This window comes from Anomalospiza imberbis, chromosome 6, assembly GCF_031753505.1.
Source record: "Anomalospiza imberbis isolate Cuckoo-Finch-1a 21T00152 chromosome 6, ASM3175350v1, whole genome shotgun sequence".
Lineage (NCBI taxonomy): Eukaryota > Metazoa > Chordata > Aves > Passeriformes > Viduidae > Anomalospiza > Anomalospiza imberbis.
The window spans coordinates 24,208,180-24,784,895 of NC_089686.1; the positions used below are offsets into that span (position 1 = coordinate 24,208,180).

General features: G+C 38.6%; 5 protein-coding genes and 1 long non-coding RNA gene across 23 annotated transcripts; 4 read left to right on the plus strand and 2 right to left on the minus strand.

Annotated features, from left to right (window-relative positions):
* Positions 1-12,767: 12,767 nt before the first annotated feature.
* Positions 12,768-204,951, minus strand: MIPOL1 (mirror-image polydactyly 1). Of its 6 annotated transcripts, XM_068192883.1 has the most exons (14): positions 202,163-202,205; positions 174,952-175,099; positions 165,196-165,327; positions 163,850-163,929; positions 146,571-146,757; positions 144,127-144,262; positions 143,086-143,191; positions 131,429-131,558; positions 127,583-127,616; positions 127,153-127,323; positions 105,483-105,590; positions 59,347-59,441; positions 31,852-32,082; positions 12,768-13,001 (listed from the first exon to the last, which is right to left on the minus strand). In XM_068192883.1, the coding sequence occupies exons 3-14, from the start codon at positions 165,198-165,200 to the stop codon at positions 12,935-12,937; spliced, it is 1,350 nt and encodes a 449-aa protein (XP_068048984.1). In that variant the 5' UTR covers positions 165,201-165,327; positions 174,952-175,099; positions 202,163-202,205; the 3' UTR covers positions 12,768-12,934. The 6 variants fall into 6 exon arrangements, with proteins under 6 accessions (XP_068048984.1, XP_068048986.1, XP_068048985.1 ...); XM_068192885.1 differs by lacking the exons at positions 174,952-175,099; positions 202,163-202,205 and adding an exon at positions 204,453-204,951; XM_068192884.1 differs by lacking the exon at positions 174,952-175,099 and having other exon boundaries at positions 202,163-202,222.
* SLC25A21 (solute carrier family 25 member 21) lies at positions 203,910-446,972 on the plus strand. 9 transcript variants are annotated; one of them, XM_068192891.1, is made up of 10 exons: positions 203,913-204,477; positions 342,441-342,489; positions 388,026-388,109; positions 423,588-423,654; positions 429,904-429,963; positions 432,444-432,551; positions 436,573-436,737; positions 441,798-441,931; positions 442,799-442,851; positions 445,283-446,972. In XM_068192891.1, the coding sequence occupies exons 1-10, from the start codon at positions 204,411-204,413 to the stop codon at positions 445,351-445,353; spliced, it is 858 nt and encodes a 285-aa protein (XP_068048992.1). In that variant the 5' UTR covers positions 203,913-204,410; the 3' UTR covers positions 445,354-446,972. The 9 variants fall into 9 exon arrangements, with proteins under 9 accessions (XP_068048998.1, XP_068048992.1, XP_068048996.1 ...); XM_068192894.1 differs by having other exon boundaries at positions 203,915-204,404; positions 441,798-441,979; XM_068192890.1 differs by having other exon boundaries at positions 203,916-204,477; positions 441,798-441,979.
* A 2,336-nt stretch (positions 446,973-449,308) lies between these two features.
* On the minus strand, positions 449,309-469,045 carry PAX9 (paired box 9). Of its 5 annotated transcripts, XM_068192903.1 has the most exons (5): positions 468,592-469,045; positions 467,037-467,663; positions 464,600-464,742; positions 459,579-459,731; positions 449,313-450,802 (listed from the first exon to the last, which is right to left on the minus strand). In XM_068192903.1, exons 1-5 carry the CDS (start codon positions 468,593-468,595, stop codon positions 450,548-450,550), a joined length of 1,182 nt encoding a protein of 393 aa, XP_068049004.1. In that variant the 5' UTR covers positions 468,596-469,045; the 3' UTR covers positions 449,313-450,547. The 5 variants fall into 5 exon arrangements, with proteins under 5 accessions (XP_068049001.1, XP_068049003.1, XP_068049000.1 ...); XM_068192900.1 differs by lacking the exon at positions 468,592-469,045 and having other exon boundaries at positions 449,309-450,802; positions 464,600-464,739; positions 467,037-468,517; XM_068192899.1 differs by lacking the exon at positions 468,592-469,045 and having other exon boundaries at positions 449,311-450,802; positions 467,037-468,514.
* A 14,569-nt stretch (positions 469,046-483,614) lies between these two features.
* LOC137476634 (uncharacterized) lies at positions 483,615-488,545 on the plus strand. The gene is made up of 3 exons (XR_011000481.1): positions 483,615-483,889; positions 486,095-486,186; positions 486,967-488,545. It is a non-coding gene; the product is annotated as an uncharacterized lncRNA (long non-coding RNA).
* A 31,581-nt stretch (positions 488,546-520,126) lies between these two features.
* On the plus strand, positions 520,127-522,220 carry NKX2-8 (NK2 homeobox 8). Its single transcript, XM_068194974.1, has 2 exons — positions 520,127-520,543; positions 521,633-522,220. Exons 1-2 carry the CDS (start codon positions 520,378-520,380, stop codon positions 522,175-522,177), a joined length of 711 nt encoding a protein of 236 aa, XP_068051075.1. The 5' UTR covers positions 520,127-520,377; the 3' UTR covers positions 522,178-522,220.
* A 42,799-nt stretch (positions 522,221-565,019) lies between these two features.
* Positions 565,020-572,333, plus strand: NKX2-1 (NK2 homeobox 1). Its single transcript, XM_068192904.1, has 3 exons — positions 565,020-565,230; positions 569,661-570,037; positions 570,806-572,333. The coding sequence occupies exons 1-3, from the start codon at positions 565,178-565,180 to the stop codon at positions 571,474-571,476; spliced, it is 1,101 nt and encodes a 366-aa protein (XP_068049005.1). The 5' UTR covers positions 565,020-565,177; the 3' UTR covers positions 571,477-572,333.
* Positions 572,334-576,716: the final 4,383 nt, after the last annotated feature.

Here is a 576,716-nt window from a genome sequence, read left to right on the forward strand (position 1 = left end):
TTCTGTTTTAGAGCTGGTATTTCAGGGCACTATAAGAAAGTGTAACACATTGTGTGTCCTCCCAGAATTGGAAAGCAGAAATGTGGTCTCTCCTGCAATAAGAGCTCCCCAAAGTGCAGGGGCAAAGGTGGCACACGTTTAATGCTGGCTTTTCTTTGGTATGACAAGAACTCTTGAAAATCAATGGGGAAATCTGTGGTCTTGATCCTGTGAGAAAGTACAAGTTTGCTACAGGGGAGTTCCTGACTCTCAAAGGAGTACACAGAACCTCCTCCCACAGCATGCTCTCTAACTAGAGAGAAGCAGTCAGTTCTGCCATGCTCAGGGGAATTTGTCATCCCCGTGGCTGCTTTTTGTCTTTAAAGGTACGTGAGACATCAAAATATGCTATATGCCACCACAAACTACCATTTCCCCCTCAGCCGTAAGACCCATGTGCCCCATACACAGTACACAACACAAAACCACAAAAGACAGCCTTTGTTTTATGAACTTTGTCTCTTTTTCCCCACCAAAATAAAATATTTTGGCCTACCAGTACAATGAGTGCTTAATATTGACCCTCAGTAGCTCCTCATTACCATTGGAAGGCTGCAGCAGGGACTTGAGAATGATTGCTTCACGTGTCCTATGGCTGTGCAGTCCAAGGTAGCCGTGCTGGGTGTATTTTAAGCTGTGTGCTAACATTCTTAGGAATACTTTAGTCAAAAACCAATGCTATTACACGTCAGTCCACCTAATCAACATTTACGTGTTGCAGAGCACAAAACATTGCTTAATTGAACAGTAGTAGCTTACAGTCCATCGGTACCATAGCTGATCATCAAATGCAGCTAATGAACAAATTACTGATGGACTCGAAAGCTAAGTTACCAGCTGGATACTTCTTTAGCCATGAGGGCAGAGACTGTTGTCAGGTAGAACAAAAGTCAAGGGAATTCAGGGTTAAGTCTCACAGATGAGAAGTGCCTGCTAGGGAAGGTGGATACTCAGTGTTGGTATTCAGCTCTTCAGTTTTGTTCCTGTGATATGCTTCCTCACATCTTTGAGTCCTATTTTTGACCTTCTCCTTAAGTGCAGTGTTTCTCACCGCCTTTTCACGAACAGTGCAGTATAACTTTTCCTACTCAGCAACTGTCATCCCTTCTTGCCAGCCCTAACTGCCTCTTGGCATTGCTCCCTCCCTGTCATACTCATGCCAAGAACAGCCTCACCCCACTCTGGGAGCACAGCAATATTCCAGCCCATCACATCTGCCCCCCAAATCACTTCTTTCCATTGACATTCCACTACATTCCACTAACCTCTACCCAGCCACTATTCTTACCATCCTTTGACATAGCTCAAATTACAGTATAATTAAAATCACCATGGAACACAACTAAACCAACAAGATTAACTACACAATCACTTTAGTGGTTTTTTTTTTTTTTTTTCTTTTTTTTTTCCCAGCAGCCTTACAAGACATCTACCTGGCTTCAGCAATTCTGACTTTCAGATAGTTGTGACAGGGATATATTTCTTTCCCTATTGGACAAGATTTATGTTCTACCAATAAAAATCCAGGATGTAGGCATCAGTATTAATGAAGCAGATTTCACTGAAATGAGCTTCCTAAATCTATTTTACTACTTTTTTTTTTTCATTACTCTTTTATTACTGTTTTTTTTTTTTTTGCCTCAGATAGTTTTCTCTCTAGTCTCTTCCACATCCAGAAATTCTTAGAGAGGAATAGAAATAAACATACTCTGAAGGGCTGTCTAGGACATTGAACATAAAGTCCTGGGGTGATGCTGTGCCTTAGAGAATGAGCATGCTCATTGAAATCAGGAATGTGCATAAAATCAGCTCTATATAGACCATATCTGAATGCAGGAAAAGGGTGTTGTGTACATGTGAAGCATCTGCATGTCCAAGAATTAGAAATGCCTTACTGTCTGAGCAATACCTGATAAGTGATATCAGAAACTCATCCTGTTCAGTTTATCCAGAAGAAGATAATGGTAAGATTACTATTCATGGTCCCCCGATACCAAAAAGGGGAAGGATTTGGGGTAGTAAATTGCTCTTTGAGTTCTCAGGAAAAGGAAGCATAATGAGTCCCATAGGTCTGAAGCTGAAAGACAACCAACTAGAAAACAAGTTCAACAGATCATCTGTGGAGTCCTTCATCACGGATCTGTAATTCCCCACACGTTTGTGGTTAGGCCTGAGACTTTAGGTGTAAAAAACCAAGGAGTGCTGGAATTGATGTAGTCGTGGTTGATACCCAGCTTCCCTAAGGCAAGTACAGCAGGAAAGCAAGAGCAAGTCAAAAATGAGGAGCCTGCCATCTGCTTTTTTGCATGTTGATTCCATAGGGCTTCTCACATTTATGAGGTGTAATAGCTTTTCAAACTTTTTCTTTGGGTTGAAATATGCTACATGCACATATTATAATCACCATAAATTGACATGGCAGCCAGCTAGATACCTGTGCTGTATATCAATCATTTAGGTAAAAGAGTAACTGAATAGGAACTAAAGACATAACTTACAGGTTTTGCAAGCGGGGGGTGGGGCGGAAGGAGGGAACAGGACATGCCTGTGACAGGTGGTGGTATATCTCCTACACATCCTGGGTCAAGAGGGTAATATGTGGTTCAGCCTGCCAGACCTCAGCTTGCTTTACTACTAGTGGAAAGCAATAGTCATAGCACCTAGTCAGACACCTGCAGCAGGTGGTTTTGGGAGAACTCTAAGAGGATAAAATGTCAATAGCACTGAAAAACCCAGACTTTTAATGAGATAGTAGGTAGCAGGTCACTCAAGAGCAATAGTTGGCTCTGCAGGAAATGAGGCTGTGTGAGGGTAAAGTTCTGGAGAAAGCACCTCGTAACATGCAAAGCTGGTCACTTGCAGACCAGATTTCAATGAATGGAAAACTACAAGGATAATGCCATTACTGGAAAACAGGGTGGATTGTTACAACAGGCAGTTGTGGATTTGCTATGTAGGACTATTGAGAATAGTCCTGTGGGGTTTCAAAAAAACACCCACTGATGAAGTGCATTTTCTTTAGGCACAAGTAGTTCAGATTTTTAAGTCTTACTCTAATGGATGTTAGAGCTTTGGGGAAATAAAATTATCCTCAGCAGACAGGTAAAACGTGGAGCAAGCCTGGCATTTAACTGCTTGAAAAGCAATTGAGCTGAGTTTCTCCATTATGTGATCAAAGAAGAGCAAAACTGCAAACCTTCCTGACCTTCATTCCATCACGTGCCATGGTGGTTGTTGCTGTACTCAAAGGTTTCGTGCTGCAGCCGTGCAGGTATGAGCAGTGCCTCTCACTGTTCACACATATCCTGGCACACTGGCAGCACAGCCCTTAGTCAAGCCTTTGCTCAACGCATTGCAGGGTGAGTTTGTGCATCTTTGTCCTTGCTTCTCCTGCACTTCAGGCTCTCAGGAGGGAAGTAAACCGCAGTCCCAAAATACTACAAATGGGTGCAGTTAGTCCCATATGCAGTGCCTTTGGGACAGAATGCAGGAGCAAGCCCTGTTCTTTGCAAAAGTCCAGGCAGACAGATATCTCTGAAGAGCAAATTCTTGAGGCAAATTTCACTCAGGATGCATCTATAGTCATGTTTCCTTTATGTTGAGGGTGTATTTTAAAAGCCACTCTCCCATCTGTCTTCACTTTCTGAAGTGCTTTGGTTCATGTCCCAGAGCAGTCTCAATGCACTCAGGATCTCACAGAAATGACACAAAACCGAGAGATTCTACTGCCTGTCACCAGGCAGCTCATCCCAGGGATTTCTGTGGAGCCAGCTCCAAAGGTACAGCAGTTGGCTGTGGGGGCTACATGCCATCTTTTAGCTCTAGGGTTCTGCTTCTCCTGCACTGCCTGACCTGGTAATCCAGACTTGGTCTCAGCTTTTCCAGCAGAGGTGCAGCTACCAGCTGAGCACAGCCTTGGCTCATGCATCTGTGATAGGTTCCTCACTCTAGCAAGGATGTACAGAAACACTGAAAGTAGTCCAACCAGCAGATTCTGTGAATGACTTAGGCCGAGATTTGATCGCATGTGTAAATCAGAGATGACATCGGGCACAGTCAGGCCTTGGTTGTTGGCAAGCCTGGGTATGGTATTAAAGACGCTTCCAGTTCTCTGTGGAAATGCCGGCCTGTGGTTCCCTGTCTGCTGGGACCACACAGCCAGACAGAATCTCAAGACCCTACCAGGATTTGCAAAGCATGGTCACCTCTACAATCCCTCCTTTCCTTTCTGTCCTGACCTCTCTTTCCCTTTTCCCACTTGACTGGCATATACAGTCCCACCCCTCTTGGCCATGGCTGGGCTGATCAATACTTATCTGGCTGCCTTTCATGGAGACCTGGTGAATTACAGGAAAACATTAGTATAGATGTCTGGGCCCAAGCAGTGGGGTGGTCTAAAGGCCCAAGTGAGTATCTCTGTCTTGGCAGTGCATGCATGTGCACCAGGCAAGGAATCCTGCACCCATGGGGGAGGGGGAACATGGGTCATCTAGTCAGCAGAAGAGACATCACCACCTTCATCATGCTGCTGCTGCAACTCAGTTACTGCACACAACACAGCTGTCCCCACGGGATGATATATATCCCTTTGTGGGAGCAGTCTGGCCCTAAGACCACACTAACCCTTCTGCGCTCCACTCCCCATGAAATCCGTTCATTTTCACATGTATCTTCAGATGCTCTGAAACTCCAGGATCCTCTTTGTCTCCAAGGGAGCTACTCCCTTCTGCGCAGCTAAACATTGCTGCAATTCACAAGAGCAGAAACCTAAAGTAAATTAGGATGGTACAATTCAGTTTTGTTGACTCTCCAGTATAGTCCATGGAAGAGGTACACAACTCCAGAGATTTTTCCAGATTTTTGGCACAGCAGCCAAATATTAGTTCCCAAAGTAGTCCAACAGGGATACTATTTGTGTTAAGAACTACAAGATTCCTTTTGTATACATAAAATCTGTTGTCGATATGACTATATAACTTGTCTTAATGCACTACTGAGCAAATAAATGACACCAAATGACAACTTTGCTATAGACAGGGCCCTTGCTTTTATTCATACAGTGGCAACAGATTATCTTGGATAGCTGAGAATGAATCCCTGAGAGCTGTAAATTAGCAAGGACTAGATCTTCCAGACATTCCTAGTGGTCATCAGTCTGGTCCACTGAAAAGGCTGCAGTCCCTCAAGCTGTTTGCCACTGCCTTCCTACACAGAGTTGCCCCACATCTGGCCAGTCGTATAGTCAAATGCTCATTTAGGCACTTCTGCCAACTTAGGGACAAAGTACTATTAAATTTTCTTTTAAACGTGTTCTGAGATCCAGTGATGAAAATTGTAGAAGGGTTCAGATCCTACTAAATATAACTCAATATTTAGTATTTTAATACAACTTTTTTTTGTCCTGTCTATATCAAGAAAACCTTAGCAATAGGACAACAGAAGTAGAGGAGACTGGCAATTTTCATATTGATTATCTACTGACAAAAACAGGTAAGTGTTAATTAGAAATGTTTTATTTGAAATTTAGAACTAAACTAGCTTGTTCTATCAAACACAAATTTAGTAAAAAAAAATGAAAACAACCAAATATAAAATAATTTCCTAGCCTTATGCTGACATACCAACTTTAACCTTATTGAGACATCTACTTTCAAATATTACAACAGCTGTGTCTTGCTTTGACTTCTGTGAAGTTTTTAAAACTCCATATGTAAGCATAGCAAAGTATTCTGTCACTCATTTTAACAACTTTTTCTCCTCTTCTATGTCTGAAGCAGGCAAAGCTTGCACACATGCATATTTGGATTTCACCGAATTCTTTTTGGTGTTCTGCTCAAAATTTAATTATTGTCTTGTACTCCAAACACTGGTAGATTGTTAAGGTTGAGGGAAAATGTTCCCTGTCTAAAGTGAAAGACACAAAGCCCTTTTAATTTTTTATACCCTACTAAAGTACCAGATGGGATGATTTTAGTGCTATGAGCATGTATTGATGACGACCATACTACTTGTCATTTTATTTCTAGTGAAGAAATGAATTAACTTTTTGATAATTTTTTTTTGATTTTACTTAGACATATGTGAAATCTTGATTCTAAAGAGTACATATAAATTGGTAGCTACATCCACTTAGATATACATCCACTCCAGTAGCCTAATTTCTCATAGACTGATTTTTGAGATGTTTATCTCCTTGATCATAAAACCTGTGAAATAGGGGCACCACATCAGTGAGCCAGATAATCATGAACAAAGTCCTTTGGCTTCAGACAATAAATTAGAGTACTACCAAAATAGCTTTTCATTTTTGCATCTTAATGTTTTGATTTTTCTTATAAGTTTGTCACTGAAATCAGTTCTGTTAATACTTATTCATGAACAAATAAAATCATTTCCATCCTTTGAATTCTTTGGGAAACCACTATATTTTTAAACAGTGTGTGAAATGTAGCGTGCATATTCATGTGAGATCATCAATCATCACAAATTTATGTCATTTATTCTGTAAGGGCAATCCTAACCTTTTCATGGCCACTGGGAAGCAGTTGTGACCAATTCTATTGTTTATATTGCTGTTTTACCATATGAAAATGGATCTGCATCTATCATGTTCAGAAGCTGTTCATACCATGATGAACTTCTGTCAACGTGGCACTGCATGGACCTTTGGCCTGAGGTCACCATGAGGGAACATGCCCAACTCCCCCTGATGACAGCTTCTCAGAATGGAGTGTGACCCTCTGCAGCTGGCAACTGCCTGGGCAACACGCCAGAGCATGAACACAACTGTAACAGTGTGCTCAGGACTTGTGAACAGGGGACTGGCAGGTTTTGAACAAAAGATGGTGATTTCAATTAATAAATTCTCAACTTTTAATGTTTCAGTACAAGTTTCAGGTTAAAAATTCAAAGAAAGTAAAAGTGGTGCTCTTGTGGATGCTGTTTTTTGGCATTTTGTGGGGGGTTTTTTGTTTGCTTTGATTTATTTTTTTCAACTGGACTAAACATTGCCCTTGCTCCTCCTTTCTGACAAAGGAAGGAAAAGAAAACCAATTCCAAGTGAAAGACTGCTCTTCCTTTTCCTCAGGCTGTTCTATTTCATAGCTTTTCAGTCTATTTTCTTCATTGCCTGGCTTTGCATTCACCAGCAAAGTTAGTACTTACTCATCACAGTACATAATAGGACTAAGAGAAAAGCACTGCAGGATTTGTCCTGCTATCGCTGTGTTCCATTAATTCTACAACCAAGTCTTGGCTACCAACATAAAATCCTAAATTCTGAAAACACTTCTGGCTTTGTATTGCTGACATTTAGTTGAACAAAGTTACCAGGTACAAGTTACCTTAAAATTGATTTTTAATGACAATATTTTACAATTAACAATAAAAAAATCACACTCCGAACCCAACTTCTTTTGCAGACTATTTTAATAAAGGGATTATAAAATACAAAAGAGACAGAGACAGGTAACCTGAGATGCAATTTTGGAATGCAAACTTTTAGTTCAAATGTGCAAGCTCAAACTTAACAAATGTTTAAAATATTTGAGTTTGTCAAATGGTGCCAAAATAAACCATGTCTTTTCTAAAGACTACATATTTAGCTAGGCACTGGCAATGTAAATCTTTCAACCATTTCAAGTATTTGTTTAAAAGCCTCCCAGAACACGTGGGCTCCCAACAAAACTGAAGAATGAAATGTTTAGAACACTGAAGCTCAACAGCTGACTTATAATCAACCTAATATGAGAACACTACTTTGTCTTTTTGAACTTGTGAATACATTTTATTTACCAATGCATGAGAAGAGCAAACAGAGAAAGTCCAGTTCTGCAGACCCGATGTGAAATGTTACAGCGATAAGAGTCAGTCCATGTAACGCTGCAATCACAGCAGGAGAAACTGCCCAGCAGTGATTTCATGTGCCTCACAGCTGATTCTTGCATGGGAGGAAAATCTTCAGCAGTGGAAGTTAAGAAGAAGAAAACCCAACAAAACCAACAGCCTTATTCTAACTGACAGAAATAAAGGCACAGAGAAATCCTGACATTTAGACAGTAAGTTCATTTGTGTACATGGATTAAAGATGTTACAACTCTTGATCACCTGGTAAGAATATATATAAAGTCAATTTTGTAAAATGTTCCTGATTTGGAATAAACAAATAATTAAATGTGTATATGACAATATACTGACATCACCAAACCATTTCAATATGATAGCTTATTTATAAAAACAGTTTTAATATTCCTTAACATTAATGATTAACTAATGAATTTTACTTTGCCATGAAGGTATTTAAAGAGGAACCAAACAGAATTCAGCTACAGGACTCCACTAACAAGACTGAGCTGGCTTTAAACTTTTCAATATCAGCAGTTTTCCCAACACTAGTACAGAAAGCCATGCCACCAGTTTTCAGCTGTGCGCTGCATGAAAAATAGTACTAAAAGACTAAAGGTCCACAGTTCTTTTCTGTTAAAGTTGATTTGTCACAATATTGTTAATTAGTGAGGGCTTAGGGAAGGCTTACTAGGAATATAATTACAGTGCTGAAAAGCATTAATAATGCTCTTATCCCGAGCCAACATGATGCTATTTACATATTTTACCCTGGCATATACCAGAAATGGCTCCCAATGCATAACGTGATGCAGGATCATCAGGAGAAAGACACAAAATCTCATAGGGGAAGAACATTTCTGAGTATCTATGTTCTATTCCAGATAACAGGAACCCCAATTTGACCAGTAATTACAGTTGTCACCATAAGATTCACCAGTGGTGAGCCACCTTTCATCATGAACTGTTTTTCCATCAGGAGGGAAATGAATTGCTACTCTGGTACATAATCAGATGCAATCTCATCTTTGTCACATATATTAGGACGGAAGTGACAATTGAATTTGTGTGCTGTATGGGAGCAGGTTTCTTTTCACTTTCAGAGCTCTGCACAGGCATCAATCAGTTCTCAATGAATAAATCATATGATAAGCCCATTAACCCATGTTGTCCTTATCGCATCTTTCTACTGACCAGAGCAGATTTCCTGCCCTCATTACACTGAAAGGCTGAAATTGGGCTGGGCTCAACAGGACCAGAAGTTTTGCTGAGGGCACTACAGGGTGGGCCTCCACTACCAGACCTATGTGATTTATGCTGCTTGCTTCAGCAGGTGAAGAAGTGAAAGTGTTTTGACATTAACCACATAGATACCTTTGCAAACACCCTGGAGGAGCCCAGGAACCTCTTCAGGGACTGCATACCTTTATCGACAGTCACTAAGGAATTTGCCAAAGACCACACACCAGGTTGTTAGCAAGGAAGAGGGAGAACCCAACTGTTTTTGAATCTTTCTACTCTCAACATAATGGTTCTTTCCAAAGAATAAAAACATTTCCAGCTGAATTTTAAAAATCAACACATTTGATTTAATTACAAATAAAATACATTAATCCACATTTGTAATTTATGACGAAACACCCTAACCTAAATTATCACTGACTTCCAGGCTGCTTGGTGAAAGGCAAAAGACAGAGTCAGGAACTATTTTTTCACCTTGGGTATAATGTGTCAAAAGGAAAATTATGGAGCAAAACTATAACTTAATTTTACTGAATCAAGTATTACCTGCAATCAAATGTATCTGGCATCAAGCCTGCTAGATGGCCCATCTACTTTTCCAAAAAAGCCAATGGACACAAGAGGGTGGAGGTCAAACAGTCTGGCTGTAGGAAGCCTGCATTCACAAGATTATTCACTTGGACACAGAAATACTTGGGTAAAGGTGAAGAGCTCTAGACACTCCAAGGGGAAGGAGGAACTTAAAACACTCATGCATGGAGCACAAGCTCTGATTTAGTAAACTCACATTTTCAAAGTAGCAAACAACTTCCTCATAAAAGCTGCCAAGCAATAACTAATAATTTTACACTGAAAAATAAGTACTTCAAAGTTAGATTAAAAAAAATGCATAAGAATAAATGTTTCATTCTCACAGTGAAGGAAAAGCTACCTTATTGTCCTGGAGGGATTTTTGTCCCAGAGGCCATGTTTAACTTAACTAAGAAATCACCTTGAAGAGGGGATTAATTTGGAGATGGCAATATTTCGTATCACCATATTCAGCATGGAGATGCTGATGATACTTGACTACTGTGAGTATTAAAGAGGAGCTGTGAGAAGAGATGGAATAAGAGCTCATGGTCACCAGGGAATGCTAAAACAACAGGTGACATTCAGTACCCATAAATACTGTGTTATTCAGAAAACAGTTCTGTCTTCATACAGGCTACAATGAACTCTGAGCTGAACATTACAACTGAGGAAGGAGATCTAGACTTGTCATTTTATTATAGAAATATTAATACCAATAAATAATCTGTCAGAAAGCAAGTTCAATGCTAAAAATGGTTACAAATAGCACAGAGAATCGGACAACATAATTATGACAACCATTAAAGTCAAATTTTGTCTATATCTTGAACACTAGGCACAAACTGTGTTGCATCTAGGTAAAAACACTGCAGAGCTGGAAAAAATAAGATTAGTATGACAAAGCCAATTAAAAACATGGGACAAATCCTTTAAATGAGACTAGGGGCTCTCTCTGGAAAAGAAAAGCAGGGGAAATGATGCCAAATATGTAAAATCACACGGGACATAGAAATTTGAACAGGGAATGGTTCCTCACCATTTCTCTCATACAAAAACTAGGTGATAGCAAATGAATAGAGCTGGTTCATAAGAGAAAAGGAAGGTTTTTTTTTTTCTTCAATGCATCATTAACTGTATAAGACCATGTAAAAGGAACAAGTAGATACAAACAATTTTAATGGATTAAAAAAACAGGTCATGAAAAAATGCTGCTAAATACAAAGACACTACCTCTGGCTTAGAAAGCCTCTAACTAACAAATTGCTGGGACACCAGTTGGGAGAGTGGTCACTAGATCTGGCCTGACTTTCTACCTTTCCTAGGCATCTTCTATTTGTTATTGACAAAGGCAGTCTTTGGGCTTTGGTCTAGCACAGCATGGTAGTCCTTACATTTTTGTCTTTATTCCTTCCTCACTACCTCCTTACAGCAGAAATGATTCAATAGCACTGACAGCTCAGGAGATCTTGTCATCCACTTTGTGCACAAAGCTCAGTGAGGACAGTAGGACAAAGAGCTGTTCAGTCACCCAAAGAGCTGAACAGCAGCACACGGGAGATGGTGAAGGGACTGGAATCTGGGGGGTGGCAGTCCTCTGGTTTGGAAGCATTAAAATTTCTTCCCACTGAATAGGTGTGGGGGAGAGGCTCCAGACTCACTGTCTATCTTAGGATTGACCAAAGGTCAAAAAGGAGCACTTCAGAAGTTTCTAGAAGTGACTTGGGTAAATGTGGCTTGGAGGGATGCTACTTATCTCTCTGCAAGAGGTTAGGTTTGGTCAACTGAAACTAGGAGGGGCTTGGGTCTGCAGATGAAGAAGGTTTAACATTTAAGTGTTTGAAAGAAAAAACAGACATTAAAATATCTCTCGCTACACCTAAAACTAAAATTTCATTTTCTCCAGATAGACTGCACTATCACAACATCTGAACAAGCAAGCATTAAGAGGTAAGACCATGTAACAACATTAAACACAAAGCAAAGCAGAAAAGTGGAAGCCTCAGGAGTTACATCCACCTTGCCTGAGTAGGCTTGTCCGGAGGAGACACTAAAGCCCAGCTGGCTGCTGAGATTCTTGATTGAATTTGGGATGCTCAGAGATTACAGCTGCTTTCTTGAGCAGGATTTTGTGAGTACTGGCCTGACTGCTCATACCAGGGAATTGTTGGGTCACAAACATAACACTAAGTTCAACTCTAATGTACTGTAGAGTCTATAATGTCTGTGTACCCCAAATTTTCCTCCTCAGTCCTCAGTTTCTCCCCTCCTTGTCAGATTCTATGCTTCAGACTTAAGTCCTAGGGCACTTCATGAGTACAAAAAGCTGAGGATTGACAGTTTGGCCTCAAACCCAACCTGGATGGTACTCCTGCACTGCAGAGCAATCAGAGTCTTGTAGGAAAGGGATGAGAAGAGCCAAACACTGAAAAGGAGAATTTTTAATTTATAAGTTGCTTTCTGAAATCTGAGAGCTTGTCCCTCATTTAAAAGGACAGAGGAGTGATTAAAAACAATACAGGAAATTTTCTCCACTGTCTGAGACACTGTACAATGTCACAAGGCTTTCATGTTGCAATTCTTTAAGCTGAACTTCCAGTGAAACCTAAATATAAATTTCTTTTTAATGTATACTGAAAATGCCATGTACTAGCAGAAGCTATTCAACAGTTGTATAAAGCTATACATTTAACCTGCCCTTTGATGTAGCCACAGTAACTACCTGCAATTCAATGGGCTATGAGTAAGGAGGAAAAAATATCCAATATACCAGCCAGAGATATTTCTTGAATGCCAACCTACTTTATCAATTAATATATTTAACATACAAATACTGGACTATTTGCAGCCTCACAAATAAAATAAGGGATTTAAATTTTGAACCTGAAGCCTGCAGTATTTAAGAAATGACCATGCTGTGCCTTGCAGCAGACTATAGTCTTAACACTGAGAGGACAGACTGTTAAAATAAGCATCTACATAATTTTTCACAATACACCATGCCACAATGCATTTGGTTAAAAACAAACATATGTTTGCAGTGAAACATTTTAACAAATCACAGAACTCAGCAGCAAAGTAGTTAAACATTTATGATTTGATTTTATCTCAGCTTGGAATGTCGCTGGAGTGTCCCACTTCTAACAACTGTTTGCTAAGTTAAGGCTTCAGTGTTTACACAGTGCTGAATGAAGCAGCCTGGTCACCAGATGTGAAAGCTTCCTTAGACTACAGCTTTCAATCAGATCACGGTCCTAATGGTCCCTGCTCCAACCTTCTTCCTCAGGACGTCCACCAGCCTTTCCAACCTGAGAGGGGGCAGGGGAGAGGGAGAGGAGAGAAAAAAAAAGGAAGCTAATGTTAGGAATGTTCTGGCTGAAAGAGACAGTGTTTGCACTGAACCAAGCTGTCCTGGTGGTGGTCACGCTCAGAAACAAAGCACTACTGTAAAAGACAGACATTAAGGGAAAATGCAGACAACTTGCGAAAAACTTTTTAACCTACAACCCAACCCATATGCAGTCAGTGATATATATCAACTCACTTCTCCTTTGCATGGAGTATCTGAGGTCCTTGTATGGCATTAACAAAAAACTATGCAGCAATCCTGTGGTACAATATACACTTTGTCCTGGTGTAAGCAGGACAATTAATTTTTACACTGTTAAAAATATGAGCTGTCCATGACTCTTGTTAATTGTAGCACTTAACTATTGTTTCCCCTTAAATAATATCTTGCCCATTGCCCAACAAATACTTTTACTGTCCAGCTTATAAATTTATGTCTAAAAGCTGATGTATTTTATGCAAAAACTTTTTCAAAATACTCAACAAGCCAAGTTTCTGAGGACATGGATGATGATATTTTGAAGGTGGCCTGCGTGATTCTTGTGTCAATACAACTACAGATAAATTAACAGTGTAAGTAAGTAGGACAGAGAGCTGCCCAATCCTCTTAGCTTTAAGGCACAGGCACTTTAAACATGTTCAATCTCACTGGCTTAATTTGATCTTTCTTTTGTTAAAGTATGTAGAAAAATGCAAAGGACTAAATTTGTTCATCATTTTGTATCTATACACATTTATCTTCAGCATTCCAGAAATCATGTATTCAAGCTATTTCTTCAATTTGTCTTTGTTTTATGGTATCCTTCAATGAAATCTCTCACAAATAAACCATCTGTATAAAAGCAGACACTGTGTGTAGCAGAACACTTTCAGAGCCATGTCCAGAATATTATAGACACAGCTTCCACAATGGATAAACAGAGCTGCAGGTTCAAATAGCTGTATTCATTGTTACAAAGTTGACCATTTTTTCCTTATCTTGAAAGACAATTAAAAAAAAATTATACAACATGAGAAATGCAGATAGGAAATAAAAATAACACAGCTTTATCAAAATTGCAAAATGCGTTTTATCTCATGAATGCATTAGTAACTTCAGTGCACGTAAACTAGTCAACATGGATTTATTGCCACAAGTCATGACTAATGTGCTTGGTACGTATTGAAACACTCTTGTTTTCCAGGAACCACCAAGCACGATGAAGCTACACCTTTCATTGTACTCACCAGGTGACTTAATTCCTGAAATGAGATTAAGCATTCACCACCCAAATGTAATCATCAGACACCAGGAAAAGTATGTGGAAAGTTCAGCTCATTCTTGGTGTTCCACAGGGACTCTGGGCGAATGAATGCACAGGTAAGAAACTGCTAAAACACTGCTCCTCTCCCTTCAGTTTTCCAATAGTCACTTTTCCTTCTTAACCAACTAGTGCATTTCCCCCTGGTTTTGTAAAATAACATCTAATGCACTTTGTCTTTATAGGCAGCATCCAAACAGCCATAACTGTCAGTCCATGCAGGTATAAAGTCAGGGATTTCACAAGTTATTTGCTCCTGTAAGTTTTCTCACATGGATCCATCAATGTTTTCTCAGTTCTAAGGATTTTAACTCAGTTACTGATCAGTCAGTTTTGTCAGCCTCTATTATTGGGAGGTTTCCCTGTTACATCTCTGTCAGTCCATGAGCAATTTCAGAAAGCAATGGGAATTAGTCCTCTTTCACTAGCATGTGTATTCAGAAGCACAGCAGCTTTCTCAGCCATTTTAACTCTTGTTGGAGGTCTCTTTCACACTAGCACCCTCTCTAATATACTTCAGAGACATAAAAGCATTGGAGAAACATTTCAAACTGTTTGGACAAACAGAAGGTTTGGGCTGAAAATTGTTTTTCTGGGAGACAGCATAAAACCTGTAAAATCTGAGATCATGGCTTATTTAAATCACTGTTCAGTTAAAAAGAAATATTGTGTGGCTTATACAAGGCAGGGGGTGGAGGGGGGGGAATGACTTCAGTAATTGAGGCTCCTTTTGGGGAAACACAAGTTGGATGTCACAGCTTACACACTGTCCTACAACTGGATTCAGATGTGCACCACTCTGTGACCAAGCAATGGCACTGCACAGCAGAGCAGAACAAGTCAGTGAAGAGCTGCCCATGTTTGAAGAGAAATACCATTGGGATGAAAGTAGCTGTCTTCTATTTAACCTTGAAACTGTCAGGCTTCATTGAAAATAATGAGGCTTAACAATCATAGTTTCTGCTTTTCAAATGAATGATGACTGAAATCATCAAAATGAGGTATTCCTCACCAAATACACACCATGCAGAGCTTATTTGCCTTTTGTTTCAGTCATATGCGGACTTGCAAATTTATTTTTTCTTTATCAGAAGGAAAAAAAAGGTAGCAGTGGATTAAGATATTGTACCTTTGAAAGAGATTTAAGCAACAATGTAAAAGAGAAATGGTAGCAGCTATTTATAAGATAAAATAACAGAGGGCAAAATTTACCCCTACACAGACACAAGACCCAATATACCACTGAAATCCCACTTAAGCCTACAAAATAATGCTATGTGCTGAATCAGTGGTTAATAACTCTTGATGCAGGCCTCAGGGGGCTTTTTGGAATGATAATCCTGGACTCTTTGTTCACCAAGGGCCCAACTCTGTCATCCCACCTCACACTAAGCAACATTTTCTTTGTGAGTAATAAAAGGCAGCTAAAAAGGCTGTTCGTGCCAGTGAGGTGCTACCTGTGAGGGGTGAGGGTGGCAGAGCCAGCCCTTGTTGATAAGGCTTTGTGCCCAGCCCAGTGGGGTACTGCAGGCAGCTCCCTCTGGAGACTGAGCATTTTAATGTGCAAAACTGCAGTAACAGTTTTATACCTCAAGATCAAAGGTAACTTAAACAGAAGAATGAAAGGTACTGGGAACTAGTCTCAATGTTTGCAGGATTTTATTCAAAATACGGAAGACGTGAAGAAAGCAACTTCTGATACTTTGTGTAATTTCACCAAATTTTACTTAACTGAAAGCATCACCGACTACATTTGATTGTATTCTAAGACAAATTCTAACATTCTAACAAATTACATTTGTCTTTTTGCTTGTGAACAGTCCTCATAGTATAAGTTAAATGTGCAACATAACACTTTCTCCTGAGATGTAAGCAAGGACACTCACTGAATTTGCATCTCATGAAGCAACTAAATAAGTAATTTAAGAAGAAAGTATTTGAGTTCATATTTTAGATCAGAAGAATGATATGGTGGGTGGGCCATTCTGTGGTAGTGCTGAAGGTCCAAATGTGCAAGGACAGACACACACCTTTTGGAATGTTTTACAAAGCCTCTTAAGGGCTCACTCCCCACTCACAGATTTCAATTTCTTCCTTAGAAATTTTTGAAAACCGCAGTAGATGACCATTATTCCTTCGTTCTTCAAATACTTCTAGAAAATCTGTTCCTTAACAAATAAATTCTCTCAACAAATGCCACATCAGCATTCTTTATACAATTATTGTATGCATGCATGCAAAGTGAGTACAAAAGGACATACAAAATATAGGAAAAAACTATGGATTCAGATGGATAGGTACAACTTTGGTTTTATTTCTATTGATTTACATATATCCAAAAGTAAAAAGTAAAAATGTCCAGTGCTTTTCAAAATAGATTGAATTTGCATTGATGAAAAGCACAAAGATGATGGCTAGAAATATTCTTTATCTACACTACATACTTCTGTAATGCTCCCATGAAATGGAAAAATAAATAAAACACATAACTTAGGAAAGAGACACCCAGTCCATCATTATTTTTAAGTTAGCAAAAGACACAATGTTAAGAGTCTTGAATTGCAGTGGCTTAATGCTTTCTCCATACAAATTGGGAATTAAGCAGTTGAATCTGTATTCTATATAGAAATAAAAAGAATTCCATAAGGGGCTTGCTATTATGATGTTACAGGTTTAATTATGTCCTTTTAAACATGTTGCTAAGCTTTAAGAATATCCTCATTTTTAGAGGAAAGCTACCTGAACAGGATAATTACCAGGTGAGTCTTCCCCAAGACAAATTCTCAACCATTCTCAAATTTTCTTCCAGTTATTTCAAACTGTGTTCCCTTGTCACCTGTGCACACAGCTGTCAATGCCTGGATGGAGAGTATATTGTTATGTGGAGTGTTCTTACACAGATCCTGAATTGCTTGACAATCTGCTCTGACTTTTAGCAAAGCTTTACTCCTGTGAGTAAAAACAATTTTGGTTTTAGACTTGGCCTCCATAAGGCAGACTTAAAATCCTAACTGACAGAGAAGTTTGCTCTGGGAGCTCAGAAGCTGAACAGACTGGTGCAAGTATGGTACCTACTACTCTCTACTGCTCACTCCTATGCACGTTTTTAGCTTGCTTTCCTCTTTCACATATTCTGCTGAAGAAGTCTAGCTCTCACCTGTAGCTTGGGATCAGTAAAAACTCTGCAACTGCATAAATCCACACAGCTTGGTACATCCTTCCACACTGCTCCACCTCTGGCCAAAGGAACTCACCCCAAAGACAACAGTGGCCTTTACTCCCAGGTCTGAATATGACAGTTATACAGTCACAGAGTGACCTCCCTGGGAGTCATGCACCAGAAATACAAAAAATGGACACCCAACTGAGAGAAAAGGGCACCCTTCAAGTAGCCCATGTCCTAATCTGCAAAGCAATATACAGACTGGCCAAAAACAATGGCTTCTACCTGCAAATGGAGGAGTTAAGTGATAAAAACAAAATCATCCCGGATTTTGAAATGCTATATAAAGGCTTATAAACCTAAGCTATAGCCCTTGGTTATCTTTCCAGTAGATAAGATTAGGCTCAGGCTATGAAGATGGCCTTACTTGCATGATTTCTGTCTTCTTGTGGAATGTGTTTTGCTCACACTAATTCCCTTTAGAAACCAAGCTTTTGAAAATATATTAGATAAATAAAATGCATTGGACAAAAGTACTGCAAGCAGTTTAGCAGTAGAGTTCAGTGAATGGTTGTTTGGTGAGTAGTCATAAGAACAAATTCACTTAATTTTATTTAGAATAAAATACCTCCTTTTCCTTCAGTTTTCCTCTTGGATAAACTTAATAAAAATCTAAATGGCATACTTGTTTTCAGGCATTTTCTGTCAATTCAAGGAAACAAATGACATAGAGAAGAGAGGCTGCTGTGATACTGGTCTTGCCCAGAAACTAGTCACTTGGATAGGATCATTTACTCAGGAGGCTGGAGCAAACTGGTTCAGCTCTATTATCTGCACAAGGGAACTGGACCCCAGCTGCTTCCCTCTCAGGGGAATAACACTGTGCTAACACTGGGTGTTGGGCTTGTTCTCAGTTTCAAAATTTGAGGCTGCTTTGATTGAGTAAAATGCTTAAATACTCACTGTTTTGAAGCCTGATATCAAGGATATGACCTTTCAGTGCATGACCTATCTACCATGCTACACAACCATCACCCTCTTACTCCTGGCTGATTCAGCTAATTATTAATTACCCTTATTCCTCAATTCAGGTATTATTTTTGCCACCTCAAAAGCCTGCCTTTTTAACAATAATTTTTTATCTTCTCAGTAAAAATCACTGCCCATTGAATTTAATGGTCTGTAACAATTCTTTCAAAAAACCATCAGAGTGATAAAGACCACATGTGGTTCCAGTGCACAGGCTGCCTCTTTCTTCTTAACCAAGTTCCCTCTGCATTTTTTGGATCAGAGTCTGGGTGTCTTTCTAAATGGCATGCTGGAGTTCAGGCATGGTTTTGAACCTGATGCTGAGTGCAATTCAGTGCCCTCTGTCAGACAAGTGGCTGGACTGACTGGTATTAATGGTCCTTCCTGGTCTTAAAACACACATCTCAAGCCTGATTTAGTAGCTTGATCAGTGAGCTCTAAACCATGGTAGACCACAGCGTTGAATCTAATCACTACAGGCACCGCTGCCAATTCCTGCCTGCCCAACACTGTTTGTAATGTCACTCCAAAAAGTATGTTCCATTAAATGTACAAGCTTTAAATTTGGCAGGGCAAAGCATTCTGCCCCTGAAAAGCACTGTTACCAAACAAGCATTCCTATTAAATCCCTTTCAGCATCTTCTCAACCCAAAAGAGTAATTCTGTATATGATTAAACTTAGAAGCAAATACAGCCAGTTGGGCTCTTGACAGCAGACATTATTTCAAAATAAACCTGGCTTACACAGGCCTTGGCTAAAATATTAAGCCTTTATCTGTGGTCCACAATAACTAATCTTGTCAAACTGTTTGCCCTCTACCTTCTGTTTGGAAGATTATGAGCTAGCTCACCATTACTATTCACCTTGTGCCATCACTAGCAGCAGGAAAAGTGAGCAGTAAACACAGTTGGTCTATTTTAACAGCATTTCACCCTTTCATTGATGTAGATTGCTATACATTACAGGATAATACAAAATCAGGACTTTGCTTCTATGCTGCATTTAATGTCACCTTGTGAAAGGTATCAATCCTTTACTTTCAAATGCTTGCTGAGGACAGCATACACTGATTGCCAAAAATAATTGAGCTTCTGAGAAAGAAAAATAAACCCTGAAACAACTATGCTGTATTTCAGTACATCAAAATCTATGACATATCATAAAGACCAGTCTCTTATTATTGGATGGACCATTCGCATCTGAGCATGCGGCCGATATTAGAGATAAAAAATGGACAATAGCTGAAATAGAGGATATATTGGCATATTTAAAGTCAAGTGATACACATCAGACTATTTAAACAAATCTCCAAATTTCCCTTATCACTCCAGCTTGCATCCAACAGTTTATATGGCAATTTTATGCAAAGTTTACTACTTATATTTGTGCCAGAAAAACCTTTTCTGTAATTTCTTCCGTAAGCTTGAATTACTTTTAGCACTGACAAGAACTTTTTCCACACATTTGGTATCACACCTGTTCTCTTTTCTTAGGAGAAATCTTGACATGGGAAGCTACTTCTTACAGTGTAGTCCTTGCATTTCCATGAAGTTTGTGCTGATATGAATAGGCAAGGGTCTCCTGGGTTTTCTTGCCAAATACCTCCTGGCAATCTGTGTCGCCTGCTTATGGAAAACTAGCAGTTTCACCTTATGGTAATATGTCTTCCCCACAGAAAGTATTCTGCCATAGTATTTATTCATTCAAAGAATGAATAATGAATAATTAATGAAATATTAATTCCTGAAAACTCCTGATGAACACTAGTCCTGCCCCTTGGTAATGATTGGTATCATTAGAGTGCCATGAATCACAGGCAATCTTATTGTGTCTCTGAACTGTTCCTCACATTCTTGAGGGCAATACAGTCTCAGATCTGGGTTCTTCATGTCTACAAACATAATAATAATAAAAAAAGTATCCCACTGAATTAAAGACTAAAATTGCTGAATACAGAGCCTTTTTCTCTCAGCTTCTCAGTTTGGGCTCTGAAGTGTGTCTGGCAACAGCTCGCCAGCTTCCTTATACTATATTCAACAGAAATGTATTTCAGGAGATGAAAAAAAAGACCTCCTTTATAGAGGATTTTGGTTTGTTCTACATCCATCTTCAGGGAAATTTAAAAGCAATGTCAAAAATTGATTATCTAAAACAAACCATTTCAAATTTGCTCAAAATGAACAGTTAGGGTTCATTTACAGATCTGCAGAGAATGGCCTTTTAAAGAGACACTATAAGTTGAAATTATCAGTCTGAAACTACCACATTACATCTTTCTGCATGTCAGACTTCTTGTAAAGTCAAGTCTGAACCTCTCAGTTGCCTATTCCAAGCAAGTCTCACTTCCTTCAGACACCTTCTGGTCAAGTCCTGTTTACAATGAGTTTGTACGATTGCAAATACTGATGTACTATGGTGCTGGTTTTGGCCAGGGTAGAGATAATTTTCTCTGGCTGGTATGGGGCTGTGTTCTGGATTTGTGCTGAACACAGGCTGATAACAGAGAGATGGTTTTGTTACTGCTGAGCAGGGCTTACACAGAGCGAAGGTCTTTTCTGCTTTTTGTACTGCCACACTGGCAAAGAAGCTCAAGGTATATGGAAGGCTGGGAGGAGACGCAGCTCGGGTGGGTGATCCAAACTGACCAAAGGGATATTCTAGACCATATGACATTGTGCTCAGTATAAAATGGAGTAGGAAGGAGGCAGAAGGGGGGATATTCAGAGTGATGGAATTGGTCTTCCCAGGTAGCTGTTTTGTGTGATGCGGCCCTGCTCTCCTGGAGATAGCTGAACACTTGCCTGCCATGGGAAGAAGTGAATTAATTCCTTGGGTTTTTTTGTGCAGCTTGCATGTGCAGCTTTTGCTTTTCTTATGAACCTGCCTTTTTTTCTTGATTCCACAAATATTTAAAAAAACCCATTGCAGATTTGATGGTTCTAAGCAGCTCTCAATACTGTTCCACCTCCCTGAGGTGGTTCCACCTTCTGACCAAAATTAATCTGGAGCTCATGGAGAGAAAATCCCTTCCGAGAAACCATCATCAAATCCTTCCACATTAAAAATAGGTTTTACATAGGTTTATTGTATTTTATCACCGATGTGATATTGCCCAAGCTGGAATGATGTTTAGAGCACCTAGAGATCAAGTAGTAATGGAAACAGGTATAGATGTAAAAGCAAAGCATTTTACTAAGCTCTTACTAGTGATAAGTCCTTCATAATGGGCTCAGACTGGCAGGTGAACTCTCTACCCCTCTGGTGATTTCAGGACAACTCACACTTGGTCATACTTCTGTAAAGTATTTCTAGAAAAAAGGGCAGTCTTCCCTCAAAAACTAACAAAAAATTCCATGGACAAAATATCCTCTCTTCCTCCTAATGTTTCCCTTGGTGGCAATTCTACCTCGTGATGACATGAGTGGGACTGATTGTAGGAGAAAAGCCTTTTAATTTCTGTTGATGAAAGCATAAAATTTGGATTTACATAAAGAGTCACAAAGTTCTTCAAAAGCATAGAGTAAAATCTACAAAATGTCTTTCGTGTTGAGTGCATCACTTAGATATCCCTTTTATCTGGTGTGCATATGTTATATCCCTTAAATAATTTATGATCATTTTATCAAGGATTGAAATAGAAATGATGGAAATACATATATTATGAGGCACAAAATAAATTGCTAAATAAAATAATTTTATGGTACACATTTCAATACCTGCACAATACACACTACCTGTAGTGTCTTTCATTCAAAGGCTGAATCCTGATACTTTCTATGGGCAAGAATTCCATGATCTGAAGCTAAAATCATAAAATGTGGTCCTAAAGATTTATGCCTTCCAACAGGTCAGTATTTGGATCTGTATCCTAATACCCACATCACAGCATAAATCTAGAATATGAAACTCAAGCAACTTGCCAATAAAACAACCCTGGTGATTATGGGGTTAAGCCTGTTAGCTGTCATATATACAGTTGATACTGCCCTTCTACAAAACCATGTTAAAAAAAAGCCTTATGAAAAAATCTGACTATCAATTAATGGCTCAGTAGTTATTCAGAAACATAAACTGTAAATTTTTTCTCAGATAAGTAGCCCCTGGTATAGTAAAGGTATACTTAATTTTTAGCAGTGGAAAAATTCAAATGATTTAAAGTTTGCTTAAAATAAAATACTTTGTTGGCTTAGTCAGGTATCTCGTTATGTTGTTGTAAAGAACTGTCCCAGCAATTCTCTAAAAGGTTATACGTAATTCAGAAGCTTCAGAAAGTCTGGGTTTTCTTTTTGAGCTTCTGCATATACATTTACAGTATTCAATCTTTTGCATATGTTAAGAAACAGTATGAGTATTAACAGAAAGAACCGCAAATTTATTTTTATTCCTTCAGCCAAGCCACAAATAAATGACTCTTGCAAACAAACCAAATACTATTTAGTAACGGCAATGTAAATGCCATGGACTTATTTTATTTGGATATAAAATATTAAAGTAAATGAGTATTTGCTGTGACACTCTTTTTATCATCTTGGAAAAAAAAGCAAGTCTGAGAAAAAGTTTTCTTGCTATTATTCAAGGAGCACTCAATCTGCTGTTCAAAGTTATTTAATAATTTCTCATAGAATAGTTAACTATAAGCTTACAAATACTGTGTCAGCATGCTTCTTCCTATTGGGCAAACAACTTCAAAATCTAATTTGTTTGTGTTATTGGTCTTACTAAATATTAGTCTTTGCAAGTCTGGTTTACACCACTGAAGTTAACTATGCCAACATTCTGATTTTGTTCTGAAGTATTCCACAACAAGCTGATATTATACAATACAAGCCCAAGAGCTAGCTGATCCAGTTTACTGAGTGTATACTTAGTGTATTTTGCTACTGATAAATCAATAAAACCATGTTGTAATCTACAAACTTCCATCTCTCTGAAGCAGCTATAAGTAAACTGTAAATGAACACACAGGTCAAAAACTGGGATGCTGTGATTATGTTGACTCTGAAAACATTTGACTTTCATAGAATACATTTTACTGTTTGAGAGAATGAAGTTTCAGCACTGCTTTTATTTTCGTGAAAGGCTGAGATGATAAATATTCAAATGACAATAAATATTTGTGTTTATATTGTAACTACCCATACTTTAACAAAACAATATCTGCACTGCAATCCACAATGTACAGGGGTTAAGTAAAAGTAAACCATAGCTACAAAAAAGAAAATAAATACTTGACTTTGACTGTTTGTGTAGTTTTGCATTCTTCATCTATGTGAAACTCTGCAGCCAATGAATATCTTGGCTGTGCAAGGAATGCACAAAAGGCATGCCTGTCATTCTCTTTGATTGGGATTTTTTTGTCTTCATTCTATTAAGTGCACCACTGAGCATAATGCTGGCACTGATCATAAACTGTTAGATGCTACAGGCCTCACTACAATTTATGACACCCAAAATATCTGGGAGAAGGATATCCCATAATCTGCTCTGGCAATATCACACATTATAATTGTATGAGACTTTCAGTAGTGATACCACAACCTGCTCTATTAAGGGCAGTCCCTTACTTTTAGTGTCTTGCTCCAGGCTGTCCAGAAGTCCTCAAGCTACCTTCTCTAAAACTAAGGCCACAAGTTTCTTTTAAGGTGATAAAGACAACAGCAGTGCTACCAGTTCTCCTTTTCAGGACAAGCATAAAAAAATAATACTTCCAGTTAGAGCATTCAGCCAAGCTAAGGAAAACCTGGTTTTAACCCATATCTGCCACTTCTCAGGGGAGCAGTACACACCAGGGTTGAAGACACTTCTAAGCTTTTCTTTCTGAAGCTGTGAATTTCTACAGAAGAAACACGTGAAATGCTATTAGACCTGAAGGTGTGATTCTGTGGGGGGTGATCAAGGGTGCCCATCTGGAAAATGGGAGATGGAAGTTCTGATACTGGTTTTGTATATATGTTCAAGAGGCATTGGATAAAACTGAGAAAAAGCCCTAAAGGTAAGTGTCAGAAACAGGTCTTGTATCTCAGAGGTGAGTAGACTATTTGCTCCTCTCTGACCCAAGCAGACTGCTCTATTTTCTGCTACATGGTACTGCTTCAAAGCAAGGAACAGGGAACATCCAGACCAGACCTGTGAGGCTAACATGCCTCTCAGAGGTGCAGGATATCTGAATCTCCACAGATGGAGGAGAAAACTGAGATCCATTGTGTCACACCCTGGAGGAGAATCCCTGCTCCCAAACAACTACTTAGAAAACTAAGGGTGGGATGGGGGCAGATGCCAAGGAAACTTTTGAAAGAAATGTCTGAGGTCACACAGCTCTACATGGATCTCTGAAACCAGTGTGCCATACTTTGTCTCAGCATGTGCTTCTCCATTTGGGTCTCCAGGGAAACCAGGCAGAAAAGATAAAAAGTCAATTGTTTTAATAACTTTTTTCAGTTAGAAGTTTTCTGCTTATGCTTGTCCAAGTGCTTTTATCCCAACTGCTTATCCAAAGCGCTTCTTTGGGCAGAGAAGCTAACAGCCTTACTGGTACTGAGTTATTAGGCACTCCCTCCATCACAGCCTGCAAATTTTTAGCTGGACTCCAACATGAAGTGCCCAATTAAAAAACTGGTGTAATTCAATAAATATAATATAATCCAATAAGGAAAATACATTTCATTTCAGCTTTCCAAATGTTACATGTTTCCTTTTGTACAGTATGAATAATATGTTAGCCTTACCAAGGGAAAAATGATCTGCCTAGTGATACAGAAATGTGTAACGACAGCAGTCCAGAGAATATGCCAACGATGACTGAATTTGTTCAGCTCACCTTAGATTTGAATATTAGTTCAATATTTTATTTGCTTCAGACCTAGACAATTTATTTCTGTCTATATGTTGAATTTCTCTGAGGCTGCACATAACCTCATTGGCTCAATCGATTTTTTTATTACAACAAACAGGTATCTCTACAAGACTGTTTAATTCATCATTTCACCATGCATATTAGTGCAGTCTGAGTGGAATTTTTCTGAGAGGAACCACTGGTGTTAGTGCAGAATTCCAAGTATTTAAAAAAATTCTGACCCTGCTATGTACTGCTTTCAGCTAGATCAAGCATGACTTTTTCACACATTTCAAATAGTCTTATTTCCTCACTGACTAAAGGAGACTACTCCAGCCTATTGCCCCTAAATCTGGTACATTCACACAGCCTCTAATTGCTGCTCTATGGTAATAATTTCAAATGTGATATGAGTGATGGTTACTAGGTTTTGTGTTTTGAACTTTCTCATGTTCCTATTCATGTCTGGTATGCCAAAAAAATTTGCATCAGCTCTGGAGCATTCTTCAGAGTATGTGGTAGTTTTGCGTGTCTGGGAATCTTCCATCTGGCTAGTGTGGGTTTCCTAAACACCATAAAACCCTGCCTGTGGAGTTTGTGTATCTCTTATGGGCCCCATGGAGCTTATAAGCTGCTTTTAATCATTGTATGAGGCAGCCAACATATCAGTCCTCATCAAGGAGTTTTTTTGAATCCCATTTAATAAGTTTTGATCCAATTCTGAAAACCAAAACCTTTGCTAATTTGCATTGGTATCTTAAACTGCTACAAAAGTCATCTTTCTTTGCTTCCCATTTCTTTCCATACAAACTCTGATATCCATTGACTTCTGTGGATTGCTACAGCAAATACAAGATTCTTAGCACCTTGCTCTCACTCAATTGTCTTTTCAATGTACCAGCATCTGTTTCTCAGCAATCTACAGGTCATACCCTTAATTGGGACAAATGAATGCAACTTAGTGTGACAGAGCAAAATCAATTTGCTGTAACTAAGAAACAAGCTCTGTATCTACATTCTTCAACAAGACACCAGGACTTTACATTTCAAAATGCCAGCACCAGTTAAATTATTCCCCAGGCTTTATTAAAAAATTACCAACTATTCCAACTCAGCAGAATTTCACAGCAGCAGGCAGCTCAGTAATTATCATTAAAAGTAAAATAATTTTTGAAATGTGCTAATTTATTTACTGACACAAATCAAAGAAACTACCAGTACATATGACATTGTACTCCTAGCCTCCGGTATTTAATGCTTTGACCTGACATGCAATAGAGCACAACTTTGTAAGTAAAATAACCAACACAAACAGAGGTTTAGTTCGAATAGAAAAGTCTCAACATCTAAATATAACATCTTAATAAAGTAAGAAATCAAATAATATTTATTGTTTTGAAAGAAGAAAACAAAAGAAATAGCTCTCTCAAATTTAAAATAAAGCCAGCTGAGTTCTCTAAGACTTGGTGGTTCCTCCAAAACAAACAGCTTTAAGTCCCAGTGAATGTACAACTTGTTTCTTTTGTGAAGTGCTTCTGCCTGCAATTTCTAATTAACTAGCTCCATTCTTTCCTACAACAAGCAGCTCAACGCATACAAGCTACAATGTATACTTCAGCTAAATATATGTAGGTATGATTTTAAAAGGAGATAACTAGTTAACAACATTTGCATGTTGCAAAGAGGCTCAATTAGTATAATAATTCTGAAATCTTTCTTTTAGCCTGTTCCCTGCATAGCTACCCCTACTGAACACAATCTGCACACTAAAGATATGTTTGCAGTTAAAAATCTCCAGAGACTTTAGACCCATACATAAAGATACTTATTTCATTCTTTTCTGAGACACTGACCTGTATCCTCATTTAAAAATGAACACCACATCTTTATGTTATTAAATCTTTGTTTTGATCTATTAGTATTCACCAAAGTGCCATTTTATACAACACCACACTGAATAGGCAAGGCTGGAGGTAACCATCTGCAGCTTTAGAGTCAGCATTTGAATTGATGAAAAGAGCTTTGTGTTTTCATTGCCAAGTTTGATTCTTCCAGTCATTAGACATTCCCCTCAGATCGCATCAATGAAGTGATCTCCCTTACACCCATGTGTTAAATTCTCTTCTCCTCATGGTTTCCTTTGCCAGCTACACTCCAGAAAGACTACTGGGTCTTAGCCACATTCTTCTCACAGCTGTGTTAAAAAAGAGCATCAGAGCTTCTTCCCAAAATCCATATGTGTATCTGGTCAGTCCCCTGTCGGAGGGTCACCTCACATTGTGGTGTGATTATTCAAATATTCATCCTTGTTCTTCAACTACACCGCTCTGATCATTCTGGGAAAGATTAGACCTTACAGCCAGCACTGAAGAACGTATTGGACATTGATGTGAAATACACACAGCTCCCGCACTCAGAAGGCAGATTAGTTTTACTTGCAGAAGACAGGGACACTAACTACTTAATAAATGCTTACTTCTTATTTCTTTACATTTTTTGTATTCTTTTCATCCATGTCGACTGTTGGTAATAACTGTTTGTTTTTGTTGTTTCATAGATCGACTTATATCAGCATCAGCTAAGAAAATTAATGAACAAGTACAAAAGCAGAGAAAGCATTTTCAAAAAGGCTGGAGGGAAATTCAGGACTAAACAAATAAAGGGTGTGTTCCAATTACAATGAAATGTAGGTGGTCAAAAAAAAAATCAGACCTTAAGGGATAAATGTTATTAAGGACTGAATTTAATTCAGAAGACCGCTTAGTTTTCTTATGTATTCAATCAACTGAAATTTTTATCCAAAGCTGTAATTCTCCTGACTTCCTCTTTAAAAGAAAGAGAAAGAAAATTGAAAAGGTCTCTAATAAACAGTTAAGGACAAATGAGGCAATGACTTCTGGTTTACATCACTTTTATATTAGCTTCATTCATAGTCAGAACTACCTTGACAAAGTACACAAGCAGGATCCTTCTCACCATTTATGCTTATTTCCATACCTGTATATTTTAGTACTGCACTATTACTTTGTGGATTTGTGTTTATTTTTAGAGGATTACATAGAAATTCTCTGCCACTTCACACAGCTACATGACAATGCAAGTGTAGCAGTGCTCACATGCAGAGTTGTGCTTTACTGACCTAGAATCATTAAATTATGAGAAAAAAATAGAAGCCCTCAATAGACAAATTGCATTAAAATTCACTCCAGCTGCAAAGCTGTTGCAGAAAAATAGAACATTTCCTGGAAAAACATCAAAAGTGGCCTCAGCCTTCACTGATAATTGGCTAATATTGATTTGGTATTACATTATAACCTGCTCTGATCTCACTGACATCAGCAACCACTCCACAATCCCAGAGGTTCCAGCCGGAAGGGCATTTTTAAAATGCCTCGCTTCCTCTGTTGGCAGAGGTACTAATTAATTCACCGGCTCTCCCAGCCACCTTCTCCAGGTCAGCCCCATTTCCCTGCTGGGACTGCACCAGCTGGCTCCTGGCTTCTCAGGCAGGACAAACTTGCAGGGGGCCTGTGGTGCTATACCAGCACTCCTGTTGAATTCTGTGCTCCTGTCCTAATTCTTTGTAACCACAAAATAGAACACTTTAATTAAATCTAGAAAATTATAGTCATAGCCATTCCAGAGCATTGATTAAAAATATTACTGTGCAGATCATAATAGTCTATTGAATAAATATGCATTGTTATGCATGTACATACATGTACTTGTTTACACAGACCACAGTTAAAATGTGTACTCGCTTTATAAAGAATAGCACTCTCTTAAAAGAATAAGGGTATCTTGATAGTGTTTCAAAATCAAAAGAGATTCAAGCAAATGCAGCTAAATCTGTGTGGCCACCCTCTGAGCATCAATGTTTCTTGTTTTACACCAGCACCCCTGTTAGGATGGTGAATCATCTTCACAGGCAAGAGCAGACAGTGTCAATTTATCTCTCACACTGCAGCTAGCCAACGTGAGATTTTCACCCTACTTCAGTATAAACAGATGTTTGCTACGTCCAAATTCACTATAAGTAGATACCAAAACATCCTGTCCTGGTTCACAGCTGCTGTTTTGTGTGAGATAGGATCAAGAAATTTTTTAGATGCTTTTTGTCCTGATGGAAAACACAGGACCACTATTCTGCCTTGGGTCTCACATCTAGAAAGCAACAACTACCGGTGGGTACACAAATGGCTGACATGATGGAAATGTTGTGGAGAATTACAACTCTCTTTAAAGCTCTGCATATCATGCTGAATGCAAACACTGAAGTTTTTAAGAATATTAAAAAATTCTTTAGTGTTGCCAGAGAGCAGATTAGCAAAGGCAGTGTAAAACTAGTAAGCTACATTTTATGAAGATACAAAATACATCTTTTCTCAACATTCTTAATTACAATGATGATGTTCTTTCTTAATGGATGTCATAATTATTTCACTCTTCTGATTTATAACTGTTGCTATTTTACCAAATAATATTGAGAATCTACTTTATATGGCTGACAAAACTACTTCCCTTCATATGTCAGAATTAAATTTTAGTTAAGCATTTTAAAAAGTCAAGAAAATAGATTGTTTTATAACAGTCTTTAGTCTATGAATTTTAGTGACACATTTTAAACTACATTAAGCATCCTCTTAACACAGTGCTAATAATTAATACTACTGTAATTAATACCAAAAGTCCTTTCTGTTGAGAGGTTTGCAAATCGTCAGTTCTTTTTTGAAATGTAGAACATCCTACATCTTCTAAATAAAATGCTAAGCTAACAAATGAGTTCCTGCCTAATTGCCAAACACTGATTTGTATGAAGCAGTTGAGGTTACAAAGAAATTGGGAATTCTCAGCCCGGTTTCCCTGCTGATGAGTACGAACTGTCTGTGTAGCTCTCCCAGAGGTGTCAGAGGAATCTCTATAGTGTCACACAAGGGTTCTTAGCTCAAAGTAAACACACTTTCCACAAACTCAGCTGCTTAATCTGTTTGCAGGTTGAATTATAAGATGGGGGTGGATGACTCCGGGTGCTGGGAAGACGCGCAGAGCATTTCCACGGTTTCGTGGTAAAAAGGGCATGCTATTGTCATCAAAAGACTTCAACCAATTGTTTAGTTTTGCTATAGGCTCAGTCGTCTGATCTTTACAATAATGAAAACTAACCTGACCAAAATTTTCCCAAGTAGTTGAGTATGTTAAATTACGTAAATTCTTTTCACTATAGTGGTGCATCACCACTACTTTAATTCAGTAATTCAGTTTGTGGCTGCAGTTCTACTTTAGCCACCCTGGGTACATGGGATTAAACAAGATTGTTTCACTTAGGGGAAAAAACAACAACCCAGCGAAATCTCAACCCTTGCTTAAGCAGCTATATTATTAAACATTTATAAATAAAACTAGATGTAACAACTTAAAACAGTGTACAGAAAGGTTTTATCAATATTCTCTTTACCATAACTTTTTTTTATAGGTTTATTTGTATCAACCTCTTGAAGTTTCAAATATGTCTAAGCGCTCAGAATAAAGACTTGAATGATTATCAAACAACCACTGGAGGGTTTAAAGAGATGACTAAAAAGAAGCACTTTCATATATAGATACATTAATTATATTTTATGTAGTCACAAATAAATTAAAAATATAGGAATATAACTATTTTTAAGTAGAAGAACTCATTATGTGTTTTTTTTAAACAAGAAAAGCTTTTTTAGGTCCTTGCAATATATTATAAGCCAATTTCTGGCTACTCTGTGAATGCTGTAGACATTAAAGTTGAAGGCATATATGGACAGACAGGACAATTCTCATCAGTTCAGCACTGACCACCTTGGAAGGGTGAGAGAGGAGAATTTTGCAGTTGATGAATGTAATGCAGAGATGAGAAGTGCCAGACTGTCAAGAAGCACTACTAATAACAAACATGACAATAAGTACTTCACTAGAGATGAACTTCAGGTTTTGGAGTTCAGTAACCTTTTAACAGGGAAACTCATGATGGGAAAGATAATACAATCCCTGTTCACTGACTCAGAGACTTCCTGTGGCTCTCAGTGAGATTTTGAAGCCACCCCTAAACAACCCCATAAGCATGAAACCTGCCAGATGTGTAACAGACCAAAAATGAGAACCATAATATTCTACCATGCAATTATAAAGACAAATACTCTATTACCATAGGATTGCCACAGAGTAAAAGAACAGTGAAAACCATTCATAGGAGATGGAAAGACTTTCTCTGTGCCTTGCACAAGTAGGAAGCAATTTCTTTAACCGTCATGAGAGGTACCGTGACTTGCCTAATAGCACAAAACTGTTAAAATCATCAGCTTCACTCTGAGTAGGAAAGGAGCTGACAAAGGAAGAATCATTTTAAAGGACCTTTTCTGAGTACTGCCACACTTTCAGTTATAGACAAAATACTAGAAAAAAATGCTTCCTGTGGATTACAACTTCAATTTTTGTTGGAAGGCAAGTGACTTACTTTTGAACTTTTTCATTGGCCTCCTGTGAAGCTTCCAGGGCTTTCTGGAGCTTCAGCTCAGTGTCCTTTTGCTCCAATCGAGTTTGCTGCAGCTGAGCTGCCAGCTCTTCAATCTGGCCATAGGTTAGGGTCACAATATCCTCCCTTCCCTGCAGTCCACCTTCAGAAGTACTGAAAGCACAGTTAGGCTGGTTCTTCTGACTCATTCCTTCAGACAAAGACTTGTATAACCTGGGAAAACCAAATCATACATGTTATTAAATTTCAGTCTAAGGCTGAGCTACAAGAATTAACTAATACTTTAAACATTGTCATATATATGGACTCACATGCACTAGTAGCAAACCAAGTCATACTTCAGAAGTGACTTCAGAAGAGAGGAAGTGTTCAGAAGTGTTCAGAAGAGAACAAAAAGAACAAACCTTTTCTGCAATGTTCTTCTAGAAGTATGTAACAACCATCAAAATTTGAAAAAAATTTCAGCAAAAACTAAAGAGGAAGTATTTTTCAGCTGTAGCATCTTGTTCATCACCTCTGAGCTGCAGCAAAAAGTTTTTATTGTGATTTACATGAAGTTGAATTATTCACTATAAGTTACTGATGTGTTAATAAGTTGTGGTACACAGGATTACCTTTTAGCAAGCAGAACCACAAGCTACAGGGGATTTATTTGCAAAAGAAGACTTTTCAGCAAAATGAAAGGAATAAAAACACTACAATTCAAAAATTAAAATCAGTAAATCAGCAGGACTACTTAGAAATATGATTTGCACATGCTAATCAATTCCAACGGTATCTATTCAGTTTTATCCAGGATTTTGAGGTAAGTTAATAGAGATTTCAAATCAAAGAGCACACACCCAATATTCTTTCAATGCACAAACCAGAATATAGTACTAAATGCTTTGTATTTGTGTGCCAGAAAGTTCTGGACAAATCAAACATTATTTCAGTGTGGATTTCTAGTAGCTGTACACACTGATTAAAGTATTCAAGACAGTCTACATGACACCTGCTAGTATGCAATAGCATATTTTCTTTCTCTGCAAAGAAAGGTGTTTGCATAGAAAACACTGTCTGTTCCAACAGCCCATGAAGGAAAACCATAAATAAACTAAAATATAATACACATGGAAAAACAAAATGTGGATGAACTAAGAAATAGAAAAGCTAAAAGGTCAGTGTTGACATATCATCATGCATACTACCTGTGATTATCTGAAAACAATGTGAAAAATCTTCTCAATTAAATTAAGACATATTGAAAATATAAATATTTATAAATAGACATTAAAATTCCTAGAATGGACTAATTAAAAAAAAAATTACTCAGTTGCACATAAAATTTACTGACTGAAGTTCCACTACAGTTGAGCATTGATCACCATGGAAAAACACAAAGGTATGCAAATAATGTCGAAAGCAGGTTACTGAAATACCACTGCTGCCCACTTCTTAAACACCTGGCACAAGATTAAAAGAAAAAAAAAGACAGATGAGAAGCTAAACTGTTCAGTGAGTGAATATATGGGTCCCTGATTTAAAAAAAAAGCAACAAAAACTAGAGGATAGACTAAATATTCCACCTTGGTCACACCAGCTCAGAGTTTTTTCCCAGAATATATGAAAAATAAAGGTATTTATTTAGATCCTAAAATACTGTCTCTCTGTGGCTACAACTGGGCTCCTTTTCAAAGACTGGGTATGAAAAACACAACTATACTATTACAATTGCAATATACTACATGTCTTAACTCATAATGATTGCATCTGAGTGACCAATAGATTCCAATGTATACACTTTGTAACCAGTGTGATTCCTCCAGATAAAGGCATTGTGATTGAAAGATCTTTTAACTTTTTTTTTTTTTTTTCAAAAGCATGCAATTTCCAGACTTCCATCAATATGTGTTTTGGTAAAATTCTGAAAATTTACTAATTTGAAATTCTTTCATTCACCTGAAGATTATTTCTTCATGCTATAATAATAAAAATAAAAATAATAAAAAAAAGGAGATCTAGGCCTGAAGAATGGGTCACAGAAGTATTCAAATAGTTCCTGGATTTAAGTAATTCACATATTCTTGTTAGTAAGCCTTTTGCTTTACTATGGCAACATGGCCTCTTTCCTGCTCCAGCTTGGGTCTGAGAGCTTCAAGGGTCCACCTTAACTGTGTCTAGGCAGAAGAAAAAGTGACATGAGTTGATATCACTTGTGCAGCTCCTGTAGAGGGCAAGAGGTTTCCTCAGTCCCCAAAGTCAGAGTAGCTTCAACCCTGCAAAGAAATATCACCAATTGTAACTGTTCCCAGAGGGACTTTACTTTGGCTAAAAATCAACTCTATGAAGTGCTGCTCCTAAAACACTTCTCACCTTGCCAGGCATACTTTTGCTGCTAGGTGGAAAATGATTTTTCACCTGAAGCAATTTCTGAACAACATACCAAAACCTTCCACCTAAAGGAACAAAAAAAAAAAACCCCAGCAAAAAAACCAAACATTCCCTACCTGTTCCCTCCCTCTGCCTCCACCCCAGTGATAAACATATCCAATGTTCCCAAAGGCATGTAGCTCTGACCTTGGTTTTCACCACAAATGGTTCTCACAGGTCCTGGAGACCTCTCAGACCTCAGCCTGCACTCAGGATGGCTTTGAAGAGTGTCCCCTCATGCCACAGAGTGCACTCAAGGGCCAGGCAGCATCGATACCTTGAAAATACTACCTCAAAGGTGCTCTTAGGAAATACTGCAATAAGATGGCATCAAAAAAAAAAAAAAAAAGAGCCCATAAACCCTAAAAGGACTTTGAAATTTTACTGTGAAGTGGAGGATATTAAATAGTCAAGTTTGCTTTACATGTGAGTCAGGAGCCTGACAGCTGGTAGACTGGTAACTAGATGACATTGCCCTACCATAGACAAATATTTTACCAGTCTTCCTTTGCCTGCATTTACACAAGGTAAGAGGACCGTGTTTTCTTCTCAGTACAACAAATCATCTTTCACTAATTAATCTGAAGGCAGCAGCTGAAGGCAGACTCTGGCACGCAGGCCATGGACCATGTTACAAAAGGAATGCTCGTTGCACATAGCGCAGAGTACGCTTTTTGCACTGTCACAGTCCATCACAGAGTGTCACTCTCTTGTGTGATCTACCCACACCTTCCTAGTCTAGAGTTCAGGCAACCTCAACCACTTGTTGAACAGAAGCCACTGTTGATTTTCTTCTCTGTGGTGGTTGGGCATACAACTTCAGGATTTCACAGGAAATCCTATGTTTCTGTGTTGACAGATTGGTGCTGATCATGCATGTCCCTACTGTCCAGACTCAATTACATGTGAGTATGGAACAATAGTAAGCAGCACCTTGAGATTCAGCCTCCTCTCCTGAAATGATCTAGAGAAATCTGCAACCTGTACCAGGGTCCTAAGAGCCTGGACATTAGATGATTCAAACATAGGTTCATAGGTTCACTAGCTACAGTGAAAGCTTGAATTGACTACTATCCATCTTAGAATTTCTATGTTTCAACAAATATCAGTTAAAGACAACTAGCAAACACATTTTTCCTCCTTGGGCCTCAGTCTTCTTATCTTTAAATAAGAGCAATCACAATGCTATGTGTGCAAAGTGCTCTGAGCTTCACTAATGTCAAGAGACTCATCACTGTTGAAAGAGCTACATTAGATGCAGCACAATCAGAATTTAGGACAAAACTAAATCCAGATGGTCTTCTGGTGATGCCAAACAGCAAACATTTTCTTTTCAGCTTCATTTTTACTGAAATGTGGTCCACGACCACTACAGTGGTCCAGGACCGCTGAAGTACCCCGACAATTTCCCTGTGATTAGCCTGGGAGAGGGAGTAATGACATGGAGTTAATCATCTGAGCCTTTCTTGAGGCTGAAGATATGCTCTCAAACAAGACATAATTGGAAACCATGCCTCCATTACAAACTTTTAATTTAGGGAGTTGCACAGTAATCAAATGTCTTCTGTTCACTTTATGCAGGTCTTGGGCAAACTGCTCAGATAGCACAGCCTCATGTGAGTGATATGCACACGACATTCAGCACCACCTATCATTCCTCACATTCACCATGCCATCAAACAGACTAGGACCTCCACAAAAATAGCTTCTGGATTAACAGTGCTTGGTTGAAACAGGGCAAAACATACATGGGACTGATCAGTAGAGGGAAGTGTTTTTGAGGTGTTTGCAGTTATAGTGCTATTCCCTTCAGCTAGAGCATAGACCTGTGGTAATTGGGAGTGGGGCTGCAGCTGAGCCTCATCCCCAATGGGCACAGCTGTGCTGGGCAGGTGAGCAGCAATGAAAGCAATGAGCCACGGAGTGCCCAGGTGCACTGACCAACCACAAAGGGAACAGAGGGCACACAGGTGCAGTGCATGAACAGGAGGGGTATAAAAGGTTGGGCTGAAGAACGAGAGGGGCAGATGTTTGAAGTCTTCTGATGTGATAAGGTGTTTCTCTGAATGAGCAAATGTTTAAAGCCTTCTGAAATTGTGTGGTGATGCTCAGTGTACTGCAGCTGTCTCAACTGTGGCATATGCTGTGTCACAGACACACAGCTAAGGAGGTAGCCTGTAGCTAAGAAATCCACCTGAATCCCCTGGGTACCTGATGCACTTGGGGCTGGGGTCTCTGCTATTTCTAGTTGATTAGAGACTGGAAGCTTGCAACTTAGCTATTTTCTCACACAGAGATATAGTGCACATGAGTTCACAGAAGAGACTATTGTAGATTTTATGCTTTAATCCTGAATATTACTTGCTACATGCTAACACTAATTGCATATCTTCAGGGCTCCACAGTGTATCAGTGCTAATTGCAAAACACAGATTCACAGGCTCTCAAATTTTTTCCATGAATTAGAGGACTGCAATACAGCAAACTATTGCAAATACTCTTTGTAGTTTTCCCAAATTATGTTTTTCCTAGAACCAAGCTCTCCATAAAATGTTCCTGTCATGTTTTGACTGGGAATTGGCTGTATTAACATATTCTAGCCTAAGCATTCACCAGGTGTACCATGAAGGCTTGCTTCTAATTAAGTAAAATTAACCCAAATTAAAAAAAAAAAAAAAAAAAAAAGTAAGGTGTTTACTTTATCCCACTAGAAGCTACAAGTAAGAATTTTGCTATCTTGTATCTGTTCTTTATTGTCAATTCATATGCTTTGGCCATTCTTAAATATTTGCCAATGGCTTTAGTTAACAAAATAACTTTAACTTAGTATTTGTAATACTGTAGTTATTCCCTACAGTAATAGATTATTTAGGTAACTCTGCAAATAGAGAGGGAACCTTATCTATTAATCAAAGACAGAGCTGGCACCAAGAGTGACCTCAGGATGTGAATATAATGGAGACCTAAGATGATGCCAGCGACTCCAGGTTTTCCTGTGTATCACAACCTCCTGTCTGTTCTCCCTGGGAAGTGCAAGCGTTTAGCTGAGGCAGAGCACAGCAGCCCCTGGCTCAGCTGTGGGCAGCAGGCAAAGAGGAGGGGCACAGCCAGCTCACAGACAAGAGGCATGGCCACCTTCCCTGTGCCCAGGCTGAACTGGCAGCACCTGTGCCTCTCTGCTGGTTGCTGGAGGCTGCTGGGTTGACATGGATCACTGAAGGGGTGTGTATGTGGGTGGTGTGGAGCCAGCAGCTCTGGCCTGGGGCCAGCAGGGAAACTGCCGATGTCAGGGATTTGCAGAAACACAAGCTTGGTGGAAGAGACACAGAGGATCTTGTCCTAAAGGTCATAGCGATTTATTTTTTATACTGAGACTATGTTTTCAACAACATTTCTGACAACAATTTAAAGAACAGTGCACCATTTCCCTCAAATCTAAACTGAATTAAGAAAGCAGTAGTTCTTGGAGGTGCACTAAAATAACCACCACTGGCATACCAACAAAAACTGGTAGAAAACAATGTACTACTTTGTAATTTAAAACACTATGTATTACTTTTTGTCTTTTTCTGATGATCCTTGCCAAGAGCTTCATCCTGAATGCTGTCACTCACAAGAAAACCAGGGCATAAAGGAACATCAAGCCTTCTGACCAGGCATTTCAGGATCAGCTCCTACAGTCCCCACATACCCACCAACTCAGTCTAGACCTTCAGCAAACCCTTCAGTTCCCACAGGCTTGACAATACTGCTAGCGTGAACATTTACTCTCCAAAATGCCAACTACGGAAATCTTCCCTGATGACAAAGAATGGGGGCACTCAACAGCCAGACATTTCTGCCAGAAGCCTTAAATGATGATGCCTGTCACCCTAGTTTGAATTTAGATTTGCCTGCAGAGCTAATAAAATCTAATAGAGATTTCTTTGATAGAAATTATGCACGAAGTTAAGGCTAATATGGCTTGGGCCTTTAGTTTACTTTGAAGCTTCTCACTGGTAAAGATTGTGACATCTGACTTCCATTTTACATGAGTGACCTACACACAGACAATTTTTTTTTCAAATGAATAAAATCCTTTGGCAAAAAGTAGGAGTATTAGTGAATCAACTCATATTAGATAAATTGCAACAATCCAGATGAAATAAATAAGAATCCTGACCCTGAAAATTGAAACAGTCAATGAAGTGTCCACTCAGTGCAAAGGGGCATGCCATTTATAAATCTATATAAAAGAAATCTGATGGGACTGATACATATCATAATGCAGGCATCAGAATCACCTGAAAACAAGCTCATTGTAATGACTGTGTGCTGTTGACTTTTATTTTTGTCTCCAGGGAATAATGTTTACTTTGCTTTAAAATTTATATGAGTCATTTTGTTATGTGCCTTTTTTTAATTAGTTGGAAAGAAATAGCCATTTGAGAAAGAGAGCGGAAATCAATTCTGATTCGATGCCGATAGCTACTGTGCGATGTAAACTGTGTGTTCTTTCTAATTAAATGTAAACACGTGCAGTTCTAAAGTCCAGCAGTGATGACAACTACTAGAAAGGATTGCCTAAGACCTGGTCAACTGATCCTTGTGAACCTTTTGTTCATACCGTAGGCGAACTTGTGCAATCTGTCTCAGGTGAACGCCAGTTGTAACTGACTTTATTTTAGGTCATCTTCAGAGAAAAGGCTTGACAAGAATGTGGAGAGCTCTGTAATACCCCCAGTTACCCATTAACTATGTCCTTCTGATAGCTAATCAATAGCATTGCATGGAGCCAAACACACTGCACTGAACTGCCCCTCTTCCAAAAGCCAAGTCTTGGTAAATATTTAATGGCAGTAAAGGTGTTTTGACTCTTATCAATCTGATATGTTAAAGAACTCTTGAAAGAAACTTTATCTTGCTTCTATCTGTATAAATAATTTGTTCAGTTAAAATTTTAGTCTTATGCAAAAACACCAAATTTAATGATCTAATGTTTTTAAATTAAGGCTTTGGACACAGAAAATGTAGTTTCAATCCACATGTCACAATATAAAGAAAACCCAAAGTTTATTTCCTTGATAAAATGCCAACTAGAAATATACATCAAGGAACCTAGCCCTTTATACTGTAGTAGTAAATACTGTGCCAAACTCACTCAAAACCTGTTATACAAGTGCACGTTTGAGATTTTCTTACAAGGCTTCAGTTTCTGAAAAATTCTTAGCTCTTATTCACATAAAGACGACGTAGGATTTTTAGCTTCTTTTCACCAGGGGGAAAAAAAAATCACCCTACTCTAAAAGAGTTATACTAGGATCCAGAGACATTTGTACCCATACATTGAATATTCCCATATTCAAGTGGGTATATTCACGTGGTGAGTTTTATTAAGCATGTTTCCATTTTCTATTTTTTCTGTACAAAGCTGCCTGTCTAGATCCCTAACAAAGAAACTTTTGTCCTCATACTTTCACATCATGCAGGTATCCCTCAGCTACAGCCAGGGGTAGGATTCAAACACCATAGCCCATACTTAGATGGGCTTATTCAATGCCTCTGTGCTAATGTCAGGGAATGGAGGAATCCTCTGACTCTCTCCCATAGCACTGTCTTCCAGCCTCTTCTGTATGATCCAACTTCAATATGAGCCTAAGTATTATGAAGAAACTGATTCAGCAATGGATCCAAGCTTTTTCTTGGAAAATAATCTGGGAATAAAACATTGATAGTATTTCAGTTTCCAAAATGTGAATCACCATAAATGTTTTCCCAGAAGTATAAGCATTACTTTTTCCCCAGTGTTTACATGGCCTCCTTTGTGCTCTTGATGCCATTCAAGAGTTTTCAAAAATAAAGATCACAGGAATAATTCCCAAACACTGGCATAGATAAAGTGAATAGCCTGAAGTTTTCTAATCACTAGTAATTGCCTCTGGTGAAAACACTATTAATTAAAATCATACAGGCATATAAATTAATCAAGCAGTGAAACACATGGCACCATTTAGGAATGATCAGCTGAAGAAAGCCTGTTACTAAAAACCTTAGAAAATATCTTGTACTTAATACAATGTTATCTTTATAAATCAGACATCATGGTGAATTTTATGGCTGTCCTGATTTGCTATTGTGATTGCTTGGCTTAACTCCTCCACTGAATCAGAAAAGCAAGAGACAAAACTGTCTCAGACCCTAAGCTGGAAGCCAGCCCTGCCTTCCAGCATGGCCAGGAACATCCAGCTGAGGAAGAGTGTCTCCAGGAGAAGGCAATGAGAAGAACATGTTTCAAAGATGGAATAATTGAATACATATGGTATTTCAGAGAGGGATGATCTCATGGATGAGCTGAGTAGCCCTAAAGCTAGAAAAAGTAGCCCTAAAGCTAGTCCTCAGTGTGAATAACCTGAGAAGGGGAATCACATGGGGCTCTGATCCTTGTCTCTACTTTCTTGCTGAATGATTCAATGGGCTAAAAAAAATATTTGAATGAATTAAAAAACACAGAAGAAGAAGAAGTAACCTTTAAAATTTGAGGATACTTCCTTTCCTGTCCCAAGAATATAAAACAGAGTATTTGAACAGTTTTGTCTGATCTTACTCAAAGGTGTTACTGAAAAATATTATGCAACTCTGATGAAAAGCAAACATGGTGTACTATGCTCCAGCCCATGCCCAGCTTTGGTCACCAGAGTGCCAGTAAGTGAGGTACTGATGAACTCTAGGTGAGTGTGCCCGGCACATTTTCCCCACTTTCTTGGTACTGTACACAGCAACATGAACTACTCTGCAATGGCTGGTGACTCACCAGGAGGACTGCATGTGCTGCAGTCTGAAATCTGTCCTCTACATGGGTAAAGACGCCCAAAATGTTGACTTTAATGCCAACATGGCTTCTCCCATATAGAAATGCAGTTGGCTTGGGGATTAATGTATGGACACACATTTAGCAACTCACCTCCTGAACTCCGTGTAAATGACACAATGGCAACGTATCACTACTCAGTAAGTCATGTCTTACCTAGCTGCTGCTGCCAAACCCTTGTTCATATAAATCATACAGTTCCATGGACAGTTAAGCACTATGAAACAAGGCAGTTAAAACGATGGCTTAAATGATAAAGGGAGCGCCTGGGAAATTTAATATAAGGGAAGTCTGCTTCCCTATTGTACCAAAGCTTACTGAAGCAAATGGGCAGACTTGTCTGGGCCATTCTCCTTAACATGAGACAAGGGCACATGCTAGGAAATGATTTAGTGGACTGGGGATAAGAGCCTTGTCTTGAATTCCCTCTTCTATTTCATGTCTTCTGTGTGGTACTGAGCAGGTCACAACATGCAGAACTCAGCCTGCCATGCTGAAACTGGGAATAAAGTGTCTTTTCCTAGCTCATTTTCTTTAAAATCTAAGCTTTCAGGGTCCTGGATTTCTTCTTACTATCTACATGTGCCTCATCTTGGAAACCTGAGGCCCAGATTTGGTCCAGATCTCAGCGCCAATTACTGTTCAGGGAAAGACACTAAAGAGCTAATTAACAGTATGCACACATTAAAAATGCACATCAACCTGGTTAACCTCAGCAGACAGATCCAGGTTTGGGAACTTAATGGAATACAGTTTTTCATAAGTTTTTCCTCGCCATTGCAGGTTCAGCCACCACTGTCACCACAGGGCATAGGCAGTGACAGCAGCCTCCTGTGCTTTGTTGATCTGCCCTGAGCACAAACATCCTTGTTTTCTGAGATGTTCTTCTTTCCTCTCAGTGAAAGGGCCATCAGCTGGATACAGCACATGACTGGAAGCCAAAACACACAACTTTCATACCTCTTGAAAAGCGAGAGATTAGACTGGTGGCTGCTGGAGAAAAATCAGTGAAGAGAAGCTCTCAAGAGTAGGGGTTCGAAAGAGGCTATAAACAGTGCTGAATGGATTTCTGTATCCTAAACATTTTAAATCAGCTTCCCTCACCTCTCTCTTCCTTTACCCTCATGAGTTTTGACTCATTATTCAAATTAAATGTGTTATTGAAATAAAATGTGTAAAAATTAATATAGTTGTACACTTTAATTTAGCTTGATTGAAGAGGAAAACAACATTTTTCACTTTATGACACAAGATTTCACAAGAAAAACTGCAGTTTTTTCTTTCATTTCTCCATGAACAGCAAGTAAAGTGAAAAACTGTAGCAGGAAATATATTGGTTGCACTGAACCAAAGAATTAATTATTTTCTCAGGACCTGACAAGGAAACTGAATGAGTATGAAAGCTCTTGTGAAATCTAGCCAACACGGAATTCAACACTCTTCAATTCCTTATTTATTTTTTGAACAGGACAAGATAATTATTGGTATGAATACTGCCTACTATGCTTATAGACATCCAACAGATATTATATCCTCCTCTGATATGAGCAGTAACATTGCTCAAGAGGGAAAACTAAATTCCTACATCATGACATTCCTCATTCTACTGTCACAACTGTAAAAGTATAGTAAAAGGACTCCTTTGGTACAGACAGTAGAGAAGAAGAGCTAAATGGAAGAATACCTATTTCTCTATCTCTACCAAAACACAGAGGATGGAAGTCCCTTTTGCAGAATATGATTGAAAAAAACAGAACATTATCTTATATGTGCCTGGATAACATTAAGATCCTGCCTACCTCAGAAGCAAAAGGAAGACAAATCAGATAATATAAACCTTGTTATCCATCCTTCTTCACAGTCTTTTTGGTGCGGGACAAATTCACAGAACTTCTTCCTCTTTGGTGAAAGTTCCTCCCAGTTCAATCTTCTTTAATGATAGTGCAAGCCATTAGTGCATTACCCATTGAGAACCAGAAGAAAACCTAGTGAAGACTGCTTTTAATTTATTTGTATCAAGAAACTAAAGGCTGTGGCCATAAGCAGGTGCTCTTCTGACTGCCTAGTACAACTAAATACTTCCTGGAAACCTTGCTGCTTCCTCCTGATCTCTGGGAATGGAAGACCAAGAAAAAATGCAAGAAAAGAATACAGCCAAAAATAGGGGCAAGAAGAAAAAGTTCCTTCAAGAATAAAAAGAAACAATAAATAATCTAGATGTTTGAAATTTTGGCCTCAACCTTGCTTGTTTCAATGACCATAGATTGGGTATGACACAAGTCCTTCACAGAATATTTCCAATACAATGTACACAGTTGTTACCTTAATGAGATATGTAAGATCAGAATCAATACCATGATATGCCCCAAAGTTATTTTTTCATGGACAGCAGGTGAGCGGATGTCATTCCTCTGTTTAATCAGGAGTTAAAGCGTGTACAGTAATTCCTTATTTTCACAATATTCCTTCTGACAAAGATAACAGCCATAAGAATGGCTCCCAGCTGGCTAAACCTGACATACAGGTTTTGTTAATAAAAAAATGCATGACTTAATTAATGAAATGGATCTATTAAGACTGTCCCCCAATCAGCCAGAGTGGCCCCACCTACAGCTGAACTTCACATGACCTATCTTATGCAAAAAGAATTGTAATAACTTGCACTGGAAGCTGCTATAGAGGAAAGGTTGCTATGAAGAAAAAATATGACTTAGAAATGCATATAATGCCCCTAGAGGAGAAAGCTTAGTATTTTCACTTTTACTCAGCGTTTTCCTTTACAGTGGATAATTGAAACCATTTTGCTAAACTGTGCAAAATTATTTCACAAAGAATAATTACATTTGATCTATTAGCACCTGATACTATCTATTGTCTAAATTGCTTGCATTCAATCCATGAGTAATGTCAACAGTATTAACGTCCATTATAGAAGAATTAGCTGAGTAAAAATAATTTTTAAATGTTTGACATTCTTGTACCCTTTCTCTAGCATAATGTTCAAAAGAAGTATCATTATACCAACATATTCTTGGATTTTTTTAAAGGCATGTCTTTATTTAAGTCTGCAAACTCAGGGTCTTTAAAATCACAAACAATTTGCCTGTTTTGTTCTGGCAAGCAGAAATCTATAGCAATCTAGTCATTTTACATTCTTGTCTGTGCCCATCTAACTGACCCACACTAATTGGCTGTCCAAATTCACCTCCATCAACTTTGGCAGGCTCAACACCTCCTTCAGAAAACCAGGTTTTTTCCCCCCCACCAATCATAAAGAGCTGCGCTGTTACAAACATAAAAAAGGAACTCTGCAACATTTCTACAACAAAGTTATATATATATATATATTTATATATACATATATATATATATATATATAAATTTGATCACATACACACATACATGCCCCAAACTGAACTAATGCAACAGCAGATACCTATTTTTTTTCTCTCTTGCAGCCTAATTCCTATTTCAAAGATTTCCAAATTAGTGCTTGCCTTTTAGCAGAAGAAATCCCAGGAACTGTTTAAGATTACATTCTCACTGAAAGCAATGAATGCCACAGTCTTCTCCAGAATAAAAAGCTACTTTCTCTCCTTGGAATAGTAACTTTACAGTAATTTGGAGGAAGCAGGAGAAACAGTTGGTCATTAAACATTAAATGTATTAATGGGGCACTCACAGTGTATGACTCATCTGGAAAAGGCAGTTCTGTACTTGCATTTCAGAAGGACTGCTGCAATACAATAGCTACTGTGATAAATTTAGGTTTATCTCACTTAATATTTAGCAAAATCTAATAAAGAAAACTTAAATCAATGCACTTTCCAAAAAATGCATGAGTAGGACTATTTACATCTTACAGCCAGGGGAATTGAGAGGCAAAGAAAAAACATTCCAAAGGAGGCCCTTAATTTCCACTCCCCAAATGGAGACCTTTAGGACTTGGTGTGTGCAAATTACAGGTACTTGCAACTCCAGATGAAAACAATGACAAATCAGAACATTCAAAGCAGGAATCCCTCAAGCACTTCAGCAGCACGTATAAAATCATCCGCTTCTTCAGACCCATGTTGCTCTTGAAGTCCTGCTCAGTTCTCTAGAAATCTCAGACCTGGGAATATGGGTGAAGCACTTGGTAGCAGTTGCTTGTTACGTGGCATTGTTGGAAATGGAGCTTCTCCAGAGCTCAGAAAAATGATCCAAAAAAACCCAAAAAAACTCAGACTATAGAGGATGCTGGCTTGATTAGTAAAAACTTTCATATGATCCCCTGGAGTGGAGGGAAAAGTGATTAATGTAAAGTTTGATACATTAGGAGATACAAAGAAAGAGATAATTCCTAAGGACAGAAATTCTGTTTGCTCTCAAGACAGTGTGAATCAGTCTTTTATAGTTTTTTTTTTTTTAACCAGTCCTAGTTGTATGATCTATTGAGCCCTAAAATCATAACACTTTGATGAAAGCTTTGTGCATTTCCTTACTCTGAAGTTCTGACTCATTTAGGTGATTAGGAGGCAGAACAGTAACAGAGATAAAATAACAGGACCACTTCAGAGAACACTTAAGTTACTGTGAGAACTCTCAAGTCCAAGATAAATATATCTGTTCATAAGAAACTCCAGAAATGGACACTAAGAGAAACAGGCATGTGCACAACATCCTGGGCTTTTTTTACTGTAGACTTTTTTCTTGTTTTGCCTACTTTGTAGCAAATGAGCTCTTAGAGGAAAAAAATTAGTTCTGAAGAACAGAAACAAAATACTTATGTCTAGAGCTACAGAAAATCTGACATAGTTCAGTAGCCATTTGTAAAAGCAGAGTACATGACCATTTTTTAGATGGTGGACAAAAAGCTTTGGGACACAAAACCCAGATATTTTACAACAAATGAAAACCAAAATCAGCTCACCAAAAGAATCAGAACCCAGAGTCTGATGTACCTTTATCAAAAAACAGTAACATCTTGCTTATGTTTATGATGAATAAAATTCACTGGCAGTTCAGGTGCAGGCAAGGCTTCAGAGGGAGACTCTGAGAAAAAGAAAAGGAGTATGGCATTCCCGGAGTAAATAACTGTGTGTGGGGAAGAACTTCAGTTGTTGGCCCCATCAAGTCCTGACAAAAGGAATGCGAGAGCTGTTCCCAAGGTGAAACAAGACAGGCTGAACAATGTGGCTAATGGGATCACATTGAGCTAATGGGATCACCATGACTTGTTTTACTTCTGTTGGTGCATGTCAAAACTCTGATGTGTTTTAAAATACATTCTACAGCAGTAGGCTAAATCTTGAGGCATTTTGGAGAGAATTTACATATCTTCAGGTCTTGAGACTTGTGTAGAAAGTGTCAAGAACTTTTCAAGTTCAGAAATTTGCAAAATGTACAAGTGGATTGTCTTCTACCAGACAAAGAAAAAAAAAAGAAACCAAAGGCTCAAACATCTATCTTATTAAACAGGCATTTAATGCTGCTGTCCTTACATAAATCTGCAGAGGTTACAGACACCTCACACTTGCATAAACCCCCAGTTGATCTCTTTCACAAGCCAGGTGTAGACGAGAGAAAAAATTCAGCCACACTGTAGCACCCAGCTATACTACCACACATTTAGATTTGGCAAGTACTGACAACACTTGGCAATACTGTAAGTAATATTATTGATTTCTAAAAACTCTGAAACTTGCTTGATGCTTTGATTATGGTATCCTGAGAGTATTGTAGAATTATCCTTAGTTGACACATTAGGATTTAAAAATAAAATTGTACAGGTCAAAATGATCCAGCTTTGGCACCTACAGTTAAACTACTGCTCCAGGAAATTGCTGGTTTTTCAAAGGGGCACTTGCGGGTCCCTTCCCAGCTCCCTACATGCAAACTCAGGTGTCTAAATTTACATATATGAGGCTGAAAATTTTGGCCACATTGTTTAACAGGCAGATCTGCTGGGAGGTCTCTTGTAACCAAATTTTTTAAAGCCTCATATTTATTGGACAGATACTGGCCCAATTCCAATCCACAACTGCAAATCCAAAGAAACAGCTCAGAGCAAACCAGCAGCCTTATTAGCCTTTAAAGATTTCATTTTCAAGAACTCAAGACCCTTTATTGACTAATGAAAGGTTGGGTCCCCAAGCCCACAGACTGATGTTGCTTGGAACATATTTTAATCATTTTGGAGTGCTAGCAGCCATCTGTCTAAAGAGCTTTGATCACATAAATGCACTCTGAACTGCAGCTCCTTCCGATCCAAACCCTGTCCAAAAGCCAAAGGGAACCCGCAGGCATGGCAACTTTGAGACAATTCAAAGCCTTGCAATGTGATAAGGCTGCTTTTATTATTTAGCACATCATTAGATTTAATGACACCACAGATAAGAGATACACTAAAAAGATACCATTGTCATCGCCTATCTTATAACAGCAACATCCAACTGTGACTTTGCTTTGTTTCTACCCAACACTTGTTACTTACTATGCTATTTTAAAAGAATAGTTAAATGAAACAAAAGGATTTCTTTTCCTGCTCAAACATTAGAAATAGTAAAAAAACAACCCTAAAAATAAAATTAGGATTTTTTTTAATACATTCCTGCTTAGTTAAAAAAAAAAAAGATACAAAAGACAAGTAGAGAAATCCCAAAAAATCCCAAATAATCTACTGTATTTTCAGTATTGACTGTTGGGCAGATACTGCTTGCACATACAAGCCTACTTTGACCAGCACTGAATACAAATTTACACTGAAAAGCGAGAGATCCATTACAGTTACAGCTCTTGACATTATAACATCTATTAACAAATTTTACACAATTCCCATTATTATTTCCTACTTTTGAAATTATTTGGCCATCTCAAAGCTTATTTTGTGGTGATCAGTATTTTATGTTGTGGTGACTCATGAATGGTACAGACACATGTTATTAATGATGAAAGCTTGGAAGCAATGACAGTGTCAGGCATGAAGAAAATCTATTTTCATTACCAGAGTCAAGAAATTGCTCTCAAAAATCAAAGCAGAAGCCCTAAGAGAGTGGTAAAAACTGCATAAAAACATCTCTCTTGATGACTGGAGAGACACATGGTGGAACCTGTGTGACAGAGCATGACTTTATTTGCTTCAAATGTCAGCAGCCTCAGTGAGTTCAACCCTGAGATTACAGGGCTTGCAGGTTTCTCTTCATTCTGAGATCTTGTTCTTGGATCTCCTCCTCAGGACATTAGCCACCAGTAACCAGGAGAAACTCTTAGTATTGCACAGTATAATAATACACTTTTCAATTCACTGTCATGCCAAGTGTGACTAGCTAGCAGTGTGAAATAAATAAATAAGAAATAAAGTCTGCACTTCTTTGTCACTCACAAAAACATTTTTGGGTGGCCATTCTGTAATGCTGATACAGCACAGATTAAGAGAAAAAAAGATGAAGCCATAACATGAAATGGCTCAGGTAGAGGAATAGCTTCTTTAAACTCTTTGCTGCCAAAGAAATTACAACACTGATGATTCACTCAGCGTAACTCCCTCCCTCTCCTTCTGTGGCTTTTCCTTCCAAACTCAGAGCCATAAAAGCTCCTCTGCTAGTGAGACAGCAGCTCCATACCACATGCCTGTCTTGTAGCATCAGGAAAAATGACAAGTGGCTCTGTGCTAGTTCTCCTTCCTGTCATGACCATGTAAATGGCTGCTTATAAAAGCAAAGTATTACTAGTATGTTACACTTTAGTCAAATAACTGAGAGACTCAGAATTGAGCAAATCCCAGCAGGCCCACTTATTCACTGGAAAACTGTGACTGAAGCTTCTAAGTTGGTCCCTACTCTCCTAAAAATGACAGCTTTCACACCTATGCTGGAAGAACTACCCATACCAGACGAGCAACACATCATTATGGAATGCTGGACACAGGTTTAAAACCTTCCAAAACACAAGACTTCTATCACATTAGTTAGAAAAGCAGTTAGTGAGTGGGAAGTTAAAATGGAAATTTTTCCTGTAAAAGGCATCAGCATGACATGCACGTACCAATTTAACAAAAACTCTAAGTTTAGATGGGACTTGAATAAAGAACATACTTTACTCTCAACTTCTCTCTTTGTAAACAAGACAGGTGGGCAGCCTTCTGTTTTGTGTTCTGTGACAGCCAGAGGACTTCTTCTGCTACCTGTGTTCTTAGATACTCCTGAACACTTTTCCACTGTGAGCAGTGTTAAACCAGAGTAAGAAAAGCAATGTTATGTTTAGTACTGACTGAAAATTGCTTATGTAGAAAGTCTTCTCACCAAAGATTTTTTTTTAAATTCGGAAACGTAAATTCCAACACAAAAATACGTTGTCTTCCTGTGGCACATTTATAAGTGAAAAGTTTTTTTTCACCTTCAAACTGTAATGCCATTTCATTTCAGTTCTTCAGCTGAAGAGAACTGAACTGAAACACATCAAATCATGATTTTTTGAAATTATTGGATTGACATTTTAACATAAAAACATGTCCTGTGAAAAACCAACATAAAAAGAAATGGCATTTTAACATTTTAAGTCCTCCTGACAATGTTATTACTATATTTCTAAATATCATATTAATAACAAAAGAATTCCCTTTCATACAATATTTACAGGGCAAGCCAAATTTTTCTTTAACACTTTAAGATTTTCTTCCTAACTTCTCATGGGAAAATCTGTCTTCCAAATAGCTCTTATTACACACACAGTTTTCCTGTGTTTCTTTAACTTGCTCTAGAGAGGGCTGCCTCTTATTCTGTATCTGTTTTCCTTCTCTCATTTTAAAGCAAGAGTGCCTGCATTTTCATGGTCTCTAAAGGTGTTATGCAAAAGGGTAAAACTTCTTATTCAGTTTATACAAATAAAGAAGCTGAAGCAGAGTTTAGTGATGTGATTCTTCTTTATTCATCCATCATTTCAACATTTCAATGGTAGAATTAGAATATGTAGCCTTTAGCCACACACCCTTTCTACTAGATAACAGATTTCATAATCTTGCATATACTCTTTATAGATTCTCCAATTTTGACTTTATGTATTCTTACATTGTATAGAGTAGATACTAACTTTAGTGATCTCATCATCCTAATTTTTACAAGTATTTCTACAGGAGTTTCATACTTGGTATTGCTGTCTACTCCAAACTACCAGCAGCAGTCAGTAGGTTGATCGCAGGTAGTTCTTCCAGAGACTTTAAACCTTCCAAGAGCTCAATTTTATTACGCTTTAACGACTTTGAAAAATGGTTCCTAGATGTCTCTAAGTATGTCATTATTTCAAAAAGCACAGAAAAGTTACACCTCCCAGACTTTTCAGCTCACTGAGAAACCAAGGAAGTCATAACAGAAAATCACATAGGGCAGAGGTAAAAAAGAAGGTGAAGGAATCAGACAGGCTAAGGACAGCTGTGAACATAATGCCAGCAGGGCTCTGTATACAGAGTCGTGAGACCATATCAGCATCCAATGGCAAGGAATTCCTCTCTGTCAAGCAAATCGTTGTTCTTAGAGAAGAATAGAAACTCATGTGAAAAGGCCCACCCCAGCAAAAACGACAAAGTAAATGTTGTTTTAGTTCACATTACCCCACGACAGCAAATGAGTAGAGAAATCAGCTCAAGTCTGGTGCAATCCAGTATAAGGACCTGTGGAGTACCTCTAGCCTTAAAGTATTTGGCACAAAAAGTCACTGGTTGGTCCTCAACTAATTGGAAAAATTTTAGAAACTTTGCCACTGTAACACCCAGTAGCAGAAGCAGTAGTGGAATTAGCATAGTGCAAGGTGCAAATTAAAACTGCATCACAGAGCGTGTTAGGCGCTCCAGCCAATATTCATGCTGCTTCCTCAGTCCTGCTGCTTAATGTTTCTATTGGCAAGGCACCTCTGAAGGCCAAGAGCCAGCCCCTGGAAACATTAGGCACAAAGATTTAATAAAGTTCTGGTCAGACCAATCCAACATCAGCACAAGGCAACTTGAGTGTACTACCTTCTGGTTGCAGGGGTGGCGTGAGGTACCTTGTTATTCCATCAGGTGCCTTGGATCTTTGACAGTTCAGTGCTTCCTCTCTCCTAAAGTTTTCATAAATCACTAAAGCTGAGTTAGAAATTGTTTTTCCATGCTAATTTTTTTATTCCCTGTGAGATAGGAAAACTTTCAAAGTCATGTCAGGGCAAGAAGCAAAACATTTAAAATTTTTTTTGTGTGTTTCTGAATGAATGAGAGACACAGAAGGGTTAAAGAGCATGCTAATGGCTAAAATATTTCATTGAAGGGCAATGAAGAGGACACCCATCAGCCCCCAACAGGTTCAGATACTGCTTTGCCTTTTCATTGCCTGCCAAACTGCCACTGTAAACACCAAGCTTATGGTACACACCTGAGTTTCTCTCCACTGTCCCTTTTCTTTACAAATGGTCAAATACTAACTGGAGAATGAATGTGAGTCTGGTCTGCCATGTTCCCAAGAAATTTTTCTAGCCACAGGTTTATTTCTAAAGTCAGTCTCTGACTGTATTATTGTTAGAAAGTTGAACAAATGCAGAAAGTGAGACAATAATCAATTCCAAGCTGGAGAACAAGAAGTCTGGGAATGGGGCAGGGACAGGAGGATAATAAATTCAATAAAGTGTGAAATACACAAGGATAACAAGTGAGGCCTCTGCCTTTACTGCTCACCTGCACCAAGCCACTGAGAAATACAGCCATCTCAGTAGCACCAGTAAAACCTCATGCAGCTGCTTTCCAATGCAGAGCAGCTCACTGATTAGTCTTCCCCCCTTCGGCTGTCTGATCCAGTTCATGAAACAGCCCCCAAACCTTGGACTTTTATCTTCTGTAACACTAGCAAGAGCTGTGATTGCACAAGCAATAAAGTGACAAAGGAAAGAAGTCACAGGGGACACAGGGGCTTACTAGTGGGAAAATGCTTATGAGACTACTGAGTGAGAAAGACTCACCTAAAACCCCAATTCTTTTGGGGCTGCAGCATCTCACTGCAAAGTGGCACAAAACAGAGGAGGATAAGACTGAACACACAGATTCCAAATCCCAGGTCCAAATAATCAGGTGTTGGCTCCCTTCACCCCCACAATTTGAGTAAAAATTCACTGAAACCTCCATGGATTGCTGAGAGAAGATGTGGTTTTAACCAATCTGATTTAAAGACAACAGTGTTTCTCCACCCCAATTTTCTACTAATTTTAACACTCAGTTCAATAAATAGAAAGACAGCCCTTGCCTTTTTTTTTTGTTATTACAGAAGACAAACAAAAACCTTAGTGTTCCCTTACAGATTTATTGCTTTCTGTATGTTTGGCTGGATCAAACTGGAGCAGGTTAGGTTCCTCCAAAACATGTATTACACGGTCTCCCACTGCATATCCAAGCCACTCATCTCTTTGGTATAAAAAAAGAACCTCTTCTGTGCTTGTAAGTGGGAAATTTAATTAGCTGAAGGTTTATGTTTAATGTCAGGTTTCTGAAACTCTTCAATAAAATAGAAGTCACTGCTGCAAGAACAGAGAATACTTAAAACACAACTGCTGTCTTCTCCATGATCTCCCCAGAAATGCTCTTCAAAAAGAACTGCGTGGTTTAAAGCGATACTTGGTCGTTCTTAATGACTGTAATTACACCATGGTATGTCTAAAGCAACTAGTACTGAAACAATGACAGCAACTGCCAGAACAGAAGCAAGCAGACAGGATGAAAAGAGCAGGAAAATGAGTCAACGGCCATAACTGAAAAAGTGAGATAAAAAAAAAAAATGTATGAAAAGACCAGTTCTCTGAGGTAAACTGCTGGGACAGGTGCTCAAGGTAGCCTGCTATTGCTATAGAGGAAGGACTGAGATCACCACTCTGCATTAGTGGTTGCAGCTTCACTAATCCCACTGTAAATGGGTTTCAGTTCATTTGGGCTGGGAAACTGGATGTTAGAGCAGTCCAATCTTCTGCTACATATTGTAAGGGAAATCTAGACTGAGAGAATTCTGAAGAAGACTGAGAGATGGCAGAACAAACAGGCTGAAATGTTTGAGCATGGGTCAGTCAGAGTACAAGAATCTGACTATTTAGGCTATTTATTGTATTCTGACTTGCTACTGCAGTGGCTGTGAAGATGAATATTGACTTTTTAGGTAGAAATAATTTATAGTTTTTAATTGCCCTTAAAACTGGAATGAAAGCAACATTCTAAGAGCAAGAATTACACTATTCTATATCCATACACAGAGTCCATGGAGCATGGTTGAAATGGCACCATCTGAGTATTATATTCCATAACATGAGTCATGAAACTATAGAATGGAAGTAAATTAAATACAAACAACTGTATCCAAAGCTTGAATAGGAAATTCTTTTTATCCAGGACTAGAAGTAATGGCTTACAAAATATATTTCTTCATCTATTTCTCCTGTTACAGCGTGATTCAGTTCTGTAATTAAAATGAAAATTGAGTTTGCCCCTGAGTCTATAAGTTCTTTATTTGGGGAAATAATAAAAAACCTTCTCGATTTCCTACTTTCACATTTATTGATCTCAGTCTTTATAAAAATGTACTTCCATGTCATTTTACAAGAGACTTTGTGGGAAAAATATATGGACCCCCATAAAACCAACTGCTATTTAGACCATTTGCTTGTGCCACTTAAACATGAATTCCAAGTATTCAAATTGAAGTACTGTAAGCATTGAAACTTGTAGATTTAAATTCTGTTAAATCTCTTCAATAGTTTTTAACTTATAAAGTGCTACAACTGGTTAGGGAGCAAGAAAACTGCTGGCACTGTAGGCAGAGAAACGACCCATATTAACTGGAAGTTTGAATCTAAAAATACTTATTTCAGGTAATTGTACTTATTAGTACAAGGAGCCTTACTGAAGTTAATCTTCTGTTTCATTGTTGAGAACCATCAAATAACTGTAAAATAAGGCATCTTTTTCTCCCGTGCTCACCATAACTTACATATTTCAATTACTTTGCAACATTATACTGCTTTTGACTGGGATACAGTTAATTTTCTTCATAGTAGCTGGTATGGAGTACATTTTGGATTTGTGTTGAAAAAAAGTGTTGCTAACACTTGGATGGATATTTCAGTTATTCCTGAGTAGTGCTCACACAAAGTCAAGCCTTGTCTGCTTTTCACACCGCTCCAGCAGTGCGCAGGTGGCAGGTGCCCAAGAAGTTGGACAGAGACACAGCTGGAACAGCTGACTCCAACTGACCAAAGACATGTCCCACACCAAATAGTGTCACACTTAGCATATAAATCTAGGGGAAGAAGGAACCTGATTATAAAATTGGACAGATCACATAACTGAAAAATATGCAAATAAAAAACTTGTGATGATGTTCAAACAACAGAGGTATGTGAGAAAGAGGTAGTGGGATTAACACTCCCATGTACTTCAAAACTGGTTATTTGGATATAGCCTTCTTTGGTCACTGAGGATCTTATGATTTGCATTGATCTCCAGCTTAAAGAGCACTGTGTGGGAACAATTATATTAGTAAGATAGAAACTCTATGCTAACTCTAACTCTATGCTAACTGTTATGCAAATTTTAATTTCTAGTATGTATTTTTGAGTTAGCATCCAGAAAGCACAATTTTCTTTTTGAAACTTGACACAGACACAACACAAGAAGAACAAACAAAAGCACAGAACTTGCCAAACTTTATTTGTAGCCAGCTTCTTGTTCCTTATGTATCTGAATTAGCTTCTTTCTCCTTTTTAATTCCATTTCACTTCTCTGTCCCTTCTAAAGACTAAAATTGTTCGGGGATATGCTTTTTTTTCAGAAAGTCAAAATGAAGAGGGAAATAAATGTTTCCTCATTATATCTGCAAAAGCTCATTTTAATTTTGCGTTAGGCCATTACGGCTTTCCATGAAGCTACAGTTTCAGTTAGGATTCGCTTTTCACTTCACCTGAAAAGAAGTGTGGTTTACAAAACAGACTTCTTTCACAGTTGGAGGAAAAAAAATTAACATCTTCAAACAGCAGCAGCAGCTACCAGATCAGAGAATTGTAGCATAATGAGGTTGGAAGTGACCACTGGCATTCTCCAGTCCAACTTAACTTCTTCTCGAAGTGTTATCAATATGAGATCACACCATGTTGCTCATGACTTTATCATGTTAGACACTGGAAATCTCCGAAGATGGAGATGGTAAAACCTCTCTGGCAACCTGCTCCAGTGATGGACAGCCCCCGTGGAAAAAGTTTTCCCTTGGAACCTGTCTGAAATGCTCTTGTTTCAATTCAAGTCAGTTGTTTCTCACCCTGTTGTCATGGAGCACTGTGAAGAGGTTGCCTTTCTTGACAACCTCTGCACAGACTCTGTTAGGCTGCCATTAGGTCTCCCTGGAGCCAACAAAGAAAGGAATACTTTTTCTTTCCCAGGCTGTACAAGAGCAGTACCCTTGGTCTCTTTACATTACAAATGCTATGGCTGCCTGACTGTACCAACTGCCCTCTGTCAAACTTTCTCCAATTTATAGATATCTTACTTTTACTGGGGACCTAAAACTGGATGCAGTATTCTAGATACCAAGAATCTTTCCTCTGGAGAAAATAAAAGGGGATTCCCCCCCCAAAGAAGGTCTCCACTTGTTTCCCTCCTTTAGGCATGTCTGTGTGTACTACTACACACATACAGATATTCTGGACCTAAGTATCTCTCCCCTGATTTTGTATGATAAAATGATACTTTGCTTTTCCTGGATTATACTAATGTTAGTGAAAGTCAGATTGGTATAAAAATGCACATTTTAATGTCACTGTTTACACATGTATGCATCCAAAATAGTTAATATACACACACAGTCATTAGTTTTGTGACCAAATCCTTGAAATGTTATTGTGTGTTAAGTCACAAGTACAAGTGATGTATCACTTGTATGCTTTAATGTGAGCCTCTAGGTTTTTCTGTTTTCGTTGTTGTTGTTGGGTTTTTTTTATTTGTTTTGTTTGCTTATTTGTTTTTCTTTTCTTAAATTTGCTTCTTCTAAGTCAAATGACAATGTAGTGTCCTGGTTCTGGCCAGGGTAAGTTTCAGGGTAAGTTTCTGCAGTAGCCAGGAGTGAGCATGGCTACGACCCAGAGGATATTCTATACCACCTCATGACATTTTCCAGTGCGGGGGAGAAAGGAGTCTTTTCAGGGGAGAAGGGTCTCCTTCCCATTGGGATAGCGTGGCTGTGGTTGGGTTGGGCTGAGAATTGTGCATGTGAATCACTCTCTCTCTTTTGCACGCTTTTTTATTAATATTATAGTTGTTACTGTTGATTTTCTTGTCTCATTGCTGTTTCCAGTAAATTATTCTTATCTCAACTCCTGATCTTCACCTTTTGTGTCACCAATTATCTTTTCCGTCCTGTTGCAGAAGAAGCAGGAGGGAGAAGGGGGCAATGAGTAAGTGGTTTGGAGAGTCTTACTAGGACCACTAAATTGGGGAGTACCATTCCTAAAGTATGACTCAGAAATCTCAGTTAAAAAAAGGAGAAAAAACATAAAGTAGCAAAAATGCTTTTTGTAAGACCAGGGAAGACCTAAGAGCAAAAGGAGAAGTCACCAAATGAGCCAAAATTTTTAAGCCCCTGCCATGCTGGGGCTTAAGACAGAAAGTGGCGAATCTATCTGGCAAAGATACGAGAGAACAGTAGGTGAAGGGAATGTGCACCCAGCATTGTCACACTGCAGTTCTACAGTTCTCATGAAGACTGGAGCATGTGTGGAAGCCTATATTTTGCTCACTGGGGAATTATGCAATCCAAAAAGAGAAGTAACTTCAGGGAATGCAGCCTTGAACAGCAAATCACACAACTAACTCACTTGCTTCAAAGCTGCAAACTTCCACCTCAGTTCAAAACAGACTGTCTAAAACCACTCCCAGTGCTTATTCTAGACTACCATAGCATGGCAAGCACTATAAGGAAATAAAAAGACCCAGCAGACATCTATACATGCGTCCCTTCCACATATAAAACAGAGTGAAAATTTTCATTCATTTTGGATGGCTTGGGAAATGCACTGTCTACCTTGTCATTCATAATTACTGTGGCCATCCCACCCTTGGCCTGGTACAGTTCCCAAACCTTTATGAACATGTGACATATATTCTTTCCTGTCTTATTTGGCATGTGTTTAAAGTACTGTCACACTGTTGGATGGCAGGGGTTGCAGACATTCATGTAACTTAAAGGAAACTGTAATCAAAATGTCAAGAAGTTCATAAGAATCCTCATAATTATGCAATTAATTTCTAATCAAGTCAAAAGACAGGCCTGAGAAATTAAATGTTTCTGCTTATGCACTTATAGGAGTCCTTGTTGCCTTTTACAACCCTTGCAAGTTCAGCTCCAGGTGGCCTCTGGCTTTTCAAGTCAGGTCTTTGTATGCTTAAGACAGTGTTTCCATACAGAGAGGCTGTAGAATCTCCATACTTAAAGACATTCAAAACCCCTCTGGACGTGGACCTGGGCAACCAGGTCTCAGTGGCCCTGCCTGAGCACAGTTGGACAAGATGACCTCCAGAGGTCCCTGCCAGCCTCAGTCAGTCACTCTGTGGGTCCACTTTGGAACACATTAGCATCTAGAACAGTGAGGTAGGTAGGAGATAAAATCTTCTACTTTAGATGTTATAACTTGTATAAATCAGTACTGATACAATAGTTCTTGCCCCAGGGGATAATAAGGTGAGCATTCTCACACCTTCTTGATAGATTTTGCAAATGCTGTGAGCCAACTTACAGTGAAATTTTGACTGTTCAAATTAAGAGCTGTAAGTTAATAACATGGTACATTCTAATGCTGATTCCTGCAAGTCATTATTGTTAATATTCCTGGGATCTAAAGCATTTACAGAAGTAAATATCTGTTGCTGCCTACTGTATTTCTTAAACATCATATATTAGTACAAACTTGATAGGCTATGCCAAAAATATGACTCAAAAATCAGTGAAAAGTCTCCTACAATGTCCATAGACCAACAGAAGCAAATTCTTAATTTCTAAAATATCAATTAAAAAATTGCATTTCAGTTTTTAAATTATTCAAAAAAACCCCATTTAAATGAGTAATAAGGGCACCATAATAAATTATTTCTAGCTTGGTAAATCATACCATAATTTGTGCACACACTAAATGCTGACCAAATTAATTAAATGCAATAATCACAAATTGCTTGGGGTTTCTATTCACTATTAACAGGCTTTAAATAAATGCCTATGAGATTTAGGAACAAAAGTTGTTTTTGAAACTTCCCTCCAAGGTTTTAATAAACTTAATGAGAAGGGGAAGCTTGAAAAACCTCTAGAAACCTGAGTATTTTTCACTTTTGAATGCTGAAACACTGAAAACATACACAGTTCTGTTATTGCAAATGCTTTTTAGACATAAATAACTAGTCCTCTTTATTTCCAATGAGTCTAGTATTCACACTATATTTATTATTTACCTCTGTAGCCCACATCCCTCATCACAGACATTCAGCCTTCAGATTCACAATTTTCAGCTGTGTTGATGCCAATTCTCCTGCCTTTAACCTGCTGGCAGCTCTGTATCCCCTCTCACACAGGAGGTCAGGATGAAATGAGAGCTGTAACCCAACATCACTCCATAAAACAACCTAACTCCTTCACTAGACCACACAGCGCTTTTCCTTAGGGACTAAAACCCACTGATCCATGCAAATGTTCAGTGCAGCCCACCTAAATTAATGAGAATGGGTATTTCTCTCATTCTCCATACTGCTACAGAACATAAGGAATTAAAAGGCACATTGGGGTTGAAGAAGAAACCAGTATTTTAGAATTACAGATTTATTACTTTAAAATCTATATTGACTAAGTTAGGTATGTGCAAACAACCAGGGAAGAAACAAGCACTGATGTAATCTGGTTCTTTTGTCCATGTGTTTTTAAGTGTTCACATTGCCATAGCACAGCTTTTTAGTGCAAAAATCAACTATCAACTTTTCACTTCCCTTAGAAGAAACTAATACAAAATTCAGGCTATAAGAAAGGCACTCCTATTTCAAGGAGATGGTTGGTGAGCAGTAAAGCAGAAATGCAGGCTTTGATTCATTGATGTATTCACATTTTTCCAACAAATACCTATTTGATAAGGCCATTTCCTCACTCAGTCAGACATCGTACAGAAAATTTCCCCTATGAGTCACTCATTCGTATTAGAATCAATCATTTTACCTGTAATAAACACGCAATGTTTGGATTTCTTCTTCTAGTTTTTTGCACTGTTGAAGAGCAGCTTCCTTTTCTTGTTGCAAAGGTATCAATTCTGCCTGTGAAATGATAAACAACCAATAACCAATTTATTCAGAATATCCATACTTTTTTGAAAACACCTCAATCTGTGCAATAATTTCAACCATTATATGATTGCACACATAGAGTTATACTGTTGTATGTAACATAGTTGTGTGGTTTAATCCCAGTCAGGAACTAAGTACCATGCAGCTTCTTGGTCACTTCCCCATCCTCCCACTGATGGCATGGTGAGGAGAATCAGGAAAGAAAAGAAAATCAAACTTGTTGATTGAGATAAGAACAGTTAAATAATTGAAACAAAGTAAAAGATAATAATAATAATGATACTAATACATGTAATTGTAATAAAAAGGAGAGGGACAGAGGGAGATAAATCCCAAGACAGGCAAGTGATGCACAATACAACTGTTCACCACCTGCTGACTAAGTCCAAGCCTGTCCCTGAGCCATGATCACACCCTTTCTTTGTAACTCCCCCATTTTATATAGTGGGCATGATGTTTTATCACACAGAATGTCCCTTTGGCCACTTTGGTCAGTTGTCTGACCAGGCTCCCTCCCAGCTTCTTGTGTACCTCCTCACTGCCAGTGCAGGACACATTGAAAGTTCTTGACTTGGGACAAGCACCACTTAGCAACATCTAAAACATCAGTTATCAACATTATTTGCATACTGAATCTAAAGCACAGCACTGTACCAGCTACCAGGAAGCAAATGAGCATTACCCCAGCCTATTTAATTCTTATGAATTCTTTCTTTTTTCTAGCACTGAAATTTTTCTTTTTCTTTTTTTTTTTTTTCTAGCAGAATCATGTTTTGAATGGCTTCTCCCATGTAAGTTTTTTGAATACCTAAGTTTAGAACTCTTCAGTTCAGCCAAGTGGTTATCAGCAAACATATTTTGTACGATATATATGCGTTGCTATACTGCAAAACTGCTGACCAACATATAGAAAGTGAAGCAAGGCCCTTGGCCATGAACTACTGACGCATGACTCTGTTCTGCACCTGGCTCCCTGGCTGTTAAGGGCAGTTCCCATGGTAGCAGCCCCTGGCTGATGTTAGCAGCAGAAGAGCCACTGGATAACCAGGACCCTGAGCAGTGGCAGGCAATGAGCCAGCAGGGACTGCAGAGACTGGCACCAACAGCACACGCTGGGATCTGGGTGCATTCTTACCCAGGATCTGGTTTATAGAGGGGTGAGGAATCCTTAAGCAATCACGGTCATCTCCCATCTGTGAACCCCACGGGACACTCCCCCTCCCATCCTTGATTCACACTGAAGGGAGTGTGACTCATGACCATAATGGAAATTGCAGCATGTGGCTTGTAAGTCAGGAAGGTAGCCAGCCCCAACAGGCCTTACAGTTAAAGAGGAGGCAGGGAGAAATAAGTAGTCATGCACATTAATATGGGTCTATAGCTTAATCACCATTAATTTTAAAAGTCCCGTTTCAATAGCACTGCAGGACTGCCTGGAGGGCCCAGGTACCATATAAATAAATCAGTGGGTGATTTATTGTTGTAACAACAAATAAGATTAGGCTTCCACAGCAATTCCTTGACATATAAGCCTGAGCATTGGGCTGTTTTCCAATGTTTTTAATTCATGGTGTAAGTTATTAATTGTACAAATCGTAGGGCCCTTAACCAAGAGGCTCATGTGTGAGAAATGCCAACTGTGATTCTGCCAACTCTTCAGGACAGTCTTGCGGAAAAGTTTCTTGGTAAATTAAAGACCTGTTATATGAGCTACAAACCCATGAAGGGAAATGCACATAGTTCAGCCTCTAAGTCTGCCAAACTCCCTGTATAATCATGAACAACTCTGCCTGTATGCCTCAAAATCTCTCTCCTAAAACAGGGCTCCCACTTGCTTCTGTTTCCTGTTTGTCTCTTAAGACTGTAAGTTTTCAAGGCAGGTGTTTTACTGTTTACTGTCAACTCCCAGTCATCTATGGGCAATTCATTTTGCTGGTTGATTAATCATGTCCTGGATACTTGGCTGATTCCTGGTAAATTTTATTGAATACTGCATTGCACAAATGCAGCTACACAAGCAGTCTCTGAACCGTGCTGCTTGGTGGGTCATGTTGCACCCAGGGTTTTCACTGCTCAGGTACAGGACCCACTGCTGTAATTGCTCCTGTGAGAGACATCCATAAAGTTTTAACAGGAAGTTCCCTGGTGAATAAAAACTTTCTTACTATATGGGGGGCGTTCCTTCAGCTTTAAAAGCAGAAAGCGTTAATGTTTAACATCTGAGTGACAGTGGTTTTGAGCTTCTGATACTGAAAACAATGTACTGCATGCTGGCAAGCCCTAACTTCTGTCAGAAAGAGGTTAAAATCCTCTGCAGGTGAGCCTCTTGCCTGGTGTAGCTTGCTGCCTTGCAAGCAGAACTCACAGAACACAAGATGTTAGCCAAACCAAGCTATTTTCTGTAATTATACTGTTCTGTAGGTGAAACAACATTCTTAAAAATTGGAAAACACACTTGAATCAAAGTAGGTGGTTTGTTCTAGAGGCCAGTAATTAACATCCTTGCCAATTTTCAGTGTACTGTGAAGTGTGATTGAAATGGTAGACTGGAAGGAAATGTTTGCAGCTGACACACCTACTCAGAGAGATTAACGGCTAGTCTCTTTGGAGAACTATCATAAAAAGTACACCTAATGTTCCACTTGCCATTCAGGACAAGAGTCAGAGGCACTAGAGTCTTAAGACTATCATTTATGTCAGTTTTTCAGCAGACAAAACTGCACTGATTTGACTGGGTTTGCATCTGGGTTTGTACCAATAAAAATATCAGCAGAATCAGGTTCTTTGGATTAAAAAAAAAAAAAACAACTCAAGAGCTACAAAAAGTGAAGGGAAGAAAAATAGTCATTTGTTAGCCTCCTCAGTAACTTCCAGTGGAGTTGATACTAGGAAGCTTCATGAGACCAACAAAATTCCAAGCACAAGAGTCTCTGTGCACAGCATGCAGCCATGCGACAAAATGACCCATTGTTCACAGGCCTGAAGGGTGGTAAACACAAATAAAGGAGTCAAATATCCTCCCAAGGCAGAGATGTCTTCTTTCACTAGAAGGAAAGCAAAACAGTGCTCATCACAAAGTTAAATTGCTAACTAAAATAATGGCATCTGCTCTACTATAAAGAATTTGGAAGACTCCTAAATGTATATTGAAATCCATCCATAATGCATATGGCAGAAATCCTGCATGAGCTCACCTCTAGAAATAACAATAGCTGCTTGAGAACTTTTTAACAAAATATTGTTCCTCTGGAAAATGTCAAGCTGTGGAAATCAGAACTTTTCACAGAAATTGATTTGTTTTGATTAAATTGTTTTGGAAGCTAGGGTAAAGAAGAAGCAAGAAGAAGAATTACACGCAGGTTCCTCTAGTGGTGGTTTCCCATAAAAAGGTCACTTTAGAGGTGAGCTTGGTGACCTTTTGGTATAGATGTCATTCTCAGCAAAGCTTATTTTTAGCACTGAAAGGGTATTCTGATCACTTGTGAAAAATGTTTCTGAAGATTTTGTTTTTTCCAGAAGTTCCTACACTTTCATATTTGGTTTAATGTGGATAGATCCTTTCCCATTTTCTTCCCCCCTATCCACCTTCCTGCAAAGGAGAATTGTTGTTTCTTTGTTTCCCCGTTTTGCATTTTAGCAGTTATTTGGTAAAAATTTAAATTTTCCAATTAAATATAAAATCTAATTGCTACCTATCAAACTAAAAATATCTGATCTCAACTAAGGAAAATCACGCTACTGATCTTTCTGCTGTTGCTTTTGCTTCAAAACATTTAAAGGAACAATGTCACGTGTTTTCTTACCACAAAGTCTGGAAAAATACAAGACATAAGCAAAGGAAAACAGAGGGTAAAACTAGTTTTTCCCTTTTCCTAATTCCTCTAGGGCAAACATGAGCACCCTCAACTCTCCTCTAAATCAAAAGGGGTAACAACACACAGCCTCCTATGCTGTCAGGTTCTCTCTGGAACCTCACCTTTGTGTGAGAGATGGCTTTTGTAAGACTTTTCAATATCCAGTAGAAAGAAAAAAAAACCCCAATTAACTTGACTAATAAAGTTTCATAGCTTTATTTTAATTGATTTATTTTCTCTTGCATTTATAGACAACATATATATTAATATATATATATATATATATTTATAATAAACATTTATTTTTCCTTTCTGAGATAGGCTAAACAAACAACCTTTTCTGTTACCTCTCACTAAGCAGGCTCTTCACTACCCTGACCAGTTTAAATGCATCTCTCCTCAGTACTCTGTACTCCTGCCAGTGGAAACTTCTTACCTGACACATTCTTGTACTCTCTTTGCTCCCAGTCACCCTCCAGCCTGTTCTCCTGAACATTGGTATTCCCCAGTTGACAGTGGAAACTCGTATTCATCCTGAGAAGATAATACCTTACACTTGGCACCAAAATTCCACCCCACTGCTTTTGTTTTTCCATTACTTGAGGCCATCCCAATCTTTCTGCAAGACAGCTTGAACCTGCTTTGTATTAATAATATGTCCATGCCTTATTAAAAACAACTCCCAGCTCTGTATCATCAAGCAATTTAGTTGGCACACTGCTGCTCTTCATGCCAAAGGTTCTCAATGACAGCATTAAAGAAAACTGGTTCAGCACCAGCTGGTAAGAAATTGGAGAGAAATTCCACTAGTGAAATCCTTGGACCTTAACATTTCTTCCTTCAAAGCTGTTTGCTGCTGCCTTCCTGCTAACTTGTTCCTTATTGCCTTTGACTAATCCCTCATCTCCTTCATGGGTACATGACATTTTGCAGACAGACATGAGCTAAATATGCCCATTCTTCCAAAGAAGAGATGCTGGGTGAACCCAGATAACAGCAAGCAGCGTTTCCCACATTAAGCTTGTGCCTGCTTGTAAAATAACAATAAATGCATTCCCCACTGTAATTAATAATTTTTCATATGGCACAGCCTATAAGCTTATGTGTCAGGTTATAATTAAAAAAGTTTCCTTGTCTAAATAGCCAGTTATCAAATCAAAGAAGAATTCTTGCATGATCATTCTTGTGTAAAAACTGTACTTCAATTCACTCTTGATGGATCCATGCTTTAAAAATATTTTCCTTCCAAACTTACTCTGAAGCCTCACCATAAAGACTAACTGGTCTACAGTTGTCTAAATTACATTTTTTTAACCTTCTAAATAGAGATGCTCTCTCTGCTAATTCCCTGTCATATTACACTGCACACAGCCTCATAAGATTTATTAAAGAACTTCACTATCATTCCTGGAATTTCAGGTACCAGCTCTTTCAGAACTCAGGATGGAATCCATTCATTAACCCAATGTAAGCACAATGATATATTGAACAGCTGCCATGTACTCCCTTTGCATACATTCACTTTTCTTAACCCTTGTCCTCACAGCTGGCATCTTCATTGCCCAGTGCTGAGAGAAACAAAAATTAAAATCACACTCTTTCAGACCTAATCCAGAATTACCCCTGATCTCCATGCCATTCTCAGACCAGTGGCATATTTCCTCTTTCCTTGTTCTCATTTCAGTTGTTACGCTATTGTTTGTTTCAATTTCCTTTCCAAGGGCAAATTTAGCTTAACCTCAGGCAATTTCTATTTGTCTCTATATCTCCAGTTAGTCTAAGACCTAACTTCCTTGCTTAATAAAATACCCTTCTTGTGGACAACTTATTTGTACTTTATTTGCATGGAAATTTTAACTGATGCAATTAGAATGGGCACCCTTTCTACCCAGTACAATTTCCCTTGGCTTGACTGAGATACATGTTAAAGCACAAGCATTCCTTCACTCAGTAGTAGTCACTACCAACATCTTGCTTTCTACTGACACAGGATATTCCTGTGGATTAGAAGTGAGAAATCTGAGGAGTCTCCGAGTTAATTTGTACCATTTATGGTCTCAGTCATTTACATTTGGTAGAGCTGTAGAGGTGAAAAGGGGAAAAATGGCAGAAAGGGGGAAAATGGCAGTCTTTCTACTCTAGGTACTACGTTATCTGGAGTCTGAAATGGAATCTAGCTTCAAACAGACAACAGAGAATTGCTCCCATTTCTTGTGAGGAAGAAGTATGTTTCTGCTGATATTAGCAGGCTAGCTGGATAGGAAGAGCTCAGGTGTCTTCTCAGGGCAGCAGGAGATTGGGAAAGGCAAATAAAGGTTTCTTTCATTCTGAATTAGAATGAACATGCAAAAAAACCTCCTAATTCTGTAAAAAAAAAATTGAACTGAAGAAATATTTTAATCTTACACTATTTTTAATGCTTTTACATTTAACACATCATGTCAAGAGAAATACATACTGCCTGATAGAGCAGGTCATGTTGTGACACATATGAGATCCAACTTCTAACCGTTCTGTTATTTTTACATTAGCAGCTGCTACTTAGTGCAGATTACAACAGCTCATCCTATTTTCTATATCAAAGTGTCAACATATCAAACTGTTTCACCAACAATACAAGTAGGTAATGCTTTGATCTAGAAAAGAATATAAGCACTTGTCTCATTAATTAGGGATCAGAGGTTTTCAGGGTCAAGAAAAAGACGAGAGGACTGAAAATGGTTAGCACTCTAATAACACACTAAGCAATCTCTTTTTTTTTTGAATCACTGTGCTGAAGTGTCAAATTGTTTCATTATAATACAGAAAGGGGACACATTGACCTAGAAAATTAGATAAAATGTTTCAACTTGCATTTAAGTATCAGCTGGCTTCTACAATTTTAAAAATTAAAAGGTAAAATTAGAACTTACTATAGTAGTTGTTAGAAAATATTGACATATCATGAAACACATAATTAACAATAATAAGTCCAAATTTAAAATACAAAAATTAAATGTTTTGCTTCTGAAGTTTGAAATGTAGGTTTCAATGTTCGCCAAACAAAACATCTGGGAGAAAAACTGAGCTGGAAAAGTTTGAAACAGTAACTGAAATTATTAGAAATTCATGCAAAGTTTTTTCTCAACACACAATTTTCTAACAGAAATAGTTTTTCTAAACCTATCTTAACTTGGAGTAAATGGAGCAACTGTATTACTGATCCCTGATGGATCTGAACTGCTGTGGAGGATCAGTACAGCTAGAGAAAATACAATATAGAACCAGCTGAGGGTTATCTGTGTGTGTGAATGTCAAGGTAAGGGTGGCAATTGTGGGAACTCTTAACAGCCTTTAAGTTGCAGCCCTCACTAACCCTCTGCCACAACCACACCCGGCTTGACATACCCTTTAGGCGCAAAGGAAAGGTATCTCAACAGCAAACATGACCTTTATGAGTTTGCAGCAGGATGAAACAATTAATCATAATATTTTATTCTACAATCTAATACTACTGTTAGTCCAAATAAATAATGAAATTTTTTTTTTTTAAATAAAAAGCATTATCTCACTGCGTTGTGAAGATACACTGGTTTAGATAGAAGTATTTCTGAGGAATGTCAGACAGGATTTCTGACAGAAGAGAGAAGTCCTCCCCAGCCTTGTGATTAGGTTATTTGTTTTGAATGCAGAAACCTAATGTTGACTCCCAGCTTCTTGCATTAACCCACTCTGGGCAGCCTGGTGGACTCCTCCCAGTGAGACTGCTTCCCTGCTCCAAAGTCATGTGAATTGTCCATGTTTCTGGTGACTATCATTGTCTCTCTTCTCTGTCCACGACGGACAAAAATATTTTTTTATTAAATGGCTAAGTGTGTGAAAAGTAGATCCAAACAGGGATACATCATGGAAAAGAAGATGAACTCCAGAATTCAGCCATCAAAATGTTTGAGGGGGACAAACTTGGATCAGGGAGCTGAAATAAGGGTTTTCACATAGATGATATGAGAGCATCAACAGTGGCTTTTTAACCTGTATGATTTTCATTTACCTTACAAAGAATATATTAATGTTTTCTCTTATTGGAATAAAAAATTTTAACCCTGAAATCACCTTTTTAAGAGAAAAAATGGAATTGTCATTTTCAAGAAGTGTTGTGCTTCATGTCTATCTTATGTCACCTTCCTCAACTCAGCCTTTATGCTATCCCTAATTTAATATTTTTAAGGAGTTTCTCGGAAGACTTGTAAGAGGTATCACTATCTGACATTCAGACTCTTGTCTCTATCACAACAAATTCCCCAGTGAGAATACATTATCATACCAGATGAACATTGCTTGCATGGTTGTTCATTTCTGAGAGATCCTGTTGTGACTGGGACATTAGCAACAGGTCACAACAAATTCTACACAGATTGTGCAACTAGAAGAAAAAAAAATCACCAAATAGCTTCTTACTGCTCTGAGAAAGAAAACGAAAGAATACAATAGCAATTTTGCAGAGACTAGATATGTATCTGGTTAATTTTATTACAATAAAAGCAAACAATATCATTATGCCTGACATGTGATGCCTTATTCTTGTACTACGTGGTCACCCCACATTGGGAAGAAGCTCATTGTACCAGCAGTATTTAACAAGCAGTTTGCTCTTTTACAAGCATATATTACAGGCTGATTTGTCCACAGAATTGGGCCCATCCCTGGAGGTGTTCAAGGCAAGCTGGATGGAGCTCTGAGCAACCTGGCCTAGTGAAAGGTGTCTCTGCTCATAGCAGATGGATTGGACTTAGATGACCTTCAAAGTTCCTTCCAACCTATGATTCCATAATTCATCAATTACCACATTATGTAAGAAAGTATCTATATGAAATGCTCATGATAAGTTTCAGTGAGAATTAAGGATTTGCTCATCTAACCTTAGATATGATGAGACAAATTTTCTTCATCATCTGCAGTATTATTCTGTAATATGCTATACTTTTTCCAAGCAGTATACTGATATACTGAAAATTAGAGGAAAAATTACCTATTCAAAGGACAATCCAAGGCATGTGATAAGACTGTGAGACTAATACATGGAAGCATTTTATTTTAAAGAATTATTTAGGAAGTGAGGACGATTCATTTGGAATTCTGCCCTTGTGAGGCTGACACAAAACTGCAATTGACTTTCCAGGGTCAAGATTTCATTTATGGTTTCCATTCTTTTGCATACATAGGTTAAAACCCCCAGAGATACCATCATACATGCCATACATGGATAACTACCTAATGATACTATAAGTCTTATTTTAGGAAAGATATAACCATAATGGATGACAAAAAAGCCCCCGAAATCTTTCAAGGATGACAGCTCCAAAATACACACTCATAGCTGGACTGGGCTTTGCACATAAATAACACCATGTGCAGAAACACTGACCTTTTGGTAGGAGGGATTTTATTAAGAACACATGCTGGGAGTGCTTTAAAGAGCAAATAGATAGGACTCTACATACAGGTAGGTAGATACTTGACTCACTACTAAATCACAATGTACACTGTGAAAAGAACATAAAAAGAAAACAATCAAGAACACTTTAATAGAGAAAGAAAAACCCATTCACAACTGCGATTTCTGCACAGTAGCTATGGCTTTGCAATCTATATGAAAATAACACATGTAAATTAATTTCTTTACTTCTCAGATTAAACAACATTTACAGCTGTGGACCTGTGGAAAGGAAACATTACTTCATGTTCTGTAATTCAGGTTTGGCCTTGGTGACACCACAGACTTTTTTCTCATCAAAAAATCCATTTGGAAAATGCAAATTCAAATAAACAATGGAAAAACATCAGCAATACAGAGAAACTTGTCTTATTTGAAGGTAAAATAAAGGATATTGTTTTGGGCATGGTGTAACTATGTACCTCTTTATGGCTCCATAGGTAACTGGACTAGAAAACAGATACATCCCTTTAAGACATATCAGGTTACCAAATATAAGCTTAATACAAAGGATAAAAACTGTCTCTGATTTACTTTAATAATAGGCATGTTTCCCTCAACTCTGAGAGGCTTGACTTCATACATGAAGATGATTGCACTATATATGAAACTTTACTAACAATCTCCTTAGGGAAAATCAAGAAGGAAACAACCGTGTAAGCTGAAGTGAGCTGAAGAAACCTTCCAGGTGGTGTCTGAATCCTACTGGCAGGTTACTCTGGGAAAGCTTCAAATGTCAGCACCCATGATAAACCCATTGTCCACAAACTTACTTTGGCCACCTACGATTTAAAGTCAGTATCTGCCACAAACAGCAAATTGTCAGCACATGATCCAAAAGGTAATGTCATGTTGTCTCAGAAGCTTTGTGGTAACAAAGACCCTATTCAATAAAAACTTTACCCTCAGCCCCAAAAGTGTCTTATCCAGTTTGGGGAGGAACTGAACTGGCAGAATAACAGAAAAAAGTTCATATTACAGTCAGACATGTTTTATCTGTGCAGCAGCCAGAAACTGTGTGTTCTCAGGGCTCTCCATCTGGCACATTTTTGAGGCTCCACTAACAGACCCTGAACTAACCACAGCACCCAACTCTCTATTGATAAAAAGAACAGACCAGAAATTATGTTCTGACCTTGAGATCTGCTGGCTGACTTTACTCATCTTAAAAAATGGTCAAAAGTTCTCTTCCATTCACCTTCCTAAAAGGAAGGGTTGCTAACACCAGACTGTCAAAAGGCCATAGGCCTTAGCACACAGTATGTTTCAAAAGCATCATCTGGGAGAGCGGGTTAAAATCACGCCAGGGAGTTCTCCAAAAAAATGCATTAATGGTTGCATGTCATTGTGCAAGTCCATGCCCTGATCCTATTTTTGTTACTAGTCTAGGTTCAGATAACTGGTTTTGTCAACTAATAAGAGCTTAATAAACTTGATTAAGGTTGATAAATCTGACTTTCATTCCCAGTAAGCTGGTGAGGCACTCAGCTGTTAAACAGGTGTCACCCACATCTCCTATTTAAGGATGCAGGAGTAATTCTTTCTCAAATCAAAGGCAATTCTTTCTAACCTTTCTTCATCACTCAACCTCTACTGCAGACTCTTCCTTATAGTAAAGTCCTTGGCTTTGACCAGCCATTGAAGATGTCATTTCACTGCTGCTTGAACTTAGTTGCCCTTGTCACCTCTGATTTCAGTGTGACACCAGTCCAACAGAAACAGTCCAACTGAGACACTCTGCAACATTTCACAAAGCTCTTTCCATAAGAAAATATGTCATTGAAATAACTCATTCTTTGTAAGAGGGGAAAAGCCAGCATGCAAGGCAGTAACTTTATGGAAAAAGGAGTTAACAATTTATGCTTCAAAGCTTAAAACAGATGCTAAATGCCAATACTCTCCAAAATAAAACCTTTCACACGAAGAGACAGAATGACTGTTACCTCCTGACAGACAGTACTACTGCAGAAGGCAGCAGTGTCTAATCACATTACCAGAATTTAACTAAAATTATTTCATAAAAGCCACGAGTCTGTAGAGGACTATAAATATTAATTGGCACAGTTACATCATATTACTCATCCAGGATTCGGAAGGAAAGGTAGGCAAGAGATTGAGAGTTAATGTTTATTACTTCACCTTGTGGTCTTCACCTTATGACTAGCAGGTATACATACTCAAATTAATCTCTTATTTTTGTATACAAAGAAACACAGAATCAAAGTGCCGAGTTCAAAAGCAATTGTTACATCTAAGTAAAAAAAAAAAACTATTATTGAATAAAAATATCTGTTATGAGGAAATTTAGGAATAAGAAAGAATCCATGAGTATGCTCCACACTGACATATCCAGAGCATAAATACTAAGACATTCTCAAATGCAAGTCTGTTAGTACTTCTCATTTGATATCTGAAGTTCTTACCAAACAATGTAGCAAGACAATTTGAGTTCTTTCTCCAGCTGGATTATGTCATGCCTAGCAGCGTTGGGAAAAAGACAGGAGCTCCACGCCTGCACTTGAGGCCGGCTGTAGGCTTCATGACCTTGAGCTACTTGTGCAACTGGAGTGACCATGAATTTCTGAGACACTGTGAACAAGCCACCATCATGTCTCCTGTGATACAAGCATCCTCAATAGATAGTTTAGAACAGTTTCAGTCTCTATTGTTGCAATGCTAGCTGTGTAAAAGGGATCAGTCATATTGAGTCTGAGCAGTTGATTCCGAACAGAACAACTCCCTGATTCTTGCTTTCTCCACAATCTTACAGCAATGCTTTCTACCTAAGTAGAGCTCAGAGTAAGGATTTAAAGTAAGAAAAGCAAATAGAGGCGTTTGTGAGAACATACATGTAAGTCTTCATAGGAACCTTTTGTCTGAAAATAGTAAGGGAGAAAATTCAATAGAGGGCACTTTCCTATCAAATCAGCAGGCAATGGATCCATCCATGGCTTGTTATGGATGCTATACTGTTGGAAAGATGTGTTGATACAGGTGAGTTACCTTCACTCAGGACTCAAAAGTATGTTCTGATACTACAGATTTCTGATCCTTTCTGTTAAAAATCTATTTATGAATTTTTTGTATCATATTACTTTCTACTGAATATCTATTCAGTTAGATCCTGGTAGACCTTTGCATTGGGCAAAACCATTTTTTTTCAGTTCCTATATATGTTTAGGCTTAGTTGCCTAAATTTCTGTTGCAACTCAGACTCAACTACATCTCACCCGAGAAAAAAGGTAATATTGTAATCTTTGGAGTAAGGGAAGTGAATGGGAAAAGGGATACATTACCAATGATCATTTTCTTAAAAATTGTTAACTTGTGAAATAAAATAATATAATCCACTGAAAAGATAAACATTTTTCTCGACTATCAAATCTTCCAGCAATTTTCCACAGTATAATTTAACACAGAATGCTTATTTCTTTCTTCTTATTTGTGCAACACTGAAAAAATAATTTTGATCCACAAAGATTGTTGTGTACAAAAATTCTTCATGATAAACCCAGACAGTAAACACTTATCTGTGTTACTATCTTAAAATTTTAGCCAATCCTTTTTTTTTTTATTTATTCAAAGTATATATTCTACTTTTTCACTGCATCTATTAGACATTTCTCAACTTGTACACCTGTTGAACTAAACTCGTCTTGCCAGAATATTTTTTATTATGCAACCTGTATTCTGTCAATGGCAAGCACTTGAGCAGAATTTCTTTTATACCTTTCAACATACCCAGCAGACAATTAAGAACTCAGTGTACAGAAATATTTGCCAACTGAAATGTTAGTAAGGCAAGTTTAATCAAGTGATCTTGACTAACTTTTACCAACGAATCACAATTTTCATCATCAGTTTATCACTTCAAAATACCACTTTAAATGCTATTTCTTAGAAATTTTTATTTACTCAAGTCTTTCACACAATCTGTAATACATGCCTGACTTGCATAATACTTCAGCCATAGATCCATTAATGCTTGAATACTTTCTTTTCATGGGTAGCACAATGAATGCCAAATTTGTCTCCAGCTTTTAAGAAAATTTGGTTTTGCAGGGAAAATCCTGGCCCATTGAAGCCAACAGAAGTTCACTGTTGACTTCAATGGGATTAACATTTCCCTGTATTTGTATACATGCATTCTCTCTATTTAGTGACAAGTATTCCAATTACATGTGTGCTGTACCCAAGGATAAGTCTAATTAAGAGAAACATCTTTGAATTAGTGTTTGATGACTGGTACTATAAATGTAGATATTTAGACAACCATTGTGCAGAACCCTCTCCAATTCTGTAGCAATAAAATGGTGAGATATCTCTGCAGTGCCACCTGCCATTTATTTTTAAACTAAAAAACATATGTGGGTGTCATCAGAGAAAAGAAACGACTGTGCAATAAATTTAGCAAAGCAACTGAAGAGCAGTAAAATAATTCTTAAATAATCATCACTTTCAGAATGATGACTTTTTTTGGGGAAGGGGTGCAGAGCTATTAACCTCATCCACAAACAGGGAAACCCATTACTTTCTTTTGGAAGCTGCTGGATTGGCAGCCCTATTGCATAAGCATACTGTAGTAGATTATCTCCGTTGTATGAGACTCCACAAAATGCTTTTGATCCATTTCATCTTGCAACTTAGCAAAGAAATGTCGTAATAAGAAACAGCACCAGAGATCTGAAAAACTTAAGCTGTGGATTACCATATTGTGTTGTCCTGCCATTCAGTGTGTCAGACAAAGGCAGTGGTGTTCAAAGTACAAAAAGGAAAAAGAAACTGGTCACAGAAAGTTCCGAGAACAGAGTAAATAATATTCCTCCCCATCCCTACTCTTTCATAGATCTGTTGTTAAAAGAGTTGCAGCAATTAGGCTTTTGTTAATTACCAGCTGTTGAAACAGATGTGTTGACTGTCCTTATTAGCCAACAGCTGGGATAGGAGAACAATTGATGCTCTCTAAAATCAACAGCCAGCTGCTTTGCAGTAATTATCTCCTATGGATAATACAGGTGATAAAAGCAGCAAAAAGGTTATGAGTTTCAATAACCAAGGTACTGTTATTGAATATTACTGGAATATATGGTTAATTTTACAAAATGAGGAGAACAGTAAGTTGCTATGTCTGCTTCTGCATTGTGTCAAGGTCATGTAATATGCAAACAGTAGGGGAAATATAACCAGAAATAAACCTGACAACACTACAATTTTTCTAATTTTTTAAGCCTCCTACTTATTTTTAATGTCTTACCAATTAAGAAATGCTTTCTCTTTCAGGTGACTATGACTAGATGTCAGTCATCATCCACTCAGTTTCCCATATGCCTCTCTTTGCATTCAATTTTACCATAAATGACTTTGGAATGTGCAGATGGCTATTCCTACCTGTTGGGAAATTTTATTATACAATATGTAATAAAGAAATGATTAAAGAGGGGGGGCATCCCTCTAGAGAGTTAGATTCTAGTCTCAGGCATGTAATCAAATCCTAAGGATATTCACTTCACTGCTAGGAATTAAGTTTCCCTAGCACTAAAATGGGGGAAGTATGTTTATCTTGATCAATCACTTTATGATTGATGAGTTTAACATACTATTTAAGTGCAAAGTAATGCTTGCATAATACATTACTGTAAAAAAACCCACACGCTCTTCTCGTAGCACTATACGTCAAAGGTTATAAAATGAATAGTTCTTTAAGAAGGCCAGGACTCGGAGCCGCAAGTCTAAGTCCCAGTATCTAAATGGATATAATATCTAATTGGAATATACTAACATAGGTAGTTAGATAGTTTATATTTACTTTTGCTCCTGCTTTGATTTATATTTTCTCATCTCGATACCCTATTAAATGCATTCAAAGTAAAGCAAAGCAGAGATTTTAAACCATTTCTATTAGCTGCTCAGTTCATCTCAAGCCAACAAAAGATATGTCTACAAGAACCTACAACCACGTCTATTCACTAATTAGTCTGTACTTAAAGACACTGCCTTACTGAAAGCAGGGATTAAGGCTGATTGAATACTCTGCCTTTCATAGACCTCCCTTATGTCTCTGTCGGGTCATCATAAGCAGCTTGCTCTCTGAGCTTTAAGTAAGGAAGCTTGAAAATCAGTTCTGGGCTCATCAGTAGGCACTGGGGAAATTAACAGGAACTATCAATACTTTAAGGGACACATGAAAAAATTAACTAGCCAGATTTTTCAGTAACAGGGATGAGTAAAAACATATCATACTCTCATGGTAGCTGTATTTTAAGAAACATACACTGCAGTGTACACTCTTATTTTGAGATAAAGCAAAGCAATGTACTTCTCTGTTCCCACTTCAGATTAAAAAGAAAAAAACCCATGTCATTGTAGCAAGAAAATCAACATGACTCCTTCAACACACATACTCCCATCTATTATCAGGAATCCACAGCACACTATGAAATCTGAGTCGAGTTGTCAGTTTTCTACTTTTGGAAGAATGATGAAAATAATGAGAAAAGAAAAGGAGAAGGAATGGTTTTAAGCAACGGTTTTTCATTCGCTTTTCATTCTCTCAGTTCTCCAGCTGCTTCTCTCTACTTTTGCAGTAGTTTGAAGCCGTTGCACTGGGTTTTCCATCCAGAAGGCAAAATTTGGCTCTTTGCCTTTTGTTTGTCATCCATGAATGAGTTGGCGGGGGGGATTGGGGACAGAGGAAAGTTTTGGTCTCACTCTGCTTTGGTCTACCAATGCAGTTTTAGACTGTGCCAATGAGGATTTGAGCAATGACAGACCTCCTCTGCCTTAGGGAGAGATCTGAAGAAAGGTTTCTACCCAATGTGGACAGATAATTCAGGATAGAATTGGGAAAATCTTCAGAGCTGGTGTTCTGTATGGATTTCCATGACAGAAACTACCACAAAGCAAGCAGGAAGTCGAAGCCTTACAGATGAAAATGGTGGTGAACATTATTTCATTCACCTCAGCCAAGACATACTGTAGGGAATTTTCAAACTGCATGTACTCAGCAAGGGTCTCTGCTACCTAAATCCACCAGTTGAGATGGCCAGTTCAGGCCTCTGAACTGGTCACAGTTAGAAGTGTATCTCTGCAGAATTAACCACCAGCTCCTATTCTGAGAGTAGAAAAGCACCTGAGGGCGTGTACTGTGTGGCCACTGGCATGCTGACAGGGAGCTGAAAGCACCTGGACTTTGGTCCCGTGTCTTGCAACAGTCGCAGCCTGGTAACACACAGTTTTGACTCACCACCTAATTACAGCAACACTTCCCAGCTGAAAAACAGACCTAAGATCTGAATTAACACATGAATCCAACACATTCTGTCTGCTGAGCTGTTGAGAACCTCCCCTGCACCAGGGCCACAGCAAATCTGTCGCAGTGAACTTAATCCAATATATTTCAATTTCTTGGTATCTACCTTGCTAACAAAACCTACCATACATAACCACGAGCCAACACACAATGTGTTTCCCTTTGTATTTTGTTTTCAAATAAAACATCTAGAGACAGCACAGGCCAGTTCCTGGAGAATGTAAAGTTGAAGACTGCTGGCCAAATAAAATCTTTTCTGATCTCTCATAAAATCTTTGTAAATGTGACAATCAAGCCCTCAAGAAAATTCACCTGGCAACAGCTGCATTGAAACAAAGTTACTGCAGCAACAAGTAACGTCACAGTGTTAATAATTGACATGGAAAGAATGAAAAGGTGAGGAAGGGATAAAGAGGACAAAGGAGAGATTTCAGTATAAACTTCTGCTGGTAAGTAATCAATCAAAATTAAGATTGAAAGAGTGGTATGAATGTTATATTGAAAACTGAAGCTAGCTTGATATCTTGGACTGCTGAATGGGGCTTGTAAAACTCCATTTTCTGCAGCTTGATTTGCAAAATTTGACAAACAAATCCCCTGCTGATTTGAATCTACTTTCATTCAATTCTCCCCAGAAACTAAAGCAAACGCAGGAACAGTGGCTTCTTGTGTTTGCTGTATGCAGGAAAAGAGTCATGCAATGCCTGGTTCTGCAGGTTAAGGCACGAATTAGCAACACAGTGGTAATGAATGAGTTTCCCCATTTACATAATCTAACAAAAGACCACTCCCCTTGTAGGGCGGAACTACATCCTAGAGACACTGTTTAGAAGAAACTGATTCTGATGACTAAATTATCAATAGCCTCGGGTGAAACGGACTGCTGTCTTAATATCCACCACTACTACTGCCAGTGGTCAAAACAGCAAGAAAAAGTGTTGAGACTACAAGTTAAAGAAATCAAAATTTGTTTTCTCAAATCACACTTTTTTTTTCTGTATTTCATAATGAAGTCCATAATGACCAAATTTAGATTTTTATATTAAAACCTATAAATGATCACTGTTTCATTTATACCAATATTACTTTGCCCTTTGGCCCAGAATCCTGGCAGCTGTAAAATTTAACTGTTTTCTACAAAAGATATATCCTAAATTTTATTGAAGTATCAGAGCTAATAAAATGAAAAAGTCATTCAGTAAAATGAAATAGCTGAAATGAATGGACTCACAAAGTTAAGGAGTTTGCAAGTTCAGGCCCAGAAGCTACTGTTTTCCAGTGAAGTCTCAGTTCATGATCTGTGAAGATACACTGAAGTCCTACCATTGCTCAAAGATGGAAATTCACCTGTGCTGTGCTCCACCCCTTGAGGGGAAAGAAAGCACTAATGCATACCAACTCCTACCAGCAGCAGCTCAATGAAGATGCCATCAGTATGACTTTTTTATTTTTGGGGGTTGTTTTTATTTAATTAAAAAATTCAAATAAAATCTTCCAGCAAAGTGTTTGTGATATATTATGAAACTGAAACAATTAAAGATGAACTGCAACTGTCAAAATTATGTCACAGGAGTCTTTGCAGTTCACCGGACTTAATTACTTGGAGTCCAAAGCTGCTTCCATTGACGTCAATACAAGTTGTCAGAGTAGGGGCAAGGGGTTTCCTTCTGGTCTAGTCACTAATAAGTTGTTACCGATGGCAAGAATTAATAACCTTCGTCTTTCCTATGAAGATTAATTAATTTTTCGGGCTTCAAGAAAATGATACTTCTACAGTCAAAAAAGCATTATTTAATACTTGGGCTGTCTGCTGAGGCCTCACAATGTGACACAAATTTAAAATACATCATATTATAAAACTTAGCTTTCTTTTTATTTACTGCACTGTGGTATTCTGAAAAATTCTGAGAACTTTATCCAGCATCTAGGTGGTATATAACCTTTCACAAGAAGTCTTACTTTAGCATCAACCAAATGGCAATTTGATTGCCAGTTTCTCTGGAAACAAGCTGTTTTATATAAAGCAAAATTTGTATCATAGATAAACTGCTATGTCAGAGTCTGTAACCAACAATGGCTTTTTGATCCTAGGCAACTACTACATTGACAGGGTTATTAGCTAAACTCTTTGCTTGTCCTACTCTCTTAGAAAAATTTTATTTTATAGCTATATTATTTTTAAGAATCTTTTGTAACCCTCCTTATATTATATTTTGGAGAATTATGATCAGGGATATTTTCTTCCTAGTAGCTATAAATATAATTGTTATTGTAATTATAGCATTTAGGTTGAAATATTTGTGCTACAAACATTGAAACTAACTGCTGGTATCCACAATAAACTTCACAACTCAGTAAAAAGCCCACAGTAAGTAAATATTGATTGACAAATTCAAAGTATATTTGATGACACAAGTATCTTGCTGTATCACTATTACTGCATGGAACTAAATCATTATTGTAACAGAATGGAACATTCCAAAGTTTGTAAGAAAATACAATAATTTAAGCTAAACATTCTTAATCTTTCCTTCAGTGTATTTGTAACCTACACATGTTGCAGTTGTTAGACCACAGGAAGAAACACTTCTAAGGAACAGAGATTAAATCAAGAATACCGATTAGAAAATTTTCCTACGCTGACATGAATTTTAGGAATTCAGTTTTATGAAGAACACTTTTTAAAGGAGGCAAGTAATGGCGTAAAGTTTTTACAAACCAGGAATGGAAGGACAACATCAAGGAATCTGTCTCAAGGCTAGCCTCATTTCCTAAGCATGAATCTAAAAAAGTAGGTAACATTAGCAACTGATGGAACAAAAAGAAGGACAAGAAACATATCCCTCCATTTGCTGGGAACACATCTTTATTTTGTTTCGTTATAAAGAATAAAGGATGAAGCCATGAAATCTCTCACTGCCAATGCCTTACCAAGCTTATAACAGGAGCCCATTCAATACCCACACCTTAAGCAGTTCTCAGCTCATTTGAAGTGGAAGGTGCTATTGTTCACCAACCAGAGTCACCTCCGTATCACTGCTGTATCTAGAACACACAACCTCTCTTCGGTGACAGACGGAATTAAGACATGATCCAAATTCAGTAGCTCAATTCAAATGCAATGTTAACACATTTTTAAGATTTATTTAAAACTATTATAAGTAGAAGAGACACAAAGTATTATGTACAGCTAGATCTTAATACTGGGGCATATACGGCCACATGCATCTAAACACAACTGTGACCGTACCTTTCAACAGAGACCTATGTATATAATTTATACACAAATACTACACACATAGAAATTATGCCATTTATCTCCCCTTCCTTCAGCCACCTGATCAAAGATCATTTCACGTATCATCTGCCTTTATCTTATAAAGGACAGACAGCCTGGTGCTGATATATCCCCCTCTTTATATTGGCTACAAATGGATCCCTGACAAGTGAGAGCTAAAGCTGGGTGAGCTAACTCCTCATTTGGCACAAAATTAATATGCTCATGAAGTCAAGTATGCCAGGACATACACATCATGATGCTACTTTTAACTACATGGTCATTTTTTTGCAGACATCTGTCTAATTGTTGCACGGAGTGGACTTATACCTTGGCATGAATCACCACTGTCCAGTGAAAGAGCCTGTAACCTCTTTATTCCTGTTTCTTTTGTTGCAGCCAATGGGATAGGACTGCAGGAAGAGAACAAACACGCTTCATATTTAATGTAGTTGAATGTTGCTCAGCAGCTGTGGAATGCATCTGTCCTTTGGTGACAGCACCTTAGCATGAAAATTTTCAGAGGGATTGATAGTATGTTACCCATTTTCTGACTGTGCAAGATAAATCCCTTGTGTCTAATCTGCCAAAATACCCTGCACTCACAGCTGCAACTGGAGTGAATGGGAGACAGAACATAAATGTTTAATAAGGCCTTCATAGCAGAACTCAGATGAAATTTCTGAAAGCTTCAACTACACTGAAAACAATTTAGAGGAAAATTAAAATGTAATTGGTATCCACAGTTATCACAAGTGAGAAAGTTTATTTCCAGCATTTTCTGTCTGTCATCCATAACTGAAAAACCAGGCAGATTTCAATCCGTGAAACAGAACATCAGTGAAAGAAGGGACTGTATGAACAGGACAGACTACACCACACAAGTAGGAGGCTAATCTTCTCAGTTGGAAACTAGCTGGAGCAGCCAGGATATTAAATCAGCAACACAAGGGGAGATTATTTGGAAGGCAAATGAGGTACATGCTCAAATTCAGCACCTAACGAGCAAGTTGAACCAATGTGGCAAAGAATATAATGAAAAGAATCTCTTCAGTTGTTTAGGCTTTGATCCCAGGAATCTGGGTAAGCAGCAATAGGAAACTCTAATCGATGGGAATAAATTTTATATAGCCAATATTACTAAAATCTGGTGGGCAACTGGCATGTTGGAGTCCCTGATTAACAGGAAGAATAAGAGAGGCAGAATGGAAGCAGGATGCCTTAACACAGCCCTCCCCCACCATGCCATTATTCCTTTTAGAATGATCAGTAACACAGGACCACAGCTCTTGAACACGTAGAGGTCAATATGCTAACTAAAATAACTTAAGAAAAGAATTACTGGTCAGCTAACTAGGTCACAGAACAAGCTTTTCTTCAGCACATTTTTATAATCTTTGGAAAGGAAAAGAATTATGCTATAGGGCCAGTTTAGGACACATATTCTGTGAGTCCTTAGTGGTCAATTATAAACTAATATTATGCACTTCAAAAACCATATATTATTTGTGAGCATGTGGTCAACAATCTCATTATAAAACTAGAAATATCAATCACTGAAATGGATACTGATATCTACATGGAGATAAGTGAAAATAAACTGATTGAATTTCACATGGGAAAAAGCAACCAGAATCTTTACATGAACAGAAATACTTAAACAAGTATTCAAAGTACTTGAGAGAAAAAAGGATAGCAGAATACCATAAAAAACTGGGGGGTCCTTTAAGGGTGGCTATAAAAAAAGTGATCTCACAACCAAGTAAAAGTACAGCTCTTTTTTCATGTAGAAAGTAAATAAAGTTATGATTAAAAAAACCCAAAAAACCAGAAGTGTTCAGCATATATGTTGCCTGTCTTTGGAAAAATCAGGATGGTATAGTTACAGTTGACGTTGAATGATTAAGAATTTACAGTTTATTAGAATCTAAGGATGGATAAGTTTTACATTTACAGATTCAGACAATTTTCACTTTAGGTGTTGCAGTGTTAAACTACTAGGACATTCCCAGACTGGAAGAGCACTAATAATGTGTCAATGGGAAAAAAAAAAAAGATTAGTGGGATTAAAGCTGGGCCATATGAGTGAAAACAGTGGATTCAATTAATACAGATTTTAATGAAAGACTATAATTACTCCCAGTCAACATATTTTTGGTAGAATAGGTATTGCCACATAAATCTGATCTCCTTCTTGGATGAGATTAGAAGAGGATATTGTATAGTGATGTTTTAGGCTTTCACTTGTCAGATGTAATAAACTGATTAAAAAAAAAAAACAAACTATGCACCATCAAGAAAAATTTCTTAAGTGGGTTCTGAATGGACTGAAAGTTAAAAACCCCACAAACCCCCCATATTCCAAGAGGCAACTGTCATTGAATACTACTAGAATACTAGCAAGGCTGCACAGGTATCAGTACTAGCATTCTCTTATTCAACATATCCTCCAATAATCTGGAAACAGTAGACACAGCTAGAAATGTTCATGAACATACAATAAGTAAATAATGATGATGAAGCAATGTTTTGGGTCAGTTGGTGGGGTATTCAAATCAAGGGCATTTTAATAAAATCAAATGCAAAACTCTCAGTCAGAGAACAGTGAACACAAGCTACACTTAAAAGTAAGAGCAGCTATACTCTAAAAAAGTTGACTCTGACAAAGATATGAGACTTCAATACAGGATCACAGTATAATGCTGTGGAAAAACTGGAAAAAGGATCTTTTTTTGGTGTATATACAATAAAATTTTATCACAATGAAGCAATTAAGGTGACTTGACTTTACGTGTAACACTGAGAAACAAAGATGCATTTGTGTCCAAATTTGAAAACAAAAGGATGATAAAAACCTAGAGAAGATGTGAAAAAAGCGCCACACCAGTAATGCAAGCATTAGAGAAAAAGGCATGCAGTGAAGGAACTTATTCTGTTCAGATTATAAAAACCCCCGAGGACATGTGCTAATTTTGAACAAGTATCAGGAATGGAATAGTTTTATGTTGCTACTGATTCTCATTGTCCCTTGATAAATGGACAGAAAATACAGTATGTAAAGGAATTTTTAATCAGGTTGAGTAAGGGCAACATGAATCACTGGAACAAATGATCAGTGGGAAATGGTGGTCTCTCAACCTCTTTAAAGTTTTACACCAGACCTAGATATCGCTCTGGAAAGCAGGTTTTAAACCCCCATGAGTTCCTAGGCTCAATACAGTGACAACTGGTGAAATCAATGACCTATGATATTCAGAAGGTCAACTAAATGACATAAAAATATATTTTGGTCTTGGCCTTAAGTGTTAGGAATTTAAAATGATAAATATTCTAAAATGTAAATCTTATACATCTTAAACAGTCATGCAAAATTTGTAGGTACTTTTGACCCTGGATTTTTCATGCCTTGATTTCCTCACACAGCACGAAGAAAACACTTCTGTAATAATACATTAAATCAATGTTTATTAAGCCTTTGGTTTCTATTACATTGAATACTAGAGAAAATCCCCATGATGGTAGCTCAGAATTCTGTTTTCAGGGAAAGGTTTGAACAGTATACAGTAAACAAGGGATTGGCACACATAATGAACAAAGAAGATAAAAAAATATATTGATTGGCTGTTCTCTGGATACTGTGTGGAGCAGGAACACTGTGAAATAAAGCACACATGATCCTGTAATGAAAAATGTTAACATACTGTTTCAGGGGAAAGGGGAGTAAATGAAGATGCTTGCTTCAGAAATGCCAGAACTGAGGTTAACTCTCGATTAACTGGCTACCTCAGTGTTGCATTTTGCACGTATACCAAATAACACTGTACAATTGCGCAAATACACAATACTCATAATTATTGTCTAAATAACTTACCTTCCTGAAAGGAAGGAAAATGTTGTGATGACTAACTTTGCTGAAAGCAAGGCCATTTGCTTGCCCTATCATGCACTCCTTAAATCCCCTGCAATTTGTCAACTTTGAATGCAATATTTCTCCAGAGGCTACCAATGAGCTTTTCACATTTTGCTCATGTCATCCATTTTCCATTTGATTAGTGGAGACCTGAAGTAATCTTTCTGCTTCACAGAACAACTAAAGCCAACATACAGGAAAATAGCAGTATCTAGGTACAGTTCTTTGGGACAAAGGTCTTTGGGAATGATCAGGGTCTTGGTATCTTAGTGAAATGGCTGAGACAGATGAGGAAGAAACAAACACCCAGACCAAAAAAAGGAAGGATAAGTTAGGAAAACAATGAAGAAAGACAAAAGAAAAAAAATTTTGAGCATCGGGAATAGAAGAAACCTACACAAGGTTGGTATAAAGATATGGTATAAAAGGTGAGAAGACAGAAGTAATAATTTGTATGGAAACATGGAAGAGAAGAATGCAGTTCAATGTACTTCTCAGAGGTAGGTCAAAAGATGGAAAGCCCAGGACATAATGCAAAAATAAAAATAAAGATAAATATTTATTCATATCCCATTTTCTTTTGTGTGACAGAATTTCTTTGATTAATTTTTATATTTCACTTTTATGAACCTTTCTGTTTAAAACTATTTAGTTAAACAATGTGTATCTTAAACAACATGTATCCCATACTAAATGAGATATTCTTCTAAAGACAAATAAGTGATATTATTCTAAGATTTGAATACTCACTTCTCTGACTTTGTTAACGTCTTCTAAATTATTTTGAAAATGTTTTTTCAAAGTCAGAAATGCCACTGAATGAATGTTTGACCACAAAAGTGAATGAGCCTAAAACTTTTAAAGGTGGCTTTGGTGCCAGTATCTTTTCAACATCAACTTAATTCAAGTGCCACCTCTTTAAATCTTCACTACTCCCCCCAAAACTTCCAGGGATCAGTTGGTGTTCATGTCATTAGAAACTAATGAAAGGTACAGATTTGAATTTGATAAGTTAAAACTCCTTCAAGGCCTAATGTCATCACTTTAAATGCAGCATAAAAAGAGTTATGGAAAGAAATGATTGAAACTTTTCATGGCTGTACTAGACTTGATAGATTTGGAATTTGCAGTTCCACTACTGGAGGCAGTATTTTCCTATATAGAACAAGAAAACTAAAACAAACCAACAACCAATCAAAAAGCTAATAATGACATTAAAATGTTTCTAATTCCATAGCCAAAATGATCTCTCTAAAAACAGTGTAAAAATCAAGTAAGTTATTCTGTACCAGCCTCTCTCTCTCTTTCAACCTCATACTCCTTCCAATGTTCACATAAAATTAATGGATTCTACCTATACACTTTACAGCTTTCTACTGCAATACCTCCAGCTCACTCTATGTAAATTTTTTTGTCCATCATTTGGACAGTAGTGATAACCTGTTGCACTGCTGCCTTCTACCAAACAGTAATGCCTTACTGACAAAGTTTGCCTGAACTTCCCCTAGGAGCTCCACAAAAATTGGCAACTGAGTATAAAAGAGAAACCCCCTTCTGGGTCCAGTCATTATTCTTCTGTCAGATTTTGTTGAAAGTAGCTAAAAATCAGAAGGTGAAAATAAAAGGACTGCATAATCATATATCCCTAATTTTCTTAGGGAAATGTGGCTAAACCCACTGTTGCCTCATTTTTTTTATTCTCTTTATTTTTTCCATATTAAAAGTACATTAAAATTAAAGCACGTCTTATGCACTGTTCTCTTGAGAAATCATTTCTCTCCAGAAGACTGAGATCTAAAGACCACAGAAGGCTTCCAGTCACATTGGTACACAGAAAAAGAAAAGAACAGTGAAAGGTCATCAAGAAGATGAAGATAAGCCTCATATTTACAAACCAGGACATTTTTAAACAGTTGTTTCTCATGGATTAGATATACAATTACTGCAAACACAGGCCTAATGAGCATACATGAACATCTCCATCTCTTCTCATTCATGTTAATTATTCTCATTCATTCATGTTCATTCTCTGATTGAAAAGTGAAAAAGGCAGATGAATTTTTGAGTTTTTGCAGTGAATGGAAGACTCACAGTTTCTATAAATTAAGTATACATATCAGTAAAGACTTTGCAGGTGGCAACTTCCTGGACTGTATCAGAGGTAGCAGCTGATGTGTCAGGTGGTTAAGAAAGCAACTTCCCAAAATCAAGCACTGAACAGAGAAACCAAATCTACTAGATGATGTTAATAAATAAGAACTGAGTTGCAAATCTCACATATTGACATATTTTAAAAACAAGCCAAATAAACTGTCTGGCTTCCCTCCGACTGCACATTGATTAAGACTAGGTGAGACAACACCATGTGGTCAATGTAGGAACAGACATTACTCCTCTGAGGATGTGATGTACCCGGAAAACACGGTAAGATGTGGTGCTGAAGCTGATGAAAGTACATCCTACCTTTAAGATGTTTCCTTATCCCTGGATCAGAAAGGTGTAAAGTGACTAAAAGCAAGATGGTACAAGCAATCTTGCCAGGACACAGGCCTTGACAAAATGGAAGTGGGCGATCAATGATATTTCAGTGGTAGCAAGATATACAAGATCTGTGGTATCAAATACACTCTTGAGTAGGATGAAAGAACCCAAGGATGAAGAGACTGTAACTTCTGCATTTGCCCCTTTTTGGCTGTATTGTCTTAAGGTAGAAGATTTCTCTCAATATTGATGCTGTTACAGTAGAGGAACAGAACATGTGCAAAGTCTGGCAAATTTAGGAGGGATCCCAAAACTCTGTTTGCAGACTCGCTACAAATGACCACACAAGCCCTTTTCAACCATCTGTATGAAAGTATTCCCAGGAGACATGCTAGGTATCATGTGTTTATAACCCTAACCCTGCTAAACAGAGTCAGGTCATGTGGCTGGTCTGAGCAGCCACATGAACAAGTGTACCCATTGGTGTACAAATTCCTTGCAGGACAATTGGTTTACAGCTCACATAATTATGACTTGGATAGTTGCCTGATTTTGTCTTACATTTTTAATGAATGTGGCATTTCACTGGTACTGTAATACTAAAACTAGATGGTCACAAGGATATACTGAATAAATATATTTTGTAAGGGCAATTCCATTTTTAAAGAACATTCAAATTTTAGCTGCCATAAAATGGCTGTCTTTAATTTTGCTTTTATTTAACCATCAGCCTTTAGAAGGAGTAGGGAGTAATTTTAAGACATGTAAAAAAATCAAAGAGACCATTAGATTTATAGAGGTCTTGAAGCAGATCAAGATAGGTACTTAATGGGATTTCAACAGCCATAAGTAGGTTAGATACCTAAAAATCATTGAAAGTCTTGAGAGGTAGGTATCTGAACCACGTAGACATATTTTGAACACTATCTCCATATTTGTCTCCTTCTTATCAATATTGCAGTATTGCCTTCAGAAAAAGTTATATGCAGAAAGCTTTTTCTTCCCCTTTCACAAATTGACATTATCTAGCTTGATTTTAAAACACATCCACACACAGCTACACTTGGTAATTTAGTAGATGTGACAACTTTCTTATCTTTTAGAAATATAATTTAAATACCTTTGGGGCAGTCTGGATTAAATTCTGTGAACTCTTTATATCTCCTATGCCCCCCATTTCTTAGCCAAGGTACTGGCTTACATCCTTTACTGATATGAAAGAATGCTACTCCTGTGAGGATGTTGGGGATACAACTGTGCAGATACTCAGGTGAGGATTTACCTCACAAGCTCTTTGTGTTCAGAGCAGATTCAGGTGAATATCCTCCAGATTTGCTTGTAGGATCACTGAAAAAAGGGAATGTTAATGCCCTTACTTTTTGAACACCTTCCCTTGCAGTCAGTTGAGAGAGTGCTGTGTGTTTTGCAGCAGCCAGCTTCATCAGAGCAGGCACCCATACTGCTGTTCCTGCCCCTTGGGAAAGCCATGGCAAGGTGGGTGCCCTGCTCTGTATTGCCAAGAGAGTTCAGTCTGGTATAATTTCTCAGACTATTAGAAGTTCCTGATCTGAAGAGGATTTGGCACATTCCCCGTTTGTTTTGTTGAGTCATTGTGTTAGACCAACCAGTATTAAATGAACTGTGCTCTAGTTAGGCTACACATCTTGGTCAAGGGGCTTCATATGCTGACCCCCACACACTGACTTTGAATCTATTAAACTCACAATTCGAAAAAGAAATCAGTCTAAGGAGAAATCACCTGTGCTCCTGTATCAGTGCTATATTTTCTTTGATTTTCTTTTGCTTTTTTCCCCACTTTCAGGAAACAAAACCTGACCTATATGGAGTGATCCACAAAGAAAAACGAATGTAATTATGAAACAGATGTATTTTTATAAACAAGAATGGAATACATATCATCTGAAGTAGAAGGCAGAAGAAATATCGCATCAATTTAAAAAATGCTAGAAAAAGCGAATGAGGGTTTCTTAAAAAAACAAGAAAGTTTGCAAAAAATGAACAATTTTAAAAGGCAATAATCAATACATTTGGAGCAGTAATATAAAATATGCTTCTCATCAGATGAATGTCTTAAATACTGACCCACAAATGATTTTCAAATTCCAAGTAACACTGAAATAATGTGACATCTTAGTTTGTCTTTATGTCATAAATTAACATTGCAGAAGTTTAATGCACATCAAACACTAGGATTTTATGAAGCAAAACTCTATATAGGAAAAAATTGTAAGACAACCTTCTTTTTTTTCAGGGAGGGTAGTAAAGGGAGGGCTGTGCATAGTTTTTTAATCTTTTTTCATTGTTTGCTTTTAAAGTAGAGTACTGGTAAACATATTTCCAAATATTGGAATGAAATATCACTTTGCAACAAAAATACTGATTTTTATTATTATTTACCAGTATTATTGTTTAGCACAAACCAACATTAAGTTTATTTTATTCTTGCTAGAAAATAAGATCGCAAAGATAAAAATGTAGCTTAATAGATTAGGAAAAAATAGAGGCACTATCTGATAGACCACAAAAATCTAGAAAAGTTCAAAATGTTTTCAGCTAGGCACAAAAATGCTGTTAATGATTAGCTGCATAACAAGAGATTTGTCTCTGTCTTTTTTTCCTTTCTTTTGTGTGTGTGTGTGTTGCAAAGGCAACACAGACACATTGCAGGTCTGTCTGTGCCATTCCTAGGCCACTTTCAGGCCGATTGAGAAAAGCTGGAAAGTAAACACAGGTGTTTTAAAACTGGAGCGCTGTCATGGACAACCACAAACACCCTTAACTCTGATGTGGCAACGCCTCTTTCCCGCCCTCTCTTTTTTAAAGCATTACCCAAAAAGAACATGTCAAATGTTTCACCTTTCACCACCTCAAAATAACTTGGAGCTTATAGCATTGTTTGGCAAGTCTCAAGCAAAGAGATCATTTTTTCATTCCTTTTCAGATATAGCCAACTCCAAATCTAACATAAAATGAAGAGTCATTCTATTTCTAATTAGTTTATTTTCAGTGTCCACTGATTTACCTGCAAGCACTATGTTTTAAGTTGAACATTTCCTTCCTCAAATGTAATTCAGGTTCCCTGTCTTCATGATTGATGTTCAACTAAAAAGACAGTGAGGGGATTTTGCAATAACGAAACAAGATTTAATCCAGTAGATAAAAGAATAAATAAAAAAACTTAACAATAACAAAAGAGTGCCATAAATCCCCTAAACCAAAAGAATAAACCTTGGGTTTTTTGATTATTGTGCAAGAATACATACAAAACTGAAAAAGTACTTGCTTGTAAATTAGCTATTCCAGAAAAGAGCACATCCTGTTAACTGCCTGTTAACGAAATACTGACTAGCTAGAGAAAAATATGGAAAGCAAAAGCAGAACAAGTCCCCAGAATTTATGCAGCCCCTACTCACTTATGCAGCTAGGAAGTGTGGGGGGAAAAAAGTAATATATTAACAAAAATGAAGCAAATACTGACAGTTGCAATTTAATTCTGAAAAACTGTTAAACAACAAAGAGATGGTTACACTTGGGCTGAAACTAACAACCCTAGCTATACTCCTTGCCCCAAAATGCAGAACTGGCTTATAATCTAAATATCAAAGTTCAGCTCCAGCAAAAATCCTGAAATCTTATACTCAAAGCAGCACAACCCTCAGAGCTATACCAACGGTGAATGTATTGCAAACATATAGCATTGCTGAAAAGTTAACATACGCCAAAATCAGGTCTTACTTATTGTAAAGGATGATTTTTCTTTCCAGCCTCAGCCTTCAGATTCCAGAATGATTTTCTTTTTGACGTAGACGCTTACACACACCCCGGTTTCAAAAACCAGACACCAGACTTACTGTGTGTTCTGCGCTCCAACTTAAACAAACACAAACGACTTCATAAGACAGACAGCGCTCACGCATACATTTATTTACGTTAGGACACTAGTGAGATTTTTCTTTTTTTCCAGATTTTGTCCACTGTGGTAAAGAGATGGTGTTATTTATTAAAGGCTCTGTCTGAACAGCTTGCCTCATCCCCTCTTAACTTCACCAGGCATTCAAAAGAGTTCACAATCTTATTAAACAGGCCTCAAAAGGTGACATGCAAAATTGAACTTTGTACTAAAAATCAGTTATCATTATTTCCTTTAAGCCATTTTATTTAATTTTTTAGCAACATTATGAACTACTTTGTGTACTTTTTAAATAAATCTAAGCAATAATACATTTAAAGCTTGGCCAAGAAAACTCAACCATAGCAAATATAAAGCATCAAACTTCTGCCAGCTGCCAGCACCACTCACAGCACTGTGCATTATCTAACAAATACTTAGAAGAAATCACACACACAAACACAATTATTAAACTACACTATTTCGCTTCATTTGTTGCTATTTCTGGCATCTGCATTAAGCACACATGACATGAAAATCATATACTATTGAGACTATTATACATAATAGACAAATTAAACCAAACAATGTTGTGTATAAATTATCTTGTTCATTGGCTTGCTTTAGAAATACGTTCCTCCTAAAACAGGAGGGATTTATGCTTGGCAAAGCAACATAGTTTAATGTGATCCATTAAAAAAAAGTGCACTAGTACAATAATGGAGAAAACCATTGAACATTCTCATAGCAACAATACAGAGACAGCTAAAAAGGGAGAAAAAAGCTTGTTGAAATAACCCTTTTTAAGTGCAAAAATTTCACCCCGTATAAAGATGCAGCAATAATGGTATTGTTTACCTGCAGATCTGTGAAGTCTCAGAAATATGTTTTAAACAAACGAACTGAGTTGGGGAAACTTTATCAAACCACTAACTAACTACCATTAAACAACAATGACAGATTTATCCCTCAACACTACGGTGACCCCCTGGCCAAAAGCTAATTTCTCATTCCTCCGGTCTTTTGTATTCAGAGTTATTACTCAGTCACAAAACAAGCTGGTTTTTAAAACAAGAAACTTGTATCCCCATTTTGAGACAGGACAGTATCTTCATCTATGTATACTTCACAAGAAGTTGTGTACACTTAGCTTTGGGCAGTTATTTGATGCAGCTCTGGAGAGCAACTTCTTTTTGTGTGTGTGTCTTAAAGAACCAGGAGGAAATATACTATAAAACTACAAAAAATACTAGTAAGCTGTAACTGTGACAAGTGAGTTCTACTTAATTAAACAAACTGGGGAGCTGATTTTGTCCTTTAAGAAATGGGGGAAAGAAACCTCATGAGAAACTGATAAAAAACTGATTCCTGATGATCTGATTTTACTCAGAGGAATAATAGGTACCTTCCTGCGTGAGACTTACTGGATTAGGCCCCAATTTGTAAAAATGTTGTTTCTGGACTCAGACCTGCTATTCTATGCTTCAGGACAGAATGAAGCTTTCAGAGCTTTAAGTTCTAAAGATAGGGGTCAGAAATGAAACAGTATAACAGTGTGAAATAAATTTGTTGCTGCTACATCAACTCTGCCTGGTAATTTTTCTCTAATTACCAAAGAAAAGAAGAATGATGTCTGATGTCACTTTCTTCAAACATAAACATATCTCAGCAAGACTGTGAGTCTTTTTCTCCTAAAAAATAACTGAAAAAACAAAAATATGAGAAGCAGACATTCCTTTGTGAAGACAAAGTTAATAAAACATTTTATTTGGGAAGTAGACATGATAAAACTGGAGTTTGAAGGTGAACTCAGCTTTAATATTTAAAATTTGACAACACTTGTCAAAAGATGGTAAAATTGTTTTGTGGTCCAACAAGTCACTAAGCAAGAATAATTTTTAAGCAGCTTTTCTTTTTGTTTCAGTTAAAATTAAAATCCATGCTGTGTAATCCTTGGAGTCAATCTGTAATTAAGGGGATTTGAAGAGAGACCACGCACTGCATTAATGATAAAATTTAATATCTGTTTTAATACTCTAACATAAGAAAAAAACCCTAAGCAACATACAAAAAAGCAATCATCTCCCTATTTTGTGTGAATGCAACATACATACACCATTACTATGTGTAGCAGTGATGCTGTATTTGATGTCAGCTTTTTGTTTATAGACCAAATGTTTCAGGATTTAGCATCTACAGAGCTTAAAACGTCATCTGCTTGAAAGCTGGCACCCAGATTTAACAGGCTAGATAAACAGATTTTATTTTATCTAGTTTGGAAAACAAGTGTTTTTGTTGTTACTGTTACATAGCAATTCCAAAGGGAAGGAGTTATCAACAGCATTTCCCAGGTTTCGGTCACTTGCTTCCCAGTCATTCAGCCACTGTCCTCCAACACTTGCTGCTCAATTGTAAAAAACAGGAACAGATAACCCACTAAAACAAGTTAATTTTATGTTATACTCTTAAATGGTTAAAATCTTAAAAAAAAAGAATTAAAAACAGATGCTTGGTATATTAAGTCTCTCCTCCAGACTTTGTGCAAGGAAAAGGTTTGAAATCTTCAGGTCTTTGAAATGCATCTAGCTGACAACAAGTCATGTATTCAAATAATTTACTGAGAGTAAGCACCACTGAAAAGTGGAGCAAACAGAGTTCCATTTTAAAACTAGAAACCTGTGCTAAATAGTTTCATCTTTTCAGAAGATGGGGTGAAGGATTATAGATCCAAAGAATTCATTAAGAAACATAGTTAAGGTAGAAATGATCTTAATGAGCTTTTGTAGGGAAAGGTTTTGAAGGGATATGTTTATCTTTTATCCTGACAAAGGATAATAGATTCTTTTAATGTTTACATCAAGGATTTTTTCCTGTTAAAATGTCTCCTGGCCTCAGCTCTTGGGAAAGAACTAGCAAAGCATCAAGGTACTCTCACCAGATCTTGTTGTATCATGTAAGACAGCTAGTTTACGGAAACAAATTTTAACAGAATTTCCTCTGATCTCTATTTCTTACTAGTCCATATGAGTGTATAACAGCCTAAGGCTTCAGAGATTTGGGACATAGTCCCATTAAGTACACATGGAATTCACAAGCTTCAAGCTTGGGAAAGAAGCAAGAAAGCCCTCATTTTTTTTCTCAAAAATTTATATGCTATAACAATAAGTATTACTGTCAGCAGAACTGCACTCCAGCAGTCACTGTGACATGTGTGTGTGCACGGAATCTGGCCTATATTCAGATATATACAAGATCAGCTTCAGTGTTTGGAAACCAGGTCCAAATGCTACTTCTAATATGAAAAAAATAGTTGAAATGTTATTTATTTTTTAAAAACAATACCTCCCAATTTTCAGAATGTGTGGTCAAGGTATTTGTAAACAATGAACTCTACGTGCTAGTCATACCATGACGACCAGCTTAATAACCCCTCCAGTACAGCAGATATTTATTTAATAAACAAATTAGCATTGAAATAATCATCTTGACTGCGATCCACAAGGAAATGGGGAATTTGTGAAACTGTATGGAATCTAACTACATCTAGTAAAACTGTGAAAGATGGCATCTGTTCTTCAGTCGAGAATCAATTCTGGAGATGAAAATCCAGTATCAATCAACATGGTTCAGAAAATTAAGCCTCTGAAGATTTCTTTACATATTGAATCTAACTAAAAATGACATTTTGGTCTTTGTGTTTAATTTTAAATTGCAAATTTGGCTGTTCAGCAGCTTAATACAATCGCTAATACACATTAATACCACGTTCAAGCAATGTGATACACACTTCCTATTACACAATTGCATTGGTCACTTCAGCTTCCTATCCAAAGTTTAAAGACAGGTCTTTTCTCATTTTACCCCTCTTTGTAAGATATATTTACCTTACCATTAAGAGAGGCTGAATTTTGGAAGTAACAACACAGATGACTAAATTTTGGAGGCATAAAAAATCAAAGTTTTAATTGCAAACACTTTAATTTTGAAGGAGAAATCAGATCTTCTTTGAGCTTTTTCAGTGAACAATTCCTTTTTTCTGCAATGGTAATGAACAACTTTGATTCAGCTACATGACAGAGCTAGTCATGCAGTGTTTCTAAATATTAAGATAAACCTAATATATGCTGAGTTGAAATCCTAATACATTGGTATACTTCTGCTGATATGAACTTTACACATTGCAAGACTTCAAGTAATAAAAAAACATGTCAAATCCTATGTCCAGTTCTATCTGTGCTTGTGTTAATCCTGAACAGGTAGTACACCAGGGTGTCTGCACAGGACTTTTTAAGGTTAAGGTCTGGAAACTCAGAATTAGCAAATTATCAAATTTACTACTTGACCCCTAACATACAGCTCACTCTGCTAAAGCTGACTCCTAGAGAAAAGCCCAAGTCCAGATACCACTCCAAAATCTCATGAGGAAAGCTGTGGAGATCTACTGGAAGACAGATGAGAAAGATTTTACTTCATTAAGCCCACTTTCATAGAAGGAAAACAAAGTTCAAAATAAATCCTCATCCATCCTTTACTTCTGGTCCTCAAGCATTTTCCTGATGAGCTGCATTTTTCTCGGTAGAACTTGCACGCCTGCTGCACTGGAGGAGTACATCTCTTCCTCTTGGCAACCTGAATGTGTGAACAGCAAAGTTCACTTTTCCATTACACCTGTGTGGCCACATGCATGGAAGTCAAATCAGAACTTTCCTCTTATTCATGGGCAAAAGGGATTTTCAAAAGCCTCTCAGTGATCTAGGAGCACAAGTACACTAACATCAAAAATGTGCCTTCGCACCAGACCAAATTAGTAGATGGGAGTTAAACATGATAGGCAAAATGATTCCTAACTCCTCTGAGTAAGTGATGGCTAAGCAACAGGCTGCACTTTTCAGACATAAACACTTTTGAATTCATCTCACTTTAAAATCTGAAGTTCCTCGCCTGGGAACATGGGAGACATCCACATTGCAGTAAAATTATAAATAACAGCAAACATGTTAGACCTTGAGGCTTCTGAATCAAGGCCAGTCTGCAGCTTTAAAGCCATACCAAGACCTAATGTTTCAGTGTCTTCCTTCAGCATCTGTCCTCCTTCTACTCTGAAACACACTTCATATGATTTCTTATATACAAAATGCTACGAAAAGGTCCTCCAATTCTGAACAGATATTTGGATACACTTAAACGTACAAAGGCCAAATATTCCTTTTTAGTAAATACCAAAAATTCTAAAACATTTATATTGATCCTTTATCCTATTCTTGGTTTCCTGTACCCAAGATCTAAAGTAGATTCTATCAGTTCTGAGAGGTGTTTCAGATAAGGAGGTCATGGATGGGTCAGAGCAAGACCTTTGGTATTTAATGACCCTGTAGCTTGTCTTTTGCACAAGAGCTTAGGTTACTACCTTTTATATGTTTTATTGAAGGACAAATAACTCGCATGTCATCATGCATCCAGGCTCAAGATTTTGTTTACAGTTGCTGTTCAAACAAAACAGGATCATTTTCCTGTGCAGCATAAAAAATGAAGAGTGTATGGTATGACACTGAAAAATAGATTGAAAATTAAGATTTACCACACTTCTTTCTGCATGCATGGATGACAGAACTCATATGGAGAAAGAAAAACATTGATGAAATAAAATATAATACATAACCATGATACTTCTTCTCTTCATTAATGAAATTTGATATCTCCAGCATAATTTAAGACATTTAATATCATTTAATACCTTCAATAATGGCTAAATATTTTGGCACTTTTAAAATTTTATTGTGGTACAATGCTGATAGATATTTTGAAAACTGTGCCAGTGCAGATTAGGCATAATGTTAACAGAAAGTGATACTAAGGCCACCTTTAAACATAGCAGAAAGCAGTTACCTTTTTATGTAAAAAGTAAGTTCAGATTCAGGATCTCTGAATTTAGTTAGGAAATGTGTTTTATAGTATCTGAAAGTGGTAAATGAAGGAAGGAATCCTACTTTTCTTATAGTAAGTCTGATACATTAGGCTTCATGATTGCTTTAGAATTAGATGAACATATGGCCTTAATTCCTGAGCCATGTAATCCTGAAATGAAGGCCCATACTAGTAGGGAAGTAAAAGAATTTTTTATAACTGTTTGAAGTGCAGCAATATGACACCTCCTCAGAACTTAGAAAGGTTCATAGTGGCACTACTGTTGACATTCTATTGGGCAGAACGAAGGGAAAAATGAACCCAGGATTGGGGTGACAAATGATACCATTGGAGATGGTGACAAAGATTTTAACTATAGTTAGAGTTTCTGATTTTATCAGAACTCACCTTTCCCTGTAATCAGAGAACCATCATAGAATTGTAAAGTTTGGAAGAGGTATCTATGGCCAAGTGCAACAATTAACTCAGCACTGCTAAGTCCATCACTAAACCATGACTCTAAGGACCACATCTACACATTTTTGAACACGTGTAAGCAGCTTTCCTAACATGACTGTGGTTTCTACAGTATGTTTTACTTATGTATCAGACTCTGTGATTCTAATTTACAAGATACTGATGAATTTCAGTGTATTTTAGAACACACCATTCTTTTATCACAGGTTTAAGGCATGGCTAACACCTCTATGGAGATAAGGAGTAAAAGAGCAAATAGGAGGCAGCTTCATAATTGGCTACGGGATGCCGGTATAGTCTGTTTCATCTTCAATAACTTCAGAACATCTCTTTATATATCTACTCTTTATATATATATATATTTAGAATATATATTTCTAGAATATGTATATCTGAGATCTGACCCAGGCCCATAAACTGTTCCAGTTTTGAAGTCCTTCAACAGAGTTTAGACAAAACTCTAAAAATGCTGCAGAACATTGAAATGTAGCACCCTTCAAACTGTAAGACCATGTGGCAGTGTAACTCAGTAAGGAAAAAGCTACAAGAAAGTCAAATGTATCAATCATACAACGTGGGACCTGTTCTGCTATAAGGAAAAATGGATGTGTGAAAGTGCTAAGTATTTCTAAGTAGTGCTAAGTAGTGCTAAGTTAACATGCACAATTACAGAATGGTTAAATAAAAAACATGGATGAGAGGTTTTTGTAGACATGGTCATAGAAACCTGTTACCATGAAAGAGATGATTCTTTGCATACCAGAAATGACGAAGTGAAAGCAGCCTAAATGACTGTGAGAATGATTGAGATTTGGTGACCTGACACCACAATATTGCATTCCAAGAACCTGCTGCATTAATTACTTCTGGTAATCAGAAGCAGTGCCACTGACTGACCTTATGGGAAAACAACTTCCACCTGTGATATGGAAGCCAAAAAATAGAAGACTCGATCAAAAGGTTTGAATGACCACATCATCAACAATGAGAAAGAGGGCTGTATATGTTATGTACAAACAGTTGATGTTTGAGATTGTCAGGAGTAATCTGGTGCCAAGAGAGATTTGAAGGCTGTCAAATAAAAAGCAAGAGACCTGTTTTTGTTAGTGGAACACAAGAAAGCTGGCATCAAACACCAAGTGTGAATGAGTGATGAATTCCTTAATGCTTAGAACCGAATCAAAGTTCAGTAAACATACCTGCTGCGGTTAAGAGATGTTCAGCATCTATTAACAGGAGAGAAGAAAGACTTACACTCTTTGGGCAAGGTGAACAACCCCTTTGAGCCAAGACATTGCTTGTTCATTCCACCAAGATGCATTCAGTGCCATTCTTGGGCAGCTGTTTACAGCAATATGAAGCATGCTAAAGAGGTACAGTGCCCTAGACAAGCATTATTAATTATACAAATTCAACTCTTAGGATGGACAACTATTGTTCATATATTGTTCTATATATTACTTTGCTTTGAAACAATTCTGAAAGACTTGAGATCACAGTACATAAGAAACACCAGTGATCAGTCTTCTTTTATTTGAACAGAGTCCAAGAAATCCTGAGTAGCTGCTGTGCAGAGAACACTGTACACACCGGGCTGACATGTCAGATGGTGCGGTCAGTAAAAGGAGAGCTTTAAAGCTACAGGAAGGTGGCACAGCCAGTGTAACCAAGGAAGTGAAGACATGAACTTGGGTATGTCTATTTGTTTCCTTCTATTTGAAAACAACCCAAGGTTTGAATGCTTTCAAAATTTTGGCCTGAAGCAATGATTTAGTGAACCAAGACCTGTACAAATGTCCCTGCCATCTATCCACACAACCACTTAATGTCATCAGAAAATGATGCTGAAAATCTGAAAATCTGCTCTTCTGAAAAGCTGAAAATCATGCAAGTACTAATGTTACCAAACATAACTTCTTTTCAACTCCCAGGTAGATATTTCATATAAACCAGATTTATCGAACTCTGGAAGCCTGTGTTTCTGGGAAACTTCACTCCTAGTGAAGGGCAAACATCTCATAATTTTATTCTCATGTTTTCCATCAGGGGAAAATATTGTATTATTTGCTTACGTCACATTTAAGCTATTATTCTAACTTTAAGCTTCCTACACAAGATATTTTTGATCAATGAATACAAATGTCTATCAGTGCTAAAAAATTAGCTACCAGATGTGAGGAGACTAAGAATGTTACTGCATTTGTGAACAACTTTCTGTCAAAACCTACATAACTAAATAAAGCCTACCAGCTAGGCTTGATGGCTAAAAAAACCAATTAATAAAACTGGTCACTGATTGTGATACTGGTAGATCAGATTTCTGATCATGGTCAAATGCATACACTAAATTGATCACTTCCTGCCTATAAGGGATACACATAAGCAAACTTGCACTCCTAAAATATATGACAGCGGATGAGGGAGAAACCCTTTGAGGCATCCCTTGAGGATCTCCAGCCCTGAATGATGAAATTTGGCTCAAAAGAACAATTGGGTCCAAGGAAACTTCAAATGACTGCTTTAAAGACCAGTCAACAAGTGTTCACATTTTTTCCACTGGGCTTGAGGGGGAACGTTGGTCGCTGTAGGATTATATGAGTTGTTTTATCCCTCTCCAGAAATACAGTTAACTTGGTGGGCTGTCAGAGTCTGTAGCTATAGCTTTTGGAGACACTAACTTAAAGAGAAATGAACACAGAAAATTATTATGGAAGCGGAACATGGACAGGATGACTTCTGCAGGAGTTTCTGTGGCCTCATTTTAGCATTCATTTATGGCACAATGCAACAGCTCACACTGATATCCTCTGAGGTGTACAGTGTTATTTAATAACACCAAGTCATAAAGTGACTAATCATTCTAGCATGGAGAAGAGTAGAACAGACTTGTGTCTAACCTCAGGGACATACTTTAAGACCTTGTGATTAAGTGCATCTGGGTGCAGCAAAAGCAAAGGCTCTCTTCAGTGCAATTAAGATTTCAACTGTGTCTACCCTGTCTGATAAAGTGTCTAGAAGGCAGCAACAGAAGAAAAATGTTTGTGCATTTTTATTCATGTCCAGGTTGTCAGCAGCATGCTCCAAGTTCCACTAGTCTTTTATTTTCACCTCCGCTATGCAATTGAAAGCAATTTAAGCATTAAAACGTCATTAAGCATCCACTCATAGTGATCTCATGTGCTTTATAACAAGTTTTATTGCCAGGGTAGCAAAATTTTCTCTCACATTGCCCAGGCATTTAAATGAGGGCACATCCTGTGTTAGGGTAGGTACAGATGAGAGAAAGGAATTCATTATGACTTTCTACAACCTGAACAACTATACTGAAAGCTGAGTAAGAGGAATCATTATTAGGAGAAGAAACCAAACTACCGAAACAGCTCTTGCAGAAAGTTAGAAATTGCTGCTTACTTTGACAAATCCGGTAGTATTTTATCCCCATGTAAGTTATGGGAAGAATAGTGTGAAGAACCTTTCAGGATTAGCTGTAACAACATATTATTTGCTGGAGATAACCTCCTAGAAGCCTGTTAACTATTCCCACTGGTCCTGAAATGTTCCTTTAGTTTCAGAAAAACAGATACGGACCATAAGTAAATCCAAGGGCACAGTATATCTCCTCTTATTGAGAGACAGATCTGCTATCTACTTCACCCCTTCCATTTCCAACATGAAGCTGGCATTCTATCTTCAAACACACCTATAAAATAATTTGCAAATGTGACATCAGTCCTTTTTTCTAGATAGCAGCACATGACATCCAGGATAAAAGCATGATTGCTTTTGGGTTAACTCCACAGAGTGAGCTCTTGAGCTGAGCTTTCACAGGCTGCTATTTTGTTAGATACAGAAGGAACAATGAACATTGGCCAGAGGAATTTATAACAAAATGTGTGAGAAAAGGGGGATTGCCCAACATATGAATATTTCTGAGGTGCCTAATTGAAAAAAGAAACCAAACTGAAAAACAACCACTCTAAATAAAAAGCAATCTGTAGCAAACAATAACACCATACCGACAACTGAATCAATATCAAGTTTTAAACTCTTTGCAGTGTCTAGTTACTTTGTAGCTAGGAGTTGAAGAAAGGTGTAACACCCATCTCACCAGTGGACAACACAGCCATTCATCTGTTAGCTACAACATACAGGCAAAGCAGCAGCTGTTTTCCATCAGTCACTGCACGGCACTGCAGTAACTACAGCGCAAAAGTCGCAATAGCTGAAAGTGGCAGAGAGGTGCTCTGGATGTGGCCGAGCCTTGACACATTCCAAACTCACATTCCATCTGTCCAATGAATTAATGTCATCTCTGCTGCCCCATGTAAAATTATTATGAAAGGATGAAATTAATAACTATTAAAATGTAAAAATTATATGCTACACTGGAATTTGAATACAAGAGATTGAAATCTCTCGGTTTCACACCCCTGATTCAGACAAGTTTCCCTGGATTATGTTTCAAAAGCATGTGTCTCTGCTGAAATCAGGGGCTTTATATCCATAAACCAGCTCTAAACTTGTTAATCTTATGAAACTTCAGCTCTGAAGCACCAAACCTAAAACCAGTTAGAATTACTTAGTTTTTGCAAATAAAGGCCACATCATCTGAAAGAAGGACTTTTTTTCCATAGTTAATATTGTTTGCCTCAATAACATGAATAGCATGTGCTTTTCAATAGCTGCAAACATTTTACACTTCATGTTAAAACTTTTGAAAATTTTTTAAGCTCTTATAACATCAGAATCTCTTCTGATGATGCCCTTCATGGATGACAGGTTGACCAGTCAGCTGAACTTGTTTCTGTGGTTGATGATGCCAAGTAGGTATGGAAAAAATGGTTTCTACTTTAAGAATCCAGGAAATTCTGGGAATCAAAAAGAACTTAATAAAATTTATAAAAGGCATCAAGGAATACTTAAATTAAGTATTCTAAAGTGGTTTCTTCACAGGCATCATCACTGGAACAACTACCAAACTGTTACGCATTGAGATTTCCTGCCCTTAGCCTGATTCTTACATGGCAGCAGAAAGCAGATGACATCAGGCACAGCTGCTTTATGACACTACTGTAGACAAACTTCTGATGGCTCCTCCAGGTCACTTTCTTGCCTCTAACTCTATTATATTCTTAATAAAACTATGAAAGTATGTAGGATAAATTCTACAAAAAGCACAACTAAAAAGAAAGGCAGACATTATCAAAAAAAGCCAATCATAATAAAAGATATAACAAACATCTCAACAGCTCTGAAGAGATTAATAACCCTTACAAGTTCTAATGACACCATAATTGGATGGAGTAACCTCAATTAGTCAGTAAAGGTCACCTGATTTGTAGATCACTATGAAATAGCCTGCTTATTTTCAAAAGATTGCCTTGAAAATAAAACTAGTATGTCTTTCTGATCTTTAAAGTAGATTAATAGCTGCTTTGAACAGAATATTCTACCTAATTAGAAATTACAAAATAGAGAAAGCCTGTGGAAAAAAACAACTTCCTCTCTCTATTTCAGTCAAATCCAGTTAAATATTTTTCACTTCATAAATTTCACATTAAATTATTGGTTTCACAAGAATTACTTCCTATTCTTCTTCAACTCAGTAAAGAGGACATGTGCACTGGCAAAATTGTTATTTTTCTTTAGAAAAAATGTATTAGTGAAAACTCTGAATTTGAAAATTACACACTACAAAGCTAACAACAGTAAAATTATTGAATATTTGAAAAATAATGAAAAAGCAGCAATTCTTCCACTTTTCTATGTTTAATTGAATCAGTTGTTTCTGTGTATTATGGGAATACATTTATCAGAATCAGTAGAGACCAAATGTTAATTATGAAGGCCAAGGAAAAAATGAATAATCTCACATATAGACCTTGACACATTAGAACTGCAAAGCACTCTCAGATCTTATTTTATGAAAATGTACTAAGAGCGCAAATGTATAGACCCTTAGGAAGCAATTATCCCTAAAAGATTTAGCTATAATTCAATGTGAAATATAATAAGAGATTTTAAAAAATGGTTTCACAAAGAAGAGGATTATTTTACTTTAACTATGGAAATAGGGGCCCACATGCTTCTCTGCATGACCTCTGTGCAGCTGTGGGCATTGCCTGGAGGGAAGATTTGAAATCGGCCTTTTCCGTCAATTAATACAATCCCATATGACCAATAAGAATATTACTAAAAATTAGGGGTGCCAGTTTGGCATTGTGGGGCTAAATGGCCCACAATACTATAAGGAATTTTCTATGCAATACATACATTAAATATGGAAATTTTAAATCACGTAGTACTATTATGTATACAGAGGTTAGTTAAGAAGAGCTATCTTACCAAGATGTGCAGATGTTATATGGCACAGTAAGATGAAATAGCATGTTACAATGTGCATTGCATGCCTTCTGTGTCATATGTTTTATTTGTCACATTATCTTCAGGTGTGACATGGAATCTAAATGTGTAAAACAAAAATCTGCAAAAGAGTGCTTATATCATCCTTGTGATTTCCAGATCCTGAACCTAGCCAAATTACTGCCACCACATATCTCCCACAGTCATAATGTGTCTCCCTGCCTCTGTGGCTCACTCCTGACTATGGATGGCTACTGTCTCAAAGAAGGGAGGCATAGCTGTGAGCTGATATATTGAAAAATAAATCTGAAAGCTTGCAGATTATTTTACCTAATAGATCCTAACCTCAGTGGACTGAAATTGGTTTCTTGTGGACTAGTCTTACACTTTTTTCCTTCCAAGCAACTCTCTACTGTGAGATGTTCCATAGAGGTAACAATCACATCTTCTATCACAAACTTTCACACCATCCCTAATCTAGCTGATCCTGATTACTTTATTTTTATCCAGTTAAGATTGCAAATATCCCTGCACCAAAACTGACGTTTACACTTTTGTTACTCCTTAAGAAAATCTAAAGCAGATCGAACTCCTCATTCAGAGGATACATCTTTTGCCAAACTGAATCAACAGATTGACTCAATGTTAATTAAGTGTAAGTAAATAGGGAAAATTACAGGTTTTTTTAAAAAAACTTCCTTGATACAAACTGTCCTGGACAGACTCAGAAGAAATACCTGGATTCTTTCTGCTGGACAGGTTAATAATACATAGCACAGTTCCCCAGTTTGCACGTGGAGGTGGTTAAAATAAAAGTAATTCTTTGGATTATGGTGACAATAAAAGCTGAGTTGGTATTTACCCTGTACCACAGAGACAAATGACAAGTCCTATATTTCTGAAAATGGACAAATGTCCAGAAGGCACTCTGCAGTGGAGAGGGGACACGACGTGATGCTTGGGTCTGTACCTGCGCTCTGTGTGCAGCCTTGCAAGAGCTACTGAGTGCATTCAAGAGGCAGGAGGTGACAGCCAAGAACACGAGGGTTTCACAGGGGTGGAGTGTGACCCATCACAGGGCTCTGGCTGGTTGTTTCCTTCTGTGGGAGCTGTGCTGCTGGCAGCTGCAGGAGTGCCCCAGCCACCTGCAGCCAGCCCCAGAGCCCTGACTAAACCCACTCCTAAGCGAGTCACTGACATGACTTCCATCCTTACCGGACATCAGTTTTCCGGGCTGTGGTTACACTAAAGTGGGTGATACGCTTTGCATTTACGAGGTCAGGATCCATGCTCATTTGCTGTATATCAAAGCTAACTACCATTGGCAATATTTCATTGGGGCATTTAAAAGTTTTCGAGGTCAAGAATACAACCTGGCCTTTTAAAAAATATTCCAGAGGACCTGTCCTCACTGTAGGTAACAGTAATATGAACTGAGACAAACTCTACGGAGCTACAATATTAAAAAAGTTCAATTTCAAAAAAATTGAAAAGCGATCTTTTTTCTTCCCCAGACTCTCATCTCTAAGAGACTATGATCAATTAACCTTTAACTTTGAAAAATAAAAAAATTCGTGTGACAGTCAGAAATGAAATTCTTTAAAGATTAGGTGCTGGGAGAGCAATATCAGGCTTAGAATGAAATCCTAGTAACGCTCTGAACTATCAAATCACTTCTTGCTCTGAAAATATAATTATTCTGTAAGTGTTATGTCAGACAATATTAAATGCAAAAAGCATAGCTTAAATAAAACTTTTTTCTAGCATAAAGGCTCTCTGCACAATATTTTCAATGACACAGAAAAAACAAGTCAGCGTGCAATTAATGGAAAACAATACTATGTTCAATAAGAAGCATGCTTGGCAAGCACTAACTTTTAGTGACACGAGATTTAAAATAATGCTGTTATTGCAGTCAGAAACAGCAGTCATAAACAGAATGTTTATGATCTCCATTTCTAGTCATCTGCTTTCAGTATTACATATCTGATTTTGTCATATTCACCACAGATTTTGAAGGCAATTATAAATCCATGGAATATACAGCATTTGTGCAGCACATAGCCTCTCTCAATTTATTATTATTATATTTATTGTTTTTCTTATTGAGAAATGTCAAACTACACAAGGATTTACTTTTATTCTTATACCTAGTTTTGGTCAAGTTGTTGTATGTATAATGATGTTTCCCAAATTAAAGAAAAAAAAAATAGAAAAAAGGAGGCAGACGAAAATCTATCTGTAAGTGAGATACCTTTGGATCTTACTGTCTAGATCAAACAGTTTCAAAATGACAACACAGTATAAACAGAATAACTTCTGTATTTGTATTGTATCTCCACTACCGATAAAAGAGATTTTTCAGAATAAAGTGGCTGAAGAGGTGTGCACAATGCTTGCACATCTTACCTGGCATAGTCTCTTATCCTGGCTAGCGGTGAGATTGCAGGGTATGTAGCTATCAATTCCACTGACATTACAATTTCCCTTTCGCAAAGCAGCAATAACCTGTCACTTTACACTGTCCTTTCTCTGACCCTCTCCCGCCTCTCTGCTCATTTTTATTCTTATTGACAAGACTTATTATTCCTCCTCCCAATTCCAAGTAGCTACTCTTTTGCAAATAGTAGTATCAACTATGTGGTCACTAGTAGTATCGGTCAACAATGTTATTAATATAGCACACACTGCTGGGAGCAGATCAAACAGCCATGCTTTAAAATATTAGTTTTGCAAAGGTACCACGAGGCAAATAATTCCAGTTTTCTTCACCTTATACAATGTAATATTGCAAGGACAGATCTCAAGAATTTAGTGTTAATTACCAGCCCAGTAATTTGGAGGATATGTTTTTTTTTCTCTTGTTGCTTTCAAACGCAAAATAAAATAAAACCATAGCAGAAGGGTGCTGTATCTGTGTTTAAAGAAGCAGTTGTTGGCAAACACCATAGCTCACTTCTGCCGAAATGTACACAACTGATATATGCAGCCCAGAAAGCTGGCACCAGGGGCTTACAACCTTAATTTGCCTGCAAGAAGAAATGGAGATTTACCTTCTGAGCACGTTCTTGATTGTTTTCAGCAGTCATATGTCTCGTGTTGTTTGCTGAAGTCTGGTTCTGCTCTTTCAGATGATGAAGCTCCTGCTCCAGCCGTTTGCACTGCAACGAGGAAAGAATCCCATTAAGTAGAGGAGTGTGGGCATATTCTTTTTCAACAAGCCAAAAGACTTACGGTAAATAACCCCATCACCATTTCTGCAGTAGTGAAAGCATCAGACAAAAGCAAGTTACAGTTCCAGACAGTACTAAAGCTACGTTTTTAAAATGTGTATCATTATTCAGTTTCTTCCTGGTCCAAAAGTAGGCCAAAAATGCTATGTATCACATAAGATATTTATCAGAAGGTTGGGTTGAATTTCTGCTCATAGTAATGCCAATATATGACTATGAGATTTGAGATTTTGGCTCAATATATGAGATATATGAGATTTTGGCTTTTATGTATTAAGTAAGTAGATATAAAGGAAAGAATTCTTACTTTTCGAAATGCAAGGAAATGAAAGACCTTCCTCCCAAATCAAGGATCCAGCCTTTTATTAGAAAATATAGATGAAATTTTTAGACTTGTATTTTTCATACTAAGAGGTTACTCTAATTCTCCAAGATTGTTTTCTTTAAATATTTAACTTAATGACAAAAAAAGAAAAAATTAGCACTTGCTACTGTGTACCTATACATATAGACTTACTGCTGAGCATTTTTTTAATGATTAAAAATCTGCAAGTTAAAATCAAATTATATTTTGCTCTTTCTTATGTTAACTATAAAAGGTCCTGTCCAGTTCCGTGGTTTGAAAGAGCAATTAGTTGTCTGCAGACAGTTCTTTGCCTTACAAAAAAACCCCTGTTCTACAAAAAAAAAAAAAAAAAAAAAAAAAAAAAAAAAAAAAAAAAAAAAAGAAAACAAAGCAGACAAAGTACCAAGAAGACATAAGACATATGGGAACAACTGTTAGAACTAGGGAAAAGCAGAGCACCAGGAGAAGCATTTTACAACAACATATTACAAGGCAGTAGTTTGGATATGATCACCAAAGCCCTCACCTAATAGACTGTAGGAACAAAAGACAATTAATTGATAAAAAATATTTTAATATGCACTTTCTGAGAACATTAGCAAATAAAAAGAATAAGAATTGTGATATAGTGCCCGTGTAAGCATTGCTGTCTCAAAAGACCTGGAGACGTCAGTCTCTTGTGGTCTGTGGACAACACAGAACCAAGCTTCCTATCATATATATGCACCCTATTCCTGAGCACTTCAGTATATGGGGCAATGAAGCCTGCTTCATGTAAACTCTAAAAAAAGAAAAACTGTGAAACAGAAAGCTTCAAAACTGAAAAAAAAACTACAAATGAGGTCTAAGTAAAATAACAAATGCTACAGGATCTTGAGACAGAAATTTAAAGACATGCCAAGACATACAATTCTTAAACAGAAAATAACACCTAAAAATATACTGCTCATCAGGTATCCAGTATAGTATATAAACCAGGATGATCCAATCCTCTATTTGAATAAATTTTAAACATTTGTAGAAGCCCAAAAGTACTACTAAAAATTCCATCCACATATCTGTTATATTTCAATACTTCTGTTAGAAATCTGAGCTTATTTCTAATAGGATTACCTATTTTAAAGGCAGTGAATTTTTCTGGCCTAGTACATTCTCTCAATGTGTGTTGTAAACTTTCTTAATGTACAGTTTCATTTTTATTGCAAGAAAAAAAAACATTTTCCCACAGATAGGGAAATACAAAAAAAAATTAAGATACATTTGATTGTAAATATTTTCACATACTTGAGATATTTAATATCTGTGTTTATCACACACCCCCTCCACCCCCACACACACAAAATCACAAATCACAGAATCCCAGATGTAACTCTTTTTTCATGTCCAGCATGAAAACTATTTGTTTGCAGACATGAAGATGCTACTAAAACTTGTAAAGAACTAAACATAGATTATGTTTTTTTTTTCTCTAGCAACACATTTTTCCTTGGCTTATATGATCTAAACACCATTTAAAAAGAAAAACCAATCTACCACTGCAGGCACTATACATTACATCATGTATGATCACCAAGACACTCACTTTTCTTCTTTGCCAACATTCTTCTTCAAAACAGTATTTTGGAATCCACAATTTGACAACAACACAAGTTTACATAAATATTATTTAAAAGACTAAAATCTCAATTTACCTTTAAGACCTGAATTTATTATCATGTTATTCTCTTGATTCCAAAAGGCATGTGAAAATATGCTAAGAGCAAATCCTAGCTACATGAATACATGAGAAAAGATCTTGGTGTAAAGAACAGATTGTACCACTGAGAGCATGGGTGCAATCTTAATTCTGCTCTCCACTTCACTCCTGTGAAGACAGGACACTGAAATAAAGAGCAGCAGTGGGACTCAAGGATCTTGCAAAACACAGAACAAATAAAGCACAGTAAAGATGCAACACAGGTAACATAAAATGGATAAACCTCCCTATCAAGTCAACCTTGATATGATTACATTTACATCAAACTTGGGAACATTTTGTAATTTATCTTTCATTTAATTTCTACTGAGAGTGTTGATATCTGAAAAAAACCAAAAAACCAAAAAACCCAGGGCATTTTCAACTAGTATATTGCTTGAATTCGATTTGGGACATCATTGAAAGAAATGGTGATCTAATTTGACCTTTGCACCTGAGTGTTTTATTATGTTGGAAACAATGCATTTACAGAAGATATTCAGATTTATTCTTGGCTGCCTAGAAAGTAAAATTTTCCATTACCCTCTTTGTGAAAGCATTATAATAATATTCTTAAACAGCAACACTGTGTATGTCTTAATAAAATTTTATACTTTACATCTTTGATACCTGAGCTACTCTGAAAATATTAAACGAGCATTCTAAAGGCAAGCACTCCTTTTCACAAGAGCAGAAGCATGTGAAATTTTAGTGTAACCTTGCTGTAAAGAAAAGTTTTATGAATAGAATTTAAAACAATGCAGCCCTTCTATTCATTTAAGCCAACATTTTTGAATTCTGTGTCACTAGTTGTTAGCAAGGTCCAGTAAAAATAGATGTTCTTTAAAAGTATGTGTGTTTTTATTGGTTCACTCCAGGCCTCTAAAATGCCAACAGCTGCAAGTAAGAAACTGAATTTCCTTCTAAAAACATATATAAAAATACCTTTTGGAGCACATTGAAGAGAAGACATCATCCAACTTGGTACTGACAAAAAAGAAATGTTGGATGTATCCTTTTAAGAAAGCTGAAAGTTAAAGGAAGTGTTTAATTTGAGATACTATGTCTAAATTCTGTTATCTCAAACTTGTGAAAATTCACACTTGGGAAAACTTCAAACAGACAATATATTTTGTGCAACACAGGTTACCTAAACATCGGATCTGAGGTTTAATTGTGCCCCTAAATGCAAATTCCCATGAGTTCAACATGTCATGAAACAGGGGCTGTTAATTGAGAAAACTGCTTCTCTACCTCAGATACTTTGAGTACATCAAGGAATATGAGAGCAGTGTGGACACATGTCAATGAGAAAATGTCTTGATCAGAACACTCATGACCTTGCTAAATAAAATATATTAAAGCCTCAGAATTGGTAATATAATTTTATAAAGGTATCACACAAACAACTTACTACGAATTAACTTACTGTGTGGTCTACTGTGTGCATTCACAGTTCTGTAGCCAGAGAGGCAATATAGACAACTGAAGGCACAAAACAACCCACCCCCAAAATCAATCCTGACAAAGGTTTCCTCTCTCCTTTCAAACCCACACATCTGTTCTCCTCTCTGAAGGTATTTCCCCCAAAAAAATCTCCTACCTCAGCTAGCCTGAATCAGGTGATAATGTACTTGACAGACAATGAACCTCATTAAACCTACTCTGAGTGCTCCTTGAGCAACCATAACCCACCTGTACAGCTGTCAGTACAACATCATCCATTCCCAGCAACAGGGACTCAGTCTTCTCTTTAACTGTATTTCCACCAAGCAACTCTTCTAAATACACGCAGTCTTTTGAAACAAATACCTCTGTACTCAGCATAGGATATATCACAAGCAGCTAAGACACAAAATGAAAAGCAAAGCACGTAACATACCAAAAGGATAACAAAAAGACTCAGCCAGGAAAGCAAGGATAGACAGCAAGTAAACACATCCTTCCCTCCCATCTTAAAATATAAATTATTAGGCTACTGTTGAGTCTTTTTTAATGAGACCAGGTAACATGATTCAGCAAAATGAGGATGTTTGTGAGAGGTACCGGTTCAAGCTGCAGTGGGCACTGACCCCTTTCAATGACTCCCCAGGTGGGAGTGTTGGAACACCAAAGGGAAAATCCAGACAAATTGAAAAAGGAGCACCTGCTAAAAGGGACACTGATAGAGAGGTCAAGAGATGGACCAGGAGAATGTCACTGAGTAAAGCCCATGAGGCCCACCCAGAAAGTGACTGTAAAAAGACAGCCCCAGCTCCAGTTATACAAAAGGAGTAAAGATGGTTTACCTTGAATCAAGTATTTCAGAAGATAGAAAAATCAATGCAAATAACCACTTAATAGTGTTTGGCCTTTACTAGAAAATGAGGTTGCATTAACATATCAAACATAACTTTAGCACTTGTATAAACAAATCATCTTTAACATGCTCTCAGCTTTTCAGCATTTTCTTCTTCAACTTGTACCTGTAACACATTAACATAGTGTTACAGTGCCTGCTACATCTACACAGATTGATGAGTTATTTTTTGATCATTATTTAACATGATCCTTCAGTGAGATGTTCTCAAAGTAAAAGGTTCAGACATTGCACAAAAGTAAAGAAAAACTTGCAAGCCATTGGAGAAATAATGTCACTAGGGACAAAGATGGAATACAGCAAAGCATTAACATGGAGCAGAGTGACCTCCTGTTGCTCAGAGAACCTATTTGGTCCCTGCGTGGTTTGTATGAAGACACCCATCCCCAGAGGTTTCATGCAAAAGCCTGTTTAACTCTGCACATCTTAGGTCAATCAGTCTGTTCATGTACTTTCAAAAATTTCAAATTTTGCTACACCAGGGTCCCTCACTCTTGTCTCATTGAACCAGGATGGTAATGTCAGATGAATTTCTCATTTTGTATTTCAGCATAGATTTGACCCAGGAAAGGGTACTGTGACACTACCTGGCTCAGGAAGCAACAGCTAAAATGGAATATAACAGAAAACCATAACACTTCCTTACTGCAAATGCAGTCCTGGTGGCTATTTAATCCCATTACATCTATATTTGCTTTTAATATTACTGTATGGCATATAATATTTTTCATTGCCTTTCATTAAAAGGAATCCAAACTAACCTCTCCTGAACTTATGGCAATATGCTAGGGAAAAAAAGTCAACACATTATGCCATTTATATGCTAGGGAGAAAGGAAAGGAATTGATTTGTCTCTGTTATTAAAGGTATGGGGGTCAAAGTCTAATGAAACAAATGTACTAATATGAGGCAAAATTCTGCACTAAGTTCTTTCCTCAATTCTGAATATTATTTGATTGTCTTATTCAATTAGGATGTAGAAAATATAGTATTTCATTAGAATATATTTGTTCATCTAAAGTCCTTATCAAAACTTGCAGTGTTTACAAACTTGAAAATCAGCACTGGCATAAACACACAAGAGCACACTTGAGGAGCTTGACTGAAAAGAGCCACAGTGCCTAGATGGAGATATTGTAACGTGCTTGTTCCTGTGCTGACCTGAGTGAGGTCAGGCTGGTGATGCAGGTGGATCTTTGGTCCAATCTGATCACCCTAGTCAGTCGCATGAGGCCTCCCTAGTTTAAAAAAATATAACCACAATCTCCCAAAAATAGCTTAATTCTGTCATTAAACTTAAGGTAACATAATTTTATTCAAGTCACACAAAAATCAAAAGTGAGTGCCAAGTCACTCATCTGGGTCAGCCAGTGCATAAGGACTTGATTACATATCAGTGCCTTCATTTCAAACACAGAGTACTCTGCCACATTCTGTGGACTTTTATGCATGACGACCTTGCTGAACTGGAATTCTCAATTACTGAAGTAGTGTGAAATAAAAATAACCTAGTTCCTACTGAATAACTTGGGAAAATGGCTTATGTTCTCCAAATTCTGGGAAAGTCAGAGTCCACCTGAATGGCAGAACTATTTTCCCACATGCATTTTTTTTCCTTTACGCATTTTAAGTAAAATGTTCATGAGCAAAGTAAGTGACACACGATACATTTATGGAAAATGTACCAATACCACTGAAAGATAAGTTTATGGGGTACTGAGATCCTACTACTACACAGCACAATACTTCCTGAAGTGATAAAGTGCATCTATGTTTTGAAATTAGTTAACACATATTCATTGCAGTGATCAACTGAAGTACAAATAATTATTCCAGGCACCAAAGATGAAAAAGATGAAGAAACAAAGCTACTTTTATGCCTGTTATACTTTTAAGTCTTCACCTGTGGAAACCTAAATACAATAAATAAGCATGTGAAACAAACAAAAACAATTCAACTGATTCTTCTCTTTGTTGGTTGTTTTATTCACCTTTCCTTACTTTGTTTATAATGATCTGTACTTCAGACTGGCTCCGAGCTCAAATATGCCAAATGGAATGCAAATGTTCTCACTCTGACTGCCCTTCTTCCCCCTCCCCGCAATATTTTTTTTTTAACAGTCTGCCCCTTGTCCCAAATTCATCACAATTTCTGGAGAGGCAAACATCTTGCACCACTTGGATGCTATACACTCTTTCCTTTGCAGACAAAAATAATACCAAAGTCATCCAGTCAAAACACAAACCAACCTTTGGTGTCACTGTGAATTATGTACTTTGAACTGCAGATGTTTGGAAGCACTTATATAAATAGAATTTATCCTTTTTTTCTAAAGTAATAATTTAAAAAGAAAGAAAGAAAGAAATTAGTTTCTACATAATAATCACAAGAAAATTTTTCCATTAAATTATAATTTTGTATTAAGGTTTTCTAACCTCTGAGAAAAATTACTTCACTTCAAAGTTTTGGCAAATCATCAACAAATGTTTGAATGATTATTTATACAATGCCTAGCAGTTTAGAACTACTGGAATTTCAAAAAAAAAAAAGTGTTTTTGTAGAGTTTGGGCCTCAGAAACACACGTGTCTTTAAAAAGTTATATTCTATTAGTAAGAGAAACACTTAGATGTAAATGCTGCCTTTTTTTCGTAGCAGTGCAATTGTGTCTTGCTTCAAAAAGCTACAAAAAGAAATGCATCAAAATACAAATAAAACATTTTTGTTTTCTTTGTCACTATGAGCCAGTTGCAATCTGCAGCATTAAGGCAGATAATATGCTGCAAGCATGACTAGGTTTCCACCTACCATTCTTCTCCCTGTTTCTGAACACTTCAAATGCAGAAAAACAAGTTTTTGTTTATTTTCATTTTAATAGTTAAAGGAACTGTAAGTGTACAGTAAGAAATTCAGAAAATTTAGACCATGAAGTTTGACTGTTTACACCCTTCATGTGAACCATCCTTACACGTGCAGCGATTCCACAGCACTGAGTAGCACTGATACCCACCCAACCGCCCAACTGCATTCTCTACACATTCTTACTTCCTTGCAATGATGATATTTCAAAGATCAAAACAACCCTGATCTACTTTTCAGTGAGTTCAGCACACAAAGACTTTCCTAATCAATGAAACTCATTATAAAAATGTGCCAGAAATAGAGAAAAGGTGGATGTGACTCACAGATCATTCAAGCACGGTTCCTACGCTGGCTGTGCGCTGGATGACCACGCCTGTGTTAACAGGGGCTGCTGACAGACACCTGATCTGCAGGAGGAAACAGCAGCAGGAGCTGCTGAAGCCACAAAACTGGGTCACCTTCCTGTGACATTTTCCTGTGTCCACTGCATATAAGTTAACAAACTTACTCCACCTCTGTTTCTAATCAAAACACAAACCTAGTAACCTGGAGTCAAACATTTATTCATGAGGCTGTGCTGGGTCTGAAAGCAAGCAAAAATGCATTCAACTAAACTAAGAGTGTTTTTTTCCTAATTGCCTGTCATATATAAATATGCAACTTCTGCTTTACATCAAAGTCACATTATTAATTCAATTTTTTAATTTCTTGCCTATAAGTCTAATTAATAATGTATAAACTAAGCATGTAAGCAGATTACTAGTACACAAGTAGTACACCTGCTCACGCCCCACTGCAGAGTTTTAGAAAGACCAGACACTGTCACAGTACAGTGACATTATAATTCATATGTCGCTGTATTTAAAAGCAAAGGAAACTACCAATACTCCCAAATAATTCAGCAAATGGAAAACACGAATTAAAATTTTATCACAAGAGCAAAAGAACACTCAAGAGTCAAGATTATCTTTTAAAAGTTGTCAAAAAGTAAAAAAGTAAGTCTTGATTAACTAAATTCTATATCACTGAATAAAGGTCTGCAAGTACAGTTAGACTAGGATCAGTTTTACTTTCAAGGGACATTAGCAAGCCCAGCATACTGATGCAAGAGAAGATTTCAGAGCAGAAACTTCTGCAGAGAAAATAATTCAGAGCAATTAACTCAAAATCTTTAAAAACATTTAAAGAATAAAATTACAAAACACCCAAGAGGTTTTGGAATAAATCTGCCATTTAAGCAGAACACGCATTAATATACCACCTACACAAAAACCAGGACCTAAATACCCTGCTGACTACCTGAAATAATTTCTACCATGGTTAAGTACTAAGTAGTAGTGCAAGAAAGGTCACCAAGAAGCTAGTCAAAGCATCTGAATATTAAAATATTATTCTTATCTTATTTTATTTATGATCTTAGCATGCATTTTCCAAGTCAATGCAACTCCCACATACTCATTTGCAAGGAGCTTTGGTTAAAGATTATGTGTTACTAATGGATGGAACGCAAATTTCAGAAAGCCATAAACTATATTTTTAAATAGCTTTAAAAAAACAATTTACTTCTCCTCCTTCGTTGCTTAAAGGAGGAAGCATAAGTTTTCCCTCTCCAAGTTCTTCAGCTTCTCTCTCCTTCAAATGCAGCATCTTTCTTCCCTTCTTTTGCATGGCAGAATGTACACATAATGTGCACTCCAATTCTCAGTTCTTATCTTGGCCTGAATAAGATTCATTTCACTACACCACTTCATTTTTTTTTACATTTTTACTTCACCTTTTTACCATACATATACTCTTTATTATATGATTCTTCTTTAATTATACTCATAAATAATTGTTATAACTTTTTGTAAACACTGACTAATCATTTTTTCCAACACTCAAATCAAATCAGTAAATAATAGTTTCTTGTTTTGTGGGATGACAAATTGGCATAGAAAGTTTAAGAATCTTAATCAACCAACAAGATTATTTTAGAACTGGGATTACTACACCCCGAACCTTTGCTTTATTGATGTGACCAAATGACACTGAACTATTGCTTCGTGCGGACACATGTTTTGCTGGTTCCTCAGAAGAGTAGTCAGCTCCATTACAACCAAATGGCCTGTGGCCAAGAGACAGCTTGTCAAACATCTGACAACACACCATGACAGAAAGCTGACAATTGCTTTTGTTTAAAGCCTTTCCCTCACCCCCACTTAATAATCTGCAGTGTTGGTACTCAAACAATGTATACAGTAGAACAGAGGTCCTGAAAATGTGGAAGCTGTATGAAAAGGAGAAATTTTAGAAACATTCACAGCCTAATCTTCCAACTAGATCTAGAAATTAGGAATCTGATTTGCAGATATAGGCAAGGCACTCAGCTGCAGAATGAGATTATGTTTTTAGAAAGTACAACCTTGCTTATTTGAATGTAACCAATATTAGTTGACAAGAAAACAAAATTTGGTAAGCAATCTGTCATTCTAATGAGCTGGTTTTCAAATAATCTTCAATGGATTTTTGTAAAATCCATATGCAAACAAGGCTATTGCTGAAACATTAAGTTGGCATTTACTGCACAAAAGGACAGGAATACTTCTGGTCCATCTTTAAATATCATCACATTTTTCAAGAAAACAGTATCATGGATCACTGTAGAGATGGCAGAGTTTTAAAATCTTTTTAGTCTGATATTGTAAGCATGGTATTGCAGGTGTATCTTGTAGTACATACTGTCTATTTGTCCTGATAAATTTCACACTCTCAATTAAGCCATCAGTTGCTTAAGTAGCAGTTCTTGAATATTTTCTGGTGTATAATATGTCCACGCAACACTTGTTTAACATCTAATAAAAGCTACTTTAAACTAGCGATTATTACAAACTAAACAACAACTAGGTAAGTGAAAACACAAACTTCTGCAGGTAAGTCAGGGACAATAGGCACTTTTCAAACAAATCATCCTATTCTGTAGTACTTGCTCTTTTTCCATAGATTTTTAGAAACTTGAATACTGAAGGACATAGATATGTGAAAGCAATATTAATGGCAGTGTTTTAACTAAGTATAAGGGTGAAAATGAAGCAACTAGATACAAATCTTCAAATGTTATTGTGAAAACACTTTCTTTCTAATCAATATGGAGAAAGTAACAGAAAGTACATAAATTGTATTCTAAATAGCTTTTACAGTTTGTTTATATGCACTAAAAAGTGGAATGAAAATAATTTTTAAAAAATCAAAAAATTAATCAGCTTTGCACTAACTTTAAATAAATCATACATAGAATACAAAGGCATCCCACAAAGAAGGATTCAAGAAAGTAAACCAAAGCTCTGCAAAACTAAAACAAAACCACACATTTAGAAATTATGTATTTCTCAGCTTTGGTAACACAGATGTATGATTTTGGTACATGAATAAGACTTTGCAAATATTAAATAGCAGTTAAATCTGAAGAGTCTATCTTTGTAACAAAATTTAGCTTTAGCTTCATAAAGGTGTTTTACAGAGATCGGTGTAACTAGATATCCAAATAGATGCACCTTCTCAAGCGGGCTGATCCTGCAGCTTTGAATAACAGTCACCAAAAAGCTTTCAGATATATTATTGAAAAGAAGAAATGCTTAAACCTATAATCAGCTGCCTTTGACCTGTGCAATTACACTGCTCTCATCTCAGCAATTCCATTCTTCATGTATAGGGGATAGGACACCCTGAGGGGAGAAAAAATTAGGAAAACACAAAGACAGAAGAATGTTACAAGAATATCTGAAAGCAAAGCGATAGACCTGCCTGCCAAAACAAACAAAACAGGTGAAATGCATGACTACTGCTGAGAAGAGTCTAGATACCATAGGAGACACCATACATGACATAAGGAGAACATGTAAGGAGAGACACAGCTGTTGGCTGGCCCTGCAGTAGAAGGCCAGCTGATGGAATGATTTAGCATAAGGTATTAACAATAATTTTGGTATTTCTTCTAGAAGGCTGGCACTGGATGCTCTCCTTTTCACAGTGAGTCTTTCAAGACTTGTTTTTCAGACTAAGATTCAGTTGAAGTCCTAACAATTTGATTGTGAACAGAAGCCCAAGCAGTGAGGCCGAAAGAATGCTTGTAGACTAAGAAAGAAAAGATTAAGATATTTGTCTTAAAGATGAAGGAATTAAACTCACAGAGAGGCCTAGTGTTCACTCCCATACTGAATACAAGACAGCAGATCACTTTCAGGAAAAAATTAGTGAAAACCATTGTTTCCTAACATTGCTGGGATCTGTAACACCACCTCTGAAATACGAAATTCCTCATCATGATTATAACAAGACTTGAAAGAAATCTTAACTATTGGTGAAAAGTCATCTCAAGAGACAATGAGGAGCAAAGTGTTCATTGCCATTCTTTTGACAGAGTGCTTTACACTGTTTTTTGGGGTTTCTCTAATCTTTGATAATACTTCTGCAGATAGCAGAGAAAGATGTTACAGCTAATTAATTAATAAATAAACAAAAGCCTAACTGAAAGATGACCAATAACTGATGTACAAGTTTGGTTACATATACATATACATATGTACATATATACATATACATATGTATATTTACATATTTATAGCTAGTAATTAATAAATAATAGGTACTGCTAAAATTGCTCTCTCTCAAAAGATAGTTATCAATTCTGTTATTAACAATATAACATGCAGACTCATACACATTACTGCATCAGTATTTTAGACCAATTAAATACTGTGTAGTTAGACACTTGCATTCTGTATTTCTAATAACAACTCCAGAACTGCAAAAAGTTGTCACACTTGTATGATTTAATACTTCATCTGCAATAATTTTTCTTTTCTTCTAGCTACAAGTATACGTTTTACATAGTCACAGCTTCTTAAGGGCCTTTAAGTATTTTTATGTATTTGAACTGTGTCATTTAAAGAAGCATTTTAAATACAAAAGTAAACTATAAACCAAAATGATATTTTGTGTTTAATATTTAACTATAAAGCAAAAACATGAATGTAAAGAATGATAACAAAGCATTAACATCAGAAAGCACTAAAAAGTTCCCTTACAAGAGCGTCTTACAATCACATGCAGACTACATGCAATAGGAAAGCCTGTCCTTCATTTGCAATAGAGGGTAATAGAAGCTAAATTTTTCTTGTTCTCAAGCAACTCAGCTTGAAAAATAATTAACAGTGAATAAACAGAACATGGAAAAGAGGCTAAATCCTAGATACTCACAATCTGAAGCACGAAATAGTAAAGCCATACAACAAACAAATGTAGGCATACTTGGTGAACCAGACAAAGATAAGTTAATGCTACTGTGAAATCTCTCTTTCATAAAGAGAATATTGATAGATTTTCTTGTTCCTTTTTTTTTTGTCAGAATCACTACACACTTTAAACCAGAATATGTAAAATAATTTCATCAAGCCAAAGGTCTGGGAAAATTGATTAACAGCTTCACAAACAAACAAACAAAAAAGTCATGATATTCAGACCAAACCAAGAGAGAAAACTGGCATTTTGATAATTGTTAAAAATAGTTAAAAATTTAAAAATAGTTAAAAATTGTTAAAAATTTAGAAAAAAATTGAACTAGCAAAAACATTTTTAAGTACTAAATTTCTTTTTATTCTGATATTGTATCATGGTATTGCAGGTGTACCTTGTAGTACATTCTGTCTGTTTGTCCTGATAAAGAACAAAAGAAAAGAAAGAAATAGAACTAACAAATACATTTTTAAGTCCCAATTTCAGTCACAATAATTTACAATTCTGTTGAAAATGAATAATCAGCTTGTCATCATCACAGTAATTTTTCCTTATATCCTCTGTTACTGCTAGACCTTAGCTGCCTTATCTCCTCCCTTTACAGCTTAGCACATATGCTGAATCATAAGGATGACTGTGGAGGGTATTGCAATGCTGGAAGAGAGGTCAATATTTCACCTCAGGAACTCTGGAAATAAAAATAAATTAAGTCAACAAAAAGTAGCTCTATTCATTCATCTTAACTCCATGTCCTACAACACTCGTAGTCAATTACTGATGTTGTAGAAGTGGCACAATCAGCAATACAGTCTGCCTGCTATTCTTTGAATATATCTCCACTGCACAATTAAATCCAAACTTTTCATTCTGTGTATCACTTTATTTTCAATTAATGCTACTAGTTTGAAACCTATTTCTCCTTGATGGAACCAAGTTCATTTACATCTTGATGACAGGACAAAAATTGGCACCAGAAAAGTCTGCATATAAAGTAGTCTAATAATTTTCAAAGGAAAAAGTCTGAATACAAACATACTAGAATACTTTCTCCAAGAACATTGATAGCTTTTACTTCCCTATTTATTTTAATAAATCTCATTTTCTTTCTTAAAATTATCTCATTTTATTCTTAATTTCACATAATACACAATTTACACTCAGCATTTTCTCTACTTATACTTTCTTCTGCACCATGGAGTGCTATTGGAGAAAACAAACTGAATTCTTTTCTTGATTTAAGCAAACTCAAAGGTGCCTCAAACCAGGAATTCACCTAGTGCATTCTGACATAAATGGTATTCAGTCCACAGGACTTAATTACAGCTAATCTGACAAAAAAAACCCAGACAAACAAAACACCCCAAACCAAAACCAAACCAAACCAAACCAAACCAAATGAAATGTTCCACTCCCCATTCTGGAAAGGGGTTAAGATGTGGATGTAAGATGCTGAGAACTACTTAATACTCCAGATCCACCACTTGCTAATTCACGCTACTTGCTAATACAGGAATAACAAAACACAAATCTGCAACTTATGAACACTAAAGAAGGGTCAAGGTAGGAGAAGCAAGTGAATGTGTAGGCCAGGCATATTAGCCTTTTTAGACTCCAGATTAATAATAAAAATGAAACACAAAAAAATTTTTATCAGAAGAATTCTTACGTAAACTCATTTGCGTATCCAAAATAACAAAGTAATTTTGCATAAAGTTTCCTTAGAAAGTTGGCTGAGGAAACCAGCTTTTCATACAAAGCACACAGTTTTGGGTGGTTTTTTTTTTCAATTTTTGAGAAAATCCAACCTCTTCTCTAACAAGTAACCAAAGCAAAATCAGATTCAACACTCAGTACCTAACTTGAAACTGTGAAGTGCTAAGTATAATGGAAAACTTACTTACGGTACCTCTACGAGAGTTTTGGTACCTACTGACCTTATTGCATGCACAGTGATACTCTTCAGAGGGAAAACTGTTTGAATTCTGCTTTTATCACATTGGAAGTTTCCTCTACAGGTTGCTGCTGCTGAAACAGGTGATCAATAAGCATACAATACATTTTTCCTCTCTTTCATCCTAGGGTTTTGACATTAAATATTTAAATTAATTCCAGAAATTGGCTTAAAAGTCTAAGCTGTATGAATATAAAGCTTAGCCCATGATAGATGAGTCAAATAGCAATTAATGGAACAAGCTGGCATGCAAATTTACTGTCATTTTCAAAGAGGTGAGGAGTTTCTAGATACTGAAGAGGGGATGAATGTTCAACTAGAAATTCATTAAAGTTTACAATTAAAGATATCAAGCTTGATCATGCCCTCAAATACTATGCAGACATGTATTTTCTGAATTCTGCACAACACACTGTTTGCAGAGGAACAACAGGTGATTTAACAATGCAAACAATGATGTGTCTCCTGCCATCATTCAGTCAAAACCTTATGGCAGCAAAAAGAAGAAATGCAGTATCAATTAAAATTTTGCTTCTAAAGCTCAAAAAAGAAAAAACGTAATCCCTCTCTTCAAGGAAACACTTCATTAACATTTACATATTTACTCACACTTAGCATTCATGGACTAAATACAAAAGTTCAGTATAACAGCTCCTTAGGGTAATTTCCTTCAGATTCTCCTCTCCCTCCACTAATGACCTACCATCTGACCTGCACTTCAAGCTGCAAGTATTAACTCAAAAAAGCAAGACCTCATGCAACCAAAGATTCACTGACGTCTAAACTAAGGAATAAATTGCAAAAGACTTGCTTTCACTAATGAAATTCCAACTCCAGTGAAACCAAAGAGTTTCATGCTCTATTAACAGATATCTGCCTACAGAGAAATCACAACCTCTGCTACGTCAGCATGAGAGACAAACTGACACTACAAACACAGATTTGTACTGTCCCTAAACCATCTCCTACTATCCTGTTTGAACATCTCACCACTCCTCAGATTTCTTAATGCTTTGAAAACTGTGAATTACATACCCTGATCAAATTAAACAGAGCACTATGGCAAAAGATTAAACAGGTGTTATTTTTGGGGGTGGCATTCTACACAAATCAGAAAACCCACGTAAGAAACCAAGTTTGGCCAGTTTCTTCTCTAGTTAAGTCTCCAGTGGACTAATGTTCTTACTTCAGAGGCAAAAAATACTTAATGATCTTAATGTAGCCAAATATTTAACGACATTTTCTCCTGGAAAATATTCATGCTAAAGCCAGCACAAATATATCCAAAGTAGAGAGTCAGAGCACACCTAATCATCTTTGAATGTAAAGAATTATTATATATTTTCAAACTGGGTTTGTTTTTAGAAAAACTAAGTAGCCAAGCAGCGAAGAAACTGCCCTTTTCTGAGATGCAAAAGATTCCTGATGCTCTTCAGCATCATTCACAATACTTTTACTCCACATGTCCCAGATACAGCAATCACTGGCTTGGTTTGGCGCTTGTGGAGATTCATTTGGTTTATTCTGAGAAGAAGCAAAGAAAACATGGATTTAACAGTGTTCAGTATAACATGGACTTCCTAAAACATGAATTTAGTCAAACTTTCAATGGATTATCTTTATTTAGGTACAGAGGAAATGAAATGTGACATTTTAAAGCACTGTTGCAGTGAAATGCAATCAGATTAATATTGCTAATCACAACCACTGCTCATATAATTTGGCTTTTTGTGATCTCCCTTCAGGATCCCTTTTACTCAGCATTACCTCCAAAGAAGAGACATCTGTGAGCTTTACCTGAGGCCACTGATGTGAATCCCAATCAAACTGACAACTATTTAATCAACCCCTCTTTCTTTACTCCCTGCAGTCACTGCGCAATTGTTAATGTTAAATCTCAAATTATTTTTCTTTTTTAATCTACTCTATATCTTACTCCATATCCCCTTTGCTTTGTCTCAGGACTTGGACTAAATTCACAGGGCAAAAAAAAGGTATCTTGCAGACAGGTGTCCTCTCTCTGTTCAACCATCCTGCTGGCAAGGAATTTCCCCATGCCCATTCATCGGCTACCTCTCAGAGAAAAGGATGCAAATTCCTTTGCTCTTGCCTTCCCAAAGGAAACCAGTCTTTAGTGAACAAGCATGGTTTCTGGATCCTCAAAGTACAATAAACATTACCTTTACTTTCACTTCCTCCTGAAATAAGTTCATGACCAAAATCATCAGAACCCAATAGTAGCTGCCCAGTTCATAAACAACTGTGAATTCAGCATCCTGACTTCTTCTTTTCCCATTCCCAAATATCACTGGCAAAGGGAAAAGTAGGGTAAATACCTTGAGAGACTAGGTAGGAGGATACTGTCAGATATGCTCCTGCCAGCCAAGAACTTGATTAGCATTCTTAATCAAGAAGTGCAAAGGGTACCAAAACACAGAGTATAAAAATAGACTTCTAATTAAAAGTACAAAATATAACATCCCACACTGTGGTTTGGTTTGCAAAGGGATCACCTCTGTCCCAAGAGACATGAGGCATTGTAACTTGTCACCTGAGCATTCCCCAATTAAGGGTCCAAGATCTATAAATTTTCTTTTTCAATTATATTTCTTGTTTTTACATTTCATATAGCTTTTGGGTTTAGCACATCAGTAAGACCTGTTCATTCCTGTGCTAAGAATGCCTTAATGCTCTGTAAATCACAGGCAACACTACTTTCCTTTACACTACTTGGTGTAAAAGGAAAAAAATTGCTTTAGCAGAACAAAAACAAAAAAATAAAAGTTTTTTTTTTAAAAAAGAAGCTGACTCACGGTAAGTACAGACATTTATCAGTTATTAGTCATTAGTCGAAACTAATAATGATGGGAAGTCAAGCATAGTGCATCTTGTCATTGTTTTCAATGATGATAAAGTGCTGTCCGCTGCCAAACAGCGCCTCAAAATGGAGAAGGATTCTTTAACTTGCTTCAGATGAGCAACTGGGTGCCTGCCAGTTTTTTACATGAACAGTCATAAGCATGTTCCTGCACAGCAGGATGTGGTCAAACTATTCAAAGCTGTAAAACCAGGTTTGCTTGCCAGTTATGCTATTGCTTCAAGATCAGTGTACTAGAGATGATACTTTGCCAGCCATGAAACCACTCCTATTCCTTAACAGCAAATTATATATATCTTTAATATTTAAAACTCTATATAGAACTGACTGTTACCAATTAAAAAACTCCCACATTTACAGAATTAATTAGGACTGGAAACATATCAAACACACAATCTCCTAATCTCTCAATGAGCTTTAAAAAATCACTTCCTTCAAGCTGTACCAGTCAAAAGGTCTCCTTTCTTGTCTAAACCAGAAGAAAAGTAATTGTAATGACTTACTCAAGTCTTCAGCTGCCAACCCTGTAATGATATTAACATTCCTGTCCACAAGGTGTGATGTGGCTAATAGGTGGCTGAGACATTGTACTGCATTGCCTCCTGCTGGAAATCACTTCTTTAGAGTATTTTATGAGGATCACACAATGTGACTATGCCATATGGAATCTCTACTAAGTGTCTGTCACTAACTGGATTACTCAAGCAAGAGAGATTTCTCAAGAAAGGTAAAAACTGTATTATGATCAACTGGACAAATAATTTTTTTCCTTGAATGGGTTAAGACAAAACTGAACGTTACAGACATGAAAATGATGTTTTATTTCTTTCAGAGGATCAGTCATAAAACACACTGAAGATCCTCAGTATCACACAATATCTGTTCACTAACAAACATATCTTAGCAAATACAACCAAACTGTTGAGTTTGTTTTTTTAAGGGGGTTGATACAGGAGAAGATGGATGTCAATGTTTAGCCATGCTTTAGTTGTTTGTTTATTATTCACTTGGAAATACATACTAAAAGTGGTATCAAATATTTGAGTTTATACCATGTCATTTGTTTTCACACATACAAAAAGTAGTTTGCATATTTGCTCAGCAATCTAGTGAAAGATCTGAGATTACATACACTTGCACAGCTCAATACAGTGATAGAAGTGCCTCAATCTGCTTCCTAATAAGAAGCAATGCTCACCCTGGAAATCTCAAAAAATACACAGAGGTTCTTGGATGTTACAGCTAGAAAAAACATTTTTACGGCCTTTCCAAGACATGGACAGTGCTCTTCATTTTTTGAAGAAGAAAAGAATTATTCAAATAAAATCCAAACAGAAGAATCACAACTAGCTAACCATTGAGTATGCTGCAACTGCAGTCCAATTAAATGCAGCTCAGTAGTATAGCTACCAAAAAAAGCATGATGAAACTGAATTTAAAAGACTAGCTGGAAGTAATTCGTATTCCTCATTTGAAATCAAAGCAATGTGTTTGAGCTGTGAAGGTTTTTACATTATTGTTTCTTACTCAGAAAAATCAGAAATCCTGTGAGTTAATCCCCAAAAGCTAGACATTACTTACATTCACTGTGCTCAATTGCCAAATGCCAGGCTATTGTGAAGAAAATCACAGTGAAAAGTAATAGATGCAGCTTCACTAAACACAGTCAGTCCAAACTCTTGTTATTTTGTAGGTAGTTCTCTATCATTTGGAACCAGATATAGTGGTCACTCAAATGAAGTTGAGTGCTGCCTCCAGCACCACTCAACAGCAACCAGGAACAAAGCAACACCATGTGTCATGAAACATTCAACCTACATTGCCCAGTGACCCCTGAACTTTACAAATGCATTTTCCAGAGGACAGCCACAGCATGCAAATGGTTTACTCTGTTTTTGCTTCTTCTCAACCTGCTCTCAGTTTCCCCCTTCATATTTGATGTCACTTCTACAAAAAGAAAAATATTTTAACTTGTATTCTTATGAATGCCTGAGGCAACCCCAGACCTAACTTCCAATAATTTGCATTTGCTATGCTAAGCATATACATCCCCTGAATTATATCTAGTCCCTTTGTGGTCTAATGTAGAATCCCTCTGCTATTGTTCTTGCTGTTAGCACTGTAATAACTACTGCTATTGCAATGTTAACAAAAGACTACTAATAATTCAAGTATGGTACCAATTCCCAAGGAATCATCAAGTGAGAAACCCAGGTTGAAAAGGTAGTTTCAATTCCAAGGACCTATTTTCTAGATTCAACAGTAACAGCTGTAAAAGCATCACACATTTGAACACACATGATGAATAGTTTTATTAATAACAATTAATTTAAAGCAATGGTGGTATAAATGGCTAGTGATATCATAGTACTACAGCTTAATATCAAATATTTACATCTTAATTTTGTGATGATTTATTGCTCTATTAATTTATTTTTTCAGCTGCAGTATCTGGCTAACATTACCTGTGCGTTTTGCTGATATGCCTAAAGATTGCCAGTGGCGACAGTTGAGCCATTATCTTTATTACTTTTCAAGCTGATTAATTGGAAAATATTAGTCCTTAAACAAGCAGCTTAAAATTAATTGAATTAAAATGTGAATTAAAATGCCCAACAATTAAATTATTCTGACATTCACAGAAGTTTTATGGTCCAAGTATGCCTGAAAGTCCACTTCAACAAAGAATCAAAAACTGAAATAATGAAAACAAAAATATCAAGAGACCCTTCTCTTTTGCTGAAAGCTTTCCTGTTACAAGATGCTCATTTTTCGAATGCCCTGTGCAAGAAGAAAGAACATAAACTTTTGGAAGGGCTGTTGGATGCTTCCCAGTAGCTGTGCTGGGAAACATCCCAGCAATATTTTTATAAAAGGAAAAAACAGACTGAGAAAGTAAAATGCCACCAATAATACATTAAGATTCTTTGCAATACATACTTGACAGACACACAAAATATTTTAAGCACTTGGCAGATGGGGCTTTCAAGGTTAAAGTAGGAGAGAATACAAAAAATGACTGAAAAAAGAGTGAGAATTGCAGTGTTTGTAGAGGGGGCACTTTTATTAGAGGACTTCTCAATAGAACATAAATTCAATTAACATTATTGATATCATTAAAGATCACGAACCTGACTTTAAATCTAGTAGAAATTAGTTACAATTAGTGGGCCAACTTTAGTTGCTTACATTAAAAATCGAAATTTTCAGTATTGGAAGAGTCAGATGAAATTTGCTGCCTGGCATAAGGAGCTTCATGCAGTCTAAGATCTTTTCTCAGGAGATATATTCCCTACTTGGACTGTTCCTCCCTACAACTTATTCCTATTGAGTTAAAATTATGTTTAAAAATGGTGGGTAAAAAATGTCAACTCAAACCAAAGAGATGACAGAAAAACTCTTCCATGAGATGAGAAGAGCAAGCAAACTCTCTTTAGGTGAAGATAATGAAGACAATTACTGTTCTCTCAAAATAGGAAATTGCAGGCAATGAGTAATCTGAGCAGAAAAAAGAACCCAGATTCTTTCAAGTCACATAGTAGATGGGTAAGACTTTGAGAGTCAGGGACCACATGCTGATTTTTATCTCCTGAATGTAAAGCAACAAAGAGAGGAACTGCTTGCATTGTTGCATGTGGTACTGTTACCTTCCTTTAATGTATATTTTTGCTACTCATAACCCTTTATAAATCCTTCTGTCTCAGTTACCTCTCATCCAATGCATTTCACCAATAAAGCATACTGCAAAACTAAGCCCTTAATAGCTTTTTAGATTGGTCAACTTACTGAAAACAATTTTGTTTTAAAAAGAAGACAGATAGTAATGAAGTACAAAAAATACAAACATAACTTTTCTCAGAAAACACAGTGATGCCATTTTAATGGCCACTACTCCCATGAAGAAAAAGTTGATTAGTAATCAGACGTTTACTACAAGGGCTCTCCTTTGAGATTTTCAAGAGAGAAAAGTCAACAAAATAATTTTCTTCCCCAAAAGTAAACCAGTCCCTGCCCCCCTCCAAGAAAAAAAGAAAGAAGAAAAAAAGAAATTTTCTACTGAGTGATTATATACTTGTAGAAACTTACTTGAGATAAAGCAGCATCCCGTTGTTCTATTACTGCATTCATTTCCTCAGCTATTATTTTCTTTTTACGTTCTTTGGTCCTGTGTATTCGGTTCAGAATTATAGCTCCATTCTTCAGTATATCTATCCCTGTGTCTGCATTGTTTATTCTGTTCAGTAATTCCTGTAATGTCTACCAACAGCATTATATGTTAGTCAGACATGAAGTTTTAATATATTTTATTTAATATAGGGTTTTAATTAATAGGCACATGTGAATTGTAAATTGACTGAGTGAAGTTATTGAATTTTCATATTGCAGCAAAGATGTACATTATTAGTGTGTCAATTCTTCTTTTTCCCACATCTTAGTTCTTGAAACCCACTCAATTGAACTTAAGCCTCTAAGATATAAGACTGACATCAAGAAATCTCCTCAGAGAATGGCTTACCATGTCATTTTCTTCAGGGTTAATATTTTCTAGCCTAGAAAAAAGGGACACAGAAAGCCTGATCAGTAGCATTTCCTTAGTGCAGCAAAATGAGTTCGCTTTTTAAATCTTTAGAACCTCAAGTAATTTCATTCTACTAGTCTTTAGAGTCAACCATGACACTGAACATATTAAAGTGCCACCTGCTCGACTCCATCTTTCAATAATGCTCCATATCTTCAGCACTGACTTCAGACTGTTAAGTTATTAATGTTTACTGCTATATATGACTACAAGGATCAATTGTTCATATGTGCTTAGATGAAAAAAGTTCCCCAGTGATAGAAATGACTGATGCTTTTATTTTATTTATTTCTGGGCTTACAACTTTTACATGCTGGGTTTTTTTTGGGTTTTTTTTTTTTGTTTTGTTTTAACTGCACCCCAAATGAAACAGAGCATGACTTTTGTTGATAGGGTTTTTTTTCATTTTTATGTAATTCTTTTTCCAACTCTTTCTTCCAAAATGAGGGAAAAACCCCAAACCAGTTGAAGTAACTTTAAAAATATTTTGATTTTATATCTTGCATAAAACAGGGAGCTAAGCCAATTCTCTGCAAGGCCCTTATTTAATTCTGGAACAAACCTGCCTGCACTTTCCTCCCTTTCTATTTCAACAGGACATATATTGACCTGTCAAACACAAAGATGATACGAGGAATTTAGTCATACAGCACTGAATACCAGCTGTGTAAAAGTAGTAAGTGATAGCACAAAAATCTAATAAATGGGATCATACACATTTTGTTTTACCTAAGGTTAGTTAAATGGACAGAGATCTCTCTTCTGCAAAAATGAGCATATTAAAGTTACCTTACCACTCCACTGCTACTTACTTAATGGTGACTTCTACTAAAATTAGCCTATGATATTTTAAGACAGATATAATACTATTAAACATCTTCTACACAGCAACACTTCAGCAGTGCTGTGACAGGTATTGCTCCAAAGCCATGATTTTAGCTAAAACACATTATAGAACACTTGACAGCACCCTACCACATTTCCCATTAGTTTTTGCAGATAACAGTATATAAGGCATAGTAAATCAACCAGTATAGATATTTTTAAATTAAAAAGAAATATTTCAGGATATACTATCAGTGTATAACAGCTGTTATATTTATATGGCATTCACAAGCAGTAACTACTCCAACATATTCAGTCAGCACCAGAACCAAACAAAATAAAGTAAAAGCTAACCTTTGCTGGGTTTGACTTGCATTCCTAAGGTAACACAAATAATAAAATAACAAACATAACAGTATCAATTATTATATTATTATAATAAATTCTCAGAGCTGGATCCTTGGTTTAGGTCCTGGTTTAAGATCCTGTTTAAGATCCTGCTTTAGGTTTTTACATTGTTCTGAGTACCACTTCATGCGGGACTTAAAAATGGATCTCCAGCTAGTTTGTATTCACAATGAAAAGAACAGTATTTGTCAAAGTAAATTGGCAGGACTGACCCAGCTTCTCCAGAGGACTTCTACACTGCTAAAAGTGTGGGGTCAACAAAATCACCCAGCCAACCAACAGGCTGGGTAAGCAAGATACCTTAGGGAGAAATGGGAGTAGAAAAAAGAACATGAACTTCTGCCATAAGCATACCTTCAGCGTATTACTGCTACAAGAGATCTGCCTGAAGGTATACAAACACCTCCTTAGGTGACAATATTTTTTAAAAAGTAGCATCCAGAGCTGTGTATTTGCCCTGTTAAGTCTCCCTGTGCTGTGCATAGACAATGAATAAAAACTTCATGATTTTAAATAGCAGTAACCAAGGATTCCTCCTCCCCCAGTTCTAAACACATTCTGATAACATTACCCCTAGGGTCAACAGGGCTGAAAGAATTTTGGTTGTTACAGTTAAATAATGACAATAGAACTGCTCCAGTTGCTAATTTAAAGAAAGCATTAAAGCATTTGATAAAGGTTGCAGGCTGTTCAGTATTGCACTCTTGTATAGTTCTCTGATTGGATTAAGTCCAAAGCAGATGGAAAGAGTGACCTGTGCTCTAAAACTCAGTAAGTGTGGCACAAGTAGCCAAAGTTCTTTATAAAAACCCCAAACCTCTATGTGCTCCACATCTGAGACAGGGAACTTGACCTTTTGAACAACCACCATAAGGAAGGAAGAAACTATCAAGGGTGGTAGTTAGAAAAGAAAGCTGATGTTCTCCACAGGGAAATCTAAACCAGTTCTGAGACGGTGAATGGCATCAGGGTATCAGACCTCTCTACAAAGCATGGGAAAGAACACCCAAGTGGATGACAGCTACAATTGCTGTTCTCTAAATGATAGCAATAAAATGTAATAGCTTGGCTTCAAACTAACAGTCAAGGGAGTTACTGGCTCTCCTGGGAACAAGTACTACTTTGGCATTACCAGTATTTCCAGCACCTTCTGCAATGACATGCTTTTGAGGAAGGTACTATGCATGTTCTTTGAGAAATGGAGTATCTTCTCTTTTCTCATACTTTTGCTTAGAACTAAGTCAGTTTTCAAGTACATGAGTGAAGCAGACAGAAGAGCTTGAAGGGAAAACAAGTGAAGGTGTTCTGAGGGATTAATGTGTGTCAAGAACTGCCACCCATGTGTCTATGGATTCCACTGCAGAAAAAGCAGTAATATGCCAGAAACCCACATCATTGACCAAGTTTGTTGACCAGAATAATTAATTTTCTGCATTACTTGAGTCCTTTAAGATCAAAGATCTTGAGTTTATGGTAACTATTTATATACAGTATCATGTGATGTTTGAAGCCATACAAAACTTTCTTTACTCTTGGAACATACAAGATTACTCTATTAAATTGTAAATTCTACATAGTAATGGTAGACAAACTATGTGCAGAATATTGAAATTAATTTAGATAATATTCTCTGGTCCAAACTATGAAAAATACCCAAAAGAAGATGACTTGGTTTTCTGCTCAAAAGAGGACTGTTCTTAGTAGAATCAATTAATTAAAACATAATTGCCTGTCATTTAGTCAACTAACAACTGCATCTATTCAGTCTCCTGCCATGAAAATCTTGTTTCTTTGTATTTCTCCTGGTAGAAAAGTAAGAGAAATTTCTCAGCCACTCTAGTCTTTGTGGGACTACCCTTTTGGGGACTAACAAAGATGATCACCAAAATCATCACAAATCAGATGGACAAGGATTGCACAACTGTAGCTTCAAAGCTGCCTATATCCCAAGCGAGAAAGAAACCACTCTTGATAATTTTCTCCTGACTTAGTTGTGTTTAACATAAGATTGACTATTTCTGTTGTGTTAAGATGCCATGCATAAAAATCTATGTACTATTAATTGTAACATTATTACCTTACAAACTGCTCCTGCACTAAAGATAGGGAAAAAAACCCATATATTTTTACTGTGTCACCCATATAATTAGTAGAAATTTTGCTGAAGGAAATGTCTAGTGGGCTTAAAGGCTTGATTGATTTCCTATATGTTGTAACTTTTGACTGACATTCTGGTACTCTGTGTCAAAAGATCCCTATAAAATGTCACATTCATCTTATTTCTCCCTCAATAAATCAATACTGAAGATTTTGATTATATTTTTAATTTTTGTGATCAAGATTATTCACCTTCTCTCAGTCTCCAGAGAAAAATATGGTTTTATAAAACAGCTAACAAATTAACCAATAACGTGGTAAGACTAGCCCTAGTCTATTTTATTGCACGGATAATAATGTGCTAAGTTTTCCTATAACTACTGTTGAGCAGCTTATGACTGTCACAGACTGACACAACAGCCTTTTTACATGGTGCAGGAAATGTATACTTACTCTTTGAGAGACTCTTCTAAACGCTGGACTCGCAGAAATGCTTCATCTCTCTCTTCATTGGCTAACCTAAGCCTTGCCATGACAGCCTCATCACGTTCCCGTTGAGCAGAATAAACTTCTTCCACCAGAGCTGCAAAAGTGTGTTCAACAAACAAGTTTGACAGGGAAAAGCACTATTAGATGCACTTACGTTGGCCTTTGCCAGCCCCTCCTAAAATCTCCAATGACCTTGGATTATTCTGCATAAGGTCTATATTACCTCTTAGACACAACACTAAATTGCTCTTAATTGTTACAGTCAATACTTTAAGGTATTAAATAAAGCTATGTGTTTTCAATTCACCCCTATAAAATTTAATAGGGAAAGAAAGTGATTTGCTGAGCATTCTGAATACTTGCTTAATGGAAAAGTAATTCTTAAAGCTCAGAATCATATAAGACACTAGCAAGTTCCTTCTAGGACACAGAGTTAAAAGTAATCATACATTAGAACTACTACCATCAGGCTGCTTCCTATCAGGGTGGCATAGTGATATTAAAAATTCTAATATTTTTATAGTCTGTCTCTGGTATCACAAGAGTGGCACAGCTGGCATCTCTCCTTCTCTGCCAAGCCTTTACTTTATTGTGTAATATACTGTTATATTATCTGCTACAGCATACATGGACCTTGGAGCATTAGGTACCAATAAACTAAGATTTACTGTCTATCCTTAGGAGCAAACTAACACCTTCAAGTCATTCCTCATCCTGAGCTTACATTTTTTCCCTGTCTCTCCCCTGTCAATATGTCTAACACCATTTCTGGCACACTGCCAGAATCCTTACCTCGACCCTGCCTCCACTAAAATCTTTATTCATACTTTCATCATTTCCCTCTGCAATACTGCAAATCTCTCCTCACAGTCATCATAAAACCATGCATTCAAAATGTCTAGGGACTTTCAGGATGTTGTAAGACTGCTGTCACTCCAAGACTATATTCTCTCTCACTGGAACCTCAAAAAACTCAGTTGAGATCTGAAGGTTCCTGAATTCTCCATCCTCCTTGTCCCTTCTAGTCTGTCAAACTGGGGTGTAGCCATAGTCTCCCTAACACCATACTATAGTGTTTTTCAAATTTTTATATTTATTTCTCAAGAACTTTTTCTATTAAGGCATTAATGCTGGGCTTCCTTAATCCCTTCAGAACTATCTGCTCCACTCTCAACCACTGCTTAAGTCATTACGATCTCAAAGAAAGGCTTCTTCCCTCTTTACTTCCTCCCTTTTACTAAAAGCCTAGAGCTTTTGTCCCTCCATTCTTACCTAAAATGACATTAACTTTTTTGCCTTTACTTGTTATTTTACTTTTACTTCACCTCTGTACATTATTGCACAAAAAACTCTATAGTGCGACATATAATGAAACATTACATTGTTCTTCACAGAATGAAACAACAGAAACACAGCAGCACATTCTTGTAGCAGCTATATTGCTGGCACAAGACACATTTTATCAGTGCCAAGAAAAAAGGAAACTTCTTGTCCTCAAGCTGGGGAGAAGACTGCCACTGAGGAGTAAGGAAGCATTTTTTGCAGGCCTAGCAAAAGGTTGCAGGCTAACAGCGCATTACACAAAATCAGACAGGGAAAGGCGAAATGTCACTTGTGTATTGTAAATGTAGGTGAACTCGGTGGGAAGAAATGATGATGTCTGGCTCCAGTTCAGAAAGTTGAATGATTTCTTTATTATAACTACACTATAATACATTAATATACTTTTTAAAGGAGATACTAAAGCTACATACTTTTTAAACTACTATATCTAACTTACAACTAGTGACCCTCTTGAGAGAGTCTAAACACAGGTGGATTTGAATGGCCATCAGGCTCAAACAACCCTCACCAGAATCCAATCTAGCAATCACCCCAGGTAAACAATTCTCCAAACACATTCCACATGAGAAAAACAAGGAGCAGATATAGAAATTGTTTTCTCTTTCTTCTCTCTGCACTCCTCTATGAAAAAATCCTGAGAGAGTGAAGAATGTGCCTACCACACTTGTGAAAGTGCAGTTCCTCCCCTCAGAAAAAGTCTGCAGAGGAGCTACAAGCCTAGTCATCAGGTTAGAGCTGTAAGAAGTTGTGTCCCAACATCAAAAGAAATTCAGCATCGGAAGCATGGATTTTGAAATGTATGCAAAAATTAACAAGTACTGATTACATTCTCTTTAATCCAGAAGAATAGTGTCTTTTTTTTCCTTGAAGATCTATTTCCCCTGTTTGGAACAAGAAAACTTTGCTTGATGTGGAATGAAAAAACTAAGACAGGAGTAAGGCAGATGTAATACTGCATTTGCACTGGCTGGTATCCAGCAATAGGCTTGCAGCACTTGCAGAGAAGGCAGTTGGTGGCTCAGCAAAGACAAGAAAAAAACATAAGAGGTAACCTAGGCTGTGCATTTCAGCTCACCAGACTTCCACTTCAATTGCTGAGATGTGTTATGGCAGGGAGACTAGTGCCAGAGCAATGACTGCCTGGGTAAACTGCAGTGCAACTGCTGTGTCCTGACTGGATCTGGAATACACAAGCAGTTTGATTCTGTATGGTAATTATTACCTATCAGTACCTAAATATATTTTTTTGCTATGGTTTTTCCAGTAAATTATATCAGTTTATCTAGTATCATAACAGAGACACTTCACAGAGAACCCTTTCCATAAATCTGCAAGTGGAAACACTATGCAATTTTCACCTTGAAAACAACTGCTGCAATGAATTGAAAGTTGTCTAAAATAACTGAAGATTTGGCACCTATTACTATTCTGAGGTTAATTATTTTCCAGTTTAGCTAACTTCTTTCTGGCCTGTTCAAGTGCACCACTTCTGTCAGAGCTTAGAACATCCTCACCTCAGATGAAACCCCACAATTTGTTGACTCCTGCAATGGATCCTGAACGTACATGTACACGGAGAGCAACTGTCTTGGCATATCGAAGTCCCTCTCTGCATAAATATGGACAGTGGTAATAATGACTATAAAGGCTTTTAAAAAGCAGATTTTTACTTCTTTGTCATTAAACCAAAGTAATGCACATGTAACACTATGAAAACATTCAGAAAAAGATATTTTTCAAGTTATTTAAGCATCATGCTTATCTGAAATCTTACCACTCCTGACAGCAGCTCAGATGCTAATTGCCTTTGAACAGTGAACCCTTCCCCCACACAAAAGTCTATTACAAAACACTGTCTTTTAACTATCAGCTATGAAAAGCAACTTTAATTGAGCAACTCTTTCTTGTTGTTTTCTTATCCTTCCACTAAAGTAAAGCATTTGTGTGAATATCCCACTGACCAGATCCGCAAACTGCATTAAAAATATTTATAGGCATTCAATATCAATTACAAGTATCTGGCTTTTGGTTCTGTTTCTTAAAAGTAATATTGCAAGTCAATTGTTGAATAGATTCGGGAAAATGTAGAAAACCATGTAAGATGCTTGCATAGCAATCTAAGTTTAAAAAGAAAAAGATACTTAGATATGGCATTTTAATACAACATAGCAACACTGATAATTCCAAAAGAAATTACTTATTTTAAAAATACTTAAAAACCTCATCTAGATCATTTTAATGGTCTACAGAAGACTAAGTCACCTGTTCTCTTCATCAGCCACAGCTGAATTTAGGTTTGATGTTTTTGTTACCCAATGTCTATACATTTCTGACTACTATTTAACATTTCATGAATTCCTTTTTTCCTACTATAGGGAATATTATGACAATCACGTGATTGCATGTAGTCTGAACCTTCTCTACTCACACTGAGCTATGGATGAGTCATAAGCAGAAGTTCAGGACCGTAAGGACCACAGCATGCTTGAAATAAGTGAAATGAATACACATTTAGGTCTCAATGCAGCAGCAAAGCAAAACATTTTGTGCCACATCTAGGAAAATGAGTGATGTCTAAGCTGTCCAGTTATAGTCTATGAAAGAGTGTGAAAGAGTGGCATGAAATTCCTTCATATTCGAAAGAGTAAAAATTATCCAGATTATCATCCCTATGCTTCTTAAAAATGTGAGGTGAAACTGATTGAGAGTAACACCAAGTCATGCTTCTAAATTCCATTCAAGATATGACAAATCCAGCAAAATACTAACTCCATACTGCCACACTGACTTGGTGCCTGATTCAAAGAAAAAACAGATCCAGCTACATTTTCACCAACTGCTTTGGTTGACATTACAAGATTTTCCTTGGAGATCTTCTGGCGGCATACCAACCACCCCTACCCTTTCTGTCCTGAAGCAGACCAAGAAGAAACAAAAATTCGTACAGAATTCATACTTCAAGTAAGAAAATGACACACAGAAATGAAGTATGAGTAGTCTAGTATTAAGCTAAAATGAATTGTGTAATTTACTAATTCATATATATTTAATGGCATTCAAGAGTTGAAATATTTAAATTCCAAAGAATTGAATTAAGAAAAAAGGATCATTTTCCCATGCTTGCAAATATTGTAGTATATAAAAGTACAGCACTACTGTTTAGTTGTATAAACTTTATTTTTTTTAATAATTGAATAATGTCTTTCTCCTTGTAACTAAAACCCCTGCATACTCTAAAAGAGCTCTTTATTTTAAAAGAATCATTATGCTAAACTCATCAATTCTAAAACATTTTTAGTTTTTAGTAAAGAAAACAATTGTAAACAGAGAGCTTTTGTAAGGTAGATAGCTATTACAAAGTTCACTTAGAAAATCAATATAGCATTTTAGCTGGAATTTGCTCATTAAACACCCACAGCTCTAATGCAAATTATGATGGAATGAATAAAGCAAATACATATGCTTCTTTCTTTTTATTAAATGTAAAATCTACTGTTAATTGCATCTGGTATGTCATATAAACTTTTCTCCTTAACTATTAAATGGAAGCTTTTACAAAAGTCATTAGAGATTCTCTTTCTTTGACTTGTATAAATTTCAATATTTGTTCAGTAAAGGTTCACAGCAGTTAAATTACATTAACAAATATTATTAGCTACTATGTAAGCCAACTAAGTAAAATACTTATATTGCAGGTAAAACAAATCAATGGGTGTTTACAATAATATTTGGATATGTCCATTTTTAAACAAGCTTATCAAATATCATGTAATTCTTAGTCAAATGAGAGAGACTCAAAGTAGATTTTTTTATCCCAAATACTCAAATTTGTTTAGTAAGCTAATTGTTTTCTAATATGGGCAAAAGTAAATATGAAGAAGATGAACCATACCAAGTATGAGTTTACTGAGTCAAAGCAGTGTACATATTTTCTTAGTTGAACCTGATTCTTTTGGCAAACTTATCTCCTATACTTTTTAAATCACCTTTAAAACAGCAGTACTGAGAAGGTGTGCTGGAAATCATTCTAGTTTAAACAGTGTTTCATGATTTTCCAAACATGGAACTTTGGGGGAAGCAAGGAAAGCACAACTCCCAGGATAAAAGTCTGTTTGCTTATTTCCTAGAGGTCATCCATGTAAATAAAATAAACTGAGTAAGAGAGGCAAAAGATGAAACTGTTGGGACTAAATATATTTATGGCAGCAGAAATCACTTCATATTACTCATTTAAAAAAAGTAAAATTAGAATACAGGCCAAATCTTCTCATAGTGATATGAGATCACTATACACAGCCCTACTGTATTTCAGAAGATACAGTAAATACTATAACACTACCATAACTGGTTTTCAATATAAGTAAGTTTTACAGGTATATTAAATTTTATTTAACCCTATGGATATATGCTTGTTCTCCTTACAGAAATACAAACATGTATCTATTTGTCACCCACTCAAATTAGAAATCAAAATCCTTTGAGATTTCCTTCTATAAATTTAATGACTGTGCTCACAACTCCTAAATAAGTCAATCTTATCATAGCCAAATTAGGAAAAAAACCCTGCATTGCCATGAAAGCCTTTAAAATGTGTCATTATTTGGTCTCTGCTTATACATGTTAGAAAATGCAGATAATCCCTAGAAATGTTCAAATTCTAAAGCACTTGCAGAGTTCTTATTCAGATTAATGGCAAACTATCAGGAGCTCCAGGGCTCACTGTCAACTTAAAAATAGTGCTGACATGTTCTGTTACGAAACAGACAACTTAAGTTCCCAGCTCTTTTTTGAAAGCTATCATTCATTTGCTTTCAGTTATGATGTACAACTGAAAAAATAAAAGTAAAATAGTGGTAAGAAGATCATAGGAAAAATACTTAAGAGTTTTCACCAGTCTGTACCAGGAGTTATAGACTAGAAGTAATTTACACCTAAATGTGACTTTATAGATAAAGCAATCTGAACAAACACTGATAGAACACACTGACTTCTTTATTGTTTTGTGTTTGTTGTATGTATTTAGTGCACAGCATTCATCTGTTCCTACATTTCCAGTGCTATAAAAAGAGAGTTCTTAATAAAAGGCTAAAGTTGCTTAGTGGCAGCTCTGCATAGGGTTTTCTTTATGTACTCAGATCACAATTCAATTAAAAAAAATAAAGTGGAAAAGAATAGGAGAGAGTATTATACACAGACCCCAAGGCAGTTCTTCTGAAAGCCAATCCCTGTACAATACTTAAGCCTCTGCCTCTAACACACTAAACACAGCTGACTTCAAAATTCAAACCATAATGCTGTTATACTTTTTTCTTCAGTGGATAATTGCTGATACCTGAATATTTACTTTTAGGGGAAAATATAAACATTGCATTAAAGTTTGCAAGTTATAATTTGTCATGTTAAAGGAAAGTTTTGTAATGTCCCAAGAAGTAGGTCACTGGCAGATATTTTTATTCCTGAATAAAACCCAATTCTTTATGCTCATCTAGCACTTGTTGTGTGAAGAAAGGTCAGACTACTCATAAAAAATACAGAAGAAAATGGCTTGCTTTTTACATACAAACTCCACTGATAAATAGCTTATTAATTGACATTTTAATCTATGCCAACTCATCATATATTGTACCTTAGAGACCTATATGCAACTTTTTGACAATCAACAATTCTGACAATCTGAAGGAAAAATCACATTGTTTCAAATTAAGCTGTTAAAAATTAAACCAAGAATTTCTCAGTCACAATGCCCCCAGCTTGGAGTTATTTTCTGTTCTTTAGATGGATTGTCTATTTTCCCATACAGAAGATTCAAATCTTGCAGCTATTTTCAAAATTGTGTTATATATCAGGAAATATTTTGGAAATATATTCAGGAAATAGTATTAATAATGAAGCATTTAATAGGACAAACCCCCTAAGAGTTATATGGACTAAATATATAAAAAAATTATGCACAGAAAACTGGTTTAGGGAAGAATATGCATTACCTTCTTAAACTGTAAAATATCTTTCATATTTAGGTTTATAAACATGAGAGTTGGGAACTACTGAGTTCTTTTGGCTAAAGCCCAATATTGGCCTTATTTCAGTTTAATTGGAAGAGGATCTTGAATTCATCTTCTCCATGATATATCAGGAACCTGGATTTCTGTTTGTACCAAAGGTTAATAAGAAATGTGTCTGCAAAAGTCAAACAGCATTAAATACCAAAAACTGATTATTATTCTGCAGGAGTTGTTCTGTCATTCATAATCTCTCCATGCTCCAACCTTCCACAGCTAATCTTTAATGGATGACATGCAGGAAAGAAAATAACATCTAAAAAGGGACTCTAAAGTGAGCTTTGAAGAAATGGAAAATACTTTACTTCTGTGCTGAAAGTTATTGCCACCCAAAGTTTATTACTGGCAAGATTACTTATTTCCTCTCACTTTATGGATATTAAATCAAATTAAGCTAACAGCCACTTGGATATTTGTTTTTACTTTTGCTATTAAATCTATTGCATATGCATATCCAGTAATTATTTTCAAGTTAATTTAGAAAACTTCAAATAATGTTCATTAATATTTCCACACCATATTCAAGAATTCCAAAATACCACAAATGTATATTCACAACATTTTCATAAAAACAGACCCGAAATAGGGACCTCATTGTAGGTATATTGCTTTAGTTTCCAAGAGACTGAAAGTTGTATGATATACACCACCATGTTAGAAGTACTGCTTTCCTCTTTTTCCACACTGTATTTCCTATCATTACCTTGGTCTTTCAGAGAGCATCTACAGAATGCTAATAGAGTTTTCAGGCATTAAAAATGGTGTGAAACTCCTAACAGGGCTGCACTCAATCCTGCTGAGCTGATGTTGATTTAAGAAAGTATTACACTTTGGTAACATTATTATTAAGATACTGGCATAAAAAAAAAAAACCCAACTCATGGAATAGCTGTTGCTATAGAAAGATATAAGGACAAACATTTTTATTATATTTTCATTCAGAATTATTCTTAGACTCAATATATACTCTGATAGCAACAAAAATATTCCAAGAGCTCTGGTTCTGATGCCAACTATGGTATATCTTGCTGCAGTAATGGCACTGTGAGAATAGGGCTTTGATATTTTTTCCAGTCTAGGGTAGTTACCACTAGGCTCTATAACTCTCCCTTACACTCAACCACCTCCTTCCTCTAGAAGTTCATATATATAACCCCTGCTTAATTCTTCCATTAGGAAAAAATGAAGTCACTTACTACATCCACCCAAACTGAGATCTGCTCTCTCAGCTAGTTGTTTTGAAGACTTACTCCTTTGCAATGCCTCCATCTTGATTTTCCAGTCTGTCCTGGGAAGATGTATGCTCCTTCCCCTTTCAACTCCCACAGGTGGCACACATTCCCTTTCTGTTCAACATATGAAAGTTCTGCACGCCCAAATTTCAGATCTGGCTATTCTTCATTCCCACTTCCTACATGCTGCTCCCTTTTTTGCTTACACTATCCTGGTGTCTGTTCTTTTACCATGTGCACTTCCCTGGGTTTTCCTGATGTTGCCTCCACCTCTGTTCTTCTTCATAACAGGGAGTGAAACTAACAGTACCTGCTGACATTGGGTCAGAATGACACAAAATCCAGCAGAAGAATAATGAATAAACTGCAGGAATCTCTGGTAACTATGTCCACCAGAAACAATAATCTCTAATGCTTAAAAGTCTGAAATCAAAATCTTAAATTCTCTAATTTTCTTCTGCCATAACTAGCTGACATAGAGATAGGGATCCAAGGAAGTTTTAAAAAACATTTTCAAGGCTAGCTAGACAAATTTAAAAACATTCTGAAAATAAGTTATTTACTTCACACAGTATTATACTTTTCTTCCATCATGTATATCTTCTGCTTTAATTCTACTTTTTCTTCTTTTCTCACGAAGCATTTCACAAGTTTACCCCTTTATTCTTCAATTTTTCCTTTGAACAATGTAAAAATCATAAATTGACAATCTTTGGATTATTTGTTTCTGTAGACTGTTGTAGCTTAATTTCAAAATGCCCTTTTTGTCTTCACTTTTCAATTCATTCCATGGGGCTTGTTTAGGTAAAACCTATCAATTAGAGGGTTACCTTTTAAAACAGAATTCTAATATTCCTCAAAGTAGATAACACTTTTATGATGTACCTTTCTTATGTTCTTTACAATATAATTTTGTGGAGTCACTTACTTATCAAAAAGTCAGTACTAAGTAATAATAAAAATGCAAACACCCATATTTACAAGCTTCACTATACCATGTGTTACACACTGCAGTAATTAAACATTAACTAGTAACCTGAAATCACAGCAGCATGTGTTCTTCCTTCCTCAAAGAACTTAATGCAGGGGGTTAAGTTTTTCCTTGAACACACCGTCTGTTCTTTATTAGGTTCTGCTTGTTCATTAGAACTCTCCCCAAGGCTTTTATGAGAGAGACACATACAGGCTTTCACAAATCCAGTTTGGCTCACATAATTCCAGATTTTAAACCATTTATCCAAATTTGGTAACATTCTTAGAACTGTAAGACAGGAAGCAAAAAAACTGTGAAATATTAACGATGCTTCCTTTTGGCAAATAGTTTAAGTAGTAAGGAGCCTCTTGCCCTCTCTTCAGCATTTAAAGGATTTTATATTTCCTGTACTCATAAAAGGAGAAAAAAGGTTATTTTTTAAAGGTCATTGTTATTACACTATGTAGCTCTCTTTAAAATTTGAGGTTCTTCCTTTTAAAACAGAATAAGCATGTTAAATTATTATATCCATATTCATGCCATTCTGTTTTGAAGAGAAAAATATACTTAGGACATCAATAGAAAGTTTAAGCAGTAGTGTAGGAAAACAACAATTTCCTAACAAGTATTTCAACTGTATCCATAAAAATGAAACTATCCGTGTTTTTGACACACCTTTCTTTCCAGGTTTTAATGAGCAATGAACACCTATACCAAAGAGAATCGAGTACAGAGGTAAACCACTGGGCAAATATCCAGGAACAAGCACAAAACTTCATATTCAAGCCAAACAATCTGCATTAGCTTTTGGCTGGTGGATATAATAATGACACATAGTGCAGATTTTTCTTTCTTCTGGAAATAAAGCAAGCAGTTATGTGAAATTAAATAAGAATAAAAATTATGCCTGTATTTCATTTTGTTCCTAAGATGTTGATTAGATTTGACTTTCCCTTCCCCTACAACAGAAAATCTACGAACTCTCTTTTCCATCTATAATATTCACACTATACCATATTCTCAGGAGTTTTTTATTAAATGGAATGTCAGCCATCTGTTCTTCAGTTAGAGTTTATCATCTGCTCCATTTTCCTGAAGACAGTTACTCCTCCCTTTAATACAAATATTTTGGGGACAGCTATTAGTACTATTAATACTCTATGAAGTGCATGTGATCTATGAGGAAACAATTTTACCGAGCTTACACTTTCTTTCTTAACAAATGATACAAAGAATTTATAAAAGCACTCCCATTAATGTTTTTTAAACATCTTCATGAAATCCTGAGAGTATTTTTCATCTACTGGGTACACTGTATACACAGTCACTTTTCAATAATAAGAATGCCCAACTCCATTACATTAGCAGTTCCACAAGCATAGAATACTAACTGTCTCCATGCTTGTATGTCTATCCAAAGAACAATTAACAAATAAAAGCACATATTCACTTTCAGCCATAAACTTAAAAACCTTTCCTTCTGAGAATTCATATAAACTTCATTCACTGGATATATGCCATCATCTGACAAAAATTCATTTTAACTACCAAAAGAGCAGATTTTTCAAGAACAGCGCAGGTCCCTGGTTGAGGTGAATGTGAGACTATATCCAAACACGGAGAGGGGGTAGTATTGCTCTGAACCAGCTAAAACAATAAGTGGTATTTGAACTGCTGGTTGAAAGGTAGAGGCACTGGTAATCATTATTTCCCCTTGTTTGTTCAGGACCTTCCAACAAAACAAACAACCTTTTTGTGATTGGATTGACATGGTGTTAACAATGCATTTAATGCCCAAATCAGTATGAATACAGGTAAAGCTCCTACTAATACCAGTACCAGGATGTTAAAGCCATCTATTTTCTAAGCAACTCTAAACAGCCACACATAAAAAAAAAGTCAAATCTTCCCTCCTTTAGCAAATAAAGCTCACATTCACTAGGCCACGTCATATAGCAACCACAGGTACTGTATGAGCCATACAGCCATCTGTTAAACGCTTGCCTACTGTACCTGCAATCCTTTCTGCAATCTTAGCTTCTGTAGCTCTGTCTTGCAATTCTAAGTCCAGTTTAATTGTCTTCAGCTCCTTGTCCTTTTCAGCCAGCTTATCTTGAAGCTGAATTGAACAAATGTAAAGTATGATTCTTATCTGGATGAAACTGTCAACAAGTAATTCAAACACAATAAAATTGTAAACTATTTCTCACCCCAAAATACAGACACTAAGCATTAAAACAGAAGTTCAATTCATTATATTTATTTGTTTAAAGAACAAATGTTAAGAATATATTTTTTTAACATCTGGACTATCTTGCTCTGTGAGACAAGTAGCAATGCATATGCCATTGTTTTTATTTGGAATTCTCTTCTTCAGGTATCACCAGCTGTAGTCCTTCTCGCTAAAGAAGTTCAGAATTGCATGGAATATAATGTAGGTGGTTGCATGAATAGCCTGTTTTCTACCAAGATACAGACATCATAGTCTGAAAAGACTAGTGTAAATGCATATTTTTTATGTTCTTCATCAGATGGAAGATTGGTATTCTTTCACATATCAAGGCCTTTCTTTTAAAGGGTATTCACTAAATCTGTTCTTGGACAGATATCTGAGCTTGAATATTCAATGACACTTCATGGAGAGACTAGAGACTCAGGTTGTTTAGGTACATGCAATCACAGCTAACACTAGAAGCAATGCAGTGTTCAAGGAAGATGGAATTTTCTCCCCTTCAATAAAGCCAAGTTATCAGGGCACATTAATTGGATTCTACTCATGAAATCCTGGTCTAGTCTTTGGTCTTCATTGGTTTTCATCCAGGGTGCAAGAATCTATGCCATTGATCAAAAATGTCAAGAGAGTAGGTTGGAGAGGGCTTTTTAATTCCAGAGAAATAGTTGTTAAGCAGATACTAAGAATCCAAAATGACAAGAAGCTAGTGATTGGTGCACTAAAATAAATAACAAAACTAAATCAGGCACAGTTCAAAATGTATGTTTTGTAAGGCAATTATAAAAAAGCAAATATTGGTACCTTGAATATCTCAATTGTACCTTTTTATTTTTGGCCCTCAGAGTGTCCAATTCTTTTAAAAGGAATGCAGTTTCTGTTCTTCCACCTAAATCTTCAGCATCATGCCATGAAGATATAAATTCAGGGAGTGTCCTGTTATCCTTTCTTTCTACACTGCTGTATTTTGGAAGGAAAAAAAAAAAAAAGAAAAATGATTTAAAAACCAGTTGTTCCACCCCTCTGAAACAAAATGCACAGAAATAAATTATCAAAACTTGTTAATAAACTTGTTAACCACTGCAAATGTATTAAATAGTCAGAAAAATGGCTGCTCTTCTACCACTTCTTAAAGCTGTAATTCTGAAAAGAATCTGTAAATCTGGAATAGCAAATAAATACCCAACAGTACTAAGGCAAAAAACAGATGAATATAAATGGGCTATGAAGCTTATAAACAGCAAATGCTTAAGGAAAGCAAATGCTAAAAACCATTGCTTGATGGAGAGAAAAAAAGTAATAAAACACTTGGGGATCAAAGTGATGCTCAGGTTTAAGCAAACCAAATTTTTCTGTAGGATGATTCCACAGGAAGTGATATGAGAATATCTGTAAAAAAAAGATCTAGGAATTAATTTTGAAGAAATCTGTAAAGTTATGGTATGATTCTAAATATTATAACTGACAAGAGGAATTCCATACTGCATGCCACCTGGAGTTTTAAAATAACATATTAGCCATAGACAACTTAAAATAAGACAAGATTCAATGGCCAGAAAAATTCTGTCTCAAACTAAGACTTTCATAAAACTTTTTGGGTATCTATTGCTACTCACAGATCACTCAGATCTCACTTGTAACATGGCAGCAAAATCAGTAAATGAATTATTAGAATGGGAACTTGCAAATATTTTTAACATTTGCTTTCCTTAAGCATTTTCTGGTGATACACTTCCTAGCTAATAACCAAAAAGAAGTAGCCACAGAAAAGCTATACCTCTGAACTCTTGCTTCCAGTGTAGACATTACTTTATATGTAATTCGCATCCTAGAAAGATAAAGAAAGCTATCTATTGCTCCAAAGAGTCATTCTCTTAGGCAGACTCTTGTCTGTACTCACCCACCCTTTTTTCACCTGTTTCCATTGTATTTATTTTCTCTTCCCTTCTCCTTAAAACTAAAAATGACAAATCACATTGACAGTACACCAGGACCACCATCTAAAACACAAATCAACACTGACTTAACATTTCCTGGGTTTTTCTACATCAAGAAATGTTAACATATATTCTAATTGCAATCTATTTGGGCAAAGACAGGTTTTGGCATATAGCTTTGGGGTCCTACATACAACATACTAGGAGCTGAGATGGCTCAACCTGATCATTGCTGTGGGAAGTTAATCTTAGTGTTCCAGACAAGCCTGATTGTCAGTAGGAGTGGCACTGGTGAAAGGTAAGATGAACAATATTTGGGTGACTCTGTGCTGGGCTGTACCTAAGCACTCTGGATTTTACTTGGCATTTAGTGCAGAATGCATTGCCCTTACAGCAAATCTCAGTGGCTAATGCAAAAAGGCAAAAAGGAAAATGAAAAAGTGTTAAGGACTGGGATTGGCCCAAACAGTCACTGTTAAATCATAATGAATATAGCAAAACTGGGTGTAGAATCTGCTAGACAGGTGAAGAATTAGTGTATTTTTCAAAAGTATGTAATAGAATTTTGCAGCCTTGGTCCCATTTTCAAAAACAACTCTGACACTCTCAGTTAAAAATTGGTATTCAGACTGCCTAAGTCACTCAAAACTGGCAGCATGTTCCCTAACCAGCTAGCTACTCAAAGGTGTAACTAGCCAGCTACTTATACCTTTGTACATTGAGTCACATATAGAATGAGTGTTTATATTTCTGAAGACGGCTATAGAGGGCCACTGCTCAGTAAAAACACTAGTGACAAGAAATGACCAAAATTAATGACACAATAAAGTCTTCAGAGTCTATATTAAACTTTTCAACCATATTATCCAGTCCTCAGATTCCTGTCACAGACTGCTACAAGGGATTCTTATCTTTACTCTTCCAGCTTCATCTAGACTTCACCCTGCTTTATTCCTGCTTCCTACTCACTCATCACATTTCAGGTGCTTGTTGTGTAAAGACACAGATACTACTATGGTTTTCAAGATCTGTTTTTATTCTGTTCAGCATGCATTTTCAAAATTCTCTGTAGAGATCACAGTCATTGAAATACCCACAATGTGTGATATAAATCATTGCAGTGATCATATTATCTATGAGTGCTAGAGAATACAGAGGTGAAATCCTACATTCCACAAGGGAAGAAAGGCATATAAGGTGAGTCTAAGTAAAAAGCTTACTGATTGTCATGTGGGAAGCAAATTTCCCTATATTTACTCAAAAAACCATGTGCATATTGCCAATAATTTGAATCTAGAAAAACTATATAGAGGGATATTTCTTGGATTTACCTTGATTCTTCAGAACCAGAATTCCAGTCAGTTAGGACTCCTCCTCTTTGACTGGTTACTCGCCAATCTGAAAGTTTTGGTGCTTCAGTTTCTGCCTGGATAGATAATTCTGTGGGTTTTTGAGAATTCTTATAAAACTGAAGTTCAGCACAAAAGTCTTCTTTTATATGATCCAAGATGTGTGTTTCTAATTAGAAAGAGAATCAAACACATTTTCTCATTTGGAGAATGAAGCACAAACTTGAGATTTTTCATTTGAAAATGGCTTGTTATAAGAATAAAATGCAGTAGTAGAAAGGAACAAGTGATTTAGTTTCAGATTCACAATTTCTTTGCCCCTTCACTAAGGAATGAGACCTGTTGCCTACAGCATGGATGGACATAGGAATTACAACCCATTTACTGGATTTTTCTCATGAAAACATTAAAAATTCATCATAATTTCCTAATCCCTCCTCCCCCGTAAATGACTTCTTAAAATAATGCTGGCTCTAGAAAATTATTTATCTATCTCTTACAAAATTCAGCTCTACTATGGTGAGATATGATGAATTTCTGCTACAGAGAGGGAAAATTTCAGGTTATAACTAGACTCTTACAGTGAGGTTTCTTTCAAATCCATTTTGGCTACAAAAGGAGTATAATCAAGCTGCAATTAGCAACAACAAATTTAAAGCACCATTATTCATTCCTGGAGAGTGTGAGGTACAGGCTCATACAACTAAAGAACTTGAAGAATGCAAAGCAGAAATTGTGCCAAAGCGAAAAATTATCTGATTAAATTGTTGAGTGTGATAGCTAGTTCTCTTAGCTGGGCTACTAGATATTTTTAGGACATATTTCTGATATCAAGGCATTTAAATGAAAGAAAGATTCACATACCAAGAATGTTCTTTCATAAAGTAAGAACAAGTATGTTTTAATTATAGAATTATATTAAAAAATGAGAAGGAAGCAGCCTAAAACCACTGGAAATGGAAAAAAGGTGCATATATTTTTCATTCTTTCATTTAGATTAGTAGAGAACAAACACTGGAGCTTTTGCTTATTTAATAAAGTTAGTGTTTCCAAACGTTTTGGATAAAATATAGGGCATATATTATTTGATCCACCTTATAACATCCTCCTCAAAAATAATAAGAAACCGCCTATACAGTTGAAATCAAGTAGAAATAGACCAAAAATACAAATCAATCAGTATCAAGTTTCCATCCTGCAGGTAAACACAGTTATAAGCACAGTTTCCAAGTTAAAAACACTGAAAACTGTCTCTCAAGTGTGTTGCAATAGATTCCTCTTCCCTTAAACAAGGAAAGACACAGCCAAGAGCTCAGGAAACAGCCCAAGGGCCCCAAGAGATGACTTGGGAATTGGCTGGAGTCAGTTTAACAACTTCCTACATGAAGCTATGCATTACAACCTCCAGGAAAAACTTGTGGGACCCACTGCTCATCTGTATTCTCTGCACCCACTTCAGCACAAACTTACTTGAATCCACTCTAACCATTTCTGTAAACTGTAACCACTGATCTTTACACTAGAAAAACAACAGTCAACAGAGTATCAGCATCTTTGTTTCTTAGCATGTGGGGACCATTACCATAAAATATTTTTGATAAGTATAATACTACTTTCAGTACTGTGATTGCAATATCTTGCTCATATCATTTCACAGCTAGTGCAGAAATTGAACACAAGGCCACAGCCACCTGGATTCTTGGAACAAGTCTGTGCTGTTTTCACTGGCTTGAAATCCTGCAGGTTTTTGAGCAGATTTCCTCTGAAGTGCTGCTACATCTAAAAACTGGATTTGATCTCTTACTCCTCCCTACAATAAGGAGCAAGGATCTCTAAATAAACATACGTTTCAAAAATCACCGAATATACTCTGAGAACCTGATTCAATTTGGGAGTGACAATACATAAAGGCAAAATGTTGAATCTTGTCCAGTAAGTACTATCTTAAAACTAACCGAATTTCCATACTTGCAAAGCATTTTATAGAGAGTTGTGTTTCCCATTTGATTTATATTATAAAGAACTTCCTATGAAATATCATGTTCACTTGTCCTGTTTCAGATGTGGCATCTGTGTAAATGCAGTTGCAAATTATGCTGCAGGGGAGGTGCAATGCTTACTTGCCATGACACCTTTTCCTCCTCCTCTTCCTCTTTAGGGCATCCACTTATTCTATAAGCTATATATGTATATGTATATGTATATGTATATATATACATATATATATATATATATATATATATATATATATATATATATATGTGAAGTGCCTCAAGTGAAGTGTGTCACATTCTGTGGAAGAATTCAAGCACAATGTTGAAATAACCAGTGATGGTACTGCCAGGAACCTTTGTTCCTTGTTTAGCACCATGGTACTCTACTTTGGCCCCATGAAAGTTGGAGAAGAAAAATCTCCCTTCAGAGAGCTAAAAAGTTTAGATGATGTTTTAGGCTGCTTCTATTCCCTTAGCATGAGAGCAAGTTTTTCTTCTTTTCACAGTTCCTATTTTGTTAATTTGCTCCTTTCATTCCAGGACTTAAGAAGAGAGCACAGAAGAGTCACTGAAGTTGGCAGAGACCACTGGAAATCACCTTGCTGGCACCTCAATCATTTGTAACAGGAAATTGTCCCCAGCAACTTCCATATCACCTGAGCCCTCTGTTGTCCTTCCAGGAGATCATTAACATCACTGTAGTACCCCATGAGACCTGGACCTTTGAACATGAGGGTTCTTCCAATTCTCTGAAGAAGGGCTCATCTACTTCACTCAACCCTCCTCCATGCCCCTCCCTCTTAGGAGAAGGGTCAAAGGAAACACCACCTGGGTTCCCACACCCTAGATCATCATGCCCAGAGCCATACAGTCACATGCAACACTTCCCAGGCCACCCCAACAGTATCACTAATGCCTACATGGAAGAGCAGCAGGGAGTAAGAGGGTCAGATGACCATCAGCAGGCTTTCTATAATATTCTGAATATGAGTTGTAAACAAGAAACAAAGGTCTCTAGATGACAGGTCAGTTCAGCAGGCAGATTTTTATTTTTAAAACCAGAAGTGAACATGACTGCATGATGAGGTAAATATCTGCATTAGCAGTTGCACTTCTGCTAAATCCTTGGGCCATGTCAAGATATGTGTTTTTAACTGTAAATTACTGCAGCTAAAGAAAAAAGAGAATTTAGAATAGTTCTAGAATTGTATTGGCATTTATTAATGCTAATGCTGCTTCTTTAAACAACATACATTTGCAGGACACCTTTTCATCTAGATTCAATTCCCTCAAGCACATGGGTAAGACTAAGTAGCATCACAGGAAGGCTGTAAGTGGCATTCTTGGAAATATTAGGTGAAACATAGAGGATCTGTTTTTTCTCCACTGGCTTTTTAAGAGAGAAGATGATGTTAGCCTCTTCCACCCACAACTGAAAGCACTCTGCCCAAGGGCATTAAGGTGAGAGGTTTTTATTTATTTAATGAAGCTATAATGTTTTTTGGTTTTTTTTTTAATCAACATGAAATTTGTCAGTAGAATGCTTTGGGGAAGACATTTTGAACACTGTCAGATCAATGGACATAAGATTCATTTTATTTTTAAAATTTTTAAATTTAAAAAAAAAATTATTTTTATTCTTTATATAGCCCATGACCCCCACTTCAAATAATTTAGGCTTTGGTACATGGTAGCTTGTCTTGTTGCTAAACCAAGTGGCAATTTTAATCAATGCACTTTAGTGCTTTTTTTCCTCATGCCTCCTGCAAATCGTATTGTGCACTAATTACCAATGCTGCAGACACACACTGGGGAGTAAGTAGCATTTGCAATAATCAGGCTGCACAGGGAACATCAGAGAAAGGGTAAAACAGCCTTGCAAGCTTTGGGAAAAAAATGTAGATTTCATTAAGTGGTACCACCACTGCTGATTCTGGTTCTTGAATATAATAAACAACATTTTTTCCATATAAAACAGTACAAGTTCAGTAGCCCAGATTAATATTTCACTATAGGGAGAAGCTGAACAGCTGATCTTCTGTATGTATTTATCTTGAATGAATAGCTTGTTCACATTGTGGGAAAGAAAAGCAAATGTTAAGAAGAAGGAATATGAAGACACTAGAATTAAATCTGGGAATTGATTGTGAGGGACGTAAGGGGAAGATAATGCTGTCATGGCTTGAAACAGTAAAGGCAGAACAGAATCCAGTGTTGTTAAGCTGGGAGTGGTTAAAAAGTCAAGTAAAAACATTAAACACATCATACTGTGCAGGCACCCACTATTCCTCACAGCTTCTTCTGAGAAGTGGGGGATAAGCACCGAGATCAGCGAAAGCACAGCAGTAGAGAATCCTGCACCAACACTGATAAATGCATAGAAGGTGCAGATTCAGCTGGAAGACTAAAGAGGCAACAGCATCCCTTTTTATACCACTCAGAATATTCAGCAGTCCCATCATCCAGCAGAAGCTGGGTGGACACCCCCTTCCCCTTGTGTATAGTCTTTCAGCACCCTACTAAAATGCACTGATCACCTCAGAGGTTTGCAGGGAATCTCCCCAGAATAAGAGTAAGGGAAAACAAACAAAAACCAGAGGACCATGCACACAGGCTACAGATCTGGTTGCAGATAAGTATGGGGACACTAGAAGATCCAGGTGCACCAAATCAGCTTCAAATGTAATAGTGCTTACAGCTTGCTACCTATAGCTTACTTACTAGTGTTTGTTTTAAGCTGGTCTGTGGCACAGACATAGTATGTTCTCATCTGTCTGCAAAAGACTGCATGAGTCTGCATGAACGAATCCCTAGCAGGATGGCAGTAAGGCATAATAGGCAAAAGTAAAAACAGAAAGGAAGAGAATGAGCCATATATACCCTGTGAGCAGGGGCAAAGATGACTGAAAATTCAGTAGCTATGACATTGTGACACTGTCAGATTAAATACATTTGAAAAAATATACAACAAAACATTGTGCTGTATTTGAGGTAGTCAACCTCAATTAATAAAAGCCTCCAGAATTCCTCCAGTTAATCATGGAATCACAGAATGTTTTGGGTTGGAAGAGACCCTAAAGATCATCTAGTTGCAACTTCACTGCTGTAAGCAGGGAGGCCACCCATGAGATCATGTTGCCCAGGGCCCCATGCAGCCTGGCCTTGAAAACTTCCTGGGACATGGCATTCATAAATTCTCTAGACAACCTGTTTCAGTGCCTCACCACTCTGTGAGTAAAGAATGTCCCAAATATGTTACATAAATCTCTCCTCTTTTAATTTGACACTGCTCTCCCTTGTCCTATTACTATCTGCCTGTGTAAAAAGTTGCTCTCCCTCTTTTTTGTAAGTCTCCTTCAAATACTGGAAGGTCTCAGTGAGGTCTTTCCAGAGCCCTCTCTTCTCAAGGCTGAAAAACCCCAGCTCTCTCAGCCTTGCAAGCTTTGTCCTCACAGGACTTGTTCTCCAGACTTCTGATCATCTTCCTGGCTAAGTCTGGATTTCTTGCAACAGGTCCACACTTCTTTTGTGCTGGGGCTCCCAGACTGGATGCACTACTTCACATGGGGTCTCACAGGGGCAGAGTGGAAAGGTGCAATAATTTTCCTCAACTTGCTGGCCTTGATGCAGTCAGGACGCTGTTTGCTGTCTGGGCTGCAATCATGTATTTTTTCTTCTCAGTCTAAACAAAAACACAACTTCAATGTCTCTGGGGGCTTTGTTTGTATAATATCAAACATTTTGAATTTCAAACAACAGGGAATATTCACTATCCAACAAAACTATCTATGCAAGGAACCACCCTGGCCCTATACAAAACAAACTTGTTTCCACTGGAATAATAGGATGCACTTCCTATGGTTTAAAAGAACTTGATCTTGCCCCACTACAAATCACACATCTACATCACTTGCTGCAATAGCTATGCATGTAAAAGCATTACTTTAGAACTTCACCTTCATTTCCACTTGACTAACTGCTATTCTTTATTTTTTGCTTTCAAATTATCTAATGTTTTCCTACAAGAATAAGACTAAAAATTTAGCCTGATGTCCACTAACTTTTCAAGCTATGCAAATGAAATTAGTACTATGGCCGAATATTCCTTTTTGAGCTGAAAATGATGAGTCAACCATTTTGTCAAAAGACAATCATTCATACACTCAGCTACTTAACTACTGGAACTTCTACCAAGCAGAATGACTGTGAAAGACTCTGACTGTTCAACAGTTTGCCCATTACTGAATGATTAAAAGGCATAAATCCTGAAAATGAGTAGGAACTGAAATTCAAGGCTTTTATAGGCACAAATATGCAAAGAAAGAAAATGAGTCTGGTGGAAGAAATCTGATTGTATTGTCTGGCATTAGTGATAAGAGTTGGTTTAGGTCTTAAGCATTTTCAGAATGCCTTTATTTTCCTTTTTCATTTATATTTGAGCTAACACAGATGCAATATACATGATTTACATGCGAATGTCAAAGGTGTTCATTACTTTTGACTCATTTCCTCACCATTTTATCTTTCCCGTGACCTACAAAAATTTTTTTCATAGTTAATCCCAAGAAAAGCTGCTGTACCTAATTTTCAAGAAGGTAATTCCTGTTTCAGGAAAACAATTACAAAAGGTCAGTACAAAAATAAAAGGTCTGTAATATATGCTTTCTCCAAAACAAACAACATGAAAAAGTGAAGCTTTATTGTCTTTGGACTTACTACAGATTTACTTATGTTAGCAATTATTTAGGCTCCCTCAGTGCAGTGTAGTATACTGAGACCTGTATACTACAAATGGCTGTCCCTTCATGATGCATTTTTTCTAATGTTTAAAGAAAACTGAGTAAGCTTCAAGTTATTTAGTATTCAAGATTATTCAGCAGGACTCTAAGATCTCACAAAATCACTTCTGTAGCGTGGAAGAATGGTAGTCATAAGGAACCTGATAACAAGCAAAGACTGAGCTCAGAGTAGATTTGTAATACAAAGCTAATTCCTTTCATTTCTCTGTGCTTTGCCCAGCCAAATTACCATGTATTACCTGCCAAACCTTTGGCAGTAGCAAAGAGGAAATCACAACATAGATGCATTGTACATTCAGTGCCCCAACAATACACGACCACATGGGCTCTGTGGAGAGCATCATGGGTCAGCTCAAAAGAATGGCAACTATCAACTTACATTTAAGTAACTCTTACTCATAAAGATCCTGGATTTATCTCTGAGATAGGATATCTCCTCTCACTTTAGGATACACAAGACAGATGTGCATTGAAATAAGTCTTGGAAAGAACATTTTTATGGAAACTCTCACAGATATTTTTTAGGAGATGCCTAAGTGCTGGGATAGTAATTTTAAAGTCATTGAGACTAAGGCACAGAGTGATGAAGTAACTGCATTAAGGTCACTGAGCAAGCTATGTGTCCTGGTTCCTGCCAGGACAGGTTTTATTTTTGCAGTAGACAGGAGGACACGGTCAGCTCACAGAAGTTACTCTGTGTAACTTATGTGAGTTACTAACTCACATAATTGCCAGGGGCAGGGGAAAGGGACTCTTCCAGGGAGAAGGGCTTCTTCTGGGCATAAAAACGTGGCAGAGGGAGCTGTCCGGTATTGCCTGTTAAGAGGGAAGGGGTGGTTGGGGGACTGGAGGTGTGTTTTCTGTGTGTATTGTTTCTTTTCTTATTCCCTATATCATTAGTATTGTTGGTGTTACTGTTCAGTTTCTTATCTCATTGCTGTACCAAGTAAATTGCTCTTATCTCAACCCATGATCTTTGCTTTTCCTGCCTTAAATTGGAGGGCAGAGAGAGAGTGGCAGATGGTTTTAATGGAAGAATTAATTGGAGAATACCATTCCTAAACCAAGACAGCCGTAATTGGAGCCCAGTGAGAGGCATGAAGGATTGAGATTCAACAGATCTGCCCAGAGTGGGTTAGAAACAAATTTGATCTAAGTATTTGTTGTATTAGGTCCAGAGCCAGTGGTCACAATGTTGCTAGGGCTGTACAAATGGGTGTGTATATATGTATAAAACCATGTATATATTCCCATATATGCTCCTCACGATGATCTTTTCCAGAGCAGGGAGAGGGATCAGGATTGCTTTGTTGCTGTACTGTGGGATATCAGTTTATGACATGATAACATCAAGGACAATTAAGGTAATTTGGGATGTGTATTCAGTGTTCCTCTCCTATCCTTACTTAGGTACTGCCTCTAGGACTCCATTGACAATTATACCCAGTCTGTGGGAAGAACTGAGAGGATGACTTTCCCTAGCTTTTCATCCCCTTTTCCTCCTTCAGACCTGTTAAAACAGCTTTTGAGAAGTTTTAATTCCTGCTGGATGTTAAGGAAAGCATATTCTTGTTGCTAAGTCTGCCACTTCTCCTCAGTGCAGTCTATACCATATTTAGAATCAGGACAGAGATTTCTAGGGAGGTCATTCAGATATCTGCCCTGAGGGTGGATGGTCATGAGTGGCATAGGATATAGGAGAGAATGGGCCAGCTTTTGGGAAAATTCTGTGCTCCAGTGGTTTCACCCCTGAAAAAATACAAGACCCTGTTTAAAGTGACAGAATGCTGCACTGCAAGGAAAATGCTGTGGCAACTCCAGAGAGGAGCAATTTATTGCAGTTTGCTGGGCCCTGGCTACTCTTTACTGGACACAGTTCAATACTAGAGAACACCCTCCAGGGGAGGAGTAAGAAAGCAAACCTACAGGCACCATGGCCTTTCAAATTGCAGATGAACCAGGGGATCAAGCCGTGCCAGTAGCAGTTGCCCCTATACAGAAGAAGAAATCCAAGACCAAATCAGTTTCCCTAGTAAGGAATAGAGAGTAAACAAGGCCCACAGAACAGAAGGAAGAGGCAGGGCCAGAGATGACCACCTGATCCCTATTACCTCAGGAGAGGGTATTTCAAGGACCCAAAAGAGCATCATTGGGTTTTTGGGATAGCTGCTGGAGACAGAAGAAATTAGACAGCTGAATACCTTTCCTGGTGTCTCAGAAGACTCTATTCTTTGAGTGTCAGCAGTCCTGAGTGGGCTTGAATAGGAAACCCCATTTGTCCAGGGATTTTGGAAATCATCACTAACAGGCCTGAAGGCAAAAATTTTGGATTATCAGGTGGAAAATGTTCAGGTTCCAGCAATGACAGGGTTAATTTTTGTAGTAGCCAGGAGGGGACAAGGCCAGGACACAGACATTATTCTATACCACCTCACCTCATGAGGACTCTTTTCTGGGAAGACAAGGTGCCTTCTGTTCCCGAAAATGTGTTGTAGGGAGCCATTCAGTACTGACCATTACTGGGGGGGAAAGGGTGGTCTATTATTGAGCGTGCTGTGGTGTGTATTTTTCTCCTGAATGGTTTCTCTTCCTATACCCTCTGTCATTAGTATTTTTGCCGTTACTGCTCGTTTTCTTATCTCATTGCTGTTCCCAGTGATTTGCTTTTCTCTGAACCTGTGATCTTTACCTTTTGTGGCTCCAGTTGGAGGGGTGTGGGGGGAGCTGCATGAGGTTTTAGTGGGAGTGCTGAACTGGAGAATACCATTCCTAAACCATGACACCATAACAGAAGGAAAAACGGCAGAAGTCGAAGGCTCTGGATCCACACTGCATCTTGGAGCCTGTGCTACCTCACTTATGGCCCTCCCTGCTCTTTTCCCCTGCTGAGGTGTCAAATTCTACTCTTTTCTGTCAGAGCTGTTTTAGAAACTAACATCTACTGTACTTCAATAAAAAAAATCACTTTTATTTATGAATGGCTAACTAACATTTACACAATAAAAATTTTTGTATTAATTGTAAATAACTAAAATAGTATCTTTTGACACTTCTTTATTATGATAATTTTAATTCACATGACAGATTAGGTTACACTATTTGTATACTGGAAGACAGATGTGCAATGTACAATATAAATAAACTTCCTGTAATTTCAATATTAGGCAGAATAAAGGAAATGACCTTTTTAAAATTATATTAAGTATCATTCTAATGAAAAGAAATTCCAAATAATTAAAACTGCTTTAGAAGTCAGTCAGGTGAACACAACAATGCAATTCAAATACTTGATCTCTGGCTACAGCTAAGCATTTAAGTTGTCCAAAAAGCTGAACAATGAGAACAACATGATCTTATTGCAACTTTGTTGAGAAAGTTATCTGCAAATGCAACAAGAATAACCAAAGCTATATTATGCATTAATGTTTTTGCTTGCTCTATATCCCATAACACATAAATACACAAAAAAAGAAGAGGTTTGAAAATATTTTGTCTGCTAAAATATGGACAAAACTCAGAAGTTTAATGGTTCGGGGTTTTTTTTACTCCTTAAAGAGAACAGTAAATTCTGTTTTAGCAACATAAGTTGAGGGACATTAGTGTTATTTTGAATGCTTCTGTACTCACCTGTACTTGTGTGGAACCCTGGCTACACCCTTCATAAAGAAATAAATTGAGAAAAAGATTAAGAACAGCTGGGAGATATTCTGGCAAAGGCAATTTTTTACAATTCTCCAAGGATTTTGATTATTTTAGTAAAGTCTTTTGTCTTCCTCTTCTGCAGCTAAACAGCAATTGTGTACAAACTGTTGAATATTTAAAATGGAAAAATGCTACTCAGTCTTTAAAATACTTGGCAAATCATTATATTGGTATTCACTGCAGTTAATCGTGATGCATTTATTAATGTGTAAATATCAGACTTTTCCTTTGGCATCCCACTCTCCGTTTGCAATTCATTAACATATTGTTATTTTAAAATATTAGTCTCTGAGAAGACACCAGATTTTCACTGGACTGGTCTCACAGTTAAAAAAGCATTTTTATATTCCGAATGCATCAAAACAGCAGAATCTCTAGGCAGATAGTAAGTGGGATTCACTGAAACACAATGTTAGTTCTAATGGATGGATGATTGTGTTTGGTCTTCAGAAACTTTGAAGTATAGGTAAGTCTTGATCACACAAATTAATAAAGCCTAAAGCTGGAGTTAACAATAACCATTACACCCAAATTCTGCAGCTTAGCCCAGCCAATTTTTCAAAAGGTCAGGTTGTGAACTGGAGAAGATCAGGGAGGTCCACCGCATAGCTTTGTTGCCAGGCATCTCTCGTCTGGATTGTTGCAGGCATTTATTAGTATTCGTCAGCAGACTCAACAAAGCAAACAAGAAATTCAAGCACGAATAATAAAATGAAATGCTGCTATATAACCCTTTGTCATTCAGCAAATATGGGACTTTTTAGCTACATTGTTCCTAAACCTGGGTTACTACTTTAATTTTTCTCCACAGTGCTGACTGAATGAGTATGCATGTGTGTTAAATGCAGAGCTCCCTTAACAACTGCAGGACTGCCATTTAATCTGTTGGTAGATGGACCATTTCCTGTGGGAACTCTAGCTATGATTTCCAGATCCACCAAATAAATCTCAGATTAAGATTCCAAATGAAACCTGCCTTTGGCAGATAAAAAATGTCAAGATGGATATAAACAGTAAAATTATAAATTATCTAGGTGTTGCACGATGACTTGATGTGCGTTTTTTGTTTACACTTTCCCTGATATCACAACTATACAAGGCATTCATCAAATGTCACACTTTCATAATACTGGAGGCATCATTAAAACTGTTTGGCTAAGGACCTTGAAGTGTTTAAGCAGTAGCTCAAAAGTATATTTGTGCAAAGTAGAAGAATAAATTTACATATCAGCAGCAGCTCATAAGGGATGGGTAAATATTCTGTTTATCTCTCATTGTAATTCAGGTTAGTTTAAATACAGGGTTTCAGGATATCATTACAGCCTATATGGAGTCATTACATAATTTCCAAACATAGTGTCTGCTGGAGTTTTACTAAGCATGCTGTGTTTATGTTTTCTAAACCAACTAAAAACAAAGTAAACCCTCCCACCCCATTTGTCTTTTGCTATTGTCATATCAGACAATTGCTTTTCACATATAACCCCCTTCCATTATCTAAATCTTAATGATCCAGAACTCCCTTTTATCTAGGCAGGGTCATGTTTCCCCGTGCCCATTAATTAGAGCAAAAATTCTCTTATCCAAATGTACTCAACCTCCCCTACCACACACAAACAATTAAAGCTTTGCTAAATTAAGAGTTCTAAACAAAATCTCAGGAAACTACAGCTTTAGAAGTAAAGAAAAACATTGCAATTTTAAGTGTCTGACATAAAAGAAAGATCACTCTGCATAAAGTAGGTGTAAGACACCTTGTCCCCACACCCTTTACTCCAGCAGTGTTCTACTAAAGATGCAGGTGAACTCACAAATAAGAGTTGGCAATGCACTCTCTAAAGAACCTTTTCATAATAATTTTTAAATATTTTTGCTCTGAACTTAAGCCTCATTCTACCTGTTATAAAAATAGAAGTAATGAAGGTTTCTGAAGAAGAAAATAACCGAATTCCTCTTGCACTTGTGCAAGGTCTTCTAAAGCTCCTTCTGAAGCACTACTTAAAAATTACTGTGGTAGTAAGTGCTCTTCTCTCTAAAGTACGTTTCAAGACATTCTGAAGTTAGCTGCACTCATACTTTGCACACTTAAGATTCAAAGTGCAATACTTGAAGGTGTGCATTCCCCCCATCCTGAGTGCTTGCAGCCCTCAGTGCAGATAAGGCCCTACATGTTTTGAGCGTACCATAAAGGGTTCAACAAAATCATATTCACAACCCTGCAGTGAGTAAGGCAAGTACTGGACATCTAGTTGTGCTTCTGATGAGGAGTTGTTCTGCATGCAGTCTGGCTAAAAATGTGCTGTATTCTACCACTCAAAATGGACAAGAAAAGAAATGGAATGGAAAAAGAACAGATGAGAATTTATATGCACGAAGGGATGATTATATTTACAGGAAAGACCAAGCAGTATTGGATGATTTTTCAGTTATCATTAGCACATTCTTATCTTCTAAGTTACACCACATTATTCCTTCTTCTTCCATAGAAGAGATTATCTTCATCTTCTACACTTAGTGCTGCTCAACAGTTACTAGGGACTTTCCTAGGTTTTACTCATGAAAGTTCATCCTCTCAGCCTCTTTTCAGCCTTTTACATCATTCAGAGAAACCTGCAACTCCACTTGGCACTTTGCAAGGGGATCTGACAGCACATAGTGAGTTTGACGCTGAAAGCACAGCACACATGGAAGACACTGACCAGCTAAGCCACACGGGCATAGAGGACGCTGCCTCTGCATATCACATAGATTTTTCTGCATGCAAACCACCCTTGCAATATTCAGGCTTTCTTTCTTTTCCAAGTAAACAGCACTTTGTTGCTAAAAAATGGTAGGAGAGGGAGAACAGGCTCACAGTATCTCCTGTTGAGGCATGTAAAAGAAGAAAGAGACTTCATTATGACAAGTATGCTTAATTTTGCTTCTGTTACAGCCTTGAAAGAGGGGCTTTAGTTTTGCTTTACAGCGTTTACAGCTGCATTGGGTACATTGTGGAGAAATGGGCAGCAGCACCTTTACAATTAGCTGCTTTTTTACCCAACTAGAGCATTTACAACACCATATTACTCTCAAGGCTTTCTTTACCCATTCATCTTTTTGTGTGTCAAACTCACACAATAGAAATTCCAGACAAAAAAGTCCTTGTAATTAATATCGCAAAAACAAATCTACAAAAAAGTACATTAAAACCATCAAACAACTAGAAGAGTTTTCTACTTCTAATAAGAGAATCAAAGTTACACAAAAAGATGATTCGTTTTACTTAAACTTTGCATGTGACTACATTTCCTCAATTACCATGAATGTAAAACACCCCAAAAACCCACAGCTCACCAGATAAAACACACCTCCATTACAAATTTTCTTGCACAAGCTGATTCTGCAGTTCTGTTCCAATCTACATTATCACAGCTCTTTAAAGCTAGTCTCCTCTGAACTAGTTTCCAGACATGCAATTCTGAAGTATATTTACAAGCTGCAAGTATTCTTTTGAAGATATATGAAAAGTGCCTATATGGATCATAACTAAAGTTGCCATCAAATTCTGAGAAGTGAAATTGGTTCACTGAGATACATTTCAATATATGTTTCAAGTAATGGCTTAGCAATATATAAGTATTTATTTATATGCTTGGAAAACATATTAATCACCTTTTAAGAAAGCAAACAATTTTGCCATTAAAAAAAAATCAATCTATTAACTTGTCTTAGGATTTGCAAATAAAAATTATACAATGATTTTACTTCTGGAGTCAGCAAAACTCTAATTTTGTTGTCAAAACAGACCAAACGGTACTTAAAACTCTAAAACTTCTCCTAATTTCTGCTGTGTCCTTAAAGCTTGGATGCTCATAAATATGACATAAGCCAAAACATTACAATAGTTAAAGACTCTATAATACAGAAGTATAGCTGCACCTAATTAACATGGTACATGAGTCAAATAAGACAAATTTAACTCCAGCATTTGCACACTCACCTCTTTCCAATCCCGGTAACGCTTCTGGAAAACTGCCATATCAAGTCCTAAACATATATATAAGAAGAGAAACCACCCAGTTTCAGGTTCCCTCTTGTGTTTTCATCGTATTAATGTTTTCATAGTTCTCATCATGTGTGGAAACCCTACTGAAGTAACAACTCTACCCCAATGCAATGTGCTTCCCCACACCCACCATCACTGTAATGCAAAGATATGCACCTATTTGCCAATACAAGTTTATTTTCATAATTGAATACTATTCTAGGCTGTCTAGCTTGGATCCTGAACATTTTTCATTTCTAAGTGGCATAGGCCTCACTGGTCTGCTGCCAATGTTCCTGGTACATTCTCTCAAGTATCCTTAGAGGGAAATGAAAAAAGGCATTAACCTTCTATTAAAAACAGAGAAAGAGTACATTTAAACTAGATACAAACACAAAATAACAAGTCTTGCACACAAACTGTTCTTTAATTCTTCCTAATAGAACAGAACAGTGACAAATTCTTCAATCCACACAGGCATACTATAGTCCAAACAACTCGGAAAGTTAAAAAGAAAATCTCACCTATCAAACACTTCAGATACACTCCTCTTAAACACTACCTTCCTTTCAAGTATTTTATTTTATAACACTGATTAACAGGTTACACATTATCTCACATAACCACCATCAACCTAACACTTCTCTGTATCTGATTTTTCTATTTTTTAAAATTCTCATTGCCTGCCTGAATTTTCATCTAGTCAGATAAATTTAATCTTATATTTGCTTTACCATCCTTATTTGTTGACAAATAATCTCCAATATTTCAGTAGGCTATTAAAAATGTGAATAAACCATTACAGTGTTATTCTAAACCCAGCTTTTAAACTTCAAAGTTACAAGAAAGGAAAATCTAAATACAGTACAGTACCAACTGTACCAAGGAAATATATGAAGATGACAGAGCAAGCAGGACACAAAATAGTACACACCTCAGCATACACATTTACACAGAAAATGAGAAGTGCTTAAGCAATACAATGAGAAAATGCACTAGAATATCTACTAAGTGCACGTATTGAACATTATGTTGCTGAAATTGACCTATTATCTTTATGATAAGTGAATGTAATTTAGCTGTTAATACCCAAATTAAATTCTGAGAAAAAAAAAAATCTCATCCACACCAGTAGGATGACAGATTTACCCATAATCCCTTTTTCTAACTTTCCCAGGAGTAAAAGCATAAAGAATTACATGACCTATTAATGATTATGCTAAAGAAAGGTGTATAAATTTTACTTTTGTTTATATAACAATTTCTATTGGATACATAAAGTGTTAGCTTGAAAGAAACAGCTGTCTAAACAGCACAAAATATTGACCTAATGCATCAGAAAAATAATACAGTAACTCAGTAAACTACTGAGTAACTGAAACTGAAACTCAGTAACTACTCAGTTTTAAAAATATCTCTGAGCAGTAGCAGAACATAATTTCTTGCAATTAGACAGAAAATATTTCACAAAGAATCAGTTTCATTTGCCTACTTTGGAATACTTAACCTTTTGAACCATTCTTAGGGTATGCTGACCCCTAAAGGTCTAAAAATACTAAAACTGATTAAGCCATTATATGTTTAAATTGTCAGAATACAATTCTCCACTAACCTACACCACCATGACTATTTTTGTTTACAGAGTATATGATTCAAAAACTTTTGAACTTCACTCAGTAACAGCTCAAAATTCCATAAATTAAAAGGTGTTTATAAGTAGTTTATTTTACAGTTATATAGGCAGCAATTCCTTTACATATGAAAGAAAAGCATCATCTAAAAAAATGAAGCATTTTTTCTCTCTTCTAAGCAGACTCTCCAGGAGAAACTTGACATTTATTATCCTTTGAGAGAGAATATATAGTATAAAACTAATAAAAATGAAGTGTACAAGAAGCTATGAGGCTCTGATACAGAGGGAAATTTTGATGTTGACACACCTATTCCATTTTGGATTTTTTAACCTACACATATTCACTTACTAGAAAAAATCCACCCTAAAGTCAGGGTGTCTTTTTTATGTCTTTCCCTTTCTTCCTTCTACATGTCACAATCTAGTCACAAGCTACTGAAAATTCTCTTCTACAACGTCAGTCAGTCAGTTAGTAATGTAATGTACTCTCAAATTCAGTGGGGCTTTTTTACCCCTTAGGTTTCTGTCATGAAACATAGAAGAATGTATCTGAGAACAATTATGTCTGGTCAACCAATTAAAAATACAAAAAGATACTTGCATCCTGATGAGGATGAGAACTCCATCAGCTCGGGAAGCTGTAAGTTAACCAAGGTCACCTATATCTCCAAGCCTTACCTTACTGTCTAAATTCACTTGAATTACTAATGAGAAACTCATTAATATTAGTAGATGGCTTAATCATACCCAAGCCAGGTGTGAATAGCCAAGAAAATTACTTTAAGACAGATTTTCAGATTTATTGCTAACAATTAAAAAAAAAGATTGGAAAGTAAGCTGCAATGTACAGACTAAGAATTTAAACAAGTCTTCTGAAAGTTATACAAAAACATTTTCAATAATCCAGAAAATAAAGGTGAAGCTTTATATTCATGTGGCTGCTCTCCTGTTACTCCAAGTTCTTTTAAGGGGCAGTATGTGGTTGTGGTTTTTTTTTTTTCTTTTCTTCCAAAGTCAGTCATATATCAGCAAGAACAAACACACTCCAGTCACTGCCTAGCACTGGTATAACACCTAAGGTTCCTTATTAATATCTTTAAAGTCCCTACCTTTTGACCAGTTCTCCATTTGTTCCTCTGAACTTGTTTGATCTGGCGCTGAGTCCAGTTTTTGCTTGAAGGTTTCAGAGCTAAAATAAAAAAAACTCTAGATAAATAAACTTGAAACAATATAATACACCTATACTTTGCCGTCATTTGACAGGAAATTTACAAAACAAATTATTTTAAATATTTATAACTGCACAATGAAGTCTGCATACTTGAACAGTCAGTGAAAAATTATATTTCTCAGCAAATTTTTTTTTTGTCACTCATCTAATTTTTATAATTGTTTTGTTCAGCTTTCTGTTGCATGTGATATTCTTATTGAAATATTTATTAGTTTGGCTAATTCTTCTAGAGTCTGGTCTTGGAAATACACATTACTGAGCACAGCCCAAATCACACCAAGCAGTCCTGCTACAGACAAGAAGACTGCTCACTTTGGCAGTTATTACAGATAGTGGCATGTGCTTCACTTTACAGCATTCTTTCTCTTCCTTTAATTTCCTAGATAAAATACAGGTAAAGTGGTCTATGACCACTCCAACTCCGAATTCGAAGTTCTTTCTGAACAGTTAAATAATGAGGTCACAATATTTGCATGCATATTGCTTCAGACTATAGTTAATTACACAGTTGCAATATTTCACATAATCAAATATCTTCAAGAAGTAACCCTCAATAAGACTTACAGTAAAATGTTATGTCTACCAGGCATCATTCTGGGTGTTAAAATAAATGCTCTTTTATGTGTTAAAAATTCAATTATACTCTGTACCACACGGAAATCTAAATAAGTTTGTAATCTTGGTAACATAGTAAGCTTACCACAAATTGTATTACTTACTCAGGCACCTTTTTAAAAAATATTGTACATAGGACAATTTTTATCCTTAACTATGCATTGTGCTTATTTTGTATGTTTTCCCTCCTAACATTTTGTTTTGCATTTATTAAAAAGATACATGTGCTTTGAAGATACAGTAACTAGATTATGAAAACACTCAGACAGTTGTCATTGTGCTCAAAAATTTAAGAGATTAAATAAAAAAATTAGGTACATATTTTACAATTCAACCAAGTTATACTGAGACACATATTCTAAATAATAAAACAGCAGGAGAAATTATTTTGGCATACAACACCAAAAAAGCAGATTATTTCATTTTTATATTTAAAATTGCAAAAAAAAATAGTTGGACAAACACTTAAGATTCAACATTAACGCATACACCAAACATTAAAGAAATACATATTTAGCTCATACTTCTTGTTGACTATAAATCTGCACGATAAAAAAAAATGCATAGGACTTGATGTGCTGAGGTCTTAACAAAAAATAAAAAGTTCACCTCATATCGCAGAACACTGAGTCCCTTAAAAGAAACCCTCAAATGAAGCTGTATGCTTCTTCAATTCTGTGTAACTGTGTTGATTTGAAGTTGGCAATCTTTTCCTAAGTTCCTCATTTACTTTTGGATTAGCTGAAAATATAGAGGGTTATTAATATCAAGAAATAGGTTTCTGTCAATGAAGCCATTTCCCTACATATTGCACAAAAAGGTTCATAATAATTGCAGTATTTTAATAAGATATTCATATAGCAAGACATGAAGAAAATATGGTATTTAATAACCTCTGGAGTATTTTAAAACATGTCTTAGGGCCTTAATGTGTCTAGTAATATACTATTTAAAACCATAATTTTATCCCTCCACAATATACAGTCATTCTTCCTCGCCATTTACCCAGCTAATGAATGCCAGCAATTAGTAAAATGTAATCCCATTGCACAATCATTTTAATGCTTTTAGCACTCAGAAAAGTAAACACCAAATTAATACTGCTCAAGCCATATCAGATCCTAGCTGGAAGCAAGCAATTATAGTTCAGCTCCTCAGGTGTAATTAAATGATTGGAATGATTTAGTTCCATAAATGCAAGTTAATTCATAAGCAAGCAACAAATATACTGGGAGTAATTACAAGAAACATTGACAGTCTAAGCAGGGCATGTGCCTTTCTGTACCTGATATAGGAAAATGCTGCCCTCTCCCGGAAATAATAGACTATGGCACAGGAAAAAATTATGACTGAAGTCAAGAGGCTGATTTTACAGACTTTGCCTTCATAGGTGAAATAGGTTCTGTTGACTAATAGGAATTTTCTGGTTTAAACATAAGAGAAAAGTAAAAAAAAAATGGTTGATATCAGATTAAGGTCATCTATTGACCAAAGTAAAATGGGAAGATTTTTGGGGCTCTCTAGGATGTGCCAATTAACTAATTAAAAAAAAAAAAGTTAGGATACAGAACAACAAAATATTCCAGACACTAAGTATTTAAACTGGTTGCTCCGAACAGAAATGCTGCAATAGGTAGCTGACTTGTGCACAACATTTCCTTGTCCTTCAAGATTTACCTTACAGAAGGTACCTTGAATATAATGTATTTTTAGAACCAAAACTTATTGAACTATCATTATTCAGTGAGTGTTAAAAATCAGCATTTCAAAAATGATCAGAAGTGGCCATTAAGGTTTCACACAAGGAATCATCAGAAAAATTGAATACAATTATTATAAATCCCTACTTTCATTTGAAAACAATCTGCTAATAATCAATCTGTGTAATAATGAGAGGAAATTAAAGCTGGAGATTAAAATAAAGTGTACTGGCAGACCAAGAAAAAAATGAAAATACAAAATAAAACCATAACCCAAATGCTTGAGGTAATTTTAAATCTAATTTCCTTATTCACTATTTATTTATCCACCTTGTGCTAGTGTAAAACTACTAGGACACCATGAAAGAAAGTGAAAATAAAAAAGAAAATGTCCCTATCGGTTGAATGTAAAATGCAACAGTCACATAAATTTAATAGTTAAGTACAATAATGAAAGAACTCTAAGACCTAACTGTTTTGCCATCTACAGAAATAAGAAATGCTTCCAAATGCTGCATATAGCAGCATGGGAGAAAAATCACACACTGTGGTCAGTATGTATTTGTTTTCCACACAGAAACTGTAGGAAAGCTGATTCAGAAGCACTTGATCAATGTAAAAAGCCTTAAAACTGTTCTTTGCCAACAGCACTTTGGCATAAAAATATTTATTTTTTCCAGATCTTGTTGTATTTCTAAACAAACCCAAGCTGTACACAAATACCTTTGGTGTTACTTTACCTACTGTGGAAAAGAAAAAAAATATTTTAAGAAGTTGTATTATTAAAAGTTTAAAATGTACTGCACATTTGCTTTGCCCTTTGATGTCACAGTCCTATTTTTCTATTCAAATCTTGTACACTGTAAGTTAATTGCTTTTGGAAGCTACTTATTATTCATGTAAAAATTAATGTGCCAATGTGTTTAAATCCTTTTAAATGACCATTCATGCATCTTTCTTCTTTAAGTACCAATGAAATCTGTCAAAGATATCAGTGCAAGATGGTCTTAGACAAAGTTCTAATATAGATTTTTACTGCTAACATAAGATTTTCATTTTCGTCAACTTTACTTAAATTCCATTAATTTTTTAAGCTGCTTTTAATAAATTCACAAGTAAAAAATTTTAGGCTCCATAGTCTGTCATTTGTGTTCCAGCTGACTTTATGAATATTAATAACAGTGTTATCCTGATTAAATAGGCTTCATATAAAATCCCTGTGAATCCTATAGCTCAGACATCTCATTTTTCCAACTCTTTATGAATTTGGATTCAGACATTAAACTGGAAAAAACCTTAAAAAACAGATTCAATGGTACATTGGTGTACCTTTAAGCAAAAAATTAGCTGTTCTAATGATTCAAATAATTAAAATTGATAGAACCACATATTGAGATTTCAGGCTTTCTGTACACATGCAACATATTTTAACTCTAATGAAAACATCAACACTTCACAGACAAAGGATTAAGAATCTATTATAAAATAATAATACCTGTCCTAATGCTTACCTTAAACAAACAGATGATATAATCTTAAATCTTCATACATGGAGTGCTCATTTGGAGAAGTATTTTCCAAAGAGAAAGAAATTAGTGGATGCTTAATTACATAAGCATACACATGAACTACATGAACATTCTAGTTTACCACAGGAGCCCAGTGAAAAACAGCATTAACTATTAAATGGTTCATACTTCAGGAAAACCAACCTTTTTCTTAAGAATATCTAACTGAAACACACAGGAAATACTAATATTATCCTAGGAGACTCATGCAGTCTCAGTTTCAAACTGGTAACTTCTTTCCATGCTTATATGTTTGAATTATTTACATCTATGACAGAAAAAAATGGAAAATTAAGCTCACTGCACTGCCTTCACTTTTTAATATAGTGCTAACTGGAATGACTGTTTCCTCATCCATTCAGGAAAATATTCTGCAAAAACACCATTAAAATACTTTGCCTTTCAGTACCTTAGAATATGAATGGATTTTAGGAGAAAAAAATCTAAACAAAATAACAGCTTATTCAAAAGTATAGCATACCAATCCTGGTTCTAATTATTCATCAACACAAGCACTTCAGAGGAATTAAATAAAAACAAGAGGTATATGAAAGTAACATATATCTGCAAGATGGAAAGCATACAGTGCTTTACTTGTGCAGTTCCAAATGGCTTTTATTACAGCTGTAGCAGTATTTCCTCTCTCTGAGGCAAAAACCCCAACCTCTTGAGTGTCTGCAGAATAACAAGACACTGTACAAAGGAGCACCCCAAGGTAACTCCAACCCCACAAGAGCACCACAGCAACCCTAACGCCAGTACATTGTCTCCCTGGGCAGGACTGAGAAGTCTTCTGAGCTGGAGTTCAGTTACTGAGTCCCCTCCTCAGGAACAGAAAGACTGCTGTATGGAGACCCAATGACTGCAAACCCCCATTCCTTGGTCTTGCCTTGAGAGAATTTGAAGTCAACCACTGAATCATGGCCTTAGCTGCTGTAACAGGGTGCAAATGTTTGCTGCTCACGACCAAATTCACCTATTCTTCACAAAAAATCCTCCAGCCCTGGAAGAGTTTTTCCACACAGAGGGCTATCCCACCTGCCCCACCTCTGGTGGGACAATAGACCAGTTCCCACTACTACTTGGAACAGCACCAAGCCTGTTTTTGTCTCCGTTAGAGATGCAGTTAACAGTTGCCATTGACAGTGCAGGGATGAAGTACCATATAGTTTATGAAGAGAATGAATTTTAGTATTATTCCTGTAAGATTAATTAGATTGGCAGAATCTTCTAAAATATCCTGAAACGTTTTGCCTCGGGGCACACTAAACCAAAAAAACTAACTTAGGAGGGTACTCTACATAAAAACCAGTTACCTTCTCAAGGCATCTCCCCAGGGAACAAACAGACAGTTTTCTTAGCCCAGGTGGGTGTCAAGTCTTGATTAAATGACACACTCCTCTAAAGAGAGTCACATTTCCTCCCTATCTTAGGAAACTTTTTGCACATCAGGAATCTAAGGCAACTCAAAGTAAGTTAAAGCTAGTTTTGGACAGTTATAAAAACACTAGTCAAAGGAGAATAGAGACAGCCAATTCAAGTATTTTTTACAAGTGGAATAATAGTCACCTGTTAGATACTTAAAAGCTGTGAAATAAAACATACTTTGATTACAGAGATACTTACTGTATTGTATTCTATTACTTACATATGCTTTTAAATACAAGTAGTTCATGCAAATATTCTGTTTCTTTTAAAAAGAATATAAAATATAGACAAGTGGATTAACCTTAAAAATGGATGAATATAGCATGAGTATTATTTCAAATTTATAAAATCTCACGTCGCTAAAAAGACTTCAAGATTTTGGTTAATAAAAGTAACTTCATTATCTGGAAACTTGATAAAAACATTTTCCCAGAGGGCAGAGTGAAGCTGTTATCCCTGGCTTTTCTTCCCTGCTGATTCTTGACCCAAAAGGAGATAAGACATATGCAGTTGGTTTCAACTAACCTATAAATAAAAAAAAGACATGAAGAAACAGGGGGCAGATAATTTTCCTCTGTTGCTGCAGCAGTTTCTTCATATTGTCACTAGAAAATTTGCCTCTGGTGCTTTTAATGATGGCCTACTGTAAGCCAAAGAGCACTTATTGTCTTTGCCATGCTTTTGACAAAGGCACAAGAGGAGGCATAAAAATGTGTAAAACCCGCTGGTTTATAATAGGTTTCACCTATTCCTAAATTAAACTTAGTTGGATAAAGGACAGGTACTTTCCTCTTTATTTTTTCTCCCTAACTTGAACTAAGTGTCTTCTAGGGTCAATTCTCTCTGTGCATCAGGAAATGTTTCTGTGCATATTAGCTCACCAACAGCCCCCTATCTCTTCTGCTCTCTGATATAGTCTCATTTTCACATTAACAATCTTCAGTTGTATTTTACTTACTAAACAATCTTCAGCCTGTCTGTTGTCTTCCCCAGTTTTTAGCTGTCTTTTGTCCTCCAACTCTTTTCTTTTTCCTTAGTTTTGTCTTCTCTTTGACAATACATGCCTTTTACTTTCCCCCTGCTCACCACCTCTTTGAAATGCAAAGAAAACTGTAGAGAATCGTGTCAAAGACTGTCTCCCTTTTTTCGCAGCTTTTCTCATCTTGCTGTGCATTCTGTGACACTCTAACTAACGTTCTTTTCATTCTGGTAATGAAACTATGACATACTTTTATCAGGTGTGAAAAACCAAATCATTTACCCATCCTTCAGTTTTGTTGTAAACTCTTCACTGGCCTTAAAACTCAGTATTATGTATCACATTATATATTGTTATAGACAGCCAGATCTCCATTTCTAAATATTTTACAACCAGATAGTAATTTCCATAGCCTTTACAGATAGGAACAAATATGTGCATTTTGAACTAGCTGTTGTCTTATCTGGAGCCAAAATAATATTTTAGTGGAATCAGCTCTACATTGTGGTAAGGGCTACCTGAGTAGTACACTCTGTTGACAGGATCATAGCAGACAAAGGGAAGTCATTAAACCCCCCTATTTGGCTCATCTGAAGTGTTGTATCCGGTTTGACCAGCTCGTGGATATCCTGAGCTAAGTCCACTAGGTGATTCAAGATGATTAGGGTCTGCAGGACACGAGTTATGAGGAGTTTGCAAGAGTTTGATTAGTTGGTTTTAAGGAGAAAAGGCTAAACAGGGATTTTATTGTGTTTTAGCTGTCTTGTGAGCAAATATAGAGAAGACACAGATCCTTCTGAGAGAGACAAGCTGTAACACAGAAAACTCAGAGTTATGGATAAGAGCGATTTTTTCACAGTCAGGAAGGTCACTGGAACTAGTTGCTTAGAAAGGTTACAGAATCTCTGTAGCCGGATATGGGCAAAACTCATCTGGATATATCAACCAAATCTAACTTTGGAGATTGCCCCATTCTGACCTGGATGATATGCAATTCCTGCCTACCTATTTTGTAATTCTAAAGATTGCAACAAAATAAACCCACCAGAACTAGAATTCCTGTAACAGAAAAAATAGCAGGTTGCTTTCTGCTTTACAAGTTAGGTCAGTAGAGCCCCTGACCAACCAACAGCCAAACAGCAGTGAGACAACCAAAGACCACCCACGTGGCAGACAGGCTAAATGCCAACAGGGAGGAAACAGCGCAACACCAGCATGTGCACAGCATTTTGAGCCCTACTGGTCTTGAGCAACAATTCTCTTCACTTTACTACATGACTGGATTTGGCATTAGGCTAAATGTCAAATATTAGTTTGCACATCATCCTTCACTAAACCAAAAATGGACGAGTGATACAGTTATTTTACTTGTCTTTCTGAAAGCTCTGGCGTCAAGCCCCACAAAATCCATCCTTTCCCCAAACTTGTAAAAATGTCACTGTGACTAAAGAGCTCCAAAGCTAACTATGGAAATTATTCAAGAAACATGAATCTACAGTGCTTATGTTTGCAAAATTAATTGTTCAGTATATTCAGTATACTGAAATTCCCAAATCCCCAAATCATAATTTCTTTTATCACAGAACTAAGTTGCTAGCCCAGATTTTACCAAAAAAGCAAAAATAAAATCACAAAACATTATATGCACATGAAAATGTGAGGTAGTAATTCAGTGCCAAATTCAAAAACCACTAGTATAGCATTAAGCAGAAATTATGTCTTCTGCCAAAAACATTCCAATTGTTTGGCTGCCTTCACAGAAAGAAGTAAGACTGAATAGGGACTCAATGAAGAAAAGCAGCAGAGAAGCAGAGAAACTTGATTCATCCAGCCAACTCACATTTCTCAAGGTACCTTCAAATAGTGCCATTTTTCCTGACAGTAAAAATAAAAAGCATAAAGGCAACAAACAGTGTGGATGTTGGAGCCTGACCAAAAACTATCAGGAACACTGAACATGCAGAGGCCTGTCAGAAATGTGCCAACCTTTCAAGATTCAGTCCTGTACATGGGAACTGAGAGGGGCCAGTTGGTTTCCTGCAGGGAAATACAGACCACCAGTTATGTATCTGTCAGGCTGTTTAAAACAGCACGAAAACACAGATGCGCCTCCACTGCTGTAATAAAGCAGCATATCCAGTGCACTGGTTCTGCCCAAATTATGCAACTGCCCCAATTCTATAGTGTATGCCTCAGCTGCAGAAAGGAATCACATCACCTGAAATTTCACAAGCTAAAAAACTCAGAGAAATAAAATTATGCTGACTCCACATTAGCCCTATTTGTCCTTTACAAGCAAATTAACTATCCTTTTCTTAGATAACTACCTGAAAAGAAAGCTATCCTTCAACTACAAGTGTAATTGCTCCCTTTACCACGCTTGCTCAGCAGTAAAAGCATAGGAACGTAGAGTGTTGCTCAGGTGTGAACACATACATTTTGACTCAATAATTATACAGTCTTGCCTGAACTTCAGATTTTTATTTTTTCTTTTTAAGATTTAGCAAGTAGATCCAGTACATAGTGCCTTCACTGGCTATGACTAGCAACTTCACCCTTTGTAAGCAAGAAGTGGAAGTTACAGAGAAATGGCACACTTCAGGATGCGTCCAAAGAAGAGCAACGAAGCTGGAGAAGGGTCTAGAGCACAAGTCTTATGAGGAACTGCTGGGGGAGCTGTGATGCTTAACCTGGAGAAAAGAAGGCTGAGAGAAGACCTTACTGCTCGCTCCAACCTGAAATGAGGCTGCAGTGAGGCAGGAATTTGTCTCTTCTTACAAGTAACAAGCAATAGGTCAAGAGGAAATGGTCTCAGGTTACATGAGAGAAGGTGTAGATTGGCTATTAGGGAAAATTTCCTCACGGAAAGGTTTGGCAAGATTTGGAACAGGCTGCTCAGGGAAATGGCAGAGTCACCATCCCTGGATGTATTTAAAAGATGTGCAGATGTGGTACTAGGGAATATGGTCTAGTGGTGGTCTTGGCAGTTCTGCATTAATGGCTGGACTTGATGATCTTAAATGTCTTTTCCAACCTAAAGTATCCTATAATTTTACATTTGCTATACTCCAACAACAACATTTCTGAACATTCCTAGCACTTAGGCATTGACTGTGTGCTTTACAACATGCTTAACATGCATGATATATAGCATGCCTTTTGTGCAGTTGCTAATTTAGGTATGATTACTAGGTTAGTGATTTTGGAAAATTAATCCAGATGCTTCCCTGAAATTTATTGAAATATCAAAAGAAATCTGAAAACCAGCACAATTCAAAACAACAAGCTACACATTCAGAAATTATCTTGGACTCCCAGAGAAGAGTAAGATATTCTGAGGTGGGCCAAAACTCAGTGAGAACCAGAGAGGCCCCAGTGAAATAAATCTGTTGAGAATGTCCAGAATTTAAATGTAAGCTGAAGACTGAAGAGGCTAAACCTGCAAACATTCAGCACCATAGCAATTGATGCACTGTTTCCTGATGTTGCACCAGCAATGAAAGGTACAAGATTAAAAGGAGTCACCACAGACTGCGAATCAGTGCCAGTTGAAAATCACAGAAAAACAAGCAAACAACAACAAAAAGAAAAAAATAAAAGGAAAAAAAGAGGCATTAGCTGAAGTTAGATCATCAGTCACAAAACAGATATTTCTGACAGTGGATCAATTTCTCTGCCAAACTTTAAGAAAGCAATGCAAAACAAAATCACATATGAGGCTACCAATCAAACTGCTGCAACTTTTTATGTCAGGGAAAACATCATATTTATCCTTTAACTCTTGTTCAGAAAATATCCAAAACCTTCTCTCAGCTGAAACATACAAAAAATAAGTCAACTTCACCCAGTAGGCAGGAAATTCCTGCTGTGAAAAAAAATCTGTCTAAAATGTTGAAAGTTACAAACAATTGAAAACTTAGGTATGAAAGGTCTTCCAAAGCAAGGTGCAGAACAATTTTAAACACAAGCAGAAATGTCAGAACACACATAATTAAAACTCTGTCATTTCTGCTCCTTTTCAGTCAATGAAATAGTTCAGTTTTGGTTTTTTTTAATTTAGTATTTGAATATATGGATAATTCTCATTCTTCGATCTTTTGATTATTTATGATACGCAACACACAGAATGAAGAAGCTGGACAAATATGTTTTTTAAAAGACCCGAATTTATTCACTGGGTTTTGAAGAAAGTTCTTTTTAAACCCTTAGGAAGCACATTATTCAGCCAAAACCATGAAAGTAATTTACAGTGGAGAAGCCTGAAAGAATTCCTCTGATAATATAAACTACAAAGAGTTTCATATAAGTTGTGGGTTACACAACTGAGAGAAAAACTTCTTAGGGGTTCTGAGTCTTAACATCAGATTATCTCCACGTAGACAAATGGAGAAAAAAATCCTAGAAAAATTCATGACCTAGGATTATCTTGCAATTTTCAGCAAAATTATTCTCTTTGGGTTGCTTTTTTTTTTTTTTTTTTTTTTTTTTTTTTGTAAAAGAAAACAGATGGATATTTTATTCTTTCTTGCAAGTTCATCCTATATTCCAATACCTTGCATTAATTATTCCTTGATTCAACAAGATACAGTCATGTTTTCAATGCCAAAACATCAGAGCTGAGACTGCAGCTGAATATTGGCCCCAGACCAGTTATTCCTGGGTGGAGCAAAGGAGTTCTAAATCCACTTACTAGAGGAAGGAAGAAAAAGCCTTCCTCGGTATCTCTGAAAGCCAGGCTCATTTTGATGGCTACTTTCTCTTGCACATAATTGTGCTGAATATTTTGAGGCTTGTTTGTCAGATGTTGTAGTTATTATGCATTTCACTGCTTGGCATCACTAAAAGATAAGAAGAGATCAAGACTTCATACCTATAGAAGTGTAGATAAAATACAAGATTTTAAAAAAGGGAACATCTAGCCAACAGTTCAAATACTCAGAATAATTCTGAAGATATTCCTGGACATTGTGAAGTTGCAAGATTTGCAGGCTACACAGTTTTATCTTTGCTTTTTACCTTTTCATGCTGAAGGAATACCTGACAAAGTCAGGAATGTGTACTACTAGGGCATCTGTGCCTAATCATAACATTAAGAAAACTCCTAAATAATTTCCTATTTCACAGTGCAACTGAGAGGAAAGAAGAAAGTCTTCTGAAATATTTTTTTAAACTCATTATAAATGAAAGCAACTTTTTTTAGTGTTGTGCTTTCATAACTTCTTGCTGTCAAAGGCAAATCTTAACACGTCCAGACTTAAATGTAAAGAAAAAAAGGAAAGGCATAATTTTTCTGGTATAAGTTATGACCCTTTGACACTACTTTCAGTGGTCTTCAACTTCTTTTAATTTCTTCCAGACTTTAAAGCCACGATATCTAATCAGTTATTTCTGTTCATATTTCTGCTTATCTAAAGAACATATTCAACCGTCTCAGCTCTTCAGCTGGACTGTGCATCTGCTGAGCAGTCTGGTTTGGGAAAGGAGGTGTTGTGAAAAGGTTGCTCTTTTTGCAATAACTTGCTGCCTGCCTGAAAAGAGTTAAGTGAATTCAATTTAATTTACTCACCACACTGAACTTTACTGAGGTGTAAGATTATTTTTGTTTTTTATCAAAGATACTATATATAAACTAAACCTAAGGAATAGGTAGTTCAGTATTTATAAGGTTTTCCACAGTGCTCTCAGGACAGATTGAAAAAACACACCTACACTCAGACATCCATTAACAGACACCTCCCTAAAAACCTGTTTCTCAAGACATTTGAGAAGCCCAGAGACCCCATAATGATCAAACTCATGCTCTGATCACATCTTTCTTTAATCAGATGAGCTAAAGTTTTTTTTCAAAACATTTTTGATAACATCTGATATTTTTAATGAACTTCTTTATAACTGGAGTTTAACATTAATCTGAATTCATTTCTATAGAATGTGGAAAAAAATTTTATTTACAGTATAATTCCTGTATTACTAAACAGTGACACTTTCACACATAATTATATTCTACAGGATTACAGTTTTTAAAAATCCATCACTGGTTTTTATTACATGCGAGATTTTTAAGAGCTGAAGATGTATGGATAAATCTTAATTTCCCCAACCTCTCTAATGACCTGAATGGCTGTATTATTGGAAAGAAAGCGTCATATGTTACACTAAAGGGGTTATCAATAAAGTACCTAGTTTGATTTTTTTTTTTTTTAAGTTGTTGTTAACTTTTAAGGTAAATTTGGATACAACTGGAGGGGAACCTCACTATGAAAGCAGCCTATGTTATTTATAGTAAGTTTTCTCTCTAGTGCAAGACAGTGAATGTTTGCCAAAAGAATTGTACATCCAGGAGGGTTTTTGAAATATGAAAGATACTTTTAAACTATGAAGAGAATTATAATTTTTGCCTAATATTTAGTAACCTTCAGATACTGTAATTCCACTTCAGATCCTGGAAAAACATTCCGGAGACAAATATTAGTCTACCACTGGATAGTGAAGAGGAGGAACAAAATTACATTTCAAGGGGAAACTGTTTTAATTAGAGTTACCTTGTACACCTGCACAGCAGTCACCTTCAGTACATTGTGCAAAGTGCTACACCCCACAACTCTGTTTATTCTTGCTACCATCAAATTCTGAGTCCATAAAGCAAGAAGCTTAAGATTGCTCCCAGGCATATTTAGATCACCCTCCATTTATGCTGCTGTAGTGCAGAAAACTAACTTAAACACCCTTAACTGGTAGACTGTACATGCCACAATAACAGTTTCTGGAAACACCCATGGCACCCTAATCTGTAACCTTTATGACAAAGGAATCCTTCATGGATGCTTCATTCTTTTATATTTCAGGATACATGAACCAACAGGAGGACAGGGTCCATTACTGCCCTTTCACAATTACATTGAATCAGAAATGGCCTCACTATGATCCTGAAAAAAATCCAATTGTATTAAAAAAGGAAGGTGAATCTATTCTCACAGGTAGCTGTATTTCTGTATAGCTCTTTCTGTATCTGTACTTCTGCAGTCTAATCAATTTTCAGCATTTGGAAAGAAAGCCTGATTACTTGGAAGCAGACCTCAGCAATCTCATCACCAGCCCAGCAGATGAAAGCTGCTGAGCTACTGCCTGTGCAGAGGCTTATCAAGCACTATACTAGAACTCCATGGTTGTTAAACCACTCAGCATGCGAAATCATTTACCCTGAATCCTACCTGAGAAACCAAAGACCAGATTCTGACCCTGTAGCACTGGCCCTTCCTTTGCTGAAGCAGAATAAGTTTCAAGCTTATAAAAAACTTACAATTCTGGAAGAAAACAAAAGACCATTTGTAATGCCCACACTTACCTAGAAGAGCTGCTCAGTGACACCAGTTCCTCACCCTACAGATGCAGAGTCACTATTCACTGCCACAACTCTCTGACTTAATCTAACTCGAGTAACAGTGCAAATTCCTGACCTCAGTGACACTGGTACTTTGACAGAAGCCCAAAAAAGCTGGATTCTGTAAAAAGCAACAAGTGCAGAACTCCTTGCTGCCAAATAAAATCAGCTGATGAAGGCATGTTTTGGAAGCCACCACTTGTGAAAAATGTCCAGCTTGATGAAATACTTGTCAGGTCTAGTAACACTTTTTTGTGAAGTGGATGCCATGTCAAGGACTCTGTTTCTTATTGTCTCAGGACTCAAAAGCTCCAATACACCACACATGAAAAAACTCATTACTGAACACTACAGCTTATTTATTAAATGAATGTGGTAAGGTGAATGGCAGCCATTTCAGTTCACTATCTACATGTTTCAAATTCTGACTTGAAATTCAGTTACTGAGAGGGTGTCTTCTTTAGTTCAAGCTGACCCAGATTGCTCAGCTGAGGTACCCAACAAAGAGTCACTTCTGTGAGAACCTATAATCCATTTTATTGTCCTTTCCAGTCTGAAAAATAGTTAAGTTTCCTTCTCTTGAAGACATCCCAGAGATTTGATTCTGGATAGAATAAGCCTTCCTGATAGGAAGTAATTTATTACAGAAACATACTATTAAATCATGGGCTCCATCATCTATGTGGAATTTGGATCCATCAACTAAATCTCCAGCACATGCAAGACCCTTTGAGGAGGGCCAATCTAATTTCACAGTGTTACTGTGACAACAGATCCATTCTGACTCACAAACCTCAAGTAAGTTTTGCATTAATCTCTACTTAGCAAAGGTATGTGAATTTGGCTACAGGTAATATATGGGAGGATGCTGAGAGCATTGATACCTATTCACCGCTTTGAAAAACCAAAACTACCCTAAGATCTAACATCGTAATGCAAGTAAAGAATATGTAGTAGGAAAGATGGTGCTTATCAGTTTCATTTTATTCATTTCGTATTTTCTGCAGTAGCAATGTGTTTTGCAAGTGAAGGGGTTTCCTTTTACTGACCTTGGTATTCATCAGGACCATACAGTGATTTATATCGAGAATTCCGGTCCTTTATCTGATCTTATAAATAAATGCAAAATACATAAAACAATTATCCCAGTGTAAAATTGAATTTTATCTCTCTGTAATCAGCTTTTGTCTGTGATACATATTTCTATGTTTGAATACAATTCAAAATTAATAATAGGTATAATTTATTTTCTGACTTTTCATTATCTTGACATTTTAACAATCTTTTTTTTATATACTCAGGCTTTAGTTTTATCTAGGGCTTCAACCCCACAGTACCTTTTTAGACATGTACAATGTGTCTTTCAGAATATCCATTCAAGGAATAAGCCTGCTAAAAGAAAACACTGGCCATTTAACAGACCAAGAAAAATTATTAAAAAGAGCAGAGCTTTATAACAAAGAAAAACATCAGATTAAGAGAGAAAATTTAGCACTGCATGTAAATGACAGGAAAAAAGACGTATTAGAAGAAATCACAAGTTACAGTGAAGAATTAAAAGTAAAAAGTAGAGTTCTGAAATTGGTGATTCTGGAAAATTATTAATAGACAGCTTAGATGTAATTTTTAATAGCTAAAAAAGCGAACCATGGAAGTCTTCTTCCTATTAAAGAGCAGTAACAACTTTATATTGAATGCCATGGCATTAGCAATTTAATACAGAGATTAGTCTTACCTGGACATGAGGCTTTCAGTACTTTGCAAGTAATTTTTTGGCCTTAAATGTGATTTATACAAATGCACCCATCTAATAGTTTACTTTCTTTTCTTAATTCAATTAATTAAGTTCAACCATCCCCAATGTTTTACTACCTCAGACATACACATATTGACTTCAAAGAAAGTATGTCTCAAGTCAAGTTCTCAGCACCATGTAAAGCTTAAGTAGACTCCACAAGCAAATGGTACAGTTTACACAGAAGACTTCATTTAAAGCAAAAAGGTCAGAATTAGAAATGGTCAGATAGAAAATGAAAAAAAAAAAAAAAAAAAAGACACAGACATAACAATACAGCATGAAAGACTATCCTAGAAGGACTGTAATGAATAAATACAAAGAATGTCATGACTATATGAGCTGACAGCAGAAGTGTCACTTTCCATACAGGGCAAGAAGTCCACAGCCACTGCTCAAAGCCAGACTGACCACACCACAGCTGTTAGTGCAGCAGCAGCAGGATTCCTTCACGTCTGCAGCAAATGAAGCTGCTCGCTGGGCCTTTGTGATTAGAAGAGGAATGTGATAACCACGGTGGTCTAGACTGCTACAAGTAAAAACAACATGCCCCAAAATGAGTGGTCCTTGGTCTGAAGTGGCTGTGGTCAGGATGAGGCATGTTTAGGGCAGTCCCTCGAATACCTTGCGTTAAACACATGTGGAGAAAATAACATGAAAGAACAGTGTAGTTAACTGAATAAAAGGTTAAAGAAAATAAACAGTATTTTTGCAGCTTAGCATTTATTTTTGAACTGCTGGTGCAACTCTATGCTTGACAGAAAAGCTATGAGGCTTTTGGTAGCTTGACAAGACAACCTACAAGCTTGAATGAAATGTTCAGCTTAAGGAATTAGAATAAATCTGATGACTGATGTGCTACTGAATGTGACAGACTGTCATCTGTTTTAAACAGGATCCCTGTAGGATGTACTGAAAGTAAGATTTTCCCATTACCTTAAACATACTAAGACTTTCCCCAATGAATTCTGGCTAATCTATTAAGACAAAAGAGCTCCTCAAACTCTTGGCATTTCAATAAAATAATGTAATAGCCATTTGGTTTACTTGCATAATTAATTCATGCTGACACTGTACTTCTGTGATTTACAACCAGTTACAAATGTATACAATAAAAAAATACTCTAAATTCCTGAATTACTATAAAATTATAAAATATGCACAATAAGAGATTAAAGCAGCTTATCTAAACACTATTTGTACACAGACTTTCACATGTAGAAATATCAAATTGTTTATTTCTTATGAAAGCAGATTTCATACAAAAATAGATACAGGCATTCCTTAATAGCTTTTGAAAATCAAGAAAAAATTATCAAAAAATCTACAGTCAAATGGTGTTGCAACACATAGCTTGGGATATATTAAAAAAAATTTAGTTTTAATTTGGCCAAATCCTAAAAAATTTTAAACCATTGCTTTAATTATATACATAGACACACATATAACCAATGTAAAAGAAGATTAAAATCCTTGGAATGTAATTTATGCTATTTTAAAAACCATATAAGCAAAAGAACTTTGGGAAGATCTAGGCTGAAACAAGAATCTCCTTCCTTTACATAAACAGTCCCTCTAGGAATTACTAAGGTGTTTTACCACCTCCTTATCCTAGAGATAATGACTCAAATCTGTCCTACAAACACAAAATATGGAAAAAAGGATTTTGTGACATCCACCTGGAATCTGTACCTTAGATACAGGGAATGGGCAAAACTGCTCATTGGTGGATAAAGCACAGTAACATCAGTTTGAACTACACTGTATTTGCAAAGCTGAGCAGGGAAGCCAGCACAACTCCTCAGCTCCAAAGGGAATACAATCTACCTCCAAATGGGAATAAGAATGAAACCACCCCCAATGTCATTCAACCTTCAGAAAAGGCTAAGTGTCAGAAGTGTAATTTAATGTAATTTAAAATACATTAGCTATCAGGTGAATTTCCCTATTAGTTGATGAATTTGTTTTTAACTATAATTTCATGTAACACATTTCTAAGAATGAATAGCTTGTTTAGCTCATAAATGTCAGTATGAGACTGATTTACCTTGCTAGTTCTCTTTACTGCTATACCAGGACATCACAATTACTGGTAACTGGTCCAGCAGAAAAACTGTTTCTAGGCATGAGCCAGATTACAAGTGTAATATCACATGTATTTCACTGACAGAATAGAGTTAAGATTTTGAAAGATGCTTTGCCATTACAGCTTGTGAGCTTATAAATAAATAAATAAATAAATAGCTAAACTCAGAATCTTAAAGCTTTGCCCACTTCTGTTGCCAAGATACAAATTTAGGTCATAAGAAAAGTTCAAAGACCTCAGTCAAAACAGTTTTGCTTATATGACTGCAGCTATGTCTCCCTTTGTCCCCCATTTGCACACAGAAACCACTCAGACTTCAGAAGACCAAGAGACATTTTCCAAACAGTTGTTTTCCAACTCATCAATACAGAAGATCACAAGCCTCTGCACAAGCTAATGTTTTGTTCTGTGTTTGCCAGGAGTCCTTTACGTGCCTCAGTTACCATAATCTCCTTCCCCACATAATGTAACCTGTTAACAAAAACCACTGTGACAGGGATAAAATGTCATGCTAGAGGCAACTATCAGTACGTCTTTGAGGTACTCTATACAGTCAGCAGAAACATGTATTACCTATGCTTATATCAGAATTACAAATTAATCTGTTTCAGTTACCACCTGTGATCTTTTGGATTGAGAGAGAACCAGAGCCTAGAAGCTCTGATACTTCCCAAAGCTTTTCACAATTGCTAGCTCTACATTTCTGTCATCTTCCCTGGGTCAAAACATCAGTCCTCACTACAGCCTTTTCTATTTAACGTGTGCTGTACTTCCCTGCCGAATGCTTCGGGCAGTATACAAAGTCTCTCAAAGGACTCAGGTGCTGATACATAAGGAATGCTGAACACACAGAGGTGGTCTCCACTTTCTTCAGAGCAACTGCCAAATTCAACTGGTGCATCAAGCACAGAAAAACATTGGTTATCAGTCATCTTTTCATGATGTTCTCCATGCACTGGCAGGTGCAAGACTCGGTGTTTCTGTATCTTGTTTTTTAAAAACATTTAAAGGCCAAGTTTAATGAAGGCTTGTCTTATTTCCCTCACCTTTGAATGACCAGTATATCCACTATGTTGACTTTACCACTCATTTTATGCATCATACAATATTATTAAGCCCTTCTTTTGCTTCTAAGGGCAAACATTCATTGGAATGTAATTTTCTGAACATTTTGTCTTTTCAGCTCTACCCTATATTTCACTGAAAGCTTTACTGTCAAACTTCTGAAAAAAACTCCCTCCTCTGCAAAGAAAACATCCTTTTAACAAGAACATGAGCTAAACTTTGTAACCATGCCCTTGAGAGGCAGGGAAAGCTTATTTTCATAAACACACAAGTCAAATACTTATAGTCTGCTACAGCTTCCTATTTGTGCCAATATCACTGCCTCTGGTACTCACTAAATCAAAAGTCAAAGAACACAAAAACATGATGGCTCAAAACAAAAGGGCATGATCATTCTTGAACAAAACAATGGTGGCTTAAGACATTGCTAAGGCTAATATATATGTTGCAACTTCATTCATATGTGAGAACTCACTGCTGCATAGGAGTAAAATTTCCTCCAAATTATTACTAGAATTTTAATTGAGGCTTGCTTAAGTAAATTGTATTTATATAAATTTAGAAATTCCTCCCTTAGAAATTTAAGCTGTATACCCATCTGTCTATCATCAATGCTGCTACAAATTTAAAAAATGCTTTTGATAACACATTCTAGAAAAGAGTATTTTTACAACTGAAAAGATATGTTACTACTTGTACTGACTCTGGTTTGGATGCCATTAACTTCTTTCAACATGGTACTTTGATGTTTTGGGGTTATAGATAAATAGTGCTGATAACAAACCAGTACTCTGAATATTACATACACTGCTTCCACAACATCAAGGCTTTTGTTTCCCACCAACTCTGTTCCTCCAGAGAGTAGCTTGGGCATGGGCAAGAAGTTGTGAGGGGACAGAGCTGAGCCAACCCAGCCAAAATGACATTCCACAGCATATAATGTCATGCTTAGCAATGGAAACTGGGTAAAGCAAAGAAAGGGGGTATGTAGTTTTTCTTCCAAAGCAGCAGCACTCTAAGACTGGCTGGACCATGGTACACTGCAGGTGAGAGGTGATGAGTGACTCCGTTTGCATAATTTTTTGTTGGTTTTAGTTTTGTTTGGTTGGCTTGTTCCTTCTTCTTTTTCCTTTGCTTATTAAACTGTCACTGTCTTGGAACATGAGTTTGCTTCCACTCCCCTTACTTTGCTCCTCAGCCTGCTGGGGAGAGCAGCAAGCGAGCAGATGTGCTGGTGTTTAGCTGCTGGCTGAGGTCAACCCCACACAGGACTGTTTATTTTTCCCTTCATAGCACAAGGATGTTTATAGCTGTGATTTGTGTCTGATTTTTAAAAAATGCACTGAAAAAATAACAAATTGGAATACTGTCTAGAGCTTCCTCTCTAGACTGCAACAAATAATTGGGTTTGAATGACTGGAGTGCTGTAATACTTTGCTACCACGAACCACAGCGTAGTTTGGGTTGGAAGGGATCATGAAGATCACCTATTCCAACCCCCTGCCATGGTCAGGGAAACCTACCACTAGATCAGGTTGCTCAAAGTCCCATCCAACTATGTGCCATGTGAAAGAAAATCTGTAATTTCATTTTTGCAAACCATAAGCAAAAGCGACTACTAACCATTAAAACAAATAAAGCAAACAAAATGATACCATTCCAGCAGAATTCTAACTGAATAATTTATTTTTGAAAAATGCTTTCACAATCTCACTTCTATGTCCATTCCCTAACATCTGAATGCCAGTTTAACATACATAATGAACAGCAGGTAGAAACACATTTCCAAAGATTATTTCAGATTGCAACTTAGCCCAGTATTCATACAGTCATCAGACAAATCGTCAGGCTTTAAGAATGACTTAATTTTTCTTTTGAGATTTAAGGTACAGTACAGGAGTGTTACTGTGCAGAAATATTAGTCAGAGCAAAAACACCAGGGACCCACACCCTTCCCATTGTTTTGAAATGTAAACATTAAGACACTTGGAATTTCAAATAAAAAATGCAGGGCATATGTTATAGAAATGGTGTACCTGTTACACTCATAGAATACTCCTAATCTCTCAGATATTTCAAGCACAGACTTATTAGAACAAACCCAGTAAAAACCCCCAAAAGAACAATTTGTGTTATTATTATCCCTCAAAAATTTTCCTCCTTTCTCCCTTTAAAACTAAGAACCACATTTCAAATTTTGAAATAAAATTAGCATCTTGCTGTTTAAGAACTGTTCTTACACTAGAGTAACTTGGCTCTATACAAAACTGCATCAGGTAAACCGATTTCTAAATAAAGTTGCAAAAAACTAGGACATTTTTTGCAGTTCTACAAGTGGCCAACACAAATATCAACAAACCCAGTCCACTGTATCATTTAGTTGAGCCACGTAACACAGCTCTAGGCTGTGGGTGTGGACACACAGAGTGCAAAAGAGGCAATATGCAAGATTAGCTAATGCTGATTTTGAATTTCTGAACTGCTCTTTCAACAATTTTCTATACTCAAAAAAAATGTTTTTAAAAAGATCAGCAGTTAGCATATATGAAAAACAAAAATACAAAACTAAATCCCAAAACTTGTATTTTAATCTGCTCTGTAAATTTCTTAAGAGCTTTCCATAGGTCCTGTTTTCGATGCTTTCAACCAAGATTTGCCTAAGGACATGCAGTTGGCTCAGAAGTTAACAGAAAAAACGTGGCAAGCCACACAGGCTCTCGTCCTTGCCGCACTCTGGAACAGACCAGGCTATTTCACCCGATCACCTGCCCGTCATGAATGCCACAAAGCTGTCCCTAAGCACCTCATCACGCAGTCACTGCCTTGACTTGCACAGCTAACGGTAGGCATTTAATTTTAAACCCTTATTCATTTCTATGAATAAAACATATCGCAGATACATGCTCAAGAAGCCGCTCCCACCTGGCGCTCAGGTCAGAGAGGCTGCAGGTTCGCCCGCCAGCCTGCTCAAAGCTGGCTGCTGGCACAGGGCTCCATCTACCGGTGTGCGATCCTACACTATGGGAGGAGCTGGCGGGGGGAAAAAGAAATCAAAATCTCAACAGCTATTTCACATCTCTGTTTGCTAATGAGATATTTAGAAGACATAATGTGAGATTATTCAGAAAACATTACTATTTCAGAAGACAACAATCAACAAAATACATTCACTCCCATGCTAGGTTGAAACTGTCGTACATGTATGAAATCTTCTGTTATCCTTTAATAATTGTAAAATATGTCTCAAAAACTGTTACAAAGATGCAGCATATGACTACACACTCTCAATCCAGATGTGAAGCTTTATTGTTCCTTCTTAATGCAAGCAAATAAGCAAACACAGATAACTCTCAAAAACTACTGAAAACTAGATCACAATTTAAGGCATTAGAGGTGGTCTTTTTCATTAAAAAAGGAAACTCCCCAAACATGCAAAAACAAAGTTTCAGAAGGCGACTGCTGTCCATATTCAAGGGTATTTCTGCACAGTGGGAGCTGCAGCTATATTATGTCTAACTTTAAAGATTAATTTGACTACTGCTATCACATGGAGTGTTTCTCAAATTGAGTCTTTTAAACCTTGCCTTAATAACCCCACCACGCCTTCAATTCATGTCTGGGAGTGAAAAAGAGCAGTATCTTTTCCTCCCCAGGGCCCTTTGTGCCTACCAGCTAAGGTTGCTGAGCTCTGGCTGCAAAAGTGCAGACTAAAGAGAAAGAAGGAGAAGCAGGGCTATGTCTTCTGTGCAGCACTCAGTAGGTGCCTGAGCTCGCCAAGGGCCAACAGCTGGCTGAGCAGTCAGCCCAATTCTGTTCTCCAAGGCATGTCTAGAAAGATCAGCACTTAGAACCTGGTGCAAGCAAAGAGTGCAGGAAATGTACAGTGAGTTCCACCACTCCACCCCACTTCTTTTTTTTAAAACATCCTGCCTCACACTCAACATGTTGAAGGCAGCTGAGCAGGGTAAGGGAGTCCTTGAAATACCCACATCCCTCACACCATACTTAAACACAGGAAAAGATGTGACTAATTTAGTCAGGAACACCTGAAAACAACCAACAGGCGGTCACAGCAGGAAGGCAGGAATGGAGCACAGAACAGTAAAACCAAGGCTCTATGTATTATCCTATAAGGCAAGGAGAACTGGTGAACAAGGGCATCAGGAAATTCACATAGCTCCTCCTGTGGCTCAATTTTTTCAATGTAGCTTGTTCCCCATAAATGACAATTGAAGAGACTAATGGAAAAGAAAATCTCATACAATGAACTTTACACAGCACCACAAAATGAGAACAGAATACCGTCTTTTTTCTTTGTTTTAAATTTTAGCTTGAAGGAAAAACAAATTTTAAAGCTCGAAAGTGGCTTTTCCACTTGCTAGATTTAAATTTCAATGAAAATGCACTTTAAAATAAAACTGAGAAGACCTATGGGTTTGCTCATATCTCTTTAAGGAACAATGACATCAATGCAGGCTACACTTGAGAAGGATATAGGTGTGGAACTACATCCTTTTTCATCATACTGTCAGGTGCAAAGGGAAAAGTTAAACTTCAAGATTCCTGTGGTTTAATGAAAATAAATACCATTACAAACAGATCCAAGGACACAGACGCATTAAATACTGTTTGTTTTTCTTCAGATATAGATCATGGGAATGGAGATATTTAACTACTTCAAGACTAATTTTTATTTCATTTTAATCTGGTTACAGTCAACAATCTCCTAGTATCATGACAACTAGCAGAAGCAGAAAAAAACAAAAGAGAAAAAAGTGTAAAAAAGTGAACAAGCGCCTGTGACAAGTTCTAAATCAGTATGTAAGTATTTGATTGGCCTGCTTTGATTACACTAAGAAACTGAATGTCTATCATAGTTCCTGTATCACTCATCTAATAATATTTGTAAGAAAGAAAATAAAAATAAAACCACATTTTTGTAGCTCTACAAGAAAAGCTATAAAAAAAATCCAAAATCTTAAAATTGTGGTGGGTGTTTCACAGTGCCAATTTCCTCATTACAAGGAAGGTACCAAGGAGCAAACTGATCACACAGCACTTATGTCAAATCTCAGACAAGGAAAACCACATCCTAATACTCTGCCATACGAGCAAATGGAAAAACTGCCTGTGTCTGTGCACACACAAGAGGCACACTACAGAAGTACATGATGAACAACACTGCTTTGTTTCTCATGCTTGTATCTAAAAATTTACATAGCCAATTTAACATATTCCCACCACCTAATCATTTAATGCCTAAAATTCCTATAGAATCTGAAATTTTATTTACTTGAATGTCAATCACAAGAACACATTGAGAAGCAACATCTTAAAGCAAGTCCAACTGCAGATCACAGAAATTTTAAGTTAAGAACACTATTTAAGGAAACTAAGTTGTGACTTTCTAGAAGTAATACTAATAACTTTATTAAACTATTCTATGGATACTAATGACTTTATTATATTAATACCACTAATGATGGGAACTACTACTACTACTAGTTTGGCAACTACAACAAGCATAAATTTTAATATCGGACACAACACTGCATTAGATATGTATCTTCACATTTTGCCATATAAGCTCTCTCAAACATCACTAACCTTCAAAAAGATGTAACTATATAGCATACCATTACTGAGAGAAATAAATGCTTAAAAAAAGAATACACTAATTTTTGCATAACTTCTGTCAGTAGCTTTGAAGACACCACTGGAATGTCTTCGCTTGTCTAATTATGCTCAGTCAGTGCTCTCAGATCTCTTAACTGCACTCAGCTGCAAGCTGAGATAATATTTTTCTTGGTAACTAGGTTTATCTTTTTGGTAGTCAATTCCTAAAATGAAGTTAAATGTGTAATACATAGGAAAAAAACCAACAGAAACATAGTAAACATAATACAAACTGGTATTTTCTTTCCTATCAAATACAATAGGCAAGCAAGAAGAATGGTTCCACTTTCTCACCTGTTGAAACATCAGAATTAACAAGGAAAGTGGGTCAAACATACATTTGGAAACAGTGCAATGAAAGAAAGCTAAAGCAGAATTGATTAACCCCAAAGGAAACAAGTCAAGAACATCTTAAAAAATGGATGCAATGCAAAGTTTTAAACATATTTAGCTTTATGCACTAAAAACTGAAAGAACAAAAAATTGTATTTTAAATTCTACAAAATGAAAAAATTCTACAAAAAAGAAATATTTTAATATTTTTTATTTCCATACATCTCAACTGCCATACCTCAGAAAGCCCTAAGCCCTTTTCACCAAGCCAATCTAAGCTTAGAATCATTCTTTTCTTAAATTAGCAACTAAGAACATTTTCAAACTCTGGTCCCACCAAGGGCAATTCATACACATGCCCACCCATGAAGTAATTCTTCAGCACTAAATACTCTGTTTACAATTGGACATTTTTATTTATAAGCTAAAGCACAATTGAACTTGTAAATTGGCTTAAATAAATTACTATCGTAAATTAAATATGCAGTCTGTTTGCTTCAAGTGCAGCAGTTTTTGACCCCACGTTAGATTCTCTCACACTGGAGCATCATACAGCATTTTCAGAACAGTTTTGATTCAGTTACAACTCTGCTCTCATTCCACAAATCCTGATGGTAGCTGCAACCCTCTCCCTACAAAGACCTAATCAACAACCACGTATTTTAATCCTTCTTTGTCCTAATACTACATTACTGCACCAGATTTTTCTAATTTATTTCACACTTAACATTTAAATTAGTGTATAGCTAGTCAAAATATGAATATTTAAATGAACATATAACTTAAAGATAAAATCCTGTCTTCAACAGATTTACATAAAAGAACAGAAAGGATGACATTTGTCTACCAGTATGTTATGTGGAACTCCTTAGCTCAATTTATTACGGATTTCATGGTGCAAAAATTAATGCCCTCCAGGAGCTGAACTCATTACCAATTATTTCTTCCAAACCCACAGTTTAATTCTGTGCTTTTGTGACCAATGGGAGTTTTGCCATTCACTTAAAGGGAAGTTGGACCTGTTCCTGGGTTTGTTACTCTAGCAAGAGATACTGAACAAAATGATACCACAGCCACTGTCTTGACTCTTTTTCTATTACATAACACAGTATGAACTGGTCTCATGTATTTTAGTCCCTGCTAAAAATAAAACAAATTGATGGTAATTTTAACTACACATGAAGTCAACAACAGGATTACAGGCCTATTTTCAATGTGAATTTTCAGAATATATTTTAGCGACTATAATGGCAACCAGCCTGTATGCCACTCATGGACCCTACTCAGCCCTTCAACCCCTTCTCTACTCTAGAGCTCACAGGAGCATTCCTGCAAGTCATCTGGTGCTCATGTAGCACACTCAAGTCACAACACAAGTACAAACAGCCTCTCATCACCCACCTGACACAATAAACTCCTTCTACACACCTACTAGAGAAAAGCACAAGTAAGCAAAACAAAAACAAACACAAGGGAAGAATACTCTGGTGGCCAAAATGAAGCTGATCTAAGGCCACAGATACCACAAATCTATGCTTCAAAATAAAAAATACTTTCAAAATAATTAACTGAACCACTGAGTTTTAATTCCTCTGAAAAGCAGGAAATAAATATTAAAATGCCTTTGGCAAGACTCAGCCAAGTGTAAAGGTGCACAGTAATTACAATAAGCTGTTTTCATGTTGAGATGTTCAATAAAATAGAGTAAACCCTTAAGGAACACACATTTTGATAGGAATCCACTGGCATTCAATTTACATGATCATGTCTGTTACTTGTACTTAGTGCCTGTTTCACATTCATACAATAAGTTTCAAGAAATTTAATTTATTTTAGACAACTGTAACTTACATGTGAACATTTCAAAAAATATTATTTGATTTATTAATACTATGAAAACCAAAGATCAATTCCTGCAATACCTTATGTTGCGGTGGGCTGACTCTGACTGGAATCCATGTGCCCACCAAAGCTGCTCTATCACTCTCTCCTCAACTGTACAGGAAAAAGAAAAATACAACAAAAGGCTCACTCACCAATTACCATCATGGGCAAAACAGACTTGACTCAGGAAATACTAGACTTTAAAACACCTTCCTTCTGCTTCTTCTTGGGCTTAACTTTACTCCCATTTTTTTCTACCTCCTCCCCACTGCAGAGCAGAGGGACAGAAACAGGGTTTACAGTCAGTTCATCACACATTTGTCTCCTTCCTCCGTGGGAAGAGAACTCTTCACACTCTTCCCCTACTTCAGCATGGGGTCCCTCCCACAGGAGAAAGTCCTTCTTAAATGTCAACATGATTGCCTCGCACAGACTAATTATTCACAAACTGCTCCAGCATGAGTCCCTTCCACGTGGTTCAATCTCTCATGAACAAGCTCCTCCAGTGTGGATCCCCCATGGCTCCCTGCTGCCAGCAAACCTGCTCTATCATCAGCATGCCAGGAGCCTGATACAGCACAGGTTTCCCATGGGGTCACAGCCTCCTTTGGGCACAGACACCTGCTCCAGTGTGGCATCTTCTCTGGGCTGCAGGGGCACAGCTGCCTCACCATGGTGGGCACAACAGGCTTCAGGGGAATCTCTTCTGTGGTGGCTGGAGCACCTCCTCCCTCTCCTTCGTCACTGACCTTGGTGTCTGCAGAGTTTTTTCTCTCATGCAATCTAACTCCCCTTTCCAGCTGAACGTGAATTCCCAGTCCTCCCCCCTTTCTTCACTCCATTATCCCAGAGGTTCTGCCACTGCTGCTGACAGGGTTGGCCTTGGCCAGCAGTGGATCCATCTTGAAGCTGGCTGGCATTGGCTCTGTCAGACAGGAGGGAAACTTCTAGCAGCTTCTCACAGAAGACTCTCTGTAGCTCCCCTGCTAAAGAGCCTTGCCACATAAAGCCAATACACATATAAACTATTTTCAAAATTCTAATATATAATATTCTTTACTATTCCAAATGCCACCACTCCACAGAAACTGTCGGTTTGCATTTTAACCTGTCCCTGCTAGACAAAGGTCCACATCAAGAACCATCATGGAAAACAGAAGCCTGCTGTTATGAAGCAAGTAGGGAGCTTCCTCACAAAACTAGCAGAGAGCATGACAAGCATCCTGTCACTTAAAAAACTGGTGGCTGAAAGCAGCAGAGAATCATCTTAACAACTGAGCATTCACACTGGTTCTTTACATAGCTGAATCTGTTCTGCAAATAAAGGTTCAATACTCCAGTTCTCTTACTTCTTCAAAACCATCTTCCTTTCAAAGGAAAAGGAAAAAGGCAGCAGTCATACTTACAGGAATATCTGTCAGTTGAAACATTAGCTTGTAGATAAATCTGTCAATAGTCGTCAGCCCAGAAGGGTTGTTTGTTTGTTTCAAAGGTAAGTTTCAAAACATCAATTGCCCACATAGGATAACAGATGTAAAAGTGAGAAGAAGCTTCTGCATTGATTTGCACTAAAGTGAGCATCAAGTCAGATCACCAATTCATAGCTTAAAAGCATTGCACTATGGTATTTCATTGCTATCAACATGCAGCATCTGTTCTGCCCTATATTTGGGAGACTTAAAAGTAGGTAGCATAAAGACCCATTAGGATATCTCTCAAGTTAGCAACTAATTTTACACAAACCTGTGATCTATAGGCAGGATGCTCTTTCCCTTCACCCTCAGATCATATGTATTTTCTTGCTTTAAATTCTAAAGATTAATTTGTTGATTATTTCCCCAGAGAACTATCAAACATGTATTTTCTCTTCTCCCCTAACCCCTTCTAGCAAGATCCAAAAACTCCCTTACTTTTTTACTAACCTAGGCACTCTCTGAAACTAAAGCCCCCACAAACTGCAAAAAGCAACATGTGGGTCATCATGCAGCAACATGAGGCATCAGCACCATACTATTTCTGCCAGTAATGCAATGTGTTGGATTTGTCTTGCTACAAGAGAAATACTAAGCCTGAAATAAAACCTTGTTTTGTTTCTTACTGGTCAGGGGAAAAGTTTAACACCATTATAATGCATTTCTAATTAGGCAGCATCTAGAATGACTTCTAACAAGCAGGGAGACAGATAAACAGGATGTGAAGAAAAGTAACATTTCGTTATCCCAAAAAGGTAAACTAATGACTAAAAGAGAAATTAAGTAAATCCAGAAACAAACCAAGCAAACAAGCAAAAAGCCAAGAAATATAATTAGCTATCATGTGAAAACTGGGGAAGATATTTTTAAAATCTAATTTGTTACCCACTACTATTGGGCAGTAGTCCCCATTACAAACTGTAAGGAACTTGCAGTATCATTGCAAGAAAACCTGAAATACGTACAGAAAGTAGCAGCAACTGTCCCTACCTTCTTAAATCTTATATGTAATTTCACGTCCCAGTCCCTCTCTTCACTTTTCATACTGCAACCAAACTGTAGTAACTTCTTCTTAGCTGTACAGGCAAGACAAGCTTATCACTTTCAAGATCCTGAAATCAGTGCTAATCCCAGTGACAGGGCAGAAGAGCTCACAGCCATCAAATTGATGGCACCTCAGTGGTGCACATAGCTCTATCTCTCACAGCTGAAGAACCTTGTCATGAATTACAACATTCTGGGTACTAGACAGCAAAATAAAACAGAACTACCACACAAACAGCATGTTTAACTGGCATGACAGTTTAACTCTTGTAAAACCTTATGATATTTTTAAGCTAGTGCCATAACATATTTAAATAAAAAATAATCTAAAACAAGTGGCTTCATGTTAAACCAGAACTGTACATTCCCAGAGCAGAACTGGTCAAGTACAGATGCTCAAGGACAGGTACAAGAACAAGGCAAGCACATCATTGCACTTCCCTAAAGCCCACAGATCCTAGAACCTCCAAGAGTTGCAGTAAGACGGCTACCTGCCACAACCTCAGGCAGTCGTGATGCGCCGGCTAGCACCGCCCATGTGAGGCCGGGTGGCCGCCACGTGTGTGGGCACTCCAGGGGAATGGCGTCTGCCAACATGGCAGTGCTGAGTGCTGCGGCGTGGGTTACGCAGCTTTGGTAGCTTCACATGCTGAGAGGAGATGAAGAGACGAGAGAAGGACACTTGTATGTGAGCCCAAAGAGTCTTTATTCCCACAGGCGGGGCAGGAACAAAGTGCTCTCAGGGTGGGTGCAGAGCCAAATGCAGAAGAAACAAAGGATGGCAGCAGATTAAATAGGGAGTGAGCGGACAGGGGTGTAAACCTGTCTCGTCCAATGGGGGCAAACGAGAAACAGGACTGACAACCCACAAGGAGAGAACAAACTCAGACTGATGGAACCAAATAAGGAGAAAACAGGGAGAAGTGAGAAGATTGACAACTTCATCGCCGTTCGTGTGGTCGCCTTCCCACCAAGTCTCTTCTGCAGGTGCGACTGTGGCGACGACTGCTTTTGAAGATGGAGAGGACTTGGAGATGGTGATGGAGATGATTCTTTTCAGAATGCTAAAGAATAGTGAAACCAGGAAAACAACTACAATGAAAGACTCAATGTTTTTTATCACAGAAAGCATCCATCCCGAGATGTTCCAGTTCTTAAATATGTCCTTAAACCAGTCTTCTGTCTCCTGCTTCACAGAGCTTATCATCCCTCTCATCTCTTGGATGGACGCGTGGACGCTCTGACTCTTAGAAGATAGGTTAAAGCAGTACAGCCCCTCGAGGGGCTGTGGAACAATCCACGCGTCCATTGATGACATGGAGATGAGCACTAGGAAGAATGGGATTGGGGCTCCGTGAGCTGGAGGAAACATCTCGGGGGATGCCTACAAATAAATGAATGGAGAACACAATAAGACTTATGTAACAGAAAGGGTTTGCCACTTGGCTCCCGGGAAAATTTAAGCATTGTTTTGGGTAGAGAGAGATGGGGAATCTCTTCTTTCCTTGCTGCATCTGCGATTGGATGCAACCCCTCAGTTGGTGGAATCATTGGTTGCATCCACAGGTACCTTATCGGTCTGACTCACCACCTGTCCTGGGGTATAGGGTTTCATCCATCTCCGAGGGACCCACTTGACTCCTGAATGTGTGGATACACAGGCATATCCCCGCCCCCAGGTCAAAAGGGGGAATGGACCCTGGGTTTCTCCAGAATCTGGGTCCCTCACCAGCACCGGTGGCCACTCTTCTGGCCGGAGCTGTTGGTGCTGCTTGAAATGTCTCAGGACTGGCAGTTCTGGCCTGTCAAAAGAAGAGTTTAGAAAACCGATGGCAAATAATGCCTTGCAGAGCCTCTCATGTGGTGACAGCACTTGCACATCTCCCCGCTGCCGTCGGAGGACCTGTTTAACATCTGGTGGGTTTGTTCTATTACGGCCTGGCCGGTGGAGGAGTGAGGAATCCCTGTCTTATGTTGGACCCCCCATTCTTGCAGGAAGTTACTGAATGCCCTGGAAGTATAAGCTGGACTGTTATCAGTCTTAATAGTGGCTGGGACCCCCAAGGTCACGAATGCATGTATGAGGTGTTTTCTCACATCCGCAGCCCTTTTGCCGATGTGGGCTGAGGCGAAAACGGCCCCTGAGAAGGTGTCCACTGACACATGGACATTTTTGAGTTTCCCAAATTCATGGACTTTGGTGACGTCCATTTGCCACACCTCACAACTGCGGAGTCCTCTGGGATTTACACCAGATCCCAGTGTTGGTAAGGCAGTCTTCTGACAGTTGGGGCATGAGGCCACAATTTCCCTGGCTTGGTCACGCCGCAGGTGGAATTGGCAGACCAGCCCTGGACCATTTTGATGGAATTGCTGATGGCTCAACCGAGCCTGCTCAACGATATTCGTCTGGCTGGCCAGTTGTAATGGGGTGGCCAAGGCATCTGCTCTGCGGTTCCCCTCGGCAATAAAGCCAGGGAGATCAGTGTGTGATCTCACGTGCACCATGTAAAAGGGTTGCTCGTGGTGGGAAATCAGATGTATTAGCTTTGCGAGCAAACCAACGATGACCGGGTTTGAGACCTCCTTTAAGACAGCATGTTCTCGATACTGCTCCTGCAACATAAGCTGAATCGGTAACCAAATTAAAAGGTTCGCCGAATCTCTCAAATGTTCTGACGACTTCGTCCAACTCAGCTACTTGTGAAGAACCCTCTACTACCTTAACATCTGTTTCCCACAGCTGAGTCTCGGGGTCCCTCCAAGTCACTACTGACTTGTGGGACTTTCCTGACGCGTCTGTGAACACTGTCAGGGCTTTGAGTGGTCTTGTACTTTGTATCTCTTTTGGTAATAATTTGAACTCTGTATTGAATAAATGGTGACCTGGGTGCCCAATCTGAATTTGACTGGAGTAGCTATCAAGGGCGAACTGCAGATTTTCATTTTGTCTCAAAAGGTGCTCAAAGGTCTCCTTGGTCATCTTCCTGGTTGATGTCTTGATGGGAAGGTGGACACATGTGAAATCACTCCCTGCTAACACTTGCAGGCAAGCCCTGGCCCGCATGATGAGCTGGGCCATCGGCTCCTGTGGCCTGGTAATGCTTTTGGACTGTCTGTGGCCAAGGAACACCCACTTTATTATTAAGAGGGGATCCCGTTGGCCCTTGTCCCACTGAAATATTATCCCATAGAGGTGTGGCAACTTACTCAGTACTATGAAGTGGAAAGGCAGACCTTGTTGACAATGGTGGGCCTGCCTATTCGCGATGGTGGTCTGGACTTTCTCAAGTGCTGCTCTGGCCTCCTGGGTCAAGGCCCTTGGGGACTCTAAACCGTCATCCCCCTCTCTTTCCGTTAACAGGTCGAAGAGGGGAGACAGATCCCCTGTGGTGAACTCCAGGCAGGGCCTGATCCAGTTTAAGGACCCACACAGGCACTGGAGGTCATTCAGCGTCCTTGGGTTGTTATCTATCTTTATCTGATGGGGCCTAATGGTTTTGTTGTTAATTTCTAGGCCCAGATACTTCCAGGGTGGCAGTCGCTGTACCTTTCCTTTTTGCAGCTCAAATCCTGCCACCGACAAAGCCACAACAGTATCCTCTAATGCTTTTTGCAGGATGTCGTAGTCAGGGACACAAACTAACACATCATCCATGTAATGATAAAAAATACAGGATGTCCCCTTGGCACGCATCAGGGACAGAACTCTGGCAACATACCACTGGCAGATGGTAGGAGAGCATTTGAGGCCCTGTGGCAATACTCTCCAGTGGTAGCGTCACACTGGGGCTTCTCTGTTGATGGAGGGCACAGAGAAAGCAAAGCGTGGAGCATTGGCTGGGTGAATGGGAATTTGGAAGAAACAGTCCTTTATATCAATAACAGCCAAATTATGATTTTGGGGCAGCATAGAAGGGGACAGCACACCCAGTTGGAGGGACACTGTGTCCTCAATAACATCATTAATTTTTCTCAGGTCGTGGAGGAGGCACCACCTATCCTTCCCCGGCTTTTTAATAACAAAAACTGGGGAATTCCAGGGGCTGTTTGTTTCTACAATATGACCTTTAGCTAGTTCCTCCTCTACGAGCTTCGTGAGCGCCTTTAATTTCTGCTTACTCAGTGGCCCCTGCTCCACCGAGACTGGCGAATCTGTGAGCCATTTCAGTTTCTGGGTGGGGCGCTCTTCAGTGGCCACATCTAAAAACTCTGGGGGGCCGGAAATTCCAATTTGGCTCCCCACTGGGACATGGTGTCTCTCCCCCACAATGTAAATTTGCTGTCAATCACGAATGGACGTACTGAGGCCAATAGTCCGTTCGGTCCCATAATTTGCACTATACTTTTAGATTGTTTTGCGAATTGAGGCCCGCCTTCTCCTAAAACTGGCGTTCCCATGCTTTGCAACCCCCATTGTGACAGCCATTTGTGCGGTGCAATAACTGTCACGTCTGCTCCAGTGTCCATCATCCCCTGGAGTTGTATTGAATGCCCCTCGCACTTAAGGCCACACCATACTAGGGGTTTTTCCTCTCCCAACTTCTCAACGTAAAAAACTGAGAGTTCCAGATTGCTACACAGGGCATGAGGGATGGGAATTGCCTGTGGAATGATCTGGCCCTTCGGTAGGAAGAGGTGGGGGTGGACACAGCGTGCTGTGAGATAGAAGACCCTCGGGTCAAGTGTGGAGATCACAGGAGGAATCTCTATCTCAAGTGGAGTGTGTTTTGTGTCCCCAACGACGAGGTACCTACAGTTCAGGAGGTCTTCTCTCCGTTGGGTTTTGCAGCTGCAGATGTGCGATAGAAGCTCTGCATCCGCTATAAAGAAATGCCAGTCCTGAGAATAAAAATGGACAGGGTTAGTGAGTCGAAGCCGATAAGGTTCCCTTTTGTTAGTTGTTGAGAGGCAGCCGCTTACTGATGGCACTATATGATGGATCGCTCCTCATGCGGCACCGCGACCTAGCTCATTTTTGTCTACACGTGAGGTAGGTTGGCGCTCCCCCTTTAGTTTTTTTGAAATGTGGAGTTTCCTTCCCCCCTCCTCCCGCAGCCCCTGGTGGTGCACTCCCTAAAAATGGACATTGGGCTAGGAAATGGCCCTCCTGATGGCAGTGGAAGCACCAGCACCTAGATGGAAACTGCCTTGGAGCTGAGTTCTTTGGAAGCGCGGCAGCCGGGGCGACCACTTTGTCTCAAGGCTTCTTTGGTATCTCTTCTGTCACGAGCTGTGCTTTCTGTGTGCATTCCTCTATTATTTGATCGAGGGTCAGTGGTGGTGAGACCAGCAACACTAGGATGATTCTTTTGCACCCTTCATTGGCGTTCATGGACGCGATTTCCAGGACCAGCTTGTCCTGGAATTCTGGTCCCTCCACACGCCTTTCCACAGCTGCCCTCACTCGGTCCACGAAGTCTACAAAAGGCTCAGGAACAGATTGTTTAATCGCTGTATATGATAGCACTGGCTCCTTGGTGGGCATGGCCAGGAACGCGTGCTGTGCCGCACCCCTGGACATGTCCAGCACTGCACTTGGAATCCCTTTAGCCTGCAGCCGGGCTTCGCTCCAGTCTCCCTCACCAATAAGGTGGTTTAAAGTGATTGGTTCTTCTGCAAAGTCGAGGCTATATGGGCCCTCCAAGATCTCCGAGAGGAGATCCCCTGCCAATCTCTTCCACTTTCTTTCCCGTAATTTGTATTTTGATGGGGGGAGCAAGCAATTAAACAGGCGCTTAAGGTCTGCAGGGACCAATATTTTTGATGTAAGAGTTGCTGGTAAAATGCTCCTGAAAAAGGGACTTTTTGAGCCGAAATCTCTTTGCGTCTTGCAGATCTCTTTTATGGACTTGTAGGAAAGGGGTCCCCATCTAGGGTTTTCCCTTTCCGTGCTATAGGAGACCAGATCTAAAAACAGCTGATTTACCACACAAGCCCGTTCCTGCTGCCCCCCCAACAGCCCCTCCCGGATCCCCCGGGACCATGGGAACCTGAAGGTGGGGCGTGGGAAACAGGAAGGGGGCTGTCCAAACCATGAGGCTGAGGGGCAGAGCCGACAGAGACCTCAGTGGTCTGAGGGGGCAGTGCCGATGGTGAGGCCGTGGGAAAATGAAGAGGACCGGAGGGAACGCCCGCAAGAGGAGGAGCAGAGGGAGGGGGAGCAACACGATTACCAGAAGGGGCGGCACCCACGTCAACAGGGAAGGAGGAGGAGTTTGGTGCAAAGGCGGGAAAGGCAACAAAGGGATTAGGGGAAGGAGAAACGTTGGCAAATACCTGGCCTCCATTTTGTTGAGACAAAGCCGGCACCATTTCGCACCAGCGCAGCGGCGGCGCCTCTTTGGGGGAACAAAGGACAGGGTTCAGGGGAACAGAACTGCATTGGGCTGCACCGAAACCAGGATTTATAACTGGGAAAGAGGGATTGGAGTGAGGGTTAGGGATAAGGTCTCTGACCGCATGGCCAGCGCCATCAGGGCGAGGGTACCAGGGGGACTTGGGGGAGCCAGGAGCACAATCCACGTTCTGGGAGCTGCCCTGCACCTGCGACTGGTGGATTGCTCCCCCCTGCCCACCTGGTCTAGGGGAAGAGAGGGAAGGAGAGGTGGGTAGGGAAACGGGTTTAGGGAAAACTGGGGATTTGCCCGATGGTTGCACTTCAGCCCCCTCCCTGTTCGCGTCTCGTACGCCTTCTCTTTTAACTACTTCCCAAATCAACACAAACAGCTTCATAAAACTATCCTTGACGGAGGGATTTTCACGTTTGATTCCCTCTGTTAATCTCGCGCCAACTCCCTTCCAAAACTCCTTTTTTCTAACATCCTCTGCTGAGATTCCTGGAAAGGTAAAAAACAACCATCGGACAAAATTCTTAACCAAACCTTTAGGAACACCTTCACCCCCCTTCCAACACTTACAGCCCTCTCTTAGGATTTCTTTAACTTGAATATAAAGTTCTCTCTGGTGAGTGGACAGCGTGGCTCCCATGCTATTCACTCACGCGATCCCACCCACTCGCCGCAGGAAAAGAACAAATAAAAAGGAAAAAGGACAAAAGTCGCCAGTGGTGGACCACTCACACTGTGCACAGCGTGTCCCCTACCCTCGGGAGCGTGGCCAGCCCACACCCACTGAGGGAAGCCCCGGCCGGGTCCGTCTCAGCCGCCGGAAACTTACCCAACGGGCGTGCTTCGGAAATAAAACTGCGGCGAGGGTCCTCACTCTCGAAGGCGACTTCCCGTAGTCGTCTGTGACCGGTGAGAAGTTATGCCTTCCTCCCTCCTGAGCACTGCAGGACAAAAATCTGCGTGCTCCCTCGAGGGCGATGGTGCTATCACTGACTGTATTCCATAGAGCCGATGCTCTAAATTTCAGTTCGGCATGGGGCACTTCCATGCGGAGACGGCGGTGTCCGCTACAGCTCGGCGGCATCTCTCTGTGACTCAGGAATGCCTTGCATTGGGTGCCGCCTGTGGCAGCTACCTGCCACAACCTCAAGCAGTCGAGATGCGCCGGCTAGCACCGCCCGTGTGAGGCCGGGTGGCCGCCACGTGTGTGGGCACTCCAGGGGAATGGCGTCTGCCAACATGGCAGTGCTGAGTGCTGCGGCGTGGGTTACGCAGCTTTGGTAGCTTCACATGCTGAGAGGAGATGAAGAGACGAGAGAAGGACACTTGTATGTGAGCCCAAAGAGTCTTTATTCCCACAGGAGCAGGAACAAAGTGCTCTCAGGGTGGGTGCAGAGCCAAATGCAGAAGAAACAAAGGATGGCAGCAGATTAAATAGGGAGTGAGTGGACAGGGGTGTAAACCTGTCTCGCCCAACGGGGGCAAACGAGAAACAGGATTGACAACCAACAGGGAAAGAACAAACCCAGACTGATGGGACCAAATAAGGAGAAAACAGGGAGAAGTGAGAAGACTGACAGGTACCTGGGGATCAAAGTGGCGGGAAATCTCGGGGTGAACAACTTAGGACAAACCACTGTGAGGGGAAAAATGGGGGAGTACAAGGAACAAACCTAACTAACTTTAATAAAACAACTGACTAAATAAACCCAAACCACAACATTGCAGCTCTGAGATCTTCTGAGCCAGAAAGCACATTGCTGTGGTTAACCGATTTTTCTTCCACAGCTAAAGCACTGCAATTTAAGACTGTTCTAACTGGAGTTAGAGCTTGCTGGAATATTCAAAAGCCACTACAGTGCTGCAGGACACTCTGAATTCCCAAACTCGGGCTGAACAAACTCCTACAGCAACCCAGCTCCAGTCACCTTAACCCCTTGAAGTTGTACCTAGACCCAGCTGTAGTTTTTCCACGGACAAACATCGGAAGGTGTGCTGTCTCAGGTTAAAGAGTCCTTTGGGTACATTTACTGAATGTTTTTCTCCCAAACTCTTCACACTGAGAAATCATAGCCTTTTTCCTCAGAAGAAATAGACCCTCAGATCATCATCAAGAATTCTGATTTGCAAGAATTACAACAGGAGCTGAGGTATACAGCTCATTGGGATTTCCTAAGCAGCTTTAAGTCATAAATATTAAAAAAAAAGCACAAACTTTATTTTGGCAAGTTCTTTTGGTGCAGTTTTTTCCTGTTTTTTAATGTATTACTACAATGCTGAGCATCTTCCACAGCTTGTTCTCATCTGACACTAAAGGTTCAGAACCGACCCCCTGAATTTGTTCGGGGCAGGTTTCATCTCGGACTTTTCTGGTCCCCTTCCCAGCGCTGCCCCTCTCCCGGGAGGCGGCAGCCCGTCCGCCCCTTCCTTTCCCGCACAGCCGCAGCCTCTGGGACTCCAAACCGCGCATCCCCGCGCGGCAAACTTGCTTCCCCCATCTCCAGCTGCGGAGCGAGCGGTAAGTCGGGCAAGCGGGTCATCCGGCGGCCACGGGGAGGTAACATTAACCCAGCCAAGGGGCTGTCACGGCACATGCAGCCAGTCAGTGGCGCAGGGGCCCGGCGGCTCGGTCCCGGGGGCGGAGGAGACCCGGCAGGGCCGCTTGCCCGCGGGGAGGCGCTGGGGGCAGAGCGGCCCGACCTAACACCGTCTCGGCGGGACGCGCCGCCGCCGCCGAGCCCCGCCGCAGAGGATGGGGCGAGTTCCAACCCGAGCGCCGCGGAGCGGCCCGGCCCCGGCCCCACGGCCCCGTTACCTGCGCGCTCCGGCCATGCCGCCGCCTCCGCAACAAAGCCGCGGGCGGACTGGGGGAGGGGCGCGCGCGCCCGCCGCCCTCGGGAGCGCGCAGCGGCGGGGCCGCGGCCCGGGGGCGGGGCGAGGCGGCGGGGCCGGGCGCGGCGTGCTGCCGCCCCGCGGGAGGGAGAGGCGGCGGGGCCAGGGCCGGGCGGGCCGCTGCTCTGCGGGTCTCTCCTGCCCGTCCTGCCCCCGCACAGAAAGTTGTGGTTTCCTTCTCGGGTGTTAGCGCAGGGGTGCTGCCCAGGATGGACGGAATTCCCTACTAAGGGACGCAGTAAGGACAAATGGAGAGACAAACCCCGCCAGGGATATCGAGGAAAAGAATGGAGTGGCGCTCATGTACTGGTTTCAGAAGAGGCCATATGGAAATAGGATTAAGCCTAGAAGTGCTTTAGGAAACCTGCACAGTGGGAAGGTTGCCCTTTGTGGGGGAGGAGGGAGGGATGGATGGAAAATAAGGGAGATGTGCCAAAGAGACTTCCAGTTGGGGAATTGAATTAGGGGGCATAGATTTGGAGTTTGAATACCGTGAAACAACCTTAATAGTTTCCTAACAATAGCAGAGGTTGTTTGTTTTTTTAAAGGAGCAGGTGTTATGCTACTCTGTGAACATCTATGTAACTTACATACATTCTGACTGTTATTCTCTTTGATGCAGGGACACATGCAGAAAACAAATCTATCTGACCAGTTTCTGCACTCTGACTCCAAATTCTCTTTGCTGTTGAAATACTGTAGCAAAGTCCACCTTAATATTGGATTTGATATTTGTACTCGAGAGAACATTGCACAAGGAGACCTACATCTCTGGAACAAAAAAGTGGTGATGCTTCAGCATCTGCTTTTTGATGATAGGGAACACCAGAGACTTGATAATCCAGGAGTATTTATTGAGCAGCATTATCAAGGAGCCAAACCAAGGGAACTAAGGCAAATGCTAATGAAACATTGAAGTTGAGATTTTAATTACTTAAAGGTCAGCACATTCAAGTTTTATTGATTTAAGGGAGTTATTCTGTGTTCCCACAGCAATCCGCACTCAGCTTCTATATAGATCAAAAATCCATGTTATAGTTTACTTGCTGATGCATTCAAGTGATAAAACTGCTATACCTATTATTCCTTTTTGCAATTAGGGTCTCGGTCTTTTAACATTTTATTAACACTTCTCTGTATATTTCCTACGTTCCCATCCTTTTCAGTATCAATAAACCCGTTGTTTTCCTCTAATCTTTGTTCTACGTTACAAAAAGCTACATTTCCTTTCAAGGCTGGAACCTCTAGTCAGTGAGCAACATTTGTGGCTAAATTATCACAAAACACTCGCAGGCACTCAGCAAACTTATGTATCAGAACAGCCCTATGAACCGTCTTGCCCTTGAATGGTTCTACCTCTGGGATGAGCCCATGCTGTCCCCTACGTTTTACTCGGGCATCTCCTGGAAAAGCAGACATTGCCCTTGCCGAAAGCAGTGCTGGGGGCTGTCGGCAATGGCGCTATGTCCCACCATTCCAGCCCGTGCCCTGTCACCGTTTTGTTTACTAAGATGGGCCCACAGGTCCATGTAATACATGTAATAGTTACTCTCCAAGTGGCAAAATACCCGCGTCCTTTAAACATCAAACCTTTAGACTAAGGGTTTTAAAAGGACAGTAGGCTTCAAAAAGACAGCCTGTGAGCCCAGCGGCACCACCGACCCTTCCTAGAAGTTGAGGAGCAGAGGATGTGGGGGTGTTAGCTGGGTCCCAGCAGCGATGGGGAAGCAGGATGTGCGCTGTATAGCACCAGCCCCGAGGCGGGAGTGTACGGCCCGAGCCAGAGCAGGCGATCTCCTGCCGTCCCCCGCCGACCCGCTGACAGTGCCACAGCCTCGCTTCCCCGCCCCAGCCTGGGCGATCGCAGCGCCGGCCGTCCCGGCTCTGACCTAAGAGAGAGAGGCTGCCGCTTTCCGGCTAGAAGCGATCGCCCGTAGCTACGAGTCCGTGCCGTGCCCGGGACCGCCCTCTGCCAGGAGCCGGCTGCCAAAGGCCGCCGCGGGGCCGCAATCCGGCGCCCCCGCCCCCGGCGTTCGCGGCTCGCCCTCCCGCCCGTAGATAACCGCGGCCCCGCAGGCTCTTCCCCACCCACCCAGCGCGGACTCGGCCCCGGCTCGCAGCCGCTCTCCAGGCGCCGGCTCCCTCTCGTCGCCGCCGCGGCGCGGGTAAGGATGGCTCGGCAGCCCCGGGGCTTTCTGCAGGAGGCCTCTCACCAAGTCGTCGCCGGAGGCTCGGCGGGTGAGTGTGCGCGTTCCTCGTGGGAGGGAAAGGTCTGCCCGTCCCCCGCCGGCGCTCCGCCAACTTAAAGCGCAGGCGGCCGCGCCGCCTCCCCCTCTCTGCGCTGCTCGGGCAGCGGGGAGCGCACCGGCTGAGCGGCGGCTCCTCCCCCGCCGGGCGGCGCGGGCGGGCCCCGGAGGCGACCAAAACCCGGGGGTCCCGGGGCAACTTGTGTAACGGTGCTCGGCCCGCCGGTGGGGCAGCGGGTGAAGGGGCGCTCCCTGGCTCCGCGGTGTATCTGCGCCACGCACGCCCTGCAGCCCCTCGGGCGATAAGAGCGGCGGGCGGGCCCCTTCAACGGCAGCAGCCGCCGGTGACCTGCAGCACAGCGGGCCCGAAGGGCTAGAGCCGCGCTCGAGGGAGTCCACGGCGGGGATCCGCCTCCAGCGACTGGATACGGGACTGAAAACGTGGTTCCCCTGCTCAGACGCCTTCCCCGTGACGCTCTTCGTCGCTGAGTTACAGAGAAATCAATGCAGGGCTACAGTGGAAATGCGTTTCTGTGGCGTTTTTGAAATACTTTTAGGAATGTCGACATTACTCATTCATTTGTAGTCTGTTTGTACTGCAAACTACAAACGTCAAAATCGTACACGTCTGTTTAGCAATGAAAGCGTTGCTGGTCAATTTCTTCAGGTTTTTACCTAAATCCCAGTGAAACTGAAATATTTAAGTCGGCCTGCAGTGGAGGGGATTTTAACACAGTATCCTGCTCTTTCAGTCTGCATATGTAAATCCTGTTAATATTCAACTATGTAGTGTGTTTTTAAGTGTTCCTTAGTGTTTCTTCCGAGGTCTATATGCTGTTTGTCATATTATGTTTTACATGAAAGAGAAGAGCTACATGGTAGTGTTGCCGTGTCTTATGTAATGCTTCAGTGTAATGTGCACAAGAAAAATTCTCCTGTGATTGAGACCTTTGTGGCCGTGACACTACATGTGAGCTGGTCTTCCATTCCCTCTAATTCCCCTTGTACCTCTAAATTCACTTCTATGCATTCCTGCCACCAACACACATTTGAGCAGTTTATTTTCGTGCTAGTGACTCTGTATGCCCTTTGTTTTCAGCCTTATCCTTTGACAATGAGAGATGTCATAGCAGAAGTGGAGAAGTCTGGTGTCCCAGTGTAATGTATGACTGCTGTCCCTGCCCTTCCAGTGTATTGTATGACTGTTTATGTAGCTTTTCTGCAGCTTTCGAAATTCTAAAGGTTTTTTGGATTCTGCTTGGTACCACCCCCATCTTTCTATAGGAGAGAATGGAAAGGTTTACTCTGTCCTAGACTGTTGAAAACTCGTCATACCTGAAGGGATACTGAGATGTTTTGCCACCAGATGTTTTGCAAGATGACAGATTTATCTACCCTTAGCAGTTGGCCTGTGCCTTAGTGATTCAGATTGATCTAATGCAGTATGTTACCATCCTCTGGCAGGAGCCTGTTTTTGCTACAGGTTCTCTTTGTAGAAGAAAAGGTTGCCTAACACATCAGTAAGAAAATTGTGATTTAGATAAATGAAAAATACTTGGTAATCTGGTAGGCATCTGTATTAGTATGAGAGAATTATCAAGGAGACTAATGATCTGCATGCCACTATCAAGGAGACTACTGATCTGCATGCCACACTTTCTAAAAAACGTATAATGTGAGAGGCCTCTTGTATCTAGTCCAGAGACATAATGTTAAAGATGCTGGCAACCTTTTGCTTAATGTCCTGTCAGGCAGGCAAGTTCCTTAGCTGCGTCACTAGCCTTAAAATTGTGCAGAAATTTCTATTAATTGGTTTTGAAATAAAACAGTAGTGATTTATTATCTAAGTCTGAACAACATTAAAATTGTACCAGGGTATTTTTAGATGTGTCTTTCAAATGGGAGCTCTAAAGTGTGTTAGAGGGAAATGACTGAAACTCAAAAACTTGCTTAACAGATGCTTAAAAATCAATGGTGGTTTTTTTCCTGCTAATTTATAGAGAAAATAGAAGGTAAAGGCTGGAGTTTTGAGGTCTTCATTCTAAAGGTTAAATTTCTTAGGCAAGTGTAGCTACAACATGGAAAAGGTGGAAGCAAGGAGAAAAGGATTGAGTTTATTTCCTGACCTTAGTTTCCCAGTATTACTTCGACCACCCTATATTGCTTTTGGCTGACTCTGCAGGAGGACATAGGACTCTTGTAGGTGTTCTGTTCTGTTTCCTGGCCTCAACTGAATGCCACAGACATCCTAGAGTGACTTTGCTATCTGTACCACAGCCTGGTATTAAGAAAGAAAACCAACCAATAAAAACAAACAAACAAGCAAACAAACAAACAAAACCAAACCAAAACCCACAAAAAACCAAACCAAACAAAAAACCCCATCAAAACAAAACAAAACCCCTCAAAAAAACCACCCCAAAAACCCCTCAACCCCCAAACAGACATAAATTAGTCTTAGTTAAGCTGGTTTCTAAGAAAGATACTATGAGTTGGACTCTGTCAAAGTAATGGTAGGAAAGTACTGAAGTGGTTGGGAATGAATGGCACAGCCGAATAGGTGTAATCGAAGGGTCAGAAATATTCCCTGCATAAGTAAAATGAGAGGTTATTTAGTATCAGCATGTCTGATGCAAAAGGATCTGATAAGAAGTAATTCTGCTAGGTTGAGTGGAAAATTATTAGAGATAAACCTAAGCTGGCAGAACAGGAAGAAAGGGATTTTTTGATGCTTTGTGGAAGATGACAGGACTTGTTCATGGACTTAATAAAGATAGGGGAAGAGAAAGAAAGAAAGAAAGAAATCATGCATGACCCCTAATTTACAGGACTGATAAAATGGAAGATACTGGCATGCTGGAAGAAGGAGAAAGGAAAGTATTCAGTGTTTTAAGAGAAAATATATAAGCATACCACTAGCTGTCAGAGGCATTGCGAAGTTAAACTTGACCAGCTCTCTGCTGTAACTGAACTGTAAAAGTCAAGCATGGCAGATCTCGTGCATACTTTGTCTGTGGCAAGGGGTGCGTCTGCTTTCATGTGGCTTGAAATCTGACTGTGACAGCACATTTCTCTCTCTCTCAGGATTTTTATAAAGGTACACAGAGAGAAGTGAAAGAGAAAACAATTTCTATTTCTGCTCCTTGTTTTTCTCTTGTAGAATGTGTTTGGAGAATTGTTTACCTAAAGCAAATGCTTAGTTAAATCATGGTGGATTGTTTTGGCATGGTGGCCAGTCAGATCCACCTGTGTCTGGACTCTGGCGAACAGGGTCATGAGTTGTGAGTTAGTTAGATATGGTAATTAAAGAAAATAACATGTAGTTTTTAGTATCTTTTATATAGTATATTAATGTATCATAGCATAATTATAATAAAGAAATCATTCACCCTTCTAAAATAAGACAAACATCATCATTCTTCCCATTAAGTTCACCAACATCTACAACATCTGACTTCATGTGAAATGGAAAGCTCTGCTTCCTGAGAGTGATTGAAATTTTAAGTATGAACAATGTCCTGCTCAGTCTTGGCTTATGTTACTTCTGCTGGCATTTTTTATCCCATCTTTCAGATTCCTCAGTGAAGGTTAATAGCATAATTCAAAATACTTGGTTTTGTTTGCTTGCCTGGGTGTATGACAATAGTGAGGAAAAGGACTTTGATTGAAACATAATTGGGACACTTTGTTAGTGAGTTCAGGCCCTTCTAGTACAGGGAACTGCAGGCATGCTCATTTTTTCCAGTGGTTAATTAGTAAGCTAAGGCATGTGTGGAATTTATAGCAAAAAAATTAAATGGAAAATCAACTCTAAACTGTAAGGATCATTGTGAAAAGAACAACTTGGGAGCCTCTGATTTCCTTGGATTTATAGCAATTCTTCATAATGTTATTTGAGAAGCTCAGTCAATGCAGGGTTCAAGTCACAAGAAGAATTTTTTCTCTAAAACACAAAGATCAAAAAAATCATTGTTTTGCCTGCCTGTATGCAAAAGGCAGAAGTTAAAACAATAGTGTTGAATACAAAGTCAATGGATATTTCTTTCTTCATAGAGAGGAACTGAGTAGTGCACTGTATGTTATGTGACACCCAAATTAGTTTGTCAAGACATACTTGTAACAGGCTGTTGAGTCAGTTTGAATGATTAAGTGCAAATGTCATAAACAGTTTCACAGATACCCATGGCACAGTGAAGGCAGGTGGCTGCATATAGTTATCCTGAAGATTTTAGGATGCCTCTGTTTGATACAGGTGTGTTCTTGTTTTTTAATAACAAAAGACTGCAGAGGGAAACAATTAGCTAAAACCACAAGTAACATAAATAAATTTTAATTTATATTTAGTTGTATGATAACCTCTCTTTCTTCCATACATGTACAAATAACTTATAAACATTTTAAATTTTGAAGTTAAAATTTTGAATAATTTATTTCATATATTTATTAAGTGATAAACAGATGACTTTTTTCAGATCTGTAATGTTTAACCAATCTTTAAGTACTTTTCTGCTGAAAATTCAGTGTGTCCTTTGCCTAATTCCATTTAATAAATGAACATGAACTGCAGAATTAATTATTGTAAAATGAATATGGAAAAGTCAGAACAAAATGAGCTTTAAAATAAAACAGTTACTTCATATGGATAATTCAGGCTGATCTCTTTTTCCCCCTGTTCTTCATATTTTCATGAAACAGCAGGGTTTCTGCCTCTCTGTACTTCTCAGCTTCAATTTTTAAAATAGTATTTAAATTTTTTTTAAAGAGTTAGGTTTCCAGCTGCATTGAAACCTAATAGGATTTGGGAGTCTAATTCTCTTAAGCTCCTTTGAAAGTCCAAACCTTTTCTCTTGAGAGATGTTTTATTTCAGGAGTAGAAAAGTTGATTAACCTGGATAGCAGCAACTTCTTTGAACCAGATCTATAAGCAGGAAAGCCACTTGTCAAACTAAGACTGTCAAATGCAGATACAGTATTAAAACCAGTGTTTGGTCTTCCTGTTGCGACAGGTATTAGGCAGACAAAAATCATTATAAGGTATGCTAGCCAGCATACTCTGTGAAACACCTTGGGTTACTTGGTCCCTATGAATGGGAGAGGGAGCATGATAGATGTACAGGAAGCATTTGAAACAGCAGGAAAATTGTCTCATTGTTCCCCTCCCCCTCGCTTGTTTTTATTTTTATGACAGTTTTCTGGGAATCAAAGTTGGCAAGAGTATTCCGTGGTTCCTTCGGTGCTTTTTTCTTCCTTTTAAGCTATCCAATGTGCATTCACATATTACTAAAATAATCAGTTAATGCTCAGAGGTCATTTCAACTACATTTAGCTACACATTGTAACTTTCTTGACTTGAAAACATAAAATTTTAAAGGGCTTAAACCTTCCTTTCTCCCTTTCTCTGAAGTCACTAAAGGCTGAAATATTATCTGAGGCCACAGTACATGCTTGGTGTCTTTCATTGCCTTGATTTGGTATTTCAGATGTTAGCGAAGTCTTTAAATTAAAAAGCTAAGGATGGGAAGCAGTCAAAAAAAATAATTTCAAGGAAACATTCTACAAGTTAAAGTACTCCAAAGGAATGCACTAGAAGCAACCAACTAGAAGACATTTTCTCTCCTCGTCTGAGAAATTAATAGCCTGCCAACCTGGTTTTGGACTTGGAGATATGGACAGGAGTTGCTTAGTTGGCAATATGGTGAGCTTTGGGTAAGAGAAGACCAAAATAAGGTTAAGTGTGTGTAAGCTATCAGATATCCAGAACCTCCTCCAGTATGTTTGTAGAAATTGGGAGGACATAGAAACAGTTGGGATGTTAAGACTTGGAAAGGAGGGAGTACAGTATTTGGGACAGTTTGACTTCAGCGGGTTGCTGGAAATAAGGAAGAGCCCCCAGGGAAGTTCCAAGAAACTGATGCTAATTTTGAAGCCAGTGTAGTTGAATCATTGGCTTTGTTCTCCTAAGCAATTCAAAACCATGCAATCTGATATTTTTAACATGGTAGAATATAGCTGCGTGCTGCAGACCAGAGCAGTGACCAGCAACTGAGGGTATGCAGAATGCCGTGGAATGAACCAGCTGAAGTTACCTTGTTAGCCATTCCCAGTGGAAATTTTTCAGTGTATTTTCCCACCTACTATAGCATTTCAAACTTTAGTTCTGTAACATTTTCAGTCTCTGAGTCTCCCCTGTTCTACCAGCTGATAATTCTAAAAATATCTGAATCTAAAAGAGATTGGACTGTTTGCTTTGTATACTTCTAACTGAATTAATTGTTATTGGGTTGCCACAGAAAACATTGTTTAATTTTAGTGGAAACTAATGAAATCCTCATGAGCTTTCATACATTTTGCTGAATTTGCAAAGCTGGCAGCTAGCAAAATTCCTCTAAATTTTCAGACAGTTAAGTAATTTGAAGAAGCAATACTCTTGCAATGTAGCTTTAGTTTAAAAGGAGCAAATGAAAAATGCAATGCAGAATCATGGAATTGTAGAGCGGTTTGGATTGAAAAGGACCTTATAGATAATTTAGTTCCAATCCTCCTGCCATGGAGAAAGATGCTACTCACCAGATCAGGTTGCTTAGGGCCCTATCCCACCTGGCCTTGAACAGTTCCAGGAGTAGGGCATCCGCAACCTGTCTGAGTAACTTGTTATAACACTTCAGTATCCTCTGAGTAAAGAATTTCTTCATAACATTTAATCAAAAACTTCCCTCTTTCAGTTTAAAGCCATTGCCTCTTGTCTTTTCACTATCTGTCCATATAAAAAGATCCTCTCCCTCCTTTTTATAAGACCCTTTATGGTACTGGCAGGCCACAGCAAGGTCTCTCTGGAGCCTTCTCTTCTTCATGCTGAACAACTCCAGCTCTCTTAACCTGTCTTTGTAGGAGAGATATTTCACTCACTATCATCTTTGTGACCTTCTGGTCCATGTCATTCTTGTCCATGTGCTGAAGACTCCAGATCTGGATGCAGCACTGCAGGTGAGGTCTCACAAGAGCGGGGGTGCAGAATCAGCTCCCTTGGCCTGCCCCCACTGCTCTTGATGCAGCCCAGAAAAAGCTGGCCTTCTGGATTGCGAGTGCACATTGCTGGTTCATGTCCAGCTTTTCATCCACAAGAATTGCCGAGTCCTGTTTGCAAGGCTGTTCTCAATGACTTCTTGTCTCAGCATCTACTCATGTCTCTCCTTGCCTGATCCAGGTGCAGCACCTTGAACTTGGATTTCTTGAACTTCATAAGGTATTTGTAGGCCCCCCTATCAAATTTGTCAGGTCCATGGATCATGTCCCTGTGTTGTGTCAACTGCACCACTAAGCTTCATGTCATCTGCATATGCGCAGAGGTCTCACTGTCTCTGTCAGTGAGGAAGACACTGAAGAGCACTGGTCCCAAGACAGAGCCCTGAGGGATGCCACACATCACTGGCCTCCACTTAGACACACGGTCATTGACCTCACCTCTGTCTCTGTCCAGAGGGTGTTTAGGGTGAACTGATCTCGTTTGATTGAGTCATTGCAGCATACTAGAAACTCATGAACAGCCATTTGGAGCTCTTAAAAGTGTTTCAAGCTAAGTTTGGAGATTTTATTTTAATGTAATAGCTTTTATATGGGGGTTAAGATATGAAGCAAATTTTACATGTTTATGTAACAGTGACAGAAACAAACTAAGAATCTTCATAATTTCTAACATGTTATGACACCTATAGTATGCTCAGTACTTTCTGTAGAAGCTGGAACTCTTGAGAAGAAGAATTTTTTGGTTGGTGGACTCAGATGCATCTCATACTAAACTGCTTGTTGAACCTGGGGCTTAAATTTCAGACTTGCTCTGGTACTCACTTGGTTTGAGAATCCTGCAGCAACCTCATAATTCCAAGTCTTTGTTCTAAATAGGATACACCGGGAAAAATGAGAAGTTGGCTGAGCTTTATATAGTCTGGCGTGTTAGCTAATGGGGACAAAACATTTTGTGCACAGAATCCTTTTTGGGTGTAATAAGGCACTTATCCTTCAGATGTGTATATGGTAAGCCTGACGGTGTTCAGAAAGGTTATCAATTCCCTGTTGTTTTTAGAGTAACAAGTTTTTTCTCAAAAACCTCACCCCTTATCTTCTACCCTCCACAAAAACACAAACCTGTCCAAACGACCAACTTCACCCGCAGAAAAGAGTAATGAAGTTATTTGCTCTCATTCGATCTACTGCCCACAAGATGGCAGTGCAATACTATAATAAGATGCTAATGTGTTTTAGTTTTTTTGGCCTTTTTTTCCTACCTGTGGCAGAGCGATAAAAATGTATGTTGAAGCTGTTGCAGATAAGAAGATAAACATATGTAATTTTGAATGACAATATGCGAAAAAAAAGCTTAAGGATGTCAAATAAATAATGATCAATAAATGCTGATAAGTAATGATCACTAAATGCCATATCTGTACCTCACAACCAATGGCACTGAATTAGACTGTCATTGAATTGAGCACAAGAATTGTAAGTGGTGCTATCTCACTGGTAAAGGTCAATAGATGTTTGTAATGCTAAGATACAATATAAATAAAAAACTTGGGCTATAATCAATATGCAAATAACTACTGATTTCCACAGTGAGAATTTTGAGTCTTGATTATTTTAATTTTAGCATAGAATTTATGCAATATTGCAGAAATGTCATCAAGCTCTCAATGCCAATCTATAACCAAAGTAAAGACTACTGTGTTACATACACACTGCTGTAAGCCTCTGTTAACTTCCTTCAAGTATTTGCAGGCATGAGACCTACAGCAAAGCATAAAAGCTTAAACATGCACATTTCTTCAAAATAAGCTATGAAATTTTCTTGTCAGATTTTAAAGTTAAATAATATTGTGGAACAGTGTATTATACATGTAAAAGCATGTAAGTAGTCAAAATAATTAATACTGGAACATGCCTGTTGTAAAATTTGTAGGCAAAAAATGCTTTATCTGCAGAGGCAATTCTGAAGCTGTTACAGATTCTGTGAGCCAAGATTATATTGACATAAAGAACAATTTTTCATTACTGTTTATTGTTTCATCAGTTATGCTTAGTGACTGATGTATATCTTCAAATCCATGTTAAATTGTTGTAACACAAAAGTTTATTATGCAGTAAGAATATAATTCTAACATATAGCAACAAAGCATGACTTTTGATAACAGTAGATGTGTTTTCTGTGGCAGTGTTCTAGAACAGAAGATGAAAACTGATTCTGGTTATTTCTGTGCATAAAATCTGGCCATTTTGCCTGTTATGTGATGATATTACAAATTTTCCTTTAACTGTAACTTAGTTTCTGTGACATTACCTTGGATGTCCTTACACATGTAAACATTCCTTTTTTATATTTGCTGCTTTTCCATTTCAAGCTAGCAGGGTGGGAGACACTCAAAATCATATCCTCGAGACTGGAGGAACTCATCTGTTATGATACTGAAATTCTCTCTGAAAAATGATTGTATTGACCTTTTCAGACTGGTTGAAGTATTATGATTAGGGAAGGTAGGAATGAAAAGAGGTAAAAAGGCTAAAGACAAGGGAAAAAAAAACCTTTTCAGATAGTGATGTGACTCGTAGAACCTGGAAGTTTTGAAAATCAGTATTGCAATATATGGATAATAGGGATGCTTTTAAGTATTTTCAAGCATCTCAGTCTTGATTATAAAGGCCTTAAATGGGCTCTTCTTCAACTGGATTTGAAAACATACAATTAAATTTTTTCCCCTTGGAGGAGATTAATTGATATTTGCTGCTTGTGGAAACCAACACTGGTCCTGTTGTAGGGTAAAGTAAATTAATATTGGTTTTTATAATATGAAACTCTCACTTGCTGATGTCTAATTATTATTTGTGCAAAAAGGTGTTAAATATCAGCAATCTTAAGATAGTATTTTCTCTACAGAAAATCTATACTAGAGATCAACTGTTTTGGATGTGTTCAAAGTAGAGTAGTTACAGGATAAGTGCTTCCCATTTTTTTCTACAGCATGTCTTATCCTGGCGAATGATTACAATTAGATACCATTGCACCAACATCTGAAACAGGTAATTAATGTTTCAGTGGTCTACTGTGGTGGTTTTCTGATGAGAAAATAACTGCTAGAGTCTGAATGTTGTTGAGAAGTCCCACCCATACAGTGGGGAAGGAAACGCAGGAGTAACTGGCCTTTAGGTCTGCTTTTCAATCACTGAACTAGACTGTTAACAGCTGCTTTTGTTTTCCCTCTGGATCATTTTCAATCCATCAATTTTTGTCAGTAAACACAGTTTATGGGTCATCTTTTAGTTTTTAGTCAATGAATCATTTCCCAGTTCAGTGTGTTATCCTAGTTTCCTGGACATTTTACTGTTTTTATTATACTGAAGTATGCAGATGTATGGCTGGTGCCCCCAAAGAGCAACACTCCCAAAACCAAATGAGAGTCTTAGTAGCCCTTTCAGTTTTGGAAAAATTTTGCACTATTTATTTTGCTTTGTCTTAGACCCAATTCTGAGTGGCTTTGCAAAAGGGTTAAGGTTTACTTATTTTTCTATTACTAATATTTGTTTCTTAATATTTAGTTAGAGGGTTGATTTTCAAAATTAATATATATTTTGAATGTGTAGTAAATATCCCTCAACTTTGTTTTCTCAGCTGGCTCCAGATAACATACTGAACTCAGTAAAACATGAAGGGCATGGTGAAAAAAAATGGTTCTAACTGCCATAATCAGAGACACAGAAACAAAATTTAATTCTTCATTACTGATTCTGTGGTATTTGATGTCTCTTCCAGCTTGTGGATCTATGTGATTAATTTCTGAATTTGAAAGTTTGATTATAATTTCAGTTTAAAACCAAATCTTATCCTCAGTATTTTGACATTAAATCCTGAAATGATGAACTGTAGATGTTTTAAGAACTAAACTATAAAGATGGTTCTCCTGATCTTTAGATGAATTTTTGGATCTGAGCCATGAAGTTATGAATGCTTGAGATTTGTGATGATACACCGGGGATTTTAGGTTGGTTACCTGTATGTTCTCTACAGGCAGGTTTGCAATGCTGGCTGGTGGTGTACACATGTACGTAACATAACCTCATGGCAATAAGTAGAAAACAAAGTGTCAGGGTCCTTATAGGTTTTTAAAAGAATTCATTTTCAAGACATTGTGTTGCTATTGATGCTGACTAGTGGCAGCACAATCTTGTGTGTACACCTTAATTCTGTCAGAATTGCATAATAGTGTGTAAAGCAAGAGTGCTTGCTTTGTTAATGCAGCACATTCAAACCATTGTGTCTGGTGCCCGTTTTAGGTGCTTCTGTCATCATATTCTTTGTAGCCTCTATTCGCTCTGGGTTGCTATACTAGTTCATCCTGGGATCAGTTCATCATCAAGAAGAGGAATTATTTAATCTCCAAGTCTCTGGTTATTGCAGAGCCAAAGCAATGTGACTTTTAAGAAAGTACTGTGTTTGCAGACAAGTGCTTAATTCTCCTCTCCTAAATGGGATTAGGATTCTGAAGGGGATTGGGGCTGTCACATTAAGCAGGGGGAACATGGCTACCACTTATTAATTATACCTCTTAGTAAAAATTTTACAAGGCAAAACTGTAATGCTGACTGGGTAATGAGACAGTTCTTGCTTACAACAGTCTTTGTGTTTTTTTTCTAAGCAGTGAAGAAAATAAGTATCAGTATACTATATGCTTTGACTGGCATATTGTTCCTTATTTTCAAATATGATGATGGCCATCCCAGATGACACAAAGAAAGCAAATCAATCTTTTCTGCAAAATTTCACTTTTTAATATGATGACAAATAAAGCTTATTGATTAAGCATTTGCAAAAGGGAGGAAGATAACATGTAGGCTTTCTGCAGGTATAAACCCATGAATGTTATTAGAGACTAGAATAAATGGAAAGTAATGTCTAATTTAGAGTATGAAACTCTTCTAAGTTAATGTCCATAAAGTTTAAATTAGTTCAGACTTTTCTTATTAGAATAAATGTTTCCTTTTAAAAAGCATGATAATCATAATCAAGACTAAATTTGTTCTGTTATTTATTTTCAAAATGATTGTACATGTTTAGCAGACATTTGATTTAAATCCCTAGGGATATATTGGAGACAGATGTTTAGATGACCTAATGTTTATAGTAAAGTTATATTTGGACACTCGATTAAATTTTCCTTAAAATCTTTCCATATATGTTAGATTGTGGAGCAGTGCAGAAAGTATTGAAAGATTTATGTTGAAAAGGTACTGCTTTATTTTTGAAGTAAGTTATTAGATTCAGTAGATTTTATTTCAGGCAACTGTCAAAAGCAGAAAATGTTTGATTATAAAACAGCATGTTTACAAATGAAAATATTGTGTCTTGTTGCAGAGCTAAATGGGAAACAGATTTCTTTAAAAGTTCATTGATTCAAAACCAAATTTACCAGGCCATTTATAGCTGCCTCAAAACTTGGTAAAGATTATGGTAGACCTTAAAATGCAGCATCAGTTGAAGACTGCATTATAGGCCATAACAGTTGCAAATGTTTTTACTACTTTCTTGTTTTGAACAAGTAAAAGCTTCTCAAGATGCACCCGATAGTGTGGATGACTATATTTGACTATATATGTGATAGTAAACAACATTTTGAAAACGTCAATATTTCATCATCATAATTATCAATATTGACCTATTGAGAAGGTATTGATTTACAGATGGAAAAATGAATATCCTCAGTCTTTTGAAGTTTACATATACTGGCTTTTATTGTGTTTAGTTAAATAAGCAAGTTACTGAGTTGCTGAATTTCTGCCATTTTTAACTATAACTGAAATATTGTACTAAGAGATGCATTCTTGTCACTGGCAGGATACTTTGTGGACTGATGCAAGTGTTGCACAAAATCACTATTCAGATGCTTAGCACTCAGCCTGCAAAATAACCTCTGGCCAGATCTTGAGAACGTTTCTGTGGGACAGAATTTTTTATTATTCTCTGTAATTTGTGATTAGGAAGGCTGATGTGGGCAGCAGAACTGATAAGTATTTTATGCAGAGTGGACCTTGCTAAGTTTAGGCAGAACATGCAGCATTTTTCTGTAATCTCACTGAGGTCTGCTGCGTTAGAACTGGAGTAGCCCTCTTCTGGGAAAAACTGAAATTGCAGTATTTGGAGCCTCTTCTTTCATGTAGGAGTGGTTGTTGGGTCAAGAGTGGTATAAAAATCATGTTTCACAAGGGGAATGAAAGGAGATCTCATCCTATTCCTGAAAAAGGAGCTTTCATTCTGTCTTTTTGCTATTAGATGAATGTACATTAATCATGGGCAGTAACTGTTTTGTACAGCATGGATCTAATCAAAACCTAATGAATGAATGTGCAGTACCTATGTGACAGAATTTACTGTAAGCAGAAATAATTTTTCTTTTCTTCCTGAATTAAGATTTGGGATATAGATTATAACTCTGGAAAAGAAATGGAAAAGTATCTTCTTAAGACTCCCAAGAAGCAAAGAGTGGTCATAAAATTGGAAGAGATAGCCTTTAAAAATCTTCTGAAAATGTCACTTGTCAGTTGTTGGTGTGAAGATAAGGAGCAGTATAGAATGAAATTGTAAAAATTTTCCAGATAAAGCAGTTTTACAGTGTTGTGGTTAGATTTGTCTACACATAGATTTTCTAAGCTCAGAAATGTTCTTTAAAAGTATTGAAAGACTATTGATCAGTTGATGCATAACACTGTTAATTGCACTTGTCACTTGCTTAGTCTTGCAGCGTGAGTACTTGGAACTCGGCTGAAATAACTTGGGCAACAACTTTTATGCTTGTGTAGTGTAATCTTGCCTTTTGTTACATAATGGCTTTTCCCTTTTTTAATGTATGTTTTTCAGTGAGTGGAAAAAATAATGGCTTTCTTTTTAAATACTCATGATCTTCACATGTAATATATACAAAATTTGACTATTTTTTTCCTTTATTATGCATGAATTACCTTATGCTACTTGAGTATTTTCCCTGAAGACTTCAGTTGGTTCAGTTGCTGAGGAGTGATTAGTCTTCTCTGGTGCCTCAAGAGAGACACCTGCAAGGAGAGTTAGACAGTTTTATTGGGATGCTATGAAAGTTTTATGCTTGTAACTTGTAGAGAAACCGGGAAAAAAGCCCTGGGAGCAAGGAGGATGAGGTTGTTTTAACTTCCTTAATGTGCTCTTTTTATTATAATTTTTTTTCCCTTTCCTGTAGTCCTTTGTAGAAGTAGCAAGGACCCTAAAGACTAAATGCTGCTCTGTTACTCAGACATGTTTGCATTCTGTGTGCTGAATAAGGATAACATCCTTGAGAGAAAACCACTGCTGTCAAGTAGAGATGGTATCACAATCATTAGCTCAGTCCTAAACTGGGCTTTTTCTGTTCAATCTAAATCTTGTTAACATCTAAATCTTTATTTCCTACATTTTAATTAATCTATAATTGCACCTAGAACCTTATTTGAAAGTCTATGAAGAATTAAAAAACTTAGAGAGAGACAATGTTCTACAAATTCCTTTTCAACAATAGGGCTGGAACCTTATCTACTGCAACTGGAATTAGGGATAGCTTGCCTTGTCTTTGTTTTGACTACAAACTCTATTCTGGTTAAGAGATTAAATTCAGAGAGAGAAACAAATTGCTGCATTACATTTTGTATGATGATTGAACTGTTTGTAAAAATCGAACATACTTTATATGTATGCTAATTGTTTTGTAAACATTTCAATATTCGAGTTTGTAGTATAAATAGTTTTGACTATGGGCAAGATTTGGACTGCTTGCTTTCTGTATAAGCAAAACCTGGGTGCTTCTTGCTCACTGAACAATTCAGAACAGACCTAGGTGATTTGAGTCCAGGGAAAGAATTTGGAGCTTCCTTGGCTTAGCACAGGAAACCAAAGAACCAAGAGTTCTCTCTTCCAAGAGTTTGGGTTTTTTTCACTTGGTGTTTTTGTGGTATTTTGTTAGTTTGTTTGAATTTTTGTTGGTGGTGGGGGATTTAGTGTTTTTTTTGTTGTTTTGTTTTTTTTTTTTTTTTACTGGGGGGCTCTTGTTTGTTTTTGGTATTGCTTTGTTCATTCTTGCTCTCTTCCTAGGTCTTTGAATCTTGAAATAATTTTTTTGCAAAATGGTAAAATAGTACAGATCAAACATGAGAGAGTGTAGTGGTACATGAAGTATAAAACTGGTGGTCAGTTAAGTATTTTGAAAAGAGAAATAATGGGTTTACTGTTTTTCTTTCTGGACTCTAATACATTAACTTTTCATGTGTACTTTCAGAGGAATTTATACCTCATTTCTAGAGGAACTGTAGGTACCTGAACCATGAGATTGATCAGTATCCCAATTCCACTGAAATCAATGAAGTTTTTCACTCCCTGAATCTCTTCTGAACTGTCCTAGATCTGTATCAGGTATCCTGTGAAGTCCAGCATGTTAACATGCTCACTACTAATGCCAGGTGGCTACTGTATGTATAAAGAAATAGACTTGTTGCCAAATTGTTTTTCTGGCTGTGGGTTTGAACTCTCTGAAGTGTCCAGTTGAAGTCGGGCAGCAGCTTTCTAAGCATTGCAGTGCCTGAGCTGATGTCTAGCTGGCTACCTAAGATCCCCTCTCACCCAAGTAGTTGAATCAAACTCTACAAAAAATGCTATTTTTTAAGTTACTTGTAAATCTGAGATAATCTGTTAGGTTATGTTTCTATGAAATCTTGCACAAGACGTGTACTGATATCCCCACCTGTGTTTGGACATTTGGATAAAATATTGGAAAACTTTAAAATAAGTAATTTAAAATAAATACCTCTGGATAAAATGGCTTTTGTGATAGCTAATTAATTATATTTGTCTTATAGTTTACATTCTCTGTTTATATCTGTGGGGGGAAAAAGTATTTCTGTAACAGGCTGTAGAGATCATAGCTGAAAAATCTAGCAAACTGAATTTGTACTTCTAAAATGTCAAGTACCCCTGGATCAGATGTAATGTGTTTGGTAATAACTGCTGTATGATGCACAGAAGACCTCCATAAATCTGGAAAACTCATAACTCTCGAGTCGTGTATGCAACAGTTTTGCATCCAACAAATTTAAACTTCTGCAGGAAAGGAGGAGAGCTCTTCTGATGTACCACTGGTGTCTTTTCCCATCACTCCTTTCATGACTGCAGTGTTCTCAATGTATGTTTTCTGTCCTGTTCTAAAACTTCTATTCTCAAACTTAAACAAAATTCTTCATAGCATTTCACTTCTTTTACCCAAGTTAGGTATGTAAAGTCAAATTGATGCCATTGTGCTTTGGACCAGGCTTCACTGGCCTTTTATGAAATGATCTGGGGTGAATATCTGGAAATAGTTTATTTCTGATTGGTGTACAAATGGTAGTCTCCACTGACATCAAGTTCATGGACTCCACCTCTCCTGATTTTATTGTACGAAGTGGGCTAAAACCTAAGCAGTCTTCTGTCTGAGCCTATTTATACTTAACTAACAGTGTTGCTTGCTGGTTTTGACTTCATTTTCTAGTCCAGACTTTCAAACTGTGATGTAAGGGAATTCATTGTGAATTCATCGTGAATTCATCACATGTGATGTAAGGGAATTGTCGCCGGTTGCCTTAGAAGTTATTCTTTCAATAATACCTGTGACTTGTTAAATTTCTCTTGTTTTCTATTGAGATTTGCATCCCCTGTATGTTGGTCATCTCCAGCTGGCTCCCAGTTGGAGGCTGAAGTCTGTCTTCTGGGACTGGATTGAGCATAATTTTCCTTCCATTGTTTAGTGTCCAGCAAATGTTTGGTGTTTTTCACTCTTTTTTGAAGGATAAAGGCTGGCAGTGGTCTGACAGTCCTAACATCCTTCCAGGTCTGTTTCTATTTAATGGAAGTAAAATTTATTTTGCTTTGCTTCTGTTCAGCAAATCTGTCTTTTTCTAGAACTTTGATGGCCGTGCTTTGTACGTGGACGATGAGATGATTGAGATATTTTTCTAAAACATGATCTGTGCCAAGCAGGATCTAAGTGGCAGGATGCACTGACCATACAATTGTGTGCTTTGTTTTCCTCTGTGTTCTTGCCAGAACCTTGATGGTATTGAACCTGATGATGGGGAGAATATTTGTCATCAATGATCTTCTCCAAATTACCACCTTGTGTATATAGTTAAAGTATTCCTTTTTTTCTACATCTACAAACTAGGTAAATAGTTGAAGGCCCTAAGCTTTTCCTATACCTTTTGTAGCCAGTAGCTATATTCTCTCAGTTCCTTCTGCTCATTCTAATGCCTAAAGCAATAAACTCCCAAGCTTTTTAGACTGTTTCTTGAAGAAAGTTCCCTATGTACTAAACATGAACTTTCTGTATGTTGAACTTCCTTGTTTTCTGGAAATTTCCTGTCCAAACCATGCCTTGGCTAGATTAGTCTTGTGTGCTGTTTGTATACCAGCACTTTTCAAAACTAAAACACCAAATAGGGTGCTTGTCAGTCTGATATTTTGTAGATTTTCCATTTATTGTTTACTTTTAAAATTAACTTGTATTATTAATGGGGATAAAGTTCATGAGTCCTGTTTTTTTCCTTAGCCAAAAGCTACCTACAAGAATGTTTTTCTCATCATCTCAATTGCTTTCTCATCTCATAGTTGTCATCTCAGTAGCTTTTGTGTCACTATCTGGTGCCCAGATTCTGGGTGCACTTAAGTTGACAGTATATTCTTCTGTTGCAATGTTCCTCATTGACCTATGAAGAAGAGAGGTGGTACTATTTTATCTATGCCTGTTCATATTGTGCCAGCAAACTCTTTGAAATGATGTTGACCTTTTAGGGAATTCATCCAAAGAGCTTAAGTGGCAGAAACTGAATTTCTTTTGATAGGATGGTTTTCTGTCAGTTTATTTGCCTGAACTGTGGGAGCTGGCAGGGATTCCCAGACAGTGGCAACAGAGTAGGTAATGGTTCTGGTAGCAGCAGGCTCGTGTGATTGCTCACCTGTTTGATCAGGCTGCAGTGGGTGCCAGGAGCACTTCCGCTTCTGAACTTCACCCACGGCTTAACACACATCACCAATTTAATTTGCTTGCTCAGTTGTGGTAGCTAATGAAGCTGTTTGTCACCTTCCATATTTTCCCTTGTAGGACCTGCTTTTCAGGTAACCTGAAGCTTTAACAAATACCATTAGAGGAAGATGCGTATTCAAATAATCCACAGCAGGAAAAAGGACTTTGCTCAGCTTTGTGTGAGGATTAAGAGGGAAGGAAGGCTTTACTCTTCTTTTTTTCTTTTTAATGTTTTTTTTTTGTTTGTTTGTTTGTTGGTTTGGTTTGGTGGTGTTTTTTTTTTTTTTTTGCTTGTTTTTTGGTTTTTTTTTTTTTAGTTTTTTGTAAGAAACCTTAATAAACTCTTCTTTGTAATACTGGTTTGCCACTGAACGTATACTAAACTGAGTTAAGGTCTGGGGAATGTATATCAGGCTTCATATTTTACTTTGCTCTGAGTATAACCCACTTTAATGTACATGAGGTGGAGAGCCCCAGCAAGCTGCATCTATGGCAGTTGAGTCAGTTGTCATCTGCTTCCCAGCATGTAAGTCCATCACTAGAAGAGCCAGCACATCCAGAACACTGACAGATAAAACAAGGCATAAGACACTTTCAGATATGCCTTCTCTCTGATACCAGTCACCTGATGTCATGGACAAGACAGGACAGGCTGAGAGCTTGCTTACTCTGCCACCTTTTGGATTTGCGACTGTTGAGTTTGATGGTTTTCGGGTATACTGCATTGGTTGATTAAAATTATTTTTTCTGCCTGATAGTAGATCTCTTAATTTGCTCTCAAAAGTTTTAGCATCCTTTACATGTGCTCTTGTTCACTATATTTTATAATCTTTTCACTAGATTATGTGTGTGATACTTGTACTTCAGCATTTAAGGTGGAGATGGCAGTGTTGTGCTTCTCTGCTGTCTTTTTTGGAGACAAAAGCAAATTTCTTACTGGGATGCTCAGGCTGTTATATTTTTGCTGAGATCATGTATTCAAACAGAAGCCTAACCATGCGGGGGGGTGTGCAATGTACAATCTTTTCAACAAAAAGATAATTATGTGTTATGATAAAAAATACTGAAATTAAGAAGCTACTGGAAGTAATTAAAGATGAGTCTCTAACTTTTGCAGGATAGTATGGGATTAGATGGAAAGTTCTGTTATATATCACTTGATTAAAAAATATTTAAATTAAAAGTAACTTTTTTGCATTGAATATTGCCTGTGTTAGCTCTAGATTAAAATGGAAGAAAATTGGCTTTTGAGCCATTCATAGTCTGGAGTTCACAGGCATTCATAGTAATTATGAAAATATCATAAACACTCATAGAAACTATTACTTTCAAACATTGTCACTAATGTTATGGGTGTCAGAGCACAAATTTTCTGGCTTCAAAAAGCCCCAGTTCTGTGTTTGAAAGACCTACATTGTAAATTTGTTCTTGATGGAGCCAGAACACTGCATCTGAAAACCTGGAACTTTAGCCTTGTGTTTGGAAAGCAGCCAGATGCTGGCCTTGGTGGTCCTGCACCTGTAGACACAGTGCCCACTCAATGCCATCACCTTGCACAGCATCTGCTTGCACGCTGCAGTTTGAAGTCTGACTGTCAATGACTACTTGCGGCTTGGCTTTTTGGTTAGGTATTATAATGTTAGCTATATAAGCAAAAGCTTCTTAAATGTTTTACTAACAGATGACATACCTCTGCTATTCTGACATGCTTTTACTTTTAATCCTCTAGTTTTCCTCCTTAAGTTTTCCTTCCCTCTCCAGTAATACTTTTACACTTGGATGGTTGCCCTCTACGCTTCTATTCTTAACTCTGAACAAGAATGTGCATCTGTTAATATACGTCCTAGTGGCTCACCCAGTTATTAGAATTCAGTAGCAAATGAGTAAATTTGAGCACCTATTAAATCCTGAGTAGATACAAATGTGTTACTGCCTGAACTTAGATATTTTATCCTATGAGTCACATCTTTGATACTTAAGATGTTTGAATGGCTGCCACAAAAATATGTGAAACAGGGTTGGAATAGGGGCCAAGTATGATACATTTGTGCTCTGTATATTCTATCTCCTTTCTTCTCTAATGGCTGAGATTGTATTTACAACTGCAGAGCTATCTGATATTTTTTCCTTAAATGGATACTTAAGAGAACATTTACATTTTGTAGTCCTGATTCTCTGTTGCCTGTTGAAATCCTATTTCATTTTTCCTTCCTCTGAAGCAGGGATTTCCTGGAAACTGGCTCCAGACAAGTACTACAATATAATTATTATAGGATATAGTATGATACTACTTGTGTGTGTTTGAAGTTGAAGAATCATAGAAAGGTTTTAGTTGGAAGGGTTAGGGTTAGGGTTAGGGTTAGGGTTAGGGTTAGGGTTAGTCCCTTCCACTAGACTGGGCTGCTGAGACGCCCATTCAAACGGCTCTTGAATGCTTCCAGTGATGGGACAGCCACAACTTCTCTAGACAACCTGTTCCAGCGCCTCAACACTCTCACAGTAAGGAACTTCTTCCTAGTATCTGACATAAACATTCCCTCTTTGACGCTCGCTGTATCAATGGCTATTTTTAGAGTTGGCACGATTATTGGGTTTTTTTTCTTCAGTATTTTACCATTTAACATTTAATGAATTATTGAAGTCTTCTATTGGGTAATTACCACCATTTTGTTCCTAAAATGCAAGTACTCTGCTACTAGGAAAGCATTACCTCTATTGTACCTTGTTTGAAAATTCTGATACATAGATTCTTTTTTTTTCTGGAGTCTAAAGTAGTGATTGATATGTACTGATTACACCATTGGATGTGGGGGTTTTTTGGTTTTTAAATATTAATCAACCTCTTAAAACATTTATATATGCAATTAAAAGTAATTTCCCATCAAAGGTAATAATTGGAACCATGCCTCATATAAAACAGAGATCAAAAATCAATCAGGAAATCTCCAACTCTTTATCTTCTCTATAGCTACGTTTCTGCTGCACATGAAATCATCAAGACTAAGAGCAACAGCAAGAATGCTGAAAGATAGAAATAGTATCTTGTGGGCATGAACTGTGTGTTTCATTGTGCGCTTATGTGCTAATGATGATGCTTATAAATGACAACAATTTTGATGCTCATCAAAGCATACAAAAGAAGGAGAAGGAGATTCATGTTATGAAGTTATGACAATATTTTCTGAAGTTTCAATGTGTCTGTGATGGCCTGGTAAGACTGCAGCAGGTCAAAAGTGAGTATATGAAGATGCCTCTGGTTTTAGGAGTTTATTTTGGGTTTTGGAATGACTTTATCTTGTTTTTAAGGAGGGGTTGTCAGTGTCCAGATTTTTGAAGTACTGCATTTCAAACATGACTGCAAAAATGCAGGTTATGTTAATCCCTAATTTAAGGCTTATTGTAGCTTAAATATGAAATATTTTCAACTATTTAAAATAATATTTGATTATTCATTTCCTTGCTAAGTCTTCTCCCATACTAAGTCCTTTAGTAGTATCTTGTCTAGAAGGGAAAAGAGGAAGATGTATATAATGTCTCCTCCCAGTGTACTTTGTCCATTTCTATTTACTGGTGATATGAGCTGACTATTTAGAGACTACTTTGATGTTATGGTGTGACCTGGCCACTATGTGTTTGGTTTCTTTAATAGAAGGGTCCAATGCTGGACCATTTTTAATGCTGGAGGCATAAAATATGCCATCCTGCAGCTGATGGGGTTTTTCTCATGATACTGTATCATTCTTTTTCCACAGGCAAAAGTATGTACAGACAACTCTTGTGAATTTCTGTAAGCAGAGATGCAATGTTTCCATGTAATACAAGTACTAAATATTAGGAGATCAAGAGAAGGTGAGGATTAGTCAACAAAATGTGGATATGTGTAACCTTGATTGTTTAAAGTTCTTTTCTTTTAAAATACAGTGCCTGTTTAGATCACTAATACATTTTAATTGTTTCCATCTTTCAAAATATGTCTAGCAAGTTCAGTTTCTAGTTGTTGTTATACAAATAAACTGGTATTAGAGGCATTGCTTTCTTCCTTTCAAACATGCTTTCAAATTAAGGTTTAATGTGGTTTGAAGATTTTGCCAACATACTCTTCCAAATCCTTCTCTTATAAGAGGGTGGTTGATTACATCTATCTTTCTTCTTTGGTTTACAAATGCCAATATATTCCAAAGAATGCAAACCCTGGGACCATTTGTCATCACACTTTGATTGTAGTTCACTTCATTATTGTATGTAGGAGGAAAAGCAAACAATTAGATGCCTGAACGGTGGAGGGGGGGACTTGGAGTGTCAGGACATGCTAAACATTCTTATTGCATTGCATACTTTAACCTCCTATTGTTTTCTCCTTGCTTTTAACACTTACCTGCCTGGATGTGATAGTTGTAAATACATTAAAAAAAAAAAAAAAAAAAAAAAACAACAAAAAACAACAACGAACCCAGAACTGTTTGGCTGAAATACTAAATATAAACTGTCTTGAAACAAATGGAGTCTAAGGACCACAGACCTTTAGGATTTAAATCCTACCTAACCCTGTGTGGGTTGCACACATGAAGCAGAGAATTCACTGTAAATGCAATAGCATGCAGCATTTCTTAGCATCTTCTTTATAGATTTAGTCTCAAAGCAGCAGTTTCAGACATTGAAAGTGTCATAGGTGACCTGGTGAGTAAAGCAATATTAAGACCAGGATAAATGTCCATTCCTCTGCTAATAGCTGAAAAAAAAAGTTCAAACAAAACAGTAACCTCAAACTGAGTCAAATATAGATTTCAGTGGTACTTCCTTCTGTTCTTAGATGCAAATCCTGAAACAAGTGACTTGCTGTAGTCACTAAAATAGGCTGTAAAGCAACATATGGTAAAGTGTGTTGCATCTTTCCTTTTGATGGGCATTTTCAAAATTGCACTTTGACTAATATGTAAACCAAAAGAACTGTGAATTGGATCTCTGCCCACTAAATTAGCCAAGGTGACAATTCCAGAAGAAAATATGTTAAGTCATGGTGATGAGAGGTACATACTCCACAGAAGAGCAGAAATTAAGACCCAGCTCTTCTCAGACACTTTTAGTGTTTTTAGGCCAATAATTACTTCCATTTCAGAGTTAAGGCTTCAAGAGTGTTGTTTTCCACTTAATCTGTCTCAGGTCTTCATATTATTAAAAACTTAAGTAGTGAAGACAGCTTACTGGAAGCTCTGCATTTGTCCATTTTTTCAAGACTGTTTTTTTCTGCCAGTGCTCTGTAATTTTGTATTCTAGTGACTTTGGGAACTGTTTTCTTAATTGGATCATGTGGAAATAAAGGATATCAGGGCTGTTGAGGGGCTTTTTTTAAAGCTTTAAGTCCCCTGCTTATATGACAGAATTTAAATGAGAAAGATATCTGAGACAAAATATGATACGTTTACTTATAGTCCCTCTACTGCTTCATCCATCAGTCAACCTAATCTGAAAACACAAATTTCAGCATCTTCCTTTTGCTGATGCTTAGTGCCAAAAGCACCTAAAGTTCCTAGGTAGCTATGTGATTCTTAACTAATAGTATTAGGTTAACCAATTTTTCAGCCAGCATTCACCACCTAAACTGCTTCAATTACCCCTTAAATGAACCCCCACATGCATGTAAAAGTCCATTAATACCCAGTTTACAGGCTCAGAAGCAAAAACTGTGGATTTACTCAGTCTCCCTTTGGATACACAAAGCTGCAAGAGTCCATTGGTGCCAATATAGGGTCTGAAATTTTAGGAACAATCACTGAATCATTTGCCAGTTTGGTGTGATGCAGCACTTAGGTGAAGTTGGCAGGAAGGCTCCCCTTTTCTTCCATGTCCATTAGATAGCCCTTTAACACAAGAGCAGAAATTTCTTTTGTCCAAAGAACATCTATCAGCTGGGGTGGATTTGTAAATAAGCCTGGCTGAGCCCATCTTCCCTGCTCCCATTGAGCTTCAGGTTTTCTTTTTAAAATGCAAAACCAAGTGATTTTTAGTCCAGAAGCTGGCCTAAGGCCTGCTTTGGCATGCATGACTTTTCCAAAATTTAGCAGAGGGAAAAAGAACATTTTCCAAGTTACGTAGGTCCAACTAGGGAGCTCAAGTGCCCTGAGAATCAGGATTCCCATAGCCTGGAAAACATTTGCACAAGTTGTCAGTTCTCTGCTCCTGACCTCTGTCTTTGGCAGGTCTGCAGTTCCTGACCAAAGAGCAGGAATGCTCTGGCAGCTTTTAGGATTCTCCTGATGCTTCTGTTAACTACAGTGCTTCCATCTGTTGTCCTCAGAGGCTCATGCAACCTGAAAGGCATAGATTTTCATCTCTGGATTTCCTCATTAGGATTAAGAGGGAAAAAAATTGAGGGTTTTTTTTTATTTGAATTTTTATTCTGAGTTCTATATTAGGGGATGTACTAAAGCAGATCTAGGAGATGATGGTAAAATATCTTGGCTTATCGATTTTATGATCCCTTTGCAATTACCCTTCTCAGAAAAGATGTATATTAAAGAAGCACAACAAAATTGTGCACAACTGAATGAAACAAGTAGTCCCTCTTACCATACTTTTAGACTTATCATCCAAGGCTGGGCAATTTTTTTGTCTTTTGCCTTTTTGTCTTTTTTATATGCATCTTTGAAGCTTTGTTTTTTAATCAGTAGCAGTTGTCTTCTCAGTTTTCCTCCCTAGGCCAGTTCAAAGTCTAGTCTTCTTTTACTTTTTCATTTTTTTAAAGTTGTTAAGATGCAATTAATTTTTTATACATGATACAATTCTTGCCTTTGTGGACTCTTCTTATTATTAGGAGTAGCTCAAATCAAGAAACTTGCATGTTGTTCACTCCATTTCTCACTTGAGAATTTCATTGTGTCCCTTTCTTGAAGTCACTTAACTGAGATCAAAATCATACTCGGAACAGTGGGATACAGCAGTAGTTGGCTTCTGCTCTAGTGACTCAAACATTTGCTGGTTTTTTATTTTGCTCAAACTTTTAGAGTGAAATTGATGAATTATAGTACCTTTTAATATCTTTTGTGATAATCCTCATCAGGCCTGTTTTAGGCATTGTTTGGTAATGAATAATAATTGGTTATGGAGTAAAAATAACATTTATGTGTAGGAAGAAGAGCTGAAAATGAAACATGGTGCTTGAAAAATTACTTTTGGTATCACTTTCAAGAAGTGAGTTCAGCAAGCTGTGAAAGAAGGAAGTGATAAAAAGTCTTTATCACCTGGGTCCTTTGATAGCTCACTAGAAAAGAATGGAATGGAATGGAATGGAATGGAATGGAATGGAAGGAATGATCCTATTTGACCAGAAAAATGATCTGTTACATGACTTTTAGTTCACTTTCTAGGTACCACACAAAGTAAATTCCAACTCTTAACCATGCAAGCGTAGGTGTGCACCAACACAATGAAACCCCAGATAAACAGGAATAGTAAATTATTAAAAGTATATTTCTTCAAAATATTTGACTATTGAGAAGATGTAGCACATGGGTGTGAGAAGATCATTGAATTTTAATTATATTTTTTCACTTCAGTGCCATTGTGAGAAAGGTGAGATAAAGTGAACTTCTCCATTGGAGCCATATAGGTTTTGCAAAGGCGAAAATAACTGCTTTGTTTGGGCATGCCCCTGTGTTGTCTGTCTCTGCCATATCTTGGGTCAACATGTGAAAAAAACTCTAAAATCCACATATGACTGGAGTGTCAGATAAAATGTTAAGAGCATCCAGTCCTTTTGTGACTAGATGTTCTGTTTATGTCAAAATTAACTTATGTATTTTAGGATTTGCAGGGTAAGATATGTGTGATTTTGTACATCTGGGCAATGTGTCTAATACAGAGAATGCTAAGCTTTTTTCCATAGTGTGAAAATAAAATGCATGGTACGGTTCATAGGAATCAGACTTGCTGGTAGCAGACTTTCAGAGCATAGAAGATGTTCTGCTGTACCACAGCTTGAGGCTCTGCTTTGAGAGACCATAGTTAACTTTGCTATTTTTGGTTGACCTGGTTTTTCTACCTTTGCAACATCAAATCTTTGTAAATGGGCAGTGAAATCGTAAGTAACTTGAAAACTTAATCTGTTGTACTGTGTTGTTTGTTAACTTTTTTGATATTTGTGTACTAAAATTTTTATTTATTGGTAGAAAAATCAGACTACATAGTAGTCTGTCCTCATATCTAATTCTAGCTAGTCAAATATTTTTCTCACATGAAGATAAGTAACCACTCCTATATGCTTAAAATTCTTGTAATGAAATGTGTCAATTTTCTTTAAAATTAAAGAGGACAAAAAATCTCAATGTGTATGCATTTTTTAAAGCATAAAAATTATACAATGCTGAATGGCTTTAACCACTCCACAGCTGTACTGAATAATCTAAAGACAGTATATACTGGGATGGTCTAATGCAAGGTAGATGTTGAGGATTTTTTTTTTAAGTTTTATCTAGTTTAAAGAATTTCTGCTCTGTGCATAAGTGAGAGGAAAAGGATGGATCCTGCTTTCTTCACAGAAAAAAGTCTACTGAAGTTGTCTGGACTACTTGCATTAAAACTATTATCTGGACTCATCCCAGAGCATTACCGGTGATGTTCCAAGGAACACATAATATGTTTTGTTTGTGTAAGCAAGGGACTCAAGGACCTGGATACTTTATTGGCCGAGGTTAATCTGGAGAAATGTAAATGAGAATCAGTTGCTGTGGCATTTTCAGTATCTAATCATTTACTTCATTTATAGTCTTCTTTCTTTTATAGTTATTTCATGCTCCACAGTGTTTATTATGAAGCTAGCATATATTTTTCCCATGAAGACTCTCCACTGCTCAGAGAAAATGTCTTTGAAAACATATGTTGTTACATAAGAGCCTGTTTGTGGGAACTTCAGGGAATTTGTGCTGACTTGCTTAATCATCCTCTGGAGAACAACCACCCCTACTTCCTGTCTGCTTCTATTACTTGTTGCTATGCCTTAAAAAGAGACTGCAACCAGGAAGAAAACATCTCTGAAGCAACAGAAAACACTTGAAAATTAAAGAAAAAAAATTAAATAACAGCCATGTGAGAGCAGCTCAGTGTGAATAATGAACTAATTCTTGAATGGTGCACATTTGATCTATATTACGTAATGGTAAAAATACAGTGTGCAACTTTTTCTGGCCTTCAGCATAGCTCAATGAAAGTCTGATGCCAGCTTGGAAGCAATTTCCACAGATGTGGATTAGTATTTATTTTATTTGTCTCTAAGGTAGTCGTGTTCACAGAATACAGCTTCTTAAAAATTAGGACAGATTTGTTGCTGTTGAGAGAACAGTTGAAATTGAGATGAAATCTGTGTATTCGTTAGATGCTCTTTAGATGCATATATGAAAAAAAATATTTTTTAATGGCTGAACCAAGAGAAAAAATAAGCCAACTGAAATATGCAGCTCCATATTTAGGTAGCATACCCATATCCCATGTGTTCTTTCAACAATGTAGCAAAAAGAGCTGGTGGTTTATACCTTCTGAGACTGTCCTGTACAAAAAAAAAAAGCAAATCAAAAACAACCCCACCTATGAAAATTCTTTTTCATAACTGAGGGAAAACTACTGATTTTGTAGGGACATTCTCCTTGCTGTGTCTGTAATGTACCTCCAGTTCCTGCTCTAATGCCCTGCAAGTGTTCAGTGCTGCTCTGTCCTTTTGAATATAATTTCATGACATTGTTTCTAGAGTAGAGTCATTCATGTTTTCTTGAAGTGGATTTTTCAAAACAACACTAGAAAGGTATAGGAATTGAATACAATCCTAAAACACTGTACTTCAGTGTTGTAAGTTAGAGGTCAGTTTTCATTAATATACGTTTTCTTTGGGTTGATATATTTGATGAGATTGAGTTACTTCTTTTGTTGGTTAGCTGAAAAATGAATAAGAATGATTCATCTTAAGCCAAGCCTTTTAATATCCTGTTCCTAATGAAGTTGCTGAAGCAGTACTCCATCTTTCTTGACTTGTCAGAATTTTCCCTTGTCCTGAATCCTTAATTTCCCCTGGTTTGTGTGAGGTCACCTTTCAGATTTTTCTCTGGCATTTTTTGTCTTCTAGTGTGAAGAAATGCAGGTTTCTTCTTATATCTGAAGCTAGCTTTCAAGCAGTCTAATCTACGAACATGGGTTTAAGTATTGTTTCTGTTCTTTGTGACTTGTATCTCTTTACTTCAGACTTCAAGTGTTTCTGTCTTGCTTAAAATCTTACCTTTTACTGTGAGGTATCAATTCATGTTCATGATGTCTGAAACAGGTTTTTAGTCTGTCTTCTGTAAAACTTCTCTTCATTCTCTCTTAATAAACATGAACTACATCACCACTTCTCTGGATCAATAAAGCCCATAACTGCGAGATCATTTCAGAGAAGATGGGCAAGAGCCATTGATTAGGTGCTCACTTTCAAGTCTTACCAATCTGTTTGCCTAACACTTCTAGTATCAGACTTTCTGGTCAGCACTAATGTTTAAAATGCTTTTTGAGGTGGCTGTCATGTCATAATGCAAGATCCTTTTCTTCAGAAGCAAGAAGACACACATGCACTGTTTTCACTCAGCATATCTGTTGCTGGTAAGAAATTCATCACCACAGAGGTGTTTGGGGACCTTCTAGCTCCAACCCTGTTATATACTCCAGGCCTTGGAAGTTCTGTATCCAAGGGGAAAATATATGTGCAACCAGCAGTGAGGAAATCAGGAAGTTAGATGATCCTCCTTCCTCCTCTCACCTAAGGATGAAAGAAAATTAAATTCAGACAACACCTTTTTGTGCAAATAGGCAACCATGATGATACTGCTTGGCTTCTTTACCTTCCTCACAAGAAAGAGGGGTGAAAAAAAAGGCAAGCTATGACATGCACAAGTATTTCTTCCAAGACAAATTTAGAGCCAGAATGAAATAGCAAAGCAGAGAAATGAGAGAAAATCAAAGGAGAAAGGATGGGAAATTCTTAACCTTTAATCCATGAAATTCTTTTTATATATTTTGCTGTTTAAAGGGAACCAAGACAATAAGTAGAAATTTACTTATAGATTGAAAAGAAATACAATTCAATAAATAATTTCTCAACACTGATTATTTCTGATATCTCTGGAATTTCCAAATTATATTTGTTCTAAAAAATAGTGGAGAATATTCCCCAGTTTTGAAGTCCTTACTGGAAAAGACATATCCTTATATATGTGCAAAATCTCAAATGCCCGTGAGACAAGAAAGTCCCAGCCAGTGTTAACTTCTTCCTTTTACCAGATAATGAGTATATTAACAAACTGATTAAAAAGTCTTAGCTTTAGCACAAAAGCCTTTTAGTCAGATATGGAGTTGCAGACAAATTTAGTTCCTTTTGCATTTTGAAGAAAGGAAAGGAAGTATATTTCATTATCATTTTGACTTCCAAAGTAGCACATGGCTTACTGTGTTCAGGAAGTATTCAGCTCTGGAAACATTCTTGTTTTCCTTTACCTTAGAGCTGTCCCTTTGTTTATGGCATCTGTGGAGGAGTTTGAGTTAAAACCCAGGAGTGACAGCAGCACTCCCCTCTATGGCCTTTTCAGAGCATCACATTTGCATCTTGATTTAAACTATTGTCATAGCTGACAGCGGCATAGCTGCCTTCTGCAAGTTCACAGGAACATACAGAACGTGTAATTCTAAAAGAAACCCCAAATGAAATCTGAGATTCAAGTTCTACCTAAGCAATAATTTTAAGTAGCTCCATTTCTAGGTGTAGGGTGCTAATTGGATGGTATTGATATTCTACAAAATGAACATGCATCATTGAAGTCTATTGTTGCATTGCTTTGTTTAAAATACGCAGGACTTTGCCAGCAGCAGCATGCTGATGGAAAACTGTCACAACAGCGATCAGTACAATCTGGGAGTTAAATTTGACTGAAACATATGTCTTCAATTTTAATAGCTCAACTTCCCAGATGCCCTAGAGGAGAATATTGCCTGAGAAGGAGCTTTTCATGTAAGAATAATTTGTGTTAAGTAGCTCAGTGATCTGTTTGTTAGGTTAGAGCTGACAGTTTGTTTATATTTCTAAAGGGGTATGATGAATGGGGGAGAAGTTGATGCTAATTAGCCTAAATTGTTCCTAAGAATGCAGAGCACTTTGCCAGTTTCATTGTTTCTGTTTCTTTGCACATTTTCAATAATTGAATAGAGCTCAAACCATTCATCATAATTTTAGGTAAGATGGAAATAAATGAATATAGCACAGGTTAGTCTGTGTGATGGAAGATGTCACTTTAAAGGTCAATTAGATAAGACATCAGACTAGGACTAATGTTGCATTTTCTAGTCTGTTTCTATGAATATAGCAATGTGAATCATTTCAGATGAAAAAATAATTCTCTATGACATCAAACTAGTATTAAATATTTCTTTCAAAGCGTCTTTGTCTCATCAGTGTTATGTTTTTATCTTAATTCTCAGCTATTACCTCTGACACTCCATATGACAAAACATGCTACTTTTCTGTTTACTGTATATCAGATACAATAAATCTAAAAAATCTGCTTTTGGGAGACCAAAAATATTGGTCAGGTATGATATGCAGAAGGTGTTAGCAAAAGGGGATAAAATGAATCAGAGGCTATACAAATGTAACAGCAGAGAAGCTTTTATTATTGTTTGACTTCAGCATGCTGTACAACTCATTTTTAATATTTTGGGTGACGTAATTCTGCTCAAATTTGACACATCCTATTCATACACAAAACAATAATTTTATAAGAATGTGTATTTGTATCAAACATTTCCTTGATAAGTTGAAGTTAGATCTGGGGGATGGGGACTTGGAATGTTCTGTTTTCAGTCCTTATACAAGACCATTCTTTTTTAATTTATGCACATATAATACCACAGGAAGAGATGGTATAAATTTGTGGACTGTGGAGAATGAGTGAGCATTTTTGAATCAGGATCTTTAAAAGGGGTGAAATTTGAGTATGATTAAGTTAGGAAAAAGGCTCGCTTACGGCGGAAGTCAGAGACTCTGTATACATTATAGGCATGTCATGGCTTTTAAAAAGTTATGTTAGACTTCTATTCAAATTGCGAAGGAATTTGTATAACCCCAAACAAAATTCTGTGTGGCTCTGAATTCTTGCAAAAGTACAAAATAAAGTAAAAGGGAGTGAAATAATAATAGTAGTTAGTATTCCGGTCAGGAGTGAGTGTTGCTGTAGGGCAGGCTGCATGGGTGTTTTGTTGGTCACTAATTTTCTTGGAAGGAAATGATCCCATGGCTTATGCTATCCGCGTTTGTGCATATTTGCCCTATAATTGGCATTTATTAAGGGGACTTTTGGTTTGATGGATGACTGTCAGGGTATTGCCTGCTAGCTTTGATGCGGATTGCTTTTGCATGAGGTTTTTTTACATTAACTCATTAGAAACCCTGCTCTGCTTCAATGTTCTCTTTATTTACCTTCTGAAAATGTGATACTTTTCAGCCTGAGTTTCAAGGGACTTAGTGTGGTTTTATTTGTGTACCAGTGTTTTAATTTGGACAGATGAAAAAGATACATAGCAGAAAAACACCAAATTTTCAACCTGTGAATCTTAAAACTTATAAGTGTTTCAGCTTAATTGTTTATCTTTGAAATGCTAAGCTGCTAGAAAAATATCTTTGGTTTATAGCATTGACTTCTGTGTTCCTATTCTTTTTTAAAGGGAAAAAAAGGCAAGCAAAATCCAGTCCCATAAAAGCAGCAGGTATAGTAATATTTTCACAGCAGGTCGATATTCAATGAATGTTCAACAAATCCAGGATTGGTGTCTGAGACATATTAGTGGTTTCTTCAAGACTGGATTGATTTGATCTGTTCCTGTAATGTATCTGGGACATAGGACTGTTAATTAGATTAATTAGCTATAGTGTGATTTATAAGGCAGTTTTAATAAAACAGTGGTTACCAGTGTATTTAATAGCATTGCCGTGTTTTGATTTGACATTTAGAAAAGCATACAAAAGAAGTGGAAGTTGTGCATACTGACCCTGTCACTTTGAACGTTCCTTTAATAAAACATTTCTTCTACAAGTAGCTGTGCAAAGGAGAACTACATCTTGCTGCACTAAGCAATGCTTCTCTGAGCATGAGGAAATAATTGGAATGTTCAGCAGGTTAAATTCTTCTTCTGGGTTCATATCGCAAGAAGTAAATTTGATGGAAAACTTCCTACTTTTTTGCATTTTCAGTGTTTACTGCCTTGATGTTTCAATAAGGCATTGCAGATCTTGTGCTTGCCACCCAAAAAGAAAAAGGCAAATTTTTTTTGCAAATTCCTAACTTACTTTCCTGTTTTCAGTTGATGCATGTGTAACACATTTCTTACAAGGCATAGTAAATGTAGAATAAAACTAATATTGAGTGCAATTCTATATAGTTTGGACCTGAAGGTTTGAAGCAGACAATCGACAGAGTAACTTTTCTGCAGTGTGAGATATTTGTGAAGGATCTGAAATTTATTTGCATTTATCCCAAAATGAAATGATGGATTTACTTGTTCCCAGTCCTGTATAATACTTGGGCATGTTTCTAACTTGCATGAATGGATTATCTGGACCATCTGACATGCTGAAGTCCAAGCGTTTCTTCAGGGGTTTGCAAACTCACAGCTCTTTGGCTTGTACATTCAGTTGCTGTAATTAGCTGTAGCTGTCTGAAGTCTGTGACTTTTCTGTTAATTACAACTAATCTTGACCTTTTATGTCATGAGGAACTAATTTCTATTTCTGGCAGTAAGACTTCAACAAGTATAATAAAGAATCTATTAAACAAATATAATCCTATTCTTATGAAATTGTAAATTAAAAGGCCTATTAACCTCATTGAACTGGAAAAAAGTTCATTGGCAGTGTTTGAAAACTTCAGCTGTCTTATTTATTTTTCATGGCTTGATGTAGTACCCACAAGATATCAATGCCAGACAAAAATGAAACTAAGTGACCAAATATTTTGTTTATTTAATTTTAAAAATTAATTCTGTCTTTTACCCTTGTGTAGCGGGGGGTAGGGAATAGGGAGCAACAGATTTGGCAGAAGAATGTTTACTCGTGATTTAAGCTTTTGAGTTCAGCCTGAGAGAAGCCCCAAATACAGACCTGAGTGTGAATTATTAATGTTTCTGTTGTTGTGATACCTATATAAGAGAAGCAAGGTTTATAGAAACATCAAAACCAAAACAATCATTTGCTTATTCGATGCTTGTTCTGAGTAAAAACTGAGCTTTGATTTTTACCAACAAAGACTTTGAGTAACACAAAATCAAAAAGTTGTTGCTATCCAGAGAATTTTGTTTTCACTGAAGGGATGATCAGGTGATTAATTCTTCAGCTGAACCAGCCACAGTAGTTGCTGACAGTAGTGATCAGGCATCCTCTTTCTTACATACAATGAACAAACAAATGATGGAGAATTCGTAGTTTGTTCACATACAGTTACATGGCTTATTTGACTACAGAGGCTTGTCTAATAAGAAATGCAGAGGACTGCAAGTTGGACTTTGTTTTCTCTTGTTAGTTAAGATGCTCTTCTGCTCTGTATCTTTTAGCATATGTACAGTCAGTTAGAATGGGACATTGGGTACAGGCAGGGGAGAAAGACAGTATTAGGAGGGCAATACCATAGAAAAACTGGTTTGTTTCTATTGTAAAGCATTTTGCAAGGTTGATCACAAAGATCATGGGGTTTTTAAAAGGTATATCCCGCAAATTGTCTGATAATTCCATCCTTAAATGAAGTCAAAGTTTTTTCAAAGCTGTGCTCTACATCTTACAATTTACCCACCATGTCTTAGCTTCTACATCTGTCCACACTGGATAGACAGTGTAGACACAATGCATGAACCAATGCAGAGAGTGATTCATGTGGACAGGTGATGAAAAATGGAGTTGTGCTTTTGGCAGAGAGCAGCTGAGTTTGTGATCCAGGAATCTTTAATGGCAGCTCCAGGTGCCATTCCCCCCAGAAATGCATGGCACAAGGAGGCCTCATCATGCATTGAAGCATTAAGAGTTTTGGGCTGTGCCCATTAGTTTCATTTAAGCTTAGAACTCAATAATTTATGTTCATGAAACCCCAAGTTATCTCCATTCCTTAAGCCTTTTGAGTTATATTCCTGCCTGTGAAAGTCCACACCTTTAGTTTACTTGAGGAACAAGAAGGCTGATTAATACTATCGAAGGGGAGTGAGTTTTTAAAGGTCAGTACTGGCTTGGCTAAGTAGTATGACATGTGTTGTCACTTAAACCTGGAGAATCACTGCTGTTCCTGGCAACACCTATGGTGTAGAAAGTGGAAGATGCCTAAAATGCCTATTTCAGTTAATGAGCTGTTTTCTCTGCTTTAAGGAATTCTTGTTGAGTGTTTTGAAAGCCTGAAAAAGATAGCAAAGGACATTTTTTTTTAGTTACATGAAGATAAATATCCCCTGTGGCACCACATCTTAGAGAACCAAAGACTGTGTATAGGTGGAAAACAGAAGATCTTAAAACATCATACATAGAAGATGCAGTAAAACAGACTTCATCTTCTTATGTAGCCTGTAACACACCAAACTCTAGATTCTAGTGTGTGTTGTTCAGATGTCTTGGACAGAAAGTATAAAACATTTCTGGGAATCTAAGTTTTTAATTTCCTTTTCCATATCTTCCTTTACAGAGGCCAGAGATTCCCCTGACAGTCACTTAAGGTAACAGTACTCAAATGGCAGCAACCCTCTAAAATGCTTCTTGAGGATCTGACTGTAAATTGCTGTGAGGGTCTAGGTTTCAAATCGTTGTGATCCCATGTCAGGGAGTTTCCCTTTAAAACTTTTCGTCTTCAGGTAAATTGCTACCATGGTAATCTGGTAAACCATGCACCAAAAATATGAAACTTACCCATTGGTACATACATGCGTGTAAACTCTGCCTAAAACTTCCCACAAATGTTGCTAAATCAACTAGTGTTTGGCAATAATTAAGTAAATACTTGTAAAATAAATCTGGAAAACATTTTTGCCAAAGTGTGTTTAAATATGGCCCAAATATGTCCTAGATTTGTTTGAGATTAAATGAATCCAGTATAAGTAAACCTTTAAATACTGTATGAAAAAGAGAATTTGGGGTGCAGATTTGAATTTGACATGAAATAATTTAGGATACATTAATTTAGTCTGAGATGGTCAGATCTGAGATGTCTAATTCCATCTCCAGTGAAAGGAAATATGCTACAGTCTACATTTCTGCATGTACCATGCTGCCACTGGCAAACCCTATGGCTGTTCCAGATGTAGGTATGAAAAATAATGGTTTTAAGAGGAAAATTATAATTAAAATTGACCCTCTATCATTACAGAATGAGAAAAGAAGCATCAGTAGTGTTTAGCTGTTTACAGTCAGAGCAAACATTCTTTTGTGTTTTTGTTTTTGTTTTTTTCAAGGACTCTGCAGAAAATCTTTCTGTCTTCACTGGCTTTGCATATCAGGCACACAGAAGCTATGTTTAGGCTAGTTGACCAGGAAGCATTTCCAACCTTAAGGGTCTGGGCATGTCCAAGGATGACCTCATCTTATGTTGCAGCAAAACTCAAGCAACAAACTAAGCCTTCTGCCTCATCCTACACCCACATATACCAACAGTGGGCTGAGACCCAGATTTCCACCAGCTCTTTTCTCCTGTCCCCGCAGGTGCTATTGATGGGAGGGAAATCTGATTATGAGGCCAGATGGGAGCTAGACCATACAATAGTTGATCAGCCTGATCCTGGTGATCAGGAGGCCAAGGTACACAGTCACATAAAATGCTCTGCATTAGGCACCCAGCTTATTAAGCTAGGTGCAGCCAAAAAGTAACTCATGAGCGGGAGTAGGCTGTCTACCTCTCAGCAAGTAGAGGAAGTTATTTGTGTTGTTGCTGTATATTAATCAAATAGTATATGATAGCATGTTTAAAGGCTTTGGGTATCACTTCGCACTAAATCCTCAACAGATTTAATTTTACATAGTTAAGGAGAATAAATAAAGCTGTATATAATAGTGCATCTTCACACAGGTCATGGTAAGCCATTAAAAGTGATTAAGATGCATTTGTTACATCTTATTGGCTAGATTAACCTTTTTCTTGTCTATGAGAAAGGATTCACAGGGGAGAAGCCCTTTGCTTGTCACAGGTTCTAGTCACTCCCACAATCCAAGCCATTGAAAAGAACTGCATATATTGCAAATGGTGCTTTATGCAGTTTTTTCCTGGCTGGGAGACAGTAGTATAAATAAACAGCATGATATCTGGTTAAAAAGAGTTAGTTATATATGTATATTGGGAAATAATAAAGATGTAGAAATTCAAGTCCTCTGAGGAAGGGTAATTTCTAAAAGGTTTCTAATGTGCTTATTCAAAGTGTTAAGTTATTCTAACTATTATTTGCCACTGTTAAAAGGCTGCAGAGATGTTCATATGACTGAATTTTCTTAAGTGAAAAATAGAAAAATTGTGTGGGGTAAAAAAAATAATGTGAATATTTTCAAATTTGAGACCAGACAAAAGAAAAGCTACCCATTTGAAATCTGGAAAACTTTACAATGCTTCAAGTAAGTAAAAGCAGATGTTGTAAAGTTTAGAAAATCAAGACATTATTTTCCTGTTTCCATTGAATATTTCTAAACACATTATAAATAAGCTTTGAAGTAGTATGAAATACTGTGTTTGTTTTGCTGATAGCATCTTTTCATAAAAAAAAATTATCAGTGCTTGTTTAAGTTATGGGCTAAATGATAGCTGTGTGGCTAAACAACTAGCTGTTTGTCTTGCAAATACAACGCTAAACTACTTGCTGTGTCTAAGCCCTTCAAAAGCCTATCTGATTGATCTTCAGAGTTTAATTTTAAACAGATTAAATATTGACTGTTTACAGAATGCAAAAATTAGAGTAATCTTTTGCAAGTTCTTCAAAAGAATATGATTTTCTTTTGTTGATATAAGAAGTAGTTTTAAATCAAGAAATGGTTCTAAAACACTTAACTAAGTCAGTGAAACTGTTGTTTTGGGTGTCTGGCCCATTATTTACTTACAGTAAATGTTCATAGGCTTTAATAAGCAAATAAATCAATTTATATTTGTGATTGTAAAGGCACTCATTGAAGATATTGTGCATTAAATCTTTTATGAGATTCTATTAAGAGGAGACCACTGAAGAATGGACTTGCAGAAGATTTGCCACATAGCTAAAACAATGTGTTTCCAAGTAGCAGTCTTGTGTTGGGGGATATGTGTACCAAAACAATATGGGGATTAAAGGGAGACTTAATTGAATTACATGCAATTAGTAGCCAGTCTTAATTTAAAAAAAAGTCCTACATGATAATATTGTCACCCCTCAGTTAGTGAGTCCTGCGAAGACTGGATGTTGAGAATGACAAAAGAATTAAGCAGTCTTGATATTTGTCACCCTATATTATCACACTTCACATCAAGTAAATTCCCATTGTACAGCTAAGTTCCTGAGCCTGAAACGGGAAGAAGAAATTTTAGATCATTTTTGCAATTCCAGTGCAAGTTTTGTGGTGAGCAGGCAGGTACACAAATTGTAGCAAATACTGGTTTTGAGTGGTTGATTATGTGAGAAATACATTGACTTTAACATCTTTATTAATCTGCTTGATTAGACTACAGTGTCAGAAACTGTAATCATATTGCCTTACAGATTTTTGGACCTGAGATTTGAATATACTGAGTGAAAAGAAACCATTTTAGCCTTTGCAAAATTTTCATGCATGTCAATTCCTTTGCATTCCTAGATGACAGAGGAGGAAGCAACCATGTGGCATTCCAAGATCATATATACAGGTGCAAATAGCATATGCAACACACAAACAGATACCTCTCAGGTTATTTTAGATGGCCATATTTGTGTTAGTTGTTCTGGACTCTCTCAACAGCCCTCAGGTGCCGTTAGGTGTAATCATGGCTCAGTAAGATGCCTGTCATCTGACCTGCTTTAGCAGCCTTTCTTAGGGTAAGTCAAACCGTGCAAAACAGTGCTTGTTTCTCTGACTGCAAAGTGAGTCTGCTCAGTTGCTTCACAGACATCTGTGTTAGTTCAGAGGAGCTTCCTTACATGAACCTGCAGTTTGAATAATGTTTCCTCTATGTATTTCCTACTTTTTTAAATTCATCTGTTTTTTGAGGAATTTTTATCACAGAAAACAGGTAAATGAAGCCATAAGAATGTACAGTAACAGCTCAATGGAATAATAGAAGAAAATTCTGTTGACTACAACAGTGGAAGTAAAGCTTGGCCTAAAGATGAGACAGAGGTCTGAAGTGGTGCATCTTGTCTGGGTTAAGGCTCTGTCTGGACCAAAGCTGTCTCAGACCTAAATCAGTTTGGAGTTTATGCAGTCCTGGTTCTATTAAACAGCTCACAGATCAGTGACTATTGACCGCTATCAGTATTGCTCCATGCATGAGGCTGTGTACTGTTGCATCAGTGAGAATGCAGTGCAGGGAACACCAAGAAAGGGAAAATTTATATTTTCTTTTATTTCCATTCATGTAATTGTCCCATCAGTATTCTTAGAACTTGTATATGTCTGAAATCTGCATCTCAGGGCAATTGTGTTCTGTGTGCAAATTGGATTTTACTTCCTTGATTTTTTTGTTAATTAAATTATGTACTCTGAAGTCAGCTATTCACCAACCTGCATGCAGCAGCAGAACCTTTCAATCAAAGCATCTCCTGCACTCCATTACTGACCTATTTCTATTTCTGTTGACCTCTGTGGTAAAACAACCTTACTGTCATTTCAGGTAGGGCAAACCATGGGAAGTCACTTTCATTTAATAGAATTGTAAATTCCTTTGCGCTGTCTTTTCCTTATGTCTGTAGACTATTTGGCACTAGGAACCCTGAATTTGTTTTGTTGGGGTTTTTTTGGGATTTTTTGGGGGGATTTTTTTTTTTTGGTTGTTGGTGGCAATGGTTTGATTGGGGATTTGGGGGGTGGGGGGGTAGGTGGGGTTATGACTTTTGGATTGTTTGTTTGTATTTTTTACTGTAGTCTTTAGACGAATGATGAAAATAGTACAAGTTCCCAAGCTGGCTGAGGACTTGAACAAAGCACAGCTAGTATCACATATGCCAACTTTCAGCCATCAAAAGGTTTTAATTTGGCCTTCTGAGAAACTAAATTTTGGCTTTATAACCATAATGATTAAAAAAGTTTGAGAGGAAAAGAAGAGTGTTCAAAATATTTATGGAAACCACATACTACTAGGAAAATCTCCATCATTGTATTTAAAATTATTTTTTGAAAGTGGAAAAGTTCTAGAAGTGTTTTGTAATTTTTTTAATGAATAAATTCTATTAGCATTCTTTGCCTCTTCTTGCATGAATTAGTTCATTGCATTATTTACACTTGTTTTCAGAAAAGAAGCTCAGAATTCAAATTCACTTACATGTGAACCTCATATTTTTCTCATTTGTTAAAGAGTCAATTTCTCACCTTTATTATTCTAAAAGAAATGTGAATCCATGGTTATCAATGGTTTTACAGGATGTAGTATATTTATATAGCTATTGCACAATAGTTCATTTTAATAAAGTTGCTAAAGTGTTTGGGGTTAGGAGCATTGTTGCACAATAGTTCATTTTAATAAAGTTGCTAAAGTGTTTGGGGTTAGGAGCATTGTTGCTGTATTCAGGAGATAGGCTCCTTAAAGTGGAGGGGTCACTGTAATCAGCCCAGATTCTGTACTCTTTGCTTGCAGAAGCAGGGCACAGTAGAAAATGTTACATCTACACTATAGTAGATGTCTGCAGTATCATGTATATATCAGATATACTAATGTTTGCACAGAAGATGTAATAAGCAAAGATGTCACATATAACTCATAGAGGTTCATAGAGGACAGAATTTCTTTTTGACACAATGTTTCTTCACACTGCACTACGTCCTTCAGCAATTAGGGTAAATTGATTAAGAATATATAGTAACTATCCATGTTCTTTCTTTGACTCTTAACAGGCAAAGATGAATTACTGCTCCTGGCTTAGAACATCACTGCTTTCTGTATTTTTTCATCTAATATTTCCTGTATTTTTTCAGGATATATTGTATGTTTTTCAAGCTTGAATATTATATTGGTGTGTCATGTTTTGCCATAAGTTTACAAACTGTTTCTTGATGTGATAGAAAGGGGTTTTGTTTGTTTGTAGTAACAGTATGCTGTTTTGGCACACTCTATTTAGGCTGCTAGAAGAGTATTATTTAAAGATGATGGAAAGTGGAAATTTTTAAGACATGCAAGTCTTAATGGACAACAGGACAAGCAAAGTCATGGATGTGTGAGGAGGAAGATGTGTCAAAAATAAAAGTAAGAGTTGTTTTGAAGTTTGGGGCTTATTTTTTTTTCTCAAAAAAAGGAAAATATAATTAAATTTGGGTACATTCCAGTGATCAGTGAAGGGAATTGACATAATTCACAGCTGGACTGTTAACAGGGCTTTTTGTTTGTTTATTGAAGAGAGCATGTTTTTTGAACACTTGCATGGGTGGTGACAACTACTTTCCTGGGCAACCTGCTCCACCCTTGACCACCCTTTCAGTGAAAAAAAATTCCTAATATTTAATCTAAACCTCACTTGGTGCAACTTGAGGATATTTCTTCTTGTCCTAATGCTTGTTACTTGGGAGAAGAGACCATCCTCCCTCCCCCTACCCCCAGCTACACTCTCCTTTCAGGTAACTGTAGGGAGTGATAAGGTCTCCTCTGAGCCTCCATTCTCCAAGGTGGACAACCCCAGCTCCCTCAGCTATTCCTCATAAGACTTTTGCTCCAGACCCTTCAGCAGCTTCATTGCCCTTCTCTGGACATGCTCCAGATGTCCTTCTTGCAGTGAGGGGCCCAAAACTGAGCACAGGATTTGATGTGGAATCTCACCAGTGTTGAGTAGAAAGGGTAAATTCATAATCTTGAGCCATGAATGAAAAATTATAGAGAACCCAGCAGTGCACACTGTCATCTAGATATGTCATCTGTGTTAAAAAGAAACACCACAATAGAATGGTCCCTGGGTTTGCCTCAGTCTGCTTGGCAGGTTTAGGGCAAGGTTGTTTTTTTCACTCTGAGTGGTGCATGGAAGAAAACAAAATTCTTGGGAAGTTCAATAACAAACTTTTACTTGCAAACTTTAGAACATTAAGGTATAATAAGGTACTTGGTAAATTTTGAAACAACATCCAGACAAAATAAAGCACTTCACAAACTTTAACTTAACAAGCTTTAACCCATCCAAACAAAGTAAGGCACTTAAAAAACTTGAACTTAGCCAAATTTGACCTATCCAGGTACAACAAGGCACTTACTAAAGAAGCATTGACTGAAATTTTTCAGTCTGGTTTGCAATATATTTTGAGATGAATTTAGGAGAAGAAAGAGAGAAAGAGAAAGAAAATGGATAAGAGTAGAAAGATATTTCCACTTGTGGATTCAGCAACAAGATTGAATTGGTACAATTTTGATGTCCATTGGGTGATGGTCACAGTCTGGATCCATCAGAGGTGGGGGAAGCCCACAAAACACGAAGTTCAATGGATTAATATATGCTTTGGATAGGTGCAAACAGCCCGGTAGGTCCTGTGGGAGTGAGTTTTACCTTGTCTGAAGCAACGCACTGTGGAATTGTCGTGACACAGAGGGTCATGTGCAGTCCTCTGGTGGAAGGCCCTAGAAATGAGTCTGAGTGCTTCAGGGGTTTTGGTGGTTTATGACACCTTTTAAGACATGACAGCTGCCTTGAGTAGTGGAGCCAGTTACACCCCTTCAGAAGGCATACTTGTGATGTGCATACTTCAGGCCTACTTGTGATGTGCAGTACTTCTGTGGAGGGAGGCTTACACCTGAGCCACTTGTGTCAGGGAGGACATTGATATTATCAAAAATGCACTATCCTACCTTACAGGATCTGCTTCTTATTGGCCTCTTCCCTTACCTGGCTCAAGCCTCATCTTTTTGCTAAACAAAGGTGGATTTGTTGTTACCATCCTCTGGTGCTCACCCCATCTGCACCTGGGCTCTTACCCTGCACATTGTCAGCAAAGCACCCGCTGCTTTTGCAAATGTCAAATTGTTTGAGGCATTCACCAGTAACATTTCAGTCTCTCACAGTCCCCAAAATAGGAAGCTCTTCAACACAATAGCAATTTCAATGCTTCCTGTATATATACATTTTTCTTTCCACCCGCATCTTGGTGGTTTTGCATAGTTAACTCCAGACTTCAATTTCCTCACAACAGTTAAATTTATCACTATTCTTGAAAACAGTTTTTTTCAAATTGATGAATGTACAGCAGCATCATAAAATCGAGCCAGGAACACCCTGTCAGTTATGGTATCTACTTTAAATCCTGGCCCTGGTGGTAATAGCTGCTACCACCACTCCTTGTGGTGTGAAAAAAACTCTCGTCTTCAATATTTTTGTCCACTTATTTATCTTCTTCACCTGCTTGTTTACTAAACATTATTATGCAGCCTAGCAAAACTATTATTGCACAACTATCTTGCAATTAACATAATCAGTTTATAATGCTACTTAAGAAAACCTAGTTTTACTATAGTAGAAATGTTCAAATTCCAGCTTTCATCCCTTAAAATTTGAAGTGACAAAAAATAATCTCCAAAAGCAGGTGAAGTCAGTAATTAAATGTGAGACACTTCTGGCAACTGGGGATAACTGATTCTAAAACCAAAGAACCCTTGGTTGAGGATGCACTTCTGGTACTTCCCAGCTGTTCATATTAGCTGGACTTCAACCAGAAGTTAGAAAGAGAGGGAGGAGAGTTTTGTGAGGCCCACCTCTTTACCAGGGCTCCTCCTAAATGTACATGTGTGCTGCATGGTGCTGACAGGCTCTTCATCCATGGAAGGGAAATTTCCAGTCCTGACTACATTGATATATGGATGCCATAGCATTTCATCACTACTAAAAGAGCACCATACAGGTTTACTTCTGTGTGGCATCAAATGGCGTTAAGGCTGTAACATTGTAGAGTAATTTGGGTTTTTGAGGAAGAGACAGACTTCAGCCCTTCTTGGACAGTTCTAATAAATTTAATTTAATATATGTTTTGCTAACTATATATGATATAGAAAAGAGGACCAAAGAACTATACCTGTCATATATAAGATAGCAATGTTATGTATGTTTTGTTTTGTTGCTGCAGTGAAATGACACTGATGCACAAATAAACCCAGTGTTCTCAGGTAGCTAATTTAATGACCAAGCATCAAGTCCCCTGATTTTATTCAGCTTTACAGCTTTTTGTCTAGGGACATTCAGCATATTGAAGATACAGGCAATTCCACTGAAGTTGTTCTGGTTATCTTGTGAGACAAAAAAAAGGATACATATCTGATTGTTTGTTGAGTATATATGCAGTATTTTGTACTAAAGATATGAGATTACTTTTGCCATGAAGATATTCCTTTGCTGTAGTATTGGGAATCACAAAGGAGAGTATAACTGAGATAATGACAAGTCAGTCAGCAGAGTAGGATAGACTTTTCCAATCAGAAGTGGTAGAAAGCTTTACCTAAAAAAACTGTGATGTAAGAACTGGGAACCTAGAAGGAGTCATGTATTCATATCTGAACTATTTGACCAGACAAGTGGGTCATAATATGACTCATGCTTAGTCTGAGAGCTGACATTTGCCTAGCTTAGTTTGCCAGTTATTGAGGATCCTTTTTTTTGGGGTGCGGGGATAAAGGGGGAAAGGGAGAATGATGGGTAAGGGGTGTGTATGTCTGTTCATTTGGGGTTTTTTTTTTTGTGGTTTGTGGTTTTGGGGGTTTTATTTAGTACCATTTCTGCCCATATCCTTTCTACACATGCTGTAGATTTTTTGTAAAATCTAGGATTTCTTGGACCATTTATTTGTACCACATCTGTGTTGCTATGCATTTTCTCTCTAACTACACTGGCTAGGGGAACAATGTTCATTCTTAGTTGCCAAAGCTTTTATATATGCCACATGTGCAATGGTGATACCAGTATGACAAACTGCAGATTCATCTGATAAATTGTATTTACTTCCACCTTTGACCACCTCACCTGCTTTCTGCCACTAATCTATCTCCACTGGGATTTCTTCCACATTCCAAACCTTGGAGCAGCTTCAAACATCTGCTAATTTAAAACTGAAAAAAAATAAAAGAAGAAGAAGAAACAAAACAAAACAAAAAAAATCAACCTGCCAAAGAAAAATTTCCTGCCTTTCTCCTAGCCAATGAATTACTCTCTGCCTTTAAAAATACAGTGGTCTATGTTAAAAAAAAACCCTGGACAACAGTCAGTTGTACCCCTGGCAAAATTTAGTACTCTACAAACCTTCATATTTTGGACACTTTTGCCTTCAGTAAGATATTCAACTTTAGACCTAGATTGTTTTATTTATAAAATTCTATTGGAAGGCAGTGAATTTCAGTTCACATGTGCAAATTTAGCCCGTGTGCATGCTGATGTTAGTAGGAATAGTGTTGGGCTGATATGAACTTGAAAAGTCTTTAGTTGCATATGCCTTTGCTGGATGGTCTGGCCTATGGTTACTTTGTGTTGAAATTATATTGGTCTCCATTATTAATTTTGCCTAAGGGGTTTATGACTATTTAGCCTGTAAAAGACTAATATTTCATTTTAGCAGGACACTGTATTGGTAGTACTTGTATTTAAGTTCTGATGGCTCTATATTGTTAATTATAGACCTGTATTTAAACTTGACATTAGACCTTTGTTTCAAAAGTACCCTCTGAAACAAGATGTTAGTTGGCTTTTGAACAACTTTCTCTGCCTAAGTCACAGGCCATTTAGTCTCTGTTAATGGCAGATTGTGGTCTTAAGGGGAACATGAAACAAGTGGCTTCACAAAGCAGTTTGATATTTGAAGCTGCATTTAAAAACAGGTTTTATGAACTGCTTGGTTAATGCTACTGAGGAGAACAGCTAAACACAAGACTTCTAATATGGAAAAATTAGAGCACCAGTAAATATGTGGAATGGTTTGGGATAGCTGCCCGACATCTGTGGTATGAAGAGTTGGCCAGGAAATAAGCTACAACAGGCTGTGCTTTACAGTCTGCTGTATTCTTGGCTCCATTATCTCATTCAACAATAAAAATTAATGTCCAATATAACATTTGATAGTCACCATTATTGTGAAACTATGATCATATGTGGAAGTATTTCATAACCATTTGCAAACATCTCTTTACTTTTAAAAGTGTACTTATCCACTGGTTTACAGTATTTATTGTTGTTCTAATAGGGAGTGTATTTTTAAATAATTACCTTCTCAAAACTGTTGACCCCACCTCTTCAAAGAGACCCTTTGAAGAGGTCACCATTTTTGTGATGCACCCAAAAATGAGCAAAATACCTTGGTGTCGCGTATAAAGCTGTTAAACAGGCCCCTTGCCAGCTGAGTACATTCTTTTTAAAATTGTTGCAGATACTGGGACATAGAGAAGTAAACAAATATTAGCCACGTTAATTAATGGTAGAAATACTCAACACATATTTGCTGAATAGTCACTAGAAAGAAAACACATTTTTTCCACAATAAAATACAGTTACTGTGAAAAAATTCCAGACCAATAAAATTAAAAGCTGATGTGCTCTAATTGATTTGTGAGAGTACAGTGAAAAACCGTAGAAATTACTCACCATTGCTGCTAAATACATCTAAAATTCATAATGGAGACTACCAATAAATACAAGCAAAGTTTTTGAAATAAATACCAGTTTTTGAAAAGGATATTTAAATTATGCTTTTAGAATTAGTTTCCATATATGAAAATATAAACACTTTGTGACAAGAACAAAACTCTTTATTAAGAATTTTGTAAATAAAAATTTTTCATTGTCTATGATATAGTTGTACAAACCTGCTGTGTTATTTAAAACTTGTTTCAATGTAAAAAAATTTGCTTAGGATGAATAGTCTTGCACAGGTGAATGTGACAAATACTGTGATTAATAAATCAATTAATATCTCTTCCCTTAAAAAGAAGAGGAGGAGAATATGGAGGGAGGGATTGGAGAAAAAAAAAAGGAGAAAAAAATATTAACTAATATGCAGAGGAAGCACAAAATGAGGATCTTTTTTTGTTTTCCTTTCCTTTCACTTCTGCTGATATAAGGTCACGTGGGATTTAAATATATTTTAAATCTATTTTTGCCAAGGATCAAATTTTCCTAATGGTAACATGAGGGAGTAATTGGCATATGTAAGGCATCTTATATTTCATTCTGTGATTATGAAAACATGTATTTATCTTCTTATTATTTATCAATGTGTTCTGTGTTTCTCTGAAACTGTTCTCTAATCCTTGCTCTGTTTCTTTCATTAAGTAAAAAAACATCTGGAAAGGCAGCAAGAAAAAGGTGTTCTGAATAATTTTAAATTGCTAAGTATGTTATATATATATATGAAGATGTAGACATATATACACATATATACTCTCATCCCAAAGTTAAACATAAAAACAGCACACTACATCGTACAGAGATGTGGAAGTTTATAGCAATGCAAGAATGGAATTTTTAAGTGTTTTATTTCTCTATTTAGTGTAGCTTTTGGAAACAGAACAGAAACTTCTGAAGCAACTTTCTAAAGATCAGTTGCTGGGATGTATTTTTTTTCTTTAGACTTAATGTATTTCTGCTGTTCCTGGAAATCAGGGGAAACACTTAGCTGTTTACTTAATCGTGCTTTTAACCAGCAGAAGCAAGGAAATTTCATATTCTGCACTCTGCTGTCAGCTTTAAAAACACTATTACAGGGTATCAAATTCACATCTGTGTTTCCACAGCAAATAAGGGCTACCAGTAGTGTAATACTAAAAGAAAAACAATGCCATCAAAACTATTTTGAAAAGAAGCAACTTTTAGTTTTGATGTTGCTGCAAATAGATTTCCTATTTGCTATTTCTTTAGTCATTGTGTGTGGAAGTAATTTCAGTCATTTGATAAAAGAATCCCTAAAATATTCTGAGCTATCTTTCCCCAGCTAATTTCATGGAAGTCATCCATAGATTATTGACCAGTTCATCCATCTTGATTCAATGTAACATATTTGAGAATGTTACTCGGTGCATCATCAGCAGCAGCAACATTGCATGTCTGGGACATGCACGTGTTTATCGCAGTGTGATCTGTCTAATTTGGATCATTTGCCTGTCAGCAGTCTTCCCCACAGGGTTTGCCCTGTGCTCTCTGTGAAAGGCTTGGCACAGCTGTAGCTTAGCCTGTGTGATAAGTGTGTGCACACTCTTAACAACCTTCCTAGAGAGATTAAAGAAACTACAGCTCTGTTCAGCTGCACCTTGGTGTTAAATGGTACCCAAAAATGTAGATCATGGGAAACTATATTCTATTGTGGATTTGGTTGTAGATTTTTGTAGATTCAGTTGTCACTTCCTAAATTGCACTTCTTTGAAAATTCTGTCAATGTCTTGTGGAACACAAAGTTGAGAAATATTTTGCTTGTAAATTTTGATTTAAACTGTTGGGATACAGTCAGTTTTAGAATAGTATTGCCAAAATGTGTGTAATCCTTCATTTAAATTGTTATAATGTCTTGGAAAAATAATATACTTTTTGCTCCTTGCTTACTAAGTTGTTGCTATCTTTCTCAAGCAGTAAATGCTGGAGGATCTGACTTTTTTTTCTGCTTTGATCTCGTAGTTTAAATGCCGTAGTGCTAGGGTTAGAAATACTGTGCAAGAGTCTTTACACAAATCCCATGTTTCATTACATGGAAACACAATATTCTTACTGTAGATTTTGGAAAAGCTTGGCTTTGCACATATAAATTCAGGGCCATAACTGCAGAGTCCTCCTTTATTAAGTCTGTTAATAAATATTTATGCATTTTAGCTTCATTCCACAGCAGAATGATTACTTTGCCTTGAATTTCAATAGGGGCTCAGGTAAAAAAAAATAGAAATTATTTCTTTTATATAACATCTTGTGGCTTTGGAAGAAGAGAATGGGGATGTTTTGACTATAAAATGTGTGGCATTTCCTGTTGGTTAAAATTTTGGGTTACTTACTAAGGTAATATTTAATGTTATCATTGGCAAGGCAAACTTCTATAGGAAAATATCAGTGCAAATTTTACTAGTGAGATGGGAGTACAGGCCATAAAAATTCTCAGTTTCCTTTTTAAAAACTTAATCCATTTGTCCAACAGGAATGAATACAGAAGGACTAGAGGTTTTGAACTTCCCTCACATCTGGGTATAGCAGTGTATTTTGACTCCAAGCACAATAAAACAATCGTACTTGCTGGTGGTATATGACATAATGACCCAAATATGTTTTTAAAAAATCATTTATTGCTGTACATAAACAGCTAAGTTAGCACAAGGGATGATAAAATAACATTGGTAATTCTTCCTTTAGCTGGGAACCATTGGTGGCCCATTAGGATTCCAGATGTAGCCATGTGTGCTTTTCCATTTGTTTTCCAAAGTCTAGTGCTTGGGCCCTTGGTACCTTGGCTGTGGTTGTCAAGCGTGTTGGCTTTTCAGCTTGAGGTCTTCCTGGAGAAACACACTGGCCTACCTAATAGCTATAAAGCAGCTTATTGTCTTGGGCCTAGTTTGTTGGGACTAGCTGGAGTGAGGGCAGCTTCCTGTCAAAGGTCAAACACCAGCTTGACCGAGTTTTCTATGGTAAACACTTGTAACTGGACCTCAAAATCTAGATGTTAAAATATAAAGAGCAAGAGGTTTTAAAACATTATTTAGAAGACAGAAGACAGTTACAATTCATATCTATTAAGGCTATATTGGATTACATTCTAGTATTAATATGTGGAAAATATTTTCTAATTTCTTTTGCAGTCAGTTACTTAAAGGACTTTAAATGGAATAATGAAAGAGGAAAAAATCACTAGAGGAAGTAGCAATTATAAGCTCTCTTTGCCTAAAAGGTAAAATAACACATTCACATTTTTGTTTTATTTAATAAATTTGGATTCACAGCTGTGTTCAGCTATAGAAAGTCTTGTGATGTTGATTTAGGAACAAACAATTACCACATCAAACTTACAATAGGAAAAGGCATGGTAAGAGTAGAGCTGCTCTTATATTAGTGTGTTGGTAGTTGTTTATATAGATCCAGACTGTCAAAATTGTTGACTTGCTTAGTCCAGCTGAGTTTTCTGGGACTATGTATATGAGTAGCTCTCATCTAGCAACAATTGTTTGTCAGTGTTGCCCTTACCTGATTTCAATGAGACTATTTGAATGAGCATTATTCAGTGTCATTACAGCCTACAGTAATGTGAATGACTCTGTCAAAATAGTTTAGTCGTCCTGTAAAAATTTATATTGTGAAAAATGTTGATTTAAAAAAATTTCTGAATGCTTTATTATATATGTGTGTTTTTGAATAGAACTGAGTCCAAAAAAGGACAGCATGAACATCCTGAACTGTTTGTGAATATATGTGTGTCATATCCTTGTTTTCATAGGTGTATGTATTTCATACAGTCATTTACCAGTATAAAACAAATGGATCTGATTGTTTTTTGAGTTTGAAGAACATCACAGGACTCTAAGGTACTTTGTATCAGCTGTAATAACTGTGCTTACCTGGCATTAAGAATATTTTGATTTTCTGAGCTTTAAATCCAAGGATTTTAAATGCCCATGGGGGAATTTCTGAAATGCGAACAGTTTTATACATAAGCTAGGCTTAAATTTTCCATTGCAATTAAATCAAACCACCTACATCCATAATAAATGTAGGTGTCTAGCCCCACTACTAAGGAGAGTAACACAAAACCAGGATTCATTATTCAGGATACAAAGCACAAAATCATTACCAGAGATCAGTTGGATCCATGTGTCTGCGTAAATGCTGGTGGCAACCTATTTATTTCCTGCTTATGTTATTTTTAAAGACAAACAGTGGAAATATTGTGCTTCTGGTGAGAAACTGTCTCTGAGTCCAGATGAAGTCACGAGGACTAGTTGTGTGCCTAATGCCTTTTGGAGATCAGTTTGAGAGGGTTCAGACCCAAATTAGCCACAGCCTATTCTCTAAATATGAGGCTGTGGGCTAGATGGGATGAGAACCCACCTGTCCCCTGGTAAAGCTTCTTATGCAGCAAAGACTGCAGAATTTCTGAGGTCACAGAAAGAAGGTGGTTGCTGGTGAGTTTTTAGGACCATCACATGCAATAAGAAATGTTATTTTTTGGTGCTTTTTTCTTCTTGCTACCAAAGTTATTCTCGGAACAGAAAATAGCCTTGCTGACTTTTCAAAAAAATATGTGAACTAGTACTTAAAAATGAAAATTTAACTGAAAATGCATGGGCTGGAGGGAACATAGGTGAAGGGAAAAGAGGGTGTAGAGACAGAGCAGTGAAGTGGAGAGCCCAAGAGGGTGACACTAGCCTCATCTTGCGGAACAGCCATGCTACCAATCAAGAGAAGTAACCAAGTGTTAAGTTCTTTTGAGCAGAACTGTCTGAAGTTCCTGCTTTTATGGCTCACCAGTACCTCTATTTTCGTCCCTGAACTCTATGTATTTTAATTAATTATCAGGTTGTTTAATTCTGTACACATATACCATGTTTATATTCCAAGTACTATGTCAAAAGAGGGTTAACTTTCAAATGGCAAGACTATCAGAAGTTTATGACGTCACTTAGGAGCATAGAGAATTCGAAGTACAGTGAGAAGTACCTACTTTGATATATAATGGTAACAAGGTTTGTGGGCATATGTGGCTCTTTATTTGTACCATTAGATTCTTGTAGTCAAGTGTATAGTGTGCTTTTGTAAAGTGCATGTTTTTACTTCTATCTGCTTGGAAAATTCTAGGAATAAAATTGTAATCAATATGGAAATCTACCTAAAGAAATTCTTCTTCTTATGTAATACTGTGAGCTGTGATGCAGTCCAGCTCATTCCACAGCTGAATCACTGTAATAGTTCCTTTGGTCACTTCTGCTCTAGCATTATGTTGCTGGACACTTTTAGAAGAGAACAATTTCTTTGCCCTGTAGAAGACTAGAAATTGGTTAAATCCCAAGCCTTTGGCTTTGTAAATTAGAAGTCATGTAGCTATCAGTAGAATGTTATTTGAGAAGCCATTGGGACTGCTGGGTCAGCAGATGTCTTTGAGGGTAATTCCAAGCAAGTCCTTGTCAGGGTAGGCTAATGACATCAGCCTGGTTAATGGCTTCTGCTCTCTATTACATGCATTGTAATATCCAGTGGCCAGTCTACAAATACAAGTGTCACATTTTGAACTGCTTCTCATAGGATACAAAGACATTAAATCATTTAGGAAATCTAAGGTTAAGGAAAGCATTTGTTTTCTTTTTTTGGCATTTGCACTCCTTTGCCATCGAAGATAAACACAACAAGCTGGCAGTACTTTGAGGATTCATTCACGTCACCCTTGACCTGTTGTGAGCTTAGTTGGAGCCAGCTGCTGTACAGCTGGGCAGCAACTTGCAGTGTGTGTAAGGACACTTGCATACTGTCACTGCTGATAGCATACTGAGATACTGCCTGCAGTGTTAAGATTTTTAGTAAATTAGCCCAAGATTATAACCTTTTTTGAATTGTTTTCTGTTGATGTTAGAGATTCAGAACAAGTCTTTCTAACTCTAGAGCTCACCTCTTCTCTGGATCGTATTACAAAAATAAGCTTTGGAAAAATTGTAGTGCTGGACACTGTTCCAGATATGTTGTGAAGAGGGGGAAACTCCATAGTGTGAATTACAAAATGGCAGAGAAATAAAATATTTGATTCTGTTCATTGTTATAGATTGTCCTCTATTTTTATCATGTCTATCTTTAGTATAGCACAAGCAAGAAGTTTGCATACCAAATATTAACCAATAGAACTCACATATTGCTGAATATTGTAGTCACTGTTTAAGAATTTGTCATTTGAAATTTCAGAGTACGTATTGAAAGACTAATTGCATTCTGACTGCAGGGGCATTTTGGTGGTGGATGAGCTCATCTTTAATTTTGTATGTTAGTATGTGAAAGCATAATTTAATTAAGAGGAAAACATCATTGATCTCGAAATTAAAAACACCATGCAAACACAACAAAAAAAAATGTCAACTAAATGTTGTCAGGGATTAAAATAACGGTTCCTGTATCTCTGACTTGTTTTCTATGTTAGGCATTTGAGTATTTTAGAGACAGAGGAAACAGAAGCATTCTGTGGAACTAAGTAGTGACTCCTACATGAAATAGGGAAATAGGAATTAGTTTCCTCAAGGAAAAATATATAATGCAGGTTTTAAAGAACTAACATTTTGCTTTATTAGATGTTTTGAGGAGAAATAATAGCTTAAGCATTTTTAAATGTTTTGGGGTTTGGTAAGGATATTCTTGTTACATAAATCATGTAAGCCACAGTTAAAAGATGAAGGATCCAGCCATTGTCTGTAAATGAGGAATCTGCATGGGATTCTCTACCCTATGACAGCCATTGCAGAGAAATTGTAAATTTTGTCATGTTTCAGAAGCTGTAGTTAGTTTGATATTACACCAGTCCTTATGGTTACATTACAGAACTGTCTCAGTGAATATTTAAGACTCTATATTCCCTTGGAAGATACTGAATTAACATAGTGGATTTTTGTGTCGTATATTATTTATAATGTAGAATGATCATGCTGAAGACTTCTCTGTATTCCTATGTGGAGATCAGATCCAAAACTGGCTAGATTAATTCTCAGGAAGTGAAACACCCTGGATTCATGCCCTCCTTACCAGAACACAGCACATTGTGCTTTTAGGTCAGTCTGAAATTTTAAACGATAAAGGCATACTTTATCTTTTATAGACTATTTCTGATGCTGTGCATTTTTTTCTTTCTGCACAGTGATGCTGTTCAGCACTACTGCTGCAAGGCAACCTCAAACTAAAGCTAGCCTGTACCTGCTTCTGTCAGGCAGAAGATATTGAACCAGTTCTGGATTGAGGAAAGATTTTAATCCTAAAGTGTGAACCAGATTTCTAGTCTCCCACTAGAAAAAAAAAAAAAAAAAAGGAGAGCCAGTTTTTTTCTCAGGTTTTCCATTTTAAAAAAAAGTGACTGAGGTTGAACACTACAAATAACTACTTTTTTACTGGCGTCTAATAGGCACCCACAGATAAGTTTTTACAAGATCCTTGTCTTGTGGATCACAAGATCCTTGTCTGCATGCATCAAGTATATTGTAGATTTGCAAATTTGATTGAACCCTTCGTGTGGCTTGTGTGTTGCTCTACTTAAGTTTTGAAAGCTGGAAAGGCTGAAACAGGATTTAATTTAGCTGTGAAAGGCAGATGCTGATGGGCACAGAAAGAACTTTTGGAACATTAAGCTTAAAGATTTGCTTTCAGGGTTAGCTGTCTCCTGAACAGAGCTCCTTGAAAATGTATACATCAAGTTATCTCATGTCTTATTTTAGAAGTTTGTAATCCTCTGCTAATTGTTTTATATTTTTCATGGAAATCAATATGTTAAATTAAATCAACATTATTGAATTTAAATGCCAGTGAAAGATTTTTGTCACTTATATTCAGACTCAGTCTGCTTAATGACAAGGTGACCTATTTTGATCCTCTGCCATCTGCATCCTCATTTTAATGGAGTGTGATACATTTCTATGAAGTGAAGTGCCAGAGGGAAACTCTGTATTAACATGTAATTGATAATTGTCTTTAGTTATGACAGCACTTGCTGTCATTCAAGGATCCAGAGTGTGTTTAAGCATAAGATGATACATAAAATGCTAGGTAATATGAAAGTTTACATCAAATGCTGGTGCTGAAGAATGACTTCTAGGTGCCCAGAGATTTCTTTGGGCCTACCCTTTATTTTCTAGTAAAGTCAAACTGCTAAAGTTTGATGGGTTTGGACTTCATTCAGACTGAGAAGCAGCTAGAAGAATTCTTGTGAGGGGTCCCTGAAAGTGTGTGGGAAAAACCTCTGAAGCTGCCTAAGTTAATAGACCTTGTTTTTAGGTGATTTTCTTCACATCCTTCTCTAAGGGGCAAGGTTGGAGCTTGCTCTGTTTCAGCTGGTAGTTAGCATGTGAAGTTATCTCTGACGTTACTGTAAGTATAAAGGATCTTGAGATCAGCAGATAAATTCAAATTGTTGTGTCCTTCCATTTCTTTCTCTTTCAATTCTTCTGTTATGGGACCCTTAACTCAAAACAATGGGGACTTGCTTCTAGTTTGTTTCTTCAGCAATGCTGCTGGGGGGTCTTTGACTGGGTGTAAGTCTTGATCCTTCCAATAGCCAAAGTGCCTTTATTGGCTTCTATTGTATGATTATTTAAACAATGTCGGTATGGAAATTGCTCCTTGGCAAAGAATATGCAGAAGGGATTTAGATTCAAGACTGCCTGTTTTGTGTTATGTATGCAGAAAGACTTGCTTAGAGCCCACTCTTTTAAAATGAATGAACACTCACTTTGCTACTATTCCTTCTTGAGTTTGTCCAATCTTTTTGACAAAAAAGAATTAGCACAGTGGTATTTTCAAAAGGTTGATTCTGTGGCATATGCTCAGTAATTTTCACAAATTTAGAGTATGTATATGCATGCTTTGTTTTGGCAAAAGTTTAATTTATGTGTATCTCAACTGAGAAAATAGGAAACCCAAAGAAGAGTATGGTGTCCTGGGTAAAGTAAGGTTGTTCTTGAAGTGCTTGTTTGCAATTAATCTATGATAATTCACTCTCTAAATGAAATTATTTCTCTAATAATACACTGAACTGATTTCAGTGTTTACTTGGAGATGACCTTAAAATTACCTGCATCATCTTTTAAGATTCCTAGTTGTCTTGAAAGAAATATTCAGAAAGAATGAGCACTTGTATTTATAATAATTTTCAAAGATTGTGTTACTGTTTATTAAAATATTTTTGTCTTAGAGTTGAAGATTCAGTCTAGCAATGTACAGTAATTGCTACTGACTGAGAAATTGGAGTCTGTGTCTGAGGGAGAGTCAATTTTATTGTTGAATTTCCAAAGCAGAAATTCTATGAAGCAGTTCACAGAACACACAGGGTTTCTCTTCATTTTTTAGACATTTTAATTGGCTGGAGATTCACTTTTATACTTCCATGGACTTGTACATTATTTGATGTCCAAAAGGCAGATCAATAATACCATAGTAATTACATTATTAACATAGATAATTGATTCATGTTTTTTAGGTAATAAAGGCATCTAATAACCTAGATAAAAGCAACCAATAAAACCATAGTGTAGTCTGGATTTAAGAGGGGATCAAGCACTAATTGAGTGAACTCCGTTTTCATTAATCAAATGTCTATTATGCTTTCTTAAACAAGTTGTTAACCTTTGAAAAATTAAATTTAGTGGCTTTGTATCTTGTGCTGCTATTGGTATGAAGAGACCTTAAAAGAAATTTTTTTCTTTCAAGAATGTAAACAATTTTCCTATCTGCTAATATAGACTATAGAAGTCCAGGGAGTGGGCTATTAAGCCAAGTTGCTTTATCACTGACTACAAGTTTATAAAGTTGTTTTTCAGTGGATTTACATGAAAACATATTTGGAGTGACTAAAGGTGACATATCATTTGTTCGGCATTAGATATTCTAGTTTATTGTGATAAAATTTTCTGTAATTGTGCGTGAGAAGAAGGAATAAATGGGTATTTAGAAGGTTTATAGGTAAGTTTTTAGAAGGTTACATTTCCGGCTTATTTTTATACAGTGGAATTTTTGATGCTACAGTAAATTAAGAAGTTGGATGTTTTTCCTATGATATCCTATTTCACTAATACAGAATAACCTTGAGCCACAGTAGGGCAATAATTACCAAACTTAAATCAGACACACGCTCAGCCAAACAGCTGTTTTCAGTTTGTTAGGAGATCCATTTGATTTACTCTCTTGGTCAACGTTCATTAGTTTATAAGACAAAATTTCACTGGATATTTTAACCCTGAATTCCCAATCTTGTTTGTTGCTTGCTGTAAAATGGCATGGTTTAAACGTCATGGCCACTCAACATGTGGGGGAGATACTGTTGTGTTTTACATAGATCGCAGTGTTCTTGACAAGTGGTTTCAAATACTAAAGGGTGCAGGTAGAATTCAGCCCCAGACATATTTCCAGATGACCTTTCTGTTCTGTGGGGAAAGAGAGGGAAAAGTATTGTGTAAGGTCACTGTCCTGCACTTTGGTGGTTTGTCAGCTAATATGGTGGATCACATAATTGTGAATATTTGGCAGGCAAATTGTTTCACAAATTGTCACTGTTTTTGTATATTTTACAAGGTCATCACATCTCTGCTATCTCACCCTGAAGTTTCATATATTTCCAAGGTTTTGTTGTTGTGAAGTTTGAAACCTAATGCTGGCCCCTATCTAGCAGTGAACTCAACTGGTCTTAACCATGTCTCTATTTCAACAACTGTCATTGTTTTTTACAGGGCTGCTGTAACAGCAACATCAGTGATAATATGTTGATTGTCACAAGCTATCTTAATGGCATTAGAGGTTAATAAAAGGAGAATGTTGGAATTTTTTCCTGTATTGCAGAAGTTTTCTTATAGTTATTCTAGTATTGCTGGCTCTCTGGATTTTTTTTCCTGTTACACATGATGAACACATTTCTAAATTTTGAAAAATGACTGAATTTGTACATGAAAATGAAAGAGCTGGTAAAATAAAGACATTTCTGATGTATTTATTTGCAGCATCAGTTCTGTTATTGCAGTATGTTTTTGTTCATGGTAGTCCAAAAAACAGGTATGGGAAAAGGAAATTGTTAAATGTATCTCATATCTTTAGAAGTAGTTTAAAACTTGTCTTTGTATTAAATTGTTTATTTATTTTTAAACTTTACTAATAGCATTTCTTGCCCTTTCTGTTTATGATTTTCCATTTAGAAAAGATAGTCCTCTACCTCATTACTCAGGTTTGTCATTCAGCACACTCAGCAATTTTGTATTTGTCCCTTACTGTCCTGCAAGTCAACACCTCTAAAAAAACGGGACTACAAAAGCTTCACTTTTTGTGGTGAGTGCTTATCAGTTGTGGAACAAAAAAAAAAATACTGTTGTTTTTTGAATGGCCTTTTTTTGTCATTAAATCACTTTGCAATAAATAATTACATATTTTCCTGCTCTTAGCAAGCAGAATTTTAATCTCACCTGCTACACATCACATGAAAATATTAGTTTGGGTGCTCAAGGTTATCAAGGTAGCTGCATCATAACTTCAATCAATGTTAGTTAGTTCTATAGGAAATGTGAATGTGTTCTGATTGTACAACAGCCAGTTCATTTCATCTTCAGTGTCAGCGAGTGTCTCTGGGTTTTCACTTGATAGAAAAAGCACCGCCCTATTATCCCAGCAAGAGGAGAAACAGTTTGGAGCAGAACTAAAAAGTACAGAATGGGTAAAGGCAGGCAGGTAGCTATCTCAGTGGGGAGAGATCTACAGAGTGACTCTCTTGGAGCCAGGCTTTCACCAAGCATGTGCTCACTTCCATTACACTGACTAGCTCGGGCTCTGAGTGATCCTGTTTCACTTCTCATAACCATTGCATATGTTGTGCCCTGCTTTTCCTGTACAGCTATTGAAAGGCTGAAAGCAAAAGGCTGGACGGCTTGCTATTATAAATGGATTTGCTGGGCTATCTTTTTTGCTTTAGAGGAAGGTAAATGATCTCTAGAGCCTGGAAATTATTCTTTCTGAAGGATTAGGTTTCTAGAAAAGCATCTCTGTAGAGTGCTCATTCTTTAGAAAGGATTTTGTGCAAAGTCTTCATCCTGTTGTATGTTGTTGATGCTCTTACTCATGAGTTGCAAATGAATACTCAAAATAGAAATTAAGTGTGTAGTTAAAACTTTATGGCACCCAATATCACCATTGTGATAAATCCATGTATATATCAAATGACAGAAACAAGATATATTGACTGAAGTTGCTCTGTATTTATGGATATCCTGACAATGCTGTCCAAGACATCTTCCTGTTAATTTGCTGTGAAGACCAGTTCACTCAAACATAACTAAAGCAAAAATTATATATTGATGTTCAAGCAAAAGAGGAATAAAGATAAGCTACTGTAAATGGCTATTTCTTATCTTTATTTATGCATTTAACCCTGATAAAATTGGCCTTTTCACTAGAGTCAAAGGAAACAGACTATTGATCCATTGGCTCCAAAAACCCATTATCCTTCTGAACGTAAAATAGCTTTCAATAGAAGAAGTCTTGAGCTGGTTGGTGAAAAGAGCAGCTGCTCTTCTCTGGAAGAGAAGAACTCTGAGAACTTTTTTCCAGAGAACACTCTGGAACTTTTTTTTTGCACACAAACAGAATGGTGTGATATGGGGACACCTTTCTTTCTACTACTTTTTTACAGTTGTATATCAGGCAAAGTTGGGAGATTTTTTAATTGTTTTTGCTTTTTTTCAGTTACATGATGAACTGCAGAAAATAGCTCTCATTTTGATCTAGGTCCCTAACTGATTCCTTACATCTGTAAAAGGACCTCAGGTGAAAAGAGAGTGTGATCTTTCTCTGGTGGTTATGCTTAGGCTACCCTGAAGCCCTAGACCATTTCATATCCCTCAGCTAACTTCTGCATTCCAAGAGGAAGCCTAAACTTGCTGGGTTTTTTAACCTTGTGCTCTGAAATCCCTTTCCATTCTTTCTGCCTGCAGATTATCACTCTGCAGTTGTCCCAGCCAGGATTTGGGGGTTCTTTCTTAGTTTCCCATATGGGGTCTTTCATTGTGCAAACAACCTCCAAAACAAACAAACAAGTAAATCTTGTCCTGTTTTTACTTAATTGATACCTGTGTTTTAGAGTTTCTGTCTTTGCCTAGAGCCAGGAAGGAAAAAAGCCAGTACGCTTTTTAACCTAGAGGGCTAAAGAGGAAATTTTCATGAAAATGGACTGTGCTTTTGGTATTTTTTTTTTCATTGAAAGTTGTAAAACCCTTTGTTAGATACCTAAAAGACTCACAGAAATCTCCTTTTCATATAGATGTGAGCACACTCTGCTGATGCTAGAGAATTAAAAATTGTTCAGAGTTTCACTGGCATTACCTACAGGAAGAAAGAGTTGCACATTATTTTTGTACTTTTTGAATCATAGATGATATTCTTGCATGCTTTCTTCCCTGGCAGAAAAACCTGTACATATTTAGCCAACACTGCATAGTCTCACTTTATGAGATTTGAGGCAGGTGCAGACTTTGCCAGTTCAGGTGATAGATCAAACAAATGCTGTCTGGAGTGTACTAAATAAAAACAAAACCAAAAATTCAATGTGGAAAACTCAGAGAGTGACCTTCTTTGTGGGACCATCCACAGCGGTGAGTGAGCATTCTTTTGGCTCTTAGACCTAGAGAAGAAAAAGAGAAGACAAACATTTCTGTTGTCACAGCTGAGCCCACTGATAGGAAGTTATTTGGTTAGTGGAAATGTAATTTGTCTTGTTTCTCAGTGACAACTCCATGCTAGACCTGCTTTATGATCCTCAGGAGCTATGTAATGTTGTGTTCAAGTGATTTATTTGCAAACTTAAGCATGGTTAAATTTGTCTCTGCAGCAATGATACTTGCATTTTGTGAAAATTACCGGCTAAGATAAGGCAATATTCAAAACTAAACTTAGGAAGCTTTTGAGGGGGATTGGAGAGGAAGAATAGAAAACACTAGAGTATCCTTATTTAAACTTCTTAATCATGCTCATGTGAACATGGTAATTCCTTGGTACATTGTTCAGTAGTTAGAGAATATACAGGAAAATGACAAAATTAGTCCATGTATTAATTTGCAGGTCCACTGAAAAGGTACTAAACTAAGACGATGACTCCATTTCAATGAAGGAACTCTGTTCTTTTGAATAGTAAATGCTGAGAAATACACCCTGAGCTTCTACTTGACTGGTATGAATTTTCAGTCATTGGTATTGTAGAAGCTTGGTTTATTGGCTGTAATAATTATGGGGAGACAAAGAGAGAAAGACTTTGGAGGCTTTTTTTTAAATTTTCCCATTCATGCTACTTATTCCACCTTTCCTGTCTGATATAAATTTGTTTAATTTTACTTGCCATCTTTGTATTTGCTTCATAATACAGAGATGGCAAATGCAATAATAATCAAAGGTATGTGCTCTCCGGCATGTCACTTCCAGCAGAATACAAAAAAGTACACTTCACCAAAGAGACTATGAGCCAGTCAATCCCCTGTGCATTTGACAGGAACCATGGAGCCTCTTCCATGCAAAAAATCAGGAGTGGGGTGTGGAGAAAGTTTCAGCAGGAGAATAAACACAGATGTCTGATAAGGGGGGAAGAATTAAACTTCACATGGATGATGTTCTAATGATGATTGCTGATCCCTTTACTTCAGTGTGCCTCATGCCTTATGATCTAAATGATGGTATTCAGAGGAGTCTCCAGCTTAAGAGTCAATTATATCAAATCCAGAGTAATAGCACTTGGAATGAACAAAAGATACTCAAAAGGAAGTGCAAGAAATATTTAGATTCCACTGGCTAGAAACCATGATAAACTTCTTAGTATCCCCATTAAGTCCCATCTGGAAAAAGTCTGCAATGAAGATGCAAAATCATTGAATAAAATAAAATAAGTTACCATTATCATAATTTGAATAGCACAAATTAAAAAAAAAGGCAACAGAATTGTTTTCTAAATGGTAAGAGTTTCATTAGCTAATTGAAATACGATAATTGCCTAATTAAAATATATAGCCATGTTTTGGAAAATTCTGATACTTACTGCAGAATTACAGGTCATTGGGGGAAAAAAATGACCCAAACAAACCTAAAATTGTAATTTGCACATCAGTGGAACTTTATGTGCTTGGGTACTTTTGAGTGCTTTACAGGAAGTGTTAAATTCAATTGACCCTGTTCAGAAGCAATCTCCTAAATCACTTACCTGTTTATGAAAGCTTTAAAAATCTCAGCATTATTTTAAAATAAAATTAGTGATGTTGACGTTTCTTCACTTTAAATAGTTCTGTCTACTCGAGAATGCAAAATTCTCTGCTTTTTCCTCCAGTATGGTAAAAATGTGTATGAATGTTGGATGTTCTAAGAATAAACCTGATACTGTGAGCTGGAGCATAAGTGAGGGTGAAGCTTTCCTTATATGTGAAAATTTTGCACAATAACTAAAACAGAAGCAAACTAATAGCTTTTTATTGACTTAGCATATATTTTAGGAGTTTTAACAAAAGAACAAAATAAGTTTTATGGTTGGTGGGAGAATTCCAGGTAATGGAACGTAAAGAAGGTAAGCACTACTAGTCAGTAGGTAGCTTTGTTTTTAAAAACTTGTCACAGTATTGTCTCTAGGAATGGGAAATTTCTGTGAATTAATTTTGTAAGTTTGTACTACTGAACTTGGAATGCTTATATTCATGGCTGTAACTTTATCATTGTCATGAGAACTTTTATGTAGGGAATGTTTCCTAGATAACTACCTAACAGAATCCAATGAAAATATGATTATATGTCAGAATTTTTACTTATCTGTAAGTGAATGTTGGGAAAACTTAGGGTCACTGGTTTTTTTATCTTCATGTTAAACACAGTGCAGCTATAATTGATTTTAAATAAAAGAAGATAGTTTGGGAGGAGCATAATTTCTTCCTCAAATGCTCATATTTAATTATGCCATGATTTCAATAATATCTGCTAGGTAAATATTGTTATGAGTTGCTTTTAGTAAGTCAAAATTCTTTGCTTCTAGGACTCCTACTGGTGTAAGAAACACTAGTTTTCTCTGTAGTACTCAACTAGAAGTTATTTTTGTAGATGAGCAGTTTTCTTATATTTTTTCACAAATAATCTACAAATGTAATAGATTATCAGCTTTAATTAAATAAAATGTAAATGACATTTCCATTTGATAAGTCTTGTACAAAGTTGGTACAAAGAGAATCATTGGTTACAAGTAGAAATTATATATTTGTATGCATTTGTAAAAGCCTGTGTGCATATGTAGCACACAATGTCGATAGAATAGTGAATAAAGGCATCAATGACCTCAAGAAATGCCTGATTTAACAAATGCATATCTTTAAATTGGAAATCTAATTATTTGCCTTAGATTTGCACTGCTCGGGAACTTAATGCAAGACTATGTTAAATAAACTTATTATTTCCGTTTTTCATTTAACCCGTGGGTTATGGTATGACCAATCTGTTTTATATCCTCAATCAACAGATGATTGTATTTGGTAATAATTTATCAAGAATAAAAATCTGTTTTTGAAACTAATCACTTCATGTTAGGTCTGCCCTTTTTCAAACCACCATCTGATATTCATTTTGTCTGCAAGACAAACATACTGATGAAAATGCATCTACCACAGGATATAGCTAGTGGAATGAAGCAGTTATACTCTCTGTATATATTTAGAATATTTTGTTTTCTCAATAGATGGACCAGATTTTAGTATTAAAGGGAAAAAAATCAATTTTACATAGAATATAAACAATTTTTAAGTACGTTTTGCATTTCTGATTAGTTTCTAGCAAAACATCCCATGGAATTTGAGGGTCAACTTGGGCCATATCAGGGAGAAAATATTTAAAAGATTGCTTTAACTGCTTTCTGTGTTTGCCATGAGAAGGCTGTATCTGTAAGTCAGAGAGTTCTGAGCAAGTCTTTGAATATGGCCTACTGAATTTAAATGCCAGGGTTTTCTTTCGGATGTTCTCCACAGTCTCTGAAGTGGCTGTTTTTTGAACAGATTGAAAGCACAGATGAATTCCTGCCCTGTGACTTCTGCCCCTCTCTGCTCAGACTTCTGGCCATTGCCTAACATGATGTATTCTTTTTTTAGGCTGTCTGCTGAGTCTTTTAATTATTTTTGGGACTTTCCTAATCAAAGCTTCCCATAACACTAAAGCCCATAGGCTTGATCAAGACAGCATGAAAGCCCAATGCATGGTGTACTTGGAATATGGAGCACAGATATTTACTCCTAATACAGTAGTTCTGTGACATTAACTTTTGTCCCAGGAGGTCTGAACTGGGAATACCAAGTTCATTTTAATTTGCAGTGCCAGCTAGATTTAGACTTTTTGACCCTCCTGAAATTCTACTCAGGTTTTTATAGTGCAAAAAACTTATTAAATTTTAAAGTAAATCTCAAAAGAGGCAATAAACTGCTACAAAATCATGAATTTTTTTTTTTTTTAATTTTTAAGAACTGCACATACTGCAGCTGGAATTCTTCCAGTGTTCTTTCTTCCCCTACTGCTTTATTAAAATAAATCCAAACACTTTCCCAAGGAATTTATAAGTTGTTAGCAAAATTAGGAAGTTAGGAATTTTATGATGTCAAGTTTGTATTTTTTTATACTACTTTTTAGCAGACAATCTCAATGTGATTTGAGATCACAACAATAACCAGTATTTACAATTCCAAGTAACGTGTTCTGGAGTCAATATTTTACCTAGAGATGAACTGTTCTTATTCTACACATTCATTTTATTTTTGGGAGTTGTTTTTTTTTACAGACTTTATGCCAGGGGGCTCTTCATTCCACTATAACTCTCACCCTTCCTCCACCCTAATTTTGCTGGTGTCTTGGCCACCATGACAACAGGGATTTTTATCAGACAAAAAGTTAAAAAGATTTGGAAAACAAAGAGGCTAAAAAATGAAATACAGCTGTTTGCACACAAATATAAACCAGAAGGCCTCAAATCCTTTCTACTGATTGGCTGGATTACTTGAAATGTGGCTCATTGTTTCATAATAATCAGCAGTTATTTTTCCCTATTAAAATGTAGACTGGCAAAGTATTGGAAACAGCTTTCCCAATCCATTTCTATGAGGAACTGGGAATATAAAACATCCCTGTAACTTTTACTGCTTATATGTTAAGGGACCCACCAAAACAAAAACTGCTTAGGTTCAAAATCCATTTTTATATACATGCATATTAAAAATGGTTTTATATACTATTTTTCAATACTGAGGAGTCTTTTACAAAGTAGCATTCAGCAGCAGCATTATTGGTGGTGCTGTGAGTAGGCAAATGTGGCATCTGCCATAAGTTCAGTTGTAGCTCTCTTACGTCTATAAGTGTGTTGATCCTATTTTATTAAGAAAGGAAATGTTGGCCAGGATTCTGGAGTTACACCCAAGCTTTAAAGAAAAATAATGGGAGATTAATTTCCAGTTGGATGCCAACCAAAGACAGGCAGAGATTTACAGCTCCTTCATTTATCTCATCACATCCCAGCAGGCTCAAGTCTACTGCTGAAGTTCACATGCCCAGTATGGTTTTAATTTTAGCTGTGTAACAGTATTTCACCTATACATTCACATAAAGAAATAAAATGCTTAAGGTGTTGTTTTCATGGTAATTTCAAATACTATTACTGTAGTATCAGGATATCCAGAGAAATGGAATAAGGCTACAGTGTAAAACAAAGCACAAATTCTGACCCAATGTGTAGCCAGCAACACAGGAATCTGCATCCACCTGCTCCCTAGCAAGAAGAAAGATTTTTAGTTTGTAGTAAATACTCAGCTACAAACACAGCAAATTATACAAATTATTGAGAAAAGGCAGATGATTTTGTCTTCACTGCTGAGGTCCCTTGGGTGTGAGTCTAGGGATAGAGCTCCTGCAATTCTCATTTTTTGGATATTCTCCATACTACAAATCAGTGAAAGGCTGGAAGCTTGAGTAGAAGGGTCTTTTCAGTATAAGTGAATTAAATTGTTTCTCTTCATTTTTGCAATATTTTTCTTTTAGAATGCACTTCAATCTTGACTTGAAAAGTTAGTTAACATTAACTTTTTAAAAATATAATGTTCTTCCATTTTTTTTTTCATTTGTCCTCCTTTCTTGTACAGCAGGAGTCTTAATTTGTGCAAGTGTGTTCCTACTCACACCTAAAGCACTGAGGTGGTAACTCTGAGAAAGAAGTTATTACTTACATCTCTTCCAAAATGTAAATAATTGAGTACTGTGGAGAAGTCCAGCTCTTCAGCATGTCAGGAGCTTGACAAAGCTGACTTGGCTGTGAAACTAGGGCATTGTCTGATGCTGTTAACTTATGAGCATAAGAGTCACTTAGTACTCAAGGACTTGAAAAATTATCTTCATTCTAATAATCTACCTCTTTCTGGAAGGATTAAGTTAAAATCCTAGTAATACCTTTTTAATATACTACTCTTTTACCTTGATGCAGTGAGTTTTGGGTAATATGCTATGCGTTTAGATATATTTTATCATCTAAATGTTCTTAAAGCATCACAAGCAAATAAATATTTGATTGCCTTATGCACATTTCTATTCTATACACATAGGATAATAATAAATGGAGAGGTGTGCATGTGAGGTGTGCTTGAGAAAGTCCTATCTGCTATGCTGTCATTAAAATTTGCTAGGAAATTTTTTAATAGAACTGAGAAGAGTGGGGTACATACAGACCTTTTGAAATATGTCCTCAACACCACCTTTTTATTTTCAGTATAATAATTGCTGTGGGGATACCTTGTGTTTCTCTATTGCTTCTTTGCTTCAGATGTGGTAAAAAAATGGACATTGAGAAAAAGTAAGGAAAAAAACTAAAAACTCATTACTGTCAAAATTTTTCTTCCAAATGTGGAAGAAAATATTCTGATTTAGAAAATGTTCTACATGAAAGTCAGTTTTCTTGCTGTTGTACATTGGTTCTTCAATATCCTTCAATTCCTAGGAAGTTTCTCAGAGAAATGTTTACTTCAAAAACATCAGATTAAAAGAGAGTTCTTCTCTTTTCTAGATTTTTATTTTGGCGGTCGTATCTGTAGTTAGTCCACAGTATTTGAATTGTTACTAAAGAATTAACAGTTTGGTTTTGTTGAATGAGAAAAAAAATGGTGGAAAAACCAATGATTGTTTCTCCTTGCCTTCCAAGTTTCTCACAGGGAGAGCAGAGTCCTGAGAAATTTTATATGTAAAATTATTTTCCTTCAGTCAGATTTCTTTGGGGAAGAATGTTCCTAGAGCAACAGAACTGTATTCATTTGTAGTTATCACAAGAACTTAAAGTACATATTTTAAAAAGTATATACATGCAGTAGATTTGTATATATGTTTGTATGATTCTTGCTAATGAAGTACTGATTTCAAATGCACTCAGTTTTAAAAAATAGAAAATAAAACCAAAACATCAACAATGAATGGTTTTGGTGGTTCTGTTTGCTTTAATTCTATTGCTCTTTATCCGGCTCTCTTGATGAGGTTAATATAATTTTACATTCAGTGGCCAATTCTACATTTTGAAGTTTTCACACATGGTTTGAGTTTCTAGAGGTTTCCTTAATTTTATCCATGCATAAATTCAGTGTCTAGTCTAAGCTAGTTATCTAAGCTTCCTGTATTAAAGTGCACAGTGAGAGGCATCTTGTCCAAAACTGTCCTAAGATTGGTATCTAAAGTGGGGGCAAATGTTCTCCTATGAAACTTTTATCTGTCCTGGTTTAGTGGGAAATTGTTTCCTTAGACTAGTTGTTTGACTTTTTGCCTAATGTGGTAGATGAGATAAATGCCACCCCATGTGATAAAGAACATAGTTTTAAGGCTTCCTCAGTGCAAGGAAACGAGGCTAGTGAGTTTCTTACACACTTAAGCAGCCCCATTGGCCCCAGTAAGCTTCTCTTTCTTTTAAAGATAAACACAGGAATAAATCCATGCAAGATGGACCCAAACCAGTAAGCTGACTTCTGTTTACTACAGAGTAGTTTTGAAGCACTTTACTGTGTACCCATTCAGTTCTTGATGTATCATATCAGACTCTTGGGAGAAACAAATTTAAGTGTGGTGTATTCCTTGGTACTGTTCCATGGGTTTCTTAAAACCACTGTACAGAATGAGGAGCTTAGTAATCCTCAATTTTAATTCTAGCTCAGATTCCAAAAGCTCAATGTTAAGAACATTTTATTACTGCTTTACAGTTTAGCCTTCTGTCAATAGTTTGGCCTGCAAATCAAACAAGCATGTCTTCCTAGAGCTAAGCATGGGTACAAAGGCAGTTACCATGGTTCCTCTGATGCATATTAACTAGTTGAACTGAGATAACTGGATTCTGTGGCTGTGCCCTTTTTGTTTCTCTAGGAAAGTCATAGAGCGTCTCTGGTTCTGCCTTGCTTAAAGCCAAAAGAAATAGAGGTAGAGGCTGAGACAGACTAGAAATCATAATCTTGGCAGTGCACTGAAATTCATTTATTTAAACACAAGCATACTATGTCACAGTTGCTCCCAACCTAATTTGAGGCAGATGCCCTCAGTCTGTCCTTCTCCAAACTGAGTTTACAGTTCCTATCACTATTTCCAGCTGTAGGAGAGGCAAAAAGTCTGAAAGCTTCAGTATTCCCCCTTTTCATAGAAATGTAGGTGAAAACCTCACTTATCTCTGGGAAACCGTGTATTTAGCCTGTATTTGCTATGTATTAACTGAAGCTTGTGAGAAACTATAAATCCTGTTATTTTTCTTCTAATATTAAATTTCTAATTCATGTTGGTATGAATTCAAATCTGCCTGTCTTTGTAATCCTGCTGGGAGGGTGAGAAAATGATTACATTTCAGATAAATTGGATCAGTAGGAAATATTGCTTCCTTATCCTCTAAAAACTTATAACTGTGTAGTTATATTCTCAAAACTTAGATCACAGTTCACAGCATTGTGCAGAAAGAGTCAGGCATCTGGAATAATGTGAAGCTTGAATGGCATGGGAAGACATTTCAGTTTTTTAGCATGAGCTTGTGCTTCTGGTTTTTTTCCTCAGTCACCCCAGCAGAATAAAGCAGAGGGAAAACAGGTAGAAAAGGATTGTACTCATGGAGAGAGTAGGAACACAGACATTTTTAGCAGTGAATTGAAAACAGGGTGGACCTATTTGCTTTCATTTACTGCTGTGTATGTCTTTTTGCATAATTTTACTGGGATTCAGGCATTTCAGTGTGACTGTGAGGTCATAACTACCAACTGTGGTGGACATTCAGGATACTTTCAGCTCTCATTAAAATTAACTGGAATTGAGAGTTCTTAACATCTGGCATCATCGGGTCCATCCTTAGCACCTTTGTGAAAGGTCATTATAAATAAAAAAATATTTTTATTAGATGAGGATTTAGATGAAGTTATATAGAAGTGTCTAATTTTGAGGATATGCTGTATTTAGGGACTGAAAAAGGAACTAATTATTAGGCTTCTTCACATCATCAGTTACTTCATATGCATGTTTACTTTCTCACATCCCCTTTTAATATGCTTTGTCATTTATTGCATTAGAAGACAAATGTTTTTGCTGAGACTAAATCTAAAGGAAATATGACTTTATAGTGAACCCCAGTAATGATTCTTCATGGAGAGAAGGTGTTGTAAGTCTGAGTTTTGAGCAAGTTGGAAAGAATGACATTGGCTGCATGTCTCAACTAAATGAATTAGCTGGCTGTTGAGAAAAGGATGTGCTTTTAGCTGAGAAACAATTGGACAGAAAAGATGACTGCTATGCCAAACTGAATGAAAAGCCACTAGAGAAAATGCTCTGTGGCAGTTTCTTTTGAAGTGAATTTCTAGATTCTTTGGAAGGAGCTTGCCAGGGCTAGACTGGAAGTTCTCTGTAATTATTTGACTGCCAAAAGTTGAACTTACACATAGTTGTACAACATACACTTACATCAGGAACAGAGTGAGATTCAGGAATAGACAGAATAAAGTAGCCATATGCTGCTTATGGTTGTTTTGTATGGCACTGTTACCACAAAATACTGTTTCTCTCCTGCTGACTTCTGGCACCGCTGCCAGCAAATCGTGCCATTAGGCTCACAGTGTTCTCATGCACTGTGGCTGGAACCAGGGACTGGCAGCTCTAGGTGTCTGCAGCATCAAATTAGGGGGTGATAGAAAAAGAGCCTAACAGGAGGATGTCCAGGACACTTACCTGCTGCCCTCAATTTAAGAAGGACAGTAGCTAAATTTACAATTTTACAATTATAACAACTGGAGCAGCCAATGGAAAAAATTAAGTGTATCTGAAGGGGAAAGTTGGTATACTGGGACAATGGGGGGGATTCTTGATCCATTTTTCAGTTGAGATGCATGTTCTAAAATTGCAGAGTGAGTGCTTCATCCAACTGGGATCCAAATTGAGAATGTGTCTTCTGAGAGTGGGATACAGCAGCCCTTTTTGTTGTGTAATTGCTATTGACAAGCACAAAAAGTCAGTGCAGCTCGAATTCCCTCCAGCTTGAAGAGATTAATCCCCTGCCTTCCAGGATGCTAGATGAGTCCCCTGCTGCTGTGTCCAAGAGAATTGTACCAGTAGAGGTTTATCCTTCACCTGTGCTGCTTGGAGTGGGATGTGATGTTGCTGCGAATTCAAGAAGGCAAGCAAACATGAGCAAGCTGGAGTTGTGAAAATAATAGAAGAGGGGGAGCCAAGTAATTTCTCTATTTAATGATCATTTAATGGAAAATTCCAAAGGGAGATAAAGAAAAAAAAATAAAAGAAATAACAATCAGAAATATAAATTTCCAGATGCTACAGTCTCATAAGTAATACAATAGCAGGTATAACACAGTATATCCTCTGTGAAATGACAAAAGGAAAACTACACTAACAGAATTTTTATTAGTGAGAATATGGCAAACAGTTCCATGTGAATAAGGCAGCTAGATTTTGACTGTTTCCAGCATCATCTTAGTGTTTAGGCTGTGGTGCTTGCTGCAAAATGGATTAGAACTGTTTTTAAACACAGATTCTCACTTGTGGAAAATCAGCTACTGGCAGCAGTGTCTTGCTCTACAGTGGAGTCCAAAGGCGATTGTCCCAATGGCTTCTAATTTGCTCTGGGCTCTGTAATGTGATTACATTGCTGTGGGGCTGGCTAGACTGCTCATCCTCTGGGAGCAGTTTAACCTTTAATTTGGAGGAATTTGCACTGTTACATATCTGTGTACAAAGGTAATTTCATGTGGTTTGTGCTCTGGATGTGCGTTGTCTATTTCCACATACACTTTAAATTGAGCCTGTGTTATGTGAAATCAACATATTCTCTTCAAAGACCACCTACCATCAGGATCCTGACATCATGTTTTTCTTGAGAATCAGTGAGGTAAATGGTACAGATCATGCTTTCCAGCCTTCACTATTCTTATATCAGTTTGCTAATCAGACAGAGCTGTAATAGTTGAAACACTGATCTTTTTAATATAAAAATGTTCATGGTTTACATATGTTTTATCCATTCTTTTATTTTATGTGTACATTTGGGACTTTCGTCATGTTCTCAATCCCCATTGGCCTTATTGACTTTGCAATGATTTAAAGATTTTAAGGATTTTAATTCTCCTAGTCCTTTCCCTTTCCACTCTTTACGGTTCTATGTTTCAATTTTATTGGCCTGAGGAAAAATTAATAAGTAGCAGCTATTTTTAATAAATCTTTCATTTATTTCCATTGCATCTATCCTCAGCAGTATGAAGAACTTTTTTAGGTTAAATACAATGGTTTATACTTTGTTCTTCTACTGCTTTTGGAATTAACTGCCAAAATTCTCTATGTACTAACTTATGTCATGAAAATAGACATCTTAGTCAATTATTTTATTAATTATTTAGCATTTATGTAATTTTAATCCTAATAGAATACAGAGCTGTAATTTCCATTTATTTGCATTTCTTTCTGTATTTGTATTGCTTGTATACACCTTAACTTGTTTTAAAACCTAGTCCATACAATTTTTAAATGCTCTATATTTTTCAAAGCTTTATCTTTGTAAGAGAAGTCAGATTTGTTCTGCAAATCGAAGTAATCACTACAATTAAATTAAACTTTTTAAATTAAAAATTTATCCTAATTCAAATGTATCATTTGAACTGTTTGATGAGATGGAATTAATTTCCATCTCAATATTATCTGGCACATAGTCATAGCAGATCTCTATGTATAAGAGCAAGGAAATCTTAACAGACGTGCAATCAAAAAATTTAACATTCTATTTTTTGTACATATTCATAGGAAATTATGAGATGTTTTATTTTGTTTAGTGTATATATCATGTGGAGCTTTTTGTCTTGCAGACTCAGTTTGTTGTTAATAGTATTGCTATTACAATTATTACATGAGTGTATTATTCGAGTAATAAGGAGGTGATCTGGTCCAGCTTAAAGCAGGTCAAAGTCAGGTAAGACTGCTCAGGCCATATCCAGTTGAGTTGCCATATCGCTAAAGTCCAAGATTCCACAGCTGATCTGGGCAGCCTATTCCAGTGTTTGACAGCCCTAGCAGTGAAAAAAATATTCCTAGCATTGTGGAAGCTGTATTGGGCTCAAATCAAGAGTCAGAAATATTTGGGTTAATTTATACTTCAAAAACACAGAACATGTTTTAAGTCATCCAAATAGCTTATTGACAGAAGAATGAACAATTCAGAAAATAGTCTTCCATACCAGAATTCTTGCCTGACAACTCTGCTGGAACATCTACCTTCTTTAGAGTTAAAACTTGAATTCAGCACCACTCTTCTTGTCATTGTGTTACATCTATGAGCTGTTTAGAGGACTCGATATTACTGTGTAGACATGAGATGGTGAACACCACTGTAAAACTGTTTTATGGAGAACATCTAATATAGGGACCACACCTTATTAAAGCTGAGGTCTACCTGTTCTATAGACTTGTTTATTTATACAGGGAACTACAGTAATGCCATAGAGTGTTCTATGAGATTAAACATTTCTATGAATAATTATTCTAAATCCTCTAGGAAGTTTTCTGTATCTTACCATGTTCTGTGCCATCTGCATTATTATTGGTGGCAACAAGAAATTTTCTATAATTGAAAAACCCTAATAAAGATACAGATATTAAGAATGTTTTTCTATTGTACTATAAAGAACTGCATGGAACATATTTTTGCCATAATTTTTGCTGTATTTTGGCTGTAATTACAGCAGTTTTGCCCTGAAAGTTATTTTGTAATATCATAGTAGGGTTGGAGGGTTTGAAATTAGAATTAAAATCTCTGTGCAGCTTGATTATTTCTTTATGCTAATTCTTCAGGATATAGCAATCATTGCATTGGGATGTTGGGAATTCTGACTCTTTCAATGCTTTTTAAAATTGGAACTGTTCATCATAGCTGTAGGTATTAGAATAAATCTTTTTAGTCAATACAATTCTAATATTAAAATCCATCAGGAAAAGGACTGGCTTTTAGTGTATCATTCTAAACTGAGAAGTTCAAAATTCACCTCCATCTTGTTCAGATGGAGGTGGCTCTTGGTTTAATTTACGGAAATATTTTGTAGAGATGTAAGAGAAAATGAAAAGGAGAAGGATTTCACTGTCATGTTTGGTGGTTTAGGGCTGTTTTCCTTGTTTTTTTCTTTTTATTATTTTTCCTTTCAGTGGCAACTGTTTGAAGCAGCTCAGCAGTTTGGAATGTTAGAGTAACTCCCAGGGAGCTGGATTAGTGGGCAGGTGATGCAGTCATGAGTATTACATATCTTTCCAATTTTTCACATGGATATTACCTTCATGTATATGGGGTGCAAGTGTGTGCTCTGTACATATATCTTCCAGGAACTCCAGGCAGCTGTATTTTTGTTGATAATGTATATGAAACAACATCACAGTCAGGTGGTGGGAAAACAGTGCCTTTCATGAATTTATGAAATACTGTGTAAGTATCCATTTACATTCTAGCTATAACAACATAAGCCTGAAATTTCTTTTTTTTTTTTTCCTGTAAAATTATCCTTTCTCCTAAGAATGAACATCTTCACTTTAAAAACTAGACAACAGGATATGTTCAAAACTTTATGACAAAAAAGTATTAGAGTCTTCAAGTTAATAAAGGGCAGCCATGTGATGAACACGATTTAGTTCTACTTTTGTCACAGATGTCTTGGGTCTAGAAATTAAAGATGTTTCCTACACAGCAGTGCAGGCTGTCACTTCTAAGTGTTTCCAGACTTACTGTGTGTATGTGCTTTAAAACCATGTACATGTAGCATGCCTCATGCACAGGGGATAATGCAATTGTAATTCTAGAATTACGTTCTGCAACATTAGTTCTTCATTAACCCTGACTGATAAGTAATTTTGTCTTCATGAAATAGTTGGTACTTTTTGCTTCTTCCTATTTAAAATGGTTAAATACTCCCATGAATTTCAAGCAGTCTTTATTGATAAAGTAACTTACAAGAAGCAACAAGTTGTCTTTGATAGGTACAATCCATCTGTGGCCTGAAAAGGAGGAGAAGGTGAATGGGCTTGAACTGGCTTGTGTTCTGCAGCCCAGACACAATCCCTGCAGGAAGGCTGAGGTTTCCCTGCCACAGAGAACACTGCTGCTCTCTTACACATGAACAGAGTGTCTCCCCAGTACTGATGTGAAGGTGAGATTATGAGTGGGTCTTGTGCCCTTCTAGGCACTGTTCAGCAAAAGCAGGAGGTGTTTGGCTGGTATGCCCTATCCTTTTATTCTTACACTGGTAAATGTTATAAAATGACTTAGCCTTTTGTTTATGGATCACATGAAATCAAAGGGAATTTTTCAGTCATCCTTGTCATGCATTACAGAAAAGCTTATGTGAAGAGTTAAAGCTGTGGTATTTCTGTAACATAGGTAAGAAGCATTCTGTGGCTGTGTTTCTGCTATAATCTGTCTCACAGAATAGAGATTTCTGTATGAAAACTAGCCAGCATGAAGGAGTATTGTTTTTTATAGCTAAAACCATGTCAGAAGAACACTCTGAGAAGGCTCAGTTAGAAAACAAGATTACTTTGGACCTGGGAAGAACTTTCTAGGCTTCAAATGGAGCTTTAAGTGTTCATGATCCAAACTATGCAATTCGAGTGCCACTGAAAAAGAGTCATAGATTTTGAGTTCTTAAAGTGGGGTGGGAAAAAAGGTCTAGCTTTCAATGGATGGTTGCTCAGCACCATTTTGAAACTGTAGCTATGACTATATGGTGTGTTAGGTTCTGAGCCTAGAAGCTGTGGTGTCCAAAGTCACAAGTCAGTTTCAAAAAGATACTTTCAATACTTAATTCAAAACATTAAGTATTGCATGGTCTAAATTTGTGTGAAGACATTTTAATACAATTCTGTTCATGCCTTTAAGAGGAAGAAGGTCTTTAGGCATTCTAAAAAAAGCATCATGCATTAAAAAATTTCATAGTTTTAAAAAATAATTTATCAATAAGAAGTGTTTTTCAGGGAATTAACAAAATTATAGCAGTCTACATATAGAGCAAGAGCTTTGTAGCCAACCGAGAATGGTATGGTGTACATTTATGTAGTGTAATTTCTGCTGTACTTTAGTAAAAAACCTTGTCATTGATGGTTGGCTGCCATGGGTCTTTATGGCAATAAGTTCTTTGCATATCTCATTTGAAGAATATAAACCACCTGCATCATTGATACTCTTGATTTCAAGGATCTTTCTAAAGAAAACATCTAGGTATAGAAGATGTGGGTTTTTTGGAGGCCTTGTAAAATCCGTTTTCACTTGAGTTTTGTCATAAGTGTGGTGCATTTTAGAAGACCTAAAAGCTCTCTTGGATCATTTCTTCTTTACAAACTTATTTATGCAAAGCCCATTGGTATGAAATGAATTTGTAACTTGATTCTGAAATTACCATCTACCTTCTGTGGAATTGGTAGGAGGCATGGAAGTGGTTTTGTGACCTGCTGTAGTATAAAATTGTAGCAAACATACTCAGGGGCAGTACAAAAGTCCTGTAAAAATATTTTATTGCTTCTTAAACCTAAACAGGGACATATAAAAACAATAATAAACATGTATGCAGCCCTCTAATATGCTTGGTTGTACAATTTTTGACTGGAAAAGCATAAGTGAGTAATTAGATAATTGCTGCCTTGATTGAGCTTAATAGGAAACATTTCAATGGGGCTAAAACTACACAGAGAGGAAGTAGGCTTTTATAAAGGGAAACATTCCTTGTCATGCAACTGTCAGCTTTTGCCCACACGAAGAGATGGAATTAAGTGGACCTATGCAAAGGAAACAAAAAGAGGGAAATAAAAATGAGGGGGGGGAGTAAAAGACTGGCATAATTATACTTGTACATAAACAGTGTCTTCTGATACAATTTCTTGATGATTCCAGTTTTGATAACATGTCTTTTATAAACATCTTGGCTGCAACAATTTATCCATAGGAGAGGTTAAGTTTCTGCTTTAGAGAAAGAAACAGAGAGAGATACAAAAAAGCTTTTCTCATTCTGCATAACTTAATATTTTTTCAGATTATCTTCACCTGCCAACAGCGTAAAAAGTAGTATGAGATCTGGTTTTTTTCCATCTGTAAAGGAGGAATGCCCATGAGCTATTCAGGAATTTCTCTACAGACCTACTTGTGTGTCAGGAGCCAACTTCCCTTTGATGGTGAATGGGTGAATACCTGAGCTGGGACTGCAAGACAGCTGTGGCTAGTTTTGTTGTGGATACTTCCATAGACTCCAGCCATACCTGCTGTCACGGGTGGCAGTGTTGCTCATGGGCATTTTGTCCACGTTAATGCCATCCTGGTGTTCATCCCAACAATTAGGAAAACTGTTTTTTCCATGACTGGCTGGCATGTTAAAATAAAACTGAACAGATGCTCTGTTGTTGTCTAATATTACCTTCCCCTGGCCTGAGGCTGTGCGACTTCTGCTGATGAAATCACCCACAGCAATTACATAGCTTGTAAGTCCATTACTGCTCCTATGGGCCCAGAAATGCAGCTAGGGCCAGAGAGGAGTGGGAGGACTGAGAGACATGAGGTGAGCAGTTTGCAGGAGGGTGAGAAGTGTGTTCATGGAGCACAAGTACTGCTTTTTCCTTGTGGAAAAAGACTTTCCTTGTTTTGCCTCTTGGGACATGTGGCTGCTCAACAGCCATTTACCACCTAAGAAGGAACACCTATTTCCAGCTAGCCTGCTCTTTGTTCATAAATCCATTATAATCCACTGAGTCTCTATATGACATTGCTATAGTTTCAGTAGTTTATATTTAACTTTTATGAATGCTGTTTATGCTGAGGACTGTGCTAGTTTTAATGCTCTGATCAGTGAATTGGAGAAGGACACATTTCTGTTGCAGACAAAGCTGCTGTTCAGGTTGAACTGTCAGTCAGGAATGCATGGTTTTTGTTTTGGGAGTTGTGGATAGGACTGGGAGAGGTTAAATTATCTATTAAATGTTGCATCAGTGTCCTAATGTAGCACTAGCAGATGCTGAGATACTGTTGATTTGTCTTTTGAAAACAAAGCCTAATAGTGCCACCAAATATTTTTATTTATTAAAGATACCACAGGAGTCTGTGGCTGTGTAGGACATTCCCCATTGGGGTATTTTTTGATAAAGGTTGGAGCATTTCAATGCCTAAAACTAAGGAATTTCCCCTGTCTTAGAATGGACTAGACTTCATCAGTCAAGTGTTTTGCAATTTAGTGTTTACTTTGGGTATAAAAATATGAAGTATTGATATTTCTTTAGTAGGAAGAGATTTATGCATAACAGTTTTCCAAACAGAAACCTTTTGCATGTGTCTGAAGAAGAAAAGGATGATTTCCAGTAGGTTTACTTGTATTTGGGCACTGGGACAGGAACAAGGGGATGCTGAGTTCCATTAGGAATGGAGTGTTGATTTCAGAGGTGCTTTATATGCCAAAAATGAGAATGAAGCTAGTGTGAGAGTGAGCTCACCAATGGAGATAAGATGGCGATAGTTTCCATTTACATGCACTGAAGTGTAATGTGTTCCATGAAAGATTTATGCAAAGACACTAGCTTTTTTTTTTTTTAATGTGTTTTTCTCCATGCAAAAGTTTACTAAAAATAAAGCTCCTTTTCCGTAGACTAAAAATTAGGTAGAATTTGCATATTTTCATATAGTGCGGCCAGTCATTCCCTTGAGTTCCTCATGGAATTGTTACAATTTCTGCTGAAGCCTGGTTTCAAGTTTGTTTAGCCTAGAAATAGTTGGCCTGAGGAAAAGGACTATTGGAGGTTGTCACATTTGTAGTTATAATTTAGTAATTTATGTTTGCATGAAGTATGACAAATTGACTAATGACTACCCTAAAGAGAGATGCCAGCCTGACATTTCATATGCAGAAGTCTTATGGCAATATCAAGTGGACTGTCTACCAGGCAGAAATAACTCTTCTGCTCCATTCTTAAATTTTATGTATTAGTTAGATAGAATTCCTCATGTAGTCTTTTTTTTTTCCATGAGCTGCTTTAGCTGGAGCTCTGCATTATGACAGAAGCTTGACATTCTGCCAGAAAAGTTGGAAATGAAGGCAAACTTAAAATAAATACTAGTGATATTTCTCTTTCTCTCTCCCTTTTTCCTTCTCTTTTCTCTCTCTCTCTCTCTCTTTTTAAGGAAAGGCATATGTTCTTATCCTAACTTGTCCCAGTAGAGGGTCAATTACAACCAGTTGGCTGCAAGTCCAATCCAAGAAAAATACTGAGTACAGAAACTTCAGCAACAGGTACCAAGGGCCTCTAGTACAGTCAGTCATTCCCAGTACATATGAAATGCGAACATAAAGCCTATGGGTAAGATATTTTTAGGCCCTAAGTTTCCCATGATGGTTCAAAATGAATCAATAAATTAAAGCAGACATTTTTGTGTAGTTAGGTATTTTCCTGGATAACTCTTAAATGTCCACAATAGTATGAGATCTTTTATATGAATCGTGAGAATAGAACAATGTCTTATTTAGAAAAATATGCCTTGCCAAATGTTCACATATAGGCAAATATTCTATAACTTGTTCTCATAGGGTCAAGTAAACATTAAACTATAGAGCTAAATGAAAAACCAAGCATGTATGCATAATAATAACAGGCAAAGGAAAATTACACAGGTGGTCTGCTCTGCTGATGTCAGTCCTCACATCCTCATACACACTGTGTCTTAGGACCAACTTACACTAATGGAATTCACCTCTGGTGGAATAAGTTACTTCCAAATCAGCTGAAGTGTAAAGGCAGCAGTGCATTAATGCCTGAGTTCTAGCAGATTGATACAGGAGCTTTGATTGCTGCACAGATGAAAGGTGTTGAGACCAAGATTTATGATCGTTTTTAGCAGTATCTTTGGGCAAGTATGCTTAAAGAACAAACTTCAGACTTAAAGGTATTTCATTTATTCCACAGACAAGCTGCTGGAGGAGCAGTAGATGTAACTCGTTTTTGGTGGAAGCATTTAATTAAGCTGGATTCTCTTCTGTGCTTGAGTATTTACAGAAAGAAGAGGGAATATGTGGCTGCTAACGCTACTTATGCTGCATATTGATTAGATTTAGAAATCTAATATTTCTCCTTTAGAGAAAGCAATTGCACAGATTTGAAATGGTCCTGTTACACCTAATCTCTATGCAGGAGACTTTCTGGGGCAGCCTTTGCATACATTTCCTTTCTATGGTTTATGCTTGTGTGCTTTCAGTATATAACTCAGTCATTCTTGGGTTCTTGGATGTATGTGATGGACCAACATCTTGATCATTCTATTGTTTTTCAAGGAATGGAAACAAAACTGCACAACTCTTAGGCACTAATTGAAGAACTAAGGCTTCCCAGCCACAGGAACTAATTGCTCAAACCCTCTATAGGCTCTATAATACATTCCAGCAGATTACATGAACTCATCTGTTTCCAGACTGGTTAAAATATTTTTAATGGAACAGATTCTTTATAAAAGATAAAAAGGCAGTTTTGGTGCAATAAAAACGTTTTGTGTGAGCAGCTAATTTTGATAACTTCTCAATAATAGGAATAGAAATTATTCCAACACTTTTCTGAATTAATTTCAAAAATGTGGGCATTTGATATGATAAAATGCTTTATTTAAATGATTTTGTCTGGACTTGTGGGTGTTTTCAATATTTATTTATAACATATTTATTTCAGCTTGTAACATTACATTTGATACCACAATATGTTTTACATTTTAAAAATATTATAATTGGCATGCTAGGAAATTAATTTTTTTAATCTTGGAAAACTGAATATCTCAATACTGCCAGAAGGAAAATTTGACATTATAGAAAGCAAGATTAGTTTAGTAGTCCTGATATTTTTTCACTTGAATTGTTATTCTGTGTAAGTAGTTAAAATGTTGGTTCTCTTATTTTAATTTCTTCCCCCTCTCACAAGTATCAAGCTTGCAATATAATGAAATTTCTGGTTAGGTTCACCCTATTGTCAAACACTGCAGAAAATTTTCCTAGTCCTTAATGTCACTAATAAGTTGTTTCTGGTGATACTTACTGTATCCATTAGAGTCTAGGACTCTGACTAACTAGTTTTCCCTTTTTTTAATGATTGATTGCAACAGGTTTTCATATAAAAATTGTCAACTCTTGTCATACAGGTAACTGTTATTTACTTCTAAAAATATTATTTTTATTATGTATTTTAAAAAGTTATTTATTTTAAAAAAGAAATTTAGATGGATCCTCAAGTCCTGAGCCTTATTGTCAGTTATGCTGATACTTTGTAGTCAGTACCCGCTGTAGTTAATGTCCTAAGACAGAGATTCAGGAAATCTGTCTTTAATTTCTCATACTTTCAAAATCCTTCTATCTAAACTTGGGCAAAATATTTTTCAGAAGCAAAAGGAATATTTTTTCATCCTCTCAGGATCTTTTCTAATAATCCCTTAATTTATTGTTTGTAAGGCATTCTGATGAAGGTTGTTGAAAAGCTGTATCTAAGGACATATCCTTCTCCTTGTTGGTTAAATGTTGAATGAAAGGTCTTATCGACTAAGGAAATTACTATTAGGCAAAAATAAAAATACTGAAAATTATCATAGTAAGGCCTAAGTAGACTTAATTAAAATTAAAGATATGCAGATATTCCCGTAAACAGAATGCTGCTTTCTTTGAGGATATTTTTTTGTTTAGGCATTGTTTGGAAATATAGTGCTTAGTGAAAAGGAGAAGCCTCTGGCAAATAAAGTAAAGAGATAAGTGATACATCCACTGACAAAAGGGTGATATTGCAATCAACTTGATTTAATGCATTTTGGTGTTTGTATGAGCTACTTTGTGAAACAATTTTGACCGTCAAAATGATTGAAAGGCAATATGTAAATTATTTGAAAACCAAAATAATTATGGATATTTACATCTCAGTAAACTGTCTACAGTGAACCTGAGATTCAGCGTCCCTTACATTTTATGTCGGTACTGTATAAATCTGACAAAAACATACTAAACTGTAAACAAGACAGCTGTAAAAGCACACTACTGTGTTTGAGTTTGGCTGTGAAAAACTAGCATTTATTAAGGGAGCCACACTGTTAATCAACTCACTTTTGCAGAACAGCAAGCTGCTGATTTCCAAAATGTTAAAGACGTCACACGGGGACACCACTTTTTTTGAAGAATGCTATCTTGGGGAAACTGCAGGACAGTAACATTGAAGTTTAGTGTTCCAAAGAAGGTTAAAATTTCAGTGGGAGTCTAGCCTTGGATGAAAAAATTTTGAATATGGTTGGTATGAATTTGGTGAGTTCAAACCACTTCTTTTGTCTGTATCTATTTCATAAGGTTCAGTATTTTGCAAAGGGCAACAAGATCATGAAGTCATAGAATTGTTTGGGTTGAAAAGGTTCTTAAAAGCCATCTTGTTCCAAACCCCCTGCCGTGGACAAGATCAGTGTAAGACTCCTAATACACAATGGTTTTTATGACTCAGGAGGCCATTTATGTACCAAACAAGATGGAGAAAAATGCCAGAAGGCTAAACTGGATATGCTGCAAGGACATGCAGAGTCCATCATGGCAGATGATATGCATCCAGTATTCCCTGTGAATACAGGGGATGAATAGTTGGGGAATTCTCAGTAGCTTTTGATTAGACTATGCTAATCCAGTAAATCTCAAAAAGTACCTAAAAGTCTAATATACGTACATAGAAATTTCCTCCTCATGAGCTACACTTTGTTATTTATTTGCCTACTTACCTGCTCTTATTGTCAAAAATTCATCATCGTTTGTAATCCTTTTTTCAGAGTTCATCCTCAACACTGGCTTTTATGCATTCTGCAGAACCATACAATGGTAGTAGAGAAAATCAACTTTGCTAACACTCATAAAGGAAGATAAAACTATTACACAGACCAGACTTGTTTGCAGCAGTCTTGAGTTTGGTGGTTCTGGTTGCAAACTTGTGTTCTGAATGTGCTCAGCAGGCACATGGAAAGACTCCCCAAGTAAATTCCCTACATAATTCTCTTTTGAAGGCATACCTCTGTAAAAGCTTTTTCTAAGTGAAACTTTCAACATCATGGATGTTATCCCCACTTATATTTAGGACTGTTAGAAAAGATTTTAATTGAAAGCTAAACTCTGATAACATTCCAAATATTTTGTTAATGGCATTTTTTGGTGCATAGAAATAAAGCTCATGTTCAGAGTTTTGGACAAGTGAATACATTTTTTCTATTCTGCGAAAATTCTTAGTTTCTTAGTTTCAGCAGGAATTTTGTATGCAGATGTTTTTGCTTCAAACTTTGGCATATAAATTGCATGTCAGACCAAAGTTGTTGTCACCTTTTCTGAGAGCTAGAAAGGAAATGCTGTATTTCATGAAAATGCATTCCATTTCAAAATTTCTCTCCTTTTTTTTCATCTCCTTTGACTGACAGCTTAAGGTAGCAACAAGACTTATAAAACAGGTATGAAGAGAATAAAGGGAAGAATACAGCCATTGTTCCAAGGCAAGGTTACCTTTCCTGTTCTGAGGTCATTAGAAGACTGTCTTTTCCTGTCTTCTACAAACAAGACAGCTTTCAGTGTCTTCTGATACTACTTCATATGGTAAAGCTATATCTGTGGGTGAGTTCCTTATTTCAGAAAACACAAAAGCTATTTTGTGTAAACAGGGCAGTACCTCTTAGATTTGAGTCCTCTCAGTCCCTAAAATAACAAAACTAATCATTACATTATTTTATTGTAAAATTAGGAAATAATGCCTCTGTGAAATTGTAGCTGATTGACTTGCAGATAATAATGTGAAGATAATTGGCTTTGCTGCATCAGTAAACAGTTATTTTCAAACTGTTCTTTTTTTTAGATTCTTAACTTCTATGTCAATATTAGCCAGTGGCATCTGATTCCTTCTTTTAAATCCTCATTTCCATCCTTGTTTTGCTAAGCTTCTTACTACCAGCGGCAACTACAAAGCATCTTCAGAAGTAGACAGCAAGAGGAAAATAGGGAAAAGCTAACTAACACCTTAGTTATTTCCAGGTCAGTCTTTGTATTGGAAAGTGTCAAGAGAAGGTAGTATCTTGCTTACCAAATTTCATCGTATTAATCATTAAATCTCTGGCTCAGCTGCTAAGCTAGCAATGTTTCCTGTATGAAGTGTGTTTTCAAAAGTTTTGTGCGTCAGAGTTTTCGGGTTTTTTGCAATCAAAATTCTTAAGGCTGTATGTTTTCGGTTTCCAAACTTGGAGAGGCAAAGCGTTATAATACCAGATGTGACTCTTTACAAAGCTAGACACATTCATCAACTGCTCAGTGTGTTGGCTTCTAATTCTACTTCCTTGTCTATCTCTTTCTTATAGGCCCAAGGAGCATGCTGTTTCACAAACATAAATTCTCATGAATTTAAAGCCCTGGGTATAGTCCAGTATTCTCTACCTCCTTTGGCAGCCTCCAAGGATAAGGAACAAAACAGGCAATATGTAGCCAATTTAATTGGAAGTGAATTTATGATACTGCATTTCAGTGCCCAATGTATGGTGAATTTCCTGGTAAAATATTGCATAGAAATGTGCAGCCTGGGTCTGAGATCATAAGAACAGTCAACACCCTTGCATATCTTCTTTTTGTACATGCAAGTTGGGCTACTATAAAGATACAAACCAGAGCTTCAAAACAGCTGCTTTTCTTTCTTTTGATTTATAAGTTACTGAAGGTAAAAAGAAATGCAGAAAAATAGGATTTCTCCTTAAAAACAATTGGAGAACATTTTTAATTTGTTATTGTTTTTTCTGTATTTTCAACAAAATTAAAGAAATCCTGATTTCTGATTGAGATAGCAAAGTATTACAAGAAAGAAAAGAATTAGCACTATTTTTCTTTTGAATTTCTACAGTTTGGGACATTTTCATTTGAAACAGCCTTTAAACTCAACATATTGAATATTTACGAGTCAAAAAGTCTCTAAATCTAGCAGCTGTTTAAATCACTTTAGGGGGCTCTAAATGTGCATTTCTGGTGTTGTAGATCTGACGAGTGCTGTTGCACGATGGCAGCATCAAGCAGGCAACAGCTCTAGTGTTCATTCTGGCTGCTCACATTTCCTTCTAAGCATAGACAGCTGCTTCACAGTTTGAGATTCCCAGCTGAGGCCTCTAAGATTAATGACTCAGGGGAAGAACTGAGCCTATATAACAGTATTTCTTGCAGAAAATAGGGGTGTGGAGACAGAATATTTTACGAAAACCATGCATATCAACAAAATTTGTCTGAATCAGAATCAACTTGTGCTCCATTTTCAGTGATGTGTCCAGCTTGTAAAACATGCAAGTTATCATTATGCATTAGTAGATCCCCAGGTGAATGGAAGAAAAAGATGATCCTTCCTGGAAAATGGTCATTCCTGGACCTGCCTGAAGTCTTGAATCAAAAATGGAAAGTATAAAGTTGAAGTGATAAAAAGGTGCATGCCAAATGATGGTTTTTAATATGAATATCTCACTTCATAAATCAGTAGTATTGAAGTTTACAGCATAACACTGATTTATTGCTTTCTTACTCTGCAGTTTGAAACAGTAACATTTTTGCTTGTACTTAGAGACTAACACACAGACAGTAAACATTTGGAAATCAGTTTTTCTGCTCCTCCTGAAAAGACATACATGTGTCACTTCTAGAATCCTTTGCAGAGAGGGATAGTTTTCCTGCAGGATACCCTACAGGATAGAGGCAGTCACTGATATGATAATGGCAGTAGTTTTATGCAGCTCTAATCCCATGGGGAAAAAAAAAAGTAGTTTTGAGATATTTTCTCAGTAAGAATATCTTCTGGAACAAAGCATCATTTTTCTTCTCTCTTATACCCATCAGAAACAAACCTAATATATACTACAGGTACAACTTCAACCTCACAAGTGAAAGTATTATATAAATCTAGAAAAGCCATTATACGATTAAATTACAGTAAAAAACACAGCTGTATGAGTGTGTCAGAACAACAGTTATGATCTTCATAAAGTTTTGTTTAGAGATTGTATAATGCACAGGTATGTGTAACCAATTGGTAATACAAGACAAAATACTGTTCAGCTGTAGTTATTCACAGAAATAATGCTGCACTTTTTTCTTGTCTGAAAGTCTAAATAAAACTACAGAAAACAAAATATTATTGTCTGCATTTGTTAGGTTGTGTCTTACCCATAATTTCCTAGTAGAATATAACATTTAAGCATTAAACTTGCAAATAATTTGAAGATTTGGTTTTGCCCATGTAAAATTTCTAGTTTCAGAAAACACGGATTGGCAAAATTTGACACAATACTTTTTAATCACTGAAATGAATTCATTTAGATGGCAGATAAAGTACTTTTGTGTGTGTTTGGTATCTCAGAGGATATTAGTAGAAGCTGTTGTTGAGTATCCTTACCTTCTAAGCATACTGCTGGGTCTTGCTGCCTGTAATCAATCCACTTATTCTGATCTATGAGTGATAACGCAACCTTCAAATAAGACTAAGAAAGGGGTTTGCATTTTGAGTTATCAGAGGACCAGGCTCTGGATATATAAATAGGAAATTCTTGCTTTCTCACAGATGTTTATCATGGCCTACTATAATTCTGATTAATTTTTCATTTGAGTCACTAGAAGGGGGGAAGAAATAGAAAGAAAAGAGAGAAAGAGCAAGCTGGAAAAGTGAAAAAGAAACCAAAAGTCATTGGCAGAAAGAAGAAATGTGTGTGATAACTCACTATATATATACACACACCTTTATTTTATTGTGTAGGTCAGATACATGTGTGCCTATGTTGTTCTATTGTTATTTGAAGGACTGTCTCACATATGTGTCTGGAGTTTGATAAACTCACAGACAGCAGCCATCTGAAACATAGGTCAACATGTAGTAAAGTGCCAACATCTCTCATATAGCTGCTTTTTTTCTCAGTTTAGTCTGTTGGGAATGGAAGCATTCATCATGCAGATCTGTCAGTCTTTTTGGGATCTATCTCTTTCCTGGAGTAATATGTGATACCTTTGATATTTGGTATTTTATCCAGTGTGGTTGTGAAAGGGAAGAATTTTGCTAATTTGCACTAGAAGGCTCTCAGAACATGTTAGAAAGTGTTCATTCTGGTGGGGGTGGCGGGGGGGGCAAGAGGGGGGAGTCATAGAGAAAGAAGAGAGAGAACCAACCCAGTCCTCTTTGTGGCATCTCAACAGCTATGCTTTGAAACAGGCTTGTAGATCTGCAGTCTGACTCTCTGGATTGTCAAATTAAGCAATCATGGTGGCTGCAATTTCAAAATAAAAAATGTAGGAATTCTTGTATACTTGTTAACCAAGTATTTATTTACAGTGTTGTTGCAATACCTTAAGGGATCCATCAGTGGTGCAGAGTAAGAAGTGCAACAGCAGGAAGAGTTCTTATCTCTTCAGTAAACTTCTATGGGTTCTTTCTGGAAATGTCTCTGTGCAAGCTGCATTTCCATCCATGCCCTAACTTTTATCTACTCCAAAAGTTGAAATCTACCAGTTCATCAGTCTTAGAAAGTCTTCTCTCATTCTAGGTTAGTCAGGAATAAATTATTACAGTGTACAGATCATGACTCATCAGTCTGCTAATAACAAAGATAACAAATTATCTTCTCCCTAAAATGATAGTGAACAGGTGGTAGGTCGAACATATTCATGTCCACCCTGGTCCTCCACAGTTCCAGGAAAGAAATAGGTCTATTCATATATGCATTGGCAAGAACATTATGAGATGTGACCAAGAAGAAGGTTGAAGAATCTGCTGTTCTAACAAAACCCACTTCCCTTTACAGGCTTCTGTCTGCAAAGAAATTACACAGCACCATTTCAAGGGCAACTTGAAATGCCAAGTTATATGCCTGTACATATAGTATCTATGCAGACTTAACTTTCCCAGTAAGCTTCTAAAATATGAGGTAATAAGGTCAAGAGAAATGCACTATTTCCTTGGTGCCTCCACTGAAATCAAATTTCATTTTTTTAATGTAGTTTGTTTCATAAGACTTTTTAAAATTATGCTTGTCATCCACTCTCTTGACTTTTGCAGAACTTCATCATAGTGTATAATTTCTTCACTAAAATCACATGCTGTACAAATCAATCAGTCCTATGTAAATGTTCTGACATGAACATTTTTTAAAATTCAGGCAAACTAACTGTCCAGTTTCTCAACTATCTAGAATGTCTTTTGATATTATATGTATAATTAAGCTAGTCTCATTGCTGGTAATATAGTTTGCATTCATCTCTAACAATGCTATAGGACTGATAAATGTGCTCCTCTTAGGACTCCTAGGATACATATAAGACATTCAGTGCACCTTGTGTCTTCTTTCTGTTTATCTCCTGGATGGTACCATAACGTCTTGGTGACTGTGATTGTACTGTACTTGTTGAAAGATTTCTCAGAATACGCAGAAGATTTAGTATAAATTGGTGAAGATTTCACCATTTTAAAATAAAAGCAGTTTTGGAAATGTGGCAAGCATGTGATTTCTCCACCCATAATGAGAAATACACTACTGTGTTTTTATTGTGCTAGGTGGGATATAAGCCTGTGGAAAGGGAGAGGAAAGACTAAGTCATTCCTGTGCCTCTCCATACAGGTTCTTTAGCACATTCTTTGTGCTGTTTGGCTTTACTATACACACAGAGTGCCTTGCCTGACATAGGTCCAATGGATGAGAAATCTGGCTTCCTCCTGCTGAGTAACGAAAGGAAAAGACAACCAGTGAGTGGTTATACATATGTATACATATGGAGGTTATGCCACACAACGGGGTGCCTGTCTCTGACCTAGTCTTAGACGTGCTTGAATTGCTCCAGTGCTTTCTCTCCTCCTCTCTTGGCTTTCCTGTGCTTCACTACTGGTGGTCTTCTGTATTCCATGCAGATGTTTTCCCCATGTTATTTCATGGTTATTTTTCAAGTGGTTTCTTAGGAGAAGGGATGGAGAGTCCACACATGGGAACATCTGCTCTAACAATTTTTCAAAGCAAACAGCAGATGGCATTGCTGCTTCCTTTTGATCTTGCAAGAAAAATCCTGTGCTAATTGTGTTAAGTTTCAGGCCACTTGGTAATGGCCTACGTGAACATTTGCTTCTCCCTTTTCTCTCAACAGTAGCACTACTTGCAGATGTTTACTCTGCAACTTTGTATTTAGCATTTTTTTTCTTTTTGTGACCCTAACTCCTACTAGGTGTCATGTTTGTTGTTTTTCTCTCCTCTCCTTATAGAACATTATAATTAGTGTCATATCATTGTTATCAATTCATATGCAAATGGTGGGCAAATAAAAGATTCGTCATATTCTTCAACTTTTATTTCTCTGTGGTTCAACCTCTTCATATAGTGAGTTGGGAGCTCTATACATCTTCTTTGCTCTTTTTTTGTAAGAAAACTTTATTTCTTAAGGTAATTTCCTAGTTTCTAAATAGAACTCTTTATGTAAATTTTGACATTCTGGCAATTCAATGCACTTAAGTATGTATGAATTTTAAAATTTTTAAGGAAATTTTTAGACAATTTTTTGCTAATTTTATTAATTGAGTTTTTATCTGAATACCCTTTCCAACACATAGTTTCATGTTTCATCATCCTGATACATTTATATGGCTTCTTTAGGTACTTTGTGGTCAAATCTTACTGTACAGAATGACCAGGTTTCTCTTTTTAATAGGTAATAATAAGAGAAATTAAATTTGCATGCAGGAGGTGAAAATATGACATAGAAGTGAAGGGGAGCTGCAGTAAACTTTGTGCGATAAGGCTAGGACTGTAACCAGAAGGGCATAGTAACACACACAGGAGGAGTCTCTGGGGACAATTCAGGAGTTTACTGTCAGCCTGATGTGCAATTCAGGAATGTCACTTCCCTTAAAAAGCCCAGAAGATTAAGGTGGAGCCTTTGAGTACTCTCTCAGTTCAGAGTTGTAAGGCTGTTAATGGAAAATAGAGTATGCATAATTTTATCTTGTTTCTATATTATGCTAAATTGCATTTGGTCACTTAAGATGGAGGCCAGTGTGACTCCTGTATTGAAAACTGTGGGGCATTTGCACAGCCTCCTATTTTTAGCTCTCCTAAAATCACTCTTTCATTGTATCTGATCCTTCAAACTCTTTATTTATGCTATACTGCCATAATTTTTATTTTATTTCTATTTAAACATTAATTTTCTGAAGCAGTACATACAAATGATTATCTTACAAAGATTTCATGTCCATGTTTTAAAGTCTTCTTTAACATATTGCTTTATAAAATATAATATGTCAATAATGTTCATTTTTGTTCCATATATTTAATTGATTGTTGATTGCTGTGTATCCTTTGAATGTTGAGGCTATTCATCGGGGTGAAGGCAGTGAGGGAGGGGTTGTTTGTTTTCAAATAATAATTTTAAATCTTCTGCAAAAGAAAGGCTCTATTTATGTAAGTGATATAAAATGCACAAGCCATTGGCCTTGAATGTTCTGTCTTCTTTAGTGGAAGTTGGCTTCCTACATTAAACAGCACATATACCTTGAAATTACAATTGAAAACAAGAAATAAGAAAATAAAAATATTTTCTGCACACAGTTGTAAATGGCTTTGGTATCTTTCTACTCTCCAGAAACCATTAACTTCCTTATATTATATTAGGTTGATTTCCCCAACTGAAAAAAATTTACAGATGGGTATGAAATAGATACCTTTTTGGCTCACTTAACTGAGTAATGAACAAAATTAAAAAATAAGTCCGGGTATCAAAAAATATGCCATTTTGTCCACATCTTAAAACTATCGGGAAATCAGCAGGTATCAAAAAAAGAAACTTGCATTATCCATGTAAAAATTGCTCCAGAAGAACTCTTCAGAAATATGCTAATTTAGCTACATGTATTTTTATTCGATGCCATCAAAAATAGGTTCATGCTAGCAAAATTAATGGGCTCCATTAGTTAAAAAAACAATTTCAAATCTGTTTACAACCTTCAGTATACAGTTTTTATATCTCAGGACTTTTCATTTTTATTGGACAAAGAGGTCTTTCTTGCAAGTAATTGTGGAATATTTGGCTACTATCTGTCAGTACTGAAATAGCCTTTGCAGAGAGCCTTTCTATGGCTTTTTGCTATTGGTACCATAGAAAAAAGTTGTGGTTACAGTATCCACTTAATGACATGGCTGATGTGAGAGGAAGAATTGCACTTACATTGGAGTTTTGTTTGTTTACTTTTAAATATTGATCTAGCATTTGCTGCTGAAGAAATTGTTTCACTCACAGCTTTGCATTCCTCCCTTGCTGGCATTGTCATACCTGGAACAAGAAGGAGGATTTGTGTGAATTCACTCCAGACATATATCAGAGGGGTCAATTAAAATTACTCTGGCCAGAAAACCAGAAGAACTAAAGTTGTGCATGGAACTAAAGCTATGACAATGGCTCAAAGATTTATAATAACATAGTTTATTATTTATAGTATGATAACTTTTAGAGCTGCTATGACAAATTTGTGTTAGCCAAGCATTGTAGGCTCTTATGCTATTAGTTGATCCTCACCAAAAGGGAATTAACTTATTTCTGCCAGCTAAAAGCAAGATCTGCTTCTCAGACCAGTCCTCAAATGCTGTTTGCAGCTTGATTAGAAGCAATTGTAATTCCTGAGGTTCCCATATTGTACTGAATTTGAGTAATACTGGAGGGCTTGGATTTGTTCTGTCCCTAGAATCTCCATATGTCAGATTCACCTGATTTCACTCTGAATGCTAGACTTATTTAAAAAGATAAAGGAAAAAAAAAAAAAACCAGAGAGGATTTAGCAAAAGATGGGTGGTAATATTTTCAACTTTAAATTGGAATCCAAGTTACAAAACAGAGAATATTATACGTGTTTCTACTTGCCAGTGTCTGTCTAGTTTCTGCTTATGATTTCTCTTGAAGTGTCTTAACTGAAGGAGCCAGATACTTGATTGAGTGGTATTCTGTCTCTTAGTATTGTCATTTAAAACTGAAGTTGATTTTTTTACTCAAATTGCTCTTGCCAACAATGGCATGAACTACTCAATAGCACTTCGCCCCTTGAATGTGATTTCAAAATTGATTTTTAAAGGTAATCTCTTTTCTTTTCCACATTAGGATTGTTTCATTCCAGTAAGCCGTCTAATGTGAGTTCATACATTCTCTCTTTTCCCATTCAATTCTCCATTGAAGATGGAGACCATTCTTCAATATTTTCTTTCCTTATTATATTCTCTTTATGATTCTTTGAAGAGAAAGGAAATTCAAGTATCCATAGCTCAAATCTTGACTGTGACTTTGTCTTTTTTGGTCAGGTTTGTGTCCACTCTACACTGGTGGCAATTTAATCTAATTTTATATTAGTTTTCTAAAAATTCAGGCAAATTTCCAAGAAAGGCAAATATTCTTCTGCTAACCCACCAACTTGTGATTTGAGGACAGACAAACTTGGAATGAATATTCTTTCTACCATTATGTGATCCCTACCATGTTTTATTCATCTGAGGAACCAAGAGGACATTTAAATTCCATTTAATATGTGCAAGTGTAAAGGACAAGTGGTAATCTTGCCATAGTATTTCATGTTTCTATTTTTGGTGTTTAACACAACCTAACCTTGAACATTAACAGTGTAGCTGTAGCTCCAACACTAACATAAGCATGCCAAGCATTTATATCAGGCTAGATTACTCACCACAGTTGAAGCTAAATGAAACTTTTATTCTCTAACTAGTCCATTTGAAAAGCTAATGAGAATTCAGAGATTCAAGAAAATGGGAAAAGTGACCTGATTTGTAAAATTTATAGAAAAGAAGTGGACCTTCTTAAAAATCTTTAATCTCTCATTTTGTTGTGGTTTATTCATTCTAGAAGGATGGACTGTGGCACTGTGAAATGTATGTTCTTAAATACAGGAGTATTATGGCATGCGTGGAACCCATAGCAGATGGATATTGGGAGGGGAAGACAGGAAGGGAACATAGGAGCAGCAGTGGGAAAAATGAGAGGAGTAGGGCTCCAAAGAAATCAGATAAGGAGAGGCAAGAAGAAAGGTGACACCTGATGTCAGCAAGGACAGGAGGGGACAATGACAGGATTTGTTTGAAGGAGAGGGGTGTAATGTCTTCAGTTTCACAAACTCTGGTGAGAAGGAAAGGTTTAAGGAGGAAGTGAAGCAGAACAAGTAATTTGCTGGCACTGAGTTCACAGGCATTGGAACAAAAAATGCAGGAGTTCATTTGATTAGCAGGTCTTGAGTAAATAACTAATATAAGGCTTAATTAATTGTTGTGTTAGGGTGTTCTATGCTGCCATTCTCTATAATTGTATGTTAATATTTATTTTCACCGCTTTGGTGAAAACAGCAGATTTAAACTGTTACATGTTTAAGGTTTAATGAAAAAGATGGTATCACGACAGAGTGCTAATTACTGTGCCAGCAATCTTAACATTTTTTTGTGTTGCATTCTGTAATAGTGCACATGCATGTTGTATGATGCCATCCTCTAAAATAGCCTCTGTTTCAGAGGGAGAAAAGTTTCTCTATTAGTAAATGTAATGGCATCAGGTCTCTCTGCTGGTGTTGTATGGAAAAGACAACATCCCTGAAAGCTTTACATTTTCACAATGTTGGAGCTTCTAAGTTTTGTCAGGTGCTGGTGGCTTGGACCTAACACTGAGTTGTAACTCAGGAGACAAAACAGTTGGAAAACTTGGAGAAAGGCTCTAAGGGTCAGCGAAATTTACTGTGGGCAGCTGCTGCTTCAAAGCAACTTGCTATCCAGAAGCCTATTAAGTAGTAGTAGGTTACTTTCCTGCTGTTTCCCCAGCATGATGAATGACATTCTGAAAAGTGAAAGGACTTCCTGTGCCACAGAGGTTTTCCCTGTGACTTCTTACTCAGACCCAGTTGGTTTCAAGACACTGACTGTACTTCATCTAAATGTTGTTATGGATCTCTGTAACTGAAGTGCAGGTGATGCTAGAAAGAGTTTGTTTTCATCTGTAACAGGTACTTTAATGCCATTATTTACAGATGGTCCTATTTATTTTCTAAACCATCCTTTACAACTCAAGACAACATCACATTTTTACTAGGAAATATGTTCAAGCTGCAGAGTTCAGTATGGGAAATTTTTTTCCCAAAGTTTTGGTGCAATTCATCTTGGAAACTTGACTTCCTAATGTAATGAGGCGACAGTTTTGAATTTCACAGTATGCATGTGTAAAAGTCTGTGTTTGCACACATCCTAGTATGTAATTCTGCCCTATTAAATCAGAGCGCACTTGAATGTAGGGTAGGGTCAATTCCTTGCTCTTTAATAACTGGATTTTAGTAAGCACTTCTAAAAAGCATGTGAAACCAGCAAAAATCTACATTAAATCAGCTAAGATAATACATCTTATGAGCCAAACTACTTGATGACCCTAATTAAGATGATTATCTTCCCATCCATAATTAAATGGGAAGTATAAATATTGATGTATCAATAGAAACATTGTAATTGTGTAGGTTTGGGATCGTTAATTTTCACTGTATCACTGGAAACAGAACATATAGCTAAAAGACAAAAATGTCTTAATGGCACTTTAATAATTAAATCCAAATATGTTTGAAGACAATGGAAAATGTCCTTTTGCATTCTAAATAGTTCAAGATACAAACCGTGGCCAAGTCTTCAGCAGAAGCTTTTGCTGGAATCATTTAGGAATGTGAAGGAAGAAGGCTCGTGTATTCCAGCTGTTTGTCTCTCTTGTTGCCTTTTGTTCACTCCCCTTTATAACTGTTTCAATCTTTTCCAATCATAACCAGATCTAGTAGAGGGTTGGAAGCCTCAGCACTGTTAGTCTTCAATAAATTATGTGAGAAAAGGATGAGATAGGAATGCATCCACTGGCTCAGAGCAAATGTCCAGTGAGCTCCCTCTGACAACAACTGTGAGTAAATGGTCAGGAATGTTTCTTCTAGTGTCTTTTCCTTGCTTCTGGTAATCATAAAATGGACTTCCTGGACTCCATCTTTGTCAATCAATTTACTTTTATTTGCTTGCTGACTAGTGATGTTTGAGGTAATAGTCTTGTGAGATATAACTTCCCTCTCTGGAATCCACATTGACTCTTTCTTTTATAGAATTAGTGGCATATGGACAAATATCATGTTTTACTATTCCTTTCTAGGGTTGTGCCAGGTACAGAGGTTGGACATTTTGGGGTTTTTTCCCCTCCAGTTCTGCATATCCACCCTCTAGTCCCTGTATAGTATCTTGTTTGCTCTTTCTCAGTGTCATTCCTTCAGCTTCTCTAGGCATTTTTTCAATACAAAATTGGCAGGAAGAAAAATTGCCTTTTGTGTCCTCCTTTCCTCCTCGTGTAAGTACATCTCTTTGGAGAGCCACACTGGTGAGAGCAGAAACTGCTAAATCTGAAAACCCAGGATCACAAAACATCCTTTTGTATTCAGCACTACTTTGTTGTTTTCTTCTTAAGTTTTTCTTGGGTTTCTTGCAGTTTCTTTAACTGATGGGCAAATGCACACAGTCAAACATCTCTGCCCACATTTATTTTTATGTGCCAATCTCTAGGGTGAGGAATGATTTTATTTCACCTGCCTCATTACGTAAAAGAACTTAATGACTCCATTTTACATTTACTGTGAGTAAATAGTGACTGTTATAAGATCCCCTGCATTAGCATCTAAGCCAACCCATAAAAGAAAGTAGTACTGAGGTTTAGGCCAAAATGTATTTTGTGGTCAGTTATTCTACTTTGAGAAACTTTTACTTGTGTTCACTTGTGGTTCTCCACTGTACAGAATGGAAAACCTACATGGCAGTGCACCTGTGGATCCTCCAATGTTCTTTCTTGAAAATTAGCCAAGTTGCTTAAACAATTTATAGTGTGCCTCAGCTGACCAACAAGTAACTGCTGGGATTTCAGAGGGAGTCAAAAGTGTGTACAAATAATGTAATAGAGCTGGATTTTTAGGAGACTTTCAAGGAAGGTCCTCATCAAAAGTTGCTGAATAAACTGTCAGAAAATAAGGAAAAAATATTGGTACTGGATAAGTAGCTGAAGAAAATGAAACATAAAATAAGAGTATACGGTCAGTTTTCACAGTAAATGGAGATCACCAGTTAGTCTTCTCAAAAGAAAAGAGGAATAATGAGGTGACTGTCTGTCAGTGACACTGTTATGGAAAAAAATTAAAACAAGGACCAAATATAGAGAACTGGAAAAGGAGATTACAAAGTCCATTTCATGGCTTTGTGAAAGAATGTTAGATAAAGTCAGTGTAGGTTACTGTCAATTATTAGGCAGAGAAGGTGAGGTATTCCTTACATATGAAAAGACAGAGTTTGAGACATCTCATGACTCAGTAGTAAGATCTTGGACTTATAATACTTCTAAATTGAACTAAAAATATTTGTACTATATTCCTTTAGCAAAAGACACAAATAGAAATAGTAGTCTTGCAAAAACATTAGCTTACTATCAATCAAAAGAAAACCAATTCAATGGTAGTAATTACTTGCAAGGGAACATAGAAGAAAACAACAAAATTTATGTTTCTTTGTACAGCTGTTGTATTACTGTATTTTGAAGACCATATGAGGTTACAGTCCCCTCTGCCCCTATAAAGACATGTTAGAACTTGGCAAGATTCTGGGCATGGTGGCAAGGCTCACCATGAAGCAGTATTCATGCAGGGGACATATAAAGGAATCAGACTTTTAGTTTTGTAAAGAAATCCTTAGGAATATGAAATACAGAATGAGCCACCTCTGGTGTGGGGAATTCCTCAGCTGTAAGTTAGTGAAGTCTGCTGTGGAGGGGGAGGGTAGCACTCTGCTCACTGTATTTTTAACCTGTCTGCTGTCAGGGCTAGATGGAGTTTTAATCTGGCCCACTACAACCATTCTTATGATCATATGGGTTATCAACCTGAATTAGCCTACACTGTGGTCAGGTTGTGCCAGTAGAAAAGAGGGGCAAATGCTGTCCTCAACCTTATTTCATGCACAGATTCTCAGCAAGTTCACTGCTTTTGTTGTAGTATGTGCAGTTGGAGACTAAGCCTGTATATAACTGAATGTAAAGTACAGTGGGTCAGTGGTTTGAAACTTTTGCAGTCGTTCTTTAAAACATACACTGAAACTCAAGAGGGTCAAACAGTGCTTAAATTGGATGGAAATCCAGATAATTTATGACATGGAAAGCTCAGTTAGGATCCCAAACAATGTTTCTTTTTCTGGGGACATGATAATACAGCCATCTACATATAATTTCTGCAAAATCATAGATGTATTTCCTATATAAAAGTACTTTGAAGAGAAATATTTTCTCTTTTCCACCCACCACTTTTATTTCTTTTCCTGCTATTATATAAGAGCAGGAATAGCAATTGTTCATTATTTTTTTCATATTCATCTTCCATGCTCAGGAGACAAAAGAAGCAGAATTCTGGCCAAATTTATAGATTTGCAACACTGTTATATGTAGCTGATAAAATGTAATCTTTAAAGAATACTTGTTGTGTGGCCACATGTGCTGAATCATTTTTAGATCTAACACCTAAACTCCATCCTAATGCTGGCTTCATGCCAGCATTCATGGTTCATGGAAGCATCTACAGGACTACTTATGCATTCCCAGATGTGGTTTGTGTGCCTTCCTATTCATAGAGGCTTGCTGCCTTCCAAATTAGTAGAAAATCTGCAACACATATGCTTCCAGAAACTGTCTCAAAATATGATGATTTAATACAACATTCCTTTCTGATTAGGAAAACTACTTCCAATGAACTATCTGCTTAAAGATTTTTATCAGACATTCAAACTACTGATTCTGCTTTTAAATGATGCTTTCTTTGGCTGTATATTACCTCATTCTGACATCTCATACAAAGAGGATTAATTTTCAGCTTGTAGAACACTGGTTTAAAAGCATTCCCCCTTTTATATTAAGCAGAGAGAACAGCTCATAAATTAACACTTACTCTGTACTGTTATCAGTATTCTCAGTGCCTCAAAGTGTTTGAGCTGCCTTGATGCACATTAACCATAATAATTGTCAGTCAGGCACACAGACATAAAGGATATCTGATGATCAGTATTTTTTACAGTGTGACTACACAAGATATTATGGTTCCAACACACGAAACAAAAGTGTGAGATAACGAAGACAGAAACATGAGACAAAAGAATTGATTCAATGAACTTCAGTTTGACAGTGCAGATGGTGAATTTTTTCAGTGGCGATCCCAGGGTTCTGGGCCTTCAGTTGTAAGGTTTTTCTCCTTATTCTCTTCCCATTTTCTATCCAGAGAAGCTGATCTCCAACAGTGTACAATCCAGACCTTTTTCTCCCTTGATTCACAGCAAATATTAGGTGTAAAATTGGCTTTACAGGCAAATATATGGATTTGTTTTTATTACCATGTTCCACAAAACATTCAGAGTAGTTTTCAAATACAGGCTCCCAGAGATCAACATACAATAATTTGGTTTGAAGATTACTGGTTGAAGGAGCTACTGAAGTGGAAAATGAAAAGAAAATGAGTTTTTGAAATTTAATATGAGACCCATCCATGAAATTAAAATCTTTGATAGAATTAAAAAATCTTTAGTTATGGAACCCTTATTTCTTCTTCCCTAGTGAAGGAGGGGGTAGGGGGGATCTTTCCACAGACATTTTGGGGTTTTACTACTTAGGTTCTTCTTGAATTTTCCTATTCATTGCTGTTCACAACTTTCTTCCCAAACTCACTGAGATTTTCACACGTAGAAGATTTCTCAGAAATTGCTTCTGCAATATAATGCCTAATAACCAACAAATATACCGGCATTTCAGCCACACCAGGGAGAGGATTTAAGATGATTCACCCTTGGATTAACACCAGCCCCTTCAATGCAAGGTGATGAGTTTCAGTCACTTATATTAATTTCTCAGCCAGTTTTGTAGAAATGCTAGAAGCTAGCACAGCATGTGAGTAATATGATACACAACTCCACTAATATAAATGATAGCTAAGCTGTAGAGTTGGTGAACAAATGATTTGTTAGTGTAACCTAATACTCCAGTCTAATTTGATGTTGCTAGAGACTGAAAGGAGACACAAATGCAAGATGCAAAATTCTGTTTATTGCAGTGTTTGATAGCCACAGATGGCTACACTTTTCAGGACAAGACAAGTGAAAAAAAGATAACTTTATGGTCTAGAGATATTTTGCAAGGTTTTTACTGCCTGGAAAAAAATTAAGATGTAGGTCAGAGCAAAAATATGAAGTGGGAAGCATGGAAGAGATGCACAAACTATTTGAATCAAATACAAAATTCAGCTGATTTCAGATCTTATGCTTTAAGGAATCTGTTCAAATGAAGGTTGTCACCATTTATACTCTGACTTCCCTGCAAAATTCTTTTTATAGCCAAACATTTCCATTCATAAAATGATATAACACTTTTTTTTTTCTTTTAAGAGTAACTCTGTGAATTTACAGGACTTGACTTTAGTTGTTAATTCTTAGCATCCTCAAAACATAATTCATTCTTGCTCCTTGAGTGAAATTATCTGAGTTACCAGTTGATGATTTCCCTGTTACTCGTCTTTTTGAATGGCTGGATTTAGTGTCTGTTTAGCATTTGCCACCTTACTTTCTATGTCTGGAAGCTCTTTGGGTTTTTTGAGTTCCCTGGAGTAAAATGAGAGCAGGAAAACTCTACTATCCCTCCTGCTTATAGTGAGATCCTCAGGAGACTCAAAGACTGGAGCTCTGTGAATTACATCCTTGTACACATATGGAAGGAGTCCTCAGGCAGCCTTCATTCATTCATTCATTCATTCATTCATTCATTCATGATTAAAGGGATAAATGTTTTAACGTAAAGGTGCTAAGAATTCAAGAGATGACCAAATGCTTGTATCTGTAAGTGAACAAAGAAATATTGGCTCCTTTCCAAACCTTCTGAATCAAGCTGCAGAGGTTCATTTTGTGAACTGAACCCTTCAGGATTCACACAGCTGTAGAGGGAAATCTAACACCTAGTCCAAGTGAGACAATTCCAGGATCCAGCAAAGAATTCCTTAACCACATAAGACATAAAACTTGCTTTGTGAAAGTCTTGTTTTCACTTTTTAATCTTTATGCAATGTATCCATTTATTGTCTATGTCCATTCATTGCCTGTGTCCTTACTAACAGTAAATAACTAATCTTTACTTCAGGACAAATTATAAAACCTACAGTGAGGTTTTCTTCATGCAAACTGTTGTTGAAGTCTCTCAAAGGCAGAACTTTGCTCCAGTAAAATCTGAATGAGTGTCTTATGTTATGACCTTGAATGACTTTTATTGACTTTTTAATAAAGTACTTAAATAAAATCAATAGAGCTCTGATCTAAGTCACCATTCATTTTCTTCAGAATTCTGCTTCCTTCATAATAAAGGACTTTCAGGTTGCAAAGTAAGGACTAAAGAAATTGTAGATGGCTGAAGTGTGCCAGAGTGGATTATTGAATTAGTGATGGAGGGGAAAACATAAATAGAAATCTAGCTAGATTAGAGGAAATCAGGCATACTTAACTGATGCACTTGGAGAATGTATTTTTTTATGTTGTATATGCAATGAGGAAGTTGAGAAGTACAGCTTTTGCTTCTGGAAGACAGATGTATATACTGAAATATATAGTTTCTCAGAATATTGGGAAGTCTTTAATCATTAATTCTTGTGCTTCCCTGTATTTATGGAGTAGACAGAATTCAAGAGGAGAGTTTTGAAAATCGTTCATATGCATATATATGCTGTTTGAAGTGGAGGTGTAAATGGAAAACAGCATTTTTTCTTTGAAACACCATTGTGTGTTTCACCTTGAAATCTGTTAGCCTTACTAATAACTAAATAAGCTATAGTGTGTTGCTGCTGTAGTATGTTATAGCTCTCTCAGAGATCATAAGTAGTAAACCAAATATCAATTAAAGGAGTACAAATTAGGAAAGTACTATTTTGACATAGAGCTCTCTGATGAAACAACTACTGCATGTCTTCCCTTGCTTAGCTCTGTTTCTTTTTTTAAAGCATGTATCCTAGTGCCACAGGATCCACAAGCACTTAGCAAATTGTTCTAACAATCACTGTGTTAAGAAGTATTTTATTTCCAGTCTTAATTTATCTGGGTTTGGTTTCCTTTTTTTTTTTTTGTCTTCTTACAGCTTTATCCACCACAAAAATGAGTCCTCTATTGTCTAACACATCATACCATACGTACATGTGAAACAGAGCAAAGTTCCAACATCACATTAGAAACTATGTGTAGTGCAATAAGTATTTTAACTCACTTTGTCACACTATTAGTAAAAACCTTTTTGCTTACTTTACTTTAATTTAGAGCATCTCATAGGTGGACGTTGTTGCTAACAATTTTTCAACAAACTTCATGCAACTAAATCTCTGTATGTGTCACTGTGTTCTAGCAAAATAAATGAGACTCATACTGTGCAGTTTCACCAGACCTGGAGCAGACGTGGAAAAGATATAAATGTGTCAGTATTACGGGAGGGAAAATACATAAATGCACATGGTGACTCTCTTAAGTCTTGGGCTCAGTGTGATACTAATTCATTTTGGTGACATTTGGAAAACTTCTCCCAACATTAATAACAAGTTTATAGTGGGGGGTAATTCTGACAGACACAGTGTTGAAATAAAAACTTGAAAGAATGTCCATCAGATTTTACAGGTGCATAGAACATGTATTTGCAGTTGATTGATGATCTTTTTGTTAAAGGTTGACATAATGCTGAATGGAATGTTTTGTTTATATATGGTGGTCTAGTTTATTGACCAGTACCAAAATGTATGACCAATTTGGGACTTCATACAGTGTCTCTTTTACTTCTTCTTTTTTTCTTATCCCTGGAAGAAATTTCTGTATTTGTCTTCTCATATGATTATGAGGATATGGATGCACTTTGATTATTTTATAAATATTATTTTCTTGAAATAGCTGTTCATTTAAATGTTATGCACTTCAACTGAAAATTTTGATGAACAAATCAGAATTTTAAGCAATATTTAGGAAAAGGATTCTGGAATCAAGCTTCTGCGCAAAAGTTATAGAAATTAGTTTTTTTCTGAAAATGACAATAGCAGTTGTTGTGTACTTTGAATAGATCTATCTTCTGTTTGACTATTTCTTTTTAAAACCACTTAAAGAAAGAAATCTGAAAAAAAAGTTCCAGAGATGTCTATCCCCAATAGTTGTAAATGGAAGAACTGAAAAGATAGTGCCAGTATTTTATTAAAAATTTGATTTTTTTGTTCAATATGATCAAATCACTGGAAGAAGGGTTGTCTTTAACCTCACTTTCCATTTGAAATCTGAACATTAAAATGAACTCTCAATTGCCACAGCTACTTATCAAAATACTGAATTGGTTTTGAAATTATGAAGTGTTGTACACTCAAAGCCATTCTTTATATTCGTGTAAAACTTAAACTTTCGTCTTTACTATAACATGTACGTTGCTCTTATTCATAATAAGTGTGAAATGAGAACCTTTCCAGTTCTTCTATCAGTTTTGTTTGCTAAAACTGGAGTCTCTAGATACCTTTCAGTCAAAACTGACATTGACTCTGAAAGTTGGGTGTTTAAAAGTTTAAACAAAACTGATTAAAGGATCCTAATACCAACTTTGTCCTTAAAGTTTTAGCTATGATTTTGTCTTCCTTGGGACTGCACGTTTTTATTTGTGTTTATTCAGGAAATGAAAGGTATATCAGAGTACTGGAAATATTATGCAGTTTGTTGGTCTGCCTTCATGTTCCTTGTCTCAAAATATGATGATCTGTATCATTATAAACTCAGTGTACTTCTCCTGACAGAAAATTGACTAGGACAAAAAGGGAGATCCTTATTAAAAACATTCCCCTTCATTAGCTGCGCCAACAAAACATAGAATCCAAAACTGTTCTGCCTGCCCTGGATCATTGAAGCATATGGATTGAGATATAGTCAGGGAAATTACCCGGAAATTACCTATCCAACCAAGTCTAGAAGAAAATCTAATAAAAAATGTTAAAAAATAAGTAAGTAAAAGACCTGCATGTATCTAGGTTTTAGATACAACAGTGTGTCCGTTAATCTAAAACCACAACAAATGCTCCCAGGCATGTGGTGGGTCTCAGTGCAGTGATCTCGGGGCTGTCCAGTGCAGGGCCAGGAGTTGGACTAGATGAACCTTGCGGGTCCCTGACAGTTCAGCATATTCTATGATAGGCTCAACTTCTCTTATTCAGAATATTTTATACATTGTTTGTTTTTCACCACACCTTAAGAAAAAACAAAGTTAGGGAAGTTAATAGCACCCAAGTGGATCAGATGATCTTGGCTCGTGGGCCTTCTCAGAGAAATAAAGGATGTGTGGTCTTTTCATGGTCAGGCAGTTTCTCTTGTGAAAAGACCAGTCTGATGTTCATTGTATAGATGCCTATATTTAAAAAGTTAATATTATAATTCTTCAATTTTCCACAGACACAGGACTTAATCTATTTAAGAGTTATTCTCAGAATCAGGACCTACATGGAAGAATTTAGCTAAATTACGTCTGCTCTATAAACCTGATTTTATTTCTGAAGGGAATTTATTTAGAACCTTTTCCAGTCATGTTCTGGTAATGTTCATATTCCTACAATAAAGGCGAAAGCCTTTTAACCAGGTGATAGTCGCCCTTCTGTTTTCTGAATCCAAATCCATAAAGATGTGATCCTGATGCACTGTATACAGCCCCTCAATATTCTTTAGGGTGCTGTAAGTTTTGTTTTCTTTCTTACCAGGGTAATGAGTGACTGTAGAAGTCAGATAGTGGTACTGAGAGAGTGACAACACACTTTTTTCCACTAAGACCAAAGACATCCTCTTCCTGGTAAGGAATTTAAAGGATTGGAAGAATCATAGATACATGAACTGACAGTGTAAAAAGGGAGGACTAATTGAAGGAAGCAGATTTATAAAGCAGAGTGGAGGATGCTTTCTGTGCTCTACAAAATTTTGAAATGAGACAGTACAAATGAACTTCAGTATAACTGTAAGAATATTTGAATGTGGATCTTCGTTGAAGAATTTTTAGATTAAAGCTCAGATAGTGATAAGTGTTGTAACTTATTTCAAAAAACAACTTATGTCAGCAATTATGAATGTATTCAGTGTATTCATCCTTCTGCATATTGAACTTTTCTCGAGTACCTCAGAAAGTAATAAACATTATGCTTATTTCTGCATAGTGTTTACTGGCATTGATTTATTAGGAGCTGAATGAAAAGACATTTTGTTGTTCTTTCTTTTGTCTTTTTAATGGATTCAATTTGTTGTGTGTACAAGACTCAGAGTAGTTATCAGACTAATCAACTAAGCCACATTATTTAAAAAGTTGGGCTATCCTACATATTTAAAATTAATGTCAGAGGGAGCACAGTTAGAAGAAGCACTTTAAATTGTGTTCTCTTTTATGTAATTGTGGGTTTGTGTAGTTTAACACAGTTGCATAGTATTTTGATCCTTTTCCTTCAAGACCAAAGACTGTTTATCAATGTTGGTTTGGCTTTTTTGAATTGGAAATTCTAAATATTTCATTAATGATCACATTTTAATATTGCTTTATTTTCTTGTCCACTCTTAAAACTACTCAAACTGCAGGCTCTTTAAAACTAAAAAAAGCTGTGGGCTTCTAGTTCAGTTGTTAAATTACTTTTTATCTGCAAAAAACAAGTAAACTGTAATGAACAGTGTGACTATCAATTTGACAACTGTTAACTGTTGCCAGGGAATTTTCTTGTGATATTCCTCCAGTGAATACTTTGATTTTAATTGGGACTTTGTGACTTTTGCAATGCTTAGTTTGGCATATAACTCCCAAGTTCAGGAATAATTGGCTGGTGTTTCTGCTATTTATCATGAGGCAGTGCAGATAAATGCTCCAACAGTTGCACTGATTTGAGTATAAAAAAAGTCATCAATGTCTTTTACTTTTCTGTTATTCTACAAATGTAAATCAACTCTTGTATAAACTTTGCATGGAACCTCAAAATATGGAAACTGATATTTTAAGACCAAAACTCGTGTGCTATACTGAAGTCAGAATACTGGCAGGGAAATAAGTCTTTATCAGACATGAAATTACTGATTAAAATATTTCTGTACTGTAACATCACTTTAAATAATATGCCATCTACGAATGTATTTTGTGCATAATAATTTTAAGAAAAAGTGCATGCAGGTAGATATTCAGGGCTTTCTGTGCAAGGAAGTTTAAACATACATCAGGTGTCAGAGCCTGTTGGAAAACTCTATGTCATGCAATTCAGAGCAGACCTGGTAAATCTATTCATCATGAGCTGCAGACCACCACTGTGTTTGTACTGCAGAAAGCTGGCCTTTCTTTTCTGGATAATAAATGATCACAGAACTGGAAATGAGTCAGACCTTTCAGACCAGCCAAAGACAAGCTATCTTTGATTCCAGTTCTCTTGATTCACCTGTACATATTCCATGTATTACTCAGGTGCTAAGCAGAAGTGCTTTTTGTCTTTGAGGCTGAATGGCCCTTTAGTTTAAATTAGGGACGTTCACTGGTCTTCCCTGAGAAAGTAAAATAAATTTGCTAGTGGTTACTAGTTGTAAAAAGCTGTTAAAATACACAAGTTCTGCCTCATTTCCAGTGAAATGCTGTGACTTAAGAACACTCATTTATTGTTACACAGTATGCTGCCAGACGGTCCAGGTAGATGAAACCTGAGTCTCTCTCTTATTGCTTTAAGCATTTCATTATCACTTGTGGGTTGTTTCGAAAGACAAGGAAAATATAAAACTCCTTGGAGTGAAGGAGTAACTTGCAGCTGAGATTTTTTTGTGGGTTGTTGGAGTTTTTTTGCAATAAATTGACTGCATTTGACCTTTGACTCAAAAGGACTTTATGGTTTTCTATTACTCAAGAAATGTTTCCATAATGACAGTGCTATGAGAGGTGAGATGCGTAAAAGAAACTGTTATGTAATGAAACATGAAGAGACACACATGAAATACTAAAAGCTTGACTGGGCAAGTCAGCCTGTGTCAGCAGTAATGCTAAGAGCATCTATCATTGCAGAAGCTGTGCCCAGTCTGTGATACCCTACTGCAAGCTAGGTATGTAGTCAGATTGCTGAAGTGAAGCCCTTTTTCACTGACCTGTTACAATGATATGAAGTGTTAAATGTATTTTTAGATAAGCCATCTTGTTTGCTATCTCTAGACAGCAAGCTGTTATTGATTGATTCCTACCTTTGCTTTCCCAAAGTACTTTTAGTGATTTTTTATGAATACTTGTATTAACTATATACCTTTGAATTGTGCTCTTTTAATGTTCTAATGATGACATTAAAAGTTGGACATTAACAGTGGTGTGAAATAAGTCACAACTGCATTTCAATAACTTTTTAATAGTCTTTTAATTAATGGGAAGCTATGTCCATACTGAAACAGACCATAGAAAAGTTCATTTCATTTGAATTGTATTTCCCTGATATTCATGCCTGACATCTCTTAAAGGGAGGATACTTCCTTTTCCCAACTTGCAACTGCTTTTAGGAAAGATTGTAAAGCCTTGCAGAAATCTGCTATCTACTAGGTTGCTGATTCTCATCAATGGTCTCAACATGAGACTTTGATTACCTTGTATGTTAGAAAAACAACTTAAAATAGGCAATTGTATTTGAAAATGTATCATTGTTCATCGTTAAAGTTAGTATGGGTTAGTTAGTTAGAATGAACCTAGCTGAAAAAAGTAGTTTTGTGTTTACAACTTTCCTGGTCTCTTATGTTAGTGGTATATATAATTATCAGCTTGTTAACAGGTTCTTGGGGTTTTCTTTACTTTTTTTTTTTAGAAGAAATAGGAAAACTTTGAAATTACTGGTATCATAAATCCTTCCGTTTTCATCATCTTATTTTCTGTTTTAAATTGTATTAAATTCTGCAACGATTATTCCTGCTTTTGGAGTCTAGTTAAATTTTTTCACCATGTTAACAAAAAAGCAAATAATTATTAATTTTATCTTTATAGGATGCTTCTGAGGCAGGGAGGTTCTAGCTCAATTACACTGCCAAGGAACTACAGCATCAGAAGGACTGAGTGGCATACATAGGTCACACAGGAAGCCTGTGGTTGGGCTGAGGATTGACCCTGTCTTATTGCTTTTTTTTTTACAGTGACACATGAAACCATTTGTTATTTTAATTTTCATTTCATGATTGTGGTAGTTTGGGTTTCTTATAAAGTTAATAAAACTTCCAATAAAGCTTTAGAGTAGTCCCCAGTCTTTAAAATTAAATCCAGACCAAGAGTTTCTCTTTCTGTTAGCATTTTTTCTAAAATTATTTTAATAAATTTAATTTTTTTTCATATTTTAAATTTATTTTCTTCTTTTTTCTTTCTTTTTTTTTTTTTTTTTTTTTACTTTTTGTTTATGAACTTCCCACTTCAGCAGAGACAGAAGGTAAAAGAAGAAATATCTTCAACCTAACAGAACTCAGGATCGGCAGGAAATGTCACAAAAAAATTCTTGCCTCACAATATTTTCAGCTATGAGTCTTTTTGGTCAGGTCTGAGAGGAAAGAGAAGCACAAGATGTGATACTATGAGCCCCGGATGTTTGGGGCATGAGACTGTCCATTTTGAGCTCAAAGAAACTTGATAGAGTTTGGATGACAGTGACATGACCAGCCCTGCCACAACCACCCTATGTGAATGGGAAAGTGAGGGGCGCAGGTGACCAGCTGTGCAAAAACCCCCAACCACATTTCTCTGCCCTCAACAGACCATTTGTATGCAACCATCTCCATTGCTTTAGGCACTTTCTAAAGTAGTTCTACAGTTTTTATTGTCCTCACCCTTAACATGGATGATTTGGATACGTGTTCTGGACGTGGCTGAATTGCCATGACATGTTCAGGGAAAAACCCTAACTTTCTTCAAATTGATATGTCCTCACAGTGTGCCTCTCAGAGAGCTTTTAAAGTCTGTGCAAAGAAATACAGGTTGCAGATGATTCCATTTCCTTTGACACCAAATGGATCTAATTCTGCTGTCAGAGGGAAATATTTTTTCTTTCTTCTGCTTATTAGCAGGTATTATGCTTTTTCCAGTCTTTAAAAGTTCATAATTCATCTGTGTTTTCAAAAGTATTTCACAAAATACAGTGAAGATAAAGAGCAAGTCAGTGCTGAACTCTTCATTCTCCAGCTTAAGGAAACAGAGTAACTTCTGGAGTGTCCTGGTTTTGTTTTAATAATTAATATCTTGTAAAGAAGGCATAGTGGATTTAAATGGATTCCTTACACCCAGAGTTGTAAAACTGTTAACTGTCTTGCTTCTCTAGATGAAACAAATTGTTATACCAAAACTAACTCTTTAATTTAAAATGTGTATTATTTATCTATTGTTGGAGATGTACCTTCATGTTTTCATTTAAAATTTGACATAGTCCATTTTAAATATCAGTCAATATTGCAGATTTAATATTGTTTAAAGTCCATATTCCATAAAGTGTTGCATTCTAGGAGGGAATTCATAAACGTTTTGCTAAATCTTTTTAAAAAATGTCTTTGTTTGATCATGCCCTCTGATGTTTGCTTTCCAGCTTTGAATACTCCAGTGAACATGTTGTAAGGACACTGAAAGTACAAGCTGTAAGCACATATTGCTGACTGCTCACAGAATTTGAATTATAAATATTTGTTGCAAGCAGTTCTAATCAATGAGTTTAGTATGAAAGGGAAGACACTGAGCAAAAACTGTCATACGCCAAGGATAAAACAGTACATCATATTATTCACCACTTTTAAATTGCAGAAATTCACATGAAACTCATGGTTGTCCTCCACCTATGCTCAGTACTTAGCTCATTAAATTTTTTTTCAGTGCAAGGAGTTTGCTCAGTTCTGTTTTAAGCTGAGTATTTTCAATTTGTAACTAGGAAGCAAATGGTGTAAGGGATATGCAAGGAAAAAAATGCATACTTTTCACTAAGAAAAAATGTATACTACAGCTCGTGTGACTATGACATCTACCAAGTTTATTAATTTCCTCTGTAGATGTGGTATACACTGTTCTAGTGTTTGTGGAAAGAAACCTTCTCCTTAAAATACTCTATGTCAAAAAAAAAAAAAAAACCAAAAAATTACTGACTTGCTTTACATATGGTTGAATGCAAATCCTGAAAAAAAATGTTGCAGTTTTATAATAATTTCTGATTTCCACGGCATTTCAGTTTGCTGAAGGAGGAGTTTCTTGGCTGGCTATTTAGTTGTTTAAAATATTTCAAGATCAATTGTACATTTACTATTGAGTAAAAATTCATTATAGGTATTTTTCAAGTCTTCTGGTAGTAGAAAGCCATAGACTTTGTATTTTAAGTCTTTGAAAAGTGCAATGTAAGGTAGGATATTATGTGCCTTTTCTTTCTTAATGTGAGACTTAGTGGAATGAATCAGTTTTCAGACTGGAGCATTAATAACAAATAAATCTGTTTGCTTCACTAAAGGCAAGCAAGAGTGAAATGACAGTGTCAAGTAATACAACACCATGAAGGCATCTCATAGGAGTTCCTGTGCATATGCCTTGTTCCTTATGATAATAACGCTTTGCGGTGACCTGCTTTCATGCATGTTCCCAAAGAATTTTCTAATTGTTGCAAAACTAGTGTGAGTTAGTATGTGTTGCCAAAAAAAGACTTCATAAAAATGACCATCCAAGGGAAAGCAATACTTCCTACATTTTTCTAAAAGTCCTCAATCTGTGAACAAGGTGAGATGGTTATACAGAGCTTCAGATGCTGGAATAGAATAGAAAATGTTCTTAAGAATATGACTACTGAATGATTGCAAGTAGAAGAAAATACCTTTAAGTGTTTCCGTAAGATGTATTAGTTTTTCTTCTTTGAAAATCTATTTTAATAGTCAGTAACCAAATGCCTATTCCCAAAACTTTTTTCCTCTCTTGCTATATTAGACTAAGTGGAATGGAATCCCATCATATGTATACAAGTCTTCATTCTGTTTCTGCCACACAAGAAGCGCTGGGGAAAAAGGCAACATTGGCTTGGCTTGAGTTTTGACACCAAAATCCTGAAGCAAAGCTTTTCCCTTGGTCCTAAATCACAGGCACTAATATAGTGAAAAATTTTGGCAAAATTTCAATTAAATATTTACCTGTTCCTATGTCAGTGTATTCGTCTGAAAAAATACAGTTTTACTTGAAATTGTACAATTGAGAGGTCAAAATCATGCATATATTTAGGCTGAATTATTAACTCAGTGACTTAAACTTTATAGTGTAGATGCATTTTCGTGTCTCAGAAGCACCACATGTGCAGCCTTACTTTGTCAGTACAAAAACAAGATGGTGTGTTCACAGCAGAAGTCAAAAGAAAGGTTGGTTGCACAGCATTTTTATCTTTATTCTGTGTGTTGTCTACACTACCAGTCAGCCCCTCCACCTGAGGCTTTTCTCCTACATCTCAGGCTATTAAATATGCAAATTTTGTATTCAGATTTAAAATTTAATAGGCAACATTACAATGAAACAACGAAAATATATGTTCAGATCCAAAGGCTCTGTAGGTCTGTCGTTAAAATATTCAGAGGACCTATGTCAGCAGTAGAGCCAATTCTCATGTTTGCATGTCTCTTTCAGGAAGTCAGTATTATATCTGAAGTATATTTGAATGTTGTTTAAATTGTAAGTAACTTAAAAAGTAATCCTATTCTACTACCTTTATCCACTAGGTGACAGCACAGCTCTTTTACCTTTTTTTATTATTATCCCTGGGTGCTCCTTTAAAAAGTAGTTCAGCAGGAACTTTTAAGAACGTGTTTCTTTCCAAGTGAAAAGTATGTGCTGTGTATGCTTCTTTTAATGAGTTACATTTTTATATGGTTTTTCATAGTATAGTTACTTCAGTTAACGAAAATAAAATTCTTTATCATTGAGCAAAGTTGTTTAACTGTGAAAGATGGTGCAGAGTAGCTTAATTGTGTTCTGATAAATAGCTATGGAAAAGCAAGTTCTGGAAATAACTGGGGAAGAAAAGCAGTTTTCAACCCCAAGGTAAGATATGCAGAACAATTATACTTTTGACTATACTATTGGTATATACTTTTTATACTATTGGTCTTTAAAAAGAGATTAAATTAATAAAGCTTTCTCCTTAATAAATAACAGATTTTGCAGTGCAGTAAACCTTGTTTATGGTGATTTAATTAGAGATGCACTACTTTTGGTACTGTATTTTATAGTTCATTTGTCTTCTACTCTAGTAGTTACTTCAAATTTTCTGAAAATTCTTGAGAAGCCCAAGCATTGGGAAGAAAACAGAAGATACAGTTTACAGAATTGTATTTCCATACAATATTGCATGCATTTTGAAAACTGATCCTGGCTAAAATTCTTTTCACTGCTGTTCTGTGCTTGGGTCAAGTTATGTCTTCAAGTATCCATAGACAAGTCAGGCAATGCCCTGTTTAAGATTCAATATACTGAAAATACTAATTCTAATATATATATATATATATATATATATAAAATTAAAAGCAATATAAATTAAAAACAATAATCATTTGTCAGGTTTAGAGACTACATGTTTTGGAATGCCAAGTTCAAGTATTAAAAAGGCCATGAGTGCCACATTTTGTGTTTATTATAAACTTTTTAAAAAATATATTTGATGATAATATTTGATTTGGATGAGGTTATTTTGTTACACTGTCAAGTTGCTTATTGCTCAATGGTGGAATAATTACATGTTCACTAAATTGACTTGACTCTTAAGAAAGAATACAAATTTGTTCCAAAGCAGAACTGTTTCCTTCTATCATTCTTCGGCTGCATTCTATGAATAAGTCTGTAAAACAAATACCTAAGTATGTACAGTAGACAAATTAAATAAGCAAAATGGATATTGCACTAAAATAAAACATGCTGGTCAATAAGTAAAATGAAATAACTTTACTGATTTGATGGGTTATCTTACCAAGCATCTTCAATATAAACCTTCTAGAAATCTGGATTTTAAATATTTAGGAAAAACAGACTTGTAATAATTTATAAAGTGTCATTCCTATAAATAAATTTCAGTATGATTTACAGAGCTGATTGCCAGCTGAAATTTTGACAAGATTTATGCTCTGGTTTCTAACCTTCTTCCCCAAAACAGTGCAAGTTTGAATAGAATTCAACCCATTTATGTCTAATGGCTGAGGACCATGTAAGGCTTACAGATTTAAAATTTATGATAGAGCAATACAAAGGATTGCTTTGTACATTGACCTAGGATTTCTAGCAACATTAAAGGCTGGTTTATTTCAGGGCTTCTAGTAAAATTCTGTAGTTCACCTTTGAGACATCATTTTATATACATGCATATAACTGTTATTTTTTGTCTTATTACAACATGGAGTATGAATATTTCATTTAAAAGAAAGAGTTCCTCCCTGAATTCCATCATTTTCCGTTTTTTTTTTCTCAGAGGCTAAAAAGCACCCAATTCTGCTACCTAGTCAACTGCATTCCCATTATAATATTTTCTTTCAGGCATACAACAAAAACTGAATGTATACATCCTCTGGCTGCACTGCATAAGATGCACTTCTGTGCCTTTCAATTTAACTGTATAACAGTTTAATGAGAAAGCTCTCATACCTGATTTTAAGCAATTATGGGGGTAACAGACACTAAACAAGTTACTAAGTTCTTAAATGAGATAGAAGAGATTGCAAACAAAATACACTTTCAAAATTGTTGCATTTTTCTACAAATAATTCAAGAATCAAAGTAGCAATTCTGTTCATAACTTTATAGTTTAAAATGTGTAACTTCCATAATAAACTGGTATTTTGGAGTGTTTATGACTGTACTCAGACATTTAAAAATATACTAGAGAAGCTATGAGGTCTTTTTGTGGCACTGACTTTTTAAACTATGTATTTGAAAAAATAGTTCTGCTTTCTTGAGGTGTCCGTACATAGAAATTAGTGGTTTTTAGACACATTTTTGTTAACTTGTAAACCAAAGGGTATTTTATTTTTCAAGGTAGAATTTTCAAACCCCATAGTTCTTAAAATTATCAGTGCTAGCAAAGTAGCATCTTTAATTTTGGAAATAGTTGCTCTCTGAGAATGCTTTCCCAAAAGAAAACTTTCCTGAGCTCTGTCATACCATTAGTTCTAAGCAGAAGAGAAGTTACCTAAAAATTTCTTATAAAGGGAGGCTGGTACAGTACAGCTTCATGCACCAACACCCTGCTCCTGTTTCTTACCTTCCTCATATTATACTAATGACTTCAGGTAAGTTGCTTGTGATTTATTGCAGCCCAAGAGAAACATCAGGTTGGTTATGCTTTTAGCAGCTCTGTCTACAAAATGGGATGTGAAACAATACCTTCATTACTAAAGTCTGGTCATCTCTATTCCATGTTTCACAGGAAAAATTGATGGCTTGATTCTGAACTTGCTGAAATCTTTAAAAGCAAGGCTTTTCTGTCAGCTTCAGCAGGTGTTGAGTCAAGCCCTTTGTTCTGATCCTGCAAGGATTTATGTGCACACTGCTGTATATCCATTAATTTCACATAACCAAATTCACTGCTGATTTGAGGTGCCTGAGTTTTAACAGTATTTGTATTTTTACTTGCAAAAATTATGTGTCCATTATAAGTTGTGCTTCTGTCAATTACAAACAAGGCTTAAAAGCTATTTTTCATTCTTTGCAATTTTTAGTGCAATTTTGTCATTGATTTTGTCTTTGCAAAAACAATGGATGCATTTAGAAATATGCAAAAAATAATTCTGAAGCATAAGAAAAGTAACAGATAGATGGAGGCTGAGGAGTAAAATATCATTGTTCATTGAGTATATAAAAAATGAAATACTAAGATTAAAACAAAATGTAGTAGGTGGAAAATGCAGATGACTTCAGGTTTTTTAGCAGCAACAATTACCTCTGCTGTTGGAATGGTTGAGAAGCTCATAATAGTGGAGGCATTTATCCTTATGACATCACTGGGAGGACAAGCCCCATTCTGCAGCAGAAGGCTGGGTCACAGACTCTACAACTTATCAGCAGTGTTTCAGATTTCTCCAGGACTGCATGAGCCTTTGCTCTATATGTAAGCCATTGCATCATCTGCCATCCTCTAGCTGAATAGCATCTTGGTTTCTTGCTACTAGCACATAATGTTATGATTCTACCATGTTTCTTGCAGCACAGGCAAGAAGGCAGGGCTTTTTCTCCCATTTTAAGTAACAAAAATTAACATCAAAGTGACATTTGTATTTATTAGTCTCATTCAAAGTAATTTATGAAAATGCATTAGTTAGCTGAGCAATGAATTTCTCGATCCTTTTCTTCTTTATACCTTGAAGTGCTCTGTGCTTCCTGAGTTACTTCCTAACGCCATCCTTTAACCTTGCTAGCTTTTCCCATGTACCCCTACATTTAGGCAAAGACAGTATGAGGTGTGGGTAGTTTGGTGCATTGACTATATAATCAGACTAGTAAATAACAACACCTGTAACTGGCTGTGTGGCTGTTGTCAAGCAATTCCTAATAATGTTTCACTTTTGATAAAAGCTGTTAAGACTGTTAGACTAGAAAAGTGTCTAGTCTGACTTCCCAGCAACTAATTTGTTTTTAAAATTAAATAAATAGAAGAATCCTGTCTGTTTAAGATAGCTATTCCTCTGGAAAATACAATTGACAATGGCCAGTGAATTCAAGGTGTTCAGAATAGCTGAGGTTGGAAGGTGTCTCTGGAGACTGTCAAGTCCAACCTCCTGCCTAAGGCAGGGCCAGCTAGGATAGATTGCCCAGGGCTGTGCCCAATTAGGTTTTGATATCTCTGAGGACAATGCCTCCACAACATCTGTGGGCAGCCTGTTCAGTCTCACCATTACAGAATACTCTTAGATGAAGCAGAAATTCCTGCATTTCAGTTTTCCTTTCTTGCCTCTTGTCCTGTCAGCTGGGCACCACTGAAAAAGGGCAGCCTCCTGCCCCGTGAGGTATTTATACACATGGGTGAGATGCCCCTGAGTCTTCTCTTCACACGGCTGAACAGTGCCAGCCTCTTCAGGTAGACACATGAGAGGCTCCAGTCCCTTAATAACCTTCTGGGCTCTTTGTTTTATTCACTCCAGTTTTTCTCTCTCTGTCCTGTACTCTTAAGTACAAGACTGCACATGTTTTCTGTACCTGTTCTTACAGTTCAGTACTGTTGAATGCATTTAAGCTTTACTTATAGCAGTAGGAGTAATTTTTTTTTTTCTTTTGTACATCAACCCAAAAAACTTTTAAAGTATATTTGATTTGATTTTTACCTGTTTGTAAAATACTAAAATTTGCAGACGCTAAGGAAGGAATACTAGCCCATACTGTAATGAGAATACTTTTCTGGTCATGCAAAGGAACAGCAACTTTCTAGCACTAATAGCACTACTTATTGTTCTGGATATGTGATTTTGGATCAAGGAATTTGCTCTGTTGAAGAAAAATAATGTTGGAATCTAGTCTTCTGATTATACCTGAAATTTTAATGAGATTTCTTCAGGCTACTGACTTCCCTTTCACACAGAAATGCTGCCACTATGTGACATTTTCAGACTTTCTGACTGCATTATTTCACTGTGTTGTGAGTGCAAAAATAGATCCATGTAAGTAGTGTATTTGACTATATAAAATACAGTTATAACTTTAACTGCATTTATCAATGAACCTAAATACATATACAATAGACATAATACATAAATCTATGAAAGAATATAAAAATATAAAACTGACTTGTAAAAATGTTTTAATCCTCCCCTTTTGATTCCATTGGGCTCTCAGGCATAACCGATTTTCAAAGATGTCATATTATTCCTCAGCTGTGTCATTCTACAAAATGTTCTGTAGCACATGATTCCTTTTACTGATCTGAATAGTTTAGATTGGAAGAGTAAAGGACAAATGTAATGACTATGAATGGTGCTCATTTATAGATTTTTATGTTACATGCATTCCAGTAAGTGTGACATGCATTTGCACCTTACCAAATTTGATTTTTTATATCAGATTTGTATTCCACCTTTGGGTGACCTGTCTCTTGGTTAAAGAAACATGGTGCATTCAAATACAAAAGTGTCAAGCATGGGAAAAGCATAGGGAAGAGTATTAGCAGAGTGGTAGCAAAGTCAGGCAGTCTGGAAAGAAAGAGGACAATGCTAACCTACGAAGAAAATTACCTCTGAGGATTTCTCCATTTGTAGGGATACTTCAATTGTGAAATTTTACAGGGATCACCAGCCAGTGTTACAACACAGCCTCTGAATCTACAATTGTTGTTGTTATTATTTATTTCATATCATGCAGTTTATTTATGGAATAGTGTTTTTTCTAACTACAATAATTGTAATGCACTGTGCCCTAAATGGCACTTTATTAAAAGTTTCCCTCTGAAATTAAAAAAAAAAAAAAGTTATTTTCTGTAAATACTTGTCTTTCAGGATTCTTGCTGATCAATATACTTTGAATTGTAAATAATAATGGAGGAGTTCTCTTCAGTCAGAAACATTTCTGGGGAACCTGCAGTTAGTGACCTAAATTGAAAAGCGTAATTATGAGCTCTAATTAATATTTAACTAGTTTGATTGAAGAAAATACAACTACTAATTTTTCAATTAATTACTGATTCTCTAATATAAATGTGGGAAAATGTAAGAAATTGTTTTTAAACCATCTGTATCTGTACATATTCATTTTTTTTTTAGTGTATCAACTTAGTTCCTTATCCAGCATGATTACAGCATTTTCCTGAAAACTTTGTATTAATTTTTTTTTTCCGGATAAGCACATAAAGATCCAAATATTTTGTTGGGTCAGATTTTCATGAGATTAGTGCCTATAAGTGTGCACAAATGAGGGTTGCTTTCTTCTAATCCCCTTTTTTCCTAGCTTCTCAAGTAATGTGAGCAATTAATACACAGGAAATAGATTTTAAAACTCTATTTCAGTGATAATTCTGAGTAGTACAGTTTAAAGATAATTACTGCCATTAAATGGCTCAGAAGCAATAAGAAAGGAAACATCCGAGCAAGACAAACTTGGGGGAGTAGTCAGGGGAGAACTGATAGAAACATTTTCAATAGAAAAGCATTTTACACCATTTGCTTTACTTTGAAAATCCCAGTGAGATTATATTAAAGCCTCAGTTTTCATCCTTCCCTTTTCAGGGGGTTCATGAGAAGTAGAAAAAAAAAAGGTTTAACTAAGTAAAAATCTTCACATTGTATTGCTGAAGAGCTTCGACTAATTATTTGAATCCAGGTAATTCTCATGCTTAGTTACATACAGTCTAAGAATTTATTCAGGTGATATACATTGAAGTTAATGGTTTTTACATGTTTATGTGCAAACTAAGGAAACCATGTATATTTTGGTAGTTTTACAGATCTATGATACTCTTTGAAGTTCAGTATTTCCTCAGTTTTCATCAGTCAGTTATGATTCATTCATACATTGAAGGAAAACTCTTGAGGTTCTCTCTGCACAAAGGATCTTTCTTGCTGCATTATTTCTCAGTCTCTTCTGAAGTTGAGAAAGAAGCAAGTGCTACCCAGCATTTGTCAGAGCTATGATTTTTGTCCAGCAATATACACAAGGTTCTATTTTAAAACTTGAATTTATTTTTTACTTTTCTAGATAAGTTTAAGGGATCTGTTGCATTAAAAACATAGCTACAGAATATCTACACATTAGGGAGATTTCATATGGCTCTTGTTGCACCTGAAAAAATAGTTTCACTTTCAGAACTAAACAGAGAGAGAAGAGCATCAATGTTCATGGTTTTACATGTTAACGTAGCAGGTGAGAGCTACTCTTCAGAATGGTTGTCATGCTAGTTTCAAAAAGCACAAAAACGTGGGCTTTCTAGAGCTGAGCAGTCAGTGCTGGCTGTGTGCCAGTATAAGTAAAATGTGTAGAAATGTAATGGCCCAGAGCAGGCCAATGAATGACAGTGTCGCACAAGATCTTCAGGGAACAACAAGAATATGCAGGTCTTAAATATTTATTTGTGCTTTTGGAGAATATGTAATATGTTTTCTAATGCCTTTCAGGAAAAAAAAGGGTTTTCAACTGGAAATAAATATGATTTAATGAAAAGAAAGCAGTAAGGCATAAGATGCCAAATTGGAAAACACTGTTTATTCAGAAGTAGCAGCATTAGTAAATCAAAGTTGTGAGTTATTATGGTTCCTACTGCTAAGGTGCAAATATACAGCTACAGTCTGATTCATTGTTCACAAAAAAAATGGCAAGATACTGCAGGTGGAAGGCAGTGATAAATTTAAATGTAGAGAAAGGGAAAAGACTAGGCAGTTATCAGGTACCAAATGTGCAAAGTTTGAGTACAGCTGCAGCCATGTAAATTCTGTAGCTGACCTGGGTTAAACTGTCATTACTGAAGGTTTACCCTTTTTGTTGCCGTTGTATAATGTCTGCATTGCCAGATTCTTTGGATGTCTGCTACTGTGCAATATCTGCTAAAAGAGCAGACTGGGACAAGTCATTGAGAACAGCCCTGTGGAGAAGGACATGGGAATTCCCATGGGTGAAAAGCTGGACATGAACCAACAACGTGCACTTGCATGATTCTGAGGTGATTCTGGCCTCATGAGACCCCACCTGCAGTGCTGTGTCCAGGTCTGGAGTCTTCAGCACAAGAAAGAGCACAAGAGGAGGGGTATGAGAATGATTTGGAGCTGGAGTGCCTCTCCTAGTCCACCCTACTGAAGATAGGTGGAGAGAACTGGAGTTGTTCAGCATGGAGAAGGGTCTGGGTAAATCTCATTGTGGCCTTCTAGTACTATAAGGGGGGTTATAAAAAGGGGGGAAAGGGGCTTTTTATATGGACAGATAGTGACAAGACAAGGAGCAATGGCTTTAAAGTGAAAGAGGGCAAGGTTCAGATAGATGTTAGGGAGAAATTCTTTGATCAGAGGCGCTGGAACAGGTTTTCCAGAGAGGTTGTGGTTACCCCATTCCTGGAAGTGTTCAAAGCCAGGCTGGATGGTCCTGAGCAAACTGATCTAGGGAGTGGTGTCCTTGCCCATGGCAAGGGGATTGGAACTAAATGGCCTTTAAGGTCCCTTCCAACCCAAACCATTCTATGATTTTATGATTCATGCAGGAATATTATTCTGATTAGTGATTGTGTTCTATGCACTGCTATGTTCTATGTTCTGCTGTATAGTACAGATTCAACATTGCTCTACAGAGATGTAAAACTTAACATCTGAATTTTGACTCTGAAACATGATTATATCCATGGCAAATCACTATTCAAAGACTATTTAATAGAGAAAATGTCCTAATGGTTTAGTTTACAAGAGAGTGGGAAAAAAAATCTTTGTAGTTGTGATAGCACTTGATAATGTTGAGCTTTGAAAAACATACTATATTTAAGTTAAAAGAAAGGTTGCTGTTTGCTGTACTTTTAGCTTCTTTACTTCTTCAAATTTCCTACTATTTTTAAAGTGATAGCAGATGCTTGTTTGTTTACCTGAGGAGAAGTGCTTTGGTACCAAATTAGGTGGATGAATGCTGTTGCTTAAATCAAACTGTAATAGTTCAGAAAGGTATGTTGCTTTCCTCAGAACACCTTTCCATTTAAAAAGAAAAACTGTTCTTTTCCATACATTTGTAGTCAGAACTGGGTTGCTTTTCAGTACAGGCTTCTACAATGATTACAGTCAGGTGCAGAGGCACCAGCCATTATTTTGGAGGAAAACAGTGACGTTTTCTTTATTGGGTCTCATGCTAGGAAACCAAATAAAAGTTGCAATCTAGACCATTTCTAAATTAAGGACCCTACAATATATACAAAGTGTTTATTCATGTGCTTATACATATACTATAAAACCCGTGGTAATTAGCTACACAGATGATATCCTCTCCAGTTTAAGTATCAAGTTTCAATTCTCTCCTGCAGCTCAGTAGTTCAGGGCTGCTGTCCCCCAGACTTTCCTAGTAGAATAGTTCCAGAGTGCAGGGCTCCTGGAGATGGTCTTCTAAAGGACTTCTATAGTTCCTGAAAGAATGAATTCTTGGAATTAGCTCTGAATGAACAGACTAATTTCATACTCATGGGCTATCCAAGACAGGAACATCCAACCTACAAGTTAGACATCATTGAATCACGGAATGGCTTCGGTTGGAAGGGACCTTAAAGATCATCTAGTTCTAACCCCTCTACCATGGGCAGGGACACCTTCCACCAGATCAGGTAGCCTACTTAAAGTATCTGCAGCATTAAGCTGTGAGCGTGGAATATAAGGAATATCAATACAATTAGATATTGAAAACTGACTATTCTCTATGCCTGCTAATTTCAAAGTTTTCAAACTGTCATTTCATGCTTTTTCAAGTCTTACAGAATTTTCATGTTTTATAACTTGAGATTTCTCTCTATCTGTCATGCCAGATACAGACAGAAATGGAGGATGAAAAATGCTGAGTATATATTGCATAGAGAGAAAAGAGGGATTTGGAAATTAAAACCAAACACAACTCCAAGATTTAAGCTATGTGTTTGCCCTAATTAAAATGTAAGATTTGCTCTGTTATAGTGAACATTTTTTTCAGTGATTTATGACACTAAGATTGATAAAAGTCAAACAGCCTATGTATCCCACAATTACATTAATTACCTTTCACTAAATTACTCCTAGTTTCTTTTAAAGAGTTCTTTAAGTAATATCTAACTGTTAGAACCAAATCACAAATAAAATAAGAGTAAATATGTTAAAGGCCTGATTTTATTTAAGCAAGTGAAAGACTATTCCCATTAGGGATTGCATCTCTTCTCAAAGCAATCTGCATACTACGTCTTCGGTCTCCCAATTTTTACATTAACTAATCGTACATTAATGCGATGCCTTGCTTCGTGTACAAGGGAAGGACGGTGGCTGTTGCATACTCACTTTAGTGAGATATTTAACAGTCTCTTGTAGACTCATTGTCACAATGCTGGTGAGTTGAGAGCTGGACTGGTGGTCACAGAGTGAAAAATTGGCTGGACTGCTGGTCTGTAGGAGTTGTGATCAGTGGTGTGATGTCCAGCTGGCAGCCAGTAACCACTGATGTTGCATGGGAAGCAATACTGTGGATAGCACCAGAATGGAGAAGATCAGGATTTTATAATATTGGACTAAATGGAAGCCCCTCCCGACCTAAATTATGCCATGATTTCATGCAAAACAAAAATAACCAGTGTAGTGGTGCAAAAAGCACATAACAAAATTTATATCACTAATAGCTGTCACCACTAGCTGCAGCAAGAATTCTCTGTGTTATAGACTGAATTTTCAGTGTGGCAGTTTCACACTTGTGTTTAAAGTCAGCTAATGAGCAAATGTCTGTTTAAAGCAGTTTCTGAAACTGCTGCCCTGACACTGTCATCATCAGTTGAAAGCTTCCAGTCTCTACATAGCTGAGTGTGGACATGGGGAGTCTTGCTTCAGCCTGTGTTGGTGTTTGCCCAGACCAGTACATGCAGTTTTACATGTGGCTTTTGACCAAAACTGCACCCCTGGTTTCTTCTGTGAGTTTTCATATGCAAACACTATCTGACATTGCAGAATTCCGTTTTCTTTCTCTCTTCAAGTCCCAGAATTTTCCCATGCCTTCCTTCTATTACACCCTCTTGCTGTCATAAATTAGCTTTTCTTTCCCCAATTTCCTGTAAAGGGTGGCCAGTCTTTGGACTTCTAAGTCTACATACTGCCAACACCATGTGTGGCCGAGTGCCAGAAGTTGCAAGGAACTGTGAAAGCAGGGAACTCTGAGACAAATATCAGATATAGATGATAACAGTGGCTTCCCAAACTGCAAAACTCCACTACATTATGGAAGTATGCTATAATCAGACCTTAGCCTCACCCAGCAGCCCATGTTGAATCCATGGTGCTGTGCTACTTGCCAGTGGTGTGATGCAATAGCGTTAGATGAGCAGCACAGTACCTCAAAAGCTATGTTGTGTCTTCTATTTCTTTGATATCATATCAAAACTGTTCAGAGAATTATCTCCAGAGCAGAGTAAGCTATGTTCTCTGGCAGTTCAGGAAAAGAAACAAAGAAACTTATTTTTCTCTCTTCACAAAAATCTCTATTCCCTGCCTTTTCAGTGACAGCTGTCTGCTCTGCTGTCAGTTCACCAAGCATTCTCCAAACCCTAACAAGCAAAAAGAGTCCAAATGAAAGAGTAAGACAAAGTCTGGTTTTAACTAAAAACATATGTAATTTAGGTATTTTGGGGCCTCAACACGAGTTGCTTCATCTTGTCATTCTTTTTGGTTGTGTTAAATTATTTCCAAATATAGATATAGAAAGGTAGCAAAAAGAATTAAATTAATTAATTGGGTCTATTAGTCACAGTCCTCTAATAAGAATGTAAAATGCAAATGCTGTATCTTTAGGAACTTTGCAAGGAATTTTGCTTCTTTGATGTCATAGTATAGAAGCATATGTCAGCATTTGCCTTCTGCAAGCACTCAAACTGGTTTTGATTCTTACAGGGTGGATCTTGCAGGGTCTGTTTATTCCTAACTTTCACAGTTTGTGAAGAGGACAACACTTGAACTTGCCAGTATACAGGAACTCTGATTTTCCTCTTTGTTTCTTTGTTTGTTTGTTTGTTTTATTATGAGAGGAAGATGGATTGATGGTGTGGAGAGGAGAGGTTTGAACAATGAATTGACTTTGAAGTGCACATTTCAGGATATCCACTGTTTAGATACCAGAAATTTGGATGTGTAGAACACTTTTCAGATGCTGATTGCATTACAGTACTTGACTCTGACAAACATATTTTTCCAGGGGAAGTATGGACATTAAGGGATATAGAGTTTCTTTATTAGTATCAAAAGTAGTGTGGCCCACTACACCATGGCAGAGGCATTTTATTCAGGTGTCAAAAACCCTCTGAAGATACCATAGCTATGTTGAGACTTAGAGTTACCCTTTTTTAATTGACATGTAGCTGACCATGGTCAGTGATTAGAGCATGTATTAAAGAAATCAACAAGGGGATTATAGCATCCTTACTTATTTGGAGGGTTCATTTTGTTCTGAAAAAGGACCTAATTTTAAAACAAATAGTGGAGAAAATGCATCTTCTGTGAGAAAAGATCCTTAAGAGTTCAGTTACATACATAGTTACTGACCAATAAAAATCAGGTATTTTCCCAAAGGAAGAAGTTGAAAATTTCTATCATTACAGTCAATGGTGGTAAGTCCGTATACTTTTAGTGGAAAATTATTCCTTCTTAACTGGTGGTCTTTATATTTTTAAGACATTTGTCTCTCGGTAAGTTCAGTGTTACCAGCCTCTGTGCCTCTGTTGGAGGATTATTGCTCTATTTTTGTCTTAAATAGAGCTACACCTTTTTCCCTTCTACTTCTTCTTTGCATTTTTGTTTTGTTTTGTTTGGTTTTTTTTAATGCTGTCAGGCTGCTGAAGTAATTAGGGTTTGGAAAGAAGAGAGGGTGTGGGCGCCTAAAAATGTTAAAGACAGGTTAATTCTAAACATGGCTTTGCATGTTGACATTTCCCAGTTAACAATCAGCTTCATAGTGGATTTCTCTTGAATCTTTGCCATGATATACTGCCAGCAGATGGGAGTGGTGAAAAACACTGGGAAGACCAGTGACTGCTAAAATAACACATAATAGTGGTGCTGTCATCACCTGTTGCCACAACATAGAATTCAACAAAAAATGCATGCAATAGAAGACCATAGAATATTTGACATCATTGTGTACACAGGTCAAACTCAAGAAAATAATTTCTATTTCTTTATTCTATCCACAGATACTTGATAATTGATCATTGTGTTTTAGTTGACTTGACAGCAAAAATCTGGTTCCTTCTGGTATATATGTAGAACTTCTCTGAAATATTAAGAAAATGCTTCAATTTTAATAAGCAGGGGGTTCAGTCCTTAACATTTAAAGCAGTTGTTTTAGGCCTTATCTTGTATTTGGGTTGAATTTTGTATTTTAATCCTATAGTAAATGTTCTTAACATTGGTGGGACATTGGAGAAGATAAAGACGCATCTAGTTTTTGATCTCTTTGCAGAACTACGTGTATCGCAATACTACTTTGCCTGGAAGATATATTTTGGAATTTGATCCTGTCTCCATTATAGAAAAAAAATTAAATATAAAGTTATAGCTTCAGTGGAAATTTTGGACAGCAGTAAATCAAAGATCAGATTTGAGGGTTTTTTGGTACTGAAAAAAATTTCTAGTTACCTGTGTAAAGTATGAGGAAATTGCTGAGCACTGCCTGTAAATAAGTACAAATTCCTTAATGAAAACCCAAATCTTAAACTGGTGACATATCAACTTATTTTTTAAAGTCATGTGTTCTTTTGTCAATATGTAATGTTACAACTACTGAAACAGACAAAAATCCCAGCAATAATGTATCTTAAAATCTCAGGAGTATTTGAACACTGGGTGAAAATCTAAACTTTTGGAGCCTTAATGTTTGCTTTTCTAAAAAAGATTAAATATTATTCTAGGTGTGTAAAAGATTAAGAAGCTCTGTTGTGAAAATGCTTTTAGTAGTCTAAATTATAGCAGTTGAAATGAGAGAAAATATTGTCTTAAATTTGCTTTTAAGTGGTATTCATTGTTAAACAGTAAAAAGAATCTGTTTTAAGAATTTTTTTCAGTAGCTATCTGGAATGGACCTAGAATATTTGTACATTAGTTTACCTATACTTTTGGTTTATAAATCTTTCCAGTATGTAGGGAGCTAAAGGTAGTTGAGGTTTTTATAAAAATTATATAAAGCCTTATCAGCCAAAAAGTTGTCAGTTCTCAGCAAATGGAAAAAATAATGGATTTTTCAGTTTATATATTATATATAAATATATGTATCTATTGTCCAGCAGCAACTAGTGGAGACTTTGGAAAAAGCTCTTCAGCTATCTTTATGGGAACCAAAACTTTTTCATAAGTCAGTCAAATACAGATTAGCAAAGAGTGCTAGAAAGCCACTTTACAAAACTAAAATGAATACAGTTTGATCTGTTAAGGTGCAGCAATTCTTCAAACCTACATGTCATTATAAAATAATTTTGGAATTTTTCCCTTTTTTTGTGGTCAGTTGTCTTATTTTTCAGGCAATGGCCATTCAATACTTAGCTTTCCTCTGACGAAACATAAGCTATTATTTTTGCCAAATTTCTTGTATTTTTATATAAAATCACTGATTTGAAACATATGTCTATAGTCATAAGTGGTGTTTTACAGCATATATATTTTGGAGTACATTTTGTCTGAAATATTATTCATAGATCCTGAACAAAAGGAAGTTTTCAAACAGGAATTACTCCTCCTTGATATTTCTGAAACATTTCTGCTCATAAAAGCAGGAAATTGAAGCCATTGAAATTTAGTGAAGAAAACGAGTGAGACCTCACCCTAGGATAGCTGGGCACATTAAGACTGCATGGTTTCCCCCAGAGTAAGACACTTCACAATACATTTTTTGCACTTCTGCTTATTTGTAGTACTGATCATTTCAGCAGCTGTTCCAAAGCTGACTGCTCTTAGGGTCTCAAGCAATAGTTGTTCTATGTCTTGCATGTATATTTTAAACAAAAAATTTTATGGGTTTTTTAACTGTTTAGATATTTTTACCCAGAATAATTATTTATTTTTGTTGATTAAAAAAAATCTTTTATTCTACATTATGTAAGTACTTTGTAATGGTAATATTTTAGGACCATTCCTATTCCTGCAGTTAGGTTTTCTTTGGGCAATCTGTTTCTTTGACAGTTTTTGGAATTCCAGGAGTGTCCCAGTCAAGGGTGATGTATGTGCAGTGCAACATGGACTAGTACATGGAAAATTGCCATTATGTGTGTTACACATTCAGCATTACTATGCGTATCTTATTTGCTTTCTTCACCTGAACTGAAAGTGGTACTTGCATTTCATTATTCATACATCTGTGCAATTCAATATGTCTTTATATTGGTGGTAAAAAGCATGAAAAATATCCACATCTTGTTAATAACTGTTCAATTATTCTCAACTTTAGGAATTATGGGACAAAACTAAGCAAGTTTAATTGGTTTTTAAGTCCTCTAATTTTATTTATTCATGCATGTTTCTCCTTTAGTTATATATGGAAATAGATTTGACTCCTGGTTTAAATAAAATCCTTTAAATGAGAGAGGAAAGATGCATGCCTTTGTAATAAATTATGTATAAGTCTGTCAGCTATACACTGGGTCAAGCACTATATACAGCACATGTACAGTGTGTACTAGAAAAGAACTTTGTGAGAGTAAGGATGAGGTGCAGCAGTAATCCCTCAAGCTTTGTGGTCTTGGGGGGAAAGTTACTTCTGTATACTGCTCATAGTAGAGTCTTTTCTTGAAGAATAAGGCTTCCAGCAACACCTGCTAGCTAATGTACGTTCTTTGAGGCATGTTATTTGGTTGTTTATGTACCTCACCACAAATTCCTTGGAAGGTGTGCTAAATTCTTTGGAGAGCTGATTAACTAAAACTTTCCTAGGGAAGCCTGAAAGGTTGGAATTTTGAAAAAAAATTATGAAGGTTATAAATTGTTTTTACATACAGAGAAAGATAAAAAGGGATCGTTTAGATAACAGAATAAATTTTTGAAACCCTTCTACTTTATATATATATTTTTTAATCTATTTTTCTTTTGTTAGCTAATCCTTTGTGAAAGGACCTAACCCAAAACCCAGGTAATTTGAAGATGTCCATCTCAGTGGGTTAATATAAGGACCTGTGTGATTAAGTACCAATAGCTTGAGTCATTTAGCATACACTCCGGCTGCTGTGTTAAACAGCTTTTTTTTTTTATTCCATAAGGGCCGTAGTTTGATGATAGAAGCTTTCAGTGCACCCTGACTACAAGGCTGTAATGTACATGAACTGCTTACTGATCCTGCACCAGCAACAGAACTTTCAAAGACCGACTGGATATTGGTGTGCATTCTGTGCAAAGTAGAGGTAAAAAAGGAAAAGGATGGGGGGCAGATATGTGACTTCTTTACAGTGAGTGCCACAGCTCCTGCATGTTTTGCGCGTTTCGGGGGGGAGACCCCCCGAGGGTGTCCCCGGGGGCCCCCAAGGCTGTGAGTTGGCTGGTACCAGCAGGCAGGCAAGGAGACTCCACGCGGCTTCTGAGGGTCCTCATTAGGTGAGGTTTATTGGGGTCCTACCCCCGGGAGGCAGCATGGTTTCTGAGGGACAGGGGGGAGAGGGGAGTGATGGGGGAAAGGGGAGGGGGAGAGAGGGGCTGAGCGGGAACCGGCCAGGAGAGCCGGAGAAGAGAGAGAGAGAGAACCATCCCCCCGGCACACTGAACAGGGAGATTCAAAGTGGGCGCGGAACAGATCGGGCCAATGGCATTACAGACACAGGATACTGCAGGGGAGGAGCACAGGCTTGGAATAAACCGTACATTTTCCAGGGGTGAGACAGAGCATACCATTTAACTAAAATATAACACCACAATTCACCCTTTTTTGTTAGAAAAAAGATGAAGAGAATTATGATAATTAACAATTTTAAAATGAAGCAGTAATTACACAGTTTTACAGCATAAAATAAGTACAATTGCAGTGAGGATAAATTGAATACACTATAAACAGTCCATTTGACTTGCTGTTTGCCTTTGGTGGGAGGTATTGTTCAGTTCTGAAAGGGTGTTAACACAGTATAAAGATAAAATGAGTATTTAATTGTAATAAATGGCTTATGTGGGTCCATATTGCAGATTTTTAAACTAATTTAAAGCATGGGTGAGTGCTTAAAGGGCTTCAGCCTTTGGCACTAAGCTCATATGAGAGTTTTGGGATTGGCCTTTTCTGCGTGACTGGCCCAATGGTGTCTAACCTATTCCAATTGGCTTTTCGGACCAACACAGCCCCCAGTTTTAGGCTATGGCATCGACTTCTGTTCCCCCTCTCAGGGACAGGAAAACACCTGGAGCCCCCTGGACTCCACACAGGTTTGTGGTCTCAGATTCTCACCCTTGGATCTGAGCTTTACCACTGCTTCCACCTTCCAACTGGTTTAACCCAGAAGACCCCTGGTTTTAGGTCATTCCCCCCCTCCTTTTCCCTCCTGCCCGGATCTCCGGGGCCCATGGGAATGTGGAGGTAGGGGTTATTCACCACAAAAAAAAAATCGCAAAATACTTTCCCAGACACCATTTTAGGTTATCAGTCACCGTCAGAACCTACTGAGGACAGCATAAACCCAAAAGCGATTCTGGTCCAGCAGTCTGATACTATCTGAACCCTCGCTATTCAAGAAACAACTGAAAACTGCTTCATGTTGGATCTACCCTTGTGACCTGACAGGCCCCTGCTTTCTAAAACTGAAAACAGGACAGAGCAATATAAACACACACTTAAACTAGAAAAGCATAATTTTAAAAACTACTTCATGGGGATGGGGGGTAAATGGAGAAAAGACAGGTATGGGATAAGAATGATAAAAAGGTTAGAGGGTTTTAGGATAAAAGTTCTAGCTGACGAGTTCTTTTCAGCTAGAACAAGTGGATAGGGATTGGAAACTGGAGAGGTTACGGGGAGCCAGGGACTCTGTGAAAGAAAAATCTTTTCAGGGTACCCTGCGCCTTCAAGCGGTTTGCTCCCGCTGAACTACCCAAAATAAGGAAAAAAGGGGTATGGATTGCAGAGAAGGATATCGTCCTGCTCTTAGAATAACAGGAAAAGGAGATCATGAAGTACAATTTACAATTCAACTACATATACAGGGCTGTTAAAACTGGTATTACAAAATTATTTTAGCTTTGGGTTTTGGTTTCTCAGCTTCTTCCCCAATTCCAGCTCCCACCCTGTGGGATTTGGAAGGCGGAAGGTGGGAATTAGGAGCTGAAGTGGGGGGTTGGTTCATGAAAAACAGGGGTGGAGCACGGGGGAGAAAGAGCAGGAATAAAGGGATTAAGGGATGGAGCAGAAGATGGTGCCTTGCCATGTGGCTGGAGCCATCTTGGCTGACACGTGGTCGTGGCTATGTTGGATAACCCTGGGGTTTTGTTTAGGGGAAGGCGGGTTAGGGATGAAGTTAGGGAGAAGGGGCAACAAGGGAGGGAGAGAGTAAGACTGAGGAAGGGGGTCACAGAACTGATGAAAGTAGTTTTGGGGGGGTGTGGTGCCCGGGTCGTCTGGTGACTCCGTCGTGGAAACTGGTGGCCTTTCGCTGCAGCTGTGGTCCAGGGCATCGGCTGCTTGGGCTCGGCGCTCCGCACGGTCCGCCCGCTGTGGAGGGGCTCGCCCGCCGCCGCCGGGCAGGGGCTGGGTGCGCTCCGCTCCGCTTCTCTGGGTGCCTGCAGCGGCGGGGCTGTGGCGGCCGGGGCAGCGCGGGGGCCTAGGCCCGCGCCGCGGCCGCACCGCGCTGGGGCCGCGCCGTGCCGGGCTGGGGCCGCGCCGGCTGGTGGTGGAGGGCTCGCAGGGCATCTGCGCCGTGGTGATGGGGCCGCACGGGGCCGCGGCTGCGGCTCCGCGCGGCCACTCCGCGGTGCTGGAGGCGGTGCTGAAGCGGAGTTCCGCGGGGTTCTGCGCTGTACCGGCGGGGCGGTGGTGGTCTCAGGGTCGTCGATCCTCGAGCCCGGAGTTGGGCGCCATCTGTTGCAGCGCGTTTCGGGGGGGAGACCCCCGGGGGTGTCCCCGGGGGTGTCCCCCTAGGCTGTGAGTTGGCTGGTAGCAGCAGGCAGGCGAGGAGACTCCACACGGCTTCTGAGGGTGCTCATTAGATGAGCTTTATTGGGGTCCTACCCCCGGGAGGCAGCATGGTTTCTGAGGGACAGGGGGGGAAAGGGGAGGGGGAGAGAGGGGCTGAGCGGGAACCAGCCAGGAGAGCCGGAGAAGAGAGAGAGAACCATCCCCCCGGCACACTGAACAGGGAGATTCAAAGTGGGCGCGGATCAGATCGGGCCAATGGGATTACAGACACAGGATACTGCAGGGGAGGAGCACAGGCTTGGAATAAACCAGACATTTTCCAGGGGTGAGACAGAGCACACCACTTAACTAAAATATAACACCACACCTGCAAGAGCAACTTTGTGTCCCAGCCAAAGGGACACATGCTTGGCTTTCCATTCTCTATAGGATCCCTTGTTGTGTGAAATTTATTCACTGCAATGTTGAGTAGTACACAGAAAACCATAAATAGCAAATCTAAGCTCAGGATAAATTCCATTTTGACACTCCAAATACTGAGCAATTTGTAGCTTTTACAGATAAATCCAAAATACTAAAGCCTAACGTAGTGTTTCTATAGTGAGACCAAATATTTTTTCAAAGATCTGTATCTCATATTTTAATTTGTATTTTGTTGAAACTCTTGTAATGGTTGAGTCCTTAAGGATAGGTCAGAAGGCTTATAGACTGTTGAATGTGTGACAAAGAGGCCATAAAGAATCTGGTCAGACGTAGTTAATTAAAGGTAAATGAGGGACAGCTGCTTTTTATGTTGCCAGCACATCTTTGATCTGCTCTACTCCTCAGACCTCTGTGGGCAAGGTAGTTAAATACAAACTAGGAGGCCTATTTTTAAAGACATTAAAACCCTCCAGGGCAATCGAGTGACAGTCCAAGCAGCCATAAGCTGTTTGCTTTATTCATTAGAGAACTTTAAATGTGTCAAGAAATAAAATTATGTGCATTCTCTTAGATCAGCATTAGCAATGAAGATTACAACAGCTCTGGGACATATGAATGGGCAAACTTCTTATGAAAACAAGTTTACTGAGAAGCATTTTACTATAACATTAATGAAAATATCAGTTACACATTTTTGTTGCAGGAATATTGATTCAATATGCATTGAAATATCTGAAGCTGTAGTGACACAAACATCATGTAACCCAGGGCTGACCTCAGCAGTCCCTTCAGTCATGGTTTAAAAAACTTCCATTTCAGACACACATGAAGGAAAGAATATGTCATATCTGAGTGACATAATAGCCTGTAATACTTGCTGAAAAATGTATGGAGAATTTGCACAATATATAGCCTTTCACTTGTTTCTAGAAACTCAGATACTGAAGTTTGTAAACTGCAAGTGTTTATTTTATAACACAAAGTTTTAATGCTAATATAGCATCACAAAGACTAACTAAAGAAAAAGATCGGTTAGATATATAAACAACTCTTAAGTGCTAGCCATTTTGGAAAAAACGACTTTGCACAGAAGTATTTGTGAATCCAACTCAGTGTATTTTTAGAAAATTGTTTGATCTCTTAATGGTTTTATTATTATTTTTAAATAAGAATTTAAATGATAGTTAAAATGAATCAAATTCCTGTGACATTCTAAATGGTAAATTCTGGTGACCCACGATATATTGCCTCAATAAAATTTAAGAACTTGGAGAAAATATTTGCTTTTTTTAATGTTATGTGCTGTGTTTTCCTCCATTATATTTTGTGTCAGTACCTAAATGTCACCTTGTTTGACTACATGATCAAACTCTCCATGCTATATAGCCTCACTGGAACAGCTTTGGTATTTAAAATCAGTTAAATGTGTGAAAAGTCTAGAATTCTAAAACTGTATTTTTGACTATGTCATAAATGCAAATTTTGTGCGTGTTACCATACAAAGAACATTTCTACATAGCATTTTGCCTCAGAAAGGCTCTGTGTGAGTAGTGCAACTGGAACTGCATCCCTGTGAAAGTACTATATGCTACTGGAGTCTGGAAGAACCTTTCTTCCAAAAGACATGTAGCTCCAGTAGAAGACACTTTGTTATGAGCCACTGATTTTTGCTGGCTAATTTGACAATTCCTTCTAGACTTACTATAAATATATTTAACTATGCATAATTTAAAATTAACTCGGTCCTCCAAATCATCATAGATTTCTCTAATGGCAGATATATAAGTATCAGTCAAGCCATAGGCATGAGGTTAATCAAGTTGGTAGGTCTGTGAAACAAGGACTTAATTTTTTTATGTTAAAGTATGCAACAAATAATCAAATTAAACTGGAAGATGGCCTTGGTTTTTACTCAGTACTTAGAGAACATAAATGAGCATGGAGCAGTTTAAGTGAAGCATGTTAAGAGATTTGTAGAGCTGTGTTCTAGGCAGCAGTAGGTATAAAGATGTGGTTATTGCTGGCAGCATGAGTATAATTTCCTGATTTGACTAATTGTGTCTTGAATGTTGTAGAAATCAAACAATGAATAAATTTGTGCTAAATTTAGAGCAGTTTACATACATGCTTTGAACATTAAAGCTAAATATTTTTTTTTACCCCAGAGTCAAGAAATACATTGATAAAATATTGCAGAATTCTGCTAAATGTAAGTTAGGTAGACGTTTGCTCATCATGGTTTTGATGAGCATATCTACAGCTATCCCACTCACATTGAATCAACATGTAGCAGCTTGGCTGTGTGTTAGACTGAAAAAATGTCTATACTAGAGTTGAACTACTGTGAAAGGGAATTACAATTGCTTGATAGGACCATTTGTCAGCAATCAAAACATCCAGTAAAAATAAGAGAGAAAAAAGGAACTGGAATATAAGAATAATCTCAGGGGGCTTTATTTTTTTCATTTTTCCAACAAAGTCCCCAAGGCAAGACAAATACTTTCTCAATATGATCCTTATTGACAAATATTGAATTTCAAATATTGTTTTATCATTACTATAATAACCTCTCAGTACTTGTATATACATGTATTATATCAAGGTGGAATTTGCCCTTCCAAAGATACAAAGCTTTGTGCATGTGTGCCCAGGTATAGATCACAACTTAGGTTTTAGTATCTTTTATTCAGAGCAAGACTCTTTAAGAAGATGTGTACCATTTTCTGTCTTCATTCACTTAATTGCTGTAACTCAGTTTTCAAGCTCAGCAAAAATAATAGACTACAATTGCATTTGTTTTATATTTGCAATAGAACTGAACAGTTTCCCATCTGGTAATAATGTTCTCTTCAGCTGGGCAGGCAGCAGTGAAATGCAGCAGATACTAGCTAAGAACTGTGAGCACCAAAGATGAGCAGTTTGAACTTTCTGATGTGAGCACTGAGCAGCAGCTTGTTTCTAGCTATGTCTGTATTGGGACTTGGAGGCTGAAGGGGGTTATGGCTGAGCAACAACTGGTCCAGGCAAAATGCTGCCTGAAACATTCATTTCCAGCTCCTGTTTTCCACACATCTAGGATGTGATTCTCTTGCCCTTGAGGAATCTTTACTTGAAACCTTGAAGATTAAAATGTTTGTTTGCTATACCATATAACCAAGGACCCATTATTATCTGAACACAAGCTGAATTGCTTTCACGGAGAGAGCTACAAGAACACTGACCTCTTTCAGCACAAATAGTATAGACCAAAAAACAAAAATTTCCATCTGCAGCTGAAGTCCAGGGTGGTTTGGTTTTCTTTTTTTGAAAACCAGGTAATCACTGTTCCCAACCCTGCTTTTGGGGATGGCAATTCCAGATAGCAGTGCTGCACTGACAGGTTGCATCTGTTAAGGAGCACTGTTACCCAACAAGAAGTTGAGCACAACCCACCTCCTCCTGTAGACATGCAAAAGACCTCTTCTAAAATGTGAAAGTAAACCAACAGCTCCTCCTGGGATCATCCTGTGATCAGCCAACACATTTTTAAACACAGACATCCTTGTCTACACCAAGGGGAAAATCATATTCAATAACTTGTTTAATTAACATGTTTTCTAGTGTATTTTCTCCGTGTAAACTAGGTCTCTGAGGAAGAATGACTCATGAATTCAGCACTGCCATTATGGAGTACTTTTTGGAGTAACTTTCCATTTCTCCACATTTTCTAAGGAAAGCATTGATTTGGCTCCTTACCAATGTTTGTGACGAGCTCCAGGGTACCATTAGTTAATCCCATACCACATCACTAAATAGAATCCTGGGCAAGAGTTAAAATAAGTGTCACTTTCTTAAGTGACGGCTAACAGGTAGATCTTCCTCAGCACAGTCTGTGCATGCTCTTGTATAGTTTTCTTGGGAGCCTAGTTGACATGTACTACAATTGGGAAGGGCACAGTACATTACTTCTTCCCTAGGAAAGGAGTGAGCGTTGGCTGCCCAGCTAACCTAACTTTTTGTGGACTTTTCTGAGGAAGGTGTAACCTTACAGAACAGGTAAAAGCTTTATGTGTCTGTGAAGATTAAGTCAGATAGCCAGCTGATAGAAATTAATAAACCTGCGCAGAATTTACTGCATGGATGTAGTAAAGGATTTTTCCAGGCACTGATTGTTTGTGAAATAGTGCTGTTACAATCAGGAAGAGAGTCCGTGCTCCATCTTGTCAAATGCAGTGTTTTAGCCAACTGAAAAGCATATTTAAGAGGAATTTGTCATTGTTTTGATTAGGATACGAAGATCAACATGAGATTCTTTCTGTCAGATTTATATTCTCAGAAGAAAATATATAGTACACATAAAATATTTATGATCATTTCGTACATTGTAACTATATCTATGTAAAAGCCAAAATAAATATCAACTGTTCCAGCTATACAATATACAGTGCCTGATGTGTTTATTGCCACATTTTCTCTGACCAGTCTCCTGTCTGTTGTGTTTCTCCAGTGACTGTGTTATTCCAGGGAAATGAGTAACACAAGGGGAGGAGGGTGCATAATGACTTCTACACTGTAGGGGGTTGTCTGAACTAACACATGGATCATGCTCTACGTCTCTTGAATCTGTGTTGAATCTGTGTTTGTGTATGATGCAGGAAACACATAAAGGGTGAGCTGCTCAGGTTTTTTTGAAACAAATCAGTGTCTATCACAGGCACTTCACACTTTTCAGTTCATAGCTTTAAGGATCAATGCAATGCTGAAGATAAAAAGGTAAGTCCTCTCCTAAGGCATTCCAAAGCCCAAATGGTTCTGGTTTTATCTGTGTTATTTTGTAAGAACTGTTGGCTAGATTCCATTCTTTTTCTCCCTCTGCAGTGAATAGATGAAGTATGGAAACCCTTGCAGATACAAGGAGAGCTATAAGCTTGTGCTGCTGAAATCTCAAGCTTTCACATTTTGCCAAATGGATTGTTACATTTAGAACACATTTTAAACAGTGTCATAGTATTCTCAAGCCATGTATGATTATTGATATAAGACTTGTGTGAATGATGGAATAGAGCAACAAAGAACAAAGGAGCTCAAAATAGCCACTAGTCACCAAAATGTTTGGATTGAAGAGATGTATGTGAAATTGCCATTTTGAAAATTTAAGTGTGAATCTTGTAGAGGGAAATGTAATGTAATCCATAATGGGAAAAAAATTAAAGCCAGAAGATATTAGTTGGGAAAGGGGAAATGCTTTACTGAGGAGGGTCAGTTTGGGGGTCAGCATTTTTTGTCATTTTATTCCCTCCATGGGCTCAGTTACTGAGCAGAATGTTTTACATAATAGAATTCTGTACTCCCTTCCTGGTTGTTGATATTCCACTTGTGTATGCTCAGAGCATGTCAATGGTGACAGCTGGTTATTTCTTCAACACAGAGATTTTGATTGTGTCTTGTTTTATGGTTAGTATTTGGTTTTCACAGGGAATGTTTTCCCACCCAAAAGACAACAAATGTTGGAGTGACCCAGTAATTGTTCTTTCCTATATTTCCTTTGGGCTCTTGTTCAGCTAGTTGGATCAGAGTTGTTTTAAACATAATTAGGCCATCATATATTATTCTGGGTTAAGTTTGCATGTGACATCACCAAGGAGACCCAATGGGGCAATAAGAGTATTTTTTGGACAATGTATCTGTAACTATTTTAACTACTTTATCATGAAAATAAAGTTTGTAAACAGTAGTCTTTACAGAGTGACAAGTTAAGATATATTGCATCCTAACAGAGCTGTTTAGTAAATTAGATTTTCATTGTGCTAATTGAATTTGTCACAAAGCTGATGAACATTACCTAAAGAAAGGGCAATATATTTTATTTTATTGAGCACATCTCAGAGTGCTTGTAATTTAGTAGGGCCACCACACTTTCTGGGCAGGCTATCAATAGGATGTTGTAATGATTTGCATGACTACTATAGTAGATGGAAAAATGTAGCTTGTGTTTGTAGCTGTTCCATTAGTGTCTTGCACAGTGTGCAGTCCTTTGGTGCTCTTCAGAGAGCTGTGTCATAATCCCTGCATCTTTTGAAGAATTCAGTCTGGTGAAATCAAGTAACTATACATCGTTTAAAACCTGGTGTGTAATTATATGATGAGACAAAGGAAAGACTGAGAAAGGCAGATAACCAATAGAATCCTGAACTTATCAAAACAAAGCTCTTGCCAAGGACCTTGGAATTCATCTGATTCAGTTGCTGGAAAAATGCCTGAATTAAAAATTATCCTACGAGGACCAAGAAAATAGAGCCAAATTCTGGCACTCTACAGTTTTCTCCCAAAATGGTCATTAATGCTGCAAAAACAGAATAGGGTGAACAACCCTTGGCCCCATGCTTGGCCCCCTACTGTAGGCTCTATCTGCCAAAATTAGATGGAATAGAAGATCAAAAATGGGGAGAGGGGGAGAAGGTTGGAAAAAGAGAGTTTAGAGAAGGAGGGTGGTTGGAAAGGGAAAAACTCATAGACTATGCCCCCTGCCAGCATTGAAATACTCAGTTGCAGCTCCACTCACAAAGCACCTGTTGGCAGCTGTTGGAGCAGTTTATAGATTTTGGGATGGTTCCCTTACGTGAAATGTGATATGATCTTATTTTAGTAAAATAGAAGCAATTTGTGGACAATAATTACGGTAATAAATATACCTGCACAGAAATAATGATGACAGTTTTGCTTTCATTGAAAGAATTGCATTTTTTAAAAATTAATCTCATTGCTACTGATATTAATATCCTTTGGCTGATATCACCTATGTTGTCTTCCTTTTATCCAAAATTGAAAAAAAAGAAATGTTGCATGGAGTGAAAAGAAAATTCAGCAAAACAATGATCATAAATATTAACCTGATACTGTCCTTCAAACTCAGTGGCAGGAAACTAGGGTTCAGGGGCTTTCTGGAAAATGTTGTGTTTTGCAATCTTTATGCATTAGAATGTAATGATAGAAAATAATGAAAATTGTTTCTGTTAAATTAGAACTCACAGCAAGTATTTTATGTTAGGAACTCAGTTTAAACATTTTAATGTCTTCACAAATTTTAATGTAAATTTCTTTTAAATGCATTTAATGAAGAATTTTAGCATTACAATTTACACCCTCCTTCAGTTACTATCTCCAAAATTTACTTGTGTTTATGTGCAAAAACTTTTGCCATTCTTTCTTGTTGTATAAATAGCTTATTATTCCTTAGGATAAATACGTAACAGTTGTCAATAATATATGTATTCAATATGTAAAGTGTATCAAGCAGAAAATAAATTCTCATTTTTAAATATAGGTATGTAATATAAGCTGAGCTAAAAACTCTATTGCATTTATTGGCTACATCTCCTCTGACTATAATGAGAATCCTCCCTCTGCTAATGCTCTGGTTCAGTTTAAAAGGCTCACCTAGTAAGTATCTATGTTACTCAGAAGGTTTGCATAGAGTTGAAATAGAAAGTAGATAATTTCTTGAAATTTAATGTTTTCTGATATAAACTTTAAGCCACATCCCAAATTTTCCTGTTCTCCCTGAAACACTTAACTTATTAGTTCTAAAATAATCACAACATGAAACTTTAAGCCTCCCTTATATTCAATAATGAAAAGAAGCTCAAGTTTCTGATGCTGTTTACATAGTGCAATGTGTGCCACTCAGAGAGAGCCTGGTTCCTGCAAGAAGCTCACCAAGAGCTTTCGTCCATCAGGTCTGTCAAAGAATAGGGCCAAAATGCAAATTCCATTAGTTCAATAGTCTTTGTGTGCAATAGATCAAAATGTGGTTTTCTCTTAATTTCAATACTTTTGTTAGAAAAAGAAAGTAGTTGAGTAGCCTAGCATGTAACAAACTGTATTAGAGACTGTTAACTTTAGTGACACCTAAGCTCAGATATGGTGTGTGCCATTAAAGGAAGGGGACGGGGTGTGGAACTTAAGCCAGTGACATCTGAAATAGTGGAACATAAGCATGTGCTTCGTTTCAGTGGGACTGTATGTTATACCAAAAGAAAGGAATTTGCAGATATTTTAACTTGAAGAATGCTTTCCTGAATCAAGATTTTTAGAAATTTAGCTCCAACTCATCAAAAGACACATTCTTTATTATAAAAGCTTTGTAACTGTTTTTACAATAATCATAAATATAGTAAATAAATGCATTCAAACATTGTAATAAATATAGTCTTCACATTCTGTTTCTTCATGATGTAGCATTAAATTTATTACACTAGGTAAAAAGTATGAGTGGACATTTAAGAGTCCTAATAACCAGGGCACAGGAATTTCAAAGACATAGTAATTATTATCTAGGACATATGTGCATGTATTTTCTTGGCATTTCAAAGTCCTGTAAGATTTGTATAGTAGTTTTGTTATTGTGTCTGCAGATTGACAGATCTCTAAAATACACTTTAACAGTGGTCCTGATAAATGCATATTTTTACTGCTTGTTTGCTCTTTGCAATGAGGCTGATATGCCAAATAGAGAGTAGGGTAAGCAAACCTAGAAATTTAACTAGAAAGTTCTCCCTGGGTTATGTATGGACTGTTCATCAGGTGTCAGGTGGGTGGAAAAAATAATAGAATAAACTTTGAAGTTGGTGTTGACAGGTACATTTGGGACCTTGCAGATTTCTCTTACCTTGGCATTGGCCGCTTGAGATTCAAAGGGGAAAAGCCAGGACTACACATCAGCACCAGCACAGGGCAGGGTAGGACAAAGAACCAGTGAGGCTGCAGCTCAGATACTCAGAAATCAGCTGTCATCTTAACATCAAGTGCATCTGAACCACCAGTGCAGTCCTGCAGTGTCCTTAGGAATTATTCTTGCATGACAAAGAAGCAAGTGCAAACCTGAACTCCCTTCCTTTGCTACTCTCAATAAGACTTAATGTATTTATTTATGATGCCAGTCAAATATTCCCACTGTTCTTAAGTCAGAACACTGAGCAAAAACTAAGATTAAATTGATTGTGTAGCTGAAGTCCTCACTTAGCCCACTCCAATGAACAACTAGCTCTGTTGAAAAGCCCAGTGGTTTATACACACTGCGAAAGTGCATGTTTAATATATGAGGTGTACGAGTACCATGTCATCAATGATAAATGTAGGTTTTTACTTTGCTTTTCAAATTTCAAAAACTGTTGGAGTCAATGAAAATTAAATTACTATTTGTACAAATGTTTATTAGGCCTTTCTTTGTTATTCTTTTATAGGTCTTGTAGAAATTTGCCTGATGCATCCCCTTGATGTAGTGAAAACAAGGTAAGATCATGCTTGAACAGGTTTTGTTGACACTGGAAGATATCCAAATTACAAGCTGTCAAAAAATAAAATCCTAGAACTTCTCCCAGTAAGATAACTTGTGCCTCTAATGACATTTATATTTACTTACCTGTATTTACAGAATTTGAGAGATGGAATTTGAGTAGCATGGCACATTTCTGATTAGAGGTCATCTAAAGGTGTTAAATCTGCGTATGACATGTATTTTTACTCTTGTAACACAATGCTATGACACAGAGATGGCTGAAGTTAAATTCACTTAGTATATGTAATATCTGCAGTAATGCTTTTATATGTAATTGGGAAATACCATATTGCCTCCAAAATAATTTTCACAGATTTTTAATAAAAATAATGAGAGGAGGTGTTCCATATTCTCTTTGTAAGCTAAATAACTTCATGATTTTATATTTTTTAAATCTTTTTATCAGTCTTTTTTTTCTGAATATTTGTTCTTATGTGAATATAAATTATTAAATGACCTCAAAAATTTGCTCAAGTTTGTTTGGTTTTTCTTAATGTTGGTTACTGAAGTGAAAAAAAGGAATACCTGTGTTTCTAGTTTCTGGAATATCCTTTTATTTTCTGTGCATTTTAGTTTTTATATAAATTCACAAGTTAGTGTTACTGTACATGAAAAGCAAACCAGAATGGAGAAGCATACTAGTAGAAGGAGAAAACTATTCATGCCACATGTGTTATGTGGTGCCAATAATTACCATATATACTGTTCCTGGAGCTCTATCTAGGTCACAAATGTGTAGGTAGAAAAGCTTCACTAGGAAACTAATCAGCCCCAAACAAATGATGAGGACAGCTGTGATCTCTGGAATATGCTTGAATTTGTCAATTATGACTTCATATTATACTTTCAGTTAGCCAACATGTGAGCTTTTTTTGGATGCATTTTTGGCTTCTATTTAAATCCCATTTTGTGATTTGCCTAAGACCTTGAGATGCACGTTTTTTGCAGGTTGCATTTTGCAGAAGGAAGTAATCTGTCTGTGGTCATTGCCCAACACCAGGAGACAGTTATTTGGGCTCCAGCCACATTAAATGCTGCTGAGGTGCTGCAGGTGCTCCTCGGGGCTTGGAGGTTGCTCAGGCAATCCTTCCATATCCCTTCATAATGTGGATGTGTTGATTCATATAGAAACAATGCACCTGGTGGTTCTGAGGGTCCTCTCTGCCCCTCCAAGTACCACTGAAACAATGCTATTAAAACAAGACTTTCATGAGATTGAAATTAAAGGCTTAGAAAGTGACAGGGTACAAGCAAAACAAATACAAGAACAAATTTAAAAGAAAAAATCTGTCTTGCTCTTCTGTCAAGTGGTCCCCAAAGGATGTGTTTTAGTGACTTCATTTTGGCAGTTTGTGCTTTAACTCACCTCTAGCTTTCAAGCTTTGGTTTTACTTCTTTTTCTCTTTGCACTGAACTAGAAGTCGTGTTCTTTTGTAGCAAGAATGTAAATCATTCATACTTTAGTGTAAGCCACATATCATGTGTCAGAAAATGCATTAATTGCACATCTGTACTGGCAGTCAAAAGATGTACTTTCAGTTTTCTGATAGGAATCCCATAGTGGACTCTCATAACACAAGGACAGATTTCCCCATATCTTTTTTGAGATTTTACTGAGTGTTACACACTTTTAGTAGTGAAAAGGCTTTTCAGATCTGAGATCCTGAAATGTAAAGAATTAAAGAGTGTATGGGGATGTTTGTCAAGCTGTAACAATCCTTAAAAACACAATAAAAAGTAAAAATTAGGAAACGCTTAAATGTGAAATGTGAGCCCATAAACAGTGGAATTTTTAGAAGAAAGAAAGAAGTAGGAAGAAAGGAAAGAACAGTAGCTATGCAGAAGAAATCAGATTATCGATCAAAGTAAAACTGAGGGGCTGAATCAAATAAAAAATCCATTAAACACATTTCTTCATTTGAAGAAACTTCCACTGAGTTAACTCTTCCACTGAGTTCGCTGCAACTCTTTGCAGAAGTGGGCAGCACCCAAGTTTGTTGATGCAGATATATTCAGAGATATTACACAGATTTTGCAGTAACTTTTCTGCAGATCTCAGCAGATGGAAGTAGTTCAAAATACTTGCATTTTGAAAGCAAATGACAAAACCAAGAATAGAATATCCTTTGATCTCATCCATCATTTTGTTCTACATTCCTAACATTGTGCTTCTTCCTTTCATTTTGTAATGGTTCCCATTCCTAATTTACTATTAGCAGATCAATTCTTTGATGGCCTTAAAAGTTCAAATGAAACATTGGTTTTAATTCTGAACTTTGGACATAGAATGTTCTCTAATAGTTTTTCATTGACTTTATTCCTTTCTTGCAGTGCTTCTAAGTACTGTTGTGTGCCTAATCTTTCCCAACGTGGTATTGATAATCCACCGTTTCCTAATCACTTCAAGCTATTACAGTTTTGGTGATTGGTTTAGGGTTTGCTTCCTGTTGGTTAGGTGAAAGGATATATGAAAGCACCATTTGTTTCTTAATTTTTATGGTGTTTTGCGTTTCCTACTTTTTTTTTCTAGAAGTGTGTGGTTAAGAGTCCTGTGGCCATTTCAAATTATTGTAATCTCATTGATCTAAGTCATTGTTCTGAAGGAGTTTAGGGAAGATGTCAAAGGCTCACATCTAGTGGACTGGTGGCTTAGTGTTTCATTGATATTTTGTGTATGTGCATGTTTTTAATAAAAAATTGGAGAAAATAAAGTTTCTGTCAAAGATTATTTTGAAACCCTGGAAAATGGTTTGGCTCTTTTATGACATTTTGCAATATCTTTTCTGTGTTTAGCAATTTTCTATTATTCTACAGTAACAATGCTAGATTTGTTTATCTGCTCACATCAAGGGAGGAACAGTATATAAGTACATGCTTATAAACCATAGAGAATCCAAATGCTTAATGAAGTGTTTTTTCCTAAGTTTACATCTGAAAATAATTTTATTTTTTTCTCTGCTAGAACACCAAAGATCACTACTCTAAGAAATTCCTGATAGCTGGATAGATTAAGATAACTATGATCCATTGTTTTAGCTTTAGGAATCCCACTTATTCTTTGAAATGAAGCTCTTTTCTCATTTGCAAGATATATTGGAATCGTTTCTGATGAGATATTATTAAAAAAAGACGTGCTGATTTTTTTTTTTTAGTAGAATAGTCTCCTATAGCTGTTTTATATATCAGTCATCCTCATGATTAAGTTAGCCATTAAATAAAGTACTGAACCTCTGTTCTTGTCCTGCTAAATACAGAGTCTGGTAAGTTTTTGTATATGTCTATGTATGAGAAATGACAGCAGTGGGAAGAGTTTTTTGGTACAGATACAGTCAAGATATAGATGGTCTATTTTTTAATTAAGAGCTCTAGATGATCTTTCTTGTCTAGAAAGTAAGGGAGGAGAAAAGTTTCTTAGGATAAAGAGTTTGGTTTGCTTACTTTGTACTTTTTTTGTGTCATAAGCATAATGCAGGCTGTAATGTTGTTTTCATCCATGAGACTTTCAAAGGATGCCAAAATGACGTACTAGGTCATGATACATAGGACAAGACATTGTCATATGTATTACTTTAAATCTAAAAATTAGAACTACAAGGAGAAATAAAATTTTAGCTAATATTTCCTTAGGTTTATGAGTTGATTCCCTTTATATGTGCTTTTTCTTTTTCTTTGATTATTACCAGTATTTATACAACTGAATTTTAGTGACTCCACTGTTCTTGAAAACAATTTTAAAATTGCCTTTGCACGTATTCATACAGACTGTGAAGCATATATTTGTGTGGAAATAGTCATTTTGGATATGACTTGGTATTATGTAGTTAGGAAATGGAAACCCACTGAGTAATTTTTTTTAATAGTTATCTACAGAATTTAATAGAAAACACAAATGAAGAAATGTATGAATAAGTGTTTTCAAATAATAGATTAAAAAATAACAACACATCATCAAAAACTTTCAAATGCACAACATCTGAAAAGAAAATGTGTCTGAAATTCCTGTGAACAGGAAAAAGTGTTATGGGAATTAGATGAATTGTTTACTTCTCTTTTCCATTTTAGGTGTAATTTGACATTACTATACATTTTGAGACAAATATTTGAGAGATGGTTTCTCTCACATCACAATAATATCAAATTGTCCTCCAGAACTGTGTTGACTTCAGTGGAGATAGATGACAGTCCATACCACTGGAGTATTTAGAGATTTTTTACTTCTGGACTACGTATTCAAAGAGAGGTGAATGTTATGCCAAATACGTTATGAAAGAATTGGAGAAAGTCTAGTTTATTATTGTATTTGTAGAATCATCAGGGTAACCTTTGTCCTAAAATTTTAAGCATATATTCAGTGGACAGTTTTTTAATACTTCTCTAGTTAAATAATCACAGTTCCATTTGATTTTTTTCTCTATATTAAAACAGTCTTACCTATTTTTCAATATAGTTTTGTCTTAACAATGTAGTCTCACATTGGGATGAGTGTGCAATTTCAAATCAATGCAAAAGGAGACCCAGGAGACATTCTTTTGAAAGATTTTACTTCAATTTATCAGGAGAATAGGTTATTAGGTATAGCTTGTTTTCATGATCAGCCTATCCATTTCCCTTTTTTTTTTTTTCTTAAAGCTGTTTCCCACCTTTGGCAGGGAGGCTGCAGTCCATATTGCTCTACTGCTTCACATAACTCAGCTTCAGATCAGAATCTTCATATGGATTGACTTTTGGCCTCATGTGTGATCCCAAATATCAGTATTTAAAATTTGAGGCAAATAATTCACCTTAAAATCTATGGAGGACATTTTTGTGTAGTTAGGATGAATATTTTAAATTTTGCTACTCTTACTGAAAAATTCTAAACATCATTAATCTGAAGTCCCAAATCTAAAAAATAATTGAGATCTAAATCGAGGTTTGGAATCTGCATTACAGACCTATTTCTAGTTAGCAACTCTTCTGCTGATTTGTGTGCATGTTTATCCATTCTCTTCCTTTGTTCCAATTCTGTCATTTTGGTCTTATTAAAAAAGTTCAACTTACTACATGTGTTTCCGATCTCATTCCATCTGTTATTTTGCAAGAGCTACTTCCTTTATATCATTAATTCTTCTTTGATTTTTGGTCTTTTTTGTTTGAATGGGCAGAGGTGGAGCTTGTTTCTGAAAAACATTGGTTAAGGAAGAGTTCATTGTCCTTATACAATGTTACCATTTCCAAGTGATCATAGTTCACTTGGTTTGCATCGGGCCATGTTAAGTTCATGGTACTTGATGCAAACTGCTCTAGTTAGATTCATAATAGTTTTCAGCAGAAAATAGTCTTCTTGTCCTGGGAAAATTATCAGGATACTAAAATATTCTGTATTGGAATGAACAGTTGAACTCTCAGAAGACTTAGAAAAACAATGAGTTATGGCCAATGAAATTTCGTGCAATTAATTTTGGATTTTGGAAGTTTTCACTTCCTTTTTTCTCTTTCTTTCTTTTCAATGCCTTTTAAGTAATTTGGAACTAGAAAAACAGTAGGTTTTGTTTGAAAATGTAGAGAACTACATCTATTGTCATCTAAAAGAAGTGTATAAAAATATATTGAAACTGATAGTTTCTTGAGAGATGCTTTTTTTTTCATTTTGAAGAAGAAGAACCAAGTAAAAATAATCCCTGACCAACTCAACTTAATGTCTTTATTTCATCCAAATGCCAAGGCTTTTCTCTGGGATTAGATTTCCTTCAATTTTCAGTGGCCTTTGGCACAATTTTTCACTTGTGTGCATATTGCAGATTATACTCTGGTTTTATAATCTGAATTTCAGCATTGAAATACTTTGGATATTTATGTACCGATCCAAATTTTTTTATAATGAGGATTTTACAGTTCATCGTAATTTGGATGTGGATGTGATCCAGTGCTCTGTAATTTGTCTTTTTTTTCCTTCTATGTACAATATGTTAGGAATTAATAAGGGCACATGGGCTAATAATTCCTGCTAGATATACTATTGCAATTTAAATCCTTCCCTGCATTAAAGAACAGCATTCATGTACACTGTTAAACAGATGCTCTGATTTGCAGTGCTGGTCAAAGTGATTTCTGTTCCTATGTGCTTTTTTTTGTTGCTATTCATAGGTGTACCATGTGTATATTTTATAAAGAGTGTCAAGATCCTTAGGGATAAAAGGAGCCGTGTAAGTGTGGCTTCACCATCTCCTCATGTGATACTGTGTTATATGTGATCAAACACCAGAACTGCTTGATTATACCCCTATTTCAAATCAGTGTAGATTTTTGGAAGATCTATAACCTATATTCTTTTCTTAATTTTAAAATAATACTATCCCTTCTTTGATATAAACAAAATTTCTGCATCATCAAATCAGATTGCTACAGGTCTTTCAAGCTTTTTTAAAATTTTGATTATACATTCTGGCATCTACTCTTAAGTTTTTTTAAATGAATAGACAGTGTTTTTTTTAGACTGAAATACCCTAAAATCATCATTTCTATTTGACAGCATGGTATGCTTTGAGTTACGGGTTACCTGTGCCATTTCACTGGCTTTACCAAAACTTCCCTCAGTTTCTTGAGTCACTTGTGAGCTGTAACAACCTAGACTTTCTAACACCCACAAAATAAACCATGTCCGCCTTCAGCTCAAGATAGAACAGTAATCTCTATTTACCTATTAAAGAATTCTTTTCTTTTCTGTGAGGTTTTTAGGGGAATAATATGAAGCAAAGACAACTACAGTTGCCTAAAAAGTTACTTACGTACTTCAGGAGTGAACCAGAAGGAAGTGGAATGGCTGAATGTGCAGGGAGCAAGTGGTGAGACCATCATAGGGGAATTGAGAGAGGCAGTAGTAGATGGGATAAGATTTTCAGACAAGGAAGCAAGTGGACAGTCTACCAGAGAGTGCAAAAGAAAAAGAATGCCAGGGCAAGAAGGATGTTCTTATATAATTTCTTGTCAGATAGATACAGAAGGGATGTTTTGCGTTTCTAGAAGGCTGGTGGACCAAAGCTGACTTGGAGTGGCCTTGGTTCTCTTCAAGATGCAATTTTGCATCTTGAATATTGTAAAATATAAAATATTTAATTTTGTTTGAGATTTGTGACTTGGTGCATCTTCCCATGAGAGCGTGGTGCCAGTGACGCCAAGGTCGCAGGCTCAATCCCCATATGGGCCGTTCACTTAAGAGTAGGACTTGATGATCCCTGGATGCCTTTCTACTCAGACAATTCTGTGATTCTGTGAGAAGGTCTTTTACATTGCTCAAGCACAGCTCTGTCTAGGTGAACCCTTACAGATGGTTCCTTGAGCAGCTGATTTGGGGAGTAAATGGTAATCATGCTAGAAGACATATTGAATATTATCCATCCTGCTATTGACAATCCTTTTGACTATGGATATTTGCAAGATATATTCATTCATTTGTTCTCTTAACAATGTTTTGCTTATTACTTTATTTTTCCTTCTGTTTGGACAATGAGCTAGAACAGTTTCAGGTCCCTTTAATGTATATTTTGTTTTCATTCTAATGACATAGCACAATATTCTTTCTATGTTTGGATTTCCATTGCTTACGAAGTTCATATAAATATTACTGGCAACTACATTGGCAGAACTTGCAAAATGACGAGAGCCTGAGGGTTTCTCTCCTATAATCTGCATCTATATATTTACATGCTTTAAAAAAATAAATGTGCACAGACATATTTGACTGTATTTGTACAGCATCTTCCTTGGTAGAGGAAGTGAAGTTTCTTTATATTTAAGTTCTCTAGCACTGGAAAAACCTGCAGTTGATTAGTTGTGTCTGCATGATGCAGTTGCAAAAAAGCGGTGTGGACTTTGTTTTGTGATTTCACAAGATGTACATTCTATGCTCGCAGTTTAAACCCAAGAAAGTTCTGCATTTTTTTCTTCCATTTGTTATTGTCTTAATTTTATGAAAATGCTTCCTTTTATATAATATGAGGCTACAAATAGCCCTCTTCTAGACAGAACAGGAAAATGTGATGAAAGAGCTCTAACACTGTTACGGTGAAGAATCATACCATGCCTTACAGTTATGAGAACATAATTATTTTGTCATTACACTGCCCAATGGGAAAAGGAAAAAAAAGGAAGAGAACCTAGGACTAAGTACCCTCTAAAATATACTCACTGTACTGTTGTCTGTTTCTCTAGTTAGAGACTACTGAAGAAGTTAAAGATACTATAGAAGCACTTGGATTTTCTTTGTACTATCTCAAGATATCTGCAGATAAACAGGATATTTACATGAATCAGAAATCATGACTAAATTTTCATGACAAAAAAATCAAATTCAGTTTGAAACATTTTGGATCTGTGGGTCAGCTGACAGATCTGGAAAAATACAGCTATGTTTGTACAGAAAACACCCTGTAATATTATAGTGTGTTATATTCTATTAAATACAATAGATGTGTATAATTATTTTATTGGTTTAGATTCCCTCATGCTATTGTATTGCTGTCAAAAAAGGAATTACTGTAACTTACAGTAATGTAACTTTTTTGAGTTATGGAAATTGCCTCAGTGCTCCTTACTGTCCTAACAGGGAGAAAGAAATAACACTAGAAGTCTTGGTACTCAGTGCAATGTGAACCATCTTGTACATCACTTATAAATCTGATTTATTTCTTTTGGACATGGGACATCCATTCAACTATTCATCTGCTATTTCTTGGCAATGGGGAATGGTATCAGGACTGTTATTTTATCCAGAGCTGTACTCTTCAGACCACTGCAGTAGAACCAGCACTTAAAACCATGGTCCGTTCCCAAATGAGGTGTTACTGCCCGTGTCTGTCATATTCTGCCACTGCTGTACCAGCACTCAGAAATCTCCATTCCAGTGCTGAGTTCAGCTTCCTCTCCCTCTCACTTTCCCTCACCCTCACCCTCTCCTCTCTCCTTGCCTCTGCCTGTTGCTTGGTCCCCATACCTTTTGTCTAGTCTATTTTAAATTGTGTGCAGTGACAAGTCCCCTCTAATTTCCTTGAATGCTCCTGCATAGCCTACTGCTTCTCACAGCCAGTAGATATTTTCTAATGCTCCAGTATTTCCATTACATAGTTTTATCCCTAACAACTGCCTACACACCCTTTATATTGTTCCCCTTTCCCTTTTCTTACTCCCTTTAGACATAGTAGATTCATGGCGTGCCCCCATTTTCTTTTTTCCCAAGCCTAAATTAGTGTGAGATAATCAGAGAAGCTCTTTAAATAATCTTTTTCTCTCTATTAATACTGCATTTAAAATATAATCAGTCAAAAGAAATCATGAGGGATAGAGTGGAATGAGAGCAAGAGCGAAAAGGAGAAAATTAAGGACTAGGAGGTGAGAAAGTACATGGGATTCTATTTACAAGAAAAATACATGCTGAAAATAAGTATTTAAGATGGGAATTGGGGAGTGAGAATGAACAGATGTTAGCAAAGTTACTTTGTCTGGAGACAAAGAAATGGGGATAGTTTAAAAATGTGTGTATTTTTAAAGTAAGATTTTAAATAAGGATTAAGCAGCTGGGAAAGGTTACTTAGACTGTGAGCTGGAGACATCTATGGTGTACATAAGATTTTTTAAAACAATCTAACAAAGCAGCTGGGTAAGTTATTAACAGATGTTAATGATTTGTCAGTGGTATAAAATATTAAGATCACATTCAGGGGTAGACCGTAGTCATGTCTGATTTCTCCATGGACAAAACTTTTGCATTAGACCACTGTCATGCCTGATTTCTAACCATGGATGGAACATGCCTAAAATAATTCAAGCAAGGAGAAAAGAAAAAGAAAAAGAAAAAGAAAAAGAAAAAGAAAAAGAAAAAGAAAAAGAAAAAGAAAAAGAAAAAGAAAAAGAAAAAGAAAAAGAAAAAGAAAAAGAAAAAAGAAAAAGAAAAAGAAAAAGAAAAAGAAAAAGAAAAAGAAAAGAAGGGAAGGGAAGGGAAGGGAAGGGAAGGGAAGGGAAGGGAAGGGAAGGGAAGGGAAGGGAAGGGAAGGGAAGGGAAGGGAAGGGAAGGGAAGGGAAGGGAAGGGAAGGGAAGGGAAGGGAAGGAAAGGAAAGGAAAGGAAAGGAAAGGAAAGGAAAGGAAAGGAAAGGAAAGGAAAGGAAAGGAAAGAAAGGAAAGGAAAGGAAAGGAAAGGAAAGGAAAGGAAAGGAAAGGAAAGGAAAAGGAAAGGAAAAGGAAAGGAAAGGAAAGGAAAGGAAAGGAAAGGAAAGGAAAGGAAAGGAAAGGAAAGGAAAGGAAAAGGAAAGGAAAGGAAAGGAAAGGAAAGGAAAGGAAAGGAAAGGAAAGGAAAGGAAGAGAGCTGCCTATGTTTATTCTACTAGTATTTGTTCATCTACTGCAATGAGTGAGAGATCAAGTATGGAAAATCAGTGTTTAATGACTTCATTTACAATAAACAGAAAGTAAATGTTCTCTTTACATTTCTTTTTTCTTAGTCGTACTTGAGCTAGCTTTTCAAAGCTATGGATACAAGAGAAAAAATCTGTATGTGTTGGAAGCACAATGTAACTGTAGCAATGCCAATAATTCTCTCAGAGTAGTTGGCCCTTAATGCTGTATTTAAGTATGTCCCGAAAATAACTGCATTAGGCCAGTAAGTGCCAAGTAAATCTATAAATAAATAAAAAGAGAGATAATATCTTTATGAACTGTGCTTTCTGTATGTTTTAATGAACAGATGCATCAGTGTGTATTCTAGGTCTAGAGGGGGTTTTGAGAAACAAGAGTATTCATGTTGAGTGGGATGCAAGTAAAATACCATCTCCAAAATAATCTTGGCACAATAGAGATGTCTTTTGAACTTATTTCTCAAGAGAGTAAAAAGAAACAACAAAAAGCTAAGGAAATATTTGCGAGTTTTTAGCTGCTGCGATGTTGTAGTAAGCTGATGACTCCCTGGTGAGCAGGCAATGGGTTAGATTGTGCTTTTACAACCCGAGTTGAGCCAAGGGCAGAGCTCAACAGCATCAGCTGAAGAGCAGCACACAGAAGGGGCTGTGCCTCAGAGGTGCTGTCACCTTCCCAATTTTCTCATATCTCCATAATGGATGATTGATCCATAGCAGTACTAATTTTTTGTAACTACAAAAGTATGGTCATTTCTTGTACCTTTTTATCCATTCCCTTAAATCTGGAGCAGGGGCTAAACAGTACCTGTGTGTCCCCTGTGCACTGGCTGCCATTATGGGCCTGCAGCAGAGCAGTGAGAAGATGCTGTGGGTGCCCAGATCTGCATGGTTGAGTTCAGGGTCTGCCACAGGGGGAGATGCATTTTCTAGTGTTACATGTGCTACTGTCCATCCAGCACCTGCCCAGATTGGCAACTTAGATCAAGATGGTTTCCCCCAGGAGGAGCATTGGACACTTCTTTCTTTAGCACATTAGTGAGCTGAATCAGTTCAATGCAAGAATCAGTCATGGCACCTTTTCCTGAGTGATTAATCTTCAGACTGGATGAGTAAAATTAAACAGTTTTGAAATTGCTAAACTTTAATACAAGTCAGGAAAGGGAAAGCAAACAAACAAACAACAACAAAATCCAAAAAGCCCCCTTTTTAAAACTTATTTTGTATCTTAGAAAGAAGTGAAGGGAGGCATATTTCATTTAAAAATATGGTTCCACAGCATTTTCAGCTCAATTCTTTTGGAATTGTGTTCCCTTGACACATACACTCCCATTCGTTGCCCCCTTGACACACACTGCATTTCAGGCAGCTAGCACAGTGGAAGACTTATCAATTAAGTCTGGCTGGGTTTCTTTTTTACCAGCTTGGTATTCTGAATTAATTCCCCACACAATGATGTATCAGCAAATATAAGGACAAAGAAGGGGGCAACCCAGACCCAGATCAACAGTGGCAACCCCCAAACTGTATGCTAAAGGTATGCATGAAAGGCATGTGTGTACATGTCATACTCATTAGAGTATGCTGTTACACCTAATCTGGTGAAAGGGTGGTTTTACACTAGGAGAGTTAGGCCTGCTCCTGGTCCCTTGACACCCAACACTCTTCTGTTCTTTGTAGTTTGGTCCCTCCATTTCCCATATGCCAGATCTAGCAGTTGCAAAACTGCAGGGAAAATTGATTTAGCTTGATGGTGTGTCAGAAAATTAAGCTATTGAAAAGTATTTGTTTTCTAGTGGCTGCAGACTATTGGATCAGCTATCTTGTAATGCAAAACTGCATCCTAATCAAAGATGTATAGGTATTTATTTACTATGTCTCTAAATTGCATATGGACTTTTATTTCTATGATTGCCATTTTTTCTATCTTGTCTGACAGAACATGCTTCATAGTGTTATATCTTCTCTAAGAAAATGAAGTTCAGTTACTTATGGACAAACATGTTCTTTTGAAGGTGTAAGTTGAGTTCCATCACAGGAGAAATAAAAATAATGCAAGAAAGTTACCTTCACAGGGGAATAGAATAATGCAACAATCTTATGTAAGGAAAAATCTTTTCTAATTTAATCATTGAAAGGTGAATTTTTAAATGAATAGCAATACATCCTTTTCCTTTTCAGATACATTCTTTTTCTTGCCAAATCATTATATTATCCACTTGACATATCTAAGAAGTAAAACAGCTAACAATTCCATTATTATACAGATAATGCATTGTAACAGTATATGGCATTTGTCTTAGGAAATTTAGGAATATACTGAAATTTAGTTTTCAACTTTACAAGACAGGAAATTCCAATTTTGTTGTTCATTGTCGCTAAAAAGACAAGATGCTGGTCTCCCTTGAGTCAACAGTTCCTTACAGAACCTTGTAGTTTGCCATCATCCTAGAGGAAGACTAATTGGTACAATTTCTCATGAATTTGTGAGGTGTATCAGCTTACTAGAAGGGTTCAGTGAGCATCAGAATTATCATGGAGAAAGCAGAAGGACCACTCAGTGAATACTGAGATGGAACAAGGGAGAACCAATTGAGGGGTAAACTTCCCTGTTCTCTTTTGGGTGAACTCTTACATCTGATCAACTGATCACGGAAGATCTTAAGTCAGACGCATCAAACCATTAAATTCACGGGTTCCTGTCCTTCAAAGTACTCATTTATTGGCTCTGTAGTACTTAATTCTAATGTCTAAATGCTTGGTCAAATTTGAATGAATAAAGGGTTCCTGAAGTTCCCTGTTAATAAAATTGCACAACATCGCATAAGTTGCTGTCATTACTACAAAAAATGATTGCACACTACAAAGAGCTGTTGCTTTTCTGTGAAATATGCAATTAGGATTTTGAAATTTCGTATTACAGCTTTAGCAGATATACTAATTCATGGCTTCTAAAAAGAGCCTCATATTCCCTCATGTCAGCCCTGCACTCATCAGATTCAGCTCTCTAACTTGGCTAAAAACTAATCGAACAACAAGAAGAAAACTTGAAAAACAAACAAACAAGCAAAGAAACAAATAAAACTGCCTAGCAAAAAGTGTAGTTAGTGAGGAAGGAATATGGAAGGAAGTAAACTAAGTCTCTCTCCAATCAGATGTGTGGTTTTTTCAGTCAGTTCTGATGAACAGCATGAAAAAAATGTATCATGAAGCATTGTGCCCTAGGTAGGAAGTAACCTGTATAAAGAAGTAAGTACAGTGCCATATGTGAAATTTGCTCCCATAGTTAGGTGGAGAGAGCAAGGACATAATTAACAAGAAGCCTGAGCTCCAGAACCATGACATGTGGAAATACAGAGAGTATATATTTGTCATCTCGCTATATACTGGCCTGATGATCCTCTATAGACTGTTGGCTAGGACTAAATATTAGGACAGATGGCCTTCTGATCCTTTGTCTTCTGATATATAATAATAGGTGCTATGGAGGCAAAAAGCCTCCTATCTTTATAGTTGTCACTTTCTTAGGACAAGTGACCTACAAAGGCATATATGACAGAGTTGCCTATGATAATAAGAGCTGAAGTCACTGATTCAGACACTTTCCATCCACTATTTTGATGAATCATCAGGAAAGTAATAAAAGAATGATGATGAGTGTATCATGCTCGTATGCATTCTGAGTACCATGAAAAACATCTCATCTATTAGAAACAACATGAAATCCCAGAGAACATCACATCTGTAGAACAAGATTAATAGTTCACATAGATTCAGCTGATTCTGCTATATAAAACCTTTCCTTGATTAGCTAAACCAAATGTTGAGATCAATTAGATGCACTAACGATGCCATTTCCACTTACTCACTTTTCTGTCTTTTAATAAATTTATACAGCAGAAGCATTTAGAGCAGTTGAATAAGAAGAGCAAGGTCTTATTGTCGTCTTTTTGTGCTACTCTGACAGCTCAGAGGACATTGAGGGAGATTTTGGCACTGGAAAATTTTCTTAATGAATCAGAAGTCCTTAGGTGGTATATGGTGTAGAGGTGGATTAATGACTCTGCTTCACCTCTTCCTCACAAACTTATATGGCAGTAGGTAATTCTGGAAAGAAATCAGTGGTCAGAATGTCTTTTACAATCCAGCTTTTTGTGGCTGCCAGTACAGACCCTGGTGACTAATAGGAATTCTGCACCAATTAGAGCAAGGTTGTGTTATGTGTGCTGGGGCTAAAAGGGTTCCAGTATTCTTGGCGAGCCTGAGTGCAGTGGAAATACATATAGCAGCTTTGAAAAGCTTGGCCTACAGTTCTTCCTCCCATTTAATCACATAGCTTAAGAAAAATGTAAACTTGAGTCTTGGGTGACAAATATAAAGTTACAATCATAAATGTTACAGCACAAGGCCAATTCACAGGTACTCTTGGAAAACATAATTTATGCAGTGCAGGCTGCCCCGGACCGAGTCCTGCAGGGTGAGCCGCTGCTGGCTGATCAACAGGTGCCCAGATAGAGTAATACAGCTCAACCAAAAGACAGGAGGATTCTTGTGCTGCTGAAATCCACATGGGTTTATTGAGGACAGGTTGAAGGACGAAGGGAGCAGGAACAGGAGCCAGGAGACAACCACACGCAGGGGGAGACAGCTCCGAGAGCAACTGGGGAAGGAGGGGCTAGGATATTTAACTGGGGAAGGATAGGAGTGGCTGAGGTACAAACTGTCCAATGGGAAAAGGGCTTAAGGGAGGAGCAGGGATGGGGTGACGTAAACTGAACCAGTGAGGGAGAAGGAAGGAGTGGTTTGCAGAGGGAACCAATGGGGATCTCGAGAACAGGGAACTTTCTAGAACTTGGGGAGATGACAAGCATGAACTGGCAGATGACAGACATGAGTTCATCTGCATGGGGAAGCAGGGAACTCTGGGAAAGTGTTCTACACAAATGCAGTCTTCTAGGGCATCCCTGAGCTGCTGTCCCCAGGGGTACATCCCACATCTCCCTGTTTTCTATTTATTAAATAAATGTCCCCTAAAATCTTTACAAGAGTCTTTTTGAAGAAGGTCAGAACAATGGAGACTATGAAAATTATAAGTAAAATCCACAGCAGTCCTATTAAAATTGAGGCCACCCACCCAGGGACACCCCACTGTGTGAGCAGTTTGTTCATAACATCCACAGCCTGGCTTTCGGTCTTGATGTTCTCGACTTGTGTTTGGATCCACTTGATATTTGCTTGGATGGACATGCTCTTTGAAGAGAGGTTGAAACAGCACAGTCCCTCAAAATCTTCGCAGCTGTGGCCACGGGCTAATAGGAGGAAGTCGATGGCAGCTCTGTTCTGCAGCGTGGCTTGTCTTGCAGTTTCTTTATCCGCCAAGAGATCTGACAAGGCGGCGGACGTGGTGTTGGCCTGCTTACTAAGCCAACACCCTAGGTGAGAAAGCTCACCGAGGGCCTTGGCTGCTGTGTACCATGGCAGAAAAATAGATGCAGCGCCTCCTTTGCCTTGTTCCGATTATAAATCTGGGAATCACAATTCAGATCAAATTGTGTATAGGATCTCTTTTTGTGAGCCAATTGTCTCTCTCTCTTTTTTCCAATCAAGAATTTGGGTATTTTTGGGTGTCAGGGTAGTAAGCTGGCCAAGACTACAGAGACCCCCTTAGATCTTAGAGGGGATCCCAGCCCACACCCTGTCACCACAGATCAGAAACACTCCCTCGGGGAGCTCTCTAGAGGACTTGGACAATGTAGCGCTGGTATAATTGCACCGTCAATGGTGTATTTCTTCTCATGGGGTGTTACAATTTTTCTCCGGAAGCCTTGAGGCTGGCCAATCTTTGAGTGAGGGCTTGTATCTAAATTTGATACAATATGTCACTCTCGAGGAGCCCAGCAGATCCAATTCCTGGAGTTCCTGTGGTGTATGTGGCAAAATCCTTGTCCATTCGTCCCACTCGTCCCAGGCTTCGTGTTCAGAAGCCTTTTGAAAGAGCTTATTTTTCTATCTGAAGACAAGTTAGCTTCTGAACTCGCAGATATCTTGAATACTGGTATTTGAATGCTTCCATATTTGAAAAGTAAACCAGGATTTTTATCCAGAGCATAATAAAACTTAGAATAAACAGAAATTGGGTCAGCTAAAGTTTTGATGAGACATATTTCAGAAAACAAAGACAAATATATTAGAAGAAGATGTCTTTTGAAGATACATCAATCATAATTTTCAGTAAATTTTCAGATTTCAAAATGATGAAGCTATGACTTTGGAAGCTAGTAGGAAACTGCAGAAGTGATACAGATGAAAATGCTATGACTTTTCATGAAATACAGCTTAAAGATTTGTATTTTATGTTATTTCCATTAAAACTAAGGCTGTGACCAAAAATACCTAGGGACAGTTCATTTTGCTCCTTCTGCTACAAAGTGGTAACCTGGGGCAACACGTTGGACAGGTGGGTAAAAGTAATTTACCCTTGATTACAGTATTGTAGAAACAATTCCACAAAGTCCTGTAGCTCAGAATAATCAGTTAAGTAAAGCCAATATTGGTGGATGATTTCGCATTACATGAACATTTTGGAAGGTCAGGATGATATCTGTGACTTTAAATAAATGACAAAATATGCAACATTTCTAAGAGAAAGTCAAATTTTTCACCTTTCCCTCAGGCACTGCCACAAGACTGTGTAGCACCTCGGGACATGCTCCACGGGACATTGAAATGGGGCTGCAATATTTTAGATGCTCTGTTCTGGACATATGCATGAGCTTGAGTTCATGACAGAATATTTAAACCAGGATTTGTTAGAACTTCAATTTTGATAACTTTAAACTTTCATATTTGTTGGGGTTTTCTTCTGAATTAACAATTGTTTTTTAAAGTGAATTTTCCCCACAGCAATCCACTTCATCAAGCTGCAATTTTTCTTTAACTTTATTTAACAATGCAGTTGCTGTAAATGCATCTTCACTGTATGGGTGATACCTATTGAAAGGATCTGTAGGGATTGTTTGAAGGTGCTTATCTTGCTTTGTTTCTCAGGTATGTCGTAATGTGAGCTAGTTCCCACTCAGGGGCTTCTGACATGAGTTAGACATATATTTATGTGCTGGAGGGCTCAAAATCAAGGAATGTTTCATTGCAAGTTGTACAGTGGGTACATAATCGAATGCAAAGTTTTGAATAATTTCAGGATGGTTGTATTTATTTTGTCTGCAATATTTATCTTACAACATGGGCCTATATACCTAAAATTGAAACACTATCCTAGAAGAAACATATTATGTGCTTAATAATGTGAAGGGGAGCTTAATCTAACTACTATTTTTTGGTCTGTCCATATCTTTTGTCATTGTGTGTTTTCTAGTATTAAAATTTATATGTTTGGTAGTTTTCCCTTCTACACCAGTGTACTTTAGAACTTTATGCTAAGCAAGTTACATACAAGTACTTAGGAGCAGACCATTTAATTGTATTTTCTGTTGTTAAAAATACTTCTGTAATGGAAAAGAATTGCACTGACATTTTAATATGCTGTCACTTTAAGATACTACATGAAGTGTGAACAGAGCACAGGCACTTTTAACAGGTGTCTCTAATTGTTAGTTTGTTTCTTAGAAATAGCTATAATATAAATTTTGGTGGAACATGTAGATCCAAGGTGTTTGGATCTTGCAACATCCTAACCAGGCTTTCCTTTCGTTGCTGGTGAAAACAAATTGGGTTGTGTAATTGACTTTTTTTTTTGTGAATAAAGCTTTTATGTTTGCTTTGAGTTCAAACTCCATCTTTTTCTTATTATTCTTTTTTCCCTTAGGAGAGATTGCAACATGGGCTTTTAGGGGAAAAAAAAAGTTCAGCGTATTCATTTATTTTAGCAAATAGGACGTTTCTATTGCTTTCAGATTTTGCCAGTCTGTAACTGCAGAAATAATCATGAAAAAAGGGTGAAAGCCAGATCAATTACATTTTTAAAGAGTGTATTTTCATTAGATCGTCCAAGTGCCTGTTATGTTCAAAGGGAGCTCAGGATTGTCTTGTTCACAGAACACTTGAAAAACTCCTTAAAAGAAACAGTTCTACCCAGGAAAATATCTGGATTGTTGCATGAAGTGTGCTTACTTTAAAAAATGGCAGAAGAAAAGCATCAGCATGCATAGTTTTTTCAAATTTTCAGTGAGATTACTACTATCTCCAGAAGTTGATACAAAAATGTCTTTAAGCAAACAAACAAAAAATCAGAATACAAACCTGGTAAGGAAAGTTAATACTGAATTTTGAAAAAGAAAAAAGCACCGGTTTTGTTACATAGGAAATGAATTATGAACATTCATCTTCTACAGAGTTTACCTAGTTAACAGGTTTTTTTTATAAATAGTCATTCTTTTCTGAATTGGCAGAAAGATAAGCTATATAAGTTCTTCAGAGTTATATACTTAAGATTAAGTGAACATTTCAAGATCAGATGTTTCACTAATTTTTAAGATATATTTAGATCGATTGCAGAAAATTATGAAAGTCTATTTATTAGTTAAGCTGTTGTTAAAGTAAAGGAATTCTGATCAATTTGCTAAGAATTGACTCCAGCTGTGCTGCTTTCTGTTGTGTAGTTAAACAGAAGTTCACCATAGTTTGATCTACTTGTCCTCATTTTCATGGTCACTGAAGTAGAAGTATGATGGACTCAGCAGCAGTCATGTGTTCCTTGAATATTCAGGTGCTAATCCAGAGACTCAATTAAAAACTTCAAAGCCATTAGGGAAATATTTCTCTGAATTTAACATAGCTCACTATGTGTGTTAACTACATATTTAAATATCTATGAAGAATTAATGTAATATATTCTTAATTTCAATGTAAAGCTGAGAGAGGGAACTCTGATCTGGAATAGATGATAACCTCATTATCACAGCACATAGCTCTGAAGTGAAAGAACAAGTTCCAATTCCTGCTGCCTGAATCAGATATCAGATTTGGATTTGACTTTCCCAAAACCTTCACAGATTCCTTGACCTCTGAGTGTCTATGGCATAGTCCTTTATTCAAAGCTCAGAAACCTTTCTAGGCAAGAATAAAATATGAGCTCCAAATAAGCTCATTCCTCCAGCATGTTCACTTGTGTATGTGGTTCAGCTACAAACTACATTGTAAAAAAGCAAGAACTGCCACATCCTATTGTGAGTACTGTAGCCACTAATACCCTGCCTCTTATTTCTTCAATAACTACAACTCCTTTTAATCAAAATAGCTAGATAGAAGCACATTTTTGCTCCTCACAGGAATAAAGAAAATTATGTGTCTAATGGATTCATTCTTAAAATAATTGCTGTATGTGCAATCATTTTAAGAATAGCTCCATTCTTAAATCATCCTATGCTGCAGGTGCAGAATCATGTGTACTCAAGATACCGAATTTCTTTATTTTTTAGCACTGTAGATGTTGTATTCCTGAATCTCCTGTGTGTAATATGTCCAAGTGCCAGAAATTGAGCTGACACTTCAACTGTGGCCTTCAAGAGCAATTCCAAACTAGTATCCTTGAGTCTTTTAGCTGGATCTCTTTTTATTGACCTGTATGGAAAAAGAAATCTGAATTGGTTTTACTCCTTCAAAAGTTACCATTGCCCGTGAGGTGCTGAATCTGGCCTGGTAACTGCAGACACTGGCTATAGTCTTTGTGTGTTTCAGCATCACCTCTACTCCCTTCAAACAGTGCAGTCCTGCTTTTCATACCATTTCATATGCTTAACAAGTATCAAAAGATGCATCTCCTCCTGTATTTCTGTTCCAGTCTTCACTGTGCTATCCAAGGATCAAGAGCTTTTGCATGAATCTGTGAGCCTATGGTTACTGCACTAGAGTTCTTTCATTGCTTGTGGTAGATTCTCAAGATGAAGTCTGACATGCATTCATAGTTCTCAGGTCAGCAAGTCCATGTGGCTTTAACTTGGGATACTCCATGATCATCAATGATGATCAGTGTTTATCCTATCCTAACAACAGCCTTTTTCTTAGATCATGGTGAAAAACAAGCATTCCACCCATCTTACATGTTAGACTTGCATGCAGTGTTCAACATGTGCAATTTCTTCCCCGGTGGTTTGGAGTTGTTTCCAGAACTGTAAGAACAGACTAATATCAGTAGTGTAAGTTTTGTAGATACTGCATCTTCTTATAATTCATGTGCAGGACTGGTTATTTTGGATTTTCCTTCCCACTAGAAAGCATGTCCTTTTGGTAGACATGCAGAAAATTGTGTACTCAGAGAATGTGTAGAATATATTTTAGATAAGGAAAAGAAAATCAAAGTAATGAAAAGACAAAATTATTGTGTCAATTCCCAATTTTGAAATACATTAATCATAGAGTTTGGGGAAAATTTGAAAATGGGTAATTAATTTTACTTCTTTCTCCTGTAGTCTTTCTGCAAGTGCAGAAAGCTATATATGCTTTTGGTCACTTCACAATAGCCTCAGAAAGGTTAATGTTTTAAATAAACACTCAATGTTCATAAATTCCATCTGCTGAATATATTTCCTGTGGTATATTTTAAACAAAGGTCTGCTACTTCTGATGTTTATCCCTGACGTTGTTGATATGTAGACATATCTTTAGTATGCTTTCAGTTGTTGTTATTAAGGTTTTATTCTGTCATAAATTGCTAGATATATGTACAACAATAGGATTATTCTATTCTTCCCTACTTTTTGTGAAACATTGCTGGTTAACTTTATGGAGAAAACATTGAAAGAGTTTAAATCTTCAAGGAAACCACTGAAATAGCTAAAATCAGCTGTGCTAAAAAGGCATGTGCATGGCACTTGTGGGCAAATGGCCTTTCTGGAATGAATTTTTATTTTGTGATTAAGATGCAAGTTACCTGTTTTCTGAATCACTCTTTCTAGTACAGCTAGCTAAGCTTAACCAAAACCAGAAGAGGAAGCATCTTAAAATCAAATCCAATTATGGGCAATACTCCCAAGGGGTTCCTGAGCTGATTTTAGAAGGTTTTCTTTTGAATGTCCATCCTTAGACCATTCATTCAGAATCATATAGTGGGCGATGTAGCCAGAAATATTGCTAAAAAAAAAAAAAAAAAAAATCAATCCCCCCAGATTAGAGGGATATAACTGAAACAGAGATGGTAGATCTGTGCAGTGTACACGACACATCATATGGTGCATGCTGTGATGCTGTATGTGGTAGTCATTGTTGCAGAAGCTTGTATGCTCTAAATCTTAACTAGTTTAGAAACGGTTCTGTCTCTAGGGATCTAATGACTTCTGCTGTTTCTTTGATTTGCATGCAAATCCAAGCCTTCTTAAGGGCCTTGACAGAAGAGTTAATATTTTAAAACAGTAGCTTTAAGTCTCAACATAGTTCTGCTTACATAATTCAAACTTGTTGATTGTGGGACACAAGGTTTGAGAATATGCTTGTAACCAATTGTGCTGGTTTTGACTGGGGTAATTTTCCTCACAGTGGCTGGTATGGGTCTGTATTTGGCATTTGTGCTGAACACAGAGGTGATAATACAGATATGTTTTTGTTATGCAAAGTCCAGGCCTTTTCTGCTTCTTTTATTGCCATGCTGACAAGGATATTGGGGTATATGGGAGGCTGGGAGGAGACACAGCTGGGGAGGTGACCCCAACTGACCAAAGGGATATTCCAGACCATGCTCAGTATCTAAAGTGATGGGGAAAAGGAGGGAGGGGAGTTATTTGCAGTGGTGATGTTTGTCTTCCCAAAATACTGTTAAGTGTGATGGGGCCCTGCTCTCCTGGAGATGCTGAACACCTGCCTGCCATGGGAAGCAGTGAATCAATTCCTTGTTTTGCTTTGCTTGTGTGTGTGGCTTTTGCTTTCCCTGTTAAACTGTCTGTATCAAGCTTTTATCCTTCTGATTCTCTCCCTCATCTCACTGGTGGGACTCGCTCAGCCACTGAGCAAGTGGCTGTGTGGGGTTTGGTTGCTGCCTGGAGTTAAACCAATCTAATAAAATCTTCTGCTCAAAGATACTAGCACTGACTATACTTCACAGATAAAATAGTAATTAAAGTAAGTATCTTTGGAAAACCTAGCAGTTTTAATCCTGGCTCACATTTCACAGTCACTTCACTTTACCTACCTCTGAAGGTAAAGTGGTCTGATATGCCAGTAAATAAAGTCTTGCCATTTGTGTAAAATCTTATACCAGATTTGTCTTTCTCTTTCCAGGTGATAAATTCTAATTCTATTGTCTCAAACTAAAACTAAAAAAAAAAAAAAAACCAAAAAACTAACAAAAAACCAAACATCTGACACACAAAAAAAAACCAAAAACAAACCAACAAAACACTAACCAAAATAACTACCAAGAAATTAAACAAAGAGCCTGAAGTAAAAAATACTCTTTTAAAAAAAATTTGTTTTGCATATAGAACTAAATTTTCTGACCTTCAATCCAAAATGTATTGCAAAGTTGTGGTCTCTTTGCATCAAGAACAAATAAGTAATTTTTGTACACTAAGTAGTGGCTTGCACTTTCTCATGAAGTTGCTTTGAAATATTTTTTCCTTGCATTTAATTAAGTCTCTAGACATTGTGTATGAAAGCTACAGTGTTACAGTACCTGAGCATTTTAATATGAATTTTAAATATTACTTTATTATTGTGTATCATATTCTGCTGCACTTTGGGGTCTTTTGAAAGAATGGCAGAGAAGGGACAAGTGGGATGGCATTGCAGAAATGGTCAAGGTATAGGTGAACGCATTTCAGTGTTTCACTGTAATGGTGTAAGGTTGTACCACATATTACTGTGAAATGTTTTGGTTGTGTGCTTCAACATATTTTGTGGGCCATAGGTAAGATTCTTCTTTCTTTTTTCTCCTCTCTCTCTCACCTTCTCTCTCACTCTGCTTACACTAGGCTCCTAAATTTACAAAGGCTAAAATTTAACAGAGTGGTTTCAGTCCATGGTGAAGGCCACAGCACAGTGTGGTGCTGAGTGCAGATGCTCTTCTTTTCCTGAGTACAAATCTCCTTCCACAGCTCATCCCATTATTCCCTACTGCCCTCAGACTCCTGCCTTTTCTTTTCCTGCTTAGATTTTCCCTTCATTTTAGCACAATCTCATTGCAAATTCCTTTCTCAGGACCTGTAGACTTTCCTGACACTGTACAAGGCTGCTCTTCCCTGATATTTTTCAGGAGACAGAAGAGCCACCAGGAGTAACTTCCATCATGTGAAGTCAGCTCAAAAAAGGTTGGGATGGTCAGAAACGAAACATAAATGGGCCAAGCCATCTGCAGAGTGGACCCACAAAATTAAGAAAAAGTATTTTCCCCTGGTGGCAGCTGGGTGCCTCTGACATTACTTTTTAATCAAATCAGCGCTTCTGTTTTTAGTTTTTAATGAACGTAATTTCAGTAATTTCATGTTCCATGGGTGCTTGTCTGAGAATAGGCAAAGTACACATTGACATCTAATTCTGCTGCATTTTTTCATCGAGCATTTTTTAATTTAGTCTCTCTTTTCCACAATCTTAGATTTTTCTCCACAAACCTAGGGGGTTTTTTCTTCAATCATAAATTGTGACCAAGTCCAGTGATTATATATCAAGCCTATGATTTTATTGTGACTGCTTGTTCATGTACATGTTTGCTCAAGACATTGAGATGCTGAGTCTGCCATCTTGCCCTTATCCTAGACCTCCTCCTCCTCCTCTCCTTGTCATGCTCCAGTCTGGATTACTTCCCAGTTCCAAAGAGCACAACCCACCCCAGATATTGCAGTCTTGTGGACAAAGAGAGCAGAGTAAAGGGGACTACCTATCCAAATTTCACTATTGCTGCTTCTGTGGTGACATCCACAAAATTTTGGGACCCCTCCAGCTATGCTGTATCCTGGGGATATGGCTGTGGGAGTCTGGGGACACGTGATGATAGCTTGTTGTCAAATTTAAGTGACGTACTCTCTACTCTGAAAAGCTGGTTGTATTTTCATGTGAAATACCTCTGCTACTGTTGAAAATGCTAACAGCCAAGAAAACAGACCACTGACAAATGTTCACCCCTTCTTTTAGGGCACTTGCTAGAGCCTTGGCAGTGTATCAAAGATAGACAGCTTCATCTGTAGTTTAGGGAAAGAGTGGAACAGCTATTCAGGACAAGTAATTCCATCAGTCCTTGATACCCATCTTGAGGTTGCGGGATGAGTTAGACTTTGGCAAGGCATGTCTCTGCACTGGTTCTGCAGGGAGCCTAGACAACTGAATTAAATTCAGCACTTGAATAAAAGATAACTGAATATTAAAAATCCTTAAGTACTTAAAATGTATTCAAGTGTTCTGCTTTAGTGCATATCTAATTCCAGCAGGCTGTATATGACTAGTAGGTTTAGGACAGATCCTGACTCAGCCAAAAGGCAGAGCCCTTCAGTACCACTGAGGTGTGTCTCTCAGAAAGTCTAGCTAGGCACGACTTAATCCGCACATTCAGGGGGCGATGGCCTCTGATGCCCTCTGTCTGAATGTTTGGGGTGCATCTCTGCAGAAGTGCTGCTGTGTCATGCAAACAGAGTTGCATGCTGTGGGAAGTAGCATTGAGGACTACAGCCCTCTTATGTTATTGATAAAGCCATGTCTGCATCTATACTAGAAAATTCTTAGTTTATACTTTCTATAAGTTTACCTTTAACTAGAGGTTAGAAATTGTGCCAAAACCAAAGCAGTAAAAAACTTCACTGGCTGTTTTGCTATGGTGAGTACCATGAAAAACCTCATTTGATTTGTGCTGTGTGTGACAGAGCTGCTTTGTCACTCTCTTTTTAAGTACCTTACCAGCAGATGCACTGACAAAGTTTTGTGAGCTGGATGATTCAAGAACATACTCATCCCTCCCTTGAGCAGGTAAATGGGATAATGGGATTCTGGAAATACCCCTTTTTTTTTTTTTTTTTTAATTGTGATTGCCACCTTTTGTAAACTGAATAGAAACCAGGAACTTAATTTCTTTCCTGCCAGTTAGATTAAGCATCCGTGGTTTTTACATCCCATGTTTTGGGATGTATAACACATGATTTACAGAACTGCTGACTGCAACAGTTGCAATTAAAACAGTGCTGCCTTCATAGCTTGAACACTGAGTGCAAACAGGCTGATAGATTAATCAATCCATTTTAAAAATGTATTAACTAAACCAGCAGTTTACTATTGTCAAACTCTAAACAACTGTAAATCTTGTTTTCAGAAACCAACCAGAAAAAATGTAACACATTAAAAATGAATTAGACATGGCACACCTCCCATAAGCTGTTTATAAACAGATCACAGCCCTCTAGTAATAGTTGTGATTTCTGGCATGTCACTGGAGAAGAACTCATGGGTATTCCAAATGACCTGTGTCATAAATCACTGTGTTCCCATTTACACTGAGCATATGTATCTAATTTTTCGAGTGGCTTCTGAAATCCTGATGAATGGCTTTGAAATTGATTACTGGAATGTATGAAAAGTGGTGTCACAAGTGCCTCATTGAGGAAAGGAAAAAGGGGCCAAAAAATAGCCCTGTGAAATCTGAACACAAAATTGTAATATGGACTAAGTAACAAATTAATACGCACACAGGAGATAAACCTAAAACAATAAATGTGAAATCACTTACACTTTTCTTTAAGGCAGATAAATTAATATGAATTTTCAGTAGAATTAAAACAATATAAATGCACAAGCCAAGCATAAACTGTACTGGTATTTTTTTCACTATGCAGGAATCAATGTCTTTCTTGTGTTAGCATGAAAATTTTTATCATATGGAATGCTTCATGTTAGAAAAAAAATCGGGCATCCAGAAATGTATTCAAACTTATTAGTGGAACACCTGAATCACACCGAGGATGTGATTCTATGATTCTTTCTTTATCTATGTGAACTTTTCAGAGCAGATATAACCCCCCCCATTCATCACACTCAAAATTGACAAAAACCTTAGTAAAACACTTAGTACACCCAAATTAACACTGCTTGGCTCTCCATACTTCTCTACAGACACCATAGGCATAGTATCCAACAGAGTCTCATGTTCCAAGTGGCATGTAGGAGTATACTTGGTGATTCCAATTTTTATTTCCTCTGTGTAAAAGACTGCAAATAATGTTACATGCTGAAATATAATGTAGAAAATTTTCATGTTTTGCTCACTGCTAAAGATTTATCTATGTCAGCAGCTGGACTGAAGTTGAATGTGTTACATGATTGTAGCATGTAGATTCTGATTTGGTGTTGAAAGAAACTCCTTGGCAGATAAGTAATGAAATGAAACAGCAAACATGCCATCACCTAATAAAAACACCAGTTCATAAAAACTATTAACTTCCTTTTCCCAAGACATCCCTTTTTAACTGATACATTTGAATTTGTCACAAGAAAACAAATTCATGTTATTCTAATAATATGTGTTGACCTGTGCTTGTAGAATAAGGATTTTTTTTTTAAGGAAAATATTACCTTTTGCTCAGTCTCTATTTGCAAGTTTCAAAATGACCAACATTCATTAAACTTTATTACTGAGGTTCATGGAACTTTCTTTGGATCAGAAAAGCATAACCTTCTGTCCTGATTTAGAAGGGTGTTGCAGCTTTTCATTAACCTGGAAGCCTCCTATTTACATGGTTCACAGCCTGGTCTCAGCTCACTTGGAGGTAACAAAGGGTGTCGGGACACAAGTGCAGCAGGGGGCTCATCCTTTAGGGCTGCCATCTGAGTTTGATCAGGTCAACTGCTTTAACTCCTGCCTCATTAGGCAAAATAAAATGGAGATTGCGGTGTGTGGAAGGATCACGTTACAGACAGCAATCTCTGCCTCCTGACGCTCTCTGTTGATTTTGCATTTTGACAATACCTCGCTCTCTGTGTTTTCCATTCTACATTACAGCAGGCTTTAAATTATTTTGGAGACAAGATCATTTGTATCCCCTGGCACTTCAGAGCTTAGCCATAGAGGAGTGAAGTAATAAGTGAAGACACATTAGTCTCTGAGGTAGTTTACTTACTGGAGAGATGTCACAGTGTAGCAAGGGCTTAAATGCTGATAGACACATTAATTCAGCTTGTCAAGCAATGCCTAGCTCTTCTTTTTTCAAAGTTCAAGTTGGCTGTGAATTTGAAAAAATCTGACACAAAAAATGTTCACGAGGTAAATTATTATTACCATCTGGCACGTAAGATTGAGTGTTTAATTTTCATTATTTATAATTAACATGCTCAATCTAGTCAGGTTTAATTTAGTCACTGGTTTTGGTGTTTACATAAGACTGTAACATTGTTTAGACTTTAAGTGTGTCTGTTGCATTTTAGCGCCTGTTAGAGTGGAGATAAATATCAATCATAAAAGATTCATCTCCTAATGCAAGTCTGTCACCTGATTGTCCGTTAAAAAGCATTTTCCTGCTGAACTCCTCTGTATGTGCCATAAATTAATAGAATCTTCTCAGTCTTTAAAAGTCAGAAATTGGTTCAGCTTATCCGTTTGGCCAGCTGATAACTAGTGGCAGATCTCTTATGAGGAAGATAATGGCAGTTCTTATCTATCTCATCCAATTATGCTTTTCTTTAGGAAAAACAGGGTGTTAAAAGCAGGTGATGGTTAGTAATCACCTAATATCTCTTTTCTCTCTTATTCCATTTCTTAGTAGGATTTTCTTTAACTTCTTCCTCCATAGGCACAGTCAATAAGAATGAAATATCAAAATTAGAAATAAACTCACTGTATTTTTTGTGATTATTCCTTTATAAATCAAGAGCTAGACAGAAGTACAGACAACAAGATGCTGTCAGAACAAGAAGCTCCCCTCAGGGAAATGGAAAAAGAGGCAACAAGTAATATGTGACAGATGTGAACATAAATTGTTTAATGTGAAGTAGAGTGTGTACAATTCTATGGTTAGAAGTATAGCATAAAATTGTTTTAAGCTGACCTAAGATTTTTTATTCAAGTAATGGCCATCTGAGCAATATACACTATTATTACCTCCTATATGAATTTAATATGTCTGAATTTAAAGCCATTAACTCTCAGGAAACTGTAAGTTGCACAGTCCCTAATAATGTCTCTTCAGTAACACGGGCCACATTTAACTTCTTCTGCATGTTAGACACCATCTTCAGCATCCCTCTTCCTGATGCAGCCTGATTCATTTGCAGACTATCATGTTTCCTTGGATTTAATGAGGAAGGAATCTTAAAAAATAAACTTTTTGCATATTTCTTTTCTATATATCTACCTTAAGAGTTGTGTCTTTTGGGAATGTCTCAAGTTGAAGGTTTTCTCTAAGTTTCAAAGAATGAACCTGCCACTTCCTAAAACAAATGACAGAGAGGCAGAGAATATGATTTTCATTAAGCAGTTACTCACTGAAAATGATTAAAAGGATTTTGTTAAAGTATGCATCATGAAGTATGAGCATAAATCATTGCAGATTCTGTGGCCCACATTTCATTTATGTCTGTTTCAAACCTGTGATTTCTTCCTAATTTTCTTTTAACTTTCTAGGTCTGAAAATCTCTTTTTTTCAGTTCACCTTACACTAGTGGCTGCCCTTTTCCACCAAATCTGTTCCTTCTGTGTCTCTTCTTTATCCTTTTTAACAACCTGTCCCAGATTCTTCCTCTCTAATTCATTTCCACTTCACTTGCCAGCAGTTCTTGACTTGCTCTGTTTCCTTTTAACTCCTTTAGATGAAGGCATCACTGTCTGCTGTGAGCTTAATTCTTGCTGAGACAGGGATACACACTATGTCATGATATGCCTCATGCATATAATGCTGAATAAGGTATTTAGGAGATCCTGTGGTAGAAAACAGAACAAACTGCATCAGGAAGATGAAGGTAATTGTTTAAACCAAAGCTGTGGTGATTTTGATGCGCCCACTCAAGAGCAGCACTGAATTACTGAAAAATAAAGCAATCTTGGTTAATAGTAAAAATTGGGCATAGGGGTGGGGACTGTTCATTTTTTTTTCTACTCTACAGCCTTGTAGATATTTGTATCAGCAAAACAGAGTCTGGCAACAAGCAGTGATCTGAAGCTGGCTCTCTCATCAGAGCAGCCACTCACCAAATTACATTCCAAGTGGAAAATGTAAGATGCTAGCAGTGCTTGACTGTCTTCCCAGTATGAAACCCACCTGAATCTGAGTAGTCTTGTCTTCAGCCCCTTCAGTTCTGGAAAAGTGTGGAGGGCTCATAAGACTCATTACGCTGTCCAAGTATTCATTTAGTATAAGGGCATGCTCAGCTGTCATTTTAATAGGATTTGTCCATCATTTATAAAAACTTTGGCCAAAGGTCTTGTCTCAGGGGATGGAGATGGTTGGATGCAAAGTTGGTTCAGCTGTATGGGTAAGTTAAGAGAGAGAGTAAGTTATATGATGCTGAGGAGTCAGAATGGCAAATTCTCAAATTTTAAATGTTATTAGCCTATATTATCAGCATCCTAATGCAGCTGTATGTTTTCCTCTCCATTTAGAAAGCTAAGAGAGAAGTGCAGCAAATACTACTCTTGCTTGCTGTATGCAGTAAGAAAATGATACTGATATATTGCAAGAGCACAATGGTGAAATTCCTCTTTCTCTGTTTCGGTCTTACAAGAACAATAGGAGCCATGCAGCAGGTCTGAGTCATCTGGCACAGCTCAGTGTGACATTCTGTAACTACAGCAAGGGACAGCAGAGCTCACTGGCTTGCAAATATAGGAGCAAAGAGACAAAACTGGATACTTTTCCAGCATTATTAGCTCACACCTTTGGGGTCCAGGAACAACCTGTTCAGGTTATGTTCTCTCAGAGAGTTTAAGGGGACATTAGTGAAGGCTCATGCCCAGGCTGTTTTAACAAGAGGAATAAAAGAAAAAATTGTCCATGCCTTTTGCAATCCAGCACTAATAAATCTCTGAGTATTTTAGCACGGATGATTACCATGTGGTGATTAGAAATTATGTGGTGCTGTAGCCTGGAGATGGTTTGTCTTGAAATGGCTTTGGCTTCAAAGGAGATAGGAGAGTAATAGGGTACAAAAAATTGCTTTTTCAGTTGCACTTGATTGCTTTGAAACATGCAGACGGGTATGTTACAAGAGCCATTTCTAGGATTCTTTTTCCCTTCAGGAGGCATTAGCAGTAATACTACCGTCTCTAAAGTTCAAGGAATGCCATCCTAAGCTGATTTAGGTCAACAGAAGAAGGTTCAGAGCTTAGAGTTCTTTCTTGCCTTTCTGTTTGTATGATAGTGTATAAATAAGGGGTCCAGTTTGTGATGTCAGATTTCCACTTTGTGCAAGTTCACTACCATTGCATGGCAGCACAGTTCATCATGGATTGTCTAGAAACTAAGCTGGTTTTTACATGTTAAAGTTTGAAGCTTTTCAAGAAAAGAAAGGATGAAAGGATCAAATACAAAAAATCTATATTTACATAATAGATATTCTTTACTGGCTTTGGGCACAAAATCATTACTGGAACTTCTAGCCTAATTTATACATGATAAATTGTGTTTGAGGACTTTAGTAAATCCAGTGTTTACAGTGAAGCCAAATGATTAACAGTTTTGCTTGTTTTAGACTCTCTGGTAGATTAACACTCCCTAAATTTCCTCTGATTCTGTGTTACATTTAATTTCATTGTGCACATTTGTTTATAAACTATTTTAAACTGCATTAGCTGATACTCTTAATCAGATTTTACGTACAAATGTTTCTCTGGATCTTGGAGATATCTGACATAAAATGTCTTAGGTTCTCACTTCAGGAGGTCTGGATCTTTCAACCAAATTTAGTCATTATTTATGCCTTGAGAAGACCTTATCTAATGTACTTTTGGTTCAGGATCATTCATAGCTTTGTGTTATATTGAAACATGGACAAAGAGTGTAATTTGTTAATGTCATGAAGAATGAAGTTGGTTAGAAAGGGAAGTGTACACGATTTATAATAACACAAGTATTTCCTCGCTAATCCCTTGTCAGGTTCATTATCTGTAGTGCCCCAGGCAGTAGTTGGCCTATCGTGAGAGTGAAATTTAACCCACAGCATGAAATTAATCCTCAAAGACTTTTGTCTACTCTTTCTAGAAATAATAAATTCAAAGTGATTTTATAAATCTCCTCTCTAACTTTACGCAGAGGTGTTAAATTAGTATCTAAACTCTGTGGCATATGTCAATCTGTTGATTTACGTTTAGTTAACTAACATGAAAGCGTATATCAAGCATAATAAGGAATTTGAAGGATTAGTGATATGTCTATTTTTTCCTCCTGAAAACTTTTCTTTCATAATACAGAAAATTCTGTTCCTTGTAATTACAGGGAAGACAAGGGTATATGCATGCATACATGGATAAAACCATTCAAATTATCATCTCTGCATTTCCTAAAGTTTCCAGGTTTATATATGAAATAACAAGGTGGGGGTTTTCGTACCTTGGCTTCTGTTGTATAGCTTGTTAGAAATCTAATGAGGGCTAAACAAATGAATTTTTAGTCATTTTACAAAGTACCTCTTGAATCAACTGTGTAAATGCCATGTAAATCAGCTGAATTTTTCCAAAAGGAGATTTCTTTTTCTTTATATGCAAAGCTTTTTCTGAGGAGAGAAAAGTTGAAAGTGATTTATTACTGGTTGATTCAGACTCTTCAGCATTGTAATATAATTCCTCACTCATAGCACATATCTACTGCTATGGCTACTCAAAGCTATTCATCTACTCTTGAGCTTCTCATTGCGCTTCACTCCAGAAAGCTGAGGTTTGGTGCTCATTTTGAGAATTCTCCCACTTCTGACAGCAGGAACTCATATTTAATAAATGTTGGCAATTGGCCAAATCATCTGTGTTAAAGAGCTCCTTCAGTATATTAATTGGAACTTCACACATTCATAGGCCCTGGGACAGAAACCAAGTGACAAAAAGTTAAACAAGTCAAGTGTTTCATAGTACACAGTCCTGACCCTGGGCAGGAATTTTGCAGGCTACTTAGAGGGCATTATATGAGCAGATCTGGAAATACATTATTCTTCTGACATAAATTATAGCAGTGGTGTAGACATGGAACCATTCTCTCTGCACATATTCCTTAAAAGAAAATTAGTTCCTTAGTTCCTTAAGTCACACTGTATTTTCTCTGTGTATTTTAGAAAAGCTATTTTTATTCACACATATATTCTAGTGGTGAGAAGGAAAACAGAAATTAGTGGAGTATAAACAGAAAGTAAACAGAACAGTGAGCAGAGGAATATCATTGAGCCAAAAAAGGACTTTAGACATGTTAGAGATGCCGCTTGATATTATGTGTAAGTCTAAGAAACCTCTGAAACTATATATCTTTTTGGTAGAAAGTCCTACCGCAGTACCTCATATAAAGTTAAAATATCATTCTCTTATATAATTTTAAGTGGCTTTTATTGTCAATGGGAGCTGATGAATTTAAGAATTATAATTTGATAAAGTATGGTGCTGTAAATGAATAGCATGTATTAATTCAGATATTATTTATGTCACATTAATACTATCCATTGAATGCAGTAGTAGAGAGATAAGGGAAATTTGCAGAATCGCAGTGCTTGTTGATAGGTTTTAGAGATGGAAGGAACAGAAGCAGTGATACATTGCTCATATTTTGACCAGTATCTACCTCAAGGTTTTCCATCTGCTCAATATATCATGTTTCTTCAGGACCACACTCTCTTCTATCCTGCCTATTTTCATAATTTTGCTCACTTCCCATATATCCATCACTCATTCCCCTGTGATTGACTTTCACTATTTGCCCTTTTCCCAGACCACAGGCTCATAGGGGAAAACTTCTTGCAACAAAAGCCACAGTGTTTGTCGATTCAGAGACTGTGGTTTCTGCTGCTAGTTCCAATGACAAGCTGGCATCTTGTGACCTCTAATAAATGACCTCTAATAAATTGGCGGGTGATACATCTCTTAGCTGTTAGGCAGGATGGCTGTCTGCATTTTCAAGAGAGTCTTGAAAAAGGCTAAAATCTGTCTCCTGCACATAATAAAAATGGAGATACCTTTCTGAAGACCTTTAAGGTCAGCTTTATTCTTGGAAGTGGTGCAGGCCACAAGTTGGACAAATTTTATATTTTTAACAAGGATAATTCCAATGTACTCTGCAAAATTTAGGTGCAGTAGGCCCTTCTCATACTTCAGACTGGGCACCTTTCAGACTCCATAGCAAGGAAAGTTGGTTCCTGCAAATACTTGGATCCCTCTTTATGTGCACAGACTATATTGCACAAAGATAATACCCAAAATGAAGCAGCTAAATCTATTGCTAATATCATAACATATAATAAACCTCTATACAGCTAGTTCTTTGAAAGCATCATAGCTTAACATAGGAAAAGGATAAATTATGCTGTTCTTCTTTCAGAGTTGCCTTTCCCATTAGCCAGCATACGTGCTAAGAAAAAGAGAATAGGAAGGGGTATGCCTACATGTTGAACACTTAAGCATTTACTTATTGCACTCTTACTCAGTTTGGCATTAGACTAGACACAGAAATTTGCCAGCAAGGTCATGATCCTACTCGTTTTATATATAAAAATATATATAATTACCTATTAATTCTGTATAAGCATGCAGAACCACTTTTTTCCAGCAGTCAATTTTCAACAATCCTATTTTATTTATCAGTAGGCATTCAACAATTCAATAATTGAGTTAGTTTTATCTCTGAATCCATGTAGCATTATGAAGACTTGACTAAATATGTACATGGAAGAGGTACTGAATGCGGTAGAGGAAACAGAACAGTAGTCCCTGAGAAATACTGCATGGATAACCTGAGAACTGCCTTTTCTTTTTTCTGTTTTTCTGTCCTCAAGCTCAATATCTTAGTCAGATCAGCCATGTTAGCATAGTTTGCCTGCTTGCCTGCCTGCCTGGAGAAGAATGTGAGCAAAATGCCTTTAAATACTTCTGTGACTATACAAAATGAAGGCACTTTTCTAGTTTCTCACTGGTGGTTAGTGAAACAGTTTGTTTTCTGAGATAGACAACACTGTAACAGAACCTCACAATACTTCCTTGATTTGAGTATTTTCCTGAACTCAAAAGGAATCATTTACCACTTCTTTTTGGAAAAAGAATCTTTTAATCTTTAAAAGGCACAAGGCTGCAAGAAAGCAGTAAAATCGGCTGAAAAGTGATCCAGACTAGTGCCCTGATTGCTGCCTGCAAATGCTTCGCTGAAATCCTCTCTTTTTCAAAAGTTTCCTTGTTTTGTACCTTTAAAATTATCAGCACTTGGAAAAGCCTTGTTAAATCTGAAAGAATTCCTGTTTCCCCTTAGACTTAACAATGTTTCAGATACTGATTAAAAAGGGAACTCTCCCTTTATTCCTGAAGTCGGTAAGAAATATTATGGAAAATTGTGTTAACTCTTGCAAATCCCTCTACAACTATAAAAGTACAAATGAGATCGTCCCTGCTGTTTCAGTCAGGCCTATGAACCTCAGAGCAATAGGATATTTATAAGAAAATTCCAGACATAGCAGTGGTGCCGTGATCCATATGACCCAAAGTTTCCAGTCTTTGTCTATCCTCCTGTCTTTAAGGAAAAACAGAGGGGCGTAAAATGAAAACTTGGAAGATCACAAATCATTGTTATGACTCATTATAATGAATGATTTGTGCATTACTTTCTGGAGTAGTTAGGTTCAGTTCAGGGGAAAAAAGTAATGTTCCTTTATAATTTTCACCACTTTATGCCAATTTTCAAGCAACTGTCTTTCCTGAAGCAACAACGATCTTTTTTCCACACCATTCTGGGTAATGAGTGAGTTTTTTCAGCTGGAAGAGTTTGTTGTGATATAAAGGTGCAGCCTTACACGGCTGTTGTCAAGACCCCGCTAGTGTTTCCATTACAGCATTATTTTCTATTGTTTAAAACTGGGATGTCAAATACTTGAAGTTGAACTTTGGTAGTTTAAAAAAAATATTTAAAAATAAGAAAAATAATCTCATTGTGTGGGGCTATTTGGTTCTGCAAATAAAAAAAAATTATCCTCACAGTTTTGTAGCAACAACTGTGATTCAACAACAGCTCTGAATATTCAAATTTATTCTTCTGACCTCGGTGTACAACCTGCATTCTAGAGTCTCCTGAGTTTTGTTTAGCATTAGTTTTTGTTGTTAACTGTATGAGTTAGAAAAATAAAAATTAATCTACTGATGTGTGAAAATAACTGCTGTTTTTCCACGACATTGAATTTATGAGGATTCATTTCCTTTATTTTTTTCTTATCTTTGTACAATGAATTAATAGAGTATACTCATAGGTGTCAAAAGTTTCTCCTTGCTTACTAGGATAAATTTTAGTGTTACACCAAAATTTCTTGAATGTGACTTTATGTATCTGTGGACTGTAAGAGAACTGGCAATCTGCAATTTTAACACACAGAAAACTTTCCTTAGAGTTAAGCAAATACATTTTTATTTTGATTTTTACAGAAGCGCACTATTTCTGATTAATTGAATTGAAGAAGGCAATATTTCATTAGTTTTACTACGAGTCACCACAGCAGTGGAAGTCATAGTGCTTCAGAGGAAATTTCATCCTTAACTTGCCTTGTTGTGTCCTACTGTATGTTAAGAATTGCTGAGATTTCAGCAATTATTGTCATTATCGACTCAGCACTGGTCGATAATGAATGCCATGTAAGCTGTAATATTGGGGCATGGTTAAGTGGGTAAGAGTTGAGTTTCAGTCTTTAACTCAGAATTTCCTTGTTTTGCTCATTTAAGTCTCTATGTTTTCTGTCACTTAGCCATACAATTTAATAGGGAAAAAGTAATCTTTTTGTGGAAGCAGCACATGCATAGTAGGTAATGTCCTTATTATGTGAACTGGCTATTAGTCATTTAAAGTGGTTTGTCTGTTAATGAGAAAGGCCATGTGTGTTAATGCTTTCAAATGCAGGGTATTTAGCTTATTTTTCAGCAGAGTAAGTCTGGTTGCATCCTTTCCAGTTTTTAAAAAATCTCAGCCACAATATATTAATGAAATTGTTTGCCTTTCAAATATTTTCCAGCACAAAACTAACACTTCTTTCAGCAACTCACAATTTGATTTTGGCTATTCTCCTCTAAAAATGAATTTGGATTTCTGTGTTTGGCCACTTCTTTCTTTTGGGAGAAAAGATATTTTTTGTTATCTTTCTTTGACCATAGGGAGTAAGTGTAATGTAGATTTTGTTGTGGTTTGAAAATTTTTGGTGCCAAATCATTTTAACACCAAAAAAAAAAATTAAGGATACATTCAGCTGTGATGGGATTGATCTCATCAAAGAACTTAAAATGTTAATGAAGACTGAAAAGTGTTGAACAACCCACCTAAAAATCCTCCCCCTGCATCTTCATGCCAGAAAGCCACAAAAATTCTTCTGCCTTCTGAGGAGAGGTGCTGTGAGATTTCCATAATGGACACTGAGATCAAAGCTTTGTTGAGAAAACTGTGTAGAAGTACTTGGCCCTTTCTATAAAAATTGCAGAGAAAGAATATTACTTTTTCCAGTAGCATGTAGATCTTTGATACATTTTCTGAAGTTGGAAGGGTTTTAGAGCAGGGCTTGCTGTTTATATTTCAGGTATTGTCCAGTAGTGACAAATAAGTGGTCATTTGAAGCCTTTCTATGGCTAATCAGACACGTGTTTGAGTTTACAAAGCTGTGTTGAGATTTGCCTTTGCATCTCTTTGGAGTAATGGAGAACACCCTTACCATTTAAAGGCAGCAAAATTACTCCTCTAACCTGGTATTACTTAAGTGATGAGTGTAATGTTCATACCTACATTTACATTTTTTAACAACTCTAATTTGCAGAAGCTCAGTAAAGGGTCATAGATCACAGTAGTATCACAGGACACTAGAATTGCTTTCAGTCAAGAGGTCAAGAGAGGATATACATTTTTGTAATAGGAGTTAAACTGAGATTAAAAAAATGGAACACTTTTTAAGCAGGCACATGTTTCACACTGAAGTGAGCCAAACCACATTTTCATTTTTCCCTGAACTGAGACTGCATACATACAGGAGACTGCATGTCTTAATATAATCATCATACAATATGTTATTTCTTGTGAAATGTCTTCTAGTCATTAGTTTATATTCCTCATCAGTTTGTCCGTTGTTTCTATAAGCTGTTTTGAAGGAAAACATATAAGATTTTATTCAAAACTAATGAAAACCAGATTTCTTCTGTTGATGTCTTAGGCTATGAGTGACTATTTATACTTAAAATCATACAGATAGCTCCATCATCTCTGACAATAAAAAATTATTCCTTGCTGTGCCATTTTGAATGATTTGTCCAATTTAGATAATGCTCAAAAAAGCCTATAGATTTGGGTGTGTTACTTTCACTTAGGAAATAGAGATTACAAAGGTTTCAGAAATAAACCATCGCTGTAAAAAACAAAATGTTCTTTTTACCGTTATTGATTTCTGCAGATTCTTTCACCAGTGTAACTAAGTGCCTTATACACAGGAAGATGTAGACAGAAAACACAAGTAGTGCTTAAGTTTGCCTATTGCTTTTATAGTCAGCACATCCCGGCAGATCTCTTTAGATCAGGTGTATTGCACAACCCTTCACACCAAATACTGCGTGCTCTTTCAAATAGCTGCCCCTTTTATGATCATTGCTGTCATCTTACGTTGTGCTCAGAATTTGTGTCTAGGCAGCCAAAGGCAAGCTTCAGTGACAGAACTGTAACTTGGACATAGCCACAGCACTGGCAGAGCAGCCGGCAGAGCTGTTCCTGCTCTGGCAGGATTTGTGGATAGGCTTTTCACGCAGAAGAACACTGGAGACATTTCTAAAGGATAATAAAAATATGTATTGTTTACAAGTCCTTAACCATGAGGAAAGGCTGGCGCTTTCAAGGAGTTCGTAGAATCCCACGGCTGCCAGTGGTATCTGGGACCTGGGAAACACGAGAGCATTCCAGGCCCTGGAGGCTGGGGTGGAAGACAGGCAGCTCTTGCTGTGCACGCGCAGTAGGTGGGGAGGACTCCAGCCTGGAGCCTCAATCCATAAGTTCACCTTGGTGTGAAACATGAATTTGAGTGTTCTCAGTACTTTCATCTGTGAAATAAAATGGAACTTGCACATTCATGAGGTTTCTCTGAATAGTTTTTAGTGTGGAATGAAAAAGTTTTCATTTTCAATAATTTTGTTTTTGTTGTTTAGAGCACCCCCTGCACACACACAGTCATTGATGAAACTAGATTATTAAAATATTTATTGTTTGAACTTAGTTCCTGCTGAATTTCTTCCTTGGAAAAACATGAAATTATTCATATGTAAGTGCTATGACTAGTTATTTTTATTATTTTTTTGTAGATCTGCATGAAACATTTAAATGGATTAATGTGACCTACTTCTGGTCAAGTTATTTTTTCATGAATATTTTTTAAAACTACATGTAAAGAAAAAATTCCTTTTGATGTTATAGCTACTGTATGTTTGTCCCATGCACACAATGGAAGAATCAATATAGAAGAAAAAAAAATCAGAAGAGTTCTTCATTAGTAGCTGAAAAAATACAGCTTTAGTGTCTAAAAAATTAAATAAATAATAATATATTCACTGTACTGTGGTCTTTTTCCCACTGATACTTTTGATGGAATGATGTGCTGCTTAGCCTGAATATCAAAGGAAGAGGGATGGGAAAGCCATCTATAAAAGGAATAGGAAGTACAGGAAAGATTAAGCTGTTCTTCTGATTAGTATACTTTTACCTGGTGTAAAGGGAAGAGTCACATTCAGAGAACTGGCTGAGAGAAGCTGTTTTGTCATGTTTAAGACTTCACAGTTTTTGTATTTAATGATGCACTTCATTCAGGGAAATACTTGTTAAAAGTTGTAAGTTCAGAGTAAGCTATGGATGGTAAGTTATCATCGAGGCTGAAAGAGTTTAGACCAAGTGTTTTATGAGAGTTTAAATGAATTGCTTTTAGCCAATCTAAAAGGAGGCAACAGGTGGTGATGATCTTACTGGGTACAGTTTGATCAGAACAGCCTACGTGTTCCATCTAAATTCTGCTGTAAATTGCTAAGTCTGTTGTTGTTCTAGCTGTAACTTTTGCCATGAACATACCCTTATTCAGATGTGGGCAATTGCTCATCAGCAGTTTCTCATCTGCTGGTGGTGGTTCCTCCTTTTGCCCTATTTATTTTTCATAGCAATTTCTGAGATATTTTTCTTAGAGACAAGGTACAAATCAAGAGGACAGAACAAATCTGGATTGCAATAAGGCAGAGATCAGGTGTGGAATGGACACATTTATGAGACGCAATGTTTGATAAACACATTTGTAAATGTGAGAAGGCATCCATTTCTGTTTGGTAGTTTTCTATTTTACCATCATAGCTGATAGTTGATGTTCTAATCAATATAAAAATCAACTCTGCAGAGAAAGCTATCAGGTATCTTTACAATTATTTCCTTTATTGCTATCCTTTCTTTTTTTTTTTTTTGTTAAAAAGCAAAAAAATTCCTCCAAAATTCAAAGGTGTGAATAAACTTAACAAGTATCATTGATTCCAACAAAATGAAATTAATTGTGATTAATTTTGAAATAATTTTTCATAATGCTTTGCTAGTGGTTTATAATAATAATGTTATAATAATTATAATAACATTATAATAATAATATTTCATAATGCTTTGCTACTTTGATTCTGGTTTATTTCTGTAAGGTAAATATGAACTGTGAGAAAATTCGCTACAAAAAAATCTAACTACCATAGATTTGAGACATGGCTAGTATGGAGAATAACTGGAATTTGAGACACGGCTAGTATGGAGAATAACTGGAATAAGTTCTGATCTTTACCTGTTCTTTATGCTACTACTTTATTATATTCTTGTATGCTTTTTACAGTTAAATAATCATCATAGCAATACTAGAACACTCAAAACATGAACCTCTGCAGTAGAAAAACTTGTATCTTTTGCTTAAAATAATTAGGCTTTTTTTGGTTTGAAAAGTAATATTCAGCTCTTTAACAGCTCCTATGATTTACTGTTAAAATAAGTGGCAGAATTATACTCTCAACTTAGTTATTATTCTGTGAGTAACATAAGCAACTCAAAGAACTTGAGCCAAAAAGTGAAATAAATTATATTTTTGAGGTCCATTTTCCAGTCCAAAGTTTTGCATGAAATTTAAGCATCAGTAGATATCACTCATAGTAACACCTGAATAAATGTTTAACTTAACAAATCAAAATATTTTTAAATTATAATTTTAAAATATAAGTTATTTATTATAAGCATGTTAACTGTTAAATAATGTATATTTGTATAAAACTTCAGCCTACATTTTTTATTAACATATAAGGGTGTGGTAAATACAGCTAGGAATCTGGAATCATGGGAATTACTGAAAGTGCAAAAAAGCTGTACATGTTTTCAGTTTTCCAAAGACCATACATTTATTTAAAAGTTGTTTTAAAATTAAAGTTGCACAGGTATTTTAATTTGTTTTGTTTTTATGCCATGTCATTATCTTCTTTATAGCATCTATATACGTCAGTTCCCAAGTATTTGCTCTGGTACTGCACAAACCCCAACCATGAATGGAAATGTTGGGAGCTGTATTCAAAATCAAGTAGAACCTATGATAAAATCCCACTGAGATGTGCAGAGAAGGAAAATACAGCTAAGGCTGCCACTCCTTGGCAAGCACTGCAGCCTGGTATAAAGCTTGGTTCTCTGAGTCAGTGTTTTTCTTTCCCTCTGAACTCTGTGGTTGAGAAACTAGTCAGCAGTGCTGCATAAAAACAGCGAGAAATTCTGGAATTTATGCATGAGGGTATTTGCAAACCCAGTGGCAAGAATCTGACAAGTCTAGACCGCTCCATATCACACTGTGGTTGTCCTACATAACTGGGACTTAAATGCTCACTATGTGCTTCAATCTAGATATGAAAATACTGATTTCTTCCTTTTAGATTTCAAGATGACTAAAACAATGTCAATACAAATTGGAAATCTTTCTCCAGTCCAGATCAGTAAATAAAACAGGGAGGATTTTTAGGTAACATTGTGGTAAACAGGCTTTAAACACTAAATATCTGGATAATGTAGTAGCAGACATGCACAAGAAAACTTTGATGATATATTCAGCAAACATGAACAAAAAATTTAGCAAATTATAGAGGGATGTGAAAGAATCTTTTTTTCATAAAGCACATGCATCTATTTGTTCTTCTATAGGTATTGATTCTATTAGAAAAGATTAACTAGAGGACTTTTGCAATAGGAGTCGGATCAGAAAAGCATGATCTGGACTGAGGAGTTTATTGAACTCAGAATGAAATGCTGGCTATTAAAAAACCAGCAAAGACTGTGAGTTAGGCATTGGAAACAGATGCATGTGTTTGTGTAGAGTCATTGCTCTACAGCATGATGGATCACTTGTTAAACGATAAGTGGTTCAGAGAACTGGTGAAAGAACTCAAGCGTCTTCTACATTATGGAATTTCAGGCAGAGCCCGTTGAGACTTATTGATCAAGGACTGTTATAACCATAAAAAAATGTTCTCTCTCATGCTAGTAAAATAACAATAATTTAGGTTTATTCATTTCACAAGTAGAAGTTTTGGTGCTGATTAGTGTAGGTAAGTTAAAATATTTTCATGGTTTTAGATCATCAGTTTTCAATGTCTTTTGAACAGACCTCAAAACCTCAAATAGTTTTACATGGTTCCCACTTTTTACAGAGATCCCAACCATGTGTCTTCTGCAGTGAACAGGGAAGGACACCAGTGTTCTCTTCTTAAACATTATCAGGGCACTTTGGTATCAGTGAAGCTACTGCAAAGGTACTATCCATTCAAAGGGGACATGGAAGACCAAGCTCTTTGGACTGCTGCTACAAGCCAGAAAAGGAAAATGGGAGGTCCCTCATAGCATGGGAGATGGATGTGGGAACTGCAAGGAGCCAAGAGGGCAGGCAGTAAATGCCTTGTCTGATCCCATATAGGAAGAGGTAACCCAGGGTGCAAATTGCCTCCCCACCTCTGTGAGCGTTGTGGGGGTGGGAGTGCTCAATGCCACAGCATTCTGCCCAGAAAGCCAAGAAGCAGGAAAATGACAGGGGAGGAAAGTTAGCCTGATGCTCATTTTTAAAGCAATAAAGCTTGCAGTAAACACACAATGTGTTGGAGTGTCCAGTGACTTCTGACACTTTTTGGATGCTGGTAGTGAGTAGGAGGTCCTCCATCCCGGCCCTGGAAAAGCTTTCCTGCACATATGGCTGTTCAGCATGCCACTGAGGGCTGCCTGCCATCACACTTCAAAATTGTTAGATCAGAAGTTAGTGCTCCAATGGTATTTAGAGGGGAATTTATCTTTTTTAGCAAAAGCTAAAAGGATACAAGGCAGCCATCCAACTTTCAAAAATGCATGAAATTCAGTGGTTTTATAGTGCTTTTAGAAAGGAACGGATTTGAAGCAGAGAAAGCCATTACATATCCCCCAGTTGTGTTCATTCCTCTAAACAATCATTAAAACCAGGCCAGGTTGGGGTTTTCTTTAAGGGAATGCTTTAGCTCGTCTGTGTTATTAAGACTACTAATAGAGGCTGCCACTGCTGTCTCCAGGAAAACAAACAAATATTTTTTTTCAGCTCTTCTCTGAGCTTCTTATAACAAGTGCTGGTGATCAATTAGTTAGTTCATTAAAAAGTTACACATGATTTTATTGAGGCAAGCAATTCTGAATCAAAGAACCCAATTCACAGATCTAGGTTGAAGCACATAATTGGCATGTATTTTAGAATTGCTGTTAAAGCTGTAAAATAGATTTACTAGGGAAGGAATGGATCCAAAAACCCTAAAGGAAGGAATATGTTATTTGTGTGACTCACTGTAACAAATGGACTCATTTAACACTAAAGTCTTATCTATATTAAGACAAATATGTGAAATAAATATAAAGCTTCTTTGACTTAACTTCTTTAGGAAGAAGTTATCCTTCATCCGATAAAACATAAATTGCCTCAGGATTATTGCATTTCTTATGCCATTACTTACATTATTGCTATAAAAGATGCATTTTTAGTGAATCATTTAAAATTAGTTGAGAAGTTGCCAATGTGTAAGCTGTTAAACAGAATTATATAAATATGTTCACTATGTTGTTGAGATCCACTGTGACTCTGGAATTAAAGCCCCAGTTCAACAAACAGTTTTGCATGCAAAATTTAGTGGGAAACCTTACGCATGTGCAAGTAGGACATTGCTGAGCATTGCTGAGCAGGGTGAAAGAGAGCAAACTGCTTTATTCAAAGGATGTTTTAGAACCAGTGTTACTTTTTTGAGTTTACAAGGAGGCCAAATCTTGAAACTCGAGGAAAAGAGATTGGGTTAAGAAAACTTTGTTTTTAAATACTTGGAGAAAGTATGAGGTGAGTTTTTGCAAGTTTTCTTTAAGAAAAAGAAAGACCTTTTTAATTTTGAGCTGAGGTGTATAAACAATCAAGTCTTAAATATATTAAAATGTGTGTAGAAACTAGGTTCTGTTATAATTTGGATTGCTTGACTGCCACAATGTAAAAGCTTCTGTAGCTGGTATTGCTGTTGGACTATGCTGATGGCATTGAGGCATTTTTTTCAACTATTAGCCTTCCCAAGGGATCTTTTCAGACAAAATGTTATGCACCAGCTCTTACTTGAGTGTAAGCCTATTGAATAGCATTCTTCTTTCTGCCAACTTGGCAGCAAGTTCTTGTGCTAATAAAAGAGGTTACCCCGAATAGAGATCCCAGATGTGCCTGAACTACTTTTATTAGGACTATGGAGGGACTCAGTGTTTCCTTTTGACTGTTTTAAAAAAGGTGTGGGCTTGCCTTCATAATTGCTCAAAGAATTGCATCACTAGAATTTTTTCCTCCAATTGAACAAAATATTAGATGTGTTAGCACAGAAATACTGATGTTCAAAACAAGGAATTCCTTTTGCCACATACAAATGTTGACTTGACCTTACTGAATTCTGTGAGAGAGGAGAAAATTGCTGTTTAACCTTGAGTTAAAAATGCCTTGATTCATTATCTCATATAAATGAGACCCAGCATCGTGATCAGAATAAGTAACGATTGGTGTTTCTCAGAACAGCAGTGTACCTGTGGCAAGTGATGTACTTGACTGTAATGTGAATTATTCCTTGAAAACAGGATGATTATTGTACCCAGGGATAAAACCATTATAGTGATTGCCTGATGTAGAGCTATTTTAGACTGGAATTGCCAACAGCACTATTCTTTTTTTTTTAGTCCTATTTAGTAATCAGCAGTTTAAAAAGAAGTTATGTTGCTAAAAATTAATCTAAATTTACTTGAATGTGCCAGCTGCAATTTTGAAACGGAAAGAAATAGGATCCTCTAACTGAGATACTTAGTAAAATAATATAGTTTGTTAAATTCACTGTTGCTATCCATAAATTAAACAATAAGAAGTTTACAATCTTAAATCATAATCTTGATTTTCCTTTCAAGGCCACAAGCTTCATGTTGAATAGAGAAAATAAGGTTTCAATTAGAATAATTCATTGTTTGCTTTTATTGTTCATCTTATTATTGAATTATGAAAAATGAATGGTGCGCTAATATCTGATCATGTCTCTGCTTGATTTTTGTTGTAATTGTGTCAGATATAAAAATGAGCAACACATGATAGTATTACATTCCAGATTTTCAAAAGCAGGGTTTGACTCAAACACTCACATTAGTTTCAGTGGGCTTTGGATCAGGCACAGGGTTAACAGCTTATTTTTCAAACAACTAGAAAGAGGTGTAAATGTCAAAGGTGATAGCTATACTGTGAGTTCCATAAACTACAAAAAAAGTTGCTACTAAAGCTCTATTTTTCCTTGGTTTAACAGCTTCTATGAAAACAGTGTTAATAAGTATATCAGGAACAGTATATAATAATGAATCAGAGACATAAAAAAACCCTTTAAAACTCCTTTTATATAATAATTGGAAAGTTAAAAGTGACTTAAAATCCCTGACTTCTCATGCTGTGATGTAAATTGTATTTTTTTTAGGTTCCAAATTCAAAGAGGGAAAACTGATCCAACCAGTTACAAGAGCCTGGGGGACTGTTTTAGGACTATTTTCCAACGAGAAGGGTAAGAGTATATGTTTTTAAAATTGTCAATTTTATGCAACCTTTCCTAATCACCCATTTTCCAGACATTAGATCCTCTTTATATTCCACTCTTCTTTTTGCAATTGCAAGAATTTGGCAAACATAGTCTTACATAACGAGCACAATTTAAAAAGTCTTGATTAATCTAAATTAGACTCACAATGCCATTTTGGGTTATTAGAATATGTCAAAGAATGCACAGCTGCATAGAGACGCTGGTGCAAAGCCTGCTTCGGCACCAGAGCAGGATGGCTGCATCAGTGTCCGGCTGGATCTTCACTCTTGTGTCTTGTCCTGGTTTAGTAACTAGCTCAGGTTGAGCGTACCACTTGTTTGCAAGCTCTAATGAAATGGCATTCCCAGTTACCTGTAGCAGACAATGTTTCCAGGACCTGTGTAAGCAAAATTCCTCAGCTTTTCAGTTTGACAGAATATGGAAAAAAAACTTACTTGAATCATACTGGCATCATAAGGTACCACTGTTTTAAACTCGAGCTCTTATAAGGGAGATGGGTTCTGATCCTGAAAGGCATTTAAATATAGGCTTAATTTTATGAGCAGTCCAGTTAAAGCCAGTGAATGTAATGGGATCAATCATATGCTTAAAGTTAAGTCTGTTATCCGCAGGAGCTCTTTGGAAGCTAGCCTTTAATCAAGGTAACTCTAATTAGTAAAACCTAGCTTTGAGTAGCTGGCAGGCTTTCCATTGACCTTTTTAATACCATAGCAACCCAAGTTTGTTTTTTATCCATATATCACATCAACAATTTGTTTGGAAAAGATATCATTGAGTCCAACCCATAGATCATGAGTACAACCTAAATATTCATCAAAATGGAACTGCTCCTATATATAGTGGCACGGATGCTGGGTATGGAGGCAGCATAGGTGCAGTGAGACGTAGACTTCTTGCATCCACAAGCTGCACTGGAAAAACAGAGGTGAGATGAGCAGTGAAAATTAATAACTAGATCAGTTTTGTTTCTTGCAGTGAGATTTAGCTAAGCTAAATTACCTAAGTAAATCCATATAGAACTGGATGGTTTGAAATGAGAAAGTAGAGACATGCAAAGAAGTTTCATTAAGGTGTTGAAAGAGGAAGTTGTCACAGCTGCCCTTATTAGCCGTAAATTCATTTTTGTTGAGAGATTAAAGTTGTGGGTTTTCACTACAATAGACATTAAAAAGCTTAAAAGCTAAAAAGATTCCACACAAATTATAATCTGTGGCTTCTAAGGTTTTCTAGGCTGAGTTTATGTCAATTTGTATTGCTTCTCGAAAGAAAACTATTGAGGTATTTATATTTATGATAATGTAGAAATATTTTTAAATAGAAAACCAGTTTCAATATTTAAGTCAGTGAGTATGAAAACAATATTTATCTCATCCCAATTCTCTAGTATTTTTCATATCTGGAGAGAGAGTTTAAATCAAGAGATGCCTTCAAAGGTAATTGATTATTCCTTGGTTTTTTCCTATGGAATTCTTGTGCCCTGATACTGGAAATAAACCAGGATATTTTTAATGTCTGTAACAAGTCATGAATTTTTGAGCAGGAAAAAGAAGATGATTACATAAAAATATATATTTAAATCACAGTTTAGCAGTAGATTGCACCAAATTTCTGTTAGGCAAGAGATAATACAGAGTTTTTCTTGCCTATTTCAAAACCAGTCAATACTGGTCTAAACAAAAAGCAAATTTCATGAGTACCTGTTTTTCTTCAGGAAGTTAGACAGAGGTAGAAATTTATAGTTAAACAGACAATCAGTAGTAAGCACTAGGGAAAAAAATGAGATAAAATATCTCAGATTAACTATAATGTTAAATTTTGGATAACAATTAGAAAATAAATCAGTTAATCCTGAAAAACCTGTATGACTCCATGAGTCTTTCATTCCTGTCTGCACAAGTTGTCTGGTTTTCTGGAGCATGGTGGTTACGACAAATGTGAAGGAAGTGAGGGTGGAATGTGAATTATTTTAGTTTGTGGAAACCTTTAATCCTGATAACCCATTCCTTGTGTGACCACAGAAATATGCAGAAGAGAGTCCCAAGAAAGGGCTTCACATTTAGATACTAAGCAAACGAAATCGGTTTATGAGGTGTTCAGACTCAGGTAAATCTGTGAGGAGGGTATAAGAAACTCATTTATGTCCCATGTTTATTTCAAATTGGCAATATGAAACCCCCTGATGGTGTGTGGCATTTTCTGAAAATATATAAATATCTAAATCTAAAAGAGTTTAGGCTTAAACTAAAGTGGAAAGAACTAAACTAAATGAAAAAGGGTTTAGGCATCTTTCTCCAGTACTCTGAAATCCCTTTTGGCATCTGTGATTTTATATTAAATTGACTAAGAAAGCCCACTAACAATAAAGAAATACAGTGGGAAAAGAAGTGTTACTAATGGCTTGTCCCTGAAAATGTTTACATTTGGGAATTTTGCTTATGCTGATTCATGCTTACATTTTTCAGTAGTAGCAGCTAAGGTAAGTCAGAATGTAAAAGCCCAGTTCAGGTGAGACACTTCATCATGCCTTAATTTTTTGACCTTGTTGTGTTGAGGTTAAGTATGCAGAATCAGCCTAGGAATTATTTATTTTTATGAACACATATGCAAATATTTCATTTGCTGCAGTGGCTCTTACTGAAAATCAACCAGTACTATGTTACTGCAGTATCACTGGAACAATCTGCTGATTTCATGGAAAGCTTCATCACAAATAGATGCCAGAATTCTTTAACCATCCTTCTGATTTTGTCCTCATTACAATGAAAAAGAGGAAATAATTGTCTAATCACTAACAGAACACTGTCCATTTCAAAGAATCAGAAAACTCCTTTACAAAACACAAGAAATCTTTGAACAAAACAAAGAAAAACCCAAACAAACAAAAACAAAACAAACAAAAACCCAAACAAACAAAAACAAAACAAACAAAAAACCAAAAACAAAACAAAACAAAAAAATGCAACAGCAAGTTCTACAAAAACTCCCTTCCCCCAAACTTTGAGTATCTCTTTAGCTGGAAATAAATTTTCTTCACGGGGAATTAAATTCTTCAAAGGATGTATCCCTTGAACTCTTTTCTTGTCTTAAAAGAAAATGGGAGCCACAAAACATAAAATTTAATTAAGACTCACTAAACAAAGGCTCAGTTGAGCAGAGCATTGAAGGTCACATAACTTTCTTTTAAAGGGAGGCAGAGCTATTAACTTCAGGGATTTTGTGAACTTGTTTTGGGAGCATCCAGTCACTACCAATTTCACAGGAGCTGCAGCGGTGGGAATCCTCTCAGGTGATGAGCAACCTCTGCTCAGCTGGATTTGCTAGAAGCTGTGCAGCAAAGGTTCTCTGGTTTCACTTATTAGATGATGCATGAATTGACAGATCTTTGACAGTGAGGTAAACCCACCAGGAGCATGTCTGTTTATTGAGGAGTGACAGCTTTATAGCCAACATAAAAATAATCTGATGCTTATTGGGGAAAATGTTTGGATACAGGATTAACTCAAAGCATTAATAGAGAAAACTTTTCATTGTCTGTAGATCCTACAAATAACATGTTAGATTGTGTTAAATGACTGATCTTTATACCAGCATGATCTTTACTGCATTTGTACTCACTTGCTTTTTTTTGGATAGTGACTTAAGTTGGAATTTGACATGTAAGAATAAACCAATGTTCTAGCTGAATGTATATGTTGTATCTATATTAAAGACACATGGTGTTGTGTCTCATATTAAGAATGGAAAATTATGCCCATCTGCATTGTCTTAATCTGCAGTTACAGCATTGAAATGATGGATGCTTTTATTTCAAGTCTGTAAACAACTTTGTTCTTATAAACTTGGGTTTTCATGGGCTCATAATTTTAACAGTAAATGTTCTGGGTTATAGTTGGGTTTCTTGGGAGACACTCAGTCAAGAAACCTGTTACTTTCTCATTCATTTGTTAACTTGCCTGAAACAGGAAGGACAGTAGTGCACTGGATTCCACTTTTATAATTCAACACTTCAATAAGTTACAGTTAAAGTGCTTATTAGCCTTTCTTAGAGCTAGATGGTCTTGGGAAAGTGCAAAACACAATTGTCATTAATTTGAGACTTCATTAGTTCTGCTGAGCTATTTGATTATTTAAGTTTAATTTGCTTTGGAAAGGAGCAATTACCACCACATTTACACAGTCCAATAACTTTATAATTATTCCTGTCTTGTTCTCAGCACCACCTTACCACTCTCTTGTACCTATAATTGTCTGTATGACCACACACACTTTTTTGTTTAATAATCAACACCCTGACTCATACATTAATGGGGTTATAAAGCTGCACAAAACTTGTCAGCTATGGGTGGAGTATGTGGGAGAACGGCCAAGACTAAGAAGGAGCTGGATGAGTACAGAGTCATCAGCAAACATGCAGAAGCTGGAGAGCTCCTGGTTCATGTGATATCAGCGATCATGCATCAATTAAGGAATTTGCTAGCACTCTCCTTTGTCTTGCCTGGTATGTCATGGTAACAAGTGTTTGAGAGACTGCAGCAGTGCTCTTGAGGCCTGGCTCTCCCACCTGACTCAGAAGATACTCTGCTGCTGCTAAATGCCAGTAGGTCAGGGAAGGAGACTGTCAGAGCTGGCAGCCATGCTGGGAAGCACCAGTCTCTGGCACTCACCAACATCATCACTGACCATTCCTGCTCCCAAATAAAGGTTGCGCAAGGTACAAATCCTATCCTTCACCTGAAGCCTTCAATGAAATTTCCAGCCAGGTAGACGTAACATTGTCAGTCATGCCAAAAATCCCTTTTCCCCGTGTGCATTTATAAAGGAGAGATTAATTTCAACTTACTAGAGGCATAAATTCTTGTGGTATTGAAAGACCAGACTTCAGGCTCTGCTTTCAGTGCTCTGAAGGAACAGAAGTTGTAGATTAAGATGTTATTTCCCACAAACACAGAGCTATCTGCCCCACTCCTTAGTTTATTGTTAGTACTTCAGACCAGGAGGAGCAGAAGTGAACTTGGACCCATGACTGCTTGCTACATTCAAGAATCTTATTTCCTACACTTATTTCTACACTGACAGTTTCAGAAACTGTGATCTTGCAAACTGAAGTACAGGCACCTTTTCTGCCTCCACTTCAGGAGCAGTAACTTCCATCTGAGCACTGAGGAAAGTCTGGTAGCATATGTACTTCAAGAGAAAAAAGTCTACATATAGATCCATCTCTCTTCTAGTCCTACTGGCCTGTCTCACACTTACAAACTCATAATACTTGTACCAGCCTTGCTAAAGTGAGCCTGAAGATGCTAAAAAAAAGTACTAGACCTTAAAAATGTCTATCTGTGTATGTCCTGATACATCCACAGAGCTCATAGTATGTTGCTAGTTTTTCTTCTTTTCATTTGTCATGTTGTAGAGTTATTCTGTGGATCACATTATTCTGTGTTGACATCTTCTTACCATACTGTTGTGTTTATTGCAGACTTCACTAAAAACCTGTAATTTAGAGTATCAGAAATAATTACCACATTCCTGTGTGAATTTATATAATCCAAAATGTAAAATCTCAATTAAGTTTTATTAAAAAAATTGCTGAATTGAAAACTCTAATTGAAATTATAAAGGACAATGTAGTGGTTTAAACTGGGAACCTGTGTTGAATCTGCTGGCTTTCATGAATAAAATTAATGTTTTAGGGCTGAATCTTTAAACCCTTGTTCTTACTTTGCACATCTTTAAAAAGAAATAATCAGTTTTAGAAAAGCTAGTATTCACATATTTTCAGGGAGCATGAGCTTGCAAAATTTCAGTAGGGACATAGCAAGTTCTCACAGTACATAGTACATTTATTTTTGAACACAACAGTCCTCAGCAAGTGCCCTCATGCCTGTGCAGTTTGGATGACAGGATCCACATGGCCCTGTGGGAAATTGGTCTTACATATCTGCAGTGAAAAGAAAAACAATGCCTTAGCATAGACTAGGTGCCCCACAATCAAAGAATTTCAGAATTTCTTCTAATTAGCAAGAGTTGCTTCTTCATGGTCCATGACATATACATGCAGAGTGATAGATCTTCTTTCCCTGAAACTGTTCTTATGCCAATTACTCTCACTTTACCCCTTGGTCTACATGGACCAATGTGCAATATCTGGTCTTACTGTTTCCAGTTTCATTTCCTTGTCTCTATTTTATCTGGACTTGTGTCTTAAAACCATCATTTTTATTCTTACCCTGAATGGGTACTGAGCCATAAAATTTAAATGATTATATAGCCTTGAATGAAGTAATCATAAAGACTACTTCCAAGATTAAAGGAATGCATAAAAATTGATTGACAGAATTTCCATGATCATTTACTTTAACATATTGATTTATATTTTACTCAAAAGGCTTTAGATCAAATATGACCACAAAGGAGACATCTTTTGTGTATTTATATGAAGGTGATGTGCATTCGGCTTTCTTTTGTATACAACCAGTTCTTTATCCAGTGCCAACAATTTTAAGTGGCTGGATTCTTTTGCAACACCAGTGAGTCACAAAATAAAGATGACACTTGTTCTTTTAACCAATGGGTCTCAAAACACTTCACAGAAGAAGGAAGTACCATTATCTCAAACGTACAGATGGGGATAATGCCGTGAGTCAAGTAGAGTCAAGTAGACCTGGATTTGAGCAGGCACACAGGTGGTTCTCACAGAGCAGACTGATACCATGTTGCTTATTTGGCCCCTGGTAGCGCCTCAATATCAAAGGTCTGAGGAACACATGTGTTGGACACAAAATTGCATTATTTGATACAGGTTTCTAATTCAGGTGTTTTCTGAAGTCTTAATCAGCAGCTCGTTTCATGAAGTAGTTGCCTGAGAGCAGACATGGATGTAGTGGCAGGTTCAGGCCTGAAGCTGGATATCCTGAGTGCAAGGCAAGCTCCCTGTTCCACAGCCCGGACTGTCTCCAGAGTCAGCAGTGTTTACTGATGTTACTGTCATGAGGTTTTCATCATCTCTTTCAGGCAAGAATTCTTGCTTCTGACTGGAGGTTCCCTACCCCCATCTTCATATGTTAACACTTGAAAACATAAAAAAATTGGCTTTGGAATGTGAAAAACTTTATGTGTGTAGCTGTCTGAAATACAGTGAAGTTATGGTGATGTAACTAAGGGCAGCATTTGACTAACCACATTTTTATTACTGACGGACACACATTTTACTTTCAAAATTTAATCTGGTGTATATGGCAACGCAGTAAACAAGAACACTCTTTTAAAGAGAATCACTTCTGAGAATCATGTGCTTTAAAGATGAAACACATGCTTATTTATTTCCCATAGGAAAAAAAAACACAATAAAATCATGTAAATCTTAAAAGCATCTTAGAAGTAAACATGCCAGACGTTAACTGGCATTAGTTATTATCATTTGCTAAGGCCACTGGAGGTATACTCGCATTGGGTGTAGGATCTGCATTTTTTAAAGGTTCAAGTTGTTGCATTTTTTTTCAAGTATTTTCATAATCATATAATTTTAACCTTAAAAATATTATTTCTCACATGTCTCAGTTTTCTAATACTATAACATAAATAGAAATCATTATAACATTCGTGTTTATAGCAGTAGCTCCCTGGAATCAGATGACTGCATCATAAGATGCTTATATTAAAGAAGTAAAAAGACACCTACAAGAATTGTTTACAATCCATTTTAATCTATCTACTCGAAAGGTCAATGGAACTAAATTGTTTAATCCTTATTATTTTAACATTCAAGGATATTTGTCATTTTGGCACATTAGGTTCCTGATGGTTTCAAATATCATGTTTACATAGATCAGTGTGATAATTGCGCTTATAATAAACCTTCTTTTAGGTCCTGTGTGTAGAAAACACCATACCATGCTTTATCATCAAATTCACTGAATGTGTTTAAGTTCTCTGAAAGCGAAGAATTTGTCTGCCAAATTTGGTAGCCCAGGAAAATGGCCATGAATTTCTCCTGCTTCAGTAACTGCCTCAGCGTGACAGACTGCAGTGTTTCACAGAGGTGAACAGCTATGGCATTCCCTGGTGCTCCAAGCAGGGGTTTGCTCCTGGCACCCTGATGGAGACAATTCTGCCTGGCACCTTTCTCCTCACTTTGGGCAGGGACATGGTGCTGCCTCTGAGCCCTGAAACCTCCGTGCCTCGGAGCTGCTGAGCTGAGAGCCACCTAGAGTTAGAAAACTGGGAACAGCTTGTACAGGCTGTGCCATGCGTGTTGTCCTTCTCCACGGCTTCCTTGGCTCCCCCAGGGCTGTACAAGAATTTCTGCTAGTGAGAACCTTTCAGGCCAGGAAGCAAGTCCTCTCGCAGTTTAGTCACAAGCCAGGGCTGCATGTCCCCTGAACAAAGATTTCAGGAATTACTGGTAAATGGCAAATTAAGCTTAAGCCATATTTTTGGATCATGCTTCTTTTTGGGGATCTGTCCCTAAAAATCGTGCTTGTTCTGAAATGATATCTCTTTAGTGCCATTAAGTCTCTAGAACTGAAACCTGTATGTAAAACACGAGAAACTGATTCAAACCGTGATGGAGAAATGGGGGGAGGGGGGTCGGGGGGGGGAGGGGGTGGTCTGTGTCTCAAATCTGAGCTGGGACAAGGCTGTCATGCCCAGTTACAGGCAGATTAAAAAATCAGAAATCTATCTGAAACCTCTTTCTTACCAAAGGAAAAACTCTGAAATCTGATGATTGTCAGTAGTCAACTCCAAGAATTAGCTATTTATCAGTTATGTAAATTTAGCCATTGCATTTAACATTACATAAACACAGTAGAGGAGGCATCATGAGGTGCAAAATTAATTGCAGGTACGTGATGTGCTTCTTTAAAAGACAAGTGGTTATTTACTTCTCTGTAATTTGGGCTTCTGTTAGCTATTATTTGATAACCTCTTCTTTTAAATAAAAATTCCACTATATCAAGGAAAAAAACAGTGACCAGAGAACAGATAAATCATTTTTATGTCCTTAGAACAGCTGACTTCACACTTTTATTACATTGTTTGAAATAGCATCTTTTCATCTGGAAGGAATCAGTTTAAAAGGTGATTGTCAACACAACAAAACCAGCTTTCTGTTTAAAATGGCTGCTTGTGAAGCTTAGAACTACACTTTTGCCAGGATTTTCTTTACAGACTTTAGTTACTAGAACCAAGAGATTTTAGATGGGATGTTCACAGGAAATACCTGGCAGACAGCATAAAATGCAAAGTAAAGCATTTTTATTTTAGTTGTAGAAAGCATGCCTGTGAAAATGAGTAACAGTGTTTTAGGTCAAAAGCTTTGTTTTTCAAATAAAAGTTTCTAAGCTGCAGTTTGAAGTGGGTGAGAGAAAAAGTTCTCATTAGTTTTTTTGTGTTCTGACCTAAGTAATCAAACAATGTACACTTAGCATATTTCTTAGACTATATCTCATACTTATTTATAATGGCACTATTATATCTCTGTCTAATCTATGTGTCTTTACCTCATTTAAATTCATTTCTTTAATGGTTGTGTCTGAAAACACAGCTTTGCCTCTTTTATGCCAATCCTTTTAATTACTATAGTCCACAATTTTTTATTTGTATGTAACTTACATTGATTTGAACTAAAATTTTTTACATCTGTAAAAATGCAGATCAAGACTTTGTGCCAAATCAAGTACTTTATTCAGTGATAAAATATTTTCACTTCAGGAATAACTGAGCTTTACATTATACACATTTGCTCATTATTTTAACTGTAAATTACAAAGATGTAGTAAGGCTATGACAAGCTATTAGATTTGATAGAATTTTTTCAGTAATCATAATTTTCTTATTTTGAGGGTAGATTTGTAATGTATATTACTTACAATAGTTTTAGTAACAATTTTGTATTATTAGAAGTGGAGGTCCCTTCAATTTTTTTCCTAATAAATTATTTTGTTTTCTTTTTTAATGTTGGAAGTTAAATAGCATTATATGAGAAACTTCTGGAATACATCTTTGTAGGAAGGCAGTCTTTTTGTTGAGCCATAGAGCTGCCATGGCAACAGTAACTGCTGGTAGGCTGATCATTCATCCCTGATACCATCACCAGCCCCTCTTCTCTTTGCAATATTCTTCACCCAAACTGAGGTCTTCCTGTATATCATACATTCTGAAAGAAATTTAGTAATCTAGATGTTGAGAATATGGAGGAGAAAATATTCATCCAAAACAGTGTGCCAAATCAAAATAAAAAGGCAATGTAAATGGCTATGAATATTTGACAGTTACATAAATTTTCCATGGAATGCATCTTAAATAAAACAAGATAAAATTAATTTATGGAATTAGCATGAAGTATGGAAATATTTTAGAAGAGTGTGTTTCTGTATAATGCTAACTCATAGTTCGGGGCACATTGCATTCCATATGACTCAGAGAACCAAACTGTGAAAAATAAATAGTTTATTTTGCTTGTTATGTTTTTGGCCTCTTCAAAGAGAATAAAATTCTAAATACATATGAGGTTGGGGTTTTTTTACTTTTCATGTTTGCTTATGCGACTTACGGCATGCTGTGGTTTTTTACCCTATAAATTATCAATACTAGCTTTAATGCAATAAAAATAATTTTATTTAATTCCAAAACTGTCTACATCAAGTGTAGTGTGTGTCTAACACATTGCATCTCCTTACAGGCATGCATGCATATAAGCTCAGATAAACTGCACCATTGCGTTCTGTCTATCCAGCCTAGAGAGCTGCTTTCACTGTGAGCCAGCAGGCACTTTGTAGTCAGTTTCTGAAGTGTTCAAGTAGCATATGGGGCAGTAATTCTGACTGAAGCATTAGCTCCAGCTATGAATACAAGATCAATTCTGATGTTTTTTTTCTATAGCTTGCCTTCAGTGTTTGTCTATTTTTGTGTATTTTAGCTCTGCCTGAACTTGCATACACGCTGTTTTGTAGCTGACTATCATACACTGGGTGTCTCAAAAAACAGAATTATTTTTTAGGGTTTATATCATTCTGACAAATGGAATTTTTCCATAATAAATAAACACCTCTGAAGCGTAGGAATTAGGTAGCCAAACCCAATACATCTCTTCGCTGTTCTCTGTAGAGTTAAACTCTGTGGCTCGGATAAATGCTTCTACAATCCTGCTGCCTCCCAGTCTGGATAGGGGCTCAGATCACTTACCTTTAAAACATTTTTTAATGAAACTAATTTTTTCCTAATTTTAATCCCACACAAACTAACTTTATATTCTGACTTAAGAAATTAATTTTGATAAATGTACCTTCTTTAATTTGTAAAACCCTTCTTCCAACAAATTATATATTCCATTTATGTCTTAATTCAACTATTTTTTTGTATAAAATACTTCATCAAAAATGTCTTAGGTATTTTGAGAGCTGATTTTCTGCACCACTTTTATTGGAAATACCCTCTATCTTCTGTCTGATTTACTATTTAATATATAGACAGTATTTATTCTTTTAATTGCTACTGTGATTTAGATGACTAAATGTGACCTAATTTTTATGGATAAAACTGAATTATTAGCTAGTTAGCATTTCAGTTTTTGTTTTAAAATATTCTCACATATATGTCTCCGTGTTTGAAAATGCAAAATTGTATACTTGCATAATATTTGGATTTTCTGATACGTATTTGGTCGCAGCATATTAAAGTATTTAATCTCATTTTTTTCATACTTCCTTAATAAACAGGTAATTTAATTTAAGCATCAAATTAACTTAGGTTTTCTTTAAGAAGTATGTAAAAGGGTAAACCAAAATTTTCAGTTACATTTTAAAAACTCCTGTGCAAATTAAATATGGGAAAGTAAATGGGAAAAATAAAATATCTCTGACCACTCATGTTAATAGTTGCAAGTAATTAATAACTTTCAAAGCTGTAATATAACAACAAGAAAAATAACAGTGTATTTTTGTACAAATAGCAATTTTCTTCAATTCTCTTCAAAATTTTATGATTTCATCTAGGGTTACATAAAGAAAAAAGGGTGAATGTCAATTTAATACGTTCCTGGAAAAAAAAAACTGTATTGGTTAAAAAGGTGAAAACTTGGCTAGTGAGCAGTTTAATATAGAAAAAAATGCAAAATGCTGGGAATCAGTGGCAAGAAAGTTTTCACAGCATCCTATTTGGGAAAATGCAGTTTTTAAAGTAGGTCTTTCTAAGTTACTGTGAGGGAATGCTTGGAATTTTGTCTTTCTACCGAAAAGGATTGGTTTTCCCTTGATTGTCATCAGTTTGCTAGGTTGTCCTGCTATTTAAGCTATTAAAGACTGGTGTGCTGCTTGGTCTCAGGTGATCCATAAAAAGGAATGAAGCCTTGGGAAGGTAAACCACCACCAGACTGGCTCGGTGTATCAGCCTTCCATGACGGAAGCTCTTTGTTGAGAATTGTTGGCAATTCCAGCAGTTTCCAACTGAAGATAAGAGCCAACGTTCTCAGATAATGCCCTCGATCACACACCTGATGACAGACTCCTGCATGCAAGTTTTTTCAGGTGCTATGTTTGCTCAGTAATCCTTCAGTGCCAATCTTTTCTAAATGGTGAGCAGGTCCCGTCAGTAATGGACATCAGCCATTAGGCTTGTAATATTTGTCATAGATCAGGTTACAGCTTTGTTACTGCAGTGTGATGAATGGATGCTGTTATGCTCAAAGAAAATAAGTGCTATAAATTTAGCAGTCAGTACTAAGTGAGTTGATACTTTAGGGGCCTGATTCGCATCCTTCTGAAGTCAGTGGAAACTGTTCTGTTGGCTAAGGCCTTTATATCAGGCCTTCAATTTTCTTTGTCTTTTAAGGAACACAACCCAGGCCTGCCATTAAGATACAGCTCCTTTTTCCTTACTACACGCAGGTTTACACCTAAACAGTAATTTTGGGGAAACTCTTACTTTACCTGTGATTAATGCTGATTTTCTGTGCAAATGTTTGGATTAAATGTGGAGGCAAAAAGAGAATTGACCACAAAACTTGACAGATCACTCATGAGCTAATCAGAAATGAGATTGAATGGTTCAAAAACTCATACAGTATTTCTTACAGATTATTTTTTCAGGATCCCAGTAATTCCTACACAATATTTTGAAGCTTGTGCTCTGATTTATAGCTTTCTTTGCTTGTTGGCATTATTCTGGAAGCTTCTCTGAATGAAGATGGAGTTAAAAAATTATTAAGGGCAATAGAATCTGTCTGTGGCCAAAGTCTGAATTGTGTTTCACGCGTTTTGCAAATGATTAGGGAAGTTCAGATAGTACCCAAACAATTTCTAATTCATTAAAATAATTTCTGGTGACATAAAGATGATGAATTTTCCTTTTCTATTCCAGGGTATAGAAATATAGGTGTACAAATGAAAAGTAAGGCACAGTTTTAAGGTGTAAGCCATACAAGCATTACCATTTGTTTGTTACCAACCTTGTGTGGACGACAGCCCCCTGTGTAGGGGCTACTAAAATACTGCTTCTACCCATGTCCATGAAACTTCTGCATTGCTGTTTAGTTACTGGCTAGAATGTCTGCTATAGCAACTCCAATTTCAAATGACCTACTATATATCCTGCTGCTGGGAGAGGAACTATCATTTTACTATAAGGTATATGGCAGTATGTTAAATACTTAAATGGTTTTTTTTAACCTTAAAATTGATCCCCTCAAGTTCAACCTGTAATTGCTATACAGACCTAATTTTCATACTCTAGGTAGTGGCAGTATTATATAAAAATTTATTCTTTCCCATTGCTTTGTAAATGTTAGTGCCTTCCTTTGTGCTTACAGTGAGGTGACCTAAATCAGATATAAAAAGGAAAAAAGTATACATGTACATATATAAAAAGTATACATGTACAAAAAACATGTAGAAAGAGAAGGGTCAGTAGTAGAACTACACTAAAACTTGTATAGCTTGGTGTGTTAATGCTGAGAGACTTCCTAAATGAAATGCATTCTTAGGGGGTATTTAATAGAAAAGGGGTCTAGGGAACTGTGGTAGTAAGAGGAGCAAGAAGAGAAGGAAAGAATTCTGTACTGAAAGATGACACTTGTATGATGTATTCATGTTGCTGTATGTAGGCAATAGTATTTGGTTTTCAATTTCAAGAGAGCAAATTTGAATACAAACTAAATTGTGCAGATGCTGGTTCTTATTGTTTAGACTATACAAATTCTCAAACACTCAAAAAAAAAAAATCTAAGATTTTTGAGCAGTATATAATCTGCTGCTGCTTGCCTGCTCCTCAGAACCTTCTTTGATTCCTTTTGTGCCAGGTAATTCAAAATGAAGCTCACATTGCCTTCCAGAGCAGAACCTGTAAATTTGCTTCTGTCCTGCTGGGTGATCATTATATATAGTTTGCAGTGCCACAGGCTCTATATAAACATTTCACCTTTTCCACATTCATTAGTGACCTGCAAATTTACAGATTGTTTACCAAGTTCTTCTGCACTACCTTTCTAAGGTTTTTCTGGCATATTACCTAAGCCAGAGTTTAAGACAATATATTAAATTACACACTTAATTTTACAGTTAATTTTTAATATATTCATCAAAACAAGCAGAATTTAGACACCTGTAATTCTAACATGTAAATCATATGCATGGATTGTGGCAACAGATGACTAACTGGCATTTCTACAAGTCTACATGGAAATTGTATAAAATTTGAATTCAGAGAAGACTGTAGAAAGTACCTATAATATACAGGTCAGTCACTACCAATTATTCTCTTTTTCTTTTTGTTTTTTTTTTTTTTTTTCATTGCAGTTCTTTTCATTTGTGAAATCTAGATAGAGTTTTCATTGTCACAGAAAATGTTCCAGATAGCAATGGGGAAATGTGAGGATGCCTGATAGCATTGCAGCTAGCCTTGGTTGTCTACATTTCCTACCTTAACTGATGCATGACCAAAGCTTCTTCTTCTGTGATTCATATGAGACCACTTTATAAACACCTGTGAATAGAAATTCTCTCACAGGAAGAAGTTAATTAAAAAGTGCTTATATATGTGTAAATATAACAGAAACATCTAAATGACACTGCTTGCCCATCACTGAAAAACAACTGAACTAAGAATTCTGTTAGCCCTCAGGGTTTGCTACTGACTTCATATGTTTGCTAGACAGTTTTTCATCAGAAAAGAAATTAAACTAAGCACCTATTTGTGTTTAGCAGGACTTTGTATAACACTTAAAAGCGTAGGACAAAATCTGCTTTGTCCTTAGAGCCAACCACAAAGCTTGCTTAGAAGCCTAGAAGGATCATTATCCTACCCAAAGGACACTTAAACAATAAAGCTGGCCAGAGTGCTGCAGGGAGGAAGATGTGGTCAGAGCACCACCATGTGTGTCCACAGACCTCCAGAAAGCCTTGCCAGGACAGACCCTGGGACAAAGGGCAACGTGTTGCAACTGTGAGTGTGGGCAAGGCACCATGGCTGGGAAACTGAAGGAACAGATATTGTAAAGCCATGTGCTTATGAATAAAGCTGATTATAAAACCAGTCTGCACAAATGCATTTCACTTAAACCAGAACATCCGTACCAATAGTTCTAGTGCTCTAAAATCCAATGCGTGGTTCCATGAACAAACTATAACCTACTATTTTTCTTAATTGTAATTATTCTTTCAGTTGAGAACAACAGAATTAACACAAATTAAACTGCTCTTTTTGGACCATACCAGAAAACTTGGATTTGACACTGATGAGACCAAAAAAAAAGCCATATCCAGATAATGATATCATCACCTAAGCCTAAAGCTCTTACTGTAAGAAAGGTCATGCAATTGCCTGGTGGAGACAACTGGTAGGCTCCATCAATCAACTTCTAAGCATTTCCAGATCATGCCTAAAACACACCCATATGGTTGGGCTCCTCATAAAGTAAGGTTGCATCCGCTACCTTATTTTTTAGAAATAACAGCCTCTGAAATATATTCTCCTTTATACAATGGCTTAAAGGGCTTGACCCGGAGCTCAAGATTCTTACTCCTTCTGAACACAGAGGAATCCAGACCAGGAGGTCCCACTTGCTGGAGTATGGTCTAACCACCATTTTAAAGCCAATAAGAGGTGCGATGTTAAAGCTTCTGTAGCTGCAGTCAAGTGGCTGCTCTGCACACTATGTCTGAGTTGTGGGGTACCCCATGCTGGGAAGTGTATTCTGTGCAGCATCACCTCTGCTCATGAAACCCAATTCTCCCCTGCTCGTGGGAATTAGCTCAGTTGGCTAGAGCTTGTGGAGTTTCATCAACCTGTCTCTCACCCACCATAGCAACACATCAGGTGCCTGGGGTTATACAGGCTACTCTCCTGAATGAGACTTAGTCCTCACTTCTCTTGGCCACCAACCTCCCTGGGAGGAAGCCTGGCCTAAACACCTTGACTCATTATACTTATATTTGTGTTTCATTAGTGGAAAAAGAACTTCAGACATTTCCAGTAAGAGTGTGACCATGAGTGGCTAGAGTGCTCACTGTAAAAGTATTCCATTTATGGGGAAAAAAATACAAAAAACATTAAACATTTTTTTCATTGTTTATTTATGCATTTTTTCACTGGACGCTAATCATAATTTTTTTCCAAAAATGTTTTGTTCTGAGTTTTATTTATTTGGCCATAGTGTTTCACTAGGCATCTAGATTTTGACCCATGTATTAGTACTAAGACTGTGTATTGGCAGGGATGACAATATCAGTTACAGAGGGATAACTGGAATTTTACCTTAAGACTATTGAAAGAAAATAAAGAGATTTTTGATTCCTGTGGAAAGGGGAGTTATGTACAAAAGTGAAATTCTGAGAGCTGGTAACAAATAAGGACTGAGGACCACCTTTACTTAAAAGTCGATACATTATTTATAAAACTTTCATTATATTATTAGCTACTCTAAAGCGCTATTTTTATTCATAAGTAAATAGATACTGTTTTAATAAATGCAGCTAATATTGTTCTTCCTGCTCTTGTTCTGTAATGTCATTATGTTGCCATGGTCACATTCCAATCACTGAAGAAATGCCTATTTTACTGTAAAGAGATCAGCTATCATTGCTTATGGAATTATAAACTGCACATTCTTCTGATTACTCCTTCTTAAGACAGGGTGCTCAGAACAGACACCAAAAGGATAGACAATAGATACAGCTTTTCATTCACATTCCTTCTAAAATCCATGAAAAAAAAAATTTTAATATGCCTGAGAGTGTAGGAGTATATCACTGTAAATCTCAGAGACTTCAACAACTGGAATAGAAAGAGTCCTGAGGTCACACCTGAAACAGAATTTTAGGGAGTAACATATTGCATTACAGAATGAGTCACGAGGCCAGCTGTGTTTATATATATTGTGCAATTAAAAGTTGGTGATCTTTCTCCTGATAACAATGGGTTATGCTGTACTCTGAATTCACAAGTCACATGGACAAAAATCCACTGTTTGGCCATTATCCAAAAATGACAATGACAAGTACATAAGCAAGTGGTGATTTGTCTTGCTCAGTCTGTGGAAGATTCTTTTTCTTTTTTTGAGTTCTATTATTTACAAAGTAATACAAATGTTGGGCAATAATCAAGCATAGCGAGCTGACTGTAGTAATATAGCATTGATGGACTGGAAACCAGATGGTCTGTCAGATAATGAAGTATTATCTGGCAAGGGATTGTTCCTGAAAGCCAACATCCTCACCTATTTAGCACTCTGGAATGTCGACATATCGGTTACCACATTCATGAGGTGGTATGTGTTGTACTTTAGAAGCCATCCCTAGAAGAGGCATTTTAATTCAAAATTACTGCCTGATGAGAGGGTAGAGGTGCCATTATTGTAGCACAGCTGGAGGGTATAATACACAGCAAGACAAGATGTAAACCATACATCCAAACTCAGGTTAAAGAGGAAAACATAACAGATTACATCTGATTTCTGTCTAACCAAAGCCATGGTTCATGGATGCTTTAAGCCAGCTCTACCACCAGAAGTGGTTTGTGCTGTGTGCCTAGAGTCATGCATTCCTACTTTTGTGCCACACTTTCCTTTGTGCCAGCACATGCCCTTCTGCTTCTGGTCAGGACTCTTGGATGATGGGGAAATGACTGGGTTAATATTAATCTGGCCACTTAAAAAGAAATGTGTTGGTAATCCAGAAAGCTTCACCGTGGCTAGGTCATCATGTCACACACAGACCTTTTGCCAGCAGAATGGACAGGCTGTTGTGGAGGCAGGACAGAGCAACTGGGAAAGGAAAACGGGGAAGTAGGATTATTTCTTCTTTCACAGCAGTGCTGGTTTGTCTCAAATGTGTGTGAAACCAGAATTCAAGAATAGCCAAAACTGTTGGAGGTAAATTTGGCCAATTTCAGTTGCTGTAGCTGTCACCTGGGAGGATGGAGCAGAGAATACAAATGGAAAGGGCAGCTGGCTAGAGGGCTGGTGGGGGCAGTGCCCAGGGTTTGGAGATACTCCCTGGATACCAAAATGTCTCTCTTTGGCTGTGATTATAGGATAAAGTGGAGTGCAAAATGAAGAAAAACAACATGAACTAGATGAAATTATTTATTTAAAGATGACAGAGAATTGCTAAGTCTTTTATCAGTAAAACTGTAGCTTACAATTTTGACTTTAATTCCACATTCAGCCAATTAAGCCATTATCACTACCTGCATGATTGCTAAATTGAAAACCAGCTGGCCATGTGATACTAACTCTTTAATATTTTCATAAGCCATTTTCTGTCATCACAACTAGGAAGTCCTTTTTCACATAAGGAAGAAAAGTGGTACATGTTACTATTGAATGGAAAGAAAATAGTTATCGTATAATCTCTTGAGATATGCAATACATTATAATTGTCCTTTATAAGTACAAACATTCTCCCCTCATTGTTAGCATTATACGTTTAAAACACCTCGAAAATAATTTACCTAGATAACAGAAATCAGATAAAAGGTCTTCACCTTCTATGATTTTAGTGCTATAATATTCAATACTGATTATATTAAAAATTTCTTGAAAAAGTCTGCCTCACTCAGCAAACCAGTATATCAAATGGGCCTTCAAATGAGCTAAATTGGATTTATGGAATCATGGCCCAGTTATCTTTGCAGGTGACATTTCTGGCAGTAGGGTGAATTTTCTGTCTGCCAGGCAGATGAAAGAATTCAGAGTATCCCTGAAGTGAAACTAATACTTTCACACACTTTAAATATGCATACTGAAATATTATCAGTTAAAGTGCCTGGTCTTCTCAAGCTTGGTTTGGGAATGCTTCAAAGCCATCATAATCTCTAGAATTAAATGTATAATTCATCCCAGGGCTATCCCTCTAGAATCAGTATTGTGTTTTGTTCCCTGAAAACACTTAATGAAGTTGGTAATTGTTTCAATAGACACAAAAGCTGATGGGGCAGTAAGTGAGAACAGATTATTGTTTTAGAATTACACCCAATTTCATGGTCACTGTGCAACTAAGGCATTTTCATATGGCCAAATACAAAGTAAATTGAGGGAATATCAAAATTGAGATTATACTTACTATACAACAATGCAGATAACATTGTCTTAGGTGAAAAAAATAATTGTTAAAGATAGTTACATAACATGATTTCATAGAACTGTACCATGGCAAAAAGGATCATGCAATCCTAAAGCACATGTAACAAAGGCATAGTAAGGAATTTTGCCTCTCTATATAACTTCGGTAACACAACTGATAAAATACTGAATTAAATCAACATGTTAAAGAAAATATTGAGGAAATAGGAAGAAGTCTGCAAGGTCCACAAAACTGTACTGGCAGGAAGATAAATCTTGTGTCATAAAAAGTGAGGGGTTAAGTTTTTCTGGTTGTAAAAGAGAATATTGAAAAGAATTACTTGATTGCTATGGATAGATATATTTTTCACCTCATAGAAGAGGTTTTGTGGCACCTAGAAGATCATGGATTTTTAGCTTTGCTCACCACAGCCAGTACCTGGAATCTGATGTTAAGTAAGTGCAGCCTTCAAACACAGCTTTCTCTGAATGCAGAAAAACACTGCACCAATCATCTGGAGGACTTCTGCTGGAGGGCCATTACTTAAGTCTTTACAAATATTATTTAATATAGTTTCTAGGTGAAAACTTGTATGAGTAAATTATGTATCCTAAGGGGTCCCTCCTGAGTTTGCAGTGTAGTCTCATAGCTCATCCCCTGTCGTGTATTAAGCTTTGAGAACAGGAAATCTTGCACTGCCCTGAACCTACCATAACACTTGGAGGTTTGCATTAGAGTAATGACTGTACTTACATCATGCTTCAGAGCTTCAGCAAGTCACTGTCAGGGATCAAGAGGGATTATTTTTTCTTAATGCACAATTGACTAGAAGCATGATAGAGAGGGGTTTTTTCCTTCCTTTTAAGCATGATTGGATACAGATGAAGATGTGATAGCATGGATTAGTCTTTTGACATAAAAAGGAAATCCATTTGGGGAAAGGGGGATTGGTTCATTGTTGGAGTCTCAGTCTTACCTATTTACAGTTTGGGGGGAAGAAAGGTATTTCTGCCTTGGTCTGGTAGGGTATATCAGAGGTTTCCTGTTCCAGGCATCGTCTCTGGCTCTTCTCTGCATTCCACCTAGACTATTGCTCATATTCTCTGTCTTCAAGATCAATGTTGTGTTTAATCTGTATGAGAGCAAATACAGCAAAGTGAAAGGGGGTTTTATCCCTACTGAGCATACCTTCAGTCACCCTGAAAAGAACTTCAAACCAAAAAGTCTTCTCACACATCCATCAGAGGTATAACATTTTAGCTTCTTCTGCTCTTGTCCTGTCACCTCCCCACTCCTTCGTTCCTTCCTTCCTTCCTTCGTTCCTTCCTTCCTTCCTTCCTTCCTTCCTTCCTTCCTTCCTTCCTTCCTTCCTTCCTCTCTCTTTATTATAATTCTTAAGAATTCAGCATTTAATTCAGATTAGGAATTAGGTTGAGATGTAGATGATATTTTACTCAGTCACTCAACAGGTAACAGAACAAATAGAGTTTACTCCTCTGGTGATTTAATCAGTGATGTGTTACACTACTGGGAAAAAAAAAAAACCTGGTGTCAGGATTTTCTTTTTTGGTTGGTTGGTTGGTTGGTTGGTTGGGGTTTTTTGTTTTGTGTTGTTTTGCAAGCCAAATTTTGGATCAAGTCCAGGCAATTGTAACATACTGATTTTATCCTAACTAGTTGGCACAAATACTTCAGGATCTGGGGAGTAAGAAACTATTTCTTCCAGAACATTCATTCTCACAGGCCTTTCACTGTGCCTGATACTTTGGTGCAGGACAAAGTTTTGTTAAACTTCTCTTCAACTCTTCAGGCCTAGTCTTTGTTTGTAGTTCTCAACATTTTCGGTGACTAGGCCAGTTCACATTGCATCAGTTCACCCATTTCCAAGAAAACGTTTCCAAAGGCTGTGTGTACCTCTGAAAACATGAAGACTGAGGCACCACTGTTTTCTTTAATAACTGATGAAAATAAAATGTTAGTGATTAGAATCTATGTGGTTTTACTTGATTTGGACATATCCCACAGAAGATTAAAAAAAAAAACAGCTAACTAAAAGATCATCCATTACCAGTGGGTAATTTCCTGGACACCAAAATGCAAAACGTCCAAGAAAATTTTGCAGCTCCTCACAATTCTCTGTGTGTGGAACTGTGCGCAGTAACAGATGTTTCCACTGCCACAGAATTCACTAAAAACTGCCAGGGAATTTGGCCCAGATGTGCTATAGAATTACAGTGACCCTGGTAATAGTGAAACTTTAAGAAGCAAACACCAGATGTCCAGTAAAATGGTTAAAAATGAGATCCAAAGCAATTTTTTTACCACATCATCACAAACAAATACAGAGTGAATAAGCTGAAAATCTAAAGTACTACTTTATTATTTGTCATCTCTGAGATGATTCTATGTGCTTGACTTGCTGTGATATAGTGCCACTTGAATATAATGTCTTCTAGGAAAGCTGCATTCCCTGCAGCTTAAATAACTTTGAAAAATGAATTAATTAGGCAGGTATATACATTAAAATTAATACAAGGTTGTATTTTTCTCCTTAGCTCCTTTCTCTACTCATTTTGCTTGAAAAGTGGTCGTGGCTGTGTGTGTACTGTGCTGCTGCCTTAGGACAGCTTGCCTGCAGCCAGGATAAATGGACTGCTGTTAGTGCCAGCTAATGTAGTTCTGCTTTAGCTCAAATGGTAGCAGACTCGAGCTGCAGTACCAGGGCTCCCTGCACTGCCTCATTCTCTCTCTGTATACGTGGTAAATGTACTTCTTCTACAAAGTACAAGTATTCATTACACTGTGAGGCACTGCTTTGGGGTTTCTAAGGGGTCCATGTAGGGCAGACCCTGGAGAGGATGGAAAGCATTGCATTTCTCTTGCCACTCTATTGATTATTTATGATTTTTTCATATCCCCAAGTGTTAGTTTTAGACATTCATCATCAGAACTTACTTAAGCCATTTTTAAGTGTCTCTAAACCAAAAAATAATTTCTGTTACAAACCCTTAATCAAAATGTAGAATTCATGAAAGGCTGGTTGTGTTTGCTAGTAGTATAGATCTATACAGAACAATAGACATACATCAGTATTCATTAGTTAGATTACTGGTTTTGCTGAAAGCCTGAATATAGCAGTACTCTGCTCTGTTCTGTCTCTGGAAAATAAATGGTAACAAGATTTTATAACTTGGAACTGGGGTTATAGCCTTCATAGATAAAAAACAAAAAAAATATAAAGGGAGAACCACAGGTACAAAAAGGTCTTGGGTGCTTAGAGAAAAAATTAAGGAATGTATCGCCTATAAAAGAAAAGGGGTAATTATGTACTCCAAAGTCTCTCAAAATGTCTTTGCAAAAGATGTGGTATAAATGCTATTAAAATAAAGAGGGCTACTCTGACTTCAGTAAGAGGTGATTCACTGGAGAATTGTCCATAGCTCTGTTACTCTCTATCACATTATCACATGAGAAAGGGTAAAAATTCTAAAAAGTATGTTCTTCCCTGGAGGAAAAACTCATCATAAACCAACCAGTGCATCATGAGAGAACAGAAGTTAAGTTAAACTACAGCTTTCAGAAATACTAGTGCTTAGCAATTTAAGAGTTCCCCAAATTTTTATTTATGCAGCTTTTTAGATGATCCTCAGCTGGCCTCAGGTGATACCCTTGTCTGAATTTTTGCAACCCAAAATGAGAACTCAAGGCTGTTGACAACACTGCTGAGTTTTGCAGGGGTTTTCACTGTGTTGCCAGTTTTACATAGTTTCAGTACAAAATAATAGACTTGTAATTTTTCTTTAACTATAGACACACATTTTATTAAAAGCTCAGTGACACTCATGGACTTTTCAAAATTTTTACCTTATAGCAAAACAGAACCCATAAGAGAACCTACTGTGTTGTGTATCAATGCTGATCAAGTTGGATGCTTTTTTTTTGGAGCATTGCCTGTGAATGCCCGGCACTCCAAACGGCTTTACCATGTATTCCTTCAAGACCTGCTACAATTACAGCCCAAATCATTGCACTTGGAGATCTCTGCCCACACTCATCTTGCAAAACTGCTTGCAGCAGAGACAGGTTCTTACTGTCCATAGGTAAGGTTTTCACATGTCTACATCAACTCTGTAGAATACCAGGCAATCACTGAGTTGTGTCTAGTGCTGTTTATATCGACTTTGTAATGCTCTCTGATGATGGTGAAGAAGGAAGTAGTGTGGTTACAAATTGCAGTTACAATCAGATGTGAGATCATGGCAAACAATGCTGCTGTAGAGGTGTAATGGTAACCTCTGGCTAATCTGTCTGAATTCCAGATCCAGCACAGAGTGGTTACCAAGCAAGCCTCGTGGCATGTTTGTGAGTTACAAGGGAAAAAAGTTTCTCTTTTGGAAACTCAGAGAAAACTAGAGATCTAGAAGAAAAGCAAATTTGATAAAAAATTACTTTCTTTTTGACATGTTAGTGATTATAAAGGTACTTTTATTTTGTCATAAAATGCAAAAAGTTTTGAAACAAAAAAAATCACGCTGTAGACTGTAAAATAACATGTGTTGTATTTACTTGAATTGCTATATTAAACTATTCGTTCATTTTTTCAAACTAAAATACCTTTTATGCTTTTAAAAGTAACTTAGGAGGGAGGGTTCCTTTGTTTTGTTTATTCAGTGCCCAAGTGGCAAAATTTCTTTTCTGCAGAAGAATTCAAGTTGTGAAGAGTGCTGGATCAGAAGAGTATATTGAGAAAAAGAAAACATTTCAAAAGAGATGTTCAGGTTAAACCTGCTGAGGCAGGTCTGCTGCTCAAAGAACACATTGCAAGCTTTTTTAAAAAATAAATAATCCAGTACAAACTACCACATCACCAAGAATCAGACTCCATCACTTTTTAAGAAAAAACCTGTCAGGTTTCTTTACAGATGTCTATGCAGATGAGGACACTGTTGGCAAGTAAGACAAGGCTACATAAAACAAGAGTAGATCACTGAATAATAAAATGCAATAACAATTAGGAAAATTAGCAATTAATAATATTTAGGACAGCAACTTCTACACTACTCTTCGCACATCTGCCTTGCCTGTTGATTTGGTCTCAAAAATTATTTACATACTGCATCACAATCTTGTAGCAGGATTTTCATCTTAAAGGTATATCCCTGGTGCAAATTCTTGAAAAATCTGTTTCTAATAGTTTAACAGTCAAAATTTGTTTAGAATCTTTTGGTAAATCTTCAGTAAATCTTCTTAATTTCTCAGCTATTTAACCTTACCTTCCTGAGCCATTTGCTTTTAGAGAAACTCAAGGTTAGTCACCTTACAATGTAATCACATGACATCATAGAGCTTTATGTTGTAATATGTGCAAGAAGGACAAGCAAAATGTCATCATATTGTGGGACTATCATAGTACTGAATGTAGAATTTGTTTGAAAACATTGCTGCATCTTGACTGAAAAGGGACCTTTCATGTTTAAAATGCATTGTGATTAAAGAAAAAATAAATTAAGTTTGTATTAACTGTTAACTCCTTTTGTTCTTACATGAGAGTAACACTGAGAAAAATGTATTAACCCATATGGTATTTTTATTATGGTTTAGGTGCATGAGAAGTAGGAGGTATCTTTTAGGGCATTGCTCCTGCATCCATGATTGTCAGTGTGTAATGTAGACCTTCGTATGAGAGTTTTCTTAAGCAGTATAACCTGGGCTGGGATGAGCTGTCTGGAACATGGGGCTGGATCTGGGTTTCACACCTGTGCCCACACTGTATCACACTACACAATGACCCTGCAAAGGTGAAGGAAAAGATCTGTGACACTGCCTCTATATCTAGGGACACTAGCTGTAACTGTAGGAAATTTGTGCTCTTCAAGGAATTATTTTCTTGCTCCCGAGTACTTAAAACTTTTCTGATAACTTTCGTATAAGATCATCCATATATGATGACAAACACGGGCATTTTTCTTTAGGCAGGCAGTTGCCATTCATACAAGCTTCCTCACACATCTGTGTGCCTTTCACTCCCTGGTATGTCTAGATGCCACAACTGCCTGCCAGGTGGAAATTCAAGTGCCAGTATGTGTTCATGTTCATGGTGCTGTTCACTGCCTTGAATAGTGCTCCAAAATCTGCACACTTTGATCTCAGTGCACATAGCACTTTTGCTCTCTACTGGTGCAACTATCAACATTATTGCTGTTGCAAAATCAGGGATCTTTCCATATTTTCCTGCTACAGGTACTGTAAAGGGAGTAAGAAAAACACCCCAAAGGTCAAGATGTTAGAAGATGAAACCAAATTGTTTAATTCATGTTTGTATATATTTAATGATACTCTATTTGTTTTAATGCTAAAATGAATAGTCATGAGCTTTTTTGAAAATTGGGAAAATTATGCATTATTTTTCTGTTTGTTAAATATACTACATAAAACCACTAGTGGCCTAGTTTTACTTTAGACTTCAGGAGATAGATGTGTTTATGAGTTCAAATAATTGCAGACAAAATTTTGCACCTGCAGTTATGGTTGCCTGCAGTTCAGTTGAGTTTAAGTATCTACATCACTGATTGCATCTGTAAGTTAAAAACATCTAAGTAACCTAAATTACATGCACAAATAATTGCAGGTGCAAAACTCATACAAACACAAAATGATCTCTAAATGTTGGTCTTCAGAATCTCATTGTGAGTTATTCACTGTATCATGAACCTAGATTCCTCTGGGAGAGTCACTAATCTGTATAATGACACTGAAAGCCTCTTGAATCTCATATTTAACTAGCAGATGGGAAAGAATACATGGCGTCATATAACTCCCCAGGGATTATGCATGTGGATATTGAAGAGTATAACTTATTCCAATGAAGGCTAACATTAACTTGCAATCAAAAATTTCCTTCCTGAACCACATTTTTTCTGATGGAATTAAAACAACTTAATGTTGTATTTTTATGAAGTCACAACCAATTTAAGTAGAACACATTCCCAGGGCAAGCACAGAAATTTTGCTCGTCTCATGACTTTTCATTTAATGAATCACAGCATCATTTTAACACAGAGAAATGCTGTCAGTCTTTTCCAGAAAACACATCTAATTATCCTCTCTGTGATTTTATTTTTTTTTTTTTGTCAGATACAGGTTTCTAAGCACATCTCCTAAAAAATCTATTTTTTCGCTCTAGTATCAAAATTAAAAATCATATTCTTGCATTCTTTAGCCTCAATAGACATAGGTGTGGAGCTACTTTAAAACTGTGATTGCTTCCTGTCGTACCAGTTACGGCAGTACTGTTGGCAAAAGGGGAAAAAAACACATAAATTCTCTTCTAGTGTTTGAACAACTAAAACTCCTTCTGAACAAATGAAACATTCTGCCAATCCTGACAATCCAAAATGCAATGAAGAATTTTTCTGTTTCAGAAGCTCTAGGCAAAGCTGTTTTGGCATGTCTGTAGCTTGTTCCTCTTGCAAACAAAGGGGCAGCTAGAGGGAAAGTCTTTGGGGAAAGAAATGCCGTCAGTTGTAAGAAATGAGACATGTAGACCCATTCTACAGCCTGGCTAGTGATTACATGCAGGTAATTTTTTAAGAGCCTAAACTAGCTGCCAGTGATAATAACACTGCCATTTGCACTGATTTCAACAGGAAATACATCAAACAGACCAGTTTAAGGCTTCTCAGAAGCATGGGCCAAACTGGTATTTCATTCATTGGTGCTGGGGCCAGAGCAGAGGAAATTGCTCGGAAGGCAGCGGTGGCGGGAGCCCAGAACAAGCGCTTTGCTGGGCTGGCAGCAGGGGAGCAGCAGAGGTGCAGCAGCAGGGGAGCAGCACAGTGCTGCAGCAGAGGTGCTGCAGCTGGCAAGGTCCTGCCTCGCTGCCTGCCAGCTCCCACCGTGCTCCCAGGCAGCCCCATTACTCCCTGGAAGCAGTGCCAGCCCAGCTGCACGGGCCCTTAGCAGTTAGAGTAAGGAGCAGAGGTGTGAGCCTATCTATCAGCTTAAAATCCAATATAATTTAATTCACATTAATCTATTAGACAGGCAGTACACAGTAACAATGTACCACGTAAATAACTAATTTATAATCATCCTTGGGGACAAAAATTCCGAACAAGAAGTCCTTTTTCCACCCATGGGAAACTGTTGAAGCTATATTGTGTGTTACAATGCGAGGCTATACCTTCACCTTCCTAGATTATTTTTTCTTAGTTGCTTGGGTATAGCAAAACACAGAAAGCATGTGAGAAATATGTAAATAATATATAAAAGTAAAAAAGTATAAAAGACCATCATTTGAATAGAAATAAATTTTAACAAATATTCCTTTTTTAATTCTCACTTTTTTTACTGCCACAAAGACAAACAAGGAAGGAAAAAGTTTCATCTTTCAGTTTCTTGAGGGATTTATATTTAGGTGCGTCCTGTAACTCATATAAATTCAGAGTGCAGCTTAGAAAGCCAAAAAATTAGCAAGGGTTTTGACCAAGAGATTGAGAGGTGATTAAAACTCATGGAAAAAAGACTCATTTCTCAGTAAGAATAACAGTCACATGGATGATGGATCATAATAACTTCATAATCTGACCCACATGCAGTAAATACAGTGATGACTGTCATTTTGAATAAGTGAGGCGGATTGATGGTGATTATTAATCCATTTCTTGGCCAGTCTGATTGCTTCTGAGCCAGCTTCTCCACTGTTAGTACTTTCCTGAAGTATCTTAATAGCTTACACCAACAGCCTCTTCCTTTTTAAGCAGTCACTTTTCATACAGTGTGTTGTCCTAACTTACTTGACAGATTTCTTTCATTAACTGGTCTGCTTCTAGTATTCCTATAGTTGGAGGCTTGGTCTTCTTTTAGCATGTAGTGTAACAGTATTACTACAGGCACAGGGTCACATATAATTCTGTTTTACTTGCTGCAAAAAATATTTATGCTTTTCCTTAATTCCCAGGTGTTGCAATGAAAGCTTCATTTAAAAAAAGTGACATATGCTATGAAAGTGAGGACCTAGTATTTAATGCCAATGTCTAAAATGGCAGATATCTGTATAGCAGACACAGAATAAATAAATATAGTTGCATAATAGAAATTTAGAAGCCAGTTTAGCTAACTGTGTCATTGATAGGTTTATATGGGATTCCTGTAGAGATGTGTATTTAACATTTTCAGTAGGATAATATACATAACATACTTCACAAGAAAAAAGAAATCTATTTAGAGAGCAAGAGTGTCCAAGCCTGATTTTCTGTGAATGTGTCCAACCTTTAATATCTTTTCAAGTATACTGAAGTCTCTGCCAGTTGTCCCAAAATGACACTCAGCCTTCCCTATAGCATATCTCCTCAGCTGGGGAAATAGTTGTAAATGCTGGGATTGAGGGTAGACTGCATGTGTGAACTGGTTAGTGGCTTGCAGCTCTCAAAATAAATGGCTAAATGTAAGTCCCTTATTCTCAGTGGTAGGTACTAATTTGCGCCTGCCTTCACTAAGCACTTGCTTGTTTTTCTACAACTTCTGGGAATTTAAAATCTTTTAAAAATCCAGCTAAGTCAACACACAGTTATGTTACAGTTATGTTAAAGTAATATTGCCCTGTGTCCAATTATTTATTTTCTATTAGTAATAAATTCACAACATGCTACATAGCATGAAAATAAAAGGTACCTTTTTCCTGATATAAATGGAAATTTTGCAAACTTAATTATATTTAGACATATTTTCTTCCTCTTTTTGAACAACACCCACCTTTTTACCAATCATGTCTTCAAAATTCCTTCTCTTTGTTTAAATAAAACATTTTGTAAAATCTGAAAGTTGTGCATTTGTTTCATGTAACTGATGTGGTCGTGAAAGCCAGGTCTTTTTTTTTATACTTGGGATAATGCAGAGGTAATGAAAGCAGAATTGGACCTAAGAGGTTTTTTGTTTCAATTATAAAACAATGTGGGTAAATGCCTTGGGTTTGACAGCAACAAAAGAAAGGGAATATTGTGCTTATGCCTTCAATCAGCTTTATTAGATCCTTAAAGGGAAAATTATGTGAAAGGCAGAGGAAGAAAACAACAAGCTAAGCAAGATCCCAATTTCAGTATAATTCGGAGAAAATAACTGATTTAGGTTGGTCCCCTTGCCAGGGTGAATGAGTCAAGGCTTCCAAACAAGAAATGGAAACCAGAAGGATAGGGAAAGCCTGCAAGAACAAATTGAGAAGATGTGATTGACTGTAATGTTTCAAAATCAACTGCTGCAAAGATGAGTTTGGGCTCTTGCCCAGAATACAATTGAATGGTGATGTTCATTTAGACCCTTAATGCTGAAACAAAATAAGATGTAGCTGTGTTTCTGTTAGAAATTTATTTGTTCTTTCCAGTGTCTCTAGCTAGGGATATGATGTCATCTCCTCTTTCTTCTATCAGACCCTGCAGTGTTTGCTGTTGCTGCTGTTTCATAATTTTTCTGAACATCAGTTTTTTGAAAGAAGGCTTGAGTCCAGGTGATAATATCTCTCAAACGTGAAATGTCATCACTGTTCATTAGATGACTTTGAAAAAAATTCATACTCTGTGAGCAAATAGGCTAACTCAATTGGTCAAGCAAAACAGAAGTAGAAGATCGTTGTGTGTGTATGTACTTTTTTGACTGGCAAAGCCAGTCAAGTTTTTCTTACTATCAAGCTAGTTTTTTTAATTAAGTAAATGGTTCATTCTCCAAAGATTGAAATAACTATCTTTAATGGGTACAATTTGTAAAATGTTATTTGTAAAAGTTGTGGGCAGCTGCTTGTCCTCCACCTCAGGCACAGGAGGTTCTAAAAGCAACTACACTTTATGCAAAAAATTAGTCAGTTGACAATAGGCAGTGATGGGATGGCATTGTCTTCTACTTCCTCCTTTCATTTATTCCTTTCATCTCACTGACTGTGCTTACTAACCTTTTTTTTCTGTTTCTATTTCAAATCAGGAAGGGAAAAAAACCCTAAACCACAGCTCGTAATTAAATACTGAGCTAGCTCTTACCATGTTTACTGAATTACATATTGCATATATGGATGTATATCCTCAAAGTTTCATGTGTTTTTAGATTTCTAAAGTTAATGTGTTCCATAGGAATAGACCTTAACTCCTTCTTGTCTGTTTTCCATGAAGAGATTTGATTCCAAAGAGGAGGGAGGAATAAAGCAGTGAAAGCCACTTACAGATCCCTTCACATTTTAGGGATCCATAGGGCCATGAATATATTTACTCGGCTCTGCAGATTCTCCTGGTTCACAGTAGAGGTTCCTCCAGCAGAAAGTCTTCAGTGTCAGCCTTAAAATAAGCAGATCAGCCTGATATCAGGTGCAGAGTGGTATCTTTGCACACATATCTTTGCTGTAGTGTGGCTGACCTGGTAAAGAGGACATTAAACCAGGAGCCCTGAGGGAGGGGGGCAGTTACTGCAGCTCTGAGGGAGCGATGGAGAGGCTGCCAAGCAAAGCAGCTGGGGTGATGTGAACCACCAGGAACACAACATGAATAAACAGGGCCCAGCTGGGGTCACCTCACGCATTTGCATGCAAGTGAGGAAGTTTCTCCGAAGAGCCTGCACGCCAGGGCACACAACATGGGACATAACCACGAGGAATTGGAGATCTGTGTGCAGCTGCAGGGGCAGGATCTCGTCAGGATCCCAGGGATGCAGTGAATGGACTGAGTGCTGCTGTGGGGGGATACAGACCATTTAGGAATGGCTGGCCAGGAAGACAAGGAGGGAGCAACTGGAGTGCATGGAGCTCTGCCTGAGGTTTAATGATGAGAGTTTATGGGTAAGGATTAAAGAGTAGATCGATAGTGGTGACTTGGTGGTAGGCATCTACTATGGGCTGCCTGACCTGGAACAACAAGAAGATGGGGCCCTGTAGAGACAGCCAGAAGCAGCCTGATGTTTACAGACTCTGATCCTTAATGGGGAATTAAAGTACCTTGATATTTTCTGGAGGGACAACATTGCAGGGCATAAGCAATCCAGCAGCATTAATGATAACTTCTTGATACAAGTGAGAGTCAATGAAAAGTGTTCCATTGGAGTTCTAACACATAAATGAAGAAGGCCTCACTGGGGTGATGGTCAAAGTGAGCCTTGGTTGTTGTGACCATGAGGTGGTGGAGTTCAGATCCTGAGAAGAGGGAGCAGGGCAAAAAGCAAGTTCACAGCCCTAGACTTCAGGAGAGCAGACTGTCACTTATTCAGAGATCTGCTTGGAAAAGTTCCATGATAAAGGGCTCTGGAGAGATGAGGGGTCCAGGAAACCTGCAAAATATTCAAGGATCACCTCCACTCAAGTCCATGCCAGCATGCAGAAAGTCAGGCAAAGATCTCAAGAGGCCTGTGTTGTTGAGCAAGGAGCTCCCGGCAAAACTCAAACATAAAAAAGAAAGCATACAGAAGGTGGAAACAGGGACGGGTAGCAAGAGAGGAGTACAGAGACAGCCTGAGCATGCAGAGATTTGGTTAGGGAAATCAAAGCCTACCTGGAGTTGAGCTTGGTACAAGATATCAAAAGCTTCTGTTAGTACTTACTTACTTACTGAGGTGGATTGAAAACTGGCTGAATGACCCAGAGGGTCATTGGTACAAAGGGTCAGTGGTACAAAGTCTAACTAGAGGCCAGTAACTAACAGTGTACCCCAGTGGTCAGTACTAGATCCAACTCTGTTCAACATCTTCATTCATATTCTGAAAGAAGGGGCAGGGTGTACCCTCAGCAAGTTTACTGATGATTCAAATGTGGGAGAGTGGCTGTTATACCAAAGGGTTGTACTGCCTGCCAGTTGGGTGGACTTTGACGTGCTGGAGAAATGGTCTGACAGGAACCCCATGAAGTTCAGCAAGGGAAAGTGTGAAGTCCTGTGTGTGAGGAAAAATAAACCACACACCACTGTTATATTCAGGGCCAATCAGCTGGAAAGCAGATTTACAGCATAGGACCTGTAGGTCCTCATGGACGCCAAGCTGGGCATGAGCTAGCAATATGGCCTGCAACCAAAGGGACTGCTGATATCCTGGGCTGCCAACACTTCAGCAGGCTGCTTTAGCTGCCAGCAGGTCAAGGAAGGTGTTTACTTCCTTCCCCCCTACTCAGCACTGGTTAGACCACAATTCTAACTTTGTTAGAACACAAAGAGTTCAGTTGAAGGACCACTAAAATGATTAAAGGACTGGAGCACCTTTCATATGAGAAAAGACTGAGAGACAGAACTGCCTGGAGGAGAGAAGGCTCAGAGGGGAATCTGATCAATGTGCACAAGTACCTAAAGGAAGGATGCAAAGAGGATGAAGCCAAGCTCTTCACAGTGGCACCCAGTGACAGGACCAGAGGCAATGGACACAAAGTGAAGCAAAAGGGTGTCCATATGAACATCAGGAAACACATTTTTACTGTGAGGGTAACTGAGCGCTGGCACAGGCTGCCCAGAGAAGTTGTGGGATCTCCTACCTTAAAGGGTAGTCGTTCTCTGGAAATAATTAGAAGCTGTTTGGACATGGTCCTGGACAACTGGCTCTAGGTTGCCCTTCTTGAGCAAGGGTTGGGTCAGATGATCTCGAGAGGTCCCTTTCATCATCAGCCTTTCTGTGATTCAGAAGCAATTGATAATTGCTTTTCATATTTTCAGTTCCCATTTCTTTAGAACTTTCAAGTAATCCACTGCCTGCTCTAATGGTGACCTGAATCACTGGTGTTTTGACATTGTTTATAGGGATCTGTGTTCTTGTAGCTGATCTTACTTGGACCTCAGTTTCAGTTTGAACTTACATTAAAATGTATGAATTACCTTCTTGAAGTTATTTGACATTTCAATTGCTTGCTGAATCAGCAATATGCTCTGAATATAGATGAATCATTAAAGACTAAAATGGGCCCAGGACTAAGAATAACAACCAAGACCAGGCTGGATGGGGCTCAGAGTAACTAGTGGGAAATTCCCTGCTTATGGCAGGAAGATTGGAACTAAATTATTTTTAAGGTCCCTTAAAACCAAACCTTTCTATGTTTCTATGATTGTATGCTTCTATGGATCCATTATATTTATATTGCTATATCCATATCTAGGTATCTCTAGGTATATCCAATCTATATTAATATATACATAGATATATATTTGTATATTTTTGTTTGGAAAGTAAGACTTTGGGGAAATTTAAACACCTGATGACAACTGAATTCCTTAATCTCCTACCTTTCAGTATTTTGACATTAAACCATCATTGTGTTAAATGCTCAATGCATCCTTTTGTTGTAGGCTGGAGTTCATACATTGCTTTCTTTAAGCCCAACCTGGAGCATCTTACAAGGCCTAAATTATCTTATTTATATTGGAGAAGCCCAAGCAGAGAACTCCAGAGAAGTGTTTGAAGAAGGATGGGGAAAATGGTATAGCATTTGTAGTATTTTAAATTCACATGGGGAATATGAATTTCATTGTTTTCCTTTGACATGTAGAGATCAACTATAGGAGAATCTATTGATGTCATGTCTCTCACATATTCTGCAAAAATATTCCAAATAAGAGGCTGCTTTAGAAAGGTGAATCATCACATTCCGACATCACCACCTTCCAACATTTTTAAAAACACAAATGCTTTGCTTTAACTAATTTTTTTTCTGTGTGTGTAGAAAGAATCCTCTTACAGTCCTGAATAAATGTGTATACATTCTGAAGATGGATAAATTGTAGGATATATTCTTGTTGGCTAACAAGGTAACTTAAGCTGAGACAGTAACAATGCAAATTAGATATAGGAAAGCTTTTTTTTTTATTATTAGGATGGTCAGACATTGGAATAGTTTGCCCAGAGAGGTGGTGGAGTCACCCTCCCTGGAGGTGGTCAAGAGGTGTCTGGGTCTGGCACTGGGTGATGTGGTTTCGTGGTTTAGGGGTACCAGTGATAGTGCTGGGTTGATGGCTGGACTGGGCGATCTTTAAGGTCTCTTCCAACCTTGATAATTCTATGATTCCTCTTGGTGATTCCATTAAATGCCTTTCTGAACTCTCACCATGCACTATCCAGGTTAGTATGCAGACCTAGCAGACAAGGACTGTGTCTTTTTCTACCCCAGATGAGGATTTTGAAAACTGCTTGTCATTTAAAGCATTCCCAAGACCCAGCATTATGTATCTACACTGACCTTGTAAGCAGAGCTCAGGCTGCCTGCAAATTCCATGTCTGTTGGCATGTAGCAGGTTGTAGATAGATAGATAGGTAGATAGATATAGAAATATATGCACACATACAGTGACAAGATACCATCCAAATGTTTTTTTCCAAGATGAAATACATGTGTTCTGTCATGGATGTCTGAATAGGTAACTTGAGTTAGAACTAAGTTGCTAAAAGAAAAAAACTTCATCTATTTTGAGTCATGTTTAAAATTAAACTTCAAAATATGTCTGAGCTAGTATCTGAAAATGAGCAAGCAGTATTTTTGTATGCAGCTTGCTGAAGTCACAGGTTTTTCCAAATCTGGATTTTGTGATTTTGTGATTTCAATTTTTAATACAAACATTGCTATGCTAAGCAAATTAAAACAATGGAATAATACTTCTTTTTCATTGTCAAAAATGTTCCTCACCTTTTAAATACAATTTCTTGTATTTCAGAAAAAATTGATTGAATTTGTACATATGCATTGCTGATTTCTTTATATCGTCTCACCAGTATATAATTGGTAGCACAGTAGTTGTTTAGCAAGTAAGCAGAGAGTATCATTATTTGTCTGTATACCTGGAAATGCTGAAAGGTTAGCTGCTTTGCTCAAAAGCAAAAAAAGAATTGGCAGTATGGTATTGATATATTGTTTATCCATACAAAAATAATTTCTTTTTTTTTTTTTCTTCAATAGGTTACTTGGCTTCTACAAAGGAATACTTCCTCCTGTCTTGGCTGAGACACCCAAAAGGGCAGTGAAGGTAAAACCCCCATGCTTCCTCCCTTAAAAGTATAACTAGGGACAGTGGCAGCTGTAAAACATTTTATTTCTCCCCCACTGACTGAGATTAGAATCTTAAACTTATTTGGCATATTAATCCTCTGATTTTTATTAGGAGGAAAGTTTCCTGTTGATAGCACAATAAAAACTGTCCTTGATTAAGAAGTGTAGGATAAGGCTCATAAATGTTAAGCTAATTTTGACCTGTGTATGAAATGTTACTGGAAGAAAAATGCAATTATTTTATATTGTCAGAATTAATAAAATATTTTAAGTTATATTATAGCCTCATAATTGCCTCTGGTTTACATATTTGGTTTTACTGAAAATGCCTAGCAACTTGCAAAACAACTAACAGCTTAATAAATTAACACAAGAAGCCATTAAAGAAGCCACTAATAAGTACTTATTTAGTAGGTTTGAAGTGCTGCCCAGAGTTTTTTTGTGCACCAAAGAACACTCTGCTCCATAGTCTCTCTTTTTAAGAGATTGAAAATTGTAATGGATACAGCTCCTTATTGTGCAAAATATTTTACTCCAGCTCTCTTGCAGTTATAGATGCTATCAAAGTGTATTTTCTGTCAAATGCTGATCTGATTTTCTTTTATTATCCTTTATTTTCATTTGTAGAACAGGATTTTCGTAACAGTCCTAAGCAAAATACTTAAATACATCAATTTTTTTCAGTTGAGCCATTCAACCTTTTTAATTAAAACATAATTATTAAGCACATAATTCTAAAGTTCTAAATCTATCAAAGTAGCCATTGTGTTATGAGCAAATGTTTCTTAGTCTTTTATTTCAGAACTTTGAGGTTTCCATAGTTGCACCAACTGTGTCTAAAAGCAATTATTATACAGAATGTCTTGATTTTCCTTTCTTTCTTTTTGTTGTTTCTTTCTAAAAAGGCTGCATATGATTCTGGTCCTTAGTCTGCAATTAATCATTCACATACCAATTCCTTTACAGAGGAATAATATTTGTATAAAGTGACAGGATGTGACCTTGTAACAGAATCCTAAAGGAGTTCTGGTAATGTCATCTTCATGTTTGCACTGGCATTTTAGATGCAAGTGACATATGTCACTTATCTCAAAATTATTTAATAAAACCAGAAAAACTAAAGTCCTATTTAATGGCAAAGTGGCAGTGAAGAATAGATGGATAATATTTAGAAGATTCCTAATAACTTGGTTTCTTCATATTGTGATGTTTCCTCTGTCTCTCCATTTAATTTCATTTGAAACAGGATAAAGTAAATCTGACTGTGCTTTTTAGATTCCAGCATGTATTTAGTTAAAATACTAACCCATTTGATTTCTCCTACTGATTTGAGTCATTCATAAACTTCAAATCACTTTCCTTTATTCAAATTGATTAAATTAGCTTAAACCCCATGATATTCAATGTAATTATAGAATCATAAAAAGGTTTTAAGTTGGGGAGTATCTCTGATCAAAGCAGAGCTGATTTCATGGTTAGATCAGGATGTTCAGATGGCTTGTCTAGTTGAATTCTGAAATCTTAAAGGATGGAGACTGCAGCCTCTCTGTGTTCCTCCTCTGTGTAGAATTTTGCCTTATATCCAGCCCAAATCCTCCTGTTGCAACCTTTGTGTGCTGCCTCTCATTCTTCTGTTGTCAGCCTGTGAGAAAGTCTGACTCTTCTGTATAAAATTTGGATGGTGGAAGATAGAACTTAAACCACCTTAGCTTTCTTGTCTCCATGCTAAACAGACTCACTTCTCTCAAACTCTTGTACATCATAAGCTCAGGCCCCTTTAATGTCTTACTTGTCCTCTCTTCGTGGGATGCTTTCTACCTGGTTCTTGGACACTTATGTGAGAGCTGAGTTTTCTGCAAACATGAGAATCAACATTAAATGTTAAACATGTGAGGTTTTTAATTAAATAGTTGAATTCTTTTATTATTTACTATATTATATTTTACTATTCCTTTAAATTTACTGCTGTTCCAAGGACATCAGGATAACTTTTTTGAGACATCAGCTGTATTCTACATTAGAAGAATTCAGTGACAGAACAGAGCTGAACAATAATGTCCTTGTAAGGACCTGTATAATGAAACAATTCAATGTGAGATGTCATATGCCAGTACAATTTTAACATTCAAAGTGGAATTTGTACCCATGCTTTGACCTGAAGAGAATCCAGCTTATCTCAGATTTCCACTCACCTTATTTGACTATGACTCCAAAGGAAAAGTCATTGCTTCCTTTGGCCCACCCTCCAATCTTTATTCTTCTAATAGTTTTCCTCAGCTAAACAAGCCTCAAGCTGTCCCTTCTCCACTGCCTAAATGACTAGTGAGATTTAGAGGAAGACTACATTCAGGCCAATGATTCTGAGATTTGAGAAAGCACAAAAGGAAAAGAGGCATTTTCTAGATTCCAGTAGCTTCTTTTTATGTTTGTAATGAACTTTTTTGAAAGCTTCTAGTTATAGTGTCATAAAAGTGTGTAGAGAATAGACAAGGGAGATTTTGTACTAAGATGAAATGTACTTGTGCTACTGAAACATTGTATTTATCTTGTGTGTATTTTTGCAAGTAAAAATAAAGCTATTATAATGAGTTATTTAGCCCCAGTTTTTCAGTTAAGTGTTGAAGATACAGCTTCATTTTTAGTCAACTGTGTTCTCATGTCTGTCTTGCTATTTCTTTTTTTCTCTCTTTTTATTTCCCTTCTAAAAAGAAAGCTGGTATTTCTGGAAGATGAAAAGTCAAAGTTTATAACTTTCTGTTAGATTGAACTTGGAGGAAAGAAATGATGATGCCAATACAATGGTTAACAGATGAACTTTTGGGGCAAATTTATATTGCTCATGTGTTCCCAGACATCTTGTTTCAAGCATATATTTTTATCTTAGAGTTATTGAGACATCTGGTAAGTACTTTGGCTATTTTCTGTGTAACTTCAATTAAAGTGTATCTTTGCCAGATGGACAATATTGGTTACTATATACACAAAAGCATGTTTTAAATACGTTTATTCTGAGATTTTTTTTTTTTTTTTTTGTACAAAGCTATTGACTTAATACAACTGTAGAGGAAAAGACAAATTATGCTGTGTTTTTAAAAACATTTTGGGTGGACATATATAAAGTCATCGGATACAGTATGAAATCTTTGTTTTTTGAAAAATTGTATGTATACTAGCCACTCTAGTACACCCAGCAACATTTATATTACATTTTATTCCTATTGATTTTTTTCTTTTAAAAATTATTTAAAGCATAGTTACCTATTAAGTAGTTATTTTATTTATGACTCTAGGAAGCTATTGATTTTTAAGGTAACATTTTAAAGACCAAAAAAATTGCTGGGTAATGTAATTCTGCCTTTATTACAACTATTTTACAGATCTGTAACACTATGGAAAACATTAAGGAATACCAGAAATTCCATTAAAGGTTAAGAGGGTAACAATGTCTAGAAAGATGCTGGAGAGAGAATAAAGCAAATTTTATCGCAATAAGAAATTAATTTAGTTCAGTGAAGCCGCTTACCCTCCCACTTTGTCAGACCTTTATTATACCTTCAAAAAGATAAAGCTAGAGTTTAAGTAACACTTCTATCTTTTTTGGTTATGGTCAAGGCCAATGCAAAAGTTTTAAACATATTTGCAAGATGCTTGCAAGGTTAATGTTCAATCTTTACACTTTTTGGAGGGTAATCAAAATCTGGGTCGCAGTTCTAGGACCTTTTCTGCAAAATGATACAGTAATCCCAACTGAGGATATAAAAAAATATCCATCCAGTGACCAGAGTATCAGCCCATCAGTTTCCAGAATTTAACAACCCAATTTTGCTTATGTATATATATTCCTTCTTGCTTTAAGACAGAGGCATTATTAACACATTAACACCCAATTCTCCAATGGTTTTGGTATGATTCCAGTGACTTTTCATTTGAAGCAGGTCTTGATTGAAAAATTTTATTGACTTTGCCATAGGACAAGGTTCTAAACAAGTTCAAATGAAAATGTGCTGCTTATTACTTATGTTCCTGTACACGTGGTTTATGGAATAGCTGTTTTGTTTCTGATAGGTCTGTAGTACTGAACCATGAGAGAGAGAGCTTGTCTTCTTTGGCTGAGATTCAGCACAGGCCACACAATCTTTCTTGTCTTAAAAACTCTATTCCCTTATATTTCTTATGAATCCCATGTCTCCATTGGCCTCATGGCTCATTGCCTTCCTCTCATGGAGAAACAGTTTGGTTTGTCTCATTCATCAGCGGATGCTGTGTGGAGACATTCTCTGTGGTCACAGAATTCACCAACTTTCCAAGGATCCCAGCTTCATTTGAACCAGCTTGCTCTGAACTAATCAAATGTTACAGGCCAACATTGGAAAGCAGAGAGGAAAGTTAAAAGTTCTGGCTATTTACTTTTGCTAGACTGGGATGTGACAGCTCGTGTACTAGGAGATATGAACCTGTACTGATGCAGTCTTGGTGGAACTGTGACAGGTTTTTGTTCTCCATTCCCATCATACCAGACATGCTGTGTAAAAGACACTTTATTTTGCATGCAAAGACGTGAATATTCTTAGATTACAGAACTCACAAATAGTGAGCTGCGGTTAGGGACCTTGTGTTGTTCCATGTGTGAAAATTATGTGGAATAACACCTCCAATATTTTTGGTGTTACCCAGAATTCAGGTACCTACTCTTTTTTGTCCACAATTTCTGCCATCCTCATGCTAGATCGTTTTCACTGCACTCAGATCTGTCTTATGTGATAGCAACTGGATTACTTTTGCAGTGGCTTCAGTAACATGTTTGCAGAATATGAATTTAAGACACTATGGGATTTGTTCTATAATCTCCTTCATAAACTTATCAAACACTCGCCTTCAAAACATAAAGATTTTTCCCCAACTGTTCTTATTGGAAAACTGTTTCAGGACTCTTTTAGTTAGAAGAAAGCTTCATCAGATTTCCAGCCACATTCTACTTATGAGTATATTTTGCTTTTACACCTAACTTATTTATGTTACGTATCTTCCTTGTTTTTCATTCTCTTGCAGTGTCTCTTTTGCTACATTAAACAAGGAAAGCAGTTACTCTCTTTCAGTCTTCATTCTTAAAATAATCTCTAAGTTCTCCTTAATGGTCCCGGTAGCCCTGTTTTGAATATGATGTAGTCTGAGTTGTTTTATAAATAGTGGCCTAGATTGTGTGCTGTATTTCAGAGGGCATCTTCCCAATAATTTGTAAAATGCCACACATACTCTTTCTCTAGAGTATATCTTGACCCATGAATCTTAGACTTCGTGTCCACAGACAAGGAGCTAGGCAGCAAAAGTCTATTTGACTGTGCCAACAGGAAGCTTCCTCCTGTCTTCAGTGCAGTCAGAGTTATTCTAAACCTTCTTCTTGGAAGAACAAATCCATTCATTTATTATGCTTTGATTTTTATAAGGATTCACAGAAGGTATTCTTAAAACTAATGGGTTTGGGTGTCAAGGCATGGTAGGTTGTAAAGTGAGCCATTCACCATGTTGGTGCAGGTGAAGCTGATTTTACTTTTTTCTTGAGATTCAAACACCCATGAGTACAGGCCTTCAAGACATCCTCTAAGGGATTGCAGATGCTCAGAACGTTGAAGCGCCACTGAAAGCAGACAATTGACTGAAAGATTCATTTGTAAAGAGAAATCAGGAAAAGAAATGTGCCTGTTGACAGTAGAAGATTATAAAAATGGCAGACTTTCCATCTTCAAAATCCACAATTATATCTTTCTGATGAGAAGCAGACTAGTGTTTGAGAAATGCAAAAGCAATTGCATCACATTAAATTAAGGATGTGGGGGTGATTTCTTGGGAAAATTGTAATATCTGCTACTACATTTAAATAGTTTATGAAAGTTAATGCTAGAGGAAAAGTTTATAAAAATTTACTTAAAATAGGTCCTATATGATGTAAATGAACTCTTAGATAAAGCATTACTTGAACTGCACTTATCCTGCTATTATGCATGACACACTAATAAAATCAGTTCCAAAGCCTGATTGTCTACTCTTGCACATCTAACTCTGCTACAGAGAGTGTGAAATAAAAGGGCCTTAAGTTTATTTTGCAGAACTGCGTGTAGCTGCTCAGGATATGAGGTAGTGAAACTCCATTGTAGTCTGCTTTTTACTAATTTTTAAAAGTAACTAATAATTTCTTTTAGTTTAATTTCAATCTAACTTCTATTCACAGTTTTTCACCTTTGAACAATACAAGAAGCTACTGGGACATGCATCATTGCCACCAGGACTGGTATGTATGAATACAGAACTTTGTGTTGTGATGTAGTATGTGTCTGCTGAACAGTCTGTCTCATCTGCTTCCTCCCATAGAAAAAGCCCAAAATTAAAAGGTCCAGCTCAATTCAGAGTTTTTCAAAACAGACCTGTCCCTTGATAAGAAAATATTGATAAGAATATATCAAAATTGATAAGTTGTGTTTTATATCAAATGTCCTCAAAATAATTCCCTACAACATAACATTCATGAACATGGATAACAACAGCCACGATGGAAAAGTCTGTATACAGCTTGTCATTCTTCATTCTTACAAAATTACGAAAAAAGTTGAACATTTTCAATATTTATTTATTCATGTCATCATGTCTAGTTTAATACTTCAACCTCACAGTCCTATTCTCCAAGACACCGTACAACTGTAACAAAAAATACAGATCTCAGCCTTGAGATCTGTATTATAAAATTTTAAAAATTTTATAAAAGAAACATAAGTTATCGATGTCCATCAAAAACATAAGTTATTGATGTCCATCATAATTCTCTTGTCCATTGGTGGAGTTAGGAATTAATTTCATGAAATAACTGGTTTAAAAACAAAATGCAGGGCATAAAGATACACAGAAATGTTTTAATGTGAAGATGTAGCTTGCATGTGTAATTTGCATTCTCATGTGTAGATCTTAATTCTGCTATTGTGCATTAGGAGTAAAATACTTTTTATAAGAGCTACAGCTTCCTGTGGTGTAAGAATGTAAATCATAGTAAATATCTATTTTTCATTATGATGATATCACAACTTTAGGAAACAATTTATCTTTTTAAGGCTGTGCTATAAAAGTTTTGGTAATTTCAAGTCTGTTTTTAAAGAGTATTGCTTCCAGTTACATCTCTCTTTAATTGCAGTGAGTGAATGGTCATGGAATTCTATTAACTAGGTTAAAGCAAGTTTCCTCTTGGTCTAAATTATTCCACTGGCCCTATAGCTGTTTGCAGTCTCTCCTGTTTTATCTGGTATTTTTCAGAAGTTCTCATCCGTAGGTGTATAGAGGAAGACTGATATTTGTTCTCTAGCAAGTGGAAAGAGCAGGGTTGAAGGTTCTATAATACCCCAGCACTTTTTTGGGAGGAAGAAAAATAGGCTGAAAACTTGTAAACATACTATTGCATGTTTACAAGCTGCCCAAGAGCTGCTGTGATTCATAGAACAGATACAGCAAAGCTTAGAACAATCAGAACCCCTCACATTTTTGGTTCAGTACTGTTACTATAGAAGCATTTTTGTCCTAAGGTAGTGAGGGGGAAAAAAATGACTGAGGGGGATTCTGGTCTAAGCCAGGCAGAATGCTTCTAGGTACTTCAACAGACCTCATATCAATTTATTATTAAAAGACAGATGCATACATACAGCACCAGCTTCCTGCTGGCTTCAGTCTCATGATTGATGATGAAATGTTCCCACCTTACAGGAAAGATCAATTTTTTAGTAACACACTCCAAAGGCAGTAAGACCAATGTTTGTCACTACCCTTCTAACTTTTCATTCCTCTCTTTCTTGAGCTCTCAGAAGTCCTTGCTCAAATCCCTCTGCATTAAGTAAGTTTTTGCTCACTATTGTTTTTTCCCTTACTATTGGCTTCTTTGAATTTCAGCAAATGGATTCATTATCATGTATTTTGGTCCCGGGACTTTTTCAGCACCTAGAGAGTTTGGGGATGTTAAGCGAAGGCAGTAAATGTGTAAAGTGATCATTAAACTTAACCCCTCTGAACTTTCTCAATTAACCTAAATATTTTAATTCTTTTTGTTTAAAAAAATTAAGGTATCTTTAAAGGCTGTGCCATGATGGAAAGCAAAGCAGTGAATATCTCCATATCTATGACTGAAATGCCACTAGCTTCTAAGTAAATTGAGTTAATTCAACCTTGCAATGAATGCTGACATTTCCTCCTGTGTCACTCATGCCCATATAAACCTTTCTAGGATTTTTAACTACTAGGTGAACATTCTACTTGTGCAATTTGCTTAAGTACTGAACTATTTTAGTTGTTTACATGTATTTTTAAGGTAATATGTTAGTGTTATGTTATTAATGCCCAGTTCTGAGATTTTATTTTTTCTACTGCTGTATAACTACACTTATATTTGTGGTATTATTCAGAGTCCATCCAAAGAGAACATGAGGACATTCTTTTGCCACTTTTTCCATGTTTGTGTAATCATTTGGTACCATATTTTCCCTTCCAGCTGAAAAGAGAATACATGGACATGGAGTGCTATGATATTTTGTTTTGATTGTTTTAGAATATGGTTTATGGCTATTGTCATATTGTCTTCATGAACTGTCAGCATCTATCAAGGGCTCAAGTTGTTTAGCAATAGAATACTGCTGCATCACTGTAGTCTTGCAGTTTGCATTGTATCCCTTGGTTTCACAATCTGATGTAGAGGAAGTATTACTCCTTAATACTCAATTTTCATTTGAACTTTCCTAGGCATTTGCAGTTGCTGGCTTGGGATCTGGGTTGACAGAGGCAGTTGTGGTTAACCCATTTGAAGTAGTGAAGGTTACCTTACAGACCAATCAGAACGCCTTCACAGAGGTAGGAAAACTGCTTCCTTCTCTTTTTTCCATTTTATTGGGTATAATGCACTTTGAGGTTCATATTTAGAGCAGAATGTCTGTATTATATTGGTGGATGCAAATGATTTCCCCACAAGCTCAACAGAAACGGAAGAGACCCAATAGACAATGCCTTCAGGTATGCAGAGATGCATGCAGCACTGACAGAGGCATCAGCATCTCCCCTGAAAATATTCGGTGCCTGAAATGCACCTTCATCCCTCCCAAGCAGCCAGCAACCCAGCACTGTGAGGAATTGTAATCCAGGAGTACAAACCTGAGCCCCTTGGACACAGCGCATTTACCCCAGCAGGCTCCAGATTTCAAGTGAGCACTGAAGGTTAGCATAAAACACCATGGCCCTGTGCCCTAGACAGAGTCCAGCTACTCTATTTTATGCAATGTTTCTTGGATGAAATTACTTACAAGACTTCACTTTTATTAGCACAAACTGGAAAATTGTTATATAACAAGTACATTGATAATTTAAATTCTTGCTTAACTTCAGAGTTTTGTTATTCAAATATTGTTTCGTCCAAAGAAGTCATTGTACAAAACATTGTCCACGATTCTGGGTACTGCTGAAAGAGGAAAAATATTAAACTGGAAAACATTGATTCATGAAAATCAAGTGTTCTCAGGAATGCACTAGCTTCTATTAATTTTAATGCAGAGCATGTTCCAGGATAAAGGGAAGGAAGGCAGTAATGAAGTTCCTTTTTCATTTTCTCATTTAATAAAAATAACAATTGTCAAATCATCTTTTTCAAAATCTTTTGAGAAATCAGCTGTACCATGGTAGAAGTGCCAAATCATAGAAGCATTCACATGAAAAGGTTGGCTGAATCCCTGGTGGGACATGATTTTTGCATATTTTACTATTATGTTTTGACTGAGTTAATACTTGCATGCCTTGTAGCACTCATCTGCACAAATTGAACAGTTTTGGGGGATGCACAGTAAAGAGATTTATGGCCTGGCCATTTACATAATCTGTTGGGGCCAAGCTCCTCAGGTACACTCTGGAAAAATACAGCTACTGATTTCCAAATGTCATAAAGTAACTGGTACCTACTCCATAAGCCATCCAGAAAAGCATTTTCTTCCAGAATAAATTTTAAAATGTTTGGTAAACTCCTGTTTGATTCGTAATGCATATGAAAGATATGTTTATTTGCTGCAAGTCTCCAGTCTAGACATTTTTTGAACTTGGGCAGGAAAGCCACTAAACAGAGAAAGAGTGCAGAGCAGGAGTAAAATGCTTAGGATCCTGGAAGAAGAGAGACTGAAAGTAGGAAAAAGCAATGAATGAGAGGATCTGTCTCTCAAGAAGATGATGTGATAAAAATTATGAACTACTATGGCTCCAGCAGTAGTGAACTAAGCAGATATTCTGGATCTTTCTGCTTCCCAGTTGTGAAGATATAATTATCTTAGCTTTAAAAACCCTCTTCTTTTAAGTGTAAACAAACCACCATTATATTTTGAACAAACTATTCCTTGTAAAGTTGCAAAAGACCAATGTATCCTTTCACTTCATACGTTTTAAATTTTTCTCTACTGCAAAATTTATAACAAAGTCTGGGGTGGTTTAGTTTGTAAATTTTAGCCAATTATTTCCTTTAGTTACAGCATCCCTTCCTTGGTGACCTTCAGAATTGTACAATAATCAAACTGTAGCTGTCCAAAAGTATCTGAGTTGTTTTTGTTCTAGTGAATATTCTCTAATTTAATTTAAATGCAAAATTTCACAAAATCCAAATAATAGTATATTATTATACAAATAAAATTGTGACAGAATGGTATTTGGACTCTACTAGAAACCTAGTTTACATTGAAAATATTAACTACTTGCTCTAAGGAAAAAAATCCAAGCTAAATTAAGTTCTTTAATCACAAAGATTGTTATATCACAGATATGTTAATTTTAATGTATCTTTCTAAAGTGTTAGAACTTCAAAATTTGCTGTAAATTAGAAAAAACTCCAGTGACTTAATACCTTGACATCAAGTTCTCATTAAGAAAATGTTAAAGAACATTCCACAATAAAGCATGCAAACTCAAGCCCATTGGAAGAAGCATGTCCAGAGGTTATATTATACAGCATAAGGCATTACCATGCACTGTTTTTCTAAAAGGTTTAAGTAAAGTGTGTACCTATCCTATTGTGGAGCTTTCATAGTACCTGATGAAACCTAATGCAGTTCACATATTTCTTTGACTATTGTATAGAAATAATAAATATATCTTGTTTAAAAGGAACAAGGAAGAGCATGAGCACATACACTCACACCCAGACTCCAGCACACCCCCAAAGCAAATATTCACACCCTGCAGTGACAGCTGAATTGTTCTGTGGTAGCAGATCATCTTTCCAGGGTTGATAGATTTAAAGAGGAAGGCCACTATAAATCACGTATCAGCCCTTTTGTAATGTGGATTGCTGTGGATAAAAATAATGGTGGCTTTTTGTTAAAGTAGACTGCAAGAAGTCCAGCACTATGTTGTTTGGTTTTCCTTTTTCTTTTTTTTCCCTTTCCCTGTAGCCCTGGATAACTCCCTGGCTATAGAAGCTGGTGTGATGATTAAAATCTCCTCACCTGACATAAGTGTTATGATTAATTAAACAAATACAATTTTCTGCCTTATGATGAGAAGAATCTGATTCCAGATTCCACTGAACCGGGTCTATATTAAGCAATAGTCAACAGCTGTGTGAAGTGCATTAACTCCAGATGTTTGTACAATAAATTCCTCTGTCTAAGGTCCTTCCATCATCAATGATGAACCGCAGACCTTCTATGGCTTGATTGGTTGACATGATGACGCCTCCTTTGGTAAAATGGAAGTGCTGCCAAAGAGTCCTCCTTGTTACTAAAGGACTGAAAAGGGAAGTCAGGTGTAGACATTGCAGGTGTCTATAATTGGACTTATTAATCCCATCTCAGGTGTTCAGCAAGTGATAGGCTTCCCCTCTGAGGCATGAATAAATCCACACTCAAGACAAGGGATACTAAGGGATACCTTAATATTGAAGGTTGCTGTATTATTTCTTAAAGATCTAATGTCCATTTTTGGAGCACAAAAAAGGATGTTATTGCTAGTATCCATGTTTAGTATCTCTGTTTTAGAATAGATTCTGACTTGAATTTTTGGAAGTAGCTAGAAAAGTAAACTCTAGTAAAGTATATGCTGAGCATTAACAGGATAATATTAGTTGTGAAATATGAAAAAACAGAATGGAACTTTGTATTAAAGATTAAGCTCGTAGGTCACCTAAATAAGCAGACATATGCTGGGTCAGATATAGTAGCATCATTTGGCTGATTCTGTTGATCTACCACAGTGATGTTTTGAAATGGAAAGCTATTAAACAAATAAGTGTATTGAAATTAGTGGTATTCATACTGGTGTAGTCAAAATTCTTCTATATTTTCATATTTGAACCTCCTAGTGGAAGTCATGTTTTGCCTTTCTAATTATAGATTTGATTACCCAGAGCTTTATGGCTTTATGGCTTTTTTTGGCTTTATGCTTTGGAGAAAGCCAAACTCTATTCAACAACTTTTTGAAAGTAATGTTTCTATAAGGCTGCTAAAAAATGTAAAATATTCAGAAGGGGAATAGCTAATTCTGAATATCATGGTATATTCAAAAAAAGATCAAAGGTGCATGTAGTCAGGCAGATTCTGTCTGATATGAGGGAGTTTCTTCTTTTTGCCTTTTATGAAGTGAAAATCTGTTACAGTACTACTCTTTTACAGTACTCAAGTCCTGCTTTCATCTTATTCTGCAATCAGAAAAATAAGGAATCTTTTTTTAATTAAAGTTGTGGTTTTTATTGGTCACAGGAAAGAGAAAATAACAAATACAGTGATACGTATTATAAAATTACAAGAATTGACAACACTGTGTTTGTCAACAGCATGGACATGACGCTATGTTTATTGTTTTCTTTTTGCAAAGATGATCTCTTCCTTCTTTTGCTTAACTTGTGTAGCAACCATCTAGCTTTGTTCAAGCTCAGCAGATCATTAAAACCGGTGGTCTGGGCTTCCAAGGACTCAACAAAGGCCTTACTGCAACACTGGGCCGTCACGGAGTTTTTAACATGGTTTACTTTGGATTCTACTTCAATGTGAAAAACATTCTTCCAGTCAATAAAGTAAGTTCTTCATACAATGCAATAGACAATCAGATAAGATGTTTGACATTTTTATTCACACTCTATTTTTCTGTGCAAAGCTGTGGTATTTAGTGATAAACAGTGACTAACCTAGCTCTGTCTTGCAGAAATCCATTGCATTTTAATGGAACCAAATTTAGGACTTGATCTTCTCACATTTTAAGCAAATTTGAGTGTAGTCATATTTGAATTATTGTTTTTATGAATGTCCCTTTATAGCATGGTAGCAGTGCAAAAAGGCAGCAAATGAGATACAGACATGTTGTGCTTATGTTGGGTATGTATGCAAATTTTTTTGTGGCAAACTGGCTTAGAAGAGAAAAATCAGTTTCTAGAACTTCTGTCAGTAGGAGCTAAGATTGCAGAGGTGGCTGAGCTGAAGGATGTAGGTTATTCTGGCCAGGCACTGGACCTATTTACTCAAAAAAGAGTTCAACCTAGTATTGAAGGATGACAGGAAAGTTTCATCTTTATGGGAGAGAGACAGTCCAAAACAGGTTGTAAAGAGTCATGCACAGGGACTTTATATCATTTATAATTAAAGAAAAAAAATCATAATAGCTGTAATTTCACTTAAGGAAATGTTGATAGTCCTATATTACTTTAAATAACAAAGGAAGCAAACATTCCCGTTACAACAAAAGGAAATTTTACAAATGAAAACGTGGTAATATCAGCAACTTTCTAAATGACTGTGTGAGAAACAACTAATGGTTTATTAATGATTCCAGTATGCTACTTATTGAAGTCTGTTTTCACTAATGTGATTTTTAGATGATGACAGTTAAACAGTCACAGGTGTAATATGTAGTGATATACATGTAAGAAGGTGCAATTCACATCAAAAGGGATCGGTTTCTATTCCCATATGAAGTAACACCTCTTTTTTTTTCTGCCCTTCTTAGTAGCCTGGTATTTTTGTTGGCAGCGTTGTGTAAATGGAGAAAACCTCCACTTCTTATTTGCAGATTATTACAGTAAATTGAATCGTTCGAGAGCAGCTGACCCACAAGTTTCTACAAGTTTCTTACAGTGTATCTAAGCATATTTTACAGTGTACTTTAGTCACACATTCTAAAAGCTCAAGGCACAGGCACAGCTTGTTACTAAGATGGGAGTAAACACTTTTGTGTTGATCAAAAGATTAAAAAATTATAATCACTATGCAGAAAATTCAGGAAAATATGCAGGTAAGGACAGAGACTAGTGTGTAGATTCTATGGGAATCATAGGAAATGTTCTTGCATAGGAATTAAATAGTAATAGTATTTGGCATAAGCATGCTTTCCTAGCCTTTCAGATTTCAAAAACTAGGAAACAAGTATTACATTATTAGAAAAATTCAGAGCTTTATGGTCTAAAGGAAATTAGTACCTTGTACAGATTTTGTATGATGCAGAAAATTTTTAACATCTACAACATGGGTTTAAATATATGTAGAAAACAAAAGGGAAATTACTTCAATGTCAGCCAGTGGCCCAGCTCCCCTCAAATATTAGCAAAATCAAAAAGCAATTTAATCAGTGTGGGATTAACTGCAAATAAGTGGAGATGTTTGCCTGGTGCTTAACCAGTGCACAGTGCCTTATGTGGTGGCTTGCACAGTGGCTACATCTGTGCTACCAAATGGAATGGCAACGCTGAAACTCAGCCTCCTGTGCTGTTAAACATTCCCTGGCACAGCTTTGGCCCTGGCCAGCCAGCACAGTTCCTGGGTGTGGCTTAGGAGCCAGTGAAGGCAAGGAACCCTTCCTAGTAGGCTGGCTTCGTGCAGCCAGTCTGTTTTGAATGGTGATAGCATTCTATAGTGCTAATAAAGCTAAGAGGACTCTCTAGGCCAGCCAGCATCAGTGTCATAGACAGTCTGTACAGAGAGATATAGCCAATAATTCAGATCAAACTCCCATTAAAATCAATGCAAAACTTACCCTGAATTTAAGACATAGATCAGGCCTCATCTGGCTGGTGCTAGCCAACATTATGTCTCAGGTACTTACATGCATTGAATTTCACTTCAGTGACTTCTAAATGGAAGTATTTGACAATAATTTATGACCTGCAACAAATCTATTCTGTCAGTGGGCAGGTACTAGAGGCTTAGAGTTATCAAACCTGTACAAGGAATTTGGTAGAAGCTGGTTTGCAGTTAGTCTGAAAAATATTAAACTGTTCTTAATTTGTCTAGATTTTGGTTTGCAGTTAGTCTGAAAAATATTAAACTGTTCTTAATTTGTCTAGATTTCTCACATACTTGATTTCATTACAAAATCTAATTTGTTAACTTTGTATATTTTTCCAGAAAAGAAAGTCTTAAAGCCAGTCTTGTAATATTGACAAATACATAAAAATTATAATATATAAAAATTGTGAAATTAGAATAATACACTTGGGAAATAATTTTGACTATTAACTATGTATTTGCTGTCCACCATCTGTAACAAAAGTGGAAAATATATTAAAATCTCTGAATGAGCCTTTTAGCTGTCAGCTAAATCATAATTACATTTGCATCCCAATTACAGATGTTTGCTGCCTATTTTGCCAAAAACAAGAAATCTCGTAGGTTGAGTGGTCAAATGGTATCAATGACATGTGTGGGTTGTAAATGTCCAAAATGAATAATTTTTCATACTTTCAGTCTATTCTGCTAAACAGACCATTTACAGCCAACCTTATGCCCTATTTACTGAAGATGGAATAAGCTAGATTTCTTTCAGTGGCCATTAATGTACCAACCACAGAGAATTAGCAGCTATGTCTCTACCCTATCAATGAAATTATTTTTCAAATGGCATCTACTTTTATAGCGCATTTCATAGGTGTCCAGCAGCTTTCACTTTGCAATTTTTATCATAATTAGATTTGCTTTTAAGCATTAGTTTCATTAAAACCTTTGCTCACTACCACCTCCAAGTGGCTGCCACATTTCTCAACAGTATGAAATTTCCTCACACCTGTTAAAAGCCCCTTTTGAAATGTGGCCAACTGCAGGACTCATTTCAAGTTGGGCACTGCCAGCCCCAGCCACTGCAGATGTGCCTCCTGTTACAAGGGCTGCTGCATCAGACCTGGGGTGCTGAGCAGTGCATTGTCTTGTAAAAGAAAGGGGCTCTGAACATCTAGGAGGCAAAGAAGAGATGGGAAACCCAAGTGGTCTGTTCAGCTTGGTGAGTAAGTAAAGTAGCAGACAATAGTTTTATTTTAGTAGCTTTCAGATCCATGCCAACATAGAAGTTCTGTGTAGGAATAGAGAATGAAAAGTGCATGTGGTGCAATGGACTTGAAGGACTAGTAAGCCAAGTGATTTAAAAGAAGACTGAATCAGAAGGAGTAGTGGAATAACCTCAGAGCCGCTAAGCTCGGCTTTTAGAAAAAAATTACTTTTAATTTTTGACACCTAAATTTATATTGAATCTTTATACTAATGAAATTATCCAGATATTACAATGATGGCTTTCATAGAAAAACCTTTCCCATGAGGTTTATGATAAAAAATCAAGTTATAGCAAAGCTGGTGTTGACTATTGTGCATTTGGTTAGAGTCTAGTTTTGTGAATGGGCAAAAGGGGTCATCCTTTCTTCTCTAGATAATAGAAACATTGCCTTTATTCCATTTGCATTTAAATCACCATATGTACAGAATCAACAGAATTTTTTTTTGCTAAGATCTTTGCTAATAAAAGGGCTACAGTTCTTGGATGACAAGCGATTCTAATTTTTTTAAGTTATTATCAGTATGTTTCATGTTTTGTGAAATCAAGGTATGAGTTTTTCTGCAAATAATAAAGAGCTCTGTTGATTTTGACATTTCTTTCTTAACACCTGTATGGGCTTCATCCAATGTATATTATAGAAGTTTTAATTTATTTTTCTTGTTGCTAATCTGGAAACGAAAACTTCTTTCTTAGTTTCTTTTTCATTTAAGAACATACAGGTTTAGGAAACAAAAAACTGTCTTATTTTAACATTGTGCTGATGTCATAACATGACAAGATCATTTGTTATTTTAATGATGATTTTCTATAATTAAAGCACCATCATGACAGAAGTAAACTGCATATAAAGAATCTGATGTAGCAAAAAGTGTCCTTCTGTTAAAACCAATAGCAAAACTAAATTATATGAATAGGAAATGTTCTGGAACACACTTGCCTGTAACTTCCACTACTTAGAGAAATAGGATTAAACCTGCTTCAAGGAACTTTGACTCCCAGATAAACTCTGGGTTCTTTGATGTCATAGAAATGCCAAAGTAGGAGGTCTTTCTAAAAGATCAAATAAAACCCAGTTGAACTGTGAACTGTGAGTGAGCAAAGAAGTTTTTAGATGCCCTTCTAACCTACTTCTAACTTTAACTGTGTGCATATAGTAGGGTTCAGAAACAATCTGTTGTAAATTCTTCAGCCAATTAGCTGAGTGAATTACCACCGTTTATAATGCGCAGAACGTGGAGGCTCTCTTGCCGTTGTGCTGAGTTGGATTGTTAATAACAGGAAGCTAGCACTTCTCAGTACAGTGGATCAGCTACATGTGAAAATAAATGTAAAAAACCTGGAGGGGAATGGCAGCAGACTGAGATTAGTCTTTATTTAATTTAGCATTTGGGGGTCCAACACACAAATGAGTGTTTTAGTAGGCTTCATGGTGGAAGTTGCTGTCATTTGTAAAATATTCTGGCCAATTAGCTAATAGTGTGCTTGGATTTCTCCTGTTTTGATACAGTAATACTAAGTACATTGTGAAGCCCAATTATACAAATCATCCCCATATGCCATACCAGTCTTTCTTTATGAACTGTGTTTATAAATCCTGTGTGAGGAAATGTGTACTTCAGCAATTTAGACCATGTGTAAAAACATAGCCAATAGGATTGTCAAGAAAACAAGTTCCAGCATAGGAAATCCTAATGTGTTCCGCTAAAATAACACGAGTGTGTTGTGTGAGTTTTTTGATTAAATGCTTATTACTTTATAGTGCTTAACCTGCACAGGTCTTTCCGTTTCCCTTTTTATTCTTTGTTTCCTATTTTTTTTTTGTAGGATCCAAATTTGGAGTTTTTGAGGAAATTTGGAATTGGGCTAGTCTCAGGAACAATAGCCTCAATTATTAACATTCCTTTTGATGTTGCAAAAAGTAGGATTCAAGGACCACAGCCAGTTCCTGGAGAGATCAAGTACAGAACCTGTTTTAAAACTATGGCAACAGTCTATAAAGAGGAAGGGTAAAGCATTCTTATTTTAATAAATGTCCAGACCTCTGTTTTAGTTCATATGGGTCCAAAAAACTATGTTGTTGTATTTCAGATTTGACAAGGACCATTAAGCCACCCTGAACTCACATATCAAAAGAGCCCAATGTAGCATTTTGAAAATTTATTTTAGAATTACAAGGACATATCTTCCTAGTACATATGAACTTCTCCAAGAGACTTACAAGCTGATTATCACATTGTCAAAATTTACATTCCCCAAGTGAATGCTTCATATATCTCATGTGTAATTTTTTTCAACTCTTCATTTTGTAAAGGCAAAATATGAACATAAAACAGACTATTTCTCAATTTAATCCAATTTTAATTATGCAGGCCTCTGTACCTCTAAAATTATTGCTGAAACAATTAAACTGAGGACAGATTGTTGTGGTAATAATGTTTTCCAAATTTTAAAAATATTTCTCAAGTGGTGACTGAGTTGTGGCTTTGATATTCAATTATATCAGTCATTTTGTCCCTATATGCAGCTGTTGTTAACAGACTTGTCTTGAAAGTAAACCCATCTCACTGATTAAAGTCATATTTCTGATTGGCTAGGCTCACAACATTGCTTTTGTGACTGAACATTGATTAACTTTTTCTCTTCCTCTGATCTGCCTCTGTAAAATGTTAAAATCCAGATACAGCCTGCTATTGAACATGTGTAATTTCAAATAATTGCCTCTAAGTGCTCTGCCAGCATTTTAACAAACATATGCTACAATTCCGTTCTTCTTTTAGAACAAGAATATTGTTTGAAATGTTTTGTTTGTTATTCTTCTGCTACAGATTTCTGGCTCTGTACAAAGGCTTGCTTCCCAAGATCATGAGGCTTGGTCCAGGTAATTTTCCTTCTGTCATATCTATTTTGCTTTTGTTCTTGCTTTCTCTTCCCATTTTTTCAGTTTCTTGAGAAAATGTAGTAAATATCAGTCAAATAAATGAATCAAAATATCTTTCACTTTGAATGGTTTATTTTTAAAATAGCATCATCTAGTAGTATCACAGATAAATTTGGCTAAATATGTGTCAAAAAAAATCATTTACACATATATGTCAGAGAATTGCAGATCCAAGTGCTGGTTTGTGCAACTGTTTTGTTTATAAACAAACCAAAGTACATGCAAATGACAGAACTGTAAAACTTTAGGAAGTTTCTTTAAGTTTCCTATTCTTTCTAATGTGATCTTTTGAGTTCCTTAGCACTATTCCATACCTATGGGAAGTCAGCCTAAAATGCAGGTTAGAGTCTCTCTGTAAAATGCACTCAACTAGTCAAGGCACAGCCCAAGAATATCAAATTCCAGTTACTTTCTTCTCCTATGCTCTATGGGGGCAGACACTAAAAAGCTGATAGCAGATCTGGGAAGAGACTTGTATGACCCTGGAAAACTAAGAGGACAAGGACATCTTAAAACTGGGGTTGTTTCTTGACCCATTCTTACTAATTGTTACTCCAAATGTGGGAGCACAGTGGTTGAAAGCTGTGTCTTCTTTGGCTTTTAGAGGTTTTTTCCTGAATGGTTTTGATTAATCATGAAAGCAAAGCACTGGGCCCTCAGACTTTGTCAGTCCACAAAGGCAATCTGCGTCAAAAAAAGCAGAAGCCCCAATTTGAACAGTATCCCATTCCCATGAAATTGTATTTCCAGTTGTTCAAGCTGCTTGTTTAATATGCAAGAACACACATAGGTAAAGCAAGTAGGTACAGAGTCTGTTCTGCAGGATAAAGGAGGCATTAGGTTTGTCTGTAAATGTTTGCACATCCAATCCATCTGGCTAAGTACTAGGCCATGCCTGGTTATTGTGCAGGGTGAGGAAGAAGGTGGGGAGGGGAAACAGGGAGCCCTGTAGCTAAAAGCCTTTTCCCTCACACTCCAAAGATACTAGATTACATACAAGACAAAGAGAAGGCAGTGTTTAGCTTTCCCAGTACCTCTTAGCACAGCAGATTTTGGAATAAAATTTTCCATCTTACAAATGACTATGCATTCTGGCCCAGATCCAGCAAGTCAGTTACATGTGAACTTCATTCTAAATACTTTTGTAGTTATATTGGCTAACTAACATATAGGTTTAACTTTCTGATGAAACAATAATACAGTTTTTATTGTGACTGGGAAGGTAATTCCTTCTTCCAACATGTGAGTGTTTACAGGAAAAGAGATACACAAACATATCACACAGTATGAGATTTGGAATCAGCCTTGATTTGTGTTCAAAACACATCTTAGACATTGTGTCTATGATTTGTTTGTTGGTCAAAGCCTTTTGCAAACATCTGCTCTGTCTAGCTTTCTGTGAGTTCCTTTTCATAGAGAATTTCAAGTCTGGTGATGGTTCCTTAGGATAAATGATATGGAGAAACTCATGTAGTAATTCTGTGTGCCTGGTTGTCTTAGCCTAGCCCTAGAAAGGTGACCCCAGTTCAGCAGAATCCTCATTTGTTAGAGGTGCCACTCCAAGCCGCCAACTGCACCAACAGGCAAAGGCAAGAAGGTATTTATTCCACGGTGCTGGCATTCACAAATAATTTATTTTTACTCATGCAGCCTGGTTCTCTTTATCCAGATTCTCCAACTAGAAGCTTCTCTATGTGTTTAGTTATACCTTCTGGAATGTTCCCTTTTTTTATCTTACACAGTAATACAGCCCAGTTACAGTCTGGCTTCACTAACAGTAAAGATATTTTATGGCTTTCAAACTGGGATTTTATACTGTTACAAATTCTAGCAAATAATGCCATTTCATTAGATCAAAACTTTACCTGTGGATTTGTAGCTAGGAAAGATTATACTCACTTCCCCACCTTGATTTTCTGCTTTAGACGTGGTAAAAACCTCTCTTGACTCTTACCTGGAAGTGTTTTTATCATCCTGAAGATGAATTTTTACCATTGCACCAGTCAAGTTGCTCTTTCATGGCCAAATCTTGTTAAACAAGCACACAAATATACATATATACAGACTAAAAGTTTCACTTTTAGAAGAACAAAGAAAAACATAAATCTTGAAAAAGTATTAGGAAAAATCACACTGAGAGTGAATTTGATTTCATATACGAGCTATTTACTTCAATTTTATGATCTAATATTAAGTAAAACTGGTATGGTTTATGAATTGGTGGAATTTTAGTGAACTCAGGAAATAGTAGACTTACCCATTTTGTAAATAAGGCTTTGCCATATTCTTGTTTATGTTACACTAGAAATGCTCTATAAAATCTTGAAAATACTGGGTTTTCTATGTAGTAAAATAATATCTTTTCTTCCAGGTGGCGCAGTGATGCTTTTGGTTTATGAATATGTTTATGCATGGCTTCAGGACACAGTTAATCACAAGTAGCACTTCTGACAAATGTACTCTTTAAAATTACATGCATTCTAAAATACACTATAATAAAGCAAAAGTGATTCTTATCCTTTATAGTGTTGAATACCCTCAGATTGCACTGATGTCAGTACAGTTCCAAACAAATATGGTCTCTAGGTCGTGATCCAAGAAAACATTTAAGTACATGCTTTTCTGTAAGTGCATAATTAAATAGCACTTGACATTTGTAATTGTTTTGCTGGACCAAGAGAAAATATAAAGCAGACTTAAGACTGTGAGTTTTTAAAGGACAAACTGAAATTTCTTGACACAGAATCATCCTACGTAATCGTATATTTTTTTTTAATTTTTTGCTGAAATGGCAAGATAAAAACTTTCAGGGTATTTTAAAGGAAAAAAAGGAATAAAACTGGGGGGGGCAGATACTAAGCTAATGTAAACTGACAGCTCCCTTGACTCCACATAAAGAAAATTATCCATATTCTACAACTCTTCAGTCAGTCTTGGGTCCAGTTTCAATTTAGCCCAGTATGATTTCAGCATATTCAAGTTCTTGGGAGTTCGAATAGAAAAGGACAGTGCAAGTAGCCACAACCTTAAAAACATGCATACTGCTAAATACCCTACTTGTTCTTAGCCATATATATTATATAAACCTCATTTAGATCAAAGAAGATACTGAAGGCAATTAGTATGTATCAAGTTGCATAAAAAAGCAAACCAACATGGGATTCATAGAAGAAATGAGTAAATAAATTAACAGAAAAAAATAATTTTAGGCATATGAGATTTTACTGCAAAATTTTTATCCACTTTGATATACTATCCCAAAAGGACTGTCCTGTGATAAAAATGCTCAGTGCACCCTGACTGCCCCTTTTAGCCTTTCATTTCCACCATGGAATGGTGAAACAAGGTAGCACATCTGCAGTTGTACGTAGCTGGCTATACACCTCAAAGTAAGGCACCTTTCTGTAGATAAAAAACGTTGCTTTGAAGCTAAAATTTTTTGCTTTTCCCAGTTACTGTAAATATAAATGTTCCAGGGATGTACTTGTGTTCTTACTAGCCATTCCAACTCTGTGAAATACAATAAATTCTGCTATGCTGACTGAAGACATAGTTTTTATTCATGCAGTTGTGCCATTCCACATTTTCTCTTTAAAAACTCCTTAAAATCATGCTTTATTCTGTTAAAAATATAAAATACAATATATATATAAAATATAAAAATGTCTTCATTATCTAACTTGGTTTGTTGTCAAAAAAGCATATATCTTGCAAAATTGCAGTATCTCTTCCATACTACATTCACTCTGTTAACAATAATGTTCTTCCTCTGAAGGAGGTACAAACCTTCTCCTTGACAATCCTAAAGAAGTACCTTTCTGCATTGTTACTTGAAAATGGCAGTTCACATGTGAAGTCCCATCTCACAAGTCTTTTAATGCATTGGAAAAGCAACAAAAAGCTAAAAATAGAAATGTGTTTTCAGCGTTTTCAAGGATGCCTGTATTAACATGCTCAATAAGCCTCTCTTTTGCCTGAAATTGGCAACAGTGGCTTTTCATACTTGTGCTATTTCATAGGTAAAAATAAATAAAATTAGCTCTGTTAAGGTTTATGGTTTTAAGGCAAGTGTTCCTCATTGCTGCATTTTATTATCAGTACTTGGCCAAAGAGAAGACACTACTAAGATAATTTCAAAAACTAAAGCAAAATGCTTTATAATTTGTCTTTTATTAATTTAGAGCATTCAAAATATAAAAATAAAATGTTTTAAACATACTGTATATACATATATAGCCTTTGGTTTTACATCCTTTCCAACGTGATTTTTTTTCAGTTAATAGCTCAGCCTGATCTTGGATAAAAGGAGAAACATTTGAAAACAGAAAACAGCATGTTATGTGAAAGCAAGCCTATGAACATGCCAGCCCAATGCCCCTTTACTCCTCGTGTAATGTGGGCTGAAATTCAGTTTTACGCCTTCTGAAAGATCTTCTGAACCGGGACCATGCAAACACAGTTTGGTTGAAGGGAGTATTATTAGGCTTCACAGATTTCTTCGGAAACATTTAACACTCTGGGAATGTAGTGTAGACTTTTCAGATCAAAAAATTTAATTCTGCACCCACATATACAGATTATTTCCCAAAAGGATCCATTCACCTCAGTGGGTTCACTCCATATTTATACCCTGGTACTTGACAGCAGCTTTTAACCCTTATTTATTATTTTTTAGGAAACAATTCCCTTTTTCTTTTTAATTTAATGTAAAATGGTTTTGAGTTATGTGATAAGTGAACATGTTGCAGTTTTCAGTTTTTCCCGTGAGTATAAGCAGTGAAATAGTCCTTGGGCAAAGGAGTATTCTACATCATAGGTTTACATTAAAAAAAAAAAAAAAAATTGTGAAACTTCACACCAAAAAAATCCATCACAGGCAGTTCTCCAGAAGCCAAGGTCAGGCAATTTTGCTCACTCTAAGAAACACTTTCTGCATGCAGCCCCGCTGACTTCCCATTCAGGGGTAAGGTATCATGTACAGCAGGCAGATGTGCAGAGAGCTATACCTAAACAAACACAAAACAAAATGATTTATGATGGTGTATCCCATGGGAGGAATAATTAACATAATGTCCTGTCCTTGGTTTATAAATTATCCTGATTTAGCTGAAGATAATGAAAATAACTGACACAAGCTAAGGATCTGTCGCTCTGTCTCCCAAAACACACTAATTCCTCACTGGAATGTCAGGAAAGACAACTTTTATTCCAGAAATGACCTCATGTTACTCAAGAAAATTTGGAAAACTTTTAACACAGGCACACTTTGTTACAGGCTTGCAAAGTCTTCAAGCTCAAAAAAGCTGTACTTTGAAAAGTTTCTCTTCCTTAGTTTTTTGTTTTCTTTTCCCTTTGGTACCCCTTGTTTGAGTTCTACGGAAAACAATAGGTAGACTCATTCAATAATTCTGTAATCCAATAGAACAACTAAGTTGAAAGCTAAAATCCTCTTGCCAACTTAATCACTTATGTACTTATGATATTTTTCTCATCTTTTTTTCCCCCATTTTGTCTTCTGTGAAGAGCTTGTCTAGTATTAAAGTGATTTCTTTTTCATGGTATTAAGGCTCATCTTATTTCAGCTATAACAGCATAAAGGCAGAATAACATCCATCATGTCACTAACAGTAGGGCAGAGTGGAAGTGCACTTGTGTGCACTTTAACTTTAGTGGTTTCAAAGAAACATTCTTGAAAAAGTGTTCTACTGAATAACAAGGGTTTCAGCATCTCATTAAAGCTAAACAGCTGTTGGATACATTTGAGGCTGAAGAAAATTAATCACATCCAAGATCAGATCTTTGTTTCCTTGTGGTCAAAATACAATATCTGTGTTCTTTACAGAAATGCAATTCTGTTAACAATTTTTTAGTGCAAGAAGGAAAGGTGGTGGCAGCCAGAGTAGTCCATCCATATTTCAGTGGACGTACTGTACATGACATAAATATTGATTACTTAGACTGTTATGAAAATTTACTTACAGCTGTCTTGGTGATGAAAGCTGGAAATCCACAAAAAGATAACTATATTTTAAGAGGGAAATGTATTTTACTTTCCCACTGAATTAGTGTTTAATATGGGATGCAGTTAGAACAATATATGAAGAATAGTATTTTCTCCTTTGCTTTAACTATGTCTACAGTAATTTAAGTTATTGCAAAACACTTTTAAAAATACACAATATATTAATAGTCTATGATGGATATGAAATGTCACACCAGGCTTTTTTTTTCCACATTCATATTCTGAACATACCTACAGCATGGGAAAAGCATAATAATAGTCAGAACTTTATTGTTGCCCAAGGAAAACAGGTAAATTTTCAAAAATCAGAATGTTAGCTCTCTTGGGATTAAAGTTTAAAGCAAAATAACTGGCATGGAGTACTTGCCACTGCATACAGAAATGTAGAAAGGAAATTTACTAATATTAAATAATATCTCTGTTTGTAGCACCACCACCAGTATACCTATAAGGGGGAAAAAATGCTTCAGAACAATAATGTAAACTTTACCAAGAGCTATACTTTACATTCATTAAAGCAGAAATTAAAGACAAGGTCCTCTATAAAAATTACAATGTAATCTGGACACTAGTGAGCTGAGAATGATGGGACAATTCTGTTTCACCATGGAGTTTTTGACTGATAGGGGTTTTTGAGCATCTCTGCATAGGTTGCACACTAACCGCATTTTCCTCTACAGTTTCCTGTTTTATTCAGGTATTTTCCACCCATTTCTGTTTGTACGCTTCATATGAATGTGGTGTTTCATGAATCTGGGAGGCTGGGTACAACTGGAGAGTTACTGAGCTGGATTTCTGCCTTTGACTCTTCTGCCAAAGAAATAACTATCTCATAAGATGTTGAAACCTCCACTGTAGGCACAAAAACATGACAAAAAACCCCACCTAAACCTCATCACCTATCACCCCACCATGCAAAGACATAGAAAATAACTAGAAATCATCTTAACTTAAAAAACAAATAAGAAAAGAAAAAAAAAAAAAAGGTAAGAAATGTACTGGAAGGTGAAAACAAATGCTGTCAAAAGCCTCTATTTACAAATGGATAAAATCACAAAGATCTTACTACTGCCTGACAATGGCAACATGCCAGAAGAATCTGAAAGCCACCTTTTGCCTTCATTCTATATTTGATTACCAAAACCCAATAAAACAAAGGACCTCATAATAACAGTGGATTGTATAATCTCATCAATTAAAGGGTTGTTCTCTAGGCATTTGGCAAACACTTCCCATTCAGCCACCTTTGCTGATTCAAGGCATAGCAGAATTTTCTGTGGTGATTTTTCTTTATTGATTTTTGCACAAATCTTAATAACAATTGCACATTTTGAAAGTTTGTGATGATTAAGAATAAATATGTGTGGTTTGACCAGGAGAGAGTGGAACAAGGCTCCACGCGCCCTTTGAGGGACACAAAGTCTTTAAGAGCACAACACCACGCTTCTTTCAGTTTCTGATGTTGTCTTCAGCACTTTAATCCCAAAAGCCTTAGGGGAGACAAGTCATGAGGAGAAATGCCAGGTGTGGCCAGCATGAAGAGAGCGCACCGTGAGCTGGGCTCAGGGGCTGAGGAGCCAGCGAGCTCATGGGGCTCCCGGACCAGCTCCTGCATCAGAGAGCGGAGGCCGTGACAGAGTGGCTGCCCTCCCTGGTAGTCTGCATGCCCTTGAACGCCAGCGAGGCGGGGATGTCGCAGCTGTGAGGGGACAACGGGGTGCCCCCGGCGTGCTGCCAGCCATGGCTGGCCATGTAGCTGGATGGAGTGGCGCTGTACGTCATGTAAGGTGACACTTGGGCCGGTGTGGCATAGGGAGGCATGGCTGGTGCGGACACAAAACTGCTGACGGCTGGGAGGCCATTGGGTGCCTGAAAGGAGAGGGAAAGGAAGAGAATTTCTGAGAGAGTAAGACACATTGGTTCTGGCATAAAAATCAGCCCTCAGATCCTGCTTGGGCTTTGTACCAAAACCAGGACCAGCGGGGACACTAAGAGAGAAACCCATAACCATTCCCCTCAATTTCAGGGTCTCAGTGGCCACTTCTGCTTTGCTTTTAAGACCAGTTACCCCACTGTGATCAGTGCTTCACACCTCTCCCAGCAACCTGTCCCAGACAGGGACCACCAGCAGATGATGAGGAAACACACACCAAGAGCAGGGCAGGAGCTGCTAAGGCCTCTGTACACCTGCCTACCTTCGCGCAAGCTGCTGTTCACGGACTCCTCAAAGCCCATGGCTGCATGTAATCATTACACTTGAGAGCTACTGGAGGGATTTCTAATGAGTGTCTCCCTTCTCTCTCCCTGAGCACCTTAATGCACTTGGCAATGATTTCCACAGGTTGGAGTAGATGAACTGGGACATTTACCTACCTTTCCCAAATTTCACACAGAGTGTTGGTCACTGTTGCAAGCCCTACTGGGAAGTGCTGTGGCAATTTAAGCTAGGTGTGCAGTGACCACAGCCATCCCAGCAGCAGGAGAGACAGACCCATCCCTGTGCCTCACCTCTCCTGGCCCCAAAGGAGGGTGGGCTCAGCCTGAGCTGCCATGGGTAGGTGTAGGCACAGATCTGAAAGCAACACTCCCTGGATTGAAGAGGTTACAGCGGCTGGGGGAGGTGGAACATCTTAAACTCTTTGGTAACTGTTTGTTCAGAGCATGAGTCAGAACTATAGTAGTAGTATTATTGATGGTGACTTTTAAAAATCTGTTTTCTAGATACTTGGGATAAAAACTTGCAAATGTTCTTTGCTCATAGCTTCTCCTGGTTTCAACAGGGCTTCTGTGCACAAAACAATTGCAGGGCTGGGTCCTTTCCTGCAAGCTATTTTCCTAGGTCCTTCTGTAGGCTCTAGAGAAGGGTTTCTATTTAAATAGAGAAGGGAGAGTCCTTCAGTCAGCTATGCTATGATTTCACAATTAATGACTCCTTATTTAACTAAAAAGTGTTTGGTGGTTTATTTCACACCCATAGATGTTTCTTCAGCAAAACAGGTACAAACCAAGATCATTTATCTTGCTTAAGTTTCAATTTGTGTAGTGTTTGTTTTAGGATTTGGGGTGGAATTTTTTCTCAAAAATGTTTTCTATCTGGATATGAAAGAAGAGTACTGATTCAGCAAATCTTGTAGCATCATCACATGGTACAACTGGATGCAATCTGAATAGTGCAAAGTTAAAAAATTAAACAGACTTTTGTTTCTGCTAAAATTTCACATGGTATTAACATTTCACTTGTTCAATTTCTGCCTGGATTGCACCTGCCTGATTTCTAGTATTTACCTTCATAAAGGGCACTGGCCTATTTTCAGGCTCATGAGTTTCCTACCCATGTAGCTCACAGTTCCACTGTCTAGACTATCCTCTCATTGTCATTTGGGAAACAGAGCAGTAATTCTGCTGGACTCTGTCAATATAAACCTGTACAGCAATCTAAAGCAGCAGGAAACAGCAATGGGATGCTGGCCACAAGCTTCCAATAGGAATATTAATTAGTACAAAACACACAGCTGCAGCAGCAACATAATTGTCATTCAAAATAAGTAAATATTTTGTTGAAGCTGAACTTACCTTATTCTTTTGAAAATCCAAATATGTGATCTGACCAGTAACTTGTATTACATGCCCCCTTATTGTGACTCAGAATTACACTTTAGCCTCAGCTTTAAATATCAGTGTTTACAACAATACTAATTAATACAAACCTGCAAATAATTGCACTGCAAAGCAGTAAAATTCTTGAATCACATGGAAAATTATGTCATTGAATTTACTGGAAATAAAAAGTGTGGCCCTAAAAAGCTGTTTTTCCAATGTGCAAACATGAAACAAGAATGAGCACCTCTGTTTTTTTGTAACAAGCACCAACAAAAAGCTTTGCACAGGGGCAGTAGAGCCATTGAAGCCAGGTTGTAACGCTGGCATATCAAGAGCCACAACCCAAACATATTCTGCACAAAGTACAGAAACCCTGAAGGGGTGGGTGCTGGAAGGAGAAAATCTATGGGACAAATCCCTGAAGTCTCATAGCCATTGAGACAGCACAAACCTTCAGCTTCTAGGCCTCAAAAGAGGTTTTTTGGACTCTCTGAATCCACCCTGTTCCTCAGGCTTTCCCACTCCCAAGCAGTGGGCTCAAGGCTGTGCCTGGAAGCCCCATTTTTAGTAGGATTCCTCCTTAGAAATGCTCGTGTTCTGTGAACCCTTAGCTGTGCTGTGGGAAGGATGTGTTAGTAGGTGCAGGGCAGACCTGTGCCAGGCAATGTGCCAACAAGGCATCTCTTCGCTGTTCCACCAATGTTCCAGCCCATGTCCTGGCCTACTGCATCTCCTACAGACAAGGCCACCAGGGGCTCCTCAGCAACCATAAGATGACTTTGCATGATCTGAGGCAAATCTGAGCTCCTGAACACCTCACATTAATGCAGACATTATTGATAAATACTTTATCAACAGGCTTACTGATAAATATTTGATCAAATCACACATATGTTCTGTGGCCTTATGGCACAAATCTTCAAATTATAATTCATGAAGAAGCCCAGGTTTCCTGTTGAATCATACTGTAAGTGCCACCTGGGTTGTTGTTGATAAAACAGATGGAAATTGATGGAAGATTCACTAGTTTTTGTAAAAGCTTATTTTAAAAGAATACATATACAGATTTATAGCAGCCAGAACAATCATTTTATACACACACACACACACACACACACAGAGTCTTACTCAAAATAAAGTTGTGAAAACTGTTGTTTTTGTAGTCTATTCTGAATGTCAGAAAGATCTTGCCCCAACTACTGAGGGCAGGACATAGAGACAGTTCTGTAGGGACCACCAGCTGCAACCTATCAGAGGCCACCAGTGCTGTCTGTCATCACTGCCTCACTGAATTGGTGAATCATTCTTATTTTTATTGCACTGCTACAAAGCTTTACCACTCAAAACCATGATTCTGTGGATGCCACAGATGCCCTCAGCCAAGCAGCAGCACTGGGATGGGTAGGAACTGGCCCAGCACAGAGTGAAATTCTGCCTCAGGGGAGGTTTGAGCCATACCCACAAAGCAGTCAGAGGCTTCCTCTGACCTGAATTAAAAGATGAGGGGTAGAGAAAATCTCACTCTATATGATTTTAAAGTATGCTACTCAAAAAAAAAAAAAAACAAAAACAAAACAAAACCCCAACACCCAAATTTTCATCTCTGAATTTTATCTGTGAAAGATTTGGACTAATAGTCTTGACAGAAGCGTTTTTTATTTCCAAACAGCCTTAGATACAAAGTGTAGGTTATCAGAAGGGTGGAATCTTGTCTGTCAATCTGGCACTTTTTACAAACATGACATTCATTTAAAATAAATGGAGGGGATTAAGTTCCATGACCCTGTATATACTGGATGAATAATTCATCCTGTAGTATTTCAATCAGAGGAAGTGAACACCAAAATCTAAACATTTGTAATTAGGAGTGCAAGAACCCCATGGTGTTTATGAATTTTTAAAACCCTAAGAATTTGTTTTAAGTGCAGAGGTTCTTGAACCTGGCTTTTAAGTTTTATAAATATTTTTTTTCTTAATTTGAACCATCATTTTTCAAGGGAAATCTAATTTTTTAAAGCAAACAAACAAACATTTAGTTGTAGCTGAACAAGAATCTCTGCTGTGTAGGAGATAAGGGATCCCATTTAAAAGTACCTACTTTCTGGATTCTACAAAAATCAGGGAGAAACTTTTGCTCTCAATTGCTGCTTCTATCAATGTTTTCAGACAACTGATGGAATAAGTATTTCTAAACTTTAGAGCTACATTTGAAACCTAGAACACATCACCTCCCACCAACTCACAAATTCATTTAAACCTGTTCTTGCAAAGCTACCAGCAAAACAAGAGTAATTGGGTCAGAATCACAAGTTGGATTTGGTGCCTCTCTGCCAATTTGCTGCTGATACCTGCCAGTGACAGTAAAAGGAATACTGAGATGAGAAATCAAAACCAGGGTGGACATGAAGCCTTGCTTTGGGTCACACAAAATGGTACTGCTGAAACAAGCAGACTGCACATATTTTTACCAATAAAGGAGTTGCTTGAGTAGTTTTAACAGATGGAATCTTTAGTTTTGGTCACTTAAGATACAATACTAACTAGAGACAAATTTTTCTGTCATTGTTTTTAGTCTGTTTGTAATTTGCAACACAGAGGGTGGATGAAAAGCAAGACTAGAACCAAGCTAATGTGAGAAAGTCTTTGGAATAAGTAATTTCCATTAGTTGCTTGGACTCCTAAAAGTCTGAATAATTCTTTCACAACCAGAGGTAACCATCACATACACCTTGATATCTGTTTTGATGGTTATGCTTGTATAATGCATTGCAGAGCTTCAGCTTCCTCTCTCCTTCATAGTAAGAAGACACAAGGGTGCAAGCTTTCTGGACAAACTTCCCAGTCAATCCATGTCAGACAAACTACCTGATTTTGGTTTTTTCTGGCTTGGTCACAGAAGAACCAGAGAAACATGCAAGCTAAATTTCACTTTCAGTCCTCATGGTATAAATTCTAATTATATATTGTAGTGAATTTATATGATTTTTTTTTCATTCCCTTTCCTACTTTTCCTTCTCTGACTTTTGCTTGCTAGATATGTGTTCTCTCAGTGTCAAAACTAGTTCATCTCCTATTTCTCTTCCCATCTTGCTTCTAAATGTTTCAGAAAATGACACAGATTGTAACATTCAAAATCACAGACTGGTATTTATGTTAGCTGTCATTAATGGCAATAATGTAAAGGATCTCATTTCAGTTTTATGTGAATACAAACAAGAGCACATTTGATGCCACAGGTGGATGCCTCCTCAATTTCATAGTCTAACTCTAAAGCAGGTGTAAAAAAGAATGTAAATTATTTTTCTTATTGTTATTATTTACAATTATTTAAATAATTGTAAGTAATAATAAAATCATTATTTAAATGACTTGGCCATTGTAATATAACTGTTACAATATTTAATTAAATAGTTCATGTATTGCATGGACTAAGAACGCAGGCTTTGTAGAAGTATTCTAAATTACTATTTTTAAAAATGTTTCTGGAGAAACAGCATAGCCTTCAAGCTCGAGTTACCTAGTTCAGCAGCCTGAATGAGCTTGGACAGTGACTCAGCCCAAAATCCCCTGCTACAGTCATCAAAAGTTCAGTCTGTGTCACGGCTTAAGGGACACACCTCTGGTGAATAAGGTTGCTGTTTTCGTTTGTATCTCGCAATTCTAACACTGACTTGGATGGAATGAATCCTTCCTGTCCTTGGATCAGCAAGCTCAGCACATTGCCTTGATCCTGCAGCACAGCCCTTCCCCGAGAGCAACAGAAACCAGCCAGCAGAGGTAGCAGGGAGCAGCTACTGGGAGCAGGTACTGGGAGCAGGTACTGGGAGCACCGTGGAGCGCTGGCAGCAGCTTTCTCTGCAGGGACACTGCCGCAGCTCCGCACACACACAGACACCCTCTCGCTGATGGTTTTCAAAATGAAAACCTTCTAACATTTTCTGGAAACGATGAATCTTTTCCAAATGGCCTGTAAACACAGTCATGAAGAAGCTATTGCAGCAGTTATTCTTTCCACAGCAAGAAAAATCGTAGCAGGGAGCAAAATATCTAGTCCTTCAATCAGAAGAGCAAATTGGCACAAAAATCCAGATATCTCATTTTTAGGGACATGCACATAATCAGTTAAAACGATTATGACAACAAGACGAGGAACAATCAAACACAAACTGCAAACATCAAGGAAGCAAACATGCTAAATCTCCCTTTATAATTGGAGATTAAATATGAATTATAAATCAAGCCAACATATGGGATCCCTAGGGAAGAGCAAACACATTTTCCAAGTAAAACAGCAGCAGCAAGCATGTAATAGAAGTATCATTTAGGAAAATGGCATTACTAAATCATCTAAGTAATAGAAGTTGAGGTTTTTTAGGTGTTAAAATTGATAAACTTAAATAATATTTTTGTAAAAATTGTAGTTACTAAATTAGAGCTAAATTTTGAAGCTGCAATTCAGTTGTACAGCATCAACAGGAAAAATTATGATACTACAAATCAATTCAGATCAGTGTTCCACTAAAATTAATGTGCCTACACAGGTAAGTCACAATTACCTAAAGAAGGGTATACAAAAGTGAACACTAAGTAAATTTCCCCTATTTATGATAATGACTTTTACTAAAAATATTTTTTAAGAAAAAATGAGATTAAATTGCTAAGGTGTATTTGAATAACCTAGCCAGAGTTAATCATGCAAATCATGGTTTGCTGTTTATAGTGTTGGAAAATATTCTTGCAAAAATATTTTCATTAGACTAAATCTCCATATTCCTAGATGAATAAACTTATTTTATTGAACATATTCCTGATTTGATTTTCTGTTAATTTCACTGCAATCAGCAGAAAATAAGACTCTGAAAAAATTAGGACACTGACATTAAATAATTTTGACATACAAAAAAAATCTTAGGAGAGGAAATATTTTGTATGTAAGAAATTAATTTTGTATAATATTATAAAATATAATATTTGCCTTTTTTCAAGAAAGAGTGAACAGTGATAATACATTGGAATTGAGAAGCTTTTAAAAATAACACATGGGCAAGGGGCTTACATAGCTGCTTTGTTGCTCAGCTGAACTGGGTTGACTTCCAGAAGACTGATTTGAAAAAGGAAAAAAGAGCTTTCAAGAATGGAGAATTACACTCCTTCTTTTTCACTGTAAGTTGTTCAAAGTAATGCTGTAATTCTAGTTGAAGTCAAAATTAAAACAGACTTATTCTTAGAGCTGAAGTGTTCTAAGATTTCAAACATAGTTAGCTACTCAATCCTATACATTATCTCTTAAAAAGATGCCATTTCATTTGCAGCTATTTCTCTCATTATTAAATTCAATGGACAACAATGCACTGCGTAAGAAAATCACCCCTCCTTCTTCTAAAATAAAGTTCAGTCCTTTCATAATGAGCAGATCCCGTTCCCCGTGTTTAATGTGCTTTTTTATTAACTTAAAGTTGTTTCCTTTACCTATCGCCATCCCGAGCTGCAGTGAATAACACAAACCAGATAATATCAACTGAGTGTTTTAACTATAGTTGGGACATGCATTAAGATCACTCTAAATTATATTTTCTTATCCAGTTTTAAATCTCAGCCTCTTCAGGGAAATAAAATCTCAGTTTTGGAAATAGTAATAGTAACTTGAATTTACACACCATCACCAATCCTTTCCTGAAGGAGCCAGGGGCATTTTATATCTTTTCCAATGCAAACTACAGCAGAAACAAAAGAAAAGAAAAAAAATGGGGGCGGGGGGGAAGGGATAGGGAAAAGGAGGGAAGGAAAAAAGGAAAAAAACACCACTCATTCTCTGACACTGAGTAATCTACTACAAAAACAATGGAGGAAAAGAGAGGAGAAAAAGGCATGGTGGATAAAAGGCAGACAGAGGTTGCTGTAAAACCTAAGCACATTCTGAGGGAAAAGCAGGGAGCAAGATCTTCCAGTGCTTCTTCAGAAGCACAGTGGGTTTAGATGGCTTTCACAGTGAAGAGATCACAGCATACCACACACTAACAGGTCCCCCTAAACATCTCCAAATGTAGATTATAGTTCAAGGTCTACAATGTCATTGAGTGGTTGCTTCCCTTTCATACACCAGGTTGAGAAGGATGATATAAATCAAAGTCACTGCCTTTCCAGTGAAGATGCTGGATCTTGGGGTATGTTCTACTATTTAACAAACTTCACAACCAGACTATTTCAAAGTGGAGTGAAAAAAATTCCGGTTGCTTTAAGCACAAAGCCTGGTTCTGATGACAAAAACACCTCTTAGTCTTCCTTAGACAGATATACTGGGTTTATGAGGACAATAGGAAAGCATAGGGGAAAAAAATCATGTCATATAAGCAATCTCCTTTGAGTTGAAATTAACAACAGATTCCCATAGTTTTAGAAAAGATTTGCACAATACTTCTCCCTTGGTATTTTGACAAAATCTGGAATTGGGCAGGGCACACATGGACACTAAACAAGCAAATAAACTAGAAGAAATAAACATTAGTTCTTTTCTATGCTGTTGGTTAACACCATAACGTATTACTGAAAGTTTCTATGAAAAATGCCTTCCTATTATATACTTAGCAATATATTGTCATTTCAATATGCTGTTATTTAATTTAAACTGGGGGAGGAGACTTAGAGAGACAGACACTTCAAAGGGATTCTTGATGTCTAAAAGCTAGGCAAATATGGGGTCAAACTGGTAAAGTCCTCACCTTGCTCTTTTCAGGGACAGCCAAAACAGCAGTCTCCTATGCCTAGCAAATCTCTGATGCTGCAGAGGCAGTTACTGGGAAGCTGGTACACTAAGGAGAATTATATACTTGCCAATCTACTGCAAGAACCAAGACTGAAAAGGTCAAATCATATCTAATACTTCTGCTCCTGGCACTCTGCTCCCTGGCTGTGATAGATATCTCCCATCACTCCCGCTTTACAGTCCGTGATCATGTTTGTCATGGCAGACCTTCTGGTGGGTTGGGGTCCTTTGAGCAGAAGGTGCTTAGAGTGCAGTCTGAGTGTCATCATACCATTCACTCACCTCTCTGACTTTCTTTATTAGTTTCATCCGGGTGGAGTGCCCTGAAGCCATGTGGGTTGGTGGACAGGGCACTGTGTTTTGGCCGTGGAAGCAGGTGGCCAGTAAGAGGCAGGTCTCACAAATGGGGTTCGAATTGGGTGCCATCCAGATCACCTGGGGAGGAATCGGGTGCATGTAGTGGGATCAGCTCATCCCCCTCACCCACAACATGCAATGACAAGGATGCCTAGACCTTGAGCAAGCTGTCTTAGTGGCAATGTCTTGATAGAAGGCCTGGTCTGGAGATCCTAGTGAGAGTGACACAGAACCAGTCTCCAAGCCAAGGTCTGAACCCCTGCACCAGACTCTGCTAACAATGCTGCTGGGTACTACAGCAAGAAAGCAAATAAACACCTCTCTTTCGCAGCTTCACCCCGCTGCTGCCTGGGTATGACTGAGGAGCAGTACGTCTGGACCTTTGTCATTGATGGATTTTGCACAGACCCATAGCTGGAATCCAACTGCCTGGATCCTGCATTGTAAGATGCCAAATAAGTAATTTGCTAATTAATTTTTTCAGTAAATCATGTGTGTAGGAGGGCGGTATAATTTGCCATAATATTTAAGACTATATTTTAATGTTGTCCCCAAAGAAGTTACCCCGTGTTGTGGGTTCTAAGCACTGCAGATACAGTTACAGATGCATGGCCACCAAACATTGTTCACTGTTCATCTATAAATGAAAGATCTGGAACTAAATGTTTACATTAGCTACATTTTCTGTGCAAGTAATTGTCCAGAGTTGCACCTACATTTGCAATCACTTGCCCTAAAATGGAGCCTTCCCTTTATGTGCTTGCAGCACACAGAGCTCACGGCCCCCGGTCAGAATGCAGCTGAGGGACAGGGAGTGATATCCCAGCAATGCCAAAAACTCATCCCCTACCAGCTGATGAAGTTCAGCTGAGACAGACCTGAGGTAGTTGCTGCTAAGGGGTTTGGCCAGCGTGTCAGAGGAAGACTTCACTCAAACGATGTTCACGAACCCCTCTGAATTAGGAGGAGTATTTTCTGCAGCTCCAATAAGTTTGGGATGAGGCCTCCAAAAAGTGTACCATTTCCAGGAGCGAGCTTGCTCTTAGACCCACCCAGTTACAAGCTTTTTCCCATTAATGAGTATCAGCTCCCTTTGGCAATATGCACATCTGCTTCCTGCAACGCACACAGAAAGTCATTCTGAAAAGAAATTATTTCCGAGCTATTTGCCTCTCAGCAATCATATAGACGTATGTCAGGTTTTCTTCATTCTCATACATGTGTAAATACAGATCACAATTTTTTTTTCACTTTGAACATCTATGATATTAGTCCAGCAAGTCACAAGCATCAGATGTCTGAGATCTGCATTTTAGATACAATACATATTTATTAAGTGTTTTGATTTCAAATGCAGGTTACAAATGTGTTCATATTGCAGTCATTTCAGCTATTTTTTCTTAATGCAGTCAGTATCAGCTGTGCAATGCAAAAGAAAATACTCAGAATATTCATCCTTTGCAACAATAGCATAATTATCTTTAGAAGCACCTGAACACCACGCTGAATGTGCCTCCCTCCATAAATAATGCAATATAACTGAACTCTGTATGAAATGCGTATGACACAAAACTGTCAAACTCTTGGGAAAATCTATTTTCCTTTTCAGTTTCTCTGATTCACAGTCACCCTGTTTGAAAGCCATGTGACAAATCTGTGAGTGTGATACACCAGGGAAATTATGCAATTGCTTACGTATAAATGACAACCTGGGACATCAGGTAATTAAACCTGAATGGAAACTTGACAAGGCATCTTTTGGTTTTCTCTGGAATGTTTTGTACAGATTCGCAGTCTGCCAGGCTGAGCTTTCAACTCCCGAAACCCAAATAGGAACAACATTGCAAACAAAAGCCCCAGGAAATCCATAATACAAAAAATGAAAAATCTACATCCAGAGGTCCAGTTTCATGTTTAACTAGTGTGACTGCATATTGTCAAGGCAAAAATGTGAAGTCTTCCTGCCTTTTTTGTGGGTGAATTCCCACTGATGCGTGGGGACAAGGGCTGAAATGTAGTCATTGGAACCAAGGAGAGGTCAGCCTTGGCTGCTGCCTGACAAGTCTTGGATGTCAATAAGAGTTTTGCCTACAAGAAGGCTACATTATCCTGTGTCTTAAAACAAATGTATGTAATTTAAAAGAAGTGTTCAAATAAATTTACTGTAAAAGAACACAAGACCTTGTTCTCTGGTCTCAATTTTTCCAGTCTTTCTCACACAGAGGGATTTTCCAGGGGACTTCTTGAGAAGCAAAATATTATCTTGCATGACTAAAGCTGAGGAAGAAGTCTTTCACTTGCTATGAAAGACTATGGAGCTATTTGCAAGCTATGGACAGGTGAACTTTGGGTGTTGGTGATGCTTAAATACATAGATTATATTTGTTGGAAAATACAGAATTACCTATCCCTCACACAAAATCCATTGTTAATGTGCTTCAGAGCACATTTCCTCTGTTTCTGTGGTGAAATTGGGAAGCCTAAGTTAAACATCCAAACTTGATTCCCTCCTCTTGTAGGCACCTCTGATTTTGATAATACAGACACAAAAACAGAACAATCACTTCTCTTCTCTGGGGGAAATCTGATGTCTGCCTCCATAAGACCCTTAAGAGTTTTTGTAACAAGCTTTGCCCAAAAGAGATAAGGAAATAGCAATTACCCCGAAGTACAATGACGCAGCCTATTTCACCATAGTCCTTCTGGAATATCAAGTATATTTGAGACTTCCCCATTTTCCCACCATTCCAGATACCTCCCTGCTAGATTCACAAATGAACCAATATTGTCTCATATCCCCTGCTCATCTCTTTACACCCAAAACCATATACATTGCAAGAGACCATGAATCCGATGATGTCAGAGAGTTTTGTAAGTCTTTACTATCACAGGCTGTCACTCCAGACTCACTACACTTCAGCAAAAATACAGTAAGTCAGCACTATGTGCAGCAGGAATTTGGTTTATCAGCTTCACTTCACACTGCTTGGAATAAATATTTTGGCAAAAGGAATGTGGCAAAAACTGCAAATTATTACATTTTCCCATCCTTATTTAGCATGATTTTTTTTAACATATTCTTAATTAGCAAGGTAGTGCACTTGTAAAGCAATTAATGCACATTCAAATTAATTCTCTGGATAACAATTCTGAATACTATATAAATAGACTGGTCTGTGTGTTAAACTTTTCCAAAGCCAAATTCTCTTTACCTATATTATTATTACAGGGAAGAAGCTGGGAAGAACCTCGTCTATATCTTCCTTTAGAAAGCAGGGTTCTGAATATGGCTTTTCTGCCCTTTGAAACTCTCTGGACAATTTATTTGGATAAGTGAAATCCATTTTATTAATAGCAATTTTCTCAGAATTTAAATAGAGTGTATGTTTAAATAACATTTATCAGGTGATCTTTCAGGCTGAACAAAACTTTAAAGTAAAACTGATATTGACAATAGAACAGTTATATATTATGAAGATGAAATCATAAATATTGAAAGTAAAAAAAAGAAAAAAAGAAAAGGTAAAAAATAGTTTCCAAACCAACATTGAAAATAACTCAATAACTCAAACACTATTTCTCAACACATCTGTGAAATAAATGAGATCCATCAGAGGCCATGGTTTATAGCCTATGAACAAGATCCTGTGAATATTTCAGCAGGACTGTGTGCAGAAGGCCCAGCCTGGAACCTAAGACAATGAAGCCACAGTACAGCTGCTCTTACAGAGTAGTGACAAGCTGTGTCTACTGTTTTTTAGCAAGACTGTTAATGCTTATTTTAGTCTTTAAAGAAAATTGTAGAAGGAGTATTAACACTAAATCTATGTCTAATTCTATCTTTAATCATACAATAATGGCTACACTATAGACACATAACTTGTGCTATGAAATGAAGATAATAATAATGGGATAATAGAAAAACAAAACAAATAGGATAGCATTGAGGGTGGTGTAGTGTTTAAAAGGCAATATATGTAATGATGTAGCTGTTCACTATCGGGATCTACAGTATTTCCAACTGTGCCCACTCTTTGCAAGTGTTCCGCAGTTTGTGCTACACATCTTGAATGTGAGGGTCTGATTCAGCTACTCTCACCATCAAACACGAGCTACAAAAGTTTCTTCTACATGGATCTAAAACCAGACACAGAACTCAAAAAATACGTCCAAAACCTCTCTCTTTGAATGGGAAAAATGCTAAACAGCAATTGTGGGTTTTATTCGACTTGCTTCTAAGTACAACAAATGTGTGGCTGGGAAGTCAGTGTGTCTGAGAGACCTCTGATGCATTTTGAAATGTTTCCATCACACGGAAAAAATGTTTTCAAAACCTGTGCTTTCCCAACGAGTAACAGTTGAGCCTTTTATAGCTTTTCTCCTGGCATGGGACTTGATTAGCAAGTACAAAGATTTAGACAGAGATTTATTAAGTAACAGTTATATTGTGTTGTAATTAAAACGTAGGAAATTCGCCGTCTACTTAAGCGTTTAAAAATGCTTAATGTAGGAAGCAATTACATCTCATTTTCAAATTATTCCCCTGACTACAGAGCACGCTGCGGACAGAGTAAAACGCGGCTGTATGGGCGGAGGCGGCGGGACGTGCCCGCTGGCCCGGCCGGGGCGGGGGTCGATGGCGGCGGGTCTGGAGCGCCCGCTGGGCGGGCGGGGCGGGGGCAGCCCCGGGCCCGGGATGCGATCGCTGCCGCCCCGCCAGCCCTCCGCCCGCCGGCAGCAGGGCGGGATGGGAGTGCTGGGCGCCGCGGCTGCCGGGCCGGGGGAGGAAGCGGAGAGAGGAGCGAAGAGAGCCAGGCTTTTTTCCGCCCGTCTTTGCAAACCAAAACAGAAGAAAGTCCGGCACCGGCTCCAAACCGAGGACGGTAGCCCGAGGCCGAGATCAGGAGCCCTGAGCATCACTGCCCGCCCCCCACCTCTTTCTTTACCTGGCTGTACTTGGCCTCCTGCTCAAGGGAGCTCTTCTCCAACCCGTTCACGGCATGCTGGGTCGGCGGGTGGAAGCTGTTTCGGCCCAAGCTGCTCCATTCCTCCACCTTGGGGCTGGGGTAAGGCGAAGTGTCATTCACTGCTGGAAAACAAAGCAGCGGGAGAGAGGGAGTTAGAGGCAGAGGCTAGGATTCGGAGATGGAGATGGCTTTGCTTCGGGATGGAGACGGCTCCCTCTCCACATGGAGGGCAGTCTGTGGGGCCGAGCTAAGGGGAAACCGGTCCCTCGCCCACCACACCTCGCTGAAGCTCCTGGAAGCTCCTTGAGAGGGTGATTCGTGGGCAGAAGGGAGTCAGCTCCCTCCGTGAAATCTGTAACAGAGATCAGCACCCCAGCCCAGAGCTGGCTGGCTCGCTCGTCCCCACGTCCCCGCACTGGCGGGACGGAGCTGCCGACCGGCGTTTATCCTCCAGGATCTCCTAAAGGGGAATTTACGGCAACCGCCGTGTGTGTATTTGTGAGTCAGAGGAGAAACGATACGCCGCGTTACAAACAGACCTGACACGCCTGCGGATGAACTGGGATCCAAACACTTTTTGGGAGAAAAAGAAAATGCAACATAAAAGTAAATATTTTTTTTTAATTAGGGAAATAAAAGGAGGAAGATAAGAAAGCGGGGACGAACAGAAGTAACAGTCCTATTATTTACATGCCTATCAGCCGCGCCATGGGCATACCGGGATGTTTTGCTGGCGGACAAATTCCTCGAATGGCCAAATTCCCGCACCGGGGAGCCAGGGGAGGAGTAGGGGGAACCTTGCCCGGAGCCCCGCGCCCAGCCGCATCGGAGCTGCCGTGGGAGGGGGCTTTCCTGACACACCACCTCGCTCGGCCCCTCGCCGTGCTGGGGAAAGGCACAAATCTGAAGTTGTCTTAAGAAATTGAGCTCCCTCGGCGAGCGCCCTTTTCTGCTGATCTCACACTTTCCCATGAATAGGGGCTTCCTTTCCGTGTCAGCAAGGTCAGTTTGCCCTATAAATCAAGGGCGAGCAGCCCCCATCTGCGGCATCGGCCACTCCGCAGCCCTGACCCTCTGACGGGAAGGGGAGGGGGGAGATTTCACACTGCAGAAAGATGTGTGCCGCTGCGGGGGCTGAGGGAGACGGGACAGATACCGAGGCACCCGGCACCACCGTTAGAGGCCTGCCTGCCAATATGGTGTTAATAAAGGAGGAACTCACAAAAAAAAAAAAAAAAAAAAAAAAAAAAAAAAAACAAAAAAAAAACACACACAAAAAAAAAAAATCCCATGTGATTGTAATGCTCTCATTCTTTTTAATGTTCATTTTAATGTTCATTGCCAACACTGCCTCTAGATTGCCAGGCATCTATTTGTTGAAGTCGATTCAGAAACAAGTACATTTGTGCCAGTGAGGACTAGGATCAAGTTTATATTGTGAAGGGCAAAGAAGAACAAACTTACTTTTTTTGCATGTACACAAATAAAAAACCTGTGCTTGTGCATACGCATGTGTTGCTTGAAAAAAATCACCTTTCTGATTAAATAAGAAGAAAATTATTCTGCAATGCCTAAAGGATCATTTTGCATTTTAAATGCTGGTAGAATTGGATTGTTGCTGTTAAAAAGGCAGTGAAAACAGAGATCACAGCTCCCACCTCTCCACTAATACTGAGAGAAGAATGGGACACAGAGATGGCTGTAGGCAAAGGTTATTTTGGACTGTTGTTTTCAGTGACACTTTGAGTAACGCTTTTACTGTTAGTTCGCTGGCAGAGACCGAAATGGAAAAAATGTCCCTTGCTAGCGAGCGGCTGGGAGACGCGACACAGTTTCCAGGCGGAGGAGCCGAAAGAATGTGAAAGGGATAAAAGAGGCAAATCTTGGGCCTTTGGATTTCGTAGACCACCGCTTCGGAGGAAAATACACCATCAAAATGAAAGCAATTAGATGACATTTGAACTTCCTGCCGAAGCAAATTTGGCCTGATTGCGAAAACTACAGAAAATTGACTTCTCAGAAACGCCAAGGCAGCGCCCGTGACCGGAGTGCAGCAGCGAGCCTCGGTCGGAACCGGGACCGGGACCGAGTGCGCCCTGGTGCCGCCGCACCCCGGGCCGTTCCCTCCGGCGAAGATCCTCACTTCCCGGGTCAGAGAGGCGGAGGTGACGGCCGCTGTGTCCTGTTTGCTGGTCCGCCTGCAGCCCACCCAGGCCCTTCGGTCTGCCCACGTTCCGAGACACGTCCTCCAGTAAGCTCAGTGCCCTGCCCGTGCCCGGGAAAAGCCAGGGGTTTCCCGAATCAAACAACTAAACCACCTTCCGACCCTCGGAGAGGAAAGAACCCAGAATTCGGGGACCGACCCCCTCCGGCCCTGTTTGGCTGCCTTTGTGGCCCCGGCTCCCCCATTTCTCACCTTGGTCTGTGATGGACCGGATCCCCAGGATGTCCGTTACCGAGTGAGAGGACGGCCACGTCCTGGGCATGGCCATGGTGCTGGGGATCGCAGGCACTCCGGGAGGTGTGGACACCTTGGCTCCTGCAGCAGCGATGGGGCTGGGGTAGGGGTAGATGTGGTTGTAGGACAGAGCAGGCTGTGGGGGCGGCTGGTGCTGCTTGTAAGACTCGTAGTGACTCTGCTGAGACAGGTTCCCGATTTTGTTCCGGAGGATGCGGCTGATGGAGCTAACCGACGGCACGTTGTACTTGTCACACACGCCATCGGCCAGCAGGCGATCCCGGATCTCCCAGGCGAAGATGCCCGGATCCCTTTGTTTGTAGGTCCGGATATGTTTTACCACCGTGGGAGTGGTGACCCGAGGCTTGCTGCCGCCGATAGCCCCCGGTAGGATGGAGCCGGTCTCGTTGTAGCGAGCCAGGATTTTGCTGACACAGCCGTGGGAAACGCGGAGCTGCCGACTGATGTCACATGGCCTGATACCCAGTTGCGCCAGTTCCACAATCCGCAGCCTGATGGCATTGGGCAGGGGTCTCCCGTTGACAAATACCCCCCCGAGCTGGTTCACTTCCCCGAAGGCAGGTTCTGCAAGCAAATGCACAAACACAGCCGTCGGACACGGCGGACGGCACAGAAGGGGGCGTCTGAGCTGCTCCTCATCACAGACAGATGTCACAGACAGGGACCCCCCCCGGTCACTCCACGCACGCTTCTTTAGATTAGCGGGATGCCCCCGAGACTGAAGGAGGCAAAGGGGAGGGAGGAAGAGAAGTGAGAGGTTAAAAAAAAAAAAAAAAGGAAAGAAAAGAAAAAAAAAAAAAAAAAAGAGAGAGAGATAGAAAGAAAGAAAGAAAAATGAAAAGACAGAAAGAAAGAAAATCCGTGGCAACAAATGTCGGAGCTCTCCGGACTGTGCATCAAGCATATTCCCAAAAATAAGCACATTCCAGAGATGAAAAATGAGATCGCCCCAACAGACAATTCAGCTTTATTGCCACAGGAAAAAGGAACGCGAACAAAACAAAAAGAAAAGAAAAACATCATCTAAGTCGTGGGGGAGGGGGAGGAAGGAAAAGTAGTTGAGGAAATTCTTTTACATCTTGGGAGAGACGAGGGCAGCGCGGTACTTCTGAGTCGGGACTAACTTTTTAAAGACCGATCCTGGTGTTGTTAGCGCCTTTCGCTTAACAGCACGATTACACTGGACTGTAAAACAAGCGTGTTAAAATGTTAACTGCTACGATCGGTGTCAGGAATAATATACAACGTGTCACGGGCTCCAGCCATCCGCTCGGCTGCGATCCTGCCTCGCACTCGCCTAATAACACTAATAACAAGCCGACTAGTCATTAGCGCTCTCTCTCCCCTGCTCCTGACCCTCAGCATGTTCTTACAACTTGTAGGAACACGAACAAAGTCAATAAGGGAGCCGCGGCGGTGGCAGATGACTGAGCACGGGTGCTCCCCCTCTCTTGACAGCACTTGAACCCTCCTGCGGCTCCCGGCCACTTACCCATTCCTCTGAGCGGGACACCTCGAGGCCGGCCCTAAATCCCAACGGATCCCTATGCCCAGGAACCGACTCCCGGCCTCCTGCGCTCCTGGCCGCACTGGCCCCGAGCCTCTCTGATCTCCGCTGAGGAGGGAACAGTAGCGTGAGGAAGAAAAGAACTACAAGGAAATCTACATCCCGACAAGAGAGCCTTGACTTCTGCATTTCAACCTCAGAGCAGCGTGGGCAGGGCCGGGCTGGGCCGGGCCCGTGGCCCACCGCCCCCCCGAGCCCGCCCCTGGGGCGGCCCCACCGCCCAGCCGCCCTCCCAGTGGCCAGGGGAGATGACGGACAGCGCGGCGGCGGCGGCCCTTCCGCTCCCGCGCTGCGCGCTCGGCACCTGGGCCCGCCGCGCCGGGACGGCGGCTCCGCACCTGCGGCGGTGAGTTGCGCGGGAAGCGCCGCCGGCTCGGGGCCGTGCTGAGCGGGGCCGGCGCCGTGGCAGGGCACTGCTCGGCCGGAGGGGGCTGGGGCCTCGGCAGGCAGCTCCGCGGGGCCGGGGCACGGTCGGCAGGCAAGGCAGCACCGCCCTTTCTGGCCCTTTTCCCGGACTAAGCAGCCGGAGAGGGGGCTTCGAGCCTGGCAGAGCGGTTCCCCCTTTCCCCGAATGAAGCAGAGCCATGTCTTGACACACACACGGTTTGCCCGCGTTGAGTTTGCAGACTGCGAGAGAAATTCCGTGGGTTTGATCGCTTCGTTATAATAAATCACCTTTTCGCTAACGAATGTTTCGCGGGCGGTGTACGAGAAGACCGTGAGCGATGAGAGTTGCGTCATTTTTGGTGAAAATCACCAACCGGTCGGGAAACGTGCTGCAATTTCCCTTGCCTTGGGAGGAGACGGGACGGGGCTTGTAGCACCTGGCACTGGGATGCTGCGTTCTCCGGCCACCGCAGACCGGCACCGGGATGCTGGCACTCGCTGCTCAACGCAGACCGGCCCCGGTTTTGCTTTCATCCCCACACAAATATTGCACTGCGCTTAATCGTAAAATGTCAATGCCTCGCAGTTGACTTAAACTTTATTAAAGGTACTGATACATATTAGCAATCAAAAGAAAAACAGACAAAGCTGATAGGAATTAAAGGATATGTGGCGTGTATGTTGAAGAAATGTTTGGCTTGGCGGTGTACGGATCCTGAGCTGATCTTGTGTGTGTACGTCTTATGCCCTACTTTACATCATGTTGCACACAGAGATCATGGGCTCTTAGCTCCAGCTAAGGATTTGTCTTGGGTTTGATTATTTTTTCTGTATTATTCTCCTGAGGTTCTTCTTTGTCGTTTTTTGGTTTTTAGTTTGTTTTTTTTTTTTTTTCCCTCAAAGGTACAGACTTTGTAAATTAAATAAAATATGAAAATAAATAAGGCGGTGATCCTAGTGTACGAAATATCGCCAAGTAAACCACAAAAATTATGTCGCTGGTGTGTATAAACATTGTCTCGATATTATTTTAATTGAAATGTAAGATTTTTTTAGGATAAAGATTGAGCGAGATTTCAGAGCCTGCACATACCGCAATGAACATTCCTAACTATGAAGAAATAAGATGTTGCAGCAGATCTCCTAGAACTTAGCGGCATGTTGTAAACGTTTCGTGGTGAAAAGAAGGTAATCATGGCTCTTTTGCAGGTTCTTCCATTTGATCGAAATATCGGCGGATACTTGTTTTCTCCATAGGGATTTAAAAGAAAAAAAAAAAAAAAACAACGACAACAAAAAAATACACAACAAAAAAACCTTCAACAAAACCAAACCAAAAAAAAAAAAAACCCAACAGAACCAAACAACCACAACAGGAACTTTTCTATGGCAGTTTTGTGGTTACTTCAAAAATACGAGTTGCCCTTTCAGAATATCGCACCTGTAAATTGTGGTGCTTCCTCAACCTAGATAGAATTATCTCTGGTACGGGGATAACTGGCACTCCTCACACCCGCACAAATGCCACTGTCCGAGAGCGCTGGCATTCTGAGCAGGCAGTAGTACTAGCGGGTGTTTGCTGAAGCCAGAACCCCTTTCTGTGTTGTGAACTGATCTCCTTTGACTATTTTTAAGGCAGAAGGCATTGAACTAGTGGGACCTGGATCTAGCCTTAATCAAGTTATTTATGTAATTAAGCAATGAAAGGGGGTGGGAATCCGTAAAACTTCCGATCCGCTTTAACAGGGTATTTCTTGTGGAAGCGGAGTTTCTTGTCGGGATCCCCGACAAGGCTGCTCGCCCTACAGCGTGTCTTCACAGCCCGACAGGGCCTGGGCTGCTCGCCGACACGGGACACGGCCACCCTGAACACGCGGGACTCCCATTGCTTTAATCCGGTCCAGTGGCGTGTGGCCGGGGACCATCTCCGAGCGCACGGGTGGTGTAAGCTCGACCCCGCCGCTCCTGGACCCGCTCGGCGCCTCTAAAGCTCCCTCAGGGTTGCTGGGATGCTTGGGCGTGACCCTGCGCTGCTCTCCCACGCTGCCCGGGCAGCTTCTCTTCCCATCTGTGTCTATTGTCTTCACGGTTGGGTCCTTCTCTTCCCCCTCCGCCGTGTCCTCCAACCTGTCTGTTCCCCCTCCTTCCCTCTCCCACCCCTCCACCCTCGAGCCCGCCTCTGATCTCCTGGATATTTTGTTTCTTTCCCTTTCTCAATGTGTGTTCCTGATGTGGTCCTGTCGGAAAAGCTCGTTTACTCTGCTCGGGTCTCCAGTGGTTTAAGGATAATGTTTATCAGAAGTGAACGTGCTCAACTTGTTTCCATTCAACTGCTGAGTGTGGGCTGAAATACCAAAGGTCAGATCTACAGTGAGTCGGTAGAGGGCAGGGGGAGACGAGAGGAATATGAAAACATAATATACAACAGACTGTTGATCGCTTCTGACCTGCCTGGCAAAAAGATTATTTTTTTTCAGGTAGGAAATCATTGTAGAATCGGAGGGGAAAGGCAGCAGGGAGGGGGGCGCGGGGTCGAGGCTTTTCCAACCGGGGAAGGGCACGCGTGCCAGGGCAGGGGGCTCGCCCTGAGAAGCCGGCGGCTGCCCCGGCACGCACCCGCGCCCTCACCGCGGGGTCCCCCGGCCTGACAAAGCAAAACGGGGGGAAGCTGCAAGAGACTCGATCCAGTGCCAGACAGGAGCCGGGCTTCCCCTTCCATTCCTTTCCCTCCGTGCCGAGAGAGTGTCTGAGTGGTGCCGTCACGCACGGCGCGGCCGGAGCCGCGGGTACCGGCAGCTGGTGTCTCTCGGGAGTCGCTGCCCTTGCCTGCCTTCTCCCGACACTGCTGCGTGGCAGAGGGGAGCCAGAGGCGCTCCCCTTCCTCTCCCTCCCTCAAACTCTGCTCCCTCTTCCTCTCTCCTCCACAAAACACACTCGGCGTGAGCTGCCCGCTGCAAATCGCGTGTACGGCTGCAGCAGCCTCAGTGCGCAGCCGGTACCGGCGAGGCGGCGGCTGGCCGTCCCTGGCTGCCCCCGCCCATGAAGGCCTTCTCCGGCGTTTTCCGGGACCGGGCAGGCCTCCACACCGTGCCCAACCTCCCGCAGCTGAGAGCAGATTCCCGACGCTGCGGTATTCCACCGCTCCGGCAGGGCTCCGTTGCGCCGCCGTGCTCACCTCGGCGTGTCCTGCTCCTTCCTCTCAGAGCTGCCTTCATGAGGCCTTTCTGTGCCTCGCTCTGCCCCCCAAATGCCTCCGCTGTCCCTTGTAGGAAGAAACCAGACAAATCCAACACAGCACATACACCCCCCCCCCCGCCCCAACGCCTCTTTGAAGCTGCAGATTTTTATTGATTTTTTTTTTAAGGGAGGAAGGAAGATAACCTCCTCACCTTCCTCGAGGAGAGTGGGCTACTGAGGCGCTGTTAGACAGAAGAATGCCCAGACGGTAACGTATTTTGTAAGCAGAAGTCCCCCGATCCTTCCCAAAGGACACAGTTCCCCGACGTGTAAGTTGTCGGGTGGCCGTATTTTCCGAGGTGGCGTGGGGAAGGTCTGAGGGACGGACGTGGTGCGGCGGCCGGAGCGACTGTCGCAGCTGTCCTGTCTCCCCCGCCCCCAGCTCCTGCCATGCGGCTCAAAGCCGCGAAATCCTCTTCCGGAAGCTATATAGACAGTTTGGTGGGCAAAGAACATCTTGGAGCCGGAGCCGGGATGAAGGGATAACGCGGTGTGGATGTCGGAGGAGATTTTGGACACCTCTGAAGGGCCGGCAGGGAAAAGCGGGCAGAGGCAGGTGGAAGGTTAGCGACAGCCCAGCGAGAGCCTCGAGTTATGTCCGGAGGTGACCCATCCCGGAGGGAAGGTGCTATGTGAAATTGAGAGGGATGAGACCCACGGAGCTTTGAAACGGGGCTTTCATTTTGCACAGAGCTATTCCTACACGTAAGCATATAAAATCCCACAGAATCTCCAGGGATTATTCCCGTTTTCTGCGAGGAACCAAACGCAGGATGCAGGGGCCTCCACGCATCACTGGCTGCCATGTGCATTTCCTTATGCCACAAAATAGCTGAGCGCAGTAGGTTAGCGAGGGCAGCGTGCTTTAGCAGGCAGAGGGAGAGGGTGCGGGGCCGCTCGCGATCCTGGCTGACCTCGCCGCTCACGCTCCCTCTCCGAGCCTGAGAACCTGAAAATACCCGAGCAGACCCCCAGTTCTCAGGTGTGCTGACCGCACCCCCCCCCCCTCACCCCGGTAGCCTGGTACAAGAGCACATGCACCGGCAAACTCTTGTGCGAAAGAGAAGGGGGATTTTCACAGGGAGACGTCCTTTCCAGCCGGCAGATAGGGACCGCTGCACATAGGGACCGCTGCCTCTCAACAGCTCCCTAACCCTTTGGGGACCCCCGCTCCCCGCCCTTCTGCAGGGGCTGGCCTTGTTTTCCACTTTTCCCCTCTTAGGGGGAAAAGGGCGTTTCGAGAATGATCCTGGCATAAGTTGATGATTGTTCGTTGGTCGATGTTGCGTTTCTTGTTACAGCCTGCTACCTTATTTTAGCTCGCTAAAAACCACAGCCTTATACATTTGTGTTTGCGTAAACTGCCCGCGTTCATTTACTTGTGATTCGGGAGGCGAGGGTACTTTTACCTTAATTTAATTAACGTAGTATTCAAACATGCACGGAAATACACGCAACAACTCCGAAACTCTCACAAGCTGGCAGGTAGAGAAGGAGCTCTGTTGTGTAAGAGTGTGTGATTTCAATTTTAAGACATTATTTTAAGGTCAGGGACAAGATGGAGAATGGATATATAACAGGAGGAAATTTTGTTTAACAAAGTTTCATCAGATACAAACGAGCCATGTCTGGACAATTCCTGCATATTTATGAAGTAGTGATGGGCAAAATACAATCGGGTCTTGGAGTTACTTCGGTTGTCACAGACCCAAAATCTGAGGAAATGAAACATAGCAATAAATCGAGACACAAGGACTTTAGGTGTCCTGCTTTTGGGATAAGGACGCAACCTTTTGCAAAGCTCTACTCCCTGGCGTGCAGAAGCAGGGAAGCTCAGCTTCAGTGGTCAGAAATGCCCACTCGGTGTCGGGCTGTGTCGGGGGTTGGGCCGGAGTCCCCCGCTCGTTCTCCAGCAGCCTCTCCCGCCGCTCGGAGCCGGCTGGTTCCCCGGCTGGCTGGTTCCCTGGCCCGGCCGGGGCTCTCAGTCCCTACGACACCGCGGGGAGCCGTCTCCCGGCCTGGTGGGAGAAGGACAGCGTCTGTAGAAACTCAGATGACTCGGGGACAGTGACTACGGGTATTTGACCCATTCTCAGGAGAAAGGAGGAGACCGACAGACCCGGTCGGGGTTTAGCCCGCCGTCTCGGGTCCGTACAGACCCTCTGCAGTGAAGGCATGTGCGTGCACTTCACTGGAACACGCTGAAGCCGGGTGAACAGGTGAAATAAATGTACAGTAGTGCTAAACCGGGAGAAAGGCCGGGCGTTAAGGATGTCCCCGCAGACCAAGTTTCCCCGGCAAAACCCCTCTATGACTCCCTCCGCTGCCGAGACCTGGGGCTATCCCAGTTCCTCTCCCTGGCGTGGGGAGTTCTACCTGGTCTATGGCATCGGTACCACTGTCATATCCCTTTCACCCTCTCTTGAATATTCAGATTGAGGTCGGGCGGGTTAGGTGGGGTGTCTTAATGATGTGTTAGCTGCTTGGACAGATTTAATAACTTTGCCGCCAATCGTACTTAGCAACCCTTCTGGAAACCAGACAGTGTCTCATTAGGGCTTCCCTGGTGCAAGCATTTGACTTGAATGAGCCGTGTTGAGTTAATTTCTATTTGCACTAGGATTTGTTTAATGACATATAGGGGAATAGACAATTCTCTTGGACTAGACCATTAAGCTACAGAGGACTAGATTCTATAAGCATAATTTGTTCTAATAAAGAAATCGAGTTTTCATTTGTCACATGTTATATGAATTTAGAGTAAATAAAATAAATAACTCTATTGTTCTGCCATAAATTATAGGAACCAATTGGGAATTCCTAGGCAATTTTCTCCATTTCTGCCTCCGCTTCTGCAACATCTAGTACCAGTGCCACCTACAGGAATAATTGCATTTTCGAACTGCTTTCAAGTAACCAGAATTCCGCGTTTGAGAGTCCTGGTAGCTCTGTCGTCTTCCTGGACGCACAGCAGCAAGTCTGACTTCGAAAGGCGTTGTTTTTCTTCGTGACTTTCGTTTGAGACCACGGACTGATGCAGGTTCGCTCCTCTGTGCCACGGCAGTGGGAGTGACGGTGCCCTTCCCGCGGGAATCTGGGAGACGCAGCCAGCAAAGGTGAGGGGCAGCACCGTCGGCTTACACCAAGAAGCCTTTGGGGGGGGTCTCTGGTGATGTCCCGCTCGGTGCCAGGGAGGGGGCCAGACAGAGCGTGGGCGGCCGCCAGCTCCCGATGCTGCGCCGACAGAGCCCAGCACACCTAAGGATACGGAGAACTTAGGAACTCTCCTGCACGGCGACTTAAATCAATGCCGGTTTGTCTCCTGGCTGTGTTGTTAGGAAAGGCAGCTGTAAGCCAAGCCCGGCTCTGGGGACCTCCCCTGCACACTTTGCGGCACTACTTCGCTTGACGATTTATAATTACTGATGTCTTACGATGGAAAAATAATTATCTCCTCCCTCGTCTCTTTGGTGGAGGAGGCCTTGGCTGCCACGGAGGGTCTCCTTCGCTGCGGCCGTGCAGTCCCACGGAACGAGGCCGAAGGGGTTCGGGGGGCTGGGGAGAGGGACGGCGAGCACCGGCACAAAGATGGCTCCGCCGGGAAGGAAGTCTTCTTGTTAGAATCTGTATCCACTAATCCTTTTCCTCGGGTTAACCCGATCACGTAAATATTTGTTATTGGGATCTAAGATCGGTGACGATCCTTCCTGACTGGGCTTGAAAGTGCATATTTTCTTTTCCTCGATTCTTTATCTATAAGGGTTTCCAGTTCCTACAGCTTTGTTTGTGCAAAAACACTTTGTCCAAATATGTGTACACGGATATCTTCATCCTATGCATTAGGCTCGTTGATGCCCTGCTGCTTTGGACCTCCAAGATGACCTGGGGTTCTTCTGCAGGTAGGAACATCTGTGTCATGCAGAACACAGCTGTCCGTCTGGGTGAAAAAGGGCTGCGTTTTCCTTCAAAACCATGTCTTCCCCTGCATTACATAGTCACAAAACACCGAGGTGTTTAGGGTTTTTTTCCCTGATAGAGTAGGAAATGAGAGAGAAGAGAAGAGAAGAGAAGAGAAGAGAAGAGAAGAGAAGAGAAGAGAAGAGAAGAGAAGAGAAGAGAAGAGAAGACTAGCTTTTTGGTCTATGCTGAAAGGTTTGTGGCCATTTTAATGTTTTACTGCCTGTAGAAAACTAGGTCATTACCGCCCTGAGGGTTTTCTTTCGTTGAGATAATAAACCAGGAACAACCCCCTACACACACACCCTCCAAGAAAAACAACAACAAAATGATACGAGAGAAGAGAGCCGAGCTGACCTTACTCCCTGTCCCAACCCCTTCTGCCTTGCGTGGGTCCTCGGGGAACCTCAGCGTCGACCCCAGAGGTGTTGCATTATTGATGTGAAAACAAATTATTTGAGACATGAAATAGCAAAGACATAACCCGGCGCAGAGTTCACTATCTGTTGCGGAGTTTCATAAAGTAAACGAAAGTTTCTTCCTCTCCAGCTCAAAGCTTTTGCGGTGAAACTCAGTAAGTTTTTTTACACGGCGGATCCGGGGTCGAGCTCTACCCGCTTACACCACGCGTGGAAATGAAAGTACACCACTGCTGCTGCAAACCACGCAAGTGCCATATTGCAGTTGTCCCCAGCAGCCCGCGCCGCCGCTCCTCCGCCAGAAGCCCCTCGGCGGCACAGCCCGGGGACAGGAGGGTCTGGCAGGCCGGCGGGACGAGCCAGAACAGCCCGCGGCCGCCGAACAGCCGCTGCGCCCGGGCTAGCAGGGCAAGGGGGCCGGTTTTCGCTGCCTAGGTTTCGTTTGCAAAACGGTTCTCTTCTGCAGCTGCAGTGTAATATGAACAGGATATTAACAAATATTAATACCCCCCACCCAGTTCATTTGCAAAGATGAGGCGCCGCAATAATTAATGCAGAATAATGTTGGAAATACTATTTTTTTCCTTTGGAGAAGAACGCTGTTGCGAGAAGATTGTTGCCCCCCTCCACTGCCTGCCTAAACGGGACTCGCCTTCCGGAAAGGGCAGATGCCCTTCGGCGCGGAGGATTTTTTTCCCCTCGGGATTCTTGGCAGAGTCAGAAAATGACATTTCAGAGCGACTTCTCCATGAGTTTTCTGCCAAATGCAGCGATAACGAGTAACCCAGGGACGATGCGGCGCCAGTCGCGCTGCTGAGGGGCATTTCGGCTTCCCCGCCGTGCTCTGACTCTGTCCACATACCCCTTTTCCTGTACACGCTGATGTCCTTGTCCCTGAAGGGGTAGGTGTCCGACAAGGGTATCTCCCTGCCAGGACCTCCACCCAGCTCCGAGGGACGGATGAGGAAGACGGGCGGCCCGCAGCCAGCAACCCGGGACGTCGGGTCGATCTCTTGTCCCTTCCCGCAGCTGTTCCAAAGCCAAATCCCGGCTACCGCCTAGGAAAAAGGCGCAGCAGGACCAGAGCCTGGGCTGCAGAAGGTCCCCGCTCCTGGCAACTGAGTCCCGATGGGGGGAATTCCCAGGCTGGAGAGTCGGGTACGGCTTTTACGGTCCATGTGTTGTCCCGAAAAGGGTTCTTTCCCCCGGTGTGCAAGAAGCCGATCCACACACACTGCTCTGGGATTGCTTTCAGCCGTGAAGCCGGAGGGAAGAAGGTGAGGGAGTTTTGCTGCGTACAGCACTGTGCTGAGCACCGAAGCAGAGTCTCAGCAGCTGTGGGCGTCTCCACGCTCCACAGGGGCTGCTCGCTCTTAGCCGCGGCTCAGGCTCCATCGGGAGATCCCAGGGTCACCGACTTGGCCCTGGCACAGGGACCATGTCACAGGCCCTGCTGCTGACCACCTGCCCCCACCAGTGCCCTATTGTTTCTCTTGACAATTTTCCTCCTCACCAGGGATGAGATTTGAAATAGCCCCGTGTGGGACATTTGTCTTCGGGCGTTTTACTTCATCTCTGAGTACCTAATAAGGCAGAAGTGTTCAGCAACGGGGGAGGGAAACAGGGCTGTGGGAAGCGTGGGCTTTTCCTGCTGCTTGCAGGAGACCTATACGCTTGTGACCTAAATGCTTGTAGGAGACGTATGTGATGGAGAAAAGGGTGATGCCAATGCCTCCAGAGAAAGTTTGCTGGCAAGAGGTCCAAGAATAACTGCTGCAAAGGACCCCATGAAGCTCTCTTGGAGATGCTGTATGGCGACTTTCCACAGCCCTGGACCAGGGCTTCTCTCCATGGTAAAGGTCGATGCTTACCCTATATCAGGGAAATCACAAGTGTCCTCGGCAGGAGGCCAAGCCGGAAGCTCCCCCTCCAGGTCCGAATTTCTCTTGGCTTCCCAGATCGAGACTGGAACCAAGGCCTAACTCAAGATAGTGACCCTTTACCTGCAAAGACCTGCTGCCAGTCACTTCGCAGGGGCAGCATGGAGTGGCCGAGGTGGGGCTTGGGTGCAGATTCATTGATTAGTTACCATATCTATGAACTCAGCAACACTCAGCAGTTTGGGAAATTCATCTCAACTTCATTGTCAAAACATGCAGATTTTTGTCCTACATCTCTCTTACTTCATCCAGAGTTCTGTGAACAGCCTCTTAGTATTTGGATATCACGGTATGAGCCACATGGTTTCTATCTCCATTTTCACACATATACAAACACCGTCGACTTATAATAAGATAAAATGTCACTTAGGGGGAAAAAAACAAATAACATCCAGTTGTTCTGCACATTTGAAGAGTTTGTTCTTTGTATGCACGTAATTTAGGATGAAGGTGGGGGCTTCCATATGATTTGAATAAAGTACCCTTTCTACCTTGCAGTTTTAACCTATACCTTCCACTAATAAATTGTGACTATCAAAAGAAAATAATTTATGTATTAGAAGTCCCACTCCTGCTAAATATAGCTGCAAAACCAAATAATTACAATATTCTGACTGAAAAAATTAATTAAAAGAATAAAATAATTGCAGTTGAAATATTAATGTATTGGTGTTGCAAATTTACAATTATTTTGTTTTTGCACTGTACAGCAACGTAGAAAGTACAAAAAATGCTATCACGACCAGCTTCCTATATTAATAACTGTACAACATTCTTTCAAAAAATTGTGGATATTTTCTTCAAGTTTAAAATTTTTCTGCCTATTATCTTCAGTATTTCTATGCCTACATGCATAAAATACAGTTTCTCATTTGCAAACAAATCTGAACATTCTCTTTGGAGAAAATAAAAGAGTGAAAGAGGTAGAATTACATTGGGAATATGTAATTTAAATGATAAACATTATTTGTAGTTTGTCTTTCAGGAATGCTTTTTTTTTAAAGTCAGATATAGTTTTTGTGCTCGTACTGCCCGGTTTGTATTTTCATTGAATGTGCAGGTGCACACTGAATTTCGTCTTCTTTAGGTCTATGTATCTGGCTCTCTGCTTGCAAGCGCCCACTCGCTGGGTTAAGGGACAGGCTGTTAGGACATGCAAATTCATTAGCAACGGAGAAAGGAATTTACAGGCTCTGGGCTCCGTAAATCTGGGCGATTTATGGATCGGCTTGGAAAGGCCGAGCGCAGGGAGTGAATGACGCTTGCTCCAAGGGCCCGGCAGTGTGATGAAGTTGGACGCCCGCCGTGACACTGAAGGACCGCACGGGCTCTTCCCCACAAGAGCATCGTTTTCTAGCGTCCCCAGGTGACGCCCGCCCAACGCCAGCTCAAGGCGACAGCATGAAAACTGCATGAGCCTGTCCCTTGTGCCCCGCTTTCACAGCGGCTATTTCCCTTCTCCCAGTCCCGGGGGCCATACCCGGCCCCCGCGGGACGCAGCCCGTGCTTTTTGCGACCCGCACCCGGAGGAAGGGGACGCAGTGAAGCAATATCGGCTGTGAACGGGGTAAAATCCGCCATCGCTCGGGGGTTTATCACTTCGGAGAAGTCAGCTTTTTGAAAGGAAAGCCGTACACTGGATAATCTCACGTTGCCCACCCCATCCCTCACCTCCAGCTGGAGCACCCCTCGGAAAGAGAGGAGCAGCGGGGGTGAGGCATCGGGACCGTTCTGCCTTGGCACCACGCACCATAGTGCGAGCGCTGTGCGTAGCTCGGCTCGGCGGGAGAAGAGACCCTTGCCCCGGCTGCCGGGGAGCAGAGCGAGCCTCCGGGCCGAGAAATGTCCCTGCTTTCTTTCCCGGTAAGGAGACCGGTGTGCGACAGCCCTTTCCCATTGCACTATCCATAAATAGTGCCGTATATAAATAATAGAGAGAGAGACCTGTGTGTATGTGTGTATGTAATAGAGAGAGAGACACGTGTATGTGTGTGTGTGTGTGTTTCCAGCATTAGTTGTGTTTTACACTAACCGGGACGTTTTTCTGAGAGGAGGACGTGGTTCCTTTCCCGGGAATTTGCTGGAAAGCCAGAGCAGCCTTTGCCCCGGTTCCCGAACTGATGCTCCCCGACTGTGCGCTTAAACCCAACGTGTTTTTTCCTGTTCGTTTATTTTGCTCTTGGTGTGGTTTTGGACTCTCTAAATAAGCTGCCGGTAATATCCCTAAATCCCTTCTGGCGTCAGAAGCAAACGTAGCAAACGCAGGCACTTATGCCTGTTTTTTCCATCTCTCCTTGAATTTTTGAGGTGGATGGGAAAGGGATGTGGGTACGATAATGTGGACAGAGAGGGAGAGAGAAACATATTTTCTTGAGCCTGGAGAGTGACACGTCTCCCGTCAAGAGCCTGCAGTCCTTGCAGAAGTGGGCGGCGGCTGCCGGGCCAGGCTGCGGGGAGCCCTCCCAGCTCCGCAGCGGGGCGGGCGCAGCTCCCGCCGGCCGGAGGGGCAACTCCGCTCCGCCAGTTTGCCAAGGTGTTGCATGCCTGGAGAGGCTGTTGTGCTTCTTCTAGAATATTTCTACACATTGCACAGTAGGAAAAAGCAGTCTGCGAGAGAAATGGCTCTGCCCGTACTCTTCAGGGCTCTGATTTTGCAGGAAGGGGAGGCAGAAGCACTACATCTTTGGTCCTTAGGGAAATCTAGTTTTATTCTCTTGCTAGGCTGATACTGGGAGTGATTAGCGATTTGTAGCAATACTTGTCTCTTCCTGTTTATCAGAGATCTCTCTGGGAGCAGTCACCACCCTTCAAATCGTCCTGTGTGTGCCTCTGACAGAGGAGACCCCAAAAGAGGCACAGGGTCGGACCTCGATGCCTCTCGGCCGTCCCGGAGAGGATGTGTGATCCCCAGCTGCCGTGAGTTTTTTCACAGGTCTTGGGAAAGCACCCCTAGGGGAGAAGGAAACAGGTAATGGAAGCCCCTTCTCCAGGCACTGGATTACGGTCAGTGTGCCTGCCCCATCCAAACCATGATGCTGCAAGTTTTTGGCCCACCAGGCAGTCTCTGGGTCCCGCCCAGAGCTGGGACAAAGGGTGATCCCATTGTCTGGAGGTGACTGCAGCAGCACGGGATCCCTATAACTCCCGCAGCCACAGCTGTCGTGTTTCCCCTTCTGTCTGCCAGCCATCCTCTTAAAGTGCGGCTTCACATTTAAAATTGAGAAGCATCTCAGCAGCTGCTCTCAGATTGCTCTGAGCTGTGGTTGGAATAACCCTTGCTTGGTGAATAGCTGGGGTGGAGGAAAGTCTCTGAGCTTAACTGTGCTGGGAATTTTCCACTTTCATTTTACTGACAGAAACTGGGTTTTTCCCTTGGAAAGTATTTCAGGCCTTTGTGATTAAATTCATCTGCATCATTTGGGATGAGACATTGCAGTGACAGAGAATGAGATTGTGACTTTCTGGTGGGTCATGGCAAGGCTGCATGAATTGTAATGCAGAGAGTATTCATATACCAGAGTGTTCTCTCTCACACACTCCTGTCCTATCTCCCCTCTGACCGTGGAGGTAATACTGGGCTAAGGGCATTGTTTGTAACTCCCTTGACTGCTGGAGTCAATCACACAGTATTTGCGAGTAACTAGTAAGTTGTTAGAGACAGATTCAAGCCTTATTCTTCTGGCGTATGGTGCCATCTGCTTGAAAGAAGGCAAATGCTGTGTCGATGGTGGTGGTGATGATTCCCTTATTTGCTGTAACACAAGACCAAAGGAAACAAGATCGATACACTCCCAAGGAACAGGTTAGCTCTGACAGCAGGTTTCTCTTTTTTCTTTCTTCCCTCTGCCAGTCCCAGGATTATAGCTTTAACTTTCTGATTTCCCTCTTTCTCTGGTATCAATATTGCACTTGAATGAGATCACTTACAACCAAACAAGGGCTCCTCTGCTAATGCTAGTCTCTCTCCTTGAAGACTATTTTTACTTTATCAGCACTTCAATACTGTCGAAGTCCTGTAGTCTTTCCTGAGACCCAGTGAGTCACCTTGTGAAGAACTTAAGAAATCTCTGTTTTTTTCTGATCTTTCTTCAGGTCATATTTGTCTCCCTGTGAAGATGCAAACCTGAAAACCTTTCTGCTGATCCCTGGGACAACAGTCACTTCAAGTTGATCACAGTGCATGGAAAGAAGTCCTCTCAGTCAAACTAGTTTGTTAAAGCCACCAAGGTGATCTGCTGTGGGCAGAAGGCAGCCTTCCCTGCACTGCCAAGTGAGTGTAGAAGCTGTCTGGCATTGGCATGACTGGCATTTCATGCATGGTGCCTAACACTAACACAGTCAGGCCCATGTTTCCCAGTATGTTCTTTCTGGGCTTAATTCTACCATCATGTACCAGAGCAAGTAGTAGCTTATTCATCAGTGAATTTCACTCAGTCAGGGAGATGGAATTGGTCCTACAACAGCAACAATAGCTTTTTACCTGCGTCCTTTTCAACACTCCCCACATGCCCTTCCCACCACAATAACAAACAGAAGCTCCCAGAAAGCTCCAGCTTCAGAGCTGGAGAGTTCAGAGAGGTCTGGCTCCTCAACAGTTTGAATTTTACCAGGTCGTGTTTGCTTTAAGACCTTGAGCTACAAAATATCCTTTCTAGTGTTGAACTCCTGTGAAGACATAAACCCCGCAATGCAACGGAGAACTAAACACTTTTAAATATACTTATCTAATGGATATCAGTACTGACTTTTGTGCATGCTGCTTCTAACATTAATCTACCTGGCCTCTGCTTTCAGAGACCAAATATTAAAATTGCTTCGTCTTCTAGTCAAGAAGTCCCTATATTTGATAACAGGAGTGGTTTACAATCTCTCCCACTCTCCCTGCTATCACCCTTCCTTCTGTTGCTGCTCAACATATATGTTCTGGACATATATAGACATTGAGGAAGAGGTCTTGTGCCTACCAGCAGCTACAATACTTGTGTGAGTACTTCAGCCTGGTGCGTGGTGATCAAGTCAAGCCATGGGTTAACAGCTGAATAACTGAGCATAACACCTCAGTACCAGCTTGCTCTGTGTGCAGTGACTCATCTCAGGTATTTCTGGAATACTTTTCTGACTTTTCATTCTCTTTCATTTAGGTCACATCCAACTCCATATTGCAAGGTGCTGAGTAACAGCTTATGATCTCTAACACGTAATGGCTCCAGGGTTTGTTTACCAACATCCACTGGAGACTCCAGCTTTTCTGTAGAAACAGAAACTGAGCCCAGGCTTATCCAGGTATCAAGCTGTCACATTCCTTGGGGCCTGTAGAGCAAACTGGCCTTTGTGAAGAATGTTTACCATGACTGTGAGGCAGCTGTGTTTAGAGAGTCATTTCAAGAAAGTCGAGAAATAACCAGTAGGATTTCCATAACAGATTTATACCTATGTGTAAGGGAAGAGCAACTGTTCATCAATTGGAGCTTTGCATCCATCACAGGTAATACAGTGAAATAGCAGTGATGAGACTCAAAGTCAGACAAGGATGCAGGTAAGTCCTCAGGGTCAACTCTAGCCCATGTTTTAATTTATCAATTATTTTTATTAATATTCCTGAAACATTAATAGATTATTGGTATAGTCCTGATCTCTGTGCCCCTGCAAAGTATTCCCTCCCAGTGAGAGTGACATTAGCTTTAGGTTTTTACTGTGTGAGTATTGTGCCTGCAGCCCTTTTGCTTTTTTGCAGCTTCCAGCTTACTAGCTGTGGAAAGATCTGCTGTCAGATTTAGGATACTGAAGAGAGCTAGTAGCAGAGGCTTCTCCCAGCTTCAGGACAGGAGTAAATTTTGCTATAAACAGTATCCTGTGTGTAAGGAATTCTGCCCATTTTCTTCTAAATGGCAGCACCTTTCCATCCCAAATATCTTCTTTTCCTTTGCCCCCAAGTGCCTGATGGAACCAAGCATAGCACAGAAAAGAGGACTGAGCAAACCATGAGGAAGCTTGTTAAGGATGTGCCTTGGAGGATGATTTTTTTCCTTACAAATACATTGTAGGTAAATGCCTCCTACAGACTTTGGGGGAGCATTTTAAAGCTTATATTAATCACTTCCTTTCCCAGGTGAAACTTTTTACTTCTTCTGTAATTAACTCAAGATTTCAAAATTTTCCAGAAAAAAATTTGCAGAAATTTTAAGGTATGAATTCTTAATATTTCTACCAAATCCTTTTCTTGTTTCCTTCCATTTTAACATTATTGACAACGAAGATTCTTGTCTCACTATGACCTTATTTTCTATTTTTGCTGTTGACATATATTTATGACTAAATCATGAAGTAATCATTACAGTAAAACTGGTAGAACTGCAAAAATGATATTTACTACCCAATGAAATATCCAAATATAATGATAAATAAATTAACTCAGATAAAATATTTAATTTCTCTGTATGAATGCAAAATGCAATATTTTAGAAGCTGTAAGGCCAAGTTTTGCCTTACGATTCACCTGCTGTATGTTCCAGAGAGTGTAGGAGCTACCAAAATGTATGAAAGAGGATTTATACTGTATAACAGATGACAACTGTCTTATAAGTTCAAACTCTTGCAGCTTATGCTTTCACTCTGAAGTTCCTTGAGACAGTTATTTGATTTATGAAAGTCCAGTTGGTAGCTGGCAAACACGTACTTGCAAAGAAGCCACAGAAGCCAGCAGCAGCCAAACACAGGCATCTGAAGGCAGAATTTTCTTTATGAAGTAAAACTGCAAATAATTCAATAGTACTCCCTTACCCCCTGCCACAATGTCCCAGCATCCCCCTGCTGCTCTAGCCCGTAAGTAACTGCAGTTCAGGATGTGGTGGAAATACTAGAAGCGAGGAAAATCAGTCCACAACTGTTCCTGCAGGGTTTCACTAGGAGGAGCCATACGATGTGTAATGAATGTGCAGAGCTGTTTGCAATTAGTATGCATCCGAACTGCTCCCAGGGCAGCATTTTTGCTACTGCCATTTATCTTTGTAATAAATGCTTTTCAAATCGATCAGAAGGTAAAATTGACACAAATTACTGTGATCCTTTGGTTTCTCAGTATGCTATTTTTATAGACTTCATTCTGCCACCAAGAGGACAGTAACTCTAATTACCACATCACATACACACATTATGTAGGACTGTAGTATTTTGTGAAATGTTTCTATATCTTCCTCTTTATTTAGTACAACTGTGGGCACAACTGGGCATGATCCTACCTAATGATTCTCCTGCAGTAGAAACAATTATCAATAATAACATTATGGGGAATCAAGAGTGGGAGGGTCTTATCACTCGAGTCCCACGGTTCATCCCTAGGGAAAGGACAGATGCAAATTTAAGGTACTGAAAATGGCACAGACTAACCCTAATCCAGGTTAGAAAACACAGGGGAAATAAAGAATGAATAATGAGGGGGACTGCCTTTGGAAGGTGATTTACCTTACTGTTACCACCATGTTCCTTCAGGAAGACCAAAAGTCCATGTGGGCACATCCATAAAGAAGACAGCCACAGCTCAGCCTCCTGTTTTACCTCTTGGACTGCTGTGTCCCTCTGAGGTGAGTAATGATGCATGTCTGCTTCTAGGTGCAGGGGTAAAGGTCTACAACTCCTTCACACTTCTGATGAGAATTTTTTCCTTAGGAAACACTAATCCCTTTTCTCAGCCAGTAAAAGCCTGAAGGCTTGTGACAGATGGGCGGCAGTACCATATGCAGGAAGTACAGCTGTCAGTATCTCTAACCTGGCAAGGCACATGTTTTCCAATGTCTGAGAGCCTCAAGGCATCTGCTACACCATTCAGAGAGCGGAGGGAAACTCTGCCATTGGAGTGATTCCCAGTGAAGGGGCATTTACTTGTGTGAGCTGTAACTGTATGAGTAGCTGACCCTAGAGAGGACCAACGGACATCAGCATCAGAAGCCCTTGCTGGGTCACCTTCACCAGCCATAAGAGACCTAGAAGGGCCAGTGAATTACCCACCAGTGTTGTTGTGAATTTTTTCTTTTACAGGAATCACGTGTGAACTGTTCAAAATCCCTGAAGTGTTTACTTTTCAGTTCTGTACTGTATGAGGGGGTCCACACTACATAAAAATGTAAGAGAACAAAAAACAAATATACTATTTGCATATTTCCAATGTACCCAAAGACATTACAATTATTGCAAAATTTTAAAAAGTCACATGTGATTCTTGGATTATTTTTTAAGGAAATAAATTGCAAGTTTCTTTCAAAACTAGCATTTAAATATTCTCTTTACAGTGTGTTGCTTGCAAACGCAGGCTGGGAGCTTAGATGTCTCCCTGCTTAAACCTACTGTATTATTTCTGTTTTCAGACAGACTCCATTGAGATCTCTGTGAAATGGATGATGTGACTTACCAGTATCACACAAGTTGTTCCAAGAATACCATCAAGGCACTGGAATATGGCAGGGGGACTGGAGACTTTTCTGAGAAGGTTTTACCCAGTGATGGAAAATATATTTGTGTTATTACTTTAGCACAAGTGTCTTCTATAATGCTAAGGTTTACTTTCAAATAAAACATAAATTGCACATCTGGTTGGAAGAAATAAACGCAATAGTGCTTCAAAGACTATCTGTCAGGCTTAAAAAACAAAGAGATGAGGATTTATTGGTGTTTTTATTATTAACATAAAAGCCTTGGGATCTCAAAATAGACCAGGGTTATAGGTAAATATGGGTTCTATTTTCTTCTTTGTTCACCTTAACATATTATTAGCATCAAGCTAAAAAAGGATTATCTGAATGTTAATATATTTACTGCGTGCACATGGATGTCAGCTTAATTATTACATAGATGTAGAAGACTGTAGAGAAAAGTATGCACTAAAAGTATATTCATAATCTAAAATATTTGAGACAGCATCTTCATTCTGGAGATATTATTTGGTTAAGAAACCCCACTCTTGTACTTTCCCAGTCTTTCAAGACCTTTGTGAAGCAGCAGTGGGCTGCTTCTGTGCAAAGGCTTGGAACAGACATCTATTTGCAAATGAACAAGCAATGAAGGAAGTGGGAGTTTCTAAAATAGATTACTTATAAAATTAAAATTTGAGGAAGCTTGGGTAAAAATAACATCTCCAAATCAGCAAATATTGGGTGGCTTGAAGACATACACATTAGATTTCCTGTCTGAGCTGCTGGTGGCTTCAGCCTCCTTTCCAGGAGAAAATTATCCTATGCAGTTCTGGTTAAAGCCTCACATGAGTCACTCCGAGGTGTTGGAGGGGGCTGTACAAATCCTGGTCCCCACTTTCTCCTAAAAATTGTCTGCAAGAGGTTCAATTTTGCTATGTCAGGACCAGGTTGAATCTTTCATGGGATTTAAATTAAATCCTTGGCAACCACTTTTCTGATTTTATAATAAAATCTGACCTATGTGTTAAAGTGAGGACATTGTTTTGCTGGGTTATTGCTTAATTACTAAATGAAGAAATATTAAGTACAAATTTAATGACTCATACAATATTTCCAAATTACATGTACTATAAAGTCCCATTTACATCTACCACACTGGTGTTTAACTCACTTTCCATTATTCCTGAGGCTATTAATGTCAGTAATTACAACAGGTAACATGTCTAATATTGAGTGTATTGTGGAATAAAGGAAAGTTGAGCTCCCGCAGTGTGTTTTATGTTAAGTACAAAAAGCTTCTGATACAGTTAATGTAACTATAAATCTTAACTCAAATGCTTATATGTCTCGTTTATGACCTGAATAAACTCTGAGGCAGAAGCAGGGCAGCTGAATAGCCGCTCGCTGCCAAACCGCATATTCAGCAGAATATGCAGTTACAATATCCTTTTCATATTGAAAAATTACAGAAAGACAGAAAACAGGCGGAGTATTTTCTCTAAATTAAGTTGGGGTTTTTTTCCAGAACACTGAGTTTAATGGTAAAAAACAATCCCTAAATGCACACGAACCTTAAAATCACAAATAGAATATAAAACTTGAAATAGTGTGGAGGACTTTTTCCAGTGGAAATCCAGCCTGTGCTTATGATAAGAGCTGCTCTACAGGTTTTGATGTGTTAAATATTGAACACCCTGCCACTTGGAGAATGCACATCACTCTGCCCCTTTGGGGAAGCTGCTGGATTGGCCTGGGTGTGGAGGTAGCCAGAAATCACCTCTGGAAGAGCTGGCATTCACTGTCTGTGTGAGTTGCCAAAGGAAAACTGGGCTGTGAGGGCAAACCTTTGGAAGGAACCTTTTGGAAGGCTGTGCTGTAGGTGACTGATAAGATGATTTGGTCTGACTTTGAGCTCTCTTGCAATCACTGTTACAACCCCTGAGCAGATAACCTGAGCAGGAATAGTGTGTGCTGAGAACAAGGTAAGCACCAGTTAAAGTCCTGTCAGGGCTCTGACTTCCTATGTCAGCCCCTGTGTGCTGTGTCACCCATCTGTCCCCAAACATCAGCACACACTTGGTGAGGCTTCAGCCTAGGTGCCTGCAGTGTGAGGGTGGCTGTGGCATGGGAACCTGCAGGATGAAACAGGGAGTGAAATCATTTGATCCACAAAAAATAAGATTTAGGTGCAAGTTGCACTGGAGATCACAAAATTGGCTTAGAGGGAGAGCAACTACCAAAAATCAGAAGCCCTACTTCAATCAATTTACACTGAAATAAATTCCTTTGGATGTGAAATTCTCCTTAAAGACCTTCAGTACAGTATGATCCTTTAATATTAAGCACGTCAACATTTAAATTGATGATGCTATTTTTTGTAGAGCTATTTACAAGGGGAGTATTTCCCTCTGAATTTGTAATAAATCATGTAAGACATCTTTTCATTCCATTTCCCTTTAGAAAGAAATATTTGGTAGTTTGAAATATTTAATGTAGTGGAAAATCTAAAGGGAAAAATAAAGCATCAATAGACTATTTCAGCAGCAGAAACCATTTGGGACCTGCTTAACCACCTAAGCTCTTCTCCAAATTTATTTGGAAAAGGGCATATAAAGAGCTCATCACTTTCCATCTCCATTTTCATATGTGCAGCATATGCAATAGTTTAGCTTTGGACTCACACTCTGAGCTGATCTTGATGGTGAGCTGAAGTAACTTGAGATCACCATTTCTTTCTCCTTATGACAGTTCTGGAACATTTGGTTGACTAATTACCTTGTTACTAGTCAGCTTTTTTTTTTTTTTAATATTTGACTTTATTTATGAATGTACATGCACAAGAAGGGTAGGAGCCACATGCACAAGATACCATTTTAAAACAGAGGATTATTACACCAGCATTCTTTCCCTGCTCTTGTGATAGGAAAACTACGCAGGCAAGATAAAATTTTACTTGTGTCCAGTACTTCACCCTGTCCATTGCTCAGTACAGACTAAACCCAAAGATTGACACGAAGGTGTGACCAAGGTCTTCCTCAGCTAAGTGCAAATCTTCCAGATTTCAAGGGCTGATGGTCTTAAAGTTTAAAGCATGAAGATTATGAAGCATAAGGCCCCTACTATGGGCTGTGTCTGTTTCTATATCAGTGTCTTTGTACAGATATACACATACATTTATAATATAGACATTTTACTTACCTCTTCTGTTGAAGATAAAAGTTGTTTGCTCTACCCAAGCATTAATGCATCACTTTTACAAGCTGAACCCCATAAGCAGCAGCATGTAATTTCTCCCCATACCCTTATTTCTATTTATTTTCATCAGTGCCTGGCTTAGCAGAGCCTTGCATTCTTCAGAGCTCAAAAAGAAATCCAGGCACTGACCCCACCTCTCAGGCCTCTACTGCAGACCCCTGCTGAAATCCTGGTGAAAAGCTACACAACACTGAATCATAGCATCAGTGTCAACACTACATACATAGGCATTTATTCAGCCAGAGAAAATTATGTTCCCTGAAAAACTGATTGCTGGCTTCTATGGGGCTGAGTCACATTAATCTGACAGACTGCTTCCAGAAAGAGCAGCATAGCTATAAGGATGAAAAATGTCTCCATTATTTATAGTAAAAGTGTAAGTGGACATCCTGAAGGGATGTAATTAAAAAAAAAAAAAAAAAAAAAAAGCTGTAGTAAGGAGGGGAGACATGCTAGATGATGACAGGTGGTTTTATCCCAGTGGAAGGTAATTTACTTCAGCACTTCTTGGGGGGCTCTGTGGCTGCAGGAGGACTAAAGTAGAAGAGGATGATGAGAGAGAAATACAGATCAGGTATGAAAAGGGACAAGGAAACAGGGGTAAGGCTTTGAAAGTTCATACATAGTCAGAAACCTAGAGCTAAGAAGCAGAATTCATGAGGTAGAAATATGAGTGTGGAGACCCAGGGGGACTGGGACATAAAATCCATATGGGAGAAACCAGCTCCTTCAGTTAAAAGGCTGACAAAAAGAAAGAATTAGCAATTGAGACTGGCTGGGAGACAGGAACAGCAGAGGCTGAACCAAGTAGCCAGAGGAAGGAGCAGGAATGGGACACAGACAGCTAGAGGGAAGTAAGACAGAGCTAGAGAAGGAAATGTTTTTTAGACACTGTAGTCCATTCACTGGTCATTGCAGGGCAGAAATGGATTATGAGAACCCTGGGTCATAATGCTTCTCTGGTCTCAGCCCCCAGGAAAGTTGTCCTTTGTTCCACAGAGAAGTTGGCAACTCATTAATACTACAAATTACCCTGTTAACTCAGAGGGCAGAAGTCCATATGGAGAAGGTAAGAGTTAACCCCAATAGTATGAGGCATTGAGGTGTTAATATGATGCCACATAATAGGAGTTTTGTTTTTCCACTTTGCTTCATTAAGTAACTAGGAAATCACCTACAAACACTCTCTTAAGAGAAGTCTGTGAGCTGCCAAAGCAAATATGCAAAGTTAGCAAGTGCCAGAACTGAAGTTATCTGGGCTTTTTTTCCCCTTTCATGCCAATGCATTGGCAATAGAGGAAGACATACTCTTTTCCAGCATAGGATATATCACCTTTATTCGGGCTGCTCAAGATAAGTCAGGAATGTGTAAAAAGAGATACTCAGCCCCTTAATCATTTGTTTCAGAGGGAATGGTGTATTTTGAATGAAGTTCAGGGATCAGGGAAAACAATGAACACCATCTTGCTTTAAGTCATTGAATGTCAGTCTGTAGAACAGGGTGCATCCCTGCCTGCTTGTGCCACATATCTCTTGTACAACATCAGTAAGTTCTTACACCAAATTTTGCACTATGGTCACTAATTGCATGTTCCCAGTTGTATGGATACCTGACTTGAGACTCTAGGGTCTGGTTTGGAAAAAAGCTGAGTACTCACAGCTGCAGCAGGACTCAGTGGGAGCTCTGCTCTGAATATCTAAAAAAATTACATAATGGTAAGTACCCTGACAAATTAGGAGTCTTAAACTGAACACAAAATCACTGCACTTCTCTGTTCTTCTATTTTCCAGCTGTAAAATGAGGATAATAATTGGAGTGATCTGAAAATAAATACACATTTGTGAACTGCTTAGACACTACAGTCATCAAACCAAGGGAAACTTTTAATTTAAAATTAAAACTCTTTCTTAAGAGTTAAAACTCTTTCTTAAGATCAAGATCAACTGGTCAGTAGTTAATAGGGATTAGGCCACATATTAAACACATGGAGAAAGCAAAATAGCTAAAGGCCTTTCCATAAATGAATGACACCCATCCTGAGCAGTGAATGAGCTATGGATCCTGTGGGAAAGGCACAAAGTATGTAAAGGTGACATCACAAAAATGCGCATGGAGAGAGCATATACAAACTCCTAAGGACAGCTATTCAAACTGCTGCGCAATTAATATCACAATAAAAATTATTAATATTACTTATGTGTAAATGGGATTAGGGATAATGGATGCTTTAAAATTGCCTTTTATTTTGGGAGATTTTGTGATGGAAATCAAGCGAAATATTTAATGTATGTAGTATTAGCCAACCCTAATCCAGCTGAAAAAAAAAAAAAAAAGAAACTAAACCCAAACCTAACAGTATGTGTATATGCTGTTAAAAAAACCTAATAGCAACTGGGTGACTGCCATATATTACCTGGCACACTGAAACTGTAAAGTCTGCTTTCACCATCAGAGTGTGACTTATCATCTGGAAGTGATTTAGTTGTGTGGTTACCTTTGGACTGCTGGGGTTTTTTGGCTCTTTACTAGCAAGAAAATAATGATGGTGAATAAGACTTTAGCACTATCAAGTAAACAAATAATTGGGCTGGAGATTTCAAAATCAGAGGTGAGAAGTGATTTTGAAGCTGGTCAAAACTCTGTAGTTTTTATCCTTCATGGTTGTTATTAAAAGTAGCTCTGAAATCCAGATCTCTGCTCTCCCTCACTCCCCAGCCTCTTTTTTTCCTTTACTGTGTGGTATGCAGGGAACATTGATTGAAATACACTGCTGCTCAGCTCTGCACAGTCCATGTCCACAAACCCAGTTTGTTTTCTGAAGCAATTTGCACAGTCTAGATCTATATCCTCCTCTAAATGCACACGCCTGTAATTTCCATCAGCATCACTAAGAGCTACTTGTATATAAAGAAGGGAAAATATGTGATATACTGGGCACTTCACAAGAGAATCTCCAAATGGATTCATGTTACCTCCATCTGACTGAAAAAAACATGAAAATTACCTCCAATAAATTTCTTATGACTGGTTCACATGGCAGGTGGCCCTCCACTAGAAATAGAATAGTTATACCTGACTTCTCCCATATTTATGAACTGAGGACAGAAATTTCAAGAACATACCAGCCCAAAGGCATCATTGTGTGTGGGATCACAACTTTCATACGTTCTGCATCCCAAAGTGCTTTTGCAGAGTTATCAGGCACTGTTAGTTTTGCAATAAGTAAATGCAGAAGAAAACAGAAATTAGAAAGTGATGACAACTAAGATATTTACTCATAGAAAAGGTTGAATTAAGTTGAAGCAGTGGAGTACTGGAAAGCAGTTTCAGATGTAGGAGCTCCAGGGATTTTACACAACACCAGCTGAGGTGAGAACGTAGAAAGGACCAAAGGGGATGCCTCAGCTACATTCACAGGAAGAAGGGAATGAAGTGGGAAGAGTGTGACAAACAGGTGAGGTTAGACAGTGGAACTGATTTTTTTACTATTTTTGTAACAAAAATAATGTGACCAACACACATTATTTCACACATATTATTATTGAGACAATCACCAGGGCAGTGATTGTCCCTCAGTACTTGGCACTGGTGAGGCCAAACCTCAATTCCTGTGTCCAGTTCTGAGCCCCTCACTACGAGAAAGACACTGAGGTCCTGGTGTGCATTCAGAGAAGGGCAATGGACGTGGTGAAGGGTCTGGAGAACAAGTCATCTGAAAAGTGGCTGAGGGACCTGGGGTGGTTTAGTCTGGCAAAAAGGAGGCTCAGGGGTTGAGACCTTATTGCTCTCTATAAATACCTGAAAGGAGGCTGTAGCCAGGTGGGGGTCTGTCTCTTCTCCCAGGCAACTGATGACAGAATGAGACAATAGCCTGAAGCTTCAGAATTTCTTCACAGAAGGGTTTGTTAAGGGCATTCCCAAGGACTTCCCACCCAAGGGAGGTGTTCAAGAGTCACAGTCACCATCCCTGGAGGTGTTCAGGTAATGACTTAAGCTGGCACTTGGTGCTATGGTCTAAGTTGACGAGGTGGTGTTGGGTCAAAGGCTGGAATTGAGATGATCTTAGAGCTATTTTCCAACATAAATTATTCTGTGATTATTCTAAATGTGATGTAGCACATATTATTATTTAGTGACATATAAGCCCCCATTAGGGGCTATACCCCATTGTGGGGTATAAACCCCACAATTCACTAGGAATTGAATGTGTGTGGAATGAACTTCTAAGACTACTCTGGGGGGAAAACACACACAAAAATAAGCAAAACTTGAAAGATGTTACAGACATAACATGCTAAGCTCACATTTTCAGAAAGTATTTTCAATTATTTAGCTGAAGAAAAAAAAATACATCTCTTGTTCAGATCATATGTTAAAAGAAAATTCTTTCTTAGGAGATTAATCCAGTACTGGAAGTAATTACTCAGAAAGATTATAAGTTCCTTGTCCAAGAAAGTTTTTAAGGCTGAGCTAGAGACAATTATGGCTGGCCTTGTCTGCTGTTTGGGATAGTGGGAAGTGCAGGGCAAATATTGCAGTCCCCTCTTTCCTAAAACCAGCAGTAGCAAGGGAAATGGGCACCCTGCATTTTTCTCTGTGGAGACACCTCTCTGTTTCTGACACCAAGAATCAACAGAAAAAATTACACTGAAATGTAAGCTGTGAGAAAGCATCATAGGTCACAGGAAAGGAGTTTAATAAATTTTAGATAGTGTTTCATATTTGCTTCAAAAGATATAGCTTATGAGTGAGATGAACAATACTCCCAAACCATCAAACTGATTTAGTTTTAAAAAGTATTTAAAGTAGGTGTAACATCAATGAGGGGTCCCCGGGAATGGCAGCCCTAGGATCAGTAATGCTGCCTCATGTCTGAAAGAGGTCAGGGATGCCAGGGAAGACAGGTGAAAGGATGTTTGTTCTGTGAATCCCATGAGATTTACATGGCAACTGCTTCCTTACAGAAAAGGTTTCAGCTCTTCTCACATGCCCAGCAAGAGAAGCATGGGTGTGCAGAGAAAGAGGCACCTTCAGGGTCAGGTAGCAGCTGTGAGGAATGGAGCAGGGTGCTGTGGAAGTCAGTGCTATGGGCTGCTGGACACGGGACTCACACAGGCAGAAATGCACTTAAACACTTTCAGCCTTTGGTAAGTTCTGCTCCACATAGGAAATGTTCAATGTAAATCTGTTCTGGGACAATTTTTCATAAGCCACTGCCATCCTTATATGTGGTAATGCCTCCAATATCCCAGGAAACACTCTTTTTTAACTAGCTGCATCAGTTCCTCTAGGGGCAGTGGGTGTGGGACACAACAGCAGGTTTTGCTCAGCAATTATGGAACTGATATCCATTTCCTAACCAACAATCAGACAATAGCTGAGGTGATGCCCAGGATAACCAGACCAGGGTCAGACCCACAATGCGTGATGTGGTGTCCTGATAAATGTCATACAGTTAGCAAAAGAATGAATCATAGCTATAGTGCATTCAGAAGAGTTTCACAAAAGGACCAAGAGAATCAATGGTCTGGATTTCTGTTGCCTCTCTGGAGACATTCAGAAGGCTTACACTTCTTTAATTCCTCAACAGCTGGTCCCACTCCTCTGGCCATGGGGCTCAGTATGGTAGCACAGCCCTGCAGCCCCCTCCACCCTCTGGCCTTTACTGTCCAGCACAGCCCAAAGCCAGGGAAACATTATGGCATGATGAGCCTGTGCAGGGCTGTGGAGAACTGGTGCAAGTCGTGCCCAGCGTATTTCACATCCAGAATGTGATCTCTATCCTGTGCATCTGTAACTGTCAGGACAATGAGGCTTTTCTTCCTTTTTTTTTTTTCAGTCTCTTCAAAAGAGGATAGGCAGTAAGTCAGATTTATGACCAGTCTAGGATATAGGTAGTTGCACACATTAAAGTGCTGAGTAACAAGTGACATCCTCTCAGCTGGGCTGCTGTGGCTGAGTGCATGAGTGCTCTTAGCACACTCCAGATGCAAGGGTCGGTGTATTAGGTGCTCAAGAACTCTCATGGATATGAACAGGACTTCCGAAGCAAACACAAAGACAGAAATTCTTCCATTCTTCTTCCCTGTTGTAGAAAGGGATATTTGCAATTATGATTATGACTGATTCACTAATTGAATTATAATGGGATTTACTTCACTGTGCAGAGGCAGAGTAAGGTGGTATAACATATCACACCTGCCCCTCACCCGCAGGTAAAATTATTTCAAGGGCTTTTTTAAGTTAGAAAGCTATAATTGGCTCTTTGGTTAAGTGGCTTGAGAGAGTTACAGAACTAGCAATATTGGGTTAGTTAGTTCTTGGGAAAAAAATATCCAAGCTTGTGGCAATGCAGACACTCTTAACTCTGCCATATTTCAGTGCTTCTTACACCTATGTAAGATATTTGTCCAACACACCAAGATAAACTTTTTGATGAAGACAATATATTTAAATATACAGAAAAGGATCAAAAAGGGCTCATGCCACAGATTCCCTTTGTCATATTAATATTTTAGGGCAAACCTGATACTTAAAATATTTGCCCTAACTTGCCTGAAGCACCATAACTACACGAAGCAGTGTGTAAGGTTATGTAGAAAACACCTCTTCAGAAACACTTCTAACACTAAAACAGTTCCCTGCTGTAAGCAGGAACTGGCCGATACCTCAAGAACACCTGTGTGTTGCCAGCTTGTGAACTTCTAGTGACCAGTGAAACTTCCAGACATGTCCTTTCTGCACTTTTTTATTGGTTAAGTTCACTGAAACCCCACTTAATTATTGCATAATGCCTTCATGAATCAAGTTTTTACTGTGCAATTCTACTTGCAGTAAAATAAGTGTGCTTCATGTGTTAACAATTACAAGCTAGATTTATGAAACATCACACAGTGTTTGCATTGGCTTTTCTAACTGCTTTATTCACAAAACAGTGTTAATACACCTAAAATAAATTCACCTTCCTTCTGAAACTCATTAAACTCTTGTGTCTCTACACAGATAACTCTTAAGTTTCCATGCACTCTAGGAATGTGTCACATAAAATAAAGATGCTGTGTTCCTGCTACTCTGCTCTCCTTTTCAACCAGGCAGATGTGTTAGACATGGCTGGAGGCAGGTCTAAGCTGCATTTTACTGGGTTTGAAGTTACAGGCAGATCATCTGTGATGGACTCAGTCCTAGAGAGCAAAGGGAATTACTGCAAGGATGTATTACACCATAAAAGGACACCAAGAAGGATTTTGCTTTGAAGTTCTAATCTGTGCTGCAAGTTCAAGTTTGCTCTGCTTCCACTGGCTTCAGTGAATGTCATCTGTACTCACACAGCTGTAAATTGTTATTTATACCCACAAGTCTAGCGGGGTCAGAGCTCCAGAGAAATGGTGTAAGAGAAGAAGCCAGAGTCACCTTCCTGTAAGCACAGGACTGGCCACAGTACAAGGCAGGCCTGTAGCAACAGAACTTTGGTTTTTCAAATCATTTTTCATCTAGATAGAGACCCAAATTATAATTGTTTAGTAAGAAATATTTATTTTCCTATTAATACTATCTGACTTTTAAAAAGTAACTTCCAGTTTTATATTATAAGACAAAATAATTTCCTTTCTAATTCCTTTTTTGCAAAGTTTGGCTTGTTTCTGTTGTTTTGGTTTTCTTTTTTTTTTTAATATGGACACACATATAAATTTATTTAGCTTTTTGTGGAACATGATTTATAAAAGACACTGCAAGGAAGAAATTGGTGATGGAGAGGACTCTGCATAAGCAGGATATCGCTGCTTTTCATAGATCCTGGAAATCATAACACTTTTACCAAAAGCCAAGTGAATTTCCTGCTTGGAACATGTGATCATCTTGGAAAAAGTGTGGTTTTGTGCAATCTGTTTCCTGCCCAACAACAATTTTGCCTTTGGCTAGACTAGCACCACAAGTCATAATCAATTAAAGTTCTTGTTTTTCCTTTTGGAACCAAGCACTCAAGCTTTTTTTGTGAACGTCTTAATGGTGGGTATATGCGTAAGTGTGAATGTTTTCCTATGTCATTCATAGTAATGAAGGCTTGCAGGTGTATTTGTAACACGTTTTCTGAAGTAACTTGCAGAAAATATTTTTTCTTTTCCTTCTCTTTATGGAGACAGGCTCCCTCCAGCATCTGCATATAAAATCAAATTTTGTGGCAAATCAGACATTCCATACCCCCAATCAGACCATGAACTTGTACCAAGTTTAATCTCTTCTCTGGAAAAATGGTCTAGGAAAACATTCAAACTATTCTCCATTACAGAAGAAATACATGACTAATGAGGCATAGAAATATACCTTCAGATTTACTTACCAAAACAAATTTGTTTCTTCTTCCATCACTTGAGTAATAGGTGTTGACAAAGTCTCTGGATTATTTGGCTCTGAGTCTAGCTGAAATTTGTCTGAATGGTGAGTATGAGATAAATGTTACATATGTGGCTCAGCCTTGAGCAGCACACAGAGAATTTCCTTCTAATAGGTGATAAAGCAGTCACTCTTGTTACCCGAGGGTTCTGAGGTTTTCTGAAACCAAAGCACAGAAATCTGCTAGGAAGATGCACAGCATTTGTCAGAATGTGTAATCCCAGAGAACTCACCAAGCCTAATGAAATGTTTTCCTCTTTTCTCTGGGGCTTGTGTCAGTGTTCACATTTTTCCCACAAAAAGTGTGATTAAAAGCTGAAAAGCAGCTCTTCCTGGACTGCTAGGAAATCCTAGACCAGGAATTTAGAGGGAGTAACCCAAGAGCGCTCACCTAGCAAGGCTGATCTGCAGAGCATTGATAATAATGATAATCAATAACCATAATATGATTCCCTGGGTTTAAAACCAGAGATAACAAGGAATCAAATTCCAGTCAGATGTAAAGCATCAAAATGAACCTCCCTCAGAAAAGTTCTTTTGTCTAATGTGGTATCTTGTATTTAAAATGGCCACATTTTACTATATAAGAAGGATTTCACAGATTCAGACATGAACTTCTACAGATAACTTGTGCAGAAGCAGCATGAACACCTCACATATACAGTGAACTTCTAACATACACAGTGTTAGCACAGAAGTCAGATCCTCCTCTTTCTCTGGATACACATTTGTCCTTGTAGTATTTTGTCTCAAAAATGTCTTATGGAGGTAAAAGCAACATCAACATCCTCTGCTTCATCTTTACACTGCAACAGGAAATTCCATTTAAACGTAAGGAAAAAGGAATCACTTTGATTATAGTGAAAAATGGGAACAAGTTGCCTGTAGAGTGTTGTTTCTTTATAATGGAGATATCCAAACCCAGATAGACACTGCCCTCAGTAGCTGACCCTGCTTTGAGGGGTGGGATTGGCCTGGGTTTGCACCAGATGATCCCCAGATGTGCCTTCCAACATCAACTACTCTCTAATTCTGTGGCCTTGCAGGACAAAAGAACTAAAACATGGGACACATACTGGAAGTTTATTATGTTATCTCAGTTCATTTCAAGCTTCCTGACCCTCAGGAGGGTAAAGCCCTCTGACCCATGCTGACAGACCTACACATTTTGATTACACATCCACAAAGATTTCCTGCATCATCAGGGTAATATGTATGATGTAACTGAAAACCTGCACCAGAATATTTTCAAACGAAGTGGACCCTTGTACATTTGTGATTGCGTATTTGTACTTTAAGAATCAAATTAACAGACCATACATTTTCTTTTAAAGCCTTTCTGTCTTTCCAGTCAGAGCATCCCTGTCTGTGTCCACCAAAATAATTTCATGTCTTAACATCACAACTGTGCTTATTTATTTCTTCTCCTGCTCTGGACATAAAGCAAAGCTCACCTTGACTTCTGAGGGTGTAAGGACTGCATCAGCAGAACCTTCTGACAAAATAAAGCCCCCAGAGCTTAAATGCAAGCCCATGGTGTCTTTTTGCCGTATCAGTTTTGGTACAACAGTGTAACTATTGCATAGCCTATATACACATATTTAAGGGATGGTACATTTACAGTTTCTTGTGCCTTGTAATGTTTTCCAGGCCACCAGCTTCAGGTGAGCCAGATGGGTTTGCAAAAGTCATGCAACGTATTTCCACATGTATACTGGTAAATCTGGTGTGTCTTTGCATAATAATTGTGATACCTGCGGGTTTCTCTGCCAGTCCAGGTTTCTGTGAGATGCTGGTTCTGTTTGGAAGGGTAGAGCTCAGAGATTATCAGATACAGGGGTTCCACATATATATATATACACATATATATGCATATATATATATATATATATACACACATATATACACACATATATATATATACATATATACACACACATATATATATGTATGTATATATATATATATGTGTATATATATATGTGTGTGTATATATATGTATATATGTGTGTTTATTCCAAAATGCATTTATTCCTTTGAGACACAGGCAATGACTGTGTGATTTAGACTGAATCAAAGAAGGCAAAATACTAAGAAATATTTAAACCCACCACAATATGTGCATGATTTTTTTTTTTTTTTTCTGTGCAGTAAACTCTGTGACAGAAAACTGAATTCTCTGTTTCCTTCCATGGTTTTTTATACCTGAGCAGAGGTCTGTAATTTGCAATCTGGCCGAACCGGTGGTGGCTTTGTGCCCACTTTGGACAGGCACACAGAGTTTCTACAGATGGGAAAGGCGGGAGATGTGAGCATTCAAGGCCTACAGGAAGAAAAGTAACCGAGCTGCGTTGCTGCTGTAGCAGCGGTGCGGCAGCCAGCGGAGCCTGAGCCGCGGCAGCCTCTAGAGGGGGGTAGATACCCGTGTACTGCTGCCAGCGCCGCCCGGCCGCAGCTCCCCTGCCCCGGCGCCCTCGCTCACAACTCCCGCTGAATGCCACCGAATCCCGAGAAAGCATCACTGCTGCTGGGGCTGGAGGCGCTGGCCTGTGGGAAGCCTTTAGCAATCCTTGCTCCGATACCAGGTGGGGAGTCTGTGGCATCGCCTGTCGTTCTGCTTCAAGCACAGGCGCAGGCTGTGGAGCTGGGCAGAGCTGAACAGGGGCGCCGGGAGTCGTCCGCATAACCTCACATAACCATGCTCGCTCAGCCGTGCTCGCTCCTGCGCTGTCTTCAGAACCCTCCTCCCCTGCAACACTACAGAGGCCTGAAGACATCTAGCACTCTCCTGTCACACCCTGGAGGACGGGGCAAAAAAGATTAGGTTAAGACCTAATTAGATTAAGACCTACTCAAGTTAAGACCTAAGTGTGCCTGCTTGCCTCATGGGCACTCTGGGAGTGAAGTTTTGAGATAGAAATTTGGTTTATTGTAAGCAGAGGACATGTTGCTCCTGTGGAAATGTCTGTCTCGTTTTTCCGCAAGCGTCCTGAGCATCAGTAATGCAAAATCCTGTACATAAGAAGAATATAAGCAAAACAATGACTATAAATTATTATAAATTCATTCACTCTTGCCCTCCTCATTCCTGCTGGTCATTCAAGAGATAAGGGAACAGAACGACAGCTAGCATGGATATTGTATATAAATGAAGTCCAGATGGAAAAGGAATGTCACCACTTACTTGGAGTTTCCAGATGTTTGGAAGGCCCTGACAGCTCTGACGTGTACATTCGCAGCACAGCCCATGCACAAGGTGCCTGGAGATGCTGAGCACCTCTGCTGTGCCCTTGTCCTGTGCACATGCACTCAGCTGGATGCAGCTGCAGGGTGCTGAATGCACTGGGCACAGGCTGGCCATGGATGCACCGGCTGCTCTGCTTGGAGCTGCTCCAGCCTGGAAAGAGTCAGGAGCCCCCGATGCACAGCACGAGCATCCACATTTTGAACATGGATTTCCTCAGAAGAAGGAGAAGTAGTCTTCTCTTTGCAGGCAGTGGAACTAGCAGATCTTTTTTGGGCCTGTTTTGGCTTTGGGAAACATTTCCAGTTTGCACTTTATTTAGGTCTGAGCTGAACCACAGGTAACTGGTCACACGAGGCAATATCCAAATTAGAGATTTTCAGAAGTCAAGATACTGAAAAAAAAATTCCACCTTTTTCCTATCCTGGGAAAAAACTAACTAACTAACAATATTTTTTTTTTTTTGCCTCTTCAAACTGAAAGTAGATTAGGTATAATTTAGTTAGAATTTAGAAACTCCTGCAAGATAAAATTTTCAAATAAATAAATATTTCAGAATGTAAAACATCATGGTACCATAGCAAGACTGCATGTGAAAGCACAACAATTATTTTTATATAGACACCCCTTTACATTAAGGAAAATCTTACATTGCAAAATAAAAAGTTTAGACACAATGTCTAAACCTTGTGAGCTTACAAATACAATATTACAAAATAAATGCAACGTTATTAAGTTCTATAATACTGTTTTGTAGAGCAGAATTTCAGCAAAATACACTCAATTTAACTTTAAATTTCAAAAGATCAAAATCGGTGTGGGAAAAAGTCCTTTCCTTTCTTCTTTTTTTTTTTTTTTTTTTTTTTTTTTATTTTTGATGCTTATTGTATGTTGGGTAATTTTAATATTTAGCGTAGAGAGGGTCCCAGGCCATCGCGTCTAAATTGTGCTTTTGACAAGAAAAGTTGGACCAGCTGATGCTTGGGGTCTCGTTCCAGATTGCTATTCAATGATAATATGAAACTATTTCCTTTCCATGGTCAGAGCAAAGTCCACTTGCTGGCAATCAGGGATTTCTCCCCTGGTGAGAATGATGTGAAGCAAACACAATACATATGTCAGTTGGAATTAACATTTCCAAATTCCTTCTTCAGGGTATCTTTGTGCTTTTACTGATTCTCTTCCCACTCAGTTTTTTTTTATGCTGGATCTTATGGCACCAGTGAGGGAGTTTTACAGTTTCACACTGGTTTCATTAAGACATGAGCAGAACCTAGGAACTCAATTATTTTCTAGAGAGAGTTTCATATTTAGTAATTCTCTGACCTATGCAGTACTTTGGCTGCTTTTGGACATGGTAGCATTTCAAAGCAATGATTTTTATCAACAGCACAAAGATTTCCCTCCTTAATCTCTGAACCTGACTCTTCAGGTGATTCCTCTTTCAAAGGCCATTGAGTTACCTTGCAGAAAACAGAGCAGACCTTTGGCTACATTCGCTCCCTTGATCCTAATCTGCTAGGCTGAAAATCTCAGTTACAGAGGATGAGAGGGCTGGTGAGTTGCAAAACCTCACAATATCCTTTTTATATTTGCTTTTGTGATCTTGAAAGGCCAAGAAGACACATTGTATTCAATAACCGCAAGAATTCCTAGGCTTGCTAAAATTCTTCCTAGGAAATGAAATAATCACAGCATTTCTAAGTGCTCCCCAGTTTATTTTAGAATTGCTGCTTTTTGACCATATGCTCTTGTATGGATGTGAAAAGTGATCTGAGGTAAACAGAAATCAAATAAAGGTGCTCCAATTTATTATAATTATTGCTGATTCCATGGAACCTATAATTGAAGTTAAGGTTTTAAAGTATTTTACTTTATATAGATCATTGGACTGAGTCATAATGAAATTAGAAGAGGGTCGAACAGCTGAGAAAAACTGTACACCTTTTTTCACTCCCATGCAAAAGGGCTTTTCACCCTCTAATAAGCTGCAGTCAACCTCTCAGCTTCAGATAATTGGTTCTCTTCAGTTACTAGTTGCTTGCTTGAGCAATTTAATTTTTTTCCAGAGAGAAAAGTCTAGAAAATGTTAGGGATGTTCAGCCTTTTCTGAGCTGGTGGCCTGTGTGATTCATCTATGTAGCTTTGCTCATTTGAGGACAAAAATAATATTAAATATCTGCTTTGGTTCTGAAGTAGTTTATGGAATACTGGGATGACATAAATTCCTTGCCAACAGCTAATTTCACATGAGTCTATTCCAACATCTAGACCCTTTTGTGGGTAGAAGTCACATCACTGAATGTGGCTGGGTCTGACTCCTGTACATGCTCTTGAGCTCTGTATTTATCCTGCTAATTACCAAAACCTTTTGGGTGCCAGGCATGGACATCACAGCTTTCCCAGTGACCCAGCCTGCCTCCGTATGGCCCCACCTGGGGCTTGGGAGGAGAGATACCTGGCAGGCTCACACATCAGCCTCATGGCATGGAGAGCAGTGGAATGTGGTGTTATATTGTAGTTAAATGGTGTGCTCTGTCTCACCCCTCGAAAATGTAGGGTTTATTCCAAGCCTATTGGCCCAATCTGTTCCGTGCCCACTTTGAATCTCCCTGTTCAGTGTGCCGGGGGGACGGTTCGCTCTCTCTCTTCTCCAGCTCTCCTGGCCGGTGCTCTCTCAGCCCCTCTCTCCCCCTCCCCTTTCCCCCCTCACTCCCCTTTCCCCCACCCCTCAAAACGCGCTGCTACAGTGGAGGACAGTGTGATGGGGACAGGGCTAAAACAGGGAAAAAACATTCTCTTGGTTCTGGAAGGTTCCCTGTGGTTTGGGGATCCTGTGGCCAGCTGGGAGGGGAGAGGAGCAATAAGACTCTCATGTTTTAAACCCAGGAGAAGTGTGGTCAGGCAAAGGAAAATGTAAATTTCCATGATGTTTAAAATCAAAGGTAAATTAGCTATGAAGAACAACTCTTCCACAGAACCCTGTCAATCTATGTATCGTGTTATGGTCAGTCATAATCAAAAGACTGAATTCTGGGGGAAGTAATCATATTTTTGATATGAGTAATCAGTGCTTGGACAATAACTATTTTTATTAGAATAGAACAAAATTTGTAATTTCTGTTTCAGACTTTTGGAGAAACTTTTTTTCCCTAAAAAAAAAAAAAAAAAACCCTCTTGCTTAAAATCAGAATAAAAAATATCAAAATTGCTCATGACACAAAATACTTCAAAAAGACATCCACAACAAACGTCAATCTTTTTGCATTGACTTCAGTGCTTACAGTTTAGGCTATTTTGTTATTTTGCTAAAGCCAAAATATTACAGCTGTATTGAAGTGCTTTGGCCATAGAAAAGCAGAGTACTTCAAGCTGATAAAACGAAATACTCTGATATTTTTCCACTGAGCAACTAAGGTAAGTTGTTTATCTTCATGAGTCTTCAGACAACAAAGAGCTAGCAGAGGGCTGCAGAAGGATGCACGGAGGAAGATCACATTGTGGAGCCAGAGAAATAAATGGAGTGGAAGGTTGACAAGGGCTTTTTACTTACCAGTTTGTAAGGACTTTGTTTGGGAAGTAAAGACACTTTAAAAATAAGCATTGCTAGGATTCCCTTTCTGTGCTGTCTTTATGCTGCCATGAAATATTTCAGGTTGTAACAAAGAAGGGAATGCTGCAAGGAGGAAAACAGACTGTTTTCTTCTCGTGTTCAGGTCCCAGCAGCTTCCTTGTCCTACTCACAAGCCTCTAACATCTATGTGACTTTTTACTGTTTGTGCTGGCTGTGCTGCCCTAGAGAAGGCAGCATAACACCTACACACAGACCATGTACATAACAACCTGGTACATTTCCACAGGCTTCAGCTCTCCAAGCCCTCTGCTGACTTCTAGTATGTTAGCCAGTGGCATCCAAGCTACTGGCTCCAGCATGCACTGGGCCATTAATACTCCACTTGCTGGGGAAAGAACTGTTTCCATCCACACTGCAGAACTAAAAAGTGTACTGTTCATTTGGAGTCACTGTCAGAACCCATGATCTCCTTCATCCCACCTGCAATGGGGCTGAGTATCAGAAGATTGCCAGCAAGCTTCATTCCCTGAAGGATTTAATGCTGCTGCTGTACATTTAAGCCTGCAGACTTAGCAACAGTTGATATTTTTCTCAATATGTGGTTTTAAAGACCTTAAAAACACCAGCTCAGTTTCTCTTTCTATCCTTCTGAGCAGGAGCAAATAGCTATGTTGCAGGAAAACCTCTGCCAACGTTTTCCTCCCTAAAGCCATATATACCTACTAAAGATCACTGTCCCTCATGGCATTTAGGGCTTAATCAATATTTTTCATTCTCCACTACCTTTTAATTTGAGTCCCCTGAACAATGTCAGTTCTTCAAGACTGCAATGTGATATGTTATTACTGTAAAAAATAGAAGTGCAGCTTGTTATTTAAACTAAGGGCCTCACTCTGCAAATAAACATCAAAGTTTGTTAAAGTAGATACAAACACAATGCAGATGCCCTGGAAAGGCATTTTGTATTGTCAGAGGAATGGGATGAGGCCTTTGTAGGGCCGATAAGTCTCACATATTTATCGTAATTTGATTTTTTCCTTCAAGGCCCCAAGTCCTGACATCATATGAACATAAAAGAAACAGCTTTCAAAGAAGGTTAATTTCTAGCTTTTGTGTATGCAGGATATCATTTTTCAAAAGGATCTTAGAACCAGGTTGTCTATTACAATATGATTATAATTAGCTCATTTTAGGGGCTACATTGCAGCATGGTTTTTTTTTTTAATATTACATCTGAAAAAAAACCCTCTGTTGAAAATTCTTGAAAATATTTACTTCTGTAGTGATCTTAAGAAAGATTACAGTGAGGCTAATACATTGTTTCTTATAACATTTTTAACTGTATAACTCCTCTAAAATATTGATGCTGAATGCTAATTATAGTGATTATTTTTTGATAGCCTAATGTATATCTCAGATTATATCCCAGGAAAAAATCTGAAGAGGAAGACATGTTCAAGCCCAGAGACCGAGAAACCATGCTTCTTACTTGCTATTTACAGCTTTCCAACAGAAAAGGAATGACAAGTAATTTTGAAAGGCCAAAAAGTTGTTGCCAGAAGCCATGGCACTGTCCTTTCGACTGGTTGAAGAGACATAGGCTAATGCCAATACTCCCGGGAAGTAAACTCCTACCAGTGGTGGCCAGTCTGCAGCCTTTGGTATGTTGTTACAAACTCTGCCTTTTCCATCTCAAGTATATTCATAGCTGTTTAATAACAAGTGTGTCTTTAAACAGCTGTGTAGAAATGGACAAAGGGGGTAGATTTTCAATAAAAGTTTATGGACCTGTATTATGGCAGAATACAGAAGTTGTGCCAGCTGTCATTCCATGGTATATGACACCATACGGAAGGAAAAAAAGGAAAAAAAAAGGAAAAAAAAATTTTTAAAAAACAATAACTAAAAAAAAAATAAAAAGGAAGGGAGCTTTCTGCACTCTGGATGAAATCTCTGTTTAGTGCAATCCTTTCCCTAAAATGCTGTAGAGTCTGGAAGCTGTGCTGCCTGATTCTCTTCTCTGTTATTCCTATTTGTATGGTGCAATTTTCTGGCCAGACAAGCCTGACTTGGGCATCCAGCCGGGCTGGGAGCAGACAGTCCGTGCTGGAGTGCTGCTGGACGCAAAGGAGTAAGCATTAGCTCTTACCTTCCCTGCTGTTTCTTGGCATGCAGCCTGTTCCCATGACATTATCTGAAGGTGGTTGTGGAGATTTATGGTTTATTTTTTTAGCAATATTTTCAAGCTGTTATCTTCCAACTTGTAGCTATAGGCCTTTATACTCTCAGTCTAGCAAAGACCCAGTTCTGTAAATCCACTTGTTTAAGATTTCCCTCATGTGTGCACACTAAACACATTGTTAACCTTGACAAGCAGTTAAACACTTAACCAGCACTGTAAAATTTCAGTTCATTTTCAAGTGTTGTAAGCCTTCATTTCTCCTGTCTGTTCTGAAAGCTTGGAATGGTAAGGCAATAAAGAAAGGAATAAAATAGCTAAAGCCCGGAACTTAACTGGCTTATACCTAGGGTAGCTCCACCAAGTCAGTGTGGCAATAGGGATATACACTAAAAATCTGGCTTTATATAAAACAAAGTCTCAGTACTCACTAGTTGCCATAAGTCTACCTGCAGTTTGTTTCGCTTTTATTTTTCTGAGTGTGTTTATTTAAAGAAGTATTGAGAGCTTATTAGTCAATATTGATCTGAATGTGCTTGAGTTGGCATAGCTGCCTTGAATAAATGAGAATATCTCAGACTAAGACTCATGTCAGTGAGTGTTACATCTTCACAATAGACTGAAAATCCAGGCTCTGGTTCTGCATTGCACTAACATGTTTTATAGTTAGGGTAAGTCAAATGATAGGATTAGAGAAATGTAGAAGAATAATTTGAAGATGTTCTGAGCTAGGCCTCCCTTCACTGGGTGTGATACACAAAATGTAACATGCATTTCACATGCTAGTCATAGGCAAATTCTGTAGCCTGAGGTTTTGGATCTGAAAGAGGAAAAGGGAAAATGTTGCTGTAGTGGTTACTGCACAAGTGAAACACCAAACAGAGCATATGAGGATCAGAAATGAGCAGGAAGAGCACAAACTTAAACACTCTGCGTACAAAGACTAATTACATAAAATAAAAGCTGGAAAAAGTAAAAGAACCAAATGAGGCAATACAGGAAATTTCTAAAAATGTTGCTGTTGACACTAAAGAAAGACAGAATATTTTGCCTGCAGCTGCAACACAGCTGTCACATCCAAACAAATTAAAACCCTCTGAGGGCCAAAAGTCACAATAAACTGTAACATTATTTAAGGGAAGCAGTATCTTTTATCTGCATCCCAAGTAAAACACTTATTTAAGGTGCAAAAAGGTGTCCTGGGAGCACCCAGTGGCACAAAATACCTTTCTAGGTCCAGGAAAGCTTAAGTACTGTTTTTGTGGATATTAAAATATATCTCCTAGCTGTCTTGCTGCCCCTGTAAGAATTACATGGTTTTCCATCTCCATTCCAAAAGTCTGGATGGGATATTCTGAGGCTGTTGATTTTGGTGACTTAAGCAACCAGAAGGTGCAGATGAGCACTTTTAGACTGAGCGCTGCAACACTGCCTAGCAGCCTGGCTTGTTTGCTGCATGGCCTTTCAGACAGTACTGTACAAAAAGAGCAGCTGGGCTCTGCATGCTGCTAGAGGTTTGCTCCTAGGAATGCCCCAGCCTCCCAGTCCCATCTCAGTCGCACTTGGTTACCGAGAAAGTTTTTGCATTCATTATAAGGTGCTTATCCTGATTCACAAAGCCATTAAAGAGCAGAGCCCAAGTTACCTTTCGGAGTTAGTGACTCTTTACTCGGCTGGTCACAGGCTGAGGTCAACTGATACAGGTCTCTGTGCCTGCTCAGTGTGAGCTGCACCACTTTGGGTGGTCGCTCTTTCAGCCATTGTGCACGTGGCCCCGCAGCTCCTGGCAGTACCGGCGCTGTCACCTTCCCTGTGGCCAGGCTCCGCAGGCACGACACAGTCGGGCCAGCAGCCCTTAGCTGGGCGCTAATCATTGTGATTTCTGAGGAATCATTGCTAACACTGTTTTTTCAATCATTTCCCTTTAGTGTTTTGAGATGTGTCTGCGAGACAGGCACTAAAAAGAATGTTTGCTTTTTTCCCCCTCTGCCATTCCATTTTTATTTTCTGTTTGCAAATGTAATTCCCCCCCGTGGTACAGCAGGAAAGCATGCATAATGTAACTATGTGAGCACAGCTGAACTTTTCCCTACTCTAAAGAAAACATTTATTATGGACCGACACACAGAATAGCTTTACAGAGTACTTCTTTGGTTAAATACATAAAATAAACCAGCTGCTGCTGTAAAGAAACAAAAAATTTTTATCAGATTAAATATGGATCATGCAATCTTATGTTGACTGTTTAACCTTAAATGCCTACTAAATCAATGCAACAGATCGGAATTCATGGAATAAGTCATCCTTCTAAAGCCATTATTATTAATCATTACTTTAAGTTCTGTAAATCTATTCGATGTTGGCCATAATACATAGGATTTTGTGAGCTGAAATTTCAGTTTTATTGTTAATCAATAGATGTTTTTGCTGACTGGATAAAAAAACAGGGACATTAGGGAAGAAAAAAAAAAAGAAAAAGAAAAATTTTTTAAAATTTGAATACGTCTGCTCCAAAAACTGTAAAGTAGCTTTTTTCCACTGATGTAAGAAATTCTATAAAGTGTGAACTATTATACAAAGGTTACTCATTATTAAAGGTATGCCACAAAATGCCATGGCAATAGAGTGTTGTCATGGGATAAATATATCTCACTTTGAAATACTCTCCATAAATTCCACAGTCACCACAACTTCCATTTAGTTGCAGAGGGCTGGCAGGAATGTTTTGTTTTAAAATTAATCATCCACTGTTCTTCCTTCCTGTCACTAGGCTTAAGCATTGCAATATGAGGGTGAAAATATTGGAAGTGTTTTTATATCCACCCAGTGCCCAAGCCTGGGGGCAGAAAGGGATATTCACAAACATGATTTGGGGAATATCATAATTTTGAGAAATTTAGTGAAAGCTCTCACTTAGTTGCAGTACCCAAAAAGTAAGCTGCTCTAACTCAAATAGAACTGATCATTAGGTATTTCAATTGGTTTGTATTTGACCTGCAAAAATCTGCAAAAATATTACCACAAACAAGGGCCCCAGCATTATTAATTCCATGTACTTTAATTTAGGAAGGATGTCAGCACAAAATCAATCACCAGAGAAGTTATCAGATTATTCCATTGAGTTTAAAATTGTATGTGTGAAGCTGACTGCACACTCCTAAAGAAAACAACAGTGATGTACAACCTTACACTGGGATCAGCTTGAAAAGGAGGGCAGAGACGGGGAGGGTCAGCAGTCATTTATTCACTATTAGTTATTGTGTGTTCTTTTAGCCCCTTGGCTTTTTGTACCTCCTGTTTCCTGAGCCTGTGTGTTCAGGATTTGTCTGATGCCTCAGCTGGCATCTTCTTTGACAAACCTGCCAGAGGATTTGCTGGCTGTTTTTGTAGGGCATGAAGCAGAGTCAGATTCTGTCCTGTCTCTACACCCACAAGGATTAATTTGTTCTCCAGTGCACACTGCCCCTGCCCACAGTAACTGCAAGGGGAGTACATAACTCTGAAACATCATGCACGTCCACTCAAGGTTAAAAAAACCCAAAAAGCACATCTGTGAATATTCATAAAGATTAATTTCTCACAAGGCAGCAGGTTGTGTGCTCAGCAGTTGAGCATTGCCATGAAGTTGTGCTGAGAAAGGAACATGATGACAAGTGGGGGTGAAGTAGTGTGAAAGCAAATTGGATTTATCTACATTGTTAATTGCTGCCCATAAGTAAAAATTAGCTTTTCCTTTTTTAACAGTACTAGTGCCTGGCTGAAAACTTTATGAGCAATTGCTCCTGTTTTTTTTTTTTATGGGAGCTCCAGCAGTCACATTTTGGAAGCCGTTACTTAATATGATGTCACTGGCCCTGCAGGTGAGTAAAACACCCAAATGACTTTCTTTTGAAATCTTCTTGCAGCAGCTGTTTCAACATATGAATCATAACTTCTCTGCCTTGACAACTGCAGCCATTTGAATTGCTTCACTGAACAAAAGCATGACACACAAAAATCCAGAATGGAACACAAATGCTTCCATGAAATACCTGTTTCCACAAACTCATATGAGTGATTATTTAGAATTTTTAATGCACTATGTGGATACCCAAGAATCACACCACATACAACTACAGCAGTTGTTAGAGAAAGCTGATTTAGTAGAATCTGACCCTATTTTAAAAGCAAGGAAATAGATCGAGGAAACACAAAGCCATATGGGATAGAAGTGGCAGAACCAAATCACATTTTAGAATTTCCTCCATCCTCATCTAGCACATCTCCTTTAGATCATGTTACTTTATTACTCAAGCTGGATTTTGACAATTGCTGTGTAAATGAACCTTTGAGAAAATAACTTGAGGGGATGCTACATGCAGAGTCTCATTACATGTAAAGTAGCCACATAAACTGATTTTCTTGTTTCAATTAAATGACTACATTTCTGCCTCTGCCCCAGACTAGATCTGCCTCATTGGAGTCCTCATTGCCCTTTGGGGCTACATTTATATAACATGACAGCAAAATGAGGACCAGATCTTTTAAAGCTTGGCTGTTCAGTTTCAGTTATTTGGGTTGGAAAAGACCTCTAAGGTCATCAGGTCCAACTATTACTCCAGCACTGCCAAGTCCACCATTAAACCACGTCCCTAAGTGCTGCATCTACACATCTTTTAAATACCTCCAGGGATGGCCACTCCAACACTTCCCAGGACACACTGTTCCAATGATTGACAATCCTTTCATTGAAGTAATTTTCCTAATATCCAGTCTAAAACTCCTCTAGTGCAACTTGAGGCCACTTCCTCTTGTCCTATTACCTGTTATTTGTGAGAAGAGACAGATGTCCAGCTCACTGTGACCTCCTTTCAGGTAGTTGTAGAGAGTGATAAGATTATGCTTTCCTTCAGCTGCTCCTCATCAGACTTGCACTCCAGACCCTCCACCAGCTTTGTTGCCCTTCTCTGCACTCATTCCAGCACCTGTCCTTCTTGTTTAGTGAGGGATCCAAAACTGAACACGTGATTTGACGTGTGGCCTCACCAGTGCCAAGCATAGGGGGAGGATTGCTTCCCTACTCCTGCTGACCACACTAGTTCTGGTTCAATCTAGGAAAATTATTAATGGCATTTAAGAAAGTGTGACAGGATAGAGAAATTACTACAGGTTCTCCCAGCTTCTTAATACAACCTCTGAAGGTAGAGGACTTTCAGTACTTCATGTTATTGTCAGCAAATGACTGCAAATATGCTTTAGAATGTAAACTGTGGAGAGGGAAAAAATAAGGGAAAAAAAGAGCTAAATCATGGGGTGAGAGAAGACAACCAAGATAGCTCTGGAGTAAAACACTGAGAAAGAAAAGAAGAAGAATCATCAACTGTGAGATATAAAGACCAATATTATGTTAAGTACTGAGTATCAAAAGCAGAGAACCCACATGTATACATGTACATGCATAAAATACAGAGAATCATATGTGTGTAGCTTGTTGTAAGTGAAAATAAACTGTAGCTTCTTGCTGCACAAACCTGTGGGAGCAATCTTTTTTACAACATACATTTGCAGGAGCAAAAAACCAGCTGAATATCATGTCATAAATAACCCGAAAAAAATCATAATCTAATTTTTAATTACATGGAAATTAAGACATTTACATCTGGACTTTGGCCAACATACAATCAAATATAAAAGCTGATTTTATTGCTATGACCTGGATTTGACTCCCCTGTAAACTCCTTCATGGTAATTTGTACAACCAAAACCTCTCTGTCACTCACTGTGTGGCATGCCCATAGCTTTGCTCAGCTAACTGCACATGAAGTCAGTAGAGTTATTTTACTCTGTATTTTAAAGGCTGCTGTAGTCAACAGTGTGTAAACAATAGGGAAAATTCAGCCTAAGAGTGATAAGAAACTGCAATTTTAAAATTTAGTTTCTGTACTCTTATCTATTTACCTGCAGCATCAGGAAAAAATCTTTCAGTTCTGGAAACAGCCATGAGATACCTTTTCTTACACATTTTCTGTTGGGATCTACAAGTGCCTTTTAGCATAATTTCACAAAGCATAAGACTATCTTATTTTCTGCCTGAAATCTGGAATAAAAAAGCCTCAGCCAAATCTGATAGATGGTCAAATGCCTCAAACCCCATTATGGTCACAGAAGGTGTGTGTCTGTGGCTTGAGAAAAATCCCATCTTTTTGGCTCACTAATAGGAAACATGTTCTTGGCATTGCAGCAGATTGCTCATGTGATGGCCAGTCCATCAGTGTGTACCCAGCCTTCTGGTGACATAACAAGTCCTAGAGGAAGAAAATAAAGCCTTATGAAAAATATAAAGGGACCTTTTAGAATTCTGCAATTTTGGCTGCCAATTTTATTATGATAATTCAGTAGAATTTAACTAATAGAGGATATTTATCAGAACTTAAAGATTACTTTAAAATGTAAGTGATACAATATAGCGCAGAACAAGGAATTGCACATTGAAATCAAGTATATATCCTTCTAAACTATCCAAAACACAAAATGCCTTTTGTCATTATGAAGGTCTGTTGAATGTGATGGCATTGGTCAACAGGACAGCTTTTCCCAAAGAAAACTTTGTCCTCTATTGCAGCTTCTCAATAACTGCTTAAGGACTTTCCTTCTGTCTTACCACTCACCCTGTTTTCCTGGCAGCACCCACTTCAGATTTGGAACCAGATTCTCAAGAGGCTTTAGGCACCCAATTCCCTGTGAAGTAAAGAGTGGTTAGATGCCTAAATGCAAGGTGTATCCCGGTCAGGGTCTCTGCCTCTGCCTGAGAGCAGCCCCTTTCAAGGCCATTGAAGCTGCTGGCTGCCCCCGAGCTCCAGATGAACTGTCTCCATCCGGGAGCCTGAGCATCTTGCACGAGTGTGTTACACAGGAAGGAGAAGAGGCCACATACTCCAGATATGAGTTGAATCTGGGCCCAAGATTATGCCCTGTCTTGGGCATGCTTTACCCCTCAGCTGGAACCTGCTCCTGCCTCTCTGTATATCCCATGAAGGCTGAGAATGAGAGATAAAAACTGAGCAAAGAGACAAATGGCATTGCAGAGGTGGTAGGTACAGAGCTTGTAGTCCAGCCAGCTCATAACAGAGGAAGTGCTCATGAGCCAAATAACCCCAGTGGGAAGCAAAAGCCCCATCCCCTCAGTCTTTCCTGAGAGCTGAGTTTCAAGGAGCCCAAAGGAAAGAAAGCACAAGCAGCTGGCTAGCCCTGCTCCTGTTGTCTACACCAGTTTGGCTCTGCACACACTAGTCCCAAACCAACTTACAGAACAAGGGGGCGGTTGTCCCTTGTTGCTTTGTTTTCAATCAACTTGCAAAATAATTTCTCCAGGATGATCACACAGAGCAAATTAAAAACTCAGCCCTGAATCCTCTGCTGCTGTGGGGCATCCCTGTTTCAAGGAGCAAAGCCTCTTGTTTAAATGCAGAATGGAAAATGGATGGCTTCATAGAAAGTGCAAGTCTTGTATAACGTGCTTTGCACATATTGGATTTAATAATTATTATTTGGTTTAAATTAATGAGCTCTGGGAAAAAAACAAAACAAAACAAAACAAAACAAAACAAAACAAAAAAACCCAGCAAAATAAAACTGATAGCAAAGGGGTTCATGATTTCGATGGGATGGCAGATAGTGCACCAGAGAATAAGCATCTTCAAAAATGGCTACAGAAGAAACTAGTTTATTTGTTGAGGTCTTTAACGGGTTAAAGTCGATGTATTTAAGTACTTAAAATTAAGAATAGTCATTAAAAAAAAAAAGAAATAAAGGAGATGGTGCAGGTTGTTCAGATGTATCAAGAAATGTGCACAGCAAATTTCATTATTCTACAAGGAAAGAGTGACATATTCAACACACAGAAATACACAGAAACCTTAAGGTATGTTTTCCTGTAGGGTATGTTCCATGTCTTCCACAGTCTTGCCATAATTAGAAAGTGTATCACAATGAGTATCAGCTGCAAAGCAAAAAGACAGATAAGGGGTTATATTAGTTTTCAAAGTCTAAAGCTGGTTTATAGTTGAGAGGAAAAGATAAATAATACTATTTCAGATGATGAAGGAAAAGGGTGTAAAGTTGTGGGAGAGTTCACTACTGGGGAAAATGAAGTAAATAATTATTTGGTTTTTATTTAAAAGGTGGAATTTTGCCTGTTTTAAAATAAATTCTAAAATTCACATTAAATTCTGTGAGGTCAGGTTTTCATTTCAGTCACTTCAGTGTACCGCATATAACGCCCCTAGAAATACACTGCGGAGAGTTCCTCCTCAAAGTCGGGACTACACCAATCAGATCTAGACGAACCCTATGTTGATAATATTTTCTTTCCTCCTTTCTCTCCTCCTCTGTGGAAGTGTAGGGACGATCAACTGGTGTAGGAAAATACTTGATTTCTGCATCGCACATGCATCGATTTGGTCAATCTGCTTTGCAATCCTCCACTGAGCACAGTAAATGAACCCATTCAAGTAGGGAAAAAAAAAAAAAAAAAAAGAAAAGGAATTATAGAAAAAGCCGCTATTTTCTGATGTAGTCGGAGGTGTTTTTGCAGCGGGGGCTGGTAAGGAGGGGCGCCGGGCAAGGGCGCGGCGAGCGCCCCGACGGGACGGTCCGACCCAGCCCAGGGATACCCTCAGCAGGGATACCCTCAGCAGGCCGGGCCGCCCCTCGGGCAGGAAACCGCGCGGTCCCTCTGGGGCTCCGGTTCGCCGGGAGCAGCCCGCTCCACGCTGCGGGGTTACCTCCACCGGTGTCCGCTGGTGGCGGAGCCGCCATAGGGGTGCCACGGCCACCGCGCCCCCACTTCGTCTGCTCCAGCGGCTGCGGGGACACGGCCGGGGTCCCGGGCTCCTCACTCTCCTACCCCGTTTCACACGAACCCAGCCACAGGTGTCCGTCGGAGAATGAACTGAAAAGCTCGCTGCGTGCAGTGTGAAAACAAGCAAATTTTTTTTAACCCCCTGGGAAAGGTGAAAATTCATTTAAATGGGCGAAGACCTGGGGGAAGCCAAGAGTTTCTGTGGATTTATCTGGAGGGATAAGGTGGTCGGGCACACGCAGCCAACCCCTACGGGCCCACGAAGGCCAGCAAGGTCTTACCCCGTGGGCCCACAGCGACGGGCTCATCGCGGGGCGGATCCTGCCATAGGACCCCACGCATCTGCAGGCGGAGCACACGCGTGGGCCCTGCCACGTACTTTTAACAACGCCGGAGAAATGATTGCCCCGTCTCCTTTCCCATGCATACCGTCAGGGCGACTCTCGGTGGGACGCCGAGGACACCCGCCGAAGCGGCCGGTACAGAGAGGTGAGCGGCAAACCCACCTCTCGGTCCAAGGATGCCTCCCCACGGGAACGGCAGGTCCAGATCCCGTGGGCAGACACGCGGGAGTCTGGCGGGAGAGAGTGAAATCTGAACCGGCAAACCCCGAAATGAGACCGGGCAGCCAGAGCTGAAAAGCGTCCAAGTCTGTCTCAAGCAAACCAAGAGATGAAACATTTCAGGTTATTACGTTCTGCCTTTGAAGCAAACCGTTTCCCGCAGATAACAATGCGTAGGTATATTTAGACAGCTCGGCTCGTCCAAGGGGAATGTGTCTTTCGCTATTTGAGAAAAAACTCTAAGAGTAAGTGCAAATATTTGACGCTGAAGAGCTCTTAAGGCTTGAAGAGTACCATTTACTTATTTCTACACATCAGTGTGGGCTTAGGATGTTAAATAGATTAAAAGGCTAAGAGAGGTCACTGAAGTAGACTCTCTTTCTCTCATCCTGACTTTTTTTCCTTGCAAAGTTTTTGCACTTTCTTTCGAGTGTCCTTGGCAAACTCCTCTTAAGAGCCACCTCGGATACTGTATAAATTTGTGGCGCTCTGAACCCCGGCCCCCTCCCCGCCTCTGGTCGACCCTCCCGAAGCTCCTCTTCTGCGCAGGCATTCAGCAAATATTTGCCTGTGGAGTCAAGATATTAATAAGCACATTTCGGTCGCCTTTTATACCCGGGGCGCTCGGGAGCGCGGGGCAGCGGCGGCGCCGCCGGCCGGGCCTGGGCAGGTGAGCGTGGCTGTACCTGGCAGCGGGGGGGCCGTGCCCCCAGTCCCCCCGCCGGGCGTGGGCTGCCCCGGCGGTGACACGGGCAGTCGGGGCCGAAGGGGACACAAGGGCGACCGCGGGAGTAGCCGCTCCGCCGAGGACGGACACGTCGTTTCAATTTAATCTCATTTAAAAAGACGTAACTAATAAATTTGTATGGACGGGGCTGCCGGAGACGTAAAGCAGAGTCGATAGTGGTTCAATCCCATTGAACCCTATTGAAAACCATGACAACAAGGAACAAGCTCCGATTTATCCCGGAGAGTTAAAGCACATTGTGGGAAGGCGTCAATCACCTATTATTCCAGATCTGAACAAATGCAAAATCTTGACTGGAACAAATGCTTCCAACAGGTCCGGGACATAGGGCTACATTTCCCTTTTGTTCACGGCCTAGCAGTTGGCATGTATTTGTGCTCCCCTCGCTCCGACCACCCAGGACGGCTGGGAGGCTGTGCTCGGAGCTGGGAGATAACTACTGTCACCAGGCACGCTTGATAGGTGGCTGCAGTAATCACGGCCTGGGAATCGTTTATATGGAGCCTGTCCAGTCCCGAAGAAATATGCGGGAAGGTGGCCAAATGAAGCCTTGTGCCCCGTTCATCTCGCCCACAAATCTCGTCGATATAAATCTCACCTCTCCCTTGCCGTTATTGCTCATTGACATTTTCCCCGAGAATTGTAACGCTCCCAGAGGCGACATCCAGACCAAGGCGGGGAGGGGGGGTCGCGGCCGGGGGCACGCGGGCAGCAGGTCTGGGGGACGAGAGAGGGGCTGGATAGATATAATCTATACACAATAGCTTATAGATGCCTGTTTGGACAGGGAAATAAGAACCGACAAAGCGGCCGGAGAGAAGAGTATCTCCGCGTGTATCTGAGTTTCCCTTTGCAGGACCGCAGTGCATCGCCGCAGGGTTTCGCGACGTTCCCCCGTCGGGGATGAGCTGTGAGAGCCTCGGCCCGTGTTCAAAGGAAAGCTGATCTGCTGGGGAGAGGCTGGGTGTCTCCTTCTCTCCAGGTTTTGCTCCATTCAGCCGGACTGGCCTCCCACTTCTTTCCGAGGCGTGCGCCGGTCCCTCCCGCGAAACCGGCGGGGAGCTACGGGGAAGGGCGCTGCGGCGGGCGGCTGGGAGCGTGTCCCGCCTCCGCCCTCTGCGGTCCCACGGCTCGAGCCACGCTGCGCGACCCGCGTGAAACATCGCCCCCATCGGTCACTTCTACCGCTGCCCTGTCACTGCGGGTTTGCATTTGAGCGGCACGCTGGACTGCTTGCTTCTGTACCGTATTTTCTTATAAGTCCTCGGCGGCCACCGAGGCTGGGCAAAGCCCGGCCGCAGCCTCGCGAGGGGACAGGGCCACCCGGTGAAAGGATGAGGGGAGGTGAAGCTGAGAGAAGGCGCTTGTCCCGCGGAGCTGCCGCCGGGCGTCCCCGAACCGTGCCCAGACAGTGTCAGCACCCTCCTCCCGGGGGGCGCCGGTCCTCGGCTTCGTTTGCTGCCTCTTTCGGCAGATGAAGCGGCGGTCGGCAGGGACGGCGCGGATAAATAGACGTGCCGTGTTTGATCTTTCCTCCCCGTCCCCAGCTGGGGTCGTTTCAGTCATTCACACACCCCGCCCGAAGGGATATTCCCTGAGTTAGTACAAGACAAACTGGTGATTACAAAAAAAAAAAAAAAAAAAAAAAAAAAAAAAAAAAAAAAATAACCCCTACCCCCGTCTTGACTCTTCCTTGTAGACCGAGTATGCCAAGCTCTCGCTATCATCTTTCTCGAGAAAAAGGTGCACCTTCCATCTACCATGCCCAGGAGACACAAAAACCCCCATCCCAGAGATCCCATTCCTTAACGCACACAGCCGCCAGCCTTCCCCGTCGAGACCTCGGTCGAGGTGTGAAAAATGCCCCGTTGAGGGTAGGAAACCTGCCAACAAGAAGAAGAGAATTTGAGGTAGCACTGCAAACAGCCCGGCAAATAAAACAAATAACGACTTAAATTCCATCCAGATTTAAAGAAAGAGGCAAGAGAGGGGGGAAAATAAAGAGGGAGAAGTGGGGAGGGGGCTCTCGGCATGCTCTGCGGATGTCCTGGGAGGATTCACTTTGTCTGCGGATAGAAGGGACGCTGGTGGCTTCGGTGGCGGATGGAGGGGGGTGGTTGTTGGTCATCCACATGCCACCCAAGATGTTATTCACTGCTAACAATTACCATTATCTGTCCCCACTTTTGGCTAATCAGACAGAATATGTAATGATGACGCCTGTTTCCTGCTGTCTTTGGGAGGTAACGGGTTATTCTCTCATGGGGGTGGCGGGAGGGGGGGTTACACCTACTCCCATTAGGGCTTTAGCACTTGACTAATTCAGGTACTTAGCATCCTATAGACAGGGACGGTTTGAAAGCAGGCAGTGTTTGCGGTGGGGAGGACTGTTTATATAAACAGGACACCTCTGTAAACGACACTAATATTTGGGGTTAGGTGGCGATGGAAAGGAAGGTCCTCTTGAGCCGAGAGATTCCCCAGTAACTGGACGCAATCCTTTCCTCGCAGCTTTTAAGGAAGGGGGTTCGTTTTGGGGTGATATTTTTTGGGGGTGTGTGCAAAATCTACCATGGCCACATCTGGGAGGATCAGTTTTACAGTGAGGAGCATTTTGGATTTACCAGAGCAGGATGCTAATAGCATAAAGCAAGCCTCTGACCATCGCCACTCAGCGGAGAACTACATCGGCTCGCCGTATCGAGGGTGGATAGAAACAGACAAGAATCACTATCCCTGTGAGTATAAAACGGACAGGAATTCGCCATCTCCGCACAATTATCTTTTATTTGTTTCCCCCCATTCCTTTGACGAAGATGCGAAGCAGCGAATTGACAGTGTACATAGCCTACAAGATCGAGGGAATCCAGGCTGGGAATTTTATAAAATATTAACTGAATTGCAACAACGAATCAGCAGAAATGTTCCGGGCACGATCTTAAGACAGAAAAGATGGTTTGGTTTTTGTTGTGGGTTATTTTGGGAGGCTTTTGGGATTTTTTTGGTAAATCAGTGCATATTCCCAGCTATGGCAGAAACCAAAATCTCAGGCTGTGTCCACTTCTCTCTGTGCGCTTATCGTTTAAGCCTATTTCCCGGATTAGTTTTTACCCCCATTTCACTGTTGCAAGAAATCCTGTTTTTTTGTGCTGAAGGGTTTGAGGCCACCCCACGCTCCGCAGAGGAAAGCTGAGCAACCCCCGGTGCCTCGCCACCCCGAGCTGCCGCGGAGCGCCCTGCGCCACCGCTTAGATCCACGCACCTGCCACCGCGGCGGGCACGCTCCAGCTCGCAAACCCAGCTGTGCAGCACTTTGTTCGCACCTCGCACTCATAAATTGTGCCACAGATATACGGCGTTTACTGTATACCTGTGCATACCGGGTGCGCAGGCGGATATCGTCCTTTGAATGGGTGCGGGAACACCCCCGGGATGGGTTAAATATGAAGGTAATCGAGCGGCGAGTGAAAAGCAGTTATGAAAGGACCGGGGAGCCCCACATTCTGTTTCAGTACCCAGGGAACACGAGGGCTGGCAGCCCGCAAACCCCAGGCTGTGCGCGGCGAAGCGGCCGTGCCCCTGTTGGGATTGCCAGCGAGGAAAAGCGGGTCCCAGCCCGTACGACAGCCCGCTCCGTCCCGTGGGCTAGGTTTAATGTGTTCGTGGGGTTAGCTCACATTTCTCGTTGACTGTTGGGATTAATTCGGCCCGGTAGACAGACGGGGCTCTCCCTGCGAGAGGCGTTTCAGCTCTCGGCGGCCTCCTCGATGCCTGCCGCGCTCCCGGCCCCGGCTGCTCCCTCTCTCTAACCCACTCGCTGTCCCCAGCTTCCGACGAGAGCGGCCCGGAGATGAGCTTGCCCGACTCCACCCAAAGGTCGCTCCCCGCCCGCGGCTCGGAGGCCGAGGAGAAGAAGAAGAAGCGGCGGGTGCTCTTCTCCAAGGCGCAGACGCTGGAGTTGGAGCGGCGGTTCCGGCAGCAGCGATACCTTTCGGCGCCCGAACGGGAGCAGCTGGCCCGGCTGCTCAGCCTCACCCCCACACAGGTGAAGATCTGGTTCCAGAACCACCGCTACAAGATGAAGCGGGCGCGAAGCGAGGGCCCCGGCAGCCCCCAGCCGCGCCCGCCGGCCCTGCTGCGCCGGGTGGTGGTGCCGGTCCTGGTGCGGGACGGGGAGCCCTGCCGTGGCTGCCCCGCCAGCCCACCGGCTCCCACAGCGCGCCCCAAGCTGGGCTGCGCCCTGGCGGGATGCAGCGCCCAGGCCGCCCTCGCCCTGCAGGGCTACCGAGCCTGCCCGCCCGCCGCCGCCCTCGGCGTCTTCCCCGCGTACCAGCACTTAGCGCACCCCGCCGTCGTCTCCTGGGGATGGTGACAGCGGCGCTCAGCCCTCTGGGGCCGGACTCATCCCACGGGCGCGGGGCCGCCCGCCCCAGCCCCGGGCTGTAGCGCGGGGAAGGCGCTGCGGAAAGCGCCGGGGCACCGCGCGGCCGAGCTCGGGCGGGCCGGGTGGCGGAGCGCGGCTCCGGGGCGGCGGCAGGCCGGGACGAAGCTGGCCGGGGCCACGCTGCCCTGCACCGGCCTCACCCGAGGGCGAGGATGCCGCGTGAGGCGCGAATTTTGTAAAACCTCCGCTCCTCCTCCCGTTCGAGAGATTCCTTGTTAAAAATTAATGATCATCCTAGCGACCTAGTGTATTTTAAAATAGCTGACTCTTCCAGTGACTAATAAAATGATTTTTGGCAAATAAATTTTTTCCCGGCAGAGAAGTGTAGTTTTGACGATTGGGACTGTTTCGTAGGATTGCCTCCTGTGCTATAAAATCTTAAATACTTGTCTCAATATCTCCAGTCGAATTTGACTTTCAATTTCTTTTATTTTATCCATATGAGCCGGTAAATTACGAATAAATTTTGCTGCAAGCATCTCAATGTAAATGCGGTCATAATTCCTACAGTAAGCGTGAGCCCAGAGTATCCTGCTCCGGCGACTCCCTCTCCCACGACTTTGCGTTTTAAGTCTTCCATAGAGGCACTAAGGCAGGATCCAGAATTAAGCTAATCTTTCCGTTAGCCTGAAACCGTTCCAAATTTCTATTGGGGAGGCATAGCCAAGAAAATTATGTTTTGAAACTATTTGATAAACTATCGATTTTATTGCCTTGAGGTGAAAATAAAAATATATATTATCTGCCAACCTCCAATAGGGAAAATCCCTAAAACTCCCTACAAAGCTAAACCCAGGTCCCTGAAATATGGACTAGACCGGCTGTTTCCATTCCTCCGACGGCACCTGTGGACCACGAACGCTGAGGGAATATCTGGGGCAAAGACCCCACGGGGACTGATGCAGACAACGTGGCCGCCGAGGAAAATGTGTAGATATTTGAGTGGGGTTGTTTGTTTTTGTTTTTGTTTTTTTTTTTTTTTGGGGTTTTTTTTTTTTTTTTAATACCCTGGAAGGAGATAATTTTGGACATGGTATGGCTCTGGGATGTGGTGTGCTAACTGCACATCCCGGGGAGCTCGCGGAGAGCGAAGCTGGGAGGTGCTGCCGTCGCGGATGAGGAAGAGACCAAAAGCACACACCCGTTTCCGTGGGTGATTTCGGCCGCCTCCCCCGCCGGAATGGCCCCGCTCTCCTCCCAGCCCTACTTTACCAGGGCTTCGCACCCGCCACCTGGGCGGCTCGGTGTCGCCTCTGTCCTCGGTGCGGGAGGATCAGACCCAGCTACAGTGCAGGACAGGCTGGGGAGAAGGAAGGGACGCCAGTCCTCCCACCTACATCTCCTTCCCTGCTTGCACGGGAGGCCGTGTGCCAAAACCAAGGCACAGAGCGGATCAGGCCTCTGGGCTGTGCGGGAAGGACCTGGGGAAACATAGCTTCTGTGTCACCTGGGTTTGGTTTTATTGTTTGGTTGGTTGGTTGGTGGGTTTTGATTTTTTGTTGTTGTTGTCTTTCCCCCGCCCCTTTCCCTTTATTTTTCCTCCTGCCATCCGAAATCTTTTTTTTTTTTTTTTTTTTTCGTCTCAGCTGCTGGCCACCTTGTCTCCCATATGGATAGGGTTATCTTAGAAGAATCTCCAAGAGAATCGCTCCTTAAACCTCCTTTTGTCTTGGAGGTTGAAAAGAGCATTGTTGTGCATGAAAAGGACCTAGACAAAATCCGCACTGTTTCGATTCAGGACTGTTTAATCAGTCCCTAGTGACAATTTTATGGGTTTTAGGCGGTACAATAGCATCTTTTAAAACCTTGTGGCCTTCATGAAAACAAAGGGCTTGAATTTTATGGGCTTACAACTCCAATTAGAACAGTGCCAATGTGTATGGGAGATTATCAAATTTGTATCATAAAACCCGTCTAATAATAAATGATTACTGGAAGCTGGGGAGGGGCGGGGATAGAAAGGACCCAGACTTCAAGCAATGGACTTTGTCACATGTAGTTTTAAAAGTACAGATGCTGCCCTCCATTTTAACCCTTTTCAACCCAGCTATGCAGCAGGATCATCTGTGAAAATAGTGTGATAACGTCATTAGAAAAGGAAACAAAGAAAACGGGACAAGACTGCTCCTCCTCAGCACAAATCTACGCTCCGTCCGCTTGCCGAGTGTTTGCAGCATCTCACCTGGAAGGATCATTCCCTGGCTTCTCACTCATCTGAGCTGCTGTCCTGTCCAAGAGCCCACAGATGGCTATAGGGAGGCTCTACAAAATAGGAGCCTTAAATGACTGCTTTTATGAGCTACTGTACATCCAGGTAATGATAGGGGATGTCCCTTCCCAATCCCAGGTTGCAGTGATTTTCTCTGATCACCAGCTGCAATGTCATCTGATGTGGGTTTCTTCACAAAAAATGTGCGATTTGTGAGTGTTGCCTTTTACCAAGTCCAGGGAATGAGAAAGGTGCAATTCCCAGGCACTGGCAAAGGCTAACGAGGTGCTCTTGCAGGGTGAGTGAAGGCGTCTCAAGAGGGGTGCAGGGAAGATGGCAGAGACATGTTCAAGCATGAAAAAAAGCAACCCTCTTATTTTAATGCATCCAAGTAGAAAGAAGAATATTAAATAATGAAGAAATTCAATAGTCTATGGAGATTTACACGGTGGGACTGAAAATATTTTTTTTCCTGACAGAAGCAAATTAATCTGCCTAAATTTTAAGCACATTTAATAAGGAAAATAGTTAACTTTACCAACAGTTAAGCTGTATCTAGGAGATACTTCTTAACAAGTGTCACTGATAACAGCTTTAGGACAAGAGAAACTTAGCACCTTTCAGTGTAGCGTCTGCTACTTTGACCTGTTTTTTGATAAGGCATGAAATCATCTCATTTGTTGATTCGGATTTTTTTTTTGCCTCCTCCTCAAAGGGGTGAATGTACAGTTTCTGCCTTTTATCTTTCTTTTTCTCCACTAGGTCTCATTATTACTTTCACCCTGCAAACAGGCCTATGAATTTCACTGAAACTAATGAATAAGCATACCATGATCAAGACCTAATGCCATATTCAGCTAATGAAAAGCATTGCTAATATCTACAAACATATTCCTGTGTGCTTTATTCTTAGCTAGTAAATAAACTGTTGACTTTGCAAAGGCCCAGCCCTGTTTCAGTGGGAGCCCCTGAGCACATGTTTGTTAACTTAGAACTAAGACATTAAAACAAGTCACCAGATTGCCTCAATTTTTTGGACAATAGTTCTGAAAGAGTATATGATCCAGCCTCTTTGTTATACTCCATGAACAAGTTGAGTGTGCCCCTGCCAATGCACATCCATCATTCACCTTTGTATATACACACACCATACATTTTAAAAATTACAACAGATGAAAAACATCGCCTCTGAAGCAGAGCTCTGCCATGCTCCAAATTCTCTTGTCACTGACTTAGGAAAGGCTCCTGGCAGCCTTGCAGTATCTATGTCTTGGTTAATGACCCATCTGGACTGTGCTGCTATCTAAGTGCAGGTCAGGTCTGTCGAAACTTTTGGAATTTCATCCCCTTGTACCTCATAGCATTTGATGGGAATAGGCTTTCCACCCTTGCTGAGAGCCCAGCTGGTGCTCTAGGATCACAGTGAGCTCACTTTGCTTTCCGAAACTGGTGGTGTCCAACTCTATTTGTGGAGAAGCCCAGTTCTGGCTCTCCCAGTGTACTCAGTGACCCTCAGAAGTTGCAGCTCATTGTTTAAGATAGTGTCTCACTGGATTTGAGTCCCTGATAGCTGCTGCTTCTTGGGAAATGGGAACAGCTAAGATACAAGGAGGAAGAAGGAGGAAGAAGGAGGAAGAAGGAGGAAGAAGGAGGAAGAAGGAGGAAGAAGGAGGAAGAAGGAGGAAGAAGGAGGAAGAAGGGTTTTTCAGAGCTCTGGAATTGGTTTTCCCCAGTAACTGTTGTCTGATGAACACTTGCCTGCCCATGAGAAGAAGTGAATTGTTTTGCTTTGTTTGTGTGAGTGACCTTTGTTTTCCCTCTTAAACTGCCTTTATCTCAACCCATGAATTTTCTCACTTTTTCCTTTTAATTCTCTCCCCCATCCCCTCAGTGGCAGAGTGTGAGGTGCTTAGTTGCTGGCTGAAGTTAAACCATGGCACTTAGTTTAAAGAGAACTTCCCGTGGGAAAGGAGGCAATGGATGGAGAGTTATCCATAGCAGAAAAGTTCCTTTATGCTCCTCAAGCATAGTGCTCAAGTAACACTCAGGAGCAGAGGAGCTCAGATCAACAGTAACGCTATTAAAATTATTTTTAAAAAATCACACGTCTACTGGGTGTAACAAGCCTAAAGAGATCTCTGTCTGCCACTAAGCACAAATTATTGAGCTATGAGATCAGGTTGTTTTTTATCATATTCAGGCTCACAATTGCCTCCTAAATGATGAAGGAAATTAGCTCTCTAGACCAAGGATTTTGGCAGTTTTCACCCTATTTTCTCAAGTGCTTTTCTATTTAAAAGAGGTCAAAAAGTGTTTTGGAAAAAGCAAAAATCTCTCCAGAACACAGCTACAACTTTTTTAATATTCAGGACCAACATGGAGAAAAGTTCATTTCTGACATCCACTGGTTTCAGGCTACCTTTCTAAATAAAAGGAGACCCAATCATTTACTTCTTCACAGGGCTTTGCTCAGTCTAATTCTTCAGCTTCAGAGTTAGATATCCTCTTCAGAATCTCACAGAAATTTATTCCAGATGAGTAATACTTTAAAAGATAAAAGAAACAGAGAGACACAGCAAAAAGACATAGGAAAACCAGTAACAACAGTGAAAAGAATAAATCTCCTCACCACTTTTGGTGCACAGGATGTATTTTCATGGGACTGTCCTTGCTGCTTTTGAACAGTCAGGGGCATCTCCCATGGAGGGCAGCCCTGCTCATTAGTTCATAGGGTGGACAAAAATGATTTCTTGATATTCCCACAGTGTTTGACTTTGTAATATTTTTTGGCAGGAAGCATCTGACTTTTTACACTGAGAATGCAGTTTTCCTCTTATGTCCTTATTGTCCTGTTTGAGTTGGTGGAGGGTTTAGTACTATGGTAATAGCTTTATGATATTCAACACTAATCATGATTTTACTTAGTCATAAATATAGCTGCTTAAAAATATAATAAAATATCAATCTGGAGAGAAAAAAAAGCCTTCTGTTGTTTGTGTGCATTCATGTAGAGCTCCTAATTGGACACATCTGCTTTCTGCAAAATGCAGTATCATCCATGATAATTGCTTTGCCATCACACTTCAGAAAACTCTTCTGCTGCTTTCTGGGCACCATTTGGGAGGTCCTCATGATCCCTTCCATTTCTCTGCTGCTTTCAGGGAGTTTCCTGTTATCAGATATCCTTCTATGCTATTTGTATGCACAGTTAAAAGGTAGACGTGACTGGTTTTACTCAGCTTTTCCCTTTACTTCTCCTACACTGGCCTCAGGATGCTATTGTTGGGATCTTTAATGTTGAAGTTCTGCCTTCATCACCACATGTATTTCCTCTGTACATGGTTTACCTGCCTTCTACTGGTGGCTGATATGGTGTTAATATTCTTTCCTCCCTCATATTTTCTTTTCAAACCAGTAACTTAGCACCCTATTTTCTTCACTCATGTCTAATATAATGAACTTGGGGAAATAATTTTACTACCTTGTAACCTTCAGACTCAGTTTTCACAGTACCAATGTGTACATGTGTGAATACTGCCCCATTTTAATATTCAGATTTGGCTACTGAAAAATAACTTTAGCTATGCCTCAAAGAAACCTAGACTTTATTATGTTTTTGTCTTTGAGTACTATAGTTTAAATACTCCTTGGGCAACAGAGAGTTGAGTGCACTGAAATTTCATGACACTACAGGAATACTGTTCTGGTGTTTACATTTTAAAAAGATGTTGACTCACTTGAGAGCCATTGTGGGAGAACAGCAGGAAAGGTGAAGACTTGGCCATCATCCTGTGGAGTGAAGGTTGGGGTAGGTGTCCTGTCTATTCTAGCTTATCAAAGAGGCTGGTGAAGCAACTGAAGTAAAAGCACTCACACAGCAAACATAGTCTTGGGCATTAAAGGCCTTTCTGTTCAGCAGCAATGTTTAATGAGGTCCAATAGTTTGACAAAACCTATTCTGAAATTTGTCACAACTCCTAACTAGTAGAATAATAAGGCCTTTTTACCAGGATTTGGTGACAAAATCCCTGACTCTGAAAAACTTCATGGGATATTTGAGCAAAAATATTCTCATTTAGTCATAGATATCTGCCTTATGCTGAGAATGAATTCCAGGGATCCCCATGGCTCATAGTGTATTGGAGATGACAGTGCTTGCTCAGAACTGACCCTTCTGACCTTTAAGTATGAACATTTCTATTTGCTACCTGGTGGACTTCAGGTACCAGAATGCAAATTATCACCACTCTTGGGCTACTTTGCTTTCAGATAATCATGAAAGAACCCAATCAATCAGTTCAAAAAGAGGATTTTGCATCAGGTATAGGTAGAAAGCTCTTCAATGCTACAGTTGCATAAGCCAACCACCAGGTAAATGACTTGCCTAGAAGAGTTGCTGAATTTGGGGTAGATGCAGCTGCAAGGGCAGCGCTGAGGCTGTGTAACAGTACAGGCTCTTGTTTGCTGCGTGGCACGGCCCCACAGCCCACGTTGTTGATGGCAGGTGCAGGGTCTCCTGGGCTGCTTGAAAAATCTGTGCCCAGCTGCACGTAACACTCTGTGTCTCTATTTTTGGGCAGCCCCCACCTACAAGCGTGCAGCTATCCTAAGGCAGTGGTGATAGCAGAAGGCCAGATCCTCACCCTTCTCCCCAGCACCTTTTCCCCTGTGCTACGGCAGCATGAAAATCACCCACGCTGTCTTAGGTCTCCTTTTGGTTACTGTCCTTTCTCCCTCTAGCACTGACTTCACAGAAAATGGGGGCTGCTAAGGACATCTTCAGACTTCCAAGGGCACCTTGTAACAGCTGGGAAAAGAGTTGAAAAATCAGGAGGCTGAGGAAATGTATGTGTGACTATCTTGCTTTTTCTTTCCTCTTTCCTTGCTCTCTCTCTCCACCATCAGGCTATGCCTACTATGGAATCAGGCCAATAGCTGCTCCTAACAGCCTCACTTTGCATTTTTCACTATTGTCACTGTATCAGCCAATCATGTAAAAAAATTACATATTGACTTGGCAGGTGCTTCTGTTTTGAACATGATTAAATAACTTTTTATTGTCATCTTCAAAGCATTTTTACGGTCATTTACTGAGTGAAAGGGGCTCTGATTTTGTGAGTATCTGCCAGAATATGTTTGATCCTGTCATCATTTCTTCAGAAAATCACGCGCCTGTAGCTAGAGCGCAAGATATGGTAAGTGCATGAATTGTCCATTGCACTCTGCACTTACAACACTGCCTTCATTGTCAATGATAACAACAGCAGGGGAGAGATCTTGGGAGCTCAACTACCTGCTGTTTTCTCCTTGATGTTTGAGCTCTTGGATGCTGCATGAATCTCAGAGATACAAGGAGTCACTTCTTTGTTGATGCCCAATTTTATGGGTTGTTTAAACATGGTATGCTGTTGTAATTAGAGCTGACAAGAAAGGAGGATTTCTATTTCAGGGGAGATGCTGGGTGTTTCATTGTGCATCAGCATGGTAGAATTACAGCACTGATGGAGACCTGGGCCGTGCTTTGCTGCTGCTCTTGGAGCTGCTCTGTGGGCTTCCCTTGGACACCCAGTTTTGAATTCCCATCAAGCTCCCACATATTGAACCCTCTTCACACGTACCCCTCAAATTTCCCAATTCCACTGAATCAACACTTTGCTGCAAAAAAACAGAGCACTCCCTGTCAGCATGATCTATCTATGCAACAGCCTTCACTGACCTTCATCTGGGCTTACAGTTTTTGTGCACATCAAAATAGAAGTACTTCTTTCTAGATGAGTTAGGCTAGTAATATTGTGTGCATGAAGCAAAGAGAGTTACAAGTAGTGCATCTTTGTTTAAATTTAGCAGTAACCAGCTGGCCACATTCTGTAGGAAGCAGGAAGGGAGGAATCACAGGGAGGAAGGGATCTGATGAAAAATCAAGCAGAGGCTATAAAAACATTTCTCTAAAATGGCAGCATAATTAAAAAGGGATGCCAAGCAAAGAGCTTACTGATCATCTGTGTATCACTCATAACATACTCCAGCTAGCTCAGCCTTTGGTGGTTTGGAGGGGACATGCAGGTGCTGGGAAGGATCACTTCCCACGCATGGTATTTTCTGCAGGATTCTTTTCCACAGACCAAACTTATTTGTACTTCATTAACATCCTTTGAGACAGGCTGTTAAAGCGCAAGGTGAAAAAGGCATAAAGTTTATGAAAATGAATGTCAGCATTCCTGAGAACAACCAAAATAAGGCTGAAAGTAGAGGTTTGACTCTCCAAAAAAAACCCTATGGACTAAGTGGCTCCATCTTTCCCTCTTTTTTATGCTCCTTTGTCCCCCAAAACTACTGCACCTTAACAATTGCACTGCCATCTGTGTTTCTTTCAATGCTGGCTGTGCCAGAACCTCCTTTTGACTGCCATTACTTTTCCTCTCATACAATGATTAACAGAGAAATGAAGCTCATATAAAATCAGTACTCATGGAACAATTTGAAAGACAAAACAGGCAGTTAATAATAACAATGACCTTTGACATAGCAACAAAGCAGCTCCTCACATCAGGAGGGAAAAACAATTTGCTTTCAGGACTTCTTCTTTCTTTTGGTTGGAAACGTAAAAGGAACGAGACTGTAAGAGATATCTAAGACTCACATGACTATCTCTAACTGTGCTGGGTCTGGCTGAGCTGGAGTTAATGTTTCCCACAGCAGCCCTCACAGTGCTGTGCTTTGCACAGGTAACTAGAAGGGCGTGGATAACATACTAGTGTTTTGGCTACTGCTGGACAGGGCTGGCACAGCATCAGTAATGTCTCTCAACTGTCCCCCTCACCAAGGGGCTGGGAGTGGGTGAGATCCTGGGAGGGGGCACAGCCAGGCCAGCTGATCCAAACTGGCCAAAAGAACATTCCATACCATGTGACATCAGCTCAGATATAAAAGGGAAGGGAAGGAAAGGAGGAGGAATGAGGGGGGGCAGGGCCTTTGTTATATAGAGTGGTTGTGTTCTGGAGCAACCACTACTGGTGCTGAAGCTCTGTTTCTCAGGAAGTGGTTGAACAATACATATTGATGGGAAATAGAGAATAAACTTTTCTCTTTGCCTAACAGCGTGCAAACGTCTCCTTTAGTAAACTGCCTTATCTCAGCCTATGAGTTGTTTTCTGCCTTATTTTGTCTTCCCTGTTCAGCTGGGATGGGGAGTGGTAGAACAGCTTGGTGGGCACCAGGTGTCCAGCCAAGGTCAACCCACCACACTAACAAAGGAATATTTCTGGCTATATTACTGTGTTTATGTTTATGTGCCCGTACCACATGTTCAAGACCATGCTACAGTAGTATTAAAAACCAATTAATCAGATATCAAAAACCATGAGGCTAATGTAAATAATCATAAGATTTAAAGAAAAAGGGATAACCTTTTTGCATTCCAGTTTCTGTTTGGAGAACAATTTTGTTACATTTTAAATGTTGTTTGATCTATTTTGCCTTTTCAGAAGAGCTCTTCAAGCTCAGTGAGAACTAAAATGGCTTGTGTTTGCATGTATGTCACTTCATCATTTGACTTCAAGGACTGGGACACTGAAAATATTACAGTGGCAGACCTGTGAAAATCCTGAGTTGATGAATTTTACGAAGTCCTGCTATAAAATAATATTGTTTAGCTGCTATAAAATAAGCTTGTTTAGCATTATTATTAAAAATAATGTGTTTAGCTGTAGTGGAAAGGTCCATTCAGCCTTATCCCTACCTTTAAAAGCATCACAAGCCAGCTATTCAGATGGTGTTCATCACCATAGCAGCAGGAACATCATCCATCCATCCATCCATCCATCCATCCCCAGATAAATGTTTGACCTGATTAATTTAATCACCTGACATTGATGTATGCATAATATACATTTTCCCCCCTTCAAATGTACACGGCTCTAGTCCACAGCCATTGATTAATGTGTTATCTTTATTTCTCAGAACAGCTATTTGCCAGTGTCGGCATTCCAAATTAGTATCAAATCCTTTGAAACAGTGATTCCCCATCCACATATTTCCCTTCAAAACCCAACTTAAGGGTATTAACCCTCCGGATTGATTGGAACAGCATCCATGAAGTTGCAGGCCCAGCCATGCCACAGATGTGGAAAGATTCACAGGATTTTTCACTGTGCCCCTTTCACAGGCCAGAAGCCACATGGCATTCCCGAAGCCCCGACACCTGGTCCCCCAGGACGCCTGGTCCCCCAGGACACTTGTACATTGCAACAAGTGTTAGACTCCTTACATTAACAGCTAATGCCCTACTGTAAAAAAAAAAAAAAAAAAAAAAGAAGGAAATCAAGGTAAGAGAAAAAGTAAATGAAAGAGTGAAAGAAGAGAACGTGCACACAGAAAGAGTGGAAGCAAAAGTGCATTTTCATGCAGTAGCCATGCGCAGCTCTTGGGAAATCTGGAGTCTCAGATGTGACCACTACCAGGACAGACAATATGCAGGTGAAATGGCTGAAATATCATAAGGAATGCAGCCATTGAGAGTTTGATTTTTGTGTGCTCTGTAACTGTGAGGCAGTGCCATGGTACTAGCATTTTTCAAACACATGCTGTTGACCTGCACCTCTGCTGCACTGCAGAGAGGGGCAGTCTGGACTGCACATCCACAGCTGACTAACCAGGGCTGGTTGGAAAGCCAGTCTTTACCTCATGAAAGCTGTGGGCAATGGAGAGATTCATCCTGGCCTGTCAGGGTATGCTGCCTCCCATGCTTGCTTGATCACAGGACTCTCCAAAAAAGCTTTCCTCCTACTTTTCTGGTCACCCTTCTGGGTGCCTTTGCTATCTGATCTGACTTTGTGAAGCCAGAGCAGCATATATAGAGAAGGTAATGTGGAAGAAGAGTCTGACTTATTATATTTGCTGAAACATCTTTCTTAACTACTAAATATTGTACAGAGTAAAATCAAAGGGTTTTTTCCACCTTGCTAATCAGGAAAGAGGTAGATCATAGCAAAGAGACAATTATGAAAATCAGGAAGCAATTTAATTGTCTGAAAACAGCTTAATTAGGAAGAATATAATTTTCTTAAATGATAGTAATCATTTTCCTGGGGATTAAAGAATAGCAGATCTTAACTTCAATGAAAATAACTTTTGCTATAAGAAACAAATGCTGTTGAAAAAATAATGAAAAGAAATAAGTGAATCTTAACATTTTTTGGTATTGTAGTTTGTCTGTGGTTTTGGAGGGTTTTTAAATTTTTTTTGTTTGTCTGTTTTTTTGGGGGGTTTTGTCTGTTGGTTTTGTTTACTGTCTAGATATGGAACTAGTATTTATCTGTAGCAGAACAGCTTCTAAGCCTGTCAGCAGGGGAAAGGCTCCACATTTCTGTAGGAGCTTTCTAAATGTATGGTAATAAACAGTCAGAACCTCCCTCACTGGCCAAAAGATAAGAAAAATAGTACAGTAAGCAAGTAAATGCATTGAGGATGCAGTTGTTGGACATTACAGACTTCAGAGAACTAGCACTCAGCATGGTTAGGGGTGTACTTAGAAGCCTAAGGATACAGTCTAAAAGGTCCTGCATTGACCTGTACTTTTAGAGTGATAGGTAAGGCCTGTCTTGTTCAGGGAAGCATTTAATCTCTTCCTTAACTTCAATGAAAACCTCATGATCTGCCTCATGCTTATCCAGATGCTATTTCCTGGGAGAAATAAATAACAACTGTTCCATACACAAATATCTTTTAGTGTCTTTTTATTTGCAAATTTCACCCTTCAAACACCAGGACATTCCAGAATTTGGGCAGCCCCTTGGGCTTATTTACACTGATATAAATTTAGAGAACTGATCACACTGAATTTCTCCAATGAAATCTCCGCCTCAGCACACAACATGCCTGGAATTCCTTAAGAAGGCAATTGCACAATGTTTTGTATTTTTCCAGCTCTTCACATTATTTTTTCCAAATTAAGACATACACACATGACAGAAAATCTTTTCTCTCTCCTGTCAATAACATGGTGAGACACTGGAAGAGGTTTCCCAGAGAAGCTGTGGATTCCTGAATCCTGGAAATATTCAAGACTAGGTTGGATGGGGCCCTGAGCAACCTAGTCTACTGGAAGATGTTCCTGCCCATGGCAAGGGGGTGGAACCAGAGGGTCTTTAAGGTCCTTTCCAACTTAAACCATTCTATGATTCACTGATTCAATGGCAAGATGGCTGAGCTAGTCTATCAGTTTGTTGAAGCTAGAAGGGCCATCCATTTCCCTTCCCATCCCTGGCACCCAAAGTGTACGGAAAGATGTGAGTAAAAAGGGCAACCATAAAATGCAGCCCATGTTCCTTTGAAAAATGGCTCTTTAAAAAATGCATTTCCATGTTGCCACAGGAAAGCAGTATATCAAGGATTGAAAAATACTGGTCCTACAGAAGGACCAGGGAAAAGATAGCTGGGAAGCAGAGTCTGAAAGAGATCTAGTAAATCAGTTCAGCGGAAACTGACATAAAAATAGAGGGTAAAAAAGGCTAGTGTAATCCTTGGATTTTGAAGACAAGTTGGAATGCCAGAGGAAGGAAGTGATTTCTCTCCACCTCTGTTTCTGATGAGATGAGTACTAGATCACTATGACTACTGACTGCATCCATATCTTCTAAACAACATGCAAACAAGATTCACAAACCAATCCAAGAAAAATCAAAATAAAAAGCTAAAATACTTGAAAAATTATCTCTGCTCGGCTTAACTAAAGACTGAAACATCATTTCATTTTATCATAAAGATCTCTTCCCAGAGACACATAGGGTTATTATGCTAATAATTATGGTAAGAGACATATGGGATTTTATTCCTGAACCCTTTGCAGTAATAGGTCTGAGCTACAGGATCACCTTGCTCTAGTCTTCCTAGAGGACACCCATCTTCAGTCTAGGCAGAAGGTCAGAACAAAAATAGAGGCTGAAAGCCAGACAAACCCAATCTTGGAGCAGCTCAGGCCATTGGAAATGTGCAAGTAGTTAGCCAAGGTAAAGACTCTTTTAATTAAGAGGCCCCTGTGCAATGCACATTTAGATCACATTCAAGGCTCAAGACAGAGCGAAAGGAATGACTGGTGACATACAGGAGGCCGGGCAACACAATTAATTGCTTTCTGATTTTATTCTTGTCAGTGTAAATCAGTGCACAAGCAATACTACTGATAGGTCTGGGCTGAACAGTGGGACTCTGAGCCCAGTTTTGCAGACTAGATCTTCAGAGCAGGCAAGCAGGATGGCTTTGAGGAGAGCTGCAGTAAAGAGGATCTAACCCCACTTTCCAAGGTAAATTCTAACTCAAGCATTGCATCTTAAATCTTAACCTTCCCACTCAGCCATTGTGATTGGAGAAGCTGTTGTTTTGGTTTGTATTTCTTCTTGTAAAGCAGGTTCTTTTTTCAGGCTGAGTAGCACCTTTCACCAGCAGTGCTCAGGCTGAGACTAAAAATCCTACTTGTAGACTAAGTCACTACTTAATGCAAGAATGGCTGTGGCAGAATCTGGCTGCTGTGCTGCTCTTGTGTTGAGGAGCACTTTAGTCACCATCAACCCTTGTTTGTTTTCATCAGAGAATCACTTACAGAGTCAAGAAGTTCTTCATTCAAGCATACAAGATCTAAGAAAATATATTATGTAGAATGTGTCTTAAATTACATTTAAAGGAGTTTTTTTTAAGCCACACAGATTCTTAACTGGTTATGTGGTTTCATTTTTATCCTTCATGCCTTCTTCCTGCTTGGGGTCAGCAGACTGTGGTCAGCAGCACAGAATGTGAAAAGCTCCTCTGACACTTGCTCAGCCTCACTGAATTCTTTTTAACATGCCAGTGCCAAAGCAATTACTTTTTTGTTTCAAACTGAAGTTGTGGGATTCCCATAACTTTATTTCTTTTTTTCTTTTTCTCCCCAGGACATTTCTATTTGTTTAGCTCTCTTTCTTAACTAGAGCACAGATTTTGTTGTTGTTTTGGATTTCCTTACAGAATTTGGGTCTCCAAGCACAATCCCTCCATGCAAAGAGGCTGCCTATGTGGAAACCAAGGGACAGGTTTGAGGGAAGAGTAGTCCAAGTCTAGTTGCCCATGTCTTTAACATTAGCTGAGAACGTATAATTTCAAAAAGCAAACCTCTCCCCAGGAAGCCAGTGCAGCTGCATTCTTACCTCACACAGGCTGAAAACTACAGTGGGAACAGATTTGCTTGTGGGATCCACAGGGATGAAAAGGCATGCTTAGTTGACAGAAAAAACAGACAACCTGAGAGCATCTCTAGAGATGTTAAGCTTCAACAAATAACTGCAGGAGCAAACCCTGGCCCTTTCCACCATGCAGGGACTGGCACCGCCAAGGATGGAGGACACACATATTTCCTGTGAGAGCCAACTTTTGATGGCACCTCCAGACCTGCAAGGTCCCACAACCTGGGGAAAAGACAGCCATTTTTGCAGGGATTGAAGTGTGCAGTCAGACAATGCAATTCCTACCACATAATGGAATTTTTCAGTCTATAATCCCAGTGAGAACAGCAAATCATTGGTAATTTTCAAAGAGGAACATATAGGAACATATTCCATAAGTATGGAAACTGTGCACTGGGATAAGTGTGAGAGTGAAAGCAATGGCTACAGCTACAGAGAAATAATATAAACTAATAATAGAAAGGGAAATATGGTGGATGACAAGTTGACCATCAGACAGCAGTATGCTCTTGCAACCAAGAGGAACAATGGTATCCTGGGGTGCATGAAGAAGAGTGTGGCCTGCAAGTTGTTGGAGGTGATCCTCCCTCTTTACTCCACCTTTGTTGGGAGGAAAGGGTTAAAACCAGAAGACTTGGCAGAGAGGAAGGAATAGTTTTGTGTAAAGTGACCTTGCCACTGGGAATGCTAAAAATGGTGTGGAAAAAACTCCATTTATTATGCCTGCTGTGTTCATCCTCTGCCTGTTTTGAGTAGAATTCCTGCATAGAGGTAACACACACTCACAGACAGGTTTGAGTCTCCTGCTGGGAGACAGAGAGATCCTAAAAGCCTTCTGATGAACTGCACATGGTAAAGCCCTTTGATATATTCCCCTGGCACTGCCCACTAGGATGAATTGAGTTTAATGGAGCCTGTGTCCCCATGTGTCTCTTTTCTCTAGGATGAATTGAGTTTAACGGAGCCTGTGTCCCCATGTGTCTCTTTTCTCTAGGATGAGCTGAGCCTAACGGAGCCTGTGTCCCTGTGTGTCTTTGCTGCCTGGCATATGTAGGGAGGTAATGAAATAAATCTACTCTTTGCATTTCAGTCGTGGTTTGGTGGTTGCCCTGGTTACCTGTATGTCTATATTCACACAGCCCTAGTACGGCCACCTCTGGGGCATTAGATTCAACACTGGTCTTCACAGTTCAAGAAAGACAAGAACCTACTGGTAAGGGTCCAGCAGAGGCCACAGAGATGAAAAGGGGTCTGTAGCTTCTCTCTTATGAGGAAAGACTGCAGGAGCTGAGCCTGTTTAGTCTGGAGAGAAGACCAAGGAGGGATCTCATCAATTCATGTAAATATCTCAAAGGCAGGTGCCAAGAGAATGGTGCCAGACCCTTTGCTTGTGCCCAGCAACAGAATGAGGAGTAATGGCAAAGGACTAAACCACAAGTTCCTCCTCAATGTAAGGAACAACTTCTTTACATTGAAGATGGTAGAGCACTGGAAGGTCATGGAATCTCTCTCTGGAGACATTCAAAACCCACCTGGACACATTCCTGTGTAATCTGCAATAGGTGAGCCTGCTTTTGTATGGATTTACTGATCTGCAGAGGTTTCTTCTAACCCTAACTATTATGTGATTCTGTGAAATCTCTTTGTGTGGGCACGACTAATATGCGAGGACACTTCGGTTTGCTTTGCTGGAGTCAGGTCAGCACAGAAAGAGCTTATCCTACCCCTGCTAGAACAAGTAGATGGAACATCTACAGCAGAACAAACCAGAGAGTTAACAGAGCATTGGAATGAATTTCCAGCCTAGCGTATGAGACAGGTTATTGCTCAAACCACCCAGACCAAACATTTCTCTAGTTTGTGACCCTAAGAAAGGCTCTGGCACATCAGCAGGTAGACAAGTCATCAAGCCACTGTACCACCTCAAGACAAGTACCATCAGTTACTATCCATGGTTACTAGTATTTCTAAGAGGACCAAGAAACTTAAGCTAATAAAGGTATCCCTGCCCCTAAATGGAAAATTGAATATGAGGTTATACACAGTTCTGAGATTTTGATATGATGAGGTAAGAATCAGCAGAGCCTCAGAAAATCTAGTTATTGTGGAGCCACTGAGCATAGCACAACACAGCTGGGCCACTAGAAGTGAAAAAAGAAACCATCAGCAGTCATGGACTACAGTACAGGTTGTACAAGTCTGCATAAATGATAGGGCTGTCCTGATCAAGTGAAAAAATGCTTCATAGATGAATCCACAATCCTATGGCCATGCAAGGGAGCATGAAAGAGGGATTTTGCCTAGGAAGTCTCAGTAGTTTATCCTTTCAGGTATTAGAAGAAATTTTATAAAGTGGATACAGACTTATTTAAAGTCTGTGGAGGCAGGAGCATGGCTGAGTGAAACTAGAGGATGAGTAGATAAATCTCTCATGAACCATTAGCATGGAATAGGATTAAGTATGCTAAGATTGAAATCAGAAGCCTAATCATTTGAAGCTGACAGCTTTAAAATCTCACAAAACCCCAGCGTGATGCTGGGAAGAGGCCAGGACAAACTCAGGTTTTTTGTAATTTTAGGTGATCATAGCAGATGTTCCACACAGTTCACAGTAGGATCAAATTAATCTGCGTCAAATGAGAATTGCCCACAATATCTGCCTTTAAATACTGGTGAGTAGGATGAGGGCAGTGACAACCGAACCTCCTACAGCCAAGTGAATACCTGGACAAAGGACTCATTCTCAAAACATCACAGATCAGTGAATCAGCTGCTGGACCAAGATCCTCTTTCAAAAGACCCCCAAAACTCTGCTGCTACGTAACCTGGCTTCTTCAAAACAGAAATCCAAGCAGCAAAGTAGATATGGCTCCAGCTAGCAAAGCAAAAACCGCAATGATGACCTGATGGGGCAGCCCCAGTTCTGAGCATTATTGCTTAACTCAATCTGGCCAGCCAAGGTTATGCTATTTTAGAATTAAATTGGAATGAAGATAAGTCAATGGCAGGAATAAGCAGGGAGGAACATCAGCAAGGAACAATGAAGGGGGCAAGATTTTGCATTATGGAGATGATTAAGCATCTAAATGCCTGGCCTTTTAGCCTTTTGCAGAAGGCTACTCTCCTTGCTTAGCAAGTGTTGACATCACTGAAAAAGCCTTTGTGGTTCTTAGCCCACCTAACTGCCAACTGTGTTAATAATTTTCTTTCTTTTTCCAAAACGTTAATTACCTTCTTGCTACTTTTATTTTCCATCCAAAAGCAGTCACAACTGTTGATATGGTGAGTTTGCTGCTATGTGTTCTATTTTAAATAGGTGAATCTTTTATGTTTCTAAAAATATTGAATGAGAGTTTATGTTTGATGTACAAATATAGATGTTCAGGACATATAAGTACACAAGTTTCTCACAATTTACATGTAGTACCACCTGAAATCAAGGGGAAAGTTTCCCTGATTTAGCTGTAGTTCCTTATATAAAAAGTTGAATATCCTGTGCATGGAAGGTCAACACCACAACCAGAAAGCAGAGACTCAATATTAATTTTTAAAGATGCTTCCAAGAAAAGGAATGAAAATTACACCCAAAATGCTAAATTACGAGCTCTAGACATGGATCAATATGTTCTACTGCAGTACAAAGGAAGATTTTTTTTTTTCCCTGTGAATTAAAGGTTTGTATTATGCAAAACGCACTCGCTATCTGCCTAATCCCCTAGAGGGCAGTATGACCTAAAAATAAATTAAACTGAGCTAAGCAATTAGGATTTTCCAAAGGCTAGTTATGTTAAATAGGATTACATTTCCTCTTTCCTCTGGCAAATGTCCACAAAGGTACAAGAAATAGAAGGAAGATACTTAGAGTTTCCAAATTATATGAGAAAACCAATATGATAAGGTTGGCAATATAATTCTACATAATTTCTTTAGCTCATATAATGCATATATTTAATTTTGCAAACTGTCAAAGTCAAGTGTGGTGTACTTAAGCATCCTCTCAGGTGGTTTCCTAAGAAGGGTTTTATGGCTTTGATTTTGGATAGTGTCTTTTCCCTGAGCTAGCCTTAAGATTTTACCTGTCTTTACCATTGATCCAAAGGCTTGATCCGGAGGTATCCAAGCACAAGGGAGGTAGGGATCAGTGGTTAATTAATCAGCCATTTCTGGGATTTGGTGCTCTAAGGTAGTCCAAATGTTCCTTGCATTGCTGCAATCGCCCAGTCCTCCAGGCTCCTTTTGTTGTCAGAAAGAGGGAGGGATATGCGTCTTTTTCAAAATGAGGAGGTCTATATTCTGTGAGCATTGCTTTGTATTACACAGTGTATGAGAATCACAGAACACCTTTGTTTTCCAAGCATGAGCATCGTGTTTGACATTAATGGAAATAATGAAGAGCAAGTTTAATCACATAGTGACTGTTTGTCTAATATAAATACAGCTCCCATTAGTTTCATTCACTTCCCATCCAGATCTCCACTTTCTGGTTAACCAAGGTTCTATTTCCTTAATTTTCTGAGCAGGGAGAATTCACACACACCCCGACAGAGCATGTTTGGATTACATGACTTTGGTACACACAGCTCAGCTATAATTTAATTCAGCAATCATAGGATCATAGAATACACTGAGTTGGAAGGGACCCATCAGGATCATTGAGTCTAATACCTGACCCTACAAAAGACACTCCAAGAATCACAGCATGTGCTGGAGAGTGTTGTCCAAAAGCTTCTTGAACCCGGACAGGCTTGGTGCTGAGACCACTTTACTGGGGATCCTCTTCTAGTGCCCAACCACCCTTTATGCAAAAAAACCTTTTCCTGATACCTGACTTAAATGTGCCCTGACTCAGCTGCATGCCCTCATGAGAATGTTGAAGACTGCAATGAGATATCCCTTCAATCTCCTCTTCTCCAGGCCAAATAGACTAAGTGACCTCAGCCACTCCTCATACAGTGTCCCCTCCAGACCCTTCAACATCTTTGTGGCCCTTCTTCAGATGCTTTCTAACAACTTAAAGTCTTTTCTATATTGTGGCACCCCAAACTGCACACAGGATTCAAGGTGAGGTTGCTCCAGTGCAGAGCAGTGCAGGACAATCCTCTCCCTTGCCTGGCTGGTGATGCTGTGCCTGATGCACCCCAGGACAGGGTTGGTCCTTCTGGCTGCTGGGGCGTTGACGCAGATTCACCTTTTCATCAACCAGAACCCCCAGGTCCCTTTCTGCAGTGCTGCTCTCCAGCCTCTCATTCCCCATTCTATAACAAAAATAAGGGTTGCCCCATCCCAAGTGCAGGAATCAGCACACGCCCTTACTAAATTTCATTCAGTTGGTGATTTCCCAGCCCTCTAATTTGTTGAGGTCTCTCTGCAAGGTCTCTTGGCCCTGAGGAAGTAAATTAAATGTTGTTGGCAAATTTAATGTTGTTGGCAAATGCAGTATTCCTTCAAGTCCTGTGTCCAGGTCATTTATGAAGAGCACATTTTGAAGAGCACGGGGCTGAGGATGCAGTCCTATGGAACCCTACTGGTGACAGGTCACCAGTCTGAGGTCACCCCATTCACTGTCACCCTTTGTGCCTGACCCATGAGCCAGTTTCTCACACATCCCATGATGTGTTTATCCAGCTGTGAGCTGGACATTTTGTCCAGAAGGATCCTGTGAGAGACAGTATTGAAAGCTTTACTGAAATCCAAAAATACATCTACTGACTTTCCTAGATCAACTAGGTGGGTTATCCTTTCACAGAAGGAAATCAAGTGCAATAAGCAGGAAAATGGAGGGGGAAAAAATCCAAATGGACATAAGTGTTGTAAACAGCCCAGCCAGAATTTACAACCTCTCAGTTCACATGGACTCCATGATGTCTTTTTGTCAGTGTTTTGGCTGACAATGGGTTTTCAAGGTCTGAAGGCTATCTTCTGGAGATGACACCTCTGTTTGGCTGTTTCAAAAAACTGCAGAAAGTGTCACCAGAGGACTAATAACAGTCATGACTTTTTAAGCAGCAGACCCCATTCAGTTAACAGCTCCACAGAAGCTTTTCCAGCCAGCTGAAAAATAAGTTGGAGAAGGAAGGATAATGGTCCAGGATGGTTAGATTTGAAATTTAATTTATGGAAAAGAAGATAAAGATGCCTTCTAACAAAAAGGTGCTATCTAGGTATGCACATTTTTATGCTAGTGTCATTGCAGAAAGTATTTTTATTTACACTGGTCCCAGACATGCTTGAAGACAAATATAGAGATTCTTTGCATGAGGAAGAACAAAATAAATATGTGGGGGCAAATGAATAAAAAGCCCCTACCAAGGGCAAGATTGATTATCTCAGTATATTTGGAACTACTTCACTTGGTCCTCAAATTCCAACAGCAAAATATGGTTTCAGTCCTCTTATACTGCATACAGAAACACTCTGATATAATAGCTACAAGGTTTCTGGAATATCCTTTGCATGCGAAAAAACATTTCTGAAGTAGCTGACATAAAAAATTACTTACATTGCTAAGTGTGACTGTTGGATTTGATGACACGTTTTAGGTTAACTAGTTTACATTTCTTTTGAAGTGAATTTCCTAGCGACAATGTTTGCACTATTCACCTGCCTCATCAAGGCCTGTTTAGAATACAGTGCTTAATACAGTTTTTAACCCATTATAAAGCCATGCACAGATAATTTAAAATGATCATAACAACTAACAAACACGTAATCAAGGAGCTCTTAAAATGTATTAAAATTCAGGTCTCTCGCTATTAGCAAAACCGCTTCATTAACATATTAAGACAATGTTCATTTGATAATTAGCTTCTGTTTCCTTAGCGTCCTGGCAGTTAAATCCTTCCTATGAAGCCAGAGGGGGAAGTTTATGCTTCTACAAGGTGTCTTTGATGAAGTTTAGGTTGCATCCTTACTATTTTTAATCATCTTCCATATTTCCTTGTACTCTGTTTTGAAAATGCTGCAAATTAAGGCCCACTTCATGGTGAATATGGGACTTCAGGACAAGGGAAATGATAGGCTCATTTTCTCCTTTGGACTCATGCTACTCTAGTATCATAGGGATCAAGGGAATTTGGGTAAGAGCATTCCTTGGGTACTCCCTCTGTGGCGCACTTGTGCCTCATGTAGAGCTTAGAGGTACAGGAGAAAAATTAATGTGTCAAAGCCCACAGACTGAGAGTAGTATCATTGCTCTCTGTCCTTCTCCTAATCAGCAGTTGATCATTCCAAACAGTATTTTTCAAGAGAAAAAAAAAATATAAAGAACTATTATTCAAGCTGAAGAACGAGGCATTTGATTCCAGATTTTTTCTGACTTCAAATGCCAGCCACATCTGCTGAGACACCTCTGAGCTGCACATGCAATGTTGCATATGTTGCCACTGCAGCAACATCAAAAAGAAGTAGCTTATTCATAGTGAAGGAAGAGAGCGCGATTTATTTACATGAGAGTGCTTCAGCTCATGCCCTGGATGCATCCCTCACCCACCATCACATTACCAGACATTTCCAGGGAAAGGTTCTCTTCTCATCCTCTCTCACAGTTTTGCAATATACAAATAGCCAGGCACTACTGAATATACAAACTAGATAAGGCAGCTATAACTCTCTTATGTATTTAATTTGAATATATTCTTAAGCCTAAATATTAATTAAATGCATGTTTTACTCTTTAAAATAACAGTTACTGGATGCTTCAGGTATAAGCAGTAGGTTGGCAGAACTGTTAAGGAGGATCTTGCAAGGTGGGGTGGCAGGGTTCTAAATAGAAATGGAATGTGTAGATGAACATTAAGTGATGCACATTAAACAATCCAGAACTTCACATATAATATTATGGGTTCAGAGATGACTACTCAGGAATGGAAGTTTAAAACAGATGGTTATAAAAGGAAAATGCCATCTCAGTGCTTAGTAATGGGAACAATGTTAAAAATGTCGAGGAAAGGAAAAGAGAACCAACACGAAAGTGTATAAAATCGTCTGTATCCTGAACAGTATGTACAGATCTAGTTATCCTTCTCAAAAAGGGCATTGAGAAAGTACCTGTTTTTGTTCCCTACTCAGCCTGAAAAGAAGCAACAGAGGGACAATATACTGGAGGTGTATGAAGTCCTGAGTGGACTTCAAGGAGAGGACAGATAGAAAGTGATGATTATCTCTCTCCCAGTAAAAAAGAAAGTGAGCATCCCATGACTTTGGCAAGTATGAGATTATAAACAAAACAAAACAAAACAAAATAAAATAAAAAATGTTTCTCTGAAGAATGTCATTAAACAAAAGAATATTTTAATCAAAAATGTGTGCTAAAACTGTGCATGAATTCAGGAAAAGACTGGAAAAATTCAAGTATCAGAAACTCAAAAAATATTAAATACTCTATCTAGCTCAGGAGACTTCTGAGCCACAAGTTTCTGGAGACTGGAAAGTTCTTTCGGAGATGCATCACTACATGGGTTTTTTCCTACCCCCTTTTTCTCCTTCATATATCTCCTGTGACCATTATAGGATATTGTTTAGATGAACCCTTGATCTGACTTAGCACTGAAGTTCCTATATTCTCAAAATCTTATATAAGATGAGATTCTGCTCTGGGAAAGCCCTTGAAGTAAGAATTTTGTCAGACATGCCCTCAGACAAATGACTATATCTGTCCAGCTTAACAGAAATTAAATAGGACCACCAGAGAGAGGAGATGGCACTAACTGCCATTCAATCATTTTAGTTTTTCTTTGTTCAGACCACTTTTTGTTACTGCTTCAGATATCTGCTGTAATGACAAAGAGATATGGTAGTGTCACTGATATGTTCTCACTATTGGTGATTTTTTGATTATATTTTTGTTTCAATTTTTTGTTATTAAATTTCATGCACTGAATTTCAGAAAAAAATACAGAATTAATTTCACTTCCGTTAGCACAGACACAGACTGAAATGAACGGGGAAGGGGTTGTATCTTTTCATATATATGGACACAGAAGCTAGATGTCAAGCAGAGGTGTTAGATAATCAGTCTTTGCATCTTTTCTCTTTTACCTTAGAAAGTACTCATCTCTGCCTTGATATCAAGCACAGCTGGAGAAGAATATCTTTTTCAACCATCCATTTGTTTCTGAGATGTGTGGGAACAGCACTTACAGAAGACAACAACCAAGAGCACTGTACAAAAAAATAAATTAAAAGAGGGAAAACGAAGTTTTTAAGCTTATGACATGGCCTCTTCCTTTCTTCTGTCACATCAGTAGAAGTCCTAACTGGAGATTTTCTTTTGTCTTCAAGGTTTTCCCAGTGTCTTGCTCTGGGACTGCCACAATTCTTGGGGCATGGAAACAACCTTCCCTGGTCTGCTGTGGGCTCCCCTTGTAAAGCCCAGCAGGGACCAGCCTGGTCACCCACTCTGGCCCAGGCCAGGCTGTCAAAGGAGGACTCAAATCATCACAGAAAACTCTTACCACGGTGCCCATTAGAGCCCACTCTCTTCTTTCTCCACATGTTGAACATTTATCACACAATTGTTTCTATTTCTAAGGGAACATGGGCCTTGGACCAGAGGAATTGTATCAGGTGGCTCCTGAGTGCAGTGGAGATGAATCTCTACATGAGGGAAAGCATTTTGGGGCAATGTTTTTTGAGGAAGCTGCAATAACTCCAAGCCTTTTCCTCCCGTGGAGTGCTGTTTGGCATTTGGGAAACCTATGTTTATACCTTTTTATTTAACCAACCAGGTCCTGGTTGCCTTCATGAAAGCGAGGTCATGGCATGGAGGTCTGGAACCACTGCTATTGGCTTTGGAGACCAGTTCAACTACATCAGGGAGCAGCCATCAGCCCTGAGGTACTCACAGTGTGTAATTGATACAGCAAGTTTCAGGCAACTTTCAGTAATTTCAACTGGCATTGAGAATGCAGTAGGAGGACGAAGACTTTCCTCCATTTTCCTCCATGCAAAAATGCAACATACTTGACCTTGGCACAAACAGTGCTTTGCCAGATGCTGTGATATATTTAACCTTCAGTTCCAGAGTTTCAAAAACTAAGACTTGAGGTGTTGAAAGCCCTAAATGTTTTTTAATGGAAAGTGAGAGAAAACAGCAAATCAGCCACAGAGAAGGCTCTGCTGAAAATTGCAGCTGCATCACTGTGACTGGGTAAAAAAAAAATGTTTTTAAAACAGAAACTGCTGATATGGCTTTTGATGAAGCCTCTGCAGCAGCTGTGATGGCTTTTAACTTTGAGTTTTCAGTGAGGAAAACATGATATTTCTTGCATTGTCATTATTATGAATAACACAGGCGGGTTTCAAAATGTGAGGCCAGGTTGAGGAGCAGATGCAATGTTAGCTGTGCCTTGAACTGGACCAAATAGCAGGGGCTGAGCAGCTTGCTGGGTGTGATAAGTACTGGGAACATTGAGGTTGTCAGTACACAGCTCAGTTTAACTTCAGCAAAAGGTGATGCTGGTGTTGGCTGGCAGTGACACCCAGGATAATGTCTCTCAGCAGCTGCCTCCAGGGATGCCAAGGTACCACATGGTGAGAACAAAGCACAGAAGTACAAACCGAGTGCAAGAAGATGCCTGTCCCTTCCTGGCATGTAAGAGTATGTTCCCAATGCCTCATGTGCTCTTCCTCATATGACAGAATTGCTCACCCTCTTGACACTCCACACAGGAGACAATGACTCCAGGGCAGAGTATCCCATGAAATCTCTGAAGAAAGGGAGATTACCCCTTCCAAATTGGACTCTCTTTTGTGCAAAAAAAAGAACAGCCAAGTAGTTGGTTTCAAACATCATGTCTCTTTAATAATATCTGCTCTTGGGAGAACAGAGGCCTAAGAAATGCTTTAGTCAAAAGTTGGCTGAAGACAAAGTAACTTTATGAAAAGTGCTAGTTTTAGGGAATGAGCATTTTAAAAAATAAAGAAAAAAATTCTGATTTTTTGACTAGTTTTTCTTGAATTTCTCTTAAGGAGAAGGAAAGGATCTTGAAACTCATAGGTTGTTCATATTGATCTCTCAAGAAGACCCTGAATTTTCACCCTAGGAGCACTTCTATGCCTGAATACCTATTCTCTGTCTGCGAGAGCTGGCAGTAGTAGTTTCTTTCTTTGAATATGTAAGTTAACAAGAATTGCAATACAGGTATACTACTGGAAAATACAATTCAGTTTTTCAGAGATGGTAACCTTGAACCCATTCTGATTCCCTGCTAAGACTTATTATATAAGTATGATTTGGGATTCGTTCATGCATGAGCCAGGGATCATTCTCCAAGTAACATTTTGTACTTCTTTCACCTCTTCCAAATTTCCTTTGTTACTCCCCATGCAAAATTCCTAGAGCTGGAGGCAGATGGTGGATGGAAGAAAGGGTGCGGCCATGTCAACAGTGCTTCACGCTAATAGCAAAGGGGAAGATTTGCCAGAGATTGGCAAATTCCAAGGACACACATCACCTATTGAAAAGTTGCAAAGGCAGCAAGTCTCCTTTGTCAGTTGTTCTGGGATAGATGTTAATGCTTCCACTGCAGATCTGCTTTTTATTGGCAGCTTGTTGAAATAAGAGGTCTATTGGAGCTGGAGTTCCTGATTGGAGGAAAACGAGGTAAGGGGATTAGGTCTTTTTCCTTTTTGGAGGGCTCTGGAGATAATTTTGTTCATTCCTGTATTTTTTGTCTCTAGGAATGGGAAAAGCAATGCACCACTGAAGACTAATGGATATGATATGAGACCACCAACTGACCAAAGTCAAGACCCTGTCCCTGACTCAGTGCTGAATCTGTGACATTAAATTAAGCATTATGAGGTGTAAGATGCTTGCATTTATTGTCTTTAGTCAGTATTGTTGTTTAGACCCATTTTTTGGGAGTCATTGAAGTGATCTGCGTCATGGCTTAACCTGTAGGCAGCTAGGCACCAATATAAGCTACCAAATACTGCACAGAATATCTGGCCCAATGCTTTACTTTGAACTTTTAAAAACTGTATTTCTTGGAAACACAGGTGAAGGAAAAGACAAAATATTAGGAGAAAAATTGTCTCCTTTTTTATCCTTCCTCATTGAACAGGGTAGGAATTGAGCTACAAGGTTTTGGGAGCCTTTGTTTCCAGTGCCCTGTGCTACATTTTGAACATGAACCTATATAAAATTCGACTTATGACTGCTTTTCCCAGCACACATGGGAACAAAATGAGGCCAGGATAATGTCATCCACCACAGCTTTGTGAGCACTGCAGCCCCATGAATGTGTTGTGATCCCCTCTCCTACAAAGGGCTTTAGTTCAGGCATAATGCAGCCCTAACGAAGGAAATATGGGAAAAAACCTTTAAAACTTGTAATTTTATTTAATGATTTCACATAAAGCGGATAATAATGTGGTAGAACCAAAAAGAATTATATAAGACAATATATTTCTCATGTGGATTATCCTAGCTTGTCTGTGAAATTCTAAACTTAGTAGAAGACAAAGAAATTAGACATATATGTGCACACTAATGTTCATTACCAGATTTTCAGTTATACAATCCAAACTAGAGATGACAATGCATGCACACACACAGAATGACAGAAAATGGCAACAGTAACCCAAACAGCCATTTTTACAGAAAGATCCATAAGTGAGGTCAGGATTTATTTACTGAAATGTAAGGATTGTATAATTAAACACAAAAAAACAGTGCTTCAGATTTTTTTCTGACAACAAAGCAACAACCTTTGGATACTGATGTGTATCAAGAAATAGTATTTAACAATGTAGTAACATTAGAGTGTGTTTTCTTTTATTGCAAAGCCTATTTGAACCACTTTGTAAAGCTGATATCATGAACTAAACATACAGAGAAATAAAGATTTTTTTTTTTTTGAGGAAAATAAAATTTCTCTTCCTTCATATTAATACAAAAGATTTGAAAAACAACATGTTCTGGCCTTAAGCATCAGACTTACATTTTGTCTTTTGTTATCACTTACAATAGAGCTGCTGCTTGAATACCCAGCCATATCAAATGTAAGTTATTTGTATATCTGTATCCTCTCAGGAAATCTTGACCTTGAAATAGAATAAATATGTAATATGGGTATTGGGTTTGTGTGTTCATAGCTAACACCACCAGTGCTAAAAACCATAGACATTGAACAAAAACGTGCAGAAGATGAGATTGTGCGGTGCTGTTTGACTCATTGTTGCAAAATGAGAAATTACAGTTTAAATGTTTTGCTGTCTTTGAATGACCCTTCATTTGTAATTGATTCAGCTCAACAGACTGCAATTCTCCAACCATCACGATACAGAACTTATTTGCCCCATATTTAAAGTATGCTTCAGTTACTCTACCAAAGTCAAACTGTACAGGATAGGACCTTTTCTGTCTGAGTGGTTTGATAATGTGACACATTAACTTGGGGTCTGAGATGACTGGTTATTGAGACTGAGATTTTTAGAAGCAAATCATATTTAGCTTCTGTTGACCAGCTCTGTTAAAGGAAGTGGATTACACATAACCCAAAACCTATAAAGAAGTCCACAATGGGCAAATCAATGGAAATTCTTTGAATTACTTCTTGAGGCAACTTTGAAAATTCCTTGTGAGCAGCCATTCTTACTGACCAATAAGAAAGCATGCCTTGTATTGATAACCAAGGACATTATCAGCTGCAGTCAAACTGGTACACCTTGAGAAATGGGATTTTTACATGAAGACTTCAATGCCTGTGCTTCAGTAAGGCCACAGCACAGACCTCTGCTGGCAGGAGAGTGGGGTAAAAAAACTATGGTATATGACATGGGTTCTCCCTTTTGCCGGTAGCTCAGCATGAAGCTGGGCCTGAGCCTTAAAGATACCCAAAACAACAGATATCAACTTTAGACCTATGAAAGTTGAAATAAGCAAGGTTTGGCATCAAGGGATCATATCACAATTATTAAAATTAAAAAATATTAAAATTGCTGCCTGTTTTTACCCACAAAGGGGAAGACAAAGTATAGGGAGGACTCTTATAGCTTTTTCCCTCTTCCCAGTCACACACAATTGATCCTGGGGACATATGCACTGTGTTTCTTGTAAGTATATAAATGTGAGAACATGAGCAAGTGAAGTCTGTAGGAGAAGGAGCATGAGGGACAGAAGTCAGTTTTCTTTAAAGCAAATAATCACCCTTGCTTTCAAAAGGCCTAGAATTTTGCTTCGTACATTAATTTTCTTCAAGAGCACTAACACATGAGTTATAAATTAGCTGTTGGACTGTAATGATAAACACTAATGTGACAAGCTGGGAAAGGTATCTGGAGACCTAAGATAGGTCTGGTTTTATTTAATATCTGTAGTGTGATTAGAGAAAACATATTTGAAACACACTAGAGGCATTTGCAGAGGATTCTTCCCTGGGAAATGTTTCCATCCTTTGCTGGGGACATCATGTTATACAACTGTATAATATGAAAGGTTTAAAGGAGTCTTGGGAGACAAAAATAAAACTACAAGACTGACCTAGGAAAAAATGGAAGGTGGAAGGAACTGAGGAAAGCCCAGAATAAGGCTACTCAAGGCTCAATTGCCCTCTATTGATGATGCATATTGATGATAAAATAACAATACTGCCTGAAACTTGCTGTCCAGCAAATACTTCTTATGCTATGACTAATGAAAAACTGTATCTTCTTACTGATTCTATGAACAGCAGAAGAGCCATTTAAAGTAGAAATAAAAATCTTCATTAGGTACAAACTCAGGAAAGGAATCTTATTTGTTAGGTTTGTGACTTCGTTTCAAAGAATGGGCAAGAGAAGGGCAGCGAGAAGAGATATGAATTTTTCACAGCAATATACTGTGCTCATGAATGTAATTTCAAAAGCTACATTTCTACTAGATGGAAAAAGAAAGAGGAAACAAAAAAAAAAAAAAAGGAAAACTTTTAATAAAGGCATATGAAAAGAGATGGTGAGATTCATTTTTGAGGAAAGAGGTAGTAATGAACAAGAAGAAAGGACCAAGGGGCTAGCACTTAACTTCCTGGGCAGTTCCACTGTGAGAAAGAGAATGTCAAAACACTGCTGGACCCCTCGGCATTCATTGTGTAAGGATGCTGGTGTTGGCCAAAAGAACTAGATTCAACATAGCTAATCGGCAATATCAGTGTGTGGATTTTTACTCAGAGACAGCTACATAAACTACATTTCACAGTCTATACAGGAAAGCAAGTCTTTCTACGGTGAGTCAACTCCTCACAGTGCAAGTATGTACAACAGGGCAAACGAGGGCATCTGTAGCACAAACGTGAGAAACAGACTATGCATGGCTAAAAGTGATGGAATAACAAAATGTGTGAATAAAAGCAGGACCTTGCAATAGAAAGAAAAAAAAAGTAAAATTAGAGGAGGGAGAAAAACCTCAGAAAAAGCAATGACAAACCCATCCAAGACAAGATAAAGCATAAGAGAAAGAGTAATCAATCCTCCACTGTTGAAGCTATGCTGCTGGGTGTAAACCACACCACCAAACCAGACATTTGGGTGACCATGCTTGTGCTGTCCAATGAAGGGTGCTGTTCTGGGCTCTGATTGCCCCTGTTCCAGCCTGCATTTCATCTTCCATAGAGCAACAGTCTGAGAAGTGGCCAAGGAAGAAGTGAGCTGCTGTCTAATAGGCACAACGAGATGAAGGCACTAGCCTTTGGGACCAGTAATCTCATTTAGATTCCCACAAGAATCTTAGTCCTATATTTTAATTAAAAGGAAGACAATCCAGTTATGTTGTCCACCTAGTTCTGCTATTTTGAGCAATTTACACAGGGATAATATAATGCAAACTGATATTATATTTTCCAGCAAATTTCTTGCTCATTAAAATTACATATTTGGGCAAGTGGAAATTATAGAGTTCAGATTTGTTTTCTCTTATTCATGATTCATGTATAAGTACACAGATAAATTAGGTAGTCACAGGAGACCATGAGAGCTACCAGAAGCAGCTGTTCAGGCAAATTTCCTAGTCTGGGCTAGTGAAGAAAAGAGTTGCAAAACTAGGTGATGAGAAGGGGAAATCTCACAAAATATCAAAGTTCCCAGCTAGCAGGAGTTTGCAAACAATAAACCATTACTCTCTAAAAATTAGCATTGCCTGACAGATCACAGATTGTGTCAGAAAGCTCTAAAGAATCACAATAATAAGCTTTGCTTTGTTAAAAATAGCTTGTCCCTGACTTTTTACTTTTTTCTCAAGCATTCCTGGAGTAACTACTGAAGTCAATACAGTTATATTCCAGGCACCTACCCTTTAGGAAATAACCTTGAAAGAAACATGAATATAGGTTATTTAAACATAAGAATCTTCCATCTTCCTCTCTCATACAATCACTTTGACAGAGATTTTATCATGTAGGTGGATACTGGAGAAGGTTTTTTTTTTTTATTCAGACACTCAGGGAAAGCTTCAGCCACACTGAGTCATCTTAGACAATGGAAAAGGCACCTTTTCCCCCAGTGCCCCATGAAAATCTTGTCTTGACAAACAACAACCAAAAAAGGAGTATTGTCCCCTAAGTCTCTGTGGAAGCCTCTGTTTTCTACAAGTTGTATTTCATCAGACTGCTGGCTGAGAGTCAGCCATACCATCTCCTGACCTCATCACATGCCTCCTGGGCAGTGTGACAGGGACAATGAGGTGTTTATGACCAGCTTTCCAGGCTGTCTGAGGAGACCTGCGTTGGAGTTTAGGTGAATGGACACAAATAGCAGCTACCTCACCTGAAGTCAATCCAAAAGCTGTACATCAGATGTAGACAGGGGGGATACATGGGGGATACCCCGTGGAAGAGTGGATGCCAGAGAAACACATGTTGCAATGCTCCATTGTCTCGCCAGCATGTGTCGGCACAGAGACCTCCTAGGAGGCCCTTTCCCCTGCACAAATGGCTGGAGAGAAATCTCCATGTTTTCTACTTTCCAGACCATTTAGACACCCTTTGAGCAACTCATGCATTCATTGAACAGCCAAAACAAATCTGTGCCTCTAAAACAGCTTCTACTCATATATGCCACTTTCTCCTCGATTCCTTTTCTCCCTAGTTCATCAGTTCTGAAGATTTGTTACAACAAGTGGACTTGCAGCTGGATTTGGAATAGAAATATACTTGACAACTATGTGTCCTTCGTAGTCATAAAATTGTCTTCTCCTGGACTATTACTTGGTCTCCTCAGCTCTCTGGGTAAAAAAAAAAAAAAAAAATGGGAGAGAGAGAACACCCGTGCATGCAGATGACAAAGGGAAGGACAAGGCTTAGGAGCAGAAAGTAACAGATGAAAGAAGAGACAATCAGAGACAGAAAAGTTTGATTCACAGAGTGGCATTTGAAAGAATGACTATTTCACTGGTCACTACCAGGTCACCACCTGGTCACTTCCAGTTCTCTACCCATTCTCAGACCTGTGAGATCAGTAGAAGTTATGTATGCACATAAAGACTGGAAGGTTTGAAAGTCCTTGTTAGTTATCCATTCAGATAACTAATCCAGAGAGATACATTATAGAATACAAAGAATAATGCTCATCATAAAAGTTGATGGAAAACAGTTCCTGTGGAAAAAAGAAGACAAAACATTTACTTATGCATCTTGAGCTGTTGACTTGAAAACAAGAAACAAATTAATTTTATATTGTAATAGTAAATTCAAGCTTGCAGACATTTTATGATGGTTTGTATTGTGTCTGTGTGTTGTCTTATCCACAGCACTCCACAATTCTCTGTTGAAAACTGATTGTACAGAATGGTCTTGTTCACCAAATAAAAGGCTAATATGCATCTCATACGGAGACAGTGGATTTTGGTTTTTCAATAACAGACTAAAAAGCTAAAAGCATTCTGATCCCCTGTTGAGGACCATACATTTTGGAAGAGCATCTTTTAAAGTAAAAGTTAACAATGCTGTCAAAAAAGACAAAAATAAACAAATATGCATGAAGGGAACAACGGCTAAAAAGAAAAAGCTACCACTTTTTATTAAATTATTTTTAATCAGCAAAGAGAGAATGATATGTTTAAAAAGTCCCAAGATCCATATCATGTGCCTTCTAGATTTTCTGTGCTGAGTTCTGGGATGCCATGACAGTCTCTGGTGTTGTATCTGAGATGGCTTCACAAGACTCAGGAACATCCTTCTGGGAAACAAGGGCTACTGCCCAGACACAAGGAGCAGGATTCCTGCCTGTGGCAATGCCTCAATCTTGCCTCAGCAGTGATGAACATGTAGGCAGTTCAGTGTAATGATTATCTGAAGGCTTTCTATTGCAGTGACACAATATGGCTCAATCAGAGTCTGTACTGCTCAAAAGAGTTCTGCAGTTCTTCTGTATTATAAGGGTGTCTATAAACAGAGATGGGTAGAATGTAGTACCCATAGCTGCTGCCTAAAATTTGGTTCAAGTTGTTTCCCAGCTACATTGATTTCCACCTCTCTGTCTTCTAATTTAAGAATCTAAGCCATGTTGGTCTTTGGATACAAACCTCCCTGCTAGCTAAGAATGAAACCCTTCTCTGACAGGTAACAAATGTGGACATTGATTGGCAAAGGCAGGTCAGGCACGTTTCAGTGCCTGGAAAACAGTCATAACATTCCTGATGCTAAACAAGACTCAGTAAGTCCTGCTGTGGTGACAACACAACTGATTTCCCATTCTCACCCTAATAAACTATGTACATGAGGATTAGTTATTCATACAAGAGGAGAACATTCATGTCAACTACTTAGACTCTGTGATGGAGCAGAGTCCTGTCAAATATTTGATGTTCAGGTGTGCAGTTTGAGATTTTTTTTCGGCAACTTTCTGCTCTCTGGAAGGAAGCAGACTATTAGATTTTCACATAGGTTCACCTACTCAAATTTTTTTAAGAATTCAGATAAATTGTTTTTTGTTTTGTTTTGTTTTGTTTTGTTTTGTTTTGCTTTGTTTTGTTTTAATTTGAGATGATTGCAAATTGAAATTTCTCTCCCACTGAAGAATTTTATACTCCTCCTAAATTCAGACCATTTATCTAAACAACAAAGTTCCAGTGAAATTTCTACTTCTGAAAACACCTTAACATCTGAGACTTTCTTCACTTCTGTTTTGAAACAGAGAAAAGAAAACTTTTGGAAGAGAAAATTTAATTTTTTATAACATCAGATTTTAATTGACAATACAAGTGGGCAATGATATCTACCTAAGGCACTGGAGGGCAAACAAAAATGTGGCAATCAGCACCCCTAAGGAGTGGGGTTAAATTAGATTTGCTCAAGAGAAAAAGGTGACAATTCAGAAAAAAATCTACTGAAAATTATATGGTTTAGTCCAGCTTTAAACTTGCACTCTTTAACTATAGTGTAATATCTATTGATGGGTCTTTATTCTGTTAAATGTATTTAATAAATGCATTTAAATAAAATACAAATAAATAAAAACCCAATTTTATTGGGTTTGCATGGTAAGGTTTTGGTAGCAGGGAGTGGGGGGAGGCTACAGATGGAGCTCCTGTGAGAAGTTGCTAAAAGCTCCAGCTATGTTCAACAGAGCCAGTGCCAGCCATCTCCAAGGGAGACCCACCACTGGCCAAGGTCAAGGCCATCAGTGACAGTGGTAGCACCTTTGGAATATCATGGTTAAGAAGGAAGGAAAGAAAGTTAAGGAAAGGCAGAAGCAAATTGCAACCAGAGAACAGAGGAGTGAGAATATGTGAAAGCAACAACTCTGCAGACACCAAGGTCAGTGAAGAAGGAGAGGCAGGAGGTGCTCCAGGCCATGGAGCTGAGATTCCCTGCAGCCTCTGGAGCAGACCATGGTAAGACAGAGTGTGCCCCTGCAGCCATTGGGGGTTCATGATGGACCCAATATTCTTCTGCAGCCCCTGGAGTAGCTCAATGCCAGAGCAGGTGAGTGCCCAAAGGAAGCTGTGATCCCGTGGGAAGTCCACACTGCAGCTGGATCCTGGCAGGACCTGTGAAGAGAGGAGCCCATGCTGGAGCAGGTTTGCTGGAAGGACTTGTGACCCAACAGGGGACCCCCACTGGAGCAGTTCATACAGAACTGCAGCCTGTGGGAAGAACTCACTTGGGAGAAGTTCATGGAAGACTGTGTCCTGTGGGATAGACCCCATTCTGGAGCAGGGGAAGGGTGTGAAGAGTCCTTCCCTTGAGAAGGAAGCAGCAGCAGTGATGAACTGACTGCAACTCCCATTCCCATACCTCCGCGCTTCTGGAGGGGAGAAGATAGAGAGCCTGGGAACAAAGTTAAGCCTATAAAGGAGGGAGGGGTAGGGATAAGGTGTTTTGTTTAAGATTTGGTTTTACTTCTCATTATCCTATTCTGATTTGCTTGGTAAGAAATTCTGTTAGTTTCCCCAAGGTGAGTCTGTTTTACCCATGAAAATAATTGGTGAGTGATCCCTCCTTGCCCTTATCTTAACCCAAGAGCCTTTTGTGGTATTTTTTCTCATCTGTGTCTAAATGAGGAGGAGTGTGATGGAGCAGCTTTGGTGGGTACTTGATATCCAGCCAGGGTCAGCCCATCACATAGTGTAGGGAATAAAATTTACAATGAAAACATAGAAAGATCAGCAAAACTGGGTGAAAGAAATCCAACTGATGATTGAAATTCACCCCAGATATGATGCTTATTTGTAGGTTTGACTATATGGGCAATCATTCTGATTTTTCAGTAACAGACGCTGCATGTCCAAACCTTCTCTCCATATTTCTGGGCCACGGATTCCCTGAGATGCTTGCCCTAATTTGTCTCCAAACCTAGTTTATTCAAGGTCCATGATGGTGAAGTACAGAGCCATTTGTCTCCAGCTTCTCTCACAAAGACCTACTGTGGGCCTCAAGTGGTGTGAAGTGTAAACACAAGTAATACTAACTGCAGGGAGATAGCCACCCTTGCCAGGTAAAGTGCAACAAGGAATTACACATGTCACAATTTCATGATGAGAAAAATATTGCCATTTCAGAATATGAGCTTTCAAATGACCCTTTATTGAGGGAAGAATGGAAAACTGCTATGTTTGACTTGTCATCCCACTTCTTCCCCCAAAGCACATTGGATGTTGGATCATGTTTAATTCAGCAAAGTTTATACCTACCGAACAGACTGCGTCATTTATTATGGAACTTACACATTTATTCATCTACAGAAGACACTTTGTGCTCCACAGGAAGACTTTTGTTTTTGCTTTCTCAATGCATTTCATGTAGATGTGTTTGAGAGCATTTTCTGTGATCTTCTTAGTATGTGTGTACAGATGTTATGTTCTGCCATGTGATTTTTTTCCTCCTTTTATAGCCATTTTATATAAATAGTATTGAATGCTGATTAAAAAACATGCACAAAGACATGCTTCCTGTTGTAAAATCAGAGGTAAAAGATGCTGCCTTATTAGAAAAGGAAGAAATACAGAAAATTAAGCACGTCCATTTAGAAGAGGGATCAGAACTGAATCTTATCTTCTAAGTAGCCAAGAAAACAAATCCTGTAAGAATTCAGACCTCTGACCACCTCTGAAGAGGAAAGCTAATGGAAACAGCACCTCACTCGGGACATTACTGCATACCATCACCTAACAGTGACCCTGAGAGAAATGAAACTGAAGAGAAATGGAGCTGGATGTGAGGGAGGTGGAACTGTTCTCATTTCTGAATACAGCAGAATAGTCTAATTGGATTTACAGCATGGCAAAATGAATAAATACCAGAGGAAAAATATTTTCAAGCTTTGTAAAGGAATGACATGCAAATTGAGAGAAAGGAAAAGTCCTGTATTTCTAGCCATTTTTGATAAATGCAGGATACATAATGACTTAGTCAGAAAAGGAAAATTTAGAGAAGCCCAGCAACTGAAAATGCTGCACATTCAGTAAAGTATTATGCCTTGCCAGGAACAGGCCATGGAGAGCTGAGCATCCAAAATTCATTGAAAAGTTTCTACAGAAACCAACATTTTGCAAATGTACAAACATTTCTGATACCTTTATTTTCTTTTTTCTGAAGTGGTTAGTTGCTTTAATCCATAATTTTCCTGGGCATGAAGATTCTGCAGCCTGTGTAATACTGTTGCTACTCACACTGCTCTGTCACGTAAGAAAGGTGCTCAGCTGTGAGGCTGGTACCTGTTTGCAAGCTGTCACACAGCCTCTGCCACCAAAGCCAGCTCTTGCCTTTCACTGCCGGCGCTGGTCAGCTGGGAAAGGGGGATAGGAGGAAGAGGAAGAAATGCAGTGTGGTTGGGAAAGATTAGGCCATCCTGGTGCTGGGAGAGCGTTGATGAGTGGCTGAGGAGCAGGAGGTGGAATGAGGAATAGGTCTGGTGCAAAGTCAGTGCTGGCAGCCACATATTGCTGACAGGAGTCCTGGCCACAGCTAATGCCAGGAGCCTCAGCTGCCATCCCTGCCATCAGCAAGGGCTGCTGCAGCAAGCAGTACCCAAAGGTCTGTTTGGAAACCCCTGCTTCATGTAATATGTATTTCTATTTTATGTTTCCAGGCTATATTCAGGACCAAGTATTTTCACCGCAAAAGCACCAAAATTCTATAATGAAAAGCAAGTACTCTTTGATAGGTTTTACAGTGCAAGCTTTAAATGCTGTAAGTACCAGAGACTCTTCCCACTGATTTTAAATGCATCCTTATTTCTCCCTCCAGCAGAGTCCCAGGCCACAGGTTACCAAATGGCAGGGTGGACCCCTGCCTGCCTGCCTGCCTGTAGATGATGGCAGTGTAAATGCTCCTGAGGCACCATGGGCAGCCCTGCTTGCACTCACATAAGGAGGGGCTGTGGAACTGCTGGGCTACCATAGTGGTTTTCCTCTCAAAATGTTTTTTAGATGCTTTGTGGCCAGTGCAGGCACGGGGACCACTGAGGGCTTCATTTGTGTGCAGCACTGAGATGCTCTGAGTGCATGTACTGTTAACCAGAAGTTCTGCCTCTCAGTCTCAAAAACAAACTGTGTTAGCTGTGCTGCCAGCGAGGTCAGTGTGGCCAGATAAGCAATGTGTGGATTTGCATCCCTTCATTAGTCAGAAAAGGTTTCTAAAAGATGATTTGGACTGATCTATTGCCCATATGACCATGGGCTAAATCTTTGCATCTTTTAACAAGTCGTAATAGGTTCTCACCCTAAAACATCTAATATTCACAGGGTGTTTTGAGCTCACACAGACAAGATGGGATAGTAGTGTCACTTTTGTTCACCTGTGAAGCTTGCATCTCACAACTGGACAAATGCTCTCTCTGCTGTCTGGTCCCTTCCCAGGCCATACAGAGCCTGAAGCTGGCACCTCTGGAATGGCAGATCTGGCACACTAGCTTCGTGTGTAGGCGGTAAAATTACTTCCTCCTTAGTCCTGTGCTAAGTGCTTGCTGAATGAGTTTGACTCTACAGACTCAAGGACAGCCAGCTCAGGTTGTTTCCTCCAACACTAATATGTAAACAAGTTACTCACTTGGTTTTTTTCAGCTAATGTTATTCAGACAGAGTAAAATGCTGTAGAGCATTCATTCTGGTTCCAGTTGTGGAAATGGAGCATGTATAATTACCAATGTGGGTAGCAGTCCATCTCGTAGCCTTACTTATGCCAGTGAAGGATATTATCTCATTATGTCAGCTTAGCAGTCTTCTTTCCCTGGAATTCAAAATAAGCAAGGCTCATAAAGGAATGATAGAACAACTAATTATAAGGGACATTATTTTAAAAACTGAATAGTAGTCAAAATCCATTAATGGACTATTTTACATGATTAAACTACTTTCAAGAAAGTATCTAGGCTTTTTCAGCATAAACATTTCTACACTGAAAATGTAACTTGAACCTAATTCTATGGTCAGCTATTTTTTGAGTAAGTATAATACGTGCTTTCATTTATGACAGGGCAAAGATGAGTGAAATTTTTAACTTCATTATATCTATCATCCAAAGTAATTTAGAAGATAATCCCGCTACATGGAGACTCTTCTGTACTACAATGCTAATAATGACTAATGTCTGGGAAAACAGAAAATAGAGCTGCTAGCAAGGACTTGTTTTAGCATATGTTTCAGGATTTCTATTTGAATAGAAAGTGCTGTTCTTATTCAAAGATAAGATCCCTGTGGACATTCAGAAATTTGTTGGGTGCATTTTTTAGGTTACAATACAAAGAAGCTTTGGTTTTACTTCCCAGTGCTGGGTCCTTCAGCCCAGCTGAACCTCAAGCTGAACTACTTTCTTTCCTTCTTGCTGATCAACTCCAGGAAGAAAGGTTCTGCAAGGCTGAGTCCATCTTTTGTTAAATCTGGGAAACCTTTCAATAAACCCTCAGATGCAAGTGGAACTGTGCTACCCATCCCCTAGAAGTATGGGACTCAAAGAATCCTGCCAATGGATAACCAAAGGGAAAAGAGGTTGCTGCTGGGACACAAGAGGAAGACATGGACATCAGCTGATTACAGTGAGAGCCATTTAGGAGCAGTTCTGTTCTTCACATAGCTGCAAAGGTGAGAGATCTTTTTCCAATTTTGTCTTTTTTTTCTGGATTACTGGTTCTTCTTGGGACAAGGAAAAGGTGAAACATTTTGATGAACCTATTGCTTCACCTTCCTTGGCAACAAAAACATCCTATATTTTACACTGTGCAATTCATATAAGCAAACATATTTGGCAGAGCAAAAATTACAATGTTTGAGCAAAGATATGGGGTGCATGTAGTTGCAGAAAAACACAGATGCCCATACATCCCAGAAGTAATTTGGTCCTGCAAATAGTTGTAACTCACTATTTCCATTTCTTGTATAAAATACAGGAACTCTGCTATGTATGACAATATAGGCGCCACTGGTGATGGACTGAGAAGCCACATACACTGCTTTTAGAGCAGACTCTGTGAAAGATGGAGTATTGCAGGGTAGTCCTGCTGATAGAAGCTGACCTGGTTTGAGATGCCTGACCTGTAGACTTAGAGACGATAGGAGCTGTTGTCAGAGTTGTCAAATTCCTGGCACAGATCTCATGGCCCAAGAAGAGCCTTTCCTGATATGTATGTCATGCATATATCCATCCCACTGTACAATAAACTTTAGAGACCCTATTTACAGCAGGAAACAGTTGAAAGACTGGTATTTGAAACTGAACTAGTTGAAACTGGTAACTGAACTGAATCCTTTCCTGGCAAGAGGAATGCACCTGTTAAATCAGCACCCTGGGCCATATACATGCATCAGTAACTGGTTAACAAAACCCAGCCCCAGAAACAATGCTGCAGAGTGTAGAGCTTTGTTAATGGGTTTGATAGCGGGACCAATAAAGTTCATTGTTGAGTTTAGCTACAAATGGCATCCTTTGTGCTGCAGCTTTTTATATCAGCTTTTAACTAGACCTACCAGTTGTACTAGCCAGACTGAGGGCGTGATCTTCCCAGAGACACTGGTTCCCATGAAATTAAACATGGGCTTCTGAAACATTCTGTGTTTGCCCTTGTGCTTCTGAAATGGACCTCTTTGCTTAGGAGAGATTTCTGTGTCCTCTCTTGCAGGAAAGGAACAGGAAAAAATCAAGGCAGAGTGAGCATGATTGTTTTTTGGTTGGTTGGCTGGTTGGTTGGTTGGTTGGTTGGGTTTTTAAGACTTAGGAGATGTTGATTTTTAAGGCTCACATGACAGATAAACAAACCACCTATAACCCTGAGTGGACAGTTGGGTCACTCTGGCCCTATCAGGCCAGCTCACTGATTCATGTCAGCTCTACCTCCAAGAGCATCAGCCCTCGATGGCATTTGCATCTTCAGTTCCCACACTCAGAGAAGAGTGTGGGGCAATTGGACTGCTCCTGCAGAGCAGGGACTGAGAGCAGCCCTCATAGGATGGATTCCTGGGCGACAAGCTCAGAAGGTAGGAAGCAGCTGGGAAAGAGGCAGAGTCACTCCCAAAAGGCAGTTTTTGAGTGACAATCTTTTGTGTATATGACTATCAACTAACAAGAGCACAATCTGAAACTGTTTGACTGTGCTGCTGTAAAGCAAGCTCTTGGAACAGGCACAGATCATTAAACAGATCCTCTTGATCCAGGAACAGGCAAATATCACTTTCCTGGGAGGGGGAAGACTTGCTTAGAGGCAGAGCTACCTCTATAGGAAAGTGTTGAGGAGGAGCAGCAGCAACAGTAAAAGAAGGTAATCCTTCCCCCCTAGATTTGGAGAAACACACAGTGAAAACAGATGAATATCCATGAAATTGCATCCCAAGGGCAACTGAGCAAATTCCCGTTCTGTTTCCTCATTTAAATGATTTTGCCTTGGCCAGGGTGAAATTTCAGCAGCAACAGCAGCAAGTCTACAGGCCCAGGTGAGCGCCAGCGCTGGCGGCCCAGGCCCGGCGCTGCGCTTTCCCCGGCGGCCAGCGGAGGGAGGCCGCTGCAGGTCCCTCCGCCCCGGCGGGCCGCGGCACCGGCCCCGGTGCGTCCGTCCGCACGGCTGGCAACGCGTGCAGCGCCCACCTTGCCCTGGTGGCCCCTGCCCCGATAAAAAAGCCAAGGGCACAGTGAGACACATGGCAGCTTCCTGACGAATTAAAGCCACTGGAAGAGCTCAGGTCCAGCAGCAGACGGGGGAGTAGAGGAGAGGCAGAAAAGAATTTGGGGGCAATAACCAGAGCACTCGGTCACTCCGAAATCAGTGACAGCAGGGCATCCGCGGACGGATCCGCCTGAAGCCGCCGTTTGCGCGGGATCCCGGGCTACCGTGGTCAAATACCGGATGCATCGGCCCTCGGCTGGGTGGCCCTGCTGGGCACCCAAGTGCAACAAGAAAGGGCCGGGGTTCCTATCAGCCCTCCTGTAACTTGCCCTCGAGTTTTGCTGTGAAAACAAAAGCAAAACAAACAATTCCATTCTCCCCGGCACGAAAATGAAGCTCGGGCACCACACGGGCTGGTCGAAAGGACTCCATTGTGGTTTTTAAAGGAGATATCTTTGCAACCGCTAGCCCTTCCCCGAGACAGCGGGGAGCCACCCGTATCCCTGGAAGCGAGAGGTATAGGGGAACAAAAGGCAAACTCCGAAGTGACATTGAAAATAAAAGGGAGCTTTGGTTACCCCCAGGGTAAGGTCGAGGGGGAAAGGTCGCCTGTCCACCAGCGCGCATACTGCCGGCGGGCGCGGCGGAGCGCCCCCGGGCTCGGCCCCGTGCGCCGTCCGCGCAGCCCCGAGGGCGGCTGCACAAGGCAGGCTGCAGCTCCCCGAGGCCCTCGGCGGGGCGGTCCGGAGGCACGGGGAGGGCTTCGAAACCAAGCTGGGGGGCAGTGAGCAACGAGCCCCCGCGCCGCCCGCCGCCGCCAGCCATGCTGAAACAAAAAAGGTCGTCGGAAAATCAAACTGCCGGGGGCGACGCCCGGCCCGCCCCCCACTCTGCATCCGCAGGCACGTCCATGTCCGTCGCCTTCGCGTCCAACCCCACCAGGGAGCCGAGAACCCTTTTTCCCGGCGCCGGCGCGGCCGCAGGCCTGGGCGAGGAAAGGGGAAGGGAGGGCGGCGAGGTGACCCACTTAAAAGCTGAGTTCCTTTTTGAAACACTTAAGAGACGACAGGGTTGAGGACTGTGAATGTATGCGTAAATATATACTCATGCATACCCACTGCCGGAGGTATGCACCCCCACGCTTGTATGTGTGTGTGTAGGCATGTCTGGGAACACACACAAAAGCGCATGACTCCTAAGATAGTTAATGTAATATACTAATAGTTATACCTAAAAGTAGATAAATAGATAGATCCCGGCAGGATTCTGTTTGTAGGTATATACAGATTAAAAGTATTTTCTATCTAAATAAAACGTGCTTATATTTTTAACTATCTCTACAGGCTTTTAGCAAATTGTCTCAACAACCACCTTCAAGAAATCCTCTGCATAATCACCGCTGTCATGGGTGTATCAAAAACGCTTCAGGGTAACAATAAGTCTTGTATGTGTGTACTGACACTGTTGCGGCAGTGACAGTCTGCTGACACTAAGAAAGCCAGATGTGGAGGGCTTATATTAACTGCTGATAATATCGGGCGAGGCGATCAGACAGTAGTTCACACATCGGGGCGAGTGATGCTGCTATCCACCCGAGACTACCGGGGCACCCATGCCTACAAAGAGCCCTTTCCCGCGGGTCCCCGCGCCGGGCAGCCGCGGAGGGGCGCGGTGTGGCTGGCGGGTCGAGGCGTGCCCCGGGGCCCCGCCGCCCCCGCCCTGGCACGGCGGCCCTCCGCCCGCCGCCGCGGCTCCGGGAGCCCTGCCCTGGCACCCCGTACCTGGCCCCACCCTGGCCCTCTAGGCCGGGAACGGCCCGGCGAAGGAAAGGACGGGGAGGGTGTCGAGGACTAGGGCAGGAGGGCTCAGCCGTCCTCCAGCAACTGGGGAAGGAGGGAAAAGAGCTGAGCGGAGGCAACGCTGCCCTCGCTCGCACAGAGCTTTGCGAGTGGGGCCGCCAGGCACCGGTGGCGAAGGGGCCCCGAGAACCCCCAGCTGCGAGATGCTCCACGCCCTGGGCAGCTGGAGGAGCAACTGTGCGTGCTCTGCGGAGGGGTGAGGATTTTCGCTTTAGCCTTTGGTAGTCTCTCTGGTTGCCTTAGGTTCCCACGCCAGGGGGAGAGGTTTCGCCCGCTGTACTGAGGGGTTTCTCCCACCCTAACGAGATAACCAGGGCAGGGGGGCTTTCCCACGGCGATGAATTGTCCCCATGAGCCACAACAGGCGTTTCCCCCCACACACACACCCAGAGCGCTCCGTGCCTAGGTAGCGCTCGCAGGGTGCGTCTCTAGGAGGACTCCTGCCTTCTTACACGCCCAAGCATGTGTTTTCCAGGCGGGAGCGGCTCTCAGCGCCCTGCCCGCGGCCGGCAGAGACACAAGTCCGCCCTACACTATCACTACGGAAACCTCCGCTCCCGGCGTAGGTGTGCTGGGCACATCTTCCATTCTGGGGAGCATGGGGAAACAGAGGGTGTATTACACCGACATGCACAAGCAACCAGAGGAGGTTTCTATGAGCTCGTTCAGGGTGGGTCGAGAGGGGCGAGTTGCGGCAAGCTGCCTCGGTGGTGCCATTTTTCCAGATGGTCATTTACATCTCTCGATGAATGTGTTAGACTTATACTGATGACCAGACGCGAAGAAAGAGCTCTGTCACAGATCTGCTCTTGCCACCTCCAACTCGGACCTCTCTAGGAACGCTGGCCCCGCTGCAGAGCGCTGCCCCCCGCGGCAGGGCGGGCTGGACGGCCGCGGGCAGGGCAGCGGGCAGGGCCGCCTCCTCGGCGCTGGGAGCGGGGCCGGAGGGCTGGGCAGGGGGTGCAGCCAGACGTGCACCCGTGAACTGATGCAGAGGGAGCACGGAGCACCTCATGGCTTTGTATCAGAAAGTTACACCTAGAAAGCGTCTTTCTTGTTGAGAAAGAATTTGCGCGCGGTTTGCGTGGGACCCTTACCCTCTGCCCTCCGAGCCCTCCGAGCTCTGCCTGGCCGAACATATCTGATTCCCCTTGGGGAGGCACAGCAGCTCGTATAAAAAAGACATTGTTGTCTTTGGAGAGCCCTGTGCGCACTTTCAAAAGCTGATTCTTGAGTTCCCAGCCCCCGCAATCCAGTTGATGAGGAAACGCTCTGCGGTCTTGGTGGCACAGTTTCCATTGGGATTGGCACCATTTGATTGACAAAGTCTCCCATTCTTCCACCTCTCGAGTGTTATCAAAAGGATTGTGTGGGGTCAGAAGCTATTGAAGGGACGTCCGTGTAGCCGCATTTCTGCAAACACGGGGTGAAAACCGTGCCTTTCTCATGAAAATGCTTCCACCAGGCAGTACGCATCTCATCTTCCTTGCTCTCCTCTTTAGCATTTCTTTTTAACTCGAGTGTTTTACTAAGCAGCATCACCAGGTAAACGAACATTTCGCTAAAGGCAGCCTAGGCAGGACTTTGTCGGGACGGCCACCCTCCCCGGAAGCTGGGAGCAGCCATCTCTGGTAGACAAAACTTCGGTGGAGGACTTGAAAGAAAAGGGAGACTGAAGGGAGACGACACCAGCGAGGAAGTTTTCTCGTCCCTTGTCCATGGTCTGACTTGCCCCGTTATAGCTCATTTGGGGCGGGAAAGCAGGTGCAGGGGCTGACCTGTTTCCTTTACACCGCGTCGATCTAGCCGTGCTAAAAGCAGCTAGACGTGGCTGTGCCTGTACGCGCGCCGGTGTACTCCTAACTCAGCGGTCAGCGGTGCACAAGAGAAGTTTCACCCACTTCCCAGCAAAGGTGAACGAAGCTCTCTCGCTTTAGCCTCCCTCTACCAGACCCCGCGCAGAGCCAAGGCCCGACTCGCTCGGGATAACCTAAGCGAGCAATGTTTCGGAGGCGATTTAACCTGCTCTCATTCGAGTGAGAGGATAAACAAGCTCTGGCAGGCGCAGCCGGCGGCCAAAGGGTCGCTCGGGCGGCGCTCCGGGGCCGGCGCAGGGCGGCGGGGAGCCTCGCCCGCCCGCGTGGCCGGAGCCCCGCTCCCCGCTCCCGCCGCCGGAGCTGCTGCTGGGGCCTACCCGGCTGCCCCACCTCGCACTCTTGTGGATGGGAACGGAGTCTCTGCTCCTGCCCCTCAAATTGCGCGGTCACTTGCCGCCTTTTGCCTCTGATTAAAACCGACCAAGCCGTCGTTTTGGTGGATCCTGCAGTATTTAATTTTTTTTTCTTCCATCCACCCCCTTCTTTTAAAGGCTCATGAAAGAGGCATGGGGATGGAGTGTCTGAGAAATTCGGGGTGAAAAAAAAAAAAAAAAACCAACCACAAACCCCAAGCAATCAAATCTCTAAGGCAAGGTCGAGTCTCGGTTGAGTCTCTCTCTCTGTGTGGGAACAAAACCAAAGACCATACTCAAAAATACACGCAGAAAGGGGAAAAACCGGGGCGAGGGAGGGGGGTGCAGGGAGGGGGTGGGGTGTAAAGAAATGTTCCAGAGATCTGGAAAGACAAGATTGAAAGGTTTCAAAAGAAAAGAGGAAAAAGAAGAGGTAAAAACCAATCGCCTTTCTAGTCCAAAGTCGCCCTTCTCTGCCTTTGGTGACCCGGCAGACTCACAACCAGCCCACTTCGGGATATTCAGCCTTGAGGGAGCTAGTGCCGAAAGAAGCAGCTGAGATGATGTAAGAGAGCTGGAGGCCTGATTGAAGGAAAGTTCCCCCGATTATATTTGTGTGGAAAAGCTCACCTCTTGCAGAGCTCTAAAGTGTAATCAAGACTGAGGCTTACACTTGAAGGATGTTAACTCTCATACGGGAACCTACTTTCTCCTAAACGGTTTCTTGCCTAGTGAATGAGAGCCTTCCAATTGAAGCAAAATGATCCTTATGTACTAATATCAAGCACAGCCACAAAGCGACCGGCTATTTATGCTGCCACTTTAGACAAAGATATTTAGTTATTCCCGGGTAGCAAGTGCACTTTTGCATTTTTAAGCACGAACTAGCCGAGCACAAACATATTTACAAGTGCAATTACTAAATAGTTACTTGACACTTCAAAGTCCCAGGGTTAACTGTACCTTCGCTGTAATTTCCTTAATATTCAGGTAATCGCTGTATTAAATTGTGGTTGCCAGGGCCGTAGGCCGGGGTGTGAAACACTCAGGGGAGGTTTCTCTCCTCTGCCCCGATCACCCCGAAATATAAGATTTGGAGACACTAGGCGTTGGAAGATTTCTTCAAAGACCCAGATGACATTAGCTACTGGCTGCCTGTACGTGTGCGTGTGGCTGTTAATGGATCGCTTTTGTTTTCACACCGGATCCGAGAACAGATCCGAAAGTGCCAGAAATTGCAGTTTATTGGAAACTACAGGGAATTTATTGGCAAGGTCGTGTAGCAGATGACCGGAGAGGTCTTCTCCATCCAGCTCCCGTGCTATATAAATAACCTTAGAAAGCAGCTTCAGCTTCAGAGGGACCACGAGAGACTGTGAGAGTCTTTGCCTTTGAGAATAACAAGCGACATTTTGCGCTAACCTATTTTTCATCGGCCTCTCGTCCCAGGCAATTAAATTACTGCTTGATTTTGCAAACTTGTGGCTTCCACCCCTCTCTGAGATATTAAAAAAAAAAAAAATCCCTATCTGAAAGGAATTTGTGGGTTTAGGGAGACAAACGATCCTCGCACTGAGTGTCTTAGGAGACAGAGAGAGTGTTCCCGACATGCGAAACCCCAAGCGCTTGTTCAGCCCCAGCCGGCCGGGGCATCTGACAAGCCAGTGCGGGGAATGCGGGGCGCGGGGAGCTGTGGCCCGGAGAGAAAGATCTGCCCTCCGAAGAGTTGTCCTCCCGGCGGCGGGGCTCCTTCCGGACCAAACTTAGTGGGGGAAGAGGGAGATTCTGTCCTTTGGCTTACTGGCATTCCACCCCGTTTCCCCAGCTCTCACAAAGGCTGGGCTGACAGCCTTGCCACCCGGGAGCTGTTTTTAAATCCTTTCACCCAGTCAAATGGTGGTCTTTTTTGCTTTGCCTTCCATTTCCCGTCCACGATATTGTAACCCCCGAGGAAAAAAAAAAAAAAAAAAAAAGAGTTGTGCTCACGGGGTCTTTCTTTTTTTCCTCTCTCTCCCGTCCTTTCTTGTCTCTCTCTCTCTTTTTTTTTTTTTCCTAAAGACATAAAAAAAATTCTGACAAGTAAGACTTAAAGGTGTTTACCTTGTCATCAGCATGTAAGCTAATTATCTTGGGCAAGATGTAGGCTTCTATTGTCTTGTTGCTTTAGTGCCTATGCCCCGCCTCTGGTGGCAGCCTAAAACCTGGCGTCTGGCTAAAACAAACGAAAGGCAGCCCTGAGCCTCCACTCAATCCAATTAAGGCGGACTTCGTCCACTCGGTTACGTGTACATCCAACAAGATCGGCGTTAAGGCAACACCAGAATATCTGGCAAAAAAAAAAAAAAAAAAAAAAAAAAGATTTGCCTCCCCTTCCTTTTTTTTTTTTTTTTCCCCAGCCGCCGAATCATGTCGATGAGCCCAAAGCATACGACTCCTTTCTCAGTGTCTGACATCTTGAGTCCTTTGGAGGAAAGCTACAAGAAAGTGGGCATGGAGGCCAGTAACTTGGGGGCTCCCCTGTCAGCCTACAGACAGTCTCAGGTTTCTCAGCCGGCCATGCAGCAGCACCCCATGGGCCACAACGGAACAGTGACTGCCGCCTACCATATGACAGCGGCAGGGGTCCCCCAGCTCTCCCATGCTACGATGGGGGGCTATTGCAATGGGAACCTGGGCAACATGAGCGAGCTGCCGCCGTACCAGGACACCATGAGGAACAGCGCTTCGGCGACAGGATGGTACGGCACCAACCCGGATCCCCGCTTTTCCTCAAGTAAGTCAGCTCGGGGCTGGGTGGCCGAAGGGGGCTTGCCGCGCAACTGCCCCGACACACCGCGGTCAGAAGGCACGGGGGGTCCGCGACAGGGCAAAAGTCGGTCTCAAACCCAGACGCACCCCCCAAACCCCAAATTCCTCCTCCTGCCCGAGGATCGTACCCGGTCTTTCCACCCCGGCTGGTTGCATGTCAGCCTCCCGCGGCTGCTTTTATGGGGCAAGTGGGTTGGAAGCCCGGCTGTGGCGGGGAGCGAGAGCCTGGCTTTCGCCGTCCAGCGGGGCGGGAGCCTCGCGGCCCGGGGGCCCAAAGGGACCCGGCGGTGCCCGTCCGCCTGCGCGCCGCCCGGCACCGGGCGGGCGAGGGGGGAAGCCGGAGGCGCCGGGGCCGCGTCCCGGGAAGCGGCAGGGGAGCGGCAGAGTCCTCTTCGGCCGGCGCCGGCGGAGCCGCTGTCCGCGGCCGCTGCCGCCGCGGCTGTCACATTAGGTACTTTCCTGGCTGTGCCCCCGGGCAGGACGAGGGGTGAGTGGTCGCCCTTATTCACCGGGGCTGGGCCGGGCGAGAAGGGGGCCACGGCTCGCCCCAGGGACGTGAGTCGTTGTTTAGAAGCGCGGGTGTCCCGAGGCCGCGGCCGGGGCTGGGCTGCCGGGGGGCTGCGGAACTCCGCTGGGGGCAGGCGGCGGCGGGGGCTGCCGGAGCGCGGGGCCCCACTCGGGCCGGGCCGGGCCAAGCCGAGCCGCCTAAAACGTGCCGCCTTCTCCCTTGCAGTCTCCCGCTTCATGGCGCCGTCCTCGGGCATGAACATGGGAGGCATGGGCAGCCTCGGCTCCCTGGGAGACGTGAGCAAGAGCATGGCCCCGCTCCAGAGCACGCCGCGGAGGAAACGGAGGGTCCTTTTTTCGCAGGCCCAGGTTTACGAGCTGGAGAGACGTTTCAAGCAACAGAAATACCTCTCCGCCCCGGAGAGGGAACATTTAGCCAGCATGATACATCTCACCCCGACTCAGGTCAAAATCTGGTTCCAGAATCACCGCTACAAGATGAAACGCCAGGCCAAAGACAAGGCTGCGCAGCAGCAGATGCAACAGGAGAACGGCTCCTGCCAGCAGCAGCAGTCTCCCAGAAGGGTGGCAGTGCCAGTGCTTGTGAAGGATGGCAAGCCCTGCCAAGCAGGCTCCAACACACCCACAGCAGCTATCCAGAGCCATCAGCAGCAGGCAGCTACAACGATCACAGTGGCTACCAATGGCAACAGCCTCGGACAGCATCAGAGCCACCAGACAAACAGTGCGGGGCAGTCTCCAGACATGGGACAGCACTCGGCCAGCCCTTCCTCTCTGCAGAGCCAAGTCTCCAGTTTGTCTCACCTAAACTCTTCTACTTCTGACTATGGCACTGCCATGTCTTGCTCCACCTTGCTATACGGTAGGACCTGGTAAAAGGATTAAACAAAGAAAAAGGGGAAAAAAAGGCAAAAAGAAAAAAGAAAAAAAAAAATCAACAAATTTTCCCAGTTACACAAATCTCTGTCCTCTCCAAACTACTGTGTGCTTTTTTTTTTTTTCTTTTTTTTTTTTTTTTTTTTTTTTCTTTTTAATGCTCTTCTCCCTTTCCCCCGTTTTACTGAGCGGTCCCTGCGGACCTCTAAGAGAGAGACTTTTTTTGTTCCATTTTATTGTTACTGTTGATGGTTTGGGGTCTTTATGTTTTTTGTCCCCCAAAGCTGTCCTGTGGGGTGTATAAAAATATTCAGACTAATAACCATGGAGCAGTCTGCAGAAAGGGGACCATCTTTAGGCATGGTCTGAAGACTTGGATATCAGATGTACACTTTGCCAGCGTCTAGGACTTGCATGTAAATACAGAGATTTTGGGGGATGGGGTGGTTTTCCCCACCAAAAAACGCATTCGCGTCACCCAGACACAATAAGCAGCTTCCCCCTTCCCGGTCTCTCCCAGCCCGCCGCCAGGGCCAGCGGATGGAGACGTGGAGTCATCAAAGGCTTGGCTTTTATTTTCCTCCTTACGTTTGATGTGAACCTGTAGCTGTATAATGCTGTCAAAAGTTGGACTAAACCCATAGTTTTTAGTAGCCTGTATATTTTGTTGTAAAAAGAAAAGGAAAAAAATACAATCAACCAAACCAACCCCCACCTTTTTTATGGACACTGATCACCCCGTCGTAAATCCTCCGGCAGTTTGTTATTTGCGCACGCCGCCTTTTCCTGTTGTAACTTATGTAGATATTTGGCTTAAATATAGTTCCTAAGAAGCTTCTAATAAATTATACACATTACGAATATTCTTTTTTATTTCCCCCTTTGGTTTCCCCTCCCTACGCTCCTTTCCTTACATCTTTCTTCTTTTTTTCCCCATTTCGCCCCTTCACCCCCCCGCTTTTTTTTTCTTCTTGGTGGAAAATCAACCCGGGATGTTGTCAGACCCCGGAAGGCCCGTGCCCCTCCCAGGGCCCAAACCCTATTCCCAAAGGAGAGCTGTGCCAGAGGGTTAACGGGATACAGGATCAGTCCTCAGCGTGCAAACAGCACAAGCAAACGCATGGGATTCACGAACTCGAAACCGAAGGAATCGAGTCCAAATTCATTAGCCCGATTATTTTTTGGGGGACGAGGGTGGGGGCGGAGGGCACCTCAGAGACTTCTTGCTAGAGAAAGCAAAGTATTCGGGGACTAGAAATTCAAATGCCAAAGGCACGGAGGAGAAAGAAGGTAAAAGTCTAACGCCATTAGGAAAAAAAAAATAAAATAGCGAAGAACCTGCTGTCAGTATAGAACGTGAGTCCGATTTCAAGTGTCCAGTTTTAATACCTTGTAAGAAAAAAAAAAAAAAAAGAAAGATAATTTCTACCAGGTTTTCCTATGTACTTGTATTTTAAGGGAAGTACAGTCACCTTATTTATAATCAAAATAAAAAGATAGTTTATTGTGTACAACATGTAGTTTGAATTAACTTTCTTTATCAGCTGTGTTTAATTTTCTACATTTCCATACATTTCATTTTCTACATATCCAACCCCACACGTCCGTTCACGGGCACGCAGGTTCCCCTGTACAGCCCAGCCCACTCCTCAGGCGGAGGTCAGCCGCAGGCTGCGGCTCGCTGGAACACAGACGGCCTTCGGTTCTTTGGTTTGGGTGCTGTTTTTCGTGTCGCATTGTTTTCTAAGGGGGCGGTTGTTAGTTTGATTGTTTGTTTGTTTCTTGGGGGTTATTTTGTGGAGCCATTTGGAAAGTTTGTAAAGAAGGAGATGAGGAGAAAGTGTGTGCGCGCACGTGGGTGGGTGTGCATAGGTGCGCGCCGGGCTTAGACGCAGAAGGTAAATACTGTCGGTAATGCAAGGCGGTTAGACGTAACTTTTCTGTAAATATATAAAGCATATGAAGCTAAACAGTTCGTGTCTGACGAGTCCGAAATCCCCCCGTAATTCTCTATTTTCAGGTCCCAAATATCCGTTTTGCGAGTGTAGCAAATTAAGAAGTATTCCCCTTCTAAAATATCTCGTAGCGTGTTTTCCTTTGCATCTGTTGCTCAGTTTCTTTTTTTTCCCAATTCCATACAAAGCGACTGCAGTCATTGAAACACCTCTGAATTACAGAGGGGTTACGAAATAATCATATTTTTGAAGTGAAAGAAAACAGGTTGCCTGGGATGGAAACAACTCAACTTCCAATTTAAGTAGCAGCTTTCGAAAGCTCCAGTTCTTTATTTATACAAGATAGCTGATGTTAGTCGGACACCAAGTGCTAGTCTGGATGGAGAAAAAGGGAAGTACACAGAAGGAAAAAAAAAGTATCGGATTCTTTCTGACCCCCTCCCCCTTATTTCTAACTGGAGGACATCACGTGTGTCAACAGGAATTTCGAGACCTTTCATTCTTTAGGTTATGTCCTGATTTATACAGCGACATTCTTAACTAACCCAAAGATTATTCAAAATTTTTTTGTCCTTCTTCTGCTCGGAATATTCATTTCAGATCTATAGCATCGTGTTAAGCATGGCGGGGGGATGGGCGGGGGGGCGGCAGAGTGTCTGGAGCTTAGTGTTGTTATTTCTGCTAAAAGAAGAAAATGTTGGGGATTCCTGGACCGTGGTGCAGAGCTGCCAGGTTCCGCTGAGGAAGCGAGAGCAGGGTTAACTTTAAGGAATTTTTCAAAATTAGGGTTAGTTTCTCCCGGAGTTTATACACAAGACCGAGGGGAAAGTGCTCCGGTTAAGTCGACATTTCCCCTTCATACGTAATTAATGTGCGTTCTTTCAAACCTAGGAATGTTCAGAAGTGAGGAGCACCGAAAGGCATTAATATAGCCGAGAAATATTACAGCCCCCGCCCCCGAATATTTGAGTTAGCATGTTTGATAGAGATCCAGTCAGTGACTTTTCATTATAGACTTCGGGGGAAATAAAGTAATTTTATTATGTCTCGACAACCTCATAAACACATATTTGGTGGTGGGTGTAATTACTGTAATGGATTATTATGTACACTGACTTATCTTTCTTAAACTAGATTTAGTTTCGATTAAATAAACTCGTTTCCACTTTGTCTGATGTCGGCTTAGTTTAAAGTCTGTTTACTTGTTCCACAGAAAGGTGAATTCATCTCTTTATTAAGCACTAGAGACCGAGCAAACACAGTTCAAACTGTATTTACATATCAATCAGGAGAAATGCAAACAAACTGCTCTTTAACAATTTTTATAGAGTTTTTTTATGACATTGTGATACTGCCTTTTATCATATTTTTTTTTTTTTTTTAGTAAACTAGTTATGCCTTGATTAGGATGAAGATATTTGAAGGGAGGGGTGTAAATACGGTTTAGTCTCCAGTCTCCCTTGAGAACACTCATGAGAACTAAGTTACTGTATAGCTTTTAAAAATTGAAATTAAAATATGCTCCTCCGTCTAAATTCCTGCTTCTTCCAATATGCTGGTTTCCAGTCTCCTGGTAATCAATGCAGAACTTGAATAATGGGATGGCAAAGGGGAGGGGCAGCATGATTCAAATCTGAAATGATGGAAGAGATGCATGTTTCCCAATATAACTGCTTTATCCACGCTAGACCGTGGACACCCCGTGTTTTGAGAGATAAAAGGATCTAGTGAAGAATGGCTATTCCCTCACACTCCCCCACTGCCTGGCACTGCTAGTAAGCGTAGGAGAATCACGGAAGGCATTTTTTCCTGCTGTAAATAGGAATTCATTCTTAGGTTCCATGAAGTGTGCGTGAAGTGGCACAGCAGGCTGTGGGAGAAAAAAAAATAAAATAAATAAAAAACAACAACAACAAAAAACAACAAAAACAACTCCAAACTAAACCCCAAACGAAACACAAACCCCAGACAAAACAAAAACCCAAACCCTAACAAAACCATATCACTACTACGGCCGCAACAGCAACAATAGCAAACTTCTTTTTCATATGGGCTGCTCCATATCCAAACGGGCTGTGGGTTACTGGGTTTTTTGTTTGTTTCACAGCAGTCTGTTAGCAAAAGGGATGCTCGGGAAGAAGGGCTCGGGGGAGCCGGGGGCGGCAGAGCTTGCCCCGGGCTCTGCTGTGGCGCCGGTAGCAGCGGACGGGCGCGGTGCGGTATCACTGTACCTACGGAGCGGCAAGGGATGACGAGCTCTTCCAAAAGTACATTGCCTGCATCTCGGTTCAAAAGGCAGTGCAGAGCATTAAGACGGTGTTGAAAGTGCAGATCCCAAACAATGTAATCTGAGACAGCCCTGAGATGACACCAAGAGAAGTTGCTACGGTTGGGAGGGGAGGGAAAAAAAAGTATTTTAGGAGTTTTGTAGCGCAGCGCAGGTAAAGGGGCCTCGCCGGGAAGGCAGCTCCTGTTCAACTTTTCGTGACCGCTGCCTTTAGCCTTTACAAAGGAGATCTAGAGTTAAAGACTGAGTGACTTCTGAAGCATTTGAGTCCTTTCATAGCCATGTCGGGAGCAAAGCCGAGAATTTTTTTTTCTGTCTGACCCGCTGTTCCTCTCACGATCCCCATCAGGGGGGAAAAAGCCCCTCAAAACTCTAAGTTAATGAAAATACTGTTTATATGTATCAAATGTGTACAGACATCTGACCCAGTGCGGCTGCTTCTATGAAGTAGAGAGACGACTGTCCCTGGCAAAATGGTGAATAATATGAAATTACTTTTCTTCCCCGCCCCCCCCCCCCCCCCCCGCCTCCTTTTCTGGCTGCAAGCACATTAGGGAGCAGGTAAGGTCAAAGTTTTCTATATCCTATGTCTTTCTCTTAAAGGCTTCTGGTCAGCGTTATAAATAAGATGGTGCATAAGATATATTGATGTAAAAAAACCTGAAATTCGTTTTGAAGCTTAAAACAACTTACGACACAGAAAAATTCTTGGGAAACCTATAAATGAAAATGAAAAATATTACATTTAATCTTCGATATAAAGGCTTTTGTTAGAGGGAGGGCGAAGAGGGAAATCGGTGTTAATTTTTTTCACCATGACACAGGTTGAGAAGGAAAAACATTTACAGATAGCCGAATGCATTACTTTCGAAAGACGGTGTAAATCTACTGTCCTAAGCTGGCGTATAGAAACGGAAAAAGGTTGAAAATGTATATTCTAAAAATATTTACCAAGATACTTTAGTCTTTGTTGGACTGGCTAGCTCCATATCTCATGC

Excerpts from the sequence above, each read along its gene's own strand:
- MIPOL1 (XM_068192885.1), bottom strand. Across the intron at positions 146,758-163,849 it reads AATGGAGAACTGGTCAAAAG|AAACACACATCTTGGATCAT; the intron begins GTAGGGACTTTA and ends CTTTCTAATTAG. Across the intron at positions 143,192-144,126 it reads TGAGGGCCAAAAATAAAAAG|CTTCAAGATAAGCTGGCTGA; the intron begins GTACAATTGAGA and ends TGTTCAATTCAG.
- SLC25A21 (XM_068192890.1), top strand. The coding sequence starts at position 204,411 with ATGGCTCGGCAGCCCCGGGGCTTTCTGCAGGAGGCCTCTCACCAAGTC. Across the intron at positions 204,478-342,440 it reads CGTCGCCGGAGGCTCGGCGG|GTCTTGTAGAAATTTGCCTG; the intron begins GTGAGTGTGCGC and ends ATTCTTTTATAG. Across the intron at positions 423,655-429,903 it reads CACCCAAAAGGGCAGTGAAG|TTTTTCACCTTTGAACAATA; the intron begins GTAAAACCCCCA and ends TTCTATTCACAG.
- PAX9 (XM_068192899.1), bottom strand. The coding sequence starts at position 468,003 with ATGCTTGATGCACAGTCCGGAGAGCTCCGACATTTGTTGCCACGGATT. Across the intron at positions 464,743-467,036 it reads CCGGTCCATCACAGACCAAG|CAGTGAATGACACTTCGCCT; the intron begins GTGAGAAATGGG and ends TTTGTTTTCCAG. Across the intron at positions 450,803-459,578 it reads TAATAAAGAAAGTCAGAGAG|GCACCCAATGGCCTCCCAGC; the intron begins GTGAGTGAATGG and ends CTCTCCTTTCAG.
- NKX2-8 (XM_068194974.1), top strand. The coding sequence starts at position 520,378 with ATGGCCACATCTGGGAGGATCAGTTTTACAGTGAGGAGCATTTTGGAT. Across the intron at positions 520,544-521,632 it reads AGACAAGAATCACTATCCCT|CTTCCGACGAGAGCGGCCCG; the intron begins GTGAGTATAAAA and ends CGCTGTCCCCAG.
- NKX2-1 (XM_068192904.1), top strand. The coding sequence starts at position 565,178 with ATGCTCCACGCCCTGGGCAGCTGGAGGAGCAACTGTGCGTGCTCTGCG. Across the intron at positions 565,231-569,660 it reads TGTGCGTGCTCTGCGGAGGG|CCGCCGAATCATGTCGATGA; the intron begins GTGAGGATTTTC and ends TTTTTTCCCCAG. Across the intron at positions 570,038-570,805 it reads GGATCCCCGCTTTTCCTCAA|TCTCCCGCTTCATGGCGCCG; the intron begins GTAAGTCAGCTC and ends TCTCCCTTGCAG.